Below are 412,947 nucleotides of genomic sequence, written 5' to 3'. Positions count from 1 at the left end.
GGCAATATAAATAAGAACAAAACAACATAATGTCGTTTAGGAAAGAAGATTTCAAGATAAATATATAAATCGATACAAATAACTAGGAACAATAATGGACGAAAACGGGACACAAAATGCAGATGTAAATAACAGATTTAAATAAAAATGTGAATCTTGGGTATTGATTGAAAAACAAAGAAGTAAAATTCAGGCGACAGAGATGAAATATCTAAGAAGAGGAGTGACAAAAAAAAGATATAATAAAATATAAACATATAAGAAAGAAAACTAAACATACAACCTACATATGATGGGGTTATTTATAAGGGATGAAGAAGGAATGTTAAGTGGAACAGACCAAGAAAATGGTGGGATAAGTTATATAACCTAAATATTAAATAAACGAGGAATTAACTGAAAAGAAGCAAAAAATCTAGTTCAGAAGAGGAATGAATTATGACCATTAATACTCTACACCAATAAATGGTAGAAGGGTTTTCAAATGTCCAAAGGTAATATTTTTATCATGAATAAACTTGGTCCATTGTTTTTTACAATTTACTATAAATCCTGCTATTTTTGCTCTCTTTTGATTTAATGTTTTATTAGGTTTACGTCTCTTTCCTTTCTTATTTGATTATGCTTTCTATATAGCTTTAATTTATCCTTTATTTGTCATTCTATGCTATTACTGTTTTGTTATTTATTCTCTCTTTTCGTGTTAAACACTCCACTTTCTTTAAGTACTTCATCTTTATTGTTTATTTCATATTTAATTATATTTGTCACTACTCAACATCCACTTCCACTTGTCGTCTTCCATATCATTCATTCATTCACTTCATTTTGCTTTCTGTTGATTTCTTCTTCTAAGTAACCCACATTTATTCATTTATCTAAGTTTGCTTTTATGTTTTTATGTTCGAAGATTGATTTAGAGAAATTTATTTTATTTAATGAAGAAAAGAATGTTGAGGTTCAATCCAAATTCATCTTATTTCACGATACTTTCTGGATACTTTTCTTTTCTAAGAAAATAAAAAGAGAAGGAGAAATTTTTGAAGTCTTTGGTCTCTTATTTTTTACAAAATGTGTTAAAAAAGACATTGGATTTTACGCAATTGTGATGAAATTGAAAGGAATGTAAAAAACTGCAACTTTGTAGTAGAATAAAGAAGGTAAGCTTTAGTTTAAACGCATATCCATCATGTTAAAACGCAAAACTAGGTGACCCATATCCAATTTTTCATATAACAGCGATTTTTTTATATCATACATTTGTTTATTTATTGTTCAATATCAATTTTTTACATACTTAATGCGAAATTCAATATCAAAATTCCCTGTTTAGCAAAATTGACTATAATTTATACTTGACCTTGTAATAATTAAACTAAAAACTATATTATATAGTTAATTTCTTCAATTTTATGAACTGTTTAGTAAATAATAATTTTTTTATAAAATACATATATAAATATTAATCTGTAATAGTTTTCCCTTAGATTATGTCACCCCAAAATGAATAAATAACGAAGTACAACTGTTGTAAACCCACTACCCTTTATCGTTTCTCTTACCATTTAATCCATCATCTCTGTTCTTCATTTATAGAGGACGTTCCTTTTTAAAAGCAGTTTCCACCACAGAAAACAGAGCCGTCGTCTTTAAAAACTGTATACTTTCTAGCTGATAAACTGAAACTGAATGAAACCGAATTTCTAGCCCAACATATAACCCGAAGCCCGGCCTGATATAGCTTTCACCCAGCTCCACCCACACAGTTCCCATTTCCAAACTCTGCTAAGGTCTGGCTCGCCGGGCTCGTTAGAAAGCTTCTGTCAAAGTTGATTATTGCTTATGTCAACCACTAACCTTTCTTGCTGGTATTCCACAAGGCTCCATACTAGGATCCCAACACAAGGAGCCTACGACTATCTCAAAATTTCCACTTGAGGCTTTGGAAAGAAAGTTTCTAGAGACTAGAATATGCTTTCATGGTAGCGACTGACAAGGCATCGAAGACCAAGAGAGCAATTTGTTGCTTCGAAGAACGGAGTGCTAATGGAAGTGATTCCTGCATGATAAGGGCGATCGTGTTCACGAAAGAATAGGTTTGACTGCTGATGGATATATCGAAAACTACGCTGGAGACTAATTAAACTTTATACATGACAATACAAGGCCGTAAACTACCAGAATTCTGCAAGATTACATTGCAGAAATGGTTTTTCGGGGATAGTACATTTAAGATATGATCTAAAAAGAAGAATTGGATTTCTTAGCCCAAACTCAATCCCAGAGCTTATTGATACATCAAACTAAGAAATTAAGTGTCAAGTAAATTGTCAATAACTCTTTTTATGTTAATATTTAAAAGGTTAATTTGTTAAATGCATTAATTTCACTATGTTAAACATAGGAAGTTTTAATCTTTTTGTCATATAGGTTATACATACTTTCTTATTGCAACAAATGATTTTTATTTGTTTTTTCCTACACTTTTTTTCTAACTTTGACCTTTCTTCGTAAATCTACCGATATTGTTAGCTCCTTGTGTAGAATTCAAATTCTTAATAGAAAAATTTAGTTTTCATTAAATGTATATCAATTTAGGACGTCCTGTATGCTCGATCGACAGTAAAAGGCAAACAAATTTGATGAATGGTGCAACAAAGTGAGATTTGCGACGCTATTACGTCGCTTTTTCCTCTACTAGTTGGTCCTTACAATGCTCAACTCATATTACAGGATTATAAAACGGGGGTTGTCGCTCGCTCTATTCGGTGAGATGCTAGTCCCTGGGCGAGCATCTGTATTTTTTACAGGATCGTATTTAAACCAAAAATTATGTGATCCACAAAAGCGTTTTGAAAGATTCTACAAGTCCTACAAGTGTCATGAATATAAGATTCATAATGATACCAGCAATAAAATTTGTAAAAAGGGAGGAAAATAATTTGAGAGAATTGATATGGAATAATTAATATTGGAGACGATGCGATTGGAAGAGATTTTCACATAACGCTTTCTTTGTCCAGTGATTTTTTCTGTCCTTTCGAAATTAAAACAGCAAAATATTCTGTAGTTTCTTTCTTTGTAGGATTAGTCCAGTTATTATATTAAGTTTATCTCAGAATACGAGATACCCAGCTGTAAGTCTGTAAATACTTGTATATTGACACCCTAAAAGTTGTCTCAAAACCTACATATGGTAAGATTTACGCAACTATTAAATTTCAAGATCAAAGGCCACAAAAATCTGTTTTTTGCGCTTTTTTTGTAAATATCTCATTGCCTATGGGTTTTTTGTTATTTGTATCTTTTATCAATATTGTAGAATACAAAATTCTCTACAAATTTTGTTTAAAAAAATTTTTCATACGGTGAACCGTTTTCGAGATAGAGGTCGGAGAGAGCGAGCGGTCACAGCATCACTTCAGGTCAACCGGTGCACCGCGGTGCCTCGGGTCGAAAACGCGCCATATATAATAGATGAAGTATCGATAAATCAATGATTATAACTATTTGTCAATTTTTATTAACTATTATATTATATTTTATGATTTTTTTCCTAACCTATCCACTTTTCACTTCTTACATGATGAAAAAAAAACAAATAAATTTTTTTATTACAAAATATCATTCAATACATTTATTTTTATTAAAAGTAAAAAAAAATGGAATAAAGGGTACAAAAACTACAATTTATCATTTTAATCATCTTCTTCCTCTTCATCGTCGTCTTCCGGCTGCTGGTAAATTTCAAACTGGTCTTCATTATCGACTTTAACGACATTTGTCTCAAGTTCTTCCATGATTTCGGGGTCAAAGATTCCATCTTCGTTAATGTCGCTCAGATATGGTAGAGCATTGAGACAAGCTTGCCCATTACAATGGCCACAAGCTAAAGAGCATTACAAGCCCGCTTTCCTGCATCTGCATCGCGAACTACAGCCACTCTTGCAGTTGCTGAAAATTGTATTTAGCAAATCTTCTGGAACAGATGGTAAAATTGTCATGATAGGCTCCAGATAATCGTTTCTCATTGCCCAACCCTATACATGGGGTTCCAAATCATGCCCTAACCAAGTTTGAACTTGATAATATACACGTTTGAAATGTTGATGAGCAGCTGCACTTGTTGGTGTAATATTTCAAAGCTGCACAGATTTGTTAAGTTTTGTAGACTTGACGTAATGCATATAACAAAGATGATCGAGACTTTTCACATATTTCGGAGCATTATAGACTGCCAATAAGGTTTGAGTTCCACTGTCTAATAATTTCTGGGCCGAACAATTTTCTTCCTCAAATGCTGCAGTAAGTTCATCCATTTCCTTTCCCAACATTTGGCCGAAGACAAGTTTACTGGATAGTATGTTTGGAGTTGGGTAACGCCATTTGTTAGAGTCAAACAAAAATAACAAACACTTACAGGATCCTTTGGATGGATCCAAATCATTGGTTTAACAGTGTAAACTGTTGAATTTGGAGATTTTTTACAAGTGATATGAGAGATTTGAAAGTGGAAATGAGTAAATTGAATATAACCGTCCAACATCGGTGGACAATTAGACAGTTTTGTCCATATTTCGTAGTTGTAAAGTCGTGGCAAATGGTTTTAAATATCCTTTATTTGATTTCCAGTAGACGTCTTATCTGAACTTCTTGAATAATATTCAATGGTTTATAGAAATATCCAATTTAGTTGTTTCTAATAATTCGAAGCCTTTCTTTGTTTATTTCTTAAGCAGATCCGTAAATATATATTCCCATGTAGGAGCCCCCATACTTGAACGATGGGGCTTAGCTTGGGCCAGCACTGGACAGTCCGGCCTTGGCAAACCAATAATGGCCCAAACTTGGCTAACTTAGCCCCGGCCATTCTATAGTCGCCCAAGCCAGGCTGAACTCTGGGTAACTCGACCTCGGCCATTCCATATTAACCCAAGCTTGGCTGAACTCTGGGTAACCCTACCTCGGCCATCCTATAGTCAGCCAGGCTTGGCAGAACTTTGAATAACTATATAAAGTTTTGTTCTAATATATTAACTATAATAGATATCTCGACATTAAAAGTAATATGTAATATTATATGGTTAAGGCCTGGTCCAGGTTTGCAAACCAAGGGAGGGACATTGTTATCATCCCAGATTCCCAGTAAGTCTGGGCCAATAACGGCTTCCAAGCTAGGGCCAGAGTTGTATATACTTGGTCCAAGTTTGGACGTATACTGAGCCCATCGTAAAATTCTAAACGGGTTCTTCATTTGCGACTGTGAGAGTTCAAAAAGTGAGGGCAGGTCTAATAAAGAAAATCAAAATATTGATTTTGTCGTTCCATTTAGTTAAAATAAATGTGGAATAACTTGATTAGGTCTCGTATTTTAAGTATCTTGGTGACATCGTTGACCAAGATGTAAAAACAGACGACGAAAGCAGCTAAAGGTTTAGCGCTACTTAAGATATGTACCACGCGATGATAAGAGTATTTATGTACAATAGATAAATCAAAAATAAAACAAAAAGTAAAATGAGAGAACCAGGTCAGGTTAATATGAAGAAATCCTCGTAGCCAAAGTCTTATCAACCTCATATTAGAAATTAAATTAATTACGGTCCTGTTTTTATGGATTGCGCATAAATAAGGACGACAACTCGACGACAGATAGACACGAACGGATCAAAGGGAATTGTACAAATCTGGGCGATGGGCGTGGCGGAGAGGATTGTTGAGGGCTTTTAAAGAGCTTTGTTCACGTCACTTGACAGCTACTGGTGTTATCTTGTAAAGACGATGATGTATCATTGAATAGATCGACCAAAAAATTGCAAAATATGTGGTAAATTTGAACCGGCGGGGAAATTACGAGAAAATAACTGGTTACGAAAGCAATTTCTAATATTGGACTTTGCCATAAGTCAAACTAATATATATTGATTATTTAAGTGCCTTTATGCATTCAATAGATCACTGGATATTTCTCATTAATCTAATATTTTAACTTGTTGCGATTAGCTCCAATTCTATGTATTACTATTATGAAAATTTCAAAATGGAACATATCAATCATAAAAAATTTGTGTCAGGGCTTTCGAATCTCTTCTTTATATATGTCCAAACCTCCTAAGCCTTTGGATCTTTATCAATATTACTTCTTACGTATCCTAAGGTCGGTTTTGACCGCTTCGGGTATATTCTTCAAGATCTTTCTCTTCATTATTCGAAGATCCTCTTCGTCCTCACCTGACAGTCACATAGTTTCGGCTCTATATGTAATGACTGGTTTAATTCTTGTTTTGTATATACTCAACTTCGTGAACGTGCCCAGCTCTTTCCTCATCAGAAACTTTACACACCAAACTTTATACTCTATTCACCTACAAGTCCATTCCACCAGCTTTTTCCATCAATTGCACTATTCTAGGCTTCTCTTATCACTTGCCACAAGTACCAGGTCGTAACGTCTTCCCCGCCTCTATCCCAAATGTAACTTCCTCTATTGTGATGTTGAACAAAGTCGTTGAACACCTCTTTCTCTTGGAAGTATCTTTGTTAGTCCATCTTTCGTCAAAATTTTGGCCTTAGAGTTGTTCATCGACATTTGTACCAATTTAATATAAGCTTTGAGAAGATCCCCTTTTTTCTCATCACCTGCTTCATGCGTTTCCTGCTATGAAAAGTCTACAAACATCACAGGCAGGTCCATTCGGTGTTCATAGAACTTTTCTACTGTTTATGACATCAAATGCGGGAAATCGATTGTCAATTTCCCGGCTCTGAAACTCTGCTGATAGTCCCCGAGTTTTACTGCAATCCCTCTAATCGATTTCTTACAAGAGTGCTCATAATTTTCTAGGTTGTGTTTAGGAGCGACTCGAATTTCGGGAGGCCTAAAAGATTTAGTTTCGAAAAGTAAATACCAAAATAACGATAGTGAAATCAATAAATATGCATCAGAAACAAGATCTGATACGAGTAGGGCACTACAGATGATGAGAACAGACTGTAGCCTACTAATATGGTCAGTTATGGTAGAAAGAAGTGTTTAGGAAGTGTTATTGATTTATAACTGTCGCAGAGTTTAAGGTCATCTAGTCCTGGTGCTTATTTATGTCTTAGCCGCCTAATTACAACAAGATATTTTTCATATGATGATGCTTCTTCGCTAGAATCTTCATTATCTCCCTCTTGGTTCATTAGTTTCTGACAAGTATATTCATTAAGACTAGATTCAACGATAGAATATGATTTACGTTTCGTCAATCTCCGTAGTAGTTTAAAAGTCTGGCAACGCTGTTTTTAATATAACCTCTTTCTAAAATATGCTTCAATTAACACCTATGGATGTTAGTTTAATACGACTAAAGCGTTGCTTTTTTATATTTTAATATTATCAATAAAAGAAATTATTCTTTATCGGATTTTTTTCTTTCCAAATCTTTCAAAAAAACCAAAAGATTTAATGTGATAAAAACGAACTTATGTATCCCTTACTTATAACTGAATATAATAGAGTGAGATATTAATGAAGGACACCGCAGTACCTATTTTCTACCTGCACGGAATCTTTCAAATCAGTCAAGAGGTGTTGACATCTGTACTGTAGTCCTTTTCATATATTCAGACATAAAGGATAAGGGTCATTAGATAATGGAAGTTTTCTAGGAATGTGATTATCCGATGTAGATTTTTTTTTGATTACTTGGACAGATTGACATAAACAGGGCGTGAAATTTGTGAAACGCTACTAAAAGAATAAGTACAAATCAGTGGCGTAGCATACTTTTTTGTGCACAACTTAGCACGATCTAAGAAAGTGACTAGGCTCCAGTTAATATACGAGATGCAATAGAATAGACGGATTATGTATGGTCCGAACGTATTTGTCTGCGTCAATTCATTTCGAACCATGAAACCGTGTGCATCATAAAGTTCGATACTTTAAAATGGTTACCCGTTGAGGTAAAATTGATAGTTACTTGAAGTAAGTAGAGCTAGGCCACGAAAAATATTTTTTTCTACGACCGTGCGTTTTAACCCACTTTCCCGTACGCATTTTAGTTTTGAAAGTGTCACTTTCCCGCACTAGTGCGGGAAAGTAAAATTATGCAAATTTTTACATTATTAGATAGTTTTTTGCTTCTGAGATTATAACTATTGTTACTACAGGTAAATAAATATTTACGAAATGGTCCATCGAATAAAAATTAAACCTTTTCTAGCTTTTGTAGCATTTTTAATTTTTTGAAAATATAAAATAATACAGATATTTTTTATTTAACCATGTAATTGTTACTAAAACGTGAAAGTTGTTCAAAACGTCTTGGAAGTGACCGAATAAGTACAATCTTCTTCTAAATCAAACCACATTGAACCGAATCCGATACAATAATATTAATGGATTCATCCGAAGAAGAACTTCCCGAGGCCATTTTGAAAGCTGCATATATATATTAATCGGGTTAAAACGTTCTTCGCCGTCTTCCGATTCCCAGTTTCCATTTTTCTCGATCTTCCCAAAGATCTTCTTCCAATCCTCTCTCTCGAATATCCTTCTCGATACCTTCTCTCCAGCTTAATCTTGGTCTTCCTCTTTTTCTTCTTCCTTGTGGTGTCCAATTTAAAATTTGTTTGGGTATGCGGTCTTCAGGCATTCTTTGGACATGTCCGTACCATCTTAACTAATTCACCCTAATGTCTTCCGTAATCGTATGTTGCACTTTCATGATCTCCCTGATTCTGTCGTTTCTTATTTTTTCCAGTCTTGATATTCCTGCCGCGCGTCTCCAATAATCCATTTCTGTGGCTTCAAGCATTTTGATTGTTTTTTCTTTTAGAGGCCAGATTTCGCTACTATATGTTGTTATACTTTTTATTATGCTATTGTATATTCGATGTTTGTTTTCCTTGGATATTTGTTTGTCCCACAATACACTATTTAGTTGTCTTATTGCTTGTCTTCCTTGGTTATTTCTTTGTGTTATTGCTTCATCTAATCTTCCATCATTAGTGATGATCATGCCTAGGTATTTGTATTTTGTACAATGACTTATTTTTTGTTGTGTTTCTTCAAGTATTAAATTTTGTTGTTCTCCTCCAATACACATATATTCCGTTTTACTAAAATTTACTTCTAGACCCCATTTCCTGTATTCCTCTACTAGCTTTCTTGTCATATATTCTAAGTCTTCGTAGTCCTGTGCCAAGATTATTTGGTCATCTGCAAAACACAGGGTATATAGTGTGGAATCGATTAGTGGTATACCTATGTTCTTACATTTCCTTTTCTAGTGTGCTAGTGCGTGTTCCAGGTATATCTTGAAGAGTGTGGGCGACAGACAGCATCCTTGTTTTAACCCCTTATTGATGGAGAATCCTTTTGAAACCTTGTTTCCTATTTTTACTTGTGATTTACTGTTTTCATAAAGCTTTTGTACTGCTTTTATTAGGGCCGCATTTATATTTGTTCTTTCCAAGGCATCCCATAGTTTTGTTTGCGGTACGCTGTCATATGCTTTTTTAAGGTCAACATACAAAAGGTGGAGCTCTTGATTTTTGGCGGTTTTCCCCGCTCTGAAGCCTGCCTGTTCTTCTGCCTCCATGTTGCAATATTCCTGTTCGATTTTATTTTTTCTGATTTTTCCATAAATTCTGGATATTGTACACAGCACTGTAAGTCCCAGGTAGTTGTCGCAATTTTCTCTGCCCCCTTTTTTATATACGGTAGTCATATAAGATGTTTTCCACTCTTGGGGTAGCGCTTCACCATTTATACACTTCTGGAAAAGCATTTGCAGATGAGAAAAAAGTTTTTCAGTGCCATTTTTAATTAACTCTGGTGCTATTTGACCCGGGCCTGGAGATTTTCGATTCTTTAGTGACTGACAAACGTTTTTTACTTCTTTAATTGTAATTCTAAGCGGAGATGTGATGATGTTTATATTGTCCTGTCTTTGATTTTTGAACTCTGGTCTTGTTTCTGTAAACAATTTAGAGAAGTACTCATCCCATTTTTCTAATGTTATTGGCGATATAAGATTATTTGATCTATCTTCTCGAAGAGATTTTAAGGTTTTCCAACTTTCTGTGTTTCTGTTGCCTCCTAGGTATGTGTTTATTTGAGTGCAGGTCTTTTCCCATGTCTCGTTTTTCTTTTTTGTGCATAGAAACTTGGAGAACTTTACTTTCTTATCGTTTATGAGATCCTCAATTTCCTTGTCCCACCAGTACGTTCTTGGTCTTCTAGTGTTATCGGATCTTCCCAAGGCTTCTTCCGCTGCAGCAATCATGCTTCTTTTGATAAAGCTGTAGTGTTGTTCCGGATTGTCAAAATTTTCCTGTACCAGTTTTCCATCTAGACGTTTTTGATATAAGTTCTTTACACTTTCCTCTTGTAAGCTATTTAGATTGAATCTATTAATTTTTATTTCAAATGCTTTTTCTTGTTGCTGTTTTTCTATTTTATTCATCTGCATGAAAGGTAAGATTTTTGTTCTAAGTAAGAAGTGGTCGCTGCCACAGTTTGCCCCTCTTTGTACTTTAACATCCTGTATTCTAATTTTTGTGTTTTGTCTCATTATTATATAGTCTATAATAGATCTTAAGTCCCGTGTATGCTGTACCCATGTGTATTTATGTATCATTTTGTGTTGGAAGAAGCCATTCAGTATTTTTAATGTATTTTGTTGGCATAATGTAATAAGTCTGTTTCCATTTTCATTTGTTACTTCTTCCCCGAATCTTCCTACTATCTGATCGTCTATTTTCTTGCCTGTTCTTGCATTTAGGTCTCCTAGGATAATTACCTCTCTTGAGGTGCCTACTTTAGAAATTTCTTCGGACAAACATTCAAAATAGTCATCTTTGTTATTTACTGTGTCGTCTTCATTAACCCCATATGTTCCTATGACTGTCGTTATTTTGATAATTCGTTGATTGACTGCTTCCCACGATGACACGTATTTTCTTAAACTTTTCTTAATTAATATAGATACTCCTTTCTGAGCTCGTTTGTCCTTAGATATTCCCGAATAGAAGTGATCATAATGACCCAAATTTTCTGAACCTTGTCCTTTCTTCTTTGTTTCCGTTAGCACCACTATATCCATATTTAGTTGTCTTATTTCTCGTAGAACTTCATTGATTTTGGTGGAGAGGCCTTGTACGTTCCATGTTCCTAAATTCATTTTCCGTTTCCGTTGCTTTGGTCGTCTTAATTTTTTACTTTTCCGATTCCGAGGCTTTTGACTGGGATTTTTAACCTTTATTCGTTTTTACGAGTATCGAGGGGTTGGCCCGACGCCTCAACCCCCAACCTGGAGGACCAGGGTTTTAGATCGGAGTGCCTTCTCCTAAATAAATTGCTTTCTCTGCAGCTAATGAGTTTTATCTACCCACTTTTCTCTTTTATTAACCCTAGAAGCAAGGGTTGCCACTTGCGCCGGATCCGCCGAGCTGAAGTTCTTCTTCTTCGTCTTCTCCGCCGGTGTGGTCTTCACCCGTATCCCTGGGTAGGGGATTGCGTTATACCCCGCAACATTGGGTCCCCAGTAAAACTTAGCCACCGACTCTTTTGAGTCGGGCCCACCCCCGCGACTTGGACGCGCCTGCTGAGATTTGCCTAAGTGAGGTCAGAGACGACAGCTCTGGGTCTCCTTAAGCCGAGTTAATGCTCATATATGGTACTATGAACAAAGGCTTGAAAGCTGCAAATGAAACTAATTCTGAGCTGTTACCTGCCAAATGACTTAAAACTGTTGCCGTCACCGCCATCGTCATCTTTATGCGACCTGCAACCGATGCAATCCTCATCGACGTCATCTACCTTCCAGTTGAAACCAAATTATTCACTGGACCGGCAATTCTTACTAGTCTACAGAATACAACAAATTGTGCTTTCAATATTAATATTTATAATAATTAGTAGCTTTTAGTTACAGTTTTTTATATTGTTATGTTTTTTGGAATAAAATAATTTTTCAAAAATGGGTTGGTATACTTTTTTGTATATACGGTCGTAGAAAAAATGATGTTCCTAACACATGCGTAAAGTGTCTTTCCCGCACTTGATCGCTTGCCCGAACTCCGCTCCGCGTCGTTCGGGACAACTGCAATCGCGTGCGGGAAAGTATCACTTTCCGCACTTGTTAGGAAAATAACTATTTTCTACGACCATGCGTTTTAACCCACTTTCCCGCACGCATTTTAGCTTTGAAAGTGTCACTTTCCCGCACTAGTGCGGGAAAGTAAAATTATGCATATTTTGACCTTATTAGATAGTTTTTTACTTCGGTGGTTATAACTATTGTTACTACAGGTAAATAAATATTCACGAAATAGTCCATCAAATAAAATTTAATCATTTAATAAAATTTTTGTAGCATTTTTAATTTTTTGAAAATATAAAATAATGAAGATAGTTTTTATATAACTTTGTACATTCTTCAAAGGAGTGTCATAGCAACTGCTATCAAACCACCCGAGTTTACGGGAATACGCGAATACAATATGACTCTGGCTGGGTGCCGAAAGATAAAAGGCCAATTTTAAGAAGACTGAAGAAATAGACAATATGATTTTTTGAGGTTGTATTATTGTTTACAATAAAAATTGAAAATTTGTTGTGATTTATCTTCAAATAATTACATATTAGTGACTGCAAGATAATTTAAACGTTAAAATTAAGTGTTATTACTATTACTGGGTAATGTATAAAGTAGTTGAATAGATACCAGAAAGTTTTTAGCAGCCAAGAATACAAGACTTTTTGTGCAAACGTGAAATATATTTCCACGAAAGTTATAATGTTTAACAATTGTTAGAAACTGTAAAATTTATAATTTTACAAAGGAAGGAAATTAATATTTATTTAAAACATTATTTTTAGAACAGCCCTGTAGATTGTTTTCGAGTTGAAGTGTGCCGGGATCGTTTCTCGAATTGCCGGATGAACGCATCGCATTCCAAGATTGTGAAAAAAAACTAACGATAAGAAACACCGTATTTTTTTGCTTGTAAAACATACGATTTAAAATTGCAACACTATTCAGCACTTTGTTAGTTTTTCGCAAACTCGGATATCTCGTCTGGCATGGAGACTTAAAACTTCAGCATATTCCCACGGTCCATAAAATTATTATTTACCTGTGAACGACTTACATTTTGAAAAAAATTGCTAATTAAGGTATTGTGTACGACAAAACAGGAAATTTTCTATCGGTGTTAGGGGGAAGTGGGGTAAAACTCTAAAAATGTACTTCCATAACATAATAGAAAGACTTACATACTATTGCTGACCCATTTAAGAATCAAAATAATTATCATTACGTCTCATTTTAACCTATTATGTATAGGCTCTGAACCTCTTAAAGCGTGCCCGAAAAAATAGATTAAATACTTCGAAATAGTTGCAAAACCAAACCTAATCAATGTTTTCTTCATCAGATAGCTCTTTTCCAAATTGAGCTCCTTTTCCATCTGCCTGACGTTTTGGAGCTATTCATGTACTATTTGAAAGCTTTTTTATTCATTTCTATTATGGTGATTTGATCCCATTTACAGCTTAGTTTTGAGGCAAATTTCATGGTAAGTCAACAAATGTTTTGTCTAAAATATCAATTATTAGCCAAGATATTCTGAATAAATCGTTTAGTATAGTTCATTTAACTGGAACGTACAATAATGCAAGAATATGAACTGATTTCCACCAGGAAAATTGAATATTTTGATAAATTTACGTATATACTCAACTTTTATAAATTTACACCACTCGCCCCCATTGAAATAATGTCGCGAATTATTTACAACAAAAAAATTTCCATTTTGTTTATGATATTATGGAGAAAAATGAATTACGTCATCCAATAAATATTTACGTAACAAATATTGTAGGCGCCAGTGAAAAAAAACATTTCCGATGTACAATTTTTATTTTCACCAAATTTTAAATAACTTCACAAAAAATTATTTGCTTCTGAATATATCTTTTATTTTTCTCAAAAAGCTTTTATCTCGAGCAAACAAATTCCGCAAAAACTTGATCTACAAACATTGTTCTGAACTAACGACATAATAGATTCAGAAAAATCACTATTTCATATAACAAAAGATGTTTATCAGCTGTACTGAAATGTTTCAACACAGTAGGAGACCTCACTTAGAGCTCATATAAACAATATTATAATAAAAATGTACGTATACACTTTTAAGTTTTCTTTGTGTAATTTTAAATGAATGTTTAGCCAATAATTTTATATCTCGATAACGGGGAATGTTCTGTTGTTCCTCATATTAGTACCTTTGTGGTTATTATTCTACATTCCCCAGTGATACCAACATTCGTCAATAAATATTAAAACTATAGTTGGCCGGATAAATACGTAAGTAGAGACCAAACATAAAAACTAACTATAGAACTGGGAACAAGAAATTACTTTAACACAGATAGATCATCTATCAAATGATTGCGGATATTAACACAAAACGAGATTTTTTGTCACAGTCTCTAAATTATATTTCATATTTATAATTATTCTGTGTTTATTTATTTATTTATTCGTATCATAGAAGTTTCTGTGGTTGAATAATAGATTTTACTGAGAAATTATTAGCTTACATTTGTAGTGAATAAATTTCGATGTTGGTACCACTGCTATGAACTATGTTTAGTGTCAAAAATGTCAAACTTTATAATAACACTTAGATTCCAAATAATATAATCTTTTGTTTTCGTTTAGTTTTAACATGTTTTCAATAGGTACTAATTAAAAATGAAACTCTTATTATTTTGTTTAACTTTATTCTCATATATATGTGTATAATAATATCCATAAAATTCAAATTACCTAAAATTAATAAACACCAATCTACTGTTTAATTTTAAATATCGTATTATATGGAAGACAGACTATGGCGTTTCAAAATTGTATATGAAAATTTGTGGGACATGCTTGGATAATGCCAAAAATCCAGATCCAGTAGTTGGTCAAGATGTATTAATATGTATTATAATGTCTGGAGCATTAATAAAAGTTTATTATTTGTCAAGATTTTCGACCTTCGTAAGTATGACCCTCTAATCAAAGTATTTGAATAAAACAATTGAATGATATGCTCTACTTTGAATTGACGATAATAATTTTACAAATTTTCATCAACAACTTTCGGTTCCCACATAATTTATGTATATTTACAACTATATATTCATATAAATAAGTTGCAATACTTTATTATACTTTAAACAATTAGAAAACTTTAAAAAACAATATTTTATATTTAAAAATATTTTACTACACTATATTTGTGAAAGGATCCTAGAATTATTTAATGGAGCATTGCCTGATGATAGAAATTTGATCAAATGTGGATAGTTTTTCAAATTAGTGTTAAAAACTAGAATCTCTGGTCTAATGTACACAAAACTAGTTTATTTTCTAGGCTAGTAAGCTAGTAAAAAACTAGCACCTAAGTTAGGGGAGTTTAATAGCTTCCTTGTGCACTGTCCACTTTCCTTCTTTCTTAAAACCCATGGTATTGTTTATACACGTTTTTCTAATGACTAGTTAGTAGTTCTAGGTACATGTATACAGAACTAGCTTTTTATCAACAAGTAAACTAGTGTTTCAAGTTAGGGTAGTTTAATATCGTCCTCCACCATTGGTTTAACTATCCTGGTTTATAATACTACCTTCAAATAGTAGGTGAAGCACATAAAGCACAGTCTTGTCCATATACGTTTATGAAAGCCTTCTTTGGTTAGGTTAATTTATCTATTGCAAATCGGTATAGTTACAATTGAATTATTTTTTGGTCATGAATGCACTCCAGGTTCAAAACCTCGTCACCAGTATATTGTAAACTGCACTAACTACTTCGAGCTAGAGCAATCATCTAGGACATCTAGGACAGTAATACAGTTTACTAGGTTACTTTCCTAGCCTTGTTTGTCTTATCTCATTCAAAGATTGATCTTCGATTGATGTCTTCAATGTGTTTTGCAGTAATTTATAGACAAGGGAGAAAGGGATTGTGAAGTGACTGTTAATTGAATGAAGGTCAGGATAAACACAGCTGTAAGATTGGGGAATTCAATTTTATGACTTTTGTTTTAGTGTCATGATGTACTCAGGTTCCTCCCAATATATCACCTAAGTTATTATAGTTGAAAAATGTGCCTTTAAATGTGAAATTTTAATATAAGTTACTTTGAGGTGTCTGAAATAGATATGTCAAGAATTTTTTGGAATAATTTTTTTTTCTGAATTTCGGGAATGGGGTAAAATTTAGGAATGAAAACTTTTGATCAAAGTTGTAGTTTGAAATGTTTTGTATTACTAATATTTACAAAGTTAAAGTGGCTACGGCTTCGGGGATAAAAAATACATCTAGAAACTGCAATTTTAACAAAGAAAATGCTTAAAAAATTTTATGAATTCCAATTTCAACTATGTCCGTATTTTTTCTTGAGCATAATCACAATTTTTGATCAAATTAGGATTTTTTAAATCTGTAATTTTCATCCCTTAAGCTTCAGCTACCCTAAATTTGTAAATATCAATAATGCAAAAAAAATCGCGTGACCATTTTTAGGTGAAATTTCATTGTTTTCCCAAAATTGAAAAAAAAAACACTTTTTGTTATTTTTTTCATCCTTTTCATGGTAACATATTAAAAATTCAGAGTATCATCAAGGTTCCATTTTCTCAAACTATTAACAGCAAAATATTTCAAGTTAAAATTAATCATGTACAACATTTGAAATATAATATAAAAACACTATATCTACTTTGAACAAGTTTATGTACTTGCTTATTTATAAATATGTATCATAACGAACATTATGGTAAAAATATTTTCTTTCAAGCAAATAACCTGTAAAATTTTTGTTCGTAAACGAAAATTAGGTTAAACAAGTGACTCAAAATCACTTCTTTTGATATTTTGCTTTAAAATTGATAAATTCGAATGACGTATGTAGAAAGAAAAATAATAGTTATGATATTTTTTATGGTAAATTAGGTGTAGAAAGAAGAAGAATAGTAATGATGTTTGATAGGTTAAACGAGATGTAGAAAAAGAAGAAAAGTTTGTTAGGTTAAACCAGATGTAAAAAAGAGAAGAATAGGTCATTTCAAAACTTTGACGTTTATGATACTGATATGGCCGCTGGGAGGCAAACACAATCTTTTATTAGTATTATTTGGATTGTGTTTCTCGTGTTTTTTATCGTTTTTAGTTGTATTTTCCGAAATTTTTTTTAGTGGATCGCGTATATGTTAATTATAGTAGTATTTAAAATTACGCAGTTACAAAATAGTTGGAAAATTAAAAAAAATAAACATGAGTGACTATTTCCAAAAATTCTTAGTTGAAAATCCATATGTTGCTACTTGATATAAGCAAAATATTGCGAAAAATATGTCAAATAATTTTGAATATTTCCGAAATCTACTGAGGCACACCCTACAAGGCATACTTGAGATTTAAAGTAATTATTTTCATAACCTATTCCATCCAAAAACTGGAATCAAGTAACAGAACAATACGAAACTGACAGAACATTGTTAGGTTAAACGATGTGTAGAAAGAAGAAGAATAGTAATGATCTTTGTGGGGTTAAACGAGGTGTAAAAAGGAGAAGAATGGTAATGATCTTTGCAAGGTTGAGAGAGTTGATACCAAAAATTTTACAGGTTCTAGATTAACAATATGTGTATAAGAAACGCTGAAACACTTTTTTTTCCAAAATTTTTACAATTTTTTCAATAATTATATACATTTAGAAGTGCCTTTTCACTATTATAGACGAGTGTAATTGGAGAATCAAATTTTTTTTTATTAATGAAAATTTTCGAAAAATATTCATATTTTTTGCTACGATCTAATACTGTATTCGATATTGGCGCCGATATTTTCAGATTTGTTGAAATTTACGCTCTATTGACTAAGATATATGACAAATTGTTACTTTTAGAACCATAAATTTAAATTACGAACAATATATTTTCATTTTATTTCTCATAACATTTTTTTTAATATGTAATTATGATATTTTTAGAGAAAAATATATTAAAACAGCCCTAAATATAAAACAACTATAAATATTAAAACAACGTGTGTTTTATTAATTTGTAAATGAAGTCCAAAAACAAATTATTATTTGGGTCTAATTCAGTGGCGGCGCTAACCACCGCGGGGCCCCGTGCGAGGGGCTCTCCCCCGGAAAATTTCGAAAATTTAAACGCTAAATGCTACGTTCACCATTTTCTCTAAAGGTCCTTTTACACGGTCATATAACGTCTCAGTCGAACCGTCCGTTTTGCCGTTTCAGTTGAACTCAATGCTGTTGTCCGTTTTGGTATTTCTCCTACAGAAGCGCAAAACGCAGCCTCCCTTATATTTGCATTATGATATTTTGAGTCCTTTTTGTCCCACAAATATACACATGCTTTATTAATGTCAATAAACTCCATAATCGAGAACACACAAATCAAAACTGAGGTATGAGCATGGGCCTAACGCGTTTTTTACACACAAGAATTCTTAGAACTGTAATGATACAAATAGGTGTGTTCATTCCGTCAGATCAGCGTCTGAGTTTGAGTTTCCTTTAAATTTTTATCTTTTTAAACCTAAATCTCCCATTGTACTGGAGAAAAAACATCACAGAATGTTCAGAGACGGAATTACAAATGAAAAAGCCGTCCATAAATAATGACCAAACCAAAGTTAAGCTCAATACTAAGCTGTAGAAGTAAGTGGAGTCAAAACACCATACAAGAAATTAACAGAAATGCCATTAAGTGGTATACGGATGGATCTAAAACAGCAGACAGAATAGGAGTGAACCAAACAACTGAAAGCAACACACCAAGCAAAAATTTATATAAATGAAAAATGTGTCCAGTTCAATTTGGAGAGGAACTGTCGCAAACAGAAGATCATCATCATCTCCGATAGCCAAGCAGTCATTAGAGCTTTAAGCTCCAATATCATAAAATCCAAACTCGTTTGGGACTGCCTAAAAAAATTAAACGAGCTAGACAAGAAAAATACTCTACAATGGATTCCGGGACACTCCGGAGTGAAGGGAGAGGCAAAGCATTGCAAAAGAAGGTTGATAGGATCAAAACCAATTATTGGGACAACCTACAAGGTCTGAGACAGACAAAGACTCTCCTGGCAACAAACTACGAATACTAACAGGAGTCCTATCTGGGCACTGTCGTCTCAACAAACACCTAAATACGTTAAACTTAGCAGATAATGCGGCGCGCATATTTTATTGCTCAGAGGACGAAACCTCTAACCACATTCTTTCGAAGTGTGAAACTCAAGAGCACTTCACGTGAGAGAGTATGAAATAGGAGACGAAGCTAGAGCATCCCACATTCTGGACTTTTTAAAAGGATTGGGATTGATGGATCGGCTGTAAATACTGTATTCCCCAGTATCGCATCTAGAAAGGGCGACTCAATGATCCATTGAGTCTCAATACATACATACACCTACGAAAAACTGATTGAACCGGTTCGACTGTTACTGAACTGAGAACTGATATGACCGTGTATGTATTTCCAAAGAAAAAAAATTATTGAAAAACAAAATGATACACACAATACACGATGTCAGTTTCGTGTATATTTAGTCGAGTTCATGGAAACAGTGTTGTCACAAGCTTGTTTTATTCATTAGCGGAGTTGGGAACAAAAATGAGTCAGCTCTGTGCTGCGTTTGGTCACAATGGAACAAAAACAGCGTCGTAAAGGTCTTTCCATCTCAGAAAGCCGAGTTTTTGTGCAGTTTCATAACCATGAATGAAACGTGGGTCCATCATTTCACTCTCGAAACAAAAGAACAAGCAAAGCAAAGGGGAGAACCGGCTCCAAAGAAGGCAAAGACCGTTCCATCTGCAGACAAGGTCATGTCGTCGGTTGTTTTGGATGTGCGTGGGATAATTTTGATTGACTATCATGGAAAATGAAAAACTATCAACGGCGAGTATTATGCGAACTTACTGCAACTTTTGAGCGAAGAAATCAAGTAAAAACGGCCGCGTTAGGTTTTTTTTGATAAATCTTATTGATTTTGATAGAAAATTGGTTTGGTTTTGTTTGATAAAGACCGACATAGGTCAAAACGTTTCTATGAAAAAAGTGCTGAAATCAAGACGCTTTATCAATTTCTATTACGTCCATTACAGATCAAAACTGCTACTAAAAAGAGTCAGAACTGACGCGTTCTAACCACTTGTGACAACGCTGTAAACTCATTTATCTTCGAACGGCGAACCGAATAGATGTTTCGCCATTTTCTTTTCACTAGGCGGGATAGGAGAAGTGGTAGTCCATTAACAATATTTGAATTTGTTGCTACCATAAAACAAACCACTTTCATCAATTTCAATCCGACAAACATACCAGACACAAATTCGATTCGTCAAATTAAAAACCAAACTTATTCCATAGTGTTATACTGGACGTTTTTCACTTTGAAATACCTATAAGCGGCGTAACCTGCGATGGTAACTAACACCGCAACTGCTAACGTAGACCCGACAGCTATCGGAGCCGTTTCGTCTCTAAACGACCTCTGCAGCTTACATTCGAAAGACGTATCGAAAGATTCGCTGCGATACATGAACGCTTGAACTTGTAGAAGCCTTAAATAGAGCGTTCCGTGCATCCCCGGCGGCGGATTGTCTTCTTCGTCGGTTTCTAAAGGTATCTCTACTTCGCTACAGGAATAGGACTTTCCCACCGGTGTCGGGATCAACATTTGACGATGGTACAATTTGATAGACGATTTTCCTGCGGGTTTATATATTTTGTTTAAATACAGCTTATTTTATCATATATATTATCTTACTTTGTATTGGTATACCATGAAATTGAGGTAGATCTGGACTAACGGTGAGTTCTATACTGCTTATGTACCATCGTTCACCACCAGGTGTCTAAGTAAATATTAGAACAATAAACAATAAAGAAATAAACCATTCTCTCAAATTTGTATGTTGAATGAATCTGTACAAATGCGGGCGGATGTTAATCAGGACATTTCACCACCACCCGTCAATGACCAAATAGCGGAAAAAATTCGAAATCTGGTGTTGGAACATCTGCGTAATGGTAAATCGTCGCGTTCGCATCGTTCTAACCTGACCTACCATCATATATTTTGATCGAGCTATGTTGCCAGCTCGTGTACAATTCCGTAGGTTATTTTAAATATACGATAAGTATAAACGAAATTGAATATTTCAAAATATTATACACCAAACTTCTGGGATCATCCTCGTTGATATACAAGACATTTTCCTCGAGTTTCCGATCCTGAAAGTCTTGTAATTCTTATTCCTACTTTCTTGTGTCTCTTCTTCTGCATTATTTCAACACCATGAAACTAAATTTTATGCATCTTTGATAGCATGTAGTGACGAGTCTACATGATATTGACCGAAAAACATTTGTTGGAATATGTACTGATGGGTATCTCATAACTTAAGTAGCAACCCTCGTATCTATACGAATAAATTGTCTATTAAAAGTAGTGATACGCTTTGGATTACGAATATTTCATCGTTTTATTACTCTCTCGTTCATAAAAATACACTCCAGTCGCGTTATTTGATCGTCGTATTGTCTATGTGTTTCGCTGCCTCCGGTAAACTCTTTCTAACCTACTTCGTTAAGAAAATATAAATTACGAAATTCATAAAAGTGTAAAACTCAATATACCCTCGTATATACGCATTAGCGACATCTATTAAGCGATACTTCAAATCTAAAACAATAAATTGTAATACGTATTATATCTACGAGATGGCATTACACGTTTATAGTTATATTACGAGGGTGTATCGATAATAAGGTTTGTATATTTATTAAATTGGTTAATTACTTTTGCGAAATTGATGATTAAACTGTATCCAGTCCAGGAGATCCTCATCCAAGCTGCATCTTCTTCTTTGCATTCACCTTCGATGAGGGCTTTTTCTGGTATAAAAGAGTCCGCTTGTTCATCTAAATCATGAAGTTTGAAGCGAACCTTGCAAAAATAGCAATTTTATGATAATATCGCTAACAATATACAGTAGACCTACATAATTATAAAGAGTAACTCATAGAGTGAATTTAAAGGTCTATCACATTAGATTTTCAGGCAGAATCGAGGGATTGGAGCCTACTAAGAAAAAAGTTTAAGAATACTTCATCACAACCCATTTAGGAGCCCCCAGACTTGAAGGGGCTTTGCTTGGGCCAAAGCTGGGAAACCAATAATGGCCCAAGCCTGGTTGCAAAGAACGCAAATATGATCAATCGGCTGTCAAAACCAGAACATTCTTTGGACCAACTTTTTCTAGCTGCGTCGAGATGGAATGACAGATCCTGAAGCACTTATAGTACAGATAGTTGCGACGTTTTCACCTCTTTCCTACGATATGACTGTACCTTTACATTTTTATCTCTTAAGTGCCGTTTCCTGGACCGTCGTTAGATCGGTTTCATCGATACTGTAAATTTGTAAAGAATCGATCCAATTCCGTTTTATTGATTCCTTATATCCCATTGATGCTTGTCGTTTCCGGCTTTCTAATACCAGTTAGAATGTCTATGTCCACAGACTTCTTGGTTTCATTAAATTGCGACACCAAATTTTTCAGTCGAGGTAGCATACCTTACAAAATCGATTTTATGTGGATGATCAGCCAGAATAGCCTCTTGTTTCTCACTGAACACAAAGGGCACTAGCTTTGGAAGACATTTCTCGCTAGTATAGTTGAATTTAGCTAATCTGAATATCTTTCTTAAGATGCTGTATCATGATCATTTTTAATGATACAATTCCATCAGATTGTTTCGAAAGATATGATTTGAATGTGAAATATGCCGCCAAAACCAAACAGGAACGATGTACGTTTAGTACTGCTAATGAACCAAGAGATGGTGCTGAAACGGGAACTCGAGTTGGTTATCTAAAGAATGTGGTTGATTTGGGAGTCGCACCGCTCCTATTACCCTCTGTTGCCCATTACCGAAAAGTTGTTTTTAGTAGGTGTTTAGTATTAGTTTTTGAACGTTCAAAGATCAACGTTGAAACTATGAGGCACTCTTTACATTTGTGGTATAACTTACCTCGACCACAGCATCTGTTTTAAGAAGAATACACGTAGCTCCTGATTTATCATTGAACATTCTGTAATAAGCTACGCCGGAATCATCTTTGGAAGCGGTACTCGACACTGGTGTTGCTAACGGACTGGTTTCTTCAGTTGTAGAAACACTGAATTTTGTATGACGAGGTTTTGTCGTAGCTTGTTTCAAGGTTAAGGCCGAAGCTAAAGACCAAGTTGTTGCACCTATTTGTCAAATAATAAATCTTCAGACACACATCTAATGCAGATTTTAAATCCTCTTATTTATTTTTGAGAGGTGGACATTATGAATTTAAAGAAAAAATTCTTGATTTATTCGAATTTGAAAATGTAACGAAATATGTGGTATGAATCAGGTGCGATTTTACGGAACTGGGGAACGTTCCCCCGAGGAAATCCGACAGTTAAATTCGGACCACTCTCAGATACTTTTTACTCTGAGTGATGATATAATACAAAAGGAGAATGCACTCAAACTAGTAAACAACAATTGGCGAAGTGTTGAAATCAGTTTTGAGCAAGCGATTGATCTCACAGTTCCACTGTAAACGAAAGAACATAACCCACCAATAAGAAGATGGAAATTGGGTACAAGATCATAAGCAAAAATCAAATATATTCGTAGCAAAAACCTTCCAGATCAACGAAGATGAAGAAACATAAGATTGGAACTGGAGGATTCGATGTTTAGACCCACTTCTCCAAAAGAAGTTTCTACGGAATTTAGAACATAAAACCTAAAAAAAACTCTGCATTTGACCTCACCATAGGGGAAAGTACCTTAGCTATGGAAAGTAGCAGACGTTATAATGATATCTAAGCCGGTCGTGCGTCCGTCAGTGATGAATGTCGGTCAAAATTAGTTGTCATCGATGCTACACGCAACATGATTAAAAAAGATCGGTTTGGGACTTACAAACAGATAGAATCGTCTCTTAGGGTATCGCAGACTGCAATACAATCCATTTTGCACGAACATTTAGATGTCTCAGAAAGATATGTTCCAGATGGATTCACACAACTGAATATTTGAAGGAAATAAACATCGAATTAATGTCTGATTGTCCGTATTCGCCCGATTTATCGTCTAATGACTTTTTCTTGTTATTCACGGTCAAACAAAAGATGCGCGGACAGTCTATTCCATCTGGTCAGTTTCAGAGTGAGAAAAATGTTTCCAGAATTGGTTTTTGCGTGGTTTAGCAACAATTTATAGACCTTAAGGGCGAATATTTCGAAACATTGTGTTTCCAAATGGTTCGTTTTGTATCACTTTTTGTAAAATCTCAAGAGACAACCCTCGTATTTATCAAAAATATCACATTTTAACTTTTTTATTTAATAATTTATATACTTTTGAGCATTTGCTTGTGAGTGAAACTAAGTACAATCTCGTGACATAATTTTGACGTGCCAAATCCTTTCCAAAACTCAAAAAATGGATTTTTTGTATCTAATATCCCACTAACTCTTTTAACAATGAATAATAGAAAACAAATATAAATATATCAATTTTGAAAGCAAAAATGAAATTCCCAATAAACTTTTTCTACCTTTAAAGTTCTAAGATAAAACATATTCGAGCTAATCATAGTTACATTGTCAAATATGATATCAACATGACATATTCAAAAAGCTTAATTGTTTAATATATAAGTAATCCCGTAGAAAAGTTAACCGTATTTTTTTTATTAAAAAAAAACTATACTACGTATAATTATTTACTTACACAAGATTAAATAAAAGTGAAGTAATATTTCCATGATGTTAGGCAACACCACTCTCGGACTACATGAAAGTTTAGACTGTTGCGAAGTCTTCCGGCCTTCTTGAGAATGACACAACTGACGTTCTGCGCAAGTATAGTAGTATACGTCAATAAAATTGCGCAAACGCTCAAATTTAAAACGTGGCGTAGGAGCCGTTCATTGAAATGTGGGATTAAAGTTAAATAGAGTTGACAGTATGGCGGATTGTTTGGCAAAAAGTTTAAAACAATACATTATCTAAAGGACTTAGTTGATTATACGTTATAGAAAACTATAAAATTAAAAAACTATGAGCAGTTCTATCTCTTATCAAAATCTTTCTAAATACGTCGACGTTTTTTAATTTTTTTCGTCCCACGAAACTTACACTTTTAGTTCAGACACCAAAAATCTGGAAAAAATTTTCATACGCGTACCTTATGGGAGTTTTACGTTTTACTTTTCTGGAAAGAAATATAGTTGTGACAAGTCAAAATTAGTTACACATAATCCCATTTAAGAATTGATTTATTCACTCAGATTACAGGGATTTTCATATAATTCCAATAATTAAGCAACTAAGATATGAAACTGTCCATAAAATGAGTGAATTTTAACTATTTTCTACATAAGTCAAGTCAATAAATTAAATGTAGATATAATCGTATAAACGCGCACTAAGCTCTCGTACTAATACTATACTACCCTTAGCGTTGGCGGTAGGGAATAGGAGGAGGAAAGGGGTGATATTTCATCATTATTTTCGTATTGAATAACTGCTACACCTACACAAACAAGATAATTTTGTTTTATTCTTAACAACCGCCAGGGGGATTCCCAGGAGTAGTATTATCAATAAAAATTTACATAGACTGTAGTAGCTTGTTATAAAAATCAATTGCGTAGGTTACGTATTTGATCGCTAAGTGTTAAAAAATAATAGCAAATTAATGGGATAGTAGATCAAATAACTTTTACGAAATAACAGTTAAACAAACAATAAAACAAAATTAATGTTATTTAAAGGTTCTATGCACTTATATTCCATAGAAGAATAATTATTTAATTAGGTGATTACGTATAAGGAACAAATTTCAAAAATACGTTATCAATATATTATCACAATAATATAAGTTAAAATTAAACTTTTCGTTCAAACGATTTTTTCATAAAACATACAACCTAACAATATCAAACTTGTAATTTAAACTAACGAACTTTAGAGATGAGAACACCGAGAACATAGGCAGTTTTCCTAATAAATCTGTTACGAAAAAACAGTTACAACTAAAATTCGCAACTCTATTTCAAAGTCCAAGCAAAAAGTTATAGTTATAGGTTATGTTATAATTCTTCATAAAAAAATAATTTTATAGTTCTTTATCAGCTTGAAACAAATATACGTCAGAATTGAAAAAAAATTATACAAATCTTTTGCAAAATCAAAAGTGAAGTAAGATATTAGTGAAAATAAAATAAGAAACTGGAAAAATTAAGTTTTGATATGACAGTTGCTTAAAAGTACTTACAGAAAGTTTTTTGTTCATATATTGCAGCAAAAGAATTTTTCATTTAATAAGCAATCATTTAACAGTAAACACTCTTATTAATAAACAAACCAAACAATTATACACAAATAAAGCGAATTAGAACTATTACCACTTTATTACTATACCCACTGCTGACAGCAAGAAAGAAGAAGACATTGGAAAGAGGAAGAACTGTGAAAGGGGATAGGAAATCAGAAAAAAATCGTACTGTGCCCCATTTAATTCTTTCAAATATTTAATATTTTGCAATTTTAATCAGGCTGGAGGACAGAAACGGGCTAAATACGCACTTTTTGATTTCGTTAATTGTAATACCAAAGCCACACAAAACAACCCATAACTATTTAAAACTTTTTGTTAATTTCTTTTTTATACTTGCTACGCTACTGTACAAACCATTTTTCAGTGACAGAAAAGTTATTTTAAAGTTCAACTCTACCATACGTAGTAAAGTAACGTCCACGGAAACTTTGACATTAAATCAAGCTATTCTCCTTTGGGCTACATTATAACAATCGGGGATAATTGTACACGCTACGAACACGACATAATGCTAGTCTTGCTAGTTGTTCTTTTTTGAAATTAATACGATCACGACAGCCTCGAAGTAATTTGTGAAATTCTATTAAAACCACTTACAAAATGAATATCATAATATATGTATTTCTAGTCTCTTTTTTGTTATTTTAATACTCCAGTTATTTGTGTTAGTGAATACTTTAAGGAATGTACCTACGCAAACATGAAAAAGTAATAATTGATTGGTGTATAACCATTGAATTTCTATAAAGATCACTTTCTTATTATTAATCCACCCTCGTTTACGCTATATTAATCATATCACGTGATACTAATCCACACCGCAGAGGCATAGACGTCTACTTTGTAACGAATGTGAAGTATAGCTAGTTGCATACCTCGTAGTTAAGAGGTTATGACTTGAGCCTAATGAACAAATTAATATGAAATAACTACTGAATAGTGTAAATAAAGTCAGTTGACGATAGTAATGTTTGTGAATTATTTTCATATTAGTTTTTAAACCGGGGTATCTTATTTTCTATTATTGCTTAAATTCTTAGTTACACCCCCTTTTACAGTTTCTGTAGTACGCTCTAGTTATATTTATTTGGAATTCCATTCATTACACAATATGAAATTGGAGTGAAAACAATGAGAAATGGAAATTCTTAATGTGTATATACCTTGAGGGGTTTATTAGAATATTCTAAATATAGCAGGGAGAGGCTGCTGTTGGTATATAAATAAACATCCAATATTTTGATACGTAGGATGTCAATTTGAAAACTTCTCATCCCTAATATAATAAAGCTAATCTATATTGTATTTTCCAATGAATGAAGTTGTGTAAATTCATTTGAAGGAGTAGGTAATAAAAACTGGGTGATAAATTTTAAATTAGTCAGTTATTTATAACATAACAAAGTTTTTTATCGTTTTTATTACAATATTGATTCAAGTTGTACGATTTGAAAAAAATTCCCTTCTAATATTGCATCTACAATTCAACTGACGCGAAAACAAATTAGGTATCAAGAATATTTTTATCACCATAAAATGAGAGATTCGACAAATGTATTCGGCTTGTTTTCTCCAAAAGTGAATGGTGTTTACTATTAACAAGACAACTTAGTAGTTATTAAAATTTTTACCTATAGGATTAAATAATAATATTTCTGTCTAGAATTTAATCACCTTATTGTTCAGATGTAATATCAGAATTAGTACATTCCCGTTATGCGGTACTCTAGCTACTACGAAATTTGTATGTAGAGAGGTCCTTACACTCAGAATAGTTCAACAAAAAATATTCGATGTTTTATAAATTAATATTTAATAAAATATTCATAGCTGATTCATTTAAAAAAAATCGTATTGTTAATTGATAAGAATATTTTATCAATAATTTAAATTACGCTTTTTTTATAAGCATCTACGATAAAAATCATAGAATAGGAAGAATTTGGAAAGTTTGGCTGCCACTGTTTCTTATCCACAGTCCGGTTGGTCATGCGTACAAGTAGTCACCTTGTCACCGACGTCACGGAAAGGTGGTGTAATCTACGATTGACGTTTTTGAAGCAGTCAACGTGCTTCTTAGGGCGATTTCGTTGAAGCACGTCGTAGATCGATTGGTCTGTATACGTTCAGTCTCCCAGCCATCTTGTAGAAATCTAAAAGTATGCTTTTTTGAGGTGTGTGTTGATTTTAAAGGATTTTTAAGTGACCAGGATTATTTTATGGGTGAGTCGTAATATTTATAAAATCTAGTGTTGTGTTATTTCGTGGTATAAGTGAAAAAACGTATCGTAACGTGACATTTTCTCATCGTAAAGTGTGCCCCTGTCAAAGCTTTCACTTGGTCTCTAAATACAGAAAAATAGATTTAATACTTAAAATTAGCTTTAGTGGAAACATGAGATTCTATATTTGTGTATGGTATGTTCTTAAGTTGTTATTATTTTGAGAAAAACGTGTTAATGTTCGGCTAAGTCGTCCGTTTAGAGGCCAATATTGGTTGAAGAAACTTAGCCTTATTAGGTAGAACTTTGATTTATGTATAGAAATTTGTTGTACGGTTTTTTCATACGTTGCAACTATTATTGCAATTTACCTGTCGTACCAGATCAATAGTTAGTACCGTGGTATATAAATATATATTCCGGAAATGATGGCAATTATTTTTAAAAAAATATATGGTAGGTGTTCGCGTTATTAAAGACAGGTTCTTCGTTTTCAAGTGTATAGGTATCTCGTTAAATGAGTCATCGGCGATAGAAGTCCCTGGGAGGTCATTACTTTCTTGCCATAGAGGATTTTAATTGTTTATGCATAATTTATTCAAAAAATATCCGATGAACAATGCCCTGAATTCCTAAACTAACTTTTCTTTGTCAAGGAATAATATATATTGATGTAAATACTTTTTATTTATAAACATTTAATGTGATTTGATAAATTTTCATGGCTATTCGCGTTATATTTGTTGTTAATACCAATAATATTTAAAAATCTATTTAGCGGAATATTGTAGGTCAATTCATCTTTTTTGCATTGACAGAAAATAGAAATTGAAAAACCTCAATTATATCCATTAAAGATTCTTAGTATTGCTGACATTATTACACACATAATTTATCCAAGTTGATTCTAATAAAGTGTTCAGAATTAGTATTAATCAAACGTAATTTTATGTTGATATTGCTATATAACTATATTTGTTTTGATAATCTGTTGGTTTACTCCAATAAACAGCAGTTTGTTTGTAAGATATGGTTATTTTTATTAAATTTGCTAATATAAACATTAATACGAGGGTTGCTACTTGAGTTTTTAAATAGACAAATAAAAACAAATATTTATAATTGGATATGGATTTATTGTTTTTCAAAATATTCTCTATTAATATCAAAACACTTTTGCATGTTTTTGAATAAATTGTCGAGCTGTTTTTTCCATTTTTATTGAGGTACTTCCAAAATTTGTGATTTTGCTTCTCCAGGTGTAGAAAAACGTTGACATCACAATTATTTCGATGTTTTGACTGTCCAAAAACGATTTTGATGTGTGAGAGCTCGCATTGTTGTGGAGAATTATTCGTCTTGAGATGAGTTAATCGGTACACTGCTGTTGGTTTAATCCACGTTGAAAGTAGTAGAAAATCATCAATATACATATTCACATCTCAAAACTTAAATAGCAACCTTCGTAGGAGAAAACTAATTAGTATTGACTCAATAATCCAACACAAAAAAACAATAATGCCCTAATTAAGACATTAAATAGGAAATACTTAAATATGCTCAATTATAATTTACAAATCTCAAGGAACTAAATGATTTAGAACTGATTTGTGGATTAGGGACTGTTAATCTCCTCAGAACTTCAGATGTCGACGATGTTGATTGACATTGAGCTCCATAATTGAATTTCAAACTATTAAATAGGTTTCAATAATCCGGTACCTAATTGTGTAAACGTTTGATCAAATTAAATTTAAATTTTAAATCGATGAGGTAACATATGAATTTTTCATATTTGGGATACAGTTTTCTTCTTGTCATTACTTTTGTCCGCCCGTCTGTCTGTAGAAGCGATATCACCTTCGTTTAGAGGCCTTGGCTCTACCAATATAAAATCTGAACTAGATTCTACTTTGAGTGAGACTGCTTCTTCGTTATAAACAGTAATGTATCGGGTAGTAGAGTTTAAACGACGCCGTATGACCAGCGAAGAATATAAAACAAAAATTTCGTTGGATAGGCTTCGAACCTCCGATCTTCGTTTTGAAAATTAAACAAATCGACAACCTTACCAATTACACCGTTACGGTTCGATATAAATTTCGACGAGATGTGGGTGAATAAGCAGCCAACGGTATCAATTAAAAAAAGGGAAAAACAAATGTAGTTTAAGAAAACTAGAAAACATTGATTTAAGCTTATTTTGAAACTTTATACTATAAAATGACTTCTGTCGAGGTTTGTTATTTTTAAACTAAGGTGGGGCTTTCTGTCTTTTAGGATAAATATTTATTTTGTCTGTTTTTTATAGTACGCCTTGTATATTTCACCAGATCTATAATAAAAATCGACAATGTCTACCAGACAAAATAAAAAAATTATGAAATCGTCGAAGGTTGATATTCTTTTACTAAATCGAGAAAGTAGATTTCATTCTGCTTAAGGCTAAAGGTCAGTTTTACGTTAATATCAATAAAAAATCGTATTAACAACTTTCATGATTTTTTAAACCTTGACTAATTAATTTTTCTATCTTTGTTTCCAACTAATGTCTACAAAAGCAAAAAAGTTTTACATTAACAATAATAGTTATGAGAAGGTCGATTAAGATAATTAAATTCTCAAAATGTTATTTAAGGGATCACCATCCATTTACCGCGACATAATTGAATAGCCTTAGTGAGGGAAACCGCCCTATTATACAAGGGTTGTCCTGCTATGAAACTAATAACATAACATAAAATTTTCCCAACGTTGCATCCACGACTATAAACATTTCTCGTAGGCTTTTTTAGTGCCAGAACACTTTTTTTCTTCCTCTGTATATTCAAATATAAGTTTATCGATTTAACGGGTATAAAACATTGCTTCCAGTGGTCACTTGCGGTACTTTCGACTTACCATGGTTTTGTAATTGTTTAAAAAAGGATGCGAACAATTACGGTGACCCTGGTATATATAAAAAGCTGTAAATTAGGTAATTAAAAAAATGAAGAAATAAGCAAATCAGATAACCTAATAGTTTTGAAATTTGGCTCGTTAACACACCGGTATAATTATTATTATACGGTAAATTATCAAATCTATGAGTCATTGACTTCAATCATAGTGAAAGACACCTTGAACAAGTGATCGAACAATTACTATTATCATTGCGCTTGGTACTTCTAAAAACGTCGTTTGGTATATTATTGTTACGTTCGGTAAATTATTCATATTATATAACTAGATTATTATATAATGGAATGAAATATAATAACTAATTCTTTTTGATAGTTTTGAGAATCCCACGTGTTTATTAAAAACTGTGAGAATTTTTTTACGACAAAATTTCTAACGAAAATACGTAATAGAAAGTATTTGATGCAAATATATTCAAATAAAATATATTTTGATGCATATATAATTTATTTTAAACAATTTGCATAGTAGGTATCATTCTGATTAGCAGTAACGACTTTTAGTTCTATAAAGGCAGATTTCTTTGAGGAAGCTCATTTAATTTGCTGATTTATAAAGATACATTAGAGATGCCGTGGAGTTCGTATTTTTGTATGTAAATATTCTCGCGTCGTGTGGTATCTACCTGATATTTATATTAAACGATCTGAGTAAAAAACGTCGTTTGGTACATAACAGTAAATGTAATGTCACAATTTGTGAATTGGTCATATAGTATCATAATTCGTAAATTTAATTTTATAACATATAATAGAGAACTTACAATCTTCAAAAAGTGTTAACTGGGAATAAATATATTTTTTCTAATTTATCATTCTTATGTGTAATACCTTCTTGTTTTGAAGCAAGTTTGAACTTGTACCGACTTGTCAGTCTGTCATATAATCGATTTTGTGGTATTTCTCGTGAAACATTATGGAAATAAAATTTTATTGGAAAAAGGGTCAAATAAGTTTGAAAAATGTTAATACCTTTCCATGCTAACACTGTCCTTAAAAACGACCTAGCCTGGGACATACCTCAGGACGAAATAACGAAAAAAGTTAGCTTTGACAAATGATAAGCTGTAGAAGGCACTTCATATTATAAATGAACAGAAATGCCGTCAAATAACGCACGGATTGGTCAAAAGCAGCAAACAGAACTGGAATAGGAGTGGACGGTGAAACCAAACACTCTGAAAGCCTAGGCAAGACACCAACCTTTGTTTTATACATGATACTAACTGTGAACTATTTAAAAACAGTTTAAAATCGGAAATTAAGTGATTTAAGGACAAGGAATGACTTCAGAAATAGATGGAAATGTGCAAAAAAGTGGATGAACACACTATTCGAGAGTTTATTAGAACGTTTGCGAAGAATGAGACAAAAAAATGGGCCAGTGGTTGTTTTTTTCGAAAGAAACCACCCAGAAATGGAATCAAAGTTTGGATAAGTGCTTTTTTAGCCAAAAGAATGTTTATCAAACTTGTATCTTTTGCTTTGCTCACCTTCATAGTTCATAGATACATTGTGGGCGACTAAGGGCCCGATGGGAGCACATAGGCCTTCATATAGGCTCATAGTGCCCCACTTGAAATTACCAAAGGCCGTTGCTCTTTGAGAAGCCGAGTAGGCGCTTTGGCTTGAACCCTTTGATGTCTAAACAGGTTGTGGAGCTTAAAACGGTCTCGTGTAAGTGTTGGACACTCACAGTTGATGTGGTTTGCGGTTTCGGCCTGTTTCATGCACCAAAGGCACTCCGGATCGTCCGTGATGCCCATGGTGTTGAGATGGCGTCTTAGTTGGAGCAGTTGATTATGTTGATTATTATGATTATGTTTAAATAGACCCTCTTAGGGCTTATTTTTCAAAAAAAAAAATTGTTTCAGGTAATGTGAAGTGGCCAGTGCGATAGTGTTAGTGGGGACGATGTCGGCAGCGATGCGTTCCACCCTTCAGACCGTGCCGGAAAGTCTGGAGGTGACGAAAAACGCCGACCCCACTATCGGTACTTCGGGTCCTCAAACTACTAAAACGCCAGTCAAATCCCTATCAGATGATAAATCCACCCGATCTCGTAATTATCACACCCCTTCATCAACTAATAAGGTAAGTGGTTGTTTTAAATTGTATTTCATTTCGAAATGGCTACTAATAATGGAGTTTGTAAAAAAAATCATAACATTTTTCTCATTTATTTAACTTAATTATTGTCAATCGAAGTTTTCGGGTTGACATGTCCGAAAAATTGTAATCGGAATTATAAAAAAATAAAAACTCTTCTGATAAGGATAATAGCGCGAATTTATGAAATTAGTTATAAAAATTTTGAATCTTGAAGCGAGTCTTAGGATTTTCGCTGCTTGCTTTCCTTGTGAACTGATCAGGATAATGGCACGAATTTATGAAATTAATGTATTGTCATCTGTCATTACCAAAATTTTGATTTCATTGATGAATTCATGCGATAGTTCGAAGAGGATTTAAGTTCGATTCAAAAGATTTTGTCCACCCGGTGAACTTATTAAAAATAATCTTCCAAAATTTTGTAATTCCTTCATTATCATCTGTCTTCGCCAATTTTACAAAATTTTCTATTTATCTGTTGGTTAAATTCGAATACAAAGATCCTTTCAATCTGGTGAACTTGGCAATGGCATAATTTAAAATATATGGGTCAAAAAAGCGACTCTAAGGATGTCTCTCCTGGTGAACCTGGGAAGAATTATTGTACACATTTATGAAATTATTGTAGTGCAATTAGTCCTTAATAAAAGGGCCAATTTTTACATTTAATTCGATGTTTTGAACTGTTCAGTCCATTATAATGAATCATAAAAAAACAGGTGTCCAAAAAGGAGCTTTCTTTTCAGAAATATAAATTTTCAAAATACATTTTTTTAGATAGTACATTTTTTCCCATAAGAAATTCCAAAATAGTGAAATTTGACTTCAGGAATATTTACAATTTAGTTGGACCTAAAAATGTTAATTTTTTCTTATGTATTTAAAAATTTTTTGATTATTTATGCACTAAGCTAATCACTATCTACTAAATTATCTAGTAAACTTAACTATGCACTTATTACTAAACACTTATATATTTAAATTCATAATTTGTTTTACTTTTTGATATTCCGATTTGTTCACGACGAAATATGATTATTAACTGATTACTACGACTGTTAGAGACTCGTTTATATACACCATAATCATATCTAGAATGTTCGAAATGCTTAATTTGTGGTAAACGAGTATAGAAATTGACCACAACATATTGTGAGCAGGTTGTAAGAACAATATAAAAAAATTGTCTTCGTATATAATGTAAATATGAATTGCATCCGCCTTTAGATTCTATTACATTCTATTTAATATAACAGGACCGGATTCACGGTCTATGTCAGTAGAGGAGTTTTTAACTATAGTTAATTTTTATCGAATATAATTAAAAAAGTTTTTTTATGTACATATAATTATTTTAAATAAGAGTAAATAATTTTTAAAAATGAGGAAAATTTCAGTAAAATATTGATAAAACTGGATCAATTTCAGTAGCCATTTTGAAAGTGAAATTTTTAAATAGATAAGTAGATTCTTAGAACTTTTTCGGCATATTGTTGCTTGTCTTTAATTAAGAAAAATGCTGTGACGTTTCTATTTGTTATATCGTTTGTTTTTTCTTGAAATCAACCTAACCTCGATCCACCCTACCATGCTCTAATGGGACGCAGCCCATAAGGGGTGGTTAGCCTCTCCATATGTATTCTTAACATTACATATCAATCTATTTTTATGACTGACACGTTATTTTTTCTTTTTTTGGTCAAATCAGTAGTAGAAGTAGGACATTTTCTTCTAACCTACTTTTAGACGAAGCCCTACTTATAGTTGTCCCTTAAGTGGAGTATTTTTTCCACACTAGTACCATAAAGTCTTTTTTTACCGTGGTAAAGTAATAAAATTCTCTTTTTGTCGATTATTACCACATAACAATAGAAAATTTAGTTTTGGAAAATAAAAATTAACGTACATCGTAACTACGTAATTAATGTTATACTATATTACTTATAAACATTAAAACATTTTTATAACGGTTAATATCATGTCCTGTAGGTGAAAGTGCTTTATAACGGTAATTTGTTTTTTTATTTGATTATTATAAAAACATTATGTGTATATATTGAACCTTCCTCGTATATTCCAATAATCAATTTAGTCCAGGAGGAATTTGCGCATGAGTACTGAAAACTATTCCACCTCTATTTTTTTCTTCAAATTTCCCTACTGATGATATAATTGCATGTTGCCATGGAGCAACCCCGTTCTATATTGTTTAAACCGAAATTGTTTAAACAATTACAACGAATTGTTATTTTCAAACCGAACAAATTTTTTTTATATTCTTTATTGAAATGCAAATAACAAAGGCCTGATGACTTTTTACGATAAAGTTAATATTTTTAGAGATATGAATCGAAAAATCTTGAATTTGGGCACGTTCCGATTCATGCTTAAATAACTTTTGTAAAACTGATTCCAGAAAAAAACTTGTTGGAAACAAATTGTAGATAATTTAATTATTAATAACATTGCTCTCTATAACAATTTTGAAAAAGTTGTTAGTTTTTAAGATAAATTATAAATAATGATTCAGGACACAGAGAGACCGATGCAGCGCATGAGTCAGAGAGAGACGGCTATACTTAAGAGCGCGCGAAAATAAAAAATAAAAACAAGTATAAAACAAATTTTTTTTTAAAATTCTCATTAGTAATAATTTTAACTATTGTATGAAGAATTGAAAAAAAATATTATTTGAGTTTTATTTTTTTTTAAATATATTTTTCATAGGTCAAAAGTAACTAAATTCGAGATTTTTCAAATCTTTCAAAATTCATATCCCAAATAATTTTCGTGAAAAGTCATAGACCCTTTTTTATTTATATCATCATTAGGGCAATTTGAATAAGATCGAGGTGGAATAATTTTCGGTACTGTTGCGCCGATTGCTCCCGGACTAATTATATTTTATAAATATTGGAATTGAACACTAATTCTCGCAGTCACGTGTTTAGAGTGTTTAGCAGCTGCTCTGTATGACCTTCCAAGTAGAATTCCATCAGAATATGTGATTCGATTCAAAATATAAACAGTATAAAATGAATGAAAAATATAAACAAAACACTTTAGATAACAGAAGTTCATTTAGGTTACCTCATCCCAGAATGAAAATTATGTAGTCCGAACTGGCGTTGAATGTAGATAACCAGTAATATACAGCAATGTTTAACTGGTTGCATAATATATACATGCATTATATTTCGTTTTATATCTTTATTTGATTTTTTTTATTTATAATATTTGCCAATAGGTAATTATTACGTAGTGAATATAGAAAATATGAGGGGTGTAAAAATAATAAACGAAATGTTCTAAATTATTATAATATTATTTTTCAAAGATATTTGTATTTTTTTTATTAAAACTACGTCTAAAGCATACTAGTGATGTTGGTTGCATAACTGATGGATTTGAAACTGTTCTATAGATATAAAATTGTGTATAATAAGATTGAACACTTGCCAACTACGAGTTCACTATTTTCATATCGGATTTTCCACAAAAAGTTTTGAATAGTACGAGGACACGTAACATTCTGGTATTTCCGTAAATTTTATGTTCCGTTTACCGTTAATTTGATTTAAAGAAGTACGTTAGAGATCAAAAAGTATTTACGAGGGCGGCACAAGCTCAAGCACTAGTTCATAACTAGTTTGTATCTCTTCAACAGATATTTGTGCATTTTAGTAACTAACATCTAGTGGTCGTCAAGATATGTTGATATTGGACCAGTTTATTGTTAAAAGGAGGTTTTGACAAGTATCCAAAATTTCCTCAAAGTGGAAATCTGACAATGTCACATCACAAATTATTATCAATTTATATATTTATACAATTAACCTACCCTGTATCATAAGTTTTAAGTTTTGATTATGATATTGAAAAAAATGAAACCACTTACCTTTACATGATTTTCACAACAAAACCGATACTTGTACTTGATAAAACAGTAGTCCTGCCCCTTTTTATTACTTTACACCATTTTTTCCGTAATTTTTCACCCCTTGTGCGATAATTCTGTTGTTGATACATTTTAGTAGAGTACAGTTTCGACAAAAAATACCACTAATACGACTTGATAGGTTTGTAAAACAAAACAACTAGGTGTGGATGTTGCTGTAGTTTGTCGGTCGAAACTCGATCGGCGCTGATGAAGTAAGCAAGCGATTGGGGCGTTGCTAGAAGAAATTAGGGCAGAGTAAAGATATAACACTCGCAAAAATTTATATCAGAGCTATTATGAATGCTAGAGACGTGCGGTAAATTGCAAAATTTATGTTACGGCCTGCCCAATCATCTGAAAATATAAAGGATATCGTTTTCGATCCGCCCTCGTATATATGCGTATTTATACTTTCTAAATCAACGGAACTGATTCAAATTTCTTAATTTGTTTTTCGAGTTTATATTATGAAATGAGACATCTTTTTGTGTTAACCAAGAAGTAGAAAAGAAAAGGATAATCATACTGTGAGACGTTGGAACGGATTTCTGCCTAAGTAAACTCGTATCTTATCAAATTCGAACTAGATTCATCCTCTCGAATGCCGTTTCGTTACGTTCTGTTTAATTTCGTGAAAAAAATGAATAGTTACGTAATTGATTCACTTTGGTAGAATCGCACAATTGTAGTGAACGACTCATACCGAGGACCGATTTTATAGGCCAATCAAATTATAATCCGGTCAATTTAGACATTCGAAGTTACTTAAATTTCCATCAAGCTGAAAATCAGTAAAATTGTTTAAAATACAATTGAACATAGAATTTGAATGTTCCCCATCATTTTCGTGTATAGAAAAATTGTTTTTCAAGGTCAAATGTCAAAAAATGAGTTTTTAGCAATATTCAGCAAAACGGTTAGTTTTATCATAAAAATACCTTAGACGGAAATTATAGATCATAAAATTATATATAAAAAACTTCTTTTGACTGGTTGGAATTGTCATAAATTATCAATTGACATAACATAACTTTAACAACTTTTTGAATCGTTATATCCCAGAAACGGTGGTTCGTAGGAAAAAAAGTATTAATACGTTTTTTGTAGATAATTTTACGATCTACAATTTTCGTCCGAGGTATTTTCATGATAAAATTCACCGTTTTGCTGATAATCGCGAAAAACTCATTTTTTTGCCATTTGACCTTGAATAAAAATTTTCCATACACGCAAATGATGGGGAACATTTTATTTTAAACAATTTTACTGATTTTCAGTTTGATTGGAATTTATACAGCTTCACTCTTATTTTTTGGTCTAATTTGACCGGACTATTAGACGTACCAAAAAGTTTTTTTTTAATATCGGCAAAATAGAAAGTTTCAGTATAACTCAGTAACGTAACGTCACAGGTTAATGGGGTAGGAGGGTATATTTTGTACTAGTAGTTTGTTTTTTTGGTTATCTGAAACATGGGATGTTGATTTGATTAGATTATTCGATAAAAGTATAGGTAAAAGGCTGTTTTCTATCAATTATTTCTAAACAGATTCATAAATTTTAAATGTGACGCCGCATTAAAAGGGGGTGAGATTTATAAAAATGTGACAGCATATGAAAAGGACGAGGGGAAGGATTCGAACGTCCTAAAATTCGTGTGACGTAATTTATGGGTGGGTTTAATTTTCCAAAAAAGTACATAGTTTCATAAAAATTGAGAAAATCGTTATTTTTATATATCAACATGTCTGGGTGCTTTGGAAATACCAGGGATTCGACAAGAATTTTCTAATAAAGAATTTTCATTAATTTTGACTAAACCAACGCGGTATAGCAAGTGAAATGGAAACATGTTGAATTTCCCTCGTAATTGCAAAACCGGGACATACACTACTCCGATCCGATTTTGCTCCAAAGAACTGATCTGCGCGGGATCCGAACGCGGTGAGCTCACATCTCCTATTCCAACTCCAGCTCGATACATTCGCCATTCTCGCGAAAAGTTCTGTACGCAAAATTTCTGCAACTGCGATTTAGTCATGGTGGGAGTTTGTTTAGAAGAGGAAGATGAAGAAAACTCGGAGATATCTCATGGATAACATAGGGAGATGCAGATTTTTGGTACAAAGAAGATCCGTAGATCCATACAGATCCCCACTTTTTCACTAAGCTCTTCCGGTTTTCTATCCGACTCTATTACCAGTTTAGTAAAAAAAACACGCGTCCTGCAGCCGTTAAACACAATCGTGTAGGAGTGGGATCGGGCACGTGTCGGAAAGGTCTGAACTGTACAAACTATAGTACCATTTTCGTTTCTAGACTGTACGATCGTAGTAGGATCGGAAGGATGTATGATAGGTGTGTCCTGGCCTTTATTGGGTATATTTTGTGGCTCCTACTCTCCCCCACCTCTTATTTAATGAGATACGAGTTGAAAAACGGTCATAATTTGTTGAAAAATTCGATTATTGTACACTTGTTTTAATTTTTGTTCCCTGAAATTCCTGACGGCCGCTCTTACTGCGACCAACATCTCTTCTATTCATTTTCTACAGGGTATTTTATCCATCTTTGGCAATAATACATTAAATTAACTGTTTTTTTATCGAACAATAAAAATTATCAACTATTTTGTGATTTTTGTTTATATAATATTTCAATCGTTCGTGGCACCAATCAAATTCGATGCAATCTACAAATAATCAGATGACAAATATTTTATGTTATCGTAATTGTCAATAAAATATTAATGATTATACTTGGAATATTTTCATTGCCTATCTATAGTAATTTATTGTTATTTTTGTTTATTCCCGGGTAGCATTAGTTGTGATAGTTATTTATAAATCAGTCTCGCTATTTACCGAAACATGTGCGTATCAATTGGTCTCATTTTAAAAATTTTAATCCCTTTCAATGTCTCCCGATCGGTGAGTGAATAATTTATATATATGTTAGCTTCAACATTTAACACGTTTATCATTTCCCCTGTATACCTTCGGAAACCTATTTTATGTATGTGCATAAAAAGAGGCGACCTTGAAAATTTTCCAACCGGCAATAAAGTTTCTATTCCAATTTGAATACGAGACAGAAGAAGTAGAAACGTGTCGTTTTATTAAGAGAGATACACGTCATCTAGGCATGCTACAAGTATGTAAATATTTAATCAAATTATTCCACGTTGATGTTGCGCAGTTTCTTTGATTTCACTTATAGAGAATGTATTGTGATATACAGGATGACCCAGTTACATTGTCCAATTTATTATACGGAAACCTTGTATCCGTAAAGTTGTTCCAAACTAATGTGGGAGAAGGAAAACAATTCCTGTACGAACTCATAAAAATATGTCTTGGTTCAAAAAGTATAAATCACAGCACGTTCTTGCGTCTCACAAGGCTAACTAGGACTAAACTACAATCATAAACACAGTTAGAGAATCATAAACAAAACAGCAGGTACTTGCGGGTTTCGAAATTTTATTAATTGATTAGAGGGTGGGCGAAAATTTTTGAATGGTAGTGTACATCATCAACATGAAGAAGGAGATACTCCATCGCCTCTCTGTAGCCCAGATCTATTTCTAACTGATTTTTTATAGGGTTTTGTCAAATCAGAATAGTACTACAATGAAAGGTAAACATTTGTCAAGAAATGGGCACTATATGTCGTGAGTTTTCGAAAATCTAGGTTTTAAGAATACTTTTTTTTTTAAATAAATGTCCGTTTTGAGCTTTCGGTTTTAGAAAACGTCTATTTGAATACAATATATTCTCTTTTCCTCATTGAAACTTGTATATACATCCGCAAAAATAAATCTCACGTTAAGATTCTAGATAAAGATCAGAGGATCATCCATTGAGTCCCCCTTTCTTGCTGTGATACTGGAGAAACCAGTTTTACAGCTGATCTATTAATCCCACTCCTTTTAAAAAGTCTAAAATGTGAGATGTCTTCAATTGCCAAAGATCTCGGTCTTCTATTTCATGGGAAACCAGCTGATCTATTAATCCCACTCCTTTTAAAAAGTCTACAATGTGATATGTCTTCAATTGCCAGAGATCTTGGTCTTATATTTCATATGCACCCAGGTGTAATGCTCTGGAGTTTCTTAATGTTTCACAGATAATGTGGATAGAGGCTTCGTCTTCTGAGCAACGAAATCTGCACGCCGCATTATCTGGTAAGTCTAACGTCTTCAGATGACTCCAATAGGATTCCTGTTAGAATTCGTAGATTTTTCTTATTCAGATTGATGGTTACAGTTTCTCAACAATTGGTTTTGCTCCTATCTACCATCTTTTCCATTGCTCGGTAGCTGACACCACATAACTGTTCATGTTTCGTGAAGGTGTGTTCCTGAATCCATTGTAGAGTAACTTTATGTTTCTTGCTTAACTCGCTGTCCCAAACGAGCTTGCAAAAGATGATGAAATAATAATAAAAACATTCTGTATACTGTAATTAGAGAAATTTTTAAAACAATTACCAATAATTTTCATACCTGTGTTCCTCTTTACTAATTTAAGAGGTTTGGTTCTTTTTAAGCTCAAAATAAAAAGCTGCGGACACGTGAAGTATAATCAAACTATAATTTTTTCAATACCACCGTGTATTATGGTCTATTAATAAATACGAATCGATAGCAGTTGCATGAAAATAACTTTTTTTGTTACAAAAGTCAAGCTAAATAAGGTTCAAACAACTCACAAGATAATTTTCCATCATAACAATCTTAAAGCAAACATCAAGTTATAATTAAATCTGAAAAAATATTGTTTAAAATGAGAATTAACAAGAACAGGAATTATTTACAATGTAAGTAATTTATTTTTAGCAAAATTGGGTTTAATTTACGAGGATGGTCTGAATAGTTTTCAATAAACAATAACATTTTCATTTTTTATTAGAGTATCTTTGTAGTTTCATCCATGATTATGAAACAATACAAGAATTCGGCTTTATTTCTTTGAAACATTCCCAAATAGTCGATCGCAACATCTTCACGATGCTGATTTGTGCACAGCTTTCTTACGTCCAAATTTTCGATGTACCTCACTTTTTGGAATGTCTATGATGTCTGCTTGCTCGCGCACTTTCAGTAGACGATCATCCAGTGAATTTTGTTCAACATTTCTGGAGTCGACCGAGTAGAATCTAATTCAGTTTTTATATTGGATGATCAATTTTTTCCATTTTTACAAATTCACTGAAAACAACGTGAGTAAGAACAAAGAAAATATAGTGGTTGCTATGCTGATAATAGGGCAGACATCCTAATAATTTAAAAATAGTTTCAAGAGTCATCTGCGTTAACAAAACAATATAAAACAGTATAACTAACAATTAAGTATGAAAATATAAAAATCAAAAAGGAAAATGAAGATTTCAAAGGTGTCGTTCATATTATGCAAAAAATATAAATATTTTACGAGGTGTGGTTATTAAATATCAAAACTGATAATATAAAATCACCTTATATATACTGATCTTCCATTGTTCCAAACAGTACAGGAATCCTTTTCTGTCAAGTCATTCAATAGACTCAAATATTGTTCTTTTAAATGCAGATTCGACCTTAGAAAAGACATAGAAGTCGCACGGTGCAAGATTCATGATCCAATCTCATTCAAAGTGTAAATACAGACATTTTCACGAGCTTGTTGTTGTTGTTCGAATGTGAGGATTTTAGGTACCACAAAAAAACAACCCATATACATACGAAGGTAGCAGCTATACTGATTTGTCTACAGACGCTGTAGCGGCGCTAGTCTCGTTATTTGATATAACCACATCTCGTGTATTTCAAATTTAACCGAGATCGTATATATTTGAAAAAAATATGTATGAACATCTTCTCGTTATGTTTCGACCTTGAAAAATTCCATAACGTCGATTTTAAAAAATAAAGTTTTAAGAACGTCTGATGATTAGAAATTGAAATGCATAGAAGTGAAAGAAAATTAATCAACACAATTAAAAAATAGAAAAAAAACAACTAAACATCTAAAGCTAAAAAATTTCAGCATCAAATGTGATTATTTTCTTTTGGGGAGTCTGTTTATTCTTTAGTTGATTCTCGAGAAGAATTGTGGAATCCAATTACAAACAGTTGCAACGTAATAAAAAATTATCATCACTAGAGTCGACTCGCATTTTCGGAGAATGAGAATTTTCGTAACTTTTTAAATGACATTTGAAAACATATCTTTGCATATTTGACTTTTCCTTGGAAATGACAACGTTTTACGAAAAATAACAAGAGTAAAAAAAGTTTAAGAATCAAATGTCCCTAAAAATCCATGATATGAGAATATTTTTGCTTAAATGACCTAACACAGAGATCGGCAGTCTTTTGAGTCAACAGAGCCTAATATCACAATTTACCCAAGTTTTGGTTGCTAATAATAAATAAATAAATTATACCAATTAGCGCTAAAGTCCTTAAAGAACCTTGAACTCCATTCCTCTCGATGTGTACTTTTCTCCGCCAGTTCCAGACGGCTATTTCGTTAGTTAGACTCCTCGACCTTCCGGCATCCGTACGACGGGACCAAGCCATCTTAGTTTTGAACTCTTTATCCCTGCTATCAGGCTAGGCTAGATACCCCAAATTACTTTCCTCTCTTCAATTTTTTCCGAAATTTGGGCCTCCAAACTTCATATTCACTAAAAACATTTACTATTGATGGCTGCCAAATAAATACTAAACAACGTGAATAAGAAGAAAGCAAATATAGTGATTGTTATGCTGATTGTAGGACAGACATCCCAATAATTTGAAAATAGTTTGAAGATTCATCTTGGAAATTTAAACTGCGTTAATAAAAGCTTATAACTAAAAATTAATTATGAAAATATAAAAATAAAAAAAAAATAAATAAAGAGTTAAAAGTTATCGTTCATATTATGCAAAAAAATGATAAGATTTATATTCTATATATTTTACAATCTTCATATTTCTGTTGGTTTTTGTGTACGACGTCCTGTATATTTCCTTGTTGGGAATAAAAAGCCATCGGTATAGCATCAATTCATATAATTTCCATTGACGAGAATACCGATGTAACTTTATTAATATAAGCATAGTAAGTACTGGCCTAAATATGCTCAAATAATTTCACGGTTTTTTATGTCAAATAACGTGACGTTATTTGACACCAACCATAAATGTTGACACATTTTTTCAAACCGTTATATGTGTGTCGTTTTTTCCTTACAGAAATGAGAATTTGTTGCCTTGTAGAGAATTTTTAGAACGTGTCCAAAACAAATATTGGAACGTGACAAAAAATATCGACGGACAATTTATTTATTTGTTCTTATAAAGTGAATATAGATACTTGAAATTATGTAAATTCCATTATAAGAGAGTGAAATTGGCAACCCTGCACTTAAATAAATAAAATGTGTATTGTTAATTTTATCCTCCTATAATCTACGGGAATGTTTAAAAATTTCGTTTGTTAAGCGTTTGTGATCCCACGTAATTTAAAAAAAAATAATTTTTTATCTACTTAAATTCGAGAAAAAAGAAATTTTACGCTCTTGTTTTTTTTTTAATTGATAAACTTTCCCTGTGCGACCTCGTACTTTTCTGTAGTATAAATTCTTGTGCTATAAAACCTTAATCTCACATTTTCAATCTTGACCTTACTTTGACCCATCTCATCAAATCGAAAAATATCTTATAGGATACTTGATTTTCATAAACCTTGTATTTACGATTTCATCGTTTTCGTAGATGAATAATTATTTCATGTAAACATTCCACGATTAACTCGATCTTAAACAATCTCCTCAACTGATTCTGTACATTTTCCACTCGAATTAAAATTTCGAAGTTGACCACAACGAAGATGCTTCTTGTCGGTATCGTTTCGTGATGTAGTTGCTAGGTTTCTCACGAACGCGCAATTACCGTAACAACAAGCGGTGTTGTCAAATTTATTTTGTAGTAAAACTATGTAAGTTACATTATTTTTTGAAATGTGTATAAAAATAAGTAGTTTAAACATGAATCTGTATTTATATCGTGGTGATTAACTCGAAAAAAAATTTCATTTGATAACATTTTATTCTTAGAGGTAATTTTAATATTGAAGTAAATAATAGAACCTGTTGAAGATACCTCTACATTTTTTATTTGTCTATATTGAATTACAATTTATTGATTTATAAAAAAAGAAGATAATTCTAACCAAGTGACAGCGCATACGTTTGAAACGAGACTTCATTATTTTCGTATTATTTGTTAAAATTATCCAATCTAGAAAGGGTGGAGTAAAAAACCGTTTATAAAAAATATGCTTTTGAAACAAGTAATTATTAAATACTGTTTTTCACTTCGCTTTGTTGTTTGTTTGCCTGTAGGTGAATCCATTATCTCGTGACACACTTTTGAGGTACGTAAAGGTCTCAAAATTGAAATACTTGTTATTTATATTTTAATTTGGATAAGAGAATAATTTCTAGAACAGTGAAAATAACAATTCAAAAATTTTTCAAAATGTAGGGGTTGTAGATGAATTGAAATAAAAAATTGATATCATAGTCCATTATTAAAAATTTTCAAGTGATATTTAACATTATAAATGGGTTTTGAACGTGGCAACGCCGTACCATAAAATACACCCCGTGCGTCTATTCTATACTGAAGGTGTACGCACATACATTCTTGTTTTAGCTCGATTGACGCGAAGGCGAAGCAGCAACAGCAGAACGCGAACCACCTCGATTAATTTTTCTGCTGTTGTCGGTTGCCGGATTCTGTGTTGACAGTTCGTCGCGGTGCTGGTGCAGAGGCGTGTTTATTTAACGGGTCCAATACGTTTTGTGTCTTTTTTTGCTGTCCTGTTGATGAAGTGTTTTTTTTTCCTATTTGGTGATAATAGTGTTTATTTTTTATTACGAGGATGTATTGAAGATTTTATAAATAAGGGTTTGTCTTTTAGTATTTCCTTCTTGCTAATTCAGATTCAAAAATTGATGGAAAACTAATTAAATTTTGTCATATGATGAGAAGTGTGCATTTGGAAATTCTTTTTTATCAATATTAATCATTATTCGTTTAAAAAAAATTGATTACCCACCACAATATTTGTTTTGTTTCCTTCTAACTTTGTTTTCAATAGTTATTACAAAAAAAAATAATTCGCGGAAATGTTTTTATTGCAAACAACTGAATTAGATCAGAGGTTCTCAAACTTTTTTAACGTGGATCATTCTAAACATTTTTTCAACCGCTTACCCAAAACTTTTATCAAATGTGAAGATCCATCGATGGAAATTTTCTTAAATCACCGTAGATATTCTCCCCTGGTTACCTGGACCACTTTAGGAAACACTGATGGAAATCGAACTATTCTAAAATTTCTGGTGATCACTTCGGGAATTACTTAATTACTTGTTGAAATTGCGATGCTCAATGAGTTCGATAGCCTTTTTATAATAAGAATCGTCAAGCTCTTCAAAATAGCCTTTAACTCTTGAAAAATCTTTGACCACCGAGAAATTTTTTCAAGTCTCGGTGTAGAAAATAATCCGAGAGTGCTAAATCTGGCGAATAGGGTAGCAATTCAACTTTAATCTATTAATTCGTTGCAATGACGGATCTGTGAGATGGTGCATTGTCTTGATGAAACAACACAATCTTTTTAACCAAATGCGGCATTTTTCGCTTGATTTGATAAGTTTGTTTTTAATATTTTACTATTGGAAATTTCAAAACATCATTCAAAATCTTAATGTTTAATCTCGTCACATTTCTCGAGCAACTTATCAGTATTTACAAAGATTATTATTTTTGTCGAGTGACCTGGTAGGAACTTTATTACTTTGATTAAAATTTATGCTTGTTTTCAAAAACCTTTAGACAATCTTTATCTATATGTAAACACATTTTTATAACCAAGTTCAAATACACCATTTATTATATTCGTAAATACGTTTAGCAACTGTTACGTCGACTGTATTTTTAATAATTTCATTTAATCTTCTTTTAGTCAAGTCATGTTTAAATATTTTCAGGAAATATCGTCCCCAACAATTTTACTATAACCTCGCTTAGTCTAGCGATGATATAATCTCTAAAATCGCTAAAATTCAGCATTTACGTTGCGATAACGTCCCCGTCTATTGAAAATCTCTCTCCTGCAAGTGGTTAAAAAACAAAAAAAGTCGCTGGGGGTCAGTTTCAGTGAATACGGTGGCTGGTCAACCAATTCGAAATGGTGATTAAGTGTGTGTTCTCTTTGTTGGGCCAGGTACTCCAGGAACCATCCTCGTACATGCAATACATACATACAATTATTTGTTCATAAATTCAGTCGTTTACGATGAATTGCTTCATGTAGATGCCTCAAAACGATCAATGGACTCGTCCTCGTTGATCCTTTGATAATCAAATTCATGATTAACTACACTAATGTAATAGAATCAACTATTCTCAAGTGGTTTAAAGCGCGAGTTTTGGGTACAGTCCTACCCAAAATATTCATCAAAATATGTTGATTTGATCCGTAAGGTATGTTGAAGACCTCTGCTATCTGTAGGACGATTTTAGAGCACCTTTTCCTCGAAGATCACTCCTCAAATTACTTCCGCAACATTTCCAACGATTTCATAGCTGCAATTCTATTAGAAACATAAAATTTCGAGTTGAACCTTTTTCCAGATTCAATATTACGAGATGCATCGTAAACAAATACTCATTAATTGATATGTGGCGCTTAAACTTCACACGAAATTCAAAAAAAAGTTGTACCAGCTTACGTATTTTTTGAAAAGATACAAGCAATCATTTATTTGTTCATATATATCGATGATACATTTTAACATTTTCATTCGCTTAATCATGATGGAATCCATTCTCGAAAATATTTATTTTATAATAAACAACACCTGTTTACTAATACCTTCATATTTATTAACATAATACTATATGATTCATCATATTATAACAAGTTCTTTCATAAATTACTAGAAAAAACCAATTGACAATAAATTGGTAATAAAATGAACGTTTGTTATAAGTAGAAACAGAAAAAGAACCGCATAAATTGAAGAGGATTCGTGACATAATGGGCATAAAAATCGAAAATCGCGTACGTGTGAAAAGGGCCTAAATGTAATATTCGTTCCGTTTGCTTAATTCGTAAGCACGCACAATCATTTCACAGCTATCCACTTAAAGACGCGGATTATTCATATACCTACTCTACGTTTAGAATTAGTTATGGGCTCAATACTGTACAATGCGAAAAAGTGAACAATCATTTTCCAATTAAAATCAAATCTATATCTATTTTCCGCATTTCGCAATAATTTGAAGACATGTTTACTAGAAAGTGACTTCTACTCTATAGACGACTTTTATTTCATTCGGAACACGCTACGCATTGGTGTATATCCCAAAATTATTACTAGAGAAAATCACCTTTAAATGCAAGGACAGCAACCTTCTTACCTGAAGACGTAAGGGCTTCTTTTTGCCATCAAATATAAAGTGGAAATCACGAAAAACTGTAACAAACACCTCATCAAAAAACCAACATAAAAGCATTGAAAACGCTTCTCGATTCTTTTGGACTGATTAAAAGCACCCTAGGAATAGTTCATAGTGTCCGTCAATCACATAGATACTCTCATCGTGCCCCAAAAGGCCGATTTCTTTTTTGAGAAGCCAACCAGGTGTTTTAGTTTGGACTTTTTGACGAATTAGGATATGATTCCTGACCAGAGGAAGAAACTGAAGAATACGATCTTCTCCTGATTTCGCATAGCTAGCACCGGGTCCTACAGCGCGTGCAGTTTTACGCTTTTTGGAGCCAACTCGTTGTTCGATGGGCTTTTGGCTACTTAACAGGCTTTACTTGAACTTCCGGGTTAGAAACACTTGGTGAAGGAGAGTTAGTTAGACTGCTTCGGCCTTTCTTCTGCTTTTTTTTGAGCCGGTCATTTTCAAAAACACATCGACATCGGTAGGAACCTACTTTGGGGGTAGTGGGTTCTGTGGTTCCTGTTTGCTCAGAGCTTTTGGGGGAAGAATAAATTTGTCATGGCTCTTACTCTTAGAATCAGAAAAACGAGCCGTTCTTTGCACCGGGCCTCCTCCTCAAGCGCACGTAAGCGCCCTCACCAACTTCAAGGATTACATACTTCTAATTTAAGAAATCGAAAACAGTTTCATTATCTGTTATGTTAAATTCCTTATTAACTAATTCGATTATGAACAAATTAATCGATTATTCCAACGATTAAGACATATCTTTGTGACTCATAAGTGACAAAGATAAATATGTGTCGATTAATTGAGTTGACGGTTTCCGTCTATCGAAACCGAAGCGCACACAACAACAATAAACTATTATTTGTTATTACAAAATAGGTTAATGGCCATTTCCTGCTAAATTAATCTGGTAAATAACCCGATGAAACGTTAGTTTTCATTGTCATGAATTTCTATGTGATGCTTTCTCTTGGAACCGAGTCGATGATCTGATTAATGCTACATTTACTGTTATGATATTCAGATGGTTTTGTGATGGATATACTCGAATTTTCACGAGGGCGATTCAAAAATGGTTTAGAATAGTGATAATCATTGTGTGAGAAAACTCGATATTAATAACACCAATTTTTAACACTATTTTCATAGAATCGGGATGGAAGAAGACATTCTTTAGATGGGCCATAATTATTATACAGTTTCCATAGTGCATTTCGACTCTGGGTAATCCTTATCACTTTGCCTATTGTCATAAATTCTTTTCTAAAGAAGAACGCGTGCACTTTCTTTCAATAAATTTCATGGTTCTACAGATGTTTGTCTGAAAATATTAATGTCTTTTCATCAACTGTTGAAGGACGATTTTTCGGCTTTTCCACTGCGTTTTCAGTGCAAGTTTTGCGTCACAAATTTGGCTTTATGACTCTTACATAAAAAAAGAATATAGAAAAACGACAGCAGGTGCTAAATTTCTTCTGACAAGTTTTGTTATATTAGTGGAGAATTTATGGTGAAGTCACATGCCAAAACTATTTCTGAAAATGTTATAAATGTATTTTGGTGTAAACAGAAATCAAGACAAACAGTGGGTCCTCCACGCGTACAGTGTCATTGTTTAGACGGATGAAAGTGAAGAAAAGAAGTATATCTTTTCATGTTCTGGCAATGTAAGAACCCACCAAATCATATACACTACGACTCGGAGAATCTATGTGTCCGCCTTTCTTGGTGCTATCCTGGGGAACTCAGTGTTTGCAGCTGATTTGTTTATCCCACTCGTTTTAAAAAGTCAAGAATGTGGGATAGCTGTAGCTGTTAAAGATCTTCGTCTTCTATTTCATACACCACCAGGTGTAGTTCTCTGGAGTTTCACATTTCAAGAGAATGTAAATAAAGATTTCGTCCTCTGTGCATAAAAGCTCAAATGGTTGTTTGAGTCTCTAGATTGAACTGGACACATTTCTCAATTACATAGATTTCTGTTTGAAAAATATTTGTCTTGGTTCTGTGTTTGGTTCTGGGCCCGTACGATCTCATTCCAGATCTGTCTGTTACTTTAGATCCGCCCGTTACCATTTAATGGCATATGATCCCATTCACTTCTAAAGCTTAGTATTGAGTTCAAACTTTTTCGATGCATTATCCTGAGGCATGCTCTTCAGGTTTGGTAACTATTTAGGGACGGTTTTTCTTTGGTCTAGTCCAGTCCATATTTTGATCATTGTTATTTTTGTATGACAAAAACTGTAGGCTAAGTCAAAACAACAGTCTAAATTTCTTGATTCCTGTCTTAAGGAGTTGAATTTACTTGCCAAAGAAACAAAAATTTAAAACACAAAAAAATGCCGCCTTTTCCACATTTTACAATAAGGAAAATTCGTTTTGTGTCTGTAGTGACAAACTTTTGATGAGCAGCATAAGATAACAACAATGGAAATTCGGTACCAAAGACGATTGGATACAGCCATGATGGTTGGTTACTGCTGGGTTTTGAAGAATAAAGATATGTAACAAAAAACTTCACGTGGTACATCTTCTTCCTGACCATTTCATTCTGTTTATGCCCGCATGATTGCATTCCAAAAACCGCGCTACAACTTTAAAATTATACTTAATTAAAACATATAATGTAAAAAATGACATCGGCCTTGAGGAGAATGACGGGAAAAATAAAAGTAAATGAAGTAAAAAGAAAAGTAATTGCAAGTCATTTTATGAATAATACAGGATATTTAAGCATTTAAGGTTAAGATAGCGAAGTTCTAAATTCATTATCTTCACTACTCGCGATTGTTTGATTGATTTAAGAGCCCCGTCCCATTTCAGTTGTCCCAATTGAAAAAAATTACTAATTATTGCTTTTTCAGCTATTAAAAACCGGCAAATTGTTTCGTTTTGAGCACTTTATATTTTCTATAAACATTTTAGATACTTTTACATTGCGTAACATCCCCTTTATTTTTAATAACAGCCATAATTCTTTGAGGCATGGTGTTTATTAAATTCTGGCAGTATTCGGGAGTAAAATCATCCCAAATTTCTTGTAGTCTTTCTTTTAATTCCATGACAGTTCTAGCTGGATTTGTACGCAACTGCTTTTTCATTTCATACCAAAGTGTTTCTATTGGTGATAAATCTGGACTACTTGAAACCCACTCTAAAAATGGAATATTGTTGTCTGAAAACCATTTTAAGGATCTTTTTTTACTTATGGCATGCTGCTCCTCCATCTTGCTGCAAAATAAAGGCTTTCCCAGCGGTTAAAGTTACTTCTCTTGTTGGAAACAATGATTCTTCTAAAATATCGAGGTACTTTTCAGTATTGACAATTTCGTTTATGAAATGCAGTTTTCCCACTCCCCTTGCAGATATCGAGCCCCACATCATCACAGATGCCGGAAATTTTACTTTCCGCTTCAAACAATCTGGATGAAAAGATTCATTTTTTTGTCGAATAACTACTTTGATCGTCACCCACGCAAACTTCAAACCGAGATTCATCACTCCAATGTATACAGCTCCACTGTTCAAAATTCCAATTTTTTTTTACTTTATTATTTGCGTATTTTAGACCTAATGAAACTTTGAACACAATTTTGGAAACAATGAACCCTTGTATATGCTTAAAACATTATTATCAACAAGACCTATCTATTTCCATCATGTTAAATATCATTCAAAATATTTGACAATATTCATCCAAAACCTATTTTAGACGTAAAACTAAAAGTTTAAAACATTTTACTAACAGCCACTTTTTGGCATTTCAAAATAAAGTTTAATAATTTCGAATTTTTCTAAGTGGGCCAACTGAAATGGGACGGGGCTCGTAGTTGGCAGAAATCGGAAAATCGCTCTTAGAACCCTTACAACGCTCCTGCCAGAAAAATTTTGTTAACAAAATCTATTGTTGGAAATAAATGCTTCTACCTGCAGCTTTTAAATTTTATCAAGTAACAACTTGTCCTTCAGAAAAAGATAAAGCTGAATACGATCCTAAGTCTATCACAAACAAAACGTATATATATTCAACTGTATCCTAATACTCACTTTGTTCATTTCATTTATAAACGATACGTAAATTTTTATTTTTAAATATATATAGAAAAATATCATCTCTCGAAGGTAAACTTACATAAAAATCGTGACGTTAACCTTGAGAGGTACACGAGTTCAATGTTAAATCTGTGGTTATTCAACAGCAAAGTATGCCAGATGATTGTATAGAATCATTTAAGAGGCAGGTATTTGTTAAATTCCTTGAAAATCTAAAAGTAACATCTGTTTATTTATTCGAAAATTTAATTTACGAAAATTTTAAAAGGAGAATCTCTATTGTCATCTCTACCACAAAATATGTGCACCAGTTAATCCCAGTTCAATACATGCTATAACCGATCATTTTAAATGTTGATTCAATTCAATTTCTTTTCTTGTGATTATAATTTCTTTAATAAAACAAATACTCGTTTGTCGATATTTATCATAAATTTGAATGAAATCTCTTCCTTGAATGCACGCGTCGTGGTGGACTTGACGTAGACTTATAAAAATAAGTCTAATGGTGTTAAATCATACGATCTAGAGAATACGAGAAAATACACTAACTGGAAATATCTCATGTAGTAATCATTTTCAAAAAAACTATGTCTCCAGTCCAAAATGAACACCAACCAATGACACGTTGTGGATAAATTTGTTTTTCGAACCTCAAAAGCTGCGATTTTGGTGATTAAAAATCCCATCAAGGTGAAATCATGGTTCGTAGCTCAGGATCCAATAAACTCTCTGCGATGTTCATGGTCATGAGGATTCAGTTGTTTCGTTAATTGAATTGTGTGTTAAATTTGCACGACAATGAATTGAGATCCCTCACCTCAACTCTCGAATTGTCACCGACTCTCTCACGCTCTGGTTCGATAGTGACATTTGAACCACTTGTTTTTGACGAGCAGTGTGTTTGACATCTCCAACGGATCACGTCACAAGGGAATTTCTCCTTATATACCGACATATGTTAACTTCCTTGAGTATAATTTTCATAGTTTTAATTATAAATTGTACCATGAATAGAATACTTTGAAAAAAGTCGAGGAATTTATTAAAAATTATTGGAGATATTTGTACCACAATGGAAAATAAAAGTAGAAATTCATCATATATATTATTCATCAAGAAGATTGAATGACATACTCCGAACATAGATGTTTATAATGGAATAACGGCGACGGAATCGTTTTGGGGAGTCTACTTTGAGGAAAGGTGCTCGAAATCGACTTGTCGGCATTCGAAATATAGCTCAAGCTCCCAACATCTCTTAAGGATCGACTCAAAATGTTTTGGTTATCATAGACTTGAACCAAAAAACTTTTGCAAAAATAACGTATAGTAGAGGTCTCAAAAAAGAAAACTGAGGACCCTGTATACATCAATCGCATCATTACTAATTACGAATCTTAGTTTTATGGATATGTTCAACATTCTAACTATTGGCGCTCCAAAGATGAGCCGATATTGATAAAATTACGAGAAAAATGATGCTCGTAGTTTGTTTTTTCGATTCCTCACCATAGATTCGTTTCAGAGGGTGAATGAAGAGAACTATTTGGCTATTTTGTGGTGTCTACGTGAAACCATTGCTTGTAAACAACCAGATTTGAAGGCAATTTATGAATTTCTTAACACGATAATACGCCATCAGATACAGCATGCTTTTGACTAATTTTTTGACCAAACACAGGACAATAGTAATCGTTCAGCTACCATAGTTCATAGTGGTTTAACTTTAAATTACCAAAGGCCGATGTCTCTTAAAAAATCATTCGGGCTCTTTGGCTTGATCCTTTTGACGCCCCAAAGCTTCTCCAAGTGTTTGAACCGCGGCCATGTAAATATTGGGCATTCGTAGATGACGTGGTTTGTAGTTTCTTCCTCCTCCAAGCAACCTCAGCGCTCCGAGTCGTCCGTGATGCCCATAGTGTGGAGATAGAACCTTATACGACCGTGTCTGGTCTAGTCACCAGTCGACTTTTACGCATGTTTGATTAGAGCAATTGATTTATAACATTTTCGTTGAACTTTATTCACTTCACAGATTTTTTAGGTAATTATTAGAAAGTATACTAATTTTCAACTTTTTTTTAATACAAATTCGCTCTGTATATTGAAAAAAAAATGTAAACATCTGTTTAATGTTTATTTCATCAATCTTAGGAATTTTTTCCATAAAAACAAATACGTATCTAGAATAGAAGATGAATCAACGTTAGTTTTTGAAACAAAAACTTGAGATAATTTCGAAATCCAAACTAACAAACGGACATAATATATCATCTATAGTGATGGATAATTTTGAATAACAAAATAATTTATAAAATTTCGTCACTTTTTTCTATATTAATGGTAAAATAGGATCAACTATACGTAATCAGATATACGAGTACGGTTTCAATGTTATTTGATCATATTCGACCACCGTCCTCGTAATAAGTTTTCTGCATCTTAAAATATGTAGTACCACCCCCGTATATAATTGAATTTTCATCTTGGAAACCTGAAAAATGTTATCCTGTTATAGTATTAAACGTATCAATGTAAATAAGCGAAAAACCAACTTTTATATTTTCTTCGTTGTATCCAATTTTCTATAATCACACAGAAATACTAAATTCATCACTTCTCATCGTTTAAAATTCGAAAAATATTTTTGTGTTATATCCATTAAAAACCCTTATTCATAAAATCTAATTTCTTCAATAAAAAAAATCAACACCAGTTACGTAAATGACGAAAATCTCTCTTGAAATGACACGTTGACTATTCCAAATCGCGTGTAAAAGTGTCTTAAAATCCATCCGAGATGATGTTCGAAGTCGGTAACATCGGCGGTAATAAGTTGGACGCCGCGGCAGCTTTACGTCACCCCCACGTCCAAACAAATCACGTGCGTCAACCTTACAGCGTTAAAAATCAAATGATGAGATTATTGAGGCGATCCAAATCGGCAGCGACACCACCTATAGAGAAACTGACGCCTAAACATACCCATAATGGGTATCACAAACACACTCACGTGGTTCATCCCCAAACTAGGCTAGTAAATGTGTTAGATGCCTTACCGGTTGTTTTGAATAAAAGTAAAAAGGTAAGAGGTTTGTTTTATTAGTGTAATTATGAATAAATGGATTCAACGATATTGAAAAGGTCAAACTAATATGTTTTTATTATTATCCTAAATCGGAAGTCATTAATTAGACCAAAAAATGAGGAATGAAATTTTTTGATATCTCGCTTCGTTTTCGAGATATCGATACTTAAAGTTATAATCAAATGTTAGTTCTAAATTCGTTTTATTGAATAGATGGCGTTCAATACCTCATTTCAAATTCAATATGAATCTTGTAATTCAATAAACAAAAGATTTTTTATTTAATTTTTATATTATTTACCCTGATATTTCAAAATTATATTGAAAAAAACAGATTTTTATAACAAAATGAAACATTTTTTATAACTTTCATCACTCTGTGATGAATATACGATAAATACATGAATAATTTGATATTTTTGATAAAGAATTGTCGGTTTTTTATTTATAAAATAAAATATTTGAATTTGAAATATTTGAAGATTTAATTGGTAATTTAATGTAAAAATATCTTTTTTCGAGCAAAAAGTACATTCTGGATGCTTTCAAAAGTTATTTAATTTCGTTTGTTTTATAATTGAAAAGCCAGACTACTGTATTATTTCACAATTATCCTAAAAAAAATCTCTAGCAATTATTTTTGCTTCATTTATCCTATTTTTAACGACAAAATATGAAAAATTACTGTAAAAAATCGTTCCAAATCCACCCGCTCCGAATTTATCTGCCCTCAATCTCCCGAAGCGAAGCCCCCCATAGAAAAAAAAATAATAAAATAAAACTACGAACTTTTTACACACAAAGTGCACCACGAGAAGAGTAGGTTGATATATACAAATATTAAATAAAAATAAATTTTTCTAATTTCAAGTATCGATATCTCGTAAACGAAGCGAGATATCGAAAAATTTTATTCTTTATTTTCGAGTTATTTTGGGTCGATTTACATAGTCAAATCCAGGCGTCACGGAAATCGTATACGTGCCGGAAAACCTTCCCCAGAAGTACTTCAGTAAATAAAAAACATGTTTCCTCAATGGCACGTGCCAAAGCTTCCATGAAAAAGGTCCAGCCATGGAAAAAACGTACGTTTACCACTGTAAACCTCAGAATTAGTTCAGAAGCGAAAGACTTAACGACAACTTAAATTACTAAATGACTAAATTATTCAACAATCATATTGGCATGACTGTTTACAATTCCAAAATCCTTTCCTCCAAAGTAGTACTGGTATCAGCAGATCCCCGGCTGTAGAAAACTTAAAACACCGAGAGAATGCTTAGTGGTATACAATCGGTTTATATATTTTTTTCCGGTGGTGTCTTCGAGTTATCAAAAAGAGTAGCATCAATTATTCAATTGAGATAAACCTAAAAAGGGTAAATCCTAATTTGTTAGGACTACAAATACAATAAAACGTTTTTCCTCATCGATAGACAACAATTTAAAGAAATTGGAGAATATACGTAAAACTTAATATTCATTATTCACGAAATAGATTCGTTTCCATACATATCCACGTCTGGCGATATCAATTTTCGTACCCAGAATGAAACTTAATAGAAGCACGTCCCACCGTGAATCGTAACAAAATTCCATACGTCGATCGGAAATTAGAAACGCTTTTTGATTATACTCGACGGGAATTTAGTAATACTGGAAGTCGGGTCAGTCGACGCCCCCTTTAACAAAGTTCGAATCGTACACCTGGAGGCGCGAATTGGTATTTTTGAACGAGAAATTTATTTTACGTGGGAAAGTTAATGTAATTGTAAATTTCCTGAAATGAGCAAATCATGTGAACCTATAGTTTCCACATCGAATATCTGTAATATATAATAAGGTTTTCTGAGAAGTACTCGACCTAACAGGCAAACAATCATTCTTATTTTTTAAGTCTATACGCATTAAGCCGATTAGGAGCTTCGGCTTGAATCTTTTGAAGAATTAGATATAATTCTTAACCAGCTAAGTTCTTTCGTTAATCCGCTATCGTATTCAACTCATCGCCAGCTGCAGATTCGATCGTCCCTTCGATTTCGCGTAGCTCCAGGTGCAGTTTTACATGTTGTTCGATAACCAGGTCTTAGCAGGCTTTCATGGACATCCGAGTTGGAAGCCCTTTGTATAAGAGGATTGTAGGTTGAGGCAATCTTAGGATCCGGGTTTCTGTAGCCTCGGCCTCGTTCTTGTGAAAAGTACCAGTCATAGCTTCGAATCGGTAAAAACCAATGCTGTGGGGGTAGTTCTGCATGCCGGTGAAAAGTGAATTGTTTGCGAAATTCTTTTTTCCAATGTATGTTCAATTTATGCACTGATAATCGAAAAAAAGGTATTATTCTGGTAATTTACCACATAGCGGTTAATTTATGCTATGGAACCGATTTAGTGATTCAGCAACCATAACCGAAGTAATTAAATCCATTTATCTGACGCAATGCGTAAAGTATGACAATTAGAATAATAATTATAACGGACCCTATTTACAATATTTAGAACGGTATATAGAGGTATCGCCACTTGATTCATTATATTATTTAATTTAATATTTCGAAAATATATTGGCGTTTTTACTACTGTCTAATACCTCGACGAATATTAAATTACATTCATCGACATTTTTATCTATATTAACGTCCCCAATAGCTTGCTATTGGGGAGGTTTGTAACCACTAACTAGTTTCGACGTTATTACGTCTCATCAGAGTGGTATAACAAACTCTCGTTCAAGTAGAGACCGGAAGTGAAGACAACGTCAATGAGCATCGCTATTTGATTAATGTAGTTGAACATTTCCCAGAGAATGCTATCTGGCACCATCGTCACTTCGAATTCCTTTTACTTCTGTCTCGTTCTCCAGATCGATGTCTTGTGCTGTTACTCCGATGCAAATACTCAGTTTTTTCACCTTTACTTCGAGATCCTATTTCTGTTCGTCTCCTAAGCAAAGCGTATATACCGTAGAAGTGAGAGGTATTCCCATTCCTCTGCATTCCCGCTTCCAAATCATGAGTGTCTGCTCCAAGGCAACAAAATTGTTTAACACTGTTCGTGGCTGTAAACCCATAAGATATGTCCTGATTTGCTTGGTTTGTTCTAGGGTTGTGCACATTCGCTAATAGGTACACTGTCGTATGCCTTCTGCAGATCCACATCCAATAAATTTTCTTATCAAGGTGTTAAAAAACGACTGCAAACTTTCGTAAAGATAAAACCGTAAAATAAGTCAATAACCGATTTTCTTGATATATAAATTTGATATTGTTTGCTTATCTTTTGTCGTCGTTAGCAATTTCCCAATTTGTTCACAAATTACAAACATCCGAGAGCAGATCATTGTGTAGCTAAAGTAAACGAATGTGGAGCTTTATCCGTATCCGTTGTTACCTAATCCAATCGTTCTTTTTCTTATCAGAAAGTTTTTTTTCTAATTTTATTTCTAGTGTCTCTAAATCTAATAAAGGTTCATAAGAAGTTCATAAAGAGAAAATTATTATTAGAGATTATTAGAAAAGATAAAGTGATAAAGGAAGAACAAAAACAAAATGAAAGAATAAGTTTGGTTTAACAGGTAAGTGACTTCAAGGTCATCTGCCAAAATTTTACGTAAACCTGACAGTTAGATTAGATTTAATACTTATTTTCTTCTGGTGTGAATTTAACATATTTTTCTACATAAAAAAACCAAGCAAAAGTTACGACAATACTATTTTGAAAAGACTTCGTCCCGTGGGAAGTGGTTTTCTATTTTTACTCAACACGGATGTCTTCATTCACTAAAATTGAGTAACTATTTCAATCGAATATATCAGAAAGCTATTTGTAAGGTTTGTGCCACGCTTTCTTAATGCTGATCAAAAGCTAACTTGCATTCATTATTTAAGAAAATGTTTGGATACTTTCAAACATAATTTCGCTGGGAAAAGTTTTGGGGAGCTGGAGACCTCCCGGAACCGGTTCTTATTATGCCTACTAAACATTGCAGGTCAAAAAGCCTTCATTTTTCGAATTTTGCGGTTTTCGCCCACTGTGGGGTGTTTTGATAATTAAGTTTGTTTACTTAAGCTCCAGGTAAGAAAATGGTTTACCAGAATTCAGTATTTAGATAATCTTGGGAAGAATAATTACTTTATGTAGTGCAATTCATATACGACCCTTACAATAATGCGGATTAAAATTTGATCGCGGGATGCAATTCGTATGCAACCCTCTGAATAAAATAAAACTGACGTGTATTCCAAAACTTCAATAATCGATGTATCGAAATTATATTCAACGATACCACGATATCAAATTATTTTCGTCAATCGAATTATCTAAAAATAGAAACAGTTTTGACGCTTGTATTAATTATACACGCGGGTGATTTCATGTGTTGGTTTTCAAATAGATTGTTTATGATAACATAAAAACCGAACGTTGGAGTCTTATCTATAACGATTTGTTTTATAACCATTACAGCTGTGGTATCTTTTGCTCTAAATAAACGCTTTTGTGGTGCATTAACGGCAATTTCATATTTCACATTATAGGATTTTTTTTGTATCAATTTCTTATTTGATACCCAAGGAATTTCCATTAACTCCCAAGAATTTATGTAACTAATTAGTTTTATCTTAAATATGCAGCTGACTTTCTTTTGTTTATGCTTTATGAGTGAGAACTAAATTGGAATTTCAAACGATGCTATACTCAAGTTATCTCAGATATGAGTGAAAATAAATACAAATTACGAAGTTTGTGACAATAGTGAGGTTTTCAATGAGCTATTTGAATGGACTGTTATGCCCCATCCACACTAAATCCCCGACATAGTCCATAGCAATTATCATCTCTTTCCCAAACTAAAACAAGGGAATGAGACGCTTCAAGAGCGACGATGAAGTCTAAGCAAAGATCATATGCTTCCGCAATGATTGGCGAAGTGCCGTCTTCGAAAGTGTCTTGAAAAACAATGGAGACCATGTTGAAAAATAGACAACAATAAACAATGTTTCCTACTTGTGACATAAAATTTGAAATAATTTTTGATTGATGTCAGGAATGATGTCAAATCCCTTTTATTTGAACATTTTTTATACCAACTTTTTCCCTCATATTTTTATCATTTTTCAACTTAAAAAACACGATCACAGTGTTAAATAATGCATATCAATTTTAAAATAATTTTTTTAAGATTTTTTATACGGATCTTACCAAACAACCCTCGTAGTATGAATAATTTAACTATCTTTTTTAAAATTAATTTGGTGTACTTACTGCGTAATTTGATATGTTATTCATACATAATTAGTAGTTTTGCGTCAATTAGGCATTTGTTATAACTATCAACGTTTATTAAAAGAGGTTTATTCTAATTGTTTCTTAATTATCACAGTTTTTGTCATTACTTTACATTAATGGAAACATGACATATGAAATTTGATGGAACTGTCATATAACACGACCAACGCCCTCTATTATTTCAATGCTAACCTAAATTACAATCCTTATGTCAAAAAACGTAAAATTTCCAATTCAATAAACAAACCATTTCAACGAGAAGTAGTCCCATCAATTTCGTTATTTTTCATAAAATGTATTAACAAAGAAAATTTTGAATTGTTTTGAAATGAATGTGCAAATATACTTTGGAGACCAACTTCTCTTTAACAAAGTATCGTTCAATTATTTTCCCTTCAAGTTATGTACGCCTCGTTACAGGCGACAAGTACGATCGGTTGCATACCTGCTCGGCGTTAGATTGGTTTAATTAAAATGTGTTATAATAATTACTATGACCTTCAGCTACGTTTGCTGACTAATTTTAATCATTATAACCCGTGATGATGTGTAGTTTTGTTAATTTATCTATAAAAATCAGTGGCGTAAGAAATTGAATTGAATGATTTGAAATTTCGGGTGGATAAAACAAATTTTGGTTACTGATTTCGACATAATTTGATTAATGAATGTAGCTGTTGCACAAAGTGTGATATATTTTAGAAATTCATTACGATCAGTCTTTGTGTAAATATTCTTATCCTTATCTGGTTTAATAACCTTAAGCTGACATTTTTTTTATCTTTATGAATAGTATCTTTATATATAAACATCAGAAAGTAATTACCTAGTTAAGTATAAATAAGGAATATTTTTCTATGTACGATATGTTAGAAACATTGATAAATGAATATTTTCAACGTAAATATTCCTGAATTTTGATATGAAGATATTTACGACATAAAATACTGGATGTTTTGTTGTGTTTGCCAACAGTCATTATATTTTATATCCATTACTTAAAAAGGGATATTTTTGACTTCAGTATTTTTAAAATCGTTTATTAGTTCTCTTTAACATCGTCTATCGAGTGCAAACACGGACCCCAAGGTCAACAAAGCCTCGCAAGACACAAAGATACTCGATTGCTCAATAAATATATACAGGGTGTTCCGGGACATTTTATAAATTGCGAAATTAAGTATTTGACGGTATAAATAATTCTACACTACTATCTGAAGACCAGGGGCGGCTCGCGCCCACCGGTTAACAATCCGTATCTTTTACTAAAGATAACAAAAATGAGATTTTTGATCCATTTTTTAACAAAAAGATATTCTTTGCTTAACTTAATCAAATTTGTGGTTTAGGAGATGTGTAGATCATTAGATCGTGTATATGCCGAGGAAACTGTTCGTCATAAAAAGACATTCTGGAAAAAATTATCATAAATTGTTATTATTTATTAACAATACTTAAAAATAATTGTTTATTGATTTCACACGAGACTGTTTAACAAATTCCCATTATTTATATTTATACAATTCAAACAAAGAATCAACATCGATTTAGTGTTATTGTGTGGGCAGGAATAGTTTTTATTTTTTTATAGTTGTTATTATTGATAAGTTGATCCTCGATAGTCATTATCAAGCCTCGGTCTCTGGAAAGATGGTTTCGCTACTAAGCTATCTGTTGAAAACTGGCGAGGCTTAGAGGCGAGTAATCCTCATAATTATTAAAAAAAACGCCCAGAATTTAACATTTTATGAAATAATACGAGACCGTGTCTGGATCTATCATCAAAAATATTCAACAACGGGCATTAGCGGTGCTTGAACTTCCATCGTATTCGTCGGAGCTTGTTCCTTATGATTTCAAGGTCGAGTTCAATTCAGTTATTAAAAGTTTATATGAAACATCTGATAAATCCTAGTTACGACCCTGATATTAATTATTAAATATTATTGCCAAACACGAACCGAACATGTGCAACATTTATTTAAATTATATATTCGATGCCAGGCTTGCGTTGTTGTCAAATCCTTGGAATTGAAAACGAAAAAAAAAATTAATAGACAATAAAATAAATTTTCCAGTTTTATTGGATAATAAAAAAAAAGTTATTGTGTGGTGACCTCTTAATTATCAATAAATAACTGTTTTTATTTTTTGTGAAGGTTATTAAAAAAAAATCATATTTCTTATAAGTTACCTTCGTTTTAAGTTAACTAAATACAAAGTTAAGTAGAAAGAAGAAAGTATATTGTTAATAATTATAAAGGGTGTTTCATAAATAATGTCCACTTTGTTCATTAACACGTTGACTGCCAACTACCAAATAATTTTGTACTCGTGTACTCATAATTTTCCTCCCCTGAAGAGTTTTTTTACATAATTCAAATGAGAAATAAAAGTTTTTTTAAAATCCTACATTTTCTATACCTGTCAGTGATAACTTGTCATTTAAATTATCATTTTTAATGATTTAATGCTATTAAATGGAATTGTGGAAATTTCTTTGGCAGTCAACGTGTTAAACAATCAAGCATTTTTAGTCGAATTTTTCAAAAAAAAAGGAAAAGGAACACGATTATGATGGTTTTTCGAATGTCTGTAGTTTATATATATCTGTATAAGCTACAATTCTTATTTTCGTCTCTCGAGCAATTGCTATGGGTCCGATTTGGTTCAAAATTAGCATACATGGCTTTTTTTGGCGGCGGATTGATGTTATTAGAGTTTGGTTGAAAACAAATGAATATTTCGAGGGATCGCAGTGCAAAAAAAGTGGTTTTTGTCCTTTGCTCACCTCTGCAGGTCAAACGAAAAGCGACTGAAAAATTAAATTTCACATGTAGGTTCAATTAGTTGCGAGATGATTTCCTATCTAAGGTCGAAACTTTCCATCTCCACCCCTCTCCATTTTATGGTCATTTTTGTTATATCTTTCTTATTTTTTGGCCAGAAAAACTAGAGGGTTCGAACTTCGCATGCAAGTAGGGGTGATGTTAAAGAATTTGTGGTTGTATACTCCTTACCGCAAAGAATAAGCCTCATTGCAGGGCTCAATATTTTACAATGCAAAAAAATGCACAATCACTTGCCAATTGAAATCAAATAGACATAATCTTTTTCCGCAATAATTTGAGGGCATTTATACTGGAAAGTGCCTTCTATTCTGTAAATGACTTCTATTTGTTTGTTTTCCAGTTTTTAGAAGCTTTTTTCTACAAATTTTAACAATATCTCTAATATATGAAAAACTCTACGGTTTCAAGTGGAAGTTAACGATTTTTCTCATTACATCCTTTCCTTAGAACATACAAGAACAAGAACTACTATTTCTTCTATTCTATCTAGACGTAGCAAAACATCCCTTAGAATTAACCTCAATCGAATAAGGGAATTCAATTTTTCAAAACACGATTTCAATTAGCAAAAAAGATACTAACATTACTTTTTTTTTAAATTTCTATTTATTGGACCTTTTGGTATGTTTATGCTTCTAAATGTTCTTGATTTTTAATCCTTGGACCTAAAACTTTTTTTTAGTTATCTATATCGATCATTTTCGGTATTTTTCTTTTTAGTTAGTCCTTTTAGACACTTTCTCGGCCAAAATAGCAGTACGATCGAAGATCCTTGGCATTTGGCAACGTTGTTTAAAGAAACGCCATACGGGATATGATTCACTTTTTTTGTGGGCACGTGGGCGTGAAAAGTGGTACCTATTAAGAACCATGACCCAGTATAAAATAAAATCATTTCCACCACATTGGTACTTACTTTCGACTAGTCGATTGCCTGTTAACGTATCTACCTACTCACTATAACAGTCTTGGTAAAAAGATAGATTTTTTTTGTAAAAATTCATTAACCAATTTTAGTTTTCCTTTTATATTAACTTAAAATGCAAAGGACCTCTTAGACATACCTCCTTTTTTGTTTATCAATTACGAATAATCGAAAATAAAAATGATGACGTATTTTACTTAGAATTGACGTCAATTTTATTAAGGATTCATCATGAACTTGTTAGTCAAGTTATGAATTACTGTGAAAGATTGAAGAAAAAAACTTTTTATGATTATATACATTGAGAATTTTGAATCAAAATAGCTGAAATCCCAGGTATTCTTGCCCCATCTACCGTATTATTCAGATTTGGCTCCGTGCGATTTATTTTTGTTTCCAAACTGGAATGTTATTGTCTGGGTAAATATTCGACTTCAACGAAAAAGTTAACTCCACCAACGAGTTACACTTTGCAAATCTTTCAGATGGGTTAAAGAAGTAGAAGCATCGCTGGTTCAAGTGTATTGAGCGTCATTTTCCCAAAAATTTGCCTTCATCATCATTTTCGTAGGTTGTAGTGTCATTTTAGTAAGACTTATAACCATTTTTGGAATGTTTGGATCATTCACAATGGTATACAAATAATTTCTATTAATATTATCGTAAGCTTTTGGAAAATTTTCTCCATATTCTCTCAACCTCCTTTCTATTGTTTTAGTATCTAGTAGCGCCATACCTCTGTAGTTTCTCTTACTTATGTATAGGTACGATTATTGTCATTTTCCACGCTTCTGGTGTTCCACCGTTGTTGTAAGCTCTTCTCATTGTCCACCATCGTTTTCTTTGTAGTACATCTTTCCATCAAAATGCCGTCGAATGTATAGAAGACATTTGTCCTGGAATTGCAAAAGATCTATATCCTAAGATCTTAACCTCCAATGGAATAGTCATCCTTGGATCATGTAGGCAATTATGACCTAGGAAAATAAATCCATCGCCATTTTTTTGATCTCATTCTAATCCTATATGTGGATATGAATCGCACAAATGGATGGCTCCCTTATAAGCATTTTGCTCAGAAACCCCTAGGGGGATTTGATTTTAGATTCTTTTTTCTCTAAAGAGGAATACCAACTCGTGGATTTTGGAATTTGTCAAAATAACATTATTGTTGTCCCATTGGACCAAATTCATTTTTCCATCGGAAATAATTTGACACTTAACCCTTACTTCTCGAGAAAATGAATGCTTATCCTTCAGAGGTAGGATTTTATAATGTCCCTGCAACCCGGCTTCGTCCTCCCAATTCGGCTACATCAGCCGCTTGTCCGAGCCCGGTGGTGTGTAGCTGTCTAGTTAAGCATGGGCACCAACGTTGAAGAATATCAATATACAAAAAAGATGTTTTCTTTTTCAGTTTTTTCTGAATCAGGTGCCAAGCAGCAACTTTAGTGCATGAAATTTTCATGAGTTAAATTTCTCAATAAAATTAAGCAGGTAATTGGCAGTAAAATAACTCGCTTTCACTATGAGACACATAGTTTTGTCAACTAAACCACCTGCTCATTTATTACCTTAGAGACCCCTTTTAACATTAAAAATATTGTTGAAATTGCTGTCTTTTCTAGTATGTAAAACTGTCGCAAAAGTTTTCTAAAATTCCAACGTTTCGATCTTTTATTTACATACTCCGCACGAAGAGATAATTCTCCTTAAAAGATCGAAACGTTGTCATTTTGACAAAGCTCTTGGATAGTTTTATTTTGAGTCTTCAACTCTCAACACCATTCCAGTCGAAATTTAAAAGTATTTCTAATAACCAAAACTCAAATTATTATATTCCTAAAAAACTTTGAGTTGTCCTGCAACTTTAGTTTCGACTGGTTAAATAATTATGAAAAATGTTACTTATCGACTGTACTATATATAACAATCTAGCAACAACCTTGGAAATACCTCGTATGTGTTCCAGTTTAATAAACAACAGTCGGTGGAGTAGAATCATCGCGATTATCTCCCAAACATCGTCGATAATATTAATTTTTATTGAAAACGAAAAAAAAAAGAATAGAAGAATTGGATAATTTGCGCAGTCGCAAGTGATAAGAGCGTGTGAGATCAGCTGTAAATTTCGCTCTTTCATTGTTTTCGTCGTCGTCGTTGTTTACCGCACTGTGATCTAGTAGTTATAATTTTTTGCGCCATCTGCTCGATTCATATCTCGATTCAAGGAAAATTATTGTACATAACAAAATGAACAGTTTCGTTTTTGATTTCGGCGCGATTGTCCGATTGGCGACAGGTAAAAAAATAATTAGAAAAAAATATTATTGAATTACGAGTCCCCATCCGGTTCGTTATCTTCGAACAGTGGTTTTACTTACGTCATCAAGTACCGTACGAAAATGTGTTGTGAAAACATAAATAATAAATTAAGTGCTATTTAAATACATTACATAATTATGTAATTATGAAAAGTTTTTAATTCATTTAGTGATTGCGAGTCGTTTTTTATTGGTTTGGTTCTTATATTATAGTGGGAGTAGTTTTTATCTACCGCCATTTTTTATTTATAATTTTTTTTTATTTTCCGATCTTGATATCCACTCTATACTTTCTATAATTCTATTATTAACATATTGTACTGGAAACATGACATTTTATTGATTCCATCTTTGTGCTTGTAACTGAATTTTTGACCTTGTTTTTACTCTACTTTGAGCAATCATATTTAACACATCCCTCAAAAACTCGTGTGACTAACTAAGAAAAACACATTTTTTTGCCAAAAATCCATGTTGATTTATCAATTTAATCTTCTTAAAAAGCAATAAATTCATTCCAACGCTTTTCTGACTTCTCGATGTCGTGCTTGTAGAAGGATTTGTCTTTTGCTTCATTTTCAGCAATTGCATCTTCATTTGAGCTGATTTTTTTTACAATAAACATTTCATTAACATCAGCGAATAGCCAGTAGTCACTGGTAGTCAGATCTGGATTATACGGTGGATGGGGCAGCAATTCGAAGTGTTATTCGTTCAATTTAACCATCGACTTGTGAATCGGTGCATTGTCTTGGAGAAACAGTATATATATATGAGGCTTTTTCCTTGATTTTTGCATTCAATCGATTCAATAACTCTTTGTAGTATTTGGACACAGTCGATAAACAATATTTCATGCATATCCCAAAATTCTTAAGCCATAACCTTACCAGCTGACTATTGTGCTTCGAACGTGGTTCTCCGACTGCAGTCCACTCTCATGATAATCGTTTTGATTCCAGAGTGAAGTGATGGATCCATGTTTCAACCATTGTCACATATCGACGAAAAAAATCTGATCTATTACGTGTAAACATGGCCAAACTCCGCTCCGAATCATCAACATGTTGTTGTTTTTCATCTACTGTGAGTAAACGCGGTACCCAAGCTTTTTCATGGTCAAAGGTTCTTGTATAACTGTAAACACGCTGCCTTCTGATGTCTTTATTGTCTCAAATATCTCAATTTACAATTAGATATAACTAATTTGTGGATTTTTTTGAGTAATCATCTCAATTGGACGACCAGAACGTTCACCAACATCGGTATCTGTACGGTAATTAGGAAAAGTTTCATTATCCAAAAACTTGTGAATTAAGAATCACTCGCGATACGGCTCCTTTACAGCGGTTTTTCCATTTCCTGTAACAATTCTGAAACTTTTATTTCGCTACTGCTTTCGGCGCATTCGTCGCATTACTTTCATCAGTTTATTGTAATAACAAACGAGGTCTTTGAGCTTCACTTTAGATCTAGAAAGTCGCAGGGAACTACGTAGGGACTGTACGGTGGCTATCTAAGTTACTTATGATTGGAATCGTGTGACTATTGTAACAAACCTTGTAGATGGTGGTTAGGATTGCCACCTTTTGTTATTTGCGGTTAAAGTATGTGCAATACTTTGTTATAAGGTACAGATGTTAACCCTAATTGTTTTGAAATTCATTCACCTCGTATTATAACCTCAAGTTTTGAATGTAAAGTTAAACAGTGTATAATGAAACATTATTCACAAGTAGATAACAGTTATTGAGTGTTATTTAGCGATATATTCAAAATAACGTAGATATTGATGTAATAATTGTTATTTATATAAAATATTTTATCAACATGTTCATGTCTTATTTGGAAATTTCTAAAGTATTTGAGTCGATTTTGAAACAATCAAAATCATGTACTCACATAGTTCGTTAAACAATCTCAAAATAATTATTTTAAATAGAACGAAATTGATATGAGTATCATGCTTTTTAAATTATTCCACAATATTTTTGAAAATAATTTGAATTTTCGGTACTTGATGAACTGAGTAAATTAAGTGTTGTATGTTTGTGTATCGTTCAGGTGGTATCTCGCTTTTACGCTTATGTCTAGCTGGGAAAAGGGCTTTGGAGAATCTTCGAATCTACTAAACCAACTTCTTTGTCCAAACAGAATTGAAATATGAGCGAAGGAGTTAGCCCTTGGAAGATCAACCAACATGATCTCGGATTGACTACTTTGAAAGATAGAAGAGAAAAAATTACGAAAGCCGGAAAATATTCCGATCGGTATAAAGACGCTTTTTCTCATGAAGTGCCCGACGAAGAAAAATTCCCTTTGAGTGTAAAGTGTCGCGATACGATGGAACTATATCGAAAGTTAGCGAAAGGTGGAAGATCGGACGAGTCTTCCCCGACGGCTTGTTCGAAATTTACAACCGAAAAAATGAAATTGGCTGTAGGTAAAAAAGGTAGTAACGCTACCAATGACTTGAATAAACAAGAAAACGCCCTTATAGCGTTCAAATTAGTACCGGAAGGTACTCACAAACCAAGCAGTCCCTTAGCTCTCTCTCAGAAAGGGAATACTAATAAAACTAGAAAAAGTGTTAATATTTATAGTGTAAATACGGCTGTGCCTCCACCTAGTCCAAAATTAATCGGATCACCACCCGGATTTCCACCAAAACAAGCTTCGCCAGTTGCTCTAAGTACCATTTTAAACGGAAACAACAATACATTAGATAGTGCCCTATCCCATTTACAGAACGTAGAAAACATCATCAGCAAATTGGACGAACACGAAAAAAAAGAAAATAATCTAAAGAAATTTGAAGAATTGATTAAAAAATTCAATCCCAAAGCAACGGTTACCACTAAAGCTAAAATAGCCCCTGTCGAATTAACTCCAAAACCTTTAGAAGTATCCGGCGAACTTCTCAAATCCCAAGAACACATATTGAGTCCTATCAAACATTTTAGCGAAGTCGAAGATTTACCTGGTAAAGGACTAAAAGAAGAAGACGAACAACCGCAAAATTTTAACAGAGATGTTAAAGAAAGAAAAAGCATGGATACCAAAGAAAGTAAACCGAAAGTTATTAAACAACCTTTGAGTAGGACAGCTTCTGATGCCCAGGAAAAACCCGTTAATAATATGAAAAGACAGCCTAGGCTTTCTAGGGAACGCACTTCACGCAAAGTAAGTTTTTTTATATAGACCATTCATTTTCCTGATAATTCAAATATATAAATTTACAACATATCAACCGTTGTCAACTTGACATAACGTATCAGATACTCATATTTATCATTGTGATAACGTTTAGATAGACTGATTTATTAATAAAAATATAATATAATATATAAACGAAATTGAAGGTTATTTTTTCATATCTTACTGCGACTACTGTGATTCACTTAAAAACAGAGCTTCCATTGAAATATTAAGAGGACCGTTTTTTGTTTCAATCACCGATAGGCTATAAATAAAAGACGAGTTCATATAAAACAATAATTATTACCAAAACCTTTTCAATACCCTCTTCAAAGAAAATTGCCGCCAATGAATTCAAACAGACCTTGAAAATTCCGTAGACAAAGCACTAATGGCGAATCTGAGGGTTTTCTTTAACTAAACGACATATTTGCGTCCTTGGTCCCCTTGATCATTACGCTTATCTTTAAACTTTCGACACCAGACCATCACTTATGAAGTTGTTCTCATACACACGACTCATTCTCCAATGGATATCTGTAGCACTATGGCCTTCAGCCTGTAGAAAAAGAATCACAATTGGCGGGAGTATTAATAATGTATACGTGGCTGTAACACAACGCCGACTGACGGCTGAATGTCAACAATGGCGGAATAAGTAGTGCGAGAGCTTCGCACGCCCGCTTAGCGTGTGCACGGAGCGATCGGAGGTTGAATAAAAACGATAAACATTTCGTTTTGTCAGTCATGCATATACATTTTCAAACAGATGTTGCTGCTCCCACTGATTCGTATACCAAGTTGACGAATAGTCATTTTTATAGTATTTTTGTTGATGTTGAACTAAAGAAGTTTTTATAATCATACTGTACACCAAATATGGCTTGGAGAGCTGAAACGAATAAGTGTTAAAGATAGTAGGAATCACTCTAAAATGTTTAAAGAGAGATAAAGTAGAAAGGAACCTCCTCCCAACAGACGTAAAAACAGTATTGAGAAGAATAACCATATACTTCAGGAAATAACCAAAGAAGATTAATATGTCGGGACATTTCCGCCTCAACGAACACCTGACTATTTCGAGTAGAAAAATATTTTGCTACGTAAGACGGAACCTCTATACACATTTTCCTCCAATGCGAGAGTATGGAACCCTATTTAGAATTCTGCATGAGCCTTCATGCATCGGAAAGAAAATATAAACAGAAAATTTTACACAGCGGTGTTTTCAGTGCCTCAGACATATGAATTTATTATTAGAAAACTGATCGACATAACCAAGTTTTTCGTACAACTGTCAAAAAACTTTTCTTTGTTGGGCCAGGTACTTCTAGAACCGTTCTCGTAAACATGAAATATTACTTTTTAAAGGATATATTCTTAACAAAAACAATAATTGTTACCTTACAACAATTTCACTTATTAGATTAATAAATTGATAGTAAAGTTTGAATAATTACTTCCAACAAAAATTCCCGAGACGTGGTGCTGTTGAAGGGTTGATTCCACTATTTCATCTATTGTTTTGGAGAGAAATGGATCAATATTTTGTTATTGAAACTATTTCGTTCAAATTATAACGTTCTAAAGCGATAATTTATGTATTTTTAATATATTTTAGACGATGTAAAATCTGGTTCACAGTTATAAAAAAATGTTTGCATTTCGTGTATAAAATTCGTGTTTGTGCCATTAACGAAACACACATTTCACGCACTTAATACCAAAATAACCATTAGCATCGTCTACTTTGTTGTAAAGTGTCTTGTTTTTTGTTAGGTATCAAACTTTTCATACAATCCTCGTAGTTTTTGACTTCAAGGAACTTTATTCCTTCGTTTAAACGGAGTTTTAATGTTTAACAACAATAAATACTTTTTTCTTTTAGCAAATATTTTCTACTGTTTATTGTTTTATCTCAACATTCCTGTGAGGTCTTTAATTTTTATTAAATTAAAATGTTTAAATTGAAAGTTTTTACGTAACCGTACCTAATGCAAAATTAACGACGAAAAAAATGATATTGGTTCGCATTGACGTAGGCCTTGTAAATTAATTCATCTATGATTTACAGTGTGTCCCAAGTATTGAACCCATTGTGCAAATTACGCCTCGCTCATTTATAATTGAAGGTCTTTGTTTTCAAAGCTTGTATCCTCTAAGATTAATTAACTTTACACAAATAAAAGTGATTTTCCACGAATTATCTGTCTTACTACTTACTACAATTTGGAATATTCAATTTTCAAACAAAAATTTTTTTTATGATATACGAGGTCTGGCTATTAAATAACGAGCCTAGGAGGCACCGTAGACGGGTGGAGTAAAAAACGAGTAGTAGTCAAATTTCTCGTTAAATTGAACGACTGAGTGATATAAATTGTTGCAACAGACCTATAGGGACAATTCTCTATCTCGTGCGCATGTTTTTGTGTGTTGTAACCGCTTTAGTGAGGGCCGAGAGAGCACTGAAGATGGCCAGCGTCCAGGTCGCCCTGTGACTGTTTCAACTCCGGAAACAGCGACCAAAATCAACCAAATTGTGCATGCAGATAGTCGAATGAGCATCCGGATGTAAATGCCGATAAAGAAATGGTTAAAAAAATTTTACTCGAGGAATTACATATGACAAAAGGTTAGAAGAAGATCTGTTTTGAAAGGGATCCAATTTGAGTCGATGGAAGCGGTAAAGCAAAAAACGGCAGATCTCCTAAAGTCTCTCACCAAAGAAGACTTCTAGCACCTCTTCGATCAATAGAAAAAACGTATGGAAATGTGTATGGCGAGGGGAGGCCTCATTATTTAATAGCCAGATCTCGTATATTTGAAATCTGATTTCGTACGATTTACGCTTAGACGTTGTGTGTATACAATAAAAAACCAGGTACAGTTGAATATTATCTCAAATATTAGTAACTAGATGTTGTAAATTAAATTTCTTTTATTTGTTACAGACCAATGACAGTACAGTGGAATCGACGCGCAGCAGTTCTGCGTCGATGCGGAACAGATCGAGAGTGGGAGAAGAACCGACCATCGGCAAATACAAATTACTCAAAACTATCGGCAAAGGTAATTTCGCCAAAGTCAAATTGGCCAAGCACGTGCCGACGGGAAAAGAGGTGGCAATCAAGATCATCGATAAAACTCAGCTGACACCTGGTTCACTCCAAAAACTATTTAGAGAAGTAAGTTTTTTATTGATTGGTAAAGTGCAATGACATTTTTATTGAACTTGTGTAGCAACCATTAAAATCAAAACTTGTTATTCTCCTCCTTTGCCGTTCCCACAACTCGAAACTTGATGCCATGACGATCCAATCAGAATTGAGTACGAGAGAGATATAGAGCGGTATATACCGATGCTCTTTCTCTCTCAATCACCAGTACGGGTCCACTTAAACAAGCTCCCACATCTTACTCTCTCTATCTTTAATATTAACTCTATTTTCCCTATAGCTCGTATCGTTTCTGCAAAAACCAAAGGAAATCGTCGAACTGTAAGTGCGAGGCAATCCATAGACGGTACTTACATTTAAGTTTCTTAGTCCTCCCTCACTTTGCAAAGTCGTTTATACCTATTAGGTAAACATTCCGGGGTACAAACTAGATCAATAGATCAAAGTAGATTCACTGCCTTTACGTCCTAGCTCATCTAATCCATGGGACAACAGTGATTGCGAACGTTACTGTGAAACGTGTATTTCAAAACAAGCGTGGAATGTTCACTACAGGTGTTTCCTTCTTGACAACGCTTGGAATTTGGTTGTAAGTTGATTAATTATCCACCTTACAGCGCCGATCTGGTTCCTACCGATTTTCAAATTAAATTTCTTATTCTTGGTTGAGCGTTTGGGCAAAGACGTAAAAGAGAAAAAGTCCTATCCATTCACAGGTGTCTGAATTGTGGTGGGGGTATGCGCGATCTTCTTTATTGAAATAGGGAAACGTACTTTCTATAAAAATTTGATACGAATCCATTTTGTTCAAGGTAAGAATAATGAAAATGTTAGACCATCCGAATATAGTGAAACTATTTCAAGTTATCGAAACCGAAAAAACTTTGTACCTGGTTATGGAATACGCTTCAGGTGGTGAAGTATTCGATTATCTCGTCCTGCACGGCAGGATGAAGGAGAAAGAAGCTCGTGCTAAGTTTAGGCAAATCGTCTCTGCAGTACAATACTGCCATCAAAAAAGAATTATACACAGGTGAGTTTCCACCTTCCAAATATTGTAACGTTTTTCGTATTTATTTACACACTAAACAATACACATAACTTACATTAATTTACTTATAAATATCACTCAAATAATTTCTGCGATTACTTTCACTAATTCGTTCTTTTCACTGCGACTATTTATTTAAAACTAAATAACTGCGTTTACACGAATAATTTATATACCTAAAGAAAATTCTACAAAGTTCTAGAAATTATTTAGAAGAAATAAACCGCTTGCTACTGAAAAAATTATATACAAAAAACATCAAACGAGTTCCGCCATTTATAAAAAATGTGAAAGATGCCGCGCGAGTTCGCCGAATTTTAAAATTTCATTGTAGCTGGACAGGGCCGAACTAAGGACTCAATTCGCGAGCTTCTTCGTAACTGTATGTGTTTTTGAATTTGAATATACCGCGGCTTCATCAGTTCTAAAAGTAGATGAGTCATTCAAGAGGTCAAATTTGAATTGGTTTTTTGTAATTTTCAATATGAATCATTGTCGAGGTTGAATCAAAAAGTAGTTCATTGTTTGATAGTGGGCGGCTTCGATTGAGTATTACAGCGAATCCCGAGACTTGGAAGACGGTAGCAAGTTCCACGAGCGAGAAAAATTCGCTTAGTTTAGGTCGTTCTTCAACGTGGAGCCATCTGTGTACTAGGTGGCTCCATTATTTAATATGGCGTGTTCAAAATCATCAGTGCATCCAAGCCCTTATTATTAACTGTCATAGGTTCTCTGTCTATCAAAATGATTGGACATTCACCCACACCTGCGCCAGATTTTCGCATGGTCAGTTGGTCTAGTCGGCAGTTCTTTGAGGATATTCAGCTTGTAGGGTGACTTCAAGGTTGCGAATCGTTAGATCCAAAGGTAGAAAACTCAGTAGGACTTTAATAGTTATAGTTAGGAACGGATTCTTGGACCTTGTGACATACGAAGCGCTGAACTCCGTCCGGTCACACTTTCGTTTTCTCCTAGTAGGACCGGACCACCACAGAAGGGCCTCGAACATGATGTATATACCCATTAGAGGTTCTTGGGTCAAAGACAATGGTTAAAAGAAGATTTCTTAATTAAAATATACAACCATTTTAAGTAAATTTGGTAGTCGGTTCCAAGCTCCACAGATTGCAGTAGTTTCTTTTCGTTGTAGCTTGTTCAATATTTTCATTTACGTTAATTTTTTTTCCGTTTTCCCTGTTCTAATTTATTCATTCCTTATATAGTTACAAAAGGAAATAAATTAAATGTAGTAGTTGACATTATGCTAAAATTTAATTAAAAATTTTTCACGTCTATTTGAATTGGTACTTATATGGAAACTTTCTCCTTGAATCGTATTTAATTAAACAAGGCGCAGGATATTTGGTATTACGAATTAGATGACCTACTAAATATGTTATTGGTGTCAATATTTTAAATTTAGTTTTAAATAACTAATTATTCACTCGAACGTTTTTGCTTTTTAACAAAAACTTGGTCTAAGAAAGAAGAAATAATCTATTAGAAAATGACCTCTGTGTTCGCTTTTTTTGCTCGTTTCCGGGAATAATAATCTGGAGTTCCATAGTCTGTCAAATTACATTTCGGCACCCCTATATATTCTGTCTCTGTATCAATCCGGTACGATTATTTCCACAATAATTCCAATTTTTCTTTGTTTTACGTTCTCTAATTTCTTTAACATTCTTTCTTTCTTCTACTTACGTCCTTCTAAGCCATTGTAGATTTTTGGTCAGTCGTTTTGGCTTCATAGCCAATCTAAACCTATACCTACAAGATATTTTGTACAAGACTCTTACATCATTGTTCTGCTTCCAAAATTCCTTCCAAAGGAGGCTATTTTTCTGGGGTTTTGTGTCCCATTTCCCAATGTGTAAGTACTACTTGTAGTACTTAAATCTTTCAAATGGACAGGACGTTCTCAAAGTAGATACTCTTCTGTTTCCATGGCTTGCTCCCAGAATCTGCAGTTGTGAATGCCTATCATCTGGAGGTGGTATTTGACAGGGCAGTGACCTCTCAAAAGACCGACCGATGAGTTTGATGTCATTTCTGGTCATCACGAGAAGTGATGTGGTTATGAATCCTTTGGATTTCCTGGGCTTAAAGTGTTTTTCCAGTGATACTATCTGATTCTTTAGCCATCCGTTCAGTTCGTTATTGATGTGGCATCTCATGAGGACACAGACTGGTTTAAGGTCCCTTTTTTGGCAAGGCTGCTTCCTCATTGCCCGGTGTGAGGATCTGGTAGCCCCATAGGGGTTACTTTGTTTCTGTTAGCAGTGTTTTTAAAGCTTGTTTGCACTTGGCATCTCTACCTGGAAAATGGAGAGTGATGTTCCTAGAGGTATGGAGAGCATGCATTTTGGTCCAGTTTAGTCTGTGTACCATTACAGGCTTGCGAAAGATTCTTATTGACCCATGACCACTTCGAATGGGATATCTTTGTCTATCATGCTGTACAGTTGGTCCATTATTTTTTTGGTTTAACAGTTCTAGAATTCTTAGGTGACTTGTTAAATTTCCTGGCTTCGATTTTCTGTCGGGATTAACCTGTGGGCTTCGCTGAAAACCTCTATCTTAATAAGGTGAAGGGGAGGCTGTGATAGGGCAGGTTGACATTACCCTTCTAATGTCCAGCATCTCTGCCCATTTTCTTCTGAAGCATATGAAGTTATTTGATTATTAAGCTCAGTTTCATAATGTCGTGAATTAGAGTGTATAATGTTGTACAAATCGAACTAAACTTGCTGGAGTAGTTGATGTGCTGTTGCATCATCTTCTACAAAGAAGTACATCGTGTGATTGGTTACTGACGGGTTGTTGTTCTTGATTTTGAGATGCTGCTGGTACCCGTTTGCTTTGTAGGTGCATAGTCAGGCTGTTGTCGTCTCGTTTAGCGGGTAAACCGATTTCAACCGGTCGATCGTTTCGATTTTGCTTTTCCGTTGACTTGAATGATGAAAATTTTTTATCCTAGTCGGATCACTTTGTTAAATCCGTCGTAAGGCATATGCGACAAGTTTTTTTTGTGACTCTATTAGTGATAACTTGGACTAGTAACCGATCTACGATTACCACAGCATTACCATTTTTTTCTTTGATATTTTGTTTGCTGTTTTCTACTTATGATGCAATGGAGCGTTTGGTACGTAAGAGAAAAATAAAAAAAGTTTTATAAACCTGATTTTTTTGATAATTTGATGATTTCAATCTTATCAAGAACTTGGTACAAATAATGAGTCGACAACTAGTACGATAAAATTTCTGTTTATGGCAACGATGTCATTCAGATATTATAAAATATATTTAAAAAAAAAAACAATTTTACTTTACACTGTTAACTAGATAACAAATTTTTATTGACAGTAGATAAAAAGTAATATTTACTAAGAAATATGAATATGATGTTTTAACAGTTTATTTAAAATTGTGTATTTAATGAAAATATACAAAGTTTTCTAAATACTCATTAAATTTTACGGAATTTGGGAAATTATTACGGGAATCCTGCTGTATATAACAAAATTTTTTCTGCCACATTTTCCATAAAAATATAAATCTATTTCTTATAATACGAGATCTGGCTGCGCGAATCTTTCTCGAGGTCTTCTGTAGGCTCGTCTTTTTCTGCCACTACCTTGCAGATACACTCGGCTTTCGTCTGAGTAGCGAACCGCATTGTTTGTCCAATTAACGGCAAATCGTAGACGAGTTGCCCGGTTGGGGTTAGATGGCCTTTTTAGCTCAAGGTTAACTATCTTCTTACGACTCTACAACCACTCACAGCTATTCCTCGCGTTTCTCTGATCGCTTGTTGGATTTGAACATCAGTGAGGTTCATAGTTCTTAGTCTTTTGATAAATGATGATAAACTTTAGAAACAGCAGACTGACTCATGTTCAATGACCGTTTGATCAGCTGTTTGATCACTTGTTATGTCCATTTTCAGGTAGAATTCTTGTTGGTTTTTAACGAAGATGTATATCAGTTGACGATTGATGGTTAACTGATACCGGTAGGTCGGGTAGATGACCATTTATAAGGATCAGTTACCCCTAGGTAGCGCCATTATTGTAAACAAACATAAAAAGGGTAGTTATAGATCATAACGTATTGTTGGAATGTGAGAGTAAGAAACATTACAATCTTTTACATCATTTTGAAACATATTTACTAAGAAAAATCCAATTTCGTGTTCGGTTTTTTTTGCCAGTGACTTACGATTGCAGGGGTGTCGCCTGGGTCGATTTTCGACCAGGTCGCGAACATCTAATTCTCTCAGTTTTTTGCATTTAAAAAATGAACTTTTTATGAATTCTTTGCATTACTTTTAGTTGTTCTAATTATCATTTTATGTATTTGCAGAGATTTAAAGGCTGAAAACTTATTGTTGGATAGTGAAATGAATATAAAAATTGCCGATTTCGGTTTCTCTAACGAATTTACACCTGGAAATAAATTAGATACTTTTTGCGGGAGTCCACCGTATGCAGCCCCCGAACTTTTTCAAGTAAGTATTATTTTTCTATACATAATTGTAAAAAATTGCACTTTCACCAATTCTAATGAATTTATTAATTATATTTCGCGTTACAGGGTAAAAAATACGACGGTCCTGAAGTGGACGTTTGGTCGTTAGGCGTTATCCTTTACACGCTCGTATCCGGTAGTCTACCTTTCGACGGATCGACGTTGAGAGAACTAAGAGAACGAGTTCTAAGAGGAAAATATCGAATCCCTTTTTACATGAGTACCGATTGCGAGAATCTTTTGAAGAAATTCCTGGTTCTGAATCCGGCCAAAAGAGCCAGTTTGGAAACCATCATGAAGGACAAGTGGATGAACCAGGGGTATGTTGGGTTAGTTAAGTTGGAATCAATTGATGTCGTCAGTAGATTGGTATTGTGACATGTGTATCGATGTTGTTTTTTTTTTTCTATTTGAATCAGTATTCTTATTTCCACATCCCAATTTCATCCATAGTGGTATATTCTTCAAAAATAATGAATACGAAGCAAAATGCCATTTTTACTTTAAAACAGAAAGATTCTAGAAGTACTACCCTGAAAATATTGTGGCAGTTTAATGACATACATTTTTCTTCTTTTTTTATTGGTCTTCATGCTTAAATATCTTTTACCTTCATATTTTTCATTTTTCTTTCTTTATTCTCTCTTTTTAGTCAATTTCTGCTCATATTCTTCTGAAACAAATGAATTTGTTTGAATTTGGAGCTCAATTTGCTCTATTCCTGAACGTGTTGAACACTAAAATCATTCCGGTATGATTATTTCCATATTGATTCTCATTTTTATTTATTTATTGTCCCCCAATTATACTTTTAAGGGACACAAATGTTGTTACATGCCACATTTACTTTCAAATAAAAAATTTATAGAAGATTACCACCCTGAAAATAATATGAAATTAATTGTGGCAGTTCCATTGACATACATTTTTCTTTTTTCTTTATTGGTTCATATTTTAATATCTTATACCATATTTTTCATTTTTCTTTTTCAATTCTCATCTTCCCTTTATATCTGCTCATTTTCTTCTATAACAAATGAAGTTCTTTGAATTTGGAACTCAATTTGCTCTTTTCCTGAATGTATTGAACACTAAAATCATTCCGGTATGATTATTTCCATATTGATTCCCATTATTCTTTATTTTTGTGTTCTAATTGTGCTTTTAAGGGACAACATGTTGTTTAATGCCACATTTACTTTATATCAGAAATATTAGGAAGCATCACCCTGAAAATAATACGAAATTAATTGTGGCAATAATTAACATACATTCTTCTTTTTCCTTTATAGGTTCTCATGTTTAAATATCGTTTACCTTCATATTTTTCATTTTTCTTTCTTAATTCTCCTGTTTAGTCAATTTCTGCTCATTTTCTTCTATAACAAATTTCTTTGAATTTGGAGTTCAATTTTCTCTATACCTGAATGTGTTGAACACTAAAATCATTTCCGTATGTTTATTTCCATAACGATTCCCATTTTTCTTTGTTTTTTTTGTGTTCTAAATATGTTGGAACACTGAAATAAGTTGTCCCTGAAACAATTCCCATTTATCTCTATTTTATATTCCCTAATCCCTTTTTTTCCAGATTTGTATTGATTTTTTGATGTTCTAGTCTTTTCAATAACTCTATTAGTGATAACTGCCCGCCATAAACTAGTGTTTGCATCGTTTTATTTCTATATAAACAATGGTAGAGTTTTTACAAAATAATAAAACACAGACTAAATAGAAAAGAAATTCTGCGGAAAGGGCTTATTTGTTAGTTTATGAACAGAAATTTCTCCACGGGATGTATGGAAACACCATTACTAGACAGGAAAGGAATACCATCAAATGGTACATAAACGGTAAACAAAGAAAATTTATGAGCCTGAAAGCTTGGGATCATATGGAAGATCCATTAAATTCTAGACAGATAAAAAACATAGAAATCAAAGTATAAAAATCATATAAAAGAGCCAATCAGTAATTAAAAAACTGAGCACTTTTATAAATGATGTGGGAATATTCAGGCATATTAGTACCAGGACTCACTAGAGTAGAAGGATAACTGATAATTAACACCAAAAGGGACTCAAATCTCCGGGGAAACACAGTGGGATTAAAACAGGAAAACAGTGACCAGAAGATAACATATAAAGTGAAATTGGTGCACTGCATATGCTGTGGGTTGGAAGAGTATCTAAGGGATCGACACTGAATAAACCTAAACTGAAACTGGTGGAGGTCCTAAAATGATAAGGGAATAATATATAAATAAGGGATAATAAATTCTGAGGTAATCCTCAGTAAAATGTACGGAGAAGGGGGCACAATAAATCTTTCAGTTCTCAGTGAATCGGTACATACATATTTATGTCAAAGGCCAATCCGAACATTAGTTAATGGTGGACTAAACCAAAAGTAGCTTTTTATTGAAACTGAAAGAATTACACCAAAATAAATTTTAGATGATTTCACATATTGACAATCTTCATTATTTTAAGTATATTCACTAATTATTTAATTTTAATTTTATATAAAACAAACTTTATTATGGTGTAGTTCTTTTGTAGAATATAAGCATGTGAATATATGTAACTATATATACAAAAAAAATCAAAAATGAATATTTTGATTGTCAATTCTTTTTCCAAAATTAGTCATTGCAGTACCCAATGTCAATATAAACCTGTTTTATTTAATTCGAATTCAAATCAAATTTATTAAAAAATTTCAGTGTGACTTTGACTATGACTACGAATGTTTGTCTAACTTTGACTATGAATTCTTAAATTGAAGGTGTAGTTCTTTTGTAACATATAATTTAAATGCATGTAAATGGTGTAAATATATATCTATATGAAAAACATTCTCTCCTTTATTTGGGTTCGATTTCAAATCGAACTTTGTCAAAAGTAGAATTCAATTATGACTTTTGTAACTTGGACCGTGAATGTTGTGTTGCTTTGACTATGACTACGAATTTTTTTGGAACTTTGACTATGAATTCTTGAATTGTGACTAAATAAAACAAACTTGCATGTGATATATATATATATATACTTATATGAAAAACATTAACTGCTTTATTTGATTCGATTGTAAACCAAACATTGTCAAAACTAGGATTCGACTATGAATGTTTTGGAACTTTTACTATGAATGTTGTTAAATATTAACTTTAATTACAAATGTTTGATGAACATTTACTATGACTACCAATGTTTGTTGAACATTGACTATGACTACAAATGTTTGTTGAACATGAACTATGACTACGAATGTTTGTGGTTCTTTGACTATGATTACAAATGTTTGTTGAATATTCACTATGACTATGAATGTTAGTGGAATTTGTTTGTTGTTGTATGACTTTAACCAAGATGCTTGTCTAACTTTGACTACAGATGTTTGTGTGAGTTTCACCATTACTATGAGTGTTTGTATAACCTACAAGTAATATTGATTACAAATACTTTTGAGTAAATTTGACTTTGACTACAATTTGTCTAACTTTGATTATGTTTGTGAGACTTTGACTACAAATGTTTGTCAAACATTAACTATTTGTAATTTTGACTATGTATGCTTGTATAACCTTTACTACAAATATTTGTGTGACATTCATTACAAATTTTTGAATAACTTTGATTATGATTACATATGTCTAACTTTGACTACGGTTGTGTATATGAAAAGAACTACAAATTTTGTGAAAATTTGACTTTGACTTAGAGTACAGTTTGTCTAACTTTGACTATGTTTGAGTGACTTTGACCTTGTGTGACTTTCCCTTATTTCAAATACGCTAAATCTCTTAAATAAATACAACACGATGATATTTACTTTCAGGGATTCTCTGAATATTGGATGGATGTTAAAGTATGTATATTATCAATAAAATAATTAATTTAATTGAAAGAAAGTGATTTGTAATCATCACCTCCTACTAATATTCGATTATATCAAAAATTGGCAGAATAAATTAAATTTTTAACCCGAACTGGATTATTGCAACGACTATACCATTTGATATCGTCTTTGACAAATTTCAAAAATTCAATAACATGCGACGATGTTTCAAAGAAAATGATGATTTTTGATTAATTTTTTTTGTCGATTTTAATTTTCAGATACGAGAACGACGAATTAAAACCTTACGTCGAACCGGAACAAGACATGAGCGATCCAAAAAGGATAGAAGCTTTAGTGTGTTTAGGTTTCAATAGGTACGATGTAGAAAATTCGTTAGATTCGCAAAAATACGACGACGCTTTCGCGACGTATTTGCTATTAGGAAGAAAAAGTACAGACGTAAGTAACAAAAAACTTTATTCAGAGCGTTTAATGGGTTTTGAAAGGCATTTTCCAATGATCAGGTCTCTCGGATAGTCATCATCTTAATTTATTCTATCATTACCCATTATTTAATATATTCATTAAAGTGGATCCCCTAATCTTGTTATTTTTTATCACTCCATCCTGTTTTCAAATTTTAGTTTATAATTATTGATTTTTATTCTGCTTACATTTTTCCATTTTTGTCTAGACCATTACAGGATACCGATAATTGTCCTGTTCATCTTATTTTCTTAGTACCTACTTTTGTCCAGTGTTCTATATTTTTTCAGTATCCGGTATAATTTTTTTTAATAAATTTTTCTTATGATTCTTCAAAAAAATACAAAATTCAATTTTTTTATAACAAACTTCTATCATTTAACAATAATTTTTTTAACACATTTGAGCTTTTAACAATAATTTATCATCGCGACAAGTCTTTTATTGCATTTTTGATTTAAATTCCTTTCAATATAGCCGGAAAGTGATGGTAGTCGAAGCGGTAGCAGTTTATCTTTGCGCAACATGACCGGACAACAACAGGCTGCGCCCCAACCAGCTATACAAAGTCCTCAACATAGAGGCGTGCATCGCTCTATTTCTGCGACGCACGCTAAACCAAATAGGCGAGCATCCAGTGGCGGTAGGTTTGAATGTCCAATTTGTGCTTTTTTTGATTTCGATTATTTTTTTTTGTCAAGAGATAACAACATCTTAAGAAGCTGATTTTCAATTCGAAAAGAAATTTTTGTTTTTGATTTTGTTGTTTCTTCGATTTTTTGCTATTTGTGCGACCTGCTTTTTTTGAAATATCCATTTTTATGAAAACATAGTAAGTGGTAAGTGTAATTTTTTTAAATTGTGCCAACATTTTTGAAAAATAAGGTTAGAAATTCGACATGCCTTTAAAAAATTTCCCATCTGTCAACTTTCCCGATAGTATAGGAAGTTAAGTAATTTCAAGTTGGCATTATTTATAAAAATTTCATAAGATATTGACAAATAACAGTTGGTCTTTAAACTTTTCTGATAAACAAAATGTAGCAGTTCAAAAGTTGCAGAATATTTTTTCAATTAATGTACTTTTGTTTATTTTATGTTTATAAGTATTGGGATCCATTAACTCAATATGTCTTTTCTCACAATTTTTTGTTGTTAGTTTTTTTATATAATTGCTATTTTTGTAGATGTAGATTAGAAATTTCAATAAGAACTGTTTTTGAAATCTACGACTCTTCCATTTGCACACCTCTTATCAAAAGCGGTATTTTTTGCCACGTTTCTTGTCAAAAATATAATTTGCATGAACTGTTTTCTGAAGCGGTATCGCTTTATAAGTAGGCAACTAAGAGGATCATCATTTATCCTCCTCCACTACTGGACATAAATCTCTCTTAACTTTTTTGCTCAGTCTTTCGTATGTTGCATCCAATCTATTATCTAGGGACACGGTCAGTTCAGTTCCATTTGTCACTCCTAACATGGACCTCTCCATGGCTCATTGAGTTATTCTTATTTTATTTATAGATTTTTGTATCAAAGTTAGTGTTTCTTAGCCATAAGTCAATACCTAGAAGATGCTTCAATCAAACACCCCAAAGTCAGAGGAGTAGTTTTTTTTATCAAGATCCTATTACTTTTTGGGTTTTGGGATACTAAAAGCGTGTTCCAGCTCGATGAGAGTACCTCTTTTATGAGATTTATCTTTCTTTTAAAACCACAATAGAAAGACTTCAGGCTCATTGCTCCTTTATTAGTATTAGTTTCTTCATTTCCTGTATATTCAGTATCTGGACTAAAAAATCTCTATTTTTAGAGTTTTATTAGCAGGTTGACTTTCAATAAATATTGTACATTTCTGAGTATTTCTTTCCATACATTTTTCAATAGTTTGGACAGAAGCTTAGATGAGTATAAGGTATCAGCTTACCCAGTACTCCACCTCTTATACTTGTTTTTAAATCATCTGTTTACGATTTAATGATATTTTTCCTTTCCTAATGATTTTTTTACTGGGAAAATTAACTGATGATATGAACTAGACTAGAAGGAACCAATCCTACGTTAGTTTTAATTTTTAAATGTATTTCAAGTTACGTCTTTTATATTTTGGAGGTTTATCAAAATATTTTTAATGAAGATAAATCTTTCTTTCTTTCCCTTTGTCAGATGAGGGTTCTGGTTCCTCTTGTGCCAGCTTCTTCCACGATCTTGTACTCTTAAAGTCTTTGAAGTTTTTAGTCACCGGTTTCTTTATGTTGGCTACCTTTCTTTGTCTTCCTGTTTGTTTTCCTCAATTATTCTTCTAGTTTCTGTATGCATTCTTACCATCAGAAAATATATTTAGAAGTTCCTTCAATATACAGTGTTTTCCATAATTACTGACTGTTGTTTATCTAAAGTTTTTTGACATGTTCATTCGAATATTTTTATTTCGATGTGAATTTATTCATTTTAAAGCTAAAAAATGTACAGAATATTCAGTTTCAACAATTTTTATTACTATTTCAATTGATGTTACTAGATAGGTAGATTTTAGTAATTTTTTATGTGTGCAATTTTATTTTTATAATTTTTTGTTTTGTGTAGCTATTTTCACTTGTAAACTTGTTTATCTGGTTGTGGATAAATTTATTTGCGCGTGTTTTGTGTTACTAAAACTTCACGCTTTTTTTGCTTATTATTTCAAAATCAGTTCATAATATCTCTCATAAATATCCATTTTAACAATATTTAAAATGTCAAAGTGATAGTTGAGAAAGTTGACATTAATTATGAGCTAAAAAATTGTAATGTCTTCAAGTTCTCATTTCTTAGACTTTTTTTAAATGGTTTTGTTTATTTGATTTACTTGATTTTAGGATTAAAATTTCGTTGGGAAGCATAAAAAATTTACATTTTGAGGAATAGTCAAGATTTTATGCTTTTAAATGGAATTTTTATTAAAATAGACCTAAATGAAGATAATTTATCAACAAAAGTTATGATTTCGATTCTAGGTGTGATTTTTCTTTTTTAATTATTAAATATGATTATTCTATTTAATAAATTGCAATTTATTCTCATTTTGTGCAGCTCTACATGTATTTTCTTAAATAATTTATAATTTTAACAGAATTTGTATAACTATGTTAACCTAAAATCATTTTTGGACTTTTCTACCCCAATATGGAGCTGCACAATTTCATTTCACGAATGGGGGGCACGACTTTGACATTTAAATATTTCCACTACTCTACACACTACACTATATTAAAATTACTAAAACTATGTAAATAAAATAATAAAAAAAAAATCTTCAAATTAATTAACTAAAAAATTCGCGACTAGCTTTTTATTTTTATTTCTACTCCTTTAAAAATAATTTTAACTCGATTACCTAAAATTACTAATAAAATATTGTTTTCGTTAGCGACAGGGCCCGGTTTGGCACTTTTACCAGATCTCGCGCTCCAATTACATAAAAAAAGTGAGTTTGTTTGTGCGATCCTATATTACGTGAATGTTCTATTAACAAAAATATAACAATTATCCCATGAACAGATATTCGGGTTATATATATATATATATATATATATATATATATATATATATATATATATATATATATATATATATATCAAGAATTGTTGATTGGTTATTAGAGGTTATGTTAATTAGATCCGGCAGGAAGTAGTACAACAGTCTTTAGTGAAATGAATCGATGAAAAAACTAGAAGACGTGAAAATTAGCATAGAATAATATTTTTTCATAGTTTTACGATGAACAATTCCTGATATACAACTCGGTGGATTTAATAATTGGTATACCGGATACAATTCATAGTTGTTCTACAGAAAAATACTATAACTTTATTCAAATTTCTTCTTTTCACTTTTAATGAATGGTATAATACCAAACAGATTTTTTATTATCAGTAAGTTATAGAGGATATAATTTCCCCTATAATTTTACTTTTCCCCATACGATTCAGCTGTTACCGAATATACTAGAATATTCTAAAATGCTCTAGAACTACCCTGGAGAGCTTACGACGATATTTTCTAGGACTACAAAACGTTAACATTATGAATAGAAATTTATGAAACTGTTTTTTTTACTATATGGTTGATGGTTCAATGGATCGCCATAAATATTTTACGAAAAATCAAGATTGAACTGAACCTACTATTATCAAATGAAATAAAACTTCTTATTGGACATATTGGATGCCCAATTTGACCAATATTTCTTTTGTGTGAAGTAGGTGAGTCTTATTGGAGACCATCATTTTTATTCTCACTACCCGACACCACCAGTGAGTGAGATCTTCAGCTATATCTGTCAAAATAGATGCCCAATTAGACATTCCCTTATATTACGTTTGTGTGCAGTAGATCAGTCTTCTTATGAAAATTAAAGATCATGATTGTCATACTCACTAGCTGATACCACCGGTGAGTGAGGACTTCAGTACAGCTGTCAAAATTAATTTGAATATAAATAATTTCCTTGTAATTATCAGGAACAACCAGGATCCCTGATTATCCCTAAATATGTATTTTTGACAAATTTGACAGAGTATTTATCACAATCCTATGTATGTTGTTAATTTTTGAAGTATTTCAAGTTTTGTCTTCAATATTTTCAAAGTTGGTCTAAATATCTTCAACGCAAATATTTTTTTCTTCCCCTTTTACCTTTTCAGGTGTTCGATGAAGGTTCTGGTTTCTCATTTCTTCCACGGTCTTATAACCTTTGTCGTCATCATCTTCAATACCTCTGAAGTTTTGGTCCCCAGTTTCTTAATGTGGTCTATCTTTTCTCTTTATTCCTTTTTCACGCTGTTTCCATCCTCAATTATTCTTTCCATTACTGTTTTTCATACTTGCAATAAAAATTATCATTCATCAGGTTTGATTACCATCAGAAATTATTCAAGTTCCAATATACAGTGCTTTCCTAAAATTAGAGCCTCCTTGACATGATATTACAATTTAAAGGTCCCAATTTATACCTAAGCCCTTAGTGGTGAATTCAAACGTTGTAGCCCTACTTATAACCGAGACTTTTTCAGTATTATAAACAATATAATACAATAATTTTTTTTTCTGTAGAACTGCTTGCGATTTTCCCATCAAATTGAAATGAATAATTTCAAATTTAAAAAAATCAGTTTATCGAAACGGTCGTGCGTTGAAGAGGCATGTCTGCTTACTAACTAACATATATTCAAAAATTAAAACCGCAATATTAATACTTGCATTGTAAAAAAAATATTGAAGAATGGCAACGTTGGTTGTTGCTTTGAACATGTACAGTTAACATTATAGGATGCATGATCTAACAAATTCTGGAATATTACAAAATAAAAAAATCTTCTGCCGGGTAAAGAAATTTATATTGACAGTAAGAATATACTGGGTGTTTGGTTTATATCTTATTTTTTCACATCAAAATTATTTTTAGAAGATGACTCTGGATTGGGAGCAATTAAAGTGTTAAAAAAAATTGGTTAATGGTAAAAACTGTAATAAATCTCGATTTTATTGCTGTTTTCTACAACATAAAAGCAATAAACATGTTGAAATGTAATTTTCAGTTGAAGTCAGAGTAGAAATAATAGAAAACTTGCTTCACTAGTATCAGTTTGTAAAAAATTATAATACTAAAATTATAGTTTGTGTTTGGTTGCTGAGGTTAACAAGGCGTAAACCAAGCAACTGGTTCCTGATTAGAAAATTGTGATACCAAGACTGCAGTTTGTGTTTAGTTAGTTAGACATGCTTAATTATTGTCCAGGCTATGGTTATCCAAACATAGACTACTCATTTTTGGTGATATTGATCTTAATGGACTGTTTCCTAACTGGAAAACGGTAAATCTCAAACATTAGTTTGAGTTTAATTGCTGAAACTTTGTTGATCGGTGTCCAGATGGTCATTCACCATTAACTATTTAATGTTAATGAAGTGGTTCGTGATTAGAAAATTGTTGTGCCAACATTGGAGTTTGTGTTTTGTTGCTTAGGCGTAGCTAGTCCGAGCTATAGTTATCCTGGCATACTATTCGTTCTTAATGGTGCCTGAACAAGTTTCAAAACTTTGATTTGTGATTGATCGTCTTCTTGAATAGAGAAATTGTGGTTCTAAGGTTATGGAGATATGGTTTTTTGGTGTCAGGTTATTGTTATCAGGTCAGAGATTATTTAATCTCAATGAGCTTGTACGTAAATATAGAATTGTAGTTGCCAGACTACAATTTGTATTTGTTTGATGAGATATGATTATTCGGAGTATGGTTATCCAGGTGTAGATTCAAATCTTTGGTTGTGAATTGATTTATTAACAACTCAAGATATAGAAGTCGTAAAATTTAACCTCTGATGTCTTCTAGTCATCACTAGCTCTCTTCTATTTTCTTATAAACATGTCAATATGTAGAAATCAATTTAAAAAAAAAATTAAAATAGTCAATTTTACACATTTTGACAATCAAACATAAATTTCTTTCGAAATGCTTCAACTATTTTTTATTTATTTTATCACAATATGTTATATAAAAAAAGCAGGTTGAATAAATCCAGCTTAGAGCCTTTCCTGCTTTTGTGTGTTAACTGACTGGATTTTTTTCTCTGTTCTTTTCAGGTGGAACCATAGGTAGGTGTTTGTTTGTTAGATGGTCGTATATTTGTGAGTAAACTCCACACACATAAACACTCACCTATACATATATATATATACAAGATGTAGAAAGCCTAAATTGTATATCGGCTTTTGATGTATGCTTCGGCAATAGTTTTTCCTGCAGGTTTTTTCAACGTTAAATAGTAGAAATTTCACTTCATAGTACTGTCTTCATTAGTTTAGTAAATTTATTCCATATTTTTCCATTTTTCTTATATTTCCAAATCAAAAAATATTTTTTTCACTCATTTTTCATCCGTATTTACTTTATATTGTTGCAGGGCAAGAAAGTAGACTAAAAATATGTAAAAGTTAACATTGGATGTATTTTAAGTTGAATTTTTCATAATTATTACTTACAGCAGCTTTAAAGGTCACACGAATAATAAATTTACTAAAAATTATGAAATATACAGGGAGATATATAAAAATGATCTTATGTTTTGTTTATAAAAGAGATCAAATTTAATAACATTTATAATCAATTGAAGTATACTTTAATTTAATTTTTTTCACTACTTGTTTATTTTTTTATAATTGAAAGAAACATAAAAAAATTCATTCGACTAAATATATAGGATGTGTGAAGCACTGTATAAAACTTCTTATACAGTTAAAACAATTTCAAACAGAAGTTATCTCAGATTAATTTTAAATTTAATATTATATGCATGCTGGTAATGTATTTTTTACGAAATTCTGCATCCCTATACAAAATGTAGATTGGGAAAAAGTAGCTATATATAAATAAATAAATGATTGGCTTTTAGGAATAATTTTCAATACCACAATAAATGAGAGTATCAATAAATAAATAAAAAATTAAATAAAAAAACAATCTGTATAATGTAATATTGAATCTAATGTGAAATGCCATCAATTTTGATCATATTTCACGATTGCAATACATAATAACTTTTATGTAACTGTCAATATTCTTTGAATTATTTTCAAATTGTTATTTTTCAAAATACTGTGGTAAGTGAAAATTTTTAACCACCCTATATACGTGGATAAAGTATGTAAAATTGCCTGCTGATATTGGGACAATCTGTATGCGAATGATTTCAATAGTTAGATATATTGTTGAGAAAAAAGTTAACATAGTTACTTCTAAAGCATGCGAAATTAATTCCTCTTACAGGGTGTTTTAGAAAAGATGTACCATCTTCGCTAGAATTCATATAATACATTGGATTTGTTTAATAAATATATACTTTTACGTCGAAACTATTGGCAACATTGTAATGACATTTTTAATCGCATAATTTTTTTTATTTATTTCTAACGTCGGTGTTGCAGGTTTACTACGGTTTTCCTGTAACCTGGTGAACCGGTTCACCAAATAGCCGACGACAAGAAATTCAAAATATATACTCAAAAAAATGAAAAAAAAAACAAAAAATGAATAAAAACAAACATAAAAATAACAAACAAACAAAAAATTCTAAGAAACAAACATAAAAATAAAATTTCAAAAAAATCAAGATATTTCAGAATAAATGCCCAAAAAATGAACAAAAAACAAAAAATGAACAAAAAATAAAACAAAAATAACCAAAAACAAAAAATTTAAAAAAAAACAAGAAATTTCAAAATATATAACCAAAAAATGAACAAAAAAACAATCAGAAAATTAACAAAACATTTCGAAAAAAAAAACAAAAAAAATTACCAAATATATACCCAAAACTGAAAAGAACGATATCCACAAACATTTTTCTACCAAAATCTAGCAAAGGTGTCGCATCTTTTTTGAAAGAAACTGTATTATGTAAATCTTGACGATTTTTAATTTTGTCGTTATATTTGCTTAGGTGAAACATTAAGAACAGGCGCTCAACCCCAAGTACCTGCCGCTCAAATTAACAATCAACAATCGTCCGGTTTTAAACGACAAAATACCGTCGACAGTGCTACCATTAAAGAAAATAGCGCAAGACTAAACGCAAGACCTGCCAGTGCTCAACCCAAAACTACGACGGAAAACAGTGAGTTGTCGCGCTTAAAAAAATCATATTTCATTTAAAAAAACCTGATACAAAACTGGAAAGTCATTAAAATATGTCAATTATGACATTTATATGTTACCACAACTGAACGTAACAAGATGAGCTAAGTCGATATGTATTTAGGAAACATATTTTCCTGGAACTTTGTATATTGGAGTTTTGATTTCATTATAATAAGGATCTGAAGCATCTTAAATTTATTTGAAAATTACTAATAAAAAAAAATTATGATGCTAGAAATGGTCAAAAATTGTGTTTTCCATCGATGCCACCCTAAAAAATAGGAGTACGAAAGATTTGGGATTATCAAAGTTGAGGTGGCTCACAATTATACCCTAAATTGAATTTTTTTGATTGTTTTATAATAAAGGAGAGGTTAATTGAAACTGATATTCTTTATAACCTGAATTACTAAGTTTATATGAACTGAAGACTTATAAAAATGGTTAGTTTTTAAGGATATCGAATGTATAAGTGGTTGCCTACCCAATAGGTTAGATTCTCACTTGAAATTTTAACCTAAACAAAAAACAAAATCGTAAATTAAAACGAATTTTATAGAAAAACACAAAATTTCCACAGCTTTAACAGAAATTTCTGGATTACAAATCGCGTAAAACATTTTCAAATAGATAGGAAGGTACAGGTTTTATTGAGCCAATTTCGGTTGATTTTTGAACTGGCTCTCTCTTTTTCCGAAAAATGAATATTTTGCTGCTTGGACATACGATATATGCGATCCTTCGCCGAATCCAAAAATGCAATAAAAAACATTTTAACTGATGCAAACTTCCGTTTACAAACTTTCACGAAATATCACCAGTAGTTTGCGATATACATGTCTACTTAGTTCATCGTGGTGTACCCCCTACACTATACATCGCATTTATTCAATGGACTCTATGTATACTTTACTGAATTGTTCTATTAATACTACTACCACCAAGAATAGGAAGGCCTTGTCGGTTCTATTTGTCTTGTTACCCCTTTATAGCCATCTGGGTTACTCTAGTACATGTAAGCTCTCTATATGTGAAATTGAACTCTTCCCAGTTGGTCAAATCCTAGGATTTTCCTTCATGTGTTAGTAAGAGCTTGACAGCTGGAGAGGATATGTATTACAGTGTAATAATCAACAGTATTTGCCTTCCATCTGTTCTATTTCTACCACCCAATCTGACGAATTTATCTCGTCTATGAAGGTTTCGGCCCGTCTGCTGCCATATGACTGAAGCCTTTTTGTTTTTATTGCCTTTCCAACAGCTCAAAGTGTCCATTAATCAAAGTTCCTCCAGAATCTTTAGTGATCTATAGCAGTACTGCCCTTTCTCCAGCTAGCTCATCGAATACATTGTGGCATTTCAGCGGTAAGTACCACTGCACTATCTGGGTTATTATCTTGAGCTGTAGGACACTAGCTGGATAAAAGAAGTACTAAAAAACTATTGTTGTCAAATCAACCAAAAATTTTGACTAGTTTTGTCAAAAAATAGATTGGCTCTAATCGGAATCCAACAAATCATTGTGGAATAATTATTATAAAATATTCAGCTTTGTATCGGATTATCATTTAGTTTTTCATTGTCCTGTTTATTATACCTAATTTTTTTGTCACCACCTTAACCTACTTTCTCCTTCCCTTTCGTTAGTGTAGTGTCTATGTCCATTTTTTTTGTTTTTTTTGTCACATTAGGTATACAAGCTCCGACTAAAGCTCGAACAGTATTTAATAAGAACCAAGCATTATCTTTAGGAACTACTGTCGGTCGAAGATCCACGATCAGTTACGATGGCAAATCGGACAGTACGGAAAAAACAAATATGTCCGCCGATACACCGGGGTAAGTTCCTCTTTCGAATTATTCTTCATTACCTTATATTAATTAGATTATGATGTGTGGTTATTTATATAACGATCGTATAAAAAAAAACTCCAACTTCGGGAAGTTGTTTAATGTAAAGCTGCCTCTTTCGAATGCAGCACTGTCCTCTATTGCTTTGTTTTTGGAAATTTATCAACGAAATTTCACATGGAATTCACTGAAAAATGAAAAAAATACAACGACCAATACTTTCTGTCGTATTTACTTGGAATCATATGTTCAATGTTTATTTTATACCTATACGTCACGCATTATGACTGCCTTACTGAAATGTTTAAACTACCTACAAAATATTTGAAATTTCAATAATTTTTTCCTCTATAAACACTGCTCAAAAAATTATAATGAAAGAAGAAAAAAAGAAACACGTGTTCTCTTTTCAGCACCAGTTTCGTTATTGATTATAGCCACATCCATTGTACAGTGTAAATCTCGAAATTCTGGACTCTATTTAAAAAAAATTACTTAAAATTTTATTTATAATTAATCTAGTCAACAAGATAAAAAATGAGATTTTTATTTTCGATGTTTGTCGACTCAATATAGTAAAAATTTTTAACTAAAATTCAGCGGTGTGCGCCAACTCGCCATAAAACTATAACTTGTGTTACAATGTGATCGTGGTCGTTATGAAGATTAGACAATTCGTGACGGAAGTTTATGCAGCTCAGGATTTTAATTATGAAATGAAAAATAAAATATATATTTAGAGTGTATTTCTTAACCTAACCTAAAACATAAAAGTTTATAAGCGAACTTACCTCCATCGGTATGGTACTAAATTCCAGGTAATACTCTAAATGAATCCGTCAATAGTTCTATTATGTACTCTGTCTACCTTTTCGTTTACCTGAAATATCCCCGTCTGAAGCTGGCGCATTCTTATCTCGATGGATTAAAAATGGTGATGAGTTGTTGTATTGAACTCGAACTACCTTTTCGTTTACCTGAAATATATGCCGAGTTGGCGCATCCTTACCTCAACGGATTAAATATCATTACGAATTGTATTATGTACTCGTTAGGTAGCTTTTAACAAGTTAGAATAACTGTCACCTCATAAACCCCTTCTGTTTTTTACCATTTTATTTTCCTTAAAAACCGAAAGTATATTTATTGTTCTTTTGCTAACCGCATGCGCAGACCTGATGCTATCGGCGCCGGAGATACTTTAAGGCCTGGAAAGGGCCACGTGAAATCGGCATCGGTCAGTAGTAGCGGCCCTGAGCCAGCTACTGACCCTTTACGCACTAGGTAGGTTGACCTGAAAACAAAAAAAGAAACGGTCAAACACGGGAATACGAATAAAAACATACATTTTTTTTGTTAATTAATTGGATTGCGTTATCGTTATGGTAGGTTTACACAAAGCGGTTTGATTCCGTCACCGATACGAAAAAAAAACACTACAGAGGATTATAAAAATATTTTATTAGAGAATGCTGTTGTCATAATGTGAAAACAAACTATCAAATTTGGATCAGTTTCGGAAAAATGAGATAATAGTGGAGAGAAAAATATACTGGGTATTAAAAATTAATCAACCGTAAGAAAAATTTGTAAAGTATCTTTAAACGGCTTGGTGTTAATACACGCTTTAATTCTCACAAAATAGTTTATAAAAATCTTCTAATATTTTTCCGCTGACGATTCAACTATAGAGCTCAGGTCCTTCAATCCTTTTTTTGCATGCTTAGCAGTTATTTTCATTACCATTAATATCCTTTATATCCATAGAACATTATTATAGTAGCTCTAGTTTATTAAAAAAAAATAGCTGTGAACAATGAGTAGAAAAAATAGTCAAATATTGAGGTACCACTGATTTTATTTGAAAATGTCTACATTCCAGATATGGTACTATTCTGATTATACAAACACCTCAATTGAAAACAAAAAAAATAGACACTATTCTTTAGCTTCTATACTCCATTTGATTCTATTCAATATTCTGAATATTTTGTCAATTATTGTGTCTCTTGATGCCACAAAAATAAAGGATTTTTCATTACGGGTATTACTTAGATAACGAGATTTCATTTTTGATACCTTTTTCTGTACTACCTCCCAGTGGGGGATTAATACTCGTTGCCACCAGATTAGGACTAGGTCCTGCAGAAAAAACCACCTTTAAGGACGTGGTTCCAGCAATAATAGACAGTAATTGAATAAAATTTATCTAGAAAATATGTATGTTTTTATCGTTTCCCATGTCTTAAATGTAGATGTTACTTGTTAGTTTTTTTTTTAAAGCTCGGTATTGTTTTTTTTTTCATCCACATGTTTTATCACTTATTTGTTTAATAGAATATACTAACCCTGTATTTACCATATTTTTGACTATATGGTGTAGTTCATCTTGCATGCTTATCGATAAAAACTCAAAATATTTCAAATTCCATACATTGTATGAACGAAACATTTTTCATATTATTTTTTTATCGTGTCTTGTTTTTGTACTCATACCCAAACTAATGTGACTCTTCACAACATATTTTATTGTTACCGTTGCACTAATATTTTTTGCATACATTGAAATGATTTATAGTTGAAAAAAAAAGTTCCATTTGGAGGACGTGATCATTTCAATTTTAAATTGATGTTACATTTTTATCATTTTTCTATTTTTAGTAGTCGCACAACTGCTTCACCAGCAGTCACCAGGCAACAGGCCTTCCCCAGGAACACTTCATCGAGGAGCACTTTCCATTCTGGTCAAACCCGGCCTAGGGCAACGTACGCCCAAGGATCACCCGGTGATTCTCCCCATACCAGACCCTCGTTTTTTTCAAAATTCAGCCTCAAGGGTTTCACGAAAAGGTGAGTTTTTGATAGTTTTACTCCATTTATTTGATAGTGTAATAGTGAATTTAGGTGTCAAGAGTTTTAATCTCATTTTATACTGCATCCAGGCTCAAAAGACCATAATGTGAGGTCACTTTTATTATTAAAAATTAAAGCTTTATTTTTTATAGACAATATAAAATGTATAAACAATTTATTTAGTTTAAAGAAACCAGCCTCGAATCTAGTGACCTTGTGCCCTTTGAAATTTGAAAGAGAATAAACTAAAAATTTGTTTGCCATAAATAAGAGCCGATAGTGTCGCCCAATATTCTCCCCAAAAAAATAAGAGCCTCAAGTCTCAGTAAGATTCTGTAGCCTTGCCAGAAATAAAAACTTGAATGATTTAATCCAAAAGTTTTTTCCAAAAAAAAATACAAAAAATGGTGGTCTGGCCAAACATTGGAGCTTGAAATTTTAACCGAAATAGGATCTGATAGTCTGCCCAAAAATAAATTTCCTCAAGTCTTGGTAAAAGTCTGTAGTCTTCAAGATTTTTCCATAAACAAAAGCTAGTGGTCTCTGCGAAAATTCTAACTCATCATAAAAATATCCAAGGATGTTTACAAGAAAGATCCTGTCCCGTGGTTTCACAAAAAAATCATTTTGCCAAAAATAAGAGTCTAGTCTTGCCTAAAATAAGAGCTTTAGAGTAAAAAATAAAGAGATATTGCCAAAAAAGTGTTGGTCATCCACCAAAAGAGATGGATTGTTGAGATTCTGCCAAAAATATCAATAAAAAGGTCCACCAAATTTTTTGGTTTGTTTGAAGACTCAGAAATATTTTATAATTGTTTACTGGCTATAGAAATGTATCATATAGCCAAATTTTGCTCAGTTTCGGCTCATTAAGATCATTGAAATATATTTCAATTGTTTGTTGATCTAGGAAATGTGACATGTAGCTCAATCTTGCCCAGTTTTGGCTCATTCAGATCATCGAAACATGTTTCAATTATTAGCTGATCATGTAGCCAAATCTTGCCCAGTTTAGGCCCATTCAGATCATCGAAATATGTTTCAGTTGTTAGCTGATCATGGGAATGTATCATGTAGCCAAATCTTGCCCAGTTATGGCACATTCAGATCATCGAAATATGTTTTAATGGTTTGCTGGTAATTGATGTATGATGTAGCTAAATCCTGTCAAACTTTGGGTCATGGGGATTAAGTTTGTGATATTTACCGCCTCACATATCATGATATTTATTTCTTTTCAATTATAATCACTAGATGTTTATTAATATTTAAAGAAAGCACTTGTTACACTATCAAAATTAAAAAAAAGTTTTTCACGCTTATACTGCTTGTTTCATATCACAATAAACTAACAGTTGCTTAAATTTACGGTGGCTTTGTTCTCAGTAAATGCTTTTTGTATAGTTAAAAAAAATCTATTTTTGTGCGCTTTTTATACAAGATGAGTCACTAGCTATGTACTAAATTGTAATTGTACTACCAGAAGGGATTTTTCCTATGAAAAGTATAATTACAAATTTTTAACATAGTTTTGATTAATCCTGTATACACATTTATGGAATCCAACTAATTTTTTTTTACATATCGATGAAACCATTATCGATTTTATCCAGTTTAGTGATTTGAAAAGTCGCGATTTCCTTGAAATGTTTTAACTCAATAATTTTTTTATTTTTTAAATTTTCCAATTTTACATTCAAAATAGTAAATCTATTGGAACTAGGATATCCGGTTTTCTTTAGGAAAATATATAAATTTATTGATTGAAAACTTCCAGTATCATTTCTTTTAAATTTCCACTATCCCTACCCTGGTATTAATATTTTTCCCATCAAATTATATAAATCTACATACGGTAGAAATATACAGTGTGTCGAATAATTTAACACCTCCATCTTATCCTTATTTTAAGAAAATCAGTTTTGAATTTTCACAGAATCGTACAAGATGAATTTTTTTATATAATCAGCCGAAATAAATTGGTCACCTATGAATCAAACCATTTCTCAATTAAATATTTATCCAGTAAATTTTTTGAAAATATTGTGCAGGAAATACTAAATTTTTGGTTCAACCAATGACTAACATTCCTTGAATTATGGCTGGATATCCCAAATAACTGAGCATACATATCCTGATACAAATTGTACCCCATAATCCTTACCGAATAAAATTGTTCAGTCTTTAAAATTAATCCATTTCTTGATATCACACCAGACCATCACTTGGAAGAAAATTAGTTTTTGAAATTTATAACCCACTGTAGAATATCTGTAGCTTAGTACAAATGGTTTAAACTTATTATTTTATCTTTAATAATTTTTAGTTGAGATGAAAAAATGCCAAAGATTCACATGTATGTGTATTCGATGAGGTTGGTTTTTAATGGCTGCTTTTCTATAGATAAGGAGATCAAATTAGAGTGTTTCAAGTTGATCTCTATAGACACTTCCCTGCTGCTACCAGCATGATCTTAATTTCGATTAACTCGATTGTTATTTTAATTTTTGTCGATTCTCTTTTCACCCTGTACTTTTGTGTGGAAATTTAAATTTGTATCTTAAAATAACGAAAAGGTGTTTCATTTTGATTGGGACATACTGTAATTTTAATAACTGTCAAAAAAATGCTTTTTGTCGATAATCTCACACACATATTGATTTATCTACATATAAATTTTGTAATAAAATTTATTTATCGAATATTGTCCTAATAGAAATTAACTATTTGTTAAAAATATTGAAATTGTATTTAAATTTGGAAGATGCTTGATTTGTTTAAAAAAAATATAATGAATATCGAATGGAATAGGTGAAAAATAAAAAAAAATCTTTTAAAACATTTGACAACACTATAATTTTTTTGCTCACTTCCAAATTTTAATACGCCATTTATTCAATTGATATCTTGGGACAAAAAATTTTGTAATATTAATTAATATGTATATAAAAAATGTGATTTTATTTTCGTCATTACATTGTATTACATCATTACATGGTGTAACATGGGGGACTCGATATACGAAACAAGACGAACATCATGATTTTTTTTAATTGCCTTCCAAGCAAAACCGCGATAGAAAAGACCAGGGGAAGTTCTATTTCATAACTTATGTTATTTCTACCCCACAACCAAATATAACTGATTTTGGAAAATTATCCAGAATTGTAGATTCAAACATGAGGTTTGATCTCGTTCAACACATGAATACATATTTCTAAGAGAAGTAGTACCGAAAAAAAATTTCTTTTTTTCTCGATCCTCAAGCAAAATATTAATCTACATAAAGAAAATCAAAAATTTTAAGTATTCATAATTCAAATATAAAGTTTTACCACTTAAAATGCATGTAAAGAAAATATTCTCGGTTTTTCTAGCTATTCTCTGGGTTTTCTAGCTAATTTTTGGGGTTTTCTAGCTAATTTTTGGGGTTTTCTATCTATTTTCTGGGGTTCTATCTATTTTCTGGTCTTTTTAGCTATTTTCTTGTTTTTTACAGCTATTTTAAGGAGTTTTTAACCATTTTCTGAGTTTTTCTAGGTATTTTCTGGGTTTTCAGGCTATTTCCAAGGGTATCTCAAATTACTAATTCTTACTCACTTTTTTCAATAATGCAAATCAGTTTGATGGACCTTGTGGGGAATTTTTTTACAATATGTAGATTAATATTTTGCTTGAGCATCGAAAAAAAAAAGTTGAACAGCCAAGAAAATCACACATGATTCAATTAGGATATTGACTCTATATAGGGAAAAAGTTTTACGCTCTTCAATGTCATTGAAAGCTTAATTGTATTGCTTGCTTATGCAAAAAATGCCATTTTTATGAATTTAATAATTTATGGAAATTGAATCCAATGTTGTATTATCCTTACGGCATAACGGAAATAGGATTTGAAATAGACAAACAATTTATAAAAATATATTAAGGTGAAGAAAATCACATGAAAGTCTGAAACGAATGATTGATATTAAAAAGATCAAAATTTCGCCATTTTTGACTTTGGACAAAAATAATAGTTGGAGATTTTCGAAAACTTATATTAAGTACATTATAATGATTGCTTTCAAAAAAATCTACCACCAGAAATAAAATTTTTTCACCCAGAATGCTTGCCTTTGATGCAAATAGTTAACTCCATAGAAATTTTGAGCAAAAAAACAAATTATTTGTATAAAAAAAAACGCTGTCGCTATGTGTACTTGTCTAATTTGGTGTAATGCTTTGTAATGACCGTTCTTCCTATTTTTTTGGGGGATATATGTATGCGAGTGGTCCGTCCCTTGAAAATCTGCAAAACTTCCTACAAATTGCAAAATAAAAATAAAAAAAATTGAACAGAGTATAACAAACAAAATTGACATGGTGTTTCTCGTTCAGGAGGAGAGAGATTTCGGGGGACGTACCACCGCACCAAGAAGTTCCTCCTCCAGAGTAAGCATCATGACTCCAAGGCCAAGTCTTCCAAGAATCAGGTAGTTGAATACTCGATCGGAGTCAAGAAGGTTTGGATGATAATAATATTTGGATTACAGAGGAACGAAGAGCTTAAAAAAAGTGATATTAAACTAGTTTTATTTTTATTCATGCACTTATTGGCGTATTTAATCGTTTCTAAAACACTTTTAGATAGATTTCTTATGATTCTATTTCTCATATTTTAAAATAATTGTATCAAAATGGATAAAAATGACTGTACGAACACATTTACTTACATCATTATTACTTTTTACCTGTTTATCATATTTGATTGAGTGTACTCTTACTTTATTGAACGTTTTCAATACTTACAATATCAGAACAAAATTATTTTACATCTCAAAGCGATTCTATGTCTCCTAAATATACTTACCACAAAAAAAACTGACTAAACAATGTGTTACAAACCCATAATTTCTCATGCACACTAAAGTGTCTATATTTAGTACCAATAAGAAGGTAGGTATTCCATTCCAAGTTACCTCAACCATTTTGGTTTTGATTGAATACATAATTTCTCTGGTATTATTCTTTTAATAAAAACCAATGGTGATCTGCTACCATATCTAATAGTAACCCTCACTATAACGCCAACATTATGGTGTACATATCAAATTGTCAATCCTGTTATCCTTCACGTCACCTTTTCTCTGTTGCCCGGCCATTTTTAACTCCTGATATAGAAAAAATTCATTGTAGGTAGTACCCTGTCGGGCTGTGGAAATATCAATCAACCAATAATCTTTCTGTGCTCTTAAAACCATCAATTTATGATTTCCTGAGTTCTAAGATGACCAAAGTTACTGGTTCTACGATCTAAGTCTTCTTGATTCCACGCCCATAGATAATGTAGTTTAGAGGAAAAAGATATGTTGATGTTATCGGAAATCACCTAACATAACCAGGCGAATCTTATACACTCTAGGCATTTTACTTGCCAAAAAAAGGTTTATAACAAAAATCACTACTTGGCTAGCTTAGAACTCACTAAAATATCTATTCTAGTGAAGGGTCATCTATATTTTATTCAAGATCTATAGGGCGTTTATTTGGGATTCTAAAAAAGGGTTTATTGGAGGATGTCCCTCTAGTAGATAATGATATTTGCTGCTATGCTTCTGGTTTTCTTCTGTGATGTACGGTATGCCAAGGTGTTTATGGAGAGTATCATATGATAAGTGCTTCACCATTGCACAAAGTATTTTCTATTGAGACCTCTGAAGGAAGGTGGACGGTACTTGATTTACTGCCACAACCCCAAAGTTCTATACCTTAATCCCATGAATTAATATCTTGTTGTCCATAGTTAATTTGGATTTTCTTCCTAGTAACTTTGAAGCTCAAATCACTTTTTGACTATGTGCTTTTTCCAGCTTAGGTTTGAATCCAAGATAACGGAATGAACGTGTTGCTAGTATTTTTACATGATTCATATTGACTGTTGGACATTGATTCTTTCCCAAATTCGATGTTATCTCTGCTTTCAACTTCCTCGTTCAATCCTCCAAGAGGTTTAAATGGTATTTGATGAACTATCACAGTTGCTGGATCTTTGTGACTATATAAAATCACTGTATCATCTGCAAATGTTTTTACTACAGTATTTGCAGTCGTATGAAGACGTAGTGAATAAAACAATAGCCCCCAGAACACTGTGGTACTCCAGACTATATCAGGAAGACTTCTCCTTTGATTCCGGTATCAAAATATTTGCTTGTTAAGTGAAATTTGAATAATTTGAAGTAAATGGGGGGTAATGTTTTATTTTGAAATGAAGGCTTTTTTTCATATGTGGTTGAAAACTGCATGTTACGTACAATTTTTGATCCAATTTTGCACTTAATTTTGTTTTATCAATTTTCTACTCCTCAGTAGTTGGATTTTTAGATCACTATTACCATATTAGGATTTTGAAAACACTGTATAACAATATATTATATATAAAGAAAGAACAGTTTAAATGTTTTTTATCCATATATTATTAACTTTTTGAAATAAAGGGTGTCCTTAATCAAGATCATTTTGTACAACTCTTCTTAAATATATATATATCAGCAACTTTCCATTTTATTATTATTTTTTTCGGTTGAAATACATAGCAGAAACTTATTTGACTAAGAAATTTCGAAGAAAAATTATATAATTTTTCAACGCTCAGTATTTAAAAAAGTATATAAATTGACGACCATTCTATTAATATACAATTTGTAAAATCTGGTAATCGAAATATGTGATTTCGTTTAGATTTTTATAGTCTGATTCGTTTTCCTAGAGAAAACAAATTTTGACGTTCACAAATGTAAAACTACTGAAATATTTGAGAAAAAATCTAATTCAAACAAAATTTTTTAATAAACACCACAAATCATAACCTCACATTATATTTGTATTTAGTCCTTTATTTTCAATTTTGTAATGAGTACTAAATTAGAACAGCAACAAATTTTTTAATGCTTTTTTATCCAATAGTTATTAAAACCTCGACGAAAATATTTTTTTATTTCATTTTGCTAGTTAGTATCTAATCCATTATGCCAGAGAACCGACAATATCGCATTAAATTTGAAAAATACCAGACCTAACCTCAACTACTTTCAATTTTGTTATCAACATCTTATGGTTCCATTTTCCTCAGACTCGATCGAAGATATTTAAGACACATTTAACAAAATAATTAAAAAAATCTCAAATTTTGTGAATCGAAATCCCTTTTCAGAGAAGCTCTTTTAAAATTAGTGATAATTTAATGCCATATTGTCCGTTAATATTAGTGCAATAATTTTAGGAAAATGTTTACTCTAAGCTTAAATTTGTAAGTATGGGATCTCAAGTTATGATTTGAAATTTACTTTTTATACATTTTAACGTTCATATTCTGTCAAACAAAAATGTCAATTAGAAAATAATCAATGTTGAATACTAGTTTCACTGCAATCTCTATTTTCTTGACATGGAGCTTTAAATTGCTTAATCAAAATATTGCTACAGGATCTTGGCCACCAATAACAAAATATATTTCTCTTTTGTGTGGCTGTTAACCCCCAAAATTAAAATAACACCATCAAAAATCATAAAACATAAGGTTTCGCTACAGAAAATGAAGAAGTAAAAATGCTTCAATTGGTCAAGGAAAGTGACTAGATTTCTATGAATCTTGCTCTATGTTAAGTGACCTTTAGAAACGTCTAAATTTTCAAAATAACTGGCTCTAAGACCTTGGTTTTCTTTAGCTTACGCCTGTTAGCACTGCAGTATAATGGATCAAAATTTATTGATTTCATTGGAAATTTTCCCTTTCTGTTTCAATAAAACCGACACCAAACTAATGCATGAATCTTGCTCTATGTTAAGCGACCTTTGGATGCGTTCTAATTTTCAAATATTATTTCGGTTTTACCTATATTTATTAATTTCCTAAAAAAAACATTACTCGGTTAGTTTTTGTTCATAAGGTCAATTTACATTGCACCGATGGGGGCTACCAGGGCTGCATTTTCCCCTAGAGGTGAATTTCTCCAAAATGGCATATCAGATGTTTGGGAGAAGGTTTCAAGAATAAAAAGGTTTTCAATACATATCTCTGTGAATCATTTCTCACTACTGCTTTAAGAAAATAAATGATTTATATGTAAATTCAGTTGCTATGTACTTAATAACAAGTTTTAACCTTACTTTTCCGTGGTATAAAAACCGTAGCCCTCATTGTTTTCAGTGGTACAAATATTGATACCTTGTTATAAGATATGGACTAGTGTTCAATATTAACACGACATGCTATTTATTTCATATCTGTACAGGTTGTCTCAAATAAGTTCCTTTTCAATATATCATTTACAACTATTTTTTTGTTAATTTACGGAAAAATAATGAAAAATTGAGATAACCTGCACTTGTAATCTAAGACCAAAGTATTAATAACATTTTCTTTAGTTTATTATTGTATATTCGACTGTTGAATTATGTATATGAATTTATAAGGTTAATATAAATAGTATCAATAACTTAGTAGCTCTTATTTCTGTCGTTACTTTATACTATGTGTTTTTTTTAAACAAAAACTAGTAATAATAACCACAAATATGTCTGAAAAGTTTCAGGATTCAGTCATAGTACGCTGGGCTATTTGACTCTGTTATAAGCATTATTCAAATCTCTAAACTAAACAATTAATCTTTATAGATCAACATTTTTGCTTTAAACTATGTTCTAGATGTCAATAGTGTTACAACTTTTTCGATTTTTGCTTCACACTAAGTCAACATTTAACAAAAAAGCTCAAACGGTTTAGTTTTATTTTTAGGATTGGTTATATAGAATTGAGGGGATTTAAATTTAACATTTAGACAGTCGATTTTTTTCAATTTCTACCGGGAAAGATATTTGAAAAGTATGTGAAACATTAATGTCGATTAGAATCGATTAATCGAGGTATCGATTTCTCAGACTAAATAAATCAATATGTTGTATTGAATTGATTCAGTGAATAGATATTACACCCTTGAAAATCGTCTCATTTTTTTGTGTTTTGGTGAAAATTATTTACAATTAGTTGAATGTACTCGTGATATTACTGTTGCCGGTTAAAGGGTTAATTACTCAAAAACTCGCAAAATGACTGCGAGCTTAGTTTCCTCAAGGCTTAAACGAAGAATTTGAACATTATTTATCGCAAGCAGTTGTACTACCAAAGTATGATCCTATACTTTACTGGCAAGAACAAAAAAATCATCTGTTCCTTGTGAGAAAGTTTTAAAATAGGTGAAACCAAGGAACTATCTATTGAAACTCGTACATTAATCACAAATCTTCATAATTAAAACAAAAGTAACCTACCAGGAGCTTGAGCGATAGAGAACGTTTCCAAAACGGTTTTGAAAAACCACATCCGCTGAAGATGAATGTTTTGAAATGATCAGTACACGATCAGCGAGTCACGCACCCAGAGATAGCGGTTCATATCAATAGATCTATGGATGTACTTCTATAGTCAAAAAATAGTCTTTCTGGAATGGTAGCAGTGAAGAAACCTCTTTTAAGACGTTAAAATGACATTGTGGTGGGCTAAAGAACATAATTGGTCGCATGAAAAGATGGGAGAGTGATTAATGGAGTTATAAGTCAAAGTTTGAGGTAGTTTGGTCTAAGAAAAGAGGTGAAAGGAAGAAGATCCATGTGTAATCCCCACTGAAAGATGTTTTGGAAGAAAGGCGACTGGAGACCTAGTAAAAATTGAAGGGATTTTGAAGAAAAACTGCTATAAAAAGATATTAAAGATATAGTACGTTTAGATCAGTTTCTGATTGGCATCTTCCAGTACAACAACGACACCAATCATTCCGTGAAGCTGTGCAAAGAGTATTTAAAAGAATTGGAAAGAAATAATGTACTAAAAGTAATAATTTGGTTGTTACTTCAGTCCAATTCAGTTGTTGTGGGATAAATTGGAAAGTCAGAAAGCAGTATCCTACTTCCACTTCACATCTTTGGAATATCCTGGAAAACGGATGGATCCAAAGACGATTATTTGAAAAAATTGTTACAGGGAATGCCAAAATTTCAAAATCTATCGTATTGTTTTTTGTATGCTGTGCATCACGCAAACTTGTGGAGGAAAAGATGATTGGTTTTGTTATGAAGTCTTGGTATTCGAATATATGACTAGGAGTAAAAAAATACTAATAATAAATAATAAATCTCTCATATATAAACAATAATATTATTATTAAATTATGCATTTTGACAACTGCTTCTAATTCCCTCTTAGTAGATAGTTTGCTCTTAATTTTTCTTTTACCACACACGCAATGCTCTGTTTATATTATAAATAAATTTTTTGCTTAACTGCGTTAGAAATTGGGAATAATAACACCTGCACATTGGATTCAAGAGGGCTTGAAAAATATTTTTATTTTGTTTCTATATAACATTATGTTTCCTTTTTTTAGTGATAGAAGTCATCTTGAATCTAACCAAACCGGTCATCATAACAGAGCTTTGTGAGTACCTATTTTTTTTCTATTTTTTTTAGTACCAACTCATTTTTTATAAAATTAAAAGAAAAAATCAAATAAATACTATTTCGGTAACTTGTTCAACCTTTATATCCGTAGTTTCGTTTTCTATTTGAAATATGTCTGTCAATCCAAGTCAAAAATACCAAAAACTAAATCAAAATAAATCCTAATAATGTTGCATGGGATAGAAAACTCTCTCCAACTCAAATTTTTTCATGAGTTACTTAGATATTTTGTTTAGAGTAAAAACAGCACTCGCTTCTCATCACTAATATCCATTATGTTCTATCATTTTGTTTTAATTTTTATTTCCAGAGCATTAGAACCAGGTCAACAAGTTAAACATGGCAACTCACCTTTACCTGCAGTGGGGTAAGTTTATGAAAGAAAAACGAAATTTGAAGTTTTTCTCGCGACTTGTTTTCAAATCAATATTTATGTTTAAGTTGTTGATCCCTGAGTAATGGCTTCGAAAACAAATGAGAATTTTTTTTGTTTGTCGTGGAATTCTTCAAAAAAAATATCAGACACAGAAAAATTTATCACAGTACTACCAAAAACTATATTCATTTTTTGTCTTCAGCATAATGTTGCCTGTCTTAACGTCATAATTTCCTATACCACGTCATTTATCTTAAAAAGTCACGTCGCCTGTCAAATATGTGTCACGTCACATGTCACTGGATTTACTTGTGTTTTGGCTATGAAGATCTGGGATTAATTTAAAAACACCCTGTGTAATTAATATCTAGTTAAACTACAACATACATTTTTTTAATATAATTTTTTTTAAATCGAGTACAAGCTTCAATTTCATGTTGTAATAACTTGAAATTGAATCATCTACTACAAGTTTTACAAAAGCATCAATTTTTTTTGTAAAATTATTTTGAAAAATAAAATCTTTGTATAGAGCCAAAAGCACTAAACTGGAGAAATATTCTCTATCTTCTAACCTCACATTTTATAATTTTATCTTTGAAATTACCCTTGAAAAATTGTAGCCGCCATGTTGCCATGCTTATGGTTTTTTCTCATTTCTAAATAATAATATACATACACACTTTTAATTTTCATCATATTTATTCGATATAAAATGATTAATATAAATAAATAATTTTTTTTTGTGATGTATTGACTTGCTTTTAGATCTAAAAGATTTAAAGAAACAGGTGAAAATTAATAAAGACCAAAATAGGTCGAAACGTTATTTTTTAGCTGTTATTTTGAACCTTAACCTAAAATCCAAACTATATGTCACAAAAAAATAAAAATAATCATTCTAAAAATCTTTCAAATGTACATGAAGAATATAAGAAATACCGAAAAGCAAATGGTAGAAAATTCGTTGAACTAGAAGAAGAGTTAACGCTAGAAGTCAAAGAGATGTTGAAGAATGAAGATATAAAGAATGAAACACAAAACCAGATAGTGGACAGAAGAAATATAGAAAATGGTTAAGCAGAGAAAGATAACAAAGAAGAATTATATTAAGAATAAAAAGTGGAGCAAATATAAAACCATAATAAACAAAATCAAGAAAGAAATTAAAAAAGCAAAAAAGAAAACATCGAAACAATTTGGAGAAGAATTAGCAAATGACTATAAAGACAATAACACAGATATACACATAAAGATAATAGAATGGAAGTAAATAGCAATGGTAGTAAATCAAAAAAGAGAGCATGGGGAAGATTTAATAATGAAAAGACAAAGAATAGATTTGAATACCTGGGAAACACTGAGAGATGAATGGATAGAATAAGATTTATAGAAAAGCTAGAACAGGAACCAATAAAAAAAGGGAAAGATGTTTAAACTTGAAGAGAAGAACACCACGAAGCCTAATAAGAAAAATGACAAGGAAAAAAAGGAAAGGAAGATTCAAGAAAACTTGGCTACAACAAGTAGCATAGGAAATATGAAGAAAGGAAAAATTGAAGATCTTTAAGCACTTTTATCTTGTAAAGTATATGATGGAAGGTGGCAAGCTAGGAATTTGAAAAAAAATTCCCGGAACAGATGTTCAAGTCGTCTAAGACTTGATGTTCTAAGAAAATAACGGTTAGTTGAGGATCATGGGACCTTCCATTTAGTTAAAGTCGTTAATTATCGCGAATAGCAAAAGTTCAATTAAATATATTTGTTACAAAAAATCTATGGTCAAATATTTTGTGCCAAAACTATTGGGACATTTATGTTAACAAGCTTGGTTTTGCGTTCTGCTTAAGATTTTGTGTCTAAACAATTACAAAAACTGTAAAAAAGCTGAAGGACAAACATTATAATGGGGCTATTTACACTTACAGAGTACAAGGTGTCCCAAACGAAGAACACGTCAAGCCCCGTTCCCTGCGGTTCACTTGGTCGATGAAAACCACATCTAGCCGAGATCCAGCTGAAATAATGGCAGAAATTCGTAAGGTTTTAGATGCAAATAATTGCGACTACGAACAACGTGAACGATTTCTCTTACTGTGCGTACATGGAGATCCCAATACGGATAGTTTGGTACAGTGGGAAATTGAAGTTTGCAAACTTCCACGTTTATCACTAAACGGAGTCAGATTTAAGAGAATTTCGGGTAAGTTGCCCTTTATTTTTATAAATCGCTTGATTTAAATACAGTTTTGATGATTAAAAAAAAATATTGTCAATTTATAGGTACCAGTATTGGATTTAAGAATATTGCTAGCAAGATAGCAAACGAACTGAAGCTGTGACTGCTTGTTAAAGAGCCAGAGATAGCGAACAGCGAGCCAACGTAGAAAAAAAATTGCGCGAACAGTGTATGTGTGTGTGCGTGTGTAGCGACTTCCATCTCAATTTTTTTAGTGTTCGAAAAAAAAATGTGCACCAGCTGATTACTTGATAACGAATTTCAATCTTTGATTTAAAATATCAGGCAAACAAAAAATTTCAAAAAATTTAAAATACCCTATATCAAAATTCAGTCTCACAAAATTTTTTTTCGAATAATAATCTAAAACATTTAGTCGATAATAAATCCAGACTCTTTGCTTGTGATATGTGGAATTGAATAAACGAAAATGCGAAATTCTACATTGAAATTTCATACGAGACGAATTTTCAATATGTGTCAGGAAGATTATTTTTTTTTGTTTATTTACCCAGCTCGGAGGACCATTTAAATAATAACAAAGGCCAGAAATATCACGTTATGTAAAACTATTTTGGTCATTCTTCTTTTTCTTCTTCAACCGGCGCTACGGTCTTTTGAGAACCTCAACAATCAACTGCCAATCCTTTCTGTCCTGAGCATGATGCCTCCAACGTCGAATCCTTAACTAGATCCGGTTCTCCAACCAGCGAAGGCACGGTCTTCGTCCTCCAGGAATTCTGCGCGACCATCGATCAAAAATCATCCTCCCCACGTGTCCCAGTCACCTCAGGCGGAACCTCCGGATGAACACCACCAAATCTGTCCCAGCTCACAATTCCTCTGGATTTTTCTAACCAACAGGGCAGGATCTTAAGTTTCCTGCAGTTCAAAATCCGCTTACTTGTCGTCATAGTCCATGTGACTACGAGACGGATTATTATCTTGTAAATTGTGAGCTTTGATCTTCGTGAGGTCGAGCGCTCTCGGGACTACCTAGGAGCATCCATTACCAACAGCAACATTTGTTGTCACGTGATTATCTTCAGTTATCAAGGCCCCAAAATATTTGAATTGGTGGTACACTCTGATTGTTTCGGTCACGTATTTTTAATTCGCCTCGTATATATATATATCGTAGATCTCTCGTTACTAATTTCTTATCTCCAATAATTTCAATGATTTGGTTTCAAACGTGGATCGATATTAACAGTACTTTAGTAGTAAAAATAATAAACCGTATTATTTTATATATCGGTTCATAAATATTTATTGTATTTAGTATTTTTGTTTTGTTTTTGCCTTTACTTAAGTATTTTGATTTTTTTTCAAAGTTTTACGCACCGATTCACATGCATCTTGTGATTTCTTGAGATGGCCAAATACTTTTCGTATTATGCAAGTAGATTAATTCAAAATCAATCTCATAGAACATATTTTCATGCATTACATCTTCCTAAAATGACATTCACCGCAATTAAATATCTTCAATTAACGAAATATGAAGATAGGATTATCACGTTTCGATACTCGAGTTAAACCCTCATTAAACCCTGAAGATGATAACTTAAATATCGGTTCCGGAAACACCTTTTATGGAAGGGAAATGAATTGATCTACGTCCGTTAATCATGTTGAAACTTATAACCGTTCGGCTGTAATCTAGTCGTTGCGAGTATAATTTTTTATGTGATTTTTATAAATTTTTTTTTCATTTTGATAGTGCGGATCCCTGAGTCACAAACAAATATAAATGAACATTTTTTTAGTAGGTACGTTTTTCAAATTGAATTTTGTAAATATTGTATGAAAGTTTGTGTGTAAGACTGAATGTTGTAACTTATAGAAATTTAATATTTTTAACAAATTATTGTACTGCAATTTATATATATATTAAATATAGAAGGCAATTTGAATTGAAAAATAATTATATTGAATGTAAATACGTTGTAGATGTTCGTTAAACCTTTTTCTGGGATTGTACTACGTTTGTCCGACATATTTTTGTTTCAAAAGCGAGTTAATAATGTATATGGGACAATTTTTCAGCTTTACCTTCTATATATAGTATATTTATCGCAGTACTACTGCATTTGCATTTATCAGGTTGACAATTTAATAAAGAAAAACTATACTGGAGTATATTGTTGAAGAAAATATCGGTAATGCTTTAAAAATATATGTTGGATCCGAAAAATGTATTTAAAATGAATTTTTTCAACATTTAGAACTGATTAATTACTTATGTATAAATATAAATCAGATATAAGTCATTTTCCTTAATCGAACACATATATTGATATTAACGACAAATAAATTTGAATATTTTGTTTTCAATATTTTATTTGTTGTTAAATTTAATGAGAAATCGTTGTCCAAAATATTAAAAAAAAATGTACATAGTTAAAAATACATCAGAATGAGCTAATACTGTGATGTATCGGAAAATATTTTCTCTAATAACTATTAAAACAAATATATACTTGTGACTTATATAACAAAAAAAAAATACAATTTAAACAGATTTTAATATAAACTATGTATACATCTTAGTAGAGGATTTATTTTCCATTCTTAAGTGTATTACAGTATATCTCTATTGACTCACTCTGTATCACATTCTGTATAGTAACAAATATATAGGTATATATTAGAATATGCAATAATTTCAACATAAATTCTGATTTTTTTTCATTAACTACCATTTTTTGTAAAATTTTCATTTTTCTCACCGAACCGATTGCAGCATTTTCCACACAAAAATATGTCGAGTAAATGTTGTTAATCGTTCAGAATTTTCAGTATACAATTTCATACACCCACCATTAAATCAAATCTACCAAAAATTGTTCCCGATAACAGTATTTAAAAGTACATTTGAACTACTCGTAGCATTTTCGATCTAACTCCTTATACTATCCAATCTACCTACTGAGCAAATAACTTTGATATCATTGAACTTAAAATAAATTAACATTTGAACTACTACAATTCGTTATCGACAACTTTTTATTAATTTAAAACTAAATAATCACTTTGAATACCACGAATATCATTAGCGGTCCATTTGAACTACCACTTCAGATAATTATTTTCTTATTTTAGTTCAAATCTATTAAGAGCTGGGATAAAAATTATTTTTTTCCTCTTCCTGGGTCTAAATCAGTATCCAATTAACTAAATGACACTTTTCTCATATATAACTATGACTTACATCAGTTATTTTGATGCTATAATGTCAATTAACGGTACATTTCAACTACCACACTTTATAACCATCTTATTCGAATTTTTGAGTATCAAGTCACTTTATCCATTTAACCAACTGTTAAATATAGCTTATATCAGTCAACTTTGATGCTATAATCTCAATTAACGATCTCTTAGTTATTTTGTTTTCACTCTTGAGACTCAAGTTCTTCTTTTCAATATAGAACGTCATCAGTTAAATTTATTTTTATTGCACTAATTTCATTTAACCGTCCATTTGAACTACAAGTAGAATATCGATTGGTATTATCATCTCAATTTATTGGACTCTTGTTTACAAATTGGTGAAAAAATATATTTGGAAATATATATGGAATATATGGAAATGGATTTTTTTGGCATATAAATAATTAAGAGATATATAAACAAATAAAGATGATCAAAAAGATATCTATATTTTGAAAAATAAAAAAAAATGAGGAATTTGAAGAAAAAATTCTTAAAAGAAAAGAAAGTTTCAATAAAAACGTTTTAGTTATAAGCATTAAACTAAAAATTCTCCTCAACATTTTTTTAAATATTTGTAAAAAACTATTTTTCTTGTTCTTTATTTGTTTATATCTTTTGCAATTATTTATCTACTCAAAAACAATTTGACTACAATTTTTAGACATCAGGTTGGAACAAACTATTTTCCAAAACTTAATTTCTATTTTTCAACATTTTCCACTTGTGAATTAACTTTTTAGTAGTATTTCAATGTTTTCAATTTCCAAATTCATTTTGAAAAGTTCTATTTTCCATATTAACAGGCACTCTCTATTTGATTTTACTCCAATTTTTCCAAATTAAAATTTTTATTCATACGAATACAACCCTCAATTTGAATTAAAACTTTATGGAAATAAAGTTGGTGTATGGAATTGGTGAAATAAACATGTTAGAATCAGGCTTTAAAAATACTCGATTTTCCTGTGAAATGTGAATGTAGTAAACCCATTAACATTTAAAAAAAATGTAAGATCTGTTCATTATGAGTGTACTTAGATAAACAAAAAAAGGAAAAAAACTCCATTTTCACCTCTTTAAATCAACCTTACTTTTTCTAGTACCGAGTAGTTCGAAGATAAATCTTTATTAGGTTTATTACAGATGTTACTTAAAAAAAAAGAAATTCTGTATTTAAAAAATTTAATGCGTCGAATCGACGTTTCCAGAATTATTTTTCTGATTTAATTACAATTTAATTATTTTGAAGAAGTATTCAAGTAATAAACTTCATAAGTTGTTTTCGTTCAACTTTTTAGGATTTAAAGGTAGTTTCATTTTGTGCATATTTTTTTATCATTATCGTTTTTTTTTCGTTTTTCGCCGCTAGGAAAGGTAAGGTGGTGTTCCATTGGATTTATAATAATATAGTAATGAAATATAATAATTGTTAGAAAAACAGCTTAGATTAGTGGATTACGCTGTAAAGAGCATTGTTTGCTTTCCATTCAAATACAATTCTTTCACTGGGGATGGGCACTTTTATGTTAGTTAAGCTATTGATCATTTATAATAAAATTGAACTCATTAATATTGGTTTTATTTTTGTCCCAAACTATAAGCCTACCCAGAATAAGCCTAATATTTTTAGTACTACAACTAAAGCTTTCTAAACAAACAAATACATTCCATCGTAGACAAGAAAAGAGTACATTTCACCATGGAAACAAAAGTTTATATCCCATTATAGAGATAAAAGACTATATTGCATCGTAAAGACGGAGAATACATCCCAACTTAAGAGGCAAAAGAGTACTTCCCAGCATAAAGGTAATAAATATACATTCCACCGTAGAAACAAAAGGATTAATTTGATCATAGCATACATTCCACCAAAGAAGCAAAAGGGTATATTTCACCATAGAAACACCAGTTTACCAGGTCCACCAAAAACAGGACCAGTGTAGAATTTTCAAAATATACCGATACTAATGAATTTTTGATAAATTAAAATGTTAGAAATAAAGGGTACGAAGTTTTTATACCAAGAAAAAACATTTCATGTAAAGGAATAGTCAAATACATAGACAAATCAATTTCAGATGAAATATTAAATTAATATTCACAAGTAAATAATGGGGCAATAAAAGTTTTAGAAGCAAAGCGATTTCTAAGGAAAAATAAATTCATAGACCGGGTAGATTTAAGGGCGGAAACAACAAATAATTCGAAGGATGGTGACGAAGAAACTAATAAGGTAGAATTAGTGCCAACAGAGACCATAAGATATGCGTTTTCGGCCGACAAGTGTGAAGATATACGTAGTAGAGAAAACATCAACAAATTTATAAATTCACCTAGCTTGGAAAATTACATTGAACTCAAAAGGATAAAAGCATATGTAAAACTAGAATTAAAAAATAAAAAGAAACAATCATTTAGAGAATTTAGCAATACTATCAATAGAGAGACACCAACCAATAAAATTTGGAAAATAATCAAAGGCTTCAAAAATTATTCTCAGAACAATTACACTAATCTTCCGAACCATCAAATAGCAGGGAAAATTTTAGAAAGCCTAACTATTTGTAATATCAACCCAGAATTCAGTCTAGCAAGTTGTAATGACAAGTTTGAACATATAACGAAATCAACATCATAATTTAACATCAAGGAAAAAAAACAAAGCAATAATTGGGAAAGACGGAATCGCCTATTTGATGATTAAAAATCTAGGCAAAAACACACAAAACAAACTAATTGGGATATATAACAAGATCGTTGAAATAAATAAAATTCCGATAGAATGGAAAGAAACCATAATACTACCATTTCTGAAACCTGGAAAAAATGCAGAAAACCACAACAGTTACAGACCTATTGCATTAACATCGTGCGCGGGTAAAGTATTAGAGGGCATTATAAAAACAAGAATAGAATGGATGAAACACATTCTGTCTTAGAAGCATTCACCGAAAAAAAAAGCTCCTACTAGCAGTATTCATTGACTTAAAGGCTGCCTATGACAGTGTAGACCTACATATGCTATATAACGTAATGAGTGAAATTAAAATAACAAACTTTATATTTAATTTATTCTGCAAGAGAAATTTATATGTAAAAGATACAGAAGGGAATTTAATAGGACCAAAAAGCAACAGTCAAGGCTTAACCCAAGGCTCACCCCTGAGCCCAGTCCTTTTCAACATCTACACCAAATCAGTACATGATATTAACAAAAAATTCAGGATAGTACAATACGCCGACGATATGGTAATTGCACTGGAAGTAACGGATCGTCAAAAAATGATCAAAGAAATTTCATCAGTGGACTAACAGGCATAACTTTCAAACATTCAATGACAAATGCGCGGCAATAATTTTCAGAAACAATAGAAGAAACTGGGCAACAAGTGAAAATATTGAAATAAACGGCAAGGAAATTGACTTCAAGGACAATATTAAATATTTAGGGATATTTCGGATGCCCCCAATTTTGATTTATATAACAAGCTAATTGAACTAAAAATACCTACACCAATTACGTTATCCAACATTTTAAACAGAGAAAACTACAACATTATAAATATAATCATGAAATTTATCAAAATATACAAAATTGAGATATAAACAGAAATATTAATTATAATACACATATACATTTAAAACTAAATATGAAAATAAGTCAAAAGACCCTGGTCCTATTTTTCCTAACCGAGGCAACATCCCAAATGTGTGAAATGCTCGGCCGTTGCCCCTGAGCAAGAAAAGTTTTTACCTCTGTTGTGATTGTCTTTTTTTAACATGTCTAGCTCATAAGAAGAACAGAAGTCCTTAAAAAAGAAGCAGAAAAAGTATAAGCGTTGGTTTAAAATAAATCAAAGCGAAAACCAACGCTGGCCAAATACTGTTTAGGTGGAGGCCAAAATAGAGAAGAAGAAGAATAAGTACTTTTATTTATTCCTAAACCAGCTTACTGTACGGCTTATGGGGTTATTGGAAAAAAATATCGAAATAAAACTTATTTTTTCTGTGAAGCAAACTTAATATATTAGGACAAGTAAGTTTGGTTGATATTTAATTTCATAAATTGTGCAGTTTCACATTCAAATTTTGGATTATATAGATTATTATTGTTTACGAAAAAAAATTTATGTCCAACGAATTTTGTTGGAATGCTAGTAAAAGTACCTACAGTTTTCAAACGATAGAAGTTAAATATTTTCAAATCTTGTTTTGTTTTTAGTTACCAATAAGTGTAAGTTGAAAACAAGTGTGTAACTTTAGATATCAATATCAATGCAATATCAGTAAATTCAAAATTACTATCGTTCATATTTGTAATTATTTCGAACTAGTACTTTTTATTTTTTTAATGATAAGATGAAATTATATATTCAGATACACACTTATATAATTTTTTTTCTACCAACTGCATTATTCATTTGAGTAATAATTATTAAACAACGTTTAGGTATTTGTAAATATTTCTAATATAAAGCTTGGTTTATGCAGCCAAAATTAAAGATAACTATTAAACTAACAAATTAAATTACTAGTTAAGAGACACTGAATTTGTACTTGTAGTTCATGCAGATAATTAACAGTAAACTTGAATTAAAATAAACTAAGAGTTCGTAAACTTCTAACTTCTTAATTTTGTGAGGTTATGGGCACAGAATAGATCAGGTCAGTCTGTATTCGTGGTATTGTTTTGTTTACAATATCCTTGTTCTTTGTTTATGGAAATATTATTCGTGTTAACGCGCCGATTTCCGCTGTGGTGTTTTATTTTTAAAACTGATATAAAAAAATAGGAAAAAGCAATGTCTGAAAGTCGGCAATATCCTTTAGATAATGGAACACTCATAAATAGTGTTATGAGGTTTCCAAATTTATATGATAAAGTGTACCCATACATAGAATTTTTATTTGGATTACCTGTAATTTATAATTATTTATCGTTAATATACTGCTTAAAGCAAGTTAAATTATATTTATAATTCAAATTTCAAAAAAAAAATAGATAAAATAGAGCTCCTTTACCAAATGCTTTTTATAGAGTTGTTTATATCTTCAAAATATTGTGAATTGTAATGATTTTTCAGAGATGACTATACCGGAAAATAAGCTTAAACCCGATTGGCAACTAGGACTTCTAAAAAGTATGAGAAATCCCAAAGCTATAGTAGCTACAGACGCCTGGGTAACTGTGATAAAAGATGCTTATCCAAAAGCAGAAAAACATTATTTGATTCTTCCTAAAGCATATATTAGAGATTTAAAAGCACTAAATTCGACACATCTCCCAATACTGAGACATATGGAAAAAGTAGCTAAATATATAATAGATATAGAAGATAAATCGCGAACTTTTATGTTGGGATATCATGCGGAACCATCGATAAAGCAATTACATATGCACATCATCAGCAACGATTTAAATTCAAAGTTTTTGAAAACAAAACGTCATTGGAATTCTTTTACGACCGATTTCTTTCTCAAACCAGAAGGTGATATAATTTCAACAATGTATGAGATTTCTTCTTCAATAAGGTTTTATTTTAGATGTGGCTTATAGCATAGAAACGAAAGGTTATGTTTCAATTTTAACACCAGAACAATGTGAGCAATATTTAAAAGCACCATTAGTATGTCATAAATGCACGTACTACCCAAAAGATATGCCAGATTTAAAGAGACATATTTTAATACATAAATAAAACTATGAGTGAATTGATATATAATTTCATTTAGTATTATATTAAAGAGTGATTTCCAAAAGTATTTAGAATGTTTGTCTGTTGATATGTATCAAAAGAATCATAATTAACGGTCAAAACAAAGTTTCCACTTTTATATATTTACCGTTAATACAATTTTTTCTTAACTTAAAACTGAATAAAAAGTACATAATAAACAAGAATGGCTGAAACATGAAGCAAACAAACCCAGTAACCAATGCATTAAACTCTTCTTTGTAATTGGCAGATTTGTTTAAAATAATAACCAATGATGCCAACTTCACTCTTATTTCGTATTTTAGCTTAATTTAGGGGATTTTAAAATTAACAAGGGGAAAAATTGATCGGTTGTCATCACTATTAGTAACTGGCCAAAGAAACAGGTAAATTTAGCAGCCAACTTCACAGTATTGGTTATTTACATATCATATGGGTATCATTTTTTATAAGCATACCAAAATATTTTTGTTTATATTGAAAACCATGAAAATTACGTATTAACAGACATAATAGTATTTATATTTTTTGTATACTACTCTTAAAGTTCTGAACAATTCTCTTCAGATTATGTTATCTTTATAATTAAGGGTACATTTCTACTGCAATTCGCGTGGAAAAACATCAGACATGCTTGGCATACAAGAAACAATGTTAGCATTTCTAATGCTGACCCGGTCCACAGTATAGAATTGATATTAAAAACAGAGAGAACAACATAAGGGGAATAGTACTATTGGAAGAGAGAGAAAGAGTATCGGTCTACCACTCTTTTTCAAAACTTGTTAATGTCCGCGTTTGCCGCTCCTACTACTCAAAAATTCAACGTCGTGGCGATACAATAAGAATAGAGCTCCCATACCTTGCCCTCTCTATATTTAATATTAACTCTATGATCCATAGAGTTTGCAAGCTCCAAGATATTGCATTTCGTGCCGTGCATGACACATGCGCGCTAGGTCGAATTGTCATATATTTCGTATTTTGATTTCAAATAATCTCAAGTGTTTCTGTGGAATAAATTCATCGTTTATATTTGTATCGATCTTGATTCAAAAGATGAATCTTAAAGAACAAAAACCTGCTGCATGTGCTAGCACTGTTCGCAAAATTCATTAGAAATGTACCTAAAAGAAACCAAATATCCCCGAATAATGATTGTGAGAGACTTGATTCATTAATTTTTGGATTGTTAACTTACTTTCTATTAATATAAAGCTCAGTATTCTTTAAATCTTTCCTTTTATTATTTATAAAAGTTGTAGTTTTTAATAATTTATTTGAATTCCAATGTTGCCCTATGTTGTTTCATCTTGATTTTAATTGTAAGAACATTTATGCATATATTTTATAATCTGTTGTAAAATATAGTTTTTATACAAGTATTCGTGTTGCAATATGTAGTATAATATAAAATAAAATTAACAATTTTATTATTCCCACTCCTTAACAGTCTTCCATAAATCCATATTTTTCCTTATCAAATTATAGTTAAAAGTAATAATTAGATAAATTACGTTTCTGAAAAGAGTAATTGGTATGTATAAACGACTTTGTCATTAAGGTGCAATTTCATGTTGACGTTAGACGCTGGCTTAGCCTGTCAATTGTTCAGTCACGTGATACAATTTCAACTGGCGCGCAATCTCAAATTAATGCAGCGTCAAATAAAAGCATCAAGCTTCAAAACACAAAAAAGACTATATACCCCATCTGTTAATAGATATATTTAATAATTGCTTGATTAAATTTTTAACTTAAATGGGTGAATTATTTTGAGCGGTGAATATATATTATATTGATACAGTTATTGATAAAATACTATAAAATATTTACCTCGTAATTCATTGCACTTTTCAAAAAACTAGTAAACAGTAGGTAATGTAGGTCAAGGTTTTTTGTTATATTTGATTTAAAAGGAAAACATCGTTTAGTTTTGTCGCGGCATTAATTTAAGATGACGATCCAGTCAAAATTGTACCTTTATGTTTGCATCATAATATTATAGCTGTTTTACGTCGTTGCCATGTTTTAAATACTTATAAAATGAAAGTAAAAAACGTAAAACACAAAAGCAAAAAAGTTTGAATCAATTGACTGTTTTTGGCCTCGGTAAATCTGATCTGATTTTTATTCAGGATTATATCTATATCCATTGATTATTTTCACGTTTTCATTGTTTCTCATCAATATCCATCGATTTATCAACTGTTTCTATACTCTTCATAGATTCTCATTAGTTTCCACTCAATTTTGGTTGGTTTTTGTTGGCCTTTTTGAGTTTTCTGTTGTTTCCATAGCTTTTCATTGATTTGTCTTCGTTTTCTTATTAATTTCATTTGATATCGATTGATTTTTGTCCATTTTCCAATTAATTTTCATCAATATTAAATCACATTCTGTGTATTTAGATTTTCTTCATTGGTTCCGAGTTTAACAACGTACAAATTGTAACCTAATTTTCTTTGTCCCACTAGATAATTCATTCATTTTGTAATGGCTTAGTTGAGTTTTATTAATCAAATCTAATTAAAATGCTAAAAACTATGTACGCCAAATTCGAAACGCAGAGGAATTTAAACTCAAAAAATAGGGTCACAAAACAATTCCAAACTTCGATGACTAACTTTTTAAATAACGGAAGATATGGTTACGATATAACTAAGTTATACAAACTGATCAGAGTATTTTGATAAAATATTGTTAATCAGTGGTAAACTGTATACATATTTACTTCTTTCGTTGAAAACACGTTTTATCCATTTTGTACACAAATTCTGAATTATATCACGTTAACCGTTATCACATTATAAATTAACGATCATTTTCTTAGTGTAATTGGCAATAAATAAATATTTGTTGTCCATAATTACATATATCTAATTACAAATTAGTTGAACGAGACAGTTTTAGTCACGGTTAATGTAATATTAGCCACAATAAGTTGGAGCATCGATGACGTTTTCAATTGACAACGGAATTTGTTCTGTCAGTTTTTGTTAGTTGCTCATATGTGTAGCTTTGATCGCTCCGCACCTAGTAGATATAAAAATGTAGTTAAATGCAAAAAGTAGTTTTTTTAGTATAGTGCATAATTGTGGTGTTAAAAAGCGTTATTGTATATGGAATGATTGTTTGACGGTACGGACAGATTCATATATTTTAAACATGATCATAGTCAATTGAAGTGTGGCACAAAGTATTTGTTTATTTCATATTTATAAGTTATTTTTTATTGTGTACCATGGATGAAGATACCGCACAATCACCTGCGAAGGTATCAGATTCTCCCAAACCACTTTCTTTTACAATAGATTTTGGTGATAACAAGACTGTTGACACCCAAAGGCAAAAAGCTTTAGCAGAAAAATTTCAAAAAAGGCACAAAAGAGGACAATCTTTATCAAAGTTAGAAGAATCTCCAAAAACCGCTTCTCCAAGACAACAACACCCGTTATCGGGAAATTTACCGAGAAAATCTAGTTACCAATCTGAAGGTTATTTTTCATCTGATGAAAAACCAGATAGAGTTAAAAGTGCTAACGCTCGAATAGGAGGTGCTACTGCCAAACGGGGTGACCTAACACTTCTATTAAAAAATGTAACAACTGACAGAATGACTCAGTCTTTCCCAAATGCAGCTCTTCCATCTATAATAAGTCCTGAAGTAGAATTGAAAGATGTATCTAGTCCTGAAATGGATCTTATCAGTCCTTTTAGTCCTAAAGAACAATCTAAAAGTCAGGAAAGCTCAAGTTCTAGCAAGAAAACACAATTTTCCAGTCCAGAATGTGAAAAATTGTACATTGGAGATAACAGCAAACAAGACATGTTTGTTGATAGTTCTGAATTTGATTTTGATAAGTCTGACACTGCTAGTGATACAGGAACATATACTCTTGATGCTGATAACTACTCTGAAGAACAAAAAGCTAGAATGAGCATAGATAGTGAATTTAAAATTGAACAAGTTTCTGTTCAAAGGAAAACCGAAGAGTACGTGAAAAGTTTATCTACTGTAAGGGATAATGTGCTACAGAATGCCGAAATGATAAGTCAACGGAATTATAATCAAAATGAAATTGTGAAAAGTGTCCATTTTATGAATATGAATTCTAACAATTCACCAAAATCTCCTACAACAAAGAAGTTTGTTCCTACCACACCAACACAATCTTATGCAAAACTATCACCTATAATGTCACCTACTCAGAACATTTCTATCACAGATGTACAACATATAGAGGAGCCTCTTAATAATAGCGAATGTGATTTAAACAGTACTTTCACAAAAATAATGTTTCCAAGTCCTAATGCCAAGAGAGATGGCTTGAAGCAAATGCAAGATCAAGGCTCAGTAATATCAGTAACTTCAAGTGGTGCTTTCAAACCAAAAGTAGAAAAGAAACAAAATAAACTGTCCAGTTTAACAAAGTCAGAAGTGCAAGTGCAAGCTTATATTGATGATAAAAATTATGTGTTTACAGAACCTGTTTCTAAAAAAGAAACCAAAAAAGCAACTCCAAAACTGACTGCTACAATTGTTAATGTTCAAAGTATAGATGTTCAAAGTTCTGTTGATATAAGTGGGGTTTTGAGTGCAAATATTGTTGTTACACCTAAAAATGTTAATAACCTACCACCTTCTGTTGGAGGATATTCAACTAAAGTATCATCAACTAAAATACCATCTCCCACACATATGGTATCACGTCCTAGAAGTAGAAATAGTGTGAGTTCTCTGAATATAGAATTTTCCGATTGTTCCTTAGACACTGATTCCATATTAAAACCAACACAGAACTATATAAATTCTTTACAACAAAGATTATCACTTGATAGTGATCCTGATAGTGATTATGACGTTAAAGTTCACTTGAACAATACTGCACATTTGTTAAAACAAAAAGCTTCACATACTAGACACAATTCATTAGATGACAGAACCATGAACATTTCAAATAAATTAGAACATTTTCAAAACAAGAATCTCCTTGGTATTGATCAAACTTATTCAAATTTGTTGAATCAATATTCCCAAAATAAAGTGATCCATAAAATCCAAAATTCCCCAAACAATTCCCCCATTCGTAGATCAAGCAGTTTTTCAACAAAAAATCAAGTTTTTTTATCAAAAAATACAAACATCAACTTTAACCAAAAAGAATCCAACATTCGTAATTCCCCAAACGTATGTAGAAATACTACTATGCAAAGAAGTTCTTCAACTGCTTGTATAAAACCCAATTATATAATCAACAGAAGGGGTAGTAATGAACACAAAAAAATAGATAGAAGCCAATTTGGTGATACAGAATCGAGTAGCGAGGAAGATTTTGAAAAAAATAATCAGAAACGAAAAGACTTGTCAAGTATAACGAATACGAGATGCAATAGGGCCTTCAGTTTACGAAGGGCACGCGCCGACAACGAAAGCACACCGCTCAAATGTCCTAATACACCCGAAATGAGGAGGAAAACTTTTCAACCGGAGATAAAACATGAACGTGCAATATCTGTAGATAGAAAACCGATGAAAACTAATGATGTCCAAAGCAGATATTTACTTAGTGTTAGCAAAAAATCTCCAGCGCCTCTTACACATAAAGAGATAAAAATTGTGCCAAAAGTCCCAAGTGCAACTAACAAATTGACGCCGAATCGACCTCAAAGCTTCGCCAGGACAGACAGTGGTAGATTTAGTATGCGAACCAGTAAACCTCCAGTTTCGAACAGTGCAAAAACACTGAAGAAACCCACTAGTGGTAAGTTTTTATGCCAATTGTTTTTATTAATTTGATTTCAACATCATCACATGATGACTAAGCGGTATTTTTACAATGATTTGGATAAATCATCGATATAAATTTGAAAATATTCCAAATGATCATAAAAATATTGAGAATTCATTATAACTTGCAACTTCTTTAATTTATAATGTAGAATATCTGTTCCTTTCCTTTAATTGCAAATTGCTTCAAATCTTCTCCATCACCAACTTCAGATATCCAAGAATATAATCATTTTGAAAATAGTTATAAAAAAAATGTTTCAAATAAGTGCAAACTTTTGTCAAAAGAATTTTTTCTTTTTGTCCTCTCTGTCCTGTCTGTATTTATTATCCAATTACCCATTTCGTTCATCTTTTCCTGTCCTGTGCCAATATCATCATTTTCTTTATTTTTTGTCGCCTTTGCAACTATTGCGAAATAACGGAAATCAGCAAAGATAAAAACGATGTAAATTTAAAAAAAGTTGTGAAGTTAATCGTAGTCTTCAAATTCTTGTTATTGATCTTCTTCTTGCTCTTCTTCTTTTTCTTCTTGATCTTCTCTTTGTTCTTATTCATCTTGATTTTGAGTGGATGTAAATTGCGTCAATAGCGATGTATCGCATGTCATCTCGTTGTAATTAAACGAATCCTCCACTATTGGAAAAATGAATTACAACTGTAGAGATGTATATACGTGGTGTACTCATATTTATTATGACGATTACAACTTTGTGAATGGTTATATCTCGGTAACGGCGTCTCGTAGGAAAAAAAGTATTGGTGAATTTTTTGTAGATAATTTTATGATCTACAATTTTTGTCTGGGATATTTTTTCGCGAAAACTCATTTTTTTGTCCTTTGATCTTGAATAAAAAATTTTTCATACAGGTAAAATATGGGAATCTCAAATTTTATTTATAATTGTATTTTGAACGATTTTAACAATTTTCAGTTTGTTGTAAATTTATATAACGTTACTCTTATTTTTTGGTCTAATTCGACCTGACTATTGATTGATTACTTTTACAAATTTCTTGCAATATTTTTTCTTCATTTTTCTTATCTTTGCCGATATAAATAAGATAAAAAACAATGCGGGTGGCTTAATGTCTCCACAATAATAATTTTATATTTTTTGTTGTTCAACAAGTGTTAGTAATATGCATTGTATCATTGCACCCACATTAGCAATGACTAACACAACGACATCGTCATCGTCGTATTAATATTCATAACCCATCTGCATACTAAATTAAAGAATAACCAGTAAAACAACAAACAAGCCAAGTACCACAAGAAGACTTTGATGGTTGCCGACGGGGTTTGTTTTGTAACGATGGCTTCCTGTCCATCAGCTTTTAAAACTTTCATATTTACAAGGAAATAGCCCTGGTTTAATAGTAGATAATTATAAAAAGAAGCTAGTCAAGTATAACATAAGGTATATTTTATAGAGAAATAACAAGTGTCAATTTAATTTTTGGATTATTTGTATTAAATGTCTTGCACTTTTGACATAATACAACAAATTATTGTGTTATTTTGAATGTCAAATTTTTTATTTACAAAATCGATTCTTGAACAAATTAAATTGCCATTAAAAGTAGTTTATTATGCAATAAGCATTTAATGATAACTATTAAGACACGATATATAGAAGTTACGACAAGCACCTTGGTTAATGAACTTTGTTTCGATAGCCTTTAAATACGAGTTTCAAACACTATTTTTCCTACGATCAATCATAATAATCAAAAACAATCACTTTATTTTCAAAATTATTTATGTAAATCTGTTCTATGTCAAACGACCTTTACAGATTTGCAACACACCATAATCTCACAAAAATTTACAAACTTTTTTCCAGGAATGTTACATTTAAGTAACAGTTTTTCACGAATCACTCATAATTTTCGACTCAACTTGTAGATGTAGACTTGGTCGGTTAGTAAAAAAGTAGGTCTACCGTATAATTATTTTAAAAACATGTTACTAGGATATCAGTTAAAACCCGTATATACCTTACTAATATTGCTCAATAATGTATTCAAATACCCCTTTTTACAAATTAGACCGGAAATATATAACAAGCAGGTGATTTTTAACAAAGGAATCTCATTAATAATATGTAGAGAATTTAATGTTTACGTTACTGACCATTTTTTTAACTCTCCTAATATTTTTTTCACTTTTCTTTAGTTCTCAAAATTTTCTTTTTCCACTTATATTTTGAATAATGATGATAATGACTTGAAATAATTTACATTGATATTTGATCCATTAAATTTATATTTGGACGATGATGCAACGTGTATTTAAATTAGTATTAATTTCTTTTATTTTTTTGTGAAAAAACTTCTATACACTACCACGATACACATACACCGATCTGCTTATGCGCAGGGCCGCGCCATCTTTCTCACACAATGTGACGTCACGCTGGCATCAAAATGTGAAGTATAATTGATTCCATAAGTATTATTTGATGCAATGACATGTCTATATATGTATTATTTATATGGTTATTGAATTTAGCAGTTAAATTTGGTGTTCTTAAGGTCGCGTAAGAATTTAATTTCCTACCTCTTCCGTGAAATCAGTATTTAAAACATGATAAACAACAACAACATAAAATAAGTTTAATTATTAGGAAAAAATAGTAGCTGTGTGTTATTATTTTGTGATTTATGAAATTCATTTTATCCTCTCGACCACAGGGTCCCATCCACTGCTTCGCCAATTATTCAATTCCTGTTTTGGCATTTCTATTAGTGTTTTTGCATGTAGCGACGGCATTACGATCTCAAAACAGAAAGTAAAATATTTTAAAAGAAAATAATAACAGTTAGGTCAACTCTATAATAGCCGTTTAGCACAAAAAAATATCACAAACATATAAAAACCCAGTCTAACCTAATCTTAATGGCCAAGAAAACATTCTGACGTCATGCGCGAAGCGTGTCAAATTTGAGTCGACAATCGTATGTATATCGTGTACACTAACACAGTTCCTCATAAATCTCTTTTCAAATTCTTATTTTTCTCTAATAAAAAAATGTCTAGTCAACAGAGAGCTGTACCAACAAAAACTGGACCCCTTTAAAGACTGAGCTTTTTTTTAATATAAAAACACGTATACAGATACCGGGTACAATATTTTATTTGGAGGCCTCTTTTTCATTCCATCTTCTAATATTCTGTGATATTTATTTTAACCTTCATCAATATAAATGGATTGTTGAAAGTTGTTTTGAAATAAACCGTTAAGTGATGGCAACTATTTTTAATAGGTATATAAAAATGTAAATGTTCGCCAAATATATACAGGTAGATCTTGAAATTATATTTAGTACAGTTTTGATCTATAAAACATTTTATATTTTGTTACTACAGTCTAAAGTCTAAAAGAGTGTAAAATGAGATTAACGTAAGCAGGTTTTTTTAATATAAAAACGTACAATTTATATCTAAAGTTATATTAGAAAAGTGCGGTTATGTCTTCAGGTAGAACAAAATTGCCTCATGGTTCTCTGGAGCTGGTTCTCCCTTTTCAGTCCATTGTTTTGATGGAAACATCTTCACAACGCTGTTTTTGTTTCATTGTGAGCAAACGCGGCACTCAGTTTTTGTGCTTTAAAAGTACGTTTTTTAGTTTTTTTAAACTATAGTTATTATTATATCACAAGTATTTTTTTTTTCAACAAAATCTATTACTCGGTTTTATTAAGCAAAACAAATACAGGTGATTTGAATACTGTTAAATGAAAGAACTGTTAAAAAAATAGGTAACGGTAGATATATACAGTTTGATTTAATGGAATTACACACTTATACAGTGAGTCCCAAAAGTTTAAGCTTTAGAAGTATATGGAATTTCAACGTTTTTTAAATAGGAATCGAAATCGGCAAGTATCAAAACAAGGTATACATCGGGAACTGCCCAGAATCTTTTGTTACGATTTATGTGGTTAAAGGGTGATTGAAATGACGATTAAGTAACTACCCTTTTCCAAACAATAATCACTCCCGGAGCTATACATTCAAACTGTCATTGATATTTGTTTAAAGTAAGTATAATGATTAGTAATAAATGACAATATTACAATTTTAACTTTTATCATTTCTTATAGTGGGCATTCAAAAGGTTAACAAAGATTGAATTAATATTTTTAAAAATTATAGAGGTTATTAAGTTCGGAGTTGATTTTACGAATTTACTCTGATGAATAAAAGCAAATTATGCAAAAAAAATCAAATTTTGGTACATTACCATTTTTACTACTAAATTTTTTACCGAAGACCCATCGTTTCTGAGTTATAGGTTTATAAAGATTCAAAAAATGTATGAAAAAATTTTGACTTTACAATCAACTGTTTAACCGACGCAGTTTTAAACATTTTTTTTTATTAAAAACCAACATTTAAACAAATATATTTGCTTTTAGTTACATAGGAAATAACTAATCATCTTTAAAAATTTCATATTTGCCAGAAACCGTAAAAAATTTTCCATTCCCAATATTGATATATTTCATGGAAGTGTTTATTTTTGATGTACATCTCACAAATAATAATTATCAGTTCACTAACCTCAATACACATATATCACAATATCACGTAATTATTCAAAATCGAACTAAAGTTTTATAACTTTCACTCAAAATAATCATAATATTATTAATCAATACAATGTTTATTATTATTCTAATTGAGTTAAAAAACTAACTATTTTGTATTCTATTACCGACTATTGGTTTGCAATTGAAAATAAGGATGAAGTTTTTAAGTTCTGTTCAGAGAATTTGTTTGTATCTAATGAGATATAATAACATCGAAACCGGTCAGCGGTTACGTCTCTATCCTTGCAATATGTACACTATTATGGGAATCGTCTACCAATAAAACCTCCTAGAAGCTCTTTTGCTTTCCCTTGAATATTGTAAAGGTCTTGTCAGCGTTGAAACTGAAGAAATCTCCTAACGAAACATAGTCATGGATTACGATATATACATAGCCACTATGAACTAAATCTGGAGAATACAATGAATATTCCAATTTGAAAATGATGTTCGGATGAGTATATTTTAAATTGTGACAGCTGTAGTTTGAAAGTTGATGTCTCATATTTCAATTTGAGTATCATTTTGACTATCTATTGTTATAGATAAAAAACAGGGGGGCATTCGAAGTAATTCTTCCCTCTCCAGTCGAGAAGTAGAATTTCAAAATTGGAAGAGGAGAAAGAGTTACGATCCGATGAAAGCAGCCGCCGAAGGTAAAAAGAAAGAACAGGCCAAACGACAGAATTCGGGAATCGGTCAAAATCCGATGACGCAATCTTACACGGAGGCCAATCACAGTCAAGACAGTTCGCCGTCTCACTCCAGCTCTGTACACAGATCACAGGTAAGCGTGATAATTAAATTTAATTGGTCGTTGATTGAATGGTGGATTGATTGTATTTGTATAGGAAATTTTCTCATTATTAATATTCAGAGTGTTCTCTGTGGAAATTTGAATCCGGTTAAGAATGTAGAATGGATCTTGAAGTTTTGCTTTGAAAAATTTCTAAAGATTACTCCAAAATTACCAGATTTATCTTCTAATCATTTTATTTTATATTGAGTTATTTGAAACAAAAAAATTGTCGATGAGGCTTTGAAAGAACTACCAATTCAATAAAATTTATTTTTATTCTGATCAATTTCGATTATAATAAGTAGGATTTTGAAATAAATGGAAGGTAATCCAGTGAAACTGTAGATCCTTTACAACAAAACGTGTATTTCGATTATTTTTACTGCTATTTTGATGATAAAGTTAACTGACCTCACGAAACGATTTGTAAATAAAAATATGGCGTGTAGTATTTTTTTGTCCGTGTTCGTGGTTAACTTCGAATGAACTGATTTAATCGCTTCAATACAACGTGTGAACGGACTATAACAATTTTTTTTTCATTTTTCGTTCGATCCCAGACTTTTATTTGTTGTGTCATTTTGTAGACTTCATTTTGGAAATAATTATTGACAGTGCTTTATAAAGATAGATTTTACCTAGTTGAAAAAAATTATAACGTGATAGTTAGAGGAATATGGAATTGCTTTGATTTATAACAGATAGATATCTCTAACTACTTTATTTTTTTGTTAATCGATTTTTGGCAAACCGTCTGTAATTTAACGAACTAAATGTAAAAATAGATCAAAACAAACATTTATTGTGTGAATCATGAAAACGATATTCAACTTTATAAATTACTTTGACCCATATACAAAATTATATTAACATTTATCAATTTCTTTGGATATTAATCGAGACGAACTGCAACAATTGAATCTCCCTGTATGTTATCAAAATGGATTATCAATACCAGGTGTATTTAAAAACTAAGATACCTTCGATAATAAATATTAGTGATACCACTGGTTTTTTAGCTTCTTAGAAAATTTAAAGTAAAATATTTAATAAATTCAATCACAATCTATCAGAAGTTTCCGATAAAATGTAACTGTTCCAACTCTATGTTATGACATTATAAGGTTTGCTCCAACACCCGTATAACAACACGTTTTGAGTACGTTCACCATTAAAAATGTCAATCTTAGTGTCAGATTTGTCATATTCATATCATTGTTGCCATATCTCAAGTAGAAACCCTCTTAAAGTATAACCAACAGATAGGAAAATATTAAACGGAAAGAATTTTGTTTTGCTAGAAAATCAAAACGATTTTTTTAAAATTAATTGTTCACTTCGTTTATGTAAATTTACCTATACATTAATACAAAAATTATTTCATGTTTCTAAATTTTGATAAAGACAGTAACGGGTCGAAACGTCAATTTTTTATCTGTTTTTAAAAATAAAAAACAAACAGACAGAAACATAAGCATATCAAAAGGTGTAAGAAATAAGTAATTAAAGAAAATGAATTTATTTATAAAGCAAAATGCGTTTTTTTTAAATATTGGCAACTATGTCTATTATTCTCTATCGTATTAAACTTGGACAGGTTACAAAATTCGTACGTTATATCATGACCGATTTTGAGGTTATGTAATGAAAAACGTGATGGAACAACGGAGGAATATTGAATTTTGTTTATTTACATGATTTAAACGATGATGCAAGACGATGAAAAGTACCAAATCGTGCTGGTTAGGTTTCAAACCTGTTTTATCTAAATTACAATCAAAAAATTACATTTTTTATTGTGATAAATTCATCTAATTGGATTTATAATTACCTACGTACGAATTTCGAATATTTCGTCTTGTTCTAGTTCAAAAAATAAGTGTACCGAATAGATATAAACAGACCTGAAAATAATTTAACGGCGCAATTTTAACTCTTAATGATACCGTATAAGATTTGACGTGTTCAAGTACCTAAAAATTGTGTGTCGAGAAAAATACAGATAAACAAAGCGAAGTGAAGAAAAGAATTAAAAAAAAAAAAACAAAGATTTATGACAATTACAAACCTACCAATCGTACCAACTACTGAAAAACAAATTTAACTATTTTACGTCAGAGATTATTTGAAATAGTTTTTGTAATATTAATTTTTATAATTATGAAATAAAATAATGGTTTTTTCGAAATTCACGGTTTTATAAACTGTCAATTTTTTTTCAAAATATTTCGACGTATCTATAATTGATGCCAATTTCTCTTTTAAATGTACAATAATAATTTATACAGGTTGTCCCAAATTAGAGATATCATACCATAAACTGCTCAATTATTTTATGTAATAGAAAAAATCTTGTATCATATTTCATTTAAAAAACGAAAAAATGTTTCAATTTATACGATGTAGTTCCATATATTCGAATGAAATTAGAAAATAATGGTGAATTGGTACGTTTACTTAAAAAACATGCAAATAATTGAAACGTTTAAAAAAAAATAAACAACAATATTACAACAAATTTTTGTCTTGGTTTACCAGAACTTCCAATCAGTGCCTACCCACAAAATTGTGTACATATCAAACTCAACGCCTAGAGGATGGCCCCAAAAGTACCTGGTCTAACAAAGATGTTTTATAAGTTCGATTTCCTTTTTTATAATCAAGCTCCTCAAAATAGCCATTAACTGTCTCTTCATTGCTGGAAAATCTTTGAAATCTTTGACCACCGAACCATTTTTTCAAGTCTGATAACAGAAATCATTCCAAGGGGCGAAATCTGAAGAATAGGGTGCATGAAGTAACAATTCAAGCTATAATTCATTAATATTGGCAGTTGCAATAACGTATGTGTGACCTTGTGCATTCTTATTAGTCAAATGCGGCTGTTTTTGCTTGATTTCTTCGCTCAAATGCTGCAATAAGTTAGCATAATACTCGCTATTGATAGTTTTTCCTTTTTCAAGATATTTAATGAAAATTTTCCAACACGCATCCCAAAAAACCGATGCCAGGACCTTGCTTGCAGATGTAACTGCCCTTGCCTTCTTTAGAACCGGTTTTACCTTTTCAATCCATTGTTTTTACTGTTCGATTGTGTTTCAGATGTGAAGTGATGGACCCACGTTCCTTCTATGGCTTTCTTTCTGTGAAACATTGCCAAAAACTCGATGGAAACATTTTCACGGCTCTGTTTTTGTTCCATTGTGAACAAACGCCCAAATTTTCAATGTACCACACTTTTTGAAATGCCTACTATGTCTGCTAGCCCGCGTACTTTCAGTCTACGATCATCTAGTAACGCTTTGTGGATTTTCTTCAACACTTCTGGAGTTGTCATCTCATTTTGTCGACCACTGCGATGTTTGTCTTCGGCCTCGTCAAACTCTACTACCCAATATTTTACTGAAGAGTCACACCAAGAGTAGTAACTAGTTCAGCTTTCATACTAATTGGGCTTAAACCTTTCAAATAAAACTATCACATAACGATGACCAATTCTTTCCACGTTGAAAAGTTCACTGAAAACGTTCATTATTGATGGCCGCTAAACAATTACTAAATAACTAAATAACGTCTTCAGACTTGAAACCGTCGAAAATCCTCATCTCTAGGTCAGACCAGTTACTTCTGGGACCATCTTCGTATACCTGCAGACGTTGTGGGTGAATTTATGACTGACCAATTATCGATATGGATGTCATTGAACCAAATTTGTGTACATATTCTGTAAAAAATGAAATAATAATTTTTATTAATAATTATTTTAATTTGATAACTGATAACTTATCTTCTATTCAGTCATTTGAGAAACAACACATCTTCAAAAATGTTTTTATTTTGGTATAATTAGTTCACGAAAAATTCGAAAAATATATGAAGTTTTAAAATTTTGAATATAAGTACAAAATTCAAAAATGTGAGAATGTGGATTGTATTTAGACGAATTTAATTACTATTTTTAGTGCGTTTTAGCATGTCGTTTCGCTTATTATTTTTATTTAGGTGTCCTCTTTGATAAATAATATGGTAGATGGTGACTTCTGACAAATGAACCAACAGCTAATATCAAGTTTTACTGTATAATGTTATTTCGTAAGTTAGATTTAAAAAAAACTGCACTACTAACATATTTTATAGTCCAGTGAAATTGTTGGGTTCTTCGACACATGGCAAAGTATTCTAGAATTTTAATCCTGAAATTTCATATTTCCTCCGGTGCTTTGTTTTTGTTTACCAGTTTTGGTACTGTTTTTAAAATTAAAAACAATATACAATTATTATTATGCTAAATCTGAATGCCAAAGTAGATAAAGGATCTAGGAGATTTGGAACTTTGCGTAAGAAACGAGAGGAAAGTTTTGTAAGATTTTGTTAAAAAAAATGAAATGATTGTCTTATTTATTTACACATGGAAATCACCAGCTTACTCAGAATCGTCAGATTGATTACATTTGTATCAACTCTAGATTCAGAAACGCAATACTGTCACAACATAGCTAAAATGAAAGTACGATTAAAACAAGTCAAAACAAACCAAGCCAAGGTCACGAAACTTGACAAAGAAAAACTTGAGAACGAAAAAGTAAGGCAGGATACTGCCAAATATTCGGAAGAACCCATTGTACTTGTGATCTTCTGCATTCTATTGTCGTTATTAACCCCTTTCAAATTTTCATTTGCAATCATCTCACTTTTATTTTTTTTTATGCAAAATAATTTGCGACATTCTCGATTTAGTACCATTTCTATTGCGTACAAGTTGCAATTCTAAGAATAAATGAGTTTCTGATCTCGCCAAGGATTTTTCAGTTATTTTAGTTTTTATTTTCTTCAGAAGTTTTTCAAATGTTTGTTCATCCATTCTCAAAGTTTTCTCGTCTAGTTCTATTGCTAAACTAATGTCTTAACTCATTCTATCTATCCAGATATTGGTCCACCATCGCCTTGGTGCTGTTTTCTGCCCATCAGACTCCAAAAGCTAGGTATTTTATTTTACGTAGCTTTGTTATTATCGTTTTTTAAACCGACTACAAAATATTAAATAAAATTTGAGGTTAGGAAATTCTTCATTTTTTATGGGATTTTTATTAGTGGCAACCATGCAATGGCAAGAAACTTTTGCATGCAATTTCTTGCACATACAATGTCAAACTGCCTTCACGAAAATTACGAAATTCCTTAGAAAATCATACATAAATCATAGGATGAAACCAAATTTCACTGGACTATTGCTACTAACACAGTCTGCTTACTACACTCACACCTCTCGAAACAAAAATATCACTTTCATTTTCTATGAATAACGCTATAGGAATTTACATTATCATTGTTCTTTGGTTGAAATGGCATTTATTTTTTAAACTGATGAAACTTGAACAATCCTATTGACGTGACAAGCATCAAATTACTTTCAAAATGTTTTCGTCTGCTATCGTATTTTAATTTTATATACAAAAAGATTGGAAATAAATTAAATTACATTAACTGGAATCAAATAATTTTGAAAAGAATTAGTTTAACTAACCAAATGTAAGTTGATTCTTTTCCTATCATCGATCAATGAGTCTCTAATCCTAACAGTGACTATTAACCTACCGGGTGGGCAAATAAAAACAGCATAAAAACAAAGAATAGTGGCCCCGAGAAACGTAGAAACTATTTTCAGAATTTTAGGTCCACCATAATTTGGATTGTTTTTTTTTTCAGCAATACAAAATTAATTAGCAACGTGGATGCTAGAGGGCGTCGTTTCATATATTGTACATATTGTGATGTACTGCCGTCACGCAAATTCGTGTGGGAAATTTACTATTTTTGTCGGATGAGATTTCCAGATTTGGTCTTTATTATTTTGTGTTGTACTTCTTTTTGTATTTTCACTTGTACCTATTGGCTGAATTACGAATCACCTCATTATGAAAAAAGGGTCATCCATAAATTACGTCAATTTCATGATTTTTCGCCCGTCCCCCCGTCACATATTTCGTAAATTACATTTAGAAATTATTGAGTTAAAACAGCAGTTCCGAAATCAGTTCTATTTCCATTTAAATTATTTTTTAATAAAATTAACATCAATTCGCGCAATTAACAAAACAAAAGCGATTAATTAGTTAAAGAAATTAACAAAACAAAAAATATTAATAGAATTATATTAATTAATAATCTCGATTCCTTGAACTTTGAATCCAATCCTTTAAATTATTTGGCATAGCAGCCACTTCGCTTTCGTTTGCGTTGTTAATGTCAGGAACATTAATTGTATCAACATCTTATATAGCATCATCGTCAACATCCACACAAAGAAGTTTTCTGGCACGTCTAGCAGCAATTTTACGAGGAAAGTCAATAGGGAAAAATTCTTGTTGCCTCTTATGTAATTGCTTGTGTTTATTGGTGGATTTCTATTATAACGTTTCTCGTACTTATTTATACGATTTCTATTTGTGGGGTGAATTAATAAACACTGTCTCTTACGTTCTTAATTTATTTACACACTTAACTTACATTAATTTACTTATAAATATTACTCAATAATTTCTGCGATTACTTTCACTAATTCGTTCTTACTACACTACATGACTTTATTTGTGTATCACATTAAATTCTACAAAATTCTAGAACAAAAAGAATCACAAGAAATAAATAGATTTTTTCCTAGAAATTATTTAAAAGAAATAATGTAGTGAATCGCTTTCTGTAATAAAAAGTTCGTCAAAGGCGCGTCCGCCATTTATTAAAAACAAATCAAAGGCGCCACGCGAATTCGCCGAATTTTAAAATTCCATTGTAGCTAGACAGAGTCGGCCCAAGGACCCAGTTCGTAACAGTTTGATGCAAAATATAGTTTACGGCATTTATCAAAGGGCGCTTAGTCGGTTTGGTATCTTATATTTACACATATATAATTGTTTTGAGGTTTTCGTAAAGCGATAGTTTAAATTTCGTGTTTCAACATTTAGATTATAATAGATGTGACGTCACGAAAGTTAGGACCAATTTTCTTATCACACAATGTCACACTTGATCGACCCCCTCCCACTTCCTTAACGTGTGACATAACTAAACAACCGAGACATTGTTGGATGAAGAATCTGTATGTAAATAGAAATTAATATGGTGGAACACATTTTCTAAATATATGACATGTTTTGTCATGTCTTCATTTCTTTAGGTAAAGCCCCGTTCCCACGTGGCGTGGCACGCGCGCGTAGCTCACACATTCGTGGAAGACGACCCGTCTGAACGATGTGAAGTAAGTTTGCCTCAGTAGCCGCCAGGAGCGTGAAGAATCCATGATCGTTCAGGCTCCATTTCAAACGTGTTTGATTTTCAGGCGTGAATACGACAGTTGCTAGCCAGGTTCCGACGAATCGACGCGGGTGATTGTTTAGTAGGTTTTCAAGATATCTGAGCCATCAGGTACTCGAGTAGTGAAGTTACAAGATAATGAAACAGTTAAATTTATAGAATTGTATGCCAGTGAACGATTTTTCTACGATTCTAACTGCCAAGATTACAAAGGTAGAGATTTAAGATTGGCCGCAGCGAAAAGAATTAGAGAAGTGATAGCTAAATTTGCAGTTTTATTTTAGGGCTCAGAGCTTGTCTCATGTTGGTGTCTGATTTTATGTGTTCCAGGAGATAATCAAACTGTTCTTCAGACATTTGTAATAGGTTTTTAAAATCTTGGTGATTATTTCTTAGCTCAATATTTCACTCGCACTAAATGTTGAATACAAAACTGCACATTTTTCAACTACGAGCTCGTTCATCGCGGTCGGCGACACTCAGCTGGTTCGCTGAAAGAGTGGCGCGAATTTGCTCCGTGGAAACCCGCCTTAGGCTGAGGCAGCACTACGATTTTTTTCAGAAAGCGGTTAGTCGCTACAACCGCGAAACCGCTTGAGACGCACACACCACTATAAAAAATCGCGAAACGACTCGCAGTTTGAAGATGGATTTCAAGGTAGCAGAATGTGTTGTTGCTCTGATAATAAGAAATAGAAAAAGAAGACATCAACGCAAATTTCGAAAATATTGGATCCATCCACTTATTGGGCGTGGATTTGAGAAAGGTTTCTTTCATAAGAAGTATCAAAGCTTAAGAGACCATCCTGATAAATATTTTAATATATAGGATGTCAGTAGCCAGCTTCGATAAGATTTTACAAATTATGTACATCTGACCAAAAAACTGACCAAAAAAACCGCTCACGTTTACGCCAGTGCGTGCGCGTCAACCAAGTTCTATAGATTACAAATTTTGCCGCGGTTTTTACCCGCGAGCCATTTTGTAGCAAATCACGGTTTTAAAATCAGTCGCGGGAAAAAACCGCAGGTGCGGCCGCTTGTATTAGTTTTCTAGGGGCACAAATTCACGCGATTAAAAACCACAGCGGTTTAACCGTAGTGCGGTCTAGGATTTAAGTTTAGGTAAGGTTCTAGCCGTTGTTCAATGTTCAAGTTGCAACGCGAATGTTCGATGCCAATTTTGTAAGCATCGTGTCTAGTGACGCACGCATTTCATTAAAAGATGACTAAACAATTGATAATATCACGATTATAAATAAAACTTTCGATATAATAATATATATACGTCGCATTTATTACTTGTATATGTGTAGAAAACGTGAATCGATTATTTAATACATATACAACCGAAATCATGAACGTCATAAAATTATTAAACTATAAATTTATTGTGTAACAAAAAAGGTAAACAATGGAAAAGTCTAATCGGTGTTTGGAGGTCAACCTTTGTAAAGAAAGTCATGTAGCATGAATATTTCTTAACCCGAAACAACTTAGAAACGTAAAACGAACGCTCGATATAAAATCATCACACTACAATTCAAATATTTAGCCCGCGAATAAAATAAACGTAGTTGATTCGCTGAAACGTTGATTGTTTTAGTTCCACCTGTTCGATTACTTTTGTTTCGCACTGTATAATCTTTATTTGAAATCGTAATTGGGTATTTCAATTTATTATCGTCACGCTACTGGTTAGTTTCGTGTAAGTTAACGCTTCGTTACATGAAAAAATATTGTTGCGACGATTTTAAAGGAAGTACGGTCAACTTCTTAGAATGTTGAAACAACGACGTCCGTTTAAAACTCCCTAGTTACGTACTTTTCTTTGGAATTATAAAAAAACGTTTATTACAAAAAAACTGTTTTTTTTTATCGTTTCGATACAAAATTCTACACGTAATCGATTTAGAATGATTTTTTTTTAATGTTTTTGAACTTTTAATAGATCTAAACAGTTTTCGGAAGAGTTTAACATATTTTTTCAAAATTGCTTTGAGTTAAAAAAAAATTTCTTTATCGCGCATTATTTATAGACTGTAACCATCCTTTGATTCTAATTTTAATCTGTGCTATTATCCGGAATTTTATAACGTATAGAGACGGAATTCTTCGTCTTCTGTACCGTTACATTCTGATTTTTTTTAACACGGACAAGTTAACTGCTACACTTCAAAGAATATTTCGAATTTCAATACAAACAGTTTGTCTCTGTATATTTGTATAATACAAAATATATTTGAAATATTAAATATACTATTCAATTAGTTTTAACATTTTTTTTTGTTTATATTTTTAAAATACGATAGAATTTGCTATTTATGAATAGAAAGAAACAACGAGACGTAACTTCGACATAAAAAACTTTAAACTAAAAAAAAATCCTTTTCTATTTCTTATTTTCTTTTATCACACACGTGAAACATCTTGTCGCCAAAAATTAATTTTAATAGTTTTGTTATTTATTACTCTTCAAGTTTCCAAATATTTACACCACGCGATTTATTTTTCAATTACAAATTCTATAGTCTATTTTTATGAGTGAGAGATTAATAAAATGATGAAGCAATCGTAATACATAGGCGTATCACTTGTTTTAGTAGAAGTTATATGAATATATTGGATGTACACTTATACTTTCACATAATTGACCAGATTAGAACTTTCAGGCAGCTTGAAGTTGAAAAGTGTAAATTTTTCTAAAATGCTTCATTTCTCCCAAAGTTATGTTAAAAATATTATGACATACTGGGCTCATCAGAATAAGAATCAGAAGATGTGTAATGTATCTTCGGGCTAAACAATTATGATTGACTATATTCTTTATATTAAAACAATAAAACTACTTTAAAATTGTTTTTAGTTGAACTTGGTTTCAATAAAATATATGTAGGGTGATTAGGTCACATCTATATAAAATAAAGTACGTAATTTGATACGTTTATTGAACTTCAGTATCTAAGGAACACTTGAAGTCAGTTAACTATGATGTGGGTCCCCATTAGGATCGTGTATACCATAAATCTCAATAAATACAATAATCCCTAAGTTAGGAAGCTGACGGTTTGTATCACCCATCCAGATTATTAACAGATCCTAGGGATTCCCATTAGGAGGTGAGTCAATTTACAAGAAGTTGTATCTCTGTTTGGATTACATTCGTTGTTACAAGTTTTTTGAATAATTTTAAATAGGACGTTCAACGTCACTTATTTCAAAAGAATTATATGTTTTTGAAACTTTTTCCCTTATCTGTGCCCATACTAGTTCAATCGGGATCAGTCTGGGCGTCTTTCCTGTTGGTGGATTTAAACCAGTGGATAAATTAGTTCAAAAAACCTATCTTCAATTTGTAACACTTTCATCTTGCCAAAATTCTTGGAATTAAAATAAAATAAAATTTCTAACCTTTATTGGTAAATAGGTAATTGTAGATCTTATGATACGGCTATGTAATCTTATATTGGCCTCTAAATTTTTTTTGTGTACAGTTTTGGCTAAAAAGACCAATAATAGAACGAAAACTTGTATTAGTTCAAGTACATTCATTAAAATTATATGAAATAAATTTTGAGTTGGAAATCTAGTTTTATTACTCTCTCTCCTACATAAAACTAGACTATAAAATGAAACTTTCACAAATTCCATAACTGTTTTTAATCAATTATGAGTATTGGGATAACGTGTAAATATTTTTAAGGTTATGTGTACAAGCAGCTTTATACTAATTAAGTAAGTCTAGTAATAAATCAAATGAGCGCTTGAAATTTATGGTCAATTTTACAAATCACCCTGTAAATTCATAAAGAAGAGGGATTTTTAGTAAATGCGTGCATCGAGCGCTCATTTGCAGGTATAAAAACTGTATCACTGTCTGATTCGAGACAGGTAGTGTGCGCTTGATGCACGTGCGCTAATCGCACCCCACCCTTTTTAATAGTCTCATAATATCCTTCCTGAGGGAACTCTACTTATGGTAAAACTATGAAAAGTCCCTCATGATTCATGATTAAGTCTGTATATTTGAATTTATCCAACTTTGGGTTTCTGGTATTTTTTTAGAGCTTTCACGGTACAGCTGCTCTTGAACAATTGATTAGTTCGGAAGAAGAAGAAGATTTAACTTTGTCTGCCGACGAGGGATTTAGTCCACCAACGCCGAGTCCTTGCGAATTAAGTCCGGCAAGGGCTAGTTTGAGGCATACTTTGTGGGAACGAATTCAACATTAAAACCAATTTCACCATGACTAGATTAGTGATGTGTTAGTTAAAAATGATGTGCATAGGTAATCTTAAGGTGTGATAAATCGTTTTGAAAATTTTTAACCGTTTAATATTATATATATTTTGTATCACAAAAATCCATATTATATTTCATTATAACCACAACTTCCTGTGATACGAAAAAAGTATTTTTTTCTTGAAATAGACTTTTAATTAATTAAGAGAGTTTTAAATATTTGTCACCGTCCTTTTGTTTCCTTAATTTTTATAGTGATCTCAAAAATACTCTTTTTCGTCTTTAGGAGTTTTTGGCGAAACGGTTAAAACAAGCATTGTTTACTGTGATATTTACTTGTAGTTTCCTAACCTATAAAAACTAACAAGAAAAATAATGTTCATCCGTATGTATCTGTGTTAAAAAAAACTGGTTAATAGAAAGTTTTTTCCAGCAACTGAGTAATTACCTATGCACATGCTTTGTTTATATTTAGTTTTAGTGTTTATATTATGCATATCATCACGTTATTCATGTAATCAAATAATTTATTAAATTAATTGTCCTGTCAAAATTTATGTTTTCCTTTAATTTGAAAAATTTTTAAAAAAATGCCATTTTCTTAAGAGCCAACCCTTTTTACCACTTCAAAACTTTTCATTTCACATAATTTCTTACTTAATCTTTATCTCTATTTAATTCTAGAGGTGTAAGACTTTCTCTTTTCTTTGAGCCTTTATTCCAAAACTCTTTCAGTTTCTTCCCTCAGTTATCAGTCTCTTTATTGATTTCGTTCATCCTGGTTTCTCGTTCTTACCATTCTGGCTTCTAGTCTTCTTCTTTTAATTCTTTCTTTACTCATCTATTTTCATTTCTTCATCAATTTCATTTTAGTTGTTTGTTTCTTTGTCCTGTGTCCCTGTTTCAGAGCCTACTCTTTTATAATTTTCATCCTTATTCCATTTTTCCCTGGAAAATATGTTCTTATCTCGTTAAATGGTTTTTGTTTTTTCTTTCTCTAGTTTTTCATTTCCTTATATCATTGAGCTGAGGTATTTGAGGTGTTTTATTTATTTATTTCCTATTTAGACTTAATTTCTGTGATAATGATCATAGTCTTGGTTTTATTTATGTGTTCATACTGTATTTTTTGAGTGTTATATTTGGAATATCTTTGTCTTCTGCAAATATAACCATGTCATCAGCGTAACATATTTTTGTTAATGTCACTTCATCATTATTTCTAGTGTTCTACTTTATAGCTTTCCAAATTTCTTTTGTACCTTCATTGAAGACTATTATGTCAAGCAATTGACTCAATATGCAAATTTTTCTTTTACCACATTATTGGTTTCAAATATTCTTAATTTTTCATGTTATTCTGACATAATTTTTGTTGTTGCTAGTAATGCTTTTAATTAAGTTTTGATTTATTCCTTTCTGTTGTAATATCTTCTCTATTTATTGTATTGAAGGCTTTTTCAAGATCGTTGAAACCCAAATGTAACTTCCTGCTTTCTTCGTGTCTTTTATACTTCTGTTTCTTCTATAGTTGTTTCTAATGTTTTTTTATAATTCTGGCAAATATGTTACTATGTAGTTATTCTTGACTGCCCCCCTTTTTAAATATTGGTGATATAACTCCAATTTGCCAATCTCTGAATACTCTTCTGGTTTTTAATTATATTAGATACCTCACACCCCTTTCCCGTGTTTACTATATCATTAATGTTATTAAATGATTATTTTTGTTCTTTTGGATGATAATTTTTGTTTCAACTTGAGATGAAAGATTTTATCTACGACTATCATCTAATAGTAATTATAATAATATATAAACTATTTCAATCTTACATTTAGTTGGAAAGATGAGAAATTATTTTTCCAAGATTTAATATGTTAACTACCAAGGCAATTTTCATGACTAAAATATAAAAATGCTTACTGAAAGGAAACGTGGCTGTCAACGTGTTAAGTGTCACTATTCAATTTTCTATTTTGGTGTATTTATTTTTTCATTAAAATAACTTCAACTGAAGCACAATTCTGCATCTATACGCACTATATTTTAAAATTGTGTCATTTCTATTGTTTTTTTTTTTTCAAAATGTAATTTATTTGTAACTTTGTGTAACCAATGTGATCATTTATATATCATTTTTTTTGTATCTTGTACTTGTTCTATATTTTGTGTTTTAGAACAAATATGCCCACTGGGAATGAGAAAATGTGTGTGTTTTTTTTAAATTTTTGCAAATAAATATATATAATAAAAATTTGTTAATGTTTAAAACTATGTAAAAAAATGTGATTTTATAATCTTGAGATTAATAAGTGTGCAGATGATGTTTTTAAATGTCCATTTAGGTTTTTGCTATATATTCTCTTAAAGCTTGTTACGACTAAAATTGAAAATGCAACTGTCATATTATAAACGAAAAACTATAGTATGTTCATATTTTTAAACTGTTTTCGTTAGCGACCTGAAATTATTTTATGTACTGCTCATGTTTATTATTATTGCTTTAAAAAAATGAAATTTATGTTCATTATACACATTGTTTCATTTTATCTATAAACATAACTAATATAAATTAATGATCTGGAATAAAAAATAAATTTCGAAGGAAAACCAACCACTTCAAACGACCCGACCCCCTATCGAAATCAATGTTTCTTGAAGGGATCCTACAAGAACGAAACAAGTCGAAGAATGGTACTCCAGTCTTTCAATCAAAGATGTCAATATGAACAAAAAGAGTCAGTTGGACAATAAGCGTCTTAAGTACTTACTACTATTAATGCATTGCACTAAGCACTATACTCATGACCACGATCTTTCCCGTTCCACTTCGTCCAGGTTATTGTAGTAAACCCAAAGAATTATTGAAATTTAAAAAATTTTTAGGTAGTTTAAACATTTCAGTAAGGCCGCTGTATGAATTAGGTAACGGTGCATTTATGAAAAAAGAACTAAATACGTTATCAATTGGAAGATTAATTTATTTCTATTAGAGTTTCGGGGTCATGTCTTCTCAATGTTAAGGATCGGAGATTGAAGAGTAGCGAGACGAAATGAGCGAGGATATGGAAATAAAACTGAATTCGTAAAAGTATTCGATTTATTTTTGTTTAAAATTTAACAAAAGTTGTTTAAATAATTTTTTTTTCATTAAAAATTGTAGCTTTTGTGTGATTACACTAGATCGATTTATAATGATTCAACTGTTTTCAACATGAACAAGCGAAATAAATTTTTGAATATTTTATGTTAACATAATTACTAGAATAATCACATGACGTTCTATTATTGACATAAGCAATTTAAAAAAAGGCACTTGTAATTTACCAAAAATAAAAAAAACATTCATATACTTTCGTAATATAATTTATTATACGAGATTTATTCGTAAATTAAGTTCAATTATCCTAGTAACAGTACCGTAGAACAATATAATTCGGCATTGATTAGATGCACGTCGTTTCACTGGTTTGAAATGATAAAAAAAATAAATCACATTGACATATCTTTAAATTTCCAATAAGGGTCACTTGAAAGCTAAAGAAATGGAAATAGAAAATAAAAGAGGCAGATAACTTGAAGGTTATTTTACCGAAATTAGGAGTTTTTCAATTTATATTTGGCAAGGTATGAATTCTTAGGACCAAAATGTATATAATTCCTTAATTTTTGGATTTGTTGTGAGTTGGATGTCAAAACTATTAAGTGTCCGAGGGACATTTGGAATCACTTAACTATGACGTTGTTTCCCATTAGAAGCGATCGGTATACGATAAATCTTATTGAATATAAAATAAAAATAAGTAATTTGATACGTCAATGGAACTTCAAGTGTCTAAGGGATATTTGGATCGCTTAACTATGACGTTGGTTCCCATTAAGAGCGGTCACTATACAATAAATATTAACGAGTACAATAGTAACTTCAAGTAAGGTAAGTAAATTTATTTTCTTCGCAGTCACATTGATATAAGACAAAAATTAGGTAATCCGGGACGATACGTTAATGGACACTTGGTATCACTTAACTACATGATTAATGTTTCTCATCAGTAGTGAGATAACTTTGAAGGGTACATATAAGCGATTCTATAGTGATAGTGAAGCACACAATCTATACAGATAGTGTCTGTACGGGTTGTTTTTTATTTAAAAATGAAACATATTTGACGAACATCCCTCGTATATATATAGATATAAATTTTTCAACACGTAAAGTTAATGTTTTTATAACTGAATGTCTTCCAATAAGACACGAGATTTATAAAAGCAGGCAATGTACCATCATAGACAATTAATAATTTGTTTGGTATTATTTTTAAAATGTTTTTAGAATAGTCAGAAATTTTCTAAACCAATATCAATTTATACGAAATTATTGGATCTAATTCTATTGGAAGCAGATTGAAAGTCACTGAAATTTTATCAATCGATAATTGTTTTGCACTCCTCTCCGCCATGACGCCGGTCCTGTTTGGATTTAGTGGAATTTTAAAATTCGACGGAGGCAATGTTTGTTTTTGTACAAGTTTTTATTATAACAGGCGGTTTATATATGTTTATTTGAACTATTTTCTAGGAATGTCTAATTATTATTTGTTTTGTTTCTTTATTTTTTAGAACTTTCGAGAATGTCTTTTGGGATATATAAGAAGTTTGTCTAGCGCAGTTAGTATAATTTATAATAAATAGTATAGAGAACTGTATTAAATAGAAGAGTAACCGAAGAATGTAAATAAATTATTCAAGTTAGTTAAGTGATAGTGATAAGTGAGTCATTATAAATTAGTGTAGTGTAAGGTATTTGAATAAATTGAGAACGTAAGAGATATAATTTCAAAAGTTTTCAATTTTTCTATGTTTAAGGTTTCAAAATTTTTTGATAGGTGGCGGTAAATACTCAGTTTACATTAATGCTTAAATCAAAACCACTTAAGCCTCTTATTTTCGAAAAAACATCAATAACATTTCGATATAAGGAGATTTTAATTTTTTTTTGATTGGTGAATTAGTCGATGATACATCGCCCGAAATATAAAAAAAACAGACAACAAATTTATATACAAATAAATTAATCTGATAAAATTTGTCAAAATTATATCATATCTAATGAAAAACAAGCATACAAAATAATATCAATATTAAAAAAAACAAAACGAGAAAATTAACACAGATTTTGAACATTATAAAGCTATTGTGCTTATGTTTTAAGGGATTACAGGAAAATATATTGTTAAAACATTTATTTACTACACTAACACACAATTATATTGTGGTAAGTTTCGATGGCCAAGTTATCATCATCAGAATCAAAATCCGTTTCTTAAGACTATAACTTATCGAATACCGTAATGTGGTACAGTGTAGTTGTTCGTTTTATGGTATGTTCAACTGATAATTCCAACTTACCAGAACAATATTTCGAAATATGAATGAATTTAAATCGAACCAGACGGTTCACATTGACTACATATACATATTGTTATTATGTAAATTATCCAGTTTGTAAAAAAGAAAATAGATTTTCCTGTAATCGTGTAAATTTTAAAACTAACCATAAAAAACAGTAGATGGTAACCGTGGTGATAAGATTTTAAAAAAAGGAGAAATTCTTGTCCGTCAATGGATTTGTGATGTAAGAGCTGTAAAAACATTAATACTCTGTATATCAAAGAGAGGATCTTGATATTATTATTATCTGCCATTTATAGATGGTTCAATATTTTCATACATTGGTAGGTTAATAAGTTCTAATACATACGGCAGTCATCGTGTTAAATTTGAAATAAATTTAGAATTGAACAAAACCTTTTGTCGTTTCATTTAACAAAAAAAAACATATTTTTTGGAACCATAAAAACGTTTTTGAATATAGTTTTAATACATCACATAATTTTTGATTATATTTTCAATTTAGTAGACTTTTATGAAATTGTCAATTAAATTATTCTTTATGAAATTTATTTACTTCTCTAAAGTACAAGTAGGTTAAAAATATTTTAAAATGATTAAAATAAAATATGGTATATAACAATAAATAAGTTTTTTTTATATTTGGATACTTTTATAAAAGTTGATAATTAAAGTAGCTGTTTTAACATTTAAATTGAATTTTGGAAAAAAGCCAAAACAAAGTATGTATGTATTAAAATCAACCAATTTTTGTTAGTAGACATGCTCAACGGTCGTTTTAAATGAAATAACTTGTTATGATAAAAAACATTTAAAATGGAAGCAAAAAAGTAGAAAATAATTATATTTTTAATCAATAAAAGTTCTAAAATCTCAAGTGAAACATCACCATCATTCATCATTATACCATTCAATCTCTTGGATCATCATCATTAATCATTATACCGTTCAATCCCTTGCTTCATCATCATTCATTATTATACCGCTCAATCTCTGGGACTCTGGCTAACGCTTTAAGCCTCTACAAATCCCTTTAATGGGGTTGATTACTCTCCTTATTCTTGTTGTTACAGTTTTTTTCTTGGTCCTGGCTTCGTTTGTCAACTTTCTCCGTCCTCTTCTGATTTTTGCTTTCGAGTCTACAATTTCCAATATTCTGTTGTCTTCTTCAATTTGGTTTCTCCAGGTATTTTTTGGTCTGCCTCTAGGACGTAGAGGTTATCCTCCTCACTCTTTCTGTAGGTTTCTCATGATATGTCTTGAGTATATGAGCTTTTATATACTTTTTAATAATTTCTCCTCCCAATTATTCTTCTATTTTTCTTCAATATTCCCTATCCATCTAATATAATATTTGGTTCTCAGTATTTTTATATCGATTATCTTCTTCTTCCTTTTTATTTGACAGTTGTTTCCATGTTTTTATCAAAATATTTTGACTAAAAGAAGTCGAAACGTCAAATTTTTAACTATCTTTAAAAAATTATAAGAGAAACTAATTTTAAATCAGAAAAGATTTAAAATCAAGAACATTTAGAAGCACAAACATATCAAAAGGTCTAAGAAATAAGATATTAAAGAAATAAATGTTTAAGATATTTTTATTTTGTTCTTTTTCTAATTTTCTTGCTTTTAAATAACTTTTCATTCTTTCCAAATGTTCGATATCCTTTTTGTACTATTTCTCTTATTCTTTCTTTAGAAGGGTGTCCTATGGTTAAGTAACAGCTTCTTTGTCCTTAGACGGTCCATTCCTCTCTCATCTTGACTTACTATCTTCATGTATTCAGTTTTCCTTGGTTTATTCCTAAACCGAATTCTCTTGTTTCTGTTTCCAGTTTGCTACACTTTGTATTCGATTCATTATAATATTTTTTATTATTTAATTTTACTTTTCTCATTACATTTTCTAAAATAATATTAAACAGGATTGGAGAGATCCAGTCGTCTTTGTTTATTTTTATTTCTTCTGTTAGTATTCCTAGATATCTTTCTTCGGCTTTCGTGTTTTGTAATACAACCTCTATCGATATCTTCAATTTTCTAGGTACCTTCAGTGTTTCTAAATCTATCTATTTATTGAGTCGAAAGCGCTTTTAAGATCTATAAAGATTATATGTAATGAGTTCATACGGGAGAAAAGGAAAACATTGTTACAACAATTAGTACAGGAAGGGAAAAAACAGGGGAAAACAATACTCTCACACTAGAAAGAACACACGGGTTCTAGAGAAGATGAATTGAATAGTGATTCTTCAATTTAAAATTTAAAATATCAACACAATATTTTGTACACACATCAAATAACAATTATCTATCATTAGATCTACCATTTCTGTACTGTAAAAAAAAATTAAAAAGCACAAGTAATAGTATCAAAAAAAAACCACACACATATAAATCTTACCAGTTAGTCGCTCAACACCGGTAGCATAGACCCATAGAAAGAATTTAAAAATTAATTTAACGATTTTTTATTGGAAATATTTATGAATACTTACAGTTCTACACTGTGAATGGTCGACGTTGGACAACTATCATTCACTTTTACGTGGCAGTGCTTGTGACATTTGATCAAACAATCCCTACATTCATAGCCCTGTTTACCGAACCTTCTAGCGATATTTTTACCGCACACTTGACATACCGTACCGCTGGAATTAAATAAATAATTAATTTATTTAATCAAAATATTTTGTTAACCATACCCTTGTAGATGTTTGGCAACAAACGTATGATCATTATAAATATGAAGTTTAGTGCCTTTTTTCCGCCATTTTGATTTTTGAGCTAATGACAACGGTACTAAATAATGTTTCTTGATACCGTTTTCTATAGTTTCTAGCACCAAAGTACTGGCTTCGTTTATATACGTTCTAGTCGAAGCACTACTCATACCCGATGCTTCCGAAAGGCTGGACCTTCTAGAAGTTTCGTCCATCGAACGTTGACCAGGTACATTGAGACGATAACCTAGTAAATTAAACAATAACATATTGAGACGATACCGAAGAAATTATTCCTAAAACTATCAAAGAGATCACAAAAAAATGATCATTTAGTGATATACCTAACAAGACTGGCGAGAGGGAACAAAACGTTTGGTTAGGTTATGTTAGGTTAGGTTAGGGGTGAGAGAGAACAAAACGTTTGGAGCCCTAGGAGGACTATCAACATCAAAAGATATTTCAAGAACCGCCCTATAGAACAGTTGGACAGCCTACGATACTGTATGGTAGCAAGTGTTGGATCATGAATAAAAAAGAAGAAAATAAAATAAACATATGGGAGAGAAAGGATTTTCGGAGGAGTGGAGGAGCAAAACGAGTAGAGGAGAAGAACGTGCTCGGAGATCAAAACACTTTATGGTCAAAATGAGATTGGTTAAGTAGTCAAAGCTAAAATTATCAGAGAATGAATAATCAGATCTTTACTAAGGGGAGAAATAGCAAAAAGGAAATGAGGAAAAGTGGATAGAAGCATATAGAGAAGACCTAGAAAAAATAGGAATAGAAAACTGGCATTCTAGAATAACCCAGACAAAGAAACAACCATTTTGTAAGTGTTAACCAATTAACACGATTAGACAATTATTGGTTAAATATTAAGAATTTAAATTTCGGTTGATTAAGTAAAAAATGAGTTTTATTGCAAAGAATATGGTCAACCGTCATTGGTTAACCCGAAGATACACTACAATTCTTATTAAGGGAAAAAGAAGCGAAAAGGAAAAGAGGACGTCCATGGAAAAAGTGGATAGAAGCATGCAGAGAAGATTTAGAAAGAATATGAATAGAGATATAGCTAAAAACAAATATAGTTGAAATTATTATTTAATAATATAATTTGTCTATGATAGTGTTTAACAATTAAAACCTCAAAAATTGAGCAAATTTGCTTATCTTCATAATGCTGATTAGATTCATTTGTTATAGTTCCATACTAGAACCTTAATAAGTGACATTTTTTTTTCATTTCACTAATTGGGTCATTTGGATTTAAATTTTGCGAATGCTGCACCTCGTTCCATAGTATGACCGACTAATCAACACTGTTCGATCCCCCTACTACAAAGAAGAAGACTATGGACTGAAGATGTGTAAGAAAAATTCGCAGAGAAACTTTCTACCACAAGACAGTCGCCTAAAAAAAATTTCACTGATATATTGTGTAGGTACTTACTTTCGTCGTGTCGTCCTCTGTCAGCTGAAACTGATCGGTTCAATGAATCATCTCGACCGATATCGTTTTCAGGACCAGCTGATTTCGATCTGTTCATGGATTTACCCAATCGCCTTTTGATAGTTCCAAAAAAGTCTCTACGTTTTCTAGGTCTACCTCTATATTCGAACGATTGTGATTCATTTTGTACTGGGGACGGACCGGTATAACTATATTCTCCAGGCTAAAAAAATAATATTGAATAAGTATAAAATATCTTGTTAAATTATCCGAGTGTGTTGTATACACAGAGTCACTTAATTCAGTATTTTCGACAAAAAGGCTTTGCACCATATAAATTAGACAATTTTAAAAAATAAAAAGAACAAAGTTTCAGATACCTCAAAAATATAGATAAGGATGTGGAAAAAATAATATGATATAGTACCATCTATAGTATATCCAGCAGAAATTGAGACATAAATAGATGCAAAAAGAATTGAGCTAAACCGGATAGGATAAAATACAAATAGAATTAATAATAGAACAAAAAATAGTTGAATGGGTACAGTATGGAAACGAATAGATTACGAAGCAAAAGAGGACACTAGAAAAGAAATTGATAGAACGAATGAAAGAATAGGGAACAAAAAATAGTAGAAGTTGGTACAAGAAGGACTTGAATCCTGTTTTAACATCTATATGTATCGATTCCCAACATTATTTTGTAAAATAGAATCAAAATTACATGCAGAAGAACACCTGAGAAGAATAGGTGATAAAACTAAATGGGAAAGGACATATAAGAGAAGTAAAGTAACAAGAATTAATAATAGAGAAAATAAAATAACTTCTAAATCTGTATGGAATGAAGACAGATATAATATTGACTAAAATACTGGAATTAACATTAAAATCAATTGAGGAGACTAAGAAAGAAGGGGAGAAGATAAAGGAAGGAAAAGGGAACAAAAAATTAAAGAAATGGGTACAAGGAGTTGAACCTTCATTAGACACGTGATAGACATCTATATAAATTGATTTCCACCTTTAATCATTATTTGTGTAACATACAAAATAGCACTTGAGAAGAACAGAGAATAAAACTAAGTGGGAAAGAATAAAATGCAAACAGATAAGAAAAGTAACAAGAATTAATAATAAAAAAAACTGGAATTAACATTGAAATCAAAGACTAAGAAAGAAGGGAGGAACACAAAGGAAGGAAAAAGGGAAAAAAAGTGGAAAATGCAAACAGATTAGTAGAAAAAAATTAAAAAAAAACGAATTGGCATTGAAATAAATTGAGGAGACTAAGAAAATAGTAGAGAGGAAAAGAAAGGGATAGGAGACGAAAAGTAGGTAGACAAACCCTTGTTATACACACGAAAGACATGTATCTCTATTGATTCCCATCACTGATCTTTATTTTCGAAAAATAAAAACAAAATATCCCATTTGTCTGAAAAAATTCAGTAATTACCAAAAAATTTGAAGCACAATTATGTGCAACAAACACTTGAGAAGAATATTGGAACAAGAATAGAATGAAGACATTAGAAAATTAACAAAAAAAACAAGAATTAATAATAAAAGAAAAAGAAGCAAAAAAATCTGGATTGGTAGGGTATTAAAACTGAAAAAACCATTAAAAAATAATCGAAGAGAAAAAAAGGGAAAGAAAAAACCATTTGAATAAAATATACCATAAACATAACCTAACCAAATAATACTTTTAATATTTTCTCTCTTTTATCTAAAAATGAATCAATATTTTTATAGGTAACTGAAATATAAGTGACTGTGCATTTTAATTTATACAAGCAAAGTTTAAATACAGTCGGTATCGAATATCAAATCATTTTTGTCTTTCATTAACCATTGTCATTGCTAAGAAATATTGGAAAGGTTAGTAAAAAGAAAATAGAAAAAAAAGCCAAACCTTAGATGCTGCACTATCACTCATCACATCCTTACTTTCACCATTAGTTGTACCATTTCTTTCAGTAGGCAACTTTCCATTAGTTTCTTGATTCTCTTCTACCGCAATTATTTCTTTATCTTCCGGATTCACTTCGATAGTTTCAATTTCTTTCCAAGCACCGTTATTTAATTCAACCTTGCGTTAATTGAAAAAAGAAAAAATGCACACACCAGTCAAAAAAAAAATAGCCACAAAACTGGATTTGGGATATTTCGAATAATTTTCTTCGATTGAGATTTTTTGAAAACATATTACAGTTTTTGTTTTTAAAACTTTTTGAAGCTTTTCAAATTGGAAAAATCCCATCCAGTTTTACAGTTAGACGTTAAAAACACACAAGTAATTATTTGTATGTACTCTTACCTTCACTAGCCTTTGGGAAGGTTGCTAAAATTAGAACAAATTTATAGGTTAGTAATCATTATATCTTTTTAAAGAATACTTTGTGAACTTAATCGTTTATTAAGTTGCCTGATTGATTCGATTATGGTTATATGTTGGTCCCAATTTTAATATTAACAATAATAATAATCTAATTGTACTTTTATTCTCTTGACATTGAGACATCCAGATAAGTTGGTTCCAATTAACTATATTACAAAGCTGGAAGTCTTCCAAAATATGTAGAACTATAATTAAAACACCAACAAGAAAATTTGTAAACCATCAAGAAGGTTACATGGACCACATAAGATTAAAAGTTAGTTTTCCCAAAGACTTCCAATCATGTAATTGATCTGAATGACATTGGGTTGATTATTAAGCCAAAAATGACTAGTTTTTGGCTTCAACTAACAAAACTTTTTTCTGAGAAGCTGGATATCTTCCAAAATATGTAGTAATTTGAATGAACACCAACAAGAAAATTTGCAAATCATCAAGAAGGTTACATGAACCACATAAGATGGAAAGTTGGTAATGTTCCCCTGACATATGTGCAATAGTCTCATTTATATTTATATATAAATATATACACTACAAACAAACAAAAATATAAACCACTACAAACTAAATAAACAATTGGTACCAACATAAATTTAATCATTTTTTTCTAATTTAATTTCTCTTTATATTGATAGATTCCAAACGAAACATAAAAAACTGTGTTAATTTTAATTATGACAACCTCAATTATTTCAATTAATTATTAGAATTAAATCAAATAACGTACCCTTTGCATGCTATGAATGACCAAGGTATTCGTATTAATCTTACTTCTATCTAAGTCTCTGTATCCCGTTTGGGGGGAATGATTACCATTGGTAATGGAATCTGAAAAACCAAGTAAAAACTAATAAATTACAGTTATCGGGGTGCTAATATTCTTAACCCTTCATGGGACCTGAACCCTTCTATGATATCAGCTACAGAACAATAGAAAAAGAATTGGGATAAGAAAGGAGATATGAGCAAAACCAATTGTTGGCACAACCGACAAAGGCTTAGACAGACAAAAACTCTTCTGGGAAACCATAACCAGGGAACTTCTACTGAATCTATCAATCTAAGTGAGAACAATCTTTGAATACTAACAGGAAAGAAGGAATAACAGTATAAGAGATAATTTGTATTCAAAACAAAATAGATGAAGGACAATTAACATGGTTTGGTCATGATATGAGAAGAACGATTAATATTGAGGATACATGAAGAATTAATCTGCAAAAACAGAGAAGACCGAGGAGAAGCTGGACAGAAGTAATTAAGATGGCAAGAAATAAAATATAAGACACAGGATAGGAAAGAAAGGAAACTTAATAACTTAATTGAAGCATTTTTACGCCCAAAGAGGTAGAAAAGCTTCAGAATTAAATAAGTAAAACATAAGGTAACGAATAATAATACTCAAGTGGTATTAGCTATAAAGAAAAGAAAAAAAATTTAAAATTACTATTATTATAAAATTAATTTTCCACTCACCATTTTGGAACGTTGAAGTAGTACTACCTATAAGACTAATCTTATTCGTCGTAGGAGAAGGCGTCCTTATCGTCTCTTTAATTTTATAAGGTTGTCCACCACTTATATTCGGTATATCAGCACCTTCTATGAATAAAAACTGCGAACAAATATACACAAAAATTTTCAATTTTTGGTAGGATTAATTTTCAATTTACCTCTACAGTTAAAGTTCCTGACACTGGATCGCTCTCGTACGGTCTACTCTGTAAAGATATGATCTGTCTTTGAGATGGATTTACCAAAAGTTCTTCTACTCCTACTATCCCTAAACCTAAGAATCTGTTGGGTTTCACCGCGTGATCGTATATTTCGAAAAGTAGCTCCGCTGTACTGGGGGATAAATCACTGTAACAATAATAGAAATTCTAAAAAATGAACTGCAGAACTTCAATACAATATATTTATATGTTATAAATGTTTATTAAAAGGTTAACATTTTTATTTGTAAACAAATAATATGACAGATGTTTTATATTCTTTCCTCGTTTTTTCCTATAATAGTTATTGATACAAAATTTAAATTGAATATAATTATATTCCAAGGCTACCAATAAGAAATAGAAGTGATAATTATGAAAACAGTAATAATGAATTACCTATAAAAGAATAATTAATTATTAGGTGTAATAGAATAATAATTACTTATAAAATGTAAATAAAAAAACAAAGACAAAAACAAGTAGTTCTGTTGACAATAAATCTGACAACACCGAAAACTGATACCAACGTTAAGCATGTATTTTTTCGTGATACACGCACGATTATTTCGTTTACACTTGGGATATTTAGATTTTATTTAGTGGCTGCTATGTTAAAAATCCTTTGTATATTAGCTGTATGCTTCAAAGTAAAAAGACCAACAATAATAAAAGAAGTAAATATTGAACTGTCATCTTTCAGTTGAATTTCGTTTATTTTATTTTACGAAAATATCAATCTCAGCAGAGTTTAATGATTGTGATAAAATTCCACTGGCGTCGTTATCATTATTTTCAGGGTAACGTATTTCATTACATATAAAAAAAGTTTTATTTCCAATATAAAGAATGTTTTAAACATAATGATTTAAATATTAAAATTTTCTAATAATAGAAAAATACGAGAGGAGTTTTAAAAGATGTTTATTTGTACTTACAACAGAAAGTGTTCATCCCATTGTGGCGAATCGGTATTTTTGGCCACAGCAGTTTGATTTTTTTGTGGCGGTTCGTCCATTTCCACCACACAATAAGGTTCAGCACAGCCTTGTGTGGCACCCAATTGAGCCGCTCGTACCACTTTCACTAAAAGTCGTTTTTCACCTGGAATTTGTCGCGCACCTGCAGCTAAGTGATTGGGGGTTGAAGTGTAACTTGGGCTAATGTTTCCCTAAACATATAAAAAAAATTATCGAATATGACACACGTTTTTATAAAAATGGAAATTAGTTCATTGTTGTCATTAATTTTTCTTCGATACACAAAATTAATTCACTGTCCGGCACGGTTTCAGCTTCTTAGTTTGGAAGGGGCTCACGAATTAAGAAAAAAGAATGAAAAAATAAAATTATGATCAGACCTTTCTATAGGTAAATTTTCCTTACTGAAAACCTGTAAATCCATATGAAGAAAAAGACAATATAACATATTATTTAAATGAATCATTTATTAAATAAACTTTTTCGACATTTTAATACAAATTCTTCTTGAAAGTAAGACAGTTTGGAAGGGTTATGACTCCCCGTGCCTCCCTTTGTAACTCCTCTGAAGAGCGTGATGTCAATCGACATTTTTATCGATATTAACATCCCCAATGGCTCGCGATTGCAATGAGAAGTTGTAAATACTGATTAGTTTCGACGTTATTACATCTCATCAGAGTAGTTCAACAACCCTCATTCGGGCTTGAGACCCGAACGGAAGACAGCGTCAAAGAGCGGCACCAGAACCAAATAGCGACGCTCTTTGACGTTGTCTTCAGTTCAGGTCTCAAGCCCGAATGAGGGTTGTTAAACTGTTCAGATGAGATCAAATAACATCAAAACTAGTCTTGCAACCCCCAAGGAATAAGATCAAAAAAGGCAACGGCCTGAAGATCTGTAAGAGGAACTTTCATAGAGAGAAAAAAATATTCACATTGGAAATATTTGTCCTTTTTGAATTACAGTGTCCTGACATAAAATACGAGATATTTGATGGGTGTTCTGGTATTATAAGAGTTCGAAGGTTTCTGAAATAAATGAATTTACTTACTGTGCCCATACTGTCATAATGAACAGGTAAAATTTGTCCTGGTAAAGCAACATGTCTCACCAATCTCGGACAAGTGGGATACTGAGAAAGGTTCAAATCTACTTCGGTATTCCTCAGAGCATCAGTTAGAATTTCTCTGAAATTATTACACTCATTACATACCAATCGTAGGTAAGGAGAAAATTTATTTTATCACCAACCAAAGAATTAATTTCAAAAACTCTATGTAATGTTTGAGGTTACTGGATGATGTAAATTGCTTTCCACTACAATGAGATTTGTAGTTGGTCGACTAAAAATTCATATCTAGTGTCTTATTTTATTATTCTTTTAAATTTATTATTTACTTATTTGAAATTAGAGAAATTTGTTGCTGTTGAGGTACCAAATCTAATACGGAAGTATTGACTTGTTTGTCTTCTTCATCAACACCGTTTGATAGTCAAACTGATGAAGGAGCCAAATTGAAATATTTAACTTAGGTTAATATGTAAAATAAATGGATCTAAGATGTTGATTGGTTGGAATAAACTATGTATGTAATTAAATCAGTTATTTACATGATTACTTCCTGTAATTGCGATTCGTCTAGATTATTTTTAATATTTCCTACAGGAGCGAGTGCGATTTTGATCTCAGGCCATCCGTCACATTTAACGTTAGCACGTAGTTTCTCTGAAACGCAGAAAATATTTAGTCTTGCTCTAAAACGGTTGACGTTGACGCGGTAATGCGACGTTTCGTTTTTTTCGCCTTTCTGTCTGAAGCTCTTCAGTTGCAAAGCAGGGGTGCATTCGCAATCGCAGGTTATTGTCTGAAATAAGAGACAAATATATTATGTTTTTAACATGTAGAAAAAAAGAGTGAAAACATTAAAATAAATGACATGAAAATTTACAGGATATCGAGACAATCATTATAGTAATTTTTTACATAGAAAAATAAGTTTATTTGAGAATGGATGTGATTAGGTAACGTATAAATGAAAATGGTTTATCAGAAATGAGATTATGAATACCAAACATTTGAAAATATTTCAATGAAAGCCGTTATTGAGTCGAAACGTTAAAAAACTTCACGACGACAAACGTTATATATAGACAAATATGAAAAAAATATATGATCGATTAAAAATTTTGCAGTTTATCTATTGGCATCGATATATAAACTATAATATATGAATCAAAAAAGCTTTCAGTAAGAAGGCCAGGAATTGTCTTAGAAAACATGAAAACATGAAAATCAAAATGTTTTGTTCAAATTTGTTGCTTAAATTATACAATTTATTGTCACTAAATTTACTGCACCAATAGAACATTTGAAAATGAACTTAAAGGACGTAATAGAGTAAGACAATTTCAATAGTCAACAAAACAAGGAATTGTATGTAATTTCTTACAAACAGTACATACGATGCAGATCTCATATTATGCAAAGCTATTGCATCTAGGCTATTATTAACTTTCGAGATTTCACCAATGCTCGATTGGATTCTTTCACTTGATAATGTTATTCAAAACAAATAATACGATCTTAGTCAATTATTTCTTCAAACGACTAGTTAATTTTATTATTTCGACATATCCCGCGCTTTTTTTCTTTATCCTCTTCTTTTTTCGACATCAACAACTGTCCTGTAGTTCACCATAGAAAAATAAAAAGCATAGAAATATGTTCAGCACCAACGAAATTTAGTCATAATGTGGTTATTAATCTTCCACTTGATTTAAATAAATGAACAAAGAAGAAGATTCGATCAGCTGATTTGATTGTTAGTTAATTCAAATGTAAATTTATGAGAAAATTAGTAATAATTTCTTATTTCGTTCCAAGTACTTTGGAGAAATAAATAATTAGGTTATGTATATGTTTTTATTTATAAACTCAAATGGAAATACAAAATGTACACTTGAAAGGCTCTAGTAAAGTACGTCTATAAATTGAATCATATACAAAAAACGAAATAGGTCATTTGGATTATAATTTAATGTGTCTCCATTCACCGTGGGAAATAAATTTGTATACAATGTTTCAAGTGTTATGTAAACATTTTTTATAATGTATACATTTTCAGTTACTAGCACCGAACAGTTAGGACACTTTGTGGTGCATGTTTATTTACTTTCTTTAATGCTTGACAACCGGAAACCAAGACAGTTTTTGCAAAAAACTTCATTCCAGTGTGTTTACAATGAAATAATATTTATTTTGATATTTTTGTTCAATTAATTACCTAATATAAAATAGTGACGAAAAGAAAAAAATTAACACCATAATTCTTGATTCTTTTATCACAATATTTGTCACCATCTATGTATCTTTAGAACAATTAGATGGTTCTCTAATGATTTTAGGTGTATTTTAATTAATATAGGGTTGATATAGAAATTAATTTCGACCTTATTTTAGTATTCATCTAAATAATACCATGATGAATTTATAGATCATTTGAATATCTGATGAATTTATAGATCATTTTAATATCGATATACAATTTGTTTTAATAATGAAAACTTCTTTATTTTATATTTATTTAGCATGAAAGATATTCATCATTAAATGTATTGCTATTTGAGAAGAAGAGAATAATGATGTGACGAGAAGAAAGTGAACAGTTAAAGGAGAAATGAACGTATAAGATGAAAAAAAAAAGAAAATGAATCTCCTTCCGGTACCTCAAAAAGAAGAAGAGGAAAAAAAGAATATTAGCGGAATTAGATTCACTCTGGATATAATTTCGAAGATATTAAATTTGTATCCATTAAAAAACAACTTTCCCATTTGGATACTAGACAATTAGGACAATCTGTATATAACAATGATACCATCTTTTGATTTGAATAACAAAGTATATAATTGTAATTGAATAGGTTGGAAAGGTTAATTTTGTATAATTTCATCATGATAATGGGCTTCTCTTTACATACTATTAGATGTTCATGGTCATATTTTTTATTGTATTACCGACCAAAGTCGAATGACTATTGAAGTAATAATAATTTATTACGTGTGGTAAATCGATTGCCGTTTTGATGATATTTAAATATGTGTTGGTATGTTGAGACACACTATTCTTAAGACAGTTCGCCAGCGAAATTTCGACGCAGGCATAGATTGTTCCCAATTATTGTTGGTCGTAAATCGTCTTAACTTCAAAAGTGATAATCTAAGCTCCGCCTATTATTTTTAAGAGGTGTAAACCACCCCTTAATGGCAAAATTGACATTGAGCCATTTTATCACTAGGAAACTTGTTTAATATTAAGGGGTGAAATTATAAAGTGTTTTCTGACACAATTACCTCATAATAAAATCATTTTCAACCCCTAGAAAACCTTAAAACCCTTGTAAACAATACCTAAAATGAAAAAATTACTTTCGTATGACATAAAAAGATTTAAGTAAATAGAGTAAATAATATTTTATGTTCTCTATCTTAATTATCGAATTATGAACCCCCTTTCGACCCTTAAAAACAACCCCTTGATAAAACATTGTTTGAAAAAAATTCTTATAATGAAATGAAAAGGATTTAAATGTTATTCTACATTCTCGAAAAGTTTTTCAACCCTTAGATCTACCCCTAAATTGAAACAGTAAATATATATGATTAAATATTTAAAAATAATTTAATTATAGATTAAGAAATCACCATTTATTGAATAAAATATAAACTTACAAGTTGTTTAAAATTGTACCACATTGAATTAGTAATACAAAAATACGATTAGTTTTTGGACCATAACTCCTTGAATTTTGATGCTATCACAACTTATAAACATCATTTTAAAGGTAATTTAAAGAGCTACAACTTTTTTCAATACAATATATAGTGAAAAACCTTTTATTTTAAAACGGTGAAGGGTCAAAGGGCTCGAAAGAGACTGTGATTGCGCTGCCGCGCGCTCTTTAAACAATCATATCTCAGTCAATTTTTGTGTGACATAAAAAAAGAAGAAACCAAATTTTTTGTCAGAAAAAGACCTACATTTTTTATCAGTATGTTTTTATACGTATCTTTCATCATTTTTGAGATATTATGAAAAGAAGGTGGTTTCATTAAAAATTCGAAAATTTTTTTTCTTAAAATCGTGATTTTTTAAAAAAATGTGTGTCCTAAAGCAGCTAAACTGCTAAAATCCATTAAACTCACAAAGCTCTATTTTATTAGAATGTATAAAATGTATGTGTTCGCCGCTGGATGGCATTGAATCGATTAAATTTCAGACAAAATAAAAAATGGCTTTGATCTTTAATATTTCGCTTAATATTGCACTTAGAACACTTAATAAACAACCGATTTATTCAGTTTTTTACCTGCTACAATTTTTTCATCATAAAATTTTCGTTAAATTGCATAATTTTGGAGATATTTGCAAAAAAACTTGAAAAAACTCCAAATTTTCAATTACCAATAACTTGGGTCTTTTTAAAAACTTTATAGAAATTTTTTTTCGCAAAATTATGCCGTCTATCGATATCCGAGGTTGTTTTGAAAAAAACAATTCACCAACGAGAAGGGGTAGCAACCACCCCCAGGGTGGATGCGGAGTTCATATCATTTCCACTTTTGAAGTTAAGGGCAAGATGAGCCTGATTCCAAAATTTCATGCAAATCGGTTCACAGTAAAAAAATTCGGAGCAAAAACGCTTCTATGACTGTACTATATATGAAATTCATCAAATACGAGGGTTGTACCGAAATAAGGATCTAATATTTTTCTTACAAATAGAAAACATTGTTTATTGTTATTATTTCATACATCAAATTATTAAAATTAAGTAAAGCGATTGTACTTTTCATAGAATAGGAGACTAGTCCCCCAGAATCGGGATTAAAAAATTGTCAAAAATGCGGATTAAGATGTCTTATAAAAAAGTGACAATAAAACTAAGGTTAAATATAGGTATAAATTTTTGTAAAAACTGGTACTCGCAGAATACAACCAAAATAATTCCAGAAACGGGGCAAAACGGTGTAGTCGTAGTGCTTTATTTCCAACACGGAGATCGGAGGTTCGAATCCTCCGCCGAACGAAATTTTCGGGGAAGTCCGAAGCATTCTATGATAAAACAAACCCTACCGATGGTGAACCATTCACAAAACCATATCAAGAAGCAAATTGTGTTCAAAAATATAAAGATGTGTCAATAATAAATTGATCCTTATCAATTTCTTAAACAAAAGTTTTGAACTTACGACTGAATTTTGTTTAAATGGTCATAATATAATAATTGATATGATATATTGATCGGCGTACGAATTTTCACATATGAAAACAGATATTACTTATGAGACACCCTCGGTAGAATCAGGACAGAAAAAACTCGATTTATTAGTTTTGTTTTCAATTAGTTTATAAATTAATTAGTGCTAACGAAATATACCGTGTGTTTCATACGTCTATTAAATAGTAAGTACATAAATTTGAAATAGAATTAAGGAAACTTTACAAAACGGAGTAGATTCGTTATTTTCCCGTCACATCCTGTATAGATAATCGACTAATTGCAAATTAGATTTTGTGGTTGAGTTTCAAAACAGTATTTGTGGTCATTTTAATCATTATCAAATGGTAATTATTTCCTTTTGTAAATTATATTTTGACAATGACTTCAATTCAAAACTTTTTTTTCACTTAGCTAATCAAGCAGTAATTTTACCATTGAATTACTAAAAAAGTATACTCATTTTGTTTTCTGTTAAGATATTTTCATTGGATATTTTTTTATTAGCCTCTAGATACAGCAAACGATGTCTGCACTGCCGGTTATGATCAAACTCAAACAGTTTTCCTCAAATGCCTTTCGTACTTGTCTGGTTTAGTATCATCTGGATGTTAAAGTGAATCCGTAGCTTTTTGGATTTAGTCTTACACATCGATGTTCTGCTGAACTTGGAGCTTCCTTGGATTTCTCTTGGCAGTAGATGCGTGTAGTATTCAAATGAGTTTTTTTATCTTGTTCTCTATAAAGTCGATGTGGATTTCAAACGTCAGTTCATTTGGTCTTGGTGCTCCAATCGTCAATTCTTGCTAACTCAAATCTTCTGATTTCTATCGCCGGTTGGAAGCTCTTGATGGTGGTGTTGTTGTTAAGAACTGATACTTCTTAGGATTCTATTTCGTAGTCTTGTTGATTTAGGTCCAGAATCTTTTATTCTTCAGGTTTTCTTGAATATTAGACATTCGTGCTAGATCGATGTTTTGAGCTTTAATGAAATGGACATTTCCAAATTTTTAATGTATTTATATTGTAGTCAAATCGTTTTTCTGGTATATTGAAATTTAAATGTCGGGACGTGAATATTTGGTATTATTTTATAATTTACATATTTGCGACAAATATTAAACACACATTCGGTAGTTCTCGACTTACCACATCGTCTTTAGAATCCGCTTCTGCGAAAATGTTGGACAAAACGGGCGGATGCGTTTCTGGTAATATCCTTACTATCTCTACGCCGATTCCTTGCTGTAACATATAAATTTAGTGGTTAAACGAGAGAGAAAAAACGTTTCTGGTATTATACAACTTCCTATTAACCGTTGCAACGGTGTTATAAGTTGTAATATTAAAGGTTTCTACGTCCGGTTTAGAAGCGCACTGAAGTTCGTTGACAGTCACAGTAGTATTTACACTACCCGTCAAAAGTTATAAATCCCTTTTCCCACATTAGCACGTATTTCATCCAAAAAATAATCCATAGTGTTTGGTTCACTGGGAATAAGGGACAATTATTGGAAAATAATTTAAGGATCTACAATTTTTGTCTAATCTATTTTTATTATGAAAACGTTTACTTTAAAAATCACAACATATTTATCTTTAATCTAGAATAAAACTCTTTTAACATACGTGGATTCAGTGGGGACTTTTTTCTAATGGTAAATTCACGGTCTCCAGCAAAATCGGCTTTGTAGGAAATTTTGTTATATGACCAATACTTTTTTACCTTATTTGACCGGACTATCGTTACCTTAATGATACGAATTTACGAAATTATTGCATTGTAATCTAATTGACAAGTTTGCGAAATTTTAAATTAATCTGTCACTTTGAAGTAGGGGAAAATGGAGTTCAAAGATTATGTTACATAGATATGTTCTGTTTGTGAAAGTAAATGGGGGCAAGGAGTAGTTTTATTTGACAAGTGACAGTTACATATTTATATGTCGAAATTGTCTTTAGAGATTGGCCATAAACTTGGTGTTTTTAAACACTTTTTACAGCAGATACACTCGATGGTTCTACATGTAAATTCCCGCGAAACTTTACGCATTTCATAAAACTGTAAAACAACATACTTAATTGCTCAACTGGTATTGTATGTAAATTACATTTTTCGAAGTGTTTAGGTAGATTATGTTGGCAGAATGCCCGTGCGTTTGAAATACCTGGCCAAGGCGACTCCCACAAGTCTCATTTATTATTCACAGTGGCTACAACTTATTTTTCTTCTATAGTTTCTGAATTACGAGTATCAGCTGGTTTATTTACAAGGTTTGATTAAATAAATTTAACTTACCAGTATTGCAAAACTTGTGTTTGGAAATCCACGATTTACAGGGTTATTATAGAAGTGAAATGAGTTACAAACAGCACGTTAAGGTCCAGGAAAATCAAAATTTCAAATAGAAAATCATTTAAAAGAAAGACTAACCTACATGCGTTCTTCTGTAGAAAATAATTTCCGACTGTAGGTTTGTGGTTCTAAATAATAAGAATTACCATGAACTGAGTCGAAACCAAAGTAAAATATATTTGGATTAATCGTGGATCAATGAGGAACATCTACTATATAAATTGAAAGATGAAACTATTAAAGTCGAAACCCAATAGCAACACGCCACGCCACGACAACAAATACCATGCTACGTCGGTTCACGTGGTATATTATTTTGTACACATTTCTAACACGCCACGTGCCGACATACTCATTTCATTCTATAATTTTAAATAGAAAAATTTTCAGTAGTTTTGAATACGTTATGGAGGGCACTAGTATTTCGTCTAGTGCCTTAGAGTTTTTAGAAGAATGAGCTGCTGGGGCTGTGATTTTGTACAGCAAGAGAAAAGAAGATTTTGGTTCCATAAAATCAACAAAAATCGTTAAACACATGATGATTTTCATGTACGCACTATTCGTTTTATACCCCATCCGTCTAGGGCGACTTCTAGGCGCGCAGTCTCGTTATTTAATAGCTAGACCTCGTACATTGGTATTCTTCAATCAACTACCGCCATCTCTAGGTCAAGCCGGGTAATTTTGGGACCATACTCGTGAATATCATGCAACTGAATTTAGATTCAAAAACCAAACATAAATTTTAAGAATAGTTAGAATACAAAAGTTGTAGACCTTTCTATTTCCTACATCTTTGCTATTTAACTTTTTTCCCTACGCCTTGCAGTTTTAACGGATCGTCCGTAAACTATCATTTCTTTCATTTTTATTATGTTTTCTTCATTTTCCGATAAGTTTAATCCTACTTATATTTTTATTTCACTTTTTACCATTTTCAAATGCTTTAGCCCTGGTCTATTAACACAGATACAAAAAAAGGTGAAATATAAACGTAGCCGGTAATATTACATCATTTATAACGTCATCATTCTATTTCTGATTCATTCGCTACGTGCTTATACTATGATTTGGATATCTAATAATAAGTTTTACTTAAAAAAAATCGATAGTTTTAGAAATATTTGTTAATATCATTAAAAATAAATGCATGAATAATAATGTGTTTAATCAAAAATTAAGAAGTTTACTGACTATAAAAGCAACGAAGGTTTTTAATTTACCTTTTACTAATTGTTCAATTGGTCCAAGGTCGATTTTTTTCATAAGAAGCTTTCTAAATATCGATACATTCAAAAAGTATCTGATTCTTTACCTCAAAATCAAATTTTTCAGCAAAATAACTGGATTTTATCAAAATCAAAAAAATGTACACGTAGTAGCCCCCAGACTTGAACGACGGTGCTTAGCTTGAGCCAACGCTGGTAAACCCGGCCTTGGCAAACCAATAATGGCCTAGTTGAAGTTTGGATAAGTCCTACCAAGTCTGGGCCTATACTAGGACAATCGTAAAGTCCTATATGGGTAATGAATGAGGGCTATACCATCCCATTCAACTTGTTACGTTTTTCTTCAAACATTTTCAATATTCTTTTGTTCACGTATTAAGGCACAGTAGTCACTTCTGATTTATTTCTTCAATCAATTCAGGATATAATTTATACAGAGTGTCCCACGACGAATTAAAACTATCTGTATATGTACTTTTTTATTTCTACGTTTGTGTTTTCGGATACGATCTTTTTAACTAAAATATTTTCAAAGATGGTCGACTTCCGGTAGAACCGGAATAAAATCTAGCCCACATCTGCATCTCTAAAAATTTACAGAAAACATTTAAGACCTGGATAACGGTAAGGTTTAGCTATAGGAAAGTATACATGAATTCGCCTTATTTTTTATCCATGAATGTATTAAAATAGAAAAAAACCGGGTGGTTCTATTTAAAAAAATAAAGAAATTTGATATTTATGAAGTTAAACTTTGAACATTTTTTATACAAACCCTGTATAAAATAGAAAATTTTTCAACATAGATTCAAATACGTCTGACCTTGTTTAAAGCAACCGAACAGAAACCATTTTCATATCTTTAAGGGTATCCTCGTAAAAAAGTAATTTATAAGGGTCTGCAATGGTCAAATTTTTTACAAAAAAATTAATAACTCAAAAAGTATCCATTTTTTAGACAAAAATATACAAAAATTTTACGTAGATTTCAAAAATGTATCAATATATAGGGTGTTCCATTTAAAATAACAAAGTTACAGTCGAGTTCCGGTAGAACCCCCACGCCATAGGCATCTCGGATGATCCGGAGTGCCGCTGGTGCATTGAGGAGGATGAAACTGAAGACCACGTCATTTATGAGTGCCCAGCATTTGGGAAAGCCCCACAGCTAACGTAATGACATTAAAGGGTTCAATCCATCGGCACGACGGACCTATCAGAAGGCCCATGTGCTTAACGGCCTTTGATCACCCACAACGCTACTATTAACTATGTACAAAGTCCTATACCTCTCTTTAACTGTTGGTCTAATAAGAATCCTCTTTTAACGAGAAAAGAAAGTTAATTTTCGGACAGGAATTTTCGGAAATTTTATCGTAGGTCCCTTTTTCATTGATGGCAACTTGAAAGTTAAATATTTAGAACTGCTCCGAAATATTGTACAAACTTTGATAAACTAATATCCTGATATAGTAAAAACACGACTTCCTGCGAATATAATACGATTTCAGCAGGATGGACTGCAGCAACTTAACCAAACGTCCGGCAGTACTTGAACTAAATTCATCGAAGTCGGTAGAGAGGGAAGAACGGGTCGATAGAATGACCAGCACGATTTCCTGATCTGGTCCCATTAGATTTATTTGTGTGGAACTATTGTATACAAAACTAAAATCCTCGATTTAGATAAATTAAAAAAACGAATCACTCTTGCTATTAAGTTAATTATAACTGTGATGTTGACATCAATGTTTTTTTTATTTAATATAATAAAATAATGAATTTTTGGCACTTTTTTTATAGTTTCATGATGGTTATTTTCTAATGACATCAAATCTTTCGTTTTGGTCTATCAGATTTTAAAGCAGAAGTTCCCAAACTTTTTCTCGTCGTAAACCACTTTCGAAATACTTCATCACCAGTTTTAGTAAATACAATAACCCTAAAAAAAGGGGGATGCGCCAGGACTACTATTTTAGAGCGTCATCTCGCTTCTCTTTCACTTAAATTTTATTACTAACGGTAAAAATGTCTCAAAAACTAAATTTGGTTAATTTTAGTAATCATAAATCGTTATTATTAAGTAAAAAATTATATGTATTTACCTCAGCTCCAGATTTTTTGGTGTACTCGTTCAAAGCGGCTATCCAAACACCCAGCAACTCATTAACAATGACAAAGTCATTATACAACCACTGAAACACATCGTTAACCCACAAAACACACACGTTATCAGGTCCGGTGCACTGAGGAGCCGGTATAAACCGAGGTTTACGACTTTCCGGCGCTGGACTCTGTCTCGTTAATCTCTTCCTGACAGGAGGTGTGGGCGCGACGTAACCTTTCGAAACACTCGATATCGATGTTTTCTTAATCCCTTTATTATCACCGTCGATGCTATCTGTTGTTTTCGCTTGGGTATCTAATAACTTAGCTTTCGCTTCCGACTGAGTTTTGTTTCTGTTTTGGAATTTTTCGTACAGTAATTTTCCTAACCACAAAATAAATAGGGCGGCTAAAATCCAGCCGAATACGAACATCGCTAACGTATCCATTGTCGTATCTCCGGAACCATCAAACGTACAAATCAAATCCTCAACCACTTCTGCTAGATCCATCTCAAGGCAGCCATATTTCTTATAACTTTGCGATGTTGGTAGATTTTATCGCCGACGTCACCCCCATACGAAATGTCGGTCTCCTGTAAAAAGTTTAAAGTTACTATCTGTCGGATCGCATTGGTATATAGCAAGGTGCTTATTCACAAAACTAAAAATAAATTCTCCCAGATCTCCACATAATTATAAATACTCAATGCTCCAGTTTGAACACGGCTATCGACGGAGACGTAGATTCGGAAGCTGGTGTTTACTAAATTTCTAAAATGAATTTTCAAACATTCTCAACTCCTAAATATGCCAATTGAATCAATTAATTTCGATTTTTCACATCATTAGAAAATTTATTAATGATTCTGAAACAAAATTACTGTTCAAAGAAATTACATGAAACTTTGCACATGCTATATAAAAATGCTTCGTTATTGACGCCTGCCGAAGCGACTACCCTAGAAGTCAACAATCTGCGGCTCTATTGGTTCAAATCGACGTCATTCGTAAAAATTTAACCTACGAAAATTACACATCATAATATTATACAAAAAAATCGACATTGGTCCTTAGAAATTGTTTGATGCAAAAATAAATCGTCATTGGTCTTGGTTGACTCTATTTTCCAAAAAAAAAAACAAACAGAAACCATGTACAGTACTCATCCCATTATCCATTCATTAAATTACAAAATAATAAATTTAAAAAACTTTCTCCATCATATTATTAAGCAAAAGTCAAAACCGTGTTTCACAAACCAAAAATAATAGTTTTATTTTTTTGCTTTATACGAGGACAAGATAATATTTTGTCGATAAGTGTGAGTTGAAATTTACAAATACCGGCTGATTTCTTCGGTGTTTATGATTGTAGTTTAATCCCAGTTAATCTTTTGAGACTCAAATTTATAGTTTTTGGACCATTGGACATATTTTTATGAAGTTGGTATACGATTAAAAATAATGATGACTCTGACACTGATATAGTTACAGAAATTGTAGTGAACGCTTCTTCCACAGCCCAAGTAGCGTCTACTTATGGAATCCCACTCATACAAATTAAAAATAATGCATCAACTTCCGGATGACAACCCTGACTGAGGGCTGAAATTATGTGGAAGGATGCGCTGCAGCTCGTGTGACGATTTTTAAGGATTAAGGATGTGTTTATTTGGAACTGGGATATTTCAGGTAAACGAAAAGGTAGTCAGAGTACATAACACAACTCAGGACGGATTAAGAGTTTTATCTGGAATTTAGTACCTAATCCACTTGGTAAAGTTGGAAAGTACAAAAATACACAATAGAGAAATGATAAAATTTGCGATAGCCGTGGCAATGTTTGCGATTAAATCAATCGGGTGGTAGTTACTGTGTTTATTTTTTTAACCATTAAAAACATCATAAATAAAAATATTAGTATCAACGAATAAGTATTCTAAATAAAATTCGAACGAGGTGTCACTTGCTATCAGTATTAACTTTCAAAAGAAATTTTGAAAATCACTGTGTGTTCAAGAATCAAGTCGTTTCAAGTTGGAATTTCTGGAACCGTTGGTGATATTCATACTGAACACACTATTTATAAAACCACTACAACAACACTCGCAATTACACTGTCTGACGCGCGTTTCGATAACCAAGTTATCGTCTTCAGAGACTGAAGGTAAACTGAGTTTACAGTGTAGTTGTGAACAGTATATACAGTATCAAGTCGGTACTATTGAAGATGATGATTGAAAAAATAATGGTTTTTAATACGATTTATTAAAAAAAAACTTACAAAATATAATTTACTTTTATATTTTTGTCACTTTTCCGAAGACACGCGCGCTTCGTCAAACTTTATCCTAACACCTTTGAGTTGAAAATCTTGTTTTATATAATCAAAGGCCTCGGTAGGTATTTTTGTATTATACGTACTGAGTGTTTTTTGGAAATTCGTCACACTCCGTTTTTTTCGACATTTAACACTATCTTTTCCACATACGTGTTTTGTTTCGAAACCGTAGTTATTTCGCTCCAAAATTTTACTCCTTAAATTTTTCACCTGTAAAAATAACTTATTGATATCCGTTGCTTTTAAAAGATGTATCTCATATAACCTGTTTGGCTTTAGTGATACAATCGTTCTTTAATGTATTCATTTGTATTTTCAACTGCTTAACTTCTTCTATACAATTCTCCATGTCCCGCAATAAATTATTGTGAATCAACAGACCCGATTCTTCTTTAATTTTCACAATTGATCGACGTAACGAGTCTCTTTCCATCTTCAAATTCGCTACCTTCATTCTATATAAATTATAAGTTCTATTCAGCTCTTGATCTTCTTCTCCCAGTTCATTAATATCGTCATTCAACGCAGATATTTTCTCTCTAAAATGCGCCAACATCTGTATAGTATTTTGAATCGTAAATCTGACTTTCGTTAATTCCCCTAATCTTTCTTCTAGTTTATCGAAAAGCATGAAATAATCTGCTTTCAACTTCTCGTAACCGGTTAGAGTATGATTGTCATCGATTTTATCGATATCCGCTATGGCTTCTTCTTTTTCTTCTACCATATTCTTCAACTGCAACCAAGTCAATCGCATCTCGCTGATATTTTTCGCCGCAAACTTCTGTCGGTTGAGAAGATGTTCCACGTACCTGTCCAAGAGAAAAATAAATAATCCGTGAAATTTTCACTTCTTTCTTTACCCATTTACAAACCAAAACATCTTTCATATTATAAACAAGGAGTGGCAATGAAATAATTAAAATAGTTATAAACATCAAACGTCATTTGTAGCTTCCATTCTTTTCCTGATTTCAACATCTCAAATCCATAAGTTTTAACTTTGATGATGAATGATATAGATTTTTATTGAAGGGTGTTACCTCTCGCCAACGCTATTTGAGATTTACTTCAGGCAGGCACGCAACATGTGGAAGCCTTAATACATACCGTCATACGAAGATGATCCCAGAATTACCTGGCTTAACCTAGACCTAGCAGTATCACCCTATTAGAAAGCACACAATCTATACAGCGTATCTTTCAAGTTTGATGAAGTTTCCATCGAATGTTTGGCAATGTTTCACGGAAATCAAGTAAAAACGGCCGCATTTAGCTAAGAAGAAAGTGTTATGTCATCAAGACAATGCACCAGGTTACACATCATTGTGAAAAAATAAATTTTTTTCCAAAATTTTCGTGTTTTCGTTGTTGGGCCAGGTATATCTGGAACCATCCTCGTAGTGTCCCAAAGAAAAAGTAATAAAACGGAATGTATGTGCACCGGAGCTAGAGTACAAGACACCTACCTGGAGGACGGGCCACAAATAAAACACTGCAAGGAATAAAAGTACACCCAGCAAACAAAGAGAGAAATATACAGGACAGAGAAGCCAAGTCGGTGATGAATGGAAATTTGTAGTACCAAACAACATCGAAAGTTGAGGAATATATGACACATCATTAAAAGCATGACTACTTTATTATATATGATAAAAAATTACAGAATAAGGGAATTGATGGGAGTAGGACACACATTAATCAATGGTATCAAAACGAGATATCTAATCTGGTCTTGTAAAAAGGCAACAAAATACATAAACTAAAAAAGGAAGCTCACGAAAAAGCTGGAAAGAGGGTATAGTCAAGGAAATGCAGGGCAGAGAAATAATAGAAAACCATGACAGGATACGTTGTAAACGAGAGGAAGAGTCGAATATTTCCTCTGCCTTGGCTGTAATCGAAAGAGAACTGTCCATTTTAGGTTGGAAATGCTTGAGACGGGAAATGGATCGGAGGATCGTTAAGTAGATTCCAAATTGATTAAATAAAAAAAACTCGGATTTCCAAGTGAACTACAATCAAACTGAGTCGATATTTCCCAACCCGAGCTTCCAAAGATTCACACAATTGAGTACTTGGTATTTCATACAACACAAATTTTAGAGAAATTCGACCTTATCAAACTTTCTATGTAATAAAAATTAAGTCAAACATAGATGTGTGATAAAGTTATCAATCTGGTATCTTTTTTACCTGATCGGATTGCGGGAATTCCTGTTTTGTTTCAAATGTTATAAATGTTATTGACTATATACTCAACGAGTTTTGTTTTTCTAAGATGATATGAAGTAATTTGTGATCGCAATACTTTAATTTAGATTGACAAGCTTTGCAATCGGGATATAGAGCTTAAGAAGTCGAATTCTATTAGGTTTTTTTAATAAATGGTTATTTAATTAAAAAGCGTTGGTAACCAGCATGGTAAAAAGATCCTGCACCGGGCCTCTCGTTTTCTTTCACCTTCTCTAAACAGCTTTACCCTCCAAACTTTAAGTTTACACTAAAAATGTCAATGACAGTGCTACCAATACCGATAATATAAAAAATAATTTTGGTTATTTATAAAATTCTAGTATATTGTAACCAGTAAAAGGTAAACCTACTTTTCAGGTATTTCGTTTCCAGTTTTCGTATGAATCAAACCAATCCCGATTTCCCTCTCCCTATCCTGAAAGTCCTTAAATATCTGGTCTAATTTAATTTTAGTTGCTTCCTTTTTATTGCGTATCATGGTAAATTGACGGGACATTTTGTCTCTTTCTTTTCTATCGTGTATACAAACTTCTTCGAATTTGTTCAACAGTATGTGATATTTATTGACAATTCCAATTCCGGTTTCATCTTCTTTGAATGCGTGGAGCATATTTTTCTGTCTAAAAAGTTGACAGATCAGAAATTGGTGCACCAGCATTGATACGTGGTAAAATTGTAACCAAAGAATTCAAATACGAGAGTAGGACAATAATTACTTAACCTCATCGCCCTATAGAGTCAGTATGAGAATTTATAATCGTGTAATACACTACCGGTAAAAAGTTTTCGCTCACTGTATAATTTGCGTGATAAATAACAAAAATAAAACGGTTACCACTTCGGTTGAAGATGTTCGAGATAACTGAGACAATAAGCAATTCAAGAGACTGCTGGGTCTCACCCTGCTTGTAATTTTGAGCTTGAGAATCGACGATATATGAATCCATATGTATATACAAGAGTCGAATTTCACTATTCGACGATAATTTAACGAAGGAAATAGTAATTTTCCGAAATGATAAAACACCAGTTTACACCTTTACTTTCGCCAAAGTAAAATTGGTCGATTTGAGCTGCCTCATCGACCGTATTCTTCAGATTTGGCCTCGTGTGACTTCGTTTTGTTTCCAAACTTAAAAGTTACTTCTCAAAGAGAAATTGAAGACTAATGAAGAGGTGATGAGTAAACGTTAAGGGCTTCCAATCAATGGCAACTTGATGAAACCATATTTTCAAAATAGTTGACCGTGCGTACATATATGCTTGACATCGAGACAACTACCTCTCCGTTTATCGTCACGTATCTAAAGTTATTGACTCGAATTACACGTTTTTGATTTATCGTGGCCTTCAATTAACCACACTTTGGTTTGACAACCGTCAAAATTTCTAAGTAAAATATATTAAAAAATAAAGCGTTTCTGGACTAAGTAATTATCGGACCACTCTTGTATCGATAGATAAAAAACTTCGTTCGAATTACGAACATCGTTGAATGAACAAAAGTCAAAGAAGAAGATGGAAAATTAAGAAACAATTCTATATATCTGAACCTACCTATAGTAAACAGCTAATTTTTTTTGTAAAATTTGATTAAATATTCTGCTATATTTCAATTCGTTTGAAACTAGTCTAAGTTTTTCGTAATAAAAGGATCTAGATGCTAAAGCAGTTGATATTGAGGTAAGTGTACTTTCTTCTTCTTCTTCCTCCTCTTCTTCTTGTTCCGCTGATGAGGCTTCTAAATTTTCTATTACGGTAGGCGTGTCCTACAACCGCAACAAAAATAAGAATCGGAATATAATTTTTATTTAATTTCTTTATTTCAAGTGATCTTGAATGTGGCAACGCCCGAAATATAGAGAATGTCTCATAAATAATGACGGTTTTCAATGTTCATTTTTTTTGTAAGATAATAAAACAAAAAGATGGTTTGAGCCCAAAGTATTCTATGGTTTGAACCCAACGTTCAGCAAGTTGAAATGCAAAAAATTGTCGCACTACATTTTCATTATCTTTCGATCCAAAAATTTCTCCATGGATCTGAATAAATAGTAATCTGACGGTGCAAGATCTGGATTAAATGCTGGTTGATTCTAGTTCAATACCACCAAGTTCTACGATCTTATTCCTTTGTAGCTTAGCATTGTTTTGTCGTAAAAGAACCCGTTTTCGATGAACTGAATCTGGATATTTCTCAGAGAAAACCTGATATATTTGCTTCTGGTTTCCTCTCAATGATTTGTCCGTAAAACTTGATGGGCTTGAGGTTGAGTTTCCTAGTGAAGGAAGTCGTGTGTGACTGTGAATCGTAAATTGAAATTGCATGAGATAGCTGAGGCCGTAAAGATATCAGAAGGCAATTATGCATGAACATTTGACCATGAGAAAACTTTTTTCAAAGTGGGTGTCGTCTTTACTCACAGTCGATCAAAAAAATCAACGTAATGATGATTGAGAGCAATGTTTACACGTAATAAATCAGATATGTGACAACGGATGAAACATGGATCCATCACTTCACTCCCGAATCAAAACGATCATCATCTGATCGGACTGCAGCCGATGAACCACGTCCGAAGCGTCCAAAGGTCAGCGGGGAAGGTTATGGCTTGAGTATTTAGGGATACGCATGGAATATTCTTCACCGACTATCTCCGAAATGGAGAGACAATCAATAGGGAATACTACATAGAGTTGTTGGATCGTTTGAATGGAAAAATCAAGGAAAAACGGCCTCATATGTCGAAGAAAAAGCACCAAGACAATGCAGCGATTTACAAGTCGATGGTTACTATAGTTAAATTGAACGAATTACATTTCGAATTGCGTCCTCATCCACCATATAGTCCAGATCTTGCCCCCCAATGACTACTGGCTATTCCTTGATCTCGAAAAAAGACAAATCCTTCTACGATATGTTAGAGAAGCTTTAGAATGATTGTATTAAAAAAATATATGAAAGTATGATTGTACATCCAATATATTCGGTCGTAATCGAGATGGAGACGGAAATATCTTTAATTTCATTAGTATAAGGATCAAATGTATAAAAACTTTCTAAATTTGTTTGTTGTTGCCGCTGGTTCGCGTAATTTCAAAAAAAAAATCTCAATTAGAATATTTGTTTTTTTTTAAATTACCCAAGGATTAGAATCTGATATATTTACTCCCTCGGTAACTCTAGGACCATTGAATCTCTCACTGAAATTGTATCCTAACGTATAAGATACGATCGACTTTGTGCTTGATTTCGATTTTCTTCTTTTTCTTTTCTTCTTATCACTTTCACTAACTACACTCATGCGGCGATTATCTTCTGAAACTTTTATCGTTCATTAACATATATTCCACATCACTATCATTTCTGATAATTACAATGATGAAAATACGAGGTCCACCAGAATACCCGCCGTACTCACCAGATTTGGCACCGTGCGACTTTTTTTGTTTCCGAAGATAAAATCTCCGGAAACAACGACCACAATCAACAAAATTGTGCGTGCAGATTGTCGAATGAGCATCCGGATGATGAGGAATTACACATGTCAGAAATCTGTGCGAAGTTGGTACCAAAAAATCAGACACCCGACCAAAAACTCTTGCATCAACGGGTCTGCTCAGATTTCCTTGAAAGGTTAGAGAAAAGCTTTGGAAGGGACCGATTTGAGTCGATTGAAGCGGTAAAGCAAAAAACGGCAGAGCTCTTAAAGGCGCTCACCAAAGAAGACTTCCAGCACTGCTTCGATCAATGAAAAAAATGTACGGAAAGGTTTGTGGCGAGGGGAGGGGAATGTATTGAAGGGGATCATTCGAATGTACTGGTATCACTTACTACAGAAAAAAGAAAGGAAACAAGGATGGATTTTAAAAAACAATGATCCTCAACGAAATTAGTTAGCATTGTACTTATTAAAAATCTAATTCAGCTTCGCCTTATACTTATACTTCATATGATTATTCTTAATATGGTCTTTATTTACCATTATCGTCGATTTCAATTGAGTAACGCTCGGGAAAATTTATATCAGGTACTTTAGATTTCACATCAGTATCTTGGAATAAGTCCTTATCACTACCTTCTGCGAAAATAACCTTTTTATGTATCTCTTGGTATGACATTGTATCGAGAAAAGCGTTCGATATAGCAGTTCCAAAATTAGCTTGTACCGTTTTGTCTTCTTGAAACGTTTCTTTGACTACCGCAGCTTCTAACCACAAAAAAATTTTATTTATCAAAAATTTCGGTTAGAAAAATAAATACAACAACTAACCTACAGGTTCAATTGTACTCTCAATCAATTCGTGCTTTTCATCTGTAACATCTACTGGTTCCAGTTGAATTTTTGCTGATCGTCGTATCTCTTCAGCTTCGGGTAACTGATCTACCGGTTTCTGATCTTCATCTGCAGTATCTTCCCGAGGAATCGGTTCCAATTTGTCTTCTACCGATGGTTGTATCTCTTCAGCTTCGGGTAACTGATCTACCGGTTTCTGTTCATCACCTGCAGTATCTTCACCAGGAATCGGTTTGTCTTCTATCGATGGTTGTATCTCTTCAGCTTCGGGTAACTCATCTATGTTCTTATCTTTATCATCATCTGCAGAATCTTCATTCGATTCGTTTGGGTCGATGGTATCAACGGTATCTTCGGTCATGATTTAGATGAAGAAACACATTAGACAAAAAATAAATGCGAACAAAAATTATGTGTCTTTATAATAGCATATCAAACAATGACGTATGTCAATGTAGTATGAATATGATAAACATTGTCTTTCAAGATACATTAGATCAGGTATGGGCAAACTTTGACATGCTGAGGGCCAAACTTTAGCGTGCAAAACGTTCGCGGGCCGCGTTTAAAAGTACTTAGTGCATTTTAAAGTAGTGATAATATTTTTTTTGCGGTAGATATTAGACATGAAATAATACGACAATGTTATTATTGTATTATGTATTTATTATTGACATGTATGTGTATATTGACAATGTGATTATTGTATTTAATAAAATAATGAAATTTTAAAAAATGGTACAACATTATAATTAAATAGTTACATTTGCAATTGTTACAAACTACAAAATTTAAATACACTGAAATCAATGAGACACTTGAGCTTGAATTTGGGAAACTAATCCATCGATATTTGGATGAATTCCACTGATACAAAGACGTAAAGAATTTTCCAAATTATCGTCAGTCAGTCTTGTACGATGTGTTGATTTATTAACTTTCATCAATGAAAAGAACTGTTCGCATTTATAAGTACTGCCAAACGCAGAAATCAATCTTTTGCGAATTTTCTAAGCTGCGGAAAATTGTCTTCTTCTAGGTATTTTTTGTAGAAATCGCACAACTCTACGTCTTCAAATTTGGATTTTAGGAGTGAGTTTTCTTGTATCTCGATTAACTCCATTTGTAAGTGTATTGGAGCATTTTGTACATTACATTTTGTAGGAATAGCAAATAAATTGAAACATTCCGATGAAACCTTTTCGTAAGCCGACCATAGAAGGTGCACCATCAGTGCATACTCCAATTAATTTTGACCATGGCAGGCCAATACTTGTGAATACCTTTTGAACTTCATTAAAAATATCCTCTCCTGTAGTGGTTGCTTCTAGCGGCTGTAAAGCTAGCAATTCCTCAGTAACAGTGAACTCCTTATCAATACCTCGAATAAATATAGCCACTTGAGCTGTGTCAGACAAATCGGTGCTCTCGTCTAATGCTATGGAAAATGATTCAAAACCAGCCATACGGTCAGTCAATGTTGTTTTTATATCATTAACCATCATTTCTATACGTCCAACAACAGTTCGTCTTGACAAACTAACAAATTCATTTTTCTTTTCAGGACACAAAACATCGCAAACTTCTAACATACACTCCTTGATAAATTCTCCTTCGGCAAATGGTTTTAATGCCTTTGCCAATTTCGAGCTAACTATAAAACTAGCTTTCACAACATTATCAAGTTGTGTTCTTTGTTTATGAAACATTTGTTGCTGTTTTTCAATATTTGCTCTAAGCTTCTGGATTTTGTCTGTTCTTAATTGTCCTGTCAGTGAGTGCTGTGTAGCATGCTTAGTTGAGTAATGCCTCTTTATACTGAATTCTTTCATTACTGAAATGGATTCATTACAAAGCAAACAAATAGGCTTACCATTGTGCAAGATAAAAAAGAATTCTTCAGTCCATTTTTATTGAAACTGGCGACCCTCTGTATCTACTTTTCGTTTCTTTCCACCAGACATCATTTTTTTTACTTTTCGTTCAATAAACTTAATAACAAACTATAGTTAGTAACCACTCAAGATGCACACAAATTCACAAAGCAAGTTGACGGCTCTAGCCGTTCGCTAGGATATCGCTTGTCTGAGTTATCACCTCGGTAGATCGAATAGAACTGAACTAACTTTCGGGCCATCCACCCGCTTATATAGACAAAATGAAGGAATAATCTGGAATAAACTAGTTTAGAATAATCGAGAAGCAATAAATAAAATCTTTTGATGTGTAGCCCGTGAGGCGGCAAACTTCAAAGAATTTGATCGAGCAAGCCGAGTGGCGGTGATTATCAAAGAGTGAGGCGGCAAACATCGAAGGTTTTGATGTTTGCCGCCTCACCGTCACTCCCGTGAGTAAACTAAGGAAACACAAGGAAACTTGTGTAGGCTATGGGATTCATTAGTCTATTGATGACTCCACATTTTTATAGTCTATTTATATCATATCCGGTGCCGGATAAGATAAAAAGCACAAACAAGTGTTTTCTTTTAAAGATATGTACTAGTATAAGTATATGTACTAGTACTAAGTATAAGTACTTAGTTTAGTGTAATATTTTTTTAATTGGGTTTTTCCAAAATGTCTCGCGGGCCGGTGGTTGCCCATATGTGCATTAGATCATAATCCACAGAGGATTTTAATTCTTGGTGACACCAAATGATATTGGATTCATTGATTGTTTGAATTCCAAATACTATGGTAATAGTATTGTTTCCACTAAGAATAAATTGGATGGCTTCGATTTTCTAATGATTAACCATGATTAGTTAATAAGAAAACAACTTGTCTACAAAAATAATAAAAGATTAATAACAGTTTTGGAAAATAAAATCGACAAAATGAGGCGTTTAATCACGTGACATTAAACACCAATCAGAAAAGCGTGACGTCACACCTCGCGAAACGCTATGTTGTAGCTGTCATTTTCTTATAAAGTGACCAGGTTATTTCGAGTTTTCAACAATTATTGTTAAATTAATAAAGTTCGTTTTTAGTTTAATCTTGAAAGACAAGTATAATTTGCCATGGAATCAGGATTTAACAATGCAAACTGCAGTAATTTGATGAACACCTATTTTTGTTCATCGGAACATTTTATATGATATGTGTGGTATATTATGGTAGATTTTGCAAAATTCATTATTTTACTATACATTTATAAATAGATACATCAAGTTTTGCTTGATACTTACATCAAAATTATCTTCACAGAAATAATTTGTGGAATTAGTTGTCTTATTTCTTTATTGTTCGGAACGTATATGAATAATTTGTCCGGCGTTTTTATCGTTGTAGTTTCACATTGGGGCACTATACAGTATTTACAATACCAGGAATTCATTATTTATTAAAAAACACGATTGACTGTCATAAACAAACACAGCTGTTTCGCGAGGTATGGCGTCATTCAAGACGCCATGACAGTCTTGGCCTGTTTCGCGGTCAATTTCAAATTTATTTCTAAAAACTCAAAATACTAACGTAAGAAACCTATTTTTCTCAAAATAATATATTTTTGAGGTGAAATAGATGCTAAGCTATAGTTTTAAACCAATTTCCAAATTTTGTCAACTAGCCTATTAGATATAATATACGGGGGTGGTTTAAATATACACCGGAATTTTTAAATAATCTGGCGTGGGTGCATTAGACCGCCTAACCTCATTTTTAGTGTACTTATAGTCATGAGAGACAAGGATGTACCAATGTCTGTTGCGTAACGCATTATTAATTTTTTGGTAAAAAAACTCATTTTGGGAGACCGGCGCAGTACTGTAAGCGATTTAACTGAAATTTAGGCATCAGCGCAGGTAATATTGAGCAAATAATTCACGAAGGGCTCGGTTACTGCTAAATATCAGCAAGACGGGTGCCAAGAGTGAATTTTGAGCATAAATTCTGACGATGAGTGATTTAAAAGTTTGTATGTGTTTAAGACTTACATAATTACAACACACCTTCTCAAATTACATAACATACTTAGTCCACTAAAAAAACTCGATCTGTTAGTTCGTTTACGCAACGAGACCAGCAGAAGTCAATTTTGAATTTTTATTACAAGAATTACTTAATACTTCAAGAGATCGGTCTAATAAAGTTCGTATTTGGTAGTGTTGATTGGTTAATAATCTGTTTTAAAAAAGCGAAAAGTTAATCAACAAGACTATAGTATGGAATAATGCTAAGTTGATAATTATATTTACATAAATTTCAAACCCGTTTTGATCGGTTGGTTAGCATTTTCAATTTGGGGTTAAAGATACTGACGAAGTTTCTAAAAATAAATTCTTACGTAATTGATTATAAATAATATACTTTGATCAATGTTTTCTTTCAATATTAGAATTACAATATTATTTATATCGAACAATGATACAAAACGTTTTAATCAACGAAATACAGTGTTAATATATCCCAAATTGTGGGTCAAAATACCATTTTCGTATTCATTATTTCAGATTTTCTTAAATTTTGACATACAGAGGTCGGCCTATGAAAACAAACGCTCTCGTAAAATAGGCATCTGGGATGTGTGTGTGTGTGTGTGCAGATGGGTCTGTATTTTTTTGAGGGTAGCGTGACAGGACAAAGTTAGCTGGAAATGCTCGAAGATTTACTTCTAAGACCATCCTCGTGCAAGACATACGTAATAGTTTCTTTAAATTGAGTGTGTCTAGTTTTTTTATGGAAATGATTGTAAAAATTTAGAATATGCGTTAATACAAACAATTTAATGCTTTGGAATTCATTAACGACAAGACTTATCGTCGTGTTCATGAGAGCTTTTCGTCTTAATCTTATATATATAGCGAATCGCCCACAACAATCTTTCAGATTACTTCAGAAACATCCTGTATATGTGTCTAAATTATTTTTTATAACGAACAGGAAGCTTGAAAATCGATTAAGATCACTAGATATAAATCAGAAATAAAATATTGAGAAGGTCAAAGATATTTTAAGTACAATTCATAAATTACACGAATTCTGGGCTCAAAAATACATTTTTTGTATCCTAAATGAGTTCAAAACATCTAAAACTTTGGGACGAGCATGTCCTATATACATATAGTACCTATATTTCAGTAGCACAGAGGTAAACCGTCGCATCTCCACGTTTAGCCAAATTTGAGTTCACTACACTTTACCGCAAACAAAATTTTCTTTTTTCTAACGGCAAAAGATCGTAAGTATCAATACATTTAGTATATGAGATATTCGAGGTAGAAACTGTAGTATCTCCTGTACCCACGGAAGTAAATAATAGTAACTCCACCGAGCGGTACTGCGCATGAATCTGAAGCTAGATTTCAGTAGTGGTAAATGATCGTATCTCCATTCTTCAGTGTTTTCCACCTGTTTAGAACTACTAATAATGACGAGCAGAAGCAGAAACCTTGTGCAGCTGGCTTTGGAAAATGTAAGAAAAGGTAATGACAGATACGGTGTGTAAAATTTTCACTGATAGCTTAAATTAACATGAGGTTATAATTTTAAAAATCCTGGGCAAAGTAATGTATTGTTATATTCTAATACTAAATGAACGCTTGTGACAAATGTGAACATTATACAAGAACACATTTTTTGATTGTCTGTTACAAGAAAAAATGATGCCCTCAGTAATTAATCAATTTGGAGATACGACTATTTACCTCTAAGCTTCATTTCAGAAACCACAACTAATGAATCTGTCCCAGTTGGAAAAAATATAGCAAAAAGTGTCGACAATGCAAGGAAAGATAATATCACATACGGTAAGTCAAATTTTCATATAAACTTACGAATAAAAGAGAAATGATTCTCTCACTGACCATGTACTTTGAAGATACGGCTATTTAGGTATCTGTAAACTTTGTTTCAGAAAACACATCAGATGAAGCTGTTGTAAAAAACGTCACGGAAATTGTAGAAATTTTTGATACTGTGTCTGAAACCGCAAATTATGATTTTATGCTTAATTCTCGCCTTGAAATTCAACCTGAATCTTTTCCCTTAGAACAAACGCAAAATAGAGAAGTAGTACTCGAAGGCACTTTGAAACAAAGGGAATCTCAAACTGAGTTTGAAATTTCGAAGAATTTAGAAGCAGTGGCTTCGAACTTTAGAAATAACTGTACAGAATTAAGCAACTCAGAAGATATGTCCATTTCCGAAACCGAATCTGAGGAGAATTTGCCTCTCTCAAGCATAGCTGCAGAACTAGGCCATTCTTCTAGCAGTTCTACTGACTCACACCTCAAACAAATGGAAGAAAATACAAGTAAAACGACTCCAGCAGCTATTGATGATTACGATGGGATTGGGGAAGCTTATCTTGGTGATGACAGCGACGCGGATCCTGACTACGTTCCAAGTTCAGAATCTGAAACAGAACAAGCCTCAATCCAAAATTTGGAAAGTGAACAAGAGAATGTCGAAAATCTACATGGTGCTGCAAACCCGACTGCAAAAAAGGAGATTAGGAAACAACTAAGAAATATCGACCAATGGAAAGCAACCAAGAGAACAGTGAAGACGTTATCTGGAAAAGAGCATATTTCTAAAACAGGCAAGTTAATATGTGCAAAATCCATGAAACAAGCATGCGGGCCCTGCAAGAAAAAGTGTTCAGAAAAAATTAAACAAGATGTACGAAACTAAATATTCCACAGTTACTGGGACGCATCAAAAAACTGGGATGTAAAGCGGCAATTTATAATATCACATGTCAGCAGTAAGCCCCCGAATTGAGTAAAATCGAAAGACGGCAGCAGGAATGGTCAAAGGAAGCAAACAATTTCCTACTACTTTGATGTAAATGGGTCACGAATAGAAGTCTGCAAAGTGTTTTTCCTAAATACATTAGGAATCTCAGAAACTGTAGTAAGAACGTCATTGAAAAAGGGAACTCTGGGGGGTTTTGCTGCACGTGATATGAGAGGTCGACACGTACCTTCAAACAAACTTCAGGAAAATGTCCTCAACAGAGTTAGATCTCATATCAGGGCATTTCCTTTGTATCAGAGTCACTACAGCCGCGAGAAAAGTGCTAAAAGCTATTTGGGAAGTGACCTAAATACAGAGAGGCTTTACCAATTGTACAAACAAAAGTGTGTAGAAGATAATGTTCCACAGAATGAAGTCGTGAAGCATTGGGCTTACAAGCGTGTCTTTGATAATGAATTCAATCTAGGATTTAAGAAACCTTCCAGTGACACCTGTGATACTTGTGACAGTTTTGTTTTGAAACTTAAAGATAACTCTCTTGACGAAAAAGATAAGCAAGAAGCTCAACACGCTTACCGTGCTCACCTTGACGAAGCCGAAAGACGGTACCAAGAAAAAAAGCGAGATAAAGAAATGAGTAGGGGCCTTGAAAAAACCAAGGTAATAATGTTAGACCTTCAAAAATGTTTACCTACTCCATATCTGTCGAATTGTCAAAGCTTCTATTTGCTAAAATTGTGGACACTCAATCACACGATATACGATGCTACCGATAAGAAATCCTACTGTATAACTTGGGACGAGTCCAAAGCTGGAAGAGGAGGGATTGAAGTTGCTTCGGCGCTGTTAAAATAGGCAGACAATGTTATTGCTGAAAGTGGAACCGAAAATTTAATAATATGGTCCGACAACTGTCCTAGCCAAAAGTTTTGTATAACTCCCGCGGAGCACCCTTCACAAGCAGGAAACAAAATACGGACAAAGAAAATTTTCTAATATGTGAAGTTGTTTGGTTGGAGGCACGTGTTGAGTCACCACCCATTATTTATTATAAAACAAAATTCGACCAAGAAATCTTCAAAACTGTTAATTTTGCAAGATCTGTTAGACAGGTGATGAAACTACCTGACAACTGCCATAAGAAATAGTCCAAAGGGGGTCAACAAAAAGAAGAAAGATCACTTAATTACACTTCTCAAGTGGGTCCCGACCACCTTTCATGACTACTACAGAAATATTCCGGTAGCATCAAAAGATGGGCAAGACGATGACGAATAAATTTAACTGTTTTGTCTTTTTAAGCTTGGCATTCAGTTCATGTTTCTTTTTGTGTATTTGAATAAAATTTCAGTTTAAAAATATGATTTTTTAAATTAAATGAGGAGTAGTAACTACCCTTTACCTGCTATTTGACGTTGAAGTAAATAGTCGTAAGTCCACAAAATCAAGTTCAGGTATGGGTTATGGAAACAATGAATACTTCTTTTTGTCATGCAGAGCATATTGATACGGAGTGCAAGAGTAGGAATTCCTGCTATTTTTCAATTTTCGGCAATTTTTTTAATAGACGAAATAAAAACGGTTTTCGTTAATTTCTCAAAACTCTCTATAATGGAGATGCGACGGTTTACCTCTGTGCTACTGATTTATTTATACTCTCCAAAAATGAAATGTTTTCTTCTGGCATTAAACAATACATTTTTTGGCAAGAGAACATATGAAAATATGTCGGCTATCTACATACATGAGTTTTATAAGATAGAATATTCTGAAGAATCATTTTATTAACTTGCAATTTACAATTTGAACACAATACGATGTCAAAGCGGTAATTAAACGATCAATATTTGAAATTGACAAAATATTACAACTTTTTTCATAAATCTTGAACTGATTATCAGTACTATGGTTTTTATTTATTCCAATATTACTTGACGAAAAAGAAAACAGAAAAATTGTGGTTTACTAAACCGCATTAAATAAGTATAAACAAGGAAATGACACCATTTAATAGTTTTTCTCAAGAAAAATTCTTATTTGCCGCGCCATAACTATTTTTTTACGGGATATTATTTTACCCATACTAATTAACTAACTGACTAACGCTAAAAAAAACGAAGATGTTTGAAAACAAACAAAACCGTCCCTACCGGATTTACCTGGTACACTAATCAATATATTGACATAAAATGAAGATATAATAGTACAGCAAAAATATCTTGATATTATTTTATCAATTTGAATTACATACATATAATTTCAATAAAATATAGGTAATACACACCTTCAAGAAGAAAATAACCTGCACAACAAAACAAACAATAATCGATATTATGTCTCTGTAATAGTTTTTAAAAAATAAAATTATTCATAGACATTTATCGCACCGGTAAAACAACAAGTTTGTCTTGAGAAGATTTCTTATGACGTTCATTTACTTCACAAAATACGAATCAAGTGGAAAAACACAACATACCACAAAAACTTAATATTTAACACTGACTAACGCCAGCCTCGCACATTGTATGGGTTGCCCGTATGTCTAGCGCTGATGCCGGATCTCAATGATAAAGTTCTAACATAAAAGAGGTTCAAGTAAATTGATATTTAAGTGTTAAAACTTTTGTAAATAGCAGAACTATTTGTTATTATTTTAAAAAATAGTAAAGCAAATTGAAGTTTTGGTACAAAATGATGAGAAGAAATAGATGTGAAATTTATTAAATGTAAAATTCGTTTACGTACAAGGATGTAAAATAGGATCAATTTATTTTTTTTTTTCTGTAACTTTCCGATTACGACTAATGATAAGCTAAATTGCAATATGAGACAAAAATTTGTTGTTGATATTGAAAAATGTTTACTTTTAAATTCTATCGATCGTTCGTTATAAATCAAAATTGTTTAAAAAAAACTGCAAGCTAGGATTTGGTGATAATCCGTGTTCTAATTCTTCACTTTCTACTCGTCTTGCAATTTCGCTATCTGTACGCTACATTGGGACAAATTGTGAAATCTGGCAACGTTATGTACAATAAAAAGTCGATATCTATGCGCATTGATGTAATCGAGCAAAAAACAATCATAAAGTGACACAGTTGAGAAATCTAGTTCTTTGTTTTACAAATTGCTATAAAAATTCATACAATTCATCATGAATTTGAAATACCTATTAGCTATTGATTACTCGAAAATGCAATAAAATGATTAACTAGGTATATTTGTTTATTATCTCTGTAACAACACTTTTTTGCAATAATTTTTTTATTTTCTCATTCGAACCTAAATACGTGTAACATTCAATTAATCTTATGTACATGTGAAATGTTTTGCATATTGTGAATCTGAGGAATACAAAAAATTAATGTCAAGTCGTAATATTTACATTACCAATTTTTTATGCGATTTTGGGATGCAAAATTCTTTATATAGAGATTTGTAATATACTATTTTCATTATACAATAATTTAAATAAAATTGAAGATAAGTTTACAATAATAAAGGCGACTATCGTCTGCAAAGATTATATACACGCTGTTTACACTGTTCTTTATCAGTATGTCAATATTGTCTGGAATAGCGCCATCTTAACTCACTGAATGGACTAAGCTTGTGTTTTCTTTACGTTTTCCAACCACATGTTGTAAATTATGTAAGACATAAGTATACATGGAAACCTTACTTTTAAAAAGCATAATTCCACTTATTTATTGCAGTTGTATAATAATTTAAGGTACTAAAAATAATCTAATCACAAGCTAGTTATAAAAATATTTAGTAGCATATATTTTTCCGAAACTGATCAGCTGTTTCAAACTTTTCTTGTCATAACTTTATAGTTTTCTTGACGATTTTTGCTATCAAAAATTTGTATAAATATAAATAATTCTCAAAATATGTATATAACTTTTCACTTTTAATTTTAAACGAAAACTGTAGTGTGATTGCTGGAGCGTTGACAACCGCCATAGATAAATATTTATTTACGGAATAAAACCACTGTATCTCACATACCTTCAATATTTATTATGCATCATAATCGTAAAAAATTAAAACAGTGATATCATTGGGTGAGCATAAAAAAGCCACTTTATTATTAATCAAGATAATGAGGTTAACAACTTTTAAAAAAGAATAATAATAGGGACCAATAAGAAGGTCGACTTGCATCTAACAATTTTACCTGCTGACTATAAAGAGGTCTAAATTTCAGCAACACAAATTTAGTTTCGCCACTTACCTACCAATCGTGGCGCTAGTGTAATAAAAATGTGTCATTACTGTCAATGTCATTTGTCAGATATATAATGTAAACTTTATGGGAATACAACAGTGAGAATATCAAAATTGAAAAAAAAATTGAAGAATAACAAAGAGCAGTTAAAAACATTGGAGAAGATGTGTGAAATTGAAGCATTGAGAAAATTTAAATAATGTTTCGAAAGAATTCATTAATTACTGTTAAGAAATATTCATAGACAAGGTAAGGAAAAGGATGACTATACAGGATAAAATTTTTGCTCTTTCTATGTACAAAAGAAATGTCTACAACATTTTATTTCAACTATGATAAATTTATATAGTCTATTTATTTTACTACTAAAGTGCTGTGAATATTTTATGTATCTCTGGTATCAATATTGCTCATTTTTGACTTATGTTGGAGGGCAGATCGACTTAAACATTTTAACGTATATTATATTCATTATCCTACTTTTATGTTCTTTGGCTTACTTGTATTCATTTACTTTTCACTTTACTAGAAAAATCTATATTTTGTTAGTACATAAATATTTTGTCGTGTCCCAATTCCAAGATGTTTTTTCTCGTAAAATCAGGAAACTGCGAAATCGGAAATGGATAGAAATTTGGTAAATTTAAATGAACCGCGAAAATAGATTAGTTCTATCATTTACCATCAAGGGCACTGGCATCGAAAATCCGCCATGTTTTCACTGAATATTTCTTCTTAGGATATGTTCTGTTGTGTTCTTGGTCGACTCTTATCAATTCTCATTTCAGGTGTGAGCCACTGAAAGTAGGTGTGAGATGTATATTTGTTAATTAACATTATATGATTAGTGCAAAAACCAATTGTATCGAGTATGCAGGCCATTTTAATACTATGGTAGTGAAATGGCATCTTGACATTAATATCTTGCTCTGTATTTTTTTGAAAATGCAAATCTTTTCAAGATTTCAAGATTAGCTCCACAAGTATTCAGCGATTTTTAATCTAATGTACTTGTCTATTGAACTATCAGTGCTTCATATAAGAAACATTTTATTTGCTTTCAAATATGCTAATTTATTACCTAAATGAATTGTAAAATTGGAGTAGCAGCACTACATATTGTCCAAAAGTATTGAATTGCCAGACTTTTACTCTCTCTGCAGTAAAACCTAAGACATACCGAACTTAATTTTAAAATGAATGATTATCACATGGGACATGGAACTCACTACCCTCAAAGCAACGGTTTTTACCCATGCTGAAGCTCTGATCGGTGCTTTTGACAATGCCCGTCTCATAAGATGATACATCAGTGCAGCGCTGGAAAAAAAATATACCCAGGTTGCCGAAACGGCTGTGGGCTTAACAGCCCTAGATCCTAAGGTTGCCTCGACATCCATCCTCCTCCACCCAGGGCTTTCAACCCGGAGGTTAAGTAAAGCTTTAAGAGGCCAAGAACCTCTGGTTCTATGCCCATTGAACTATTTAAAAGCTGTAAAACTGCACCATCAGTAAAGACGGAGGTTAGATTTCGTTGACGAGGTGACTGGAGCCATGATGTGGTTTCCATCTGTCAGCAGAACCAAACAACCGCAATTTCGCCCTCTTCAGGGGGTTAGAAATTATATCTGAATTCGTTACAAGGTTCAAAACAAAGCACCTGATCTCCTTTTTAAAGGATATCAGCCTTTGGTAATGTCGGGCTTATGTGCTTGGTATTGATGAACTATGATTACATAGTTATTGCCCCTCACGCATTATGTTCGATGATTTTGCCTAAACAGTATTGTCGATTTTGAAGGGTAAGTTAATAAAAAATAAAAATAATTTGTATATGTTTATTTCAAATACACTTTGTAATTTACAACGAAAAAGTTAATCAAGAAAAACCACTTTTGAACGAAAAACTTTGGAAACGTTAATTTTGAATAAATCGAGATCACATACAAAAATAAATCAACTAAAATATATACGGCATGTCCCATTTTTGAAGAAAAGTTTTACGTTTCTCATTTAATACAGAAAAATATATTCATCGATTAAGGGTATGTAAAAATATATTATAATTAGGTGATTAATGGATTAATTCTTGACACATTTGAAATATTAGATATGTTTTAATAAATAATACCCGGGAGATAAATTTTTGTGTTGCACCAAACGATATTAATACTGAAATTTTTTCAATTTCTATAGTTATTTTTTGGGCACATATGAGGTGCTTCCGGTGAATTACTTATTAATTGAATTTCGAAAATCTAATAAGATTTTCATATATTTTTTTGATGTAAGGTAAATACGGTTGCTTCAAGAATTGGAATACATGACATACGAATATAAAGTGATTATAATAAAAAATTTACAATAAAAATAAACGCAGTATATTAATACAATATCACAAAGTTATAATTAATCTTTTAAAAATTGATTATATCCGTTTTTATACAAATCGCTCCCGTTTCGAAATTGTCTTCAAGTAAACGTAACAATTTGATGAAAGAACCAAAATTTTCAACAAAAAAAATTCCAGGTCACCACATATCACTAAAAAATACATAAATTAGATTCTAGATGAGGATTAGTAATCATTTTAATTTGTTTTTTCGATAGATTCTTTGGCACAGATAAACAACATGAAGAAGTGCCAATACTTGTTTTTCGTACTGATTGTATATATGTATATGATGAAACAATAAAAAAACTTGTTGAAAAGTCTGGTTCACATTGATTTTTCGATGTATTATATGATTTACGCTACTCTATCAAGCTTCTAATGAAATCTACAATATACACGGCGCCTTCTTTCCTTTCTTTTTTAATACAGGTATGTATATACCCAACGGAGCAACTTCAATATATATATTAACCAAAACACAAACATATTGAGCTGATCATTATTACCCAAGTGAAAAAATTAACATTTCACTATATTTATTCAACACAACATAAATTTTTAATTAATTTGTTAATAAAAGAACCAAAAGTAGTTCAAATGTACTACAGTTTAATAGAAAATTTTAAGCTGGGAATTGTTTCGTTATCAAAATATCAAAGGAAACTAACTTAATGATAGAAAGCAGAGAAATTTGTTGTAATAAGAATACATACACCAATTTCAGCTATCAAAGTTGGGTATAAAAACAAGTATTGGAAATGGAATAATAAATTGGAAGTTTGTGAGAATAGATTCTGTATTGACCTCTAAACCACTTAGATTTTGTATATTTATATTTCCTTGTACTTTTGATTTGAAATAGGCCTTTGACATAGGTTGGAAGAAGAAAAATTAACAATATATGCTATATGAAACTAAAATAAGACGGTAAGCGCTAAAATAGAAATTCCAGACTTAGCATCAGAGAAGTTTATAGTTATCCTGGGCAAAATAGTCTCAAGAACATAAAAGACAATGAACAACTCAGCATATAAAAATATCATTATTTAGATGTTTCAGGTTCCTGGATCAATTTACTTTCCAATATTCAAATTTTTGATGAATGGTACTTCAGTACATGAATGTTTAAGGTGGCTGCATCAATTTAATTATCAATACTGAAGTTTTGGATCCATTACACTTCAGTATATGAATGTTTCAGGTATATGGATCAATTTAATTATCAATACTGAAGTTTTGGATCCATGATACTTCAAAATATGAATGTTTTAGGTTCCTGGATCAATTTATCTCTCAATATCCAAGTTTTTGATAAATCATACTTCATTATTTAAATTTTTTAGGTTCCTCGAACCTAAAACTTCCCAATATTAAAATTTTTGAGCAATGGTACTTCATTATATGAATGTTTTAGGGACCTGGATCAATTTATTTCTTAATATTCAAGTTTTTGATTAATGGTACTTCACTATGTTCACATTTATGAAAGGTACATTTGAACTACTGTTAGAGAATAATAAATTAACGAATATTAAATGTTGATGAGAAAATGGAAACCTAATAATAATAATAATGAATATTATATACCTAGTAGAAACTTTGGCATCTAAGCAATAGAAAATAAATACCTGAGAAGAAAAGGATGAGGTACGAAGACAACACAAGAAACTGTTTAACCGAACAGGAAAAGCCAAAAGAACTTTTCATTAATTCCATGAATCAATTTATTAAGGACGGAACCAAAAGTAGTTTAAATGTATCACAGTTCAATCAACAAAATTTGATGTTGCGAATTTTTTGTATATAACAAGTTGATTGAAAAATGTTGAAGGAATGTATTGGGAAGAAAAATGAAGAAATACAGATTATAATAAAAATACATTCGACAAACTTAAGCTATGGAATTTTTGTTAGAATTATTGAATATAAGATGAAATATTTTGATAAAAAGAATACGAATAGAATTTTAAGGAAACACAAAAAGAATCTTTTGTACAAAAACAAAATTAATATTGAAAACGATTTAATGATCAGCTTTCGTCAAAACTCTGAATAAAAATCATCAATGGAAGTCCTTAGTCTAATATTATATACAAGCGTTACGCAGTACAAGATATGGGAATATAATTTTTCAAATTTAATACATAAATTAATCCTTAAAATTTGTGCAGGGAACTTGGATGAATAGAGAAAATCAATACAATCATATTTTAAACACTGCATATCTTATTTGTTGGTAATAAACAAGTTTATAATATTTTTTAGCTGATTCTGACATCTATTTTGGTCAAAGTAGTTGTAGTTAATTTTTTAATGTGCCTATAAGATGTTTTTTAAAATATTTTTGAATTTTTTTCTATTCATCCATGCATAAAGTCAAGACAAGGTTTGAAAGGCAGTATAAAAATTTCATAAACGTTACTTCAGTCTTCATCATGTTGTCAATTTCTTTTATAAAAGATTACGATACTTAATTATAATACTGTAGTAGATAAAAGTTGATTGTTTTTATTTTAGTGATTTTTATTTGCATTTTTTAGGTTTTTGGAACCATTTATTCCCTAATATTCACGATTTTTTTAGTAGTTCTTGTTCATATCTAAATTAGTGGAAGGTACATTTGAACTACTGCAAGAATATAATGAAATCGTTAAGTATAAGCCAGCAGTAGATCAAAAAATGGTACCAGAACAAAAAAACTAATGAAACAACGAAAAAAAAAATACTTATTTTATGTATACAGGGGATTATTTATTGAAAATTGTATATTAAAATAATTGTTGAAAATGGGATAGTATGAAAAAATTTTTGATAAAGTTTCATGTTGATATGAAAACTATATTTTTCACAATTAAATAATCAGGTATTTATTGATTTGAAAGTAGCGTTTAACTTAGTCGTTATAAACTGTATCTTAGACAATACTAGAAGAAATTTATGCGGGGCAAATTTTAGAAGACATAAAAAACTGTTCAAGTATTCAAGTTCTTGATTAATTATTCCTTAATATGTTGGTGGAAGGTTATTTGAACTACTAAAAGATAATAATTGACTATAAAGAGAGAAAAAAAAGTACTAGATTTTTAGAAAAACAAACCGATAGACTAAATAATGGAACTGAGTGTAAAATGAAGTAAATAGAGAAGTTGGTACATGGAAATTGAAAGGAGAAGAAGAAACCGAGCTGTAAATTGTGGTAGTTAATTTGAGATACAAGATCTAGAAAATGTTTTTTGGCTATACTAAAATTTGACGACAGTGTTAAACCAGTATTTAGATAAGACTAGAAAAAATGAATAAAACCGTAAGTCTACCACAGGGTATATAAAGTAAAATAAGATTATGAAGGTTAATATAAAAACTACAGAACATTAAAATCAATGTTAACATCTGAATATCATGGAAATGGTCATTATCAAAATTTTTTTATCAATTATTTAAGTTCTTGATTAATCATTCTTTAAAATGTTGGTGAAAGGTCATTTGAACTACCAAGAAGTAACAGATTTAAAAAACAGACGGGGAGACATAGAAAGACACTGAAGACTAAATAATGGAACTGAGGTAAAAAAGAGGAAATAAGGAATATTTGAACTACCAAGGAAAAAAACCACTATTAAGATCGGTAGGAAACACAAAAAGTAATAGATCTTTAGAAAACAAAAGTGGAGACAAAGAAAGTATTCGATAATGGAACTAGGGAGAATAGAGAAAATGAGGAAGATGGAAAAATAAAGAAGACGGGGTTAATAAGTCGATACAAGGTAATGAAAAGAAGGAACTAAACTGTAGATTGTGGTAGGTTCAAAATCTAAAAAATGTTATCTGAAAGTATTAAAATTTGAAAATACTGCTAAGCATTTATTCCTATTATAATTGTATTCCAAAAACCTAAAAATTCGATTTGAAAAAAATAAATAAAATGATCCCTCACTTCGACTGCGCAACATAGGAATCACTAAAAACATTTTAAATATTCAATAATATAAATTATATAATAGTAAAATAAATACTATGTTAAAAATTATTATTTCAATATAAAAAAGTGCTCTATTCTTCTCACATCCATCTAGCAATTTTAATGAAAAACTTTTCAGCCATCCTGTACGCGCTTCTTTTCATTTCGAGATACTCCCAACTCAACACAAAAAGTTTCCAAAAAAAAAATGATGTTTAAAACACTACAATTATTAAATATTTAAAATAAAATATCAATTGATAAAAATAATTTTGTATCTGTCAGAAGACCATGGGGAAGACTAAAAAAATCTTGGAGGTAGTGGGGAAGTTTCCTGGAGAAGCATCTTGACTAGCGTTACTTATAGAAACGAGATAATTTTTTTGTATAGCCTATTATATTAGTTGAGGGGTATCTACAGTTTAGAATCCCGTAAATTGAAAAAAAATTACTATATAAAAATGTACAGAACAGCCGATTTTTATATACGACAGCGAATACTTTTTTTCCATAACTCACTTTGAAAACAAAAAAAAACAGAACATACAAGTTTTTTTATACGTTAAAAAATCGAGATTATTATTACTTATATCTTAAACGTTAGAAATTGTCGTTTCATTTTTAGTCTGGTTCGTGTGTAAAAATTATACAAAAAGATTCAATAATTATCGAAGGTAGCACATAAATTACCTCCTGTTCAGTTCTGATTTGATTGCTGAAAAAAAAAAAATAATGATAATGAATGAAAAATTCAATAAGAATACCAATTATCTTACCGTCTAATATTTCTTGTTTCATTTTCGCAATTTCTTTTTTGACTTCTTTCACTATCTCATTTTTGAGGCTCTCCATTTCGGTGGGACCGACAGACAACCCCCCAACTTCAGATAGGCCATTAACTTTCAATATTGTTTCTTCAGAAGCTGAACCAAATCTCTTTCTGACACCTTTCGGTGACTCCGAATTAAATTTAGAAGTGTTACTCGGTAACGTGTTAGTTTTTTCCCAAATCGCGGCTTTTTTCTCGTCTTCTACGTTATCTGGCACCTTTTTCTCCACCTAAAATGAAAATTCCCAAAACTCACATTAAAAAATAATACAACACATTCTAATGAAGCTGATTGAAAAGCTTGCTCAGCAAAACATGATTCTGACTTTAAAAATTTATTATACTCAGCTTCCCAGGACTATTTTTAAATCCAGTAGGTCTTTCATTCCTGCAGATGTCCTAAAATAAATTTAAGGACATCTGCTAGCTTAGGTTCTATCCTGTAAGCTGACACATATCAAGTTTTAAGATTCTGGAATATTCAGCAAGTATGTGGATAGATGTTTCCCCTTAAAACCCAGGAAATGCCACCATTTTTAGTTTTTTGGGGAGGACAATGTCCTGTCATAACCTTTTGATTTAATTTACTTGCAATAAAGAAGATATTTGAGTGAAAATTATAATAGAAACTGAAGTTGGAAAGAAAATAGTATTTAACAAAGAGGGAACCTTTTGAGGGGTACTGCTAATTTGGGTTCTATCCCATAAGTTGACACGTATCAATTTTTGAGATACTGTAGTACTTAGCAAGTATGTGGATAGTTTTTACCCCTTAAAACTCAGATAATACCACCATTTTATATTACACAAGGTGGGAAACTTTTGTGGGGTGCACGTAAACAAATATTTAATAAAAGATGAGATTTTGGTACCGAAATGAAGTCAAAGATGAAAAAATTGCATACGATGAGCTAATTATTGACAACAATAAGAAAATTAAATGAAATAATTTAGAAAGTTGATGCTTACAGCAGCTCTTCTCCTAGCTAAAGTTTTTGCCATTTCATCCATCATAGAAGCCATACTGCCACCTCCTCCTCTTCCTAACGTTCCATAATTACTGCTACCTCCGCTACTAGTAGATGATCCACTGTTTTCAGTCGGTGGAGGAGTATTCTAGAAATTTTGAAAATTATTCAAAAAAAGTATTTATATATATTTTCAAGATGAAATATCCACTTTTATGGAACTTAACCGACACTTTTCATTGAAGTAAAAGTATCCAGTACTCATCCTTTAAAATGATGTAGTTGTGAATAGTCATCCTGGAAAAAACACTTGGAACAATCATCTAGACAAGGTAATCTCCAAAGGCTATATGGACATCTCGTAGGCATGTAGGCAAGACCTAAGGACTTAAGCCTAAGCTATAATTCTAGAAACAATAAAGCAGTGACAAACCAACGGATGGAATGCTTAGCTTGATAGATAATCATCCCATTAGAAGTGGTAATCAATTATTGATCGATAAACATCTTGTGCAAGCTCAAAATGCATCTTTATGGTGTACAAATGATTTGTAACTAATGTAAAGAGATGGATTGGGTTAATTTGGACTAAATTCATACCAATAGGTATAGCTCTCACTATTACTAGTAATAAATATTTGGGTTCTAATAGAAGCTTTATTATAAATCATATTATTCTCTCCCCTGGCCAAGCAGCCTCGAAGGCTTCTGAACACATCCAAGCTACGGTGGGAGTGTCTACAAATACTAACTAAAAGCACTAAATAACAGAATGAAGTAATTATCAAAGTATACAGCCTTGTTGAGAAGGAGCAACAACATATTCTAGACCAAAGCCCTATTCTGGTTTCATGAGATGTCGACAACGAACTGGTTTGTCCAGACTAATTTTGAGGAAAAAGGTGAATTGTATCCGAGGTGATAGGAAAATCGAGCTTTTAACAATTTCACACACCTTGAAATTCTGGTATTTACTTAGTTTATGATGACATTTTAATTAGTTTCATTTTGTGGCAGGAGATAGATTTCGATATTTTTCTTTTACATTTTTTTTAAAACAATCATATGTTTAGAAAAAAAAAATCAGTTGAGTGTCGGACTTTAATTTAAATAGATTACTAACCTTACTGTTTCTTTTGAGCCTGGCATTTTGTAACTGCGCAGCTAACGAATTGACCTCACCGCCGTCGCTACTTTGTGACCTCGACATATTCATGGGAGGTGGAGGAGGCGGCGGCGGTGCCGCTGCTGCGGCCGGAGGTGCTGGTGGTCCCGGAGGCGGAGGTGGTGCCGGAGGAGCGCTTACCGTCCGCTGGTGTCCTGTTTGATTAACGCCTACTAAAAAATATTAGATATAAATCCGTCACGTGTCGTATGGTTATTTAAATTACCTGGAACGTTTTGTTGGGGCGGCGACACAGGACTCGGTGCGCCCATTGGCATGGCGGGCGGTACAGGCACGTTATTAATTTGCGGTGTCATCGGGGAAGTTTGTTGAGGCGACATTAAATTCGATGATATCCTTCTTTCTTGTAGTATAGCGACGTCTTCTCGAGTCATCGTACGATATCCCATATCTTCGTCGTATTGTTGCTGTTGTGGCATTTGAGGTGGTTGAGGGGGTTGTTGTTGTTGCACTTGAAGTTGAGATGATTGTTGCGGTTGTTGTTGCTGTTGAATTTGTTGCGTTGGTGGAACGTATTGAGGTGGCGGTGCTGGTTGCCTAACTATGTTACTAAGTACCTATAATTTTTTTACATGATACTCATACTTTTCTAAGCAATTTCTATAATATTATTAATATTTTATTGTTGGCAATCGAATTTTACACAAAATAAACAATAAAGTAAGAAAAAGTAGGAGGTCAACTGATAAAATATCATTAAATAGCTAGTTAATACAAACAAGTTTTAGTAGACGGTAATACAACGTTGTCATATCGACAATAATCATTTAATTTTGTTTAGAAATAATTTTTTTTTCATTACGGGTTTATTTGGTATCTCGAATTTTAACATTTCAATTTTTATTTGTCTTACAAATCTTAAATAGGTCACTCCAATGTCTATTGTAGTATACTAACAATAAAATACAGTGTCTAGTATGAAATGATACCTCAAATAATACGTTAAACAACAATGGAGAAGTTGAACAATGAAAAAAAGTCCCACTTACTTCTAATGAATGGAACATAGCTCTAGCGAAACAATCCGCGTCTTCTTTAGAGCTAAAATTTAATCCGTAGACTTGCTTATTGTCTCGCCACTGATGAAATGTCGATGTGGCTTGGTTGTATTTGAGCCCTTTCAAAATGGCGCAGTTAATAACGACCTAGAAAACGAAAAGATGGGAATACGGGACAGCACAGATTACGGATGATTTAATTATAAAATATTTACAATTACACTACTTTTTTTTATACAGTAGACTCCCGATTGTCCGAGATAATTTCCGGGACTACTTCGGATACGAGAAGTTAAATTCAGTTATGGTAAAAAAGACGTAAAACCTCATGACACGTTACAAAACAGGTTTATTTGAAACAAAAATATATAATAATCACAATTACAGACCTGTAAACAAGTGGAAACATAAGATTATTTCTTAAAAAAGTCTTTGATCGTCTTCTGACATAACCTCTTCCTTCGCTTGGACGATGCAATGTTACGTGTTTCTCTATGAAAACAAGAGCAGTGTCGATCGCCTTCAGTCCGTCGGTCTTTGATATTTTGAGAGTTATCTCGTCCATATTTTTATCTTCTTCAATGTCTTTAGCACCGGTTACCATATCGATGATTTCCTCGTCGGTAATCTCCATCTGAACATCTTAATCGCACCAATCACGAATGTCTTCTGTAGATTTGATCTTCAACGAGTAACTCATGTTTTTACCTTATCCCACGCTGACGCAATCCAGTACGACACATTTTTCAATGTCTAACCTCAAAATCAACATCTGGAAAAGCCTCGGTGATAAATCCTCTTCATCGCTTCTAGAGCTTCTCACTAAAGCGCTGACACCATTCAAAAACACACAAACGAGATAGAGAATTGTCCCCATAGGCCTCTTGCAACAATTTATAGCACTCAGTCGAAGTTTTTTTTTCAATTTAACGATAAATATTAGATTGATAAGTTGCTCCTGTTTTTCATCACACATGTTTTTCGGCACGAGTGACGGAAACGTGTTTTGGGACGTGTACAGACAAGATATTTAGATACCCAACGCACTATTCGTTTTTTACCCCACCCGTCTACGGCACCATCTAGTCGCGCAGTCTCGTTATTTAATAACCAGACCTCGTATACGCCATGTCAATTGCATTTGCAGCCAAAACATATTAAATGTCAATAAAGGTGATGTTGAATTCGTTTCTAGCGTTTCATATAATTTATTTCTTCAAGAAAATAGTTTTAGAAGTAATAAATTATTTTTCTTTTCTTGGTTTTTATTAACTAAATAAATGATAACGTTGGAATAGAATATAAAAGCCGTGCAGAGTAGTGTTAATTATAACTAAGTCAAAAAAAGAATAGAATTTTCTATTTGGTAAAAAAAAAACAATCCGCTTCTTATGTTGAGTATATCGTTTTTATGCTATAAAAAAGATTCAAGTCGTTAAATCAGTACGAGGTCGAATTTTAACAACGTTGCCACGTTTGGAAAGTAGTATGAACGTTGAGGAAATGTTGAACAAAATGAAATTATATCAACGACCAGTAATTCTGAACGATTTTATATAATGAAATGTCTAAAAATAAAGATTCCAAAAATTGGATTATTGTCAAACTTGGTTTTTTCTTTAATATACAAAGTGTTTTGATTATTTTACTAATTATTTTGATTTAAGATCAAAAACGTACCTCAAACCTTTAAGTCGAACATTCTTTAAACTATTAGAAACAACTGAAAAGTAATATCCCAGCTAGGAATAGATTTTTCTTGGAAATTATCATTTATTTGTTGTTAAATGATAAATGACAAGAATTTTAATTGGTCGAAATTGTTGATGTCTGGATTATTTATTTAAATGAGTCATATCATTGTAAATAACAACTATATCAACTATAATAGATTTCCAATGAGTTTGAACTCGATATTTCTCATCAGATTTAAATTTAGATAGATTGATGATATTACATATCTACAAATGTGGTCGAATTTTTGAAAATATTCCATTAAATATCTGTTAAAAAAAATTCTTTTTATTGTATGTGTCTTAAAAGAAAACTAATAGGGCGCGCTGGGATATCAGTACGAGGGTTGTGTAAAAATATTCCGACCTAACAGGAAAAAGTTACTGGGGAGTTACTTACAATCTGGTGAATAAGTCAGATGCTTAACTAATTTGAAGTGTTCACTAATGTGAACTATTTTGACTGTTTTTTTCGTTTCAGGAGGCTAATGGTGATGAATTGTGACAAAAATTCTAATACCGTGTCATTCGAATGCGCTTTTGGTTCAAATATAACAAACACGTGCATAATTATTTAGTCAGATGTAACTAATCCTAAATTCATACTTCACAAACCAATTTATTGATCTGAGATGACTACGGGAACTGTAGGTGATATTGGTCTTTACTTTTTTGAGGTTGCACGAGAACAATTACAATCGATTCATAGTGTTACGTGTTTTTTGGTACCAGAATCCGAAATACTGTAAGTTAAAATCGACCGAAAACTATTACAATCGATTCATAGAGTTATGCAGAAATTTCACGATACCAGAACTGCAAAACTCTTCGGATATAACCAAAGGCAATGAATGGGATAACCTCACACACGTCCAAAGCGTCTTCAACAAGAACATGTAAAATTAGCGTAAATTTAACGTAATAAGCCGAGTAGTTAAAAGATTAGTGACTTACCTCATGATCTTGAAGTTTCCTACCGACCACTCGAAACGTCTGATGTACCGTGTGCTGATAAATGTGCACCTTGGAAAGACCCGACGACGTGCCCGATGGAACCCATTTTTTGTTAACATCATCGTAAACCATCACACTTGCTCGGGCACTAGCGATGGATTGCTCGCTGTAACAATCAACAAATTTACATCTTGTTCGTTCTTTGAAATATTGTTGAAGATATTAACGACGTAAACGAATTTTTTAGCACTATTTCAACACGTCTTATACCCTCATCTTTTGAGACAAGTTTGTACCCGTACAGAAATAACAAATTAGCCCCACCAACTGTTAAAATTTGTCTGTGGCGTTAATATAATAACTTTGAAGACTGTATACAAGTAATTTGAAGGTGGTTAGACGTATTTCAATTTCCATAAAAGCTTTCATGTCTGTTTATATCCGCTTTAGTCGCCATATTTGTAAGTAACATCTTTTCCAGAAAATGGAAGTGTTAAAATATGTATAAGGTCACGAATGACTAGATGAAAGTTCCAGAAATGTTGCCAGTCGTGGATTAATCATTTCATAGGTACCACATACGATTGCGAACCCTTTACCTAGGGTGAGAGTCAGGTTTACTTTTAGAACAAAGCGGAAACAAAAAGCTGGTTGTTGAGGATGAGGAGGGAGGTCTAGGTGAATGAAGAAGGATTGAGGGAGAGTATGGGGCCAGTTTTTTTTTTATGAACTTTCTATGTTAGGCTAAGAGCTCATAGACTGCACTAGGTATAAAACAGGGCTGGGTCCTGAAAACAAAGTTTCACCAGCCCCACCCTTGTATGCAACATTGGATTACATGCATCGCAAATTAATATAGATTTTTATATATAATTACGTGGACATATCTAATAAAAACAAATATGTTGCAATTCTTCTGTTATTTACATACAAACTTCCTGTTACTTTATCAAAATTCGAGGACGTAACTGACGGTGAGACAATTATATTTGCCTAGCTTATGTTCGCTTGTTTCCGGGAAGTACTGAGTTCCCGATAATAACACCACAAATTAAAAGGAAACTGATACATTTTCAACAACCGTTTTGATATAATATTCATATAAATTGGACACTACAATAATTAGAAAGCGTTAATTAATTACCGCTTACGTAACATGTCTTAAAGGACATAACAAATATATGTATAAGACTTTAAGGTTTGAAAACAATAAAAAATCGCTGAGGGTCAGATCTGGTGATTTGTCGGAATTTAGCCGGTAGCAATCACTGAAGTGTGAGAGGATGCGTTGTACTGATAGGTACTTTTTTCTTCTTCAAATGCGGTTTGGGAAAAAAGCATACTAAGAAAGTTTGCTGATGTGATACGTGCAAATCAGGGTCACATAGAAGGTTTGTGTGCAAAAAAGCGACCTTCGTTCCTGGACCTACATGTCCAGGTCGCTTCATCATTTTGGGTCTTAAGCCCCACGTACCTCCGACCATTCTGCAGCAGTTGTATAAAGCACTACGATCCTTATGGCTTACTGCTTGAAGATGTTGTCTCCATGATAGTTTTTGATCACCCCAAGATATTTAATCTCTGAATTAAGGGCTAGTTCGACCCCGTTCATTCTGATGGTTTTTGAAGGGCGTATACTCAGACCTTCATTGATACACCATCTCTGAGCGATTGTTGGGGCGGATTGCTTTTGTTCCCTTATGATATCGCCAGGTCATCATCGTATCCGCAAACTCCATATTCTGCGTTGGTTGGATTTTAGGAATTCAGAAAATATGGTACGAATAAACAACAAATTGATAAATATCAGATTTTTTTTGTTATATCTTTTAAAATCGAATTTAATTAATTTATTTAACTCGTACCGATATTAATTGTTGTTGGAAATAAAAATATTTACGAAAAAATTGTAGGATTCTAGTCTAGACGTCTATTTATTTTTTTTTTAAACTATTTTTATGAGAAAACTGTACTCATCAGTTGTGAGTAATTTTTTATAAATAAATTTATGAGTAATTACGTAGCTGGGCGAAATAGTGCGGTCCTCGTAAACAGGAAATAAGGACATAAATAATACTTATTAGTAAAGTACATTGTACTGTATATTATTTTAATTAAAATAAAGAGAAGGAATGCAACAATGCGTATAGATTAAAGACCATAACTATTCAAGAATAAATTAAAACGCTTTGACGGACAACAAATTATATTCTAGCATAGATTAAACACAAAACGTTGAGTCGTTCCATAAGAGATGTTGAGAAACTCGGACGTCTCAGCTTTTTTTGATTTTTTGATGTTATCGTCGTTAGAATAAGCTTTAGACGATTTCTAGTGCTGCCGAAAGTTTCTGCTTGAATGGACGCCTCTTTGCGACGAGCTTTGACTATCTCGCTTCGGCTCTAGATGAAATACAAACATCAGCTCGACTTCAAATCCGAATATGTTTGATAAAGCTCGAGTTTTCCAAATAATGTTCTCTAATAATACCACATTTAACACCTTTTGCGTTCAAAACTAAAAATCTTCTCTCAAGGAGTCGTTGCTGAGGCGGCCCAGCGGCGGAAGCAATCGTGCCAAGATTTCTTCCGATGTCGAAGCTCTGACTAGTGCTTTTGATAAGGCCCGACTGTGACGAAAGATCAAGGTTGCGGAGACGGCTTAACAGTCCCGGATCCCAAGGTTAAGAGGCCAAGAATCTGGTATTTGTTACGCGAAATCGAAGGATCGAATCTAGAGGTGACTGTAACGACCCGATACAGGCTTCAAAGAACTGGATTTCATTGAGTGGGGCCATCATGTGGTTTCCATTCGGCATCGAAACCAAACCACTCCCTCTTGTTTGGTTGTTAGGAATTTTAACATAATAAGAGGATTATGTCCAGATAAATATTCGTAACCAAACATCAGCTTGCAAGTGAAAATATGATAATTTATTATATAATTTAAAAAATGGTTTATCCTACGCCCATGCAGTTTGTTCAATGTGTTACCACCTGCACCGTCGCGCCGTAAGTGTGCCAACTGTCATTAGAAATACGATACAGAAACTTCTTACCAACTCTTGTAAAATTATATGTTTTTACCTTGAAACAATATAAAACCTAAGAGATTTTTCACTTCTACGGTTTCAGTTCTTGTTAAACGAAGCGTAAAAATTTTTAAATTATCGCGAGAACGAGTAGAAATTCTTCTTTTGATATAAACTGGCAAAAAAGTCCAAAAACTTTGATAAAGTTAAGGACCTAAAAGAAAATAAAAGAAGAGGAATTACGCTTTCAACTAATAGTCTAAAAACAATAAAAGAGAAGAGCTGGCGACAATAATTGGCTACCGAACCTATAAAAATAGACGGATTAGTACACACAGACGATAATAGTAGCAGATACATTTAACAATATGGAAGAAGTAGACAATTGAATTGAGAAGGGAAATAAACATCAAGAAATGCAAAAAAATGGTACTAAATCAGAAAAAAATAACATGATAAATATTTAATAAGGAGAAAACAAAGAATAGATAGAGTTTTAAATACTTGGGAGTAACAAAGGAATAAAGAAAAGGGAGGAAAACAATACAGTAAATGAATGAAGTAGTAAAAGATCGAAGAGAATGGAAAAATAGATAAAAAGAGAATAAAAACTAATATCCAAATAATTTAACGTTCCAAAATAACATAGAACTTATAAAAATATGTAAAACAGCAACACCTGGACTAAAAATTTAATACAAATAAATCTGCTTATCAATCCGAAGGTTAATACTTCCCGTCTTGTATATACTGCTACATCAAAATGTTATTCTAACCTTTTGCCCAATCCAGACTTCCGCGAGGCGCCTTCTAGAGGCTCTCGATACGAATCATGGCGAGTGGAGGCGAAGGGAGTGTTAGCTATCCACACTCTCGATTTATTCTTTATTTATCTTATTTCGTCTTTCACTTTTTTCATCCTAAAGTCATTTCAATCGTGCCAAAAAAACTTATGGGTACATAAGCACTCGTGTTTCCTCCTGGAGAGTCTCAATTGGGCTTTAAGTTTAATTTTGAGAGTTGGATTCACGGTAGCAACCCCTGCGAAGAATTCGTATAACCGGTTGCCCTTTTGCAGTGGCAAATAGCGGAAAATGTATCTATCGATTTTTGTTCTTAAAAAATTATATTCATTCGTTTACATCGCACTTTTTGGTTCTAGTAAACCTTAGTTTAGATCCACTGGAAGTTATTTTTAGTAACAATTTCAAACATAAATTGACTAAGGTGATTTAGTTTTCAAGTGCAGTTAAAACATGTTTCCAAACGTAGAAAAACATAGAAATTTTATCTGGAGGTCCTAGTTTAGTATTTCGTGCCATAAGAAGCTTAGAATTCTTTGTTTGTTTCTCTTATATCTGCAGTTAATTTGAAACAAATTCTGCACGTGTGGTGTCAGCCTTTCTACATCCCCAGTAAGTCTCCGAAAGCAAATCCTGCAAAGCTGAGCGCCATTTTTGAATCCGTTAGCTTCATACTCTAAAGAGTGGAGTCTATGATAGATCCTGGAGAAAGAGTGAGACTTATGCTGTCTTACGTCTTGAATATGAGACAAAGAAATAGTGGTATATGGCGAGGGAATGTAGTGGTGCCAAATAGGACTGCGTTTCTTCCACTTTTCTCAACTCCCATTCCGAACTAATATCGGTATCGGTGCCTTTTTGGAGTAATAAAACCAATACATTGAAAATCTTACTGTTTAATACCTGGAATGTTGTCAATTTGTTTTACAACTGATACAAATGCTGTTTTTCATTCAGAATTTCATTTTATGATATACATCAGCTCAAAAATCAAATAATTGGAATAGAGGGATTTTTAAGAACTTGCCCCTACGATGCTTTCGAAGTGATTGCTACCGCGAGTCAGAGGTTGGTAGACAACGAGTTGCAAAATGAGATTAGACCTCAATTATTTAAGAACGGCTGTCGACACCTCACGTTAAATACGTAAAGGTTAGAATGAAATATAAAGATATTGAGTGTTACGAAAAAGCACAATTATCCTTCAGAGTTTGGCCATAAGGTATACAATGAAAGAACATTGAGGTTATGAATCGATTTCATAATAAAGTTATACGGAATAACTTTATAAGGTCGTTAAAGTAGAAGTTGTTGACTAGACCACAACCAGTAGATAAGAAAAATATGATTCGAGTGATTACGTTAGTTAAAAACAGTGAATTGTGAATATATAGTATTCATAAATGATTAAACGCTGTGAATCAATAAGTTTCCCGAAATTAAGTTAGGTTAGACTGTAAATATTATTAATTATACCCTTTTATTGGATTGAAAACAATTAGTTTTAATGAAAAATAAAGGTAATTTAATAACTGGATCATTTTACTCACCCTAGTATGTAATCGTCTAAAATTTTATTCGACATTAACACGATATAACACGATAAACATAAAACATGTATTTTCAAACTTAACTTTCTCACTAATTCAATAGCATCCAGAATAAAATTTTATCAAAAAACAAATAAACCTCTTATCTATCTGTAATCGATTATATAGAAATAGAAATGAGTAAACTCTTAAAAGTTTTTATAGTAAGTTATAGGAGGTTATAATAAACATTCGCGCGAAACAGCGATACCTAGCGAGAAGGCGGTCAGTTATAAGATGTGCGTTCACTTATTATTTTTCAAATAGTTTATCAAGGCAGCTGATTGCAGAGGTTCTCAAACTTTTTCTTCTCGTAAACAACTTTCAAAATACTTTAGTGCACTCCTATTGTAGAGCTTCCCGTAGGTGCACCTGGACTCTTGTAGTTAGTTATACATTATTTAATATAGCAAAATCTGTGCAAGATTGAAAAATAAGTCTCCTAAACTCTAATCCTAATCTTCATTACAATCGATAAAATCTATTACCAAACACTACTTTTATATATTTTCTTAATCATGTATATAAATTGAGATTCGATACTGATTTTATTTCAAAATCTCAGTTAATTGTAAACAACCTTGAAGCGTGATGTAATTAACGACACTATTTGATCGAAAATAAACTCAAGGACATTCTAATTTTTTGTCCCAATTCCATAAATTTACACCCTTCGATTTTTCAATGATCATATCAGAAAAACTCGAAATTTCATTTAGTAAATTATAAAACGCTGTTCCAAAGTTATGGATTTTGATTAAACTCGATTTTAAAAACAAAATAATTATTGATATTTCTTAAAAGTATATACACTACTGGTCAAAAGTTTTCGCCTACCTACAATACGATTGACTTTGATATTTTTATTTTACAGAAAATATAGGTAAAAGTCTGTAATTGTAAGATATTTATGGGGGTCCTCAAGTTTCTCGACTGTTTTTTTTTCGGGGTTTTCACTAATTTTTTACGGACAAACCATTGAAATAATCAAACTCATTGTTTTTGAATAATCTTTAGTAATATTTAAATAAGCTTCACAAATTTTTTGAGTTCAAAATTTATAATAGAATAAAAGTTATAGTGACCAACAGGGAGACATCAAGATTATAACTTGTTTTGCTTATTTGAAATCAAAAAACGAAAAAGGTTTTTCAATCTCCATATTTAAGACTAGCGATTGGAATAGAGTTAATTCTAGATTACAAAAATTTACTTTTTTGAAAATTACATTCAATTTTTTAGTCATTTTTTTCGCTCGAAGAAAAAAACTATCGATAATCATAGTTCAGTCACTAGCTTATAACATATTGTTATATGACTTTCAACAAATCGGTCCAGTAGTTTCTAAATTATCGTGGTCACTGTTAAGAAAAATGGTGTTTATACAATTCAATAGGCTCTCCTCTTCTTCTTGGAAGTCACGCAGAGCTGCTTAGCCTTCCTTTTTCGTGATTCTTGCTTGTTTTACAACATTTAAACCACTTTGGGCCACGAATGGAGATGATTAAGAGAAAAAGTCTAGATTAACGAATCGAGCGACTCAATTCTGCTAAACAATTTTGGATAAACCCTCATAAATTGGCTTCATAGCTTTAGGCCAAATTCACAAAAAAGGTTATGACAAAAAACCGATTTTTTCGAATCGAAAAACTGGAGGACCCCCTTAAATTTCTGATTCATCAGGGTTTATTTGGTTCCATTCGTTTTTCAAGATATTCCAATGTTGTGAAGTGGAAATAAGACACTGATTTCTGACTCCCTGTGCAATTTGTATCACAACTCAACCTGTGGCAACCAAATTATTACTTTTAGTTCATTCTTCCTTTCCAATTCTTTCAAATACTCTTTGCATAATTTGAGGAATGCTTGGGATCGTTGTCTTGCTCGTCAAGATGAATTTTCTGCCCTTTATCCAAAACATCCCCAAACCATCATCGAGACTCCGCTCTGTTTTACATTCAGGATTACACGAGGAACTAACATCCGTTCATTCTTTGTGTGTGCTCTCTTTAAACACTAGTCAATGCATCAGCATCAAGTATAACTTCAGAACTTGAACGCTGTACTTAGAAGTCACGATTGTTAGTAAAAGCATGATTCAGCTAGTCACTATATTTTTGCAGTTTCACAGGCGGTGAATAAACCGAACTTCGCAAAATAAAAACAAGTCACGACGATTTTGATTGTAATCGAAAGATTTTATGGTCAATAACTTTCTTTTCCTATACATTTATTTAGTTATAATTCTTCTTCTTAACGTGATAAGTCTTATCACCAGACGTAGAGGTGAACAACACGTTGTATGATAAAATCGTTTCGTTTCCTGTTGATTCAATTTTTTTTTATCAAATTATTCAAATAAAATGAAATTTCATTATCATAGGGCTTTTCGGAAACTATGAATTGAGGTAAGGTAGATCATCTATCAGCTGACTAAGTTTCCTAACCTAGAATACAGTTTCTGAAACGTCGTGTTCAATTTTCGATGCGGGTTAGTTTCCGAACATTCAGATCATAATTTCCGAAAACGAATAATGTATTTTTCTTAGTGTACTTCCTAAATGTAACACTTATGATTTTTTAAATCTTAAAATAAATTATTTCTACCTGTTTTTTAGTGTACCTGTAATTACTAAACGATATTTTTATTATTGAATCAAATTTTCTCGTTAAAATTGTGCAAATAATTAGCAAAATAACGATTTTATGAAATTATTGCATTGTCATATGCGTCTGCAAAATTTTAACAATATCAAATCTATACAGGGTATTCCGGTGCAAAAAATTCGAGAGATTAGAATAGGCTACAAGCTAAACAACTGATAGTCGTTAACTTTGTCACATGCGTACTTTTTCTGTAACAGTGCTAATCTAGTTACTTTATAGCCACACCTCGTATATATCTCCAATTTTTTTCAAATTATTATTATATTTGAAATCAAGTTTTCATATTTTTGGTTTTAACTTCCAGCTAAAACGCTAATTAACAATTTGGCGGTGCAATGACGTCACTATATAGTAAGTTTGTAAGCAGTTAACTGCTTTCTTCAGTGTTTTATTTGTTTTTGTGTTAAAAAATATTATTTAAAACTCCAACTGAGTATTGTATACTGCATCTGTGTACTAATACTTCTTTTAGAACCTGTTTGGATATTCTTTTTCGACTTCATCGATTATATCTGACTCTGACTATGGTAGCGGGTAGATACTCAATTATGATTGAAGGAGAAGAGGAAGGACCTCAACAGGAAGTATCAACCGTAGGTCAATGTAAAGGCAAAAAGCGGATGAAGCTTTCAGTTGTGGATAGAGACATTCCGAAAAGAAACACCGGTTTTCAAAGTTTGAGGGTTTATAACATGAAATATCATAAGGATCCAACTAAATCTTTGTAACAAAAAGGAACAAGAAACAAGGTAAGACGAGCTTAACTCCAAATTGAAAAAATTGCGAGATAATACGGTGTTTTCACCTGTGATCGAATGGAGTATCAAGGTATAATGGAGCAAAAAAAAGGGTCACAATTACTCTTATACACCTAATTCATAATGATTGTATGATTATGATTCTAAATGTTCTTGATTTTAGGTCTCTCCTGTTTTAAAATTAGTTTTTTCTTAATAATTTTTGAATGATAAAAATTGACGTTTCGATTTCTATTTAAGTCTTTATCAAAATGTGATATTGACACTGACAATTTGCGTGTTTATATTGATCAATAGATCATATCTATCATGAACATCAAAATAAAAATAAAATAAAAATAGAAATTTATTTTTTGCTCAAATATTTAGCAGTAAATAATTAAATTATTCGTAGTTTTATTAGATATTACAAAATAGAGCTAAAAATTTTTTTTATCGTATTGATGACCATTCAATCTATTGCGTCACAATTAGTACAAAGCACTTGATATATAATATTATTTCTTTTGTTTTTTGGTGTTTTTGATTTTAATTTATCCTTTTCTTGTTGTTTATTATTTTTTCTGGATAAAAATTTCTTTCAATGCAGTTTGTATGATATTAACTGACTTTTTGGCCTCGATTTTGCCGTACTAAGAGCGATCAGAATTAATTTAAACTTTATACAAAACTTACGACTATAAATAGAATTTCGTCGGGTAGAGTTTGGTAGGATTATGAAAATTTTCAAAGGACCAAGGGTTTGTTGAAGTGAGTATCAAAATATTCGATTAACTTATTTTAAAATTTTCTGTTCGAAAAAATATTTTTCTTAGTGTAATATTTCTGTCTAAACCTCAATTATTCATCAAAGGGATCAAACAAAAGATTTTTATACAATATAAACGAAACAATTCTAAGAAAATCTCCAAAAAGGAATAAGCTAAAGATAAATACACATACTAACCAAGCCCAGTAGTCCTCCCATTCCTTTTTATTTCCAGAATAACTACAGACTCTGTTATTAGAAGAAACACTATCCCTGTAATTGAGAATATCATTAAACTCCTCTTCCAGCCTGTTTAACTGCCGATAAATATCGTTATCCATCCGTATTATTTCAAACTAAACACTCGAATAACAAAATGGAACATTAAAACAAAGTTTCTGATAAATTCAGGAAACGACCTGATAGCGATATCAAAGTCCACTCAATAGGTGAAAGAATAAAAAAAACTAGCGGTTACCGTGAAAGGAAACAAATGAATGTCGAGCATCTCGACTACGGTTCGAAATGTGTCACAAGACTCGATTCGTTCATCAAAGATGTCGTGAATCGATATATGAATCGGGGGGTAAAAAAAAAGAAACGATCCGGTTGGGGGTATCGGATGGGAAGTGGTTGTGACGTTTGGAAATATTTATTCGGTGATATACCAGGTGCGATTGACTTCAATTATCAATGTTTGTTTTTATTTGATATTCGACAGGACCGTACTCGAAAAAATTACTTCACTTCGTGATCTATAACTAGACATATCGCAAGATGAAATGTTGCAGCCTCCAAAAATAACTGTTTAACGTCATTCATTACGAAAAAAATATTTGTTTTTGAAACTTTTCTCTTGGAATTAGTTAAGGGCTCTATATTTTACAATGCAAAAAGATGCACAATCACTTCTTCTTTTCCCGCATTTCGCAAGAATTTGAGATCATATTTACTGGAAAGTGCTTTCTACTATGTAAACTTTTTCCAACGAAAATCTATTTGTTATAGAAGTTTCCATAGTGTCGATTCAGTTCAGGGTAATCCTTATTATCTCGAATTGTGACAAGATCTTTCTCTACTGTGGAAAATTCGTTTCTAAAAAACGCTTAATAACTTCAGGAATTGTTCACAACAATGTCCGTTTCCGTATAACCCAATAACTCCTTCAGCAATTTCAATAGGATACTTTCGAACACCCCAATTCACTCCCGATCTAGCACCTAGTGATTTTCATCTTTTATCATCATCTTCTTTCACTTTCAATTATTGGCGACTACTTACTTTTGGTAATATAGCTTATAGATGCAAAAAAATCTTTGGATCTTTTCCTAGAGGATGTTATCACTTGTTCTAGTGATTTTTTGGTCGAAATGACATTGCCACAGTCACTATATTATCCAAACTTAACTCCATGCGATCGTTGTCGCAGTCCTGTACGCTCGCCGCCCGTCGAGATCAAGTTCACAATAATGGAAAACAAAAAATTTCATGACTTATGTGAATATCTCATTTTTCTTAGTGTATATATAATTCGTTTTGTGCAAAAACATGGCCACCGATCAACTACTATATGTTGTGCTATTAAAATTAATGGTCTTAGTCATCTTGCTGGCTTTCGGGGGTGGGTGATGTATTGGGGTGAGGAATAAGGACAATACAATGAATCATAAGCGTCTCGTCATAAATTAGTTAGGTCAGTAGTATATATATTAGTTGGGAGTGAATGACTTAATCAAATGGATATCACAAAATCACAACAAAATGTAACCAGAGGCTCAAATCATAACAAATAAAGACATTTAAAGATTTTGATGGGCAGTTACGATTCTAACACTCGAGGAACGGGGTAGATGAGGATGACGAAGGTGAGGCGGGTAGTATACCCTTGAATATTACTAAAAAACGACGTCATTTATGTTGCACGAAGTCGAAATTGACTCCCAAATTGACGTTAATTTTTTTGCTACATTCACGGAGAACTAAAAGTCAATAAATTCAGTTTGTTGTCAAATCTGAACCTTTGTATATCTGATGAAGCTTATTTTAATCTTCCCGTCGGTGCTTTAGTCTCCAGTCGACCATCAGACCCAAGCAGATCATGAAGATAACAGCAATGGGCTAATAGTCCTTCAGCGGACCGATTCCCACAGTCAATCCGAACTCTCTTCGAATTTACAACGCCCCCAAAGTAAAAGAAGGTCAATTAAGGGTCCTTCAGTTTAATCTCCTTCAAGAGCAATACGATCATTCCAACGCTTCTCTAACTTCTCGAGGTCGTTCTTGTAGTAGGATTTGTCTTTTGCATCAACATATGCTTCAATTTCAGCGATTGCTTCTTCATTTGAGCCGAATTTCTTACCGACAAGCATTTTTTCAAGATCAGCGTAATTACTGGTAGTCAGATCTGGACTATACGGTGGATGAGGAAGCTATTTGAAACGTAATTCGTTGCCATCGACTTGTGAATCGGTGCTTTGTCTTGGTGAAACAATGGTTTTTTCTTCGACATATAGGACGTTTTTCTTTGGTTTTTGGCTCCAAAAAATTGCCACCTTTAAGAGGAGAAGAATGCAGAGTGGCTGTGAAGCCAAAACGATTCCCAACATAATCTATAATCTTCTTTTTATGTAATTGGATATTTGTTTTTATCATTGTTTGTAAATAAAAATGAAGATAATGTAATTAAATGAAGTTTTTCTTTGTTTTTGTTTTCTACTTAAATGATAAAATTTCAATTTTCGTTCATTCATTAGATGAAAGTACTTTTTATTGATCAAAATTGGCACTACAGTACTCGCATAATAAAATCTTGTTTATTTATTTTTGGATTCGATATCTATACATCTTCAATCACACACATTTTGAATTTGTGTACATCTCCTACCACAATTAATTATGCAAATCCCTTACACGTCATTTTATCTTGTGGAACGTCAATTTCGGCTGATAGGGAATTAACCCCAATATTCCCGTCACAAAATAGGGATAACTCAATGTCGCGGTTGGCTTATTTTAGACTCGAACTGAATTCAACGATAGATATTTTCAGTTTTGAACCACAACGTTACAGGTAAATGTATTTTATCATTATTTAATAAACAGTCATTAGTAGATATAAAAAATTATAGTACAGAAAGAAAAAAAATGGATTTTATATGAAACTGAATGTCTTATTCTTCATCGTACGCTAAGACTTAGTCTTGTGTTTGCATCAATGATTACCTAGCTGCAGCTGGGATGATGAAGACCAGTTTTCCTTACATCTTGTAGGTGGTCGTCCTGCTGGTGGTATTCGGTTTTTCTTCCTTTGCAATCTTTGGTAACCTGATATTCTGTCCACGTAGTCTCTCCATTCCTTTCGCCGATTTCTCGCCCATCTTAGTACATCCTGGTTGCCACATTATTGGTCTTACATCTTTTTTAAAAAATTGAAATCTTACAAATGTTTAAGAATTGATGCGCCAAACTGGGATCAGCAAAACCACCATTAGAACAAATTGTGGTATATCCATCAGATCCCTGATTAGTCTGCTCGCAATACGAAGTGAGATATTCAATTGGTAAAAGGTTTTATAACCTGACACGGAAACGCCATCTTCATGATATATACATAACGAACGGTCCTAAATCACGTTTGTGCTAGGAGGTTGAAGCCAAGGTACCCGATTACATTTTCCAAAGAAATCGATAGTTTTAGTAGAACATGACGGAACAAAAAGCATACTTTTTTAACCCCACGCCATCTTGTCTATGAATTATGGTAGAATTTCACAAACATAAAAATATTTACTTATAGTTACTCATATAGAAACTAACAGTAATTTCATGAAGGAAACTATTACGATTTTTGTATCTAAACTATGTTCTGAGTCTTGAGAAACTTTTCTGGAAGGTTTCCGCTTTTCAATGTCAAAATTTTTACGGATTTTACTTTGTTAAAGGATGCAATGTTTCATTTCCGTCTTCCCCCACGTCGTTTTGTGAATTAAACGTAATTTCGAATGCATACAATTAATAACGAATGCAGTACTAGATAAAAAAATGTGGATGTACTCAAAAAAATTATAAAAACATGCAAAAATAGAAGCGGAACCGTAAATTCATGCTCAATTGAAAATTATTTTAATTCAAGTGCTGTAGAACGCATATTACGTTAATTAACAGGAAGGAAATTTATTTTTTTTATACCTTATGAACATAAATAGGTCAGAAGGTCATTAAGGTCAATAATGCAGGCTGAGTCATTCCTTTCATACTTGATAAACTGAACCAAAGAAGAACTAACCATTAATTGATAATAATAGAAAAAAATACAACAGAAAAAACGTGAAAAGGAAACTTTCCATTACGACAAGAAGCTATTAATTATGAAGCTGTTTATAGGAAAAGGCTGCAACATCTTGAGTCGAAGAAAAATGATGACCTTGCTAGGAAAACAACGATTTTTCATTTAGAAATATTCAACCCTAAACTGTACGAAATTAGAACATCGGGAAGAACCTGCCGATTCTGCCAAGAAGCTATTAATTATGAAGCTGTTTATAGGAAAAGGCTGCAACATCTTGGCTGAAATGACCTTGATATTTGAACTGATGAGAACGGCGAAGACGTTGTGTCGTAAATTATCATCTACGGAAAATTGGAAAGAAAATATCCGTTCTGCAAAGAAGCCACTAATTATTAAGGTGTCCGTTGGAAAGGGCTGCAGCATCTTGAGTCCAATAAAATGATGCCCTTGCTCGGAAAACTGTGAATAACGATTTTTCATTTAGAAATATTCAACCCTAAACTGTACGAAATTAGAACATCGGGAAGAAACTGTTGATTCTACCAAGAAGCTATTAATTATGAAGCTGTTTATAGGAAAAGGCTAAGACATTTTGGTTTGAGGAAAACGATTACATTGACGGGAGGAAAATCACTAATTTTCGTTGAAGAAAATCATTTTTTTACTTTTGTAGACAATTTTAATTGGTTTTAAGAGCAAAGTACACCCCAACCTTTGATCGTTCTTACCTGCCTAATTTTTTTGGTCCTTAAAACTAAATTTAACGAGTTAAGACACTAAAGCGGGATAGAAACCAGGGTTCAAACTGGTCAATATTTGTCTCAATCCTCTAGGGTATGGAAATTTACGGACTCCTTTAATTATTAATATATATAGAGAAAATAAAGTTTCATAAAAAGTTATATATTTGATTTAACTGAAATTCTAAAAACTATTTCAAAATTTTTAGATATTTTATGATGTAAGACACATTAGGTGATTATGTATACTATTCTAAAAATTAATGTACGAGGCGTGTCCATAAAATAACTCGCCGGGACAAGAACTGGGAGAAAAGAAGCCAAATTACAAGCTATTCGCCTAGTTCGCCTAAATAGAATTAGAAACTGTTGTTCTTTAGGAGCTTTATTTTATGGACAACCCTCGTAGTACATGCGGAGCAATATCGAGTCAGGAAATTAGGGGAGGCGCTTAAATAATCTCGGAAAACAACTGGAGATGAAAATGACTCAATTTTTTTTTCGTTATTTTCTTTATTGGCACCTCCAAAGTATCCGCAACTGATACTGCTACTTACAGATAGAGATAAAGACATGGAAAAAAACATAACAGCCAAATAAGAACATTAATAAACATTTCTAATACAATGAAAAACTTGTTTATTTACAGTAATTATTGAAACTCTTCCTAACTAACACGAGGTCATTCTTTAGGAAGTGAAAAAATTGCTGAGGTTGCTAGCACAGGGTAGATAAATTAAACAGAATACTGATAATCCAGCTCTATCCAGACCAATGAAAAAAGCGGAGACTATCATACTGAAGAAGAGCGAAAAATACCAGAAGCCCCAGGATCAACCATCTTTCCATCACCATTAACAAGAAGAAGAAGATATTGTAAGAAGAAACAAAAACTATCAGCACTTGTTAGAAGCTAGGAAGCAGACAAGTTCACTGGAACCTTCTTCTAATACATCAGAAAATTCTATGATGATGTCTGAGGAGAGAAGCTGGATTTTAACGCAGCTGTTGAAGAAGATTACATATTGGAATTCAACTAAATAGAATACCACAAGGAACAAGGAGAGTTCAGAAAGATGAGAGTCATCTTGAACTGAAATCTGACGTTTAGAGACAACGTCGACTACCTAATTGAATAAAAGGACGGTAAGAGAACAACTTGGAGACGATCCATGATGGAAGCAAATAGTTTATAAGGGTCATCCTAATTCCTACCAAGCAGTACGAATATCTAGCTTTGATTCACTAAAAAAAAGCTCCACGTTCGATAGAACTTTAGCTTGAGATCATTGACGACACTGAAAGCTAAGGACCCATATCAACAATTTATGAGATGGTGAATCACGCCAGGCATCCAAGATCGAGAAATCAGCTGCATCAAGTCCAGATGTGAAAATAACAAAAATTGTAGCTTTAGTAAGCACATCCACTCTTTAAGGAGTAAAGTGCATAGTTCATGGGTTGAAGTCGTTGAGCACAAAGTCTTCAGATAGGCCCGTCCTGCCTCACTTGACGTTACCAAAGTCCGATGTCCTTTGAGACAGTTTTGGATATCGTTAGGCAGGTTTTGGGATTTGTCCAGGTGTTTAAATCGTCCTCCTCCATGCACCAGCGGCATTCCGGATTATACGTGATGCCCATGGTGCGAAGGTGACGTTTTAGGTGGTAGTGTCCGGTTGGAAGTCCGGTCACTAGTCTGATTTAGCTGGAGTTGTTTGGTAAGAGACAAACAGGGTCTCTTACCATCTCTGCCGAGCCCGCCTTGCGAAAAGACTGTTGAGAGACGTGATGACAGGACTAAAGTGCATTATGTCAAAAAGAGGACGACAAGCTGCAAATAAGACTGCAGATCCCCTCGAATGTTATTTGTATCTTAATACCTACTTGCTTTTAACTATGAAATCAAGCAAGAAATTAAAAAATTTGCTATTACATTGTTTTTCATTGTAGAAGTTAAAGTATCTAAAAAATACCTTCTTCTAACTTCTTGAGATGAACTCATTTCGGCGATACTGAAAAAATTATATTTTTATCAATATTGCTGGAAATTTTGGGGGGTGGGGTAAATTGTTAACGAAAGAGTGATTTTAGAATAATATTTATGTAACTTTTCCTCGGTTTCATCAATTTTTTTACGTAAAAAATAACGTTTAATTAACACATTTTAAAAAATATGCCAAAAACGAATTGAGACTTTTTCTTATGACAAATCTACGTAAATTCTTAGTATCTTCTCGAGAGATGCGGAAGACGAAATCTAAATATAAATTTGCTCAAATTAACCAGAATGTTGCTATACAATGTAGATAGTAGTGGGTTTTCACATTTGATGTTGAATGAGTGTATAGAAAATTATTTGTATCAAAATTTTTCTTTAATAGGTTCCTTATTGAGTGTCCTTTTCAATAGTTGAAAAATTTCGGGGGCTTCGATTTCAAAAACGAAAGATGCTCCTCTATTAACACTTTTCCGCCAAAGTTCAGTTTGTGTTGTAAAGAAATTTTCATTTCTTAAGCCCTGTTTATACTAAGTAAGCAGCTGTATTCAAACTAGACTCGATTTGTCAGTTTGTTGTATGCAATTGCTGCTTTTTTACTTATAGATATTAACACAAGCCTATAATTAAATGTTTCTCACCTTCTAGATTTTCTTATATTGGTAAACATGATTCCTAGCGTAACCAATAATATAAATTTAACGACACGCACTTACTGGTTAAGTTTTTAGAGAACAAGTGATATTTCCAAACTGAAATTATTCAGAATATCGAGTTAGCTATTTAGGTTATGAGTGGGAAGGGCTCGTTGATTGTTTACACGTAAAGTAACTTTATAGTCAATACTTTTATTCCTTTGAGGATTGTTGTAAATATCAGGCATGCTCCTAGCGTGAATAAAGCGTACTACTCGTATATAAATAGCTATAAAAGAATCGTTAAACTACGTGTTAATTTTTAACAAGAATTCTTAATCATCAAATTTTAACACGGAAATGTTTATCATACACAAATGATTATTCAATGAATAGAAGAATGTGCACCTGCATGCGGTTTCGAAATTATTCAGGTTAAGTAAAAAAAACAAGAAAATAAGTTATCAAATACTTCTGTAGTTGGTTTTTTAATTTGTTATCCTCCTAATTGACGAAGACTCTCAAAAGCTTTACACAAGACCTCCCAACAGTCTGAAGGCAACCTCAACGCGTTTTTAAGAAAATATTATGAACTCATCCACGATATGGATAGTGAAACCGGTACTGTCTAGTTATAATGGAAGTTTTATTGGAAGTCTTCATCGCATGTTTTTATCGCAGCGGCGAGTTGTTTATTTTCTAGAATTTTCGAGAAATTCGTTTTAGGTATAAAAACTAGTCAATCATCTCAATCAATTTTCGGTTGGTGCGGAAGGTTAACTCTAAATTCCCAGAAGACCTAAACTATCAGTATTAACAACATCAACGACAAAACTTCCAATTGAGACTTTGAGAAGAGAAGCTCAAGATTCGCAGAGAAGCTGTCTATCTAAGAGTGAAATTCACTCGTACTCTTAATTGGGCGGCCGATCTGAACGATAATCTAGACAGAGTACGGAGACGACTCTTACTTAGAACTGCTTAAGAAGACCTCCCTGAGAGCTACTTCAACTTCCATTAACCATTAAATGAAACCCTACTTGTCATACCTCTTCGATCGTCGATGTTGCAGGTTTTCTGCGTTTTTCTGTAACCCGGTGACTAGGTTCACTAGCCAAATGGCAAGAAAGTGGAAAGAACCGCTTTTTTAGGCTAGAGCTTTCTTCGAACTCCCTTTGTTCATTGTTTTTTTTCCTTTTTTCAGCCTGAAGCAGCGCTTTCGCCACAACCCCAGCTCTGCACCAATGGTTTCTAGCTCAATCACATTATCCTTTATCTTGACAATAATATTATGCTTTGTACAGGTCCTCAACATTTTTTTGAAGTCTCTTTTATCGTAAGCAAAGTCACCTGACCGTTTTTATTTGCCGAATCCTCACAAAAGAATGAAAAAATTCAATTTCCGAAAATGTTTATTATATTTTACTGTTTCTGCTAATATTTTTTTCCCTCACTGTATAGTAACGTCAACAAGAAAATTTTTTCTGGCGTAATATATAAAATTAATTTTTAAATATACTCGTCCACCTACTACTTCCTAATGTACTTCCTAGTGGAGTAAACCAACAAGCTTATAATTGACCGTGTATATTCTTCCACCCACTATGCAAATTATGTATAGGACTCAATCCTACGAGTTTATTAACCCAGTTAAGATGAGTGGGCTCACAATGATTTACAATTGCATGATACGTGGCTATTATAGTAAACACACATTCGAAAATAATCAAAAATTTGATATTGAGTAACATATTTTATGTGGAAATTGTTAATAGGTATGCATCGTATCTTCGAGAAGTTGCCATCTCATTTTCTATTTGTTTCAATTGCTAGCTCATGCACCCAATTCGCCAGATTTAGTCCACTCGGATTATTTTTTGTTCTCAGACTTGAAAAATGAATCGGCGGTCAAAGATTTTTCAAATAAATATATTTTTTTCCAAAATGTTGGTGTTTACATTGTTGGGCCAGGTACTTCTGGGACCATCCTCGTATATATCCAGGTTTAAAATTTATCATTAATATGACATCAGACCAGAAAGTTAGCGACTGATATAAGTGATGACTTTTGTTATTTAAAGTAACCAAATCCTTTACCAAACTGCCAAAATATTTTTTTTTTTAATCCCTATGAGCAATACATTTTTTTTAGTGTAAAACGAGTGAAGCTGCATATTTGAGGACATGCTGAAAATGGCTTTAATTGTGGAAACTAATTATGATATAAGTTCCCAAAATAGGCTAAAACAATCCCTCCAGGATAAAAAATATTTGTTAACTGGTCTAGCATTAGTTAAATATTCAACTATGAAAAATATTATTGTTATAACTTTCAGCAATAAATAAGCGAATTTGTTTTATAAAAAAAAATAAATTTCTAAGTCTGTTTTTGAAAGATACCAGTTGTATACGTGTCTGTTCCATCAAGAGAGGTAGAATCAGTTCAAAGGTAAATTTTTTGTGAACAGATGCTAGACAGATGTGTGATTTCTACAACTTTTTGCAACAATCAGAGCATAGATGAAATTAACTTGAAAAAATTTAGACTAAAAACTTATTTATGATAATAAACTATTTATTGTGATAATAATTATAATGATAAACTAAATAATAATTATTACAAGATGGTAGTGTATGTTCACTTGAATTGAGTGTTTTGTAAAAGTTTAGCAAGCTAGACATTTTGAATGACCACCCCAATCTTCAGATTTACCACCTCTTGATTATTTTACAAATGACATGTTGCGAAATGTAATTTTGATTAAAAAAGTCAAGATGTAATTATATAATAAGCAATATCAATGGAAATTATCAATTATATTGATAAAAATAATTACATTTCTTAAAAAATATATTAGAAGTATATTTCTATTATAAGCATTTAAAAAATCACGTTTTATTCTGAAAACATTTCAGTATTATTATAAAATAACACTCTTTTACACACTCATCTAATAAAATTTCATAAAAACGTGAACAATTTGAATATTTGTATTCCTTACAAAGAAACTTTATAAATTCGACTTGGTCACATGTGATTCATTTTAACGTGAAGTGTCACTTTGTTTATATTGGCCCGTTATCTATTCAAACAAAACCTAAATTTCGTATCTGTTATGGTAAATCCGGATAATACATATCAAAATCTTGAAAGTAAACACAAAAACATCTGTTCATTTAAAATAGAAAAACTATAATCACTCCATATGTTTTTGTTTAAATTTATATTATTGCATTGTTAAACACGCGACTGCAGAAAATGTGGAATTTTTAAGGAAAAATGACCTTATATGCGGTAGACATAGGGGTGGAAACTTCGTCCCGTCATTACAAATGGGTTCAACACACCCAGTGTTTCCAAATCGATAAAAATATATTAAAATATATGAAACTACTGGCCTAATATTTGAAAAAAAAAAACACTTTTTACTTTCATAACATTGCTATCAATAATTACATAAAAATACTGTCACTTTTCTATTGTTATTAAAAAATTAATTGCATTTCCTCTTTTTGACAACACTATCAAAAACATAGAATAAATCAAGTTCATTAGCAAACACTTCATATTCTTGAAATACATATAAAACTAAGATGAAACAAAGGTATTTTATGTGCTACCCGAAAATAAATTGAATATAAAAGCCGATAACTTACCTCATTTTGTTGTTTTTCAATGAAAATACATGTATACACCAAGTTAAAACTTAGCTAGCACCACTACATACCACTGCACACTTCCGCTACTGTTTGTTGGATTAAATTTTAATGATTTCATTTAGAATTTACGTCCGAAATGTCCCATGACAAACTATTGCCACTTTGTACTATTCGCCATGTTACTTTCGTCCAGCCCGAAAATATACATACCAACTGGAAGGAATATTTGCAGAGCGGCAAATTCAAATTCACCAAAGAAGTTTATGAACAAATATTGGCCGTAGGTAAGAATTTCTATTTTTATATCCATACAATAAAAGTACACTCGTCAAATTACACAAATAATTCGAGTTTTATTTTAGTTCATTGACCAGAAGCGTAACGCTTCACATTTTAATTACAAGGAAGTTTTTTTTATAAAAAGGTAACTTTGAAGATTATGACTCTTTTTGAAAAAGTTACAGAAAACGGTACCTATTTTTAAACACTGATAATATTTGCACAATAACAAACTTATCGTGAGAAATTATGTATCGATCTAAACATTGTCCTTGTATTTAACAAAAATTCACAACAAACTGCAGAACTATAGGAATTTAACTGAAATAAAAATAACGAGCTTATGTGTCTGTTAATTAGATTTTTTCTGTTTTCTCAATAACAATAAGATAGAAACAAATACTTCATACACTAGAGAATAAATTGTTTCATTGTAATTGTAATGTAATTTAATTTGTCTTGTCGAGAAACGAATTATAAATCGTCTTTGTTCATTATATTCCAATAAAACAATCATTTTCCCAAAAATAAAAACATTCCTTTTTCAAATTATTATGTACTTATACAAATGTTTTCTGAAAAAAACATCGTTTTTTATAGGTAGGCAACCAGTATTATACACATCATATCTGGATAAAATGATGTGAATACGTATTTTGGCGATTAGGTGGTATGCAACCAGTATCTCTTATAGCCCATAAAATTTCCGATCGTATTTCAATTAGTAACTAGAACTGAGACTTGTGATATGATTGCAATAATAGAATATTCTAAAAACAAATTTTCTTTAAAATTGGGAAGTCTATCCAGGTCATAAACATTAAAATAAATTAAATCGATGCAAAAATATGCAACTAGTATTTCGAGTTGTACAATAATACCACAAATTATTTAAAAATCATGATACGACAATTGATTTATCGATTTACTTTTATATGACGGAGAACAACCTAAACAGTAGTGAATATAAATGAATTGATTATTTAGAACTATGCTTGTTAACCAACATAAACCAAGGCTCTTTTTTCTATATATATTTTTTTATATTTTCAAGAAACTATACAGAAATGTCAAAAGGATTTGTTTGGTTTCAAAATGTCGTGGCATTTGTTGAATAACAAAAAAGCCAAAATAGAATATCTATATGTATATGTATATAAGTTGAATAAAGAGAAACTTTATTAAATTAAACATATGACTATTGAAACGCAATCAATTTCATAGTATTTAACATAAAATAGAAAATCTTAATTTGAATTTCCAAGTTTTATGGTATTTATAACACAAATTAAATTTAAATGCAAGTCTCAAGGTCGTTATTTTTTTCCGTTCAGAACTCTAGATGGGTCTAATAGCACAAATTGAAATCAAGCTGGCAAAAATGAGACTAAAGTAAATAATTTTATGTTGGTAGTGCATTGATGGTTCCAGTTGTGATTTATTATTATGTTTGTGTATTCTTTTTATTATGTTTCGTTTATGTATCTTTTGATAGATCTATTATAGTGAATATTTTTTTGTTTGGTTGAGTTTAAAAAATAATATTACACGTTTCCTTTAATATAATACTTATTCCCTTATCTTATATTGATACGTTTTAGAAGATGGATGCAGGAAATTAACATTACTGATTTAGGGTCTCAATATTTTATTCAACTTTTGCATACAATCTTATTTATAATTTTTCATTCTCATTTTAAGTCCATTTTTCGAGTAGTGATATGAGTAGAAAATTTCGTGTCGTTAATCAAATTTGAATTTACTTGCGTTTAGTGACAGGTGCGACATTTGTAGTTAAGGTTGACGCCTCTAGATAGCGCCTATTATTATTGTGAAAATATACTTTATAAATAGTCAACTTTGTGAACTAAAATGTAAAAATTTATTAATTGTTCAGTTATAGTGTATTGATGTGAATTACCAATAAATGACACTTGAATATCGTGCCAAGATTAAAATTTGAATTCTCCACTTGTATTAAGTGACAGAAATAGTTGAGGTTGACGCCTCAAGATAGCGCCTATTTGTTCAAAAACACGGTGACCTTGTTCAAAACAAGAAAAAACGTTGTACGCCATTCTGATCTTTATTGGAATATACAACCAATTAAATTTGTTTCCGTAAATAAGGATGAAGAATAAAAGAAGATAAGTAGAAGTAACAGCCAAATGTTTTTATTACGAAGTAGTAAAATTATAAGTACATAAAAAATTTAATCCAATTTTTGATCCTATAGTGGCAAATTTTCAGTACACTATTTCTAATCCTCATTTATTCTTCTCAAACTTATCACATTCTTCGATGAATTCACTGAAATAAAATATTAATAAACCAAAAACAGTAGGTAGTTTTTCGATATTAACTTCATTTCATTGGGACATTTCGTTAATAAGAGCAGATTACTTTTGGAGACTTCTACCAGAAGCGAAACATTGAAATTGAGGAAAATTATTTGTTAGTGATTTTTGGTACTTTTGTCCATTAATTATGACTGTCATAATTCCAGAAAACAAGACACTAAATTAAACACATATAAATCGCGAGTCTGACGACAAATTAAGATTAAATTAAAAACTAATGATAATTTCATAGTTTTTCGAAAATTTCTTTGTTGTATATATATAAAATCACAAGGGAAAAGAGAATAACCTAACAATTCAACAAATTTTGATATTTTGGGTTTTGTAAACATTATGTCTGTTGGTAAAAGAGATCCTACACTTACCTAACAAAAGTTGGTAGTTCTGGAGCTTTGAAGATGTACATGTGACCATAATTCAACTCATCAAATAGATGATAAGTGACATTACCTTGATACGTCCAATTTCTGTTATTCACCGCTATATTATAAAGCTAAAAATGTTAATAATCATCTTGAAATCATTGACTGTCCCTCGTAGTGCTTATATATACGTAATATTTCGATAAATGATTGTAATATTCAACTACAATGTTTCTATTTTGAAAGCATACCTCATTAGCGAAAGTATGGGGTATAATTGTGTCATCCTTTGCGTGAACTATCATTATAGGACAATCTACATCCAGGATATATTTTGCTGAATCGAAATTGAAACCATTGTCTATCATTGGTTCTATTAAAGTTGATCTAAACCATGGGAGAAACGAGAAGGTCTAATAGAAAAATCAAAATAAACCAACAATTTTCCAGGCGTTAACCACAATAAACTGGTTTTGCAAACAAAAAATATTGTCATTTTTTTTCAAGTTATTGTTATAAATTTAAAAAAAATTGACTAACACTGAAATTACCTTTATTACAGGATGGATCATCATCACATCTGTAACCGATGTAAACGGTGATTCTAAGATGAGTCCTTTGCTGCTAATTTTATCTTTTTTTAAATTTGCTATAAGTTGAGTACCAACTCCGGTACCTAATGAGTGTCCCCAAACATATATTTTTGAATTCGTACGAACACTTAACCATTTGTAAAATTCTACTATGTCTCTTACTATTGCCGTTTCAGTTAATTCGGCAGAAGTTGAATCAGCATAACCTAAAATTTTACAACACAACCTTGAATAAATAGACACCAGTGCATTTTAAAAATCGATTTTATTCATCAATGTTATCTCCTTCAAGGGCAGTAAAATCATTCCAACGCTTTTGCCTCAAAATAGGCTTCACTTTCAGCAGTTGCTTCTTCAATTGAACTAAATTTCTTAGCGCCAGATTTTTTTGAGATCAGCGAATAATCAGTAGTCACTGTTGGCCAGATCTGGACTATACGATGGATGGGGAAGCAATTCGTTCAATTTAACCATCGACTTCTGAATCGGGGCATTGTTTTGATGAAACAGTGGTTTTTTTTTCTTCGACATATGAGGCCGTTTTTCCTTAATTTTTGTGTGATTTTCAATATCTTTACACAACTATTATAATAGTTGAATTTTTCACTGAAAAATATCAACTTACCTCTATAATCAACAGCAAATATGTGGAAAAATTTCCTTAGAACATTATAGATTTCCACAGATTCGGTCCTGTCCTGTCCATTTCCATGTAAATATAGTAATATACTATAATTTCCATTATTCAATATACCGTCAAAATTATAATCACTATTATCGATTAATTCACTCAATAACTCGTCTGGTAATATTTGCCATACGCCTAGAATTATATTTTCAGCGCCATCTGTCGTGTAATTATCGTACAGATTTACGTAAAAGTTTTTTACTCCTTTTATTTTGAAATCATCAATGTCTGAGTAATTTTTAGGAGTGATGACCCCTAAAAAACATTAATTCGTAATCAAAACGTACACAAAAATAAATTTAATTCAACTCACATGTGGGAAATATTAGACTTCGTTGAATTCCGACACTATATTTAAATACTACGGGGACTATAACGAATACTACTATAAATAATAATAGTAGAACCACAAAACTGGAAGTTCAAACATTTTTTTAAGCCGATAATACGTATATCTACTAGGGTTGCTACTCAACTTTTGAGATATGGCAACACTGATGTGATTCTGTCAAATCTGACGTTGACATTTTTAATGGAGAATGTACTCAAAACGAATGCTGTTTGAATTATTTACAAATACTTGAAACGTTCACCTTGGTGAAAAAAATACATTTTCGTGCAATAATTTTCTATTATTTTCGTCGTGGATTAAACCAAAAGTAGTGTACCGATCAACTCGTTTCGACTTTTGGTGATAAAGTACTATCTCGCAAGCAAAAGCGAATTAATGTTAATGGAGAATATTTTGAAAAACAATAAAGTCATATTCAATTATAAATATTTGTTTTTATTTATCGTATCTCAAAACTTAAGTAGCAACTCTCGTATTAGGACTAACGTCAATCAATCGAGAATTTGATTTTCATAGATTAATTAATAGTGACCAAAGGGAAATAGAATCGTGTATAGTCGTGTAAGATCGTTTTGACATTAGTCCTATTAGATGTTTTCACCACTTTCTTTGTCAATATTATTATTTTAATGATTTAAATAATACTAATACATTTATATAAACGTACTTATTTTTGTCATTATAACTAAAATATTAGAAATAAAAATTTTACTCACATGTACAAACAAGTCCCTAAAAGACATTTTTTGCAACCACCTCCACCTCTTCCTCGCGCCTAAGAAAAAATTTCAATAACCACCAAGAAAAAATATATAAAACATGTTGTCTTACCATATTATTTCTTGTAATTGCTGCTAAAGTACCAATTACTTGTATGTTTTCATTACATAAATAATAAGTTTTTAAATGTTGTAATTTCTTTGGTGTTGCTTCTTTCAAATCTTCACGGTTTCTCAAATTCTTACATACCCTAAAATTAAAATTAGAAACTATATAGGAAGTTATGTATTCTGTTTCCCTCTAGTTCAATACTATCGCTTTTGACCAAAACAGAGTTGCCATTGTTACAATAAAAACTTTATCGTTCGATAATAATACAACAAAAAATATACAAACAATACTTTCATTATAATAATCTATCTAGTCAATGAATATGATCGTACATAATTGTCCGGTAAAAAAATTTTGTTTCAACAAGATTACTCGAAATTATACTTAATCATAGCGTAATCATCGTAGAAATTCCGAAAACTTTTAATCTTATGATAAGTTTGGCAACGCTGGTTGTCTAGATGACCATAAAATTGTTAACAGTTAATACAATGGCGGAGTATGGAACTTGATTATATAAAGTACAAGTTATTTTAATTTATTCATAACATATCGTAGTTTCTGGTGTATAAGATTTATACAAGGGTAGAAATAATATGTAAACATAGTCTCTATCTCATACATTGTATAACATATTATATTATTATTATTAAAATGACAATTTGACAGTTTTACTTCAAATTCAATTGATAAGTAACTTATGGTGAAAATTATTCGAATAAATTTATAAATACAGGGTGACATTTTTTAGTAATGTGTAAAAATACCTGTACGAAAATATTATAAAGAAAACAATATGATTAAAAAACTTTGTAACGCACTTTGGATTTCTTGATAACAATAAATATTTTGATATTTCAAATTTGGGTAAATAATTTTTTTTCAAACTACTGTCATATAAAAATGGATAAGACTTCCGTATCATACCGGTGACGGAAGTGGGTGGAGTTTAGAACTTGAAATAATCAACCATTCATTACCGAAATAAAGAGGGGCGGGATTATGAAATAATGATTCTGTAACTGTAATTGTATTAAAAAGGTATTGAAACGAAAAAATCACATAAACAGCATATAATTTGCAAAGAAATTGCTTGAAATAACTTGACAGTATTAAACGACACCTAAAACGAGGTTAGGTTAGGTTCGTTCTACGTGTCATTCCAAACTTTCTGAGATATTTCAAGCAATTTATTTTGAAATTATATACCATTTATGCTACTTTCTCGTTTCAATTTGACCAATTACAGCTGTAGAATCACTTATTCATAACTCCACTCCTTTTTTAAACCAACCCAACATGTTAGGTGTACATATACTAATATACAGGGAAAGTCTATTTATAAAAAAAATAGTAAACCAAAACAATGATCAGAGCGTGATCAGCACGTGAACACTCCGAGCGAAACGCGGTGAGGCATCATTATTAGTTCAAATCAGTGGCACCATAATATACTACAAATAAAAAACGGCGTGGCAGGGGCGATATATTTATCTGTTGCGTAATTTTCTTAAATATGTTCGACACGGAGACAGTATGCGTGAATATGTTTTAGTTCACTTTTTTTTTGATAAATAGACTTTAGTTTCTTTATTCAAAAAAAAGTTTTATACTCATATCATGTTTTAACTTCTCTTTCGCACGCCTATGTGTACGAATGGATAATAACTAGTAGCTGCCAGTAAAACGTTTTTTTTTTCACAGTAAATGACGTTGTTTATTACCACTTTCCCTTAATAATAACTATATGAATGGAACCCACTTGAATAAAATTTAGTAGTAAAAGCAATCACATAATCCAACTAACATATTGATACGCAATCAACTAACAATGGCCCCAACTTACTACGCACCGATTTCACAGATGAATAATGTTTGTTTGGATTCCTGACATACAGGCGTTTCGGTTGTCCAACAAAGTTGGTCAATAAAATTTTTGATTAAATCATGCGGTGCACTTCAACTGATTGTTTAACTGGTTTTGTGTTTAACTGAAGTCTGTTTATGGATAGTTACGTTTATTTGTGTAACGGTTTTCGGATGGAAGGCTATACAGGGCGACGTTTTAATCAACCTTGATATATTATTCCATTTCCCGTCTACTACATTCTTTATCAACATATTAATATGTACTATATGTGCACCTGAATTCTTTTATCGCTTATTGTAACATAGATACGTGTTATATTCAATACCTTGCATTTTGTTAACGAGTCACTAAATTTAAGTTGATATACTACATGATATTTTCTATGTAAATAGCTTTATAATAATAAATACAATAATTTAAAAATTTTCCACTTCACTGTACTTCAATAACATTTTAATAACATTACACATTTAAATTTTATCAATAAGTGACATATACGTACCATTTTTCATTCATCAAACTGATTACTAATTTTATTTAAAAAATGAAAAAAATAAACATCACTCTGCCACTGATATAAATGAATGTTTTTAGATAATGTTCGATACTGATACTGGTGCTATGTGTAGAAAAACAAATCTCTGTTTCTATTCTCAGTGTTGTTAATAGAATGGACAATCAGTATCTGACTAAGAAAGTGTTCAAATAAACTTTTTAATATCTCAAATTTCACTCGACTGAATGGAAGAGAGGTTATGTAATAAATGAACGAACCTTTTAAATAAAAGACATTATTTCCTTTTATAAATATCCACTGCATTATTAAGGATAATAGTTACATCGATTTTTGATAATTATATAGATAAATTTCATAGTATACCGGTCGTTGTTACACGCGTTTGTTTTAACTTAAATTGTACACTACAAGGTCAAGGGTATATAATTATAGGTACAGTTTATACTTAACTTGAGCTATATCCGACGTTTCAGTTTATTAAGAAATTATATGTTTTCGAATTTTAAAAATATTCAACGAACATACTGTGAACCCAACGAAAGCAAAAATTTTGATAAGTACGTCTTTTAATAAAGAATTAAAAAATTCATCGTTTTTACAATCAACGTGGCAACGATTCAGTTCATAAACATTACTCAACCGGAGCGTGACGTCAAGGCAGTCATATGTTATAGTATATAAACAAAATTTGAGAAGTAATGTGTGCTCTTTAAAACCGTTTAATTAGTTTAGTCTTTTGTACCAGAAGGTATATTTTTGGAAAATTTATCAAAGAAAATACGGAAAAATAAGAAATCACTCAACACATATACGATGGTCAACGTATTGAAAACTTGGGTGGGAAAGTGATCCCTGACGTGTCCTAACAATGGCGGTGTGTGACGTCAACACTCTTGTGTATTGAATTAAAAGACTACAAACAGTGAGGCAACACAATATACGTTACATAAATGTACGTTGCTTATTACCATGCGTGATAACTATAGTTATTTGAGGGAAAATATTTGAACCCTTACTGTGGGTTCGTTCAGAAAAAATAAAAATATAAGACATTATAAAGTGAAAAAAAAAATAGCATAATTAGATATATAGAGACGAAGTTTGACGCATGCGAATGTATGTTTTTGGCATCTAGCTACAAAAAAATATCACCTAACCTCTAAAAACATCTGTTATTGTAATAACGCCATGACTATACGCGAAATGAGTTATTAGAAAACAATAAAAAGATATAAATCGGTGATTTTTCATTATATTATTTTTATTTCTTTATGAACCCGGTTTTAACTAATATATACAAAAGTACTGTGTATTATTTTAGAATATTATGCTGTAAAACGATTTAATACGTACCAGACTTAAATTACAAAAGACCATTGAATTAATTAATAAAAATTGACACCATAGTGCTGCTGTATCTATATACCATCCAATAAGTTACTTATTAACAATTTTTTCTTGGAATATTATTTATACAAATTCAAATTTGACATAATCGTATACTGGAACAAATGTCTAGTTGACAGGAGTGATGGAATTCGTTTCCGCAATTTTATACCAAAGATGTGGTGAGGAGAATAAGCTTATACGAGTGCGCAACCAAACTTTGATGCACGTTGCACACTGGATATTGTAGTTTCCTGGCCGTAGGAAAAAAATTTCAAAAATCATTTTCCCGCGAAGTGCAATGGAAATGTACCATCGTTAAAATGTCGCTCCGTATTTGAAGTTTATCTATGGTCGTATATCGAACATGACTTTTTATACATGATGTTATTAAAGGCCGATTTATAAACTTGACTTTTCGTTTTCTGTTACAAAATTAAAGATTGAAATGCGGCCTGCCGTTGGTGACTTTGAACATAAAAGAATTTTATTTTTTTCCGTTGGCCGTCCGTAGCAATAGAGAAGTGCAAACACATCAGTTTACGTTTGTTACGTGATTTTGACGTATGACGTTACAGCATGACATTGGGTTTATTTCTATTTCTGATTGTTTGTTTATGGTGGTCTTTTGGCTTTGTTTGTTTTCTTTTCGTTATTTTCCATAATATCGTTCATAAACCAGATTAAACACGAAAACACAAAAATATCATGAAAACAAAAAGCAGTACACACTTTAAAAAGAACAACGAAATGTTTAGGTTAATAACAACGTTAAGTTTATGAATAGGATGTAGAATTTGATACGAACGAAAAACGTCACCCGCGAACGGCAAGTCAAGTTTATGAATCGGCCTTTAAATGTATTTTTTAACAAGGAATCTATTTCTGTATTCAAATTTTAATTTCGATGTTCAGGGTGGCTCTAACTACATTTTTTTTTTCAATTGGAACCCCAAATATTTCGTCCTCTATGTAAGTATTCTAGATTGTATTTTGGTTAATTTGAAGAGGATTTTTTCATGAAAAATGTTGGGTGTTTGGAAGAGGTTAAATAAAAAACAAAAAATGTGACATGAAAATATATTACGTATTCTCAACTGATATATCGATGTTAAAATGAAATTATACAGAACGCATCACCACTAAGTCATGATTACAGAATATGCGTGGAGTTTATAAGATCACAGCCTTTTTACATCTTTGATAGGAGCTAATTATCTTTTCATTTTTTCTTTCTTTGAATGTTCATAAGATTCTGTTGCTTGCTTCATCGATAAAGTTCCTGAAATTTCAATCCAACGATTCATACCAGAAAATAAGGTAAACAATCGCACTTACATGATATACAATTTCATAAAAGGATCTTTGTAAAGATAATTGTGTTTGTATCCATATTTACGATCAAATTCGTGGTATATGGTTGTAATATTCCTCGTCTCTGCTACATACACCAACTAGATGACATGAAAAGACTTTGTTTTGATTTTCACTTGATAGAAATTGATTCGACAGTAATATTATCCCCTTCAAATAACTATAAAGACTTTTTTACACTATGCGACAAGTGTCGCTCATTGTAACAAGAATCGTGCGACATGTGGCAACTTGTATGGAAGGTCCCATGCAACATTTTTGGTTAGGTTAGGTTTGGTGCGTCAATACAATTTCTAGGTTAGATTATCTTTGTATTTGTTGGGAAAAGTCAAAATTTGGGCGAAATCATACCAATTGAAAAAGATTATCGATCATAGAGTGAAGTAATGAAACTTAAACTTCGAGGGTTGCTACAAATATTCATAATTGGATATGACTTTACTGTTTTTCAAAATGTCCTCCATGAATATCAATACACTTTTACATGTGTTTGAACCAATTGTCGAAGAATTTTTTCCATTCCGATTGAGGTACCTTCAAAACACATCAACCGCTTCTTCATGTAAAGAGAAACGTTGACCTCGCAATTTATTTCTGATCTGCGGAAATAAAAAGAAATGATTCGATTCCATACAAGGACTATACAGCGGATGACTCATCAAATCGATGTTTTGACTGTTCAAAAACGTTTTTTTTGAGCTGATGTGTGAGAGCTCGCATTGTCGTGGTGGAGAATGATTCGCCTTCTGCGGTTAGTTTCCGTGAAAACTTTTGGCAACCAAATGCTGTTGTACCATTCAGAATTGACCGTTCTACATAGCTCGAATGGAACGGTGACGACATGTCCAGCTATTCCGACAAAACAAGCGACCATTTGCTTCGAAGTGCTCCATGCGCGAACAATTTTATTATTTTGTTACGAAAGTGGCATTTTAACAAGAAATATTCTTATAAATGTTACATATATTTTTATTTCAACCCGTATAAAAAGTCATTATTTAATTATAAGTCGTTATCAAAAGAAACGGAAATTTGCGTTTTCTACTTTTCCTTAGACGCGATAAAATCCGATAACATTCGTCTAACGTTACAAATATTCTCAATTTAATTATCTACATTAATTATAATTTGTATGGAATTGAAATGTTTAAAATCCTAATAAAAATACGTTAAATTGTCGTTTTCGATGTCGCAGAATCCATTTATCGAGATCCCAAATGTCGGAAATTAGTTAATTTCCTATTTAGTTTGTTTTTTAACTGAATTTATGCATTACACGAAACGGCAGTTCATCTTTGTTATAAAAAAACATCACATTTCATAGAAAAACATCTGTTTTCGGCTTACCAACCAAATGAGACCTAACCTAACCTAAAAAGAGATCCGTTCCTCGGAACAACATCAATACACATAAAATCATAATAAGAACACGTTGAATTGTCATTTTCTAAGTCGCAGAATTCATTTATCGAGATCCCAGATGTTGGAAATTATTACTTTTGACTGGATTGATTAATTTCCTATTTAGTTTGATTATTAACTGGATTTATGAATTATACGAAACCGCAGTTCATCTTTATTATAAAAAATCACCATATTTCATAGAAAAAAATCCTTTTTTCGACTTAGCCAAATAAGATAACCTAAACTAAAAAGGGATCCTTACCTCGGAACAACATCTACATACAGTTCCCAATTCGAATGTAAATAAAATATGACTAAAAATGTGAACAGCAATTATTTTTGACTGACTCCCTCTAGCCAATCCTCATCTACTGGAAACAGGCCCGTCCAAAATAAAACTTTTCATTCAAAAAGTCAACCAGAAGTAGACTAACCAAATTTTTGGTCAAACAGGAAGCACTAATCGATATTTGGGGCCTAAATGGAATCTAAGACCTCAAAAACGCTAAACTAATGTGTAATTATTATCCTAAACCAGACAAATAGTAGGAAGTATAGCTTAGTTTTATTATCTTACTGATAATATAACTCTTCAAAGTCCTATGAATTTGAATGTCTATACCCCATAAAACCAATATAAATAAATTTTGATTTGTAATTAGATAACACACACACCCCCTGAGAAGTTTTCGACTTGAACACGATGATAGCCGGGCTTTTCCACCAAAGTTATCAGATCTACATCACAGGCTTCACATCTTGATAACTCGGTTCGTGTTATAAGATTTTTATGGTCTTAATCGCAATATTATCACTTGGTGTGGTCTGTTTGATGTTGGTTGTGGTTGAAGATTCAATGATTATTCAAATTCTTTCAGATTGTTTTGTGTTGCATTCCACACACAGATTTAACTTCACATTTCATGTCATCAAAAGAAACTCTGTCTATTTGGATAGAGTCCTGGTTGTTTATTGTTGCTCAAACTGTTTTTTGATTTCATATTCGGGTACTTTTCAGATAACCCTCGTAATTAATATCTTTTATTTAATTTTTAGATCAAGTAAAAAAGCATGAGAAAATCCCAATGTACCTATTTTATTGTATCTATATGTATATGTCGTAATAAAATATGTTTATATAATAGAATCTTTTTATTTTACCTTACGTCCAAAACTGCAGGGGATTTCATTATCATCCTCTGCGTGTAACACCATTACAGGGCTTGTTATTGTTAACAGGTGACTTACTGTATCAAAAATAAAACCATTGTTGTATAAAGGATTAACGATGACTTGATTAAACCATGGAAGCCAGGTGAATATCTGAAACGTTTTTTTTTTAAATCTAAAACTAATTTTGACGGCTTTTTAATTATATTTGGTTACCACGAAAGATATGAACTTTTTTTTCAATTTGATTAGTGTTTGAGGAAATTTACAATACACAATAGTACAAAAGAAAAAATTATTTCAATATTTCTCCTATCCTCAATATATTACATTCAATTCATACATAAATGCTTTATGTTTTACTGAACTACTGAAATATTTCATAATGTAGTTTGAAAACGACTAACCAAAGTTGCGCCTTCAGTTTTTGTTATTTCAAAATAACAATTTGCCACAAAAATTTGATATATTTTATATTTATAGTAATTGTTAAAACCCTCGGTATTAACAACTCAAATTCCATTACACATCATTATTTTTTATTAGTTCTATACAATTTAAACCATCTCTCATAAGATAAACAAATGACATAACCTTACAATTTCAAAGTTTCCATTATTCCTCGTCTATTCGAACAATCAGACAACACGGTAATGTGGTATATAAATAAACTATGACGTACAATGGTATTTGCTTTAAAAATATTTTCGTTTCACGAGAAAAGTCGTTCGAAGTTTGAACATTGACAATCACAGAATCCAAATTCTATCTTAGTAATAGAAGCGTTATGCCACTGGTCTAGAACGAAAATTTATAAATTAACCCATTTAATTATTTTTGAGATTGTGTTTTGGAGTTGTGATAGCAAATTAACAACTTTTATGGAATCCGAAATGAGGTTTGTTCTTGGAAATTGTACTGAACTGGACCAGTGCAGAAGTGTATAGAATTAGTTCGATGGGATACAAAAAATGATATAGTGCACAGTAGTACAGAGAGTAATGGAACATTTGTTAAGTGTTGTATTTGAGGTTATTTTATGTGATTCAGGCCTTGTAGTATTAACAATAAAGAAAAAGATTTAGTACTTTTTGATATTTGATGTAATGCCACTGTTTCCAAATTAGACTTATTGCACTGGCTGAACTGAATCTAGACCCAATGCAAGCAGTACAGTGAACTGAGTGAACTAGTTCTCTTGCACTGCTACTAAGAACAGCGACACTAGCGCTGGTTTTGCTTTAAAGAACGCTACACTTGTTGAACTTGTTCTGCCTGTGCAGCTACCAAGAACAAACCTATGGAATTCAAATTTATACTATTATACTACGTAAATATCGTGATAAATAAATAATTTCATATTTTGCATTATCAACCTACAAAATATAAAATCGTTAGGCTACTGATTCATTTTTACAATATGGCGCAGGTTTTAACAAGTTCAAATATACAACTGCAACTTCGGGTGGCTTCTTATCTCGAGGATGGATGGTATCCATTATCCAAATTGTATTAATAAGTTAAAATTTTTTCCTCAAACTAATTTTCAATTTAAAATTTTTATCATGTACAACTATAAAATTGTAAATAAATAAGAGGTAAAAGTTGTTATCTCCAAGAAAATATATATTTAATTAATTTACGGATGAATAATATCAGAACTTTGATAATACAAATATGCTTAGGTAGGTCTCAATTTAATTTTTTAATTAACGTAAACAAACTGTGTAATATCTATAGATTACACCTGATAAGTTTTATCTTCTTAGAGTTTTAAACTTAATTAATATTCAAAATGACTATTATAGGCGGAATATTTATGAAATTTGGATTTCTGGAAAACTATACATTTGATCAGGAAACTATCATTTTTGGATTTTTTGGACAAAAATACATGATATTTTGTGGTTTTTCGCATACTCTCGCTATAAAGGTGTAGTTTTAACTTGAAAAAATCCAGAAATTTTGAAAAAAATTGACATGTTTGTACAAAAAATTTCGGAAACCATTTGATATATGGATTTATTTTTGACATGAATCAAATGAGAAACCGGAAACGGTTCATAAACGATCAGAACAGGAAATGATAGTATCAAAACACAATAATTTTTTTTTCGAATTTGGAAAAAATTGCACTTTTTACGATTTTTACCTCTAAGAAGACAATACATAAATAAGGAATTAACAATATATACTAAGTGATACAACAAAAAATAATTGCAAAAACTCACTTTTACATAAGGATGAACATATAACTCGTCATGGAGAGTAGTAAATCCAGATTCTATAACCAGACCTTTTGTTTTAACACCATACAAGTTCTCTAAGCTAGCGACAGTTCTAGTTGCTAGAGCAGCTCCAAGCGAATGACCCCAAACGTAAATATCCGAATGAGTTCTATTTTTCACCCACTTGTACAATTCAATACAATCATCAATCACTTTATCTTCTGTAAGTTCTCCTTTTGATGAATCAGCATAACCTATATTTTTATTAATATAAAATAATATTTCATGTTTTAACAAACTTACTTCTGTAATCGAAAGTTATTATGTGAAAAAAATAACTCAGTAGTCCATATTTGCCTTCATTATAAGATCTCGCTTCTCCAGTACCGTGAAAATAAATTAAAACATTGTAATTACTGTTCAAAAGAGCTTCGTCAAAATCTACAGATCCATATAACTCATCGTATGCAAGATTAACAGGAAGAATCTGCCACATTCCCAAAGTTTGATTCTCGTTGTCTTTAGTGTAATTAAAAGTTACGTATCTGTTTTTGTATGCAGGAAAATGTCTCGTTTGAAAATATTTTGGATCTTTAGGTAGATTAACTGTAAAGAATTTGATAATGTGACAGGGCGTAATAAAAAATATTGTTCAGTACTTACAGTGTGTAAAAACTAGATCGGTTTGTAGAGTTTTAGAACTCATAAAAATCAAAGGAAATAAAATAAAAACCAACAAAAATACGACCAACCCCAATCCAACCAAACTGAAAATGAAAAACAATACAATATTCATGACAATTTAATTATGAAGTTTATATTACGTTAAAAAAATAACGCAGATGCATTTTTGAATATTGCATTTCTGTTTTTCTAAATCAGGAAACAAAACGTCATTATCCTCTGCTTCGGTTTCGCAGTCATTTACTAAACAGTATTCGCGAAATTGTCTGTGTCGACTCATTTTATCGAAAAATTAATAAACAAACATCCATACATCAACACTACATCGAACTCACAATTCGTTGTGTTTGTTGTCCAACAAATGAAACAACACAACTGCCATTGACTCATTCATAAGTCTAAATTATAGATGTCATAAATATGGCATTGTTGCCAGCTTTACTAGAGTTGATTTTAATACACAAAAAAGTTGATATTAATTTGATTTTTTATTACAAAAATGTAATAGGAAAACGATTTTAAAGCACAAGAAAACGATGAAACATAATTTAACCTAGACAATTTAGGTTAGTTTGACAATCAATAAAAATCAGATGTAAAATATCCCAATTTTTAAATGATTTTTGCAGTAAACTTCTACAAGTCATTTCAATATTTATCTATGAACAATTAATGTTCCTATTAGGTTTGATTTTGAAGAAAACAATTCCAATTTAATTTTTCATTACAGATTTTATGTTAAGGATATAACCGGCCACATCGCTTAAATTTTATGACTAAAGTATTGTAGTTTGGTCAACTAGAGAAAAACTGAGAAATATGAGAAAATTCTCATATTGGCCGGTAATAGTTTCCAACATCTTTGATTTTTATTTCTTTTTTCGTGCATTGAGTTCTTCATGATATTTATTCAGTTGTATAATTGACCAGTTATCAACGACTTACTCACGTGGATTTTACACTAAAATTTGATACCAATGAGCTATTTTTAAGATGAAATACCAAAAAGTATGAAAAACGCAAGCCTCAGTAATCTATTAATTACGCTGCTGATGAGAAATGATCATATACAAATTATTAAAGTTCAAAAAAACATAAACCTACGAAGTAACCATAAGTAACATCTGATCGCATTTACCCACTTATTATGGAAGGTAGAATTAAGGAGAACTCTCTTTGTGTATATAAAACTTTTGAATAAAAAACTAACGGCTCTTCTTCATCAAAATTAAGAAATTTGTATGAAGGGTAACTTTAAGAAATACTATCCCTATGATTATTACTATCCTATGATTCTGATCTGATAACTTCGAACAGTTTCCGAACAATTGTGATCGTGATTACTTTCCGAACATACAGATCATCTTCGGGTTAATCAAATCATACAAAAGCTCTATAGATCTACATAAGTTAATGCTGATGACATCACAAAATATGTGATCTATGAATTACATACAATAAAAGTCGATTTCATCCCAATAAAAACTTTTTTATAAACCGGAATACTGGAATAACATAACTAGATTGAAATATATTCAAAGAAATATTAACGGAAGAAAAGAGGAGGTACAACAAGTGCACTGTAAGTGGTAGACATAGAAAAATAGAATAGTGGTAGAAGAAAGAAATATACAACATAATAGGTTAAGAAGAGGTAGAAAATATTCTGAGTTTTTATTTTAGTGTGTACATATTGTTTTATCGATGGTGATATTGTTTCAATTTTTGATGACGTCTTGATTTTTCCATTTCCTATGAATTCCTTGTGTGAATTTAAACAGGTACAGTATACTGAGTGTAATACATACTGAGATGTATATAAAGCAATTAAAAAGGGTTAGAAAAATTGACCATGTGTTCCAGCTCAAATCCTATGTTACATTCACATTTATATATATATATATATATATATATATATATATATATATTCCTGGAGATATTGGGATAAAGATAAAAAGGTTATAAAAACAAGTCATATAGAAATTTGATACAAAAATATATTTTAATAAAACATTTTGTACAATTTTTGGTAACAATTATATATTGTTTTCTATTTATTCATTTTATCAAGGGTCCTAACTAAACTATCCTTTCTGTTTATTTTGATCCCTGCATAATCCTATAAATTCACTAAAACAATAAATTAAAATTTAAAACTGAAATGTAAAACATTGAATTGAAAAATTTCAAATATCGATAAGTTAAATTTGAGAGAAAATAATTTAAAACTTACTCAATAAATTTCGGAATATTTGAATCACTTGTTAAACCAGTATGCCCATAACCTAATTTTCCAAATATATGATAAGTAACATTTCCTTGGGGCGGTATCTCTCTTTCATTGATTGCCACATCAATGAGCTGTTAAATAATAACTCGTGAAAAAACTAAGTCCTCATATATTTAGAAATAATATAACAAAATACCATCTCAAGAAATCTCACCTTTTTACCAAGCGTCCAAGGTATAACAAAATCGTCTTGGGCGTGCAAATGCATTATAGGGCAGTCTACGTCTAGAATGTTTGTGGTAGATTTGAAGTGGAATCCGTTCTTCTCAAGCGGATTTAAAACGGTTGCTTCAAACCATAATAACCATGAAAACATCTAAACGATTTAATAAATATAACCCGAAGAACTTGGGGTGGTAAGGTCAATTTTTAACATACAAAATATATTTACAGTTATCATTTAAAAACTGCATTTTTAGCGCGCTTTTTGCGTTCGATTTAAATGTTGTAAATCTTAGCATAGATAAAAAAGAATGGCGTAGAGTGTATGTCTATAGTAATCGTAAACTATGAATGTGTTATTTGATAAAATTTTAACAACCAAATAACGTGACGAATTTTAGTGAATAAATGATATAATTAATAACAGCGCTAGAGCGTAATAATATTCTATGGTTGAATCAAATGATCTTTTGTACATTATCTATGTTATTTGATCGAGACAATTAAATTAAAAGTAGTAACTACTCCAATAACTTATAATTGAATGATCAGGAGATCTTATAAAAAATTATCGATAAAATACTCCTCATAATTTTATTTTATTAGCGGAAAATAAAGTATTTCAATTCATTTTGTTGATAACTCTGGAATATATTAAAACTTCATTCATATATAGTAAAACATAATAGCAACATATCAAAACCTACTTTTCCTATTTGTGTAGCTGGAATTTCTTCTCTGATTGTAGTGAAAGTTGATTCTAGAATAAGTCCCATAGGAATAATATTTTCTAGTTTCAAACGTTTAACTGAATGGACGGCTAGGGCTCCTCCTAAAGAGTGTCCCCATACGTAAATGTCATTTTTTGTATGTGATCGAATCCATTTGTATATTTGAACAGTATCGTTTACTATACCTTCTTCAGAAGGAGGTACGTTTGGACCAGAATCACCATAACCTAAATTGTATTTTATTTAAATTTTATTATCAACGATATTATTAGTTTATTCGTTCAATCAACGCCATCTTTGGTTATTTTAATGGTTTTTCTTAAATTAACTCGGAACCATAGATATCGTAACACTAGACTGCGCATTCTATAAAATTCGCATTTTAATATTAGAACGAGATACAAAGTAAGTTACGGTATAGTTATCTGTGTCAAATGTTAGAGGTGCTCATTCTAATTTCTTATATAATACTCCTTCCTTATAATAGAGGCTACTTCTGTCTAATGTTGACAATACTTTTCAATATGATAGTGTATGAATCGTACAGTCTATTACTTTTATGTCTATGTTCATAACTTATTTGTTCGACTCGAATTTAGCACCCTCTAATTGATAAACTACTGCTATTTAATTAACGAATATATTAATTGATAATAATAATAAAATAGGTGATTAACACTATTTTTGGTCGATTTAATGATTTTTCTTTATTAACTCAATTCCTACGCCCTCTACTAGACAAAAGACAGGCCCTCAATAAAAACTTGTAGACTCCTTTAGTTTTTAAAGTCCCGCTATATTTTCAATTTCTTTAATATATTTGTTTTATTTCGTTATAAAAGTGTTTTGAATAGCTTTTTCTATTATTAGATGATTCCATTTTTCAAATCAATTCAACAATAATATTTAAACTTACCTCGATGATCAACTGCAACTAACATAAATTTTTTTCTCAACACTTTATACGTTTCCATAGGTTTTATTCGATTACACGCTACTCCGTGGAGGTACAAAACTATAGGATATTTTGTGTTTTGCAACAATTCGCTGACTGTTTCGGCATTATGTGCCCGAATGACTGTATTGTTGATTTCACTATCTGGTATCAATAACCAAGCTCCTATACTTAACAGCTCATCATCTTTGGAATTTTTTGTTGTTAGGTAGAAATTAGCTACGCCTTTATAACCATAATTTTCGGGGTGGTTGAAGTCTGGATTTTTAGGATCATTAACTGAAATTATAGATGATAACTGATAAATTTTTTTGGCAATGCAATACCGAGCACTATATACTATGCTAGTTGCTATACGCAGTTGTATTTTTATTTGCCTATATTTGATTGTTCAATTTTTCTAATTTAGTGTATTGTTTACGTTTTTTGTGCTATATCTGGATTGTTCCAGTTATTTTTTCCTTATGTTGGAAGTATTTCATTCTTAAAGAGTCCTTTGTACAAGGTGATTAAGTAGTATTAGTAATAGAACAATAATATAGTGTATTTGTTTTACTAAAAATCATAAAAAAGTTTTGTATAGCGGTGTGTGTAACTAATATACGTGTTAAAGAATTTCTTGGAATGAAGATAATTTTTTCATATCATATTTATTCGTATATGATTGAAAATATCAAATAAGCCGACAGGTCATATGTATATTTACTTTATCACTATCATTATGAGTAATTTTTGAAATCTGTGATCAAATGCGTTCAGACTTGTACCTATTTAAAACGAAAAAAGTATGTTTTGTAAACAATACTGGAATGCTAATAAAAAATATATTTGATATTTGGATGAATAAGAAAAAATAATTATCACATCTTATATCACCAGATGTTATTTTTTACTCCTATAAGTATATATTATTATTTTATTAATTAACAACAGAATGAATTTGAAAAAGACGAGACAATTCTAAAAATTGGTTTAATTATAAAGGCCTGCCAATAAAAGTAGAACATCAAGGTGACCGTCATTGTTTTTCAATTGGGAGAAATTGGTTTGGAAGAAAAAACGAAAAGAAGTGAAAAATCGATTATTTTTTCGTCATTATAACATCACTACCAGACTTCAAACATCTTAAAATTAATCAAAACCTCAAACATTCCCCAACCATATTCAACTAATTATATTTAAGAAAGTAATTGCGACGTGGCAACGATGTAAAACATATATGTCTTATGGTCTCAGATTTTTTCAGATATTATATTTTACTTACAATTGAAAAATATAAAAAACCTCTGGATTGATATCTGGTTCATAAACACTAACGGAAATATAACCCATATTATCACGAATGCTAAGAATATTACGATGAATCTGAAAAAAGTAGGTGCATCAATATAATTTTGCTTCTATCTATTATATGGTGATGACGATTATTAAGAATCAAACTTGATATTATTAACAATAGACTTTTGAGCATATGATGGATAATATAAGCCACACCGATTAGAAACTATTCTATTTAGCTAGTTAGTATTACTCTTAAAGGCACAATTTATCATATATCATATCATTCATTGCATAACATAACTTCATTGTTCTAAATTCCTATAAACTTTGGACTATTTTAATTGTTTGACAATAGATATTGGGTTGTCGATCGTATTCATTAAATTGTGATTATTTAGGTGTTTAATAAAAATTGAAACATTCAGCTTTAAATAAGGAATAAGTATATTTTCAATGGATGTCATTTGAAAATGATTGCAGCTTTATTTTTAGTGAAAAATTTTTATATTGAAAAACGAGTATATCTCTCATATTTTTTATAATACAGTCAATTATTTCTTGGAGGTAGTCAATCTTTTACGTAATTCAATCCTAGAGTGAAACGAGGTTCGTTCCTGCAGTTCGGATTCGACACAAAAGACGAAACTGCGTTCCAGCAAGGTTTCTGATTGTTGGATTTGTGTTGTTTATAATAGTTACACTAACTTTTAAAGCAGGTTGCGAAATAAATTGTTGGAATCATGTTCAGTTACAAACAAATTTTTTTATCATTATTTTTGTACTCAACTGCTTTTTATGAATTGAGTGATTTTGAATTATGCGATGAATCGAAAAAAATAGGAACGAGAAAGCTACCAATCATAAAAATAACTTGAACAAATAGTATATAACAATGGACGAAAGTTGAATTTACGGCACTGCGCAGAATCGAGATTTCAACTTTCGGCCCGTGTAGTGTAGATTTTTCTTCATAGCCGAACGGAAGTACGTTGTTAATTTTTTCTTGTTTTAAGTTTATATGTTGGTAAGCATGTTTTTGATGCCTAGCCCGACAATAAATAGTCCCTAGTGTTTGAGAATAGACATAACCTAGAAATATTAAACTTTTTACTTACAATGCTATACAAGCCCAAAAAGTAATTTTTTGCCATAATAACATTTTGGTATAAAATCCAAAACGACACATTTTCTTATCACTATTTTCCTCATATGTAAACGTCGTATTAGCAGAATTAGTTATCTAAGAAAAGTCAAAAACATAATTATAGGTTATATATTGTTATTGTTATTATACTTCAACTTATAATTATGTTTTTGTTTACACAAGTTTAGCACATATATTTTATAAGACACTTACTAAACTACGAACTTCATTCATTTCGATTTTTTTTGGTACGTGTTAAATTAGTCAACAATAAAATTGAAAATCAATATAAGCTGCCCCGATATAATTGTGTTTACTTTGTAGATGAAACTACTGGCCCGCGATAGGATCATATTTCGAAATTTATCTATATGACTATAGGTAATTCCATTCCTTCGTCATATTACGAAAATTTTATCTAATCTACAAGATAAAGAAATTCAATTAATATATATTACAAGTATATTTTAATACAGAAAGTATTTTCCATTAAATGCCATTAAAAAATGACATTTTACAATACATTTGACATTTCAAAAAGTTGTTTTTATGACAGCTTGTCATTATTATTAACAATTTTAGTGTACGTGTAGTTACGCAACAATTACTTCACTCTCTCCTACGTTAGAATTAGTTTAAGTGAAGTTAGAAGCTTGTGCCATCTCTCGAGGAACTCAGTCTCTAGGAATTCGCACACTTGACAACTTTTTTAATGTCCAAACAGAAACATTTGAAATAAGTAAAATGAAGAGAGCCATAAAGTTTCTTCGACATGACATACCTACTCATGATTGTGAAAAACAGTTCAGTAATTTAATTTGAAAAAACAATTAAAATGTTCTTCGTAGTTGAACCAGAAAGTCTGTCCTACCTCATGTCGTTTCTTAATTAGTTTTTAATAATTTTTAAATCGCGAGTTACTTTAAGTACAAGGACGTGGACTCACTTCGGTAGTTACGCCGGTCACTGCTAAATTCTCGCTTCATATCCATGAACATAAGTACACGTACGGGGTGAGGTCGCTATTGACAATATATATCTTTCTTCTGTTGTCCTAGTATTTCCGCCACAGAGTCCGAGTTTTTTAACACTGCATATTCAAATAAGACGGACGGAAGACTGAACTGAACGATCATATGATATCTCGTCCGACAGAAGCGCCATTCTGGTCAAATTTTGAATTATAATTTACCGTCTACAAGCGGACAGTTTTTAAGCTAAGCTCTCATATGAGATGGTACTCCTTACCTCTACCCTCCATAAAGCTAAGAATTCTCTCCCCCCAGGGATCCAGATTAGTTCTACTACCAAGCAGCTCTAATACAGCTCTACGTTGTAGTAAACGTTATTTATCCCTTTGCGTTTCTGTAATCCTGTCACTATTTTAAAGCAATCTCACCTAATTTTAATCCCATCCACCCCGAATTATTGTTATTGAAAAGATAAACACTTACATTAGAAATACGTCCATGATGGTGTTTGGAAAAACATCCATTGCATCTGCATGAAGTTCTTTCTAGCTTAGTGTCTTCGGAGTAAACTAAATAAAATAGAGAATATAGAGCTGAAAAAGAGGTGATTAACCAATGTCAGTGATTCTAGCGGAAGGATGAAAATTATTTTAGTACAAAAGAACAAATCCACTACACAGTTCTGTAAATGTAATTTAAAAACAGTTGGAAAAATATAATAAATACCTAAATTATTATTATTAACTACTGTTAATTTCTCTTCTACGAGATCTTAAAATATAATAATGAAGCTGTAGAAATCATTTGCATATTTTCGTATGCTCTGATCATATTTCGAACTTTGGGGTATTACGCATGACTATTACGAACACTCCTTAACTCGGTCTTCAGCTTTGCTAACAAAAAATAGTAGGGGGCTAGATCAAGGCTATGTGGTGGTTCAATCACTTTGAAGCCATATTCGTGTACAGTAGCTTTGGGAAACGAAGCCGTGTGGACTGGAGCTTTGTCATGAAGCAAGAACACATCTCGTCTAATTTTGCAGCGCCTTTTTTCTATAATAGTAGCCTTAGTAAGTCAGAGTAATAAGCCGCGTTTACGGTTGTAATATTGCCGTCATCATTTTTTTGGTGCGTTTCGAGACCTTTCGTGCTTTTTTGGCACGGGCTCTTCATTCTGATGCCAATCCAGCTTCGAAAATCGCTCAAAACATTCTATCGCTCATTTTGGTCATATTTAAAAGCTTTGCAAACTGTACTACGTATTTGCGGATCCATATGTTTCATAATTTATCGCAGGGACATAAAACTTGAATTGGTACTGTTGGAACGCATAATCAAGTAGTTACAGATAGTGCGCTGGAACAAACCTAAAATTGTTTTGTTGCTGAAATCTGATATTTAATTCGTCTGTTATAGTTCGAAACTACTTTTTGTGACGATCACTTCGAAGAAGTACCTGGCCTGACCTAGAGATGGCAGTAGTTGCTTGATGAGGTTGAAATGTTGAACAAAATCCATGAATGATCGTCGATTGAAAGTGCGCGAGCTAGCAGACATAGTAGTCACTTCTAAAAGTGCTGTATATCGCATATTAACTAAAACTTTGTGGTACCAGGTACATCTGTGACTAACTTCTCGTACTAACATCCATGTATAAAAGCAATTAGTCAATCTTTTTGCACCCATATTTGCTATAGAAGATTTTATTATAAGAACAATAACAGACTTTATAAAGTTTACATATATTTTATACTAAATAGAACTTCTGACCTTTTTTTAGACCTGATTTAGGTAAATGTGACTACATTTGTATATGTAATTATTAAATATTATTAATAATAAGTCAAACAACTACTATATAGACGAATTCTCTATCGTCTCAAATTTTATAACAAATTTTTCGTAATGTACTCACCTTGAAACGTTTTAATTTATTCGGTAATAAAGTATTAATTTGAAATGAGTTATTTCTTTATCTATTTTTTGACTGACAAGTCTAACACCTCGGAGTGTGCGATGTAAATATTCGCATTTTTATTCATCTAGGCGTTTGAATTAAATCTTTGTTTCGTACCATTGTTGTAAATGATACAGCACATAACGTATCTGATGGTTGTTATCAATGTTAATTCCTCTGTATGATTTCAGTGATAAAATATTTTTAATTATTAGTTGCCGCGCAAGTGAAATAATTAGCTAGAACGACTAGAGAAAGCAAATAAAATATTCTCGAAACTAAAGTTTAGTACCTAGTGTAGTACCTACTAAGTTAGAAGAAAATAAAATCTAATACAAACCTGCGAATTGAATAGATACTACTACTCCATGTAAAAAGGATAAAAATATGATATTTCATTTTTTAATACTTTTATTATCTCAAGAATTTTTGATATATCTATAAAACTATTACATAAATTATACACAGTAGCCTATCTAATTTCGTAAAAAATTTTTCAATATTCAATATTTGTCTAATAAATGTCTTAGCTTGACTTCTACACTATTTTTCTCTATTTGTCTTTTTTGACAGTTGTATCTCTCTCTTTTTCAACGTTTAAATAGAATTTTTTAATGATCAGTGTCAACCTCCTGAAAATAGAAAATATCACACTTAAATAACTCATTTACTTAATGAATTTGGTAATCCGAGTCCTGGCCTGCACAACACTAATATGGCCGCTGGACGATAAACAACGTGTTGAACACTATTGTGACCACAGGGTTTTAGTGTAATTTATTTTTAAAAGACATTTTTATTGTTTAGGCAAAACGTGTTATGACTTTTTGTGTTGATAATCCAAATCCTTATCCCATATCCTGGTAATTCAGATTATTTTATATATATAGGTTATTTATTAATGTTAGCAGTACCTATCTGTTATCTGCCTGTGAGAATGAGTTACTATGTATGGTTGCATAATATTAAGTTTTCATCTAGTCATTTTTTAAAACTTCCTTAAGAACGGGGAGGTATTAATTTATCATTTGTACCTTTCAACGTTTTTTCCACTTTAGTATCTTATTTGTTTAGTATAGATGAATGGTCACAAGTTTTATGTTTAAATTTGTGACCCAATCACGGTTTAATGTATACCAGTTTATTGGTACATCTGAATTGCTGTATATCTAACATATATGTAAGAGAATACTAGAGAAAAAGTGATTGGAGCATACGCTGGTTAAAATGCTGTTTATGTTTGAACGACGTAATAGTCGGAATTCGAAAAAAACGGACAGCATTCTTTTGAGATCTATTTACCCACGTAAAATGTGTGTAAAAAACTTTTTGATTCAAACGAGATGGGCAGATTAAACTGAAATAAAATGTGTATTTGTGTCGTCCATCAGCCATATTTGTTTTCAAGTGACAACTATTTAAATAAGTCTATATCAAGTAATATAGTATAAAGCTGGATTTATAAACTCTTACGTTTTTACGTGTTTGTGTTTATAAATTACGTTTCTGCTTAATTTATGCTGAACGAAAACGAGGGCGCGAGCGTATAGTTTATAAAGTTTATAAATTGACCTTAATGCAACAATAGAATATGCTCATTTTAGAAGACGTTTAAGTAAATTCATCCAAAAAATCGAAATGTTTTAGAAAAATCACTAATCGAAAAAACGGGCTTAAAAGTCTATAATTTTCACAGCAAGAAGCACAATAATAACCACCAAATTCAAAAAAAAAAATAAACAAAGCCAACAACAAAACATAACCTCTAATCTTTTCCATGTATTGATATCTGCTGGTTAGTTGATTCTCATTGTTTTACATAAAATAAAAAGACATTTGACTGTGAGTCATTTTCGACGATGTTTAAGTGAATAAATTGTATCATTTGTAACTTTTTTATATACAGAAACTTAGCTTCTAACCTTCACTTTTATTATTTTCAGAAATAATTGGATTATGTCATGTGACTAGTAGTCTATAAGAAGCCGCGCTGTTGCTATATTTTCTACTATATAGATTAAATATCTTATCGAGGTTTAAAGTTTAAAATATATTTATCAACATGCAGAAGGTAAAAAAATTCAAAATTTAACCAATCTTACGAAATCGATTATATAGCCCCTAGAAAATAGATAGGAATAGATAAAAGAAAAAACCGTAGAAGAAGCTTATGTCCAACAATCAATGAATTAAGGCTGACAAAGATAGAAGCATGTTGTGGTAATTTTATTGGGGGAGATAGGGGCATTTTTTATGGAAGATATGGCTTTCTTTTCTTTTGGTGTATCGTTCGCGAAATTAAATTTGAATTTTGAAATGAGAATAATATACAATACAACAAAATGGCACGTCGAAGCAAAGAGCTTTTGGAGGTAGTTACCGAGTGGCGACAACGAATTCATCAGGAAAACCACAGAAAACCTTTATACCGACAGAAAAACAATATATTATTAATAAATATTCTAGAAAACTTACCTAAAAAGAGTTCTGAGTAATAAATATATTACAAAAAGAATAAGGATTAGAATAATAGCTAAAAATCCTAGTACGTCCAACATATAGAATTTCCAAGCTGGCATATCAACTATAGGACTCTTTAGATGTTTCGCTCCTTTGTGCCTAATGACGTATTCCGTCCAGTAGACGGCCCTTTGGAGACTAGGAATTTCTTCGTCTCTAAATATTTCACCCATAGCTTTCGCAGTTTCTTGGTAACTGAAATTTGATTGAGGTTATATTTCTGATTATAAGAGTTTTCGTAGTGGGATTGTGGCAAACTCTCATAATTTAGCTGGCAAAGACTTCGATTCAATTCATATTTCTGATTGTATATAAATATATAAATACCTTGCGTTACTCATTACTTCTTTTATAGCTTTTGTCAGTAATTCTTTGGTAATCGTACGTCTGTCTAATTTTATCCCATACCCTTTTTTAACCATTCTATTTACATTTGTTATTTGGTCACCAAAAAAAGGGATGCCTATTAAAGGTATACCATTTACCACGGATTCTTGAAGAGATTGAAGACCACCTTGCGTTATAAACAGCTTCACATTAGGATGTCCTACAAAAAAAATTCTTTTCCGTTTTGACTTACTGCAAATCTCAGACAACTTCGAAAAGATCGTACATCAAAAATTTATTTATAATTAGAATTTAAGTTAGATAAAATCGATAGCATCCTTGTAACTAAAACATATAAACCTTATTGCTCAAAATATTCATGAAGGATTGTTGAAAACTCGTTGAACAATGTACAAAATGACGTCTGGAAGCTAGTCTGGATGAAACTATTAAGACGTGGTGCTGAATATTAGACAAAGGAATAGATGAAGCAATTGAAGACTGAAATTTTCAACAGAGCAAGGCGATATCGTTGCTTAACGATATAACTTGGGATAAGAACCTTGATGAAGACAAAAAATGATTTATATAACACCAGTTGATGCTAGGCGAATGTTTCTAAAAAACTATGGATGTACATAAGATGAAAATGGTTGTGTATTGAAGAAATAAGATAGACGCCTTTAAGGACTTATCTAGAGCAAAATAAGTTGAAGTAGTTGTTCTTTTATATTGTTAGGTTACTTAAAAATGTTTATGGGTTTAAAAAATCACGATGGATTAGCTGGAGCCAGAGCAAATGAAGCTCAATAAGAACAGTTTATAGTTACCGGATAGATTGAGGAAAGAGATTACACAAAAAAGGTACTATACTCATAAGAAAAAAATCTTTTTCACCAAAAAGATGAAAATCTGGCCTCTGACAAGTTTTCAGATCTCCTACAAAAGCTTCAAGCAAAAGAATACGAGGAAGTAACAGAAGCCAATAGAAAAAAATTTTGTAAATTCTATTAAAATGTTTTTGTTTAATAGACCGATATGTCGTTCGTTTAAATGAATCAAATTTCTTACTTAAAATATCTTGTTGCGGTAACCATTTCCTGACTAGAACGTTTTCCGAAAAACCTTGAATTTCTCCGTCCATTTTGAGTAAGACTTTATGCGGAATTTCAGCGAACGATTCGATAACGGCTTTCTTGAATTCTTCGGTTAATAAATTCGAGTTGACGTTACTTCCCAAACTGAAATAAATAACGCCGTTTTTCCCTTCGTCTAGAAATTGTTTGAGATCCTAAAAATTTGTAAAATAGTAGTTACTTCATTTGATGAATTTTACATGGCGTAATAATAATTTTTATTTTATATCCAAAAAAACACTGAATTTTGCAACTTTTAACCTCAATAGGGCAGTTCAAATATGATCGAGACGCTATAGATGACGAGCCTGTATATTTGGAAAATCGCTGGGTCTCTTACTAACTGTATGACATAGACTTTGTCGCGAATCTACATCTCTTCGCGTGCTACGACCATGAATGAAGGTAAGATGTCGACCGCAACGTTTTCTCATTCTTTTTTTGGTATAGAGCGGCATTAAAAACATGGAAATATCTCCGGCGTTAATGAAATCAATTCAGTAATGAGCGCTGAGTAGGTCTGCTGTATTTGAATGGACCGAAGCGTTCAAAGATGGCCGCTAAACCGTCGAAAATGACAATTTGAACTCAGCATTAGTATTGGTAATGTAGAGTCTATCATTCAAGAAGACCTCAAAATCATTGCGCGATGGATTCCCAAACTATTGAATTAGAGCAAAAATTGATACAATTGGAAGTTTGTCATCGCTTGCTGGCGGAGGAGGACGGTATCCTTTTCAAGGATACAACATCAGAACTGAGGTCTCCCTACAGTCCTTATCACCCTGCAACAACCACAAGTTTGAACCACTGCTTGAAGAAGCCCTTGGAGGTCAAAAATTAATGAGGAGTTTGAGTTGATATCGATATCAAAAAGCTTCCAGATGGCTAATAACTAGAAAAAATATACTTTTGAGACATTTAGAGTACAAAAAGGTTCATACAAAAGTTTGTTATGATTACAATCCTATCTGTGAAGCGAACCTACTGGGTATGCAACTTTTCATACGTCTTCCTCTCAACCTCCTCGGAACTATCAAGCGTTTTATTCGCAATTGTTGAAATTCGAGCTTCTCTATACGTTTTCTCGAAACTATCTAGCAACATCAACTACATTTCATGAACACGTTCTTTCTCTCTACCTTTAGATTTCAATTGGATTTAGAGATTTAAATGCTTAGAAAACTTCGGTGTATTTTTGAATATAAGAAACGTGTAAATAGAATGGTTCACGTGAAATCATATCGTACGAGGGCTGCTACTTAAGCTTTGAGATATGGCAACACTGATACCAATAAGTCAAATCTGACATTGCCATCATAAAGTTTGACATTTGGTGAACGTACACAGAACGTGTTTTAATTGTCAACGTACTCAGAACGTTTGTCATACGAGTGCTATTTGAGTTGTTTACACATACAAGAAACATTCATTTGGTCGTGGAAAAGATTTGTTGGCGCTGAATACCGCATAACTTGATAATCGCTCAAAAAAAGTGAAGAAATGCTGAAAAAATTCGATCGAGTGTATGGGTCTTCCAATTCGAGTGAAATCCAACAAAAGTTGTCATTTGTTGGCTAGAAGTGTTCGAAAAAATTAGGGAACCCATTCGAAGAAGACGAATCGTTCTCCAACACGATAATGCGAGTTATCACATATCAGTTCAAACGAAAAAGTTTTTGAACATTCAAAACATTGTGTATTGATCTCAAAGAAGAATAACTTCAACAATAATATTTACACAGTATTAAGACATACCGAGACTCAAACAGTCTTTAGAAGCGGCAGAATCCTTTGTTATTTTTTACTTTTACCGTATTTTTGCTGTTTCAATAAAGAATAGAGCTACTATGTTTCTTGACTGCTTTAGTTGTAACGGGGGGTTTTTATAAAAAGCAAACTCACTTTTGGTAAATCCTTTGGAGGTTTAATATGCATCCCGCCTCCAATTGTAATAGTATTAGGATTCATAGGACGTACATTATGAAACAACGGATGTGTACCAATAAACATCATACTGATGTTATTCTGAAGATCTTTTAGAGGAGGTAAATCTTGACCGAAATATTTTTTCAATATATCTGGATATGTTGTAAAAAACTTTTCATATAGAAAGTATTTATACAAATACACATACACAAAACTTATTAATCTCTCTTTAAAACTCATATCATTTGGATCTCCAATGTCTAAATTATAATCTGGATTAACTATAGGATGTAGTAAATTCCCCAAATAATCGTGAAATTGCAATGAAGGATCCATAGAAGCTATAGCTATAGTTGGACATTTGAATCTCCAAGTAAAAGCGAACATAGTCGACATTTGAGCTTCGATCATGACTAGATCGAACTCAATACTCTTATTATTGATAAGATTTTGAATTTCTTTGGAATCTAAGTGGTACGCGTCGCATTCCGTTAGAGATTTTTTTATTACAGTTGCTTTTTCAATAAAACTGTTGTTACCTCTAATCATAGTTTCTAATAGCTTATGTTTTTCGTATATATCGTAGCAGTAGCTCATATCTATTTCTTTCAAATTTTCCAACGAAGTTATTCTCTGCGGATCTGTTGTTATTGATGTTACTTGATGACCTCTCGAAGCTAATTCTCTCCATAGCGGTTGAAATGGTAAATGGTGAGATGTCGAAGCTATTGGAATTATTGTTAGAATTCTTGCACTATTTATAAGATAGAAGTCATGCATTAAAACAAATATTATTGACAATATCATTTCGTTTACACAACTGATACGGAACTTTTATTGTTAATACTTAAAAATAGTAAATAACTGCAGACTTTTTTACATTTATTTGTAACTGATAACCTTTATAAAACATTAATTATTGATAGTAACGGCGTTTATTTTCGCAGCTAAGAATTATAACATAAGTAGCCCTGGAAAACGCAATTTTTTTAAAATTAAGTGATTCAAAGTTTCCTTTTTTTATGACCATGCACTCAAACTCCATTAAAGTATTATCTTCTATTGTTTATTTTCATCTTATATTAATATGATTATGAACGATCATAAATATCCCCTAGTTATTATTATATACGATATAATTTAGTATTTAAGGCAGTTTGTACACTAATATTGGGTTCTTAATAGTTTGATATTCGTCGAGTACGCTAATCAGATTATTAAAAATTTTTATTTATTTATTTTTATGCTTAATAAATATTTTTTACAAAGTTGAATGAATTGAATTATTTAACTCTTTGAAATACTTCGTATTGCCTGTTGTATTTTTTTAATATTTTAATCTTACCCCCTTGTTATTGTTCTATTGATGCAAATGAGATTTTTTATTCGGTCCCACAAATAATTAGATCTGGAGATCTAGGTGACTAAATAAATAAACTTCATCGTCCTATCCACCTATCAAGGTATGTTTGATCTGAAAATTCCGAACATACGAGGTCTGGCTATTAAATAACGAGACTAGAGGGCGCCCTAGATGTTTCCATCACTATTATAGTATTTGTACAGTAGCGATTTGCAACGAACGTGTTTTCTTCTCGTGACAAAAAACAGGAGCAACGTATCTATATCAAATTTTTCGTTAAATTGAAAAAACCTACGACTGATGGCTATGGGGACAATTCTATATCTCGTGCGCATTTTTTTGAGCGGTGTCAGCGCTTTAGTTATGACCGAGAAAGCACTGAAGATGATCAGCGCCCAGTTCGCCCTGTGACTGTTTCATCACCGGAAACAGTGACCAAAATCAACCAAATTGTGCGTGCAGATCGCCGAATGAGCATCCGGATGATTGCCGAGGCTGTAAACGCCGATAAAGAAACGATTAAAAAAATTTTACACGCGGAATTACACATGACAAAAGTTGGTGCCAAAAAATTTGACTCCTGACCAAAAGCTCTTGAGTCGATGGAAGCGGTAAAGCTAAAAACAGCAGGGCTCCTAAAGGTGCTCAGCAAAGAAGACTTCCAGCATTGCTTCGATAAATGGAAAAAATGTATGGAAAGTGTGTTGCGAGGGAAAGGGAGTATATTGAAAGGGAGTGTTCGAATGTAGAATAATTTTTATAATAAAATCCTTTTTCGTAACCAGTCTCGTTATTTAATAGTCAGAACTTGTACATGGAATAAAGTGCTGGGTAACCAGTCTAAATATCTTTCTCAATTAACTATATTATAAAAAACCAAACCAAACATTGACTATAAAAAAGGGCCCAATTATTTATTCGCCAAGAATCTCAAACCAAACATTGACAGATCCTGATAATGGATCTTCTGCATCCAACGGGGATTTAATTTCGGTCCAGAAGTGCATATTATAGCGTTTTATTTTACCATTACCTGTAAAACATAAACTCATTCGTCCACAAGATACGTGAAAGTACTTGGGGAGCGTCATGTATCATTTATATACGAAAAAACGTTAATACTAACAATAATTCGACAAGATGATAGTCTAAGTCCATTTTTGATCAATTTTTTTATGATTAAAACGATCAATAGCTTAAAAGAAGTTCCTGGAGGATACAAGATGCGACGAATATCAATCTTACAATCTTGATAACCAAGTCGAGGTCACTTTTGTCGTAATTTTTCTCCCGAAAACAAATATAATCAGTTCCTGAGATATGGCTGATGGCCGATCTTAGTTGCCCACCTGGTGCATAAGCACATTTAGTTTTCTTTGTGTAATCGTCTTCTTGGTCGTCTTAGCCGTAGACTCCACAATTTGGCGTTTATAAGAGCTTAATAATAACGGGTGTCCTCTTCTAATTAAAAAGTGATTCGAAAATTGTACTTACTTTTGGTAACTCCTTTGGAGGTTTAATATGCGTTCCGCCTCCAATTGTAATTGTATTAGGATTCATAGGTCGTACATTGTGAAACAAAGGATGTGTGCCAATAAACATCATACTGATGTTATTCTGAAGATCTTTTAGAGGAGGTAAATCATCTCCGAAGTATTTTTTTATTCTAGCGTGGTATGTAGGAAAGACGTTGTTGTAAATGTGATATTTGTACATATACACATAAACGAAACTCACTAATCTCTCTTTAAAACTCATTTCGTTTGGATCCCCAATATCTAAATTATAATCTGGATTAACTATAGGGTGTACTAAATTACCCATGCTGTCGTGAAATTGTAAGGCGGAATCCAAAGAAGCTACAGCTATAATTGGACATTTGAATCTCCAAGAGAAAGCGAACATAGCCGGCATTTGAGCTTCGATCATGAGTAGATCGAAATCGATGTTCTTATTATTAATAAGATGTTGAATTTCTACTGAATTGAATATATAATCTTCACATTCGGTAAAAGATTTTCTTATTGCAGCTGCTATTTCAAAATAACTGTTGTTAGGTTTCGCCATAGCTTCAACTAATTTGTGTTTTTCGTATATATCATAGCAATAGCTCATATCTATTTCTATCAAATTTTCCAACGAAGTTATTCTCTGCGGATCTGTTGTTATTGATGTTACTTGATGACCTCTCGATGCTAATTCTCTCCATAGCGGTTGAAATGGTAAATGGTGGGATTTCGAAGCTGATGGAATGATTGTTAGAATGTTTGCACTATTTATGAAGTAAACATCACATATTAAAACAAATAGTATTTTCAGTATCATGTTCGTGTTGAAACTAATCTTATATAAAATTATTTTTCATTATTATCTAATCTTGTCCACTTCAGAAGTCACGTGAAAAGCAGTTCATTTGTGAAATGATAACCATGATACAACTTTGGTAACTTCGTTTATTAAACTAATTGTTGTTTCAACGATATGAACCCTTCACCTTTTATTAAAAAGGTGAAGAAAAATTATTCACAATTCAAAAACAAAAATAATGCATAGCTGTTTTTACAAATAATCGTTTATAAATTGATGTACTTTAATATGTAATATCTTCTGGATTATTATCTCAATAGCCATGTGATGGGTTCAGGGCTTTTAAACGTGGGGCCCACGCTCAACAGAGGAAGAATTTGATTATTAAAGGGGGCGATTCGAAAATGGGACTCGACAGAAGTTTAATTAGCTTTCGTTCTCGATAAGGTATACTTTGGCTTGACGTGATCAACTGGGTATTTGGCGTCGTGAAATAAACTGCCCTGTGGCAGGCGGCAGTCTTTGCGGGGAACCCCGAACGTTTTAGAATCTCGCTAACAACCTGAATGGCTTCTAACGTGAGCAAGAGCCCATATTGAGTGATTGAATTATTTTGTTTTCTCAACATTTAAATCATGTACATCTTGGACTGAAGGATGTCTACTTAGTGCTATGCTAGAATTAGTTATCTGTTTCAACGCTTCTAATAATAATTGCAGTATAAACAATGTAGAAAGAGAAGATTTTATACGAAAAGATGTGTTTTTCTAAGGATGTTACAGAACATCCAGTCCCAACTTCGGTCTTTGAGACATTCTATACCTAGCAAATCAAGAAAAGATACGAAAAGTTTCATGTGATTATAAATAAAAAAATTGATTTTTTGAATTACTGTATTCACTTACCTCAGGTAGAGGGTGAGGTTTCTTGAAATGCATTCCATTTCCAATTGATATGGTATTTGGAAGTGATGGTCTGATTTTATGAAAAATGGGGTGTGTAGTGACAAACAACATGCTGATGTTGTTTTGTACTTGAATTAAAGGCGGCGATTTCCATCCAGATTCATCATAAATAGTTGATAATTTAGGAAAAATATAAGTATTTATCACGAATATATACAAAGTGCGATATAAAAAACTCAAAAGTCTTTCGAAAAAATTTAAATTTTCCAAATTCTCCAACGGAAGATTGTAATCTGGATGCAAAATAGGATGCGTGGGATTTCCGATAGCTACGTTGTACTGTAAACTGGATTCCATGGAAGACACACCTATCCACGGGCATTTATAGTGTCCTATAAAACCTACTATAGAAGGAAAATGCGCTTCGGCTATAACCAAATCAAAATGTTCATTCTTTATAGCATTTAATTCCTCATTTTCGATTAAAGTTGTAGCTAATTCTAAACAAATGTTTCTCAACAACAAAACTATTTTCCAAAAATATACAGGATTGACTGAGATAGTTTCGTAAAACTGTATATTCCTAAATAGATCGTATATTTCGCTGATATCGATTTCTCTGAAATTATTCAAAGATGCGTTATTGAGAGGATCTGTCGTAATGACAGTTACGTTGTGTCCTCGTAAAGATAACTCCGTCCATAACGGCTGGAATGTTATTTGATGACTGTAAGACGCAGTTGGAATTATACCCAAAATTTTTGCTCCTTTACACTTCAGTACAACTAAACACAATAATAAACAATTTGCAACAACACTTATTTTCATTTTTTAGATCATACCACGTGAATATACTGAAAATAATGTTGAATATTTAAGACGTATGTTAGCAAAACCCTTAATTCACGTCAAGATAAGAAAAACATGTTGGGAAATAATTACAAACAAATATTGTTAATACTCGAGGTTTTTTCATTTTCAGCGGGGGAGAGTGGAGATAATATTACTTAACAATTGTTTTTGGTTTATATGATAAACTACTAAAATATGCATGCGTGTAAAGATGGGATCTTAATTACATTACAAGCTACAAAGTAACATACAAAATTGTGTGACTGAAAAACAAAATAAAATCAATTTTAACACATATCATACACTAGATGATCCGGAAAACGTTGTTTTGCCATATAAATAATGTCTATGAAATATTTTTCTGGATGTGTGCTTTATTTTATGTTTTGTGATACGGCCGTTATTTACATTGTTGTCAGATCTTTCCTTTTTACGGAAAAGTAATGAACTTTGTCATTTCAAATGGATAACCCTGTGTATTTTTCGCTTTTCGATATCCTTAAGAAATACTTATTATTTTTCATCTAATGTTCCCTATACTTAAATGCCATAACGAATTGATATTTGTAGCCGTAGAAGTCAACAAGAAACGTGTAATATCTTTAATAATTTATATCCAATCCGAAATATCATAGTAGGAAGGAAACTGTTTTGGTTCAGTAAAATATTTATCCAAATCAGGACGCTGGAAAACTGCATCAACTGAAAACAAATCTTTAGATGTTTGTCTCCTGTTAGAAGACGATCCACACTATCCATCCATACAAAGTAACGTTAATTCAAGAGTTATCAGATGACGATTTTGATAGACTTGAAGACCTTATAAATGTTAGAATCAAAAAGATCCAAATTTTTTAAGTAATGTCATGTTTTGCGATACTGGTCACGTAACAATCCTCGTTGAATGCGTCAATCCCATTCCCAATGAAAGGAAAAACTGTCTTTTCAATTATTAATAAGTACATTGTGAATAAATAATTATTGCAGTGGAAATTAATAATGAAAAATAAAAATGAGAGTTGTACACAAAAATCAAAATGTTAGGTATAACAGTCACTGCTACGATCGATACACAAATAAAACGATAAAAGATGATCGAAATTATGTTAGAAATTAGTCTTTTATTAAGCAGGGATAAACACCAAAAAATAAAAATTACAATCAATAATTTTTTATCGTCTACAAACAGTAAGTTGTAAGTCTTTTCGGATACGCATTGAATACAAAGTTACAAATAAACTAAACGTCTCTCCAGCTATAAATTTAAAGCTATTAAAAAAGTAAAAACTGCACTAAGAAAACATGGAAATATGAAACATCTCTTTTTAACGTATGCACAGGGATTATCCCACAAGTTATCAAATGATTTCAGTAAATATAAAATTTGAATATTTCACCGTGATGCTATCAAAATATTTTAAAAATGTAGAATCAAAAACGCAAAAACAAAAAGGTGACATCATACAATATGTCCTTGTAAATTTTCATTATAATATATTGGATAAAAAAGTTTATCTACATGAAAATTATGAATTTTAATTAATTGAAATATATAATTTTTACCAAAACATAAAAAGGAAGGTTATAAATAAAAAAATTGTGATTATTTTCCAATATATTCTCCCTTTATTTCCACACAATTCTCGAAACGTGTCTGCTTTGCGAACAGAAAACAGTCAAACAGGTCCAGATCAGGATTATATGTTGTATATTCAATATAGAATGTGGAATGGATCATTATATCATGAAGCAATCGCACACCTCGGCTGATTTTCTCTTGCCTTTTTTCGATAATTTGTAGACGTAATTGCTAGAGTAATATTCTCCGACCACGGTTATACAAGGTGTCTCAAAATAAACATTTGTATTGCTTATTGCGTGAACGCAGCTATTCGGAAGAGCGCGAGAGGTGTGTCAATCAGTAGTCTGGTTCTAAGGCTTCTTGTTATGCAGGATTTCTCGGCGGATTCGGCGACTACAACACTTAAATGATGCGCCAGCGGCAAGTGAATCGAGAGTTTTAAAGAGATCGAATTAACATTACATAAATCAAAATCCGAGCGTCCAAGATCGTCTAGAACGGTTCGAAAACGTAGACAATGTCAGTTCGTGTCGAGCCATCTATTCAGTCTATTCGGAAGCATGCTTTTGCTTTAAATGTGCATCCTTATTTTGCATTTTACACAAAGATGCAAAATTCAGTTGATTTAAGAATTGAACCCTCAAGATGCGGGTCAAAAGCTTGTTTGTGGATGAAGCTTATTTGCATCTCAAGCTACTGGAGTGCAACCAATCCTAAACACAAACATCAGAAATCCTTGCAATCGCCCAAACTAATCGTATGGACTGCGATGTCAGCGAGAGGAATTAAAGGCTTATATTTTTTTGAAGATGAAGTGCGACGCATAGTTCAGTTCTTCGACGATTACTTAGCGTCTGATGCAAAACTTTAATAGTTATAACCAAAGAATATGGTTCCAACTTCAATTTCACACACGTCCAGTAGATCTGTGCTACGAGTTCGTGGAATTTTTCATGGTAAATAGATCTCCAGGAAAGGTGACATAAGTTTTTCTTTGAAGTTATGTCAAATCGAACGTCCCATTGGGCAATTGATGTGACCACAATCGATGTCAACGTATTTTCAGGCTGCGTGTGGTAATTTTCATCCTCGTGAATAATATCCATCATTATACTCTTGTTGTAGAATTTAACAATGTTTTTCGAAGATTGCAATAATGAAAAATATATCCAGGATGCATAAACTTGTAATATATTGTATTAAGTACAAAATCTATGAGAATATATAAAGGAACATCGAGTGGTAATATAATCAATAATCTCAAAATCTAAGATTGTTTTTTTTTTTATCATCACAACAATCTGTCTCGTAACTAAGATGATTTTCAATTTTTCGAATCCTTCATTATGAAAAAATATCTACGCATCTGTTTAAAACCGATAATGGATAGTATAACGATAAACGATGTAAGCTTATTTAGATAATCAGTATAAATGTAACTTCCTCTTCAACAATTTCTATTCAAAATGATACTTTTAACTATATGTTTAGTTACTTTAGCCTCTACTACAAAAGCAAAATCACAAGAATGTAATTTACCTTCGGATTTGGTAAACGAAATTCATTCCTACCAAGAAACTATCAATAAAATTATTGATGCAACTACCAAAGGTCGATTCAAGGGACAAACATATAAAGAACTGGCCGATTTCGTCGATAAATTTGGAGCTAGACAAGCTGGTGGTCAAATATTGGAACAATCTATCGATTATTTATTGAATTTGATGCAACAAGATGGATACGATTTGGAAAATGTACATGGTGAAAATGTTTCAGTTCCACATTGGATTAGGTAAGATAACATAATTTAAATTATTATACACAAGAAAAGAATTTATTCCTGTATTAACACAACTACAACAAATCAAAATGCTCACAAAAACTTTTTGTTAGTTAAATAAATTTAATTCGCCTCAAAGTAATCCTAAACATACGATACGAGGATTGCCTGATAAGTTTCCGATCTCAATTTGAATAGCCCAGAACAAGATGGAATTATAAACGAATTACTTGGAGGCTATAGTCTCTTCTTCTCCTTAAATACTCAACACAGGATACTCGATGAATTGCAAATCGCTATCTTTATATTTAAAAAGTTACTGTCAAGCTTAAAGTTATAAATCTCTTAAGAACAAACTAAAACTAAAACTAAACTAAAACGAACAAAATTTTTTTGATGAATATTGCGAATATTGATAACATAGGCAATAATAATTTCTGTGATTTAATGAATTTATATTGATTTGTAAAGATTTACATGCAAATTTTATTTATTGTAGCTAGTAGTAATGATTCCAAAAAAAATATTCTTCGTAATCAATTTTGTTTTCGAAACAAATGCTTCGATGCCAAGTTACCTTCTTCAGATAACTTACCTTGTTTGTCCAACGTAAAAGTTTCACAATTAGTATTCCCGGATATGATTTGATTGACTTTTGTTTTTCCATTTCAACAATTAGGTTGAAACAAATTTGCTTTTGTCTTCAGAACATTTGGAGATGTAATTTAACTAAGTTGAGAAAAAGTCATGAAAGAGACTACCAAAAGGAAAACCAAGGATCCATTTCAACATCAAGATAAGAAAATCAATGTTATCAAGTCACATTTCTTTAAGCATGTTGCGCATAGCATTTAAGTAAAGGAAAATCGATTTTGACTGATATTTATATCTGACGGACGCATGACGAAATTCTGCAAACCATTTGTAAGCAGTTTTCTTTGATAGTGCTTGGCAACACGGTCTCCAAAACTAGATCCTGCATGAACAATGAAGCGCTTATATCCTCATAATTTAAAATCAGGTCTGCAGTGTTCGAACGTTAAATTCGAACACTTTTGACTCTGTCAAAAGCCTATCCGATTTCAATAAAAACAGCAGAGCATTACTCTTTGTTCTCCAGGGCTTTGTTTCCTTTCTGTGTAAGTCTGTAGAATTGTTATATCTTCGAATGTTTGTGTCGGGATCCAAATTGATGGCAAAGGATCCATTCCTGTGGAGGTAGTTCTTCAGTTATTCTAAGTAGGACGGCCGTGACGCGTTGGTTAGGTATTTACCTGGTTTACGTCTTGTATTTATTAGATTTGATAAGTAATAAGAAAAAAATTCTATAAACCGCTTGCTGTATCTACAATTTTAGTTTTTTATAATAACTACAAAATGAATCAAGTTGGTTTGATTTGTAGAGGTAAACAGATGGCGAAAATGCTTCAACCTCGCCAAACAGACATCCCAGTATTAACTTTAGGAGGTTCTGTATCCACACCAGTAGAAGGTATTAAAGCAGAAGTATTGGTCGTTAAAGATTTCGATGAACTGAACAACAAATCTGAATTAGTCAAAGGAAGAATTATCGTTTTTAATAATGAGTGGGTTCAATATGGTATTTCAGTTGTATACAGGTAAAGTAACGTTTATTTTTCTCAAATTATCCCCATAAATACGCAATTAGAAAAAGAAAAAAGTCCGTTTTACAATCTTTTAGCTTGTATCTCTGAAGTACTCATGATGCAAAAACTTTAGAAACTAATTTTGATAAGGAAAATTACGCTTTTTATCGATTAATAATGTTTAAATGATTAAAATCAAAAACAAAGAAAATCGAGTTATTCAAATATCAAAGTAAAATCTGTATACTTCATCTGAGTTATTTTACAGAAGTCAAGGGCCGATTAAAGCTGCACAGCTTGGAGCAGTCGCCGTTTTAATAAGATCTGTTACTCCCTTTTCCCTTGCCAGTCTTCACACAGGACAAACAAATTACGACGATAATATAAAAAAAATCCCGGCGGTCTGTATCACGATTGAAGATACTAGAATGTTTCAGAGATATCAGGTACTGCAATAAACCGTAAATTTACTGTACATCATATACCAAACATATGTATTCTAGGACAGGAACGAAACTATTGTTTTGGAACTTAATGTTCAAACCGAAAATTTAGACCCAACAATATCCCGCAACACAGTCGCTGAACTAACAGGTACTAAACATCCCGAAAAGATCGTACTAGTTTCCGGACACCTGGATAGTTGGGACGTTGGTGTTGGAGCCATGGATGACGGTGGTGGTGCTTTCATTTCTTGGTATTCCTTAGTAGTACTCAAGGCACTAGGTTTAAGACCTAAAAGAACGATGAGGACTGTTTTATGGACAGCCGAAGAACCAGGTTTAATAGGTGTACAAGCTTACAACGAAACTCATCAAAACGAATTGGATAATTTTATATTTGTAATGGAATCTGATGAGGGTACATTCACCCCTCTGGGGATAGAATATGTAGCTGGAATCGAAGGGGGATGTATCTTAGAAGAAATATTGAGGTAATAAAAGATATACGAGTTAAATCTGACATTACCATCACAAAGTTTAACATTTTTTTATAACAGATAAAGTAGAATTCAAGAAATGTTTTATTTTCAGTCTATTATCTTCAATAAACGCAACAACTACCAAAAGATCATCACAAGGAGTAGGATCGGATATCACAATATGGAAGGACATCGTACCAACTGCAAGTTTGATGAATAAAAATGAAAAATACTTTTGGTTTCATCATTCTTCGGCTGATACAATGGATGTTCTGGATCCTGAAGCTTTAGATAAATCTGTAGCTTTATGGGCGTCGGTTGCTTATATTATAGCTGATCTTAAGAAAGATTTTCCTAGAAACTTGAACGAATCCGAATATTTGAAACCCACTCTGACGTTGTTATGAAATTAAATTGAATTCGCCATGAATTTCACTCACTATAAATAATTAAAATAAATCATTTATTCGGGTTTAGTAATTTTACTGTTTACCTTTTGCTGCTAGTGCTGGACATAATGAACCCTTCTGCAGTTTCATTTGCTTCAATTTGTTTTTTAAATAATCTAGGTCACTGTTCAAAATTTTCTCAACGAACAAAATCACGTGGATTTAGTTCTGGTGCACCAAATAATTTGCACAGATGGAATTTCAATTTTTCGCGGAGATGAAAACAGAAAATCCAATGCAAGCAAAAAAGAGAAAATTTCATACCGACAACAATACGAGGTGTATGAAAAAAGTATTGAAGCCAACCAAAACTTTGAATCCTTTCAAAGTAGCTTGAGTAGCTTTACATCGACAGAGTAGTGTTCCTATTCTTGGTAGTATGACTTTTACTATCACAGTTTTTTTAAAATTATCCAAAGTTCCAAGATTCCAGAAAAAATGAAATGCCCCATCAACTTGAATCAAAATTTTTGATCACTGGCCATCCTCAATAAACAAGTACAAATCTCTGGCACTTCGAAATCGTCTATCGAAATTAGATGTACAATGGAAGTCTAATTTCACCCAGACTGTTCGCCCAATTCGGGGCCTTTTTAGTAAACAATGAAGTTTTGGTTAGAGGACGTGAACGAAAACTGTGCAAGTATTCGTGAGCTTATCGAAAGGGATGGACATTAGGAAAATCTTCGTATCAGCTAAGGAAATATCAGAAAACAATTAGATCGAGAAAAATCTCGTTGGATTCCAAAGTAGCTGAATGAGAATCAGTATTTTTTTCTCAATTGTTTGTTTTGAAAAATAAAGAAAAGCATAAATACACCCTTCAATCAAAGCATGCAAAATTATAGAGTGGAGAGAAAAAGATGTGAGATTGGAAGAGTATTTCGACGTCAGACCATCAGCTTCAGTATCAAAACTTTTCATCTACGAAGTGTGCTACTCCACGATAAAACCAGGCCTCTCGTAGTAGCTGAAACGCAGCAGAAACTGAGGGAAATGATCTGGAAAACACTTGAACATCCAGATTTATCACCATGTAATTTCCACATGATATTGGATAGAAGCGATTTAGTATCAATTTCGTTCTACAAGAACGGAATGAAGAAATTACAAAATGTTTAACAAAAGAAGGGAATTATATAGAAAATATTCGCCGCATCTTTACCTTTTCTATCCACCGCTTTCGCAAGATTTTCCAGTTTTTCTTCAATTTATAGCGTTTTTATCTTCGTTTTCGGTTATTTCTTCGATATCTTCAATTTCTGTTTGTATTGGGAAGATTTTATATATAACTAACTCGACCTGATATTCCTTTTTCCCATCAGAAAATTTTCATATTTATCTATATTAAATTCATGCAGAAATGACTATTTTTCCAGACTTGTAGAAATAGCTGGTGCTAGACGGTGCCTGTCGTGTTAACGGAATTTCTATCAACACGAACGAGATTGTAACATCAAGAAGATATATACTGAAATTACAAAGGGAATATCCCTTTGAATTTATAAATGTATTCACGCGAACTTTTATTTTAATACAAGAATTTCCGACCAAACATTTTTTTTTCCATAATCATTTTTATATTTCAACATTGTCTCTTTTTAGATCTATACCCTTAGTCAAATGATGCTTTAACATATATCAGTTATGAAAAGTAAAAACTTTCGTAACTATTTAAGAATAATTTACTAATTACTGTGAAAACTGACAATTCACTCATTTTTTAAATCATTATTAAAGACACAGTCCATTTTCTGGGTGAATATTCTCTTGAACTTCTTGTCTAATATTAATTTCACTCGAAGCTGTGATATCTTCATGTATACTAGGTGCTCGGCCCAGAATGTTTTCTACTGAACTCTCAATATAGCCTTCAGCTACACTGTTTGATTTCCATCCTCAGTGTTGCTTTATTATCAGAATGTCCGATCCTGAATCTGCCAGGAGAGACTCTGACGAGCGTCTGAAACAATCCTCTAAATCCTTCAACATTAGATAGACCCAGATACTGAGCAATCTTTGCTAGTAATTTTCCTCGCTGGTGCTTGTTTTGGCAAATATTATTCCTGCTTACTTAAAGCAGCAAATAACAATTTTGCGATTTTCAAATCTTCAATTCTTCACTTCTTGTAATTCTACAAATAAAATTAAAGCTACAGGGTGATGGCTATCAAATACCTGCAAAAATATCGGAACCATAAACTTGTTTGGTCCATCAGGCATTATTACGTCCAATCATCAACTACAACATAAAATTAGCGAACTGGAATACGTCGAATGGGATTTTTCTACTCGAAAAAAAAATTGCCTCCTATTTTTTCATGATTTAAACTATTTAATATCGCTGATACTTTATATGTTGTCCTCTGTATAAATATAGAAATCCGTGCCGTTTCTATCCAAACAACCCAATCCTCCCTCCGCCTCCAATTGATGGTTAATAAAAGGCGGTAAATATTGCGCGCCGCCTCCACTAGTATTAGCGGTTCGTAGAAAGAAAGATGTACAACGGTAGCGGCACCTTAATTGGTAATAATAAGAAACAACGTCCCACAACTGGATATTTAGTTAGACCGAGATTGGGTGCACTCAGGTCTATTTATTCTAACAGGCCTTTTTCAGCAATGTCGCCAGAAAAAAGAAAGAAATTGAAGTAAGTATTTTGTTGACAAAAAAATTTTGATTACCTCACGTAAATAACTAATATCGATTGTTTCTTCTTGTTTATTTCTTTCCATTATTAGTACACTGTCCAACGCGCGTTTCGATAACCAAGTTATCGTCTTCAGGGACTGAAAGGTAACTGTCATTTTCCAAATCTCTGAAGACGATAACTTGGTTATCGAAACGCGCGTCACACAGTGTAATTGTGAGTGCTGCTTTAGTGTAAACAGAGTGTTCCATATGAATATTCCCAACGGTTCCAGAAATTTCTTTTTATCTTTCAATATCCTATGCCTTAAAAATAAAATTGTATAGAGAGTGAGAGACAGTGAGAGAGGAGGCCGGCTTCGTTCTTATCCCTACTCCGTGATGTTTTCGAAAATATCTGCACACGGCGATCGTTCACGCGATAGGTTAGCCTCGAGCTAAGGCATTAATGGAGGATCCAATAAGAGAAGCGCGTGAAACAGTGGTCTGTTGAAATGATCGAACCATGTTATTAACTATTGTTACATAATATGTTGGCGTATATATTCAAATTATAGAAATTTCATGAAGGAAATAACATTCATAGACATAAATAATGTCATTACAACAAGAGACGTGCCAATTATAAATCTGGTCTGTTTTGTTTACATTCGCAAGATGACAGACCGACGCCATTAATTACTTGAAAGGAGAGAATAGAGGTTTCTCTCTCTTACACATGTGCGTTATAGCTCGTGACCAGATTTTCTTATACAGGGACTTTATTGAGAAGTGACAACGGAAGACATCAAACGGGGATAACTGATTGATTCATAGATATATGAATTATTATATTCGATTGTCATCTTACGGATCTGTGGATGGAACAGAATAATATAAAAATCGCTATTAAAAAAACAGGGATTGATTGTATAAGGGCCAAAATTTAGAATTGTTTGTTTTTGTTATGAAAAGAAAAATTAGGGGTATGAAAAATAGATGATGTTGGCCATTTCTCAAATCTACCACATATTCACACAAAATTTTATAAAAATCGATCCAATTGTTTGGCGAAACGATAATTTTATGTATTAGATAAATGAGGCTTGAACTTCAAAATCTATATTCAAAATTTCATTCTAGATTATTAGATTAATTACAAGTATGATTAATGAAGGTCCACTAAATTTTTATTGATTTTACTGAGGTAAAATTGTTTCGTATGAATGGACTATATTTTGGAAAACAATAAAGTTCAGATTTGCTATTATTCATTTCAAAATTCACTAATCTAATTCAAAATTTTTTAATCATTTTTATAGTCCAGTCATTTTATGCATTTAAAACTCTAATCAGCGAAAAAAATTCTAAGAAGCTGAATATACAAAAAATGTCTTTTGCATTTTTTTGTCAAATCAACCGTTTTCGGAGTAATGCTAAATTGACTGGACTATGACAATGAAAGATAAGTGATTTGATTATTTGATTTTACCTTTCTTGGTAACCAAAACGGTTTATTTTATGGTTACCATAGAAATATATATTTCCATACGTATCAACAGTGTTGATTAATTTTTCTTCTAACCACTTTTTTATCAAAAATTTACTTATTTTTCTATTTACTTTTTTATAAATATTAATAAAAAGGTTATTTTCGTGTTAAAGTATTGATTTTCTTGGAAATTACTGAAAGTGTTGAATACAAACAAAGAAAATCATGATGCATAAGTTTGATGATTTTCATACCTACTACAAGTGCTTGTTTATAAACTGCCAGGTAAAATATATTTTCTACAATTATATTACATTATATAATATTCAGATAAATTTGAATAATCGGAGATAGTCCCTTATCCTTTGAGATATCAATTTCAAAAATTGAGGGATTATAGCCATTTTTATTCTTCACATTTTACAATTATTTACAATCCTACAGGGTGTTTCAGAATGCTGTGCCATATCAAAGTCACTTTTTTTTAATGAAAAACCCTATATTTTATTGCATATTTGGAATCATCTTGAGTTTTCCATTACAATAATATAGAGTTGTGATGTGTTCTACGGAGTATTTAAAAAATGATGTTCTAGAGGGTATTTAAAAAGTTATAACCAATTTTTCATAAAAATCTTAACAAGTTCATTACCCTGTACAATGTAAGAGAAATTTAACAATGAGGGTTTGTTACAGCCAAAACATTCGAATAGTAGTTAAAATTCTAAAAAAATATTTATTTCGTTGATATGCATTGTATCTGATACAGGGTGAATCAAAATACTACTACTTTAATTTCTCGGTTTTTTCATTTGAATCATCCTGTATTTTATGTGAGTATTGGAAAATTTGAGATATTTCAATTTTCCTGCGCAAATAACGATTATATCTCTATATCTAATCATCAATTGTGAATGGACTATAATTTATTTGTCATAATTGCCATAATTAGAATTTGACTATAAAATGACATGACAATAGGTACATTATTGTTTTTTTTTTAATTTAATGTTTCTAATTAAGATGTTTGATATTTGTTCTGTTAATTATGAAAAGTATTAACAATTGAGAACTTCTGTGATAGAAGAAAATCAATATTTTGACAGTTACTGAAATAATTCTTAACAAAAACAAAATCCAGGCTTACCACATTTACTTGCAACAGTAATTAACTGAAGAATCTTCAAAATCGTCACTATTTTAATGAAAATAATTATTATAAACTAGGTTTCGTCCATAACTGATATATTTTCAAAGTACTGATGATTATAAATAATATATGAGTAACTATCTAGAAATCTTTCAGAAAATCGGCTCCCCCAAAAATGGAATGGAGAAGAAAACCCGATTATGCGGAAACGGCTTATCGCGAGGCCGTTGGTCGTCTCCGAATTCTTCTCGCAGAGAGTTACACTCCAATCAAAAGACCTTTGAAAGAATTGGAAAGCGCTGGCGAAGAAACTGATAATCAATCTTTAATGAGCGCTGGAAGCAGAAATTCCAGATTGAGCAGACATTATTATCACTACAATCCTGGGCCTCCTAGAAAGTATTATTATTATCCAACGTTAAAAACTCATTATCCTTTGAGCACAGATACTGAAAAAAATTTGCAGTAAGTCTCTCCCGAATCAATTTTTATCATTTTATCGTCAGTACTAGTTAATATTTCAATCTTTTCAACACGTTGACTGCCACGGCATTTTCAGAAATCTAGTCAAAAATGACAATTTGATTTAATCGCATTATATAATTAAAAACTCTAATTCTATTACATAGTTATCATCAAAAAGTTCTTAGTTCTTACTAATTATCTCGTAATTGGCTTTTGTAACAAAAATCTCTTCGTTTAAGCCAACTACGAGTTAGTTCATGCGCAGACGCACACAGACACGCTCCGAACTGTCACTTTTCTGAAGCTGAATCATGGATACGCGTCTCAGAAATTATAATCGAGTGCACCACATTTAGATATTTCTTAATTGTTTTATTTAATAAATATTGTTATAAATAAAATATCAAGAACCCAATTTGGATAAGAAAAAGCCATTGATTCAAAATGAAATTCAGCACAACGCAAATTAAAATTTGACTGGGTTTTTAACAAGAATATTAACGACAGAATCTTCTGAGAATTCAAGTGATGAAGTCAACTCCGAAGTTGATGCCGAATTTGAAAATAATGACGGTGATTCCCAAGCAACAACATCAAATGCGAAAGGTCCTAAATTATTTATTTTCACATGTCTGTAGACAAAACAGTTTATCGGAGGACTTCGTCAAAAACAAGAAGCCCGCAAAATGTTTGTATTGACATTGATTCATTGAGAATGACTCATACTTATTAGAAAAGGTAATAACGTGTGACGAATAAAAAAGAACAGGAAGAAAATTAAAAAGAACAGGATTTGAGTCTGTTGAAGCTGCGAGAGAAAAAGTGACGCGCGACCTGAAAGAACTGTCGGAAAAAGACTGCTTCGAACAATGGAATATTCGCATGGAGCGATGGAAAGGGTATAGGAGTATAGGAGAGGTTAGTTATTTATTAACCACACCTCGTATCTCGTAGTAGTCAACGTGTTAATTTTCTTTATTTGTAGTCATTCTTAACTGGCAAAATTTTTTGGTGAATATTTTGATCACCTCTTGAGCAGTTTTTTTGAGTCTTTCAGAATATTCTATAATGTGGCAATTAGATATAACCATAAAAGGATTTTGGTTATAAAAATGCTGCTGAAGGCACTCTAAATTTTTTAGTCTTTGTGCGTCTTTGTAATTTCTACAAAGTCAAGTTGATGTACACTGAAAATTACAAACATGGATAAAAGTTTCTATTCATGATTTATTGCTGAAAATTTTTCAATTCTTAGGGATCCACCGAAATTAGAAAACAATGCTCCACCAGAGCTGATGTCTTTCATAGAACGCCAAGAAGAATATATCGAACAACTTGAAAAGGAATCTAGATTCTGTCGGGTAAAATTTTATACATTTCTAGTTTTTTTTCTCAATATTTTAACGAATTCTACAAGGTTTTTGTTTTCCAATTGAATGCTGTAACATTCTAGGAAGAATTATCTTCACTACTGAGCAAAGTTAAAGATGTCATTAGTGAAAACGAAAATCTACACGAGAAACAAAAGTCCAAATTGATTAAATCAGTGTTTGATCATTTGGACACTGAAACTGAAACAGAAACTGACATTGAAAATAGAAATGTAAGTTTATTTAACTCCATATTATCTATATCAATACACAATCAAATTCTACATAGTGGTTTCAAATTTTTAAAGTGTAAGAACAGTAAATTTATATAGATTGCATCGTAGATTTTGAAATCTCCAAAAAAGACAAGAAAAACGAAAATAATTGAAGGGCCTTCGATTGTTTTCGAATCCAGAATATCAGAATTAGAAGGTCAATTGACTCAATTGAAAATAGAACTTAAAAAAGCGCAGGACGAAAATGAATTGTACAAAAGGAAAATTAACGATGGAACTATTTTAGATACTTTCGGTTATGAATCTTACAAAAAACAATTAGAAAACGTTCAAAGGTAATTTTAATAAATTTTTGTTATTAATCAAAGGATAAAATCACATGCTGTACCTTTAGAAGCCTGACAATGTACAAATTTCTATACAGAATTAATGATCAGTTGATAGTTAAGAATTTGTTAAAATACCATGTCAAATGTTTAAGTGAAAACACTTAATTTCCTATAAGAATCATCCTCAATCATTTTACAAGATTGTGTTGGATATATTCAGGAAAATTATTTTATTACAAGCTATACACTGAGAAAAATGTATTCAAAATAATAACCATAACCATAATCTGATGATATACCATGTCAAATGCTTGAAAGAAGACACTTAATATTCCATGAGAATGTTTCTTGATCATTTTTTAGAATTTTGTTGGATACTTTCAGGTTTTTATCACAAGCAATACACTGAGAAAAACTGATTCAAAATAAATCTTACTTCCCCCAATTTTATTTTCTATTTGGTGGGATTGAAGGGGTTGCTATCATTGAAAGGCCTAATTATATAATTTTTTTGTTAATATTCTCAATAATATTGCTATTTATAACAATAATTGTTGCATCTTTAGAGAAAAAGAAAATTTGCAAGATACTGTTCACAAATTACAAAACGCATTAAGTCTCCTACGAGAAAAAGAAACCGATACAACAGATAAAGTCAAAAGAAGTTTAGACGTTGCAGAACAAGCTCAATACGAGAAAAACGCAGCTGAAGCTGAAATTCGACGACTGAAAGATGAACTAGAAAGACAACATATGAAGCTCAGAGATGCTATTGCAGAACAGGTAGAATAATAATCATACGAATCAAATCCATATATTACAACATCAAATCATGTTGTCATATCCGAGTTCCAATAATTTCCTTGTTCCTTTACATTATTTTACTCCTTTGTAGGAACAGAATAAATATTTTGAGGTTAAGTTATTTCAAATTTGTTTTTTTATGTAAAAAGCAAACAGTAATTCGAGTGGTGCCTGTGGATATTAATCTTGAACTTCTGTAGATTGTAATGTTCGGGAAAGACGTGCCTTGGTAGCTGATTTCAAAGGCTTGTATTGCTCCAAAGAAAGGAGTCCAAATAAATCGACTTTCTGGGCATTTGTAGACGAGCTTGGTGCTCATGAACCAAGCTTAACAAAATTAGTTCGAATGGTGAAGATGCCTTGAACTTCTTTAGGGAAAGACGTGCCTTGGTAGCTGATTCCACAGGCTTGCATTTCTCAAAGAAACTCTTCTCCTTCTCAAAGGAGTCCAAATAAATCGACTATCTGGGCGTCTGTAGACGAACTCGGTGCTCATGAAACATGTCTACCTGTCGAGTAGATATTGTAGAAGCAAGCTTAACAAAATTAGTTCGAATGGTGAAGATGACTTGAACCGGTAAAACAGAGTCAGGTCAGCGACCTTTCTTCTAAGGATCGCCTATAAGTTGAAGCGTTCTTTTCTGTATTGAGTCGAGCATCTCAAGAGTACGCTTTGGAACCGAGCTCCAAATGAGCGAGCAATACTGCAGATGGACTTGGCTTGTACAGAATTAGAAGCTTTTGTGAAGCTGTCTTAGTTAATCATTTTGGTATAGAGCTTGAATATAATGAAATATGTTTCTTGTATCTTACTCCTAGCGAACATCACTTTTCAGTTTCTTATATGCTACTTATACGTATACGTAAACCAATCAGATAACAGATTATTGTAGGGTAGAAGAATAACGGATGAAAGATCAGCCGTTGAAAGAAGGTATACCCAACAAATCGAGCAACTAACGGCTGAATTGGGAGTCCAGTGGGAAAGTACGAACAAGTTGCAATTGGAATTGGACAAACAAAGAAGAGAAAATTCGGATTTGCGAAGAGATGTCGCTCAAAAGCAAGCACTCGTTGATGAACTACGTAAAGATATGCAAAATAAAATTAGTAAGTATTTTTAAGATAATAGAATTTTTTTATACGGTCATAAATTATAGACAATCATATAGATATCCAAAATGTTTTTTGCAACATCTTTCTAGTTTTAGAAGCCCATTTTTTAAAAAATTATAGTTATAGTCAACGCTCAGAAGACGCGTGGTCAATTTCACTAGATGCACTGTCATGTATAGAACCGTCTAGAGATTGAAAAAATCCATTCGACGGGACTCAATGACCTCTTCAGTATACTCAGGCTTGTTACCACAATTATAACTTGAGTTTATGGTGTGGTGGACAAGAACCCAGCGAATTGGGGCTCTCAAAACAACAAGTGACAGTTAAAATCTATTTATATATGTACCGTGGGCTGTAAGAATAAATTTCGAATCTCCAATGAATGTCTAGCTGAATCTACTACCTGAATATATTTTCGTACAGGCATAGTTAGATCTGTAAAAATTAACAGAAGCTACTTGGTATAAAGATAGCCCAAAAGCGTCTGACATTTGTGCAAAAATTGAGCTGTTCTAATATTTTTCTAAATCACTCTTTTCATGTTTAGTTAACTTACAGTCCGACATCGGTGTAAGTGGTGCAGAAAAAAGTGCTCTAGAACAACAAATCGCTACCTTACAAATGGCGAACGAAAGAAGCGAACGTCAGTTCAAGCAAGAGATAGTACGTTTGCAGGCTGAGCTCCAATCATTAAGACAAAGATTGGACAGAGCTGACGCTGATCTCATACATAGCAGAAGGGAAAATATCAGATTGTCAGAACAAATAGCGTCTCTAGAAAAAGAGGTAACATACTTTTTTCTAACTAAATGTAATTGATTATAATGAAATTTTTAGATTGCTTTGAATACTGCTTTATCGGAAGAGAGAAATAACACTCCTAGAACCCCAAGAGGTGGTGAAATTGTTGCATTACCCCCACCAACTCCAAAAATCGAAGACAGAGAAAAGGAATTGAGCTCATTGATACACGATATGGAAAACAAACATGGTAAGATTTTTGTGTACACTAGGTATATTGCGTTGTAAATTTGAATCAAATCATAGTTCAATTGCAAAAATATATACAGGATTTTGAATTTATGTCTCAATCAAAGGGAGAGTTGGAAGTAGATGAAGATCAAATCTTTATTGAAGTTTACAACAATTTATTACAGGAGATAAGACAAAAAATCAAAATATTCTGTTAAGTAATTTGTATAGTAATAATTGTGCTAGTATATTTTACCATGAGTTGATCTGGGAGAGTTAAATAAAAACTAAGATGGCGTTTTCATCTACCAAATCGAAAAAATAGACAATATCGTTAGATAACACGAAAAATCTGTATAACCGGCTACATTGCAGAGACATTTTTATAAAAATAACCAGAACTGCTGTTGAAATTTCATTTTTTTTATTCAAATTAGAATTTCCACGTTGTTTGATCTTGTAGTTTTCCACAGCGATCTTGGTATGGTGATATAAAAATGTCTATGCGAAGGTTAGAGTTGGTTAGATGTCGAAAACACCATCTTAAAGATCCATTGATGTTTTCCAGCGGCTACTGTAACCGAATTAGAAGGCATGATCTACTCCCAGAATCAACTCATGGAAAAATTGTCCTCCGAGTGTCAGGCTCTTACTCAAAAACTGGAAGATACGACTATAAAACATAAGTAAGCATCTTGACAATTTTTTTTAAATAAAAATTTCATTCAACAATCGTCACTTCAGGAGAATATACGATCAAGATTTTTATTCTACAAACCATGAACGAGTCACTAAAAGTTGCAATTAAAAAAATTGCCATGCCTGTTTTTTTAAAAGTTCATTTTAGCATGTTGGATTTCATCTGTCGGGCAGATATATTTGAAATTACCTCAAAAACATTAGAAGATAAGAAAAAAAGTTTGAAGTAAAAATTGTAGAAATCGAATCTTAAATCATTTTAATTTATTTGCAAAAACAACAGAGATTTCCAGTAATCAATTTTTGAATTCAACAGTGTGAAAAATATAAAAAGTTGTAAAATCTCGAAACTATTTTTGTCATATCTAACATAGCATAATCTCACATTTTATTAATTCGTTAAAAGACAAAATTATCTTTTTAACCAAAATTTGAAAAAAAAAACATAAATCTATTTAGGAAAATTTAATCTCGAAAGTTTTTTTTTGAGAAAAACCCTACGCGTTGACCAAAATTTGTACACTTGAAATATTCCATTATACAGGGACGGCTTCGAGGCTTAAATAAATATGAGATTTCGTAATAATCTTTTTATTTAAGCAATAAATTGATAATGGAAATGATGAGAATGAATCTAGTTGTTCAATTTTATATTTTATCATTATCATAATTTTATAGGTTTTATGTATTTTCTCCTGAATCTAATGATAATAGATTTGTATACTGATAATAAGTAACAATTAACTTGTGTTTGGTAGGGACGGACCAGGCAAATCCCAAAAGAGGGTCAGATTCGCCATCAGTCCGACCAACCAAACGCAAGGACCCGATTAAAGTCGATATCAGTGTTAAAGTGGTACCCAAACCTCGTAAGGTTAGTTTAGATGACCAATTTATTTATAGTAGAGATAAATTGTTGTCGGTGTTTAGAAATAAACATGTCTCTTTGAAAAAACTAAAAAAAAATAAAAGTTCCTCATTAAAGTTTGGTATCTTTTCATGCAAATAATATTTCATCTTTTTTGCAGCCTGGTATTTGTCGCCAAATAAGATGTGCAAATTGCCACTTTTTTTCGTAATATTTGAACATCTTAATTAGTAGTGGAATCTAAATATGTATAACAAAGTTTTTCCAAAGAGAATTTGATAAAAAGTGATCAAGATAAAATAAAATCATGAGCAAAAAAATCAACTCAATTTGCAAGCTCGCAAAAAATCTGTAGCTTTCATTCTTTTTCTGATTTTAGCATCTTAAACCTATTACTCTTAGCTCTATAAGAAGTGGTCTATGTTGTTATTATCTTTTTGGTAATGAAAAATATATCAAACGAAAAAAAATCTTAAATAATGAAAAATGGGTTATAATTAACGATAAAGGAAATACAGCAATCGTCAAAATCTATCAAAATTTAGTATCCTTGACCCTAATAAAAACGGTTTTTCATGGATCGAATAAATTTCTTGTTCAATGCTATCCCATTCTTCAGTGAGCGTCGTTTTGAGGTTAGATTTCGTGGCTGATGCAGGATTTTTAGCCCTCAAGTTCATCGCTTAAATTCTCCGTAGAATTTAAGACCGGGATACGCTCTGGTCAATCCATAGCGGCAATTTCGAGATCCTGTAAATACTGCCGTACGGAACCTTCTTTATCCTGCGTCAGGATGAAGTTTCCGTCGATGAAACTAGCATAGGAAACGACGTGAAACCCTAAAATTTGTTCTATGTATCGGATCGCCGCTAATTTCCCCGCTCCATCTCCAATTTCAATAAAAACCAACTCGGTATTTGCTTTAAGTGAATTGCCCGCCCAAACCATCCATAAACCTCCTCCAAAAGCCACGTTTTTTTATGCAACACTACGTGAATCTTCTGTAGACTCGTCCTCTTCTATCGCTACCACTCAGGCACACCCTACTTTCGTCTGAGAAAAGAACGAAGCCCCATTGTACGTCAATGGTCTCTGGTAAATCGTAGACGGGCTGCTAGGTGAGCTGGGGTTAAGTTGGGGCCAGTAGCTAGTTCAAAGTTAGTTGTTTTAAGTCTTCTTCTGACTGTCCAGCCACTCATAGTCACTCCTAGCGTTTCTCTGAGCTTTTGTTGCAGACAGCAGACTGAATCATGTTCACCGCACTTGCCACTTATTGTGTCAATTTTTAGGTAGAATTCTTGTTATAAACAAGCATATCAGTTTGAACTAATACTATTCAAGATTCAAGATTTTACTAAGAAAAATACAATTTGGAATTCGGTTTCTTTGTCAGTGACTTACGATTGCGGGGATATCGTCTGAGTAATTTTTTTGCTCACGAGTGTAGTTTACATTGTGATATTTGTAGATAAATTTGTAAACCATCTTCAGGTTATCAAGAACACATTGTAGTTATTCCTTTTAGTTGTAATAATCTACAAATATTCACAAAAACTAATGAAGATACCTTCGATTTCATCCTTAGTTCAATGTATTTAAAAAAAATTCTTTGCTTAGAATCGACAGAGCAAATTTACGAATCAATAACGTTGAACTTATGATAAGATTAGAAAATATTTGGAAATACCTGAAGCAATTATCGAACGGACAAGTTGAAAATAAGGATGATAGACAGGTAGTTATACTGCGTGTTTTTTTTCTAAAAAGTGTGTTATTTATAGGGAGGAAATACGGGAACTACAAACTAACCTAGAATACTTAAGAAATAAGTTTAGTCAGTCTTATTATTCAACGTCTAATTCTAAAGGTACAAAAATGCTTTAGTAATTATAATTTGTACCTTCATTTAAGTTTATAGCGCTTCGATAAAGTTTGAGATAATTTATAATACTCATACATAACTCTAATTTATACAATATCAATTCTAATAAAATCTGAATTGTATTATAAACAAAAAACGCTTTAAATAAATAGTTATTTGCATCAGTAAAGGCTAAATAAGGCTAAATTCTGTTTTTGTCGTGGTTAAAATTTCAAAATTAATATATAAACAGCGGCGGATCATCAATAAGTGTACTCTAAATGTACTCTTGAATGTTAACTAACAGTCCGTTTACACGGAACATTTTATTGAATCGATTAATATAATATCGAACTTCTTAGTTCGAAATAAAATTATAGATTTGATGAAATAATTGAATCTATACATTGAATATTAAATTTACTTGATGGGTATCTTAGCCATTATCTTGAATTGTCTTTTTGATATATACATGGGGTGTTTCAAATATTCAAAATTTTATATTAAAATATTTTCAATGTTAATGAAACTTTATTAGGAAGATTATAAATATTTAAATATGATTTTTAGTACAAGGCGAGAAGAAACTTCACTGAATGTACCAGACAGTTGTGGAAAATTAGCTATATTAATAATTTCTCATTCTTTATCGAAAATCTGGAACATTTAGTTAATAGTTTTGTGCATGCCGTAGATAAAGTTAGTCGTGAAGCGTTAGTAGCCCAAGCACTAGTATCTTGGTATAGTATACAAGAAATATATAGAAAAGCAAAAACAATTCTTGAAAATACTCCAGTAAATTGTTAAATGGAAGAAGATGAAAGATAAATTGAAAAGAAAATGATAAAAGAAGACTTAATTATGCCGTAGTGAAGCTATCTCCCTGAATTTTCAAATCCTGTATTGTTAGATTTCATTAAAACATATCAAATATATAAAAAAATTATTCAATTTTTATAATAAAACGAAATATGACCTCGTTTCTAAACTACGCACTATTGAAATTTTATTATCACTGCACTGTTTATTATTGACTCATATGTATTATTTTTATTAAAAAATCTTTCCACAGATGAACAACATACTCCAACAAGCGTTGAAAGATCTCCACAACTACGAAATCCTCAACAAACAGTTAACTCCCCGCCACCGCCAACCAAACCAACTGAACCTGTTGAAACAACAACAACAACAGAGACGCCACAAAAATCTTCCCCGACCAATATGAATACTTCCAATAATAATCCCACGATAATTTCGTCTAGACAAAACAGTCAAGATGAAATACAAGTACAAACAAATCAAGAACATACAGAACCAGCTTACGAGTACCCAGCTGAAGGTTCAGAAAATCAGTTTCAGTATGATTCCAATCAACAGTACGACCCGAATCAATACGATCCCAATCAACAGTACGACCCTAACCAACAGTATGATCCTAACCAACAGTATGATCCTAACCAACAGTATGATCCTAATCAACAATATGATCCTAATGAACAATACGATCCGAATCAATATGATCAACATTATGATCCTAATTTGCAATACGATCCTAATCAGCAATATGAAATAGATCCAAACGATCCCAATCAGCACTATATCGATCCTAATTCACAAAAGACAATTAGTACTGATGAAACAGTTGAAGGTGAAGGCAGTAAATAATTTTAAATATTCATAACGATACGATTGTAATTGTGGCAATTTGTAAAACATAATTTCTCGTTTATTGTTGATATTTTGAGTTGAGATTTGGCAAAAAAGTCGTTTTATTACTATCTTAACTTTAAGACGTTAGATATTTAAATTTTAATCTGGTTTTTAGTATCAAATTCACATCATTTATAGAAAAATTGTTATACATATACATTAGGGCAATTTCACCGTAACGTAGGTGGTCAGTTGGTAGCAGTGATTCATGTTTGACAGTTGGTTTTGGAAATATTATTTGAATTTGAAAGTGTGCTTGAGTCAGAAAAAAACTAAACTTGTAAGCGGAATGTAGGGTGAAGAACTTCAATTTACACCACGAAACGTGGCTTCTACCACCATAAATAGAGAGTGACACATAATTTCAATATATTGAACTGTCAAAATGAAACTGTTAGTCAGGGGTACCAGCCCACTACAGAAAATTACCAAAAATGTGAGCGAGAATAATGTTGATCTAATAGCGAAACAGAGAAAAAATTAATCGTTCAATTTTTAACATTCACTAATAAAAAAGTTTAATTGTTGCTGATTGAATCCATTGCTTGTTGTAACAGGCATCCGAGGATCGCGGAATATTTCTTATTGTTGTTAAAACCAACCTTATATAATAGTTATTGAATGAAAAAATCAAAGTTTCGTATGATTTAACTCGTTAATTGTTTTTAATGTAGTTGAGGAATGAACTTTCACTTACTTTGTTTATACTTGCAACTTTTTGTAAGTTTGTCGATGAATAAGTGCAATTTATATTTAATCGAGTTATTTAAGCACTTTAAATAAAAAATGCTTACTGCCAGCATTATTTTTTTTATTTTAATAAAATTATTCTTAACCACTAACAATTTTGTTATTTTAAAAAAGAATTTTACATAAACATTTGCTTCGTGTTATAAAAAGTATAAATGTTTCAAATACATTGTAATAAAATGAACATTTTTTAATGATTTATCGTTTTTTTATACCTTAAAAACAGATGAAAATATACCCCATATATTTTGGCATCGACCGTCATGTTACCATAAATTTTTTATGACTTCACGACTATCCCCTGTATACTATCCATATTAAATTAATTTAAACTTGTCAGAATCTTGCTCGTTTTCCACAAGTTTCCTACTTGCTTTTCAGACTATATTTACCGTTTACTCTGCATAGTTGAAAAAAAAGCGACAAAACCACTTTTTCGGTAGGAAATTACGCACTTTAAATAGCAAGTCTTTAAGACATTTCGCGATAAAACTGGAAATAATAAAGTCTAAAATCCAACAAATAACTTCACAAACTACAAGAATTTACAACCAAAGCATTTGTTCACCCCACAGTGGCCATGTTCAATGGGCATTAACTGATTTTGACAATTGACAACTAAATTTTCGATACCTTCTAATCACTTCCGATCCAGAGCGACCATTGATGATCTACTCATATATTCAAGGATATGAAAAATGTGGAAAAACAAATATAAATCGCTATGGTCGCCATTTTTTTTAATGTGTCCTAAAAGATCAAGTTTGTGGCTTGTAACAGATGTCACATAAGACACGATTTGATCTTTGGTGCGTTGTCACTATAGAGGTTAGAGAGAAAGAGTATCTGTGTATATGAAAAGTATCCGTTGAAATTCGTTAAATAATCATCAGGGTACATTTTAAAGGTTTACTTTAAAATTACACCAAGGGTACGTTTTTACTCGGTATACTTCAATTCTGGAAGGTTTTGGAACTGTTATTTGGAACTCCTGTCCTAGCAGTTTTTAGAATAAACCTAACCAACTTAGGATGTTTTTTTTTGAAGAAAAATTTTGGTAATAACTTTAGGATTATACGGGCATTTCAAGGTTTTTATTAAGTTATTAAAAAATCTGGAAATATGGCTTCGTCTATAGTAAATACAACAAACTTTCAAAATTTCTCTGAATTTAAAATCGTAAGTCATTAAATACTTGTTTAACGTTGACGCAATATTTGTCCCATAAAAAATAATCATTCCCTCACAGCATTACCAACATTCGATAAGTTGGTATATGTTTGAGGACTCTGGTAATATTTGCATTAGTTTTTGACAGTTGGTAGTACGGTAACTTGTTCGGAATGACGAATTGACTTTATTCAATCATTCCAATACAGGTAAGTTTAATATTTCAATTTTGATGACGTAGTTAAGTATGTTTTTAAGAGGTAGAAATCGTAGCGAAACGCTAGTTTGTAACGAAAGGTTATGTTGCGAGAAAGGTTATGATTCGTTTTGTCATTCCCTCGCCTCATTTCGAATAAAAGTGAGGGCATGATGAGTTATGAGGTAACGACTTTCATAATTTTTTCCCAGTTTTTTTCAGCAGTTAGTGTGTGGCTTTCTTCTCGGCTGCTTAAGTATTATTCAATAACTATCGTATACTTTCTTCAAAAGTTAAGCAGATGATAAATTAAAAAAAAAACACCAAAAAATTAAAAAGTATCTAATTAAATTGACGACGACAACTGAGCGGATTTTGAACAGCTGGGAACGTAAGATTTTTGGCGAAAACATTGCGTGGAGTATCAGGAAGAATGCTAAGCTGCGACAGACGTTTGGCGAGCCAGATTTGGTAGCGTTCATCTGGGGGACGAGTCAGAGGTGGCTAGGACATGTGGAGAGGAAGCCTTTTGATCTATAACCCCGCAGAACCATTTATGGTGTTCCTGGAGGGCGGCGATTGAGAGGAAGACCGCGCATTCGATGGTTAGAGCACGTTGAAACGGATCCGATCCAGCTCGACGTTGGAGACACCATGCTCAGAACAGAAAGGATTTTTGTGAAGGTCCTGGTTCTCAAATGACCTTAACGCCGATTAAAGAAGATCTAATCAAATTAGTTAATAATCAGATAAACCACGGTAACTTTTTATTTCTTATTATTTGTAAATTTTGTAATTTTCTTGTTGAGTTTTCTTTGGCAGTTATTGAAACTAATTTTTCGGTTAAGATTCCACAGCTTTGTTCTGCTTAGGCGAATAATCAACTCAAATGGCACCGATGCGTTTGGTAATAAACTCACAGTTCTTTGCGCCAATTTTTGAATTTCTGTTTCCTCTGCTCGAAGAGGCCCCATGCAGCTTAAAAAATTCTGATTCTAATATCTAATGATCACACTATTTACACAAACACTCACAATTACACGATTATCATCTTCAGAGTGAAGGTACCTAAAGTTAATCTCTGAAGATGATAACTTGGTTATCGAAACGCGAGTCAGACAGTGTAATTGTGGATGTTGGTGTAGTGGTGGTGTAAATAGTGTATTCAGTATAGTTATCACCAACAGTTCCAGAAATTCCAACTTATTTTAGCTACCTGCCATAATTCTCCATTCGGATATAGAAGAGAACCTCTGGAAACCGATCTCGGTCGGCCAGGTGCCTCAGATGTCTCAAAATATTCATTTTTAAATTTATATGCGACGATATATTTTGAGGATTCGAGATTTCAAAATTCTGCTTAACATTTGAAACTTCATTTTCTACAATTAGCGGATAATTCTTCTTCTATTTGACACGTTCAGAAAACTTCGTTTTGGTCTTCTCTTACTAAACTAGACAGCATTTCTTGTGTCAAGCAAAATTCCTCTGTGTCTGATTCCCATGTTGGAAGACCAGTTTTGTCTAAAACATGACTTTCTTCTTTCACAGTATTTGCGTTCTCAGTAGAATTTTTTCCAAGAATGTAACATCTCAATCTATGGGTGAAATCCATTGGAGAAGGATGGTCATTTGCACCACTCATTCCTCGAATGTAGGTAAAAAAATTTTCTAGTATATCTCGGTTTAGACTCGACGTCAAAATATAATAAATTTTGTATTTCTGAGATAAATATTCATACATTTTAATAAGAGATCTATTAGAAAGCAATATGTCTTTCTGAAATGGAATCATTGCTTCTTGTTTCCCAACAATGAATTCCGACATCTGATTAATAACGTTTTTTTGATTTTGTAAATCTGTCCCAAACGCACTTTTTAATGGACAATTCCCTACAAACTTAGAACCGGAGTTAAATAGATCAAACCAATCGTTGAACAATTGTACTTCCTTCCAATTACTATTACCAGGCATGAGTCCATTTTCTTTACCTACAGTATTTGATAAAACTGGACTAACTCTCTGTAGCATTGACTCCTCTAAATTCAAATGTTTGGTTAGTTTATGACCCAAAGTTGTGTCCACAATAAAGCCCTTATCAAGCAAATGGTTTCTGGCTAGTTTGATTAAGTGGCGAACATCTCCATAAACAAAAATTTGTAATGAACCATCACATGGATGAGAAAAGGAACAATTTTTATCATGTCCTATATTCAATTCGGACCTCAAAGCAATATTTCCAGAACCCATATCACTGGAAATAGCAACTACTATGAAATTCGCCTTAAATAATTCAGATATTATTTCCTCTAGAATGTGTTTGGTCATCGGCTGGTCAAAGTGGTAGTACACCGGCTGTTTCCAATTAGAAAATATGCCACGTACCATAACGGCCTGACAGGTTTTGTGCGGTCCTACTATCTGTTCACGTTTTTTGTCAAAATCAATTTTATTCGAGATACGAATTTCATCAAAAGATAAGACACACACTCGATCTGTTTCAATTAAATCAGTAGATTTTTTCTTCATTAACAATATGACATTCTTCAGAATTCCTTGATTTATATTAAAAGACAAGACCCATCTTCTTAAGGTGGAGATAGCCGGAAGAGGATAGCTATTTGTCCTTAGATATCTATAAGCTTTAGGACTAACACTTCTGAGAGCAATAGCCGATGCAATATCTTCTGATGACCACCAGATTTTTTTGTCTTTTACTGGATCCATCAATTTTCGAATTTGTCCCGGTGTAAACACAGTTGCCAATGCATCTTCATATTTTTTACTTATTGAATCTTTTACTACTTCAATGTTTTTAAGAAGTGCATCGTTCTGCTCCTCTAGCATTTTTATTTTTTTCATCAGTTTATTTATCCTAAAACAAAAAAGATATTTGGTATTACCTAGTAAACTATACTAATACTCCATTAATAAAGTATCAATAATTATTATTTTAATCTTACTCCTGCTCTTTCTTTTCATCACTATTTTTCTCATTAACTGTAGTCCCCTGTACTTCAACCAATATAGTTTCGATATTAGACATTGGAAATTGGTATTCGTTCTTGGAAGTTGAAAGTTGAGGTACCATACAATGTGATGATTCCTTTAATATTTCTTCTACAACTCTTCGTTGCCTTCTTTTATAAATCCTGTTTAACCGCTCTGTATTTTTTGGTTTTTGTAATGAACCAGGAAGGTGTAATACTGGTATAGCGTCAGCTTTTAAATTTCGACTATTTTTGGGGAAATAGTTTAACAATTTTTGTTGCAAAGGGTATTCGAAACTATCCTCATCAAAATGAATGGAACAGACACGCGCTAAAATAAATAAACACCTGAATGAATGGTATCCTAAATATTTTAAAACACATCAAAACAATTATTACTTATTAGCAAAATATGTAAGTAAACCTTTTTTGCTTATAATTCTACAAGTGAATCAAGAACATAAAAAGGTATAATTATTAGGTTAAATATGAATGTGTATTATACTGTGATTTACAACATTTATTTACCATATTTTAAATTAATTTTATCCTTTCGACGACAGACTCCTATCCACTGCTTTGCCAAGTCTTCACTTTTTGGAAAACCAAAGTATTTAATACCTGTTTCTTTGGTATTTCGATTAGTGTTTTTACATGTAGCCACGGCACAACCCGGCATTACGATTTTCTAATAGAAAGTATAATATTTTAAAAGAATTTAAAAACAGTTATATCAACTATACAATAGTCTTGAATACTGCCTAGGCCGATAAGTACAAAAAAATATCACAAACACACAAAACCCGGTGTTTACATAGAACTTAACATAATCTTAATGGCCAAGAAAATATTCTGATTCCAGGTTGACGTCATACGCGTGGCATGTAAAATTTTAGCCGACAATTCAGCATATCGGTGTATGTGTATCGTGGCCAGACAGTTGTTACGTTTATGATTATTTCTCGATTACAACATTGCCAGATTTTGTAAATTTCAAGACGCCTAATCTCTTATATGATGTTTTTTTCGACTTGTCAACTGTTGATGTCAATCTTTATTTTTAGATGGCTTCAAAACTTTTCTTATTGTTATGAAGTTAATAATGACTACCTCTTAAATCGCCGTTATATTTGTAGGATTAAAAGCCCTATTAATCGATGCTCTACAACACTAACTTTATCAATGTCGAGCAGCTTTAAAAAATGCCTATCGATAATATCGCACATGCCATCATTTGAATGTCATAAGTCACTTAGAAAAACATTCTTTTGTTTGTTGTATAGATTTCCTATTATTTATAACAATGAATTTAGTGCATGAATCTGATTTTATACAAACTGGTAATGAGTACACTTTGAATTCTCAAAATAATCTTGGAGAAAATGCCGATGTCACTAGGCGTAGAAGGTGAGAATAGTCTAAAATTGTCATTATTTAATATTGTCATTAAATGTATTGTTTTAGCTCAAATAGATCAATTAAACGTAGAAAATTTGATGATGAATTGGTAGAATACAGTTTGGGTATGCCAGGAGTGTCTAATATAAAGGTAAAACATATAATTCTTAAATTTAAATTGATTATAATGTTGTTCCTTGTAGAGTGGAAGATCGCGTACACATTCTTCCCATTCTGAATTACCGGTTGCTTCTCCTTCAACGCCGCCAGCATTACCGCAACCCTCGACTTCACAAAATTTTGTAGACCCCAAAAGAAAACAAGTCTCTAAAAGTTTACTAGGTTCAACTAAAAGGGGTAAAAAAGGTGGAAAACTCGGGGGGCAGTACACGGCTAAGGATTTAGGTCGATGGAAACCCGTAGATGACTTAGCTCTTATTATAGGAGTTCAACAAACTAATGATTTAAGAACTGTGCATTTAGGTACAAAATTTTCTTGTAAGTTTACTGTCCAAGAATTGCAACAAAGATGGTACGCTCTGTTATATGATCAAGCCGTTTCAAGAGTAGCAGTTTCTGCAATGAGAAATCTTCATCCAGATATGATAGCTGCTGTACAAGATAGAGCTCTTTGGAGTCAGCAAGAAGAAAAAATCCTTAGTACTATTAAATCTGTGAGAAAAATCGTTTTTCCTTCAAAATAATTATTAATTAACTTTCGAATTTTTAGAATACAACACCTCCTCCGACAATAGAAACCTTTGCAGATCTTCTTTCTCAACATCCTTCAGTATTCTATACAGGCCGAACATCTGCTTCATTATTTCGTCATTGGCAAAGTCTTAAAATGTATAATCTTCTGCCGGATCAATCAATCGGACCACTTCCAACATCCGCTCGTCCTATAATGACATTCAATGATTGCGAAGAATTTGTTCAGGATACAGATTTAAGTGAACCACCCGACGAAGCTCTAGATAAAGAATTACAACTTCAACAGAGAAGGAATATTAAAGAAATTAGGCAATTGGAAAATGAGGTTTATATTTCATTATTCATTTTATAAAATTATAAGTTCCTTATGCAAGATATTTAACACACTATATTAATTTTTCTGCCATTGTCATGTATTTGATCTGGAAACAGACAAAAAAGTGACTTACACTGTCCAAGATACATTCAGTAGGTATGAGTCCAGAGTTGTGACAAATAGGTTATAAAAAACACTCAATGAAGTGTTTTCTCTAAATAGAAATCAGAAAAAATAGTTCAATGATGAAGTATTATGGAAATTAGAACAATTCAAAATCAAAATTTTCTTTCATTAAAATTGATTATTACATGTCATCTCTATTTGATTACAGCAACCAAATTGTTGTGATTACCAATTAATAACCAGACCTAGAACAATGTAACCTTAAAGTGAGTAATTACGGATGTTAAAAAGGCAATTGAAATGAGTCTATCCTACCTACAAAGAGCGAATACCATGAGAATATGAACTCAAAACGACCTCACACCTAGAGTAGATAAAAAACTTTGGGATTTATGTCACAAATAACCAATTAGTAGTTCCTCACTTTTTTTATGGTTTTTTCGGACATTCTAAAACAAATTTACTTGTCCACTCGAACATTGTTATCTGAGGGATGTATTTTCAGCATAATGGTACATCCACCAACTTACTGGCAGTCAGACATCTAAATAATGTTAATGGCAACAGCAACTAGTTTACACAGAGAATATTAGTAACTGCCAACAATTTTTTTTATGGTTTAAACTTGTTCTCAAGCTCTTAAGCTTCTGGAATCCTTTTGAAGAAAATACTTTAAATTATTTTATTGCAAACATTGTTTTTTTTTTTCAGTTTTTATTAATAAGTCTTAACGGTTTACTTGTAGCCTCTAGTGAACAAGAGAAGTAATTTCCCAGAAATTTGTTTCAAAATTTTCTGGAAAACCCTCAAACTCTGCGTCTGAATAATCAGAAACTGAGAACTAGATAAATTCTAGTTTTGTGATTAGTTCTGATCAATAACTTCAATTTTAGGTTGGAAGATGGAATGTATTAGTTGATAGTGTTACAGGAGTATGTCCCGGTATGATAGATAATCAAACACTGGCTGTTCTGAGAGGCAGAATGGTTAGATATCTGATGAGGAGTAGAGAAATAAGTATCGGTAGATCTGGAAAAGGTCATGTCGTTGATATTGATCTCGCTCTCGAAGGACCAGCATATAAAATATCACGTAGACAGGGTACTTTAAGGTGAGTTTATAAATAATAAATTATTTATAATAATTCGAATAACGTTCGTTCTTTTAGGTTAAGAAACACTGGCGAATTTTATCTTTCTTCTGAAGGAAAAAGACCCATATTTGTCGATGGCAGACCAATTACAGCCGGTAATAAAATCCGTTTATATGATAACGCTGTGGTGGAAATTGCCTGTTTAAGATTTATTTTCTTTATTAACCATGATTTGATCAGGGCAATTCATAATGAATCAGTTAGATACAATTTACCACCATAAAAGTCTTATTTTATTATTAAAACAATGTGTAATAACAGTTTGAAAAGTATATAGTATTAAATGTTAAATTTTATTAAATTGTCATTATTAATATCCTCACAAAAGTTCCTTTTTTGTCACCCATTTGTCATTTTTTACTTATTTTAAATATTGACTGATTATATGTTACTTCTGCTACCATAATCAAAGTTTATGGGTTCCAATTGTCCATCGAAATTTTCTATTTAGTTGAATTTGTTACTGAACTATGCAATAAAAGTATCAAAAACCATTTTTTTTATTCAATTATATACATTTAATAATATACAAAAAGTCAAGTCTTTACAAATCCTGCTTCTACAAGGGCCTGTCTTGCGGCATTGTTAATGTGTCGAAATCTATCTGGTCCCAATTGAATACCCCCATACCTAAATAAAAATAATTATCTATTATTTAACTCGCTATTATACAGCGAACACAGAAAGTTTTCAATTAAATAAAAAAGACAAAATATACAGAGCACATAGAGAAACTAGGAATGGTAACTGGACAAGAAATAATAGAGATAAAAACAAGCAACCAAGGGACATTAAGCACATAGGTCTTTGAATATCCCCACTAGACCAATGACTTTTGAGAAGCTGAGGCGCTTTGGTTAGAACCTTGATGCCCATAGTGTAGATATGGCAACTTAGATGACCGTGTCCAGTCACTAATCGAATTTCGCGCCTATTTAATTGAAGCAGTTGTTTAGTAAAAGAGGCAGAAGATCCATCTATGTGTTCCTTAGCTTGTCTCACATCAGATGTCTCTATCAATCTCCATAGAGCCTGTCTTGCAATCAGAACGTTGAGAGATGTGATAGCAGCAAGAATGGGTTCTAGACAATGGATTTGCTGAACCCAATCTAGCAAACATTGTTTGGCACCCATATAAACAAGTTAAATTAAAATTATTTTTGTTGATATTGAGATATTATTTTGATTACATATAAATGCTTATATTTACCATCTTGAAACTACGACCATAACGTTATTTAATTTTAGAGTTTGTAGTAGGTCCAAGAGCCTCGAAGATGCTTTATTTTCTCCATCATCATCGCAATCCTAGAAAAACGTTTCCCTAATCTAAATAATTTTATTTCAATATTACCAATACTTACCTGCATTACTACATTATTAGACTGCAAAATCCTATATGCGGAAATGTTGTGAGTAGCTTGAGCTATTTTTCTATTGTCCAAAAGTAATTCCATGAATCCACTAAAATAAAAATATCACCAACATCTCAATTATTTTAATATAAATACGAGGGTTATCCATAAAATGAGGTTCACAAAAAGCTGCGGACGCTAGGAACACTATTAGATGGGATTTAGTGACACTGGCATGTAGCTTGGCTCTCTTTTACCCGGCTCTCACCTCTCGTGAGTTGTCTACAATGTTCATTCTTTCTTAGTAGCCGTGAAAGATAGAGTTTCCATTTAATTCTCACACCAGTTTCAAATTATGCCCTGTGATTCGATTTTTGGTTGCAAAAAACCTTCCTCTAGTGGAAATTCATTCACAACTGCACTTAATTCCTATCCTCCAAGACTGAATATTTTGGTCATTGGTAAGATTCGATATTGAAGAATAAATTGATGGAAATGGATTTTGTACATACACCCAATCAATAAGGAAAGTATTTCTGGTGTACCATGAAGTAGTGTATATCCAAATTTAAAATAGTACAATCCCAATCTGCGATACAATATAAATCTTTCAGAAGAATGTGTCAAATATATTAGTCAAAAGCCATACTCATTACCCTCAGAAATAAACTAGTATTTTAGTGAACTTTCATTCTTTTGTCTCACTCCCCCTTACATCCCAGACTTAGTCCCCAGTGATTAACATCTCCTCTCCGAATTAAAAGAAAACACTTAAAAGGGAATAATTTCAAAACTGACGAAAAGCTAAAAGAAGATCTTTCCAAACATGAATTGTTCAACTCCATTAAACATGTTTTTCATTGTGAAAATTCATTGGGAGTTTTATTTTATGGACAATCTTCGTATATTGAATATAGTATAAGAGATATCCTACCTAATATCTTCTTTACATTTAACTTCACAAACATGTCCTTGAAACACACTTTTTCTATCAATAACAGTCGGTCCGTGAATTACTTTTAAATGAGAATAATTTTTCGAATTGTTAATAACTAAACCCTCTTCTACACATGGTTTAGTTGTAGAAGATGGAACATTTTTTGAATCCGATTTCTTCACTACATCCTCAGTAATCATTATCATTTGATAAATTAGTGGACCACCACCTTCAGATCTACGAATATATATTCAAGAATGATTTTCACAATCATTTTATATGCACACTACTGTGAAATACAAAACTTACTCATATAAATTATGAAATTTTTGTTGAATAAATTTCTTCTGATTAAACGTTAAATTAGGTGCTAACAATTCATATTTTGGCAAAGAACTTGATGGATATTCGGGAACTAGAGTAATATAAAGTCTTACATCTTTGCTAATATCTATACTATATGTACCAGGAACGGTTTCAGACCTCCACTCTTCCCCATATATAGACTTAAGGGCTTCTATTTCATCAGATTGTTGAGATATGTTGTCCATTTCAATAGAAATTATCGCACGAAGAACTAGTTAAATATACCAGTAAATAAAATGTACATTTTCAGGGAAATATTGTGTTGACTTATATCAACCTATGACATGTTAATGAATATGTTTGAGCTCAATAGTGTACGTTCCAACCCAAAGATTATATACATCCAAACTTCACTTTCTTTTTTCTTTTAAATATAAAAAAGTAAAAGTTGTAGAAGTCTTCAGTCAGATGACTAATACCTTAGCAATATTCATATGAGCCAAATAAAAATAATAGTTATGACTAATATTCCAAAGATCGGCGTTTAACGGATTGGTAAATAAAAAAGAATTTCAACTTTTTAAATTATTAAATTCTTTTGATCAGATCAAAATATTGATACACTGGGTGAATAAGTTACAATATCCAAAATCAATATTAGCCTTACTGGCTAGAAAGCTGGTTTTTTACAAGATGACTTGGATTTTATGTAAGTAGGTACAGATTTATGTAGTTCACAAAAGCGACGTAAAATTTAGTCTACTAAATTAAATCGATGTTTCGGTGAACATATTACCATCATCAACACACAAATAAAAGTATCCATAACAGACGTCAGAAATAAAATTTAAACACATATAGATACTAGTAACCGAAACAACAGATGAACTTTTTTAAAGTTCTAACTGGAACCCAAAGTTCTTTAAAACTAAGTAGTACCTGGTTGTTTCCAGCAACAATTTATTAACAAACAAATAAAAACATTAGAATAGTTACAATGATTTATTGCTGGTAGTTAATATACCGTTAAGTATAATGACACACTTGATTGATGCAATTTTGAAAATTCTTCAGAGATTCACAAATTGTACAAAATTATAAACAATATATAGTAACATAAGCATTGTAATCTTCATATCTTACTACATTTTAGGTATTATAAAATGTCAAAAGTTTACAAGTTGATGATTTATTATATTCGTACTTATCTTGTAAAATTTACTAAAAAATCAAATTAGTTCTTAAAAGAACTGATTTTAACAATAAATATACGTTCAATCCAAAAATTCCCTACACAACACAATAGGTACTTATACACATTTCACAAAGTTAACTTTTACTACACTCAGTTATTCATGTTACGGAAATATATCTCTTTTTACGATTACTTCTGTTAATTTAAAAAAACTCTCACGTATATCTTGTAGTTGGCCATGTGATGGAAGAGCTCTACCATTTCTACTTTAGTATCATAATATTGATTAAAATTGAAAAAAAAACTATTATTCTTATGACACCCGTAGAATTATTTCCTTTTGTTAATAAAATGTCATTCAATGAATAGATAGATATACGTTCCAATCTACTTCCTATCTTCAATCTTGTTTATTCTTTAGATAAAATTAAATCACACTATTGATCAAATTTAACAAATAAACATTATTTCTATGATATTCGCTGAATTATGTCTAATTTTTTATCAATAAAATAAAGTATAGATCATCGTTACTGCCAAAATTTTCAACAATATTAATTGTGTCATGTGTCATTATCAATACGTTAAACGTCAAGACTTAAGTATCGTGTAAAATCTGTGTAATACATATAATAAACTAGTAATGATTTAAACAGTATTAATTTACAAATACTTATAATTAACAAAATATCTAAATAACTCATTTATAGTAAAATAAGAAGGCGTCATAATGTCTCGCCATAGGGATGTCAGGAATATGGATTACTCAGATGGTTAGTTTATTCTATATATTCTAATGATATTTGATTTTTTTTTATTTTGTAGACTACGATGGATATGATGATATTTACGGACATTCAGTGGACGACGATTACTATATATCCCCAAGTAATAGACAATTTATTTATAATAGAGATATTTCACAAAGAAGCTCAGAAGGTGACATAAAAGAGGAAGATGAATCTGAAGCTGAACTATCAGATGTGGATAGAGACAAATTAGCAACTTGCATCAATCAAATCACCAAGACACTAGAATCCATGAATATTTCAAGAAATGATCTAGTCAATATTATAATAAAATCAAAATTTGATGTTGAGAAATCAATAAATACAATATTGGAAGATCCACAGTATCAGACTGGAACTTTGGAAAAAGGTGATTATATTATTGTTATTTGGAAAGATATATATATAAGAGTTTTGATGATTAGGGTAAAAGCACCTATACTAGGAACTATTTGATTAATAGAAAGGTATTTAAAAATGAACATTTTTAACCACATTTTAACCTAAATAGTTTTTTAAGTTTGAGGAACTTTCAAAATAGTATCTATTTACGACTTTTCTCCTATTGGAGCTAGGACTCTGTTTCTCTTAGAATTGAAGAAAAAGACGGTTTGGCCATGTTAAATATCTGATGAAGATTTTTCAAAAGAGCATCTAATTTTGTAGCTGTCTTGTAATCAAATCAAGGTGATGTTTAAAAAAACCTTGAGTAACATTTACTCTTAGGTTTACCTGCCTAGAAAGGTGCTTCTAGGTGCAAATTGTCAATAATTTATAATTTTATATTATATCATGTGTACTCAATTAAAAGTCTAACTAGATATGTTTCCTTTTTTTCATGTTGGATTTTTGGATTTTTTCGCATTTTGGAAGGTAAGATGACAACCAGCTTAATAAATTAAATTTAACTCAATCAACTGTAGATTTAGAACTGAATCAAGCTAAATCTACTTTTATCATACCAAATATTTTTAATAAAATACCTGATACAGCTCAATCTAAACCTACTAATTCTGGTAGTAAAGTTAAAAAAGATTCAAAATCAACATTTTTTGTTCCGAAATTAACAGACAGCGGTGATAAACCCAAATTTACAATACCTAATTTTTCAATGAGTGGAAAACCCAAATTTACAATCCTCAATTTATCAAAAAATGAAGAAACTACTCTAGATAAAACTAATATTGGTACTCAAGATATTCGCTTTAATTCCTTATCTGATTTGGTTTCTACTCATTTAAAAAATAATTCTATTGATACACCAACAATAGAAATAGAAAATAAAATGCAAAATTTAACAATAAACAATAAAAGTAGTATAACAAATAATTTGAACAAAATTTCTTTATCTATGCCTCCATGTGTAGTACCCAGTAATGATGTAACAGAAATGAAAATAGATTTAACAAAAGCTCTAAAAAGTACTGTAAGCACCCCGTTGATTGAACAGAAAGTTTCAGAAAACTTTGAAATACCATTTGTAAGTTGTGTTGATGAAGACACTTCAATACCAGATAGAGAAACGCTTACTTGCAATTTTAATATAAGCGAAATTAAAACAAAGCATTTTAATTTAGAAAAACGCAGAACTTGTTTTGGTAAAATTATTTGTAGAAAATATAAGAAGCAGGTTAAATTATTTTTACCAAAAATTACATTGACTAATATCAAGAGGTTTGATTTCAGTACATTATCACCTGATAGCAGAATTAGTGGGTATTTAAAATCGTAGTAACACTTATTAAATGTTGGGTTTAAAGATCTTTCCAACAGTTTTTTTTTTCATAAAATATTTTTATTTATTAATTATTTTCTTATATGTATAAATAGAATAGGTTTTTTTAAATATGAAGTAGGTAAACAAATTTTATGTATATATTGAATTTTGAAGCACTCCCCCATCCACAACTAGTACCAACGCCTCACATTGAACAGACAAAAGTTATTTCATCGACTCCAAAAACCATAACGAACATAACGAAAGGTTTTGACTTACCGCAAAAAGACAGCATAACACCTAGATCTCAATCGCCGGCATCTGGTAAAGTCACCCCAGTGAATAATCAAAACCAGATGGATTTCGCTGACGAAGTCAAGCAATTGAAAGCTAGAGAACACAAATTTGATCCACAGTTTGTATACAAGAAGGAACGAGGAGAAGAAAAGGAGCAGTTGTATATGGTTGTAATTGGACATGTTGACGCCGGAAAGAGTACTTTGATGGGGAGACTACTTTGCGAATTAGGACAGGTGAGTAACTGTGACTATCATATACTGTATACCTCAGCAGTTATTAAATTATTCTTCTTTCTGTTACTTCAACAATTATTGACTCAACATAAACTCATTTTTTTGTTTCCAATGCTTAATTCGGAGACCAGTTTTAATTTAACTTTTATCTCATCAGCATTAGATATCAGATGACATACTCTTACTATCTCAGTACTGCAAATGTACATGGGAAACTCGACAAAGGGGTATGAAAATAAATCAGAATCAAGATTAAAAAATTGTTCATTTACGGAATAGAAAAAACGTTAAAATGATATTAGAATCACGCCAAATCGGGTGGGAGGGGTGTATATCAGAGAGAAAAGCAAAGCAGCATAAATAACAGAATATAAATCACAAAAATAAAAGCAAAAGTAAGACCTAACTGGAAGAGGATACTAGAAGGATGTAGATAGAAATTTCAAAAAAAAATTAGGAAGTCTGAAGAAATGTAGGCAAAAACAAACTAAATGGAAGAAAGCAAAGAAAAATGTGGTTTATTCCACAATGGAAACCAGATTAATTGAATTATATATGTGTATATTAAAGTACCATGTACACCACGACCTAAACGATCTATTTAGTCCTCCTTTCTTGTTGTGATACTGGAGTCCTTTATGTCTACAGTTCTGATCTATCTTAGAAAGTTCAGAATTTGAAATCTTCTATTTCAGTAGTGTTTACATTTCGAGAGGTTCGGCCTTTTCACAACAGAATCTAGCGTCTTCAAGTGTCCATTGAGGTGACAGTACACAGTGAGGACTCCTGTTAGTATTCGTAGGTTGATACATTCAGCAGATCTTCTTTGGTTATAGCTTCCCAGGAGTGTCTTTGTCTGTCTTAACCCCTTTAGATTGCTCCAGTAACTGGTTTTTCTGCTATCTATCTTCTTCTCCATTATTATGTAGAACTAGAGTGCTATCAAGGGTTTATCCGTCCATACTTTATCAAATCTGTTAGTTATTTCGCTTCCATCCACTCCAGTGTGTCCCGGAATCCATTCAGGGGTAAATTTATTTTTTTTTGCCTCATTTAGCTTGTCCAGGCAGGCATTCCCAAACTAGTTTAGATTATATGACATTGGAGCTTAGAGCTCTAATGATCATCTGTCTAGGTTGAACTGGACACAAAGACCAGCCTTTCAGAGTAGTCTTTAGGCTCGTACACTCCTATCTCAGTTCTGTCTGTTGTTCTGTATACCATTTCTGATCATTTATCAGATAGTGTTTTTGGTCCCAAATGCTTCTACAGCTTAGTGAAGTATGTCCCATATTTGGTCATTTTTGTAGCACATTTTTCCCTTGTTAACATTGAAAAACAGTTACCAGGGTATTTTATTGGATTAAAATTCAGTCGAAATAGAAAAATGAGCAATTTTATACCATCATGAATACTGTTTAAATTTGAAACTTAAGTATACTCATCAGTATTTCTTAGGTTTTGGCTTATGGGATTACACAACTGCTTTTAATAATTTTTCTCGAGTGGTGTGGTCCTTTTAAGTCTTCTTTCTATTCTTGTGTTGTTTAGAAGCTGCCAATGAAGATTTTGCTAATATCTTTTTCAATAGTTTCCATATTCAGAGCCTTATAAGATCACTATTACAAATATACCATGGGATATCAATCTTCCTTAATACTTTATTTTTGTATTATATTTAAATTTTTTTTGGTACAACCCCATGGTTATATAATGCAAGTCTATACTGGTTCTAATATTAATTAATTGTACTCTACAAGCAAATATGGTAGAAATATAGCATAAAAATGTTGGAAGTTGTCTTCGAGGAACCTCTGAGCTCGATATAATATCAAAAACAAATAATGATCCGTAGAAATTCACAGACTAGAAAAAAAATTTATGTGACTAAATAACTAACATTTTTTTGGAGGTTAATCAAAAAGTGATGCACAAGTACGAACAAGAAAGTAGAAAATTAGGGAAACAAAGTTTCATGTACGCCTGGGTTCTAGACGAGACTGGCGAGGAGCGAAATCGGGGTATTACGATGGACGTTGGCCGATTTCAATTCGAAACAAAAACTAAAGCCGTATGTATTGAAATTATCACATTTTCTGTCTGGCAAACTGTTTTTCCATTAAATTGTATTTGATAATTCGATTTTATTTTGACAGGTAACGTTGTTGGACGCTCCCGGTCACAAAGATTTCATACCGAACATGATATCCGGAGCCGGTCAAGCAGATGTAGCCGTTTTGGTGGTAGACGCTACACGTGGTGAATTCGAATCCGGATTCGATCACGGTGGACAAACAAGAGAACACGCCCTCCTCGTCCGTTCGCTAGGGGTTTCCCAACTAGCAGTCGCCATAAATAAATTAGATACAGTATCCTGGTTGAAGGATCGATTCGATGAGATCGTTAAGAAACTTAAGGCGTTTCTAAAACAGGCCGGATTCAAAGAATCCGATGTTACGTTTGTACCATGCAGTGGTTTGACCGGACAGAATTTGGTTAATGAACCAACAGAGGAGGAGTTGTTGGAATGGTACAGCGGACCGTGTCTTTTGGATGTTATTGGTACGTTTTTTTTAGAATCAATTAATTTGATTTGTTTCTATTTATCCCCTATAAATCCTTGGTTTGATGGATAGAAGTCAATAAAAGTCGCATTTTTTTAATAAAATACCATATTGTACCAAATTTCAAAAGATGGCTGTAAAATTATTGAGTTTATTCCTACCAATAGTTTAAATCTAATCTGTATTGACTGAATAATGTTTTTTAACCGAAAAAACTTTGAAATTTTGGCTTGAATAGTATGATGATGACTATTCTTCAATAAAACCAACCATCATCGAAAGGTATGGGGTTTACAATGTAGCACATTGATCAATAAAGGTTGTGTGACCATTGATGAACCCTAGATTCATTGCTGTACTTTCGAATGAATTTAGCATTAATTTGACTGGACTCCATGGAAGCTGTCCGCAACAAGTAAAGACCCAAGAATCGGCTGATAAGATTATAGTTTCTGAAGAAGGAAATTATAAATAAATGGCCCAATATACGGAATAGAAGAATTCTCTTTTACTGAGATCGATTGAAAATGATCAATTTAAATACTGTATCCACTATATTTGACAGATATAGCCTCCAGTGATATTAGGCTGTTTAAAGATTTCTAAAATATCAATCGAATGAAGAAGTCGATAACGGGAACCTTAACTGTGGTCTTATTGATGATTTGCTATATTTTTTTTGTTTATATCAATTAATGTTATCCAAAAATTGATTTAATGACTTCGATAGGGAAATTAATACCATATTGAAATAATTTTAATGTTTTTTTTCTAGATAAGTTTCGAGCGCCTGATAGGCCCATTTCTAAACCCTTCAGACTGTCAATTAATGACATATTTAAGGTAATTTAATTGAGATTGATTCATAATATTTATTTTCTTATACTAGATCTGAGATCAGTATTCAGAAACCGTATTTTGGACTATGTTGTTTAACAAACTTTATTCATAATTTAGGTATTTTTAAAATTTGTTTATGCTGTTGATTTTCTAAAATTAATTTCATGTATTGATACTGTCCCTCACAAATTTTAAAATTTCATGTTTTGACAACATTTTTTGATTTTTTACAGTCGTTACTGTCTCCAACAGAAACTTTTCTGAAATTTTTTCTTCAAAATTTCATGTTATGACGACGTTGTTTAATCTTTTACTGTCATTACTGCCTTCCATAGATCCTTTTCTGACAATCTCTTAAAAATTTCATGTCATAACAACGTTTTACAATCTTCTACTGTCTCCAACAGACATTTTTTTAATATTTCCAAAACTTCATGTTTTAACGACATTTTTCAATCTTTTACTGCATTTACTGTCTCCAACAGACACTTTTCTGAGAATCTCTTCAAAATTTAATATTTTTACGACGTTTTTCAATCTGTTACTGCTTCTACTGTCTCCAACAGACACTTTTCTGAGATTCTCTATACAATTTCATGTTTTGACAAAGTTTCTTTAAACTTTACTGCCGTTACTGTCTCCAACAGATACTTTTCATGTTATGACAACGTTTTTCAATTTTTTACTGTCATTACTGTCTCCAACAGAATCTTCTCCAAACATATTTAGATTAAAACACTCTATGTAAATACCAATACCAATACCTCATTTAGAATTAGATTGTCATGCATATGTTTTTAAAACAAAGTTATTTATCCCCAGATAAACTGCGTTTGGTCTCTGAAGATCATAACTTTATTATCGAAACGTTTAATTTTGAACTTTCTTACCAAAACAAATAATTTTGAAAGTTTGAAAGTTTATAATAATTTTATTGTGTATTTTAGGGTACCGGTACGTTGTTTTGCGTATCAGGACGAATCGAAACTGGTACTCTAAGTATAGGAGATAAAGTCTTGATATGTCCCAATAGAGAAGTAGCTCTAGTGAAGTCACTTATGATAGAAGAAGTATCGAAAACCGTCGTATTCGCTGGCGATCAAGTAACAGTAACTTTATCTGGAATAGAAATGCAAAATGTATCAGTTGGAAATATACTTTGCGATCCCCTCAACCCCGTACAAGTAGCTAGCAAATTCCAAGCTAGGATAGTGGTTTTTAACGTAACAGTGCCTATAACTAAAGGATTCTCGGTGGTATTGCATCATCAATCGTTAGTGGAACCGGTTGTTGTTAGTAAATTAATATCTCAATTGAATAAGAATACTGGTGAGCTGTTGAAGAAGCATCCGAGATTTTTGGGGAATAATACTAGTGCTTTAATTGAAATACAAGTATCGAGACCTATAGCTCTGGAATTGTATAGTGAATGTAAAGAATTGGGAAGAATCATGCTTAGAGTCGGAGGTGTAACTATTGCTGCTGGACTCATTACTCAAATTATTCTGTAAGACATGAAAATATAAAAGTTTTTAACATATATCGTGTTTTATTTATTTTACTTTTGTTTTTCATTTTGCTACAGGAAGCTAACATATAAATAGCTCCACATGTTCCAATTCTATAGAAACATTCTTAACAAAAAATTTAATTCTGTATCAAATTCTTGCAGAAAAAGTCATCCATATGCAAATTAATCAAAGGAAACTGAATCTGGTGAACAAAATCCGGAAAAGTATTACATTGGCACCAAAAAAATGACAACTGATGCACTAAATGGTCTTTAAAATCAAATTCCTTTGCGATGAGGCAGTACTATGATTAATCAAAAACATGTAATTCAAGTCAATTAAAGTAAAATTAGAAACACGACGCTAATAAATAACAAACCTCGTAACTATAACATATATATACGAATCAGCATAATATAGAAATGTTCTTTGAGACACTTTTTAACTTTTTAATTTACACAGAAAGTAACAAATCAATACTCTATTAAACCGATGGAAATAAAACAAAGAATGAATCTCTATTAATTATATTGAACAGAGATTTTTGAGAATATGGTTTTGTTACGTTTCCACGGATTGGAGGCCCTTCACTTTGAATCAACACATCATTAACAACATAATGATCCACGGATGTGATTTACTTCCAATGGAATACATCAACTTCAAAATTTATATATTTTTTGCTACTTACACAATATAAACCAAGGTTACTAAAAAAATTTCAACGAAGTTAATTATTATTGAGTTAAAAGAGTTACCTCAAAAATTGTAAGGCTGGATACTAAAATTGTCCGTGTACTTTATTTGGGGTTCTGAGCTCTAAAATCCGTTAATTTCACGTATTTTGTAGATATTTAACAAATGGTGAATCTACCCTCGAAGCACCCAAGGATATTGTGCATATTTTTAAGTTTATAAAAAGACTCTTTCACAACAGAAAATTCAGTTACGTATTCTGATTTGCGTCGCGGCCAAAAACTACCTCTTTTGTAAACTGATTACACAATTTATAATTAATAATACATTTTTAAACATTCTGATTTCACCTGAAATGCCCAAATATTTTAGATAATACTCAAACAACGAACTTAACGTAGACAGCCTAAGCACAACACAAATAAATATAGAAATGTCGTTTGCAACACTTAAAAAATATTTTATTTTCAAAAATACACTTTTTACAAACTTTTTGGATTTTGAATAGTACTTAAATAGATTTTACTACAACAAAGGTTACAATAAAGATCTTACTATACAAAAGTCGTGAAAAACATGTGTTTTGTTATTTTATAATATCTCATCTACTAATTAAGCATGTCGGCCGGCAACCGTCTTCTCTTTCCTTATGCTTACATTTCTATATTGATCCACTTTTTCCCAATGGAAACTTTATAAATGTCCTAAAAAAGATATAACTGATAAATTTATTTTTCCCTTGAAAAAATAATCCTGTATTTCGAAAAAATCTATAATAACGAGCGTTAATCACATTATGTATAGAAGCCATGTGTGATAAAACACCATAGATAAACTTTAAATACGGAGGACTTTTAAATGAGTTGCAAGTACATTTCTAATGCAATTCGCAGGCGAATTGGAAATACGAGAAACAATAACTTTATTCGCGGGTCTGATTCCGAATTAGGTTAGGAGCCGATCGCATGCGCACTTTCAAAATTGTCGTTCATGAGAAGAGCCGTGCGCATGCGATCGGTACCTGAGGTGATTTGGAATAAGACCTGTGAATAAAGCATGCTAGCATTTCTAATGCGATTCAATGCTAAAAACCGTGCTGACACGGTCCACAGAGGTTGCAGGCTCCAAGATTTTTATTTCGTGCCGTGCATGACACAAGCGCATAGTTATTTATTAATAATTCAAATGTAGCCCAATGTACAGAATTTCTACATTATGTATAACGAGTAGAGCTTGTTGTAGCATAACTTTTTAAATCAGGTAAGTTTTTATTTAAAAACTATAAAGAATTCGTTTTTTTTAGAATCTGATATATAATAAATTCGAGTTTAAATTATTAAGTCTCATTTCAAAATTGTCTATGTTTCTATGTATAGAATTTACGTTCAAAATTGACTGCATTATCCAACTGGCACTGTCCTAGTTTCCCGTTACTTGTGTTGTCAATAATTATTTTTTATATGTTTCATTTTTATCGCTGACAATTTTTTTTTCGCTTTTATCTTTGTGGGTGCAGTTCTATCAATATCCGTCAAAATAAACAAATGTTTATCGAGTATTTTTAAATCTTTATCATTAAAAATTAAACAAGAGTCATTTGGAAATATAGTAGATGTATAGTATAGTAGATGCTAGTATTCAAAACAATAATGTTTTTTTTTATTTTTCTCACCTTCGTATATTAAGATAATTGTCAATTCTACAATATTTTCTATTAGTGAAATGTTTAACTCAATATTGGAGCACAGAATTTGTGTTTAATATGTCTATTAAAAGTATCACATGATAACTGATTGGAAGTCTTCCATCACGCGACTAATACGTCATCAATAATGTTCAAACGAATCAAATTAAAAATTTTGACAACTCAGTAGAATTAATCGTTATGACTAATAAGCCAAAGGTTTGCCTTTTAAGAATGTATAATTAAAAAAGGAACTCAATTTCTAAATTGTTTGTATTTTACTTATATCTGCTGATTTTTGATTTTAAGTAGGTACATAAATTATCAACAATTATCAATGTCAGCAATCGTCGATTTACTTCCATTGAAGCCCATTGAGATCGATTGTCACTTTGTATAGATGGAAAATTTTCAAAGTCTTTCTTCCTAATTTGAAGTTGAATCTCATGAGTTCTTATATATCTGAGTGAGTTTGCAACTAACTTTGTCAGCAATCGTCGATTTACTTCCATTGAAGCCCATTGAGGTCGATTGTCACTTTGTGTTGATTGAAAATTTCCAAAGTCTATTTTCCTAATTTTAAGTCGAATCTCATCAATCTTATATATTTGAGTGAGTTTGCAACTATCTTTGTCAGCAATCGTCTATTTACTTCCATTGAATCCCATTGAGGTCGAATGTCACTTTGTGTTGATGGAAAATTTTCAAAGTATATCTTCCCAATTTGAAGTCGAATCTCATCAATTCTTATATATTTGAGTGAGTTTGCAACTAACTTTGCAGTAATCGTCGATATACTTCCATTGAAGCCCATTGAGATCGATTGTCACTTTGTATTGATTGAAAATTTTCAAAGTCTATCTTCCTAATTTGAAGCCCAATCTCATCAATTCTTATATATTTGAGTTAGTTTGCAACTATCTTTGTCAGCAATCGTCGATTTACTTCCATTGAAGCCCATTGAGGTCGATTGTAACTTTGTGTTGATTGAAAATTTTCAAAGTCTATCTTTCCAATTTGAAGTCGAATCTCATCAATTCTTATATATTCGAGTGAGTTTGCAACTATCTTTGTCAGCAATCTTCGATTTACTTCCATTGAAGCCCATTGAGGTCGATTGTTACTTTAAGTTGATTGAAAATTCTCAGAGTCTATCTTCCTAATTTGAAGTCCAATCTCATCATTTCTCATATATTTGAGTGAGTTTGGAACTAACTTTGCAGTAATCGTCGATTTACTTCCATTGAAGCCCATTGAGGTCGATTGTCACTTTGTGTTGATGGAAAATTTTCAAAGTATATCTTCCCAATTTGAAGTCGAATCTCATCAATTCTTATATATTTGAGTGAGTTTGCAACTAACTTTGCAGTAATCGTCGATATACTTCCATTGAAGCCCATTGAGATCGATTGTCACTTTGTATTGATTGAAAATTTTGAAAGTCTATCTTCCTAATTTGAAGTCGAATCTCATCAATTCTCATATATCTGAGTGAGTTCGCAACTAACTTTGTCAGCAATCGTCTATTTACTTCCATTAAATCCCATTGAGGTCGAATGTCACTTTATGTTGATGGAAAATTTTCAAAGTCTATCTTCCCAATTTGAAGTCGAATCTCATCAATTCTCATATATCTGAGTGAGTTCGCAACTAACTTTGTCAGCAATCGTCTATTCACTTCCATTGAATCCCATTGAGGTCGAATGTCACTTTGTGTTGATAGAAAATTTTCAAAGTCTATCTTCCCAATTTGAAGTCGAATCTCATCAATTCTTATATATTTGAGTGAGTTCGCAACTAACTTTGTCAGCAATCGTCTTTTTACTTCCATTGGAGCCCATTGAGATCGATTGTCACTTTGTATAGATGGAAAATTTTCAAAGTCTTTCTTCCTAATTTGAAGTTGAATCTCATAAGTTCTTATATATCTGAGTGAGTTTGCAACTAACTTTGTCAGCAATCGTCGATTTACTTCCATTGAAGCCCATTGAGGTCGATTGTCACTTTGTGTTGATTGAAAATTTCCAAAGTCTATTTTCCTAATTTTAAGTCGAATCTCATCAATCTTATATATTTGAGTGAGTTTGCAACTATCTTTGTCAGCAATCGTCTATTTACTTCCATTGAATCCCATTGAGGTCGAATGTCACTTTGTGTTGATGGAAAATTTTCAAAGTCTATCTTCCTAATTTGAAGCCCAATCTCATCAATTCTTATATATTTGAGTTAGTTTGCAACTATCTTTGTCAGCAATCTTCGATTTACTTCCATTGAAGCCCATTGAGGTCGATTGTTACTTTAAGTTGATTGAAAATTCTCAGAGTCTATCTTCCTAATTTGAAGTCCAATCTCATCATTTCTCATATATTTGAGTGAGTTTGGAACTAACTTTGCAGTAATCGTCGATTTACTTCCATTGAAGCCCATTGAGGTCGATTGTCACTTTGTGTTGATTGAAAATTTTCAAAGTCAATCTTCCTAATTTGAAGTCGAATTCCAACATTTCTTATATATTTGAGTGAGCTCGCATCTAACTTTGTCAGATATCGTCGATTAACATCCATTGAAGCCCATTGAGGTCGATTGTCACTTTGTGTTGATTGAAAATTTTGAAAGTCTATCTTCCTAATTTGAAGTCGAATCTCATCAATTCTTATATATTTGAGTGGGTTCGCAACTAACTTTGTCAGCAATCGTCTATTTACTTCCATTAAATCCCATTGAGGTCGAATGTCACTTTGTGTTGATAGAAAATTTTCAAAGTCTATCTTCCCAATTTGAAGTTGAATCTCATCAATTCTTATATATTTGAGTGAGTTCGCAACTAACTTTGTCAGCAATCGTCTTTTTACTTCCATTGAAGCCCATTGAGATCGATTGTCACTTTGTATAGATGGAAAATTTTCAAAGTCTTTCTTCCTAATTTGAAGTTGAATCTCATAAGTTCTTATATATCTGAGTGAGTTTACAACTAACTTTGTCAGCAATCGTCGATTTACTTCCATTGAAGCCCATTGAGGTCGATTGTCACTTTGTGTTGATTGAAAATTTTCAAAGTCTATCTTCCTAATTTTAAGTCGAATCTCATCAATCTTATATATTTGAGTGAGTTTGCAACTATCTTTGTCAGCAATCGTCTATTTACTTCCATTGAATCCCATTGAGGTCGAATGTCACTTTGTGTTGATGGAAAATTTTCAAAGTATATCTTCCCAATTTGAAGTCGAATCTCATCAATTCTTATATATTTGAGTGAGTTTGCAACTAACTTTGCAGTAATCGTCGATATACTTCAATTGAAGCCCATTGAGATCGATTGTCACTTTGTGTTGATTGAAAATTTCCAAAGTCTATCTTCCTAATTTGAAGCCCAATCTCATCAATTCTTATATATTTGAGTTAGTTTGCAACTATCTTTGTCAGCAATCGTCGATTTACTTCCATTGAAGCCCATTGAGGTCGATTGTAACTTTGTGTTGATTGAAAATTTTCAAAGTCTATCTTTCCAATTTGAAGTCGAATCTCATCAATTCTTATATATTCGAGTGAGTTTGCAACTATCTTTGTCAGCAATCTTCGATTTACTTCCATTGAAGCCCATTGAGGTCGATTGTTACTTTAAGTTGATTGAAAATTCTCAGAGTCTATCTTCCTAATTTGAAGTCCAATCTCATCATTTCTCATATATTTGAGTGAGTTTGGAACTAACTTTGCAGTAATCGTCGATTTACTTCCATTGAAGCCCATTGAGGTCGATTGTCACTTTGTGTTGATTGAAAATTTTCAACGTCAATCTTCCTAATTTGAAGTCGAATTCCAACATTTCTTATATATTTGAGTGAGCTCGCATCTAACTTTGTCAGATATCGTCGATTAACATCCATTGAAGCCCATTGAGGTCGATTGTCACTTTGTGTTGATTGAAAATTTTGAAAGTCTATCTTTCTAATTTGAAGTCGAATCTCATCAATTCTTATATATTTGAGTGGGTTCGCAACTAACTTTGTCAGCAATCGTCTATTTACTTCCATTAAATCCCATTGAGGTCGAATGTCACTTTGTGTTGATGGAAAATTTTCAAAGTCTATCTTCCCAATTTGAAGTCGAATCTCATCAATTCTCATATATTTGAGTGAGTTTGCAACTAACTCAGCAGTAATCGTCGATATACTTCCATTGGAGCCCATTGAGATCGATTGTCACTTTGTATTGATGGAAAATTTTCAAAGTCTTTCTTCATAATTTGAAGTCGAATCTCATGAATTCTTATATATCTGAGTGAGTTTGCAACTGACTTTTTCAGCAATCGTCTATTTACTTCCATTGAAGCCCATTGAGATCGATTGTCACTTTGTATAGATGGAAAATTTTCAAAGTCTTTCTTCCTAATTTGAAGTCGAATCTCATAAGTTCTTATATATCTGAGTGAGTTTGCAACTAACTTTGTCAGCAATCGTCGATTTAGTCCCATTGAAGCGCATTGAGGTCGATTGTCACTTTGCGTTGATTGAAAATTTCCATATTCTCTCTACCGAATTTGAAGTCGAATCTCATCAATTCTTATATATTTGAGTTAGTTTGCAACTATCTTTGTCAGCAATCGTCGATTCACTTCCATTGAATCCCATTGAGGTCGAATGTCACTTTGTGTTGATTGTAAATTTTTAAAGTCTATCTTCCCAATTTGAAGTCGAATCTCATCAATTCTTATATATTTGAGTGAGTTCGCAACTAACTTTGTCAGCAATCGTCTTTTTACTTCCATTGAAGCCCATTGAGATCGATTGTCACTTTGTATAGATGGAACATTTTTAAAGTCTTTCTTCCTAATTTGAAGTTGAATCTGATAAGTTCTTATATATCTGAGTGAGTTTGCAACTAACTTTGTCAGCAATCGTCGATTTACTTCCATTGAAGCCCATTGAGGTCGATTGTCACTTTGTGTTGATTGAAAATTTCCAAAGTCTATTTTCCTAATTTTAAGTCGAATCTCATCAATTCTTATATATTTGAGTGAGTTCGCAACTAACTTTGTCAGCAATCGTCTTTTTACTTCCATTGAAGCCCATTGAGATCGATTGTCACTTTGTATAGATGGAAAATTTTCAAAGTCTTTCTTCCTAATTTGAAGTCGAATCTCATAAGTTCTTATATATCTGAGTGAGTTTGCAACTAACTTTGTCAGCAATCGTCGATTTAGTCCCATTGAAGCGCATTGAGGTCGATTGTCACTTTGTGTTGATTGAAAATTTCCATATTCTATCTACCGAATTTGAAGTCGAATCTCATCAATTCTTATATATTTGAGTTAGTTTGCAACTAACTTTGCAGTAATCGTCTATTTACTTCCATTGAAGCCCATTGAGGTCGATTGTCACTTTGTGTTGATTGGAAATTTTCTCGTCTATCTTCCTAATTTGAAGTCGAATCTCATCAATTCTCATATATCTGAGTGAGTTCGCAACTAACTTTGTCAGCAATCGTCTATTTACTTCCATTGAATCCCATTGAGGTCGAATGTCACTTTGTGTTGATAGAAAATTTTCAAAGTCTATCTTCCCAATTTGAAGTCGAATCTCATCAATTCTTATATATTTGAGTGAGTTCGCAACTAACTTTGTCAGCAATCGTCTTTTTACTTCCATTGAAGCCCATTGAGATCGATTGTCACTTTGTATAGATGGAAAATTTTTAAAGTCTTTCTTCCTAATTTGAAGTTGAATCTGATAAGTTCTTATATATCTGAGTGAGTTTGCAACTAACTTTGTCAGCAATCGTCGATTTACTTCCATTGAAGCCCATTGAGGTCGATTGTCACTTTGTGTTGATTGAAAATTTCCAAAGTCTATTTTCCTAATTTTAAGTCGAATCTCATCAATTCTTATATATTTGAGTGAGTTTGCAACTAACTTTGCAGTAATCGTCGATATACTTCCATTGGAGCCCATTGAGATCGATTGTCACTTTGTATTGATGGAAAATTTTCAAAGTCTTTCTTCCTAATTTGAAGCCCAATCTCATCAATTCTTATATATTTGAGTTAGTTTGCAACTATCTTTGTCAGCAATCTTCGATTTACTTCCATTGAAGCCCATTGATGTCGATTGTTACTTTAAGTTGATTGAAAATTCTCAGAGTCTATCTTCCTAATTTGAAGTCGAATCTCATAAGTTCTTATATATCTGAGTGAGTTTGCAACTAACTTTGTCAGCAATCGTCGATTTAGTCCCATTGAAGCGCATTGAGGTCGATTGTCACTTTGTGTTGATTGAAAATTTCCATATTCTATCTACCGAATTTGAAGTCGAATCTCATCAATTCTTATATATTTGAGTTAGTTTGCAACTATCTTTGTCAGCAATCGTCGATTCACTTCCATTGAAGCCCATTGAGGTCGATTGTCACTTTGTGTTGATTGAAAATTTTGAAAGTCTATCTTCCTAATTTGAAGTCGAATCTCATCAATTCTTATATATTTGAGTGAGTTCGCAACTAACTTTGTCAGCTATCGTCTATTTACTTCCATTGAAGCCCATTGAGGTCGATTGTCACTTTGTGTTGATTGAAAATTTTGAAAGTCTATCTTCCTAATTTGAAGTCGAATCTCATCAATTCTTATATATTTGAGTGAGTTTGCAACTAACTTTTTCAGCAATCGTCGATTTAGTCCCATTGAAGCCCATTGAGGTCGATTGTCACTTTGTGTTGATTGAAAATTTTCATAGTCTATCTACCGAATTTGAAGTCGAATCTCATCAATTGTCATATATCTGAAAGAGTTTGCAACTTATTTTATCAGCAATCATCAATATACTTACAATGAGGTCGATTGTCACTTTGTGTTGATTGAAAATTTTGAAAGTCTATCTTCCTAATTTGAAGTCGAATCTCATCAATTCTTATATATCTGAGTGAGTTTGCAACCAACTTTGTCAGCAATCGTCGATTTACTTCCATTGAAGCCCATTGAGGTCGATTGTCACTTAGTGTTGATTGAAAATTTTCAAAGTCTATCTTCCTAATTTGAAGTCGAATCTCATCAATTCTTATATATTTGAGTGAGTTTGCAACTAACTTTGCAGTAATCGTCTATTTACTTCCATTAGAGCTCATTGAGGTCGATTGTCACTTTGTGTTGATTGAAAATTTTCAAAGTCTATCTTCCTAATTTGAAGTCGAATCTCATCAATTCTCATATATCTGAGTGAGTTCGCAACTAACTTTGTCAGCAATCGTCTATTTACTTCCATTGAATCCCATTGAGGTCGATTGTCACTTAGTGTTGATTGAAAATTTTCAAAGTCTATCTTCCTAATTTGAAGTCGAATCTCATCAATTCTTATATATTTGAGTGAGTTTGCAACTAACTTTGCAGTAATCGTCTATTTACTTCCATTGAAGCCCATTGAGGTCGATTGTCACTTTGTGTTGATTGGAAATTTTCTCGTCTATCTTCCTAATTTGAAGTCGAATCTCATCAATTCTCATATATCTGAGTGAGTTCGCAACTAACTTTGTCAGCAATCGTCTATTAACTTCCATTGAATCCCATTGAGGTCGAATGTCACTTTGTGTTGATAGAAAATTTTCAAAGTCTATCTTCCCAATTTGAAGTCGAATCTCATCAATTCTTATATATTTGAGTGAGTTCGCAACTAACTTTGTCAGCAATCGTCTTTTTACTTCCATTGAAGCCCATTGAGATCGATTGTCACTTTGTATAGATGGAAAATTTTTAAAGTCTTTCTTCCTAATTTGAAGTTGAATCTGATAAGTTCTTATATATCTGAGTGAGTTTGCAACTAACTTTGTCAGCAATCGTCGATTTACTTCCATTGAAGCCCATTGAGGTCGATTGTCACTTTGTGTTGATTGAAAATTTCCAAAGTCTATTTTCCTAATTTTAAGTCGAATCTCATCAATTCTTATATATTTGAGTGAGTTTGCAACTAACTTTGCAGTAATCGTCGATATACTTCCATTGGAGCCCATTGAGATCGATTGTCACTTTGTATTGATGGAAAATTTTCAAAGTTTTTCTTCCTAATTTGAAGCCCAATCTCATCAATTCTTATATATTTGAGTTAGTTTGCAACTATCTTTGTCAGCAATCTTCGATTTACTTCCATTGAAGCCCATTGATGTCGATTGTTACTTTAAGTTGATTGAAAATTCTCAGAGTCTATCTTCCTAATTTGAAGTCGAATCTCATAAGTTCTTATATATCTGAGTGAGTTTGCAACTAACTTTGTCAGCAATCGTCGATTTAGTCCCATTGAAGCGCATTGAGGTCGATTGTCACTTTGTGTTGATTGAAAATTTCCATATTCTATCTACCGAATTTGAAGTCGAATCTCATCAATTCTTATATATTTGAGTTAGTTTGCAACTATCTTTGTCAGCAATCGTCGATTCACTTCCATTGAAGCCCATTGAGGTCGATTGTCACTTTGTGTTGATTGAAAATTTTTAAAGTCTATCTTCCTAATTTGAAGTCGAATCTCATCAATTCTTATATATTTGAGTGAGTTCGCAACTAACTTTGTCAGCTATCGTCTATTTACTTCCATTGAAGCCCATTGAGGTCGATTGTCACTTTGTGTTGATTGAAAATTTTGAAAGTCTATCTTCCTAATTTGAAGTCGAATCTCATCAATTCTTATATATTTGAGTGAGTTTGCAACTAACTTTTTCAGCAATCGTCGATTTAGTCCCATTGAAGCCCATTGAGGTCGATTGTCACTTTGTGTTGATTGAAAATTTTCATAGTCTATCTACCGAATTTGAAGTCGAATCTCATCAATTGTCATATATCTGAAAGAGTTTGCAACTTATTTTATCAGCAATCATCAATATACTTACAATGAAGCCCATTGAGGTCGATTGTCACTTTGTGTTGATTGAAAATTTTGAAAGTCTATCTTCCTAATTTGAAGTCGAATCTCATCAATTCTTATATATCTGAGTGAGTTTGCAACCAACTTTGTCAGCAATCGTCGATTTACTTCCATTGAAGCCCATTGAGGTCGATTGTCACTTAGTGTTGATTGAAAATTTTCAAAGTCTATCTTCCTAATTTGAAGTCGAATCTCATCAATTCTTATATATTTGAGTGAGTTTGCAACTAACTTTGCAGTAATCGTCTATTTACTTCCATTAGAGCTCATTGAGGTCGATTGTCACTTTGTGTTGATTGAAAATTTTCAAAGTCTATCTTCCTAATTTGAAGTCGAATCTCATCAATTCTCATATATCTGAGTGAGTTCGCAACTAACTTTGTCAGCAATCGTCTATTTACTTCCATTGAATCCCATTGAGGTCGATTGTCACTTAGTGTTGATTGAAAATTTTCAAAGTCTATCTTCCTAATTTGAAGTCGAATCTCATCAATTCTTATATATTTGAGTGAGTTTGCAACTAACTTTGCAGTAATCGTCTATTTACTTCCATTAGAGCTCATTAAGGTCGATTGTCACTTTGTGTTGATTGAAAATTTTCAAAGTCTTTCTTCCTAATTTGAAGTCGAATCTCATAAGTTCTTATATATCTGAGTGAGTTTGCAACTAACTTTGTCAGCAATCGTCGATTTAGTCCCATTGAAGCGCATTGAGGTCGATTGTCACTTTGTGTTGATTGAAAATTTCCATATTCTATCTACCGAATTTGAAGTCGAATCTCATCAATTCTTATATATTTGAGTTAGTTTGCAACTAACTTTGCAGTAATCGTCTATTTACTTCCATTGAAGCCCATTGAGGTCGATTGTCACTTTGTGTTGATTGGAAATTTTCTCGTCTATCTTCCTAATTTGAAGTCGTATCTCATCAATTCTCATATATCTGAGTGAGTTCGCAACTAACTTTGTCAGCAATCGTCTATTTACTTCCATTGAATCCCATTGAGGTCGAATGTCACTTTGTGTTGATAGAAAATTTTCAAAGTCTATCTTCCCAATTTGAAGTCGAATCTCATCAATTCTTATATATTTGAGTGAGTTCGCAACTAACTTTGTCAGCAATCGTCTTTTTACTTCCATTGAAGCCCATTGAGATCGATTGTCACTTTGTATAGATGGAAAATTTTTAAAGTCTTTCTTCCTAATTTGAAGTTGAATCTGATAAGTTCTTATATATCTGAGTGAGTTTGCAACTAACTTTGTCAGCAATCGTCGATTTACTTCCATTGAAGCCCATTGAGGTCGATTGTCACTTTGTGTTGATTGAAAATTTCCAAAGTCTATTTTCCTAATTTTAAGTCGAATCTCATCAATTCTTATATATTTGAGTGAGTTTGCAACTAACTTTGCAGTAATCGTCGATATACTTCCATTGGAGCCCATTGAGATCGATTGTCACTTTGTATTGATGGAAAATTTTCAAAGTCTTTCTTCCTAATTTGAAGCCCAATCTCATCAATTCTTATATATTTGAGTTAGTTTGCAACTATCTTTGTCAGCAATCTTCGATTTACTTCCATTGAAGCCCATTGATGTCGATTGTTACTTTAAGTTGATTGAAAATTCTCAGAGTCTATCTTCCTAATTTGAAGTCGAATCTCATAAGTTCTTATATATCTGAGTAAGTTTGCAACTAACTTTGTCAGCAATCGTCGATTTAGTCCCATTGAAGCGCATTGAGGTCGATTGTCACTTTGTGTTTATTGAAAATTTCCATATTCTATCTACCGAATTTGAAGTCGAATCTCATCAATTCTTATATATTTGAGTTAGTTTGCAACTATCTTTGTCAGCAATCGTCGATTCACTTCCATTGAAGCCCATTGAGGTCGATTGTCACTTTGTGTTGATTGAAAATTTTGAAAGTCTATCTTCCTAATTTGAAGTCGAATCTCATCAATTCTTATATATTTGAGTGAGTTCGCAACTAACTTTGTCAGCTATCGTCTATTTACTTCCATTGAAGCCCATTGAGGTCGACTGTCACTTTGTGTTGATTGAAAATTTTGAAAGTCTATCTTCCTAATTTGAAGTCGAATCTCATCAATTCTTATATATTTGAGTGAGTTTGCAACTAACTTTTTCAGCAATCGTCGATTTAGTCCCATTGAAGCCCATTGAGGTCGATTGTCACTTTGTGTTGATTGAAAATTTTCATAGTCTATCTACCGAATTTGAAGTCGAATCTCATCAATTGTCATATATCTGAAAGAGTTTGCAACTTATTTTATCAGCAATCATCAATATACTTACAATGAAGCCCATTGAGGTCGATTGTCACTTTGTGTTGATTGAAAATTTTGAAAGTCTATCTTCCTAATTTGAAGTCGAATCTCATCAATTCTTATATATCTGAGTGAGTTTGCAACCAACTTTGTCAGCAATCGTCGATTTACTTCCATTGAAGCCCATTGAGGTCGATTGTCACTTAGTGTTGATTGAAAATTTTCAAAGTCTATCTTCCTAATTTGAAGTCGAATCTCATCAATTCTTATATATTTGAGTGAGTTTGCAACTAACTTTGCAGTAATCGTCTATTTACTTCCATTAGAGCTCATTGAGGTCGATTGTCACTTTGTGTTGATTGAAAATTTTCAAAGTCTATCTTCCTAATTTGAAGTCGAATCTCATCAATTCTCATATATCTGAGTGAGTTCGCAACTAACTTTGTCAGCAATCGTCTATTTACTTCCATTGAATCCCATTGAGGTCGATTGTCACTTAGTGTTGATTGAAAATTTTCAAAGTCTATCTTCCTAATTTGAAGTCGAATCTCATCAATTCTTATATATTTGAGTGAGTTTGCAACTAACTTTGCAGTAATCGTCTATTTACTTCCATTAGAGCTCATTGAGGTCGATTGTCACTTTGTGTTGATTGAAAATTTTCAAAGTCTATCTTCCTAATTAGAAGTCGAATCTCATCAATTCTCATATATCTGAGTGAGTTCGCAACTAACTTTGTCAGCAATCGTCTATTTACTTCCATTGAATCCCATTGAGGTCGAATGTCACTTTGTGTTGATAGAAAATTTTCAAAGTCTATCTTCCCAATTTGAAGTCGAATCTCATCAATTCTTATATATTTGAGTGAGTTCGCAACTAACTTTGTCAGCAATCGTCTTTTTACTTCCATTGAAGCCCATTGAGATCGATTGTCACTTTGTATAGATGGAAAATTTTCAAAGTCTTTCTTCCTAATTTGAAGTCGAATCTCATAAGTTCTTATATATCTGAGTGAGTTTGCAACTAACTTTGTCAGCAATCGTCGATTTACTTCCATTGAAGCCCATTGAGGTCGATTGTCACTTTGTGTTGATTGAAAATTTCCAAAGTCTATTTTCCTAATTTTAAGTCGAATCTCATCAATCTTATATATTTGAGTGAGTTTGCAACTAACTTTGTCAGCAATCGTCTATTTACTTCCATTGAATCCCATTGAGGTCGGATGTCACTTTGTGTTGATGGAAAATTTTCAAAGTCTATCTTCCCAATTTGAAGTCGAATCTCATCAATTCTTATATATTTGAGTGAGTTTGCAACTAACTTTGCAGTAATCGTCGATATACTTCCATTGAAGCCCATTGAGATCGATTGTCACTTTGTATTGATTGAAAATTTTCCAAGTCTATCTTCCTAATTTGAAGCCCAATCTCATCAATTCTTATATATTTGAGTTAGTTTGCAACTATCTTTGTCAGCAATCTTCGATTTACTTCCATTGAAGCCCATTGAGGTCGATTGTTACTTTAAGTTGATTGAAAATTCTCAGAGTCTATCTTCCTAATTTGAAGTCGAATCTCATCAATTCTTATATATTTGAGTGAGTTTGGAACTAACTTTGCAGTAATCGTCGATTTACTTCCATTGAAGCCCATTGTGGTCGATTGTCACTTTGTGTTGATTGAAAATTTTCAGTCAATCTTCCTAATTTGGAGTCGAATTCCAACATTTCTTATATGTTTGAGTGAGCTCGCATCTAACTTTGTCAGATATCGTCGATTAACATCCATTGAAGCCCATTGAGGTCGATTGTCACTTTGTGTTTATTGAAAATTTTCCAAGTCTATCTTCCTAATTTGAAGTCGAATCTCATCAATTCTTATATATTTGAGTGGGTTCACAACTAACTTTGTCAGCAATCGTCTATTTACTTCCTTTAAATCCCATTGAGGTCGAATGTCACTTTGTGTTGATGGAAATTTTTCAAAGTCTATCTTCCTAATTAGAAGTCGAATCTCATCAATTCTCATATATCTGAGTGAGTTCGCAACTAACTTTGTCAGCAATCGTCTATTTACTTCCATTGAATCCCATTGAGGTCGAATGTCACTTTGTGTTGATAGAAAATTTTCAAAGTCTATCTTCCCAATTTGAAGTCGAATCTCATCAATTCTTATATATTTGAGTGAGTTCGCAACTAACTTTGTCAGCAATCGTCTTTTTACTTCCATTGAAGCCCATTGAGATCGATTGTCACTTTGTATAGATGGAAAATTTTCAAAGTCTTTCTTCCTAATTTGAAGTCGAATCTCATAAGTTCTTATATATCTGAGTGAGTTTGCAACTAACTTTGTCAGCAATCGTCGATTTACTTCCATTGAAGCCCATTGAGGTCGATTGTCACTTTGTGTGGATGGAAAATTTTAAAAGTCTATTTTCCTAATTTGAAGTCGAATCTCATGAATTCTTATATATCTGAGTGAGTTTGCAACTAACTTTGCAGTAATCGTCGATTTACTTCCATTGAAGCCCATTGAGGTCGATTGTCACTTTGTGTTGATTGAAAATTTTGAAAGTCTATCTTCCTAATTTGAAGTCGAATTTCAACATTTCTTATATATTTGAGTGAGTTCGCATCTAATTTTGTCTGATATCGTCGATTAACATCCATTGAAGCCCATTGAAGTCGATTGTCACTTCGTGTTGATTGAAAATTTTCAAAGTCTCTCTACCGAATTTGAAGTCGAATCTCATCAATTCTCATATATCTGAGTGAGTTTGCAACTTATTTTGTCAGCAAACGTCGATTTACTTCCATTGAAGCCCATTGAGGTCGATTGTCACTTTGTATTGATTGAGAATTTTCAAAGTCTATCTTCCTAATTTGAAGCCCAATCTCATCACTTCTTATATATTTGAGTGAGTTTGCATCTAACTTTGTCAGATATCGTCGATTAACATCCATTGAAGCCCATTGAAGTCGATTGTCACTTTTTGTTGAATGAAAATTTTCAAAGTCAATCTTCCTAATTTGAAGTCGAATTTCGACATTTCTTATATATTTGAGTGAGTTTGCATCTAACTTTGTCAGATATCGTCGATTAACATCCATTGAAGCCCATTGAGGTCGATTGTCACTTTTAGTTGATTGAAATTTTTCAAAGTCAATCTTCCTAATTTTAAGTCGAATTTCAACATTTCTTATATATTTGAGTGAGTTTGCATCTAACTTTGTCAGATATCGTCGATTAACATCCATTGAAGCCCATTGAGGTTGATTGTCACTTTGTGTTGATTGAAAATTTTCAAAGTCAATCTTCCTAATTTTAAGTCGAATTTCAACATTTCTTATATATTTGAGTGAGTTTGCATCTAACTTTGTCAGATATCGTCGATTAACATCCATTGAAGCCCATTGAGGTCGATTGTCACTTTGTGTTGATTGAAAATTTTCAAAGTCTATTTTCCTAATTTTTAGTCGAATCTCATCAATTCTTATATATTTGAGTGAGTTTGCAACTAACTTTTTCAGCAATCGTCGATTTAGTCCCATTGAAGCCCATTGAGGTCGATTGTCACTTTGTGTTGATTGAAAATTTTCAAAGTCAATCTTCCTAATTTGAAGTCGAATTTCAACATTTCTTATATATTTGAGTGAGTTTGCATCTAACTTTGTCAGATATCGTCTATTAACATCTATTGAAGCCCATTGAAGTCGATTGTCACTTTTTGTTGAATGAAAATTTTTAAAGTCAATCTTCCTAATTTTAAGTCGAATTTCAACATTTCTTATATATTTGAGTGAGTTTGCATCTAACTTTGTCAGATATCGTCGATTAACATCCATTGAAGCCCATTGAGGTCGATTGTCACTTTGTATTGATGGAAAATTTTCAAAGTCTTTCTTCCTGATTTGAAGTCGAATCTCATGAATTCTTATATATTTGAGTGAGTTTGCATCTAACTTTGTCAGATATCGTCGATTAACATCCATTGAAGCCCATTGAGGTCGATTGTCACTTTGTGTTGATGGAAAATTCTCAAAGTCTATTTTCCTAATTTTAAGTCGAATCTCATCAATTCTTATATATTTGAGTGAGTTCGCAACTAACTTCGTCAGCAATCGTCTTTTTACTTCCATTGAAGCCCATTGAGATCGATTGTCACTTTGTATAGATGGAAAATTTTCAAAGTCTATTTTCCTAATTTTAAGTCGAATCTCATCAATTCTTATATATTTGAGTGAGTTTGCAACTAACTTTTTCAGCAATCGTCGATTTAGTCCCATTGAAGCCCATTGAGGTCGATTGTCACTTTGTGTTGATTGAAAATTTTCAAAGTCAATCTTCCTAATTTGAAGTCGAATTTCAACATTTCTTATATATTTGAGTGAGTTTGCAACTAACTTTGTCAGCAATCGTCTATTTACTTCCATTGAATCCCATTGAGGTCGGATGTCACTTTGTGTTGATGGAAAATTTTCAAAGTCTATCTTCCCAATTTGAAGTCGAATCTCATCAATTCTTATATATTTGAGTGAGTTTGCAACTAACTTTGCAGTAATCGTCGATATACTTCCATTGAAGCCCATTGAGATCGATTGTCACTTTGTATTGATTGAAAATTTTCCAAGTCTATCTTCCTAATTTGAAGCCCAATCTCATCAATTCTTATATATTTGAGTTAGTTTGCAACTATCTTTGTCAGCAATCTTCGATTTACTTCCATTGAAGCCCATTGAGGTCGATTGTTACTTTAAGTTGATTGAAAATTCTCAGAGTCTATCTTCCTAATTTGAAGTCGAATCTCATCAATTCTTATATATTTGAGTGAGTTTGGAACTAACTTTGCAGTAATCGTCGATTTACTTCCATTGAAGCCCATTGAGATCGATTGTCACTTTGTATTGATTGAAAATTTTCCAAGTCTATCTTCCTAATTTGAAGCCCAATCTCATCAATTCTTATATATTTGAGTTAGTTTGCAACTATCTTTGTCAGCAATCTTCGATTTACTTCCATTGAAGCCCATTGAGGTCGATTGTTACTTTAAGTTGATTGAAAATTCTCAGAGTCTATCTTCCTAATTTGAAGTCGAATCTCATCAATTCTTATATATTTGAGTGAGTTTGGAACTAACTTTGCAGTAATCGTCGATTTACTTCCATTGAAGCCCATTGAGGTCGATTGTCACTTTGTGTTGATTGAAAATTTTCAGTCAATCTTCCTAATTTGGAGTCGAATTCCAACATTTCTTATATGTTTGAGTGAGCTCGCATCTAACTTTGTCAGATATCGTCGATTAACATCCATTGAAGCCCATTGAGGTCGATTGTCACTTTGTGTTTATTGAAAATTTTCCAAGTCTATCTTCCTAATTTGAAGTCGAATCTCATCAATTCTTATATATTTGAGTGGGTTTGCAACTTACTTTGTCAGCAATCGTCTATTTACTTCCTTTAAATCCCATTGAGGTCGAATGTCACTTTGTGTTGATGGAAATTTTTCAAAGTCTTTCTTCCTAATTTGAAGTCGAATCTCATGAATTCTTATATATCTGAGTGAGTTTGCAACTAACTTTGTCAGCAATCGTCGATTTACTTCCATTGAAGCCCATTGAGGTCGATTGTCACTTTGTGTGGATGGAAAATTTTAAAAGTCTATTTTCCTAATTTGAAGTCGAATCTCATGAATTCTTATATATCTGAGTGAGTTTGCAACTAACTTTGCAGTAATCGTCGATTTACTTCCATTGAAGCCCATTGAGGTCGATTGTCACTTTGTGTTGATTGAAAATTTTCAAAGTCAATCTTCCTAATTTGAAGTCGAATTTCGACATTTCTTATATATTTGAGTGAGTTTGCATCTAACTTTGTCAGATATCGTCGATTAACATCCATTGAAGCCCATTGAGGTCGATTGTCACTTTTAGTTGATTGAAATTTTTCAAAGTCAATCTTCCTAATTTTAAGTCGAATTTCAACATTTCTTATATATTTGAGTGAGTTTGCATCTAACTTTGTCAGATATCGTCGATTAACATCCATTGAAGCCCATTGAGGTCGATTGTCACTTTGTGTTGATTGAAAATTTTCAAAGTCAATCTTCCTAATTTTAAGTCGAATTTCAACATTTCTTATATATTTGAGTGAGTTTGCATCTAACTTTGTCAGATATCGTCGATTAACATCCATTGAAGCCCATTGAGGTCGATTGTCACTTTGTGTTGATTGAAAATTTTCAAAGTCTATTTTCCTAATTTTAAGTCGAATCTCATCAATTCTTATATATTTGAGTGAGTTTGCAACTAACTTTTTCAGCAATCGTCGATTTAGTCCCATTGAAGCCCATTGAGGTCGATTGTCACTTTGTGTTGATTGAAAATTTTCAAAGTCAATCTTCCTAATTTGAAGTCGAATTTCAACATTTCTTATATATTTGAGTGAGTTTGCATCTAACTTTGTCAGATATCGTCGATTAACATCCATTGAAGCCCATTGAGGTCGATTGTCACTTTGTGTTGATTGAAAATTTTCAAAGTCAATCTTCCTAATTTTAAGTCGAATTTCAACATTTCTTATATATTTGAGTGAGTTTGCATCTAACTTTGTCAGATATCGTCGATTAACATCCATTGAAGCCCATTGAGGTCGATTGTCACTTTGTGTTGATTGAAAATTTTCAAAGTCTATTTTCCTAATTTTAAGTCGAATCTCATCAATTCTTATATATTTGAGTGAGTTTGCAACTAACTTTTTCAGCAATCGTCGATTTAGTCCCATTGAGGCCCATTGAGGTCGATTGTCACTTTGTGTTGATTGAAAATTTTCAAAGTCAATCTTCCTAATTTGAAGTCGAATTTCAACATTTCTTATATATTTGAGTAAGTTTGCATCTAACTTTGTCAGATATCGTCTATTAACATCTATTGAAGCCCATTGAAGTCGATTGTCACTTTTTGTTGAATGAAAATTTTTAAAGTCAATCTTCCTAATTTTAAGTCGAATTTCAACATTTCTTATATATTTGAGTGAGTTTGCATCTAACTTTGTCAGATATCGTCGATTAACATCCATTGAAGCCCATTGAGGTCGATTGTCACTTTGTATTGATGGAAAATTTTCAAAGTCTTTCTTCCTGATTTGAAGTCGAATCTCATGAATTCTTATATATCTGAGTGAGTTTGCAACTGACTTTGTCAGCAATCGTCGATTTACTTCTATTGAAGCCCATTGAGGTCGATTGTCACTTTGTGTTGATGGAAAATTCTCAAAGTCTATTTTCCTAATTTTAAGTCGAATCTCATCAATTCTTATATATTTGAGTGAGTTCGCAACTAACTTTGTCAGCAATCGTCTTTTTACTTCCATTGAAGCCCATTGAGATCGATTGTCACTTTGTATAGATGGAAAATTTTCAAAGTCTTTCTTCCTAATTTGAAGTCGAATCTCATAAGTTCTTATATATCTGAGTGAGTTTGCAACTAACTTTGTCAGCAATCGTCGATTTACTTCCATTGAAGCCCATTGAGGTCGATTGTCACTTTGTGTTGATTGAAAATTTCCAAAGTCTATTTTCCTAATTTTAAGTCGAATCTCATCAATCTTATATATTTGAGTGAGTTTGCAACTAACTTTGTCAGCAATCGTCTATTTACTTCCATTGAATCCCATTGAGGTCGGATGTCACTTTGTGTTGATGGAAAATTTTCAAAGTCTATCTTCCCAATTTGAAGTCGAATCTCATCAATTCTTATATATTTGAGTGAGTTTGCAACTAACTTTGCAGTAATCGTCGATATACTTCCATTGAAGCCCATTGAGATCGATTGTCACTTTGTATTGATTGAAAATTTTCCAAGTCTATCTTCCTAATTTGAAGCCCAATCTCATCAATTCTTATATATTTGAGTTAGTTTGCAACTATCTTTGTCAGCAATCTTCGATTTACTTCCATTGAAGCCCATTGAGGTCGATTGTTACTTTAAGTTGATTGAAAATTCTCAGAGTCTATCTTCCTAATTTGAAGTCGAATCTCATCAATTCTTATATATTTGAGTGAGTTTGGAACTAACTTTGCAGTAATCGTCGATTTACTTCCATTGAAGCCCATTGAGATCGATTGTCACTTTGTATTGATTGAAAATTTTCCAAGTCTATCTTCCTAATTTGAAGCCCAATCTCATCAATTCTTATATATTTGAGTTAGTTTGCAACTATCTTTGTCAGCAATCTTCGATTTACTTCCATTGAAGCCCATTGAGGTCGATTGTTACTTTAAGTTGATTGAAAATTCTCAGAGTCTATCTTCCTAATTTGAAGTCGAATCTCATCAATTCTTATATATTTGAGTGAGTTTGGATCTAACTTTGCAGTAATCGTCGATTTACTTCCATTGAAGCCCATTGAGGTCGATTGTCACTTTGTGTTGATTGAAAATTTTCAGTCAATCTTCCTAATTTGGAGTCGAATTCCAACATTTCTTATATGTTTGAGTGAGCTCGCATCTAACTTTGTCAGATATCGTCGATTAACATCCATTGAAGCCCATTGAGGTCGATTGTCACTTTGTGTTTATTGAAAATTTTCCAAGTCTATCTTCCTAATTTGAAGTCGAATCTCATCAATTCTTATATATTTGAGTGGGTTCGCAACTTACTTTGTCAGCAATCGTCTATTTACTTCCTTTAAATCCCATTGAGGTCGAATGTCACTTTGTGTTGATGGAAATTTTTCAAAGTCTTTCTTCCTAATTTGAAGTCGAATCTCATGAATTCTTATATATCTGAGTGAGTTTGCAACTAACTTTGTCAGCAATCGTCGATTTACTTCCATTGAAGCCCATTGAGGTCGATTGTCACTTTGTGTGGATGGAAAATTTTAAAAGTCTATTTTCCTAATTTGAAGTCGAATCTCATGAATTCTTATATATCTGAGTGAGTTTGCAACTAACTTTGCAGTAATCGTCGATTTACTTCCATTGAAGCCCATTGAGGTCGATTGTCACTTTGTGTTGATTGAAAATTTTCAAAGTCAATCTTCCTAATTTGAAGTCGAATTTCGACATTTCTTATATATTTGAGTGAGTTTGCATCTAACTTTGTCAGATATCGTCGATTAACATCCATTGAAGCCCATTGAGGTCGATTGTCACTTTTAGTTGATTGAAATTTTTCAAAGTCAATCTTCCTAATTTTAAGTCGAATTTCAACATTTCTTATATATTTGAGTGAGTTTGCATCTAACTTTGTCAGATATCGTCGACTAACATCCATTGAAGCCCATTGAGGTCGATTGTCACTTTGTGTTGATTGAAAATTTTCAAAGTCAATCTTCCTAATTTTAAGTCGAATTTCAACATTTCTTATATATTTGATTGAGTTTGCATCTAACTTTGTCAGATATCGTCGATTAACATCCATTGAAGCCCATTGAGGTCGATTGTCACTTTGTGTTGATTGAAAATTTTCAAAGTCTATTTTCCTAATTTTAAGTCGAATCTCATCAATTCTTATATATTTGAGTGAGTTTGCAACTAACTTTTTCAGCAATCGTCGATTTAGTCCCATTGAAGCCCATTGAGGTCGATTGTCACTTTGTGTTGATTGAAAATTTTCAAAGTCAATCTTCCTAATTTGAAGTCGAATTACAACATTCCTTATATATTTGAGTAAGTTTGCATCTAACTTTGTCAGATATCGTCTATTAACATCTATTGAAGCCCATTGAAGTCGATTGTCACTTTTTGTTGAATGAAAATTTTTAAAGTCAATCTTCCTAATTTCAAGTCGAATTTCAACATTTCTTATATATTTGAGTGAGTTTGCATCTAACTTTGTCAGATATCGTCGATTAACATCCATTGAAGCCCATTGAGGTCGATTGTCACTTTGTATTGATGGAAAATTTTCAAAGTCTTTCTTCCTGATTTGAAGTCGAATCTCATGAATTCTTATATATCTGAGTGAGTTTGCAACTGACTTTGTCAGCAATCGTCGATTTACTTCTATTGAAGCCCATTGAGGTCGATTGTCACTTTGTGTTGATGGAAAATTCTCAAAGTCTATTTTCCTAATTTTAAGTCGAATCTCATCAATTCTTATATATTTGAGTGAGTTCGCAACTAACTTTGTCAGCAATCGTCTTTTTACTTCCATTGAAGCCCATTGAGATCGATTGTCACTTTGTATAGATGGAAAATTTTCAAAGTCTTTCTTCCTAATTTGAAGTCGAATCTCATAAGTTCTTATATATCTGAGTGAGTTTGCAACTAACTTTGTCAGCAATCGTCGATTTACTTCCATTGAAGCCCATTGAGGTCGATTGTCACTTTGTGTTGATTGAAAATTTCCAAAGTCTATTTTCCTAATTTTAAGTCGAATCTCATCAATCTTATATATTTGAGTGAGTTTGCAACTAACTTTGTCAGCAATCGTCTATTTACTTCCATTGAATCCCATTGAGGTCGGATGTCACTTTGTGTTGATGGAAAATTTTCAAAGTCTATCTTCCCAATTTGAAGTCGAATCTCATCAATTCTTATATATTTGAGTGAGTTTGCAACTATCTTTGTCAGCAATCTTCGATTTACTTCCATTGAAGCCCATTGAGGTCGATTGTTACTTTAAGTTGATTGAAAATTCTCAGAGTCTATCTTCCTAATTTGAAGTCGAATCTCATCAATTCTTATATATTTGAGTGAGTTTGGAACTAACTTTGCAGTAATCGTCGATTTACTTCCATTGAAGCCCATTGAGATCGATTGTCACTTTGTATTGATTGAAAATTTTCCAAGTCTATCTTCCTAATTTGAAGCCCAATCTCATCAATTCTTATATATTTGAGTTAGTTTGCAACTATCTTTGTCAGCAATCTTCGATTTACTTCCATTGAAGCCCATTGAGGTCGATTGTTACTTTAAGTTGATTGAAAATTCTCAGAGTCTATCTTCCTAATTTGAAGTCGAATCTCATCAATTCTTATATATTTGAGTGAGTTTGGAACTAACTTTGCAGTAATCGTCGATTTACTTCCATTGAAGCCCATTGAGATCGATTGTCACTTTGTATTGATTGAAAATTTTCCAAGTCTATCTTCCTAATTTGAAGCCCAATCTCATCAATTCTTATATATTTGAGTTAGTTTGCAACTATCTTTGTCAGCAATCTTCGATTTACTTCCATTGAAGCCCATTGAGGTCGATTGTTACTTTAAGTTGATTGAAAATTCTCAGAGTCTATCTTCCTAATTTGAAGTCGAATCTCATCAATTCTTATATATTTGAGTGAGTTTGGAACTAACTTTGCAGTAATCGTCGATTTACTTCCATTGAAGCCCATTGAGGTCGATTGTCACTTTGTGTTGATTGAAAATTTTCAGTCAATCTTCCTAATTTGGAGTCGAATTCCAACATTTCTTATATGTTTGAGTGAGCTCGCATCTAACTTTGTCAGATATCGTCGATTAACATCCATTGAAGCCCATTGAGGTCGATTGTCACTTTGTGTTTATTGAAAATTTTCCAAGTCTATCTTCCTAATTTGAAGTCGAATCTCATCAATTCTTATATATTTGAGTGGGTTCGCAACTAACTTTGTCAGCAATCGTCTATTTACTTCCTTTAAATCCCATTGAGGTCGAATGTCACTTTGTGTTGATGGAAATTTTTCAAAGTCTTTTTTCCTAATTTGAAGTCGAATCTCATGAATTCTTATATATCTGAGTGAGTTTGCAACTAACTTTGTCAGCAATCGTCGATTTACTTCCATTGAAGCCCATTGAGGTCGATTGTCACTTTGTGTGGATGGAAAATTTTAAAAGTCTATTTTCCTAATTTGAAGTCGAATCTCATGAATTCTTATATATCTGAGTGAGTTTGCAACTAACTTTGCAGTAATCGTCGATTTACTTCCATTGAAGCCCATTGAGGTCGATTGTCACTTTGTGTTGATTGAAAATTTTGAAAGTCTATCTTCCTAATTTGAAGTCGAATTTCAACATTTCTTATATATTTGAGTGAGTTCGCATCTAATTTTGTCTGATATCGTCGATTAACATCCATTGAAGCCCATTGAAGTCGATTGTCACTTCGTGTTGATTGAAAATTTTCAAAGTCTCTCTACCGAATTTGAAGTCGAATCTCATCAATTCTCATATATCTGAGTGAGTTTGCAACTTATTTTGTCAGCAAACGTCGATTTACTTCCATTGAAGCCCATTGAGGTCGATTGTCACTTTGTATTGATTGAGAATTTTCAAAGTCTATCTTCCTAATTTGAAGCCCAATCTCATCAATTCTTATATATTTGAGTGAGTTTGCATCTAACTTTGTCAGATATCGTCGATTAACATCCATTGAAGCCCATTGAAGTCGATTGTCACTTTTTGTTGAATGAAAATTTTCAAAGTCAATCTTCCTAATTTGAAGTCGAATTTCGACATTTCTTATATATTTGAGTGAGTTTGCATCTAACTTTGTCAGATATCGTCGATTAACATCCATTGAAGCCCATTGAGGTCGATTGTCACTTTGTGTTGATTGAAAATTTTCAAAGTCTTTCTTCCTAATTTGAAGTCGAATCTCATAAGTTCTTATATATCTGAGTGAGTTTGCATCTAACTTTGTCAGCAATCGTCGATTTACTTCCATTGAAGCCCATTGAGGTCGATGGTCACTTTGTGTTGATTGAAAATTTTCAAAGTCTATCTTCCTAATTTGAAGCCCAATCTCATCAATTCTTATATATTTGAGTTAGTTTGCAAATAACTTTGCAGTAATCGTCTATTTACTTCCATTGAAGCCCATTGAGGTCGATTGTCACTTTGTGTTGATTGAAAATTTTCAAAGTCTATTTTCCTAATTTTAAGTCGAATCTCATCAATTCTTATATATTTGAGTGAGTTTGCAACTAACTTTTTCAGCAATCGTCGATTTAGTCCCATTGAAGCCCATTGAGGTCGATTGTCACTTTGTGTTGATTGAAAATTTTCAAAGTCAATCTTCCTAATTTGAAGTCGAATTTCAACATTTCTTATATATTTGAGTAAGTTTGCATCTAACTTTGTCAGATATCGTCTATTAACATCTATTGAAGCCCATTGAAGTCGATTGTCACTTTTTGTTGAATGAAAATTTTTAAAGTCAATCTTCCTAATTTTAAGTCGAATTTCAACATTTCTTATATATTTGAGTGAGTTTGCATCTAACTTTGTCAGATATCGTCGATTAACATCCATTGAAGCCCATTGAGGTCGATTGTCACTTTGTATTGATGGGAAATTTTCAAAGTCTTTCTTCCTGATTTGAAGTCGAATCTCATGAATTCTTATATATCTGAGTGAGTTTGCAACTGACTTTGTCAGCAATCGTCGATTTACTTCTATTGAAGCCCATTGAGGTCGATTGTCACTTTGTGTTGATGGAAAATTCTCAAAGTCTATTTTCCTAATTTTAAGTCGAATCTCATCAATTCTTATATATTTGAGTGAGTTTGCAACTAACTTTTTCAGCAATCGTCGATTTAGTCCCATTGAAGCCCATTGAGGTCGATTGTCACTTTGTGTTGATTGAAAATTTTCATAGTCTATCTACCGAATTTGAAGTCGAATCTCATCAATTCTCATATATCTGAGTGAGTTTGCAACTTATTTTGTCAGCAATCATCAATATACTTACAATGAAGCCCATTGAGGTCGATTGTCACTTTGTGTTGATTGAAAATTTTGAAAGTCTATCTTCCTAATTTGAAGTCGAATCTCATCAATTCTTATATATCTGAGTGAGTTTGCAACTAACTTTGTCAGCAATCGTCGATTTACTTCCATTGAAGCCCATTGAGGTCGATGGTCACTTTGTGTTGATTGAAAATTTTCAAAGTCTATCTTCCTAATTTGAAGTCGAATCTCATCAATTCTTATATATTTTAGTAAGTTTGCAACTAACTTTGCAGTAATCGTCGATTTACTTCCATTGAAGCCCATTGAGGTCGATTGTCACTTTGTGTTGATTGAAAATTTTGAAAGTCTATCTTCCTAATTTGAAGTCGAATTTCAACATTTCTTATATATTTGAGTGAGTTCGCATCTAATTTTGTCTGATATCGTCGATTAACATCCATTGAAGCCCATTGAAGTCGATTGTCACTTCGTGTTGATTGAAAATTTTCAAAGTCTCTCTACCGAATTTGAAGTCGAATCTCATCAATTCTCATATATCTGAGTGAGTTTGCAACTTATTTTGTCAGCAAACGTCGATTTACTTCCATTGAAGCCCATTGAGGTCGATTGTCACTTTGTATTGATTGAGAATTTTCAAAGTCTATCTTCCTAATTTGAAGCCCAATCTCATCAATTCTTATATATTTGAGTGAGTTTGCATCTAACTTTGTCAGATATCGTCGATTAACATCCATTGAAGCCCATTGAAGTCGATTGTCACTTTTTGTTGAATGAAAATTTTCAAAGTCAATCTTCCTAATTTGAAGTCGAATTTCGACATTTCTTATATATTTGAGTGAGTTTGCATCTAACTTTGTCAGATATCGTCGATTAACATCCATTGAAGCCCATTGAGGTCGATTGTCACTTTTAGTTGATTGAAATTTTTCAAAGTCAATCTTCCTAATTTTAAGTCGAATTTCAACATTTCTTATATATTTGAGTGAGTTTGCATCTAACTTTGTCAGATATCGTCGATTAACATCCATTGAAGCCCATTGAGGTCGATTGTCACTTTGTGTTGATTGAAAATTTTCAAAGTCAATCTTCCTAATTTTAAGTCGAATTTCAACATTTCTTATATATTTGAGTGAGTTTGCATCTAACTTTGTCAGATATCGTCGATTAACATCCATTGAAGCCCATTGAGGTCGATTGTCACTTTGTGTTGATTGAAAATTTTCAAAGTCAATCTTCCTAATTTGAAGTCGAATTTCAACATTTCTTATATATTTGAGTAAGTTTGCATCTAACTTTGTCAGATATCGTCTATTAACATCTATTGAAGCCCATTGAAGTCGATTGTCACTTTTTGTTGAATGAAAATTTTCAAAGTCAATCTTCCTAATTTTGAGTCGAATTTCAACATTTCTTATATATTTGAGTGAGTTTGCATCTAACTTTGTCAGATATCGTCGATTAACATCCATTGAAGCCCATTGAGGTCGATTGTCACTTTGTGTTTATTGAAAATTTTCAAAGTCTATTTTCCTAATTTTAAGTCGAATCTCATCAATTCTTATATATTTGAGTGAGTTTGCAACTAACTTTTTCAGCAATCGTCGATTTAGTCCCATTGAAGCCCATTGAGGTCGATTGTCACTTTGTGTTGATTGAAAATTTTCATAGTCTATCTACCGAATTTGAAGTCGAATCTCATCAATTCTCATATATCTGAGTGAGTTTGCAACTTATTTTGTCAGCAATCATCAATATACTTACAATGAAGCCCATTGAGGTCGATTGTCACTTTGTGTTGATTGAAAATTTTGAAAGTCTATCTTCCTAATTTGAAGTCGAATCTCATCAATTCTTATATATCTGAGTGAGTTTGCAACTAACTTTGTCAGCAATCGTCGATTTACTTCCATTGAAGCCCATTGAGGTCGATGGTCACTTTGTGTTGATTGAAAATTTTCAAAGTCTATCTTCCTAATTTGAAGCCCAATCTCATCAATTCTTATATATTTGAGTTAGTTTGCAAATAACTTTGCAGTAATCGTCTATTTACTTCCATTGAAGCCCATTTAGGTCGATTGTCACTTTGTGTTGATTGAAAATTTTCAAAGTCTATCTTCCTAATTTGAAGTCGAATCTCATCAATTCTCATATATCTGAGTGAGTTCGCAACTAACTTTGTCAGCAATCGTCTATTTACTTCCATTGAATCCCATTGAGGTCGAATGTCACTTTGTGTTGATAGAAAATTTTCAAAGTCTTTCTTCCTAATTTGAAGTCGAATCTCATAAGTTCTTATATATCTGAGTGAGTTTGCAACTAACTTTGTCAGCAATCGTCTATTTCCTTCCATTGAAGCCCATTGAGGTCGATTGTCACTTTGTGTTGATTGAAAATTTTCAAAGTCTATTTTCCTAATTTTAAGTCGAATCTCATCAATTCTTATATATTTGAGTGAGTTTGCAACTAACTTTTTCAGCAATCGTCGATTTAGTCCCATTGAAGCCCATTGAGGTCGATTGTCACTTTGTGTTGATTGAAAATTTTCAAAGTCAATCTTCCTAATTTGAAGTCGAATTTCAACATTTCTTATATATTTGAGTAAGTTTGCATCTAACTTTGTCAGATATCGTCTATTAACATCTATTGAAGCCCATTGAAGTCGATTGTCACTTTTTGTTGAATGAAAATTTTTAAAGTCAATCTTCCTAATTTTAAGTCGAATTTCAACATTTCTTATATATTTGAGTGAGTTTGCATCTAACTTTGTCAGATATCGTCGATTAACATCCATTGAAGCCCATTGAGGTCGATTGTCACTTTGTATTGATGGAAAATTTTCAAAGTCTTTCTTCCTGATTTGAAGTCGAATCTCATGAATTCTTATATATCTGAGTGAGTTTGCAACTGACTTTGTCAGCAATCGTCGATTTACTTCTATTGAAGCCCATTGAGGTCGATTGTCACTTTGTGTTGATGGAAAATTCTCAAAGTCTATTTTCCTAATTTTAAGTCGAATCTCATCAATTCTTATATATTTGAGTGAGTTTGCAACTAACTTTGCAGTAATCGTCTATTTACTTCCATTGAAGCCCATTGAGGTCGATTGTCACTTTGTGTTGATTGAAAATTTTCAAAGTCTATCTTCCTAATTTGAAGTCGAATCGCATCAATTCTCATATATCTGAGTGAGTTCGCAACTAACTTTGTCAGCAATCGTCTATTTACTTCCATTGAATCCCATTGAGGTCGAATGTCACTTTGTGTTGATAGAAAATTTTCAAAGTCTTTCTTCCTAATTTGAAGTCGAATCTCATAAGTTCTTATATATCTGAGTGAGTTTGCAACTAACTTTGTCAGCAATCGTCTATTTACTTCCATTGAAGCCCATTGAGGTCGATTGTCACTTTGTGTTGATTAAAAATTTTCAAAGTCTATCTTCCTAATTTGAAGTCGAATCTCATCAATTCTTATATATTTTAGTGAGTTTGCAACTAACTTTGCAGTAATCGTCTATTTACTTCCATTGAAGCCCATTGAGGTCGATTGTCACTTTGTGTTGATTGAAAATTTTCAAAGTCTATCTTCCTAATTTGAAGTCGAATCGCATCAATTCTCATATATCTGAGTGAGTTCGCAACTAACTTTGTCAGCAATCGTCTATTTACTTCCATTGAATCCCATTGAGGTCGAATGTCACTTTGTGTTGATAGAAAATTTTCAAAGTCTTTCTTCCTAATTTGAAGTCGAATCTCATGAATTCTTATATATCTGAGTGAGTTTGCAACTTACTATGTCAGCAATCGTCGATTTACTTCCATTGAAGCCCATTGAGGTCGATTGTCACTTTGTGTTGATGGAAAATTTTCAAAGTCTATTTTCCTAATTTGAAGTCGAATCTCATGAATTCTTATATATCTGAGTGAGTTTGCAACTAACTTTTTCAGCAATCGTCGATTTCGTCCCATTGAAGCCCATTGAGGTCGATTGTCACTTTGTGTTGATTGAAAATTTTGAAAGTCTATCTTCCTAATTTGAAGTCGAATCTCATCAATTCTTATATATTTGAGTGGGTTCGCAACTAACTTTGTCAGCAATCGTCTATTTACTTCCATTAAATCCCATTGAGGTCGAATGTCACTTTGTGTTGATGGAAAATTTTGAAAGTCTATCTTCCTAATTTGAAGTCGAATCTCATCAATTCTCATATATTTGAGTGAGTTTGCAACTAACTTTGCAGTAATCGTCGATATACTTCCATTGGAGCCCATTGAGATCGATTGTCACTTTGTATTGATGGAAAATTTTCAAAGTCTTTCTTCCTAATTTAAGTCGAATCTCATGAATTCTTATATATCTGAGTGAGTTTGCAACTTACTATGTCAGCAATCGTCGATTTACTTCCATTGAAGCCCATTGAGGTCGATTGTCACTTTGTGTTGATGGAAAATTTTCAAAGTCTATTTTCCTAATTTGAAGTCGAATCTCATGAATTCTTATATATCTGAGTGAGTTTGCAACTAACTTTTTCAGCAATCGTCGATTTCGTCCCATTGAAGCCCATTGAGGTCGATTGTCACTTTGTGTTGATTGAAAATTTTCAAAGTCTATCTTCCTAATTTGAAGTCGAATCTCATCAATTCTTATATATTTGAGTGAGTTTGCAACTAACTTTGCAGTAATCGTCGATTTACTTTCATTGAAGCCCATTGAGGTCGATTGTCACTTTGTGTTGATTGAAAATTTTCAAAGTCTTCCTTCCTAATTTGATGTCGAATTTCATTAATTCTCATATATCTGAGTGAGTTTGCAAAATATTGTGTCAGCAAACGTCGATTTACTTCCATTGAAGCCCATTGAGGTCGATTGTCACTTTGTATTGATTTAGAATTTTTAAAGTCAATCTTCCTAATTTGAAGTCGAATTTCAACATTCCTTATATATTTGAGTGAGTTTGCATCTAACTTTGTCAGATATAGTCGATTAACATCCATTGTAGCCCATTGAGGTCGATTGTCACTTTGTGTTTATTGAAAATTTTCAAAGTCTATTTTCCTAATTTTAAGTCGAATCTCATCAATCTTATATATTTGAGTGAGTTTGCAACTAACTTTTTCAGCAATCGTCGATTTAGTCCCATTGAAGCCCATTGAGGTCGATTGTCACTTTGTGTTGATTGAAAATTTTCATAGTCTATCTACCGAATTTGAAGTCGAATCTCATCAATTCTCAGATATATGAGTGAGTTTGCAACTAACTTTGTCAGCAATCGTCGATTTACTCCCATTGAAGCCCATTGAGGTCGATTGTCACCTTGTGTTGATTGAAAATTTTCAAAGTCGATCTTCCTAATTTGAAGTCGAATCTCATCAATTCTCATATATCTGAGTGAGTTTGCAACTAACTTTGTCAGCAATCGTCGATTTACTTCCATTGGAGCCCATTGAGGTCGATTGTCACTTTGTGTTGATTGGAAATTTCCAAAGTCTATTTTCCTAATTTTAAGTCGAATCTCATCAATCTTATATATTTGAGTGAGTTTGCAACTAACTTTGTCAGCAATCGTCTATTTACTTCCATTGAATCCCATTGAGGTCGAATGTCACTTTGTGTTGATGGAAAATTTTCTAAGTCTATCTTCCCAATTTGAAGTCGAATCTCATCAATTCTTATATATTTGAGTGAGTTTGCAACTAACTTTGCAGTAATCGTCGATATACTTCCATTGAAGCTCATTGAGGTCGATTGTCACTTTGTGTTGATTGAAAATTTTCAAAGTCAATCTTCCTAATTTGAAGTCGAATTCCAACATTTCTTATATATTTGAGTGAGTTATCATCTAACTTTGTCAGATATCGTCGATTAACATCCAATGAAGCCCATTGAAGTCGATTGTCACATTTTGTTGATTGAAAATTTTCAAAGTCAATCTTCCTAATTTGAAGTCGAATCCCATCAATTCTTATATATTTGAGTGGGTTCGCAACTAACTTTGCAGTAATCGTCTATTTACTTCCATTAGAGCTCATTGAGGTCGATTGTCACTTTGTGTTGATTGAAAATTTTCAAAGTCTTTCTTCCTAATTTGATGTCGAATTTCATTAATTCTCATATATCTGAGTGAGTTTGCAAAATATTGTGTCAGCAAACGTCGATTTACTTCCATTGAAGCCCATTGAGGTCGATTGTCACTTTGTATTGATTGAGAATTTTTAAAGTCAATCTTCCTAATTTGAAGTCGAATTTCAACATTCCTTATATATTTGAGTGAGTTTGCATCTAACTTTGTCAGATATAGTCGATTAACATCCATTGTAGCCCATTGAGGTCGATTGTCACTTTGTGTTGATTGAAAATTTTCAAAGTCTATTTTCCTAATTTTAAGTCGAATCTCATCAATCTTATATATTTGAGTGAGTTTGCAACTAACTTTTTCAGCAATCGTCGATTTAGTCCCATTGAAGCCCATTGAGGTCGATTGTCACTTTGTGTTGATTGAAAATTTTCATAGTCTATCTACCGAATTTGAAGTCGAATCTCATCAATTCTCAGATATATGAGTGAGTTTGCAACTAACTTTGTCAGCAATCGTCGATTTACTCCCATTGAAGCCCATTGAGGTCGATTGTCACCTTGTGTTGATTGAAAATTTTCAAAGTCTATCTTCCTAATTTGAAGTCGAATCTCATCAATTCTCATATATCTGAGTGAGTTTGCAACTAACTTTGTCAGCAATCGTCGATTTACTTCCATTGGAGCCCATTGAGGTCGATTGTCACTTTGTGTTGATTGGAAATTTCCAAAGTCTATTTTCCTAATTTTAAGTCGAATCTCATCAATCTTATATATTTGAGTGAGTTTGCAACTAACTTTGTCAGCAATCGTCTATTTACTTCCATTGAATCCCATTGAGGTCGAATGTCACTTTGTGTTGATGGAAAATTTTCCAAGTCTATCTTCCCAATTTGAAGTCGAATCTCATCAATTCTTATATATTTGAGTGAGTTTGCAACTAACTTTGCAGTAATCGTCGATATACTTCCATTGAAGCTCATTGAGGTCGATTGTCACTTTGTGTTGATTGAAAATTTTCAAAGTCAATCTTCCTAATTTGAAGTCGAATTCCAACATTTCTTATATATTTGAGTGAGTTATCATCTAACTTTGTCAGATATCGTCGATTAACATCCAATGAAGCCCATTGAAGTCGATTGTCACATTTTGTTGATTGAAAATTTTCAAAGTCAATCTTCCTAATTTGAAGTCGAATCCCATCAATTCTTATATATTTGAGTGGGTTCGCAACTAACTTTGTCAGCAATCGTCTATTTACTTCCATTAAATCCCATTGAGGTCGAATGTCACTGTGTTGATGGAAAATTTTCAAAGTCTATCTTCCCAATTTGAAGCCCAATCTCATCAATTCTTATATATTTGAGTGAGTTTGCAACTAACTTTGCAGTAATCGTCGATATACTTCCATTGAAGCCCATTGAGGTCGATTGTCACTTTGTGTTGATTTAAAATTTTCAAAGTCTTTCTTCCTAATTTGAAGTCGAATCTCATCAATTCTTATATATTTGAGTGAGTTTGCAACTAACTTTTTCAGCAATCGTCGATTTAGTCCCATTGAAGCCCATTGAGGTCGATTGTCACTTTGTGTTGATTGAAAATTTTCATAGTCTATCTACCGAATTTGAAGTCGAATCTCATCAATTCTTATATATCTGAGTGAGTTTGCAACTTATTTTGTCAGCAATCATCAATATACTTACAATGAAGCCCATTGAGGTCGATGGTCACTTTGTGTTGATTGAAAATTTTCAAAGTCTATCTTCCTAATTTGAAGCCCAATCTCATCAATTCTTATATATTTGAGTTAGTTTGCAAATAACTTTGCAGTAATCGTCTATTTACTTCCATTGAAGCCCATTTAGGTCGATTGTCACTTTGTGTTGATTGAAAATTTTCAAAGTCTATCTTCCTAATTTGAAGTCGAATCTCATCAATTCTCATATATCTGAGTGAGTTCGCAACTAACTTTGTCAGCAATCGTCTATTTACTTCCATTGAATCCCATTGAGGTCGAATGTCACTTTGTGTTGATAGAAAATTTTCAAAGTCTTTCTTCCTAATTTGAAGTCGAATCTCATAAGTTCTTATATATCTGAGTGAGTTTGCAACTAACTTTGTCAGCAATCGTCTATTTCCTTCCATTGAAGCCCATTGAGGTCGATTGTCACTTTGTGTTGATTGAAAATTTTCAAAGTCTATTTTCCTAATTTTAAGTCGAATCTCATCAATTCTTATATATTTGAGTGAGTTTGCAACTAACTTTTTCAGCAATCGTCGATTTAGTCCCATTGAAGCCCATTGAGGTCGATTGTCACTTTGTGTTGATTGAAAATTTTCAAAGTCAATCTTCCTAATTTGAAGTCGAATTTCAACATTTCTTATATATTTGAGTAAGTTTGCATCTAACTTTGTCAGATATCGTCTATTAACATCTATTGAAGCCCATTGAAGTCGATTGTCACTTTTTGTTGAATGAAAATTTTTAAAGTCAATCTTCCTAATTTTAAGTCGAATTTCAACATTTCTTATATATTTGAGTGAGTTTGCATCTAACTTTGTCAGATATCGTCGATTAACATCCATTGAAGCCCATTGAGGTCGATTGTCACTTTGTATTGATGGAAAATTTTCAAAGTCTTTCTTCCTGATTTGAAGTCGAATCTCATGAATTCTTATATATCTGAGTGAGTTTGCAACTGACTTTGTCAGCAATCGTCGATTTACTTCTATTGAAGCCCATTGAGGTCGATTGTCACTTTGTGTTGATGGAAAATTCTCAAAGTCTATTTTCCTAATTTTAAGTCGAATCTCATCAATTCTTATATATTTGAGTGAGTTTGCAACTAACTTTGCAGTAATCGTCTATTTACTTCCATTGAAGCCCATTGAGGTCGATTGTCACTTTGTGTTGATTGAAAATTTTCAAAGTCTATCTTCCTAATTTGAAGTCGAATCGCATCAATTCTCATATATCTGAGTGAGTTCGCAACTAACTTTGTCAGCAATCGTCTATTTACTTCCATTGAATCCCATTGAGGTCGAATGTCACTTTGTGTTGATAGAAAATTTTCAAAGTCTTTCTTCCTAATTTGAAGTCGAATCTCATAAGTTCTTATATATCTGAGTGAGTTTGCAACTAACTTTGTCAGCAATCGTCTATTTACTTCCATTGAAGCCCATTGAGGTCGATTGTCACTTTGTGTTGATTGAAAATTTTCAAAGTCTATCTTCCTAATTTGAAGTCGAATCTCATCAATTCTTATATATTTTAGTGAGTTTGCAACTAACTTTGCAGTAATCGTCTATTTACTTCCATTGAAGCCCATTGAGGTCGATTGTCACTTTGTGTTGATTGAAAATTTTCAAAGTCTATCTTCCTAATTTGAAGTCGAATCGCATCAATTCTCATATATCTGAGTGAGTTCGCAACTAACTTTGTCAGCAATCGTCTATTTACTTCCATTGAATCCCATTGAGGTCGAATGTCACTTTGTGTTGATAGAAAATTTTCAAAGTCTTTCTTCCTAATTTGAAGTCGAATCTCATGAATTCTTATATATCTGAGTGAGTTTGCAACTAACTTTGTCAGCAATCGTCGATTTACTTCCATTGGAGCCCATTGAGGTCGATTGTCACTTTGTGTTGATTGGAAATTTCCAAAGTCTATTTTCCTAATTTTAAGTCGAATCTCATCAATTCTCATATATCTGAGTGAGTTTGCAACTAACTTTGTCAGCAATCGTCGATTTACTTCCATTGGAGCCCATTGAGGTCGATTGTCACCTTGTGTTGATTGAAAATTTTCAAAGTCTATCTTCCTAATTTGAAGTCGAATCTCATCAATTCTCATATATCTGAGTGAGTTTGCAACTAACTTTGTCAGCAATCGTCGATTTACTTCCATTGGAGCCCATTGAGGTCGATTGTCACTTTGTGTTGATTGGAAATTTCCAAAGTCTATTTTCCTAATTTTAAGTCGAATCTCATCAATCTTATATATTTGAGTGAGTTTGCAACTAACTTTGTCAGCAATCGTCGATTTACTCCCATTGAAGCCCATTGAGTTCGATTGTCACCTTGTGTTGATTGAAAATTTTCAAAGTCTATCTTCCTAATTTGAAGTCGAATCTCATCAATTCTCATATATCTGAGTGAGTTTGCAACTAACTTTGTCAGCAATCGTCGATTTACTTCCATTGGAGCCCATTGAGGTCGATTGTCACTTTGTGTTGATTGGAAATTTCCAAAGTCTATTTTCCTAATTTTAAGTCGAATCTCATCAATCTTATATATTTGAGTGAGTTTGCAACTAACTTTGTCAGCAATCGTCTATTTACTTCCATTGAATCCCATTGAGGTCGAATGTCACTTTGTGTTGATGGAAAATTTTCTAAGTCTATCTTCCCAATTTGAAGTCGAATCTCATCAATTCTTATATATTTGAGTGAGTTTGCAACTAACTTTGCAGTAATCGTCGATATACTTCCATTGAAGCTCATTGAGGTCGATTGTCACTTTGTGTTGATTGAAAATTTTCAAAGTCAATCTTCCTAATTTGAAGTCGAATTCCAACATTTCTTATATATTTGAGTGAGTTATCATCTAACTTTGTCAGATATCGTCGATTAACATCCAATGAAGCCCATTGAAGTCGATTGTCACATTTTGTTGATTGAAAATTTTCAAAGTCAATCTTCCTAATTTGAAGTCGAATCCCATCAATTCTTATATATTTGAGTGGGTTCGCAACTAACTTTGCAGTAATCGTCTATTTACTTCCATTAGAGCTCATTGAGGTCGATTGTCACTTTGTGTTGATTGAAAATTTTCAAAGTCTTTCTTCCTAATTTGATGTCGAATTTCATTAATTCTCATATATCTGAGTGAGTTTGCAAAATATTGTGTCAGCAAACGTCGATTTACTTCCATTGAAGCCCATTGAGGTCGATTGTCACTTTGTATTGATTGAGAATTTTTAAAGTCAATCTTCCTAATTTGAAGTCGAATTTCAACATTCCTTATATATTTGAGTGAGTTTGCATCTAACTTTGTCAGATATAGTCGATTAACATCCATTGTAGCCCATTGAGGTCGATTGTCACTTTGTGTTGATTGAAAATTTTCAAAGTCTATTTTCCTAATTTTAAGTCGAATCTCATCAATCTTATATATTTGAGTGAGTTTGCAACTAACTTTTTCAGCAATCGTCGATTTAGTCCCATTGAAGCCCATTGAGGTCGATTGTCACTTTGTGTTGATTGAAAATTTTCATAGTCTATCTACCGAATTTGAAGTCGAATCTCATCAATTCTCAGATATATGAGTGAGTTTGCAACTAACTTTGTCAGCAATCGTCGATTTACTCCCATTGAAGCCCATTGAGGTCGATTGTCACCTTGTGTTGATTGAAAATTTTCAAAGTCTATCTTCCTAATTTGAAGTCGAATCTCATCAATTCTCATATATCTGAGTGAGTTTGCAACTAACTTTGTCAGCAATCGTCGATTTACTTCCATTGGAGCCCATTGAGGTCGATTGTCACTTTGTGTTGATTGGAAATTTCCAAAGTCTATTTTCCTAATTTTAAGTCGAATCTCATCAATCTTATATATTTGAGTGAGTTTGCAACTAACTTTGTCAGCAATCGTCTATTTACTTCCATTGAATCCCATTGAGGTCGAATGTCACTTTGTGTTGATGGAAAATTTTCCAAGTCTATCTTCCCAATTTGAAGTCGAATCTCATCAATTCTTATATATTTGAGTGAGTTTGCAACTAACTTTGCAGTAATCGTCGATATACTTCCATTGAAGCTCATTGAGGTCGATTGTCACTTTGTGTTGATTGAAAATTTTCAAAGTCAATCTTCCTAATTTGAAGTCGAATTCCAACATTTCTTATATATTTGAGTGAGTTATCATCTAACTTTGTCAGATATCGTCGATTAACATCCAATGAAGCCCATTGAAGTCGATTGTCACATTTTGTTGATTGAAAATTTTCAAAGTCAATCTTCCTAATTTGAAGTCGAATCCCATCAATTCTTATATATTTGAGTGGGTTCGCAACTAACTTTGTCAGCAATCGTCTATTTACTTCCATTAAATCCCATTGAGGTCGAATGTCACTGTGTTGATGGAAAATTTTCAAAGTCTATCTTCCCAATTTGAAGCCCAATCTCATCAATTCTTATATATTTGAGTGAGTTTGCAACTAACTTTGCAGTAATCGTCGATATACTTCCATTGAAGCCCATTGAGGTCGATTGTCACTTTGTGTTGATTGAAAATTTTCAAAGTCTTTCTTCCTAATTTGAAGTCGAATCTCATCAATTCTTATATATTTGAGTGAGTTTGGAACTAACTTTGCAGTAATCGTCGATTTACTTCCATTGAAGCCCATTAAGGTCGAATGTCACTTTGTGTTGATAGAAAATTTTCAAAGTCTATCTTCCCAATTTGAAGTCGAATCTCATCAATTCTTATATATTTGAGTGAGTTCGCAACTAACTTTGTCAGCATTCGTCTTTTTACTTCCATTGAAGCCCATTGAGATCGATTGTCACTTTGTATAGATGGAAAATTTTCAAAGTCTCTCTTCCTAATTTGAAGTTGAATCTCATAAGTTCTTATATATCTGAGTGAGTTTATAACTAACTTTGTCAGCAATCGTCGATTTACTTCCATTAAATCCCATTGAGGTCGAATGTCACTTTGTGTTGATGGAAAATTTTCAAAGTCTATCTTCCCAATTTGAAGCCCAATCTTATCAATTATTATATATTTGATTGAGTTTGCAACTAACTTTGCAGTAATCGTCGATATACTTCCATTGAAGCCCATTGAGGTCGATTGTCACTTTGTGTTGATTGAAAATTTTCAAAGTCTTTCTTTCTTATTTGAAGTCGAATCTCATCAATTCTTATATATTTGAGTGAGTTTGCAACTAACTTTGCAGTAATCGTCGATATACTTCCATTGAAGCCCATTGAGATCGATTGTCACTTTGTATTGATTGAAGATTTTCAAAGTCTATCTTCCTAATTTGAAGCCCAATCTCATCAATTCTTATATATTTGAGTTAGTTTGCATTCATCTTTGTCAGCAATCTTCGATTTACTTCCATTGAAGCCCATTGAGGTCGATTGTTACTTTAAGTTGATTGAAAATTCTCAGAGTCTATCTTCCTAATTTGAAGTCGAATCTCATCAATTCTTATATATTTGAGTGAGTTTGGAACTAACTTTGCAGTAATCGTCGATTTACTTCCATTGAATCCCATTGAGGTCGAATGTCACTTTGTGTTGATAGAAAATTTTCAAAGTCTATCTTCCCAATTTGAAGTCGAATCTCATCAATTCTTATATATTTGAGTGAGTTCGCAACTAACTTTGTCAGCAATCGTCTTTTTACTTCCATTGAAGCCCATTGAGATCGATTGTCACTTTGTATAGATGGAAAATTTTCAAAGTCTCTCTTCCTAATTTGAAGTCGAATCTCATAAGTTCTTATATATCTGAGTGAGTTTGCAACTAACTTTGTCAGCAATCGTCGATTTACTTCCATTAAATCCCATTGAGGTCGAATGTCACTTTGTGTTGATGGAAAATTTTCAAAGTCTATCTTCCCAATTTGAAGCCCAATCTCATAAGTTCTTATATATCTGAGTGAGTTTGCAACTAACTTTGTCAGCAATCGTCGATTTACTTCCATTGAAGCCCATTGAGGTCGATTGTCACTTTGTGTTGATTGAAAATTTACAAAGTCTATTTTCCTAATTTTAAGTCGAATCTCATCAATCTTATATATTTGAGTGAGTTTGCAACTAACTTTGTCAGCAATCGTCTATTTACTTCCATTGAATCCCATTGAGGTCGAATGTCACTTTGTGTTGATGGAAAATTTTCAAAGTCTATCTTCCCAATTTGATGTCGAATCTCATCAATTCTTATATATTTGAGTGAGTTTGCAACTAACTTTGCAGTAATCGTCGATATACTTCCATTGAAGCCCATTGAGGTCGATTGTCACTTTGTGTTGATTGAAAATTTTCAAAGTCTATCTTCCCAATTTGAAGTCGAATCTCATCAATTCTTATATATTTGAGTGAGTTCGCAACTAACTTTGTCAGCAATCGTCTTTTTACTTCCATTGAAGCCCATTGAGATCGATTGTCACTTTGTATAGATGGAAAATTTTCAAAGTCTTTCTTCCTAATTTGAAGTCGAATCTCATCAATTCTTATAAATTTGAGTGAGTTCGCAACTAACTTTGTCAGCAATCGTCTTTTTACTTCCATTGAAGCCCATTGAGATCGATTGTCACTTTGTATAGATGGAAAATTTTCAAAGTTTTTATTCCTAATTTGAAGTCGAATCTCATAAGTTCTTATATATCTGAGTGAGTTTGCAACTAACTTTGTCAGCAATCGTCGATTTACTTCCATTGAAGCCCATTGAGGTCGATTGTCACTTTGTGTTGATTGAAAATTTACAAAGTCTATTTTCCTAATTTTAAGATAATCTCATCAATCTTATATATTTGAGTGAGTTTGCAACTAACTTTGTCAGCAATCGTCAATTTACTTCCATTGAATCCCATTGAGGTCGAATGTCACTTTGTGTTGATGGAAAATTTTCAAAGTCTATCTTCCCAATTTGATGTCGAATCTCATCAATTCTTATATATTTGAGTGAGTTTGCAACTAACTTTGCAGTAATCGTCGATATACTTCCATTGAAGCCCATTGAGATCGATTGTCACTTTGTATTGATTGAAAATTTTCAAAATCTATCTTTCTAATTTGAAGCCCAATCTCATAAGTTCTTATATATCTGAGTGAGTTTGCAACTAACTTTGTCAGCAATCGTCGATTTACTTCCATTGAAGCCCATTGAGGTCGATTGTCACTTCGTGTTGATTGAAAATTTTGAAAGTCTATCTTCCTAATTTGAAGTCGAATCTCATCAATTCTTATATATTTGAGTGGGTTCGCAACTAACTTTGTCAGCAATCGTCTATTTACTTCCATTAAATCCCATTGAGGTCGAATGTCACTTTGTGTTGAAAGAAAATTTTCAAAGTCTATCTTCCCAATTTGAAGTCGAATCTCATCAATTCTTATATATTTGAGTGAGTTCGCAACTAACTTTGTCAGCAATCGTCGATTTACTTCCATTGAAGCCCATTGAGGTCGATTGTCACTTTGTGTTGATTGAAAATTTTCAAAGTCTATTTTCCTCATTTGAAGTCGAATCTCATCAATCTTATATATTTGAGTGAGTTTGCAACTAACTTTTTCAGCAATCGTCGATTTAGTCCCATTGAAGCCCATTGAGGTCGATTGTCACTTTTTGTTGATTGAAAATTTTCAAAGTCTATCTTCCCAATTTGAAGTCGAATCTCATCAATTCTTTTATATTTGAGTGAGTTCGCAACTAACTTTGTCAGCAATCGTCTTTTTACTTCCATTGAAGCCCATTGAGATCGATTGTCACTTTGTATAGATGGAAAATTTTCAAAGTCTTTCTTCCTAATTTGAAGTCGAATCTCATAAGTTCTTATATATCTGAGTGAGTTTGCAACTAACTTTGTCAGCAATCGTCGATTTACTTCCATTGAAGCCCATTGAGGTCGATTGTCACTTTGTGTTGATTGAAAATTTACAAAGTCTATTTTCCTAATTTTAAGTCGAATCTCATCAATCTTATATATTTGAATGAGTTTGCAACTAACTTTGTCAGCAATCGTCTATTTACTTCCATTGAGTCCCATTGAGGTCGAATGTCACTTTGTGTTGATGGAAAATTTTCAAAGTCTATCTTCCTAATTTGAAGCCAAATCTCATAAGTTCTTATATATCTGAGTGAGTTCGCAACTAACTTTGTCAGCAATCGTCGATTTACTTCCATTGAAGCCCATTGAGGTCGATTGTCACTTTGTGTTGATTGAAAATTTCCAAAGTCTATTTCCCTAATTTTAAGTCGAATCTCATCAATCTTATATATTTGAGTGAGTTTGCAACTAACTTTGTCAGCAATCGTCTATTTACTTCCATTGAATCCCATTGAGGTCGAATGTCACTTTGTATTGATTGAAAATTCTCAGAGTCTATCTTCCCAATTTGATGTCGAATCTCATCAATTCTTATATATTTGAGTGAGTTTGCAACTAACTTTGCAGTAATCCTCGATATACTTCCAGTGAAGCCCATTGAGATCGATTGTCACTTTGTGTTGATTGAAAATTTTCAAAGTCAATCTTCCTAATTTGAAGTCGAATTCCAACATTTCTTATATATTTGAGTGAGCTCGCATCTAACTTTGTCAGATATCGTCGATTAACATCCATTGAAGCCCATTGAGGTCGATTGTCACTTTGTGTTGATTGAAATTTTTGAAAGTCCATCTTCCTAATTTGAAGTCGAATCTCATCAATTCTTATATATTTGAGTGGGTTCGCAACTAACTTTGTCAGCAATCGTCTATTTACTTCCATTAAATCCCATTGAGGTCGAATGTCACTTTGTGTTGAAAGAAAATTTTCAAAGTCTATCTTCCCAATTTGAAGTCGATCTCATCAATTCTCATATATTTGAGTGAGTTTGCAACTTACTTTGTCAGCAATCGGCGATTTACTTCCATTGAAGCCCATTGAGGTCGATTGTCACTTTGTGTTGATTGAAAATTTTCAAAGTCTATTTTCCTCATATGAAGTCGAATCTCATCAATCTTATATATTTGAGTGAGTTTGCAACTAACTTTTTCAGCAATCGTCGATTTAGTCCCATTGAAGCCCATTGAGGTCGATTGTCACTTTGTGTTGATTGAAAATTTTCAAAGTCTATCTTCCTAATTTGAAGTCGAATCTCATCAATTCTTATATATTTGAGTGAGTTTGCAACTAACTTTGCAGTAATCGTCGATTTACTTCCATTGAAGCCCATTGAGGTCGATTGTCACTTTGTGTTGATTGAAAATTTTCAAAGTCTATCTTCCCAATTTGAAGTCGAATCTCATCAATTCTTATATATTTGAGTGAGTTCGCCACTAACTTTGTCAGCAATCGTCCTTTTTCTTCCATTGAAGCCCATTGAGATCGATTGTCACTATGTATAGATGGAAAATTTTCAAAGTCTTTCTTCCTAATTTGAAGTCGAATCTCATAAGTTCTTATATATCTGAGTGAGTTTGCAACTAACTTTGTCAGCAATCGTCTATTTCCTTCCATTGAAGCCCATTGAGGTCGATTGTCACTTTGTGTTGATGGAAAATTTTCAAAGTCTATCTTCCTAATTTGAAGCCAAATCTCATAAGTTCTTATATATCTGAGTGAGTTTGCAACTAACTTTGTCAGCAATCGTCGATTTACTTCCATTGAAGCCCATTGAGGTCGATTGTCACTTTGTGTTGATTGAAAATTTCCAAAGTCTATTTTCCTAATTTTAAGTCGAATCTCATCAATCTTATATATTTGAGTGAGTTTGCAACTAACTTTGTCAGCAATCGTCTATTTACTTCCATTGAATCCCATTGAGGTCGAATGTCACTTTGTATTGATTGAAAATTCTCAGAGTCTATCTTCCCAATTTGATGTCGAATCTCATCAATTCTTATATATTTGAGTGAGTTTGCAACTAACTTTGCAGTAATCCTCGATATACTTCCAGTGAAGCCCATTGAGATCGATTGTCACTTTGTGTTGATTGAAAATTTTCAAAGTCAATCTTCCTAATTTGAAGTCGAATTCCAACATTTCTTATATATTTGAGTGAGCTCGCATCTAACTTTGTCAGATATCGTCGATTAACATCCATTGAAGCCCATTGAGGTCGATTGTCACTTTGTGTTGATTGAAATTTTTGAAAGTCCATCTTCCTAATTTGAAGTCGAATCTCATCAATTCTTATATATTTGAGTGGGTTCGCAACTAACTTTGTCAGCAATCGTCTATTTACTTCCATTAAATCCCATTGAGGTCGAATGTCACTTTGTGTTGAAAGAAAATTTTCAAAGTCTATCTTCCCAATTTGAAGTCGATCTCATCAATTCTCATATATTTGAGTGAGTTTGCAACTTACTTTGTCAGCAATCGGCGATTTACTTCCATTGAAGCCCATTGAGGTCGATTGTCACTTTGTGTTGATTGAAAATTTTCAAAGTCTATTTTCCTCATATGAAGTCGAATCTCATCAATCTTATATATTTGAGTGAGTTTGCAACTAACTTTTTCAGCAATCGTCGATTTAGTCCCATTGAAGCCCATTGAGGTCGATTGTCACTTTGTGTTGATTGAAAATTTTCAAAGTCTATCTTCCTAATTTGAAGTCGAATCTCATCAATTCTTATATATTTGAGTGAGTTTGCAACTAACTTTGCAGTAATCGTCGATTTACTTCCATTGAAGCCCATTGAGGTCGATTGTCACTTTGTGTTGATTGAAAATTTTCAAAGTCTATCTTCCCAATTTGAAGTCGAATCTCATCAATTCTTATATATTTGAGTGAGTTCGCCACTAACTTTGTCAGCAATCGTCCTTTTTCTTCCATTGAAGCCCATTGAGATCGATTGTCACTATGTATAGATGGAAAATTTTCAAAGTCTTTCTTCCTAATTTGAAGTCGAATCTCATAAGTTCTTATATATCTGAGTGAGTTTGCAACTAACTTTGTCAGCAATCGTCGATTTACTTCCATTGAAGCCCATTGAGGTCGATTGTCACTTTGTGTTGATTGAAAATTTCCAAAGTCTATTTTCCTAATTTTAAGTCGAATCTCATCAATCTTATATATTTGAGTGAGTTTGCAACTAACTTTGTCAGCAATCGTCTATTTACTTCCATTGAATCCCATTGAGATCGATTTTCACTTTGTATTGATTGAAAATTTTCAAAGTCTATCTTCCTAATTTGAAGCCCAATCTCATAAGTTCTTATATATCTGAGTGAGTTTGCAACTAACTTTGTCAGCAATCGTCGATTTACTTCCATTGAAGCCCATTGAGGTCGATTGTCACTTTGTGTTGATTGAAAATTTCCAAAGTCTATTTTCCTAATTTTAAGTCGAATCTCATCAATCTTATATATTTGAGTGAGTTTGCAACTAACTTTGTCAGCAATCGTCTATTTACTTCCATTGAATCCCATTGAGGTCGAATGTCACTTTGTGTTGATTGAAAATTCTCAGAGTCTATCTTCCTAATTTGAAGTCGAATCTCATCAATTCTTATATATTTGAGTGAGTTTGCAACTAACTTTGCAGTAATCGTCTATTTACTTCCATTAGAGCTCATTGAGGTCGATTGTCACTTTGTGTTGATTGAAAATTTTCAAAGTCTTTCTTCCTAATTTGAAGTCGAATCTCATAAGTTCTTATATATCTGAGTGAGTTTGCAACTAACTTTGTCAGCAATCGTCGATTTAGTCCCATTGAAGCGCATTGAGGTCGATTGTCACTTTGTGTTGATTGAAAATTTCCATATTCTATCTACCGAATTTGAAGTCGAATCTCATCAATTCTTATATATTTGAGTTAGTTTGCAACTAACTTTGCAGTAATCGTCTATTTACTTCCATTGAAGCCCATTGAGGTCGAATGTCACTTTGTGTTGATGGAAAATTTTCAAAGTCTATCTTCCTAATTTGAAGCCAAATCTCATAAGTTCTTATATATCTGAGTGAGTTTGCAACTAACTTTGTCAGCAATCGTCGATTTACTTCCATTGAAGCCCATTGAGGTCGATTGTCACTTTGTGTTGATTGAAAATTTTCAAAGTCTATTTTCCTCATTTGAAGTCGAATCTCATCAATCTTATATATTTGAGTGAGTTTGCAACTAACTTTTTCAGCAATCGTCGATTTAGTCCCATTGAAGCCCATTGAGGTCGATTGTCACTTTTTGTTGATTGAAAATTTTCAAAGTCTATCTTCCCAATTTGAAGTCGAATCTCATCAATTCTTATATATTTGAGTGAGTTCGCAACTAACTTTGTCAGCAATCGTCTTTTTACTTCCATTGAAGCCCATTGAGATCGATTGTCACTTTGTATAGATGGAAAATTTTCAAAGTCTTTCTTCCTAATTTGAAGTCGAATCTCATAAGTTCTTATATATCTGAGTGAGTTTGCAACTAACTTTGTCAGCAATCGTCGATTTACTTCCATTGAAGCCCATTGAGGTCGATTGTCACTTTGTGTTGATTGAAAATTTACAAAGTCTATTTTCCTAATTTTAAGTCGAATCTCATCAATCTTATATATTTGAATGAGTTTGCAACTAACTTTGTCAGCAATCGTCTATTTACTTCCATTGAATCCCATTGAGGTCGAATGTCACTTTGTGTTGATGGAAAATTTTCAAAGTCTATCTTCCTAATTTGAAGCCAAATCTCATAAGTTCTTATATATCTGAGTGAGTTTGCAACTAACTTTGTCAGCAATCGTCGATTTACTTCCATTGAAGCCCATTGAGGTCGATTGTCACTTTGTGTTGATTGAAAATTTCCAAAGTCTATTTTCCTAATTTTAAGTCGAATCTCATCAATCTTATATATTTGAGTGAGTTTGCAACTAACTTTGTCAGCAATCGTCTATTTACTTCCATTGAATCCCATTGAGGTCGAATGTCACTTTGTATTGATTGAAAATTCTCAGAGTCTATCTTCCCAATTTGATGTCGAATCTCATCAATTCTTATATATTTGAGTGAGTTTGCAACTAACTTTGCAGTAATCCTCGATATACTTCCAGTGAAGCCCATTGAGATCGATTGTCACTTTGTGTTGATTGAAAATTTTCAAAGTCAATCTTCCTAATTTGAAGTCGAATTCCAACATTTCTTATATATTTGAGTGAGCTCGCATCTAACTTTGTCAGATATCGTCGATTAACATCCATTGAAGCCCATTGAGGTCGATTGTCACTTTGTGTTGATTGAAATTTTTGAAAGTCCATCTTCCTAATTTGAAGTCGAATCTCATCAATTCTTATATATTTGAGTGGGTTCGCAACTAACTTTGTCAGCAATCGTCTATTTACTTCCATTAAATCCCATTGAGGTCGAATGTCACTTTGTGTTGAAAGAAAATTTTCAAAGTCTATCTTCCCAATTTGAAGTCGATCTCATCAATTCTCATATATTTGAGTGAGTTTGCAACTTACTTTGTCAGCAATCGGCGATTTACTTCCATTGAAGCCCATTGAGGTCGATTGTCACTTTGTGTTGATTGAAAATTTTCAAAGTCTATTTTCCTCATATGAAGTCGAATCTCATCAATCTTATATATTTGAGTGAGTTTGCAACTAACTTTTTCAGCAATCGTCGATTTAGTCCCATTGAAGCCCATTGAGGTCGATTGTCACTTTGTGTTGATTGAAAATTTTCAAAGTCTATCTTCCTAATTTGAAGTCGAATCTCATCAATTCTTATATATTTGAGTGAGTTTGCAACTAACTTTGCAGTAATCGTCGATTTACTTCCATTGAAGCCCATTGAGGTCGATTGTCACTTTGTGTTGATTGAAAATTTTCAAAGTCTATCTTCCCAATTTGAAGTCGAATCTCATCAATTCTTATATATTTGAGTGAGTTCGCCACTAACTTTGTCAGCAATCGTCCTTTTTCTTCCATTGAAGCCCATTGAGATCGATTGTCACTATGTATAGATGGAAAATTTTCAAAGTCTTTCTTCCTAATTTGAAGTCGAATCTCATAAGTTCTTATATATCTGAGTGAGTTTGCAACTAACTTTGTCAGCAATCGTCGATTTACTTCCATTGAAGCCCATTGAGGTCGATTGTCACTTTGTGTTGATTGAAAATTTCCAAAGTCTATTTTCCTAATTTTAAGTCGAATCTCATCAATCTTATATATTTGAGTGAGTTTGCAACTAACTTTGTCAGCAATCGTCTATTTACTTCCATTGAATCCCATTGAGATCGATTTTCACTTTGTATTGATTGAAAATTTTCAAAGTCTATCTTCCTAATTTGAAGCCCAATCTCATAAGTTCTTATATATCTGAGTGAGTTTGCAACTAACTTTGTCAGCAATCGTCGATTTACTTCCATTGAAGCCCATTGAGGTCGATTGTCACTTTGTGTTGATTGAAAATTTCCAAAGTCTATTTTCCTAATTTTAAGTCGAATCTCATCAATCTTATATATTTGAGTGAGTTTGCAACTAACTTTGTCAGCAATCGTCTATTTACTTCCATTGAATCCCATTGAGGTCGAATGTCACTTTGTGTTGATTGAAAATTCTCAGAGTCTATCTTCCCAATTAGATGTCGAATCTCATCAATTCTTATATATTTGAGTGAGTTTGCAACTAACTTTGCAGTAATCGTCGATATACTTCCATTGAAGCCCATTGAGATCGATTGTCACTTTGTGTTGATTGAAAATTTTCAAAGTCAATCTTCCTAATTTGAAGTCGAATTCCAACATTTCTTATATATTTGAGTGAGCTCGCATCTAACTTTGTCAGATATCGTCGATTAACATCCATTGAAGCCCATTGAGGTCGATTGTCACTTTGTGTTGATTGAAAATTTTGAAAGTCCATCTTCCTAATTTGAAGTCGAATCTCATCAATTCTTATATATTTGAGTGGGTTCGCAACTAACTTTGTCAGCAATCGTCTATTTACTTCCATTAAATCCCATTGAGGTCGAATGTCACTTTGTGTTGAAAGAAAATTTTCAAAGTCTATCTTCCCAATTTGAAGTCGATCTCATCAATTCTCATATATTTGAGTGAGTTTGCAACTTACTTTGTCAGCAATCGGCGATTTACTTCCATTGAAGCCCATTGAGGTCGATTGTCACTTTGTGTTGATTGAAAATTTTCAAAGTCTATTTTCCTCATATGAAGTCGAATCTCATCAATCTTATATATTTGAGTGAGTTTGCAACTAACTTTTTCAGCAATCGTCGATTTAGTCCCATTGAAGCCCATTGAGGTCGATTGTCACTTTGTGTTGATTGAAAATTTTCAAAGTCTATCTTCCTAATTTGAAGTCGAATCTCATCAATTCTTATATATTTGAGTGAGTTTGCAACTAACTTTGCAGTAATCGTCGATTTACTTCCATTGAAGCCCATTGAGGTCGATTGTCACTTTGTGTTGATTGAAAATTTCCAAAGTCTATTTTCCTAATTTTAAGTCGAATCTCATCAATCTTATATATTTGAGTGAGTTTGCAACTAACTTTGTCAGCAATCGTCTATTTACTTCCATTGAATCCCATTGAGATCGATTGTCACTTTGTATTGATTGAAAATTTTCAAAGTCTATCTTCCTAATTTGAAGCCCAATCTCATAAGTTCTTATATATTTGAGTGAGTTTGCAACTAACTTTTTCAGCAATCGTCTATTTACTTCCGTTGAATCCCATTGAGGTCGAATGTCACTTTGTGTTGATTGAAAATTCTCAGAGTCTATCTTCCTAATTTGAAGTCGAATCTCATCAATTCTTATATATTTGAGTGAGTTTGCAACTAACTTTGCAGTAATCGTCGATATACTTCCATTGGAGCCCATTGAGATCGATTGTCACTTTGTATTGATGGAAAATTTTCAAAGTCTTTCTTCCTAATTTGAAGTCGAATCTCATGAATTCTTATATATCTGAGTGAGTTTGCAACTAACTTTGTCAGCAATCGTCGATTTACTTCCATTGAAGCCCATTGAGGTCGATTGTCACTTTGTTTTGATTGAAAATTTTGAAAGTCTATTTTCCTAATTTTAAGTCGAATCTCATCAATCTTATATATTTGAGTGAGTTTGCAACTAACTTTGTCAGCAATCGTCTATTTACTTCCATTGAATCCCATTGAGGTCGAATGTCACTTTGTGTTGATGGAAAATTTTCAAAGTCTATCTTCCCAATTTGATGTCGAATCTCATCAATTCTTATATATTTGAGTGAGTTTGCAACTAACTTTGCAGTAATCGTCGATATACTTCCATTGAAGCCCATTGAGATCGATTGTCACTTGGTATTGATTGAAAATTTTCAAAGTCTATCTTCCTAATTTGAAGCCCAATCTCATAAGTTCTTATATATCTGAGTGAGTTTGCAATTTATTTTGTCAGCAAACGTCGATTTACTTCCATTGAAGCCCATTGAGGTCGATTGTCACTTTGTATTGATTGAGAATTTTCAAAGTCTATCTTCCTAATTTGAAGCCCAATCTCATCAATTCTTATATATTTGAGTTAGTTTGCAACTAACTTTGCAGTAATCGTCTATTTACTTCCATTGAAGCCCATTGAGGTCGATTGTCACTTTGTGTTGATTGAAAATTTTCAAAGTTTAACTTCCTAATTTGAAGTCGAATCTCATCAATTCTTATATATTTGAGTGAGTTCGCAACTAACTTTGTCAGCAATCGTCTTTTTACTTCCATTGAATCCCATTGAGGTCGAATGTCACTTTGTGTTGATAAAAAATTTTCAAAGTCTATCTTCCCAATTTGAAGTCGAATCTCATCAATTCTTATACATTTGAGTGAGTTCGCAACTAACTTTGTCAGCAATCGTCTTTTTACTTCCATTGAAGCCCATTGAGATCGATTGTCACTTTGTATAGATGGAAAATTTTCAAAGTCTTTCTTCCTAATTTGAAGTCGAATCTCATAAGTTCTTATATATCTGAGTGAGTTTGCAACTAACTTTGTCAGCAATCGTCGATTTACTTCCATTGAAGCCCATTGAGGTCGATTGTCACTTTGTGTTGATTGAAAATTTCCAAAGTCTATTTTCCTAATTTTAAGTCGAATCTCATCAATCTTATATATTTGAGTGAGTTTGCAACTAACTTTGTCAGCAATCGTCTATTTACTTCCATTGAATCCCATTGAGGTCGAATGTCACTTTGTGTTGATAGAAAATTTTCAAAGTCTATCTTCCCAATTTGAAGTCGAATCTCATCAATTCTTATATATTTGAGTGAGTTCGCAACTAACTTTGTCAGCAATCGTCCTTTTTCTTCCATTGAAGCCCATTGAGATCGATTGTCACTTTGTGTTGATTGAAAATTTCCAAAGTCTATCTTCCTAATTTGAAGTCGAATCTCATCAATTCTCATATATCTGAGTGAGTTCGCAACTAACTTTGTCAGCAATCGTCTATTTACTTCCATTGAATCCCATTGAGGTCGAATGTCACTTTGTGTTGATGGAAAATTTTCAAAGTCTATCTTTCCAATTTGAAGTCGAATCTCATCAATTCTTATATATTTGAGTGAGTTCGCAACTAACTTTGTCAGCAATCGTCTTTTCACTTCCATTGAAGCCCATTGAGGTCGAATGTCACTTTGTGTTGATAGAAAATTTTCAAAGTCTTTCTTCCTAATTTGAAGTCGAATCTCATAAGTTCTTATATATCTGAGTGAGTTTGCAACTAACTTTGTCAGCAATCGTCGATTTACTTCCATTGAAGCCCATTGAGGTCGATTGTCACTTTGTGTTGATTGAAAATTTCCAAAGTCTATTTTCCTAATTTTAAGTCGAATCTCATCAATCTTATATATTTGAGTGAGTTTGCAACTAACTTTGTCAGCAATCGTCTATTTACTTCCATTGAAGCCCATTGAGGTCGATTGTCACTTTGTTTTGATTGAAAATTTTGAAAGTCTATTTTCCTAATTTTAAGTCGAATCTCATCAATCTTATATATTTGAGTGAGTTTGCAACTAACTTTGTCAGCAATCGTCTATTTACTTCCATTGAATCCCATTGAGGTCGAATGTCACTTTGTGTTGATGGAAAATTTTCAAAGTCTATCTTCCCAATTTGATGTCGAATCTCATCAATTCTTATATATTTGAGTGAGTTTGCAACTAACTTTGCAGTAATCGTCGATATACTTCCATTGAAGCCCATTGAGATCGATTGTCACTTGGTATTGATTGAAAATTTTCAAAGTCTATCTTCCTAATTTGAAGCCCAATCTCATAAGTTCTTATATATCTGAGTGAGTTTGCAATTTATTTTGTCAGCAAACGTCGATTTACTTCCATTGAAGCCCATTGAGGTCGATTGTCACTTTGTATTGATTGAGAATTTTCAAAGTCTATCTTCCTAATTTGAAGCCCAATCTCATCAATTCTTATATATTTGAGTTAGTTTGCAACTAACTTTGCAGTAATCGTCTATTTACTTCCATTGAAGCCCATTGAGGTCGATTGTCACTTTGTGTTGATTGAAAATTTTCAAAGTTTAACTTCCTAATTTGAAGTCGAATCTCATCAATTCTTATATATTTGAGTGAGTTCGCAACTAACTTTGTCAGCAATCGTCTTTTTACTTCCATTGAATCCCATTGAGGTCGAATGTCACTTTGTGTTGATAAAAAATTTTCAAAGTCTATCTTCCCAATTTGAAGTCGAATCTCATCAATTCTTATACATTTGAGTGAGTTCGCAACTAACTTTGTCAGCAATCGTCTTTTTACTTCCATTGAAGCCCATTGAGATCGATTGTCACTTTGTATAGATGGAAAATTTTCAAAGTCTTTCTTCCTAATTTGAAGTCGAATCTCATAAGTTCTTATATATCTGAGTGAGTTTGCAACTAACTTTGTCAGCAATCGTCGATTTACTTCCATTGAAGCCCATTGAGGTCGATTGTCACTTTGTGTTGATTGAAAATTTCCAAAGTCTATTTTCCTAATTTTAAGTCGAATCTCATCAATCTTATATATTTGAGTGAGTTTGCAACTAACTTTGTCAGCAATCGTCTATTTACTTCCATTGAATCCCATTGAGGTCGAATGTCACTTTGTGTTGATAGAAAATTTTCAAAGTCTATCTTCCCAATTTGAAGTCGAATCTCATCAATTCTTATATATTTGAGTGAGTTCGCAACTAACTTTGTCAGCAATCGTCCTTTTTCTTCCATTGAAGCCCATTGAGATCGATTGTCACTTTGTGTTGATTGAAAATTTCCAAAGTCTATCTTCCTAATTTGAAGTCGAATCTCATCAATTCTCATATATCTGAGTGAGTTCGCAACTAACTTTGTCAGCAATCGTCTATTTACTTCCATTGAATCCCATTGAGGTCGAATGTCACTTTGTGTTGATGGAAAATTTTCAAAGTCTATCTTTCCAATTTGAAGTCGAATCTCATCAATTCTTATATATTTGAGTGAGTTCGCAACTAACTTTGTCAGCAATCGTCTTTTCACTTCCATTGAAGCCCATTGAGGTCGAATGTCACTTTGTGTTGATAGAAAATTTTCAAAGTCTTTCTTCCTAATTTGAAGTCGAATCTCATAAGTTCTTATATATCTGAGTGAGTTTGCAACTAACTTTGTCAGCAATCGTCGATTTACTTCCATTGAAGCCCATTGAGGTCGATTGTCACTTTGTGTTGATTGAAAATTTCCAAAGTCTATTTTCCTAATTTTAAGTCGAATCTCATCAATCTTATATATTTGAGTGAGTTTGCAACTAACTTTGTCAGCAATCGTCTATTTACTTCCATTGAATCCCATTGAGGTCGAATGTCACTTTGTGTTGATAGAAAATTTTCAAAGTCTATCTTCCCAATTTGAAGTCGAATCTCATCAATTCTTATATATTTGAGTGAGTTCGCAACTAACTTTGTCAGCAATCGTCCTTTTTCTTCCATTGAAGCCCATTGAGATCGATTGTCACTTTGTGTTGATTGAAAATTTCCAAAGTCTATCTTCCTAATTTGAAGTCGAATCTCATCAATTCTCATATATCTGAGTGAGTTCGCAACTAACTTTGTCAGCAATCGTCTATTTACTTCCATTGAATCCCATTGAGGTCGAATGTCACTTTGTGTTGATGGAAAATTTTCAAAGTCTATCTTTCCAATTTGAAGTCGAATCTCATCAATTCTTATATATTTGAGTGAGTTCGCAACTAACTTTGTCAGCAATCGTCTTTTCACTTCCATTGAAGCCCATTGAGATCGATTGTCACTTTGTATAGATGGAAAATTTTCAAAGTCTTTCTTCCTAATTTGAAGTCGAATCTCATAAGTTCTTATATATCTGAGTGAGTTTGCAACTAACTTTGCAGTAATCGTCTATTTACTTCCATTGAATCCCATTGAGATCGATTGTCACTTTGTATTGATTGAAAATTTTCAAAGTCTATCTTCCTAATTTGAAGCCCAATCTCATAAGTTCTTATATATTTGAGTGAGTTTGCAACTAACTTTGTCAGCAATCGTCTATTTACTTCCATTGAATCCCATTGAGGTCGAATGTCACTTTGTGTTGATTGAAAATTCTCAGAGTCTATCTTCCTAATTTGAAGTCGAATCTCATCAATTCTTATATATTTGAGTGAGTTTGCAACTAACTTTGCAGTAATCGTCGATATACTTCCATTGGAGCCCATTGAGATCGATTGTCACTTTGTATTGATGGAAAATTTTCAAAGTCTTTCTTCCTAATTTGAAGTCGAATCTCATGAATTCTTATATATCTGAGTGAGTTTGCAACTAACTTTGTCAGCAATCGTCGATTTACTTCCATTGAAGCCCATTGAGGTCGATTGTCACTTTGTGTTGATTGAAAATTTTGAAAGTCTATTTTCCTAATTTTAAGTCGAATCTCATCAATCTTATATATTTGAGTGAGTTTGCAACTAACTTTGTCAGCAATCGTCTATTTACTTCCATTGAATCCCATTGAGGTCGAATGTCACTTTTTGTTGATGGAAAATTTTCAAAGTCTATCTTCCCAATTTGATGTCGAATCTCATCAATTCTTATATATTTGAGTGAGTTTGCAACTAACTTTGCAGTAATCGTCGATATACTTCCATTGAAGCCCATTGAGATCGATTGTCACTTGGTATTGATTGAAAATTTTCAAAGTCTATCTTCCTAATTTGAAGCCCAATCTCATAAGTTCTTATATATCTGAGTGAGTTTGCAACTTATTTTGTCAGCAAACGTCGATTTACTTCCATTGAAGCCCATTGAGGTCGATTGTCACTTTGTATTGATTGAGAATTTTCAAAGTCTATCTTCCTAATTTGAAGCCCAATCTCATCAATTCTTATATATTTGAGTTAGTTTGCAACTATATTTGCAGTAATCGTCTATTTACTTCCATTGAAGCCCATTGAGGTCGATTGTCACTTTGTGTTGATTGAAAATTTTCAAAGTTTAACTTCCTAATTTGAAGTCGAATCTCATCAATTCTCATATATCTAAGTGAGTTCGCAACTAACTTTGTCAGCAATCGTCTATTTACTTCCATTGAATCCCATTGAGGTCGAATGTCACTTTGTGTTGATAAAAAATTTTCAAAGTCTATCTTCCCAATTTGAAGTCGAATCTCATCAATTCTTATATATTTGAGTGAGTTCGCAACTAACTTTGTCAGCAATCGTCTTTTTACTTCCATTGAAGCCCATTGAGATCGATTGTCACTTTGTATAGATGGAAAATTTTCAAAGTCTTTCTTCCTAATTTGAAGTCGAATCTCATAAGTTCTTATATATCTGAGTGAGTTTGCAACTAACTTTGTCAGCAATCGTCGATTTACTTCCATTGAAGCCCATTGAGGTCGATTGTCACTTTAAGTTGATTGAAAATTTCCAGTCTATTTTCCTAATTTTAAGTCGAATCTCATCAATCTTATATATTTGAGTGAGTTTGCAACTAACTTTGTCAGCAATCGTCTATTTACTTCCATTGAATCCCATTGAGGTCGAATGTCACTTTGTGTTGATGGAAAATTTTCAAAGTCTATCTTCTCAATTTGATGTCGAATCTCATCAAATCTTATATATTTGAGTGAGTTTGCAACTAACTTTGCAGTAATCGTCGATATACTTCCATTGAAGCCCATTGAGATCGATTGTCACTTTGTATTGATTGAAAATTTTCAAAGTCTATCTTCCTAATTTGAAGCCCAATCTCATAAGTTCTTATATATCTGAGTGAGTTTGCAACTAACTTTGTCAGCAATCGTCGATTTACTTCCATTGAAGCCCATTGAGGTCGATTGTCACTTTGTGTTGATTGAAAATTTCCAAAGTCTATTTTCCTAATTTTAAGTCGAATCTCATCAATCTTATATATTTGAGTGAGTTTGCAACTAACTTTGTCAGCAATCGTCTATTTACTTCCATTGAATCCCATTGAGGTCGAATGTCACTTTGTGTTGATTGAAAATTCTCAGAGTCTATCTTCCCAATTTGAAGTCGAATCTCATCAATTCTTATATATTTGAGTGAGTTTGCAACTAACTTTGCAGTAATCGTCGATATACTTCCATTGGAGCCCATTGAGATCGATTGTCACTTTGTATTGATGGAAAATTTGCAAAGTCTTTCTTCCTAATTTGAAGTCGAATCTCATGAATTCTTATATATCTGAGTGAGTTTGCAACTAACTTTGTCAGCAATCGTCGATTTACTTCCATTGAAGCCCATTGAGGTCGATTGTCACTTTGTGTTGATTGAAAATTTTTAAAGTCTATTTTGTCCATTTGAAGTCGAATCTCATCAATCTTATATATTTGAGTGAGTTTGCAACTAACTTTTTCAGCAATCGTCGATTTAGTCCCATTGAATCCCATTGAGGTCGATTGTCACTTTGTGTTGATTGAAAATTTTCAAAGTCTATCTTCCTAATTTGAAGTCGAATCTTATCAATTCTTATATATTTGAGTGAGTTTGCAACTAACTTTGCAGTAATCGTCGATTTACTTCCATTGAAGCCCATTGAAGTCGATTGTCACTTCGTGTTGATTGAAAATTTCCAAAGTCTCTCTACCGAATTTGAAGTCGAATCTCATCAATTCTCATATATCTGAGTGAGTTTGCAACTTATTTTGTCAGCAAACGTCGATTTACTTCCATTGAAGCCCATTGAGGTCGATTGTCACTTTGTATTGATTGAGAATTTTCAAAGTCTATCTTCCTAATTTGAAGCCCAATCTCATCAATTCTTATATATTTGAGTTAGTTTGCAACTAACTCTGCAGTAATCGTCTATTTACTTCCATTGAAGCCCATTGAGGTCGATTGTCACTTTGTGTTGATTGAAAATTTTCAAAGTCTATCTTCCTAATTTGAAGTCGAATCTCATCAATTCTTATATATTTGAGTGAGTTTGCAACTAACTTTGCAGTAATCGTCTATTTACTTCCATTGAAGCCCATTGAGGTCGATTGTCACTTTGTGTTAATTGAAAATTTCCAGAGTCTATCTTCCTAATTTGAAGTCGAATCTCATCAATTCTCATATATCTAAGTAAGTTTGCAACTAACTTTGTTAGCAATCGTCTATTTACTTCCATTGAATCCCATTGAGGTCGAATGTCACTTTGTGTTGATGGAAAATTTTCAAAGTCTATCTTCTCAATTTGATGTCGAATCTCATCAAATCTTATATATTTGAGTGAGTTTGCAACTAACTTTGTCAGCAATCGTCGATTTACTTCCATTGAAGCCCATTGAGGTCGATTGTCACTTTGTGTTGATTGAAAATTTTTAAAGTCTATTTTGTTCATTTGAAGTCGAATCTCATCAATCTTATATATTTGAGTGAGTTTGCAACTAACTTTTTCAGCAATCGTCGATTTAGTCCCATTGAATCCCATTGAGGTCGATTGTCACTTTGTATTGATTGAGAATTTTCAAAGTTTAACTTCCTAATTTGAAGTCGAATCTCATCAATTCTCATATATCTAAGTGAGTTCGCAACTAACTTTGTCAGCAATCGTCTATTTACTTCCATTGAATCCCATTGAGGTCGAATGTCACTTTGTGTTGATAAAAAATTTTCAAAGTCTCTCTACCGAATTTGAAGTCGAATCTCATCAATTCTCATATATCTGAGTGAGTTTGCAACTTATTTTGTCAGCAAACGTCGATTTACTTCCATTGAAGCCCATTGAGGTCGATTGTCACTTTGTATTGATTGAGAATTTTCAAAGTCTATCTTCCTAATTTGAAGCCCAATCTCATCAATTCTTATATATTTGAGTTAGTTTGCAACTAACTTTGCAGTAATCGTCTATTTACTTCCATTGAAGCCCATTGAGGTCGATTGTCACTTTGTGTTGATTGAAAATTTTCAAAGTCTATCTTCCTAATTTGAAGTCGAATCTCATCAATTCTTATATATTTGAGTGAGTTTGCAACTAACTTTGCAGTAATCTTCTATTTACTTCCATTGAAGCCCATTGAGGTCGATTGTCACTTTGTGTTAATTGAAAATTTCCAGAGTCTATCTTCCTAATTTGAAGTCGAATCTCATCAATTCTCATATATCTAAGTGAGTTTGCAACTAACTTTGTCAGCAATCGTCTATTTACTTCCATTGAATCCCATTGAGGTCGAATGTGACTTTGTGTTGATGGAAAATTTTCAAAGTCTATCTTCTCAATTTGATGTCGAATCTCATCAAATCTTATATATTTGAGTGAGTTTGCAACTAACTTTGCAGTAATCGTCGATATACTTCCATTGAAGCCCATTGAGATCGATTGTCACTTTGTATTGATTGAAAATTTTCAAAGTCTATCTTCCTAATTTGAAGCCTATTCTCATCAATTCTTATATATTTGAGTTAGTTTGCAACTATCTTTGTCAGCAATCTTCGATTTACTTCCATTGAAGCCCATTGAGGTCGATTGTTACTTTAAGTTGATTGAAAATTCTCAGAGTCTATCTTCCTAATTTGAAGTCGAATCTTATCAATTCTTATATATTTGAGTGAGTTTGGAACTAACTTTGCAGTAATCGTCGATTTACTTCCATTGAAGCCCATTGAGGTCGATTGTCACTTTGTGTTGATTGAAAATTTTCAAAGTCTATCTTCCTAATTTGAAGTCGAATCTTATCAATTCTTATATATCTGAGTGAGTTTGCAACTTAATTTGTCAGCAATCGTCGATTTACTTCCATTGAAGCCCATTGAGGTCGATTGTCACTTTGTGTTGATGGAAAATTTTCAAAGTCTATTTTCCTAATTTGAAGTCGAATCTCATGAATTCTTATATATCTGAGTGAGTTTGCAACTAACTTTGTCAGCAATCGTCGATTTACTTCCATTGAAGCCCATTGAGGTCGATTGTCACTTTGTGTTGATTGAAAATTTTCAAAGTCTCTTTTCCTCATTTGAAGTCGAATCTCATCAATCTTATATATTTAAGTTAGTTTGCAACAAACTTTGTCAGCAATCGTCGATTTACTTCCATTGAAGCCCATTGAGGTCGATTGTCACTTTGTGTTGATTGAAAATTTCCAAAGTCTATTTTCCTAATTTTAAGTCGAATCTCATCAATCTTATATATTTGAGTGAGTTTGCAACTAACTTTGTCAGCAAACGTCTATTTACTTCCATTGAATCCCATTGAGGTCGAATGTCACTTTGTGTTGATGGAAAATTTTCAAAGTCTATCTTCCCAATTTGATGTCGAATCTCATCAAATCTTATATATTTGAGTGAGTTTGCAACTAACTTTGCAGTAATCGTCGATATACTTCCATTGAAGCCCATTGAGATCGATTGTCACTTTGTATTGATTGAAAATTTTCAAAGTCTATCTTCCTAATTTGAAGCCTAATCTCATCAATTCTTATATATTTGAGTTAGTTTGCAACTATCTTTGTCAGCAATCTTCGATTTACTTCCATTGAAGCCCATTGAGGTCGATTGTTACTTTAAGTTGATTGAAAATTCTCAGAGTCTATCTTCCTAATTTGAAGTCGAATCTCATCAATTCTTATATATTTGAGTGAGTTTGGAACTAACTTTGCAGTAATCGTCGATTTACTTCCATTGAAGCCCATTGAGGTCGATTGTCACTTTGTTTCGATTGAAAATTTTCAAAGTCTTTCTTCCTAATTTGAAGTCGAATCTCATGAATTCTTATATATCTGAGTGAGTTTGCAACTTACTTTGTCAGCAATCGTCGATTTACATCCATTGAAGCCCATTGAGGTCGATTGTCACTTTGTGTTGATGGAAAATTTTGAAAGTCTATTTTCCTAATTTGAAGTCGAATCTCATGAATTCTTATATATCTGAGTGAGTTTGCAACTAACTTTGTCAGCAATCGTCGATTTACTTCCATTGAAGCCCATTGAGGTCGATTGTCACTTTGTGTTGATTGAAAATTTTGAAAGTCTATTTTCCTAATTTGAAGTCGAATCTCATCAATCTTATATATTTGAGTGAGTTTGCAACTAACTTTTTCAGCAATCGTCGATTTAGTCCCATTGAATCCCATTGAGGTCGATTGTCACTTTGTGTTGATTGAAAATTTTCAAAGTCTATCTTCCTAATTTGAAGTCGAATCTCATCAATTCTTATATATTTGAGTGAGTTTGCAACTAACTTTGCAGTAATCGTCGATTTACTTCCATTGAAGCCCATTGAAGTCGATTGTCACTTCGTGTTGATTGAAAATTTTCAAAGTCTCTCTACCGAATTTGAAGTCGAATCTCATCAATTCTCATATATCTGAGTGAGTTTGCAACTTATTTTGTCAGCAAACGTCGATTTACTTCCAATGAAGCCCATTGAGGTCGATTGTCACTTTGTATTGATTGAGAATTTTCAAAGTCTATCTTCCTAATTTGAAGCCCAATCTCATCAATTCTTATATATTTAAGTTAATTTGCAACTAACTTTGCAGTAATCGTCTATTTACTTCCATTGAAGCCCATTGAGGTCGATTGTCACTTTGTGTTGATTGAAAATTTTCAAAGTCTATCTTCCTAATTTGAAGTCGAATCTCATCAATTCTCATATATCTGAGTGAGTTCGCAACTAACTTTGTCAGCAAACGTCGATTTACTTCCAATGAAGCCCATTGAGGTCGATTGTCACTTTGTATTGATTGAGAATTTTCAAAGTCTATCTTCCTAATTTGAAGCCCAATCTCATCAATTCTTATATATTTAAGTTAGTTTGCAACTAACTTTGCAGTAATCGTCTATTTACTTCCATTGAAGCCCATTGAGGTCGATTGTCACTTTGTGTTGATTGAAAATTTCCAAAGTCTATCTTCCTAATTTGAAGTCGAATCTCATCAATTCTCATATATCTGAGTGAGTTCGCAACTAACTTTGTCAGCAATCGTCTATTTACTTCCATTGAATCCCATTGAGGTCGAATGTCACTTTGTGTTGATGGAAAATTTTCAAAGTCTATCTTTCCAATTTGAAGTCGAATCTCATCAATTCTTATATATTTGAGTGAGTTCGCAACTAACTTTGTCAGCAATCGTCTTTTCACTTCCATTGAAGCCCATTGAGATCGATTGTCACTTTGTATAGATGGAAAATTTTCAAAGTCTTTCTTCCTAATTTGAAGTCGAATCTCATAAGTTCTTATATATCTGAGTGAGTTTGCAACTAACTTTGTCAGCAATCGTCGATTTACTTCCATTGAAGCCCATTGAGGTCGATTGTCACTTTGTGTTGATTGAAAATTTTCAAAGTCTCTTTTCCTCATTTGAAGTCGAATCTCATCAATCTTATATATTTAAGTTAGTTTGCAACAAACTTTGTCAGCAATCGTCGATTTACTTCCATTGAAGCCCATTGAGGTCGATTGTCACTTTGTGTTGATTGAAAATTTCCAAAGTCTATTTTCCTAATTTTAAGTCGAATCTCATCAATCTTATATATTTGAGTGAGTTTGCAACTAACTTTGTCAGCAAACGTCTATTTACTTCCATTGAATCCCATTGAGGTCGAATGTCACTTTGTGTTGATGGAAAATTTTCAAAGTCTATCTTCCCAATTTGATGTCGAATCTCATCAAATCTTATATATTTGAGTGAGTTTGCAACTAACTTTGCAGTAATCGTCGATATACTTCCATTGAAGCCCATTGAGATCGATTGTCACTTTGTATTGATTGAAAATTTTCAAAGTCTATCTTCCTAATTTGAAGCCTAATCTCATCAATTCTTATATATTTGAGTTAGTTTGCAACTATCTTTGTCAGCAATCTTCGATTTACTTCCATTGAAGCCCATTGAGGTCGATTGTTACTTTAAGTTGATTGAAAATTCTCAGAGTCTATCTTCCTAATTTGAAGTCGAATCTCATCAATTCTTATATATTTGAGTGAGTTTGGAACTAACTTTGCAGTAATCGTCGATTTACTTCCATTGAAGCCCATTGAGGTCGATTGTCACTTTGTTTCGATTGAAAATTTTCAAAGTCTTTCTTCCTAATTTGAAGTCGAATCTCATGAATTCTTATATATCTGAGTGAGTTTGCAACTTACTTTGTCAGCAATCGTCGATTTACATCCATTGAAGCCCATTGAGGTCGATTGTCACTTTGTGTTGATGGAAAATTTTGAAAGTCTATTTTCCTAATTTGAAGTCGAATCTCATGAATTCTTATATATCTGAGTGAGTTTGCAACTAACTTTGTCAGCAATCGTCGATTTACTTCCATTGAAGCCCATTGAGGTCGATTGTCACTTTGTGTTGATTGAAAATTTTGAAAGTCTATTTTCCTAATTTGAAGTCGAATCTCATCAATCTTATATATTTGAGTGAGTTTGCAACTAACTTTTTCAGCAATCGTCGATTTAGTCCCATTGAATCCCATTGAGGTCGATTGTCACTTTGTGTTGATTGAAAATTTTCAAAGTCTATCTTCCTAATTTGAAGTCGAATCTCATCAATTCTTATATATTTGAGTGAGTTTGCAACTAACTTTGCAGTAATCGTCGATTTACTTCCATTGAAGCCCATTGAAGTCGATTGTCACTTCGTGTTGATTGAAAATTTTCAAAGTCTCTCTACCGAATTTGAAGTCGAATCTCATCAATTCTCATATATCTGAGTGAGTTTGCAACTTATTTTGTCAGCAAACGTCGATTTACTTCCATTGAATCCCATTGAGGTCGAATGTCACTTTGTGTTGATGGAAAATTTTCAAAGTCTATCTTCCTAATTTGAAGTCGAATCTCATCAATTCTCATATATCTGAGTGAGTTCGCAACTAACTTTGTCAGCAAACGTCGATTTACTTCCAATGAAGCCCATTGAGGTCGATTGTCACTTTGTATTGATTGAGAATTTTCAAAGTCTATCTTCCTAATTTGAAGCCCAATCTCATCAATTCTTATATATTTAAGTTAGTTTGCAACTAACTTTGCAGTAATCGTCTATTTACTTCCATTGAAGCCCATTGAGGTCGATTGTCACTTTGTGTTGATTGAAAATTTCCAAAGTCTATCTTCCTAATTTGAAGTCGAATCTCATCAATTCTCATATATCTGAGTGAGTTCGCAACTAACTTTGTCAGCAATCGTCTATTTACTTCCATTGAATCCCATTGAGGTCGAATGTCACTTTGTGTTGATGGAAAATTTTCAAAGTCTATTTTCCTAATTTTAAGTCGAATCTCATCAATCTTATATATTTGAGTGAGTTTGCAACTAACTTTGTCAGCAAACGTCTATTTACTTCCATTGAATCCCATTGAGGTCGAATGTCACTTTGTGTTGATGGAAAATTTTCAAAGTCTATCTTCCTAATTTGAAGTCGAATCTCATCAATTCTCATATATCTGAGTGAGTTCGCAACTAACTTTGTCAGCAAACGTCGATTTACTTCCAATGAAGCCCATTGAGGTCGATTGTCACTTTGTATTGATTGAGAATTTTCAAAGTCTATCTTCCTAATTTGAAGCCCAATCTCATCAATTCTTATATATTTAAGTTAGTTTGCAACTAACTTTGCAGTAATCGTCTATTTACTTCCATTGAAGCCCATTGAGGTCGATTGTCACTTTGTGTTGATTGAAAATTTCCAAAGTCTATCTTCCTAATTTGAAGTCGAATCTCATCAATTCTCATATATCTGAGTGAGTTCGCAACTAACTTTGTCAGCAATCGTCTATTTACTTCCATTGAATCCCATTGAGGTCGAATGTCACTTTGTGTTGATGGAAAATTTTCAAAGTCTATCTTTCCAATTTGAAGTCGAATCTCATCAATTCTTATATATTTGAGTGAGTTCGCAACTAACTTTGTCAGCAATCGTCTTTTCACTTCCATTGAAGCCCATTGAGATCGATTGTCACTTTGTATAGATGGAAAATTTTCAAAGTCTTTCTTCCTAATTTGAAGTCGAATCTCATAAGTTCTTATATATCTGAGTGAGTTTGCAACTAACTTTGTCAGCAATCGTCGATTTACTTCCATTGAAGCCCATTGAGGTCGATTGTCACTTTGTGTTGATTGAAAATTTCCAAAGTCTATTTTCCTAATTTTAAGTCGAATCTCATCAATCTTATATATTTGAGTGAGTTTGCAACTAACTTTGTCAGCAATCGTCTATTTACTTCCATTGAATCCCATTAAGGTCGAATGTCACTTTGTGTTGATGGAAAATTTTCAAAGTCTATCTTCCCAATTTGATGTCGAATCTCATCAATTCTCATATATTTGAGTGAGTTTGCAACTAACTTTGCAGTAATCGTCGATATACTTCCATTGGAGCCCATCGAGATCGATTGTCACTTTGTTTTGATGGAAAATTTTCAAAGTCTTTCGTCCTAATTTGAAGTCGAATCTCATGAATTCTTATATATCTGAGTGAGTTTGCAACTTACTTTGTCAGCAATCGTCGATTTACTTCCATTGAAGCCCATTGAGGTCGATTGTCACTTTGTGTTGATGGAAAATTTTCAAAGTCTATTTTCCTAATTTGAAGTCGAATCTCATGAATTCTTATATATCTGAGTGAGTTTGCAACTAACTTTGTCAGCAATCGTCGATTTACTTCCATTGAAGCCCATTGAGGTCGATTGTCACTTTGTGTTGATTGAAAATTTTCAAAGTCTATCTTCCCAATTTGATGTCGAATCTCATCAATTCTTATATATTTGAGTGAGTTTGCAACTAACTTTGCAGTAATCGTCGATATACTTCCATTGAAGCCCATTGAGATCGATTGTCACTTTGTATTGATTGAAAATTTTCAAAGTCTATCTTCCTAATTTTAAGCCCAATCTCATCAATCTTATATATTTGAGTGAGTTTGCAACTAACTTTGTCAGCAATCGTCTATTTACTTCCATCGAATCCCATTGAGGTCGAATGTCACTTTGTGTTGATGGAAAATTTTCAAAGTCTATCTTCCCAATTTGATGTCGAATCTCATCAATTCTCATATATTTGAGTGAGTTTGCAACTAACTTTGCAGAAATCGTCGATATACTTCCATTGGAGCCCATTGAGATCGATTGTCATTTGTTTTGATGGAAAATTTTCAAAGTCTTTCTTCCTAATTTGAAGTCGAATCTCATGAATTCTTATATATCTGAGTGAGTTTGCATTTTACTCTGTCAGCAATCGTCGATTTACTTCCATTGAAGCCCATTGAGGTCGATTGTCACTTTGTGTTGATGGAAAATTTTCAAAGTCTATTTTCCTAATTTGAAGTCGAATCTCATGAATTCTTACATATCTGAGTGAAATTGCAACTAACTTTGTCAGCAATCGTCGATTTACTTCCATTGAAGCCCATTGAGGTCGATTGTCACTTTGTGTTGATTGAAAATTTCCAAAGTCTATTTTCCTAATTTTAAGTCGAATCTCATGAATTCTTATATATCTGAGTGAGTTTGCAACTAACTTTGTCAGCAATCGTCGATTTACTTCCATTGAAGCCCATTGAGGTCGATTGTCACTTTGTGTTGATTGAAAATTTTTAAAGTCTATTTTCCTCATTTGAAGTCGAATCTCATCAATCTTATATATTTGAGTGAGTTTGCAACTAACTTTTTCAGCAATCGTCGATTTAGTCCCATTGAATCCCATTGAGGTCGATTGTCACTTTGTGTTGATTGAAAATTTTCAAAGTCTATCTTCCTAATTTGAAGTCGAATCTTATCAATTCTTATATATTTGAGTGAGTTTGCAACTAACTTTGCAGTAATCGTCTATTTCCTTTCATTGAAGCCCATTGAGGTCGATTGTCACTTTGTGTTGATTGAAAATTTTCAAAGTCTATCTTCCTAATTTGAAGTCGAATCTCATCAATTCTTATATATTTGAGTGAGTTTGCAACTAACTTTGCAGTAATCGTCTATTTACTTCCATTGAAGCCCATTGAGGTCGATTGTCACTTTGTGTTGATTGAAAATTTCCAGAGTCTATCTTCCTAATTTGAAGCCCAATCTCATCAATTCTTATATATTTGAGTTAGTTTGCAACTAACTTTGCAGTAATCGTCTATTTACTTCCATTGAAGCCCATTGAGGTCGCTTGTCACTTTGTGTTGATTGAAAATTTTCAAAGTCTATCTTCCTAATTTGAAGTCGAATCTCATCAATTCTTATATATTTGAGTTAGTTTGCAACTAACTTTGCAGTAATCGTCTATTTACTTCCATTGAAGCCCATTGAGGTCGATTGTCACTTTGTGTTGATTGAAAATTCCCAAAGTCTATTTTCCTAATTTTAAGTCGAATCTCATCAATCTTATATATTTGAGTGAGTTTGCAACTAACTTTGTCAGCAATCGTCTATTTACTTCCATTGAATCCCATTGAGGTCGAATGTCACTTTGTGTTGATGGAAAATTTTCAAAGTCTATCTTCTCAATTTGATGTCGAATCTCATCAAATCTTATATATTTGAGTGAGTTTGCAACTAACTTTGCAGTAATCGTCGATATACTTCCATTGAAGCCCATTGAGATCGATTGTCACTTTGTATTGATTGAAAATTTTCAAAGTCTATCTTCCTAATTTGAAGCCTAATCTCATCAATTCTTATATATTTGAGTTAGTTTGCAACTATCTTTGTCAGCAATCTTCGATTTACTTCCATTGAAGCCCATTGAGGTCGATTGTTACTTTAAGTTGATTGAAAATTCTCAGAGTCTATCTTCCTAATTTGAAGTCGAATCTCATCAATTCTTATATATTTGAGTGAGTTTGGAACTAACTTTGCAGTAATCGTCGATTTACTTCCATTGAAGCCCATTGAGGTCGATTGTCACTTTGTGTTGATTGAAAATTTTCAAAGTCTTTCTTCCTAATTTGAAGTCGAATCTCATGAATTCTTATATATCTGAGTGAGTTTGCAACTTAATTTGTCAGCAATCGTCGATTTACTTCCGTTGAAGCCCATTGAGGTCGATTGTCACTTTGTGTTGATTGAAAATTTTCAAAGTCTATTTTCCTCATTTGAAGTCGAATCTCATCAATCTTATATATTTAAGTTAGTTTGCAACAAACTTTGCAGAAATCGTCTATTTACTTCCATTGAAGCCCATTGAGGTCGATTGTCACTTTGTGTTGATTGAAAATTTCCAAAGTCTATTTTCCTAATTTTAAGTCGAATCTCATCAATCTTATATATTTGAGTGAGTTTGCAACTAACTTTGTCAGCAATCGTCTATTTACTTCCATTGAATCCCATTGAGGTCGAATGTCACTTTGTGTTGATGGAAAATTTTCAAAGTCTATCTTCTCAATTTGATGTCGAATCTCATCAAATCTTATATATTTGAGTGAGTTTGCAACTAACTTTGCAGTAATCGTCGATATACTTCCATTGAAGCCCATTGAGATCGATTGTCACTTTGTATTGATTGAAAGATTTCAAAGTCTATCTTCCTAATTTGAAGCCTAATGTCATCAATTCTTATATATTTGAGTTAGTTTGCAACTATCTTTGTCAGCAATCTTCGATTTACTTCCATTGAAGCCCATTGAGGTCGATTGTTACTTTAAGTTGATTGAAAATTCTCAGAGTCTATCTTCCTAATTTGAAGTCGAATCTCATCAATTCTTATATATTTGAGTGAGTTTGGAACTAACTTTGCAGTAATCGTCGATTTACTTCCATTGAAGCCCATTGAGGTCGATTGTCACTTTGTTTTGATTGAAAATTTTCAAAGTCTTTCTTCCTAATTTGAAGTCGAATCTCATGAATTCTTATATATCTGAGTGAGTTTGCAACTAACTTTGTCAGCAATCGTCGATTTACTTCCATTGAAGCCCATTGAGGTCGATTGTCACTTTGTGTTGATTGAAAATTTTCAAAGTCTATCTTCCTAATTTTAAGTCGAATCTCATCAATTCTTATATATTTGAGTGAGTTTGCAACTAACTTTGCAGTAATCGTCGATTTACTTCCATTGAAGCCCATTGAAGTCGATTGTCACTTCGTGTTGATTGATAATTTTCAAAGTCTCTCTACCGAATTTGAAGTCGAATCTCATCAATTCTCATATATCTGAGTGAGTTTGCAACTTATTTTGTCAGCAAACGTCGATTTACTTCCAATGAAGCCCATTGAGGTCGATTGTCACTTTGTATTGATTGAGAATTTTCAAAGTCTATCTTCCTAATTTGAAGCCCAATCTCATCAATTCTTATATATTTAAGTTAGTTTGCAACTAACTTTGCAGTAATCGTCTATTTACTTCCATTGAAGCTCATTGAGGTCGATTGTCACTTTGTGTTGATTGAAAATTTTCAAAGTCTATCTTCCTAATTTGAATTCGAATCTCATCAATTCTCATATATCTGAGTGAGTTCGCAACTAACTTTGTCAGCAAACGTCGATTTACTTCCAATGAAGCCCATTGAGGTCGATTGTCACTTTGTATTGATTGAGAATTTTCAAAGTCTATCTTCCTAATTTGAAGCCCAATCTCATCAATTCTTATATATTTAAGTTAGTTTGCAACTAACTTTGCAGTAATCGTCTATTTACTTCCATTGAAGCCCATTGAGGCCGATTGTCACTTTGTGTTGATTGAAAATTTCCAAAGTCTATCTTCCTAATTTGAAGTCGAATCTCATCAATTCTCATATATCTGAGTGAGTTCGCAACTAACTTTGTCAGCAATCGTCTATTTACTTCCATTGAATCCCATTGAGGTCGAATGTCACTTTGTGTTGATGGAAAATTTTCAAAGTCTATCTTTCCAATTTGAAGTCGAATCTCATCAATTCTTATATATTTGAGTGAGTTCGCAACTAACTTTGTCAGCAATCGTCTTTTCACTTCCATTGAAGCCCATTGAGATCGATTGTCACTTTGTATAGATGGAAAATTTTCAAAGTCTTTCTTCCTAATTTGAAGTCGAATCTCATAAGTTCTTATATATCTGAGTGAGTTTGCAACTAACTTTGTCAGCAATCGTCGATTTACTTCCATTGAAGCCCATTGAGGTCGATTGTCACTTTGTGTTGATTGAAAATTTTCAAAGTCTATTTTCCTCATTTGAAGTCGAATCTCATCAATCTTATATATTTGAGTGAGTTTGCAACTAACTTTGCAGTAATCGTCGATATACTTCCATTGAAGCCCATTGAGATCGATTGTCACTTTGTATTGATTGAAAATTTTCAAAGTCTATCTTCCTAATTTTAAGCCCAATCTCATCAATTCTTATATATTTGAGTTAGTTTGCAACTATCTTTGTCAGCAATCTTCGATTTACTTCCATTGAAGCCCATTGAGGTCGATTGTTACTTTAAGTTGATTGAAAATTCTCAGAGTCTATCTTCCCAATTTGAAGTCGAATCTCATCAATTCTCATATATTTGAGTGAGTTCGCAACTAACTTTGTCAGCAATCGTATTTTTACTTCCATTGAAGCCCATTGAGATCGATTGTCACTTTGTGTTGATTGAAAATTCCCAAAGTCTATTTTCCTAATTTTAAGTCGAATCTCATCAATCTTATATATTTGAGTGAGTTTGCAACTAACTTTGTCAGCAATCGTCTATTTACTTCCATCGAATCCCATTGAGGTCGAATGTCACTTTGTGTTGATGGAAAATTTTCAAAGTCTATCTTCCCAATTTGATGTCGAATCTCATCAATTCTCATATATTTGAGTGAGTTTGCAACTAACTTTGCAGAAATCGTCGATATACTTCCATTGGAGCCCATTGAGATCGATTGTCATTTGTTTTGATGGAAAATTTTCAAAGTCTTTCTTCCTAATTTGAAGTCGAATCTCATGAATTCTTATATATCTGAGTGAGTTTGCATTTTACTCTGTCAGCAATCGTCGATTTACTTCCATTGAAGCCCATTGAGGTCGATTGTCACTTTGTGTTGATGGAAAATTTTCAAAGTCTATTTTCCTAATTTGAAGTCGAATCTCATGAATTCTTACATATCTGAGTGAAATTGCAACTAACTTTGTCAGCAATCGTCGATTTACTTCCATTGAAGCCCATTGAGGTCGATTGTCACTTTGTGTTGATTGAAAATTTCCAAAGTCTATTTTCCTAATTTTAAGTCGAATCTCATGAATTCTTATATATCTGAGTGAGTTTGCAACTAACTTTGTCAGCAATCGTCGATTTACTTCCATTGAAGCCCATTGAGGTCGATTGTCACTTTGTGTTGATTGAAAATTTTTAAAGTCTATTTTCCTCATTTGAAGTCGAATCTCATCAATCTTATATATTTGAGTGAGTTTGCAACTAACTTTTTCAGCAATCGTCGATTTAGTCCCATTGAATCCCATTGAGGTCGATTGTCACTTTGTGTTGATTGAAAATTTGCAAAGTCTATCTTCCTAATTTGAAGTCGAATCTTATCAATTCTTATATATTTGAGTGAGTTTGCAACTAACTTTGCAGTAATCGTCTATTTCCTTTCATTGAAGCCCATTGAGGTCGATTGTCACTTTGTGTTGATTGAAAATTTTCAAAGTCTATCTTCCTAATTTGAAGTCGAATCTCATCAATTCTTATATATTTGAGTGAGTTTGCAACTAACTTTGCAGTAATCGTCTATTTACTTCCATTGAAGCCCATTGAGGTCGATTGTCACTTTGTGTTGATTGAAAATTTCCAGAGTCTATCTTCCTAATTTGAAGCCCAATCTCATCAATTCTTATATATTTGAGTTAGTTTGCAACTAACTTTGCAGTAATCGTCTATTTACTTCCATTGAAGCCCATTGAGGTCGCTTGTCACTTTGTGTTGATTGAAAATTTTCAAAGTCTATCTTCCTAATTTGAAGTCGAATCTCATCAATTCTTATATATTTGAGTTAGTTTGCAACTAACTTTGCAGTAATCGTCTATTTACTTCCATTGAAGCCCATTGAGGTCGATTGTCACTTTGTGTTGATTGAAAATTCCCAAAGTCTATTTTCCTAATTTTAAGTCGAATCTCATCAATCTTATATATTTGAGTGAGTTTGCAACTAACTTTGTCAGCAATCGTCTATTTACTTCCATTGAATCCCATTGAGGTCGAATGTCACTTTGTGTTGATGGAAAATTTTCAAAGTCTATCTTCTCAATTTGATGTCGAATCTCATCAAATCTTATATATTTGAGTGAGTTTGCAACTAACTTTGCAGTAATCGTCGATATACTTCCATTGAAGCCCATTGAGATCGATTGTCACTTTGTATTGATTGAAAATTTTCAAAGTCTATCTTCCTAATTTGAAGCCTAATCTCATCAATTCTTATATATTTGAGTTAGTTTGCAACTATCTTTGTCAGCAATCTTCGATTTACTTCCATTGAAGCCCATTGAGGTCGATTGTTACTTTAAGTTGATTGAAAATTCTCAGAGTCTATCTTCCTAATTTGAAGTCGAATCTCATCAATTCTTATATATTTGAGTGAGTTTGGAACTAACTTTGCAGTAATCGTCGATTTACTTCCATTGAAGCCCATTGAGGTCGATTGTCACTTTGTGTTGATTGAAAATTTTCAAAGTCTTTCTTCCTAATTTGAAGTCGAATCTCATGAATTCTTATATATCTGAGTGAGTTTGCAACTTAATTTGTCAGCAATCGTCGATTTACTTCCGTTGAAGCCCATTGAGGTCGATTGTCACTTTGTGTTGATTGAAAATTTTCAAAGTCTATTTTCCTCATTTGAAGTCGAATCTCATCAATCTTATATATTTAAGTTAGTTTGCAACAAACTTTGCAGAAATCGTCTATTTACTTCCATTGAAGCCCATTGAGGTCGATTGTCACTTTGTGTTGATTGAAAATTTCCAAAGTCTATTTTCCTAATTTTAAGTCGAATCTCATCAATCTTATATATTTGAGTGAGTTTGCAACTAACTTTGTCAGCAATCGTCTATTTACTTCCATTGAATCCCATTGAGGTCGAATGTCACTTTGTGTTGATGGAAAATTTTCAAAGTCTATCTTCTCAATTTGATGTCGAATCTCATCAAATCTTATATATTTGAGTGAGTTTGCAACTAACTTTGCAGTAATCGTCGATATACTTCCATTGAAGCCCATTGAGATCGATTGTCACTTTGTATTGATTGAAAGATTTCAAAGTCTATCTTCCTAATTTGAAGCCTAATGTCATCAATTCTTATATATTTGAGTTAGTTTGCAACTATCTTTGTCAGCAATCTTCGATTTACTTCCATTGAAGCCCATTGAGGTCGATTGTTACTTTAAGTTGATTGAAAATTCTCAGAGTCTATCTTCCTAATTTGAAGTCGAATCTCATCAATTCTTATATATTTGAGTGAGTTTGGAACTAACTTTGCAGTAATCGTCGATTTACTTCCATTGAAGCCCATTGAGGTCGATTGTCACTTTGTTTTGATTGAAAATTTTCAAAGTCTTTCTTCCTAATTTGAAGTCGAATCTCATGAATTCTTATATATCTGAGTGAGTTTGCAACTAACTTTGTCAGCAATCGTCGATTTACTTCCATTGAAGCCCATTGAGGTCGATTGTCACTTTGTGTTGATTGAAAATTTTCAAAGTCTATCTTCCTAATTTTAAGTCGAATCTCATCAATTCTTATATATTTGAGTGAGTTTGCAACTAACTTTGCAGTAATCGTCGATTTACTTCCATTGAAGCCCATTGAAGTCGATTGTCACTTCGTGTTGATTGATAATTTTCAAAGTCTCTCTACCGAATTTGAAGTCGAATCTCATCAATTCTCATATATCTGAGTGAGTTTGCAACTTATTTTGTCAGCAAACGTCGATTTACTTCCAATGAAGCCCATTGAGGTCGATTGTCACTTTGTATTGATTGAGAATTTTCAAAGTCTATCTTCCTAATTTGAAGCCCAATCTCATCAATTCTTATATATTTAAGTTAGTTTGCAACTAACTTTGCAGTAATCGTCTATTTACTTCCATTGAAGCTCATTGAGGTCGATTGTCACTTTGTGTTGATTGAAAATTTTCAAAGTCTATCTTCCTAATTTGAATTCGAATCTCATCAATTCTCATATATCTGAGTGAGTTCGCAACTAACTTTGTCAGCAAACGTCGATTTACTTCCAATGAAGCCCATTGAGGTCGATTGTCACTTTGTATTGATTGAGAATTTTCAAAGTCTATCTTCCTAATTTGAAGCCCAATCTCATCAATTCTTATATATTTAAGTTAGTTTGCAACTAACTTTGCAGTAATCGTCTATTTACTTCCATTGAAGCCCATTGAGGCCGATTGTCACTTTGTGTTGATTGAAAATTTCCAAAGTCTATCTTCCTAATTTGAAGTCGAATCTCATCAATTCTCATATATCTGAGTGAGTTCGCAACTAACTTTGTCAGCAATCGTCTATTTACTTCCATTGAATCCCATTGAGGTCGAATGTCACTTTGTGTTGATGGAAAATTTTCAAAGTCTATCTTTCCAATTTGAAGTCGAATCTCATCAATTCTTATATATTTGAGTGAGTTCGCAACTAACTTTGTCAGCAATCGTCTTTTCACTTCCATTGAAGCCCATTGAGATCGATTGTCACTTTGTATAGATGGAAAATTTTCAAAGTCTTTCTTCCTAATTTGAAGTCGAATCTCATAAGTTCTTATATATCTGAGTGAGTTTGCAACTAACTTTGTCAGCAATCGTCGATTTACTTCCATTGAAGCCCATTGAGGTCGATTGTCACTTTGTGTTGATTGAAAATTTTCAAAGTCTATTTTCCTCATTTGAAGTCGAATCTCATCAATCTTATATATTTGAGTGAGTTTGCAACTAACTTTTTCAGCAATCGTCGATTTAGTCCCATTGAATCCCATTGAGGTCGATTGTCACTTTGTGTTGATTGAAAATTTTCAAAGTCTATCTTCCTAATTTGAAGTCGAATCTCATCAATTCTTATATATTTGAGTGAGTTTGCAACTAACTTTGCAGTAATCGTCGATTTACTTCCATTGAAGCCCATTGAAGTCGATTGTCACTTCGTGTTGATTGAAAATTTTCAAAGTCTCTCTACCGAATTTGAAGTCGAATCTCATCAATTCTCATATATCTGAGTGAGTTTGCAACTTATTTTGTCAGCAAACGTCGATTTACTTCCAATGAAGCCCATTGAGGTCGATTGTCACTTTGTATTGATTGAGAATTTTCAAAGTCTATCTTCCTAATTTGAAGCCCAATCTCATCAATTCTTATATATTTAAGTTAGTTTGCAACTAACTTTGCAGTAATCGTCTATTTACTTCCATTGAAGCCCATCGAGGTCGATTGTCACTTTGTGTTGATTGAAAATTTTCAAAGTCTATCTCCTAATTTGAAGTCGAATCTCATCAATTCTCATATATCTGAGTGAGTTCGCAACTAACTTTGTCAGCAAACGTCGATTTACTTCCAATGAAGCCCATTCAGGTCGATTGTCACTTTGTATTGATTGAGAATTTTCAAAGTCTATCTTCCTAATTTGAAGCCCAATCTCATCAATTCTTATATATTTAAGTTAGTTTGCAACTAACTTTGCAGTAATCGTCTATTTACTTCCATTGAAGCCCATTGAGGTCGATTGTCACTTTGTGTTGATTGAAAATTTCCAAAGTCTATCTTCCTAATTTGAAGTCGAATCTCATCAATTCTCATATATCTGAGTGAGTTCGCAACTAACTTTGTCAGCAATCGTCTATTTACTTCCATTGAATCCCATTGAGGTCGAATGTCACTTTGTGTTGATGGAAAATTTTCAAAGTCTTTCTTCCTAATTTGAAGTCGAATCTCATAAGTTCTCATATATCTGAGTGAGTTTGCAACTAACTTTGTCAGCAATCGTCGATTTACTTCCATTGAAGCCCATTGAGGTCGATTGTCACTTTGTGTTGATTGAAAATTTCCAAAGTCTATTTTCCTAATTTTAAGTCGAATCTCATCAATCTTATATATTTGAGTGAGTTTGCAACTAACTTTGTCAGCAATCGTCTATTTACTTCCATTGAATCCCATTGAGGTCGAATGTCACTTTGTGTTGATGGAAAATTTTCAAAGTCTATCTTCCCAATTTGATGTCGAATCTCATCAATTCTCATATATTTGAGTGAGTTTGCAACTAACTTTGCAGTAATCGTCGATATACTTCCATTGGAGCCCATCGAGATCGATTGTCACTTTGTTTTGATGGAAAATTTTCAAAGTCTTTCGTCCTAATTTGAAGTCGAATCTCATGAATTCTTATATATCTGAGTGAGTTTGCAACTTACTTTGTCAGCAATCGTCGATTTACTTCCATTGAAGCCCATTGAGGTCGATTGTCACTTTGTGTTGATGAAAAATTTTCAAAGTCTATTTTCCTAATTTGAAGTCGAATCTCATGAATTCTTATATATCTGAGTGAGTTTGCAACTAACTTTGTCAGCAATCGTCGATTTACTTCCATTGAAGCCCATTGAGGTCGATTGTCACTTTGTGTTGATTGAAAATTTTCAAAGTCTATCTTCCCAATTTGAAGTCGAATCTCATCAATTCTTATATATTTGAGTGAGTTTGCAACTAACTTTGCAGTAATCGTCGATATACTTCCATTGAAGCCCATTGAGATCGATTGTCACTTTGTATTGTTTGAAAATTTTCAAAGTCTATCTTCCCAATTTTAAGCCCAATCTCATCAATTCTTATATATTTGAGTTAGTTTGCAACTATCTTTGTCAGCAATCTTCGATTTACTTCCATTGAAGCCCATTGAGGTCGATTGTTACTTTAAGTTGATTGAAAATTCTCAGAGTCTATCTTCCCAATTTGAAGTCGAATCTCATCAATTCTCATATATTTGAGTGAGTTCGCAACTAACTTTGTCAGCAATCGTCTTTTTACTTCCATTGAAGCCCATTGAGATCGATTGTCACTTTGTGTTGATTGAAAATTCCCAAAGTCTATTTTCCTAATTTTAAGTCGAATCTCATCAATCTTATATATTTGAGTGAGTTTGCAACTAACTTTGTCAGCAATCGTCTATTTACTTCCATTGAATCCCATTGAGGTCGAATGTCACTTTGTGTTGATGGAAAATTTTCAAAGTCTATCTTCCCAATTTGATGTCGAATCTCATCAATTCTCATATATTTGAGTGAGTTTGCAACTAACTTTGCAGAAATCGTCGATATACTTCCATTGGAGCCCATTGAGATCGATTGTCATTTGTTTTGATGGAAAATTTTCAAAGTCTTTCTTCCTAATTTGAAGTCGAATCTAATGAATTCTTATATATCTGAGTGAGTTTGCATTTTACTTTGTCAGCAATCGTCGATTTACTTCCATTGAAGCCCATTGAGGTCGATTGTCACTTTGTGTTGATGGAAAATTTTCAAAGTCTATTTTCCTAATTTGAAGTCGAATCTCATGAATTCTTACATATCTGAGTGAAATTGCAACTAACTTTGTCAGCAATCGTCGATTTACTTCCATTGAAGCCCATTGAGGTCGATTGTCACTTTGTGTTGATTGAAAATTTCCAAAGTCTATTTTCCTAATTTTAAGTCGAATCTCATGAATTCTTATATATCTGAGTGAGTTCGCAACTAACTTTGTCAGCAATCGTCTATTTACTTCCATTGAATACCATTGAGGTCGAATGTCACTTTGTGTTGATAGAAAATTTTCAAAGTCTATCTTCCCAATTTGAAGTCGAATCTCATCAATTCTTATATATTTGAGTGAGTTTGCAACTAACTTTGCAGTAATCGTCGATTTACTTCCATTGAATCCCATTGAGGTCGAATGTCACTTTGTGTTGATGGAAAATTTTCAAAGTCTATCTTCCCAATTTGATATCGAATCTCATCAATTCTCATATATTTGAGTGAGTTTGCAACTAACTTTGCAGTAGTCGTCGATATACTTCCATTGGAGTCCATTGAGATCGATTGTCACTTTGTTTTGATGGAAAATTTTCAAAGTCTTTCTTCCTAATTTGAAGTCGAATCTCATGAATTCTTATATATCTGAGTAAGTTTGCAACTTACCTTGTCAGCAATCGTCGATTTACTTCCATTGAAGCCCATTGAGGTCGATTGTCACTTTGTGTTGATGGAAAATTTTCAAAGTCTATTTTCCTAATTTGAAGTCGAATCTCATGAATTCTTATATATCTGAGTGAGTTTGCAACTAACTTTGTCAGCAATCGTCGATTTACTTCCATTGAAGCCCATTGAGGTCGATTGTCACTTTGTGTTGAATGAAAATCTCCAAAGTCTATTTTCCTAATTTTAAGTCGAATCTCATGAATTCTTATATATCTGAGTGAGTTCGCAACTAACTTTGTCAGCAATCGTCTATTTACTTCCATTGAATCCCATTGAGGTCGAATGTCACTTTGTGTTGATAGAAAATTTTCAAAGTCTATCTTCCCAATTTGAAGTCGAATCTCATCAATTCTTATATATTTGAGTGAGTTCGCAACTAACTTTGTCAGCAATCGTCTTTTTACTTCCATTGAAGCCCATTGAGATCGATTGTCACTTTGTATAGATGGAAAATTTTCAAAGTCTTTCTTCCTAATTTGAAGTCGAATCTCATAAGTTCTTATATATCTGAGTGAGTTTGCAACTAACTTTGTCAGCAATCTTCGATTTAATTCCATTGAATCCCATTGAGGTCGAATGTCACTTTGTGTTGATGGAAAATTTTCAAAGTCTATCTTCCCAATTTGATGTCGAATCTCATCAATTCTTATATATTTGAGTGAGTTTGCAACTAACTTTGCAGTAATCGTCGATTTACTTCCATTGAAGCCCATTGAGGTCGATTGTCACTTTGTGTTGATGGAAAATTTTCAAAGTCAATCTTCCTAATTTGAAGTCGAATTCCAACATTTCTTATATATTTGAGTGAGCTCGCATCTAACTTTGTCAGATATCGTCGATTAACATCCATTGAAGCCCATTGAGGTCGATTGTCACTTTGTGTTGATTAAAAATTTTGAAAGTCTATTTTCCTAACTTGAAGTCGAATCTCATCAATTCTTATATATTTGAGTGGGTTTGCAACTAACTTTGTCAGCAATCGTCTATTTACTTCCATTGAAGCCCATTGAGGTCGATTGTCACTTTGTGTTGATTGAAAATTTCCAAAGTCTATTTTCCTAATTTTAAGTCGAATCTCATCAATCTTATATATTTGAGTGAGTTTGCAACTAACTTTGCAGTAATCGTCGATATACTTCCATTGGAGCCCATTGAGATCGATTGTCACTTTGTTTTGATGGAAAATTTTCAAAGTCTTTCTTCCTAATTTGAAGTCGAATCTCATGAATTCTTATATATCTGAGTGAGTTTGCAACTAACTTTGTCAGCAATCGTCGATTTACTTCCATTGAAGCCCATTGAGGTCGATTGTCACTTTGTGTTGATTGAAAATTTTCAAAGTCTATCTTCCCAATTTGAAGTCGAATCTCATCAATTCTTATATATTTGAGTGAGTTTGCAACTAACTTTGCAGTAATCGTCGATATACTTCCATTGAAGCCCATTGAGATCGATTGTCACTTTGTGTTGATTGAAAATTCCCAAAGTCTATTTTCCTAATTTTAAGTCGAATCTCATCAATCTTATATATTTGAGTGAGTTTACAACTAACTTTGTCAGCAATCGTCTATTTACTTCCATTGAATCCCATTGAGGTCGAATGTCACTTTGTGTTGATGGAAAATTTTCAAAGTCTATCTTCCCAATTTGATGTCGAATCTCATCAATTCTCATATATTTGAGTGAGTTTGCAACTAACTTTGCAGAAATCGTCGATATACTTCCATTGGAGCCCATTGAGATCGATTGTCATTTGTTTTGATGGAAAATTTTCAAAGTCTTTCTTCCTAATTTGAAGTCGAATCTCATGAATTCTTATATATCTGAGTGAGTTTGCATTTTACTTTGTCAGCAATCGTCGATTTACTTCCATTGAAGCCCATTGAGGTCGATTGTCACTTTGTGTTGATGGAAAATTTTCAAAGTCTATTTTCCTTATTTGAAGTCGAATCTCATGAATTCTTACATATCTGAGTGAAATTGCAACTAACTTTGTCAGCAATCGTCGATTTACTTCCATTGAAGCCCATTGAGGTCGATTGTCACTTTGTGTTGATTGAAAATTTCCAAAGTCTATTTTCCTAATTTTAAGTCGAATCTCATGAATTCTTATATATCTGAGTGAGTTCGCAACTAACTTTGTCAGCAATCGTCTATTTACTTCCATTGAATCCCATTGAGGTCGAATGTCACTTTGTGTTGATAGAAAATTTTCAAAGTCTATCTTCCCAATTTGAAGTCGAATCTCATCAATTCTTATATATTTGAGTGAGTTTGCAACTAACTTTGCAGTAATCGTCGATTTACTTCCATTGAAGCCCATTGAAGTCGATTGTCACTTCGTGTTGATTGAAAATTTTCAAAGTCTCTCTACCGAATTTGAAGTCGAATCTCATCAATCTTATATATTTGAGTGAGTTTGCAACTAACTTTGTCAGCAATCGTCTATTTACTTCCATTGAATCCCATTGAGGTCGAATGTCACTTTGTGTTGATGGAAAATTTTCAAAGTCTATCTTCCCAATTTGATATCGAATCTCATCAATTCTCATATATTTGAGTGAGTTTGCAACTAACTTTGCAGTAGTCGTCGATATACTTCCATTGGAGTCCATTGAGATCGATTGTCACTTTGTTTTGATGGAAAACTTTCAAAGTCTTTCTTCCTAATTTGAAGTCGAATCTCATGAATTCTTATATATCTGAGTAAGTTTGCAACTTACCTTGTCAGCAATCGTCGATTTACTTCCATTGAAGCCCATTGAGGTCGATTGTCACTTTGTGTTGATGGAAAATTTTCAAAGTCTATTTTCCTAATTTGAAGTCGAATCTCATGAATTCTTATATATCTGAGTGAGTTTGCAACTAACTTTGTCAGCAATCGTCGATTTACTTCCATTGAAGCCCATTGAGGTCGATTGTCACTTTGTGTTGAATGAAAATCTCCAAAGTCTATTTTCCTAATTTTAAGTCGAATCTCATGAATTCTTATATATCTGAGTGAGTTCGCAACTAACTTTGTCAGCAATCGTCTATTTACTTCCATTGAAGCCCATTGAGGTCGATTGTCACTTTGTGTTGATTAGAAATTTTGAAAGTCTATTTTCCTAACTTGAAGTCGAATCTCATCAATTCTTATATATTTGAGTGGGTTTGCAACTAACTTTGTCAGCAATCGTCTATTTACTTCCATTGAAGCCCATTGAGGTCGATTGTCACTTTGTGTTGATTGAAAATTTCCAAAGTCTATTTTCCTAATTTTAAGTCGAATCTCATCAATCTTATATATTTGAGTGAGTTTGCAACTAACTTTGTCAGCAATCGTCTATTTACTTCCATTGAATCCCATTGAGGTCGAATGTCACTTTGTGTTGATGGAAAATTTTCAAAGTCTATCTTCCCAATTTGATGTCGAATCTCATCAATTCTCATATATTTGAGTGAGTTTGCAACTAAATTTGCAGTAATCGTCGATATACTTCCATTGGAGCCCATTGAGATCGATTGTCACTTTGTTTTGATGGAAAATTTTCAAAGTCTTTCTTCCTAATTTGAAGTCGAATCTCATGAATTCTTATATATCTGAGTGAGTTTGCAACTAACTTTGTCAGCAATCGTCGATTTACTTCCATTGAAGCCCATTGAGGTCGATTGTCACTTTGTGTTGATTGAAAATTTTCAAAGTCTATCTTCCCAATTTGAAGTCGAATCTCATCAATTCTTATATATTTGAGTGAGTTTGCAACTAACATTGCAGTAATCGTCGATATACTTCCATTGAAGCCCATTGAGATCGATTGTCACTTTGTATTGATTGAAAATTTTCAAAGTCTATCTTCCTAATTTGAAGCCCAATCTCATCAATTCTTATATATTTGAGTTAGTTTGCAACTATCTTTGTCAGCAATCTTCGATTTACTTCCATTGAAGCCCATTGAGGTCGATTGTTACTTTAAGATGATTGAAAATTCTCAGAGTCTATCTTCCCAATTTGAAGTCGAATCTCATCAATTCTTATATATTTGAGTGAGTTCGCAACTAACTTTGTCAGCAATCGTCTTTTTACTTCCATTGAAGCCCATTGAGATCGATTGTCACTTTGTGTTGATTGAAAATTCCCAAAGTCTATTTTCCTAATTTTAAGTCGAATCTCATCAATCTTATATATTTGAGTGAGTTTGCAACTAACTTTGTCAGCAATCGTCTATTTACTTCCATTGAATCCCATTGAGGTCGAATGTCACTTTGTGTTGATGGAAAATTTTCAAAGTCTATCTTCCCAATTTGATGTCGAATCTCATCAATTCTCATATATTTGAGTGAGTTTGCAACTAACTTTGCAGTAATCGTCGATATACTTCCATTGGAGCCCATTGAGATCGATTGTCATTTGTTTTGATGGAAAATTTTCAAAGTCTTTCTTCCTAATTTGAAGTCGAATCTCATGAATTCTTATATATCTGAGTGAGTTTGCAACTTACTTTGTCAGCAATCGTCGATTTACTTCCATTGAAGCCCATTGAGGTCGATTGTCACTTTGTGTTGATGGAAAATTTTCAAAGTCTATTTTCCTAAATTGAAGTCGAATCTCATGAATTCTTATATATCTGAGTGAAATTGCAACTAACTTTGTCAGCAATCGTCGATTTACTTCCATTGAAGCCCATTGAGGTCGATTGTCACTTTGTGTTGATAGAAAATTTTCAAAGTCTATCTTCCCAATTTGATGTCGAATCTCATCAATTCTTATATATTTGAGTGAGTTTGCAACTAACTTTGCAGTAATCGTCGATTTACTTCCATTGAAGCCCATTGAAGTCGATTGTCACTTCGTGTTGATTGAAAATTTTCAAAGTCTCTCTACCGAATTTGAAGTCGAATCTCATGAGTTCTTATATATCTGAGTGAGTTTGCAACTAACTTTGTCAGCAATCGTCGATTTACTTCCATTGAGGCCCATTGAGGTCGATTGTCACTTTGTGTTGATTGAAAATTTCCAAAGTCTATTTTCCTAATTTTAAGTCGAATCTCATCAATCTTATAAATTTGAGTGAGTTTGCAACTAACTTTGTCAGCAATCGTCTATTTACTTCCATTGAATCCCATTGAGGTCGAATGTCACTTTGTGTTGATGGAAAATTTTCAAAGTCTATCTTCCCAATTTGATGTCGAATCTCATCAATTCTCATATATTTGAGTGAGTTTGCAACTAACTTTGCAGTAGTCGTCGATATACTTCCATTGGAGCCCACTGAGATCGATTGTCACTTTGTTTTGATGGAAAATTTTCAAAGTCTTTCTTCCTAATTTGAAGTCGAATCTCATGAATTCTTATATATCTGAGTGAGTTTGCAACTTACCTTGTCAGCAATCGTCGATTTACTTCCATTGAAGCCCATTGAGGTCGATTGTCACTTTGTGTTGATTGAAAATCTCCAAAGTCTATTTTCCTAATTTTAAGTCGAATCTCATGAATTCTTATATATCTGAGTGAGTTCGCAACTAACTTTGTCAGCAATCGTCTATTTACTTCCATTGAATTCCATTGAGGTCGAATGTCACTTTGTGTTGATAGAAAATTTTCAAAGTCTATCTTCCCAATTTGAAGTCGAATCTCATCAATTCTTATATATTTGAGTGAGTTCGCAACTAACTTTGTCAGCAATCGTCTTTTTACTTCCATTGAAGCCCATTGAGATCGATTGTCACTTTGTATAGATGGAAAATTTTCAAAGTCTTTCTTCCTAATTTGAAGTCGAATCTCATAAGTTCTTATATATCTGAGTGAGTTTGCAACTAACTTTGTCAGCAATCGTCGATTTACTTCCATTGAAGCCCATTGAGGTCGAATGTCACTTTGTATTGATAGAAAATTTTCAAAGTCTATCTTCCCAATTTGAAGTCGAATCTCATCAATTCTTATATATTTGAGCGAGTTCGCAACTAACTTTGTCAGCAATCGTCTTTTTACTTCCATTGAAGCCCATTGAGATCGATTGTCACTTTGTATAGATGAAAAATTTTCAAAGTCTTTCTTCCTAATTTGAAGTCGAATCTCATCAATTCTTATATATTCGAGTGAGTTTGCAACTATCTTTGTCAGCAATCTTCGATTTACTTCCATTGAATCCCATTGAGGTCGAATGTCACTTTGTGTTGATGGAAAATTTTCAAAGTCTATCATCCCAATTTGATGTCGAATCTCATCAATTCTTATATATTTGAGTGAGTTTGCAACTAACTTTGCAGTAATCGTCGATTTACTTCCATTGAAGCCCATTGAGGTCGATTGTCACTTTGTGTTGATGGAAAATTTTCAAAGTCAATCTTCCTAATTTGAAGTCGAATTCCAACATTTCTTATATATTTGAGTGAGCTCGCATCTAACTTTGTCAGATATCGTCGATTAACATCCATTGAAGCCCATTGAGGTCGATTGTCACTTTGTGTTGATTAAAAATTTTGAAAGTCTATTTTCCTAACTTGAAGTCGAATCTCATCAATTCTTATATATTTGAGTGGGTTCGCAACTAACTTTGTCAGCAATCGTCTATTTACTTCCATTAAATCCCATTGAGGTCGAATGTCACTTTGTGTTGATGGAAAATTTTCAAAGTCTATCTTCCCAATTTGAAATCGAATCTCTTCAATTCTCATATATTTGAGTGAGTTTGCAACTAACTTTGCAGTAATCGTCGATATACTTCCATTGGAGCCCATTGAGATCGATTGTCACTTTGTTTTGATGGAAAATTTTCAAAGTCTTTCTTCCTAATTTGAAGTCGAATCTCATGAATTCTTATATATCTGAGTGAGTTTGCAACTTACTTTGTCAGCAATCGTGGATTTACTTCCATTGAAGCCCATTGAGGTCGATTGTCACTTTGTGTTGATGGAAAATTTTCAAAGTCTATTTTCCTAATTTGAAGTCGAATCTCATGAATTCTTATATATCTGAGTGAGTTTGCAACTAACTTTGTCAGCAATCGTCGATTTACTTCCATTGAAGCCCATTGAGGTCGATTGTCACTTTGTGTTGAATGAAAATCTCCAAAGTCTATTTTCCTAATTTTAAGTCGAATCTCATGAATTCTTATATATCTGAGTGAGTTCGCAACTAACTTTGTCAGCAATCGTCTATTTACTTCCATTGAATCCCATTGAGGTCGAATGTCACTTTGTGTTGATAGAAAATTTTCAAAGTCTATCTTCCCAATTTGAAGTCGAATCTCATCAATTCTTATATATTTGAGTGAGTTCGCAACTAACTTTGTCAGCAATCGTCTTTTTACTTCCATTGAAGCCCATTGAGATCGATTGTCACTTTGTATAGATGGAAAATTTTCAAAGTCTTTCTTCCTAATTTGAAGTCGAATCTCATAAGTTCTTATATATCTGAGTGAGTTTGCAACTAACTTTGTCAGCAATCTTCGATTTAATTCCATTGAATCCCATTGAGGTCGAATGTCACTTTGTGTTGATGGAAAATTTTCAAAGTCTATCTTCCCAATTTGATGTCGAATCTCATCAATTCTTATATATTTGAGTGAGTTTGCAACTAACTTTGCAGTAATCGTCGATTTACTTCCATTGAAGCCCATTGAGGTCGATTGTCACTTTGTGTTGATGGAAAATTTTCAAAGTCAATCTTCCTAATTTGAAGTCGAATTCCAACATTTCTTATATATTTGAGTGAGCTCGCATCTAACTTTGTCAGATATCGTCGATTAACATCCATTGAAGCCCATTGAGGTCGATTGTCACTTTGTGTTGATTAAAAATTTTGAAAGTCTATTTTCCTAACTTGAAGTCGAATCTCATCAATTCTTATATATTTGAGTGGGTTTGCAACTAACTTTGTCAGCAATCGTCTATTTACTTCCATTGAAGCCCATTGAGGTCGATTGTCACTTTGTGTTGATTGAAAATTTCCAAAGTCTATTTTCCTAATTTTAAGTCGAATCTCATCAATCTTATATATTTGAGTGAGTTTGCAACTAACTTTGTCAGCAATCGTCTATTTACTTCCATTGAATCCCATTGAGGTCGAATGTCACTTTGTGTTGATGGAAAATTTTCAAAGTGTATCTTCCCAATTTGATGTCGAATCTCATCAATTCTCATATATTTGAGTGAGTTTGCAACTAACTTTGCAGTAATCGTCGATATACTTCCATTGGAGCCCATTGAGATCGATTGTCACTTTGTTTTGATGGAAAATTTTCAAAGTCTTTCTTCCTAATTTGAAGTCGAATCTCATGAATTCTTATATATCTGAGTGAGTTTGCAACTAACTTTGTCAGCAATCGTCGATTTACTTCCATTGAAGCCCATTGAGGTCGATTGTCACTTTGTGTTGATTGAAAATTTTCAAAGTCTATCTTCCCAATTTGAAGTCGAATCTCATCAATTCTTATATATTTGAGTGAGTTTGCAACTAACTTTGCAGTAATCGTCGATATACTTCCATTGAAGCCCATTGAGATCGATTGTCACTTTGTGTTGATTGAAAATTCCCAAAGTCTATTTTCCTAATTTTAAGTCGAATCTCATCAATCTTATATATTTGAGTGAGTTTGCAACTAACTTTGTCAGCAATCGTCTATTTACTTCCATTGAATCCCATTGAGGTCGAATGTCACTTTGTGTTGATGGAAAATTTTCAAAGTCTATCTTCCCAATTTGATGTCGAATCTCATCAATTCTCATATATTTGAGTGAGTTTGCAACTAACTTTGCAGAAATCGTCGATATACTTCCATTGGAGCCCATTGAGATCGATTGTCATTTGTTTTGATGGAAAATTTTCAAAGTCTTTCTTCCTAATTTGATGTCGAATCTCATGAATTCTTATATATCTGAGTGAGTTTGCATTTTACTTTGTCAGCAATCGTCGATTTACTTCCATTGAAGCCCATTGAGGTCGATTGTCACTTTGTGTTGATGGAAAATTTTCAAAGTCTATTTTCCTTATTTGAAGTCGAATCTCATGAATTCTTACATATCTGAGTGAAATTGCAACTAACTTTGTCAGCAATCGTCGATTTACTTCCATTGAAGCCCATTGAGGTCGATTGTCACTTTGTGTTGATTGAAAATTTCCAAAGTCTATTTTCCTAATTTTAAGTCGAATCTCATGAATTCTTATATATCTGAGTGAGTTCGCAACTAACTTTGTCAGCAATCGTCTATTTACTTCCATTGAATCCCATTGAGGTCGAATGTCACTTTGTGTTGATAGAAAATTTTCAAAGTCTATCTTCCCAATTTGAAGTCGAATCTCATCAATTCTTATATATTTGAGTGAGTTTGCAACTAACTTTGCAGTAATCGTCGATTTACTTCCATTGAAGCCCATTGAAGTCGATTGTCACTTCGTGTTGATTGAAAATTTTCAAAGTCTCTCTACCGAATTTGAAGTCGAATCTCATCAATCTTATATATTTGAGTGAGTTTGCAACTAACTTTGTCAGCAATCGTCTATTTACTTCCATTGAATCCCATTGAGGTCGAATGTCACTTTGTGTTGATGGAAAATTTTCAAAGTCTATCTTCCCAATTTGATATCGAATCTCATCAATTCTCATATATTTGAGTGAGTTTGCAACTAACTTTGCAGTAGTCGTCGATATACTTCCATTGGAGTCCATTGAGATCGATTGTCACTTTGTTTTGATGGAAAATTTTCAAAGTCTTTCTTCCTAATTTGAAGTCGAATCTCATGAATTCTTATATATCTGAGTGAGTTTGCAACTAACTTTGTCAGCAATCGTCGATTTACTTCCATTGAAGCCCATTGAGGTCGATTGTCACTTTGTGTTGAATGAAAATCTCCAAAGTCTATTTTCCTAATTTTAAGTCGAATCTCATGAATTCTTATATATCTGAGTGAGTTCGCAACTAACTTTGTCAGCAATCGTCTATTTACTTCCATTGAATCCCATTGAGGTCGAATGTCACTTTGTGTTGATAGAAAATTTTCAAAGTCTATCTTCCCAATTTGAAGTCGAATCTCATCAATTCTTATATATTTGAGTGAGTTCGCAACTAACTTTGTCAGCAATCGTCTTTTTACTTCCATTGAAGCCCATTGAGATCGATTGTCACTTTGTATAGATGGAAAATTTTCAAAGTCTTTCTTCCTAATTTGAAGTCGAATCTCATAAGTTCTTATATATCTGAGTGAGTTTGCAACTAACTTTGTCAGCAATCTTCGATTTAATTCCATTGAATCCCATTGAGGTCGAATGTCACTTTGTGTTGATGGAAAATTTTCAAAGTCTATCTTCCCAATTTGATGTCGAATCTCATCAATTCTTATATATTTGAGTGAGTTTGCAACTAACTTTGCAGTAATCGTCGATTTACTTCCATTGAAGCCCATTGAGGTCGATTGTCACTTTGTGTTGATGGAAAATTTTCAAAGTCAATCTTCCTAATTTGAAGTCGAATTCCAACATTTCTTATATATTTGAGTGAGCTCGCATCTAACTTTGTCAGATATCGTCGATTAACATCCATTGAAGCCCATTGAGGTCGATTGTCACTTTGTGTTGATTAAAAATTTTGAAAGTCTATTTTCCTAACTTGAAGTCGAATCTCATCAATTCTTATATATTTGAGTGGGTTTGCAACTAACTTTGTCAGCAATCGTCTATTTACTTCCATTGAAGCCCATTGAGGTCGATTGTCACTTTGTGTTGATTGAAAATTTCCAAAGTCTATTTTCCTAATTTTAAGTCGAATCTCATCAATCTTATATATTTGAGTGAGTTTGCAACTAACTTTGTCAGCAATCGTCTATTTACTTCCATTGAATCCCATTGAGGTCGAATGTCACTTTGTGTTGATGGAAAATTTTCAAAGTCTATCTTCCCAATTTGATGTCGAATCTCATCAATTCTCATATATTTGAGTGAGTTTGCAACTAACTTTGCAGTAATCGTCGATATACTTCCATTGGAGCCCATTGAGATCGATTGTCACTTTGTTTTGATGGAAAATTTTCAAAGTCTTTCTTCCTAATTTGAAGTCGAATCTCATGAATTCTTATATATCTGAGTGAGTTTGCAACTAACTTTGTCAGCAATCGTCGATTTACTTCCATTGAAGCCCATTGAGGTCGATTGTCACTTTGTGTTGATTGAAAATTTTCAAAGTCTATCTTCCCAATTTGAAGTCGAATCTCATCAATTCTTATATATTTGAGTGAGTTTGCAACTAACTTTGCAGTAATCGTCGATATACTTCCATTGAAGCCCATTGAGATCGATTGTCACTTTGTATTGATTGAAAATTTTCAAAGTCTATCTTCCTAATTTGAAGCCCAATCTCATCAATTCTTATATATTTGAGTTAGTTTGCAACTATCTTTGTCAGCAATCTTCGATTTACTTCCATTGAAGCCCATTGAGGTCGATTGTTACTTTAAGATGATTGAAAATTCTCAGAGTCTATCTTCCCAATTTGAAGTCGAATCTCATCAATTCTTATATATTTGAGTGAGTTCGCAACTAACTTTGTCAGCAATCGTCTTTTTACTTCCATTGAAGCCCATTGAGATCGATTGTCACTTTGTGTTGATTGAAAATTCCCAAAGTCTATTTTCCTAATTTTAAGTCGAATCTCATCAATCTTATATATTTGAGTGAGTTTGCAACTAACTTTGTCAGCAATCGTCTATTTACTTCCATTGAATCCCATTGAGGTCGAATGTCACTTTGTGTTGATGGAAAATTTTCAAAGTCTATCTTCCCAATTTGATGTCGAATCTCATCAATTCTCATATATTTGAGTGAGTTTGCAACTAACTTTGCAGTAATCGTCGATATACTTCCATTGGAGCCCATTGAGATCGATTGTCATTTGTTTTGATGGAAAATTTTCAAAGTCTTTCTTCCTAATTTGAAGTCGAATCTCATGAATTCTTATATATCTGAGTGAGTTTGCAACTTACTTTGTCAGCAATCGTCGATTTACTTCCATTGAAGCCCATTGAGGTCGATTGTCACTTTGTGTTGATGGAAAATTTTCAAAGTCTATCTTCCCAATTTGATGTCGAATCTCATCAATTCTTATATATTTGAGTGAGTTTGCAACTAACTTTGCAGTAATCGTCGATTTACTTCCATTGAAGCCCATTGAAGTCGATTGTCACTTCGTGTTGATTGAAAATTTTCAAAGTCTCTCTACCGAATTTGAAGTCGAATCTCATGAGTTCTTATATATCTGAGTGAAATTGCAACTAACTTTGTCAGCAATCGTCGATTTACTTCCATTGAAGCCCATTGAGGTCGATTGTCACTTTGTGTTGATAGAAAATTTTCAAAGTCTATCTTCCCAATTTGATGTCGAATCTCATCAATTCTTATATATTTGAGTGAGTTTGCAACTAACTTTGCAGTAATCGTCGATTTACTTCCATTGAAGCCCATTGAAGTCGATTGTCACTTCGTGTTGATTGAAAATTTTCAAAGTCTCTCTACCGAATTTGAAGTCGAATCTCATGAGTTCTTATATATCTGAGTGAGTTTGCAACTAACTTTGTCAGCAATCGTCGATTTACTTCCATTGAGGCCCATTGAGGTCGATTGTCACTTTGTGTTGATTGAAAATTTCCAAAGTCTATTTTCCTAATTTTAAGTCGAATCTCATCAATCTTATATATTTGAGTGAGTTTGCAACTAACTTTGTCAGCAATCGTCTATTTACTTCCATTGAATCCCATTGAGGTCGAATGTCACTTTGTGTTGATGGAAAATTTTCAAAGTCTATCTTCCCAATTTGATGTCGAATCTCATCAATTCTCATATATTTGAGTGAGTTTGCAACTAACTTTGCAGTAGTCGTCGATATACTTCCATTGGAGCCCACTGAGATCGATTGTCACTTTGTTTTGATGGAAAATTTTCAAAGTCTTTCTTCCTAATTTGAAGTCGAATCTCATGAATTCTTATATATCTGAGTGAGTTTGCAACTTACCTTGTCAGCAATCGTCGATTTACTTCCATTGAAGCCCATTGAGGTCGATTGTCACTTTGTGTTGATTGAAAATCTCCAAAGTCTATTTTCCTAATTTTAAGTCGAATCTCATGAATTCTTATATATCTGAGTGAGTTCGCAACTAACTTTGTCAGCAATCGTCTATTTACTTCCATTGAATTCCATTGAGGTGGAATGTCACTTTGTGTTGATAGAAAATTTTCAAAGTCTATCTTCCCAATTTGAAGTCGAATCTCATCAATTCTTATATATTTGAGTGAGTTCGCAACTAACTTTGTCAGCAATCGTCTTTTTACTTCCATTGAAGCCCATTGAGATCGATTGTCACTTTGTATAGATGGAAAATTTTCAAAGTCTTTCTTCCTAATTTGAAGTCGAATCTCATAAGTTCTTATATATCTGAGTGAGTTTGCAACTAACTTTGTCAGCAATCGTCGATTTACTTCCATTGAAGCCCATTGAGGTCGAATGTCACTTTGTGTTGATAGAAAATTTTCAAAGTCTATCTTCCCAATTTGAAGTCGAATCTCATCAATTCTTATATATTTGAGCGAGTTCGCAACTAACTTTGTCAGCAATCGTCTTTTTACTTCCATTGAAGCCCATTGAGATCGATTGTCACTTTGTATAGATGAAAAATTTTCAAAGTCTTTCTTCCTAATTTGAAGTCGAATCTCATCAATTCTTATATATTCGAGTGAGTTTGCAACTATCTTTGTCAGCAATCTTCGATTTACTTCCATTGAATCCCATTGAGGTCGAATGTCACTTTGTGTTGATGGAAAATTTTCAAAGTCTATCATCCCAATTTGATGTCGAATCTCATCAATTCTTATATATTTGAGTGAGTTTGCAACTAACTTTGCAGTAATCGTCGATTTACTTCCATTGAAGCCCATTGAGGTCGATTGTCACTTTGTGTTGATGGAAAATTTTCAAAGTCAATCTTCCTAATTTGAAGTCGAATTCCAACATTTCTTATATATTTGAGTGAGCTCGCATCTAACTTTGTCAGATATCGTCGATTAACATCCATTGAAGCCCATTGAGGTCGATTGTCACTTTGTGTTGATTAAAAATTTTGAAAGTCTATTTTCCTAACTTGAAGTCGAATCTCATCAATTCTTATATATTTGAGTGGGTTCGCAACTAACTTTGTCAGCAATCGTCTATTTACTTCCATTAAATCCCATTGAGGTCGAATGTCACTTTGTGTTGATGGAAAATTTTCAAAGTCTATCTTCCCAATTTGAAATCGAATCTCTTCAATTCTCATATATTTGAGTGAGTTTGCAACTAACTTTGCAGTAATCGTCGATATACTTCCATTGGAGCCCATTGAGATCGATTGTCACTTTGTTTTGATGGAAAATTTTCAAAGTCTTTCTTCCTAATTTGAAGTCGAATCTCATGAATTCTTATATATCTGAGTGAGTTTGCAACTTACTTTGTCAGCAATCGTGGATTTACTTCCATTGAAGCCCATTGAGGTCGATTGTCACTTTGTGTTGATTGAAAATTTTCAAAGTCTATTTTCCTCATTTGAAGTCGAATCTCATCAATCTTATATATTTGATTGAGTTTGCAACTAACTTTTTCAGCAATCGTCGATTTAGTCCCATTGAAGCCCATTGAGGTCGATTGTCACTTTGTGTTGATTGAAAATTTTCAAAGTCTATCTTCCTAATTTGAAGTCGAATCTCATCAATTCTTATATATTTGAGTGAGTTTGCAACTAACTTTGCAGTAATCGTCGATTTACTTCCATTGAAGCCCATTGAAGTCGATTGTCACTTCGTGTTGATTGAAAATTTTCAAAGTCAATCTTCCTAATTTGAAGTCGAATTTCAACATTCCTTATATATTAGAGTGAGTTTGCATCTAACTTTGTCAGATATCGTCGATTAACATCCATTGTAGCCCATTAAGGTCGATTGTCACTTTGTGTTGATTGAAAATTTTGAAAGTCTATCTTCCTAATTTGAAGTCGAATCTCATCAATTCTTATATATCTGAGTGAGTTTGCAACTAACTTTGTCAGCAATCGTCGATTTACTCCCATTGAAGCCCATTGAGGTCGATTGTCACTTTGTGTTGATGGAAAATTTTCAAAGTCAATCTTCCTAATTTGAAGTCGAATCTCATGAATTCTTATATATCTGAGTGAGTTTGCAACTTACTTTGTCAGCAATCGTCGATTCACTTCCATTGAAGCCCATTGAGGTCGATTGTCACTTTGTGTTGATGGAAAATTTTCAAAGTCTATTTTCCTAATTTGAAGTCGAATCTCATGAATTCTTATATATCTGAGTGAAATTGCAACTAACTTTGTCAGCAATCGTCGATTTACTTCCATTGAAGCCCATTGAGGTCGATTGTCACTTTGTGTTGATTGAAAATTTCCAAAGTCTATTTTCCTAATTTTAAGTCGAATCTCATGAATTCTTATATATCTGAGTGAGTTCGCAACTAACTTTGTCAGCAATCGTCTATTTACTTCCATTGAATCCCATTGAGGTCGAATGTCACTTTGTGTTGATAGAAAGTTTTCAAAGTCTATCTTCCCAATTTGAAGTCGAATCTCATCAATTCTTATATATTTGAGTGAGTTTGCAACTAACTTTGCAGTAATCGTCGATTTACTTCCATTGAAGCCCATTGAAGTCGATTGTCACTTCGTGTTGATTGAAAATTTTCAAAGTCTCTCTACCGAATTTGAAGTCGAATCTCATAAGTTCTTATATATCTGAGTGAGTTTGCAACTAACTTTGTCAGCAATCGTCGATTTACTTCCATTGAAGCCCATTGAGGTCGATTGTCACTTTGTGTTGATTGAAAATTTCCAAAGTCTATTTTCCTAATTTTAAGTCGAATCTCATCAATCTTATATATTTGGGTGAGTTTGCAACTAACTTTGTCAGCAATCGTCTATTTACTTCCATTGAATCCCATTGAGGTCGAATGTCACTTTGTGTTGATGGAAAATTTTCAAAGTCTTTCTTCCTAATTTGAAGTCGAATCTCATGAATTCTTATATATCTGAGTGAGTTTGCAACTTACCTTGTCAGCAATCGTCGATTTACTTCCATTGAAGCCCATTGAGGTCGATTGTCACTTTGTGTTGATGGAAAATTTTCAAAGTCTATTCTCCTAATTTGAAGTCGAATCTCATGAATTCTTATATATCTGAGTGAGTTTGCAACTAACTTTGTCAGCAATCGTCGATTTACTCCCATTGAAGCCCATTGAGGTCGATTGTCACTTTGTGTTGATGGAAAATTTTCAAAGTCAATCTTCCTAATTTGAAGTCGAATCTCATGAATTCTTATATATCTGAGTGAGTTTGCAACTTACTTTGTCAGCAATCGTCGATTTACTTCCATTGAAGCCCATTGAGGTCGATTGTCACTTTGTGTTGATGGAAAATTTTCAAAGTCTATTTTCCTAATTTGAAGTCGAATCTCATGAATTCTTATATATCTGAGTGAAATTGCAACTAACTTTGTCAGCAATCGTCGATTTACTTCCATTGAAGCCCATTGAGGTCGATTGTCACTTTGTGTTGATTGAAAATTTCCAAAGTCTATTTTCCTAATTTTAAGTCGAATCTCATGAATTCTTATATATCTGAGTGAGTTCGCAACTAACTTTGTCAGCAATCGTCTATTTACTTCCATTGAATCCCATTGAGGTCGAATGTCACTTTGTGTTGATAGAAAATTTTCAAAGTCTATCTTCCCAATTTGAAGTCGAATCGCATCAATTCTTATATATTTGAGTGAGTTTGCAACTAACTTTGCAGTAATCGTCGATTTACTTCCATTGAAGCCCATTGAAGTCGATTGTCACTTCGTGTTGATTGAAAATTTTCAAAGTCTCTCTACCGAATTTGAAGTCGAATCTCATAAGTTCTTATATATCTGAGTGAGTTTGCAACTAACTTTGTCAGCAATCGTCGATTTACTTCCATTGAAGCCCATTGAGGTCGATTGTCACTTTGTGTTGATTGAAAATTTCCAAAGTCTATTTTCCTAATTTTAAGTCGAATCTCATCAATCTTATATATTTGAGTGAGTTTGCAACTAACTTTGTCAGCAATCGTCTATTTACTTCCATTGAATCCCATTGAGGTCGAATGTCACTTTGTGTTGATGGAAAATTTTCAAAGTCTATCTTCCCAATTTGATGTCGAATCTCATCAATTCTCATATATTTGAGTGAGTTTGCAACTAACTTTGCAGTAATCGTCGATATACTTCCATTGGAGCCCATTGAGATCGAATGTCACTTTGTTTTGATGGAAAATTTTCAAAGTCTTTCTTCCTAATTTGAAGTCGAATCTCATGAATTCTTATATATCTGAGTGAGTTTGCAACTTACCTTGTCAGCAATCGTCGATTTACTTCCATTGAAGCCCATTGAGGTCGATTGTCACTTTGTGTTGATGGAAAATTTTCAAAGTCTATTCTCCTAATTTGAAGTCGAATCTCATGAATTCTTATATATCTGAGTGAGTTTGCAACTAACTTTGTCAGCAATCGTCGATTTACTTCCATTGAAGCCCATTGAGGTCGATTGTCACTTTGTGTTGATTGAAAATTTCCAAAATCTATTTTCCTAATTTTAAGTCGAATCTCATGAATTCTTATATATCTGAGTGAGTTCGCAACTAACTTTGTCAGCAATCGTCTATTTACTTCCATTGAATCCCATTGAGGTCGAATGTCACTTTGTGTTGATAGAAAATTTTCAAAGTCTATCTTCCCAATTTGAAGTCGAATCTCATCAATTCTTATATATTTGAGTGAGTTCGCAACTAACTTTGTCAGCAATCGTCTTTTTACTTCCATTGAAGCCCATTGAGATGGTTTGTCACTTTGTATAGATGGAAAATTTTCAAAGTCTTTCTTCCTAATTTGAAGTCGAATCTCATAAGTTCTTATATATCTGAGTGAGTTCGCAACTAACTTTGTCAGCAATCGTCGATTTACTTCCATTGAAGCCCATTGAGGTCGAATGTCACTTTGTGTTGATAGAAAATTTTCAAAGTCTATCTTCCCAATTTGAAGTCGAATCTCATCAATTCTTATATATTTGAGTGAGTTCGAAACTAACTTTGTCAGCAATCGTCTTTTTACTTCCATTGAAGCCCATTGAGATCGATTGTCACTTTGTATAGATGGAAAATTTTCAAAGTCTTTCTTCCTAATTTGAAGTCGAATCTCATAAGTTCTTATATATCTGAGTGAGTTTGCAACTAACTTTGTCAGCAATCGTCGATTTACTTCCATTGAAGCCCATTGAGGTCGATTGTCACTTTGTGTTGATTGAAAATTTCCAAAGTCTATTTTCCTAATTTTAAGTCGAATCTCATCAATCTTATATATTTGAGTGAGTTTGCAACTAACTTTGTCAGCAATCGTCTATTTACTTCCATTGAATCCCATTGAGGTCGAATGTCACTTTGTGTTGATGGAAAATTTTCAAAGTCTATCTTCCCAATTTGATGTCAAATCTCATCAATTCTCATATATTTGAGTGAGTTTGCAACTAACTTTGCAGTAATCGTCGATATACTTCCATTGGAGCCCATTGAGATCGATTGTCACTTTGTTTTGATGGAAAATTTTCAAAGTCTTTCTTCCTAATTTGAAGTCGAATCTCATGAATTCTTATATATCTGAGTGAGTTTGCAACTTACTTTGTCAGCAATCGTCGATTTACTTCCATTGAAGCCCATTGAGGTCGATTGTCACTTTGTGTTGATGGGAAATTTTCAAAGTCTATTTTCCGAATTTGAAGTCGAATCTCATGAATTCTTATATATCTGAGTGAGTTTGCAAGTAACTTTGTCAGCAATCGTCGATTTACTTCCATTGAAGCCCATTGAGGTCGATTGTCACTTTGTGTTGATTAAAAATTTTCAAAGTCTATTTTCCTCATTTGAAGTCGAATCTCATCAATCTTATATATTTGGGTGAGTTTGCAACTAACTTTTTCAGCAATCGTCGATTTAGTCCCATTGAAGCCCATTGATGTCGATTGTCACTTTGTGTTGGTTGAAAATTTTCAAAGTCAATCTTCCTAATTTGAAGTCGAATTCCAACATTTCTTATATATTTGAGTGAGCTCGCATCTAACTTTGTCAGATATCGTCGATTAACATCCATTGAAGCCCATTGAGGTCGATTGTCACTTTCTGTTGATAGAAAATTTTCAAAGTCTATCTTCCCAATTTGAAGTCGAATCTCATCAATTCTTATATATTTGAGTGATTTGGAACTAACTTTGTCAGCAATCGTCTTTTTACTTCCATTGAAGCCCATTGAGATCGATTGTCACTTTGTATAGATGGAAAATTTTCAAAGTCTTTCTTCCTAATTTGAAGTCGAATCTCATAAGTTCTTATATATCTGAGTGAGTTTGCAACTAACTTTGTCAGCAATCTTCGATTTACTTCCATTGAATCCCATTGAGGTCGAATGTCACTTTGTGTTGATGGAAAATTTTCAAAGTCTATCTTCCCAATTTGATGTCGAATCTCATCAATTCTTATATATTTGAGTGAGTTTGCAACTAACTTTGCAGTAATCGTCGATTTACTTCCATTGAAGCCCATTGAGGTCGATTGTCACTTTGTTTTGATGGAAAATTTTCAAAGTCTTTCTTCCTAATTTGAAGTCGAATCTCATGAATTCTTATATATCTGAGTGAGTTTGCAACTTACCTTGTCAGCAATCGTCGATTTACTTCCATTGAAGCCCATTGAGGTCGATTGTCACTTTGTGTTGATGGAAAATTTTCAAAGTCTATTCTCCTAATTTGAAGTCGAATCTCATGAATTCTTATATATCTGAGTGAGTTTGCAACTAACTTTGTCAGCAATCGTCGATTTACTTCCATTGAAGCCCATTGAGGTCGATTGTCACTTTGTGTTGATTGAAAATTTCCAAAATCTATTTTCCTAATTTTAAGTCGAATCTCATGAATTCTTATATATCTGAGTGAGTTCGCAACTAACTTTGTCAGCAATCGTCTATTTACTTCCATTGAATCCCATTGAGGTCGAATGTCACTTTGTGTTGATAGAAAATTTTCAAAGTCTATCTTCCCAATTTGAAGTCGAATCTCATCAATTCTTATATATTTGAGTGAGTTCGCAACTAACTTTGTCAGCAATCGTCTTTTTACTTCCATTGAAGCCCATTGAGATGGTTTGTCACTTTGTATAGATGGAAAATTTTCAAAGTCTTTCTTCCTAATTTGAAGTCGAATCTCATAAGTTCTTATATATCTGAGTGAGTTTGCAACTAACTTTGTCAGCAATCGTCGATTTACTTCCATTGAAGCCCATTGAGGTCGAATGTCACTTTGTGTTGATAGAAAATTTTCAAAGTCTATCTTCCCAATTTGAAGTCGAATCTCATCAATTCTTATATATTTGAGTGAGTTCGAAACTAACTTTGTCAGCAATCGTCTTTTTACTTCCATTGAAGCCCATTGAGATCGATTGTCACTTTGTATAGATGGAAAATTTTCAAAGTCTTTCTTCCTAATTTGAAGTCGAATCTCATAAGTTCTTATATATCTGAGTGAGTTTGCAACTAACTTTGTCAGCAATCGTCGATTTACTTCCATTGAAGCCCATTGAGGTCGATTGTCACTTTGTGTTGATTGAAAATTTCCAAAGTCTATTTTCCTAATTTTAAGTCGAATCTCATCAATCTTATATATTTGAGTGAGTTTGCAACTAACTTTGTCAGCAATCGTCTATTTACTTCCATTGAATCCCATTGAGGTCGAATGTCACTTTGTGTTGATGGAAAATTTTCAAAGTCTATCTTCCCAATTTGATGTCAAATCTCATCAATTCTCATATATTTGAGTGAGTTTGCAACTAACTTTGCAGTAATCGTCGATATACTTCCATTGGAGCCCATTGAGATCGATTGTCACTTTGTTTTGATGGAAAATTTTCAAAGTCTTTCTTCCTAATTTGAAGTCGAATCTCATGAATTCTTATATATCTGAGTGAGTTTGCAACTTACTTTGTCAGCAATCGTCGATTTACTTCCATTGAAGCCCATTGAGGTCGATTGTCACTTTGTGTTGATGGGAAATTTTCAAAGTCTATTTTCCGAATTTGAAGTCGAATCTCATGAATTCTTATATATCTGAGTGAGTTTGCAAGTAACTTTGTCAGCAATCGTCGATTTACTTCCATTGAAGCCCATTGAGGTCGATTGTCACTTTGTGTTGATTAAAAATTTTCAAAGTCTATTTTCCTCATTTGAAGTCGAATCTCATCAATCTTATATATTTGGGTGAGTTTGCAACTAACTTTTTCAGCAATCGTCGATTTAGTCCCATTGAAGCCCATTGATGTCGATTGTCACTTTGTGTTGGTTGAAAATTTTCAAAGTCAATCTTCCTAATTTGAAGTCGAATTCCAACATTTCTTATATATTTGAGTGAGCTCGCATCTAACTTTGTCAGATATCGTCGATTAACATCCATTGAAGCCCATTGAGGTCGATTGTCACTTTGTGTTGATTGAAAATTTTGAAAGTCTATCTTCCTAATTTGAAGCCCAATATCATCAATTCTTATATATCTGAGTGAGTTCGCAACTAACTTTGTCAGCAATCGTCTATTTACTTCCATTGAATCCCATTGAGGTCGAATGTCACTTTCTGTTGATAGAAAATTTTCAAAGTCTATCTTCCCAATTTGAAGTCGAATCTCATCAATTCTTATATATTTGAGTGATTTGGAACTAACTTTGTCAGCAATCGTCTTTTTACTTCCATTGAAGCCCATTGAGATCGATTGTCACTTTGTATAGATGGAAAATTTTCAAAGTCTTTCTTCCTAATTTGAAGTCGAATCTCATAAGTTCTTATATATCTGAGTGAGTTTGCAACTAACTTTGTCAGCAATCTTCGATTTACTTCCATTGAATCCCATTGAGGTCGAATGTCACTTTGTGTTGATGGAAAATTTTCAAAGTCTATCTTCCCAATTTGATGTCGAATCTCATCAATTCTTATATATTTGAGTGAGTTTGCAACTAACTTTGCAGTAATCGTCGATTTACTTCCATTGAAGCCCATTGAGGTCGATTGTCACTTTGTTTTGATGGAAAATTTTCAAAGTCTTTCTTCCTAATTTGAAGTCGAATCTCATGAATTCTTATATATCTGAGTGAGTTTGCAACTAACTTTGTCAGCAATCGTCGATTTACTTCCATTGAAGCCCATTGAGGTCGATTGTCACTTTGTGTTGATTGAAAATTTCCAAAATCTATTTTCCTAATTTTAAGTCGAATCTCATGAATTCTTATATATCTGAGTGAGTTCACGACTAAGTTTGTCAGCAATCGTCTATTTACTTCCATTGAATCCCATTGAGGTCGAATGTCACTTTGTGTTGATAGAAAATTTTCAAAGTCTATCTTCCCAATTTGAAGTCGAATCTCATCAATTCTTATATATTTGAGTGATTTGGAACTAACTTTGTCAGCAATCGTCTTTTTACTTCCATTGAAGCCCATTGAGATCGATTGTCACTTTGTATAGATGGAAAATTTTCAAAGTCTTTCTTCCTAATTTGAAGTCGAATCTCATAAGTTCTTATATATCTGAGTGAGTTTGCAACTAACTTTGTCAGCAATCTTCGATTTACTTCCATTGAATCCCATTGAGGTCGAATGTCACTTTGTGTTGATGGAAAATTTTCAAAGTCTATCTTCCCAATTTGATGTCGAATCTCATCAATTCTTATATATTTGAGTGAGTTTGCAACTAACTTTGCAGTAATCGTCGATTTACTTCCATTGAAGCCCATTGAGGTCGATTGTCACTTTGTGTAGAATGAAAACTTTCAAAGTCAATCTTCCTAATTTGAAGTCGAATTCCAATATTTCTTATATATTTGAGTGAGCTCGCATCTAACTTTGTCAGATATCGTCGATTAACATCCATTGAAGCCCATTGAGGTCGATTGTCACTTTGTGTTGATTAAAAATTTTGAAAGTCTATTTTCCTAATTTGAAGTCGAATCTCATCAATTCTTATATATTTGAGTGGGTTCGCAACTAACTTTGTCAGCAATCGTCTATTTACTTCCATTGAATCCCATTGAGGTCGAATGTCACTTTGTGTTGATAGAAAATTTTCAAAGTCTATCTTCCTAATTTGAAGTCGAATCTCATCAATTCTTATATATTTGAGTGAGTTCGCAACTAACTTTGTCAGCAATCGTCTTTTTACTTCCATTGAAGCCCATTGAGATCGATTGTCACTTTGTATAGATGGAAAATATTCAAAGTCTTTCTTCCTAATTTGAAGTCGAATCTCATAAGTTCTTATATATCTGAGTGAGTTTGCAACTAACTTTGTCAGCAATCTTCGATTTACTTCCATTCAATCCCATTGAGGTCGAATGTCACTTTGTGTTGATGGAAAATTTTCAAAGTCTATCTTCCAATTTGATGTCGAATCTCATCAATTCTTATATATTTGAGTGAGTTTGCAACTAACTTTGCAGTAATCGTCGATTTACTTCCATTGAAGCCCATTGAGGTCGATTGTCACTTTGTGTTGAATGAAAATTTTGAAAGTCTATTTTCCTAATTTGAAGTCGAATCTCATCAATTCTTATATATTTGAGTGGGTTCGCAACTAACTTTGTCAGCAATCGTCTATTTACTTCCATTAAATCCCATTGAGGTCGAATGTCACTTTGTGTTGATGGAACATTTTCAAAGTCTATCTTCCCAATTTGAAATCGAATCTCATCAATTCTCATATATTTGAGTGAGTTTGCAACTAACTTTGCAGTAATCGTCGATATACTTCCATTGGAGCCCATTGAGATCGATTGTCACTTTGTTTTGATGGAAAATTTTCATAGTCTTTCTTCCTAATTTGAAGTCGAATCTCATGAATTCTTATATATCTGAGTGAGTTTGCAACTTACTTTGTCAGCAATCGTCGATTTACTTCCATTGTAGCCCATTGAGGTCGATTGTCACTCTGTGTTGATGGAGAATTTTCAAAGTCTATTTTCCTAATTTGAAGTCGAATCTCATGAATTCTTATATATCTGAGTGAGTTTGCAACTAACTTTGTCAGCAATCGTCGATTTACTTCCATTGAAGCCCATTGAGGTCGATTGTCACTTTGTGTTGATTGAAAATTTTCAAAGTCTATTTTCCTCATTTGAAGTCGAATCTCATCAATTCTCATATATCTGAGTGAGTTTGCAACTTATTTTGTCAGCAATCGTCGATTTACTTCCATTGAAGCCCATTGAGGTCGATTGTCACTTTGTGTTGATTGAAAATTTTGAAAGTCTATCTTCCTAATTTGAAGTCGAATCTCATCAATTCTTATATATCTGAGTGAGTTTGCAACCAACTTTGTCAGCAATCGTCGATTTACTCCCATTGAAGCCCATTGAGGTCGATTGTCACTTTGTGTTAATGGAAAATTTTCAAAGTCAATCTTCCTAATTTGAAGTCGAATCTCATCAATTCTTATATATTTGAGTGGGTTCGCAACTAACTTTGTCAGCAATCGTCTATTTACTTCCATTAAATCCCATTGAGGTCGAATGTCACTTTGTGTTGATGGAAAATTTTCAAAGTCAATCTTCCTAATTTGAAGTCGAATTCCAACATTTCTTATATATTTGAGTGAGCTCGCATCTAACTTTGTCAGATATCGTCGATTAACATCCATTGAAGCCCATTGAGGTCGATTGTCACTTTGTGTTGATTGAAAATTTTCAAAGTCTATCTTCCTAATTTGAAGTCGAATCTCATCAATTCTTATATATTTGAGTGGGTTCGCAACTAACTTTGTCAGCAATCGTCTATTTACTTCCATTAAATCCCATTGAGGTCGAATGTCACTTTGTGTTGATGGAAAATTTTTAAAGTCAATCTTCCTAATTTGAAGTCGAATTCCAACATTTCTTATATATTTGAGTGAGTTATCATCTAACTTTGTCAGATATCGTCGATTAACATCCAATGAAGCCCATTGAAGTCGATTGTCACTTTTTGTTGATTGAAAATTTTCAAAGTCAATCTTCCTAATTTGAAGTCGAATCTAATCAATTCTTATATATTTGAGTGGGTTCGCAACTAACTTTGTCAGCAATCGTCTATTTACTTCCATTAAATCCCATTGAGGTCGAATGTCACTTTGTGTTGATGGAAAATTTTCAAAGTCTATCTTCCCAATTTGAAGCCCAATCTCATCAATTCTTATATATTTGAGTGAGTTTGCAACTAACTTTGCAGTAATCATCGATATACTTCCATTGAAGCCCATTGAGGTCGATTGTCACTTTGTGTTGATTGAAAATTTTCAAAGTCTTTCTTCCTAATTTGAAGTCGAATCTCATCAATTCTTATATATTTGAGTGAGTTTGCAACTAACTTTGCATTAATCGTCTATTTACTTCCATTGAAGCCCATTGAGGTCGATTGTCACTTTGTGTTGATTGAAAATTTTCAAAGTCTATCTTCCTAATTTGAAGTCGAATCTCATCAATTCTTATATATTTGAGTGGGTTCGCAACTAACTTTGTCAGCAATCGTCTATTTACTTCCATTAAATCCCATTGAGGTCGAATGTCACTTTGTGTTGATGGAAAATTTTCAAAGTCTATCTTCCCAATTTGAAGTCGAATCTCATCAATTCTCATATATTTGAGTGAGTTTGCAACTAACTTTGCAGTAATCGTCGATATACTTCCATTGGAGCCCATTGAGATCGATTGTCACTTTGTTTTGATGGAAAATTTTCAAAGTCTATTTTCCTAATTTTAAGTCGAATCTCATCAATCTTATATATTTGAGTGAGTTTGCAACTAACTTTGTCAGCAATCGTCTATTTACTTCCATTGAATCCCATTGAGGTCGAATGTCACTTTGTGTTGATGGAAAATTTTCAAAGTCTATCTTCCCAATTTGAAGTCGAATCTCATCAATTCTTATATATTTGAGTGAGTTTGCAACTAACTTTGCAGTAATCGTCGATATACTTCCATTGAAGCCCATTGAGGTCGATTGTCACTTTGTGTTGATTGAAAATTTTCAAAGTCAATCTTCCTAATTTGAAGTCGAATTCCAACATTTCTTATATATTTGAGTGAGTTATCATCTAACTTTGTCAGATATCGTCGATTAACATCCCATGAAGCCCATTGAAGTCTATTGTCACTTTTTGTTGATTGAAAATTTTCAAAGTCAATCTTCCTAATTTGAAGTCGAATCTCATCAATTCTTATATATCTAAGTGAGTTCGCAACTAACTTTGTCAGCAATCGTCTATTTACTTCCATTGAATCCCATTGAGGTCGAATGTCACTTTGTGTTGATAAAAAATTTTCAAAGTCTATCTTCCCAATTTGAAGTCGAATCTCATCAATTCTTATATATTTGAGTGAGTTCGCAACTAACTTTGTCAGCAATCGTCTTTTTACTTCCATTGAAGCCCATTGAGATCGATTGTCACTTTGTATAGATGGAAAATTTTCAAAGTCTTTCTTCCTAATTTGAAGTCGAATCTCATCAATTCTTATATATTTGAGTGGGTTCGCAACTAACTTTGTCAGCAATCGTCTTTTTACTTCCATTGAAGCCCATTGAGATCGATTGTCACTTTGTATAGATGGAAAATTTTCAAAGTCTTTCTTCCTAATTTGAAGTCGAATCTCATCAATTCTTATATATTTGAGTGGGTTCGCAACTCACTTTGTCAGCAATCGTCTATTTACTTCCATTAAATCCCATTGAGGTCGAATGTCACTTTGTGTTGATGGAAAATTTTCAAAGTCAATCTTCCTAATTTGAAGTCGAATTCCAACATTTCTTATATATTTGAGTGAGCTCGCATCTAACTTTGTCAGATATCGTCGATTAACATCCATTGAAGCCCATTGAGGTCGATTGTCACTTTGTGTTGATTGAAAATTTTCAAAGTCAATCTTCCTAATTTGAAGTCGAATTTCGACATTTCTTATATATTTGAGTGAGTTTGCATCTAACTTTGTCAGATATCGTCGATTAACATCTATTGAAGCCCATTGAAGTCGATTGTCACTTTTTGTTGATTGAAAATTTTCAAAGTCAATCTTCCCAATTTGAAGTCGAATTTCAACATTTCTTATATATTTGAGTGAGTTTGCAACTAACTTTGCAGTAATCGTCGATATACTTCCATTGGAGCCCATTGAGATCGATTGTCACTTTGTTTTGATGGAAAATTTTCAAAGTCTATTTTCCTAATTTTAAGTCGAATCTCAACATTTCTTATATATTTGAGTGAGTTTGCAATCAACTTTGCAGAAATCGTCGATATACTTCCATTGGAGCCCATTGAGATCGATTGTCACTTTGTTTTGATGGAAAATTTTCAAAGTCTATTTTCCTAATTTTGAGTCGAATCTCATCAATCTTATATATTTGAGTGAGTTTGCAACTAACTTTGTCAGCAATCGTCTATTTACTTCCATTGAATCCCATTGAGGTCGAATGTCACTTTGTGTTGATGGAAAATTTTCAAAGTCCATCTTCCCAATTTGAAGTCGAATCTCATCAATTCTTATATATTTGAGTGAGTTTGCAACTAACTTTGCAGTAATCGTCGATATACTTCCATTGAAGCCCATTGAGGTCGATTGTCACTTTGTGTTGATTGAAAATTTTCAAAGTCAATCTTCCTAATTTGAAGTCGAATTCCAACATTTCTTATATATTTGAGTGAGTTATCATCTAACTTTGTCAGATATCGTCGATTAACATCCCATGAAGTCCATTGAAGTCTATTGTCACTTTTTGTTGATTGAAAATTTTCAAAGTCAATCTTCCTAATTTGAAGTCGAATCTCATCAATTCTTATATATCTAAGTGAGTTCGCAACTAACTCTGTCAGCAATCGTCTATTTACTTCCATTGAATCCCATTGAGGTCGAATGTCACTTTGTGTTGATAAAAAATTTTCAAAGTCTATCTTCCCAATTTGAAGTCGAATCTCATCAATTCTTATATATTTGAGTGAGTTCGCAACTAACTTTGTCAGCAATCGTCTTTTTACTTCCATTGAAGCCCATTGAGATCGATTGTCACTTTGTATAGATGGAAAATTTTCAAAGTCTTTCTTCCTAATTTGAAGTCGAATCTCATCAATTCTTATATATTTGAGTGGGTTCGCAACTAACTTTGTCAGCAATCGTCTATTTACTTCCATTAAATCCCATTGAGGTCGAATGTCACTTTGTGTTGATGGAAAATTTTCAAAGTCAATCTTCCTAATTTGAAGTCGAATTCCAACATTTCTTATATATTTGAGTGAGCTCGCATCTAACTTTGTCAGATATCGTCGATTAACATCCATTGAAGCCCATTGAGGTCGATTGTCACTTTGTGTTGATTGAAAATTTTGAAAGTTTATCTTCCCAATTTGAAGCCCAATCTCATCAATTCTTATATATTTGAGTGAGTTTGCAACTAACTTTGCAGTAATCGTCGATATACTTCCATTGAAGCCCATTGAGGTCGATTGTCACTTTGTGTTGATTGAAAATTTTCAAAGTCAATCTTCCTAATTTGAAGTCGAATTCCAACATTTCTTATATATTTGAGTGAGTTATCATCTAACTTTGTCAGATATCGTCGATTAACATCCCATGAAGTCCATTGAGATCGATTGTCACTTTGTTTTGATGGAAAATTTTCAAAGTCTATTTTCCTAATTTTGAGTCGAATCTCATCAATCTTATATATTTGAGTGAGTTTGCAACTAACTTTGTCAGCAATCGTCTATTTACTTCCATTGAATCCCATTGAGGTCGAATGTCACTTTGTGTTGATGGAAAATTTTCAAAGTCCATCTTCCCAATTTGAAGTCGAATCTCATCAATTCTTATATATTTGAGTGAGTTTGCAACTAACTTTGCAGTAATCGTCGATATACTTCCATTGAAGCCCATTGAGGTCGATTGTCACTTTGTGTTGATTGAAAATTTTCAAAGTCAATCTTCCTAATTTGAAGTCGAATTCCAACATTTCTTATATATTTGAGTGAGTTATCATCTAACTTTGTCAGATATCGTCGATTAACATCCCATGAAGTCCATTGAAGTCTATTGTCACTTTTTGTTGATTGAAAATTTTCAAAGTCAATCTTCCTAATTTGAAGTCGAATCTCATCAATTCTTATATATCTAAGTGAGTTCGCAACTAACTCTGTCAGCAATCGTCTATTTACTTCCATTGAATCCCATTGAGGTCGAATGTCACTTTGTGTTGATAAAAAATTTTCAAAGTCTATCTTCCCAATTTGAAGTCGAATCTCATCAATTCTTATATATTTGAGTGAGTTCGCAACTAACTTTGTCAGCAATCGTCTTTTTACTTCCATTGAAGCCCATTGAGATCGATTGTCACTTTGTATAGATGGAAAATTTTCAAAGTCTTTCTTCCTAATTTGAAGTCGAATCTCATCAATTCTTATATATTTGAGTGGGTTCGCAACTAACTTTGTCAGCAATCGTCTATTTACTTCCATTAAATCCCATTGAGGTCGAATGTCACTTTGTGTTGATGGAAAATTTTCAAAGTCAATCTTCCTAATTTGAAGTCGAATTCCAACATTTCTTATATATTTGAGTGAGCTCGCATCTAACTTTGTCAGATATCGTCGATTAACATCCATTGAAGCCCATTGAGGTCGATTGTCACTTTGTGTTGATTGAAAATTTTGAAAGTCTATCTTCCCAATTTGAAGCCCAATCTCATCAATTCTTATATATTTGAGTGAGTTTGCAACTAACTTTGCAGTAATCGTCGATATACTTCCATTGAAGCCCATTGAGGTCGATTGTCACTTTGTGTTGATTGAAAATTTTCAAAGTCTTTCTTCCCAATTTGAAGTCGAATCTCATAAGTTCTTATATATCTGAGTGAGTTTGCAACTAACTTTGTCAGCAATCGTCGATTTACTTCCATTGAAGCCCATTGAGGTCGATTGTCACTTTGTGTTGATTGAAAATTTCCAAAGTCTATTTTCCTAATTTTAAGTCGAATCTCATCAATCTTATATATTTGAGTGAGTTTGCAACTAACTTTGTCAGCAATCGTCTATTTACTTCCATTGAATCCCATTGAGGTCGAATGTCACTTTGTGTTGATGGAAAATTTTCAAAGTCCATCTTCCCAATTTGAAGTCGAATCTCATCAATTCTTATATATTTGAGTGAGTTTGCAACTAACTTTGCAGTAATCGTCGATATACTTCCATTGAAGCCCATTGAGGTCGATTGTCACTTTGTGTTGATTGAAAATTTTCAAAGTCAATCTTCCTAATTTGAAGTCGAATTCCAACATTTCTTATATATTTGAGTGAGTTATCATCTAACTTTGCAGGTATCGTCGATTAACATCCCATGAAGCCCATTGAAGTCTATTGTCACTTTTTGTTGATTGAAAATTTTCAAAGTCTATCTTCCTAATTTGAAGTCGAATCTCATCAATTCTTATATATCTAAGTGAGTTCGCAACTAACTTTGTCAGCAATCGTCTATTTACTTCCATTGAATCCCATTGAGGTCGAATGTCACTTTGTGTTGATAAAAAATTTTCAAAGTCTATCTTCCCAATTTGAAGTCGAATCTCATCAATTCTTATATATTTGAGTGAGTTCGCAACTAACTTTGTCAGCAATCGTCTTTTTACTTCCATTGAAGCCCATTGAGATCGATTGTCACTTTGTATAGATGGAAAATTTTCAAAGTCTTTCTTCCTAATTTGAAGTCGAATCTCATCAATTCTTATATATTTGAGTGGGTTCGCAACTAACTTTGTCAGCAATCGTCTATTTACTTCCATTAAATCCCATTGAGGTCGAATGTCACTTTGTGTTGATGGAAAATTTTCAAAGTCAATCTTCCTAATTTGAAGTCGAATTCCAACATTTCTTATATATTTGAGTGAGCTCGCATCTAACTTTGTCAGATATCGTCGATTAACATCCATTGAAGCCCATTGAGGTCGATTGTCACTTTGTGTTGATTGAAAATTTTGAAAGTCTATCTTCCCAATTTGTAGCCCAATCTCATCAATTCTTATATATTTGAGTGAGTTTGCAACTAACTTTGCAGTAATCGTCGATATACTTCCATTGAAGCCCATTGAGGTCGATTGTCACTTTGTGTTGATTGAAAATTTTCAAAGTCTTTCTTCCTAATTTGAAGTCGAATCTCATAAGTTCTTATATATCTGAGTGAGTTTGCAACTAACTTTGTCAGCAATCGTCGATTTACTTCCATTGAAGCCCATTGAGGTCGATTGTCACTTTGTGTTGATTGAAAATTTCCAAAGTCTATTTTCCTAATTTTAAGTCGAATCTCATCAATCTTATATATTTGAGTGAGTTTGCAACTAACTTTGTCAGCAATCGTCTATTTACTTCCATTGAATCCCATTGAGGTCGAATGTCACTTTGTGTTGATGGAAAATTTTCAAAGTCCATCTTCCCAATTTGAAGTCGAATCTCATCAATTCTTATATATTTGAGTGAGTTTGCAACTAACTTTGCAGTAATCGTCGATATACTTCCATTGAAGCCCATTGAGGTCGATTGTCACTTTGTGTTGATTGAAAATTTTCAAAGTCAATCTTCCTAATTTGAAGTCGAATTCCAACATTTCTTATATATTTGAGTGAGTTATCATCTAACTTTGTCAGATATCGTCGATTAACATCCCATGAAGCCCATTGAAGTCTATTGTCACTTTTTGTTGATTGAAAATTTTCAAAGTCTATCTTCCTAATTTGAAGTCGAATCTCATAAATTCTTATATATCTAAGTGAGTTCGCAACTAACTTTGTCAGCAATCGTCTATTTACTTCCATTGAATCCCATTGAGGTCGAATGTCACTTTGTGTTGATAAAAAATTTTCAAAGTCTATCTTCCCAATTTGAAGTCGAATCTCATCAATTCTTATATATTTGAGTGAGTTCGCAACTAACTTTGTCAGCAATCGTCTTTTTACTTCCATTGAAGCCCATTGAGATCGATTGTCACTTTGTATAGATGGAAAATTTTCAAAGTCTTTCTTCCTAATTTGAAGTCGAATCTCATCAATTCTTATATATTTGAGTGGGTTCGCAACTAA

The 412,947-nt window shown here is 32.4% G+C and overlaps 17 protein-coding genes across 82 annotated transcripts; 7 read left to right on the top strand and 10 right to left on the bottom strand.

Moving 5' to 3' along the window:
• Positions 1 to 14,765: 14,765 nt before the first annotated feature.
• Positions 14,766 to 24,959, bottom strand: LOC130903776 (uncharacterized). The gene is made up of 5 exons (XM_057816098.1): positions 24,873 to 24,959; positions 23,124 to 23,347; positions 21,889 to 22,035; positions 20,854 to 20,941; positions 14,766 to 20,795 (listed from the first exon to the last, which is right to left on the bottom strand). The coding sequence occupies exons 1-5, from the start codon at positions 24,904 to 24,906 to the stop codon at positions 20,443 to 20,445; spliced, it is 846 nt and encodes a 281-aa protein (XP_057672081.1). The 5' UTR covers positions 24,907 to 24,959; the 3' UTR covers positions 14,766 to 20,442.
• A 3,566-nt stretch (positions 24,960 to 28,525) lies between these two features.
• On the top strand, positions 28,526 to 115,336 carry LOC130903774 (MAP/microtubule affinity-regulating kinase 3-like). Of its 50 annotated transcripts, none has more exons than XM_057816093.1 (17): positions 28,526 to 28,706; positions 33,540 to 33,759; positions 73,913 to 74,146; positions 74,950 to 75,170; positions 79,557 to 79,701; positions 79,788 to 80,041; positions 83,843 to 84,023; positions 84,528 to 84,693; positions 87,463 to 87,519; positions 92,534 to 92,707; positions 94,422 to 94,569; positions 95,755 to 95,865; positions 97,243 to 97,431; positions 107,859 to 107,909; positions 108,243 to 108,299; positions 110,237 to 110,511; positions 110,592 to 115,336. In XM_057816093.1, the coding sequence occupies exons 2-17, from the start codon at positions 33,580 to 33,582 to the stop codon at positions 110,648 to 110,650; spliced, it is 2,502 nt and encodes an 833-aa protein (XP_057672076.1). In that variant the 5' UTR covers positions 28,526 to 28,706; positions 33,540 to 33,579; the 3' UTR covers positions 110,651 to 115,336. The 50 variants fall into 50 exon arrangements, with proteins under 50 accessions (XP_057672076.1, XP_057672077.1, XP_057672078.1 ...); XM_057816094.1 differs by lacking the exon at positions 87,463 to 87,519 and adding an exon at positions 90,678 to 90,689 and having other exon boundaries at positions 28,546 to 28,706; XM_057816095.1 differs by having other exon boundaries at positions 28,546 to 28,706; positions 79,788 to 80,050; positions 94,482 to 94,569.
• A 2,263-nt stretch (positions 115,337 to 117,599) lies between these two features.
• Positions 117,600 to 120,871, top strand: LOC130903773 (aprataxin). Its single transcript, XM_057816041.1, has 3 exons — positions 117,600 to 117,805; positions 118,854 to 119,258; positions 119,314 to 120,871. Exons 2-3 carry the CDS (start codon positions 118,856 to 118,858, stop codon positions 119,466 to 119,468), a joined length of 558 nt encoding a protein of 185 aa, XP_057672024.1. The 5' UTR covers positions 117,600 to 117,805; positions 118,854 to 118,855; the 3' UTR covers positions 119,469 to 120,871.
• A 1,598-nt stretch (positions 120,872 to 122,469) lies between these two features.
• LOC130903769 (uncharacterized) lies at positions 122,470 to 144,765 on the top strand. Of its 2 annotated transcripts, XM_057816034.1 has the most exons (4): positions 122,476 to 125,251; positions 130,425 to 130,666; positions 134,681 to 134,770; positions 142,055 to 142,250. In XM_057816034.1, the coding sequence occupies exons 1-3, from the start codon at positions 122,731 to 122,733 to the stop codon at positions 134,720 to 134,722; spliced, it is 2,805 nt and encodes a 934-aa protein (XP_057672017.1). In that variant the 5' UTR covers positions 122,476 to 122,730; the 3' UTR covers positions 134,723 to 134,770; positions 142,055 to 142,250. The 2 variants fall into 2 exon arrangements, with proteins under 2 accessions (XP_057672016.1, XP_057672017.1); XM_057816033.1 differs by lacking the exon at positions 134,681 to 134,770 and having other exon boundaries at positions 122,470 to 125,251; positions 142,055 to 144,765.
• A 554-nt stretch (positions 144,766 to 145,319) lies between these two features.
• On the bottom strand, positions 145,320 to 187,042 carry LOC130903771 (phospholipid transfer protein C2CD2L). 3 transcript variants are annotated; one of them, XM_057816036.1, is made up of 16 exons: positions 186,788 to 187,037; positions 168,902 to 169,497; positions 164,361 to 164,456; positions 158,544 to 158,797; positions 157,984 to 158,119; positions 156,888 to 157,120; positions 155,908 to 156,097; positions 155,711 to 155,849; positions 154,962 to 155,062; positions 154,154 to 154,177; positions 153,749 to 153,925; positions 151,828 to 152,050; positions 150,354 to 150,618; positions 150,147 to 150,299; positions 150,053 to 150,083; positions 145,320 to 147,875 (listed from the first exon to the last, which is right to left on the bottom strand). In XM_057816036.1, the coding sequence occupies exons 2-15, from the start codon at positions 169,412 to 169,414 to the stop codon at positions 150,056 to 150,058; spliced, it is 2,532 nt and encodes an 843-aa protein (XP_057672019.1). In that variant the 5' UTR covers positions 169,415 to 169,497; positions 186,788 to 187,037; the 3' UTR covers positions 145,320 to 147,875; positions 150,053 to 150,055. The 3 variants fall into 3 exon arrangements, with proteins under 3 accessions (XP_057672019.1, XP_057672018.1, XP_057672020.1); XM_057816035.1 differs by lacking the exon at positions 150,053 to 150,083 and having other exon boundaries at positions 186,788 to 187,042; XM_057816037.1 differs by lacking the exons at positions 150,053 to 150,083; positions 153,749 to 153,925.
• On the bottom strand, positions 171,153 to 178,223 carry LOC130903772 (coiled-coil domain-containing protein 96-like). 2 transcript variants are annotated; one of them, XM_057816040.1, is made up of 8 exons: positions 177,998 to 178,212; positions 177,775 to 177,898; positions 177,484 to 177,711; positions 176,644 to 176,825; positions 175,058 to 175,269; positions 173,851 to 174,120; positions 171,510 to 172,056; positions 171,153 to 171,454 (listed from the first exon to the last, which is right to left on the bottom strand). In XM_057816040.1, exons 1-8 carry the CDS (start codon positions 178,157 to 178,159, stop codon positions 171,215 to 171,217), a joined length of 1,965 nt encoding a protein of 654 aa, XP_057672023.1. In that variant the 5' UTR covers positions 178,160 to 178,212; the 3' UTR covers positions 171,153 to 171,214. The 2 variants fall into 2 exon arrangements, with proteins under 2 accessions (XP_057672023.1, XP_057672022.1); XM_057816039.1 differs by having other exon boundaries at positions 177,775 to 178,223.
• LOC130903864 (general transcription factor II-I repeat domain-containing protein 2-like) lies at positions 178,950 to 179,630 on the bottom strand. Its single transcript, XM_057816216.1, has one exon. It carries the CDS (start codon positions 179,628 to 179,630, stop codon positions 178,950 to 178,952), a length of 681 nt encoding a protein of 226 aa, XP_057672199.1.
• A 3,519-nt stretch (positions 187,043 to 190,561) lies between the features above and the next one.
• Positions 190,562 to 222,891, bottom strand: LOC130890937 (protein enabled). Of its 5 annotated transcripts, none has more exons than XM_057795387.1 (8): positions 222,671 to 222,891; positions 201,759 to 201,924; positions 199,063 to 199,218; positions 198,279 to 198,630; positions 198,011 to 198,225; positions 196,889 to 197,035; positions 195,867 to 196,149; positions 190,562 to 195,805 (listed from the first exon to the last, which is right to left on the bottom strand). In XM_057795387.1, exons 1-8 carry the CDS (start codon positions 222,673 to 222,675, stop codon positions 195,777 to 195,779), a joined length of 1,353 nt encoding a protein of 450 aa, XP_057651370.1. In that variant the 5' UTR covers positions 222,676 to 222,891; the 3' UTR covers positions 190,562 to 195,776. The 5 variants fall into 5 exon arrangements, with proteins under 5 accessions (XP_057651370.1, XP_057651371.1, XP_057651368.1 ...); XM_057795388.1 differs by having other exon boundaries at positions 198,011 to 198,222; XM_057795385.1 differs by lacking the exon at positions 222,671 to 222,891 and adding an exon at positions 211,553 to 211,848 and having other exon boundaries at positions 198,011 to 198,222.
• Positions 222,892 to 225,104: 2,213 nt separating this feature from the next.
• On the bottom strand, positions 225,105 to 232,038 carry LOC130890936 (lysophosphatidylserine lipase ABHD12-like). Of its 6 annotated transcripts, none has more exons than XM_057795379.1 (9): positions 231,879 to 232,038; positions 228,139 to 228,277; positions 228,024 to 228,082; positions 227,269 to 227,369; positions 226,893 to 227,210; positions 226,226 to 226,473; positions 225,926 to 226,087; positions 225,678 to 225,805; positions 225,105 to 225,262 (listed from the first exon to the last, which is right to left on the bottom strand). In XM_057795379.1, the coding sequence occupies exons 2-9, from the start codon at positions 228,139 to 228,141 to the stop codon at positions 225,220 to 225,222; spliced, it is 1,062 nt and encodes a 353-aa protein (XP_057651362.1). In that variant the 5' UTR covers positions 228,142 to 228,277; positions 231,879 to 232,038; the 3' UTR covers positions 225,105 to 225,219. The 6 variants fall into 6 exon arrangements, with proteins under 6 accessions (XP_057651362.1, XP_057651360.1, XP_057651361.1 ...); XM_057795377.1 differs by lacking the exon at positions 231,879 to 232,038 and adding an exon at positions 230,511 to 230,934; XM_057795378.1 differs by lacking the exon at positions 231,879 to 232,038 and adding an exon at positions 230,783 to 230,933.
• Positions 232,039 to 232,977: 939 nt separating this feature from the next.
• LOC130890935 (lysophosphatidylserine lipase ABHD12-like) lies at positions 232,978 to 239,185 on the bottom strand. Its single transcript, XM_057795376.1, has 7 exons — positions 238,912 to 239,185; positions 238,751 to 238,854; positions 238,391 to 238,693; positions 238,091 to 238,341; positions 235,851 to 236,012; positions 233,250 to 233,365; positions 232,978 to 233,193 (listed from the first exon to the last, which is right to left on the bottom strand). Exons 1-7 carry the CDS (start codon positions 239,049 to 239,051, stop codon positions 233,157 to 233,159), a joined length of 1,113 nt encoding a protein of 370 aa, XP_057651359.1. The 5' UTR covers positions 239,052 to 239,185; the 3' UTR covers positions 232,978 to 233,156.
• Positions 239,186 to 240,750: 1,565 nt separating this feature from the next.
• LOC130890934 (lysophosphatidylserine lipase ABHD12-like) lies at positions 240,751 to 248,394 on the bottom strand. 3 transcript variants are annotated; one of them, XM_057795372.1, is made up of 10 exons: positions 248,223 to 248,394; positions 246,789 to 246,898; positions 245,548 to 245,757; positions 245,306 to 245,430; positions 244,174 to 244,274; positions 242,871 to 243,188; positions 241,931 to 242,181; positions 241,216 to 241,377; positions 241,005 to 241,132; positions 240,751 to 240,901 (listed from the first exon to the last, which is right to left on the bottom strand). In XM_057795372.1, the coding sequence occupies exons 3-10, from the start codon at positions 245,566 to 245,568 to the stop codon at positions 240,856 to 240,858; spliced, it is 1,152 nt and encodes a 383-aa protein (XP_057651355.1). In that variant the 5' UTR covers positions 245,569 to 245,757; positions 246,789 to 246,898; positions 248,223 to 248,394; the 3' UTR covers positions 240,751 to 240,855. The 3 variants fall into 3 exon arrangements, with proteins under 3 accessions (XP_057651355.1, XP_057651356.1, XP_057651358.1); XM_057795373.1 differs by lacking the exons at positions 245,306 to 245,430; positions 245,548 to 245,757; XM_057795375.1 differs by lacking the exons at positions 245,306 to 245,430; positions 246,789 to 246,898; positions 248,223 to 248,394 and having other exon boundaries at positions 245,548 to 245,579.
• A 263-nt stretch (positions 248,395 to 248,657) lies between these two features.
• LOC130890933 (UDP-glycosyltransferase UGT5-like) lies at positions 248,658 to 259,639 on the bottom strand. 2 transcript variants are annotated; one of them, XM_057795371.1, is made up of 5 exons: positions 258,752 to 259,639; positions 252,183 to 252,402; positions 251,112 to 251,331; positions 250,740 to 250,979; positions 248,658 to 248,896 (listed from the first exon to the last, which is right to left on the bottom strand). In XM_057795371.1, the coding sequence occupies exons 1-5, from the start codon at positions 259,577 to 259,579 to the stop codon at positions 248,818 to 248,820; spliced, it is 1,587 nt and encodes a 528-aa protein (XP_057651354.1). In that variant the 5' UTR covers positions 259,580 to 259,639; the 3' UTR covers positions 248,658 to 248,817. The 2 variants fall into 2 exon arrangements, with proteins under 2 accessions (XP_057651354.1, XP_057651353.1); XM_057795370.1 differs by lacking the exon at positions 258,752 to 259,639 and adding an exon at positions 257,034 to 257,884.
• A 2,914-nt stretch (positions 259,640 to 262,553) lies between these two features.
• LOC130903480 (carboxypeptidase Q-like) lies at positions 262,554 to 265,965 on the top strand. Its single transcript, XM_057815596.1, has 5 exons — positions 262,554 to 262,977; positions 264,369 to 264,584; positions 264,841 to 265,018; positions 265,076 to 265,506; positions 265,607 to 265,965. The coding sequence occupies exons 1-5, from the start codon at positions 262,652 to 262,654 to the stop codon at positions 265,899 to 265,901; spliced, it is 1,446 nt and encodes a 481-aa protein (XP_057671579.1). The 5' UTR covers positions 262,554 to 262,651; the 3' UTR covers positions 265,902 to 265,965.
• A 2,448-nt stretch (positions 265,966 to 268,413) lies between these two features.
• LOC130904012 (serologically defined colon cancer antigen 8 homolog) lies at positions 268,414 to 282,309 on the top strand. Its single transcript, XM_057816497.1, has 12 exons — positions 268,414 to 268,596; positions 271,373 to 271,681; positions 272,937 to 273,042; positions 273,135 to 273,284; positions 273,396 to 273,622; positions 274,183 to 274,399; positions 275,314 to 275,530; positions 276,087 to 276,325; positions 276,377 to 276,530; positions 277,080 to 277,197; positions 279,860 to 279,945; positions 281,012 to 282,309. Exons 1-12 carry the CDS (start codon positions 268,445 to 268,447, stop codon positions 281,605 to 281,607), a joined length of 2,571 nt encoding a protein of 856 aa, XP_057672480.1. The 5' UTR covers positions 268,414 to 268,444; the 3' UTR covers positions 281,608 to 282,309.
• Positions 282,310 to 287,918: 5,609 nt separating this feature from the next.
• LOC130903671 (microspherule protein 1) lies at positions 287,919 to 290,767 on the top strand. The gene is made up of 6 exons (XM_057815898.1): positions 287,919 to 288,166; positions 288,224 to 288,308; positions 288,361 to 288,831; positions 288,888 to 289,196; positions 290,207 to 290,424; positions 290,482 to 290,767. The coding sequence occupies exons 1-6, from the start codon at positions 288,063 to 288,065 to the stop codon at positions 290,687 to 290,689; spliced, it is 1,395 nt and encodes a 464-aa protein (XP_057671881.1). The 5' UTR covers positions 287,919 to 288,062; the 3' UTR covers positions 290,690 to 290,767.
• Positions 290,768 to 290,948: 181 nt separating this feature from the next.
• Positions 290,949 to 294,596, bottom strand: LOC130903672 (protein IMPACT homolog). Its single transcript, XM_057815899.1, has 5 exons — positions 293,068 to 294,596; positions 292,756 to 292,995; positions 291,831 to 291,930; positions 291,677 to 291,774; positions 290,949 to 291,096 (listed from the first exon to the last, which is right to left on the bottom strand). The coding sequence occupies exons 1-5, from the start codon at positions 293,307 to 293,309 to the stop codon at positions 291,003 to 291,005; spliced, it is 774 nt and encodes a 257-aa protein (XP_057671882.1). The 5' UTR covers positions 293,310 to 294,596; the 3' UTR covers positions 290,949 to 291,002.
• A 16-nt stretch (positions 294,597 to 294,612) lies between these two features.
• On the top strand, positions 294,613 to 302,241 carry LOC130903670 (protein HBS1). The gene is made up of 7 exons (XM_057815897.1): positions 294,613 to 295,032; positions 295,085 to 295,417; positions 296,939 to 297,297; positions 299,210 to 299,368; positions 299,454 to 299,859; positions 300,637 to 300,704; positions 301,649 to 302,241. The coding sequence occupies exons 1-7, from the start codon at positions 294,990 to 294,992 to the stop codon at positions 302,210 to 302,212; spliced, it is 1,932 nt and encodes a 643-aa protein (XP_057671880.1). The 5' UTR covers positions 294,613 to 294,989; the 3' UTR covers positions 302,213 to 302,241.
• Positions 302,242 to 412,947: the final 110,706 nt, after the last annotated feature.

This window comes from Diorhabda carinulata, chromosome 2, assembly GCF_026250575.1.
Source record: "Diorhabda carinulata isolate Delta chromosome 2, icDioCari1.1, whole genome shotgun sequence".
Taxonomy (NCBI): domain Eukaryota; kingdom Metazoa; phylum Arthropoda; class Insecta; order Coleoptera; family Chrysomelidae; genus Diorhabda; species Diorhabda carinulata.
Note: the sequence above shows the minus strand (reverse complement) of the source record. Positions and strands in the feature narration are given on the sequence as shown.

Excerpts from the sequence above, each read along its gene's own strand:
- LOC130903776 (XM_057816098.1), bottom strand. The coding sequence starts at position 24,906 with ATGGAAATATTACTTCACTTTTATTTAATCTTGT. Across the intron at positions 22,036-23,123 it reads AAACAGATGCTGTGGTCGAG|GTTCGCTTCAAACTTCATGA; the intron begins GTAAGTTATACC and ends TATTTTTGCAAG. Across the intron at positions 20,942-21,888 it reads TAATCATCAATTTCGCAAAA|ACACCTGGTGGTGAACGATG; the intron begins GTAATTAACCAA and ends ATATTTACTTAG.
- LOC130903774 (XM_057816044.1), top strand. The coding sequence starts at position 69,924 with ATGAGCGAAGGAGTTAGCCCTTGGAAGATCAACCAACATGATCTCGGA. Across the intron at positions 84,694-87,462 it reads TAGGCGAGCATCCAGTGGCG|CGACAGGGCCCGGTTTGGCA; the intron begins GTAGGTTTGAAT and ends TGTTTTCGTTAG. Across the intron at positions 87,520-92,533 it reads GCTCCAATTACATAAAAAAA|GTGAAACATTAAGAACAGGC; the intron begins GTGAGTTTGTTT and ends ATATTTGCTTAG.
- LOC130903773 (XM_057816041.1), top strand. The coding sequence starts at position 118,856 with ATGACTATACCGGAAAATAAGCTTAAACCCGATTGGCAACTAGGACTT. Across the intron at positions 119,259-119,313 it reads TTTCTTTCTCAAACCAGAAG|ATGTGGCTTATAGCATAGAA; the intron begins GTGATATAATTT and ends GTTTTATTTTAG.
- LOC130903769 (XM_057816033.1), top strand. The coding sequence starts at position 122,731 with ATGGATGAAGATACCGCACAATCACCTGCGAAGGTATCAGATTCTCCC. Across the intron at positions 125,252-130,424 it reads ACTGAAGAAACCCACTAGTG|ATAAAAAACAGGGGGGCATT; the intron begins GTAAGTTTTTAT and ends CTATTGTTATAG. Across the intron at positions 130,667-142,054 it reads GCTCTGTACACAGATCACAG|AGCTTTCACGGTACAGCTGC; the intron begins GTAAGCGTGATA and ends GTATTTTTTTAG.
- LOC130903771 (XM_057816035.1), bottom strand. The coding sequence starts at position 169,414 with ATGGATCTAGCAGAAGTGGTTGAGGATTTGATTTGTACGTTTGATGGT. Across the intron at positions 158,798-164,360 it reads CGGATTCTAAAGACGATGTG|ACAATAACCTGCGATTGCGA; the intron begins GTAAGTCGAGAA and ends CTCTTATTTCAG. Across the intron at positions 152,051-153,748 it reads GTGATAGTGCAGCATCTAAG|CCTGGAGAATATAGTTATAC; the intron begins GTTTGGCTTTTT and ends TTATTTTTTTAG.
- LOC130903772 (XM_057816039.1), bottom strand. The coding sequence starts at position 178,159 with ATGACCGAAGATACCGTTGATACCATCGACCCAAACGAATCGAATGAA. Across the intron at positions 177,712-177,774 it reads GAGTACAATTGAACCTGTAG|AAGCTGCGGTAGTCAAAGAA; the intron begins GTTAGTTGTTGT and ends TTTTGTGGTTAG. Across the intron at positions 176,826-177,483 it reads AATTGAAATCGACGATAATG|TTTCAGAAGATAATCGCCGC; the intron begins GTAAATAAAGAC and ends GAACGATAAAAG.
- LOC130903864 (XM_057816216.1), bottom strand. The coding sequence starts at position 179,630 with ATGAAAGAATTCAGTATAAAGAGGCATTACTCAACTAAGCATGCTACA.
- LOC130890937 (XM_057795383.1), bottom strand. The coding sequence starts at position 211,695 with ATGGATAACGATATTTATCGGCAGTTAAACAGGCTGGAAGAGGAGTTT. Across the intron at positions 199,219-201,758 it reads GGAAACTTCAAGATCATGAG|GTCGTTATTAACTGCGCCAT; the intron begins GTAAGTCACTAA and ends TTCGTTTTCTAG. Across the intron at positions 195,806-195,866 it reads GAAACAAGAAATATTAGACG|CAATCAAATCAGAACTGAAC; the intron begins GTAAGATAATTG and ends TTTTTTTTTCAG.
- LOC130890936 (XM_057795377.1), bottom strand. Across the intron at positions 226,088-226,225 it reads TGATCCATCCTGTAATAAAG|ACCTTCTCGTTTCTCCCATG; the intron begins GTAATTTCAGTG and ends TTTTTCTATTAG. Across the intron at positions 225,263-225,677 it reads GAACTACCAACTTTTGTTAG|TGAATTCATCGAAGAATGTG; the intron begins GTAAGTGTAGGA and ends ATTTTATTTCAG.
- LOC130890935 (XM_057795376.1), bottom strand. The coding sequence starts at position 239,051 with ATGAGTCGACACAGACAATTTCGCGAATACTGTTTAGTAAATGACTGC. Across the intron at positions 238,342-238,390 it reads AATAACTTTCGATTACAGAA|GTTATGCTGATTCATCAAAA; the intron begins GTAAGTTTGTTA and ends ATAAAAATATAG. Across the intron at positions 236,013-238,090 it reads ATGTTCATCCTTATGTAAAA|ATATTCACCTGGCTTCCATG; the intron begins GTGAGTTTTTGC and ends AAAACGTTTCAG.
- LOC130890934 (XM_057795372.1), bottom strand. The coding sequence starts at position 245,568 with ATGAATGAAGTTCGTAGTTTA. Across the intron at positions 241,133-241,215 it reads CTTGGACGCTTGGTAAAAAG|CTCATTGATGTGGCAATCAA; the intron begins GTGAGATTTCTT and ends ATTATTTAACAG. Across the intron at positions 240,902-241,004 it reads AATATTCCGAAATTTATTGA|TGAATTTATAGGATTATGCA; the intron begins GTAAGTTTTAAA and ends TTATTGTTTTAG.
- LOC130890933 (XM_057795370.1), bottom strand. The coding sequence starts at position 257,864 with ATGATACTGAAAATACTATTTGTTTTAATATGTGATGTTTACTTCATA. Across the intron at positions 252,403-257,033 it reads CTCCAAAGGAGTTACCAAAA|GATCTCAAACAATTTCTAGA; the intron begins GTAAGTACAATT and ends ACAAATTTTTAG. Across the intron at positions 250,980-251,111 it reads GAAGTAATGAGTAACGCAAG|TTACCAAGAAACTGCGAAAG; the intron begins GTATTTATATAT and ends ATCAAATTTCAG.
- LOC130903480 (XM_057815596.1), top strand. The coding sequence starts at position 262,652 with ATGATACTTTTAACTATATGTTTAGTTACTTTAGCCTCTACTACAAAA. Across the intron at positions 262,978-264,368 it reads TCAGTTCCACATTGGATTAG|AGGTAAACAGATGGCGAAAA; the intron begins GTAAGATAACAT and ends TTTGATTTGTAG. Across the intron at positions 265,507-265,606 it reads ATCTTAGAAGAAATATTGAG|TCTATTATCTTCAATAAACG; the intron begins GTAATAAAAGAT and ends TTTTATTTTCAG.
- LOC130904012 (XM_057816497.1), top strand. The coding sequence starts at position 268,445 with ATGTACAACGGTAGCGGCACCTTAATTGGTAATAATAAGAAACAACGT. Across the intron at positions 273,623-274,182 it reads CAATTAGAAAACGTTCAAAG|AGAAAAAGAAAATTTGCAAG; the intron begins GTAATTTTAATA and ends TTGCATCTTTAG. Across the intron at positions 277,198-279,859 it reads GATACGACTATAAAACATAA|GGAGGAAATACGGGAACTAC; the intron begins GTAAGCATCTTG and ends TGTTATTTATAG.
- LOC130903671 (XM_057815898.1), top strand. The coding sequence starts at position 288,063 with ATGAATTTAGTGCATGAATCTGATTTTATACAAACTGGTAATGAGTAC. Across the intron at positions 288,832-288,887 it reads TCCTTAGTACTATTAAATCT|AATACAACACCTCCTCCGAC; the intron begins GTGAGAAAAATC and ends TCGAATTTTTAG. Across the intron at positions 289,197-290,206 it reads TTAGGCAATTGGAAAATGAG|GTTGGAAGATGGAATGTATT; the intron begins GTTTATATTTCA and ends CTTCAATTTTAG.
- LOC130903672 (XM_057815899.1), bottom strand. The coding sequence starts at position 293,309 with ATGGACAACATATCTCAACAATCTGATGAAATAGAAGCCCTTAAGTCT. Across the intron at positions 292,996-293,067 it reads AAATTTCATAATTTATATGA|ATCTGAAGGTGGTGGTCCAC; the intron begins GTAAGTTTTGTA and ends ATATATTCGTAG. Across the intron at positions 291,931-292,755 it reads AAATGTAAAGAAGATATTAG|TGGATTCATGGAATTACTTT; the intron begins GTAGGATATCTC and ends TTTTTATTTTAG.
- LOC130903670 (XM_057815897.1), top strand. The coding sequence starts at position 294,990 with ATGTCTCGCCATAGGGATGTCAGGAATATGGATTACTCAGATG. Across the intron at positions 295,033-295,084 it reads GAATATGGATTACTCAGATG|ACTACGATGGATATGATGAT; the intron begins GTTAGTTTATTC and ends TTTATTTTGTAG. Across the intron at positions 299,369-299,453 it reads TCGAAACAAAAACTAAAGCC|GTAACGTTGTTGGACGCTCC; the intron begins GTATGTATTGAA and ends TTATTTTGACAG.